This window comes from Sapajus apella, unplaced genomic scaffold, assembly GCF_009761245.1.
Source record: "Sapajus apella isolate SASKATOON/1434 unplaced genomic scaffold, GSC_monkey_1.0 scaffold35, whole genome shotgun sequence".
In the NCBI taxonomy this organism is placed as follows: domain Eukaryota; kingdom Metazoa; phylum Chordata; class Mammalia; order Primates; family Cebidae; genus Sapajus; species Sapajus apella.
The window spans coordinates 19,097,435-19,642,077 of NW_022436975.1; the positions used below are offsets into that span (position 1 = coordinate 19,097,435).

Consider the following 544,643-nt stretch of genomic DNA (forward strand, 5'->3'; position numbering starts at 1 on the left):
CAAAAATGTTACATAACTAGAACCATACCATATACAACACTGTAGGTTTGGCATTTTTCATTTAGGATAATTCCCCAGAAATTCACCAAAGTTGTTTGTATCAGGAATTACTTTTTCTTTCTGAGTAGTATTCCCCATGAGATACTTAGAATATAGTTTGCTCAACCATTCAGGTGCTGAAGGACATTTAAGTTGATTCCAGCTTTTGGCTATTATGAATAAAGCTGTTATGAGCATTCATGTACAGGTATTTATTATTTATGAGAACATAAATTTTCATTTCTGTGGGGTAGATGCCCAGAGTGCAATTACTGAATCATATTACAATTGTTAAGCTATTTTCCAGATTTGCCAGAGTGGCTGTGGCATTTTACATTCTGATAAGCAATGTATGTGTGATCCAGTTCCTCTGCATCCTCACCAGCATCTGACGTTATCACCATTTTTAATTTTACCCATTCTTATAGGTATGTAGTGATATCTTACTGTGGTTTTAGTTTGCAATTCCTCAATTGCTGGTGATATTGAACATCTTGTTTACTACCTATACATCATTTGGGAGAACTGTTTTCTTTTCATTATTTTTGTCTATTTCTTATGCCGATTTTTTTTTTACTTTTGAGTTTTGAGAATTTTTTCTTTGTTCTGTATACTAGTGCTTTGTAGGATATGCGGTTTCCAAATAGTTTCTTCCAGTCTGTGGCTTGTCCCTTCATTGTCTTAACCAGATCTTCTGTCAAGCAAAAGGTTTACATTTTTATAAAATCTAATTCATTATGTTTCCTTTTGTCTTTGAACTCTTTGTCTTGCTCTAGATTCTGAGAATTTTCTCCTTTTTTTCTAAGATGCTTTTATATTTTATACTTAAATTCATGACCTATTTTGAGTTGATTTTTGTATAAAGTGTAAAGTTTTGGTCAAAGTTCTTTTTTTAATCCTTCTTCCATTGAACTGTTGGTACACTTTTGCTGAAATTCAGTTGTGCATATTTGTATGGATTTATTTCTGGGTTCTCCTTTCTGTTCCATTGATCTATGTGCCTGTTCCTTCAACAATACTACTCTGTCTTGTTTACTGTAGCTATATAGTAAGACTTTATATCCAGGATAGTTACTTTGTCCATTTTGTTATTTTTCAAGATTGTCTTAGCTATTGTTGAGTCTATTTTTTGCCATACAAATTTTCTTTCCTTTTTTTTGAGATTGAGTCTTGTTATGTTGCCAAGGCTGGTCTCAAACTATGGGGCTCAAATGATCCTGCCACTTCAGCAGGATCTAATCCCGAAGTAGCAGGGATTACAGGCTCATGCCATGGTTAAATTTTATAATAACCTGTCCATGTCACAAAAAATCCTGCTGGAATTTTGATAGCAATTACATTAAACCTAGAAACTTATTTGGAGAGAACAGATGTCTTAATTACATTGAGTCTTCCATTCCATGATCATGATATGTATCTCTGTTCATTTAGGTCTTCTATTTCTTTTATCAAGATTCTTTAATTTTCAGCATACAAACCTAATGCATGATTCCTAAGTGTATACCTAAGTATAAAGCCATACCAATTAGAAAGAAACAAAGAAAGAAAAGGTCTCACTCTGTGGCCCAGGATGGAGTACAATGGCATGATCACAGCTCACTGCTGTCTCAACCTCCTGGGCTTAGGTGATCATCTCTCTTTAGCCTCTTGAGTAGCTGGGATTACAGGTGTGTGCCACCATGCCTGTTTTTTTTTGTTTTGTTTTTTGTTTTTTGTTTTTTTTTTGTTTGTTTTCTTTTATAGAGACAGGGTTTTGCTAAGTTGCCCTGGCTGGTCTTGAACTACTAGGCTCAAGCTGTCTGTCCATCTCAGCCTCCCAAAGTTCTAGGATTATAGATATGAGCTATCATGCCCTATGTCTGATTTTTAAATCCCATTTTATCCTCAGTGTCCAGAGCAGAGGCTCAGTGAATATTATTTAATTAATAATGAATCACAGAAGGAAAATGTTAAAAGTTACATTTGGTATAGTGTGAGAAAGTGTAGCTAGCCAATAAGAAAGAAAGTATAGCTAACCAATCAGAATGGGCCCTGGCTGGTATGTTGTATTAGAGTACACCAATGATTATGAGGCATAGTGCAGAGGCAGGAGAGGGCGAGAGAGTTGTGTAGTTAGAGGAGGTGCCACTGGATCCAGGCTTGAAAGATTTGTGGATTTCAGGTTGGGATAAGGGAGGAGGAGGGTATTTAACTGGGGCAAATAATTTGCATAAAAGTACAGAGGTGAGAATTCTGGAGAATAGTAAGCAAAACATTCTAATTAATTGGAGACAAGAATTTTTTAACAAGTAGTTTAGAGTCCAGATATTGCAGGGTCTGATATTTGTATTCTTTTGTGCTCCGCATTTTGTACTCTCATGTATAGTTGCCGTGTGTGTGTGTGTGTGTGTGTGTGTGTGTGTGTGTGTGTGTCTTCAAAACAACAAGGAAGCTGTTCTCACAGAGTTAACAAGAATTCTGGATAGAAATATAGTTATAGTAGAGCATTAATCAGGGTGCGCCTTGACTTCACAGGGTGCAACTTGACCACAGAAGTCATGTAGCAGTAAATATTTAACATTTGCATCCTCGTTGTTCCTATAGATAGGATTTCTGACATTAGAATCATAAGGCTTTTGTTTAAGAATCACGCCTGTAATCCCACCACTTTGGGAGGCCGAGGCGGGTGGATCACGAGGTCAAGAGATGGAGACCATCCTGGTCAACATGGTGAAACCCCGTCTCTACTAAAAATACAAAAAAAAAAAAATCAGCTGGGCATGGTGGCGTGTGCCTGTAATCCCAGCTACTCAGGAGGCTGAGGCAGGAGAATTGCCTGAACCCAGGAGGTGGAGGTTGCGGTGAGCCGAGATTGCGCCATTGCACTCCAGCCTGGGTAACAAGAGTGAAACTCTGTCTCAAAAAAAAAAAGAAAAACAATTGCTTAAGATGTTTTGAAGACTCTGAATTCCAGTGAATATAGTTTCTTCACCCTCCTGTCCCATAACTTCACTTGAACTCTTTGATCAATCAAGGATCTTCACACTTCAGCCCTCTCCAAAACCCTTAACAACCCTAGCCTCGAACTCCTGGGGGAGACAGATTTGAGCTTCCCTCCCATCTCCTCATTTGGCAGCCCTATGATTGAACCTCTTTCTCTGCTGTAACTGCATGTCTCAGCATATTGACTAGCCATGTGCTTTAGTCAATGAAGCTATTATAGTTACTATAAAAACAATAAAAAATTTCTGAATATTATTTTTCTGTTATCTCCCTTTTCATTGTTATTGGTTTAATTAATTTAACTAAATTTTAGAAGTTTAGTTTTAAAAACCAAGTGAATTATCAACTTTTAACAAATTGCATTAAAATGTAAAACACTCAAAATGCACAAATTCTTTCATTTATTATAGCAATACTTACATGTTCTCATAAAATCAGATTGAAACTTGTTATCAATATTCAATGAATGAATGAAAGAAATAGTATGTTTTGGCCATGTTATCCCTGGAGCTTGACTCTTTGGGTCTCTCTTTTTTACAGCAGAAAATAAAAACAACTTGTAAATTTTTTACGTGGCATGCATAATCACAGAATGGCAGGGTCACATCACATGCTCAAAAATAAATCACTCTAAGTCTCCCTCATGTGTATTACACCCTCCTCAACCTGGTTCTGATCTAGGAGGCATTGAAGAGAAAAGCAAGGCAGAAGCGTCATTTTGTTATAGAGAAAACAAAGCTAATAAATATTGAATCCACTACTTGGCCTCTTTTCAGTTGTTTTTTCCCGGTACTATTGACTAGGACACAGATTGTCCTCTATCAGAATCTGAAAAAGTAAGATAGATTTAATCACTGATTTTAAAAAAAAATATCTGAAAGAACTATTATTATTATAGAAACAGACAAAAATACACGTTTTATTATTTGACTTGAACATGGAATCTCATCGGATACACTGCATATACTCGCAAAGAAGGCGTGTAATAAGTAAGTTATCAGAATGCTATCCTGACATAAGTAATACACAAAAAGAGATTTCAGGATTGCACTACTGTATATTCTCCTATCAAATAGCACAAATGCCTCTTTCTAGGAAAATAAAGAGATAATGGGATGAAAATTTAAATAAAATTAAGGTTACTATAATAAAAGTCTTAATACCGTATTTGCATTTTTTATGATGTGAAAATTTGCATTTTGTATGGGAAATAACATTTCATATCATGTAAATGCAAATACGGTATAAAGACTTTTATTGTAGTAAACTTCATCTCTTCCTTTCTCTTAAATTGAAAAATTTGGACCCACCAATGTAAAACAAAGCATTCACCTTAAGAATTGGTTTTATGCTTTTAAAATATTAATTGATCATCTCTTAACTAATACAACTTCTGAAGAGACCTTGCAATTATTGAAGATGCATGCAGAAACATTTGCATTACTCGCTTTCATTAGTTTTAAAAGCGTGCTAATCCCAATAATCTCCATAGGCCAATTTGTTAAAAGAAAAAATGGATTAATACTTGGTGAGCAGAACCTCAGAGCCTAATCAGTTCAGCACCAACTTCATCATGGTGACTGACAACTCAGAATCATCTTCACGTTTAGATCTTTTTCTTTTCTCTTGCATTTCCCAAAGCTCTTTTGCATTCTGTGATTTCCATTATTATTCATTCTTCCTTGCATCTTTACATCTGCTACAATTCACACTGTTCTTCATGTCATTGTTCAAACATTTTAATAATATTTTAATTTTTTCAAATAATTAAAAACTTTGTCATCTCAAAATATAATCCACATAAAATGGTAAAAAAAGATTTTTATATTCTTGCTTTACGCTGTCTTCAAAATTTAGTGTATAATTTTACACTTACAGCACATCTCAATTTAAAAGTTAAATTTTATCCGATATACTTAATCTGCATTTAGATTTTATAAGATGAACAGTTGAAAAAGAAGATTCACATATCCAAGTTGTTCCTAACATACCTTAAATTTTTCCCAATAATTAAATCAAATGTCAGTTTTTAAAGTTAAATTTACACTAATTAAAATTACATTTTAAAATTTTCCATTTTTTGACTGGACACGGTGGCTCACGCCTGTACTGTAATCCTAGCACTTTGGGAGGCTGAGGCAGGTGAATCATGAGGTGAGGAGTTCAAGACCAGCTTGGCCAAGATGGTGAAATCCTGTCTCTACTAGAAATACAAAAAATTAGCCCGGTGCGGTGGCACGCGCCTGTAATCCCAGCTACTTGGGAAGCTGAGGTGGAGAATTGCTTAAACCCAGGAGACAGAGGTTGCAGTGAGCCACTGCACTCCAGCCTAGGCAACAGAGCAAGACATCGTCTCAAAAAAAAAAAAAAAAAATCCCAATTTTTTATTACTAAATGGTATTCCACTGTATGGATGGACTACAGTTGGTTTATCCATTCACCCACTGAAGTGTGTTTGAGCTGTTTTTAGTTCTTGGTAGTTGTAATAGAGTTGCTATAAATATTTGCATATAGGTTTTTATGGGGACATAATATTTCACTCCTCTTGTAAATGTCTAAGAGTGGGAATTCTGGATCATAAGATAAGTGTATATTTAATACTATAAAAAAAAACTGTCAAACAGTTGTCTGGAGTAGTTGTACTATTTTACATTCCCACCTGCAATATATGAGTGTTCCAGGTGCTCTGTATTCTCACCAGCACTTGGTATGGTGATTAACTTTTATTTTAGTCATTCTATTGTGTGTGCTATGGTTTATTTCTCTCATAGCTAGTGATGTTGAGCATTTCTTCAAGTGTGTAACTGTCTTCACTATATCTGTTTTTAGTGACATACTTGTTTGAGTATCTATACATGTTGTGGAATTGATAACCTGTATTTTGTGGGAAATAACTTGATCAACTAGAGTACAGTGCTTTCCTAGAGGTTCTTTTGCCTTTGGTCTGTCATCCTGTTTCCAGCTACTTAGGTCAGCACCTTTCCCCTCTCTCCTTCAGGGAAATTGCTTTATATACATGTAATGCAGTTAGACTATTTTGTCATGTTTTGCATTTTATTCCAAGATCCCTCAACCTCCTAAAATATTTTATAAAAACTTGCATGTGGCTAGATGTGGTGGCTCAAGCCTGTTATCCCAGTACGTTAGGAGGCTGAGGTGGGCGGATCACAAGGTCAGGAGTTCGAGACCAGCATGACCAACATGGTGAAACCCTGTCTCTGCTAAAAATATAAAAATTAGCCAGGCATGGTGGGCACCTGTAATCCCAGCTACTCTGAAGGCTAAGGCAGGAGAATTGCTTGAACCAGGGAGGCAGAGGTTGCAGTGAGCCAAGATCGCACCACTGCACTCCAGCCTGGGTGACAGAGCAAGACTCCATCTCAGAAAAAAGAAAAAAAAAAAAAACTGAATGCTTTAAGATTCATTCTTTAAGCTAAATTCTGTGGGTTTTGGCAAATGCATAGCATCATGTGTTCACACAAGGAATGGTTTTACTGCCTTAAACACATCCTGTTCTTCACCTATTTTACCCTGCCAACGCTTAATCCAACCCAACTACTGATGTATCAACTGTCTCTATATTTTTGTCTTTTCCAGTATATCATATAGTTGGAATCACAAAGTGTGTAAGCTTTTCAGTCTGGCTTCTTTTGTTTAGTAATATATATTTATGACTCATCCAAGTCTTTTTGTAGCTTGATAGTACTTAATTTTTTTTGAAGATAATTTTATAACTTTATTTGATGTATTTGAGGATCAGCAGTTAGTTCTCATCCACCCTGTCTGTAGATTTTTTTAAATGGTTACAGGTGATGGCAGTGGCCGCTGCCATCATGCTGGCTGCAGCAGGGAGGCAGGGCTGGGGCTGCACATTCCATGGAGCCAGTGGGAGCCCCGCCCCTTCTGAGTTGGGATGAGAGCTACCCAGATGCTGGATGCTCCTGCAGCCACCCAGACCACAGTTGCAGACTGCGATAGCAGAGAGACAACAGTGGGACCAGCTGCAGAGAGGAGTACCCTCTCTCTGAGAGCTACAGAGATGGCCTGAAGGTAGAGAGGAGCTACCTTCCCTGCTGAGAGTCTCAGAGACCAGTGGAGAGGAGTCACCCTCTCCAGGTCCTCCTTTCTGCTGAGAACTGAACTGATGGATGACCTGCCTACAGAGAGGAGCTACCACTGCAGGTCTCCTCTGAGCTGTTGTAACACTTGATAAAGCTTATCTTCATCTTGTTTACCCTTCATTTGTCTGTATATCTCATTCTTCCTAGACACAGGACAAGAACTCAGGCAAAGGCTCTATCAACCACAGAGGTTTCTGGGGCGAAAACTCCTGAAAGATTCCAAAACACATGTTCATAGGTAACCAAAGTATAGAGCTTATTTGATGAATCTTCATCCGTATAATGTTTTCTGGACAACCGCACATGGATATAATATGGGACATCCCTTATTCCTTTGGCCCAGACAACTTTGTTGAGCCTAGGATCAATGTGTACATCTGGAGTTCCCATATCCTTCATGGCAAATTTCCAGATCTCTTGGAGTGCTAAAGGGGCATACTTCCTGAAGCCCATTCCATGGATGTGCTTGTGAATGTTGATGGTATATTATTGTCACTACCTTGCTGATGGCAGAATGGCCTTTTTTCTTCTTGCTACCCTTCTTTGTGGAAGCCATTTTGCCAGGCCCAAATTTGAAAGGCGATAGTGCATTTTTTTTTTATCATCAGATAGTATTCCATTGTTTGGATATACTACAATTGGTTTATCCTTTCATCTAATGAAGGATATCTTGGTTGCTGCTAGTTTTTGGCAGTTGCTATAAGTTGCTATAAATATTTGTGTGCAGGTTTTTGTGTGGACATAAGTTTTCAAATCACTTGGGTAAATACCTAGGAATGCAATTGCTGGATCATATAAGACGACTATGTTTAACTTAGTTAAAAAAAAACAAAAACCAAAAAACAAAACACTGCCAAATGGTCTTCAAAGTAGCTGTACTGTTTTGTATTTCCAGCAGTAATGTATGAAAGATCTGTTGCTCCAATCTTCTCTAGCAATTGATATGGCCAGTTTTTATGAATTTCAGGATCGGCCCTAATCCAATGTGGCTGATGTTCTTATAAGAAAAGGGAGAGACATCAGAGATGTATGCTCACTGAGAAAGGACCATATGAGAATACAACAAGAAGGCAGCCATGTTCAAACCAAAGAGAGAGGCCTCAGAAGAAACCAAATCTGCCAACACCTCGATATTGGACATTCAGTCTCCAGAACTGTGCAAAAATAAATATATATTATTTAAGCCAACCTGTTTGTGGTATTTTGTTATGCCAGCCTGAGCAAACTAATAGACAAGGCTTCAGAGTTTTTCTCCTACGTTTTCTTCAAGAAGTTTTATGGCTTTTGCATATAGATGTGGATTTTAGCTGTACCAATTATTAAAAAGGCTATCTTTTTCCATTGAAGTACTTTTGCAATTTTATTAAAGCTCAGTTTACTATATTTGTATAGCATTATTATTCTTCTATTATTTAGACAAATGTGAATTAATATTTAAAACAGTATTACTTGGAAATAAGACAATAATTCATTTAGCTTAATATTAACTACAAGGCTATAAAGTGAACTGTATGACTCATTAAATAATTTGATTTTTTTTTTCTGGATGAGGTCAGACAGGTCTATTTCTTAGAAGAGAACATTTTAACTTGAGAAAAATGCCAATGACTAATTTTGGCATCTTGGGAGTCAGGCTCCAGGCCAAAATCTTACGTGTGATCTTTCAGATCCAACCATGGGCAATGACAAAGGTTTTACTTAGCTGCCTCATTGGGGCAAGCTGTCCCCCTCACCCTAGATTTTCTGCACAGCCAGTGCATTGCAGTCTCTGGTGAGAGTTGCAGTCAGGGACTGAGTCCCCACCCAACTCCCCTCTCGCCTTTGAACACCCCTCCCACTGCCTCCTGCTGACCCTAACATTAACCTATCTGCATTCCTAGCCTAGGTGTCTCCATTCTAAGATGTTATTGGGGGCAGCAGGGATGCTCAACTGAAACTGATTAGGACTTATGGGGAGGCCTTGAAGAAACTTCTCTATTCTGACTCAATACTTTTGTACTCCTAGCCCTCCCTTCTCAGGATTTGTAAAATGGCAGGAGTCTTTTTTGTCTTCAGAACTTCCTGGACAGTGAAAGGATCCTGCTCCCGCTCCCCCAACCTGAGCCAGCCAATACATCTCTCCCTCTCTTGGTGCTATTCCATGGGAGGAGAAAATAGAAGACTGGGGAAGCCATCATCTACTTTCTCCTTTTGGTCTCATCCTTATATTCTCAAAGTGATTAAAGGCTTCATTGTTACTTACTTCACCATCCTGACACCTGCAGCTCTCTACAGAGTTTATTACAGTTCTTTCTTGACACTTAAATAGAATCCTCAGTTCCTCCCAGTATTCTATTATCTATGTATCTATCCATCCATCCATCTGTCTATCCACCTATCAATCTGTCTATATCTAGTTCTGAAAGATATTTTAACTAGTTTTATGGATTATGGCTAGATGATGGTACCACAGTGTGAGAGCTTCCAGCAGCACTGAGATCTGGGACCTTCCACATCCGAAAATAAACTTTTAACTTTTAAGGTCCAAAATGTCATTCTTGTGATAGTCATGAAAGCTGTATTTACTAAATTGGCTTTAAGAAAAGCAGATGATGGGCATTACTAAATTTCATGTCAAATTATGGCCTACGTCACCATGTGTCTTAACTTCTCTAATGGTTAGGTTTTTATTTTCTTCACTTTTCAGGTGAGTAAATTTGTGTCAGTATTACTAATTAAAATCAGAATCCTAGCATTGGAGTGGGTAGCTAGTCAGACATGAGCAGGGCAGGAGAGCCGTCCCCCCCAGGAATGTTAGATAACTATCGGGTGAGGTTCAGGCGTTGTTGAACTATGTCTTTGAAATGACCATTGGTCATAGCCAGTGCCACGAAAAGGCCGTCTCCCAATGGATGGAAAACACTTGGAACTGGTGATCAGCAGCTTCCTGATAAGGCCTCAGGAGTTGGGCAAGTGAGTTTGAGCATGCACACTAAAAGGCAAAATAGTAGATGTATGATCTTCCTCTGGGAGTGTTTGATCAGTAAAGATAAATCACCCATAGAGGGCATGTGCACAACTTCAATAAACACACTGCACATACAGTTACCCTCCCAAACGCTGACCAACACTGTGTGAGTGGCAGTTAAGCAACAGCCTGTCCCAAGGGAAGGATCAAGGGAGGAAAAACACAAATCCTGGAACCATGCCAATGTAAAACCCAAGTCCAGGGCTGAACAGGGCACTTGGATCTCTCAAGTTGACTGCTTGGTCCTCTTCCAAGTGCACTCTGATTCCTTTCACTCCTGCTCTGAAACATTTTAAATAAACTCACATGCCTGCTATAAAACTTATCTCAGTTTCTCCCTCTACCTTACACCCTATTTCTTCCCCTCAGCCAAGTTATTTCCTCTGAGGAAGCCGGGATTGAGTTTGCCACAGACCTGTGCTGATTCACTGCTGGTTACATTGGGGGCCACCAAGCCGACTGAATAAGGGTTCCCAGGGGAATTAATATAGTTAAGTGTCAGGGCTCATTCTTGTCATCAGAGAATTTTGGTAATCTTAGCCAGACTTGAAGGTAAAAAAAAGTTTACAGTAAGTATCCTGGTATTCTTGCCTTCAATTTCATTAAATTGTAAAATTTATTAAGTTTGCCAGCATAACCTTTCGCATACTAGCACTGTTTTGATTCTGCTTTACCCTTTATTCCTTTTTCTTTGATTCTTCAGACTCCGTTCGGTTTAAGCAAACATTCTCAGAATTAAATTTTTATTTTTTCACTTTGTGGGTGGGTAAATCTGTAAGAATTCTCAGAAAATTGGTGGCATGCTAATTTTTGGAGATGTATTATATTTGAGTGCTATGAAACTTACACTAGACACATTTCAAATAAAGTCAGAATCATATAATTACACTTTCATGTATTTTTAGTATCTTTGAAGTTGTCACATAGGGCAATCTCATGATATTCATAAGAACACTTCTTTATTATGTTGTTTCTTATTGATATGATTTATTATATCTATTTGCAATCCCTAAAGAATTCTACAGAATTTTAAGCTAAATTTATTTGGAAAACAGTTTTTTTCCTAATGCTTCAGCAGATTCACACACCAGCTGCTGGGTTCTCCTTCAAATAGTTCAGTAACATGAAGATCTGGAAGAGATTTGGGCTTGCTCTATGTAACGGGCCCAGAGTTTGTCACTTATAATTGAAGCATAAGCTTCCCCACATTACAGTACTCCTTCCATCTCCATCATTAGGTAAAATCTATAATACTAAAAAGCTGTTATATATATTTATCCAGCTGACACCTGCACACATGAATACACTACTTTTCAAAATAGAAACACATATTTGCAAATTTATTATAGAAACAAGCATCTCATTCATATTAAATTTCACAACAGAAATCACTGTAGCATAAAGGGTAACAGACTCTATGTTACCTATAATGAATGCATTCGAGTTTACAGAATGAGGCTCTAAATTATCATAACTTAGAATTTTAAATACTTGAATATAAAATAGCTTTAGTTACTACTTTCGCAAGATGTTGATAAAGAGCACCCCCCTACACACACACACCCACACACACACACACATACACTTTTCAACTAAATACCAATCTATAATAATAAAAGCATAAATTCTCAAATGGGGCAATCTGACTCTTCACTACAGATAGATTCAATGTGAAATGTGACTGGTAGGATTTGTTTTGTCATAAGTGAAGATGCTGTCAGTTGGTGAAGTAGTTTCACAAAATGTGTTAGCCCTGCCTTTATAGGATTCACAAGCTAGCGAGGGAGAGATATAAAAAAATTATTAGAAGGCAAAACAACAAGTATTTTGGAGGTAAATGTGCTGTTTGAGGTAAGCAAAGAAGGAGTGAATCAGAGTGAGTCTGTCTGGCAAAGTTAGAGCTACTCACAGAAGAGATCACTGTAGGGAAAGTAGCTAAATAGAGAAAGGAAGGGACATTTTAGGAAGAAAGAATATTGTGTGTGATGTCATGAAAGTGTGAAAGACTAAGATTTATGTGACAAAGTAGATGTCACTTGGTATGACTGTTACATCACATATATCTAAGAAAGAAGCCTCTCTTACCTAGGATAAATAAAGTTCTAGTGAAAATAAGGTGACTGGCATACCATGAAATCACCCAGGACTTAAAACAACTTTTAAGGATTTGAAGGATTTATGCTTTTTTGTTTTCATTTTTGATATTTAAACTGAAATATCTAATTTAGTCAATAGCAAGCATTCACTGAGAAAAACACACGTACTCGACACATGTGCAATACGTTTGAAGAAGGAACTTCATTAAAGATCTATGTCCATGTGATTGGCAATCACCTTAGTTAATATATTTTCAGTATAAACATGATATCAGGAAATATATGACCAGATACTGACCAGCCCCCAAGAAGGACTTGTAGGTATGCCCGTTTGAAGGCCTTCCATCAAAATAATCAGAAAGTCTTAGCAGAGCTACACTTATTACTACTTAGTAAGCTAGTCACCATGGCAGACCTTCTAATCTGCTCCTTAGTAAATTAATTTTAAAAATGAAACGGCAACCCAGGATCAAGCTTTTAATATGAAAGAGGGTCCAAAAGAAATAAATATGAGAGATTTTTCAAAAGAAAGAGAGCGAATGCAGAGTAGTGAAAAACTTCCTAAGTAAATTACTGGAGATACCACTTCCAGTGTGTGTCCAAAGAATTTACTACTAGGCTGAGCACATATAATATATAATTTATATGTGTTAATGTAGTTGATAGCTATCATATGATACCTGTAAATCTTGGACAAAATATGGAAAACAACTACTTGAAAACAGTAGAGAGTAAACAGAAGTAGGTGGATTCCACAGGAGAGATGACATTTGGAAGAAGGGACTCTCCTCTCTATCTCTTTTAAACTGATTTTTACTTGAGGACAGTGGGAAGTTGGCACCACACTGAGTAGTTAAAACATCAGAAAAAAAATATTTTTCTGGCCTGAAGACACAAAGAACAGAGTTCAGAGATAGCAGAGACACTGGAAAGTGAAGGAAAAATCCTGGAAATGTATGAGCAAAGGAAGGGATCCCCAAATTCTACATACATAAATTTTGAAAAAAAAAAAAAAAAAAGGGGAAAAACCAAACCAAGCCCAAAATAAAAAAAAAAAAAAAAAAAAAAAAAAAAAAAAAAAAGGGGGGTTGCCCCTATCCATGCCTACATTTAAAAAAAAAAACAAAAAAACTCTAAGCAGCCTTTGGTTCAGTTTGAGCCAAATCAAGTCAATTACCTACAAATGAAAACTCAACACCTTTTGGAGAAATTTAGAAGAACTCAGAGTTTCCAAATTATAGAATTCATGGTGGACAGAATGCAATCTAGAATTACCAAAGAAAAACAGAAAAATATGACCCAGTCTCAAAAGAAAAGGCTATAAAAAAGGATTGAACCACAAAGTGACCAAGTTGTTGGGCACGGTAGATAGGATTTTGGAATAGATGTAAAACTGTACTGAATGAGGCAAAGGGAAATCCACTCATAGAAACTGAAAAGACAGGAATTGTTAGGAGATAGAACCGAATGAAAATTCTAGAACTGAAAATACATTTGAAAGTCAAATTGAGTGGGTAAGTTTAGCAGCAGAAAGAAGACAGCAGAATAAAGGGTAAGTAACCCCGGAAGATAAATCAGTATAATTTATCTAATCCAAAGAAGGAAAAGGGGATGAGCATTTCAGTGGCCTGTGAAACAACAGCAAAGGGTCTTCTATATGCATATTGGTGAGTCTCAGAAGAAGAACAGAAAGACAATCAGGGAGAAAAAGTTATGTGAAAAATAATAGCTGTGACTGTTACTTCTGGCCAAGATGGAGTAACAGAGACCAGATTTACCTCTTATCTAAAGCAACTCTCCAAATTAGATAAAATATGCAAGATAACATTTTTTCTTTTGTGATGGAGTCTGGCTTTGTCACCAGGCTGGAGTGCAGTGGTGGGATCTCAACTCACTGCAACTTCTACCTCCCAGGTTCTAGCAATTCTCCTGCCTTAGCTCCCTGAGTATCTGGGATTACAGGCAAGTGCCACCACACCCAACTAATTTTTTGTATTTTTAGTAGAGACAGGGTTTCACCATGTTGGCCAGGATGATCTCAATCTCTTACCGTTGTGATCCACCCTCCTTGGCCTCGCAAAATGCTGGGATTACAGGCGTGAGCCACTGCGCCCAGCCAACAACACTTTTTAAGACACTGAAAATCAGACAATGATAGAAGAAAAGAAATGAGATTAGTACTATGATTACTCCAGATTACTGACTTAAGAGTACTTCCAGGCTGCAGTGAAGGGAGAAGTGACCCATTTGGGCCCAGTGGTCTCCCTAAGTTGCAGAGGAGAGGAGAACAGGGGGAGTTGTTGTTAAATAAGTAAAGAGTTGGCCAGGCATGGTGGCTCACACCTGTAATCCCAGCACTTTGGGAAGCCGAGGCGGTGGATCACCTTAGGTCAAGAGTTTGAGGCCAGCCTGGCTAACATGGTGAAAACCTGACTCTAAGAAAAATAGAAAAATTAGCCTGGCATAGTGGGCAGGTGCCACTATCTCAGCTATTTGGGAGGCTGAGGCAAGAGAATTGCTGGAACCTGGAAGGCAGAGGTTGCAGTGAGCGGAGATGGCACCATTGCATTCCAGCCCAGGCAATAACAGCGAGACTCATCTCAAAAAAAAAAAAAAAAAAAAAAAAAGTACAGAGTTTCAGTTTTGCAAGATGAAAAAGTTCTGGAGATTGGTTACATAACAATGTGAATATACTTAACACTGAATTTTATACTTGAAAATGGTTAATATGGTAAATATTATGGTATGTGTATTTTACCATAATTTTTTAAGTGAAAACTCAGAAACAGCCTAAACGTCTAACAATAGAGACCGGAAGTTAAAAAATACTGCATTGCCATGTGACAGAAAACTCTACATCCTCTAAAGATAAGGCATAGCAGAATAATATTTCATGACCTCAAGATTTAACGTTTTAGTATTAAGAAAAAAGTAAGTTTATAAAACAGTGTGTGAACTAGAATCTACCTTTTAAAAACATATATATCTAAATAAAAAGTCTAGAATATTCACAAGCATTATGACTAAGTGACACAATTACAGGGTTTTTTTTTTTTTTTGCATCATTGGTATTTTTGAAATTTTCTATATTACGTTATTTTTGTGAGCAAATTTTAAAGTTATTAAAAACAATTTTAGGCCAGGCCTGGTGGTTTAAACCTGTAATCCCAGCACTTTGAGAGGCCAAGACAGGCAGATCACTTGAGTCTAGGAGTTCGAGACTAACCTAGGCCACATGACAAAACTCTGTCTCTAGAAAAAGACAAAAAATAGCCGAACATGGTGCACACACCTGTACTCCCAGCTTTTCAGGAGGCTGAGGTGGGAGAATTGCTTGAGCCTGGGAAGCAGATGTTGCAGTGAGCCAAGATTATGCCACTGTGTACCCCAGCCTTGGCAACAATATGAGACCCTGTCTCACTAATCAACAACAACACCAAAAAAAAACACACACAAATAAAACAACTTTAATACATGAAACTACACTGGCAATAAAATTGTATAGGACTGTTAAGTACTATTAAGTTCTTTTTTATTACCCAAGTAAAAAAAGACTGCCCATACCAAATGCTGGTAATGATGTGAAATAACTGGAACTCTTAAACACTTTTCTTGAGAATGTAAAATGGTATATAACCTGTTTGGAAGCAATTTGGTAATTTCTTTTTTTTTTTTTCTTTTTGAGACAGTCTTGCTCTGTAGTCAGGATGGAGTGCAACGGCATGATCTCAGCTCACTGAAACCTCCAACTCTCTGGTTCAAGTGATTCTCCTGCCTCAGCCTCCCCAGTTGCTGGGAATACAAGCACATGCCACCAAACCCAGCTAATTTTTGTGTTTTTAGTAGAGATGGGGTTTCACCATTTTGGCCAGGATGGTCTTGATCTCCTGACCTCATGATCTGCCTGCCTCAGCCTCCCAAAGTGCTAGGATTACAGGCATAAGCCACTGCGCCTGGCAGGGAATTTCTTAAACAGTTAAACATACTTCTACAATATGGTCCAGCTATTCCACTTGAGTAGGTATTTACTCAAGAAAAATAGAAAGAGCGCATATGAATGTTCATAGAAACTTTTTCTGTAGGGGTCTCAAAGTGCAAACAACCTCAATGTCCATCAGCAAGTGGATAAACATATTGTAGTATATTCATACAACAGAATACTACTCAGCAATGAAAAAGAATGAACTATTGATACACACAATAATGTATGACTCTCAAAATAATTGAGTCTCAGTGAAAGTAACTAGCCAAAAAGTTCATTTCTGTAATTCTAGGAAATGCAAATGTATAGTATCAGAAAGGAGATCAGTGGGAGCCTGTGAATCAGATGGAATGTGGGAGGAATGACTAAAAGGCAGAAGGAAACATTCTAGGGTAATAGATATGTTCATAGCTTTCATTGCGGTGATGATCTCCTGAGTGGATATGTGTCAAAATGTCTCCAAATGTACATTTTGAATATGTGCTGCTTATTGTATGTCAAGTCTGCCTCTCAATAGGCTTTTTAAAAAATTAACAAATTTTAAGTTGAAAAATTAAAAATAAAACTAAACTTTGGCTCATCCTAATAAAAGTACTGAATATCAAAAAATAAAGAGGAAATTTTGAAAGCATCCAGAGAAAAACAACACATTCTATAAAGGTGAACAATATAGCAATACATCACAATTATAGTTCTGAAAGAACAGAAAAAATCTAACAACCAATTCTCTATCCAGCAAGGACGAAGAAGGCAAAATAAAGATAATCTTAGAAAAAGAAAAAAGAATTCTTCACCAGCAGACTATCTCCTTGAGAAATGCTAATGGAAAATGATAACATATCAAACTGCTGATCTTCAGGAAGAGATTAACACTGGAAATAAAGACACATTTGCAATGCCAAAAGGATCATCAGTTCATTTAGGAAGACAATATTCATAAATAATTCTTTGTTGCTGAACAGCTTCAAAATTCATGAAACAACAGTCATTAATCAAAGGGAGAAATAAATGATTCTAAAATCATAGCTGACAATTTTTAAACAAAATTATTTTGGCAATTGATAGAGCCAGATAAATAAAATCAATGAAGACATAGATGGATTTGAACAAGCTATCAATCACCTTGACCTAAATGATTTTGTACAACATCATCCTCAATAACTCCAGAATACACATCTTTTCAAGTAAATATGGCATGTGCACCGAGATAGATTACATGCTGGACCATCCAACAATTCTCAATAATTTTTGAAGGGTTGAAAGCATACAGAATATGTTTTCTGAGCATAATAATATTATTGAATTAGAAATCAATAACAATATGGCATCTAGAAAAATTCCTAACATTATAGAAAATCCCTCTAATTTCTTTAATAAAGAAATTGGCAAAAGAAATTAGAGACTATTTTGAGATGGAAAATATATAAAACTATATAATTTGGGCCGTGCGCGGTGGCTCAAGCCTGTAATCCCAGCACTTTGGGAGGCCGAGGCGGGTGGATCACAAGGTCAAGAGATCGAGACCATCCTGATCAACATGGTGAAACCCCGTCTCTACTAAAAATACAAAAATTAGCTGGGTGTGGTGGCGCGTGCCTGTAGTCCCAGCTACTCGGGAGGCTGAGGCATGAGAATTGCCTGAACCCAGGAGGTGGAGGTTGCGGTGAGCTGAGATCACGCCATTGCACTCCAGCCTGGGTAACAAGAGCGAAACTCCGTCTCAAAAAAAAAAAAAAAAAAAAAACTATATAATTTTTGAAGGAAAACATAGGATAATGTTTGTGATTTGTAAGAAAGCAAAGCTTGGGACCTGAAACATAAAGCAATAACCATAATAAAAATTAACAAGTGATACTGCATCAAAGTTAAAAACCGCTTAACAAAATTACCACTAATGAATTGAACAGGCAAGCCACAAATTTGAAGACAATGTACATTGCAAAGCATGTACATAATAAAGGCCTTGTATGCAGTATATATAAAGAAATCCTACAACTCAATAACAAAAAAAACCTCCATAACAATAATCAAAGAAATTGAATAGACGTATCAACAAGTACATTAAATAAGTATATTAAAAAAATGTGTTTAACATTAATAGGTATCAGAGAAATCCAAATTAGAACCACATAGAGATACTACTACACACCCATTAGAATGACTAAAATTAGAAAAACTAATTTTGGTAAAAATTTGCAGCAAAAAGAAGTGCAAATAACAAATAAGTATGAATAAAAATATGCTCAATTAGTAACAGATTAAAAAGAAAATAAAATGCTTTTACTCATTCATTAGATTAACAAAGATATAAGGAATGGAGTACTCTTAACACTGCTACTAGAAATATGTATTATTATTGAGATCTTTTGGGAAAATAATCTAGCAGTGCCAATTAAAATTTTAAATGCTCATAACTCTAAAGCCGGGAACTTCACTTATCGGACTGTATTCTATAGAAATAAAGGAACCAGTAACTAAAGAACTAAAGATATATGTTTAAAGACTTTTTAGTAGAGTAGCATACTGGAAACAAACAAACAAAAATGTGCAGCAACTGGAAATCTCATACATTATTACTGGGAGTATAAAATGGGACAAATATTTTGGAAAAAAGAGCTGGCATTTCCTTTTAAAATTAAACATATATTAACCCGTGATCTAGTAACATAATTTCTGGGTATTTACTCAAAAAAGCATATATATATACACATTAAAAGCCAAATCTGTTTCATTTCTAATAGCCAAAAGCGGAAAACATCCCCCAGATACTTTAACGTGAGACAAGAATGAATAAACAAGCTTTGGCATTTTTATTCAATGAAATATGCAGCAATAAAAAGAACCAACTATTGACATGCAGTAATATGAATAAATTTCAAAAAACATTATGTTGAGCAAAAGAAGTTAAAGTGTATACACTTTACTAAAGTATTTTATTTTTATGAAGTTCTAAAACCATCAAAGCCAATCAATGATGGAGAAAAATTTGAACAGTAGTTTTCTTGGGGTGTGGTCAGGATTGGTGATTGGGAGGGGACAGGAAAGATTTTGCTAAGGTGATAGTAATGTTCTATGATGATGGGCTTTGAGTTATATAAGTATATACATTTTTCAGAGCTAAATAAAATGTGTGTGTAAATTGTGTGTTAGTTTTACATCAAAAGGAAAAAATTAAACATTGAACTCTAGTTAATGGCACAGCATGTGGAGGGATCTAGAAGAAGCACACACTTGTTCCCAGTTTACTTTCAAAAGCATAGAACAAGTTATATATTAATTCAGGAGTAAATATGTGACAAAGCAAGAATATAGGTGCTGGGTGTATACTAGCACCTTAGGGTATATGCTAAGCCTCTTTCATTTCAGCTATATGTTTTAAAAGTTTGATTAAAAATTTTGGAAAACCTAAAGTGCTACAATCGGCATCTTTAGAGAGAACAGAAAACATATCAAAAAGATAAGAGATAACCACTGTTGAAGAGGATGTGGAGAAAAGAAAGTTCTTGTACACTGGTGGTAGGAACGTAAATTAGCACAGCTATTATGGAAAGTAATATGGAGTTTCCTCAAAAAATTAAAAATAGAACTGTCTGTATTCCATCCCAATTTCACTTATGGATGTATATTCAAAGAAAATGAAATGAATATGTCAAAGTGGCATCTGCACTCCTACGTTCATTGCAGCTTATTCACAATAGCCAAGATATGGAATCAACCTAAGTGTCCATCAACAGATGAATGGATAAAGAAAATGTAGCGTATACACAATGGAATACTATTCAGCCTTAAAAAAAAAAAAAGAAATCTTCTCATTTGGGACAATATGGATGAACCTGGAGGACATTATGTTATGTGAAACAGGCCAGGCATAGAAAGACAAATACCACATAGAAACAAAGGGTAAGCAGGTCTCAGTGGCTCATGCCTGTATTCCCAGCACTTTGGAAGACTGAGGCAGGAGGACTCTTTGAGTCCAGGAGTTCAGGTGTCATGGAACATGTCTGCAGTCTCAGCTACTTGGGAAGCTGAGGCAGGAAGACTGCTTGAGCCTGGGAGCTTGAGGTTGCAGCAAGCTGTGACTAGGGCACTGTACTCCAGCCTGGGCAACAGAGTGAGACTCTGTCTCAATAAGAAAAAAGAAATATGGCCGGGCGCGGTGGCTCAAGCCTGTAATCCCAGCACTGTGGGAGGCCGAGGCGGGTGGATCACGAGGTCAAGAGATCGAGACCATCCTGGTCAACATGGTGAAACCCCGTCTCTACTAAAAATACAAAAAATGAGCTGGGCATGGTGGTGCGTGCCTGTAATCCCAGCGACTCAGGAGGCTGGGGCAGGAGAATTGCCTGAACCCAGGAGGCGGAGGTTGCGGTGAGCCGAGATCGCGCCATTGCACTCCAGCCTGGGTAACAAGAGCGAAACTCCGTCTCAAAAAAAAAAAAAAAAGAAAAAAGAAATAGAGATAGAATTATGTTCACCAAGAGCTAAGGGAGGAAGGAATTGAGGAGATGCTGGTCAACAGATCCAAAATTTCAGTTAGCAGGAATAGTACAGAAGAGCTATTCCACAACATGCTGAGTAGAATTAATAAGAATGTATTATATACTTGAAAATTGCTAATAGATTTTAAATGTTCTTTCACTACAAAAAATGGTAAGTTCGTATGGTAATAGATATGTTAATTCACTTAATTAGTCATTCCACAATGTGTAATTATATCAAAACATGCTATATATCATAAATATATACAATCTTTGTCAATTTACAAAAGAATAAAATAAGATCAATAAGGAACATTATGACAACAAAATTGTCTCGAATAGTAAATCTGGTCTCCTAAATAACACAAGATCAACAGGTGGATGGGAAGTTTAGGTTGAGACAAACTGCCCAAAAGACAAAGAGTTGGAAAAATAGAAGGGTGAAGATAAGAAAATATAGCATTAGGCAAAAAGATTCAACATCATATAAGTAGTAATCCAGACAATGAAAATTGAAAAAAAAATGTTACCGAGGAAATTATCAAAGAAATAACAGAAGAAAATGTCCCAAAACAGGTAGGAAATAATATGCTTTCCTAGACTGAAAGCACTATGTGTCTATTATTAGGGTAGATAGCCAGGCAGACATGAGCAGGCCAGGAGAAGCCCCCCACCCACCAGGAATGTCAGGTGACCATCAGATGCTGGTCAGGTGGTTGTTAAACTGTCTCTCTAACATAATAATTGGTTGCTGCTGGCACTAGGAAAAGGCAGTCTCCCAATAGATAGAAAACACCTGAAACTGGTGATCAGCAGTTTCCCAATAAGATTTCAGGAGTTTGTTGAGTGTGCTCAAGCATGCACACTAACAGGCATAATGGTGGAGTCTCTTTGGCATATAGCCTACCTTCAGGAACACTGAACTGATAAAGGGGAAAGCAGCTCAAGTGAGCATACACACAACTTCAGTAAACATACTGTTCATGTGGCCCCTCCCAAGTGCAGGCAGGCAAGGGTACACGCAAACAGCCCATCCCAAGGCAGAATCAGGAAAGAAGAGATGCAAAACCCTACAAGTATGCCAACATATAAAACCCCAAGTCAAGTACTAAATGGCACACTTGAACTCTAGAGTCACCCAGTGGGCCCTCTTCCAACTGTACTTTATTTTTTTTTTCATTCCTGCTTTAAAACTTTTAAATAAACTTTCACTCCTGCTCCTTTCTTCCCTCCTTAGAAGAAAGAATTCATCCGAGGATCGTAAGTCAAAGTGAGAGATCTGACTTACGCTCCTCGGATGAACTCTTTCTTCTAAGGATTCGAAGAATTGAGTTGCTGCAGACTCATATGGATTCACTGCTGCTAACATACTTTGGTGCTCTGACTTGGATAAAACTGTGTGGGGTGGGTTTTGTGAGAGCACTTGATATACTAAGGGAAACTTTGGAGAAAAACCAGCTGACAGATGGTTCAATTAGTGTACCTGGTGCTCTTGCAAACCCACCCTATGCACAATCCCAGTCATGGTGAAACTGACCCAAAATTATGCCATAGACAATTTTTCTTGATAAACATAGAAATCGACACTTTTGGTTTTAAAGCTTAAAACTTATATTTGTTTTATCTGAGTTCCTTCCTCAGGAAACAACCTTCAGACCTCTCAAAAAAAGTATCAAAGGACTGAAATTCACCAGATCACCACATACAGACAATGAGATGCCAGGACCCCTTATTCATCATGATTGCTTCCTTGCCCCTCCCTAGTTCATTCTCTTACATTGTTACATTTCTTCCCTTCTACATAAACCTCTGGTTTTAGTGGGTCAAGGAGATGGATTTGAGACTGAGCTCCCATCTTCTCAGCTGCAGCACTGATTAAAGCCTCTTCCTTGCCAATACCTGTCATCTCAGTGATTGGCTTTCTGTGGTGGCAAGTAGCAGGACCTAGACCAAACCCCTGGTGTTTTGGTAACAACAGTACCAAAGTATGTCAGCAGGGATGAATCCATATTTGTCTGCAGCAACTTGATTCTTGACGTTACAGAGGAAAGAATTCATCTGAGGACCATAAAGCAGAGTGAGAGACCAAGGCAAGTGTTAGAGCAGGAATGACAGTTTATTAAAAAGTTTTAGAGCGGGAATGAAAAAAAGTTAAGTACACTTGGAAGAGTGCCATGTGGGTGGCTTGAGCGATCCAAGTGTGTCATTTAGTTCTTGACTTGGGGTTTTACATGTTGGCATGCTCCCAGTGTTTTGTGTCTCTTCTCCCCTGATTCTTTCCTTGGGATAGGCTGTTGGGATGTGCAGTGGCTTGCCAGCACTTGGGAGGCATCACATGTGCAGTGTGTTTACTGAAGTTGTGTGCATGCTCACTTGACGTGTTTTCCCCTTACCAGTCAAGTGTTCCTAGAGAAAGGTCATTTAAAGTCTACTATTGTTCCTCTTAGTGTGCACGTTTGATTCCAATCACCCGACTCCTAAGATCTTATCGAGAAGCTGTTGATCACCAGCTTCAGTTGTTTTCTGTTCGGAGACAGCTCCTCCTTGGTGCTGGCTGCTACCAATTATTATTTTAGAGAGTTTAACAACCACCTAGCCATCATCTGATAGTCACCTGACATTCCTGGTGAGGTGGGGGAGCCTTCTCCTGTCCTGCTGAAGTCCAGCTAGCTACCTACTCTAACGCTGTCACAGTGATTGAGGCAAGATATTACCCCTGCCAAGATATTTCAGAACCCTGAGACAGAGATGTTACTTGGAAACCTTCCAGAACATGAGTAGGGGGTGGGGGTATGGAGTGGGGCAGAGTGGGGTAGGGGTGGAGTGAGGAGGGGGTGGAAGCAAGTTGTCAACAAAGGACTGGGTATTGGAATAGTGTTGGAGCACTATTGTCAAAAGATGATGGAATTACGCCTTTCAAATTCTGAATTATTTCCAATTTAGCATTTTATCAACAAATAGGCAGGCGGTGGGATTATAATAAAACATTGAAAAAGATGCAAAAGTCTCAAAATATTGATCTTTCATGCACCCTTTGTCAGTAATCTACTGCGATGCTCACCTGAAGTAAACTTGTAAACCAAGAAAGAAATATGAACTGTTTTCTGGGAAACAGGAAATCCAACTTTAGAGTGAAATGAAGTGAATTCCTGAGATGATGGTGAAGGGAAATCCTAAGATAATGAGGGGAAGCTGGCCCAGGAAGCAAACTTTCCCAATTACAGCAAGGGCATCCAAGGACCCCAGAAGGAATGTTCTAAGAAACAAAGCAATCACATTTGCTTGCTGTTTATGAAAAGGTTGTGGGAAGTTTTATTTTGATGAATGGGTGGGAGTTTAGGCATAAATCAGTGGAAGGTACATAAGAAAGGAAGTAAACAAACAATAGGACTTGATTAAAGTGAAGCAACAAAAGTGTTACACAAAAATGCTTCCTTTATTAATGAGTGTGTGGTTCAGCTATGGATTATTAGATGCAAATCATAATGTCAAATTGAATATTAATAAAAAATGATCAATAACTACAGTGGGTGAATATAGGAAAGGGTATATAGGAGAACTCAATCCTCATCTTCCATAGTATGAAGTCAGTAACTACTAATATTGAAAAAAACTAAGAAACAATACTCTATATTATTAGTTGAGGAATTTGATAATAAATACTAGAAAAAAATGAGTTGAACATCATTTCCTCTGGAGATCACAGATCAGAGGTGAAGAAGGAACTAGGGGATGGCTGCTTTTCTTTATCATTTCTTATAAAGATAGTTGACTTTAACAAATAAGAAAATAAAATTGAATTGTATATTAAAAAATGGCATCAAGCAGATGACTCTATTGTCGAGAACATTCATTATTCTAGCTCAAATTGAAACTGCCTTTGCAAAATTATGACAGAAAGAGAAATATGACTCCATCTTACTCCTAGCCTTACAGATTGGATGTCTTTGTCCATTTCTGCATGTGGGCCAAGCTAACTTTGGGAAATAATGTAGTTTATAGTTTAAATGATAACATTCCTTGCCAAAATTAAACTCTTCTTGTAAAACAAATGGAAGATTACCAACTTAGGAGGATAAGAGAAGCCTGAATTCTCAATAATAACCAGCCATTATGCTGGAGGTCATAAGATTTGCACTTTCTCCAACTAATCCTGCAGATAACATCACTGTTGTGGAACCTAAGATTGGCCTTTTAAGGTACCTTTTAAGATTTTTACAATTCTGACAACGGGACAGCCCCACCTAGACCCACCAAGACCCGCAAACCAGCCCTGTGGCCCCCTCCCAAGCACTGACTCAGCACAAGAGGACAGCTTTGATTCCTCATCATTTTATCTCCAATCCAACCAATCAACATGCCCCCATCCTAGCCCCATGCCCACCAAACTATTTTTGAAAAACCCCTAACCTCCAAGCCTTTGGTGAGACCAATTTGAATAAAAACTTCACCTCCCATGTGGCACGGCCAGCCTTGCATCTCTGAAATTCTTTTACTGCAATGCCATGTTCTCACTTGAGTTGATTTTGTGTGTGCACTGGGCAGGAAGAATCCATGGGCAGTTACAAAATTTATGTCATAAAATACAATAATCTTGACTTTTTTTCCAATGGAAAAGTTAAGCCTACAAGTCATAAACTTGTAAGCATAAAGTGAAGCAATGTATATTTTATAATAATTTTTTTCATGTAAGAAAACTCAGTGATATTTTCTAGAACTCTTTCTCCTCAAGGAATTGACTTGAGAGTAGGGAAAATAGGAAAAGTACACAAATAAGCATAGGATACATTTTTATGGAGAGCTGAATTTATTTAGAAGAAATGACTTATAAATGTGCTATGTTGTGTTGTGTATAGATCAAACAAAATATATCAGACATTAGTTGCTACAGGATTGACTTCCATAAAACTCTAGTCTGAGCAGGTCACCTTAAGCTCAAAAACATCACTCTGTCCCATTGCCTAGAAAAGAGGGCTTAAACTTATTTCCTTGACGTATGATGCTTTCTGTGCTCTACCCCGAACTCATATTTCCTAAATAATTTATTGCTATTCTCCCTTGCTGTACCCTTCAATAGAGTCAAAATGAGATTGCAGCAATTCCTCGTAATCAAAACTTTGTTTCTACCCTCCAGGACTTTTTTTTTTTTTTCTATTATAATCTAAAAAATTATTTTATCATAAAACTTAATGTCTCTTAAAATTATTTTATATTTAAATTATTAAGTTAAATTCAACTTTATATTTGTATTTGAAATTAATCTTATTTTATTTTAAAAATTAAAAAGAATTAAAAATCAATTGTCCATTAGCTTTACATCTCTCTTTAGCCATAATCTGATCTTTTCTCCTTTAGAGATACCTTCTTTTGAAAGTGAAGCCACGTCATTATCTAAGGTAAATACGCAAGGTTCGCTGTTTCACACCAAGGGAATCAAGGACACAGACACACAAGAAATGGGTTTAGGAGCAGAGGTTTAATAGGCAAAAGAAAGAGAATGGAGAATAGCTCTCTCTCCTGGGAAAGAGAGGGGTGCCCGAGTGGGACTTCAGGTCATGGCAGAGTGCACTAGGTTTTATAGACTGGCTTGAGGAGATGGTGTCTGATTTACACGGGGCCCAAAAATTGGTTGGACCACGTGTGAACTTTTCCTTTCTTCCTCCCTCCCTCCCTCCCTCCCTCTCCTCCCTCTCTTCTTTCCTTTCTTCCCTCTCTCTCTCCTTCCCTCCTTTCCTTCTTCTTTCCCTTCTTCCTTCCTTCTCTCCCTCCCTTCCTACTTCCTTCCTTTCTTTCTTTCTTTCTGGCTGTGTGGGGCATTCTGTTTCTTTCATAATAGCACACGAAGAAGCTGGCCACCCTACCCTAATCTCTTATTATGCAAATGTGTTTTCTACAGGGCTGGCACCATGTTGTCTGCTCCTTACTGTAAACAGGGTTGGCAAGGAATAGGGAAGATGGAGCCACCATGTTGCATATGCCTAGCCCCCAGGTAGCTTTTTCATATTGGCACTGCTGACATTCACCTGTGCAAGCTTCCTGCTTGCTTATCTATGTCTGCAGCTTGATTTTACAGGCTGCTGTTAGAAAAGAAATGATTTTGAGGCTGCTTTTCATTAAAAGGAAAACCTTACCAAGGACTTCCTTACCCTCACTATCTGCCTAAATAATTTCTCTCTAACTCCTATATCAAAAGGACTGAAAGATGTTTATTAGGTTTAATTAGGAGGTCTTAGGCCACCTTAGCAAAAGCAGTATCAGTGGAGTTCAGAAAGCTATATAGGTAACAAGAGATAAATAAGATATTAGAGTAAATGAATGGAGATACTTCCAGGCTAGCAGTCAGCATACTTCTGTAAAAGTCCAGATTTTTAGGTAGGTTTTCTTCCTCCCTCGCTCCCTGCCTCCCTCCCTCCCTCCCTTCTTTCCCTTCTTTCCCTTCCTTCCTTTCCTTCCCTCCTACCTTCCTTTTCTCTGTCCCTCCTTTCCTTCCTTCCCTCTTTCCTTCCTCCCCTCTTTCCTTCCTCCTTTCCTATCTTGCCTCCCTCCCTCCCTTCCTCCTTCCTTTCTTTCTTTCTGGCTTTGTGGGGCATTCTGTTTCTTTTTAATTACTCAACTCTGCCAGTGAACAATGAAAACAGCCATGCACAATACATAAATAAACAGCACAGCATGGTTGTGTTCCAGTAAAACACAGATTTGGCTCAAGGGATGCAGTCTACTGCCCTTTTTCTAATGTCACCACATTGCCTCTTCCACAAGTTACTTAACTGCTGCACAGGCATAAAGGGCACTGTCTTCTCCAACAAGAAAGGATTAGAAAAAAGGACACCTGGAGCAGAGGTGACATTGGAAACACACTTAAGTCCAAGAAATGAGCCAATTGAGCACAAAGTAATACTATAATAGTGTTAAAATCACAAAATTAAAAACCTAGTCAAATTCTCTAATTCTATAGTTGCTAAAACCAAGGCCCAGAGACAAATGTGACAAAGACACACCTGGGACACAGTAGGTGCTCAACATATTTCTGATGAATTATTAAGCTCCTCAAGGCTGCATCCGCAATAAGAAGCACACTTAAGAATATAATTCAGGTTTTGAGATTCACATGTAGAATATTATTCTGCCTGACAGGTAAAATAATACTCTACATGTGAATCTCAGGTTGACCTGACCTCCAACAGGTCAACATAAAGGGAAAATATTTCCCACGTGTGAGCTAGCATGATTATTAACAGCATAGGCTGTTATGCTGTGCTTAACAAACAGCTCAAATAACCTTTCTCTTTTCTATGTAATCTACATACCTATAGAGGGTGGATGAGGGCTCCCCTCATTTTAGTCTTTCAGGGTTGCAGATGAAGGAGGTTCCAACCTGGCTGCAGAGTCCTTACCATTAAATGTTATACCATGCTGCTGTAATGGTGACTAATTAATAAAAGGAGAGAGTTTAATAGCTCACCGTAGCTGCTAATATGATTCCACTTATTTCATGATATCCAACATTTGGGGAGTGTTTAAAGAGTGGTCAGGTGTTGAAAACATTGTCAGGGATTTAAGGGTCTGGAAGTACAGATTACTTGAAAACCCTCCAGCTACAAACACAAAGAATTGCTCAATAAATTATAACTAACATCCTTATAAATGCATGGCTGAACTAAGAAAGGCAGAAAAATTGCCTTGGGCCAGAAATGAAAAAGAAACTAAAAATCAGGACAGTGAACTGCAGAGCTGACACTGTTGTCTGCTCTGGGATATTTATTGCTCTAAGTAACATAGGTGCTGAAACTTAGTACCAGTGTATGGATGGGGAGAATTGGGACTGAGACCTGCATCTTCTATAGTGTTATTTCTTTGGTTTGAGGATTTGGGCAACAGGAAGCCTCAAAATTTGTGGAAAGAATGATAAATTTATACAACTGCTTTGAAGAGCAATGTGACAATGCCTAAGGAATTTGAACATGTGCATCTTTATGACCAAGCAATTCCTTTGGCAGATTAATACCCCAGAGAAATTCTAGGCCACGAAAAAATTCAGACATCAGCAAGACTTTTATTGCAGCATTGTTTGCATTAGTAAAAACTTGAAACAGGAGAATGGATAAATGAGTTGTACTCTAGTCACACAATAGAATATGGAGAGCAGTGAAAATCAATGTACTGCAGACATATATCATCAGGGATAATTCGCAAAGTTTTACTTTCATGGAAAAAGCAAGACAAGTTGCAGCATATTTGCAGCATTGAGCTGTAGAAGTGAAAAGCATGTGACACCTCTTCTCACCCCTCATAATGGTCCCAGCCAACACGACTATAACAAAAGACAAGTTAACAAGAGAAAAGCACAAAAAATGATTTAGTTAAAGTTTTATGTGACATGGAAGCCGTTGGAATGAAGATCCTAAGATACAGGAAAAATTATCCATTTTTATGCTTAGGTTGAATGAAGAATGACTAGCTGTACAGAAAAGTCACTGGAAAAAAAGGGCGTGATCCAGTAGATTGAGCTGGGAAAATATAGCAAGGCCTGTCCAGATTCCTCTTGGCCTCTCAGTGGCATTCCCTCCACCTGGTTATGGAGCAGGAATTCTCTACAACAGGAGTCTCATGACCTATTATCAAACAAGGATAGGTCAGAGATTCCTTTATGGCCAACTCCTAGACAGAAAGGTAGGAAGGGAGGTTAGCATAATATTCCTTGTTCTCATGGCAGACTTTGTGGAATAGGGGTTCTAGTTTCTATGACCTGCCTTGGGGAAGAGGAATTCTGGTTTCTGTGATTTGCTTCGAGGGAGACTCAGGGGTGAGAGCCAGGAGGGGCGGAGAAGGTCAGAGTGACCTTGGTCGTGAGACTGCTTCTGAGGCACTTCAGATGTTCATTAGATCAGCAGTCCCCCACCTTTTTGGCACCAGGAACTGGTTTTGTTGAATACAGTTTTTTCCATGGACTGAGGAGGGGTTGGTTTCTGGATAATTCAAGTGCATTCCACTTATTGTGCACTTTATTTCTATGATTATTGCATTACATATAATAAAATAAGTATACAACTCATCATAATGTAGAATCCGTGGAAGCCCTGAGCTCATTCTCCTGCAACTGGAAAGTCCCATCTGGAGGTGATGGAGACAGTGACAGATCATCAAGCATGAGATTCTCATAAGAAGCACACAACCTAGATCCTTTGCATGTGCAGTTCATAATAGGGTTTGTGCTCCCATTAGAATCTAATGCCGCCACTGAGCTGGCAGGAGGTAGAGCTCAGGCGGTAAAGCCAGAGATGGCAAGTGGCTATAAATACAGATGAAGCTTTGCTTGGTCACTGCCGCTCACCTCCTCCTGTGAGGCCCGCTTACTAACAGATCACGGACTCCTGCTGGTCTGTTGCCTGGGGGTTGGGAGCTCCTATGTTAGTTGGAAGTGCTCAGCAGGCTAAAGTGCCATACTTTGGATTATCAATTTCTGAGCCCCAACAAAGTCTAATGCTGAACTATAGATGATCAGAAAGAATTTTGTTTAAAAAATGTAATCCTTAACCTCAAGAAAGGAAGAAAGAACAAAGCAAAAAAGGACTTCTAATTACTCCTCTCAAAAGTGAAAGCAACACCAGTGTTGCAGATGTAATTGGCTTCCTGCCCAGCTCCCACTCTGCACACAGGCAGACCCTCAACACAGAGCCCACAGCATAGCAAGAAAGACAGAAGGAACACTTACCATTTCCCAAGTACAGGGAGGAAGTAAACTAAGGTAAAAATTACACAAAATTGTGCTTATATATCTTGTTTATTTCACCAAAATTCAAATCAACTCAACATAGCTCTCTTTCTCTTCACAGAGCATCTTTGGCTCTTTCTGGCCTCACCCAGTGTCTCATTTCCTGAAGCCACACAGATGCACATAGCTCCAAACTAATGCATACTCATTTAACTCCCCTTTCCTTTTAAACTTGCACTTTTACTCCATTATGCAGCTAACCAAATGAAGGCTCCTTTCTGAAATTTTTTTAAAAAGTGTGTGTGTTTCATAACATTTTTTTTCACAGTTAAAAAAATTCAGGATCCAAAAGGACCTTAGAATCAACAAAATTTAACAATTATTGTTAATTACTATTATTATTATTATTATTATATTATTTTCTGAGACAGAGCTTCACTCTGTCACTCAAACTGAAGTGAGGTGCCACAATCATAGCTCACTGGAGCGTCAGCCTCCTGTGTTCATGCGATCCTTTCATATAAGCCTCCTGAGCAGCTGGGACCACAGGTACGCACCACTACAACTGGCTACATTTTTCTTTTTTGTAGAGACAAAGTCTTACAATGCTGCCCAGGCTGGTCTCAAACTCCTGGGATCAAGTGATCCTCCAACCTTGGCCTCCCAAACTGCTGGGATTATAGGTGTGAGCCATCATGCCTAGCCTTGTTAATTCTTAAAATAATACCTTAATTGAGATATATGTCACACATCAGACAATTCACCTATTTAAAGTGTACAATTGAATAGCTTTTAGTATATTCACAGAGTTGTGCAACCATCAGCAAAGTATATTTCAGAGCATTTTCATCACACGGAAAAGAAGCTGTAAACCCAGCTTCTTTTTAGTAGTCATTTCCTTTCCTCCACCCTGTTCCTGTCCTGCCCTCACACGCGTCTCCTGCAATACCTTCCAGTCTTCCTTCCAGTCCCAGGCAACCGCTAACCTACTGTCTCTATAGACTTGCCTGTTGTGGTTATTTTATACCAACGGAATCATACAACATGTGTTGTTTTGTGACTGGTTGCTTTCATTTGGTATAATGTTTTCAAGGTTCATCCATGGTGTAGCACCTATCAGTACTACATTCATTTTTATCGCCAAATAATATTTCATTGTAGGGATATACCACATATCATAAAGCCTTTTAGCAGGTGACAGATATTTGGGTATTTGGATTGTTTTCAGTTTCTGGCTGTTATGAATATTGCTGCTACAAACACTCATGTATAAGTTTTCATGTGGTCACGCAATTTCATTTTTCTTGAATGTAAAGCTAGGGGTGGAATTGGCAGATTGTGGATGGGAGACCCCGCAAGTGCCGAGGCAAGGGTCTAAAGCCTCAGCCTGTTCTCATATAAATATTGAATTAGAAAAGAATTAAAGATATTGTCCCATAGTTATTCCTATATATAATCATAAATAATCACGTAGTTATTCATATTTAATCATATATATATATAAAATATATATTCAATATAACCTTTTAATGTTACTAATGACTCTTAGGTCATGAAGCATGGAACTGAAGTAACATTGTGAAAGAGGTGACCCCAAGGCAAGATGCTCTAAGCCCTCTGTCACGCCCGCCTAAGGGCTGGAGAGAGTCTTGGCTGTGCGGCCGCGCCAGTGCTGGGAAAGCGCCCACTGTTTAGCCAGCTATGGAAGGAGACGTCCAAGATGTCTCCTTCCTCAGAAGAGTTAGGAGAAAACTCCGCTCCCTCAAGCTCTTGCAGTAGGCCTGACAGCTGTCAGGGAAGCCCACAGACATCCAGGGGCTTACCTGTCTCTATGTGATGCTGTGTTTCCGCGGTCGCATTCCATGTCTACTTTCATGTTCTGCTTCAGCACCTGGTTCCTCTTTTTCTTAGAAGATAAGAATTCATAAAACTAACATAAATCTTAATGTCTTTGTTCTTTCTTGACAAGTATGGAAAAAGTGCTGACGCATTAGGTTTTCTCCTCAGCTCGGCTACTTGAAAATACTGGGGCCATATCTCCAAGACACCTGATTTACTTGACCCTAACACTGACCACCAATGACTCACCCTACCTACCCTGCCCCCTGCTTTGTACTCAGTAAAAGTCAGAGTATGCAAGCACTCGGGGCCACTGCCGGACTCCAGGCTTTGGTTGGCAGTGGACCCCTGGGCCCAAACTCTGTTTCTGTTGATCTCTGTGTCTTGTGTCTTTATTTCTACAGTTTCTCATCTCCGCACCAGTAGAGAGGGGCTCACAGGACTCTGTAGGGCTGGACCCTATACTGTGGACCCTATACTGGATCACTCAATAAGTCTACATTTAATCTTTTGAGAAACTGCCAGACATTTTCAAAGTGCTTCCACTGGCAGTTTATGAGAGTTTCAGTTTTTGGATACTTGGCCAGTGCTGTCTTTTTTATTAGGTGGAGCTACCCTAGTGAGTGTGAAATGGTACCACGTTGTGGTTTTGATATGCATTTCCCTAAGGGATAATGGTGTTAGGCATGTCTTTATGTGTTTATTGGCCATTTGTATATCTTCTTTGAAGAAATGCCTATTCAGCCAAGTTGCTCTTTTTTATTTGGGCCATTTGTTATTTTTATTATTAAGCAATAAAACTTATTTACATATTGGAGACACAAGTTCCTTATCAGATATATGATTTGAAAATATTTTCTCCCATTTTTTAAATTTTCTTTTCGCTTTCTTAATGGTGTTCTTTGCATCAAAAAGGTGTTTATTTTGATGACATCCAATTTACCTATGTTTCTGTCATTTGTCCTTTTGGTGTTATATCTAAGAAAACATTATTTAACCCAGTGTCACCATGATGGATGCCTGTGCTTTCTTATAAAAGAGTTATAGTTTTAGCTCTTAGATTTAAGTCTTTGATCCATTTTGAGTTAATTTTTGTATCCAGTGTGAGGTAGAGGTTCAATGTCATTCATTTGCATGTGGATATCCAGTTGTCTGAGCACAATTTATGAAAATATTATTTTTCTCTATTGAATTGTCTTGATACTCTTATCTGAAATCATTTAACCATAACTGTGATGCTTTATTTACAGACTCTAAATTCTTTTCCATCGATATATATGTCTGTGCCTATGCCAGTACCACACTGCTTTGATGACTGTAGAACTTTGTAGTAAGTTTTGAAATTGGAAATGTGAGTCTTCCAATTTTGTTCTTTTTCAAGACTGTTTTGGTTATTCTGGGTCTTTTGCATTTCCATATGATTTCGGGATCAGCTTGCCAATTTCTGCAAAAAAAAAATCCAGTTGGAATTTTGAAGAGAATTGTATTAAATATGTAGATCAACTTGGGGAGTGTTGCCATCTTAACAGTATTAAGTCTTCCAAATTCATGAATACAGAATATCTTTCATTTCATCTTTTTTTTTTTTGAGTTGGAGTCTTGCTCTGTCACCCAGGCTAAGTACAGTGGCAGTCTCAGTTCACTGCAACCTCTGCCTCCCAGGTTCAAGCAATTGTCCTGCCCCAGCCTTCCAAGTAGCTGGGACTACAGGTGCCTGCCAACACACTGGGCTACATTTCATCTTTTATTTAAATCTTTCATTTATTTCACCAATGTTTTGTAGTTTTCAGAGAAAAGGTTTTATACTACTTTTTTTGTGTGTGAGACAAGATGTTACTCCGTTGCTGAGCCTGGAGTGCAGTGACAAACATGACTCACTGTAGCCTTGACCTTCCAGGCTCAGGTGGTTCTCCCCCCTCAGCACTGTGCTCTGCCCCCTTCACACTTTCTCGCCCCCCACCTCTCCACCCCCACCTCCAGGTAGCTGGGACTCCAGGCATGCACTTCCACACCTGGCTAATTTTTTGTATTTTTTGTAGAGATAGGGTTTTGCCATGTTGTCTGATCTGGTATTGAACTCCTGATCTCAAGCAATCCTCCCGCTGTGGCCTCCCAAATTGCTGGGATTACAGTCGTAAACCACCGCATCTGGTCTATACTACTTTTGTTAAATATATTTCTAAGTTTTTCACTTGTTTTTGATTCTGTAGTAAATAGAATCATTTTGTCAATTTTATGGGATTTTTTTTGTTCATCGAAGATGTATAGAGATACAATTGCTTTTTGCATATTATTCTTGTATCTTGCAACTTTTCTAAACTCCTTCATTGGTTCCAATGTGCTTTTTTGTGGATTTTTTTAGGATTACATATAAACAAGATCATATCATTTGCAAATGGAGATAGTTTTACTTCTTGCAATCAGGGTGATTTTCTTGCCTAATTGCCCTGGCTAGAACCACTAATATAAGGTTGAATAGAAGTGGTAAGATGTCATTTTAAGCCTGTGTTTCTCCCAGATTATTTCTTATGATTTGTGGTAAGGTAGTAAAATAAAAGAGCTGTGACTTCTTTTCTTAGGAGCAGTAAAGGAAGAATGAATGTGGCAAATCACACACTGCTGTACAGCCACTGTCTGAGAAAAGCTAAAAGGCAGAAAGAGTAAATGGTCACCATGAGCAACAGGAAAGCAAGGAAAGCAAACTGGGGCTCTGGCTCCTCTTTGAGCAAACAAAAGGAATGCAGAGACTGATTAACCCTGAAGTATGGTCTTGAGAATTAACAATATGAAAGCTTGTGCCAGTTCCTTGTTAAAGTGTAAAGCTCATTCTTTCTGGAATATGTACCAACTGACACAGGATAACCACACAAGCAAGGGTGTTTAGATCTCAGAAGTTATGGCTGGAGAAAAAAAATCATTACAAACTCTCAAATTTTGTTGGTTGTTTTTATATAATGCGTGCTCATCAAAAATCAAATTCATCAATATTGGGTATTATTAATTGATCTTAATTATAAGAATATATTTTTTAAACTAGGCTTAGAATGCTTGTGATATGTTAATGTTTTTTTCTTGAGTTTGGAAATAAAAATGTATCATCAAATACAATTTTAAATGTATTAGATGTCAACAATTATTTTCAAGCTAGTTCTTCTCCTTTTTTGATATTGGCATTTGAAGGCTGTCAACTTATTAAATAATAACCTTTTATTCAACTGATGATTTAAATCTCCAGTTTTTCTTAAGTGGCAGAAGGGTGAGATGGCAGCTATTTTAAACTAGATATAAGACAAATGAGAGAGCCAGTCCAACTTTTTTGTGGCCAGACTTTGCTTCCCTTTAAAATGGGATAAAGGAAGAGGAGGAAATATGAATAACTTCTGAAATATCTTTTAATGTAGTCAACAATGACATAGCTAATAGTTATTGAGCATTTACTTATTGGTAGGCATTGAGCTAAGTGTTGACATATTCTCATGTATACCTCACAAGAACTCTTTGGTATAGGCCTGTTAGTCTTATTTAGTTTTCTACCAGACAGAAATGAAGCTTAGAGAAGAACTTGCCAAAATTCAACACTGGTATGTACTAGAACCAGGATTCAAATCCATGGAAGTCTATTCTGTGTTGTTTTGTGTAATGGTTACTCATTGGTGGGCTCTAATTTATACAGGTAGGCTCTAGGAGCCTAGCATCTGACCCTGGGATGGTTGGGGCAGAGGAATATTGTCTCCTGGAGTGTATGGGTCACATAGAGGAGGTGTGGCCCTAGAATGGTTATTTTTTATATGAAAGACGATGATCCCTGAGCTCTTTGTTATCTCTAAGAATTGACTAGCTCTGGGATGGGCAATCTCCACAGCCAGAAAGGTTTTAAGAGGTTAAAACATTATATTCCAGAGCCTATAAGTTTTAAGTATTCTCTAATATCATCTCTTGTATTCTAAAAAAATTGTCAGTGAGAAATTAGTTTAAAAAGGTATATTACAATGTGCAAACACCTTTTCATGTTGTTGAAATGTATGAGATTGATCAGTTGCATTATGAGTCCATTGAACAACATTATTAACTATGTTTCTAGATGTAAATAGCTTTGAATGTAAAAACATTACAACAATAATATAAAGAAATTGAAGTGTTACTGGAACCTGACAAAGAGTCTGTCCTTGACCATACTCTAGTCAGGCTTCTCTTAATACTCTTCCCAACTGGACCCCAACTTTTGGGCTGCTTTGCCCACCTTTGCATTGCCTAATTTTAGCAAGAATTCTAATAAATTGATTTAGCCACAATCCCCCACTTATCCCTAATGTTTTCTCTTAGTAATTTTTCATCCAATGACTTCTACTGTTCATTTTCGCTATGAATTCTCACTGTTCCTTGTTGTGTTTTGAGTTGAGCCCAATCTCTGTCCCTTACTGCAAAACCCAATAGCAGCAGTCCACTTACTTACTGCAATAGGCCCGAATAAAATCTACTTTACATCTTAACAAATTTCATGAATAATATACTTTGAACAGTATTCAAAACAATAACAATTGAAATTGACCCTGTATAATAAATAAAATAACATGTACTTTGGAATTAGACTGATTTGGATTTGAATTTGGCTTTCCCATCAACTAGTTTCTTATGTTATTGAATGCTATTAATCTCAGTTTTCTCATCTGTAAAATGCAGACTGATAATTGTTGGCAATTGTGGATCACACACTTGTCAGCAAGTCACTGACCCATTTTTCAGTCTCAAGCTTCATACCAAAGCCAGTTTAACTTCCTTAGAGATAATTACACTCCAAGGGAGATAAAAATGTCAAAGCGCTCTTAAATATCAGCACATGTACTGAACAAACATAAAGAAAGATAATTTGTTCTGGGGAGCAGAGAGAACACATTTTAGAAAACTTTTATCATATATTTGATTCCATGATATGCCATTCTGTTGCTGCCTAATTTTAATTTCTAATTGGAGGGAGACTATTTTGAAATTAAATATCAATGAAATGTATAAGATTTACCATATTTCCTTGTCCCATTTGAATCCTGAAATATCCTTACTGTCATTGTTTTATTAAAGACACATGGTAAATATAATGTCATTTTGTTAAAGATTGAAAAGGAGAAAAAACGATTTTCTGTTGATAATACTTTTGGTAAATCACAGCATATGAGTCAATATTGAGAGTGGAAAATAACCATCCTAAGCTATATGAAATCTTGTATTTGGTGGCAATGATACGATACAAAAATATGCCTAGGAATATAAAGTGTCAAGGGTAAGCCATTACAGACAAAAGGATGTTAGAATATGTTTTAGAAAGTGAATGTAGCAGAAAACATGTTATCAACTTTAGTAGGAAACTTAGTTTGTCCTTAGACATCACAATTGTGCACAAATATTTCAGGCTCAGGCTCCAAGATGAGTGAAACATCCTTTAAAAAAGATGGGAAGAAAGGGAGAAAAGAAGAAAAGAAAAGGGGAAAGAAAAGTCACAAATTGAAGAGGAGTGGCTCGGAGAAAGACATAAAGGCATATCAATGCTGTTATTTGACTATATTTAAATACTTCAAAAATACTTAGAATTTTTTAAACAAAATTAATTAGACTTCATTATATTTATATAAAAGGAACTTAAGTATAAATGACTGAGAACTTGATTATGCCTCTAAGTTACCTAATAAGATACCAGCATTTTATTCATTGATTCTTTCTTTAATTCATTCATCCTTCTATCTCTCCACTCATTCATTCATTCAGTCATTGAACATTTTGTTTCCTAATCCCCCCAGACAAAGTTAGTAAGTTTAATTCCTGGTCTTTACGACCGCATCATAAATCTTTTGTCGCAGATATATAATAAGTAAGTGTATTTCCCTGACCTTTGTGGAAACTTAGCTTATCCTTAAACATCACAAAATTCTCCTCCCAGGACTGAAACCATCTGAGGGTTGAGGGGTGGGTCTTATCCATAGGAAATAGGCTAACGACATCTGCTTTGGAAAAAGAGGTTTGCTGACTACATTACTATAGTTTCCATGGTGTTTTTGCAGGGAGCTAAGTCATCCTATTTTATTTTATTTTTTGAATTTAAACTTTCTTTAGGTAATGGTGGCTCCACTAATTCTGCTAAAAGTACCTTTAACCCTTAATTTAGAGGTTGTTGTTGTGATGTGCTTCATTACGACCGAGCATTAGCTGGCATTTACAGAGATCTGAGTTTAAGAAATAGGTCCCATGTTGCTTATTCCTTGATAGTGAGACTAGAGCAATAGTACATCCTGTCCTAGGCAGAGTGCCGGGCTCCCCAGGGTGCACACCAAGTACAATTGTTTTGCCTTAAGACATCATCTTTTGTTTGCTTAGTTGCTCTTATTTCCTCCTTCTTTCCAATAAATTCAGTATCATGTTACAGTATCCTATAACAGTTTTCATGGCTCAAGGTTTGTATTTTTCCTTCCAACAAAGACTCTTGAAAAATAAAGACAATATGCTCTTGGAAATTGTAAGCAAAAAGCATATCAGCGTCAACAGACTATGGGCAATTAATATCAAGGGTAGCTCCATAGTCTGATATCTATAAATTTCCTTTCAATGATTCATGACAACAAAAATTAACATGTTATAAAACATACTGATATAAATTAAAGTCTTTTGATGAAGACTGCTTATATACATTCCACATATTAAAAAATAAATATTAAAACCTAATAAGTAAAAGTGGAAATTAAAGAGAGAAATGTAGTTTCAGAAGGCCGAATGGCAGGATTTCACAAGCTGGCACCATCATTTGAGCTGTCAATTTAGTAAATCCAGTAAGTTGGTATTTTCCACACAGAATCAGGGCAAGGCCTGTAATTCCAGCACTTTGGGAAGCAGAGATAGGAAGATCACTTGAGGCCAGGAGTTCAAGACCAGCCTACGCAATGCAGTGAAATTCCTGTATCTACAAAAAATACAAAAATTAGCTGGGTTTGTTGATATGCACCTGTAGTCCCAGCTACTCAGGAGGCTGAGGTGGGAGGATTGCAAGAGCCTGGAATGTCAAGGCCTCAGTAAACTATAGTCATGCCACTGCACTCCAGCCTGGGGGACAGAGTGAGACCCTGTCTCAAAAATGAAAAACAAATTAGTTCCAAGGTGGCTGATTAGCCATTATTCAAACTCACAAGAGACAATATATTCATTTAGCATGGGACCAGGAAGTTACCCTGCTGTCTCCTACCCATACACTTCTTTTCCCATACGCACACACTGGGGAAGTCAAATTAGTCATCAAAACACAGCTTGGTCAGAACTAATTCAAAGCAAAGGGAAGTGGTACTCTTGCAACCTTGGGAGTAGGGGTTTGGGTGTTTAATACACCACTGAGGTTCAAGAAACTCTGCTACTTACTAGCTATGACCTTGGGCAAGTTAATTACCTGCTAAGTGTCTCAGTTTCCTCATCTAAAAAATGGTGATAATAGTAGTACTTACTTCATGATGTTGTTTTGAGAATTGAATGAGTTGAGGGAGTATATAACATACTTGTACCAATATCTAGTACATAGTAAATGCTGTATGTGAGCTTATTTGCACTAGTTGTGTGAGGCATTTCGGGTAAAAATGAAGAAAACTCTCTAGGTGTACCTCCCATTTATGGCCAGATTATTCATATGTGTTGAGTTCCTTGGGAAGATATTTTTCTTTTTTTGTTACAAAGTGGCAAGGTGAAAGAGAAACAGAAAGCGGATAAATATGCTTCAGAGATAGAAGCCTGAATTCAAGAAATCCATATAGAACGTCTCTGCTTTCCGACTTCAATATTTAATTAATTTCAATGGATTACATTGCTAATACTTCTTAATTGGGTCAACTGGACCTTTCACCGTTGTTCCCTCATCTCTCTAAAAACTATTTGTTTAAGGAGCTGTGCAAGCTGTCTTACAAATGGAGTTGGACAACGGCTTTAGTGCATTCTATAAATTGGATTCTGTACATCTGTAAATTATGCTGACAGGCACTTCTATAACACAACGAGGTCAATACAGTCTCACTGAAAATGGCCATTTCATGCTGTATCCAAGCCAAAAGCGGGGAAAGAATCATAAACATACCATGTCATATGTGCAGAAGAAAGTTGTTAAATTCAGTATGAGATAATGGTTATTTTTCAGCCAATTTTAAAGGGACTAGGTCATACAAATCTTAAACCATATAGTAATAGGATCTTAATTAAAGGTATGTTTAGGAAGAATCTATTACATGAAAATATACTGTGTTACATGCTGTAAGTATAAGAAAATTATTAAGATACAGTTCACGATTTTAGAGTTTGCAGTTTAAAAGAGGAACCAAAATATGCATGCAATTGACTAAAGGAAACAAAACACAGTACAAATGCCATGAGTCAGAGGAAAAGTTTAGACTGAAAGAACACAGCAGGATCGAATTGATATTCTAAAATTCAATTCATTCATTTAATTGCTATTTTTGGACTATCTCCTATGTGGCAAGTCATGAGACATAGCTGGTCTTATGAAAGGATGCTAATATCTATAAACTCAATTTTTGACCAGCTTCCAGGTTACAGGGTAGAGAGGGAAGATAGCTTCAGCTTCAGAGTTAGAAAAACCTGAACTAAAATCTTGCCCTACCAATGATACACTGGGTGACTTGTGCAAATAATTTGTCATCTTTGATTTCCTCTTTTAACCTCATCCTTCATTTAGTTAATCAATACATTAGTCCTTAACTATGTCTGGAATACATCCCATTCTCTTTAACCCTACATCTTAAGTCCTAACAATGACCACATCATTTGTTACAGATTCTGTAGCCTAACGAGTCACTTCTCATTATTCACAAGATGTAAGTCTGTTGTTCTTAACAAGGCATTTAAGACTTTCAATGGGCTGAACTCTGCTTACATTTTTAACAACATGTGATAATACTCCTCCACATACACTCTACATATCTTTAATTACCAGCTTGTGGTGTGTCTCTGTGCATGCTATTTTTTTTTAAGAGATAAGATCTTGCTTTGTTCAGGCTGGAGTGCAGTGGTGCAATTACTGCAACCTCAAACTCCTGGGCTTAACAGATCCTCCTACCTCAGCCTCATGAGTAGCTGAGGCTATTTTACTTTTAATAGAGAAGGTCTCACCAACCTGCCCAGGCTGGTCTCAAATTACTGGGCTCAAGTGATCCTTCTGTCTTGGTCTACCAAAGTGCTGGGATTACAGGTGTGAGGCACCATGCCCAGCAGCTAATGCCATTATTTGTACATACGCTGATTGCCTCAACAAGACTAAGCCACTGAGGACAAAGACAAAGCCTTTCACCCTTAAATTCTCAGTCCTAACATAATGTCTGCCATGAAGAAGATATGTAATAAATAGTTATTGTAGTAATGAAGTCATGTTTGGGGATTAGTAGGAAAAACCAAGAAGTGCTTTATGAAGGAGGTAATATTTAATGTCAGCCTTGAAAAACTTTAAAAATATTCCCTGAATTTTAAATATGCAATTTGGGGATGTTCAGTGTTTTAACATACATAAATGGGTGTGCATGTCTTCATGATTCTCTTCTTTCTTTTGACGGAGTCTTGCTCTATGGCCCAGCCTAGATGCAGTGGCGCAATCATAGTTCACTGCAGCCTCGAGCTCCTGGGCTCAAGGGGGCTGCTATCTCAGTTTTCCCAGTAGCTGAGACTATAAGAGTGCACCACTGTGCCTATGCCCAGCTAATAAAATATATATAGTTATTAGCTAATAAAATATATATATATATATATATATATATATATATATTTTAGAAATGGGGTCTTTTCTGTTACCCAGTCTTGAATTCCTGGCCTCAGGTGATCCTTCCACATAATTGGGACTATAGACGTCAGCCTCTGCACTTGGCTTCATTCTTTCTTTAAAACATAACATTTTACCAGCTGAATCTTTGTCTCTTCTATTCAAGGCCCTAAGTATAATGGTCTGAACATGGTAAAGACTTAATAAGTATCTTAATTATCTCATTTAAAGAAGCATCCTCCTGATGCCTCTTAAAAGAGAAAGACTCTTGATTTCAGAAAGGTATCATCTTGGTTTTCCAGTATTATTTGGTATCAAAAATAGTAGAATTTAGCTGGGTCATAGATGGCCTTCCTTATGGCTCTACACCATACCTTTTAGCAAATAGATATGTTGGTATTCACCCTGTGTATTTAATTTCTTCTGGACACGTTAAAAAATACGTAAGTATACCTTCTAACCACAATGTAAAGCACGAGGCAACCCAGGGCGCCTCACTGCTGTTTAACTCTCCCTAGGCAGATCATGACTCCAATTGTCAAAGTATTAAGGTGGAGATCTTTCCACCCAGGATCATGTCCATTTCAGGTTACCAGGGATAGTTAAGCTCCTAGCTATTCTAGCAGATTTCTTATGTCTTAATACATGAAATTAACAATCGTTCCTGGGATATTCCACTCTTATCTATTACATGTTTCCACATATTTAAAATACAGAAGGAAAGCATGAACACCAGTAAAGAAATTATGAGTAATAGAAATCCAGAACACAGGGAAGAAAGAAAAAGTATATACTGCTGCAGTCAGCTTTTAGGAAAACTATTTCCATCATTCTGAATATTCATATTTATTAAAAATAAATTTAATTTTGGCAGCATATCATGGTTAGAAGCCAGGGAAATCGTCATGTGGGCCTTAGTATTTTATTTCACAAGAGAGCTCTATGAGGAAACATGGGTTATCTGCAAATCTTCGACTCGGAAATCCCTGCATATTAAGAAAGGTATTGGCTAAATTTGAGCAGCTCACGCAGCATCTAGAGGAAATACTGTTAAGCGGGATAGCGTAGCGTCTGAGATGCGGTTATAGGTATACAAACATAACTCAAGGCGCGGATTAGGAAGGCCAACTTTGAAGGGGAAGTCTTCGCCCTGTCAAATGCTGAAGGTCTGCTTTCAGTGTTTGAGCGTCTGCACTTGGGGAGTTTTCAGCTGAGTTCTCAGCCTGGTTTCACCTGTCGACTTGCTCCAGGCCAAACCAGATTTTGAAAAGGAAGGCAACTTCTTTTTCGCCGCAAACCCTTTGACCCACGCACCTTCTCACAACTCTGCCCTTCCCAACCCCTGAGCTAGTGTAGGCAGGGCGGAAGGCGCTGAGGAGAGGCTCAGGAGGGGCGGTGGGGACATGGGGACGATCCCCTTTCGAACTGCATTTGTAGCTGCCAAGGAGTAGCCAACAAGCACCAGATTTATGTGCACTTTGAAAGAAGCACCTTCACCATTGGCTTTTTAAGCGGCGCTGTCGCTAGGGAGCGGCTGGAAGAGCGAGCAGCCTCGGGGAGAAGCCCGAGCTGTTTATTCCCGTCACCTGGGCGAGGAGGCACACACAGTCGCGCGCGCACGGACGGACACACACAGGCACACACGCGGGCGGCTAGTTCGAGCCCCGCGGCCCCGGTCCGCCCGCGTGCACCCCTCGGCGCGGCTCGCTCCCCGCCCCCAGATCCCTGCTGCTGCCGCCCAGAGGAGAAAGGAACCTCTGCCTCGAATTTCTCTCACGGCGCGGGGCGCTGCGGAGACCGGCGAGGGTGGGCACGAGGCGGAGAACGCGATGAATGAGTTCTCCCCTCGCCTCGGAGTTGTCTGAGTTGGCGGCGCTGCGCCCAGGCTTCCGGCTCTCAGCGCCCCACGCGCGCGTGGCTCCCCGGGCTGCCACCCACGCCCACGGCGGGGGCCGAGCCAGCCACGCAGGGCAGCCGAGGCTCCGGAGCTCCTGTCCTGGCCCCAGTCCGGGGAAAAGGAGGGTTGTCCCCAGCGGAGGCGCACGGCCGCGCGGTCTCCCCGCACTCCCTCCGCGGTCCCATCTGTTCCCCATGGCGTCTCATCCGCAAACCCGGATCCAGGCTTACCTGGAGAAGAACAAGATCGGTCCCCTGTTTGAGGTAAGGCGCTGTGGAGGAGGGTGGTCCCGTCGTCTTTAGGGGAAGGGGTGCAGTAATAAAAACAGAACACCTGCCCCCACCCCTCCCAGGGAAGGAGGGATAGAGAACGAACGCGCGGGAGAGCGCGCCCTGGGGTTCGCTGGCATTTGCTCTCTCCGGGCCAGGTGTCCTGGAACGCGGCCGGGCCACTTAGCCAGTTACCTGAACGCGGACAGGTGAGCTCGGGAGGGCCCAGCCTCAGCCTGGCAGGGGAAGTTTGAGCCCTCTGACTGTCCTGCACCTCTCAGCCACATGTTCAGGACCCGGGCAGGCTGAGGCAGGCAATGCAAACGGATGCACACACTCAGACTATGTTGCACACACACACTTTGTTTCTGAATTCATGCTATCTTGCTTGTTGGATTTTCTTTCTGTTTAATGAGGGCGGTAATAGAACCCGAAAAGGTGGAGGAGGTTCTTACCAGTTAATACGATTAACTGGAAAAAAGCTGAACTGGTGAGGAGTAGGCTTCAGTAGGTGCAGGGTGTTGAATGAAATTGGCAAACTGGGAGACTGCCATTGGTCACTGGACGAAAGGAGAGTCCTTTGCACTGCAGACCCCACATGTGCTAGCAGGAGAAAGGGACGGAGAAAGGTTCTGAAAAAGCACACGGGTATTCATGGACGGAGACTATAGCTCTGAGCTTCTTTTTTTCTCGCCATTAAAGAATTGATGACAAAAATACAGAAGAAAGAGCGCGAGGACAAGAGAAAATGAGAGCAAGAGATTGAAACCTGGCACCAGCAAAGTGTCCCGCGGGTTGCCAGGGCGCTGGGTAGGGGTGAGGCGTGTGGGGTCGAGGTGCTCCTGCCTGGCCCCCGCCCCTCACATCTCCCAGAAGCAGTTGTAGCTGTTCTTGGTTGGGGGTGAGGGCTGGGGCTGGGGGTGGGGATGGGGGAGGTTACGTGTCAGCGTCTGAGAGAGACGGAATCGCGGCAAGTGGAGGAGGGTGCACTGGAGATCGCGGAAAACCGCGCAGAGGCTGAAGAGAAGCAAGTGAGAACTGCGAAGAACAACAACAAAAATAATGCGAGTTAATGAGGCTGCAAAAAAAAGGGCGAGGAGGACAAAGGTGTGGTCCAATAGGTCTTTTGGGAGGACAGGTTTCACCTAACAAGATTTGCAAGATCTGCTAAGTTTTTCTGCCTAACTTTAACGATAATCTGTCTTGCACAATACGACCATTGTTTCAATTGAAGCTCGCATTGTGGGGTGCAGAGTCCTACAATTGCATTGATTCTTTTTTCTGCCAAAAATGTTAACAAAGGCAATCCATGCAAGAACGAAATAAAATTGGCGGAACTACCAGATTTCTTTGTCTTTAGTTTAATGATTATTGATTATACATATCCTATTATAATTTTTTAAAAGGCAGAAACATAAAATCTTCTGCGACGCATTGTATTAATTGCATTGAAAGAATCATAAAATGAATACTGTACAGTGTGTTTGCTTTCTACCCTCCTAGAGTATAAAGTACAAGTGGCTTGGGATAATAAATAATTTTCAATGAATACTGTTTTCATTTGTTATTTTAAAATCTCCAAGATTCTTTCCAAGTGATAATAGTAAAATTAGGAATATATGTAAACTTTGTACATAATTAGAAAATAAACCCAAATGGATATTTGTCAAGTGCCCCCCAGCCCCTACCTTTTAATGCTCACCATCATGTTACGCACAGAAGCATTTTAAGTGATAGGAACATGTCTCATAAAAGCTTTAGGTTTCCTCACCAGAACGCAAGCACCACCATGCTTCGTGTTTTAATGAATACATATTACCATACACCTGCATTAGCTTGGATTGTAGTGATGAGTAGTGCACTTCTAAGGTTTGCTGTCCACTTTAAATAATCGAAGTGAGAAAACTGGATAACAAATTTTCTTTCACTAAAAGCTGGATATAACACAGTTCCTTATGCAACAATTTTGATCATGATACAGCTTGACTTTGAGAGTACAATTATATGTATTTCACAAAATTGGAAGATTTTACTAGCATGTAGCTTATCTTGTTTCATGTTAAAAAAAAAAAACAGTGAAGAAATGTCACCTGTGAAATGGACATTGTTGATCTAGAGACCATTCTCTCCTAGGGCCTTACTCAATAATAGTTTTCATAAGAATTGATAAGGGTCAGAGGAGGCGCCCAGCAATCTGAACATATTAAGAGTCAGCACAGATGTTTGCTACAATTTTAATTTCTGGGCCACATTTTGAGAAACTAAGCTAAAATCTCTTTTGACCATTCACAAATAGAAATAGGCAATTCCATGTCTTGTCGTCTATGCTCTGTTGTGTTGAGTCAGTGGAGTTGACACAGGCTTCTTTCAGTTTGGAAAATATGCAGTATCTGACAATATGTCCCCCTTGTGGATAGTTTAAGTTAGGAAGGTTTTAAGAAAAATTAATTGGCGTGAGATACTTTAAAGATAATCCATGAATGTCATTTAAAACAAAAGCAAAAGGTAACTAACCTATTCCCTGGTATTGAGAATACTTGTATCCTTTTTTTTTTTTTTTTAACCTCTAGAGCTTATTTACCTAGTTTGGTTACTTAGTTTATTTCTTACTTAATTTGTTTATTGCTAATATTTTATGATTTGAGATGTGTATGAAAGATGCAGTATGGTGTTCCAAAAATAATTTTAAATTGAAATTAATTTTGTTTTCAGCTGACTCAGGAGAATAAATTTGTACTACTTTTAAATTTCATCAAAGATGTTTTGAAGCATTGCTAAACTGTACCTAAAAATCACTGCATTAGAATTCTGGGTAATGATGTTCTGATTAGATAACATGAAGTTGTAAGACGAAAAAGACATTTCACAAACTCTTTGTAATTTTGTAAGATGTAGGAGTTTACATCTTTGAAGATACATATTTGTAATATATAAGAATATTATATATATAGTGAAATGTATATATATTCCATGTGTGTATACACATACACATTTTATATAAAGAAATGCAAACTTTTTAGTTTCTGCCATTCCCATTAAGTAAATAGAATAATTAGTTGAAGATTATTGATTGGAAGGATGCTCAGGGCAGTCATATATTTTGCTTCAGGCCTGATCACATTCACAAGAGTGTGAAATCTTAAATTATTAAAAAGTCAAATAGTGGGAATCTTCATAAAATCACCATAGAATTATTAAGTCTGTGTACTTAAAATGTAACAAACCAAAATCACTACATTTCTCTAAGTATGTTATGACCCACTCAAAATAGAATGAAATCACTCTATCACCTTCTCTGTTCAGCTCAAAGTACTTCTACTCACATGATGTAAATTTGCATTAACTGATTTGGCATATATGTTATGAAGTGGACTCATTGATCTCATAGTCAAAGCCTGCATCACTTGCATATTTTGCTGTTGCCCAGCTTGCTCTTCTCTGGTACCCTGCTGCACATTTTCCAGCCGTGTATGCAACCCTGAGCTCCAATTAGCTGCCAACCCTTAGCAAGCCCATTATTTCACTTTATTGACCTCCCTGATCATATCTAAAAAGTGCCCCTTGCTCTTATCAGAGAGCTGCAGTGTACATAAAGATCTCCTTTGATTGTTCCCCATCTCATAAGGATCACAGCTTTGGGCCACCTGTTGCTTAATACCTGAAAACAAATACCTTCTCTAATTTGGCCAGGCTTATGATTATTTAGGGCAATTGTTTGGGGGATAAGAAGGCTACTCATTACTTACTTATGGCCAGAGGTAAAATTCCCCTCCGGAAAGATATTTTAGTGTTTAAAAATAATTTGTCATTAGTAAAAGCAAAAATGTCATTTTAATAAAAATGATTAGGAATATGCTTTTATTAGAGAAGTAATAAAATATAAGCTTGGTACTTATGTTCAACTTAAATATTGTATATATATATATTTTGGAGTAATGATCGTCAGGTGCTCAAAGTTATGAAGAATTCCTATATCAAAATTTGTATTAATCTTTATAATCTTAGAGCATTTAGAGGAGGCAGAAGACAAAGCAGTTCAGTTTTATAAAATTTTGCTTAGAAACCAAGTTTTGTCATTGATTTACTTGAAAACAGTTTTTTTGAAAATTAACATGTTCCTATAATTAGCCCATTTTTTCTTCCTTAATGTATTTTATTTTCACATAGCTTTTAAATAGCTCAATAAAGTGACTCAAAATTCAACTCAGTAAATAACTCTATATAACCTTAGAAATAATAATATGTATGTATACCAATATGTCATCAATAAATTTGAAAAAAGAAATAATATTTGGGCCAGGCATGGTGACTCATACCTGTAATCCCAGAACTTTGGGAGACTGAGGCAGGTGGATTCACTTGAGGTCAGGAGTTCAAGACTGCCTGGCCAACACAGCGAAAGCACATCTCTACTAAAAAGACAAAAATTAGTTGGGCATGTTAGTACACACCTATAATCTCGGCCACTCAGGAGGCTGAGGCAGGAGAATTGCTTGAACCTGGGAATTGGTGAGCCAAGATCATGCCATTGCACTCCAGCCTGGGTGACAGAACAAGACTGCATCACACACACACAAAAGAAATAATATTTTAATGCTTATGGTCCTCTTTTAAGAGAATATGATCAATGGAAATATGAGACTACAAAAATAACAAAGGCTTTCTTCCCTTTATTTTGTTGGTAATTCAGTTAAAAAGTCATGAACCATACAAAGAGAACAGCTAAGGCCCATACAATAAGGACAGCTAAGTTGGGAGTTCACATGGAAGGTATTGGAGCACGATTAAAGAAAGGGGCTGAGTGGGCAGTTACCTGGCAGGATCAGAAGATTTGTTACCTGAGGTGGGGGCAGGTATTAAATATATTGAAAATATATTGAAAAAATATGGATTCAAGTCAGCTTTCTTACTGATGGAGATAGGAGTCACAGAAATAATGTAAGGAAGAGCTAGAATGAACCTTGTTGTGTTGAATTGAAATTGGAGGTGTTGGTGTGATCTCATGACTTCCAGTAATAGGAATATGTATAGATGTAATAGTAAATAAAGATTTGTACGTATTTACACATACTTACGTGCATATACCGACATTACTTCCCCACTCTGTCTACTGGAAGGGCCTGGGAACAGTAACATCCTGGCAGCAATAAGCACATCTAGCACCCAGATTTTGGTTTCTAAAAATCATCCTCCATTAAGTAGAACCAGGTGTCCTTGAAGAAATGGTTGATTCCAGGTTTGGGGTTAAGCAAAGTTTGAAGTATCATATGTCAAAAAGCAAGGAAGAGCTCAAAGAATAATAGAAATGTATTAAAGGACACAGAGGAAGTATCTATCCCTAAGACAACTTGAGGGTCAAAATAAAAAATGATAGTAACAGATTATTATACTGAATAAAATAGGAATATTTTTCTTCACTGGGATCTAATGGAATGTGGAATGTGCTCAATTCTTGGGGGGAAGAGACAGCTTTAGCTTATAGTAGAATGCCAAATAATAAAAGTAGAAGAATGATGGAATTAGAAAATCACCACTTGGCAACCATCTGAAATATAATTCAGGCAAGAAACATGAATCATTACTAAAATTAATGGGTACAAGTTGGATGAACAATGAAATGTTACATAATCTTTAAGTATCTTCCTAAAAAATACTTGTAAATTACAAAGGGAAAAAATAAGTTTATAGTACAGAAACCTGGAAGACACTACTTTGCTCAGGTGATGGGATAAAGCAATATTGCATGCCCATGATAGGACACATTTAAAATACAGCATTGTTTTGTGATATTCCTCAGAATCATGTGTAACTTGAACTGAATAATGAGAAAATATCTCATAAAGCTAATGGAGAAAATCTACAAAGTAACTTTTCTAGAGTTTTCAAAAATGTTAAAGTCATGAGGGTCAAGAGAGGCCTTCAGACTGAAGGGACATGACAGCTAAGTGCAAAATATGGTTCTGCATATAATACTTCTGCTATGAAAAGATTATTGGGAAAGTTGACAAAATTTGAATGTGGTCTCTATGTGAAGGGAATGTGGAATTATTGTTGCTATACTTTTTCTATAAATTTAAAATTTCCTCAAAAGAAAAAATACTAAAAATAAAAGAGCACCTAGGAAATAAATATGTGCAAAATAGTTCGCCCATTGGGTTTTTTTAAACAGCAAATTATGTGAATGGAGCTAAGAATTTTATCAATGTTTATACATGGAAATGGCTTATATGAGATAGAGCTAAAAATCTGAGTACAGAAAATTTGCAATTCTGGTTAACTAAGCATATGCATTTTCCTCTTCTACCTCAAAATCATTTTGAAATATCTGAAAAAATAATTAAAGAATAAATACATAAAAGTACTGGAACACAAGAATGAGTGCTGAGAGACACTTCTTTTTCTTCGTATACAGAATTTCTTTATTCACAGTGGTGGGGTCTTCTTTGCACCTATATATAGTCAGTGGCACAGAGTCAATAATGTGTTTTCTTTTTAAATTTATTTTATTGCATTTTAGGTTTTGGGGTATATGTGAAGAACATGCAAGATTGTTGCATAGGTACACACCTGGCAGTGTGATTTGCTCCCTTCCTCCCCATCACCTATATCTGGCATTTCTCCCCATGCTATCTCTCTCCAACTCCCCACCCCCCACTGTCCCTCCCCTGTTTCCCCCCAACAGACCCAAGTGTGTAGTGCTCCCCTCCCTGTGTCCATGTGTTCTCCTTGTTCAACACCTGCCTATGAGTGAGAACATGCAGTGTTTGATCATCTGCTCTTGTGTCAGTTTGCTGAGAATGATGGTTTCCAGGTTCATCCATGTCCCTACAAAGGACACAAACTCATTGTTTTTGATGGCTGCGTAATATTCCATGGTGTGTATGTGCCACATTTTCCCTGTCCAGTCTATCATCAATGGGCATTTGGGTTGATTTAGTTTATTTTGTGCTGCTATTACACAGTGCCTTTATTTCCCATAGTTCTGGAGGCTGGGATGTCCAAGATCATGGGCTGGCCTTTGGTCTGGTGAGGACCCTCTTTGTCCTCACATGGCAGAAGACCAAAGGACAAGCTAGCTGAACACTGTATGAAACCTCTTTTAAAAGGATCCTAATCCCATTAATGAGGGAGCAGCCTCCTTGGCCTAATCACCTCTTAAAGACCTCGCTTCTAACCCCTCTTAGACTGGCAACACATAAATTTTGAAGAGGCCACATTCAAACCAGAGACAAATGCATTTTAAGGTTCCTTCCAGGAAATTTGAAATATTTCCTGGAAGGTACCTTGAAGAATTTCCTGGAAGATAACTTAAAATGTTTTGTCTCTGTTAGAACAGTCTCCTCATATGCCCTTCTTAGTGTCTAGAAGGCTGTTTGTAATTCCTCTTCTCCTTACTCCTTCTGCATCTTCAGGCAATGACTGATCTTTTTGTCTCTATGGATTAGGTGTCATTTTTTAGAGTTTCGTGCATAGGGAATCACACACTGTGCAATCTATTTTTTTTTTTTTTTGGTATATCCTCTTTAACCTCTTTAAGTTAATAACTATTAACCTAACATAATTATTTTAATATTCATGTTGTAGTACGTTACCAATTTTTTAATTTATTTTTATTGCTTAGTTGTATCCCATAAGGCTATATACTTTCATCTTTCTTATGTAAATACCTGGAGTGGATTGACTGGACTATATGGTAGGTATATGTTAAACTTTTAAAGAAACTAGTTATTAAAGTGGTTGTACAATTCTACATTTCTGTGAATAGTGTATTAGCCATTCTAATAGGTTTGTAATGATATCTCATTGTTATTTTAATTGATACTTCCCTGATGACTAATGCGACGAATTTTCTTTTCATGTGATTATTTGCCTTTAATATATCTTTGGTGATGTGTCTGTCCAAATATGTCGCCTAATTTTATTTGAGTTGTTTGGGGGTTTTAAGAATTATATATTCTAGGTCCTTTGCATTTTCATATGAATTTTAGAATCATTGTTTTTCTTTCCCTATTAAGGATATAACTTTCACCTTTCATTTAAGCATGGTTTACAGTAGGGTTCACTCTTGGTGTATATTCCATGGGTTTGGACAAATATATAAAGATGTATATTCACCATGATAGTGTCATACGGAGTATTTTCACTGGCCTAAAAATCCTCTGTGTTTTGCCTATCCACACCTCCCTCCCCCATAAATCCTGGTAACCCTTGATCTTTTTACTGTCTCCATATTTTTGCCTTTTCTCAAATGTTACATATTATAACATTAAGTTGGAATCATACAGCATGTGGCCTTTTTCAGATTGGCTTCTTTCCTTTAGTAACATGCAGTTAAGGTTCCTCCATGTCTTTTCATGGCTTAATAGCTCATTTCTTTTTTAGTTCTGAATAATATTTCATGGTTTGGGTATACCATAGTTTATCCATTTCCCTACTGAATGAAGGACATCTTAGTTCCTTCCAAGTTTTGGCAATTATAAATAAAGCTGCTATAAACATCCATATCCAGGCTTTTATGTGGATATGTTTTTAAATTTTTTTAAAATTTTGTTTGTAACTTTTAGGTTTGGGGGTATATGTGAAGGATTATTATATAGTCATGGGCAGTTGTTGTAAATATTATTTCATCGCCCAATGTTAAGCCTAGTACCCAAGAGTATCTTTTCTGCTCCTCTTCTCCCTCCCACCCTCCACCCTCAGGTAGACCCCAGGATCTGTTTTTTTCTTTCTTTGTGTTCGTAAGTTCTTATCATTTAGCTACCACTTATAGGTGAGAACGTATGGTATTTGGTTTTCTGTTCCTGTTTGAGTTTGCTAAAGGTAATAACCTCCAGCTCTGTTCATGTTACTACAAAGACATGATCTCATTCTTTTTTATGGCTGCATAGTCTTCCATGATGTATATGTACTACATTTTTTAAAAATCCAATCCATCATTGACAGGCATTTATGTTGATTCCATGTCTTTGCTATTATGAATAGTACTGCAATGAACATTCATATGTGTGTGTCTTATGATAGAATGATTTCTATTTCTCTGGGTATAGTCCCATTCATGGGATTTCTGGGTCAAATGGTAGTTCTCTTTTTAGGTGTTTGAAGAATCACCATACTGCTTTCCACAATGGTTGAACTAATTACACTCCCAACAGTGTATATGTGTTCCCTTTTCTCCACAACATCACCAGCATCTGTTGTTCTTTGACATTTTAATAATAGCCATTCTGACTGGTGTGAGATGGTATCTCACTGTGGTTTTGATTTGCATTTATATAATGATCAGTGATGTTGAGCTATTTTTCATACATGTGTTGGCCACATCCATGTCTTCTTTTGAGAAGTGTCTGTTCATGTCCTTTGCCCACTTTTTAATGGGGTTATTTTTCTCTTGTAAATTTCTTCAACTTTCTTATAGATGATAGATATTAGACCTTTGTTAGATGCATAGTTTGGAAATATTTTCTCTTATTCTGTAGGTTGTCTGTTTACTCTGTGGATATTTTCTTTTGCTGTGCAGAAGCTCTTAATTAGATCTCATTTGTCAACTTTTGCTTTTGTTGTGATTGCTTTTGGTGTCTTTGTCATGAAATCTTTGTCCATTCCTATCTCCAGGTTGGTATTGCCTATGATGTCTTCCAGTATTTTTATAGTTTTGGGTTTTACATTTATGTCTTTAATCCATCTTGAGTTGATTTTTGTGTGTGATGTAAGGTAGGAGTCCAACTTCAACCTTATGTATATGGCTAGCCGGTTATCCCAGCACCATTTGTTGAATAGGGAGTTTTTTCCCCATTGCTTGCTTTTGTCAGCTTTGTCAAAGATAAGATGGTCACAGATGTGTAGCCTTATTTCCAAGTTCTCTATTCTGTTGCTGTGGTCTATATGCCTGTTTTTGTACCAGTACCATGCTGTTTTGGTTACTGTAGCCTTGTAGTATAGTTTGAAGTTGGGTAATGTAATGCCTCCGGCTTTGTTCTTTTTGCTTAGGATTGCCTTGACTATTCAGGCTTGTTTTTGGTTCCATATGAATTTTAAAATAGTTTTTTCTAGTTCTGTGAAGAACGTTGTTGGCAGTTTGACAGGAACAGCATTAAATCTGTACATTGCTTTGGGCAGTCTAGCCATTTTAATTATATTGATTCTTCCTATCCATGAGCATGGGATGATTTTTCATTTGTTTGTGTCTTCTCTCATTTCTTTGAGCAGAGTTTTATAATGCCCATTGTAGAGATCTTTCTCCTCCCTGGTTAGCTGTATTCCTAAGTATTTTATTCTTTTTTTGTGTGTGTGGCAATTGTGAATGGGGTTGCCTTTCTGATTTGTTCTCAGTTTGGCTGTTGTTGGTATATAAGAATGCTAGTGACTTAGGACATTGATTTTGAATTCTGCAAATTTGCTGAAGTTGTTTATCAGTTGAAGAAGCTTTGGGGCTGAGATTATAGCATATTCTAGATAAAGAATCATGTCATCTGCAAAGAGAGAGAGTTTGACTTCCTCTCTTCCTATCTGAATGCACTTTATTTCTTTCTCTTTCCTGATTGCCCTGACCAGGACTTCCAATACTATGTTGAATAGAAGTGGTGAGAGAGGGCATCCTGGTTGTTTGTCAGTTTTAAAGGTGAATGCTTCCAGATTTTGCCCTTTCAGTGTAATGTTGTCTGTGCATTTGTCATAGATGGCTCTTATTATTTTGAGGTATGTTTCTTCAATACCTGATTTACTGAGGGTTTTTAACTTGCAGGGGTATTGAATTTTATCAAAAGCCTTTTCTGTGTCTATTGAGATAATCATGTGGTTTTTGTCTTTAGCTCTGTTTATGTGATGAATCATATTTATTGATTTGCATATGTTGAACCAACCTTGCAACCTGGGGATGAAGCCTACTTGACCATGGTGAATTAGCTTTTTGATGTGCTGCTGGATTCAGTTCGTAGGTATTTTGGTGACAATTTTTGCATTGATGTTCATCAAGGATATTGGCTTGAAGTTCTTCTGTTTTTGTTGTGTCTCTGCCAAGTTTTGGTATCCAGATAATGCTGTCCTCATATAATAGGCTGGGGAGGAGTCATTCCTCCTCAGTTTTTGGGAACAGTTTCAGTAGGAATGGCACCAGCTTTTCTTTGTACATCTGGTAGAATTTGGTTGTGTTTCCATCAGGTTCTAGGCTTGTTTTAGTGGGTAGGCTGTTTATTATGGATTCAATTTCAGAACTTGTTATTGGTCTGTTCAGGGAATAGACTTCTTCCTTGCTCAGTCTTGTGAGGGTGCATGTGCCCAGGAATTTTTGTATCTCTTCTAGGTTTTCTAGTTTGTGGGTATAGAAGCGTTCACTGTAGTTTCTGATGTTTGTTTTTATTTCTGTGGGGTCAGTAGTAACATTCCCTTCATCATTTCTAATTATGTTTATTTGGATCTTCTCTCATTCCTTCTTTATTAGTCTAGCTAGTGGCCTATCTGTTTCATTATTGTTTTTCAATAAAGTCAACTCCTAGATTGGTTGATCTTTTGAATGGTTTTATGTGTTTCCATTTCCTTCAGTTTGGCTCTGAGTTTCGTTGTTTCTCATCTTCTCCTGGCTTTGGGGTTGACTTGTTCTTGCTTCTCTAATTCTTTCACTTGTGAAGTTAGGTTGTTAATTTCAGATCCTTCCAACTTTTTGATATGGATATTTAAGGCTATGAATGTTGCTCTTACCACTGCCTTAGCTCTGTCCTAGAGATTCTGGTATGTTGTATCTTTATTTTCATTACTTTCAGTGAACGTCTTGATTTCTGCCTTAATTTCATTACTTACCCATGTAACTGTATGATTTTGAGTGATTTTCATAGTCTTGCCTTTTTTATTGTGCTGTTGTCAGAGTGTGTGTTTGGTATGATTTTGGTTCTTTTGCATTTATCTCAGTAAATGCTTTATGTCCACTTATGTAGCCAGTTTTAGAGTATGTGCCATGTGGTGCTGAGAATAATATACATTCTGTTGTTTTTGGGTGACAAGTTCTGTAAATGTCTATCAGATCTATTTGGTCCAGTTTGAATTTAGGTTCTGAATATCTTTGTTAATATTCTGCCTTCATGATCTGTCCAATACTGTCAGTGGAGTGTTGAAGTCTCCCCCTATTGTGTGGGAGTCTGTGTCTCCTTGTAGGTCTCTAAGAACTTGCTTTATGAATCTGGGTGTTCCTGTGTTGTGTGCATATATATTTAGGATAGTTAGGTTTTCTTGTTGAATTGAACCCCTTACAATTATGTTAATGCCCTTCTTTGTCCTTTTTGTTCTTTATTGGTTTGAAATCTATTTTGTCTGAAATTAGGGTTGTAACTTCTGCTTTTTTTTTTTTTTTTTTTTTTTTTTTTTCCATTTGCTTGGTAGATTTTCCTCCATGCCTTTATTTTGAGCCTATGAGTGCCATTATGTGTGAGATGGGTCTCTTGAAGACAGTATACCATTGGGTCTTGCTTTTTTATCCAGGTTGCCACTCTATGCTTTTTAAGTAAGACATATAGCCCATTTATATTCAAGGTTAGTATTGATATATGTGGATTCTATCATTGTCCTGTTAGCTGGTTATGATGTTGGCTTGTTTGTGTGGTTGCTTTATAGTGACACTGGTCTGTGAATTTAAGTGTGTTTTGTATTAGCTGGTAGGAGTATTTCCTTTTTATATTAAATGCTCCTTTCAAGATCTCTTATCAGGCAGGTCTGGTGGCAATGAATTCCCATGACTTATGATTACATGAAAAGAATCTTATTTTTCCTTTACTTAAAAAGCTTAGTTTGGCTGAATATGGAATTCTTGGTTGAATAATTTTTTCTTTAAGAATGTCGAATATAGGCCTCCAATTTTTTTTTTAAATTATGCTTTAAGTTCTGGGGTACATTTACAGATCATGCAGGATTGTTACATATGTACACACATGCCATGGTAGTTTGCATCCCCCCGTCATCTACATTAGGTATTTCTCCTAAAGTTATCCCTTTCAAATTCGCCACTCCCTGCTATCCCTCCCCTAGATCCTCCACCCCCCAACAGGCCCTAGTGTGTGATTTGCCCCTCCCTGTGTCCATGTGTTCTCATTGTTCAACACCCACTTATGAGTGAGAACTTGCAGTGTTTGGTTTTCTGTTCTTGTGTCAGTTTGCTGAAAATGATGGTTTCCAGCTTCATCCATGTCCTTGCAAAGGACATGAACTCATCCTTTTTATGGCCGCATAGTATTCCATGGTATATATGTTAGGCTTCCAATTTCTTCTGGCTTACAGTTTCAGATGAGAGATCCAGTTAGCTTAATGAGGTTCCTTTTGTATATGACTTAGCCTTTCTCTCTAGCTGGCTTTAACATTATTTCTTTCATTCTGACCTTGGAAAAATCTTATATGTCTTGGAGATGATCTTCTTCTGTAGAATCTTGCAAGAGTTCTCTGTATTTCCTGGATTTGACTGTTGACCTCTCTAGCAAGGGTGGAGAAGTTTTCATGAACAATATCCTGAAATATGTTTTCAAAATTGTTTGTTTTCTCTCCCTCCCTTTCAGGGATGCCAGTGATTCATAGATGTGGCCTCTTCACATAATCCCATACTTCTCAAAGGTTTTGTTTATTCCTTTTATTCTTTCTTCTTTATTTTTGTGGACATAAGTTTTCAGTTCCTCTGGGTAAACACGTAGTAGCATGACTACTGGACTACATGGTAAGAATAGGTTTAATTTTGCAAGAAGCTGCCAAATTGCCTTTGAAAGTAACTGTACCATTTAGAATTTCCACCAGCAGAGAATGAGTTCTGTTGCTTCACATCCTTGCCAACATTTTGTGTTGTCAGATTTCTGTATTTTGACCATTTTGATAGGTGTGTAGTAGAATCTTGTTTTAATTTATAATTCCCTAATAGCATATGATGTTGAACATCTTTTCATCTGCTTATTTACCATCTGTGTATCTTCTTTGGTGAGCTGTTTGTTAAGGTCTTTGGCCCATTTTTGAATCAGATTTTTTTTATCGTTGAGTTTAAAGAGCTCTTTGTATGTTCTGAATAACAGTTCTTTATCAGATACACTTTTTGCAAATATTTTCTCCTACTTTGTGGCTTGGCTATTCATTCTCTTGAATATTCTACCAAACATTTAAGCATAATTTTTAGTATTCAAAATATTAGGAAATCTGAATTAACAGAGCTTGAACAGGAAGCATATATGTAACTCTTTGTTCAATTCACTGAAATAAGTTATGCTATTATATTAAAATGTGGGCCTATTGGCAGAGTTCAGAGACATGAAAACTATGTCTGATACGTCATTTTGAAAGCAAACGTGCTCTTGTTAAAGCAAACATGTTGTTTTGGTCACTTTTCTTCTTTGTAGACATTTTCTAAACAAAATTTTTATAGAAATTATGCAAAGTTATCTTCCAATTTCAGTCAGAAACTATTCCGTTTACTTGCCCTGTTATGCATCCTCCACTCCTGGCCATCAAGTTGCTGGAGAAAGGTGATAACAGCTTTCATGAATGCACTCCTTTAATTACTCACAAGATTGTTTCAGGGACCCTTCCTACACTTTTTTATTCTGGACTTTCATGCAAATTGGGTAATACTGCAAATTTTAAGAGCCTTTTGGGCTAGAAATTTGCTAAAATATATCAAAGTGAAAAATAACTCTTTAAATCAGCAATTTCATTGTAGGAATGTGTTTTCCAGAAATATTTGCACACATGCAAAACATTTACAAGGGTATTAATTGCAAATTATAAAAATAGTCAAAAGTTGTGAACAATAAATGTCTACAGATAGTAAAATAGTGGAATTATTATTTAATCATCTTTCTGAACACGTATAGCTGTTAAGAAGAATCAAATAGATATCCATATCCTGAATGCATATACTGACATAGAATGGTGTCTATATTTTTAAAGGTCTAAATCTTGGAACACTTATATCTCTCATAACATGATAAAATAGGTGACTGAAAATGATTTATTATTAAATCACTTAGAAATTACCTCCTTTTAAATGTACAGATAAGTTTAAAACACAGTAGGGAAATCCATGGACTAGACATAAGTAGGAAATGAGTCATGTGACTAGGAGTTTGACACTGAATCCCTATCTGCTGAGCATGGATGCTTCATCTCTGAAGTATTAGAGCTGCACTCCTCCACAAGGGACACCCACATATATAAAAAATAAAAGTCTAAATAAATGGATGAGGACTATAATACAGCTAAGGAAAGTGGTAATGTTTGGAGGGATAGGGGAAGTTTAACTATTTCAGTAATATTTTCCAGTAGTTTTATGAGTGATGTGTAGATGATTGTTACATTATTATTTATATATTTTTGTGTCTCAACTATAATAAAAAGTTACAATGTGTGGATGTATATATTGTGTGTATTATATGCATATAAGAGGTATATATGTGTGTGTGTGTGTGTGAGTGTGTGTGTGTGCATGCGCACACATGTGTGTATATATAGTGTCAATCCATATTCTTGGGTTAAGTATCTATGGAATGAAAATATTTGAAAAAAAATTTCATCTGTAATGAACATGTACAGACTTTTTTCTTTGTCATTCTCTAAACAATGCAGTATAATATCTATTTATATTGTATTAGATATTATAAGTAATCTAGAGATGGTTAAAAGCATACAGTAGGATGTGCATGGGTTATATGCAAATACTATGGCATTTTATATAAGGAACTTGAGATCTGCGGGTTTTGGTATCCAAAAGAGATTCTGGAACCAATCCCCTTCTGTATCTGAGGGACAACTGTATTTATCAAAATAAGATATCTACATGTATTTGTGTTTGTGTATGTGTTGTTGTTTGGGGAATCAACATCAAGTTGTTTACAGTGTTTAATCATACATAAGGAGAGAGAGGAGTAGTCAGAGGGTGACTTTTAATTTGTATCCTAAATTATTTCAGTGTTTTAAAAATTTATATATTACATGCATATTCTTCAGTAAAAACAAAAGTATGAGACTAGATAAAATTGCAGATATTTTATCCATAATATTGTATAGTCCAATTCTGTAGAAGTCATTGTTGTGGAAAACTTATACCCAATGTTATTTGAAAGATAACAGACCCAATAATCATGGTACTATTCTAGGCAATTTATTCTTACAGAATTTTTTTTTTTTTTTAGAGACAGGGTCTCACTCTGTTGCCCAGACTGGAGTGCAGTGGTATGATAATAGCTTACTGCAGCCTAGAATTCCTGTGCTCAAGCAATTCTCTTGTGTCAGCCTCTCAAAGCACTGTGATTCCAGGTGTGACCTACAGCACCCAGCTGAGAATATTTTTATTTTGAAATAAAATAATGGTCAAGGCCCTTGGGCTTGATAGTGATGGGGCTGTGTCATCCTTCCCTGATTGACTGCCAGAGTTGAGTGGATGGTTGTGACTGGTCTAAATAGGGCTTCTCTTTCTATGCCATTCCTCTGTGTCTCTCAGAGGTCACAGCCTATTGAAATAGAGAGAGGGCTTGCCTACCATCAAGGGTGTGTGATTCCCAGGTATCTGCTAACAAAAGACATTTGTTCATACATTATTTCATGCCCTGTATCTCAAAGTAGATCTTAAGGCCTTGAGAGTGGAAAACAGGTGTTTTGCGTTGTGCTTCATTGTGCATCTGTACAATGGTCCTGTACAGATACACAATGTACAGACACTGTAGCATCTAGGGGAGCATGTGCCATAAAGCAGGGGCTCAGCAAATATCTGATGAAGTAAACAAAGCGTTGACTTGTGCATTTTTCATCCAATTGAAAACAACACATTGAAAATAGAACCAGTTAGCAAATAGCATCTTAATATTCATTCTTTTAAGATCTAGAGAAAAATAACCCCCATATCCTCTTATTACCTTTATGTACAGTGGATATGTTTTAATTATATACGTAACTACATAATTTTAGCCATATTTTTCTCTTTTAATATTTGCTTTCAAGAGAGGGGTTGATAAATAAATTCACACTGAAGCTCAAAGTGTAATATATAGGTGACCCCCCCCACATGCAAAACAAGTGCATTTGCCTTTAGTAGGGAGGAAGTTGCGTGACACAGCTATATCTGGGAGATAATATTTGGGAATAACTCAGGTTTGGCGATCTATCTGCTTGATCCTGAGCAAGTTATTTAATCTCTGTTAACATTGGAGTCTTAATCTGTAAAATAGTACCAAATGGGGACACCGTGAGGAATTTATGAGAAGAAAAATGTTTGAAGAACATAATTCTGTGACTGGCATTTGGTGGACACTCAGTACATTTTGACTGGCATCAAGTAGATGCATTGCTTCTCTTTTCTATTAATATTAATGGCCCAGTGACAGATGAGGTGGAGACATCTTTTGAAGACTGCCCTCTGGTATCTTGAGGTTAGAATTCAGAGTGTGCATCTGTTCTTTTAAGTTGTAGCTCTGGTATCTATTAAAAAGATCTTGGTGATGTGTAAAAGAGAACAGCACTTGGCAGGGCAAAGTGTATGTGTGTGTGTTCATCAGTGGGAGCAGAGGAAGCTTAGCTTGCTGCTGCATCTCCACAGTGACAGTATTTTTTGGCAAACTTTGGGAACATATCATATAATTAGAAGACTATCCAGAATATGTGGTATCATCTCAGAGAGGCAATCTGGATCACCCTTAACTAAAGCAGCACACACAACTCCAACTCTCCTGTTGCTCTGTAGTATATTTGTCCTTGTTTTATTTCACATCATCATCTGAAATTATCTTATTGGATATATTCCTTTGATTACAGTTTATATTCTGTTAATTTCTGCTTGACTATAAACTCCTTCAAGGTGGATATTTTGCCAGTCTTTTAAATTGCTTATATCTTCATGACCAGAAAATGTCTGGTACATAGTAGTTGTTCTTCTAAACAGTTGTCAAATGCATTTATGAATGAAAAAATCAGGATGAGCCTATCTAATCTGAAATGTATGGTTTATGTGTGAATATCATTTGTCGCTAGAAGTTTGAGAATCTCAGGAGTTTATGGGAAACTTTACTTTCTTGAAAATTCAGACTTGGATATCTTTTCAATAGCTGTTAAGTTCTTTGTTGCATATATTCGAAACTTCATTTACATCGATTGGTACATATTTATTGGGTGCTATATTATCTGCTGAGAAGTACAAACACAAAACCTCATATGTATATAGAAACTACTGGTATATTTGGGGCATTCCTCACTATTATATTCTGACAATTTTATAAGAACCTACCTTGATTTTCTGCTCAACTTTCATACTCATCAATACAGTTCATCATTATAATATTAGAATCAAGAAATTCATATTTAAATTATGATTTAGATTTGGAGATTAGTTTTCAGATATTCAGAGATTAATTTTCAAGAAATTTGCCATGAAATTTAGTATATAAACTTGATAAAGTAAAAGCCAGATTTATTAAATAAACCAGTTTCTATCGTTTTATTCCTGGAAGTTCTTAGCAACAATAAAAACATCTAAAGAAAAATTACTAAAATTATCTAAATGATTTCATTAGTATAGGTAGTATGCTACTTATACATGAAATATACTGATAATTTTAGGTTGAAAGTTTTCCCATTAATATAAAAAAGGATTCCTTTTGAAGTATAGCCCAGAGAAGATAGGAGCGTGTAACTCCTGCTGTTCCTTCACTGTTTGGAGATATTGATCTAAATTCATAGTGACAAGCTAGATTGCAGTGAGAATACATTTGATTTTTCTGTACATTGAAACAATATATTTGTATGACGTGAATTTCATAAGATGTATCATAATTGTACGTTTTTGAGATATTTAATTTTTTTTATTTCTAAGAATTCTCTCTAGTTGGAATTGTTTTGGTGATTTTATTTTTTCCTGTCATGTTTTGTTTAAAAATATAATCATCTATTATATAAAATAGCAATTTAAAATCAGCTATAGTTTATTAGGTATATAATATTCTATTGTGCTGAAAATATTTATTGAAACATTCTCTAGTATCTTTTAGTTGTATAGTAATGATATAATATGCAATAATATTAAGTAGATGATGTTAAATAGATGATAAATACTCTACTTTGAGGAAGCTCTCAGCCTTTCCATAGCTTCACAAAAGTTTCAGCTTTCACAGAATGATTTTAATTATAACCTTCATAAAATGTTCGGCTAAGACATTGAAGTCTGTGTACAACTGGCAACATTCCACTCCTATAATCTTCAGATTAGTAGGGAGCACAGGCAAAGATCAGCATTGCTAGGGTCATCAGTAGTTTAGTTTTGAAAAATAATATTCAGGGAAGAATTTATGAGGTTCACCTACATCAACTTCTAAGATATTAAAAAGTATATTTTTGGATGAAGTTTGTTAAATGATGAGCTGCATACCTATTCTGCATAAGGCTGGCCTGTTGAGGAATTACTTTCACTGACTTATACAGCAGAGTGATTGAAGAAGCCTTTCTAATGATTCTTTATTATAAGAACCAAACCAATTAAAATGGCAGTTTTGTCTAAGGAAGAATGTTGAGGAGGGACATGTTTATTACATTTGGTAGCAAACATTTAGGAGAACTACTGCATAATTTGATACTGTCAAAAATACTTACATGGATATTTTGAATTGTGCAACGAATAGCTTCCTCCCCACTTTTTTTTTTGCATGGGCTTCTAGAAAACTCATGGCCCTGACATAGCCAGACTGTAAGTCATTATCATGGGCATTTATACCCCCTTTCTTTTTCCCACATTATCTTCACCTTGTTTTACTTTATCTTTTTCACTCCATTATTTATTTAAGCTATTTAAACATAATTTATATTTCTTTGGAAAATGCCTTAAATTCTTTCTGAAATAAAGATAAATATAAATATTTTAAATAAATCATAAAGCAGCACTTTTGATTCACATCATTCTGATACATTATGAGCTGTAATCTGTTTCCTGTTGATCCATGCTATAACTGGCTTTCTCTCTAAAAATATTTCTTTGGCTCATTCTGGATTGTTTAGTGAGAATTTGTTTGTACATGATGTCCCCCTGGATTAGTCTTATGAACAGCAAAGATGAAACATTAAAAAAGCCAAGATTTGAGCCTTAGAGACTCTGCAGTCTGTTTTCTTCTCTTGAAAGTTTTCCCCATTATGTATCTGGCTCCAGCTGCCATTTGAATCTCAGGTTACACATCTACCAGATAGGCCCTCACAGATGACTCAATCCCAGTAGCTTCCTCATCAGACTCCTTCATGCAACACTAGTTTATTTTCACCACAGCACACATCAGTCACTGACATTTCCATGTTTATTTGTTAAGTGTCTGGCTCTGCTTCTTAAATAGAACCTCTACTAAGAACAGGACTTTATCAACCTTGTTCTCTGACACATCTTCATCATGAGCCATAGCCAATTTCTACAATTAGCTATTTATTATTTTTTTGGGGGGTGGAATGTTTATTTACAGGCATTGATCGACTTACGACCTATGCAACTTACGACCATTCGACTTTAGGACCACAATCGCTAGCCACGACTGCTCCGCGTCTGGCAGCGCAAATGTTGCCCAGCTGGGCGTACTACAGTGCGGACCAGCTTCCAGCAGCACTACCATCTCCGCGTGCACCATTTCTACTGTATATATAGCCTACTCAACTTATGACAAAATCATGTTACAACCGGTCCACGGTCCTGACTGTGGTCGTAAGTCAAGCACTAGTGGCACTGATTTATGCAGCTAGTGCTCGACTTACGACCACGGTTTGTTCCGACAGACCAGTTGTAACACAATTTGGTCGTAAGTTGAGCAGGCTACATGCACGCGGAGATGGTAGTGCTGCCGGAAGCTGGTCCGCATTGTCGTACGCCCAGCTGGGCAACGTTTGCGCTGCCAGACGCAGAGCAGTCGTGGCTAGCGATTGTGGTCGTAAAGTCGAATGGTCATAAGTTGCATAGGTCGTAAGTCGATCAATACCTGTGTGTGTGTGTGTGTGTGTATATATATATACACGCACATATATATATATATACGCACACACACACATACACATACGTATGTATAAACACACATACATATTTGTATATATACACACATACATATATATGTATACATTCCACCCCCCAAAAATAATAAGCTCTCTTTTACACATATACATATATAAACGTGTGTGTGTATATATACATATATATATATATGTGTGTGTGTGTATATACATGGCCCACTGAATTATATGTGTATACATATATGTGTGTATATACATACATACAAACACACCATATATATATGTTTTATTTTTTAATTTTTTTTTTGAGACAGAGTCTTGCTCTGTTTCCAGGCACCAGGCTGAAGTGCAGTGGTGCAATCTCGGCTCACTGCAACCTCCACCTCCCGGGTTCAAGCAATGCTCCTGCCTCAGCCTCCTAAGTAGCTGGGACTACAGGCATGCGCTACCACGCCCAGCTAATGTTTGTATTTATTAGTAGAGACAGGGTTTCACCATGTTGGCCAGGATGGTCTTGATCTGTTGGCCTCGTGATCTGCCCCCTTGGCCTCCCAAAGTGCTGGGATTACAGGCGTGAGCCACCACACCCCGCCTATTTTTAGACAGAGTCTCGCTCTGTCACTCAGGCTGGAATGCAGTGGCATGATCTCAGCTCACTGCAACCACTGCCTCCAGGGTTCAAGTGATTCTTGTGCCTCAGCCTCTTGAGTAGCTGCTCTACAGGTGTGTGCCACCATGCCAGACTAACTTTCGTATTTTTAGTAGGGAAACAGTTTCACCGTCTTGGCCACTCTGGTCTCGAACTCCTGGCCTCAAGTGATCCACCCACTTTGGCCTCCCAAAGTTCTGAGATTACAGGCATGCACTGCCACCTCTGGCCTATTTATTTTTTTAAAAATTGACAAGTAAAACATATATTGCTGTTTATTCTTATTTCTCTTACCAAACATTAAAAAGGAGTAAGTAAACTTTTTCCCCATATGACAGATAATAAAACTATTAAAAATGTGCAAAGAAATAGTGTAAAATTATATGCACAATATTATTGTGGTTGTGTAAAATAAGCAAAAATTATAGAAACAATAATGATTTATAGCTTTTATGTGATATAATGTGTTAATAAGCTATTTTTTATAAATGTACTAGGTTAATGAGCTATTTTTGCTCCTGAGCAAACCATTCAATTTTCCAAGCTGCCTGTACTTCTGCACTATTGCTTTTAGTATTGTTAAGTCATTGTTTTAGATGATTTAGTCTTTGAGAGGCCCCTACTGACTCCTACATGGGTACTGTATTTGCATACTAATACTACATCTCTTGTCAATTAAAACCTTAATGGGGATTTCTGGGGCAGAGGGTGAGAGAAGAACCTAATTGAAGAGACCAAACCAGAAGTGCTGGTGATTAGAGGACAGGGGTAGGTAGAATGGAAATGAGCATCAGGCAGTAGAGATGGTGCCAGGTGGGGAGGTGGAATGAATGAGTCAGCATTTTCAGATACGGTTCTACTCTCACTCTGTACCCACCCCTCTCTCTGTTTAAAGCTCTCTTTTAAAGAGCTGAAAAAATATTGAGAATTGTGGATAGTGCGTGCTACCTGGATTCATGAAGCTTTGCATTATTTCATCCTGTGCCCTAGGCCTTTGTAGGAATATAAAGGAATGAAATGCCATAAGCACAAAGGGACCTTTAAATTGAGGTGATCTCAAGAAGGTGACCGAACGAATTGTAAAGGAAATATGTTGAGTCTCATTCAGACATGTCTAAAGCCAAGCTGGAATCTCCTCTAGTATCGTTGTATCAGCAGCTGTCTCCACAGCATGCCTATTTCACAAATATTTGTGAGTAAAAAGCATTTGAAGGACATTTCATGTAGGTAATCTTATAGGTATCCATAACTCAAAATGACAAAAGGAACGAAAATAATACAAGATGTTCCACTCTCCTTACCTCTTTGTTTCAGCTGTGGCTTAAAAATTCTTCCCAGGGCCCAGTTACCTTTCTTTTCTCTCCTTAAACAAAAATTCTGTCTGGTAAATTATCAGATCCTTCTAATGAGTTCTGTAAAATGCCTTTTGTGTCATTCCCTTGCTTTTCTCAACTTTGCTAAATTAGTCCCGACACACAACCAAACCCATGAAATGGTCCCGACCCCATCCATTTTATGTGTGGCTGATACATTGACCATTCCAAACAGTGACATTTATCATGTCATGTCTCTACTAAAAAATAGTCATACACTGGCCACTTCTTGTGGCTATACTTTTTAAACAGGAGTATGCATACATTATTTGACACATGCTTATATTTGTAGACAAAATGCAGAGTTCATGTAAATTTTAAAGATAATCAAATTTTAGAGAATTTTCATGCTTATGATTTTATCACTTTTAGTCCTGCCTCCAGACATCCAGAATTCACAGCCTTGGGCCACTGGTCCACTGAATTATGGGAATAATTCCAAACTAGGGCAGCATTCAAGGACCTTCAAAATCTACTTAATTATACATTGTCCTTACACACTGCCTTTAGTGTTAACCAGACCAGCTTGTACAGTTCCCCCCAACACATATGTCACGTTTTTGCTTGGTAATATCTCTACATGGAATATTTCCCTTTTCTCTCCCCTCCCTCCCTCCCTCCTTCCTTCCTTCCTTCCCCCCCCTCCCTTCCTCCTTTCCCTCACTCTCTTTTCTTTCTTTCCTTTCTCTCTCTCTCTTTCTTTCTTGTCTTTGCTTTCTTTCCTTTCTTTCATCTGGCTCTGTCACCCAGGCTGCAGTGTAGTGGTGCAATCTTAGCTTATTGCAACCTCCACCTCCTGGGTTCAAATAATTCTTATGCCTCAGCCCCCTGAGTAGCTGGGACTACAGGCGCATACCACTGTGTTCAGGTACTTTTTATATTTTTAGTAGAGACAGAGTTTCACCATGTTGGCCAGGTTGGTCTCAAACTTCTGACCTTAGGTCACCCACCCACCTCAGCCTCTGAAAGTGCTGGGATTACAGTTGTGAGCCACTGCACCCATCCTCCTGTTTTTTCTATAATGGCCTAGAACAAGTTTCTTGGGATACTGACTTTGAGATAGAAATTTTCAAGCTGAGGGTTAATTGTGGAGTGCCCACGACACCACCACCTTGAAGGGAGTGAGGGAAGCAGGTTTGGGTAGAAGATGTTGAACTGTGAGGCGGTGGCGGTGGTGTCAGCAGCCAATTACTTAGAGAGGCTCACCTACAGAGGGAGGCCTACAACTGCAAAGCATTTAAGGGTTGCTCCAACAGAAGATGGAGTCAGGTCTTTGCACAAGGCATGGACCAGTCTTCAGAAGCAGGCTTTCTCCAGAAAGAGACTGTAGCCTCAGGGGAGGCAGCTTTTGTGGAAGGATTCTAGAGGCGGCCTCTAAGAGCCTTCAACTGCTAACAATCCTGGCAGCTGGCAGAATGAGCTCTGAAGGAAGGATCTCAGCACGTATCACAGTATCTGCCATATTACTCTATCCAACTACCACTCACAAGGGGAAAATTCATGTTTTGCCTGTTGAATTAAATATGTTTGACTGCTGTAGCTTCCTTACATTTTTAATTTCTGTGAACTTCTGTTGTAGGTATGAACTGTTCCACCCATGTCTGTGGTTAACCACATTGTTACTTAACTACTTTCTGGGTTATGGATTGTCTGTCTAACTATTGTTGGCTTTTTTCTAATGCTTCTCCCAAATATTTAATTCATAGTACATATATGCATCATAAGAATTTAACTGAGTACTTGTTGGGTAAATAAAAACATTCAAAATAGCATGGTCCACAGAGCTGTGAAATAATTTTTGTTTTGTACATAAAGCAGGCTCAAACTTTCCGTGATTTCTAAGCTTTACAAAGGAAAAATAGGCAAAGAAATCAAAGAAAATTAAAGATGATCTACTAAAGTAAATGGAGCTAAAATCTCTGCAGTCAGTTATATGAGCTGATGGGTCCTCTTTTGTGTGTAAGCCAAACCGATTTAGATTTTTTATTTGTAACATGAGAGTCCTAAGTTATCTATGTTGTTGCAAATGTGATCTGTGTAAAATGAGTTCTTGATTTGTACAAATGTATGTGACTCCATTCAATTCATGCAAGAATAAGAAAGATGTAGTTAAAATCAATGGTATTTGTTTAATTGGTTGATTGTTTTCTTTCTTATAAAGGTTATAAATTTGAGGTTTTCCAATGAAGGGATTTTTTTCATGTTGGCTATATTGACTAAGTAATGAAGATTATTAGAGTTTATGTGGATTCTCAATTTGATGTTTTCATCATTAAAACTAAGATTATATTGCTTAATATCTAGCAGAGTCCACTGTCAATGGAAAAAAAAATGCATCGCTGAGCTAAGAAAGATAAATTGGTAATTTCTACTCTACTCTGCACTAGTGAAGGTGCTATATAATCTGTTAAATATATCTATTAGTTTACTTTCTTCTGTATTTTAAAGTATTTAAAAGCTTGATGTTAGAAGATCTTTCGGCTTAGCAAAGTCATTATGCCAACCTCCTAGGTGAAAGCAGTTTGTAGGGAAGTTTTACTACAGATTATCCTCTGAAATTGCACCGGAAAGTAGATTTACTTATGATGCAGGGAAGTTTTTTACTGATTTTAAATGTTCATCTAGAAACACACTATATTCCCTTATTTATTCTTCCTTAGATTGACATTATTTTGAATTTTCAATGTAAAGAGGCATATTGTTTGTAGAAACAGCAGTTTTGTTTTTTCTTTCTAGTTGCTATAGCTTTAAGTTCCTTTTTTGGCTCTTTATTATGGCTATTATTCATGAAAAAATAAAAAATGACATTTTTGGTTTTTTTCACTCTCTATAGATTTTATTTATTTATTTTTGGTCTGTCTTTGCAAGACCTTTAATATGATGCTGAAGAGAGTGGTAAACTTCGTATCTTTTTGTGTGTGTCCTGGTTTTAAGAAGAATGATCATTGCAATATTAGCTGTTTTTTGTTAGGTACCTTTATAAAGTTAGGAAAGTTTTCTTCTTTCAAGAGTTTCTAAAACTTTTAATAAAAGTTGAGTCCAGTAGTATTTAAAGGTTTTTCTTTATGTATTGAGATTGTTATATGATTTTTTTCCTTTATTCTGCTAATGGGAAAGATTACGTTACTGGAGTTTTCAAATGTTAAACCAACTTTGCATTTCTCGAAGAAACTGATTCTGGTTAAGATGTACAATCTAGTTTTTGCGCTGCTAGACTTGGATTGCTAATATTTTGTTTAAGATATTTTTGCTCTACCTTTGGAGGGTTCAAACTCAATTTCTTTCTCTTGTTATCTCAGAAATAGTAGGACGTTTATTTAACTTAAGATCTGAAGTTGAGCATCATCTTCACCTTTCTCCTGGATAATTCAAGGATTTAGAGCGCTTTGCCTCTAGTTGACACTTTTTCTAGTTTGTATGCTGTTCATTATTTTTAATTCTATCTTCTTTTGGTTCAGACTCAAAAGCAGACAAGTAATAAATATTGTCATCCTTTATGCACATTTTAAGCAGTTCTTCCAAATCACTATTCCTAGACATCCTTCAAACCAATCTTCCAGTTCTTTCTTTTCAAGTCTCTGAGCCATTCCATTATTCACTGTCTGTAAGTCACTGTATCCCTGCTTTGGCAACAGGTCAGTCAAGTAGACCACCAAATATGATTACAGATTTGCTTCTTGGGATCCTTTCTGTGCGCCTTTTTAGCAGATGTCTGAGTGGAACTGTAATGCTGTCATAGTCCAGCTCTATTTTATGCCAGAATGCCATGCTGGACTGGGTCTAAACAAATCCCCCACTTTCGTTTTACCTCTTCTTTCTTTTTAGTCACTGGTCATAACCAATTTTCCATGAGGACAGAGGTATGGATTGAGGAAAAGGATACAATGTAGCAGAAGCTTGTACTGATGGAGTTTGAGCTACCTGACATGTAACTTACCTGTGCGTTCTGGCTCTGCATATCCAATCTTACGGTTTGGTGAGCCAGTTCAGTCTCATGAGCAACTGATGTCCCATAGTCAGACATTGTACCAGGGCCCAATAGCAAACTACAAGCTGAGTTTCAGAAGAAAACTAGTCATCTGGAGGAGCAGACAGGACTTTACTAAAAGCCCCCAGGGGTCTGCGCTGCAATTCTTTTCACACTTGCCAGCCACTCAATGTAGCATCCCCTTTGGCACAGGCACTTCAAGTATCATTGGATCTACTGGGGCATAAGTATTGAGCACAAAAGCAGCATGTGCTGAGTTGGACTGCCTGCAGAGTCTTCTCTTGCTTTGGACTCCCCTCACTCAGGGAAGCTTTATGGGTTGCCCAGGATATTATGATATAGAATGCCTCCAAAATCCAAAGAGGGCCCACTGTTTTGTGGTGTTAGATGATGTAGGTGCAGCAACTCTGGGAAAGATATGCTGATTAATGGGCCCTTGGAAGCTTTACCAACTTGGCCAACCCCTAAATTTTCCCTGAGTCACTCTCTATTTGTGGTAATTCAATTCAGATTTCAGCCTACCAGACCTAGGTTTTTTTCTATGACATGGATTAAGTTATATTTCTGTAGGCTGCTCCTCTATTCCCCTTCTAGAGACACCCTGATTGATTATCAGGCAACATGAAATAATCCTGTTGGTCAAAACATTTTGCTTATTTCTTTGTCTCTGTTGCCCACTATGGTAAACATCCGTTTTGTGTATGGAAGTTAAGCACTGCCACCTGGACTTTGTTTCTCTGAAATCCATCACCCCAGCTGAAAGAAGAGCCAATCCGAGTGGCAGCATCTCTCACTGCCCTCCCTGGTCTTCAGAAGGCAGCCAGTATGGAGCCTATCAAAGAGACCATCCCGCTGTCCTTGCTAATGTATTTCTTAATGCTTCTGTGAGGGGAACGTGCTCTAGACCTTTCCAGAGTGGGGAGTGGGTGAATGTGCAGTGCACACGTGATAAATTCACTCCACTATACCTATCTTTCCAAGTCTTCAAGTTCTTTCCTTTGTACAATGATTTACTGTGGCATGTCAGCCTCACTGACTGCAGGACTCTGCTGAGGCCATGTTCCAGTCATCCAACCCAGCAAACTGTTAGAACCCCAGAGGTAACACTTTACGTAAAGAATCTCTGGCTTCTCCCATATTAATTAATCCGGCTCAGTCTAATGTTATACTCCATTCACTTTGGTCTAACACCCTTAGAATCCATTTTTGCACATATTTCCGAGAGTTAAGTCAAAATAAAATTGGGGGAAATCTTATGGAGGACAAGCTATCTCCTACAGGGTCACATTTTTTACCTGTCTTCCAGGAGCAAGCTAGTATCTGACTCTTAAAAAAAAAAAGTGGTGGTTAGGTGGGCTTTAAGGGAAAGAGGTAAGCCATTGCAAATAACTACCCAGGTGAGGTTACTCAGGGCCGTTGATCAAGGGAAGGTGATTCCCCGACACAGGAGAGCAAGCTGCTTCTGCTGGCAAGAGAAGCCCAGAGAAGCTTGGGGTCCAAGATTTTCAGTTTCTTTTATATCCTTTCAGATATCTTCATTCAAATTGCAGGTTCCCATTCTTTCTCACCCAATGCCATAATTTTATATTTAGAAAGTCTGTGAATTCAAATTTCATTGTAACGGTACAACCTTGCAATGTAATTTCTGAATTCAAATTACATTACAATTCTACAATTTGACAAAAGTCTATAATTTTTAATCCATATTTTTCAAATGATAGAATCACAACGTAATTTGAATTCACAAACCCACAAATTGACAATTTAAGTTAGATATTTTATGATACCCTATATGACATCTTATGTATGTGACAACTGTAAGAAACAAACGATTGATTATTTTATGACTAGCGTTGAAGCTTTGTGGTTCTCTGGCTATGACTTGGGTTGAGAGTTTAAGGCTCTGAGCTTGCCACTTATTTCTACTAGCTACCCCACCTCACAGTCCTTATGGTCACCATTGCTACAGTAGTGGTCAAGTGTAAAAACTGCTTGGTTCACCCAAATACTGTCTTCTGTAAGCACTTCATCACAATCAAACACAGGCTATAATATTTTTAATCAAGATGCTTCTGCATGTCACGTAATTGTTAGTATTATAGTTTCCATTGACAACGAGCTTAACATTGTGGTTCAAGGTCAAACACGTGACCAAGCTAATCATAAAGTTCCATCTCTGAGGTTCTTGATTCTAAATACTTTATCAATTGGGAGTCAGTTAGGAAAGAGAAACCACATTTGGTAATTCAAAAGAGATAACTACGGAGAACTGATGGCATAGGAGTTGAAAGACGGAAAAAGCAAATAGGGAAAAAGTGGGATAACATAAGGTTAGTAATAACTTCAGGAAGCAGCTACTCCTAGAGCCCAGGGAAACACAGGAAAGAAGCTGGGGTTATCAGAACTTGAATCTCAGAGACCCAGTCCCTGCTGCTGAGAAGGAAGCTTAGCCTAGATGGTGCTGGTTCCTCTGAGGATTTGTAATGAGAATGGTTCTCCAAGTGCCAAGTGCCAAAAAAGCTAGAGATGGTTCTCTGGTGGGCCAAGGGGTTATATTAATAGGAATAGCAAATCATTAAGAGGGAGAAGGTTCCTCCTCTCCTCTTCCTGTTTTCATATTTTCTAAACTGTTCCTATGAGCATAACTTTTTTTTTATACTTCTGGGATACATGCACAGAATGTGCAGGTTTGTTACATAGGTATACACGTGCCATGATGGTGTGCTGTACCCATCAACCCATCATCTATATTAGATATTTCTCCTGATGCTATCCTTCCCCTAGGCCCCCATCCCCCAACAGGCCCCAGTGGGTGATGTTTGCCTCCCTTTGTCCATGTGTTCTCATTGTTCAACTCCCACTTATGAGTGAGAACAGGTGGTGTTTGCTTTTCTGAGCATAACTTTAACAGGAAGTCAGCTGACAAAGGAAATGAGTGTGCAGAGTACCGGCCCCTTCCTTACAAATCACAGTATAGAAGTATGGGTTTGTTTAAGAAATGATAATTTCGTTTTTTATTTTTATTTTTTTGAGACAGAGTTTTGTTCGTATCGCCCAGGCTGGAGTGCAATGGTGCAATCTTGGCTCACTGCAACCTCCGCCTCCTGTGTTCAAGCAGTTTTCCTGCCTTAGCCTCCCAAGTAGCTATGATTCAGGGTGTGCAACCACGCCCAGCTAATTTTTGTATTTTTACTAGAGATGGGGTTTTGCTGTGTTGGCCACGCTGGTCTTGAACTCCTGACCTCAAGGGGGATCGCCTGCCTCGTCCTCCCAAAGTGCTGGGATTACGGGCATGAGCAACTGTGCCCTGCCATAAATGATAATTTCATGATTGGCTTAAAGACATTCCTCTTGACTTGCAGATGACATGGGGAAAAAGGGAAGAGATGAAACAATCTAGCTATCTCTACTCATAGGAATTCTCTCCAAAGCATTTTCTTCTCTCTCATATCGGCTACTGTGGTCATGATCATTGAGCCGGTTTGTCCCTCTTAACCAACAAGTCCTGTGCAGACGTATGTAGAACCTCATATTTAATGGTTTATTTCTCATCCTCTGTTCTCAGCTTTAATGCTTTAGCCAAGAGTTCTGAGACAGCCAGAACTCTCATTCTATATCCTATTACTATGGTTAACTTAATGGTAAAATGTATTTCTTTAAGTCACTCTATAATTTATTTATAGCAGCATATTGCCAAAAAAAAAAAAAAAAAACATGTTTTCTCTACATTGATTTTAAAATAAGTGAATATTTTGGAGTTCATTATCAAGTTAGAGTCTTGGTACATCACATACAAAGACTTGATAGGTCATGTACCAAGACCTGGTAGCTACATATCACATGTGGTGAAAATAAATATAACCAGAAGGCATCCTGATTATTTAAAAAAACAAAAGGATATATTCTAGTTCTTTCCTTTTGAATGTTTTTTGTTTGTATGTTTCTCAGATAGGGTCTTAATCTGTTGCCCAGGCAGTGGCATGGTTATAGCTCACTATAACTTTGAACTCCTGGGCTCAAGCCCTCCTCCTGCCTCAGCCTCTCAAATAGGTAGTACTACAGGCATGCACCACCATGCCCACCTAATCTTTTACTTTTTGTAGAGTAATTTTTCCACCTTTAACTCCCAAAGTGCTAGGACTACAGGCACAAGCCACCACACCTGGCCTACAATTTTTTCTTAAATTATAACTGTACTTTTGAATTTTTTTTATGTGAAGCTTAAATTAAAATATGTTTGTATCTCTTATGGTGTGTTTTGGTGTGTTAATCCTTCATGTTCAACTGCTTCTCTCATTAAATCTAATTTAAAGTTTTCCACAGTGCTGACTAGGGCACAGTAGGTGCAAATGAATTTTATTATTTGCATTCAACAGGATTCATTGTAGTTCAAACTGACCAAACACAGATATTGTTTGAGGCTTCAGCTGTCCACCAAACACAAATGAAAATATTTGAACTTCATTGTAATTATTCAATACAAACTTTGATATTAGGAGAGTGAACCGTTGTGGCCACCATAGAGCCCCTAAAACATTAATGTGTTTCTCCCATTGCTACAAGGTCTCTAAGTAAAACATACTAACCAACTAGAAAGTAATTATTATTTTCATTTCATTTCAAAATATAAAAAAGATGTAGAGTTTAAATAATTGACCCAAGGTTGCATCCACATGCTAAAATTATGATTTTGTCTTGGGGAAAAATGCTTAGAATATGCAATTGAAAATTATTCAAATCCCAGCTTCTCTTTTTAGTAGAAGTGTAACATTAGGGAGTTCTATAACGCTCTGAGCTTTGATTTACTCAATGATAAAGTGCAGTAAATATTCTCCACCTTAGTGCGTTGTTGTGAAGATTAAGGATTTATATTTGACATAGCGACTGCTGCAAAATGAGATGTCAATAAATAGTAGTTTTTACTTCCTTCTTCATGCAGGAAAAGATGTTATAGAATCAACATTAATAAGAGTCTCTGAGATATTTTCCAAATTCTTTAGCAGAGATGGATCTGTGATTACTCATTCACATCCTCTTATTGGACTAGCTCAATTTTATGCCCTATTCAAGAGGCATCTTATTTATGTGCAGTAAAGCTACATAAAAAGTTGACTTTTTGACATGGGCTTTGCTGTATTATGTTCCAACTCAGTAGTTTCCAAATGTTTTGATTGTGCAGTTCTATTTATAAAACATTTTGTTATAATATTTAGGTGCATGCATAAATTATATGCATGTATGTATTATACATTATATATGTAATAAATTTTACACATAATAAAACACATGTAAACAAGGACATGTTCAAAAGGTGAAACAAAAATAAATCTAAGTAGAAGTTCTGATAATCCCTAACAGATAGTCATATACACCCCATTGAGAAACCAATGCCCCAACCATTAAATGGACACGCACAAGCATCATTGCAATAGAAACTCATTATATACGATGTTCAAGTATTTCTGTTTCTATTCATATTCTGGTATGTTTTGCGATTTTGTCAAACCTCGGGAAAAAAATGGCATGAGCCAAGACAAGATAATCTTTCAGTCATGAAAGACCAATTCACGAAGTATTTGTTAGAGAATGCGTCCTTGGGAATATTATCTTGTTTAGAAACACAAAACACAAAGTACTTAAATTAAGTGCATCTCTTACCTTGACCTATTGTACTCCAGCAATTAGTTAGCATTTATTTAGGAAGTGGGCTAGGTATTGTGTGGTACCAAATTCATGATTAGACTTAAAGACATTATATATTTAAGTAATACATAGATGCTTATTGCTGTGAAGGCAAATAGTTAAAATAATAGGCTTTAGACTCAGGCATGTATAGATTTGAGTCAAGTCTAGAAATTGAAACTGTATCTCTACTTCCCTCCATCAACCCAATTGTTTGTGTATTCTTCAAATTTTATGGAGTGCCTACAGCACACCATTGACTGGGTTAGGTGCTGAGATGCTAAGGACACACAATGCTGAGGGAGGCAAAGTCAGTATCTCTGGCCTTTTCTTATTTTTCATTTTTGTATCTCCAGGACCTAGAATAATTCATGTATTTGTTGTAAGAGTGAAGGAAGGAATGATTATATGGCCTGTCAGAAAAGGCAGACATAAAATAAAATTAGGTAAGTATTTAACGTTGATTGTATTGAGAAGAGGAAGAAAAAGTACAGCTCTTCTGAAAGCTTATACATGGGGAAATCTCATGAAACCCACGTAGGCTATGAAGGCAGTCTGACAGAGCATGGATACAAATAGGTGTAGAATGGTGGACGATGAGAACAGGATTTGGGCAAAGGAATAACATAAGAAGAATGCTGTAATATGGGGAGATGCTTGGTGTAATTGAAATGGGAACAAGACGAGTGTTTCTTGAAAGTAAAGAATGAAGGGAAAAACGATATAGGATGTGGCTGGACTATAGTCAGGAACCAGATAATTCAAAACCTGTAGGGTCATTATACAACTTTGTTTTTGGCCTCCCTGCCTTTTCTTTTATGTGCTGTATATCTTTCTCCTTTTTTTTTTTCCCAATCATTTTACTTCTCTCTCTCCAGGCCCATTTATTCAACTATGTTTAAACTTAATAGAGAAAAACAAAACAAAGTTTTGTTTTATGTCCAGGATATTGTATTATATATTATACATATTGTATTGTATATGATATGTATATTAAACATAGTAATGCAGTATAATATATTGTATTATCTATAATATGTATAATATTATATAAATATTTTCAAAGAAACCCATACTGAGTTCCTTGTTATTTCTTGTATCCTTTGACATTGAGTACTCAGTGCATAACTACCCTTCATCTAGAATCTGATCAACTTGACTCACGACATTTTATATGGAGTCTTCTATTTCTTACTTCTGGTGAGACAATATCAACAGAAGGGCCATTGCTTTAGGACTAGAGACCTAATGGAAAAGTTATCAATAATCTAGAGATTTGGATCTCAGAGTTTCAAATTTCCCAATGGAGCAAAGGATGCAAGGAATACACTGTTTTGTTTTGTTTTGTTTTTGTTTAAAATGTCAGCATTAAGTGCTGAGAGGAGGAGATTTCATGGAGGCCTGCATGTGAGACAAGCAGAAGCAAGAAGCAGGAAGGGGCTGGGCATGGTGGCCCACAACTGTAATCCCAGCTTTTTGGGAGGCTGAGACATGAGGATCGCTTGAACTCAGGAGTTCAAGACTAGCCTGGGCAACGTGGCAAAACCTGGTATCGACAAAAAGAAATAATTTTAAAAAAACCCCAACAAAAATTAGCTGAATGTGGTGGCATGCACATGCAGTGTCCCAGCTACTCGGGGGCTGAGGAGGAAGGATCGCTTGATCCCAGGAGGTTGAGGTTACAGTAAGCCACGTTCCTGCCACTGCATTCTAGCCTGGTAACAAAGGGAGAACCTGTCTCAAATTAAGAAGAAGGAGAAGGAGAAGCAGAAGCAGGAAGAAAGAAGAAGGAAGAAGATGAGGAGGAGGAAGAAAAGGGAATTTTGGTAAGCCTACTGTTAGGAGTTAAGATAGAGGTGGAGGTTTCAGTTATAATCTTAGTAAGAATTTTGTAGGATTTGCTACTCTCAGTTGTATCAAATGTTTTGTGCATCATTGGACAGTATCCTATATTAAATGTGAATCATTAGGAAACAGTTCATATGGCCACTTTTTGAGGTAAAGCAATTTAACAAAAGTTTTTTTCTAAGTCTTGGCAATCTCTTTATTTCCTCGGTTATATGTATGAGTGTGCTAAAGCAATTTATGAGTTTGTTCTCACACTGTTATGAAGAAATACCCAAGACTGGGTAATTAATAAAGGGAAAAGCTTAATTGATTCATAGTTCAGCATGGCTGGGGAGACTACAGGAAATTTACAATCATGATGGAAGGCAAAGGAGAAGCAGGCACTTTCTTCACAGGGCTGCAGGACAGAATAAGTGCAAGCAGGGGAAATGCCAGATGCTTATGAAACCATCAGAAACCATCAGATCTAATGAGATTCACTCACTACCTTGAGAACAGCATGGGGAAGCTGCCCTATGATCCAATTACCTCTACCTCGTCCCACCCTTGACACGTGGGGATTATGGAGATAATTCAAGATGAAATTTTGGGTGGGGACACAGTCAAACTATCAGGTAGAGACCTGATAAAACTGACTTGGAACTTGGAATCATGTTAATTTATTTCTTGATTAATTTGTTCAACAAATATATATTGAAAACCCCACTTTCCATGTTCCATGCTTTAATGATGATCATCTTCAGAATAAATCCCTTGCCTATGCCTTGATTTGTTGGTAGGATTAAGTTTAAGTTTATCCTACAATAATGTAAGGAGCTTATTTTATTTTCTTTATTTCTTATTTTTGAGACAGGATCTCATTTTGTTGCCCAGGCCTCAAGAAATCCTCTTACTTCAACCTTCCAAGTAGCTGAAGCCACAGGCACATGCCACCATGCCCAACTAATTTTTGTATATGGGGTGTTGACATATTGCCCAGGCTGGTCTTGAACTCCTGGGCTCAAGTGATTCTCCTGCCTCAGCCTCCCAAAGTGATAGCTATCAATTACAGGCATAAGCCACTGTATGTGGCCCAGAGCTTATTTTAGAATGAGATCTACAGTATGAATAACATAGCGGAAATAACCAATAATATACAAATAATTCAAATAAATGTTTGTCAAACATTTATATGAATTATTTGTATATTATTAAATGCTTTTTGAAGCTCATTCTTTAGGATCTCAAAGCAAGAAGACTTACTGTATGAACAAAACATTTACATGCACATTACTTATATCAATAAACTACATATATAAATCAATTAATTAAAATTGGATATTGCATTTATTTGTAAACAGCCTATAACTGGTAATTGTTTGAAGAGAGAAAAGATGATGGAATGCTTTAGAAATAGATAGATATTTGAGAGTCAAATATTTTTGTACCTTTAAGAAATTCCAATGTTACTTCAGTCCTTAATCTCAGGCCCACTTCATTCCTGGTGGCAAGAATCAGGCCTTCTTCTGAATGAATTCCATGAAGGATCTGTTTCCTTTCCCACAAATAAAGAATGTCTAATATAGTTTCACATTCCTACTGGTACATTAACCAAGCATGAAGTTTGTGTACTTCTGCCTCTGCCTGCCTTGCTCCAGAGCAGCATTGACTGAGATAACATTTAGGTGATCTGAAATACTATTTTATTTATTGTTGCTACTCTTGTTCTTCTTTCTGACTTGGTTCCACTCTTGCTGTTGTAACAGCTCCATCTCTCTCCTTTCATTGTTCCATGGCTTTAACTTTCTTTTTGTTTGTCTTTGCAATATTATCTCATTCCTCCAACAAACACTGATTCCTATTCAAACAAACAAGTAAACATGTACAAAAAGCTGCAATAAAATCAACCCTGTACAGTATAGGCCACTTTGCAGAAAAGAAAAAAGTCAGGATCTTGTCAGAGTCCCGCTCTGTTACCCAAGCAGGAGTGCAGTGGCACAATTATGGCCCACTTTTGGGTCATCCTCCTGGGCTCAAGCATCCTTCCAACTGGAACCTCCCAAGTAGCTGGGACTACAGGAGTCCGTTACTACACCCGGCTAATTTTTAAGAAAAGTTTTTTGTAGAGACAGGATCTTTCTATGTTGCCCAGGTGGATCTCAAACTCTTGGGCTCAAGTTATCCCCACCCCTTCACCTCCCAAAGTGCTGGGATTATAGGTATGAGCCACCATTTGCATATTAATCCCAGACTTTGCTTATGGTTATAGAAAATGTCTTTGGAGCCATGAAGACTCTAAATATGGCTGAATATGCCTTTACATTAAATTCAGTTGATAAGTTAAAAAGAAATGGTAGCTCCATTTTGCCATGACAGGAACAAGATGTACTTGAAAGAGAAACTGAGTTCAGCCAGAAAAATTAATTGGAGGAAATAAAAGAGACTTGACGAGAAACCTAGAATTTAATTATGCTTAATTGTCACTGTGGAAATTACTGTTTACAGTATTGTCATTTTAAAACAGATATTTTTAGAGGTGACATTTTGATTAGGATAATTTCCTGCTTCCAATGTAACATTTTTATCAGTGTTTGGCTCCATGGCTGTCAAGACAGCAAAACTGTTGACAGGTTTTTTTAGATTGGATGAATGCAGGCCCAGGTTGCCTTGGTTCTTAGCTGGAACTTATTGAATGCATCAATATTGCATTGACATAAACGCTTTATGTTACACCAGCTGAATTCAATTGTACAACTTGGTAAATAGACGTACATAAGACAATGATGAGCTCAGCAAATATATTGTGTGTAGACAATTTGGAAAGAAACTCAGGATTGCAACTCAAGCTTAGAAGAGCTAATGTTTATATTACATTCAACTCAAGGCAATCAAATTTACCACACATTTATCAGAAGATTGTTTTGGGAAAACATTAATTTCTTTGTATGTGTTCACTTATATCCTGAAGCTATATTCTAATTGGAGTCCATATTAATAAATTAGATGATAAAATGTAAGCCAAAAACAAACGACAGCAAGATAAGTTGTCCTAGGCAAAAGAAGGCTTTGAGTTGACAATTACAATTTAGAATACCAGAGGAAATTGTCAGAAAACACAGCTTGAAGGATTTCAGTCATTTTGTACAAAATAAGGTTAATGAAGGAATACTTCAGGGTTTAGTATTTTTTCCTGAATATTTTAAGAAATGCAAGAAGCTTGACTATTGTATTATCTGAAGCAGGAAGATTAGATTATGGTTCTCTAATAAGGGAAACCAGTAAATGTCATTGATCTGCATTCAAATGCTCTACCTAAGTTTATTCCAAAGAACCTGTAGAGGTTAACTTGAGCATATTCTAATTAATCCACTAAATGCTTACATCTCATATACGGCCAGTATTATATTTTTGGGTTTGCAAATGTTGCTTTTGCAATACTCTGTTATCATTAGAAGACTCCCACCACTTGTATCCAGTGTTTAAAACATGACAGAATTTAAAATAGGCACATTAAATGGGTTACAAATTGAGCCTGATGTGTGTGCATTTAATTTATTTTTTCTTTTAAAATGGTTTCAATACCTATGATTAAAAACAAAGTAAAAATAATCAAGGGAAATATAAAAGTTCTCCAGTGCTCCTTCATAGAAATAACTTTTGGTAACATTTTGATATTTTCCAGTCTTTTAATGCACATATATGTTTGATATTTAACAAAATTGAATCTCATGCAAATAGTTTGCAACTTGAAAATTTCAATTAGAAACATAGCTCACATAAAAATTCCATTGATACGTTTAATGGCATTCCATTAATGATGTATTCCATAAATACATGAAAACATATTTAATCCAGTTCCTGTTGTATTGGATATTTATTTTACATCTTTGCAGTTATAACCCTTGCAGTGGTGGATAAATATGTAGATCTGATTACTTCCTAGTAATTCTTGTTGATAGATCTGCTATATAAAATGATGTGCACAGTTTAAGACATGTCACATATATTGCCAAAATGCTTTCCAGAGAGGTTTTTTTACAGTTTACAATCTTGATGGTGTCATAGGTTGCCTTTTTCTCTGTATTTTTGTCTCATTTCCTCATCTATGATACAGAAATAATTATACAGTGAACTAAAGTAAATTACATTAGAAATTCAGTCTTCATTCTCACTAGCCAGATTTCGCAAGTTCAAAAGTAATGTGTACCTACTGTGTTGAACACAACAGACCTAGAGTACTGCTCTCATTCAGAATATTTTTGCTGGACCAAAGGACCTTAGGTTCAGAAACTTTTCTATTTCCCATCATTCCTGGTCTCTCAACTATCCCACACAGTGAGATGCTATCTTCCCTTGGCCCCTGTGACACCATGCTCCCAGAGTTTTCTTCCAGCCTCTTGAGGCCATTTCTTCTCAGTCTCCCTTAGAGACTCCTGCACCTCCACCTGCTCTTTAAAAGTTGAACATTCTCAGGGCTCAGTCCTAAATATCCTCTTCTTTAAAATTGTATACTTCCTTTTAGAAAGATTCTATGGATTCCAACACTTTCTATTTGGTGGCAATTCTGAATTTTATCTTTGTTACTTATATCTTCTGATAGGTCTACTTTGCGTCTATGCCACTGGCATCTATGCCAGGTTCATCCTGGGAGAAAGAGGGTTCTTCAGACAAGAGCTGGAAAATGAAAGCTCCACTCTCATGATCAGAAGAGTGCTGTCTGTCTTTTGGCCTAGACATTGGGTTTGGATATCTGGAGATTATACATTGTAGCAGAGGTTAAAAACCTATGCAACAATCTTGCATGTTCTTCACATGTACCCCCAAACCTAAAATGTAATAAAAAAATAGTGTCAGACCATGAATTAGGATATCTGAAAGGCAGGAAGATGTGACTGTCATCCTAGGTCCAGTGCACACTGGAGAGTGAAATTATCTGAGGTCATTGCTATGGCTGTGTTTATGTTCTTTATTTACATCCTACTTTCTTGTAAAATTTTATTGAAAATTCTGAATTTATTTCAACTGTACAATAGAGAGCACATTAAGAAGGGAAATGTTTGCTTAAATTTAGGCAAGGATGTTAACCATAAAATTGTGTCCTCTAGCCCCACTCCACCCTTTCCTACTTCAGACCCCTGTGATGGTGGTGTCTGGTAATTTGTGAGCTGTTCCACACATCAGTCTTGCTTGTATAGTTCAGACAATTTCCCCATCATGAAATTTTTCTTCCAGCGTTAGTGTTTAAAGTTTCTAGTGTTCATGTGATTAAAATATATATTTTCTTCAAGGTCCCTGCTGGGAGAAAATATACTTGAGTCTAGAATGTTTCTCTAAGGTTTCAGGTCCAGTATATACATCTGCATCTACAATGTAAGAATGAGCTTAAGAATAAGCTTCTGAGTTATCACTTCCTGATTTATGCTTCAAGCTTTACAGTGTGCAATAGTGCATCCTTCTGGAAAAAATATTAGAAAAAACTCCATCCTCCACTGCAGCCCATCTGATTCTTTATTTTGACTTCTGCTGAGAATTGCTCATTTCCTCTCTGTGGTCACTGGCATCTCCATGACTGCCTTGCACCAGTGTGCCCAGGAGACAAGCCTGGGACTGGCCAGGTGCTGAAAAAATACTCCTTGAGCTAAAGAAAGCACGTTTATATCATTAAGCTATCTAAATGAGACAATGTAGCCTCCCTAACAGGGCGGGAGGAGGAGGATTTCTGTTCCACCAAAAGAAACATACAAAATTTTAGCATAGATACTGGTGAATTTCAACCTCTCTGCCATTCAGTTGTGTGTTCTATTTAGGAGACACTTAACCACACTACCTTTTCTCAGCAGACATGATAGGAAGGAAGGTTTTACCCTTTTAATAAAATGGATTAAAACTAAATGCTTCAGAGGTGAAAATTTGGCTCTTTCCAATTCTTAAGACTATCATTTTAAAATTTTGTTTACATTTGGAGTCAATGTCATAAAGCTTTCAACGTTCTCCTTTGAAGTTTCAGTAGGTTCCTTAATTATAGAGGGAAACAACAGCAACAGCAAAAACAGTAGGTCAAAAGAACATATATCCAATTACTTTTGCCAATTTAGTGTTGAAATACTAATATCTTGCTGTTGCATCAATTCTAGATTTGCTGTCTGGCCCAACAATATATTTGGAATGCAGGGCAGTCTGTTTAATGTGTATGAGGCTGGCCTCTGCTTCTGGGTCTGTGCTTTTGTTGCCAAGATATTGTTTTATTTGTTAAATAAAGTAAGACAAGATTAATTGGTTAATAGTAAAACTCTAGGCTGTATGATTAAATATTGTACAACAACAAACATTATGTTTTTAAGAAGCGAGAAGATACATAGTAAAAGCCAGAGTGAGTTTATTCCACAAGGGCGTGGTTTGCCCTCTGCTGTTGCTGATCACTCTCATATTAATCAGGCTAAAAGTGGTTGTTTAAATACATAAAATGCTTTGACAAGGAAAGTGATCCTGTTTATACATGCAGACATAACTGTTATCTCCTTTCAGCCAAAGGTTTTGTTCTTTCTCCCTGTCTGCATATATTTTGAAAGATTGGAAATGTAGGTTCTAATAATAACATGATGGAACCAAGCTCATGGTGGGAGCAGATGGTGAAATTTTAACAGATGACATAAGAGTATAGAGTGATTCAACCTTTATTTTGCTGATAGATTTTCTATCAAAGAGGATTAACTTTAAACAGCAGAAAATAGGCTGTTCTTGATTAACAAGAAGCTGAAAACCAAGGAAAGAAAAAATTATGCAATATGCTTTTAATGAGTTTAACGTCTCTTGGCTCAGAGCGGTTATATCCTTGTGAATGTAAACAACTTGAATTGAGGTCACAGAACCATAATGTGTCCTCTTTAATTAATAAGCCAATACCTCATCACGATTACTAAGTGACACTCGCGTTCTAAGCACTGGGTATTATTTGATCCTTACAACAACCTTATGTGGTAATTTTGTTAGCCTCCTTTTAGTGATAAGGACATGGAGGTACAGACAGGTTAAGTAACTTGTCCAAGGTCACACATCAAACAAATCGAGGAATAAAGTAGCAAACCCAGATACTTTAATACTAGTATCCATGCTCTCAGTCCACATGCCATACTTGCCAAGCTAACACACACAGGTGCCTAAACACTGAAAACAGGAATAGCATTTTTAGCTTCCAACATAGTGAACTAGGTATATTCTGGAATCAATAGAAGATAAGATTAATTGATCTATAAATTATAGAAATTGTGATTAAATGTTGAATAGTAAAAAACAGTGAGTGGGATATATGCCCCGTTGAATCCAGTGTGAGTTTAATGAGAACAAATCATTCCATACTGGCTTAATCTTTGTTTCTGATAACTAGGCTCACAGATAATATCCATGTAGGAGGCATAGCTTACCTGGGATTGTTTTCCCCAAACAATTGGAAAAGTCTTTCATATGCACAAGACAGATTTGTATAAGATGGAGAAATGTGGATTGAGTGATAGTGCAGCCATTTGGATCTTATGGAATCCCCCTACCATGAGGATGGATTGATGATGGGTACGAGCTTGTAGGTCTGTCCCTAGTTGCTTGCTCGTGCCAGAGCAGGGTCTGTTTGATATTTTTACCAAAAACTTAGATGATGAAAAATAAGCTTTATTTATTTACTTATTTTTGACACAGGGTTTCTCTCTGTTACTCAGACTGGCGTGTAGTGGCATGGTAATAGCTCTTTGTGGTCTTAACCTCCCAGGCTCAAGTGACCCTCCCACTTCATCTACAGAGTAGCTGGGACCATAGATGTGGCCCACCAGTCTACCACTACTGGCCAGATTTTTTTGATTTTCTTTATAGATGAGATTTCACTATGTTGCTTAGGCTGATCTCGAACTCCTGAGCTTAAGCAGTCCTCACACCTCAGCCTCCCAAAGTTCTGGGATTACAAGTGTGAGCCAAAATATACAGCCGATTTATTTTCAAATACATTGAAACAAAATAAAACAGAGCGTGGACTTGCCATGAATAATAAGAAGATTTATAGGGAAAATTCTGAAGTTTAGCATTTAATTTAGAATATTCTACCTGCAATGGCCATTTCCACAATGACCAGCATAATGAAAAAGTTTTGAAATATTTAGCAATATTAACCTTAAGAAGGAAGAGTTAAGGCAAATGGCACATATGTATCAAATATGTGAAAGGTTTTTACATAAAACATATGTTTATTCTGTGTCTGTTCAGTAGACAAAGCTAGAATTGATAGCTTAAAAACAACATAATACCTTCCTAATATGAACTGTGTAAGCATTGAATGGGTTGTCTTTTCTTCTATAACCTCCTAAATGTCTATGACATAAGAGGCTGTCCTTAGGTAACTGCTAGTTCTGCTTACATCTGTTATGATTTGACAGATATTAAATGATTTTCTTCCTCTCTTTCAAAACGCCTTTACTGCTGGGACTTCTGCAGACCTTTAGATGCCCACGCTGTGTACAGCATTAGAGCAGGGTTGCTCAACCTCAGCTCTGCTGACATTTTGGGCCAGATCATTCTTTACTATGGGGGCTGTCCTGGGCACTGTAGGATGTTTGGCAGCATTGCTGGCTTTTACCCACTAGATGCCAGAAATGGCCCTCCCCCAGGCGTGACAATGAAAGAAGTCTCCAGACATTGTGCCTTGAGGGGCAAAATTACCACAGATTTATAACCACTGCTTTAGGGAAAGGCATTAAGATTCTTGCTAAAATGCAAATGTGTTTTAACTGAGGTATTCCAAGCTGAAGGATGGCATGATACAAAGATGGGCATGATGGAGACCCACATGCAGTGTTTTCTTGGAGAAGTAGTTCGGTGTATCTGGCTCACGGCACATGTGTGGGGGGAAGGTGAAAGGTGATGATGGGCAGTAGCCTGATTCTGTGCATGGACCAACTTCAGTGTCAGGCAGGAAGTGGGTATTAACTTGGTAGGCAAGTGAGGATCACTAATGACATTTGGGTAGGAAACTGCATGTCAAATTGCCACTTTGGGAAGATACATCTTATGGTGGTGTGTGGGGTGGCTGGGTGTGTAAGGTATTAGCTATCATTTATTACTAGTGGAGAAATGATGATGACCTGACCTAGGGTGATGGCTAAGCGGACCTGAGAAAGGAGGCAGCAGGTGGGGACTATTATATAGGAAGTATAATTGAATAGTGATAGAGTGTGAGGTGTGGGCAAAGATAATTCTAAAGTTTCAAATGTAGATTAAAGAAGATAAAGTTAATTTTCTTAAAAACAGTGAAAGAAGGAGCAGCCATGTTGGTGGAGAGGATGATGAAGTCCTGAATAGACCTGAGTTCCTAGGGAAGAAGACACAGAAATGGATGATTTACCATAGGCAAATAGAGTTTCCCTCATAGCACTGTGTGTCTGAAGAAAAGATGAAAACCTTGTAGAAAGCTACTCTTAATGTTTGTGCAGAGCTAAACGTGGTCAAAATAGCCCATTCTTTGATCTACGTATCTCATCATTTACTGAAATCTAAAATACAAAATGGGTAATAGAGCATGAATGTGACAACTCTAGTGTTTTTTTCTTTATTTAGCATATATGTAAATTTAAATAATGTTATTTCCTTCATGCAATGTTTGGGCATTTAGCCTGAGTTAGTAAAAGGTATTTACTTGCTTTCAAACTTGAGCTGTCTTCTCTTGTTGCAGGACTTCATTGCTGCTTAGGGAGCCACTTACTGCTTAGTACTGAGCATGCATTTCCTGATAATTGTGTTACAGTCGTTCTTGATTGCCTTCTATTGTTGGCGGGGATTTTCCACTGATCTTTTCCAGCTATGAATTCTATGAAGATTCCTTCTGGTTTTTGTTCCCAAGAACAATTTTGATCTTATTCCAGATAAAACAGACATTCAATTTACTGTTTCCCCAGTCTTTACTCACTATTGTCTATGGAAATATTCTTCACAAAGCCTGTATGAAGAGTTTTGGGGTAAAGTGCAATTACTAATATTTTGTATTTAGCAGCCTCAGTCCTTATGCTGTTTGGTCTCTGTATATTTCTGCAGAGCCCCAGCAGAGTTTGACATAGCTTTCCTTCTCTAGAGTTCATGAAAATTCTTGCCTGATCACCTCAGCTAGCTGAGAATCACCCATTCTTTGAAGTTTAAAGTATCTGTAACCACCTCCCATCTATGTCATTATGTATGCATTTTGATACAAAAATTTCTCTTCTATTAAATCTTAAGTTCCTTGGGAGTAGGGACTTTTATTTCCTCCTCTGCCTCCACTTCTCCCCCACCCCTTCAACACACACATGTAGTTTAGCAGCCTGAGACAATATGGCATCATGATACCAACCTAATGAGAAATGAACAAATGGCTATTCATCAAGTTACTGTTTAAAGTTGCTCTTTCTTGCTACAGGTCAGTGGCCAATGCCAAAACACAGAGTAGTCAAAGCAATGTTAAAGAGGGGTAAAATAACATGACCCGTGTTTGAGACTGTTTAGAGTAGTAAAAGGAACCCAGATTCTTCAGATCCTCTTCCATGAGCATGGTTTCAAAAAACTAGTAGTTGTGAAAACTCCAGTGCATGTAAGAATCATCTGGAGGACTTGTTAAAACCGATTGCTAGGTCCCATTCTTGGAGCTTTTAATTTGGTAGCTGTAAAGTGGTACCCCAAAATTTGCATTTCTGTTTCCCAAGCATGCCGATGCTGCTCGTTCAGGGATCACATTTTGAGAACCACTGCCATAAACTGAATTTTACGTGAGTGATGTATCTTATTAGCCTTTTCTGTCACATAACCGTACTGCAACTCTTTTGTATTGTTAGTTGATAAAGAATGCATGAAAAAATATGGATTACAAGGTGTGCTACCTAGTAGGTATTCAGTGAATTGGAGCTTTATCATTGCTAATAGGGTCTGGCATTCATATTTTTGCATGCATTCGTTTTGCAGAGATTGATTAAATCTCCTGTCTCTGCTAGAAAATGGAAATAGAATAGTGAGTAAAATATTGTCCTCATGGAGCCTGTTATATATTGAATAAAAAGTACAGTAAGTGGGCAATTATAAAGTTCAAAGACCTGGTTTCCATGTCAGTTTTGCGTCATGATTTATGTTCTTGGACAAGCTCTTACTTTCCACATCTGTGATGTGGTGATGAGAATAATACTTGCATAGTTTCCAAGAGTTAAATGGGGCATCATATGTATAAGTGCTATGTATGCTATTAAGTGCTATTCACATGTGAGGTACAGAAAAAAAATAAGAATCCCCCCAGTACATGTAGAAGAGATCATGGTAGATGGAAGAAAATAGATGATTGGAAAGCATTGCGATGACTACTTACGGGCACATTTTAGGCACCTGCAGCACCTAAGTATACTTGCTCTTCACATGTTACATGAGCCTCCCTTGTTAAGAGGCAGGGATTTATTTAGTAATTATCATATTGTAAAGGGCACCAGTGACCATCTTTTTAAATTGTTGCTTAGGAACTCAGAATTTATTAGACACTTGGACACTTCTTCAGCCAAGAGTTTATATATTAAAAATCTAAAGGTAAGACCAAATAAAAGAAAGCAATCTTTTGATATACATGAGATGATTTGGCAATTTCTTTCCTATTTACTTTCTGAAAGACTTAGTGAACTTATCTGGGGAGAAATATATTTGCTTTTCACAGAAAGCAAAATCTAGTTCAAGGACAGTTTCTTTAGATGAAAATTATGTTTAGGCTTACATAATCTAATGATGACCACTTTTCATTTGACCTCTTTTCTAAGGTGCTTATGTATTAAGGCTTGTGAGTAAGCATTTTGGTGAGCTGCAGTTACTCACGAAGGCATCACCACCACCATCACTATCAGAAGCAAGGTGATTCCTCCATTACCCTGGATATAGGAATCGTATTTCAAATTTGAATGTGTTTTACTTTTCCCCTCATTGCTGCATCTTTTGGTGTGGGACGTTTTGCCACAAAGAGAAAGAGAAAGAAGCAGGATACAGTGGGCATATGCTTGACTGGGGCTGAGGATGTGAGAGCCCCTGTCCAGCCTGCCAGTCTGTGCCCTGGACGGCCCCCTAATGTGTTAGCGCCTTGGGTTGCATGTCTCTGAGTTGAGGACCATGAACTGAGTTTATTTTCCTGAGAAAAGAAAAGTTTGAGAGAGAATTAAATTAACTGTTTAAATTTATGAAATATTTTGAACAAAAGGGTAGTGGCCACTTGCTTTCTACATATATCATAAAGGGGTCAAGAGGAACAGCTAGCAACAAGGTAATATATGCAATGACAAATGCCCTGGTAGTGGAGGTTAGTACATATCAGAAGGGACTATGAATGGTGGATGCATCACATACAGCTCATTAAAACTACAACAGACTCTTTCTTCCCATCTCTGTTACTTCTGTCCTTTTCTCTTTGGCTGTGGGAATTTTATCGAGTTTGGATGGTGCAGTCTGTGTAGATTCCCCAGGCCATGTGCTTTGGAACAGGGGGATTTGACTTTGGAATCAAGCTCCACCTCTTAAAAGCTCAGATTTTTATCTATAAAGTGGAGATGAAGGTTACCTTTGAGGGTAATCACAGTCTGAATCAGTCAGCATTCTCCAGAGAAACAGAGCCAATAGAGAGTTATTTTAAGGAATTGGCTCGTGTGATTTTGGAGGCTGGCAAGTCTGGAATCTGCAGGGCAGGTCGGCAGACTACTCAGGCAGGAGTTGGTGTTGCGGTCTGGGGACAGAATTTCTTCTTCTTCAGGAAAGCTCAGTTTTTGCTTTTAAGGCTTTCAACTAATAGGATGAGGCCCACCTGCAAGATTGGGGGAAATATACTTTTCTTAAAGTCAACTGATTGTAGTTGTTAACAATAGCTACAAAATGCCTTCATCAACGCCTAGATTAGTATTTGATTAAATAACTGGTACTATGACTTAGCCAAATTGACACATAAAACTAACCATCACACAGTCATCATATCAGTCATCGTTAGTATTTACTCACTACATGAGCAAGAGGCACACAGGGATTCTTTCATTTAACACTAATAAAACCGTAGGAGGAGAGATTATGATTCTAGAAAGGATGATACTTGCTGGGGTCCCACAGTAACTCTCACAAGCCCAAGAGCCAAGCCATGTCTGGGACAGAGTTCTGTTACAAAAGTTTACAAATTCAAATTAAAAGGAGAATGTCCTTTTTTTAACTAGCTCAGAGCCCAAGGCTCTACTGACATGCTGGTGGCCATGTCCCCCACCCCATAAAGGAGGCTGGTTTAAGATCGTGAAGCCAACATGCTCAGAAAAGCTATAATGAAAGTTGGATAGAGGTAACCATAAATGGTCCAAGAGATCTTTCCTCTTCTGTAATTTGTTCTTGTTAATTAATTATCTTCTTTCCTTCAGCAACTTGTGTTTAGTTTCTGTCACTGCTATCAGGGTCCAGCAAGATACTGTCACATTGCTGTCAAGTGACAGACAGCAAACAACCCATAAAATCTCAGTAGCTTGAACCACAAGGGTTTATTTCTCACTCACCTTCCATGTCTATCTGAGTCAGTAGTAAGTTCTGGTCTTATCAGAACATGCCTAAAATGTGGCCAGCCACCACAGCAGAAGAACTAGAAGATGACAGATCATGTCCCTGCTCTTAAAGGCTTCTGCCCAGAGTGACGTAAATCACTTGTGCGCACATTTCAGCAGCCAAAGAAATCACATGGTCACTCAGACGTTTAAAAACTGGGAAAGTGCAATTCTACCACATGCGCAGAATGAGGAAATCTAGGAAAACCAATGAACATCGCTAATGAATGCTGAGTTGTTCATACAACTTTTCACTCCTGTGAAATACTTTGGATGCCTTTGTTGGTAAAGAAGGGTATCTGACTTTATGAAAATATAAATTCTGATTTTGAAATTATTGTTCTTTTTTGCCATGATTTTTATTCTTATCTATAAAATATTTTGTTGCCTTGAGTTCATAAAGATTTCCTCTTATATATTATTTTTATATATACTTTTTTTTCATTTAGGCTTTTAATCTGGAGTTTACTTCCTAATGGGTTTGAATTAAGAATCTAGTTTTATTTTATTTCTATATGTACAGAAAATCATCCTAATGCCCTTTATAAAATAGTCTAATCTTCTCCTTTGATATATAAAGCTATTGCTAATACATATCAAGTTCCTATATGTACTGGGAGCATAGAGAATTTTTATTTTCTTTGCAATGTCCTATTTATTTTATAATTTAAAAAACAGAAGCAAAATAATACCTTCCTCTCAAGTTGTGCATACAAGAATGTTCACTGGATTATTCTTAGTACCTTTTTGTATATTTTCTCAGAATATAAAAAAAGTTCTGTCTATACTATTATTTTTTTCTTAAAGTTTTTGTAGATACTATAAATTTCTATTATAATTTTGCTTACCAAATAATTTTTATACCCACTTATGTTTTAACAAATATTAATATGAGTATTCTGATTAAATATATAAAAAATGGATAGCTTCCAAGGATCCACTTGAAAGGAGAGTGACCCCAGTTCATTCTCAATCTATTCTTGGTTTGAAGAATATGTTTGTGGTAGGGAATGGAGTCCTATTTTCTTCTTTTGTAAGTTATTATGATTTTGAAAAGTGATAACATCATATTCTTGGCTTCAGGTAATAAAGCCTGTGTTTTGGAAAATGCCCAATGATTGAATGTTGACCTTGGAAATGTTTCCTAAGGGAATGTATTAGAAAAACACATTCCTTTTTTAATTTTGTTTAACCCATTAGCCAAAATTTTATTTCATTTGTAAAACAATGCTGTGGTTCTCACTCATACTTTAAATGAATTATTTGGGGCTGGTGAAGGAAGGAAATGCTGAAGACTGAAATGGATGTATAGCTTTGTATTTGGTGAATTTCATAAAACCTGAATAGTCTTTTTGTGAATAACATGAATTAAGGTATAAGCAGGATTGGTCAAGTCTAGGTGGTCTGGAACCAGGTGATAGTCTTAATCTGTAAGACTATCTTAAGGCCTTAATCTTTTTGTAACATTTTCCACACATTACAAAAAATGTTGGCTATATTCATATGATTTGATTAAATATAAAAATGTAGGGAATCGACACATTCTTCTTGGCAGAGTTGTTCACAGTTGCAGGAAATGGAGAGAGGAGGATATTGTGAAGCAAAATAAAATAAACTGGTGTTCCATAATTTTGGTAGAATAAAACATAGGAATGTGAACAGATCGGTGGATAATGAGGAACTTGACAGTGAACCTTCTTACTAGTATAGTGCAACAGCGGTGGGCTGCAGTGACAGATGGGGAGGCTCTGTCGCCAGGTCAGGCTTTAGCAATGCTTTTTCTGCACTGGGCTTCCTAAGAATGGCATGGGGGAAAGAAAATGACACCATGGCAAAAAACAAAGAAAGAGCAGGCTTTAGAAGAAGATTTTCCAAAGGAAACATAGAACTTGAGAAAAGAGAAGTGACAAGAGATGAAATTGGAGAATTCAGCAAGCATCAGTTCATGCAGGTTCATATAATCATCTTTAGGAGTTTGGACTTTATTCTGAAGGTGATAGCAAATCATTGAAGGTCTTTAACAGGGGAGTAAAATAAGTAGTGAGAGCTTAAAAATATACTCTTGCTTCAGTTTGAAAAATGGATCGGAGAGAAACAAGGTCGACAATAATAATACCTGTTAGGAAGGCATTTTAGTAACCTAACGGGGAGATGACGGTGGCTAGGACCAGAGGGTGGAAACTGAAGAGGAGAGGACTGGCTAGATTCAAAACTGAGTCATTAAATGTTATCACTATGATTTAGTATTCAAATACCTTTGGAGACTTCAGGTGAAGGAGAATTCAAGAATAATGTCACAGGCAGCAAAATTTAGTGGGTGGGCATGCCATTTTTAAGGGAGGAAACAGACATCCTTTGGCAGTGTTGACTTGTTTTTAAGTACCAAATATTTTACAAAGTAATTTTTTCTAAACCAATACTACTTTCTATGATTTTAATGGTGAAGTGCATCTTGATTTGGACTCATATAGTTTATAATAAGCACATAATTTCTTAAGTAAAGGAAGCTTTTTCAATAATTTAGTACTAAAAATAGTGACATTTCTGCTGTTGCCATCTAGTGGCCACTATTAGTGGTGCCTTTCATTTAATTTTGTGCTCAATATTTAACTCGGAAAGACTATAGTAAATATTAACTATTAGAATAAAATCACTTTCTTTGAAAATGTAGTAATTCTAGAGATAGTTCTAACTTAATGAATCATGCTTGTAGAGTGCCGGTGATAAGAAGATACTGTTCAATTTTTGTAGTTTAAATTCTACAGTGCTCCTAGGGTATGACTTTAAACAATTTACTTGGGCAGCTTTGGAAGATATTTAGCAAGAAATTTATCAGTAATATGAATTTCTCTATACCACGTCAAGTAACAGAACATCCATAAATGGCAAATATATGGAAAAAATACAAAAAATATTTTTTAAAAAACAACTATCAGTATGTTAATCCCTAGTGAGTAACTTTCATGTGCCTAGGGATTAAAATTGTCACATTCTGGGAGACGTGAATGAAGAATAGAACATGGGGTTTTTCCTGAATATATAACTATTGAGGAAAAGTCACAAAAATATTATGTTTGTTTCCATTCCTCACTGAATCCAAGCTACACGCACATGCGCTCTCTCTCGCTCACACACACACACACACACACACACACACACAAACACTGGCTGCCATTAGTCCAAGACTCCAAACATCAAGAATGGGGCCCCCGTTCCTACGGAGAGTCATTGGTCGGTACTAATTATGAAATCCTTGATGTCAAGGGACATGTTCTGTTTTATAACTCATATTTTTGCCTCACCATGTCAAATAACAATGAAAAATAAAATTTAAAAAATATCAGACTGACCTAATCAATAGGTATTATTGATATGGCAAATAAAAAGTTTAGAATGTATGCAAGCTAAGATCCTTGTAGTTTAAAAGTACATAGTCTATGAAGGAAGTGGCAGGTCAACAACTGTTAGATTAGAACTATGTTATAAGAACAACTATAAAGCAGTCAAGGAAGATGGGAGATGGGTACTGGGGAGGACCAAGTAGGAAATGAAATCAACTTCCAGTGTCTATGCTGGAGCTGGATGTTGTAGGGTAGAAGACTAACATCCGTGTTCTATCTGAAGTGTTCAATGATAAGAAAATCTATAGAACCTGAAGGCATGGAGAGGAAGTAAGTGTACATAGTAATGGCACTTTACATGTGATAAAATCAAATACCCTTTTTCTAAACTTATTCTTAAGGAGGCAGTAGATATAGAAGTTTAGCAACTCTTACATCAAATGGCATATTATTATGCCTCATAATTTGGAATATTTTACAATTATTAAAGAAAATGAAGTCGTTTATTTGTAGCACTTCAAGCATATTTTGGCATATTTTTTTCTCAACCCCTGCACCCTGTTTCTCTACATCCAAACAAGAGAAGACCTATCTTATTTATCCTAGTATCTCCTAGGCCCTAGTGTTGAGTTTGACATTTGATTTTTTTAAAATAGCTAAATGCTTGTTTATTGAATTTACCAGCACGTTTTAAAATTTATATTTCCTAAAATTTTAATGAGGAATTATTAATAATCATTATAATAAATTAATCCCGTATTGTACTGTTTATGGCACAACTCTTAAGGCTTTGAAAGCTTGGGCAAGTCAGTTTATTCTTATGGTCTTCAGCCTCCTCACCTGTAAAGCAAGAAAACTACCAGATCATTTTGAAGGCTCTTCCATGTCTAGCAATCTTAGACTGTCACTCTTGTTCCCCACACCTGTACTTCTGGTTATAGTTTAGATATCTGTCCCTTCCCAACCTCATGTTACAATTTGGCCCGCAAGATTGGAGGTGGAGCCTAGTTGGAAGTGTTTGAGCCAAGAAGGTGGATCCCTCATGAATGGCTTCATGCTGTCCTTCCAATAATGAGTGGAAGGACATTCTATTAGTTCCCGCAAAATTCAAAATTGAGTGAAGGATATGAACAGACACTTTTCAAAAGAAGGCATATATGAAGCCAACAAACATATGTAAAAATGCTCATCATCACTGGTCATTAAAGAAATGCAACTCAAAACCACATTGAGATACCACCTTACACCAGTTAGAATGGCAATCATTAAAAAATCTGGAGACAACAAATGCTGGAGAGGATGTGGAGAAATAGAAACATTTTTACACCATTGGTGGGAGTGTAAATTAATTCAAACATTGTGGAAGACAGTGTGGCGATTCCTCAAGGACCTAGAAATAGAAATTCCATTTGACCCAGCAATCCCATTACTGAGTATATATCCAAAGGATTATAAATCATTCTATTATAAAGACACATGCACACATTTGTTCATTGCGACACTGTTTACAATAGCAAAGACCTGGAACCAACCCAAATGCTCATCTATGATAGACTGGACAAGGAAAATGTGACACGTATACACCATGGAATTCTCAGCACACTGACATGAACAGAAAAGCAAAGATCGCATATTCTCACTCATAGGCGAGTGTTGAACAATGAGGACACATGGACACAGGGAGGGGAGCATCACACACTGGGGTCTGTTGGGGGGGACTAGGGGAGGGACAGCGGAGGGTAGGGAGGATGGGGAGAAATGCCAGATATAGGTGATGGGGGAATGGAGGCAGCAAACCACATTGCCATGTATGTACCTATGCAACAATCCTCCATGATCTGCACATGTACCCCAGAACCTAAAGTACAATAAGAAATATATATATATGAAAAACATATATATGTGAAAAACATATATGAAATATATACATATGAAAAACATATATATGAAAAATATATATGAAAAACATATATATATGAAATATATATATATATGAAAAACATATATATATATATGGAAAAGAGCCTGGTGCCTCCTCCCTCTGTCTCTTGCTTCCTCTCTTGCCATGTGATCTCTGTGCAGCCAGCCCCTCTTTGCCTTCTGCCATGAGTGGAAGCAGCCTGAGGCCTTCATGAGAAGCAGATGCTAACACCATGCTTCTTAAACAGCCTGCAGAACTATGAGCCAAATAAACCTTTATAAACACTTAGCTTCAAGCGTTCCTTTATGGCATCACAAATGCACTATGATACCCCTTCATTGCTTTTGTTTTTATTTTTATTTATTTTTGAGATAGAATCTCACTCTTTTGCCCAGGCTGGAGTGCAGTGGCACGATCTTGGCTCATTGCATCCTCCACCTCCCAAGTTCAAACGTTTCTCTGCCTCAGCCTCTTGAGTAGCTGGGATTACAGGCACCCCCCACCACACCTGGATAATTTTTGTATTTTTAGTAGAGATGTGGTTTTGCCATGTTGGCCAGGCCGGTCTCAAATTCCTGACCTTATGTGATCTGCCTACCTCAACCTCCCAAAGTGCTGGGATTATGTGCGTTCATTGTTTTTACATTGAAGCAATCTCCCTTCTTCTAGCCTCCAAAATATTTCTCCATTCTTGTTTCAATTCCCATGTTTTTCTAAATGTTATCCTAATGAGGCTCCCAACTTCTAGTTTACTGAACAATTACCTTAAAAATCATAAACTAATAAATTAACTCTTTAAGTATATTTTTACATTTAGCAATTTAACATGCAGAGAAATCTATATGAGTATATGTAAAGTTCTTTATTTTGTTTAATAACTGTAAAATATTCCAAAGTATATGGTATAATAACTTAGCCAAAATCTTATCAATGAACTTTTAGGTGGTGAGCAATCTTGGTTATTATAAATAGCACTTGACAATGTCCTTGTTCATTTACCATTTTAGAGTTGCTAGATTGGGATGCACATTTGTATGCTTGAAAAGCTCTGTCGAACTGTGCTGCACTGCATGAAAACCATTCCTTTTGTCCTGTGAACTCTCCCTATTTTTAAATTTTTTGAAATTTTTATTTATTGAGATGAAGTCTCACTCTGTTGCCCAGGCTTAAGTGCAGTGGTGTGATCTCAGCTCACTGCAACCTCTGCCTCCTGGGTTTAAGTGATTCTGTGGCCTCAGCCTCCTAAGTAGGTGGGATTACAGGCGTACACCATCACGCCCAGCTGGTTTTTGTGTGTTTAGTGGAGAGTGGGTTTCACCATGTTGGCCAGGCTGGTCTCGAACTCCTGGCCTCAAGAGATCTGCCTGCCTTGGCCTCCCAACGTGCTGGGATTATAGGCGCAAACCACCACCACACCCAGCCTGTCCCTATTTTATTTTCTATTTACTTGTTTTAGTCTATTTTTTCCTTTTATTCATGACATAGCTTCTCAGGAGTGGCAAAATACACATAACACAAGTAAAGCAATGTAACAACCCCGAGGCATAGATTACAGAAACACAAAGATACTAAAATATACCCTATGATTTTCATTTAGTCCTTTAACCAACAGAAGTCTTTAGGGCCTCTTAATTAATTTAAAAGTCTACTAAGTATGCTAAAATAAAGGTAATTAAACTTCTCTTATAGTTGAACCTGTGATTAATATCTGTGAAGACTATCCCACTTATATTAAATATATGCTCATAGATTGATTAACATAAGCCTGAAAGGAATTTGTAATGAAACAATTATCAGGGACAAAATATAGCTTACTAACATAATATTTTGAAAAGTCAGTAGTGTTATAAAGTGTTTCTTTGTGTTTAAACACACACACAAAATGTAGCTATTTGAAATGAGGGGTATGCTAATTTAATTGACAATAGTAACATTTCACCATGTGTTAATATAAGTATATCAAAGTATGATGTTTTACACTTTAACTTGTACACTAAAATAATTATATCGACATAGAAGAATTCACTTATATAATCCAGGCTCCTTACCAAATAAATGATTTTATAGTAATTTGAAAAAGTTTCAAGTACTCTTGAGAAATTCATGCTATACTTGAATTGTTTTGTTAAATATGCAGTTTTAACATTGGAGAAATTTACTGAAAAGCAGTTGAAAGCACAGCAGTATCTGACTCAGCAACTCTTCACATTCCTTTTGTCAGGGCTGTCTGATGGGAAAGTGACCTGTGCTGTCCCTCAGGCCATTATTCCCACAGGGTCTCCTTCTTGATTTAATATTTTGCTGTTATTGTCTTGAAATTGCTAATCATTTTTAAACAAGGGACTTCCTATCTTCATTTTGTACTGAACCCTACAAATTATGCCACCTATCCTATCTTTAATGTTTTTTAGGATGAAACTATATTTATTGGAATGTTTTAAGTCCATACCAATTGGTCCTAATTATAGTGAAAATTTATTCATATTAGTTCATTTCTATAAGTTTATGGTGTACAATTGTAATTTTGTTGCATGAATAGTTTGTGTTGTGGTGAAGTTAGGGCTTTTATATATCTGTCACCAGAATAGCACACATTGCATCCATTAATTTCATGTCATCCACCCCCGTGCTCTACCTTCCCACCATTCCAAGCCTCCGTTGTCTATCATTCCACACTCTATGTCCATGTGTACAGATTATTTAACTCTCACTAAAAATGAGAACATATAGTATTTCTCTTTCTGTTTCTGTTTCACTTAAGATAATGGCCCCCAGTTCCATCTATGTTGCTGCAAAAGACATGGCTTCATCCTTTTATGGCCAAATAGTATTCCATTGTGTATATATACCATTTTTTCTTTATTCAATCATCTGTTGATGGACACTGAAGTTAATTTCATATCTTTGCTATTGTGAATTGTGCTACAATAAACATACAAGAACAGGTACCTTTTTGATATAATAATTTCTCCTCCTTTGGGGAGATACCCAGTAGTGGGACTGTGGAATCAAATGGTAATTCTATTTTTAGTTCTTTGAGAAATCTCCATATTCTTTTCCGTTGAAGTTGTAGTAATTACATTCCCACCAACAGTGTATAAGCATTCTCTTTTCTCTGTATCCTCACTAACATCTGTTATTTATTTTTTTTACTTTAGTTAATAATAACCATTCTGACTGGTGTTAGATGATTTCTTATTGTGGTTTTAATTTGCATTTCTCTGTTGATTAATGATGATGAGCATTTTTTCATATGCTTGTTGGCTACTTGTATGTCTTCTTTTGACAAATATATATTCATGTCCTTTGCCACTTTTTACTGGAATTATTTGGGGGTTTTGTTGTCATTGTTGAGTTGTTTGAGTTCCATGTAAACCCTAGGTATTAGTTTCTTGTTGGATGTGTGGTTTGCAAATATTTTCTCCCATTTGGCCGGTTGTCTATTCACTCTGTTGATTCTTTCTTTGGCTATGCAGAAGCTTTTTAGTTTAACGAAGTTCCATTTGTTCATTTTTGTTTTCATTGCCTGTGCTTTTGAGGTCTTAGTCATGAATTCTTTGCCAAGACCAATGTCCAGAATAGTTTTCCCTTGGCTTTCTTTTAATACTTTTATAGTTTCATGTGTTAGATTTAAGTTTTAAGCCATGTAGAGTTGATTTTTGTATATGGTGGGAGATAAGAGTTCAGTTTCATTCTTCTGCATATGAGCATCCAATTTCCCCAGCACCTTTTATTGAAAAGGGCATCCTTTCCCCAGTGCATGTTCTTGTCAGCTTTGTCAAAGATCAGTTGGTTATATGTGGCTTCATTTCCAGAATCCTCTTTTCAGATCTGTTGATCTATGTGTCTGTTGGTCTGTCTGTTTATTTTATTTTTTAGAGGCAGAATCTTGCTCTGTCATCTAGGCTATGATGCAGTGGTGTGATTTTAGCTCACAGCAGCCTCCACTCCTGGGCTCAACTTCCTGAATAGCTAGGACTTCAAGTGTCCACCACCATGCCCAGCTTATGTGTCTATTTTTGTGTCATTACCATGCTGTTTTGATTACTATACCCTTGCAACATAATTTGAGTTTAAGTAATGTGATGCCTTCAGCTTTGTTCGTTTTGCTTAGAATTGCTTTGGCTATTTGGCCTCCTTTTAGATTTTATATGAATTTTAGGATAGTTTTGTCTTTTGTATTAAAAAATGAAAATTATGTTGGTGTTTTGATAGAGATTATATTGACTCTGTAGAATGCTTGGTCAGTGTGGTCATTCTAATGATGTTGATTCTTTTGGTCAATGAGCATTTGATCTTCAGTTTCTTTCATCAGTGTTTTGTAGTTTTCCTTATAGAGATCTTTCACCTCTTTGGTTAAATATGTTTCTAGGTATTTTATTATTTTGCGGCTATTGTAAACGTGAATGCCTTCTTGATTTGATTCTCAGCTGGATTGTTTTTAGTGTATAGGAACACCACTAATTTTTGTATGTCAATTTTATATCGTGAAACTTAACTGAATTTATTTATCAAAACTAATAGTTTTTTTGGTGGAGTCTCGAGGATCTTCTAAAAATAAGAGTATATCATTAGCTAACAAATAATTTGACTTCCTCTTTTCCAATTTGGATGCTTTTTATTCCTGTCTCTTGCCTAATTGCTTTGGCTAGGACTTCTAGTAGTATGTTGAATAGCAATGGTCAGATTGGGCATCCTCATCTTACTCTAATTTATAGAGAGAATGCTTTCACCTTTTCCCCTTTCACTATGGTGTTGGCAGTGGGTTTCTCTTATCTGGCCTTGATTATTTTGATATATGTTCCTTCTATGCCCAGTTCATTGAGAGTCTTTGTCATATAGGGATGCTGAATTTTATCTTTTCTTCATCTCTCGAAATGAAAACTTTTCTTCATCTCTTGAAATGGCCATTTGTTTTTCTTTTTAATTCTGTTGGTATGATGTTTGACATGTATTGATTCATGCATGTGGGACCATCCTGGCATCCCTGATATACAAATCACTTGATCATGATGTGTTATCTTTTTTTTTTTTTAACATTCTGTTGGGATTCAGTTTGCTAGTGTTTTATTGAGGACTTTTTGCATCTATGTTCATCAGGGATATTGGTCTATAGTTTTCTTTTGTGTATGTGTGTGTGTCCTCTCTGGTTTTGGTACCAGGGTGATACTGGCGTCACAGAATGAGTTAGAGAGAATTCCCTCCTCCTTGATTTTTACACAGTCTCAGAATAACTGGTATTAGCTCTTCTTTGTATGTTTGGTAGAATTTGGCTGCAAATTCAACTGGTTCTAGGCTTTTATGCTATTGTGAGAGATTTTTATTACTGATTAAATCTCATTACTTGTTATTGGACTATTCAGGATTTCTATTTCTTGCTGCTTCAATCCTAGGATGTGTGTTTCCAGGAATTTCTTTCTTTCCTGTAGGTTCTCTAATTTGTGAGCATATAGTTGTTTCATAGTAGTCTGTGACGAGCTCTTGTATTTACAAAGTATGAGTTGTAATGTCTCCTTTTTCATTTCTGATTTTGTTTATTTGAATTATCTCTGTTCTTTTATTGGTTAGTCTGGCTAGCAGTTTGTTAATTTTGTTTATCTTTTTGAAGAAGTCATTTTTTGTTTCATCGACCCTTTGTTTTGTTTTGTTGTTGTTGTTGTTTTTTTTTTTTTTTTTGGTCTCAATTTCATTTAGTTTTGCTCTGATCATTGTTATTTGTTTTCTGATAACTTTGGGTTTGATTTGTTGTTTTTCTAGTTCCTTGAAGTGCAACATTAGGTTGTTAATTTCTGATGTTCCTACTTTTTTGATGTAGGCATTTAATGTGATAAACTTCCCTCTAAGCACTGCTTTTATTATATTGCAGGGCTTTTGTTACATTGTATTTCTGTTTTCATTTGTTTCAAAATTTTTAAACATTTCTGTCTTTGTTTACCCAAAGATTATTCAACAGCATGTTATTTAATTTCCATTTATTTCCAATAGTCATAGAGTTTCCAAAGTTCCTCTTGATATTGATTTCCAGTTTTATTCTGTTGTGGTCTAGGAAAATATTTGATATGATTTTTATATTTAAAAATGTACTCTGATTTATTTTGAGGTTTATCTTAGAGAATGTTTCATGTGCTGATAAGAACACCATATGAATAAGTCTTATTTTTTTTAAAGTTCAAATCACATTTCTTTTTCTTTCTTTTTTTTAAAATTGTACTTTAGTTTCTGGGGTACATGTGCAGGTCATGCAGGATTATTGCATAGGTACACACATGGCAATGTGGTTTGCTGCCTCCATCCCCCAGTCACCTACATCTGGCATTTCTCCCTATGTTATCCCTCCCAAACCTCCCCAACCCCCAATGTCCCTTCCTTGGCCCCCACAACAGACTCCAGTATGTGATGTTCCCCTCCCTGTGTCCATGTGTTCTTATTGTTCTACACTCGCCTATGAGTGAGAACGTGTGGTGTTTGATTTTCTGTTCTTGTGTCAGTTTCCTGAGAATTATGGTTTCCAGATTCATCCATGTCCCTACAAAGGGAACTAAGTCATCATTTTTTATGGCTGCATAGTATTTCCTGGTGTATATGTGCCACATTTTCCTTGTCTATCGTCGATGGCATTTGGGTTGGTTCCAGGTCTTTGCTATTGTAAACAGTGTCACAGTGAACAAATGTGTGCATGTGTCTTTATAATAGAATGATTTATAATCTTTTGGGTATATACCCAGTAATGGGATTGCTGGATCAAATGGAATTTCTATTTCTAGGTCCTTGAGGAATCGCCACACTGTCTTCCACAATGGTTGAACTAACTTATACTCCCACCAACAGTGTAAAAGTGTTCCTTTTTCTTCACATCCTCTCCAGTATCTGTTGTCTCCATATTTTTTCAGGATCACCAGTCTAACTGGTGTGAGGTGGTATCTCAATGTGGTTTTGATTTGCATTTCTCTAATGATCAGTGACGATGAACATTTTTTCATACGTTTGTTGGCCTTATATATGTCTTCTTTTGAAAAGTGTCTGTTCATATCCTTCTCCCACATTTGGATGGATGTGTTTGTTTTTTTCCTGTAAATCTGTTTTAGTTCTTTGTAGATTCTGGATATTAGCCCTTTGTCAGATGGGTAGATTGCAAAAATTTTTTCCCATTCTGTTGGTTGCTGGTTCACTGTAATGGTTGTTTCTTTTGCTGCGCAGAAGCTCTGGAGTTTAATTAGATCCCATTTGTCTATTTTGGCTTTTGTTGCCAATGCTTTTGATGTTTTAGTCATGAAATCCTTGCCTATGCCTATGTCCTGAATGGTTTTGCCTAGGTTTTCTTCTAGGGTTTTTATGGTGTTATGTCTCATGTTTAAGTCTTTAATCCATCTGCAGTTAATTTTAGTGTACTATACACTTATTCCCATGGGGGAGGCCACTGGGAGGCAGGAGTGCCTGAGGACTGGCAGTGATTCCTGTATCATGCTACATCTCTTGCTGTCTTGCTCATTCTTGCCATTTGCTGCTCTTCCTCTTAACCTTCTGTGTTTTCTTCCCCCATCTCTTGAAACCTCTGAGTTACTATGAGTGATTCAGTTTATCTTTGTCTCTCTACATTATTTTATTATTAGTATTATTATACTTTATGTTCTAGGATACATGTGCGGAATGTGCAGGCTTGTTATATAGGTATACACTTGCTATGGTGGTTTGCTGCACCCATCAACCTGTCATCTACTACCAAGACCAGCTCAGCAGTAGAGACACCCATCCAGGCAGTGCTGAAGGAATTGGGAAGCAGACACCCAGATAGAACAGCAAAGTCAGACTATCTGGCGGTGGGGGGGCAACAGCCATTCAAGCTGAGAGCCTCAGGGGCTGACCGCATTCTGGGCTGAAGGCCTTGAGCAGACTCTGACCCACGCATTTATTCTCTCTGAACAGGTGATGATTCTCAACAAATAGATGTTCGATATTTTCTCATAACACAAAAATATACCAAGTAGGCAGCTGGTGCCCACTTACCACTGATCACAGGCAAAATAAAAAGTATTCTCCATGAGGGATAGGGGTCAGATGTCCCATGCTTAAATAATTATTTTAACTAGTGTGTGATATTTATATATTGTCCTGCCACTTTGGAATACCCCAAGTAGTTTTCTACTCGGTGGGGGTAGGGGTAGGGGTGTGGCTAGGTTTTTGTTCCCATCGTTCTTCTTAGCAAACAATATATTTTATCATGCACTCACCATTTCTCAACATCTTCCCCCTTCTTTCTTTGACAAAGCTAGGTAAGCAAGCACAGCATTAACTTGGTGGACTATTCCTCGGAAGATTCAGGATCCCCACCTGAAGACTGCACAAAGAGAAACAAAACAAATCAATAACATAATCACAACAGCAATCATAGATTCTCTAAATATTTTCACCCAAGTAACTGGATTAAGGGCTGCCAATCCATCAGCAGATACAAGCACCTTGGATTCTGAATCAAAGTAGATGTGCTTTGAGAAGCTTAAAAAACGTGTTCTTTTAGTTTTCTCATATCCAGTGATAGGTTTCCAAGATGTCCTGGGTGATGTTTTATTCTTTCCCAATTATGTTCAGTCACATTACACTTTCAGAGTTAATAAAGTTGATCTGTAACTCCCACCACCAAAAGATATGAGGGGTTTAACACAGCTCTGAATCTAAAGAGCTTTTATTCCTTATAAATGCCCATGAATAAGAATTAGGGCCTGATGTTCTATTATATTTTCCTTCCTGTTCTTTTATTGGTTTTAGGACCATAGGTATTTTTCAAAGTTATTTTTATTCAGCTCTTATCATTGGTCATACCATTTTTTGTCATGGTGCTACTGATCCTCCATTTACATCTACTGGGGGATCTAACTAAGTCATGGGCCACTGTAAAGGAGGGAAAGGAATATGTGCTCAATATGTGAAATTTCCTTTTACTTCTGCCCCACTCTAGGAATACTCAGTGCAATGGTAATAGCCATCTTCATGCTCTAGTAACAGGCTGTCCTGATTTCCTCAGGTTTTCCTCAGCCATCTGTGAAAGCGTTAAATGTCTGGATGGTACCCACACTGGTTGCTGATTTAGACCTGGAGAAAATCCTCTACCCTATATTATTATATTGCCTTTTTCCACGTCTTTATAAGTGGATCTCACCACCAGATTAATTGCCTTACAGTTTCTTCCTTGGATTATTTATTTAAGTGTTGTTCAGCCAATGTTAATTGTCCTCTTCTTGGCAAATTCAAAAAACTCAAAGTTAATTATGCTAAATTTAGTTGCATTTGAGGAGTTCTGTATTCAGTGTCTCCTTCCACAATTAAAACAAGCTCCAGGACCTCTTTTGTTTATTTTTAAATCAGCCATTGCTTGTGCCAATAAGGCAGCTTTGTGTAAGTTTCCTCCTATTCCATCACATGCCTTAGTCAACTGGTAAGAAGTAGCTACATTCTTCAATAATCCTAGCACAAACGGAGATCTAGGCACATATTGGCTAATGGCCTGTTTAAATTTCTTCAGCAATTTGAAGGGAAAGGGCTCAAAAACAATATGAACTTGTCCCTGCTGATCTTGAGGGTATACAACAATTGGAAATTGCTATGCTCAAAATTTCCCTCTTTTCTCGCTTGTTGAATTCTGACTTGAATGGAACCAGTTACCATATTACTAAGAATATACATGCCGGAAACAGTTACCATAGTTCTAGGAGTACACACGCAACAGAAGCAGAGGTAGAAATATCCAGAGGATCTGGCCATACCTCGACAAGATACTGAGGTGGGGCTGACGGGCACACCTTTTTCTCATTTGACTTTTCTTCCTTTTGCTCTATAATTTCTCTGCATACTTCATCATACTCTCTTTCCTCTCCTGAATCTTCTTCCTCATCGTCTGTCTGAAACAGCTCCAGGAAAGAATGCGCTAAAGCCCAAACAAACCACATCAGACTAGGAATATCCTTTGCTCCTTCTCTATGCACCTTCCTTTAAGTGGTACCCACTTTTTCCCATTCTTCTATGCTCATCACTCCCTGCTTAGGAAACCAGGGGCGATATTTTTCAGCCTCATCAAAAAGCCATGTTAAGCTATCAGTAATAACTTTAATTCCCCCTCTTCTAAGCAATTGATGAAGCAAACCGAAACAAGCCTCACGTTTACTTGGTCCTTGTCCCACGTTACCAAGCTCCCCCAATTTACCCTGGGAGATTTTTTCAAGAGTTCTCAGGATACTTCCCAGCTACCCCAGCTCACCCTGGGAGATTCTTTCAAGAGTTCTTGGGCTACTTCCAATTTTCCCCAACTTACCCTGGGGATTTTTTCTCAAGAGTACTCATGATACCTTCAGCTCAGCTTCTCCTTTCTCCATCACTCAGGCGACCCTTCCTCCCAGGTCAAAGGCCCCAGGTTAGGCATCACTTACCAAGACCAGCTTGGCCGTAGAGACCCCCACCCAGGCAGTTCTGAAGGAATTGAGAAGCAGACACTCAGATAGAACAGCAAAGTCAGACTATCTGGGAAACCAACAGCCTTCCGAGCCAAGAGCCTAAGGGGCTGATAGCATTCTGGGCTGAAGGCCTTGAGCAGACTCTGACCCACGCATTTATTCTCTCTGAACAGGTGATGATTATTAACAAATAGATGTTCGGTATTTTCTCATAACACAAGAATACACCAAGTGGGCAGCTGGTGGCTGCTTACCACTGATCACAGACAAACTAAAAAGTATTCTCCACGAGGGAGCCAGGGGGGCAGGGGTCAGTTGTCCCACACTTAAAAAATTGTTTTAACTGGTGTGTGATATTTGTATATTGCCCTGCCACTTTAAAATGCCACATTTTTAGCAAACAATATATTAAACTCTCAGCATTTCTCAACAATCATACACTTAGCATTTCCCAACAATCTATATTAGGTATTTCTCCTAATGCTATCCTTCCCCCATCCCCTGACAGGCTTCTATGTGTGATGTTCCCCTCCCTGTGTCCATGTGTTCTCATTGTTCAACTCCCACTTAAGAGTGAGAACATGCAATGTTTGGTTTTCTGTTCCTGTGTTAGTTTGCTGAGAATGATGGTTTCCAGCTTCATCCATGTTCCTGCAAAGTACATGAACTCATCCTTTTTTTATGGCTGCATAGTATTCCATGATGTATATATGCCACATTTTCTTTACCCATTCTATCACTGATGGGCATTTAGGTTGGCTCCAAGTCTTTGATATTGTGAATAGTGCCACAATAAGCATATGTGTGCCTGTGTCTTTATAGTAGAGTGATTTATAATCCTTTGGGTATATAACCAGTAATGGGATTGCTGGGTCAAATGGTATTTCTGGTTCTATATCCTTGAGGAATTGCCACACTCTCTTCTACAATGGTTGAACTAATTTACACTGCCACCAATTGTGTAAAAGTGTTCCTATTTCTCCACATCCTCTCCAGCATCTGTTGTTTCCTGACTTTTTAATGACTGATGGTATCTCATTGTGGTTTTGATTTGCATTTCTCTAATGACCAATGATGATGAGCTTTTTTCCATATATTTGATGGCTGCATAAAAGTCTTCTTTTGAGAAGTATCAGTTCACATTTTTTGTCCACTTTTTGATCTGTTTGTTTGCTTTTTTTTCCTTGTAAATTTATTTGCATTCCTTGTAGATTCTGGATATTAGCCCTTGTCCGATGGGTAGATTGCAAAAATTTTCTCCCATTCTGTAGGTTGCCTGTTCACTCTGATAATAGTTTCTTTTGCTGTGCTGAAGCTCTTTAATTAGACCCCATTTTTCAGTTTTGGCTTTTGTTGCTATTGCTTTTGGTATTTTAGTCATGAAGTCTTTGCCCATGCCTATGTCTTGAATGGTATTGCCTAGGTTTTCTTCTAGAGTTTTCATGGTTTTAGGTCTTATGTTTAAGTCTTTAATCCATCTTGAGTTAATTTTTTTTATGAGGTGTAAGGAAGCGGTCCAGTTTCAGTAAGGAAGCGGTCCAGTTTCATGTTTCTGCATATGGCTAACCAATTTTCCCAACACCATTTATTAAACAGGGAATCCTTCCCCCATTGCTTGTTTTTGTCAGGTTTATTGAAGATCAAATGGTTGTAGATGGGTGGCATTATTTCTGAGGCCTCTGTTCTGTTTCATTGATCTATATATCTGTTTTTGTACCAGTACCATGCTGTTTTGGCTACTGTAGCCTTGTAGTATAGATTGAAGTCAGGTAGCGTGATGCCTCCAGCTTTGTTCTTTTTGCTTAAGATGGTCTTGGCTATAGGGTCTCTTTTTTGGTTCCATATGAAATTTAAAGTAGTTTCTTCTAGTTCTGTGAAGAAATCCAAGGGTAGCTTGATGGGGATAGCATTGAATCTATAAATTACTTTGGGCATTATAGTCATTTTCACAATATATTCTTCCTATTGATGAGCATGGAATGTTTTTTCATTTGTTTGTGTCCTCTCTTATTTCCTTGAGCACTGGTTTGTAGTTCTCTTTGAAGATGTCCCTCATTCATATCCCTTCTCAGTTTATTTGCCTAGATATTTTATTCTCTTTGTAGCAACTGTGAATGGGAGTACATTCTTAAGGTGGTTTGATGATCATTTGTTGATTGGAGCCTGACATCAGTGTTAGCTTAGATTTGACATTTTTGGCTTAGGGCTGTTATGTTGCATCTTCACAGACAGTAAAGGAATTATGGGCCTCTTAGGGTACTTGAATCCTTAGATATTAGGAGCAACCTCAAATCCTAAGAATTTGGTTTATTCTCAGATCACTGGTTTCACCTAAGTCCTAAAATCAAATATTGTTACATCTGTTACCCAGACTGATCTCCCTAGGATATTGTAATTTCGTAAGTGTGGACCACGCTGACCATTGGATATTAAAACAGTTCTCATGGGCTCACCATCAGAAATGGTGGTTTCAACTGGACTACAGACAGCTCATAGCTGTGGGACTAGTTACAGTTACTGTGTCACCTAAGATTTTGTCCAGGGAGTGTCCACTTATGTCTTATATCTGACAGTATCCATTTTATCATCATTTTGCATGGCCATGGATTATTTCGCTCTTCTCAGTAAACAGTACCTATATCAGACATACAGAAGAACAGGTAAAACACACAAGACAAAATCTATTTACCACTATTAAAAAGCTAACTCAGAAGAAAATATACGCTTAATTTTTGTTTCCTCTCTATCTCCCTCCCATAATTATTTGAGAAACTGAAAGACAAATCAACTACTTTAAAAAAGTGAAACAAATAAAGCTCTGTCCTATTTTTCCTGCTATAATGAAACTGTTAGTGCTTTTATTGTTGAATCTTAACTTTTAGATTTCCTGAATTTTTCTGGCTTCTTAGGCCATGAAAAAATATCAAAAAGCATACAAAAAGAGTTTGCTATTAGAGGAAGAAATCAAAGGTATGGTTTTTAAATTAAACATTAAAAAACCATGTTGCCAAAAGGCCTAGATTAAGATTTGCACAAGAAATTTTCATTTATAGGGTGGAAAGTTGAGTGTCAGGAGGAGGGGTGCACAGAACCAATATTGGTCCTAGGGTCCCATCATGGTGCCAAAAGCCTGCAGGGAAACAGAGAGGAAGCAAATGGAAGGGCTTAAGTTAGACAGTCAATCTGCTGGTCCTCTGGGGGCTTTGGTTTCAGTAAATATACACATAGTTTTAGTCTTTCTTATAGGACTGAAAAGTTTGGAATCATGAAGAGTGGATGATAGATTGGATTTGTGAACTGTGGACTTGACAGTCTGAGTGATGAATTGGTAGGCTTTTGTATCTGTTGATGACCCCGTTGGGAGAGATAAGAGGCATTCTGGGAGCCTCCTGAGAGTATTTTGGGGGAAGAGAGCTGATCAGCTTACCCTGGACCAGTAGCTGTTTCTTTTTTATATTTTTATTGACTTTATTTTATTTATGTATTTGTTGAGACAGACAGAGAGAGTCTTTCTTGGTCACCCAGGCTGGAGTGCAGTGGCATGATCTCAGCTCACTGCAATCTCTGCCTCCCTGGTTGAAGCAATTCTCAGGCCTCAACCTCTGCAATAGCTGGGACTATAGGAACCTGCCACCACACCCAGGTAATTTTTGTATTTTTGGTAGAGACAGGGTTTCACCATGTTGCCAGGCTGGTCTCGAACTCCTGATCTCAAGTGATCCACTCACCTCAGCCTCCCAAATTGCTGGGATTACAGGCATGAGCCACCACACCCAACCTACACCATTAGCTTCCAACGTGACATTACTCCCCCCTCAGATCCTAAATGGGTGACAAAGGACTGCTTTCTTGAGTGAGCTGAAGCACAAGGTGATTCTGTGAGAGCCTCTTATTTCTGGTGGGGTTGTGCTCTGGGTGGCTCACAGGAAGGAGAGTAAACCAGGAGCATGAAGCCAGGAGCTGTCTCAGAAACATGATAATGAGGATGGTGGAGCATGAGCTACATGCATAAGAACTGCCTCAGCTTTGCAACTATGGATCTGCATAGAGCAATCATACCCATAGAACTGGAAAAGTGATAACATTATATTAAAGTATTATCACTTGAAGGATTTACAAAACATCGGTTTCTGTATTAAAATATTTTTCTAGCATTTCACCATGTTTTCATATACCTGGCTACATTTTCATAGGTTTTTTTTTTTTTTATCGTTATAGTGTCTCTTCTAAAATTTTTTTTTTTTTTTAGACAGAGTTTCACTCTTGTTACCCAGGCTGGAGTGCAATGGCGCAATCTCGGCTCACCGCAACCTCCTCCTCCTAGGTTCAGGCAATTCTCCTGCCTCAGCCTCCTGAGTAGCTGGGATTACAGGCACGCGCCACCATGCCCAGCTAATTTTTTGTAGTTTTAGTAGAGACGGGGTTTCACCATGTTGACCAGGATGGTCTCAATCTCTTGACCTCGTGATCCACCCGCCTCGGCCTCCCAAAGTGCTGGGATTATGTATAGAATGTGAAGGAGACAAAGTTTTTGAATTTCATGTCTGAATATATCCTAATTCCCTGGCCCCCCATTTGATTTATAATGAGATTTATTCATAAAACTCTAAGATCATTTTCCTTCCTCTCTGCAGGCTAAGATCTACATTAAAGGTCTTGCTGTTTTTTTTTTTTTTTTTTTTTTTTAACATCCAATTTTACTGATGAGAAATTTGATATATCAAATTATTTTACTCTGTAGGTAGAATTTTTCCCCTCTGAAATCTTTTATTATTTTATTTTGTCTTTGAACTCACAACATTTCTTCAGGATGTTTACTCATGGGTCTACTCGTGAATTGAGAGCTCTTTCAGTCTGTTGCTGTGGGTATCTCTTCAGCTTAGGGAATTATTATTTTTTATCTTCTCAACTGCCTTGGCAACTGAATTTATCTCAAATCCTTCTTAAAATGATGTTAGGCCTTTTATATCTAACATTTCTCTTAATTTATGTTTTCGCATTTTTTAAGTTATTTTGTTTCATTTGTCAACAGGTTTATTCAGCTTAATTTTTTAACATCCTTTGAATTTATTATTCAGCCCTTTCACTTGTATCATAATTTTGGCAATAATATTTTAAACTTCATGGATTCTTTATTTTCCTAAGATTTCTCATTTCTCATGACAGCAAGTTCCTGTTTTTTAAAAAGAACACTCATTCCAATCCCACTGAGCTGGGGTCCCCACTTCCGGTCCGTAGACTGATACAGGTCTATGACCTATTAGGAATCGGGCTCCACAGCAGGAGGTGAGTGGTGGGCAGGTGAGCAAAGCTTCATCTGTGTTTACAGTCGGTCCCCATTGCTCTCATTACCCCCTGAGCTCCACCGCCTGTCAGATCAGCAGCATCATTAGATTCTCATAGGAGCGGGAACCCTGTTGTGAACTGTGTAGGTTTGTGTAAGTGCACGGTATGATGTTCCCACAATGATGAAATTGCCTAACAACACATGTCTCGGAATGTGTCCCTATTACTGAGACATGAATGCATAGAAATACAATATAAGGTTGCATATATTCATATGTAGCTTGTTTAGGCTTCTCTCTACTTGAATAGATACCCTCATTTGAACTCATCCTTGACTGGGAAAGCTGGGTGAGTTGGCTAGAGAGGTTAGCAGTCCGGCTTCCCTGTACAACACAGTTGGCCTCTGTATCTGTGGGCTCTGCATTAGCAGACCAGAAATATTTATAAAAGAAAATCAAAACAATAAAAAGTGACAATACAACAATAAAAATAATATCAATAAAAACAGTATTACACCCATTTACAGAGCATTTACATTGTATTAGGCATTGTAAGTAATCTAGATATCATTTAAAGTATATGGGAGGATGTGCATAAGTTATACAAAATACTACAATGTTCTATATCAGGGACTTGAGCATCCTCAGACTGATATTTGGGAAGGGGCAGGAGTCCTGGAACCAATGCCATGCGGATACCGGGGGATAGCTGTACATAGGTGGATAGTCTAAACGCCAAACTAAGGAACCCCTTCCCCTGGAGGTAGAGCGATTTACTGTAGTTCACTCGTAGGTACCTGTCCTCATCTTCCAGGAGCTGTGGTGTCCAGCATTACAACTTCTACTTTACTGCTTCTTGGACTTCAATACCATTCCAGAAGAATTCTCAGGCAAACAGCATTGGAGAAGGGTTCTTTGACATTCCCTTGCGGGTAAAAGCCCCAACTGCCAACAGCACCCCTTCCAAGAGGGAGTTAGGATCCCAACTAGTCCAGCTGCTCAGAATGCGATCCTTTAATGAATAACACCGATGGCTTCCCCTTGGTTCTGCTCTTTAGCTTGAATGTTCTTAGGCTGTAGCAGCTCTTCTGCGCTGATGTAATTGTCAGTCTTACCTGACCTGCTTCCTTCTTCATACCTCCACAATTTCTCAAAATTTCCTGTTTTCCCATGCTATTGTATTTTCATTCTTTATGTAATACATTTTCTGTTATTTTAGTAGAAGTTTGGAGCATGAAGGAAGGGCTGTTCAATGTATATATGCGTAAGCTCATTCCACTCCATTGCACAAGAAACAAATATCTATTCAGCCTGTTGCACAAGTGTTACAGAATCATGAGCATGGTTTCCAAGTAGTATTTCTGGTCTTTATTTAATGGTGAAGAAAAACATTTTTTATCAAATAACAATGTATAAGTATGTATAATATATTTCATATGTAAAACTAGTCTTGAAAACAAGCTGGTAGGATTTTCCATTGCCTCAGCAAAAATTAGATTTTATTGAATAATTCTGAATCTTGCTAAATCATCTTGTGGTTTACTAGCTGCAGTGAACTCATAGGGACCCAGCAAGGGTTTGTAGAAAGTGGTTGCTATTTATCATCCATCAAAGAATTAAAGTGTTTGCTGTGCATTGTCCATTGAATAATTTTGGTACTAAGCAGATGATGTGTTTTTATCAAACATATATAAATCTTCAAAACCTTATGTAAAGTGTGTATAAACAGAGTTCAACATATGGCTTCTGTGAACAGGAGGTATTCATTGTCTGTAAATTAGAAATGTATTGCCAGCAATTACATCAATATGCTCTTTTACTTTTAATAAATTACAGGGTATATGTAATGTCAGCATGCTGCTAAATTATACAGATTTTTGTCTATGCCTAAAACTATAGCTTTTATTTTCGCTTATATTTAAGGCTTGCTGTTGACTGAATTTTTGTGTCCCTCCAAAATTCATATGTTGAAACCTAGTCACCAAGGTGATGGTATTAGAATGTGGAGCCTTTGGGAGGTGATTTAAGTCATGAAGACAGAGCCCAAATGAATGGGATTAAAGAGTCCCCTTAAAAAGGACCTGAAGTAGCTTTAACCCTTTTGTGCTGCCATGTGAGGACACATAGAAGATGCCATCTATGAGGTCCTCACCAGACATTGAACTTGCTGGTGCCTTGATCTTGGACTTCCCAGTCTACAGGACTGTGAGCAATAAATTTCTGTTGCTTATAAATTATGTAGTCTATTTTTATACTAGCTAGAACAGACTCAGACAGGACTAGATACCTTATCACTTAACCTTTATGCACATTTACTTGATGCTCTGAATATTTGGTATAACTTCTCTGAAAAAATATGCAAATTTAAATATTAATATAATGTTTTATAATTTTTATTTTAGTAATAGTAGTATCGTTTTCCTAGCTGAGAAATATTTCTAATATACAGTAAAGGTTACTTCTTAAACATTTTAGATTTGCTAGATTTAAGAGATATTTTAAAAATAGACCTGTCTTTGAACTCCATGTCCTCAGATGTCATTTCCTGCCACCCCTCATTGTCACATTTCTCTACAGGGCCTTGGGTCATTCTCCTAGATTCCTCAATAGTTTTAACTCTGAATTATTGCCCCCTCCTTCCACTAATACTACACCTATATTCATTCTTAGCAATTTTCCATACATGTGAATGATCTTTCCAACATCCTGGGCTCTTTATTGAACTCCTCTTATCCAGCGATTTTTACCATATTTCCTGTCTCGGCCACTCCTGTTGCTGTTACCAATAACTCTCTCCATTTTCTTACTATCTGTAGTCTCACTTTCAGGCATCCTTCTCTCTGACCATCTTGGCCTATCTTTCTAGCTCTCTGCCTCTAATATCCCAACCCCAGTGACTTTTCAACCCTACTGGACATCCCATCCATTGATCCCACCACTTCTTTGTTTCCCCTTACCACCTTAATGTCCTCACTCTGTGTCCTATCAAGCTTAAATTCTGTGGTCAGTGACCAGTCATTATCATAGCTTTCTTTCCCCTCTCTCATTTCATCCTACTCAGTTAGCTAATCCATAATCCTACCTAAATATACATTTCTGCCTTTTTCATTCCTATACCTGTGCAGCTGAACATGGCTGGGAGGAAAATACACTACCTACTACACCAGCTTGTCTTGCTTTAAAATTGTGGCCACAGAGTGTAAATTAATTCAACCATTGTGGAAGACAGTGTGGTGATTCCTTAAGGGTCTAGAAATAGAAATACCATTTAACTCAGCAACCCCATTACTGGACATATACCCAGAGGATTATAAATCATTATATTATAAAGACACATGCACACATATGTTTACTGTGGCACTGATCACAACAGCAGAGACTTGGAACCAACCCAAATGCCCATCAATGATAGACTGGATAAATAAAGTGTGGTGCATATACACCATTGAATACTATACGGCCATAAAAAATGATGAGTTCATGTCCTTTGCAGGGACTTGGATGAAACTGGAAACCATTATTCTCAGCAAACTGACCCTAGAACAGAAAACCAAATACCACATGTTCTCATTCATAAGTGGATTTTGAACAATGAGAGCACACAGACACAGGGAGGAGAATGTCACACACTGGGGCCTGGGGGATGGGGGCCTAAAGGAAGAATATCAGGGGGTCGGGGGTCTGGGGAGGGATAGCCTTAGGAGAATTACCTAATGCAGATAATGGGGTGATGGATGCGGCAAACCTCCACCATGGCACGTGTATACCTATGTAACAAACCTGCACGATCTGCACATGTACCACAGAACTTTAATAAATAAATTTAAATTTTAAAAAATTGTGGCCACAAATCTCAAATGGCCAGGCAATCATCAGATTCTTAGTCCAATTGCTCTGGCACACCCCTGGATTACTATTTCACATTTCCCTTTCCTCAAAACCCTCAGTCCTCATCTCCCATCTCCTGTTTCCGCTGTTGCCATTGTTTTCTACTTCACTGAGATAATCGAAGCAATCTGAAGAGGAAATCTACAGACAAACACCACCAACTGCAGAGCAGAAGTATATTTCTATTTTGTTCACTGACTATCTGCAGCACAGTGCTTGAGTTATAGTGAGTGTTCAGTATATATCTACTGAACAAATAAATAGCACCAGTTATTGTAAAGGAAGCATTAAAACACATTAATTAAAATAGTACTTTAGGCACTACATCTCTCATCTATCTGGCTACTTTACAGCTCTTTTTATCATGCCCAAATTGGAGCTCTTGGTACCCATCCCTAAACCATCCCTTGTTCATTGACCCGTGCCATGGTGAATGGCATTGACATCAGCCCAGTCATTCAAGCCTGACACCTAGGTGGTGCCATTCTTTAGCTTGGTTTTATGGAGTCTCTCCCCAGTCAAGTCTACTTCTGTCATTTGTATAAAGTCAGGCCGCTGCTTTCCGTCCTCACTTACACCAACACTATAGTTCAGTAGCTTTTGAAGATTTCTTCCTTTTTCCTCTCTTGACCTTTATTTAGTAACCTGGACACATCTTTTAAAAGGGCAGATCTAGGTCACTTGCTCTTCCTTAACACCATTCATTGGCTTCACACTCCATTTAAAGCAATAATTGGACTCTACACCTTAGTTCTGCAAGGTTAGGCATCTTCCCACCTCTTTAGCTCACATGCCATTTCATCCCTGTGAGCACTTTAGCAGTTCTTTGGAATGTATCAGTCTGTCCAATGCCATGGAGCTTTTGCATGGACTATTCTCTCTGTCTGGAATGCCAGTTTTTTGAATGTCTGATTCTAGTTTTTACCATCAGGCCTCAGATTATGTAACACCCCCTCAGAGACGCTATCTTGATCGCCCTATGTAATATATTCCATCCTCATTTTTCTCTAACATATCACTCTGCCTTCTTTACCATAGAGCTTTCCAGAATATGTCTTTGTTTTACTGATTTGATTACATATTTATTGTCTGCTTTCTTCCAAGAATGTGAGCTCCTTAAACTCTAGACCATGCCAGTCTTGTTTATTATGAGATGACAGACTACTATAAATATGTATTATGAAAGTGAAAGATGTATCAAGGGAACCTTTGCTCTCTGTAGAGGGTAGAGCATATTATCATAAGAAATGAAGCTGCAGGTCGAGAACCATTTTCAGGCAGTTCCGAATGCCAAGATAGGAGGAATTTTTTTCAGGTGATATACATCTATAAAAGGCTTTTAGTAAGACTACTGGCATAATTTATTCACTCTTTTAGCATATGTGCCAGGAACTCTTCTTTGGTCTTGGGAAACAGAAATGTCTAAGACATATTTCCCGACCGGAAGAACTCCTCAGAGAGCTGCACTGGTAAAATAAGATGATTTCATACAGTAAGATGAGGGTTGGCTAGAATTGCATTCATAATGCTATTCAAAGATATTATGCTTAACTAACTCTGCTTGGGGAATATTGAAGATGATCAGAGTTATGTTTTATAAGGTGTGGTTCCTATTGTGACGATCCCTTTTGTGAAGCTCTATGCAGTCAGCACCTGTGATATCACCATTCCCTCTTTTTCTAATATACTGCCACTTCCAGCATTCATATGGCTCTTGAGAAGCATTCCTCACAGCATCACTGCCTGAGCTACAGCCAGTGGCTCCAGCTGGGCATCTGATCAATATGTCTACTATGTCTTCTCCCTATGAAATTTAAAATTGGAGACCCAGAGTATCAAAGTTCATTTCTGCCTGTTGACCTGAGGTGTGGGAGCTAAGTAGGTCGGCCATGTGTGGTCAGACAGCACTGTGACCCTGGAGAGTGATTGGTTCAGAAGCTACAGGGATCATGTTTTCTAGTGTGTGGAGAAAACTGGGTATAAAGAAAGATAAACGTGTATGGAGAGACCGGGCACAGTGGCTCACACCTCTAATCCCAACACTTTGGGAAGCTGAGGCAAACACCTGAGGTCAGGAGTTTGAGACCAGCCTTGTTAACACAGCGCAATCCCATCTTTACTAAAAACACAAAAATTAGCCAGGCATGGTGGCAGGAGCCTGTAATTCCAGCTACTTGGGAGGCTGAGGCAGGAGAATCACTTGAACCCAGGGGGCAAAGGTTGCATGCAGTGAGCCGAGATCGCATCACTGTACTCCAGCCTGGGCAACAAGAGTGAAACTCCGTCTCAGAAATAAAAGGAAAAAGGGTGTATGGAGAGATGAAAGGCAGACGTGGGTTTCAGGAGCTTTCATGCAGTAGTTCGTGAAATCCAGCCTCATCACTCCACTTTGTGTGGATTGGTTATTTAACCCCCTCAGGAATCCAGAAGACAATAGTCCTATTTTTCCCTAAGCTGAAGATTTGATGTAGCCATACATGTTAAAATATTCGCTACAGAAAATTCTTTATCTCTTTAGTTTGCACTTCACACAGAGTAATGATTGAATCCATGACTTCATCTGTCTTCCTTTCAGGGATAGTAAGAAGAGTTGTTCTGCAAATGCTGTGTACAGCTGCCAAGTCTGCCCCAAATGACTTCTCTATTTGTGCTGTTATATACGTAGGGAGTCCTGGATTACATTCAAGAAGACTTGCTTTTTTAAAATTTGAAATCTTACAGAAGGAACTTGGCAAATTTGTAGGCCTTGGGGAAGTCACTTAAAATTTATTTTCCCCAATTTCCTTGTTCTAAAATGAGCAAAAGAATATTTTAATTCACAGATGGTTGTTGTGAGCATGAAAAAAAAATGTATTGAAAGCACCTAGGACTGTGCCTTGAAGATTAATTATTTTCTTCTCTTAACTGTGTGAGCAGAAAGTGGTGTTTTATAGACTTTGGGTTCCGCTAGGAGGAAAAAGAATGTTAGGTTTACAAGTAATCATTGAACAACTCCCCAGCTGGTTAAAAATTAATTAATTTCCAATGTTTTCAATGTTTAACAATCCCCACTTGTGGCAGCATCTGATCCTCTTCCCTGCTTTTTTTCTGTCCATAGGACTCATCATTTAACAATATGTCCTATAATTTGCATACATATTTTATGTGTTATCTTCTAACTACCACTAAAATACAACCTTTCTAGAAAAGGGATTTTTTAAAAGTCTATTTTGTACCCATTCATATTCGAAGAGCCTGAAACAGAAACTGGCCCATAGTAGTAAATGCTCAGCAAACATTTATTGAATAAACATGAATTAGTATTTTATTTTATATATGTGTGTGTGTGTGTATATATATGTGTGTGTATATACATGTGCATATACATATATGCACATGTATATACACGTGTGTGTATATATGTATATGCATATATATGTATATGCACGTATATGTACACACACATTAATATATATATATATTATTATTATTATTTTTTTTAATGAAGTCTGTCTCTGTTGCCCAGGCTGGAGTGCAGTGGCATGATCTTGGCTCACTGAAACTTCTGCCTCCTGTGTTTGAGTGATTCTCCTGCCTCAGCCTCTCAGTAGCTGGGATTACAGGTACATGACACCATGCAAAGCTAATTTTTGTATTTTTAGTAGAGATGGGGTTTCACCATGTAGGGAAGGCTGGTCTCAAACTCCTGACCTCAAGTGATCTACTCACGTTGGCCTCCCAAAGTACTGGGATTACAGGCATGAGTTATCACCCCCAACCTGAATTAATATCTTTAAATATTATGTCTATTATCTGTATTAGTTTTATTAACATCAATTTCCAAAACAATTATGTATAAATGTTCCTCTTTTCTTTTGTATTTAAGTATTACATCATTACTTTCCCCTGAGCAAACATTCTAACACCTTTTAAAACATAGGAAGATAGAAGGATAGAGTGAAGATTTGGGTGCTGTATGGGTTGAGCTTCTCTTTTGATACAAATGACCCATGGTTCTCAGCAACTGCTATTAAAACTATTTGTAGAGTTTTACTATACCTAGCAATTCCTAAGATCCTTTGAGAGATACCAAACTACTTTAATTAAAATATTTCTAAATAAGGTTATTTTTTAAAAGTTAATGGGCTTTATTTCTTAGAGTATTTTTAGGTTTCTCAAAAAATTTAAAATTACAGAAAATTCCCATATACTTTTTTAAAATTAAATTTTACATTTACTTTGAAATCTCCTGGGAACTTATTCACAAATATATTAGCACATATGCAAAATGGACCATATATATTCCAGTTTGTAATAGCAAATTAGCGTCTACTGATAGACATTACTAATTTTAGTGCTTATCAGTGAGATTGATTAAATAAACTTGTACAGCCACCCAGGGGAGTATTGAATATATACTACTGGTTTTTACCGTATGTCCTGATATAAAAATATCTAAAGGATATGTTATTAAATGAACAAGTAAAGTGTATAAAATTATTACTTTTATGTAAATGAGAGGAGAAAATAAGAACCTATGCTGTTCTGGGACACATTTTTGTGAATAATACTGGAAAAGTTTAGTAATGGTAGACTAGAAAATTTGGACCAAGAATGAAACTAAGGAAAACTGGACTATCTGGTCAAAATACAGAAAATATCTGTTTGAGAGCTTCAAAGAGCTAACAGGTTAGTGAAGGATGACTGGCCTGAGATCCAGGAGAAGATAGAAATTCAGGAAAGTGAGCACTGCATTTGGGGCTATTTTTTCCTTGAGAGAACTGATCCTTTTTAAAGAGACCACTGAGAGGCAAAGTAGTGCTTTTTGTTGCCTCCCAGAGAGAGGGGCAACTGTTGGAGACTAGGGACTTCCATGAATAAGGATACCAGCAATTGGCCTGCTCTTTGGACTGGGACCCAGAAGAACATCACCCTAATAATGAAAGCACAGTAAATGAATTCTCACAAAGATTAAGTCCCATATTTGAGTCACCTGGAATTCCAGAAAAATAAATACAAATTTTTTGAAATTGATTCAAAATGATTGTGGATTTTTCAGATAGTTAGCATCCACAGGCACTACTTTCTATTTTCTGGGGGAAGGTAACGTCCTCCTAGGACTCAGATCATTCCCCAAAACAAATTATCAAATGCAACTTGTCTCTCTCTCTCATACACACACAAACATACACACATGAAACCAGGTACAACGTCAAGGGAAACCAGTAGAAATAATAAACAATAGAATTAAACAAGGACAGTCTAGGGCTATTAGAATTGTCAGACACAGACATTGAAATAATTAGGCTTACTATGTTCAAGGAGATGGAAGGCAATATTAAAATTTCAACAGATAATTCCTATTTAGAAATCTAAAATTTTAAAAATACAATAACAAAAATCAAGAACTCAAAATACAGGCCTAATAGCAGGATTAAACATAGCCAAAGAGAAAACATGGAAACTGCATTATAGACCAGAAGAAAATATTGAGAATGAAGCAGATAGAAACAAAACTATGGAAAAAAAGAATAAAAATACAAGCAGAGTTGATGCAGTGAGAAAGTTTAATGCAGTAAGAAAATTTAACTGAGGTCCCAGAAGTAGATGACAAAGAGAAAGGAGCAGAATAATGATTTGAAGAGATACTAGCTGAGGATATCCCAAAATTGTGAAAGTCATCAATCCATAAATTTAAAAGCCCAATAAGCCATAAGTAAAGAACTGTTTAAAAATCCACATATAAACATAGAGTAAAACTGTAAATAAAGGCAAAACTGTGTTTCAATTTCTGAACAAGATGGCATAGACTCACTTTCCCTGTTCCTCTGTTCTAAATAAAATGAAAGACTTTGGGCATTATTCAAATGCAATGACAAAGAGCTCTGAACTCTAGAAAGAAGAAGGCAGACTGACTAAAAAGAATAATAATGTGATGAATTTTCTTTTTGTACCTCTTATACCTCAAATTGGAAGCCAAGGAGGCTTACAACCTGAAACTACCAACAGGTATAGATAGACAAAAGGAAACAAACCAAAACAAGAACAAGAACAAAAGCTTGCTTTCTCTGGCCAAAGGAACAGGAAACCCCAGAAGAAACCTAGTGGCAAGCCCCAACTCCTGCTATACATCTAGGGAACTTGTGAGCCATCTGATATGTCAGCAGCATCCTCATTAAAACCCCAGGCTACTCAGCCCCTTCTACCTAGTTGGGGAACTGGTGGATGATCTGATGTTTCCATAGTGGCAACAGGAAGGCCTGAGGCTGAACAAACCCTGGCTCCACAAATACAGAACCAGCAGTCAGTTATCTATCTGTAGTGGGAACAGAAGGAAAGACCTCTTGTATTAGTCTGTTCTCATGCTGCTATGAAGAAACACCTGAGACTGGGTAATTTATGAAGAAAACATGTTTTATTGACTCACAGTTCTGCATGAATGGGGAGGCCTCAGGTAACTTACATTTTTGGGTATCTTTACAGCAGCACACCACTATCTCAGTACCAATTTATTGTATTAGTCTGCTCTAATGCTGCTATGAAGAAATATCCAAGAATGGGCAATTTATAAAGAAGAGAGGTTTGATTGATTCACAGTTCCACATGACTGCAGAGGCCTCAAGAAACTTACAACCATGGCAGAAGGCATCTTTTTACAGGGCAGCAGGAAACAGAATGAGTGGAAGCAGGGGAAATGCCAGACACATAAAACCATCAAATCTTGTGAGACTCATTGGAAGAAGGTGCCCTCAGGATCCAATTACCTCCACCTAGTCCCATCCTTGACACATGGGGATTATGAGGACTACAATTCAAGGTGAGATTTGGATGGGGACGCAGAGCCAATCCTATCACCTGTGTCCACCCTCTCCATGAAATAATGTGAGAAGACCAAGGGCCAGAGGCTTCTTGCCTCCCCGATTCCCAAGTTCACCCATTGATACCAGTTGTTCAGAAATGGACTTTAAGTTCCAGTGATTCCAACAGCAGATATTGAGTGGGAGTTCCAACAGTACTAGAAAAGTGAAGCAGACCAGAATAGCATTGCAAGGGCTCCAAAAACCAAGCTGTCATTGAAACTAAAGCCCATAAAAGTAGGCCAGAACCTACATGCTAAACCTAAACGGGGCAACTGACTACTAAAATAAATGATAGGATATCATTAAATAGGACTGTGAGTCTACTGACGTGTTAACCAGAATGCCCAGGATAACTTATCATACCAAAAACTAGGAAAATATCACTTATCATACCAAGAACTAGGAAAACCACAATTTGAATGAGAAAAGGCCAATCAACAAAATCCCATATCTAGAATAATTGGATGTTGAAATTATCAGGAAAGGATTTTAAATCAACTAAATATAAAAGTGGCTAAACAATCAATTACAAATATTCTCGAGATAAATAAAAATTGGAAAACCTTAGCTAAGAAATAGAGATTGTAAAAAGGAACCAAATCTAATTGAAATATATAGAACATTGTATCCAATATCAGCAGAATACATTATTTTCAAGTGCCCATGGAACATTCTCCCGATTAGATCATCTACTGGGTCATAAAACAAACTAACAAAATTAAAACATTGGAATTATGTGGAATATGTTTTGAACATAATGGAATCCAACTAGTTACCAATAACATAAAGACAAGAAAAAAGTCTTCAAACACTTGGAAAGAACTATATTACATTTCTAAATAATCCATAAATCAAAAATGAAATATCAAAGGAAATAAAATATGTAAAATGGAATGGAAACAAAAATACAACCTATCAAAATTCGTGGGTGCATAAAACAGTGCTGGAAGGAAAATTTACATTAGAAAAGTGGAAAGGTCTTAAATCAATAATCCAAATTCCCACTCTGAGAAACCAGAAATAGAAGAGCAAAACCAAAGCAAGCAGGAGACAGGAAATAATAAAGATAAGAGTAGAAATTAATGAAATTTTTAAAAAATAGAGAAAATTCAAGTCCTGGATATCCGTGTTGATTTTCTGTCTCATTGATCTGTCTAATATTGACAGTGTAGTGTTAAAATCTCCCACTATTATTGTTAGTCTTGTAGTGTTAAAATCTCCCACTATTATTGGGAGTCTAAGTCTCTTTGTAGGTTGCTAAGAACTTACTTTATGTATCTGGTTGCTCCTGTGTTGGGTGCATATATATTTAGGATAGTTAGCTCTTCTTGTTGCATTCTTTTACCATTATGTAATGCCCTTCTTTGTCTCTTTTGATCTTTGTTGGTTTAAGTCCATTTTATCAGAGACTAGGATTGCAACCCCTGCTATTTTTTGTTTTGCATTTGCTTCGTAGATCTTCTTCCATCCCTTTGTTTTGAGTCTGTGTGTCTTTGCATTTGAGATGGGTTTCCTGAATATAGCACACTGATGGTTCTTGACTTTTTATCCAGTTTGCCAGTTTGTGTCTTTTGATTGGGGCATTTAGGCCATTTACATTTAACGTTAATATTGTTATGTGTGAATTTGATCCTGCCATTTTGTTACTAGTTGTTTATTTTGCTCGTTGGTCGATGCAGTTTCTTCATTGCATCATTGGTCTTTACTATTTGGTTTGTTTTTGCAGTGACTGGTACTGGTTGTTCCTTTCTGTGTTTAGTGCTTTCTTCAGGAACTCTTGTAAGGCAGGTCTGGTGGTGACAAAATCTCTCAGTAATTGCTTGTCTGTAAACGATTTTATTTCTCCTTTACTTTTATGAAGCTTGGCTTTGCTGGATATGAAATTATGGATTGATAGTTCTTTTCCTTAAGGATGTTGAATATTGGCCCCCATTCTCTTCTGGCTTGTAGGGTTTCTTCTGAGAGATCCGCTGTGAGTCTGATGGGCTTCCCTTTGTGGGTGACCTGTCCTTTCTCTCTGGCTGCCCTTAGGACTTTTTCCTTCATTTCAACCCTGGTGAATCTGACAATTATATGCCTTGGGGTTGCTCTTCTTGAGGAGTATCTTTGTAGTGTTTTCTGTATTTCCTGTATTTGAATGTTAGCCTGCTTTGCCAGGTTGGGGAAGTTCTCCTGGATAATATCCTTAAGAGTGTTTTCCACCTTGGTTTCATTCTCCCTGTTCTCTCCAGGTACACGGATCAAGCATAGATTAGGTCTTTTCACATAATCCTATATTTCTTGGAGGCTTTGTTCACTTATTTTCAGTCTTTTTTTCTCTTTTCTTGCCTTCTCTTTTTATTTCATTGAGTTGATCTTCAATCTCTGAAATCCTTTCTTCTGCTTGATCGATTTGGCTATTGAAACTTACATATGCTTCATGGGGTTCTTGTGCTGTGTTTTTCAGCTCCATCAAGTCGTTTATGTTCTTCTCTAGGCTGGTTATTCTAGTTAGCATTTTATCTAACCCTTTTCCAAGGTTCTTCGTTTCTTTGCATTGGGTTAGAACATGATCTTTTAGCTCAGGGAAGTTTGTTATTACCCACCTGCTGAAGCCTGCTTCTGTCAGTTTGTCGAGAAAATTAGTGAAACAAAAAGTTGGATCTTAGAAAAAATCAGCAAAATTGATAAAATTGTAGAAAGATTGACAAAAATAAAAAGAGAAAAGACATAAACCATCAGTAGCAGAAATGACACTAGGAATATCAACAAATCCTACAGCCATTGAAAAGATATTTAAAAAAATACTAAGAACAACTTTATGCTTATAAATCTAACAACTTAAAGGGACCAATTCTTTGAAAAATACAAACTATGAAATAGCCAAGATGAAATAGATAATCTAAATTATAACCAGTAAAAAATTTAATTTGTAATGATAAAGCTGCTAAAAACTGATTCTTTGGGCCCAGATTATTTCATAAAGAGCTGTGTGAAATTAATACCAATTTTATCTAGTCTATAAAGTAGAAGAGCATAGAACATTTCCTAATTGATTTTTTAAGGCCAGTGTTACCTTGATGTCAAAAGCAGACAAAAACAATATAAAAACAGAAAACTGTAGACAAATATTTCCTATGAACTTAGACAAAGTCACTAAAAAAATTTTAGCAAATGATACCCAACAATGTATAAAAAGGATCATACACCATGGCTGAGTGAGATTCATTTCAGATATGTAAAAATTCATTTCAATATTTGAAAATCATTTAATATCATTCAATATATCAACAGACTAAGGCTGAAAAATCATATATTAACTAATGCAAAAATAAAATCACTGGATAGTACCCAATAGCCATTAATGATAAAAAGTATCAGTACATTCAGAATAGAGGGGAACTTCCTTAATCTCATAAATGCATCTACAGAAATCCTACAGCTAACATTTGAGTATAATGTTAGCTGTAGAAAAACCGAATGCCTTCCATCTAATGTGCCTTGTCCTGTGTCTAGACAAGGATGTTCATTCTAACCATTGCTATTCAACATAGTTCTGGGAGTTCTTGCCATTATAGTAAGGCAATAAAAAGTAATAGAAGGCATACAGATTGGAATAGGATAAATAAAACTGTTTCTATTTGCAAATGACATGATTGTCTACAAAGATAATCCCAAGAAACTCCTACAACTAATAAGTGAGTTCAATAAGGTTGTAGGATACATGATCAATACGTAAAATCAATTGAATTTCTATATACTGGCCAAATGCGAAAGCCAGAATAGAAATCTAATATCACTTACAATTGTTTCAAATAAAATAAAATCTTGTAAAACTAAAAATCATGTACCAGTCCTCTACAATGAAAAGTACAAAATGCTAGTTAAAACATTTAGCATCTCCATAAATTGATGTATAAAGCATTCCTATCATAATTTCATCAAGGCTTTTAGTAGACATAGTCAAACTTACTCTGTGCCTTATATGCAAAGAGCCTAGAATAGCCAAGACAGTTTAAAAAAAAAAAAAAGAGAGAAAGAAAGTAGGAGAAATCGCTCTTCCTGATTTCAAAGGATAAGATATGACTATAGAAATCAAGACAAAGTGGTGCTGGTAGACAGATAAATACATAGATCAGTAGAACAAAATAGAGGACCCAGAAATAGATGTACATATCGAATATGCAAACTAATTTTTGACAAAGGCACAAAAGTAGTTCAATGGAGAAAGAATACTCTTAATAAATGTTACTGGATAAAGAGCATTCATGGGCAAAAATTGTACCTTGACCTTAAGCCTTGCATCTTATGCCGAAATTAACTCAAAATGGGTCATTGACATTAATGTAAAACATAAAATTATAAAGCTTTAAAATATAACTAGGAAGAAAATTTTCAGGACCTAGGACTTGGTGAAGATGACATGTCTTCATAACTCTTGCATATGATACCAAATTATGACTAATAAATAAAATCAATAAATAGGACCTCATCAAAATTTAAAACTTCTGCTTTATGAAAAATTCTGTTAAGAGGGCAAAATATGGCCAGGTGCAGTGGCTCACACCTGTAATACCAGCACTTTGAGAGGCCGAGGCTGGTGGACCACTTGAGGTCAGGAGTTTGAGACCAGCCTGGCCACACAGTGAAAGTCCATCTCTACCAAAAAATGCAACATTATCTGGGCATTGTGGCACACTTCTGTAGTCCTAGCTACTCAGGGGGCCGAGGTGGGAGAATTGCTTGAATATGGGAGGTAGAGGTTGTAGTGAGCCAAGATGTTGCAGCTGCACTCCAGTCTGAGTGACAGAATAATACCCTGTCTCAAAAAAAAAAAAAAAAAAAAAGGCAAAGAATAAAACTACAAAACGATGAAAAATATTTCCAAGTTACATATCCAACAAAGCAGTAGTATAATGCAAATGAATTCTTAAAGCATAAAACCAATCCCAGCCTGACCAAAATGGTGAAACCCCATCTCTATTAAAAGTACAAAAAATTAGCCAGGCATGGTGGTGGGCACCTGTAATCCCCTGTATTGCATGTAGTCACACTGCAATAAAATTGCATGGAAACACACACACACACAGACACACAGACACACAAATGCATAATCCCAGGAGGCTAAGGCAGGAGAAAGCCATGGATGCACCATTGTACTCCGGCCTGGGCAAAAAAAGCAAAACAAAAAAAAAAAAAAAAAAAAAAAATCCTATTAGAAAATAGAAGTAAGTATAGACATTTTACTGAAGAAGATTTATAGATGGCAGATAAGCACATCGGGGGTATTGGACCTCATTATCCATTAGAGAAATGGAACTAAAATTATAATGAGATATCACTGTAAATATGTAAGAATGGGCAAAATTACCTATATATTGCAGATGTGAATGTAAAATTGTACAGTGACTCTGAAAATCATTTGGTGGGTTCTTTTGAAACTAAAAACGGCCCTAACATGTAATGCAGTAATTGTACTCTTAGGTATGTATCCTAGAGAAATGGAAAAGTTATGTACACAAAAAGGCCTATAAACGAATGTTCATGGGAACATTATTCATAATATTAAAAACATAGAAACTAATCAAAGGTCCTTTAAGTGTTATTAATGAATGGTTAAACACACTTTGTTACATCTATATCATGAATAATACTCAGAAATAACATGGAATAAACCATTTATATGCATAATAATGTGGTCAAACCTCAAGTAAATTATTCTAAATATAAAAAGCAAATATCAAAAGGATCTATACTTCAATATATAAAATATGACATAACTATAGAGATGTAGAATAGATTAGCAGTTGCTAGGGGTTAGATATAGAGGGAAGAATGGGTGGATGCGACTATAGAGTGATAGCATGAGAGAGTCCTTGGATGATAGAACAATTAATGATCTTGATTGCGGCAGTGGTTACATGTAGTCACACTGCAATAAAATTGCATGGAAGCGCACACACACACACACACACACACAGACACACAAATGCATATAAACCGAGGAAATCCGAATAAGCTCTACAGGTTGTACCAATTATATCAGTTTCCTAATTTTCATATCATATTATACTTTTTCAAGATATTAACATTCAGAGAAGCTGGGTGAAAGGTATATGGAACCCCTTTGTACATTTCTTTACAACTTCTTGTAATTGTATAGCTATTTCAAAATTTAAAAGATTTTTAATTATATACAAACAAAAATAAGAAAAATTATTATTTCATTCTTATATATAAAATGTATGTAATTATATTCTATTAATAAAAATAAGATTTTAAAAACTAAAATCATAATATCCCTAGAAAAGGTCAGATGTTCTTTAAAGAAATATGGCTGATTCTCAAAAAAAAACAAAGGAAACAAAAGAAAATGGAGAGAATGTAATCTCAACATATAATTAGATAGAATGAAAATATCTTCCAAGTTTAAAAAGCAAATAAAGATATTTCTGTGAGAACTGAAACACAGAGAATTCGTCATTACTAAAATAAAAGGTTTTCCTTATGCTGCTGAAAATGATCCCAGATGGATGGTTGGAGATCAAGGAAAAAATAAGAGCAGTAAAAATGGCAAATACGTGGGTACCTCTAAACACGTGCTAATGGTATAAGATAAAAATTAAAAATATTTTGCAGGGTTTAAAAAATATATAGAGAGAGTTATAATACACAACAATACAAATGTAAGCCATGTGTGATTACTGGAATCCCAGTATTCTAAAAGTCTTATAAAATCTCAGATGGTGGTAAAGTAGTAATAAATACTTAATATAGGCAAATGAAGTGTTAGTCTATAATCTCCAGGTAACCATTAAATTGAACAATAAGAACACATGGACACAGGGAGGGGAGCACTACACACTTAGGTCTGTTGGGTGGAAATAGGGGAGGGACAGAGGGGGATGGGGAGTTGGGGAGAGATAGCATGGGGAGAAATGCCAGATATAGGTGATGGGGAGGCAGACAGCAAATCACACTGCCACGTCTGTACCTATGCAACAAACTTGCATGTTCTTCACATGTACCCCAAAACCTAAAATGCAATAAAATAAATTTTTTTAAAAAAAAGAATATTTAAAAAGTCTGACTTTAAGACTAATAGAAAAAAAGAATAAATTTTAGTCATAAAAGATGAGAAAAATAAACATAATCTTAGCAGAATAAATAGGAAGATGATAGAAACAAGATTAGGATGAATTTTTTCCTCAAGATATCGAATTTATTGCATAGCTATGATCATGAAGATACTGTAATGATGGCATAAGACTGACAAATAGATTAATGAAATAAGATATAAGGCCTAAAAATAGGTCTGTGAATATATGGCCACTTGATTTATGACAAAGGCAGTCCGTGTAGCTAAAAGTTAATGCTTTTAAATGAACGATTGTGAAATGATTGGAAATTCATATGAAGAAAAATTAAATAGCACCTACCTCACACCATAATAAATGTTGACTTTAGTTGCTTTGCAATCCTACCTGTGCAAGGCAAAAACGATGAAACTTGAAAATAATGTAGGATAATATTTACATGGACATGAGATAGAGGATTTAAATAATAGGACACAAAAGCACAAAGCATAAAATGAAGAATTAAGTTTGGCTTCATTAAAATAAAGAACTTTTGTTTATCCAAAGAAACTATTAAGTGAATGAAAAGGCAATCCCCTTCCAATACAGATCTTATATCCAGAATACACAAAGAACTTCAACAGGCCATTACGAAAAAGAAAGGCATTAAGTAGAAAAATGGCAAATAAATTTAGATAGATGCCTTCAAAACAGGGTATCTGAAGGACCACTGAATATATGAAAAGGTGCTAAATTCCATAGGTAATCGTGGACATGCAGATTAAAATCATAGGTATTCTTTTACACCATCAGAATAGTTAAAAAATTAAAATGACAATATGTTGGTGAAGATGTAGAGAAATGGGAATGCTGGTGGGAGACAATTATTTACAATCATGTTTATAAAACTATCTGGCATTATTTAATAAAGTTGAAGAGAAGTTATTGCTTGTGAATTCCTCTGCTAAGGATAAATCCAACAGAAGTTTGCACACATGTGCATACGAGACTGATCATAGCAGCTCTATTCATAATTATCAAGAAATGAAAATACTCAAATATCTTTAATCGTAGAGTGGATAAATAAATGGTGTATTTATACTGTGAAAAACTAAACAGCAATGAAAATGAATCAGACTAGAGGTATATGCAGTATATGCATATATCATAGGCAAATATGGAGCAATGAATAAATCTCACAAACATAAGAGTAAGCAAACTAGTAATACTTAGGTAATAGATATATATGGTATGCTCCTCTTTAACACTGACAACAGACAAAAATAAACTGTGGTGCTTACAGGTGATAGTTGGTCTTTGTCTCTTGTTCCTGACACATCCTAAAACCCTTGGAATTTCCTCAGTGATAAGGGTGATAGCAGCTTCTTTTGTTCTAATGAGGTGACTTGTCAGGCCTCTAAATAGCCTTGGGTTGAAGGCTGCTTGCCAGACAGAGCAAACCTTGATTAGAAGCTTGGACTTTTCAGTCCCACCCAACAACCTCCCAAGATGGGAAAGGCTGGAGATTGAGACAGTCACCAATGGCCAATGATTGAATCAATCATGCCTGTGTAATGAAAACTCCATTTAAAAACAAACAAACAAACAAAAAAACCTAAATAATGAGATTCCGAGAGCTTCTTAATTGGGGAACACATTTCACATGCTAGGAGGGGGGTGCACCCTGACCTCACAGGGACAGAAGCTCCTGCACTTGGGATCCTTCCAGACCTCATCCTATGTATCTCTTTATCTGGCTGTTCACTTGTACCCTTTATAATAAACCTGTAATAGAAAGTGTTTTCTGGAGTACTGCGAGCTGTTCTAGCAAATTATCAAACCTAAGGAGGCGCTCGTAGGTACTGCTTATTTTTAGCCAATTGGTCAGAAGTATGAATGGCCTTGGACTTTTCAGTGGCATCTGAATGGGGACAATCTTGTGAGACTGAGTCTTTAATTTGTGGGATCTGATGCCAACAGATACATAGTATCAGAATTGAACTGAACTGTTGGACATTTGATTCGTATCCAGAAAATCAGAGAATTGGTTTTTGGTGCTGGATGCAAAGCAAAAAAGTTGACTGTTGTAACTGGAGAGCGATGAATTTGACAAGGCTAAAACGGTCATTGTGAATGGGAGGGGCATGCTATTTCTAGCTTGGAACCTTTAAAGATTTGATCATGCAATTGCCTGGAGCTGAATATTCTCTTGGGTGATGACTTACAAGCCAACTTGACAATTTGTTTCCTTATCTTGAGAAATATAACCTCTAGAGAGACCAAAAAGGCAACCCCTCTTCCCTAAACATTTTTTTTTCTTATAGGAAACTAAATGGGAAGACACATTGTGTTGAAATCTAGTCCATACACCCTATGTGGTATGTTATATGCAGTTTTTCTACTCCTGACAACAAACTGATAAGGGAGATGTTGTCCTACCTACTTTAGGGCTGATAAAATGAAGGCTCAGACAACAGAGTTATTAGCTTAAACTCATATGGTCAGTGAGGGATAGAGCCAGGCTATAAATCCAGGTCAGACACCAAAATCTGTATCTTCCTGTTAAACTACACTATCTTTGCAAATTCTCTTTTAAGGTGCATAGAATCAAAGTAAGGTCTGTGTCCTAGTGTTCAACTATGTTAGTACAATGTATCCATCACCAGTTTCTCATTCTTCTGTTAGTCTGAGCACCTCATTTTAGATACATATTTGTTATAAATCATAAAAGGTTAAAATAAAGTAGGTTTTTTTTTTTTTTTTTTTTTTTTTTGAGACGGAGTCTTGCTCTATCACCAGGCTGGAGTGCAGTGGCGCAATCTCGGCTCACTGCAAACTCCGCCTCCTGGGTTCAAGCGATTCTTCTGCCTCAGCCTCCCGAGTAGCTGGGACCACAGGCATGTGCCACCATGCCGGCTAATTATTGTATTTTTAGTAGAAATGAGGCTTCACCATGGCCAGGATGGTCTTGATCTCTTGAACTGGTGATCCGCCCGCCTTGGCCTCCCAAACTGTTGGGTTTACAGGTGTGAGCCACCGTACCCTGCCAAAATAAAGTAGTTTTTACTGAACTGAGGGACACTTCCTTTTCTTTTTTATGGCAACTTCTACATACATCTGCTACTTGCATCACACATTTATTTTATTTATTTGAGTTTTTGAGCTGCTTTGCTCTTTCCACTAAGCATCACCTATATTGTACTCATACAGAGGTATTTTCAAGTAAGACTGTATGAAATCCTACCTAATGCTAAATCAGTTGCTTTGATAGACTATTATGTTGAGGAATATAATCCTTAACTGAAAGTATTTCCATAGGATGTGCTAATTTATCCCTGGAGACCTTGAGTTTGCCTGGAAATTTAACTACAAGCTTATGCTTTATATGAAGACTTTAAAAGTGCATACTAAATGTTCAATTATTTAATGTAAGAAGACATCTCCGTATTAGAGGAAAGATTAGTGGGCATCAGACAAAATGTTGAATTATTTGTCCTAATTGGATAGTTTTGCTGGTTAGACTTATTATTTGCCTATGTTATTAAAAGTAGAGAGAATTCAGTGTCTATGATTCAGCTTTACAATTTAGAATGTTTAGTTTTTAGTTACGGTGTTTTCATTATTCCTAATCTTCATTATCAAACACTTTATTTTTTATTTCCCTACCTTTATCTCTGGATTTTATTCCATAGTATAAAACAAGGCTATTTATGCTTGTAAAATTTATGACAAATGGATATGATAAACCTACTTTTACATTAAATCATCTTTAAGAAAAGCCAAGAGGCTTACAAATCAGGGATGCAAAATATCTTATTCCTGTGGCCTATATAGTTGTAGATGTGTGGCTATGACTGGGTACATTGGTAGGTTGTTGGTGAGCGTCAGGTGATCTGGAATAAATAAGGAGTTAAGAAACAACTTTTAATAAGCACTGTTATAAAAATGCATATATGTTGTCTGGATTATATATCTTGTATACAATTCTTTAAAGCATAGTGAATCATTAGATGTATGTAAAATACCTAACATTTGTGCCTGACTCAATAAGTGACTGATATTTTATTTTATTTATGTTTTGAAACAGAGTCTCTCTCTGTTGCCTGGGCTGGATTGCAGTGGCACGATCTTGGCTCACTGCAACCTTCGCCTCCTGGGTTCAAGCGATCCTTCTGGCTCAGCTTCCTGCGTAGCTGGGATTACAGATGCATATCACCATGCCTGACCAATTTTTGTATTTTTAGTAGAGACAGGGTTTCATCATGTTGGTCGGGCTGGTCTTGAACTCCTAAACTCAAGTGATCCACCTACCTTGGCCTCCCAAAGTGCTCAATAAGAGACTGATATTTTAAATCATTACTATTCGCGTTGCTGTCCTGCTGAGTTCAGCCTTCCATTGAAATCTCAGTTTTGACTGGGAATGAGAGAAGTGGATTTAGGGCAGTTATGGACTTGGATCTGAGGTGGAGAAGGGTGGAACCAGTGGGCAGTCTGAAATCTTGGAATGTCAGGGAAAAATCTGACAGAAAGAGATAAGAGAAATGTCTGTCCTGTTCTTACTATGCATGGAAACTAGATACTGCATTGGTACCTGTTTCTTATGAAAGCCAAAACTCGTGACAAAGCTTAGAGGTATAGTGAAGCAGAAAAAAACTTCTTTACCATTCTATTGCCATTTAAAAAAAAAAAAAGAATGAGAGAAAAGGCATGCATGGGCTATGAGCTTGGGTGGAAACCAAGTAGAATTTCACCCACTGGGAATGGTAACATCAATTTAAAATGGGGGCTATTAGAGAATAAAATATGTTTTTGGAGGCATCCAAATATTGAGTGAATGTTCTCTCATGTATTCATTGTCAATTCCATGCTCATTACCTGCCTATTTCTGAAATACTGTTGGGTAGTGGTGGTGGGAGTGAATGTGTGGAAGGCTATGATCTCAAATGCAAATTTTTAATAGAGACCCAATTGAAAACAGAAAATGGAAACAGATGCAGATTTAGAGTAAATAAATTCAGTCATCAGGTTTTAATGCTAGTTGTGAACTAAATAACATTCTACAGCTGATAACATAACATATGCTATTATTTGAGATAATTTATAGGTGCTGAATAAAAAGTACATCTGATTGATACCACCTCCATCATTAATAGAGTACAATGCCCTGCATATGTATTAATTTAACAAAAGAGGTCATGTGGTAAAAAATTCATGGGATTTTGGAAATTGCTTTAACTTTGTTTCCTAATAACTTTCTCCTGAAGTTAAAAGGGATGCAAGTATTACTTTCCTGTTACAGAAATGAAGCAAAAAGTAAGTTATTCCCAAGTCACAAATTTTTAGGCAGAGTGCCATGCTGGCTGTGTGCTGTGGTACCCAGAGCCAGGGTTTTTAACCTGAAGTCACTGAAACCTTAGAGGCTCAGTCCACGAATGGGTAACCAGCAGGAATATTGTGTACAATTTGAAGTTTCTCTGCACCCAAGTGCTCTTTTGTTTGTTTTATAATCAAGGGATCTTACCGGTTCCATCAAATGAAATGGATCTTTTACTAATAATTTCTACTGTTACTTAATGACTCATTCCAATTTTAATAATACATGAGTCTGTGATGAGTTACCAACTTACTTATAGCTTTGCTTTTATCTAATGAAAATTAACATTAAAATGCATTTCGAGATGATCATCATTACTAGATACTATTCATTCTCCAGGTTATTAATCATACTAATTTTCTAAATGGTAGTACAAGGTCGTCGTTACAGCTTATTAGAGTTCTAAATTCCAGTAGTTCCTTACATGTTGCATAATATCAATTTTCATTCAATAATTACATAATGATTTATGTTCTCTAAGTTGGTTTTTAAAAAATTTTAAGAAGGAATTTTGTCTTTGTATGCATTTCTTTTTTTTTTTTTTTTCTTTAAGTTCTGGGATGCATGTGCAGAACGTGCAGGTTTGTTACACAGGTATACATGTGCCATGGTGGTTTGCTGCACCCATCAACCCATCATCTAGGTTTTAAGCCCCATGTACATTAGGTATTTGTCCTAATACTCTCCCTCCCCCTGCCCCCAGGTGCATGATGTGTGATCCCAGTGTGCGATGTTCCCCTCCCTGTGTCCATGTGTTCTCATTGTTCATCTCCCACTTATGAGTGAGAACATACGGTGTTTGGTTTTCTGTTCTTGTGTGAGTTTGCTGTGAATGATAGCTTTCAGCTATATCCATGTCACTGCAAAGGAAATGGACTTATTCTTTTTTATGGATGCATAGTACTCCATGGTGTGGTATGTGCCATATTTTCTTTGAACAATGAGAACGCATATGTGGCATATTTTCTTTATCCAGCCTATCATTGATGGGCATTTGTGTTGGTTCTCAGTCTTTGCTATTTTGAATAGTGCTATAATTGTATGCATTTATAAATAAATGCATACAATTAAACATATCTGCATATAAATAAACGTATCTGTACCAGCAACAAAATTATAACTAACAATAAAGGAAACAGGTATTAGGGCAGGGAGATGTCTCACTATGTGGTATACTCATGAAGTTAAAGAATCTAGTTGATAAAAAACGATATTAAGAGAACATTGATTTGCTTTATTACTGGAAAATATAAGGCCAATAAAATACATACTATTCGTATATGATATCACAAATGTATATTGATAAAGATGGTAATAATAGTAATAATGAACATAAATATGTCAATATATAAAATATATGATATATAAATGTAGAAAATAATAGTAAAAATAAAAATATTGGCTAAGACTTTTTGGGAGTACATCACTAAGAGTTAAATCAGGAAAATGGAAACCACTCTGTATCTGTGTAAAATAGTGTTTATTAAAAAGAGGTTTATGATAGAGAGTTAGAAGTTTGGGGCGCAGAGGACATGGAAATGCTGCTGAAGTTTGAGGGTGTATCACCAAAGATCAGAGGAGCTGACCCTGAATATACCAGCCTGCAGCAGGGAGCATGTGGTTCTCAAATGCTTGCCTGGAAGCTGCTGCAATTCTTCTGTGTCATTGTGGAGCTCTCACAGTATCTCAGTCAGCAGTGGAGATTTCCACAAACTTGCTGGGAAGCTGCTGTGAATCTCTCATCTGTTTCCACATCTGCCTGCAATCAACTCTGAAGATTAATTTCTTGTGCTTCCCTCTGCTTTCTGGATGTCCTACATATTCCTTTCACTGGGAAACTCGAACCCAGATCATTTGGAGATTTTGGGAATTCAGTCCCAGCCTTAGAAGATGTTAGTCCATCACAGTAGGCTACACACAGCTCAAGCACTTAATGAGTGCTTTGCAGTCATTATCTTATTTAATCTCCATGGCAACTGTATGATGTAGCTACTATTGTTTCTCACATCTAATAGACGGAATATGAAAGTTAGAGTATAAGATGAGTAATTAAAACTCCTGGCTATTAGACTGAGTATGGTGGCTTATGCCTGTAATCACAGCAGTTTGGAAGGCCAAGGCAGGTGGATAACTTGAGGTTAGAAGTTTTAGACCAGCCTAGCCAACATGGAGAAACCCTATTTCTACTAAAAAATAAAAAAAATTAGTTGTGCATGGTGGTACACACCTGGAGCCCAGCTACTCGGGAGGCTGAGGTGAAAGAATTGCCTGAACCTAGTAGGCGGAGGTTGCAGTGAACTGAGAATGTGCCACTGTACTCTGTCCGCAGCCTGGGTGACAGAGTGAGACTGTGTCTCAAAAAAAAAATAGCGGTTATCAGATTTCAAAGCCTGAGTGTTTAATCACTACTGTTTCCTGTATCTTAAAGTGCATGTTGTTTACATTAATTTTATTGAGATGAGTATGAACTAAATCTTCTGTTGGTGACAGTTGCTAGTATACTTTGTTTGCAACTTGAATGTCCCCGTTTAGCCTGTGAGGACACACAGTATCATATTAAAATTAATATCTACATTTTATCAGTCTCTGAGTACTTACTCTAAAATGTCCACAAACGTTTTGTTCCAGGGCACAAGTGCTATTACCACTTCATTATTCTTTTAATGTATATGCACTCACAGCCTGAGAAATTGCTATTCTCCCAGAGAATTTCACGTCACAATTCTTGCACTGATGGTAAGAATTGAAGGTGAGCCTCTTCTCTCTCCCTGAAAGTGCCCTTTCCTACTGATGCTCAACTTCTGTACCTGAAACTGGCTTGATGCTCTAGAATACTTTTTTTCCTATGGTGAATGATTCCTGTAAAACTTTCTGCAATTGGCTTCTACTCCAAATCAACATAGTAGCTACGCAACTTGATTCTCACCCTTTCAAGTCTATTGGTCCCTCAGGTCTAGCTCTGTGGCTCTAAATCCTAGTGGTGGAAATAAATTAATCTTTTTATTGCCATAAGCATCTTGGCAAATCTAAGGATTTAAATTGTCATGTTTGGGAAAGGGGTTTCTGTCAAGTTCAAGTGCTCAAAATCATTCAAGTCCAGCAGATACATGAATTAAGTGAGAAGAAAGGTAATTACTTTTGTAAATACAATCATTTAAAACTAGACTCTTCTCCCATGAAGATACTCAACATATTCTATTGCAAACATCAACTATGATCATTTTCTCATGACTGAACTTTTCTTGTGTCTTTAATCTCATATGTTCATTAATAAACACAAATGTATCCAAAATAGTTAATAGACTGTTTTAAAATCTTAATAGTGATTACTTGGTTTATTATGACTATATAATCCATCTTCTAAAGAAAAATGTAGGAATGCTTCAGTTTAAAAAAAAAAATCCAGAAACATTCCATCCACTTTGAAAGCTAATTTCAAAAACAAAACAAATCAAAAACAAAACAAAACACATGAGATTTTCAGAGGTGTCGGGAAAGAAATGACTGTGGCTTTAAAGTTCCATTACCTGACCTAGTTTTGCTTTACCTGAGTGTCCATATATCTGTGACAATAGTAATCCAGATGCTCTATTTTTCTATTTTCTAAAATTCTTTATAAGTAAAATTGGTTCAAATAAAATATACATAATAGAGGTAAAATCCAAAATGTTTTAAATTGCATTCCACAGATGTATAATTTGGATTTATTTGAACTCTGTATTACTTTACAATTACCTTCATGACAGTAGCAGAATGGTCTTTTAAATTTATAATTATAATAATTGAAATATTAAATAGCAGAGATGAATAATACCTGTGACAACTGATTGTTAGCTTACTTGTTTTTTCAGCATATAGAAAGTATCACATTTGTCTAATAAGTACCTTGCATTATAATGTATTTATGGTGAGAATCCTTTGCTCTTTTTCCTTTTAACTCTGTGTTCAAGCTACACATGTTTTAGATATGCAGAAAGATTTAATCCATGACTCTATGATCAACTTGGAATCTTATGTGCAAAATCCATTTAGTCTCTGCCCAGATAAAGCCATGTGTTCCTAGACTTAAAAATGTAAATAAATATCTCTCAGATAATCTGGACCGCAGTTTCTAATATAGCATGTCAGAGGACTGTATTTTGCTGGACCATAAAAGGTTTAATTGTTATTTATTAGTATAATAAGGGACTTTAGTTACTAATCTCTACCTGTAGTCAATAAAGCAAGCGTTGATTCATTCATTCATTCATCCAGTAGGTATTAATTCAGCACCAGCTATGAGCTAGGTAGATTTCTAGGCCCTACAGAGAAAATTGATATCAAACTAAGCAAGTTCTTTTTCAATTGCTACAGTAGGGGGTCGGGGAGGAGACAAATAACAAACACATGAGCAAATATTAAACAAAATGATTCTGGAGAGTACTAAATGCTGTGAAGAAGATAAAATGATAAAATAATAAAGACTTCTGAAGATTGGGTTAGGATAAACTTCTCTTAGAAGGTATCTTTAGAGACTGAAGAATGACAAAGAAGCCATCTGGCCATGAGAGAACATCATTCAAGAGAAAGAAAGCAGACCACCACTAACAGCAACAACAAAAAGATGCACTGGGGAATTTCCAGTAACACTTTTTTTAACTCTCTTAATAGCTGATTTTTTTAGCAGTAGAACCACTGCCTCTCACAGAATCTGAGCTTAAAACAGCAATGAACAGACTAGAATTCTACGGTAAAACCAACAAGATGAAATGTGATTGATATGAATATAAATAGTGCACATAGATCACAAACCCAATTACACGTCACAAGATGATATCCACGTGGCTTGACAGCTGTTCATATTTGAACAATCTAGGAATTCTAATGGACCACATATTGGAGATTGCTCTTTGCTGTTCCTGACTGGAAGAAGAAAAAAAAAATGTGTATATATTACCCTTGGGCAGATTTTAGCCCCATTTAAAATATAATTACAGCTATTCAAAATGGGATAGCCCGCTTTGCAGACAGAGAACTCACCCTACTACTCAACTCAAAAACAGCAGAAAGAAGGAAGAAGGAAGGACATTCATCAGGACTTTTTGCAAAAAGAAAATTCTCTATTTCTTGGAGACTACTTTAAGACACTTTTTGGTTTCTGTAAGTCTTGTGACTTATTGTTTCTTTAATTTCAAGAAAATTTTCTCCATTTTTGTTATTTTTATATCATTAATAAGAAAAAATGACATTGATATTTAAGGTAGATGGTAAAGTTTAGCAAAAGTTTAGTTTATTAAGACATCTCTCAAAATAGCAAATTGAAGTTTTAAATTCTTAAGCTATAGTATTAAAAGATTTAGAATAGCATTAGGAGAAATACCTAATGTAGACGGCAGAGTGATAGATGCAGCAAACCACCATGGCACGTGTATACCTATGTAACAAACCTGCACATTCTGCACATGTACCCCACAACTTAAAGTACAAAAAAAAATTCTAAAAAGAATTTAGATTAAACTTTTAGTATGTTGTTGGCTAAGTATAATACAAAATAAAAATAAATATATCTTGGCTTTGCCACATATTAGCTTTGTTAACATAGACAATTTACTTCTCTGCTCTTGTTTGCTCGGAATGAGGACGGTAACTTGTACCTGTCTGAAAAGATTGTTATAAGCATGAAGTTAGTTGCTGTATATAAAGCAGAACAGTGCCTGACAATATTAAACGCTAAGTAAGTGTTTGCTATCATTGTTGCTGTTATTATTAGATGTAATGGTATGCTCTGTTCTGCCTTCAGGAATTAATGACCAAGCTAATAACTGAGACACCTGACCAGCCAATCCCATTTCTCATTGACCATCTTCAGTCAAAACAAGGGAACCGTGGACAACTTCAAAGGACTTTGTCTGGATCTGCAGCTCTATGGGCAGAAAGCGAAACATCAGGTAAATGAAGAATAGATAGGCAGTAAATTTTGGATTCATTTAGTGTCAAAATTTCAAAACACTTTTTGATTCTAATAAGATAAATCTAGATGGATAGTTACCGAAGTTTTAATGTGTTCATCTCTGACCTTACCTAGATGCTAAAATTTGTCATGTTATTAAATTTGAATATATTGTAATGTATTATGCCTCAAAATACAAGAATCAGCATATTCCACTTTAATACAGATAAGATTTGGATTTACATAAAAAGATTTTATTCTGTATGAATTCCAAGTGGTGATCCTAAACTTATTTTTTAATGAATAATTTGAATTAAATGCTTAGAGCTTATCTATATAGAAAGATAATAGTAGAGTTCAATAGGATTACTTTTCTTGTTGCCCAAACTGATGATTGTTCTTTATTTCTCCATGGCTTGGTTTTATCCTGTGTAGTAAACATTAGGAAGATTCAATCACTCTTTACATCAGGAAACTAGTATTTCAAGTTTATAATGGCCTCATCTCCCCAGTAAACACTGGTGAGAGAATTGGATAGATTTGACCTCCATCTTTTCTCATAAAATGTGTTTACACGTTGGTCTGTTAGTTTGACATTTACTTTCAAATCCAAATCCCCTCATGCCTGTTGCTTGAGTAGGTAACTTCTTGCCCGATTCTTGCAGGAATCCAACTACACTCCAAATGACTTTCCTTGGATGGCATTATCTCTTCTCCCTGCCTCTTCATGCTTTATGGGATCCCATGAAAGGATTTTAGTCTTCTTCAATTATATCTTATATGAATGCCTTCTAGAGTCCATGTCCCAAGGCCACACTAAAGTGGATAGAGAGTAGGGTATCCTCTGAAGAATGTAGACATCTGTACTGTTATTTATCCATACAAAAGTTATTTGCATCATGCAGGAAGTTAGAATGTGAACTTTTGGCATATAAATATAAAGAACTCTTACTTTTTCTTGGCCTTAACTTTCTTGGGCTTAGATTCTAAGTAGAATGGGTATGTAGGCAGGGGCTGTGGTTTGATGGTACCCACCACATAAATGCAGATCAGATGGGTATCTATGAATTCACTGTAGCTCATGTGAGTCCATATTTTATAAATCATAGTATCTGGAAAGAGCTCTGCATTTTAATCACACACGTTGAGTACCTCAGTGTTTATGTGTCAGAAGTCTGTGCATGGTTTAGCTGAGTCGTCTGCTTGGTCTCTAAAGGCTGCAGATGAAGGTGTTGGCTGGGTTACATTCTCATCTGGATGCTGGACTAGGAAAGAATCTGCTTTGAAGCTCATTTGGACTGTTGGCAGAATGAATTTCCCGTGGCTATATGACTGCGATCCCTATTTTCTGACTGGCTTTCAGCCAGGAGCTACTCTCATCTCCTAGGTGCAACCCAGAGTCCCTGCCACGTCTCTCACATCACGGCAGCTTACTAATTCTTCCTCCTTTTCTTCTTTTTCCTCTTCTTCTCTTCCTCCTTCTCCTCCCCTTCCTCCTCCTTCTTCTTCCTTTTTCCTTTCTTCTTCTTTAAAATAAAATCAAGGTCTTGCTCTATTGCCAGACTTGAGTGCAGTGGCATGATCATAGTTCACTACAACATTGAACTCCTGGGCTCAAGTGATCCTCCTGCTTCAGCCTCCCAAGGTGCTGGAATTACAGTTGTGAACCACCACGCCCAGCCAGCAACTTACTTCTTTAAAGTCAACAAGGACATTTCTCTCATTCCAGTCTACTAAGATGGATCTTATATACTAGAATATAATTATACCATTGACATCTCATCACCTTTGCCATATTCTACTGTTTCAAAGCAATTTAAAAGTCCTGTCTGCATTTGCAAGGTAGACAAAATGTGGGAGGAAACACCATGGGGCAGAGAGATCATGGTTAATAATTACCATGTTATTCTGTCAGTTCTCTTAATTCCTATTGATGAGTTTTAGTTTCTTGTGGTTCATCTTAGTAGATAATACCAGCAGGCTATTGGATGTGAGTCTAAAGCTTTGGGGATGGGTCAAATCAGGAGTCTCAGACGTAACCTTCAATATCATACAGATAATAATAAGAATGAAAGAACAAAGGAAGATATGGGTCAAATTTATACTCTATTGAGTATGGGATGGACTGGGAGAAGGCAAGCGTGAGGTGATTTCAGGTGACTTAAATTTTATCTATTTATTATGTGGTGAGGGTGTTTGTCCAGACAAGTGGTTAGGGGGTCAGATAGGGAAGACTGAAGTAAGTGCACCAATTATGGAGAGTCACCAAAGAAAGGAAAAAAGAGTTGGCAAAGGAAAATTTAAAAAAGAATGTGATGCAGTTCTGGAGCCTAACTGAAGTTCAGGCCATGAATTAATTACTATTAATGAATCATAGAAACTATGAGTAAGATTATTTTTCTCTAGCAGTGCCCAGAAGTTCTGGGAAGGGAGAGAGAAAACAGTTTGAGGGACTTTGAGAATTGTGGTTGTATTACTACAGCAACGATGGGAGAACAGTTTTGCAAAAGGAGTTGAGGATATTTGTGAGCAAACTATGGGTGATCAAGCTCTCTGAGAAGTAGAGAGTAAGTGAAGGGAGAGGTTCAGACAGAGAAAGCCAATCAAAACCTCCAGGAGATCAAGATAGTGAAAATATGAGGAATGCAGAAGGATACAGCTGTGGTGAGAGATTGTGATATTTGAGATCAAGATGTTTGATGGGGAATGATTCCAGATGAGAAAATCCTGTGGGCAGCTTAAGGTTGGGGGTAACAGAAGCATCAGGGAAGTGAAACTCTTCAGAGTTGAGCAGGGCAAAGAAGTATGAGGCTTAATGCATGGTCTGTCTAAGGATAAAGAGGTCACCATAGTTTCATTTAAGTTGTTGAAAGGACAAGAGACAGGACAAGACTTTGCCACTGTCTGAAGTAAGGCTAAGATTAATCAGAGGCAGAAAAGATGGTGATAATGAAGAGTGATGAGTAGTATAGCTAGACGACTTTTCCCATAAGAGAACAGGCACTTTATTTTACTGTTGAGGCTTCTATCACAGAAGCATCACTGAACCAGGAGATCCAGCCCTGCCTCCACAGTAGTTGGTGGGACATGGGGCATGGGGCAAGAGCACCCACCATCCCAGGAAGCTGCAGACAAGGGAACGCTATTGTGGGAAGAATGGGGGTTGTACTAAGACATCAAATGAGACATTTGAGGATGGAAGAGTGCTTATGTGGAAGATAGGGCCCAGAGAAAGAGGAAAAATTTTAGAGGGAAAGTATGGCAGGAAGGAAGAAAAAAGCATAGATGAATTCTTGGGTTGAATGAAACTAAAGAGGTTATAATTGAATGATGGTAAATAATGCCAGTTTAAACCCTGACTGTCATTTGGAATTATTGATTTTGGTGCATCTTCTAATTAGCTAGAAAATGTCTCAAAATTCAAAGTGCATGGGTATCATACCTTTTGGAAATATCTGAAGATGTCCCCTCTTGTTGCCTTTAAATATTTCTAGCAACTTGGGACACAACATTTTCTATTTAAAAGTCTGTCATTTAACATTGTGGAGGAGAATCTTGAAAACAGTCTTATTTTTATTCCTTTGTGGGAATAAAAAAGAAATTATTTTTTTACTTCTGATATTCAAAAGTTTTACTGGAATGTCGGCTATTATTTTTCAGGAAAATATGTGCAAATTGAGTCTTATTTACTGTTCTCTGTTTTTCTCATTTCATTTGGCATTGTATTTGCCTTTCTTTGTTGACTCTCTTCTAGAGAAGTGTATCAAGAAAAGTGCTTTCTCTATGTCACTGATTCAATTTTCTACACTATCAGTTTTCTCTTTCTGGCTTTGAATGCAAATGTAAATGTTTGCATTGCATTTTAGTTTCCTATTGCTACTTGCTTACCTAATCTTCTTTTTGTTATTTCTGTACACAGTTACATTTTTAATCATGGGTTGGTTAGCCTGTCTCCTATCTAATTTCTTTTTGCTTCGTTGAGCCCACTTTATTTTTGTTGAGAAGACAAAATAGTCACAGTCACACTCCAACATTTAATGACTTTTCATTATAAATGTTTTTAAAAATTATGATTACCTGTGCATTGTGAGTGCTGTATTCTTGTTTTTAAATTACATTATTCTTAAAATAGTATTTTCTCTTTTTATTAGAACTTAAATGAGAAATGTTCCATCTAGTTTTAGATTTATCAACAAATAGTGTAGGTGGTCTCTTCTTTGTTCTCTCTCTACGTAGCCTCAAACTATTTGGATTCTTTTCAAAACTTTACAGAGGTGAAATCATGCTTGCTATTAAAATTTTCAGTATTCGTTGAATACTTTAAGTTTCTGCAAACTTGATGCATGACTTGCTGTGTCTTATCTCTTTTCAATGAACTAGATAAAAATATCATTGCTAGATTATTTGAATTAATATGGATGTTTTCTTGCTAGAAGTAGAGAATAAAGAAAGCCACAAAATTAATTCATTCCTCTCTGACCCCTTTTAATATCCCTTTGTATCAGGAGATGCTATATTTTATGATCAAGGTTTCTTCTCCCATTATCTATGTTGCATTAGAGGAATTCATAATTCAAGAATAGATGTAGAAAGACAAATTCTAAAGATTGTGAAACAACGTAAGGAGATGACTCCAGGGTTGGGGTAGATACCTAGTCATCTTCCATTCTCTTTCTGACTGGCCTATATTCTTTCTTAATTTTATCTATGGAAATACTTCTTGAGTTATAGCAGACCATGAACAATATTTAGGTTCCTAGTACTTTAGAATTTTCATGCCTTTTTGGTATTTAATAGGATTTTGGAGGTGGTCAAATTGGGTAATGGCTAGTTAATTACAGCTTTAACATGAAAATTTGAGGAATTTGTAATGGTGTATATTAGTTATTTATAGGTGGGTGGCCAGAGAAAGACTTATGAGTCATCCATAAAGCTAAGTTGGTTTTTAAATTTGTAAATTAAGCCAAGAAGGCATAAAGAAATCCTAAAGGATGCCACATAGATTAGAGTAATGGAAGATGAGGAAGGAATAAATGAGCTCAAGAAAGAGTTATCAGGTGATATGAGGATGAGGAAAAAGATTGTTCTGTGTAAAAACATGAAATTCTTGCAGAAGAAGTCAAGAGAGATGAACTCTTAGAAAGACACTTTAATTGTGGAATGGGCAGGACATTGACCACCTTCTAAGGGGAATTTCAAAATAACAATGTTGGTTGAACTGAATTGATCTTTCTTGCAATAGAAGATACATTGATTTAGGTGAATATCAATGATTTTATGTGTCATAATAGATAAGGTAGCATCAAGTGAGTGAAATTTACTGAAATGTTTTTTTTATTTACAACTGAATACAATGCTTTATTCCATGACATTCATAGAATCTTATTTTAAGTCATGGGAACCCATACCTTAAAAAGACTTCAAAGTAATTTTGTAGTGTTTGTTTGTTGTTTTTAAGATGGAGTCTCACTCTGTTACCCAGACTGGAGTGCAGTGGCACAATCTTGGCTCACTGCAACTTCCACTTCCTGGTTCAAGCAATTCTCCTGTCTCAGCCTCCCAAGTAGCTATGATTACAGGCACCTGCCACCACAGCTGGCTAATTTTTGTATTTTTAGTGGAGATGGAGTTTCACCATATTGGTCAGGCTGGCCTGAAACTCCTGACCTCAGGTGATCCACACACTTTGGCCTCCCAAAGTGCTGAAATTACAGGCACGAGCCACCATGCCCAGTCAATTTCAGAGTTTCATATGATATAATCTTAATCATATGCATATATAAGCTGATTCATATCAGATTTAAAACTCTAATTTACAGACGAAATTAGATAAGAAGTACTTTTGCATGTGTACATTATTTTTAATATGAGGTGACCTATGTGTTTTGTCAAGTATATTTAATAATTTCATGGATTTGGTTTTCGCTCAATCTTGAAATCACATTATTCGGCTTTTATATACATTTTGTTTTAACAGAATCCAAAGGAACAAGACGGGATTTCAGAAGCTATGATAAACCTTGGCAATTAAATGCAAAGAAGCCTAAAAAATCAAAAAGTGACCTTGCTGTGTCTAATATTTCTCCACCATCACCGGACTCCAAATCATGTAAGGAAGTTTGTTGTTCAAATGCTAGTCAAAGTATGTAAGTTTACGTTGTTAAGAAAATTATGAAAAGGTAGTAATTGAAGGCCAGCTTTTCATCTGATATTTCTGGCCTTTAATCCTAGTGAATTTCACTTTTACTCCACATTAACATTGATCTTTATTTATGTGTATCTACTTGCTCACTAATATTCTCAAACATGTGTAATTCACTTAGACCTTTTTGAGTGTAATGTTACATGAAGAATATAAACTGTGTGAAGCCGGTCTCTTACCTCTTATAGTCAATTGTAGCATTACATCATATTGAAAGCAGTACCTACCTATATATAATGAAGTACATAAAAGCAAATCAAATTTAGAGTAGAAGCAAATAAGATTTCTATTCAAAACATTTAATACATTTTAGAAAATATTTCATCTGGGATTTTCCTGAAGTCCTACTCATTAATTTCTGTGTAAAAACATGAAATTCTTGTAAAAAAAAAAAAAAAAAAAAAGTCAAGAGGGATGAACTCTTGGAAAGACCCTTTAATTGTGGAATGGGCAGGACATTGATTACCCTCTAAGGAGAATTTCAAAGTAACAATGTTGGTTGAATTGAATTGATCATTCAATTCAATTGAGAATCAATATATATTTATTCTCTTCCCTACTGTTTTAATGTCTTTGTTTGTTTTTATGTTACTATGAAGGAATGACTTAGGCTAGGAATTTTATAATGAAAAGAGATTTATTTGGCTTATGGTTCTGCAGGCTGTACAAGAAGCACAGCACTAGCATCTGCTTCTTGTGAAAATTGCAGGAAGCTTCTACTCATGGCAGAAGGTGAAGGGGAGCAGGCATCATATAGTGAGAGGAAGGAGCAAGAGAGATGGGAGGGAGGTGCAAGGCTCTTTTTAACAATCAGATTTTGTAAGAACTAATAGAGTGGGAAATTACTCCTTAACACGAGGACAACACCAAGCCATTCTTGAGAGATTGGCTCCCCATGACCCAAACACCTTCCACCAGGCCCCACCTCCAACATTGGTGCTCAAATTTACCATGTGATTTGGAGAGGACAAATATTCAAGCTATACCACCTAAATATCTCTTCTCTCTCAGTGTCCCACTGCTTTGGTAGCTACTGGGATTCTCCAGTGCTCTGCTACCCCCACATATGTATAAACATGTCAAAAATCTCTGGAGCCTCTAGCAAATCACAGCTATTCTTGGAAGAAAAGAGAGCTTGCAAGCTGTTCTTCTTATACCTCAATTCCTTGTGCTTGTTACAGGGTGAGATATTTGATTTTAGTTTCAACAGAGAAAGGAGTAGGCAGAACATATTTATCTTTGTTTGAAAATGTTTGAAAAACCACTATGTGCTAACTGGAATCTGCATCTGGGTCATTTGTGAAAGCAACTAAATTTAACTTTGTGAGTAGCTTCATTTACATAGTGGTACTCATAAAAAGTATTGCATTAACAACACGAAGTTCATGTGAAAATTATATGAAGTGTTAACAACTTCAAACCTTCTTTAGAAATTATGATCATAACCAAATTGTCCCACTTCACCAGTTTGGTATGTAAACTTAGGTCCCAAGTTTTAAAAAATATACAAGTTTAAAATTTGCATGTCTTTTTTTACAACAGTGTATCCAGTAATATCCAACACAGTGCCTATTTCAATTAATACATGCTAAATGATAAAAAATGAATCAAGAAGGATATAAAAAATGAATAAAGTCTCAGTCTTCCTTTTCATCATGGATCTTACCTCTCATTTTGCTCTCACTGTCTTCCAATGATAAGTGCAAAACCTTAGGAGATTACTAAATTATAGAATCAGTTTTGGATGCCAAAAGGCCTGCTCATTGTAGAGGTCCTGTGCTCTTTATAGGATGCTGTTTTGTCACAGGGTAGTCTAATGTCTGATTATATTCATTTTTACTCAGGTAATCTACTCCCAACCTCTAGTTTCACTAGACGGTTACCAAGCTTTTTAAAGCGAAAATAATAATGAAATAGCATGGTTTTTTTAAAAACAGCATATGTAGAATTAATATGTATGACAAAAAGAATACAATAGATTTAGGGTTATTCATTGGAAATATATTGTTAAAACAAATTATTTTTGAGGTAATAAAATACCTTTGTACATAAATCATGATGAGTTAAAGATGTGTTTTTCATCTCTAAAGCATCACTAAAAACTAGAACAAAATGCTTAAATTGAAAATTAGTAGATACATTAGAATGGGATGTGAAAAAAATTGTTCATCTTCCCAAAACAAAAACAGGAGAAAAGTAACAGAGAAACAAAGAAAGGACTGGAAAAGTAGAACTTGGACACCAATATTGTAAGTTGAAATACAGATGTGCCCACAATGATAATAAATGTAAATGTATTAAACATTCCAATTACAGCAAACATTGTCAGACTGAATAAAGAGTATAGATTTGTTAAAATGTAAGAAACATACTTTAAATATGCAGATACAAACAGTTTGAAACTCTAACAAAAAGAAGCCTATATGGCTAAAGTAGTATCAAACCAAATAAAAATTCAAGATAAAGGATATTACCAGAGATAAAGAGACCGTATCATAATTATAAAAGGTTTTTTAATCAAGAAGACATAATAATACTAAAGGGTTATGTACCCAATAACAAAAGTTCTCAATACATGATACAAAAATTTATAGAACTAAAGGAAGACATAAACAGAATAAATGGACTGAAAAATTAGTAAGAATATGGAAGATTGAACAGGACTATCAACTAATTGACCTAATTGACATTGATAAACGCTATGCTCAACAAAGTTAGTCACATGGAAAAACAAATGAACGAACATAACTTTGATCCCTACCTTAAATCAAACCTGAAGAAAGGCAAAGAATTTTTAGATATGTTCCAGTTACCATAGCTTATAACAAATCACACCAAGACTTTTTCTTGTACATAAAATTAACATAAGATTACCCTAAAATGAACAATTCAGTGGCATTCAGTACATTCACAATATTATGGTACCTAGTCCCGATCTAGTTTGAAAATATTTTCATCATCCCGAAAGGAAATCATATACCCTTTCAGCAGTGACTCAATATTCCCACCTCCCACCAGCCCCTGGCAACCTGCTTTTTGTCTCTATGAATGCATCTATTCTGGGTCCTGGCATAACTCAGAGGTGCTGTGGGTTCAGTTCCAGGCCACTGCAATAAAGTGAATATCACAATGTCAGTCACACAATTTTTTTTTTGTTTCTCAGCACATAAAAAAGTTATATTTATACTCTACTGTAGTCTATTTAGTGTGCAACAGCATTATGTATAAGAAAACAATGTACACATTTTAAATAAAGATATTTTATCGCCAAAAAATTCTAACAATCATCTGAGCTTTTTATGAGTCATAACCATTTTGCTGGTGAAGAGCCTTGCCTTGATGTTGTAGGCTGCGGACTGATCAGGGTGGTAGCTACAGAAGGTTGAGGTGTCTGTGACAACTTCCTAAAATGAGACAACAGTGAAGTTTGCCAATGGACTAATGGAGTCAATGGACTCTTCTTTTCATGAAAAAGTTGTTCATAGTGTGTGATGCTATCTGGTAGCATTGTGCACAAAGTAGACTTCTTTCAAAATTGGTGTCAATCCTCTTAAACCCTGTCTCTGCTTTATCAACTAAGTTGATATAACATTTTAACAATGTTCACAACATCTTCACCTTGAGTAGATTCTATTTCAAGAAACCACTTTTTTCTACTCATCCATAAGAACTCCTCAACCATTCAAGTTTTATCATGAGATTGCAGCAATTCAGTCACATCCTCAGGTGCCACTTCTGTTTCTAGTTCTCTTGCTACTTCAGTTACTTCAGTTACTTCTAATTCTCTTGCTACTTCAGTTATTTCTAGTTCTCTTGCTACTTCAGTCACTTCAGTTACGTCCTTCACTGAAGTCTTGGACCTTTCAGAGTCATCCATGAAAGTTGGAATTAACTTCTTCCAAACTCCTATTGTTTTGTTGTTGTTGTTGAAACAGAGTCTAGCTCTGTTGCCCAGGCTGCAGTGCAGTGGTGTGATCTAGGCTCATTGCAACCTCTGCCTCCTGGGTTCCAGTGGTTCTCCTGCCTCCGCCTCCTGAGTATCTGGGACTAGAGGCATGTGCCACCACGCCTGGCTAATTTTTTGTATTTTTAGTAAAGATGGGGTTTCACCATGTTAGCCAGGGTGGTCTCAATCTCCTGACCTTGTGATCTACCCACCTCAGCCTCCCAAAGTGCTGTGATTACAGGCGTGAGCCACTTCTCCCAGCCACAAACTCCTATTAATAGAGATATTTTGATCTCCCCCAGGAATCATGAATGTTCTTAATGGCATCTAGAATGGTAAATCTTTTTAATGAAAATTTTCTAGTTACTTTGCTCCCAGATCCATCAGAGGAATCACTATCTATGGCAGCTATACCCTTATGATATGTATGTATTAAGTAATAAGACTTGAAAGTCCAGATTACTTCTTGATTCATGGACTACGATATATATATAGTGTTAACAGACACAAAAATATTAATCTCCTTGTACATTGCCATCAGCACTCTGGGGTGCGTTGTCAATAAGCAGTAACATTTTGAAAGGAACCTTTTCTTCTTAGCAGTAAATCTCAACATTGGGCTTAAAATGATCAGTAAACCATGCTGGAAACAGATATACTGCCATCCAGGCTTTGCTATTTTATTTATAGAGCAAAGAAAGAGTAGATAATAGCACAATTCTTAAGGTTCCCAGGATTTTTGGAATGGTACTTAAGCATTGACTTCAACTTAAAGTCACCAGCTGTGTTAGGCCCTGACAAGAGAGTCAGCCTCTCCTTTGAAACTTTGAAGCTAGGCACTGACTTCTCTCTAGCAACGAAAGTCCTAAATGGCATCTGCTTCCAGCATGAGACTGTTCTGTCTACATTGAAAATCTGTTGTTTAGTGTAGGCACTTTCATCAATTATCTTAGCTAGATCTTCTAGATCACTTGGTGTGTCTTCTCCATCAGCACTTGCTACTTCATCTTGCACTTTTATGTTATGGAGAGGCTTATTTCCTTAAATCTCAAGAACCAACCTCTGCTAGCTTGCAACTTTTCTTCTGCGGCTTCCTCAGCCTTCATGGAATTGAGGAGTTAGGACCTTGCCTTGGCTTAAGAGGATGTCGTGGCTGATTTGATCTTCTATCCAGACCATTCAGACTTTCTCCATATCAGCAACAAGGCACATTCACTTTCTTATCATTCTTGTGTTTACTGGAATGACACTTCTAATTTTCTTCAAGAACTTTACATTTGCACTTACAACTTGGCTAAATGTTTGGCACAAGAGGCCTAGCTTTCAGCCTACCTGTCTTTCAACATGCCTTCCTTACTAAGCTTAATCATTTCTATCTTTTGATTTAAAGTGAGAGACATGCAACTTTTCCTTTCTCTTGAATGCGTAGAGGCCATCGTAGGGTTTTTAATTGGCCTAATTTCAAAATTGTTGTGTTTCAGGGAATAGGGAAACTCAAAGTGAAGGAGAGAGGTGAGGGAATGGCCGGTCAGTGGAGCAGACGGAACACACACAGTTGTTGGTTAAGTTCACCATCTTACATGGGTGTGGCTGTGGCACCTGAAAACAATTACGATAGCAATGTCAAAGATCACTGACCACTGGTCACTATCACAGATATAATAATAATGGAAAAAATTTGAAATTTTGTGATACTTACCAAAATATTACACAGAAGCACAAAACAAGCACATGCTGTTAGAAAAATTGAGCTGATAGACTTGTTAGAAAAAAAAAAAGAACAAAGTATCTACAAAGCATAATAAAGTGAAGTGCAGTAGAATAAGGTATTCCTGTATATCATATGAGTGAAATCACAATGTAAGACCTTTTGTCTTTGACTTACTTTACTTAGCATGTTTTTGTGGTTTATCCACATTGTAGTGTGTACACTGCTCACTACTTCAGTCCTTCTCATGGCAGAATAATATTCCATTGTGTGGTTAAACCACATTTTGTTTATGCGTTCATCTGCTGACGGGTATTTTGTTTGTTTCTATCTTTTCACTATCTTGAATCATATTGCTATGAAGATTCATATATAAGCATTTTTATTACCTTGTTCGTTATTTGGATAATAATTGATAATATGTAATATAGGTAATATAATAATTTATATTACTGTGTAATTGATTTGCTGGGTTATATGATAATTCTCTGCGTAACTTCAAGGAGCTGCCAACTGTTTTTCAAAGAAGATGCACCATTTCACATGCTTACCTGCAATGTACAGTATCTTTAGCAAATCTTATTTTCCTTTTCTTCCTTTCCTTTTTTTAAAAAAATTATAGCCATCCAAGTGGATGTAAAGTGGTATCTCATTGTTGTCTTGATTTGCATTTTCCTAATGGCTAATAGTTTTGAGCATCTTTTCAAGTGCTTCTTGGCCATTTTAATACCTTCTTTGGAAAAATGTCTATTCATACCCTTAGTTCATTTTTTAAGTGAGTTGTTACTCTTTTTATTTCTGAGTTATGAGAAATTTTGTATACTGGATACTAGATCCTTATCAGAGATATGATTTATGAATATTTTTTCCATTCGGGGAATTATATTTTTATTTTCTTAATAGTGTTATTTTAAGTACATTAGTTTTTAATTTTGATGAAGCTCAATTTATCTATTTCCCTTTTTTTGCTTGTGTTTTGGTGTCATATCTAAAAAACTCTTGCCAAATCCAAGATCATAATGACTTATCTGACTTATCTCTATATTTTCTTCTAAGAGTTATAGTTTATACTTTCACATGCAGATAGTTTTTCCATTTTGAGTTAATTTTTGTATATAGTAGATGATGATTGTTCAACTCCATATTTTGCCATGTGGATATTCACTTGTCTCAGTACCAGTTTTTTGAAAATACTATTCTTTCCTCATTGAATAATCCTGTCACCCCACTGAAAATCAATTGACCATGAATATGATGGTTTACTTTTAGTCTCTCAATTCTGTTCCATTAAGCTACATGTTTATCCTTTTGTGAGTACCACACACTGTTTTGATCACTGTAGTTTTGTAATAAGTTTTAAAATTGAGAAGTATGAGTCCTCTGACTTTGTTTTTCTCTTTTTCTCTCTCAGGATTGTTTAGGCTACTCTGAGTGCCCTGAAGTTGTATATGAATTTTAGAATCGGTTGTTTAAAATATTTCTACATAAAGGCCATTTGGATTTTCTTAGGAAATACATTGAATCTGTGGATCACTTTGGAGAGCATTGTGACCATAACAAGGTTTCCAATTCATGAACACGATATGTCTTCATTTATTTAGATCCTCTTTAATTTCTTTAAAAAAGGTTTTGTAGTTTTCATTGTACAAGCATGTCCTTGGTTAAATGTATTTCAGAGTATTTTTTCCTTTAGATACCATTATAAATGGAATTGTTTCTTATTTTCCTTTTTAGATTGTCATCACTAGGGTACAGAAATAAAACTGATTTTTGTGTTTTGATCTTATATCTCAAAATTTTGCTGAACTAGTTCATTAGTTCTAACATTTATTGTGAATTCTTTAGAACTCTCTAAAGATCAAATTATGCTATATGATATAGAGATAGTTTAATTTCTTCCTTTCCAATTTGGTTGCCTTTTATTTCTCTTTTCTTGCCTAATTGCTCCAGCTAGAATTTCAATACAAGGTTAAACAGAACTCATGAAAGCAGGAAGGCATCCTTTTCTCATTATTCATCTTAAGGGAAAGATTTTTGGTCCTGTATCATAGAGTATGGTGTTAGCTGTGAGTTTTTCCAAAATGTCTTTTATCATGTTGAGAAAGTTCTCTTCCGAATTTGTTGGATATTTTTATCATGAAAGCGTGTCATTTTTTCCAGCGCTTTTTGTCCATCAATTGAGATAATCATACAGTTTTTCTTCTATTAATGTGAAGTGTTACATTTCATAATTTTCTTAAATAATCCTTGAAGTTCTAGGACAAGTACTTGGTCATGATCTATAAACATTTTAAAATGCTACTGGATTTAGTTTGTTATTCTTTTATTGAGGATTTTGCATCTACATTTATAAAAGATGTTGGTCTGTAATTTTCTTTTCTTGTGATGTTTTTATCTTTGTTACTGGGGCAATGCTAGCCTCTTAGAATAAATCAGAATGTGTTCCCACTTCTTCAATTTTTTTTGAGGAATTGATAAAACTTAGTGTTAATTCTTCTTTCGATGCTTGGTTGAATTTACCAGTGGAGCCGTTTTATCCTGGTCTTGTCTTTTTTGGGAGATTTCATTACTGAGTCAAAGTCTTTGCTTATTATGAGTCTATTCTGATTTCCTTGAGTTTATTCTATTTCTTCTTGAGTCAGTATTGGTAGTTTGCATGTTTCTAGAAAATTTTCAAGTCATCCGGTTTGCTGGCATACAATTGTTTATAGTATTTTCTTATAATACTTTTTAATTTTCTTAAGATCTGTAGTAATATCTCATTTTTTATTTCTAATTTTAATAATTTGAATTTTCTTTTTCAATCAATCTAGCTAAGGATTTGTTAACTTTTAAATCTTTCTAAAAAACTAACCTTTGCTTTTGCTGATTTTCTCTATTTTTTTCTATTTCATTGATTTCTGCTTTAATCTTTACTATTTTCATCCTTTTGCTAGCTTGGGTTTAGTATGCTCTTCTTTTTCTACTTTCTTAAGGTGTAAAGTTAGGTTATCGATTTGACATCTTTCTTCATTACTGGGGAAATTTGCTGCTGTAAATTTCTATCAGCACTGCTTCCACTGCATACTAGAAGGTTTGGTATGTTGTTTTCATATTTTTTTTGTCACAAAGTATTTTCTAATTTATCTTGTGATTTATTCTTTGTCTCATTCATTATAAATGAGCATGTTGTTTAATTTTCTCGTATGTGTTAATTTCCCATTTTTCTCTTTCCTTTGACTTCTAGTTTTATTCTTTTGTTGTCAGAGAATATACTTTGCATGATTTCAATCCTTTAAAATTTTTGAATTATTTTATTGCCTAACATAAGATCTCTCCTAGAGAGTGTTCCAGGCGCACTTGAGAATAATGTGTGTTCTTGTTAAGCAGAATGTTCTGTATACATCTCTTAGGTCTTACCGGCTTATAGTGTTGTTCAAGTCCCTCATGTCTTCTGTCTAGTTGTTCCAGTACTGAAAGTGAGGATTTTACTATTGTTATATGGCCCTCGAACTCTCTTTAAATTATGTCAGTTTTTGCTTCCTATATTTTAAGGCTCTGCAGCTGTTTATATGTTTATAATTATTATATCTTGATGGGTTCTCCTTTTTATCAATATATAATGCCCTTCTTTGCTTACTAAAAGGGTTTTTGTCTTAAAATCTATATTGCTTAATATTAGTGCAGCCACCCAGTTCTCTTTTGATTAATATTTGCATGGAATATCTTTTGATGATTATTCCTTTGTTATTCTTTCTCTTCTTTTAGTATTACCATCATATGTCAGCACATCATACATGTTGATCAAGTGAGAAAAGTTTTGACATCTCAATCAATAACTGACTGCTATTCAATGCAAATTTTCATCTATTTCTTATTGTAAATATAATGAAATTAAAACTCTTTAGGAATAGAAAGATATTTTCTTAACTAAGATACTGCCTGGAATAAATATTTGTAGAATAAAATCAAAAAGTTTTCTGACTATTTTTCATATGTTTTAAAGAAAAAAGGAAAAAGATAAATATTTTAATAGTCATTAACTTCTGTGGGTAGAAAAAATTGTTTATCAATTCATTTTTTTAAACATACTTCTGTCTAAAATTTACTGAAAATAGCTACTATATATTAATCAGATTAACCTTCTGAAGAAAAAAGCAACTTCTTAGCCCATTCAATAGATTGTGAGCTTGATAGAATGTAATCTCTTCAGTGCAGAGTATTTTGTTACCTTAATCCCCATGTATCTAGAATCGTGCCAAACACGTAATTTATGCTATGTGAATGAGTGCATAAGTGCTTGAATGATTAAATGAGGATAATGTAATGATGGATTTATACTAAAATATATTCTAGCCTTTATGTGTTATCAGTTTAGAAATTGTGCATTTTCAAATAACCAAAAAATAGCACCTAAGCAATTCAAGCTGGCATAGGGACAAAGATCTGCAAGGTGACATTATATTATCAGTCTTTAATAGTTGTGTGTCCTAGGTAAGATAAGTAGGGTTTGATAAAGGTTTTGCCTTATAAAATTAATATTTCCACTAGTTACCTATTGTGTGGAATTTTTGCAGATGATGAGTAGAATTTTGACAGAAATGACAAGAAAGATATTGTCTATAAATTTTCTGTGCATGATAGTGAATGCTGATCTTTTATAACTTTCAAATTTGTAATCCAGATGAGAAAATTGAGGTAAATATGTTGGTTTAGGTTGAAACCAAAATTAAAATCAAGTTTTATTTATGCTTTTGCATTTAAGGGAGCATTTCTCAGTTTTTTTAAATGCATTTAGCACAGAATATACAAAGAGAAATAGCAGGATATTTGTAGACTATCATAATTTTAGGGAAAAAAGAAAGTATATACATACATATATGTATAGAAAGTACAAACTACATGAACAGAAAAAATGAAGACAGAAGAACGGTGGCTGAAAAATCATGATATGAAAATATAGAAGGTAGGAGACATGTAGTAATTATCTCATTATAATCAGTTTTCAGTATGTCATAAACTATAGTACTGGGTATATTTCCTGGCATATTTAAAATGAAAGTAGAGTACCTGGGGAGTACTTTCAGATAAGAACATTAGCATTTATTAAATTTTAGAAAACAGGGTTGAAAGTTACTTTGGTTCAAAAGAAATATATAAACAGTATCTCAAATGTTATGTGGAGGAAATGGTAAATTTAATTTTACATTCATAGACACTATTAGTGGAGGTCATATTGAGTCAGAATTTGATGATTATAATAAAGAATTGTTCAAAAATTAGCCCTCATTAATATACAGTAGGCAGCTTTGTAACATAGTGTCATCAGGGAAGACTGAGGAAAAGCTGTCTGCAAGGTGCTGTGGGTGGCCTCCTGCACTAGGGCGAGCTCTGCCTCTGTGACCCCAAAGACTCTCTCCAATCTCAGATTCTGTCATATTCTTCTATAGGTGTTATTACATAGTTGATACTGTTCTGTTTCTCATTTTCCCTGTGGATATTTTACAAAACATTTTTAAACAGTAGCCCTTTACTTTTAAGGTGCAGTATGACCTAAATAAGGTTTTCACTCTATCAGAAAATTTTAGAGATGTTCTCATCCAAAGACGGTATACCAGCTTAATGACTTCCCAAATTTTTTTCCATTACTTATCAAAACAGCTTTTTAAATCACCCATCCTACTGTTTAGATCCTGATTATTCCATGGCTTTAGTTGTCCTAGATTTGGTTCCCATGATAAGTTATACAAGATAAGTAGGTTCCCATGATAAGTTATACAAGATAAATTATACAAGAAAAGCTATTGTATGTCTCACATTGTCACAAGCTACAAAAACATAAAAAGAAATTGGTCTTAGTTCCTCTCAAAAGTTGCCAAGGAAAAGCTTTTGGGTATTATATTAATTAGTTCTCTATTGTACAGCATATAATTTTCCCAAAACTCAGTGGCTGAAAACAGCAACAATTTTTGCTTGCTCATGATTCTGTACATAGACTGGCTGGTTCTTCTGCTGGCCTCACCTGACATGCCCACGTGGTGCAGTCGGTGGGTAGGTTGTCAGGTGCTGGGCTCAGCTGGGGTGATGGGAGACTGGGCTGTGTCTGGTGGGTATCTGGGGATATTGACTAGGGCTTAAAAAAAAAACAAAACCTGTGTTCTTATTTTGTAAATTAGAAAGAAAAAAGAGAGACCTTGATAGCATATAGTGATTAACGGAAAATGAGGTAGTGCCTTGATACAGATTGCAGATTAAAGAAATTATTCAGATTAACAAAAGTGTCAAAGTTTTGAAGAATCTGATACAAATATTGTTTTCTCTCCTCTGTCATCTGAACTTCTCTCTCTTGAACCTAGATTTCTCCATAGGCTTCACCTGGGAAATGGTCAGTGAGGTAGCAGTCATGGGCCTGGAGGTATTTTCTAGATTGATTATGGTTACTATGTCTACTCTCTGCTACTAGCACACTGGTGTGTTAATTTCAGTTTATATCCCTGTCCCAGGGCCCCTTAAATCAAGAAGCTCAGATGAGGCAGCTGCATTCATTTTTAATTTCCAGGTTTATTTAAATTACAGAAATAATATTTATTTATTTTGACAATTTAAAATATACAGACCTGTAGAAAGAGAAATAGCCTCCTTCACTTTTCTCCCTCAAATGCTACTACCCTAGAAATAGTATGCATCTTTGTATGTTCTTTTCTTTGTACATATTAACAAATATGATATGAATGGGTTGGTTTGCTGTATAAAAATGGCCTTAAACTGTACATAGTCTTAATCAATGTGTTTTTATTATTTTAAAATGAAATGTCTGGCTTTAATTATTAAAAGGAAAAATAAGAGATGTTGGCAAGGATGCAGAGAAAAGGGGACTCAGGGTACTCTTTTTATTTTTATTTTTTGACATGGAGTCTCACTCTGCCACCCAGGCTAGAGTGCAGTGGCACAGTCTCAGCTCACTGCAACCTCTGCCTTCCAGGTTCAAGCAGTTCTCCTGCCTCAGCCTCCTGCACAGCTGGGACTACAGGCGCCTGCTGCCATGCCCAGCTAATTTTTGTAGTTATTTTAGCAGAAACGGGGTTTTACCATGTTGGCCAGGCTGGTCTCAAACTCTTGACCTTGTGATTTGCCTGCTTCTGCCTCCCAAAGTGCTGGGATTACAGGCATGAGTCACTGCGCCTGGCTAAAAAGGAACTCTTATACACTGTTAGTGCGAAGGTAAACTAGTATAGTAACTGTGGAGAACAGTATGAAGAGCTCTCAAAAAACCTTAAAATAGAACTGCCATTCAATCCAGTAATCCCATTACTGGATATCTACCCAAAAGAAAAGCAAACAATACATCCAAAAGGTACCTGCACTCACAGGTCTATTGCAGCACTATTCACAATAGAAAAAATGTGGAATCAACTTAAGGGTCCATCAGTGGATAAGTGGATAAAGAAAATGTAGTATGTGTACACAGTGAAATACTATTTGGTCATTAAAAACAAGAATGGAATCATGTCATTCTCAGCAACGTGGTGAAACTGGAAGTTATTACCGTAAGTGAAATAAGTCAGGCAAAAAAACAAATATTTCATGCCATCACTTATATGTGGGGCCTAATAAAGCTGATTACCTGGAGGTAAGGGATTGAAAGATAGATAACAGAGACCGGGAAGGGTGATTGGGGGTAGGGGGAAATGAGAAAAGTGGGCTAAAGGGTAGTATAAGCGTACAGTAAGATGGAAGGAATAAATTCAGCGTTTGATGGAAGAGTAAGATGACTATAGTTAACACAAGTATACTTTCAGTGGATGCACATTCTAAGTGTTGGTTAAATATGTGTTCTATGTTGATGTTATGATTAATTAACATTGTTTACAGTTAAGCCATACAGTGACTTGATTACTATGTGTTGCATACATGTAACAAAATTTCATGTATACCTTATATATTTGTTCAAATACCAATAAAAAATAAAATGTACTGTGGAAGTATCTTTATGGTAAAATATTTAGATTTAACTTGACTTTTAAAATAAGTGTATACAGTGTGAATGTGAGATAATTTTTTCAACCATTCCTTCATTGAAGGACATTTAGATTATTAACAGGATTTTGCAGCCACAAACTACTTGCTGAAATAAATCAAGTCTTGTACTTTCCGTGAAAATAAACAACTTTGTACATAGGTACATGAATACAGGTGCTTTTATTTCTTTATGATGAATTTACCAGACATAAGATTGCTGGGTCACAGGGTCAGTGCACTTTTCATCATAATAGATATTGCCAGGTTACTTTATATAAAGGCGACAGAATGATATATTTCATTCGTTGGCGATTACTTCCTATGTCCTTATCATATAAATACTTTTTAAAAATTTATTTTATTTTTATCAAAACTTAATGGCACATGGTTCAAAAAAGCTTAAGTAATACTATGAGGTAGTAGTGTCCTTTTTTCTGCCCAACTCGGCTCCTAACCTGCAATCACTTTCACTTCTTTTAGATGTTGCTTCTGGTTCCTAAATCTACACAATCAAACAGAAGGCTCTCTTCCTTTTTAAATCTGAGGCATTATCTCTTGATCTCTTTCATACCTTGTACCCCAACCTCTAACCTCCATCTCATTCTGGTTGTATAGTAATGCACTTATTTCAAATGTTGATTAAATATGTACTCTACGTTGTTGTTATTATGATTGATTAATTAACATTGTTCACGGTTAAGCCATACGATGTCCAACTATTTTTTTTCTAGAATTGATAGTTCTCTTGCTTTTCTGTTTGTTTTGTTTACTACGTACCCATCACTAATGCTTTGCCAAACCCTGCCCAAAGAGTTAAACCTCAGTATGATCAGACACCACAAGTAATCTTAACTTCTATTTTATAGTTATTCTTTATTTTAAAAATTTTAGAGACTTCTCTTCTGAAGCCCTCTGCCCTCTTGCTCCATGCTTGACTCCTTGGTTTCTAGACTTTCTCTCAGCTGTCTTTTGAGAATGTGTTTCACTACCTTCTTGAGAATTCCCTGTTTCTTTTTCTTATTGGGGGGTGGAGGTCACCTGTTTCCTGAAATCCAAGTCTTACCATTTTTTTATTTACTTGCTCATTTTGGTAGAAAACCTCTACTAGGAGCTTTCTGAAAAAGGATCCTTTTCCAAGATAAGTTTTTCAGTTCTTCAAAGTATCCTCATTGGTTCCTCAGTTGGGTATATAGTTCTAAGAAGTACTCTGTAGTGGGAATTTGGAAGGAATTGCTTCTCTGTCTTCTTAGGACAAGCATTGCCATTGAGAAGTCTGGTATCAAGTTGATTTGCTGTTTTTGCCCCTGAAAAGTTTTACAATGTTTTCTTTATTGGCACTATTAAAACATTTTTTTGAAAATGTGCCTTGACTTGTGCTGGACATTTAATGGGCCCTTTAAAACTGAAAAGCAATTAAGTTCTTATATTATTATTACATTGACATTGTTCTCCTGGATAGAAGCTTTAAATTTAAATAATGTGATGTGTTGATTTTCATGGAATCCCTCTGTTCAGAGACTTAGGTTTCAGTTTTCTTTGCCTTGCAAAATCCAGTTACCACTCATCCATCCATTTAGCATCTTCTCTCAAAATATATTGCTATGTCTCACCTAATGATGTCTTCTCTGTTAGTTCAACTAATTCTTTGAAGAAAAAAATTCCCTTCACTGTAATGTCATTTTAGTGGGAATTTGGGAGGACATGAGGATAAATACATATATTTAGCCTTCTATGAATGCACTAAAATATTTATTAAATAATTACCAGTTGCTGTTAAGGGAGTTAGCGTTTTTTAAAGCTGTTGACATAATACAAAATACACTTTACTTGTGTTTTTCTCCCTGTGTTATAGAAATGATTAGTTTTAAGTCATACCTGAATTTTCTTTTTTCTATAAACTCCACCACACTTCCCTTTACCTTTACAGTTGAAGTATTTTCTTTAAACCTGGCTTCATATCTTCCCCTCTGTTTTCTCACAAGAAAACCATCTGCAAGATAAACATTTTTTATTCTGTACTTTGATCTCGGTACAATCTTTCACATAATGATGAATAGTTTGTGTCATTACATAGCATGCTTATGAAATTACCATTTTTTTTAAACATAGTGCCAAGGTCAGTAGAGCATCCAAAGTGGAACTGGAGGACTAAACCACAAAGCCGTGATTTTGATGAATTGAATCACATCCTTCAAGAGAGCAAGAAGCTGGGGAAAGCCCTTGAGAATCTCTCTCGAAGTAAGTTCATTTACTTGATTATAATTGAAACTCCTAACCGATATTAAAGCAGAAGCATTCATTACTCATGCCAATAACCCATTTCCGACATCCTCATTCTAATTCTGCGAGAGGCTGAGGAGTTCTAAGGGCATGAGATTGAAAAGGAACTTGATTTTGTATATTATACCAATTCTTGGGTAGACTGATCACATGGAGTAGAAAGAGCTGTACAACCCCTCAAAGCTGTTTGCCTGCAACATTTCCATGTGGTTTCTGTTATCCGGATTAAATGTGCACCTAATGGTAGCTTCTTCATTCTTTTCTTTGGAAACATACTTTTTTGCATCTTTCTAATTAATAAACATATCCATTGCCTCTGTGAGTTTTTGATGTCTCTAAACTTCTTAAGGATGGTAACTGGACCAAATTCTTCTTAGAATCTTTTCAGAGCCTAGCACAATGCCTAGTGATTTTTTTTTTTTTTAAGGAAAGCAACATCTCTGTAATCTTGAGGGCCTAGGTTATGGTTTTGCTCTGCCATCTATTACATAAATAATCTCAGATAAATCATTTAACCTCCATGAGTCTTGGTTCGCTCATCTCCAAAGCAGAAAGACATGATTGTGCCTCCTTCTTCTGGTAGATGTGAAAGTTTAAAAATGATACTTTTCAAGTAAAACATTTTAAATAACTGTTGTCATAAGAATAGGCAATTAAATGATTATTTTGATTTAATTAATGCATTTATATGTGCAGCCATACATATATACTTTATGGTTTTAGTGGTGAGTTAAAAGTATTCCTGCATTTCTTTGGTTCCCTTAAGTTTTTTCTTAATTTTAAAAATTAGGCACCTTTAGAAGCACATTAATGCCATGGCCTCACCAAAATTTTCTTTTGTTGCCATTGAATACTAAAGATTTTTCAGTGGAAAGTAGTTAGAACACTAGCAAATTCTAATGGATTATATTTTAGGATCTCTAAAATTTAATCCAAGTAAAATGTTTATTTTAGTAGCAGAGTTTTACTAATTTCATGATTTTTATCTAAAGTAAACATTGTCATGGTATATTTTGAAAGAAGTTTATATATATATATATATATATATATATATATATATACTAATTACAATTATACATTTTTACATTTGGTGTTTTATATATGTTTGTGTGTGTGTACAGCTTTAGTTTTTTCATACCTCTTCATTCATAGCTCATTAGAGCTTTCTTCCAGTTTTTGTGCAGTGAACCCTTTTCAGAAGTTAAGCTGCCTTATCACAGGATCTTATGTCTTGCCATTAATAAAAACCCTGTAGATGGGATTCAAGAAAACTCCATGTTTGGTTAAATTTCCTGTTGTAGAAAATAACAGTAAAGTAAGTTTTCAGCTTATTATTATATTATGTTCGTGAAAAGAGCCTGATCCTCTTCATATGACAAAGACACGTATTCATATTCATGAATCTTAACCTTTGGGGCAGAGCTTTGGGGCTCTTTATAGCCTCTAAATTTACCTAACAATGTGAACTAGAAGAAGGATGATTGAAGAATGTGCCTGACCATTATAAAGACTTTCAAATACACAATTTATCATCTTTGTCCTTTAAAGTGTGACACCTGCGTATCAAATGCTTGTTATACTGTTAACGTGTAAGACAGCATTTGCTCCATTCCCCTAAATTTTTAATATAGGGATTTGACTGCATTTCAATTAGGTAGTTGCCCACATTTGTAGCAGAAGTGTCAGAGCTCCTGTGGACCCAGAAAACCTGACTGTGGCCTTCTAGGTTGTCTTACCTAATTGGGGATGCTATGGCAAAATACTGTAGCCTGGGTGACTTATCAACAATAGAAATTTGTTTCTTATAGTTCTGGAGGGTGGGCAGTCTAAAAATCCAGGTGCTGGTACCTTTGGTATCTGATGAGGACCTGTTTCTTGGTTCCATAGATTGTATAGCCTAGCTGTGTTCTCACATGGTGGAAGGGACAAGGCAGCTCTTAGAGGCCTCTTTTTAGAAGGGCAGTAATCTCAATCATGAAAAAGGAGCCCTCACATCCTAATCATCTCCCAGGCTCCACCTCCTGACAACATTACATTGTGGATTAGAGTTTAGCTTATGAATTTTGGGAGAACACCAACACTCAGATCATAACACAGGTGAAGCCTCACAACTGAGTCCTATGATCAGAAGCTAGTGGGGGCCATGATTAATACCTGCAGGCCAGCCTGGAAAAACAATAAAGACCATCCTTGGTCATCAGAGTAGAAGAGATACAGATATAGGACATTACCCTTGGGATAAAATCAGGGCCAGAAAAGCCATCAGGGGACTCCACAGTGAGACCAGAGCGAAGTGTCGTAGTCAACTCCTATAGATATGGTAGAGGGCTGCTTTTGGCTTCACTTAATGGTTTTAAGAGACGCTATTTTTTTAGGGTATTCTAGTGGGATTTATGTGAGTTCAGAGGATGGTTGGTTACATAGGGAAGAATTGTTCTTTTTTTGAATATTTTTCAAAAAAAATGATACTTCCTTGGAATGACTTGAGTTTCTATGATTTTCTGGATCAGAGCTTTAATATTGAGTTGCCTGAGGCACAACATGTTTACTACCAAGTTATCAACATGCCAGCCCTGGTCAGTATACATGAATTCAAATGCAGCTGTACTGATTGCTGATGTTTATCAGTCTAGTTGCCCAGAGTTTAGCTATATTAGTGGCAGTCCTACTTCTTCCCTCTTGAACCAGGATGTAATTTATTTTTATTTGACTCTTATAATAGTTTCAGCTTGTTAACTCTTTTTCAAACTTGATAGTAACTTTATTATCCATAGTTTTATTTACTAGGCAGGCATAGGGGATGGGATTTTCCTCCAGGTGTGGTCATAAGGAGTACTCCATGTCTTGATATTATGGACCTTTCCCTCCAGTGGCATAGCCATTGATGCAAAAGATTGAAAGTTTTTAGTGATCTAATTTTAATGTAGTTACTGATGAGAATTCACTTTATCTTAGTTGTACAGTCTGAAAAAATCCTACATATTTTAGAAGTATTTTTAGTTGAGATTAACAGCAAATAATCATTTACATCTCTCAAAATGGTAGTTATTTCAGCTCATCTACTGTCAACTTTTAGAGACTTAAGTAAACACACACACACACACACACACACACACACGACTCAAATTTAACACCAGGGAAGGCTAGATAGTCTCTTCAGTTTGCAAACATGATTTCGGTTTCAGTAACAACTGTACCATGCTCTTTTTGTGGCTTTTTTTCAAACCTTTCAATGTAACATTTTATCTTAAAGTCAGCCATAAATTGTGACAATCTTCATGGCATTGCTCTCTTGTAAAGGCAAGCGTGTTAGAATGACTCACAGCAGCTTGTATTGCCACACAGTTACGATGAGCTAAGCATCGTGGGTTTTCGGGGCCTTGATCCCTGACTTTGTAGCATTTCTGTACTTTCTTCAAACATTACCTTTTTCTTCCCAGGAGCTTGGACTCTTACCTGTTCTTTCAAGTGTTTGCCCCCATCTCAACAATCATTGACTGCTTCTTCTTTGAGGCCATGATGGGGTAGCTGTCTGATTCTTTATCTTCCTTTAAAGGGCACACCTGATTAGGTCAGGGCCATATAGATTAATCCCAGTTCTGATTTATTCAAAGTCTACTGGTTACTATTATATTCAAGGTTGTGATAGCCCTTCATGCTCAGGAGGCTCACTCAGAGACTCAAAGGGGAAAAGATGCCACAAAAGTGGATCTTGAGGCCATCTTAAAATTCTGCCTGCCATAGATATTATTATTGCTGTTGCTATTTATTCACCTGTAGCATGCTCCAGCTAAGCATTTTCCAGTAAAACTGTAATGTTTGCCAGGTATAAGATTTTATATTTTCAGACAGGCACATTTAAAAAAGGCAAAAAGAAACGTGAAAACAATTGGAATAAAATGTTATATCTAACCCAGTATACCTAATTGTTATGCTTCATTGTATTCCATATAAAAATTTTTTTGAGATTTTTTTTTTCTCATTCCAAATCTTCAAACTGTAGTGTAAATTTTAATTCACAGCACCTCTCGTTTCAGAACTGGCCACATTTTAACTGGTCAAAAGCCACAGGACAAGTGGCTACCATACTGGACATTGCTGTTCTAACTAATGTTAACAAAAAATCTCCACAAAGTCTCTTCTTTTGAGTTTAACTCTAGACATCATTGGTTTTCCTTCTTCCTCCTTCATCTGATGTTTCAAAGAGTAGTTATGAAGCATCGTCATTGTCTGGGGTAAACCTGAGGTTCATTGTCTCATGCAAAGGGAACTGAGGGCACAGACACACAACAGGAAGGGGGTTTTGGGGTGAAGGTGTAATAGGCAAAGAAAGAAAAGGGAGAACAGTTATTTCTCTTGCAAGAGAGAGGGATGCCCAGATGAGACTTCGGGTCCACCTCGGAGTGCACCGGATTTTATAAGCAGGCTTGAGGAGGGGGTATCTGATTTACATAGGGCCCAAATATTGGTTGGACGAGGTGTGATATTTACATAGTTATGTAAATACATACATGTTTACATTTATAACATGCTGGGAAGCTTGCTGCCCTACCCTAATCTTATTATGCAAATAGACTTTCCAACTGGCTGGAGCCATGTATCTGCTCCCTACTGCACATATGGTTGGAAAGGAAAAGGGAAAATGGAGCCACCATTTTGAATATGCTTAGTCCCAGAGAACCTTTTCCTATTGGCACAACTGCTGGCATTCACCCATGCGAGCTTCCAGCTTGCTTGTCTACATCTGCAGCTTGATTTTACAATCTGCTCTTTGCTAGAAAACAAAATTATTTTGAGGCTGCTTTTCATTAAAAGGAAAACCTTACTGAGAGCTTTCTTACCTTCACTATCTGCCTAAATAATTTCTGTTTAACTCCTGTATCAGTTAGGGCTCACTGTCTCTACTTCCTCATCTTCCTTCTACTCCTCAAAGCAATTATATAATCACATCTGTACTTCTTCTGAAACTTATCTTACACTGGTCATCAGGTGATTTCCAAATTGCCAAATGGAATGAGCCATTTTCCAGTTCTCATGTTACAAAATTTCCCTGGTAGTTGTAACGCCGTTGATTACTCTGTCACTCTTCAGGCTCTCTGTCTGCCTCCTTTCTGGGAGCTGGTCCTCACTTCATCCTCTTTGGATGCCCTCTGCATCACTTCCTGTAGGTCTAATTCAGGAGTTTCTTTTTCTTCCCTGCCACTTTTAATGCTGTTCCTATGGTTCATGATTCATCCTTTGCCTTTGTTCTTTTAAGTGTTCTCTCCATCCAGCCTCATTCACTCTCATCATTTCTTACCCCTACGCAGCTAACTCAAATGAGTTTATTTCCATCCACACCTTTTATGTGTTTTTACAACATGCTGAAAGTGTATCTCCACTTGGCTATCCCACTGCCATGTTAAACTCAATATATCTAAGTGGATCAAACCTCCCTCTTCAAATGTGACCTTTCGGCCACATGCTGTGTGTTAGGTGGTGGTACCATAGCTTACTTCTTCTTCCAAACTGGAACCCTCCTAGATCCCTCTCTCTTCCTTCTGTTCATAATTGATTAGTTATAAATCTTGCCCATTTTCCCTCTAAGATATGTTTTGAGTCTAGTTTATTTCTCTACTCCTATTAATATCTTCTAGTTTGCCCTCTTACATCTCTGATCAGATTATTGCTTTATCCATTTAAGATATTCCATTCCTGCCCTGTGTCAGAAAAAAAAAAAAAGATGACAGCCTCTGCCTTTATTGAGCTTATGGTTGGCTGGACTGCTATAACTTTATGTTTAGAAGAGTTTCATGACCAAAATCTCTATGGCTTGATACAATGTAAATCTTTTCTCACTCAGAGAATAGTCTCATGGGATGTTCCAGAATGCAGACTCTTTCCATCTTTTCAGTCTACCATCTTCAACACGTGACTTTCAAGGTTGCTGCAGAAGCAGAAAGAACCTGTAGAAGATCATGGGGGAGGTTTCTAATGCAAAGCATGGAAGTGGCATACATTATCTGCCCACATTCTATAGCTAACTACAAAGGAGCTGGGAAAAGTAGGCTAGCTTAGTACCCAGGAGAAGCAAGGAATACACACTACTGATTTGCTTCTTCATTCCGCCAGTCAACTTTCACTAAGTGTAGCGGCTCTAAAGTGAAAGCCTGACATTCACTTATTTCAGGTATCCAGTGGCTCCTTAGAACCTCAGAGAAAGTGCTTCATGACCTGGCCCTTTGTCAAGTTTCCAGTATCATTGCTCATGGCTTTCTTTATGCACCACAGTCACTGGAGCTTCCTCCTTTCCATGCTTTTGCTATGCTGTCCCCATGCCCTGAAGTCTTACCATCTGCCCCTTCCTCTGCTTCCCACTTCAGCAAGCCACATTTACTCTTCTCTTTAGCTTCAGTTCAAATACTGCTTCCTCCAAGATTATGTCTTGGTTGCTGTCCTCTTCTGGGCTGGATTTGCATCCCCTCTCTTTATGATTCTATACTTTTCTCTGAACACACCTATCTGCTATGATCTGTTTTCATCTATCGCCTCTGGACCTTGAGTTTCCTGAAGGCAGAACCACTTTGCTCTTGTACTGTCTAGGACTTGGCACAAAGATTAGCACATAACTTGGTTATGGTTTGCTTGACGAGGACTACCTCTGGTTCCATTTCATCCAGATTCCTCTTTTCTAAGACCTCCCTCAACTCTGGCTTTCTTCACTTAAACAAACCTTCTGCTTTTTAAAATGTGAGCCTTTTGGATAAGATGACATGGGTTTGGCTGTTTGTAGATTTGATTTGTTTGTTGGGATCTTTGGCTTTAACTGTGATGCTTGAAAATAAATTGATAGCTAAGTAAGCAGGTAAACAAATGACTAAAGAAAAACCAAAAAGCTAAAGACTGGCAGTTTTTTTTTTATTTCATGCAATTGTTCAACAAAACCTTCTACTTTGTAAGGCACTGTTCCCAGGGTGGCAGGATTTCCAGTGTTCTCTGGGCCTAATGCTTTTGCTGCTTTTGGCAGCTCCCTGTCATGTGAGGCAGTGGTGGGATGAGTATCTTTAGGCAATCCAGACATTGGTCCACAGATCTCAGTTCATATGAAAACACTGGCTGGAGCCTTTCCAAGGAAGAGAGCCCAGCTGCTGGGGGAACAGGGGACAGATATTTATGCTCCGTGTCTGCTAATAGCAATCTGCAGTCAGCCAAGAAAAAAAAAAATAGCAAAGGACTTTTTTAGTGAGTCAGTCAGGAATGTACCCAAGAAGTCTTTTTGACAAATAGACTAAGGGGTTAGGGAATAACTATGCATGAGAGAAAATAGAGATGGATAATGTGGCAATTACTTGTTCATTCATTCTCACATTCATTGAATGCTTGCGGGAATGCAAAGATGACTAACACATGGACCTAGGCTTCAAGCTTACATTTTAGTAGTGGAGACAGTTTTGGAAATCATAGTTTCAAAGTCTTGTACAAAGTACTTTAAGAGAGCTGAGGAGGTGTAGAAGAATCTCCAAAGGGGTTTAGGGACAGCTTGATGGGGAACTTATCTGAATCAAGTTTGGAAGGATCCAAAGGTCAAGGTATGACAGGAGGAGAGTCAAGATGTGTCGTGGAGAGGGAGGGGAGCATCACACACTGGGGTCTGCGGGGGGGGGGGGTCTAGGGGAGGGACAGCAGTGGGTGGGGAGTTGGAGTTGGGAAGGGATAACATGGGGGCAAATGCCAGATATAGGTGATGGGGAGGAAGGCAGCAAACCACATTGCCATGTATGTACCTATGCAACAATCTTGCATGTTCTTCACATGTATCCCAAAATCGAAAATGCAATAAAAGATATATATATATATATATATATATATATATATATATATATGTATATAAAAGAGCACAATGCTGCTGACATCTTAATTTTAGCCCAGTGATATCCATTTAGACTTGTGACTTCTATAATTATAAAATAATAAATTTGCTTTGTTTTAAGCAAAAAAACAAAGCAAAAAAAAATGTGTCATAGAGACGGATATTCCTGGAAGAGAGAAGCATGTGTGTAAGGACGTATTTTAAAGAAAGCAGAAAAGCTTAATCATCCAAAAGGCCACAAGGATGACTGCATAGTGAAAAGGAGAGTTTTATTGCTGATACCAGTTTGCAAACCAGCAAGTGATAGTCTCTGGTGTGAACTAAAAGTGCTCTTTTTGAATAGGGAAAGGGCAGATTGGGTTTTATGCTTCACATGATCTGTATTACAGAGGTGTCATACATATTCAGTAGGTTTGGGCGAAAACCATACATATTTATGAGAGCAGTTAAGTACATCCACAATGGGCAAACATATATGTAACATACATCCTATTTTTCACTTTGGGGTGTGGTTTTAGCATTAAAATGATGTGGAATATCATTATGTCAAAAGGCAAATGATAGGCTATAAAGACAGTTTATGTACAGTCTCTATAAGTTGGCTGAAACTGGCTTAAGCTCTGCAGTTGTTAAACAGGAAAGAATATTTGTAAGGCTGGTCCTGTTACCCAGTTCCAAAGTTGCTTCCACATCTCCAGGTATACTTTTCAGAAACACCCCATTCTCAGTACCAACTTACTGTATTTGTTTGTTTTCACACTGCTGAGGTTGGAACAGTTTGGAGGCCTCAGAAGAAGACAGGAAAATGTACAAAAGTTTGAAACTTCCTAGAGACTTGTTGAATGGCCTTGACAGAAATGTCAATAGTGATATGAACAGTAAGGTCCTGGCTGAGGTGGTCTCAGATGGAGATGAGGAACTTGGGAACTGAAGCAAAGGTGACTCTTTTTGTATTTTAGCAAAGAGAAGCGGCATCTTGCCCCTGCCCTGGAGATTTGGGGAATTTTGAACTTGAGAAAGATGATTTAGGGTATCTTGTAGGAAGAAATTTCTAAGCATTCATGGCTTCTGTTCATTAGTCTGTATTAAATGTTTCTTTCTAAATTTGACTTGCAGCCTCTCTCTTCGACCTTTCAGCTTCCTCAGACTTTTAGAGGTATGTTTGCATAGACCAGCACAGCACAAAACATATCAGTATCAGAAACTTATTTCAAAACACAGTTCTCATATTCCCATATTTGAGTTGCCTTCTATAAGGGAAATAAGAGCTACAGGTTTCTTCAAGGCTTCTATCTTTCTAGGCACCTGTTCAGCCCCAGAGTTAGAATTAGTTGTAGTTATAGGAAATGTAAGTAGCAACTTTTCAAAATTCTCTACACCTTAGTGTAATTCATTCATCTCACAAAAGTAGGTCAGAAAATTCATATAGCATAAAATGGTACTATTTCTTCAAAATCAATTTCCCTTTTGGAAAAAAAAAGCCAATTATAATGTAGAAAATTAGACTACCCAATTCTTTTTTTAAGACTTATTTTTCAACTGTGAAATAAACTTCAAATACAAAAATAGAGCATATAACTTGGAAATATCAGTTTTATGCTAGAGCTGGCCCATACTGGCTTGTGAAAACCAACTCTGCACATTCCTTCCCAACACCTCATTCAGTAATTGCCGCACTGGTAGCTTGAAATTAACCATAGTGGGAATATTTACATCCTGAAAACTGACAAATGCTAAAAGTCAGGGCTTATTTTCAGAATTAGCTTACTGGTATGACACTGAGCATAAAGAGTAATGCTAAAGCAAATACCTGTGTAAGTAGAGCCTTTATCACTAAATGGGTGATCAACAACCTCTGACAATTAGTCAATTAAAACACCCTTTAGGCTGGGCACAGTGGCTCATAACAGTAATCTTTCCATGAATCTTCTGAAATCTAGGCAGAGGCTCCCAAACCTGAATTCTTGACTTCTGTGCACTCACAGGCTCAACACCACGTGAAAGCTGCCAAGTCCTGGGGCTTCCACCTTCTGAAGCCACAACTTGCACTGTACGTTGTTCCCTTTCAGCCATAGCTGGGACACAGGGTACCAAGTCCCTAGGCTGCACACAGCACAAAGATCCTGGACGTGGTCTACAACATTACATTTTCCCCCTGGGCCTCTGGGCCTGTGATGAAAGGGGCTGCCGTGAAACTCTCTGACGTGGCCTGGAGACATTTTGCCCATGTTCTTGGGGATTAACGTTTGGCTCCTTGCTACTTATGCAAATTTCTGCAGCAGTCTTAAATTTCTCCCCAAGAAATGGGTTTTTCTTTTCTATCGCATAGTCAGGCTGCAAATTTTCCAAATGATTATGCCCTGCTCCCCTTATAAAATAGAATGCCTTTAACAGAGTGAGTCCCACACTCAAATCCCAGGCTTTTCATTCTTACAATATATCTTAGCAACTCACTTCATTTTATCTTGCATATTTTCTGTTTCCTGAAGATCCCCAGTTTCCATAAACTTAAAACATAATCTCAATTTAAGATATGATACCTTTTAAAAGTTAATAAAATGCCTAAAACCTGTTAATCTCTTCTCAGGGAGTAGCTGTGGATGTTCTGCTAGACACTGGGAAAGATATCCTGGTTGCTTGGTATAAATGGTTCCCATTAGAGCTTCATACCTCTGTGAAGCGTTTCATTAAAATTCTTTCAACTGCTTTTAATCTGTTTAAGCTTTGATTAAAAGTGAAATAAGAAGAAGTAAAAAAAAAATGCCCTCAGCAATTTGACATTGATAATAGAAAGCTGAAAGAATTACGGATAATAGAGTAGAGATTTATTAGGATAATTTCTCAGGCAAAGTCATCAAAATATGTAAATTTTAAGAAAATATGATAATAAGTATTTGAACAAAATATAATGAGACCAAAGCGTTGGCAGAATTAAAGGCATAATTCTTTCTCCAAACCAAGTTTTCCATTTAGCTGCTTTGAGTTTTATTCTGGGGTCCATTACTTCTTAGTACTGAAATATATCTTCAAAGCAATGTTTCTCTTCATCTTCATTTTCAACTGCCAAAATTTTCCAGCCCTGAAAAACAGCTCATATGTTTGCTAAAATCAAGAGGAGCTAGCCCATGAGTAATGTGCAAGTTCTGTGTGACACACATTTTGACTATTCACAGGGCTTTTTTACTTACTTGCCAGTTCTTGGCTTCTTTCTGGAAGAGTGATATATTGCTGCTATCTTTACGAATAATGGATTCATAAATCTGAGGCATAAAAGAACCTTAAAGATCAACTGGTAGCTTTCTAAAAGTTAAATGAGAAAACTCTTTTTGCAGTTCTGTGAGCATTATGTAGGAAGTTAAAAAAATCAAGAGATCAAGAGAGTTTTAAAAAAAATCCCAAATAATTGAATTATGGATTATTTAATTCCAGATATCTAAGCTTTATGACTTTGGGTGGGGAAGAGAATTTTGTTTCATATTATCTATGCTCTCTCTCTTTTAAAATAGACTAAGCCCTTTAAAATTTTATATTTAAGATATTCAGTCTTAATCTTGAATTCATATTGGAAGGAAACCTTTTTTTTGTACAATTAATACATATAAATATAAGCATTTAAAACACATTTGGCTCTTTATAAATTGTAATAATGTATTTTAAATCTATAGACTGTGACATAAGCCATTTGGTATGCCATAAATGTTCTATATTTTCTTAAAATCTGAGTTATTCTAAATGACCCCATTTGTAATTCTCCGTATTTTTAAGCCCAAACGTTCCACAAGTATATGACTTATGTTAGGTCTTTAAAATGTTTATAATTGCCCTCTGAGATCTCTTAGTCTCATGTCTTCCCCTTGAATGCGGTACCATCAGATCTGAGTTCTCCATTAAGGCACACTCAGCAGTAATACAGCCCAGGTCCAATGCTAGCTCTCCCTAAAGCTTTTTTTCCTTTAACTGTTTGAAAGCACTACCTTCATAATACAGCAAGTCCTTGAATAATTGTTAAGCTTTGGTCACCCAAAACCCCTGAAGAGGTAGCTAGACTTTCTTTTAATGTGTGACACATAAAAATTCTTAGTTACCAATGATTTCTACCAAAACAAACGAACAAACAAGAATTTCATAGATTATTGAAGAATGAACCCCAAATGTGCCTGTGTTTCTTGTGTTATCTACAAGGAGATCTACAATGGTGCCGTTTACTAAGATGAATTTGTCTGTACTTTTTCAGCTTTGTGTATAAGTGATTCATTATGTTAGTGGTGTGGGAGACGATATAGGAAATAATAAAATGTTGTCTATACCCTCCACATCTGTACCCAAGGCGGGAAGGGGATCCAATCCCTGTAACAGGCTCTTTTTACTCAGTTTTATTATCCTGAGGAGGCTATTTCCAGGTTCTTTTTTCCAACCCAGCCCATTCTTTCTTGTTCTTTGTAGTCTGAACTTCCTGTTCTTATTTTCTCCATGTTCTCCTGGGCTTCAAAGTTTAGACCTTTCCCTATCTCTTAACTCATTCCCTACTGGGATTTGACACTAACCCACCTTTGCTCTGTGCCCTGCATCTGAGAGCTGGCCACACCTGCTCCAGTGCCCTGCCACAGTGCTGAAGTTCAGCTGCATTGTGCAAAAGAATAAAATGGAGAGTGAGTTTGGGAGGATGATGTCTTTAGTCTGACAAGCTGAGAATGAAATGTCCACAAGAATTCAATAGTTAGCTCAGGAAGAAAGTCTGTGCTGGCCGCAAAGATGTGCCATATAGTGAAATAAAAATATCAATGGTGTGGGGTAGATTACCAAGAGAAGCATATCAAATGAGAAGAAAAAGCTCAGCAAAGAGCCCTTGCCATTTCAGGAAAGAACCCCTATCCCTGCAAAAAAGAGGGTCCCTGTCAAAGAGACAAAGGAGAACAGAAAAGAGAGAATAGCATTTCAAGAAAGTCACATTGTCTATCCTCACAGAGAAATAAGTTAACGACTATACTTTTTACGTTGCTGACTTAGAATAATTTTAGAGAAAGGCTAAAGACAGAAAGTAGACTGATGTGCAATGAGAAATATGTAGTTGGTGGAGGAGGAACTTGTAAGGAGGAATCATTTATGCATTGGCTCAAGGAACTGTCAATCTGCAGTACTGTGGGAAAATTCCTTAAACTTTCTAGTCTATTTCCTCAACCACAAAATAAAGACATTAGAATAAGTCATCTTGGACCACCATTCTGCCTTAATATTTAATTATTCTGGAAGTCTAAATTCTTAACAAGGAGCAAATTATAACAGGCTAAGTTATACTTTATTGTCATCATAACATAAAGATGATATTGCTACAATCACATTTGCAAGTTTGTTCTGCCTTTAACAACCTACAAGGAATGTGGCACTGCTTGGTTTTTGTTCTATCATTTGCATTGCTTCAGCAGTTCATGGCTGTCATAGTTGACTTAAATTCCTAATTTGTTTTCGTTGGTAAAAAGGATGTGCCACATTATTTTGAAGCACTAATAAAAAGAAAAAAATAGAATGGGAAATGCACTACTTTTACAAATAGAGAGTTTGTTTTGAACATTAGGTTACTAAAGATTGCTTCTAAAACTTTTTTTTATAAATCTCTTTTAAATCCCAGGTATTGCAATTTCAGATGAACTTGATAAGGTAAGTTGAACCAGACATCTGGTGAAAAGAAAATGTAGAACTTACCTTTTATTCCACTGTCTCAATACAAATAAATTTTCTGAAACATATAAAATGTTCACGTATAATTTATTTGGTTCTAACGTTTTAAAACTTTCAAAGTTATATGCATATTATTTTATGAAAGCTATTCCATTACATACATATCACCTACTCTTTTGAGTCAAGGTCTTTAGAATTAGGCTAGAGAAAATGGAATCACTGTAATCACTATATTGCAAAATAAAAACTAATAACACTGTATTATATAAATTATTTGATTCCACTTGTATATAAATGATAATGATATGGAAGACATGTATTTTTGATAGCTTCTCTTTGGAAACTTTACCAATAAGATTTTTGGTTTTTTATTTTAATTTTCCAAGATGCCAGGGGAATATGATGGTGCTTCGAAGTGGGGTAGTAGTTGTGATGGTGGTGGGAAGTGGATGATTAGGAACATATTTTTATAGTTGTGTCACTGGAACTTGCTAAGGGATTGGATGGGGTAAATGGCAGAACAAATCAATCAGTGATGATTGCTAGGTTTGGAAGATGAGCAGCTAGGTCGACTGTGGTACCACATACTAACGTTAGGAAAGCTGGGAAAAAAATCAAATGTATCAGGTTTGGATAACATCAAAAGTTCTTCTTTAGATTGTTTATTGTGAGTTGCCTATTAAACATGTTTACATGAGTTGTTGCTTAGAGAGAGATTTGATTTATAGCTATACATCTTCTCATTTTTTCTAGTCTCAAAAGCCCTTTACATTGTTAAAAATTAGGGCCCCAAGGAGCCTTGATTTCTATAGATGATATCTATCAGTGTTACATTCTTGTGTTGATAATACATCGATATTAGATATCTAAACATGTTAAAAATTTAAACTGATAACAAATTTACTTTTTTAAAAAGTCGCATTGCATTAACAGAAATGACATTTTTATGAAAAATACTTTTATTTTCTAAAACAAAATGTTAGTAAGAAAGCTGCACTGTTTACATTTTGAAAATCTCTTTAATGTCTGGCTTAATTAAAAATTGCTATATATTCATATCTGCTTCCACATTCAATCTGTTGTGATATGCTGTTTTGACTGAAAAAATATCTAACATCAGATGTATAGCTGGAAAGAAAGAAACACGTAGAAATAGCCATCATCAATATTTGGTGAATGCTGCTCTAGATATCTTTTGAGACAGAAAATATATTGAAATTTGGCTTGGAGGCTTGATATATACATAAAAAATGATAGAAAGTATTGTCCAGGTTGGATATACCTTATCCAAAATACTTGGGGCAAGAAGTGTTTTGAATTTCTGGTGATTTTTTTTTTTTTTTGGATTTTGATACACGTATGCATAAAGAGATATCACAGGCCTGGGACCAAAGTCTAAAACAAAATTCATTTGCATTTCCTATACATTGTATACACATCACCTGAAGGTAATTTTATGCAATGTTTTTAATAATTTCATGCATGGAACAAAGTCTTGACTGGATTTTCACTGTGACTCGTCACGTGAGGTCAAGTATAAAATGCTCTACTTGTGAGGTTATGTCAATGCTCACAAAGTTTCAGAATTTGGAGTATTTCAGATGTTCAAGTTAGGGATGCTCAACCTCTACAAAAAATGGAATCATATGAATCCTCACATTTCAAAACAATAAGGTACTATGTACTAATTGTATTATTTTTATGAAAACCACAAAGCTAGTATTCTACTCCAAATATAACACAACTCTTTTTGGATTTTGTACCAGAAGAATGTATTTCTGACTCACCAAAAAAAATACAATTCATGAATATATTCTTAAATATATATTTCCTTTAATAAACAAACCATCATAATATTTTAGAATTATTTTCATCGTCATCTGTACCGATTCCAGGCAGAACTCCACGTCGACTATACTCAATGGCAAGTGCGTAAGTGGTAGTCGTGGCTTCCCGGCCTTGTTCTGCTTTTCTAGTTCCCCTCTGCGTGCCTCTTATTGTCTCACCCCAACTGGTTTCCTTCATATGCCATGACTTTCCTTACAGTTCGCAGAAATGTAGTAAGTCCTCCTCTTTCAGTTATGAGCTATGTTCACTTTAAGTACAAAGATATAACCATCACCATTTCTAGGTTCATTTGCTCATTCTACTATATTCTGCAAAACCTTGGCTGCCTGAGCCATAAATTAGCTTCTATGGAGTTGTTACTGTGCTTTGCTCTTGTTCTTCTCTTTTTTCCTGAGCTCTGACTTGCAGCGGCTTTGGTGTCCACACCTTTGTTGACGAGCTAAAGAATTTTGACTGTTCTTTGAACTAAAACAGACATAACCCTCACAGTATAAATTATGGATGCCCTGATACTGCTCAGGACATAGCGTTCTCCCTCACACCCTCTTTCTTCCCAGCACTAGCTCAGGGGAATATCCATTTAACTAAATTGCATCACACTGCTGATTTTCATTTACTTATCTAATATTCCTGTTTTTTGAAAACTTTGTGAAAGCTGCTGAATTTTGTTCCACATTTATTATTTTCATTTTTATTGAGGAAGATGCCAAAAGTTGTCATAAATAACTTTTCACTTAAAAATATTTCAGCGCCAAAAAATAAAATCGACCCCACTTTCAGATCTGATTTTTGAAGCATGCTGGATAATAGAAAGAAGTCACTGGCTTCCAGAGGCATAGGCACTATTCTTTGCCTGTCTAGCAAGCACCCTCGGATGAGTGGGAGAGCCTGTCCCATAGCACCCTCTGGTGACCATAAGGCTCAGGGTTCTGAATTTTCCTAAGAAAAAGTGAATCTCAGGGAGGCAGCCACTGAAAAACAGCCAATCAGAGTGGTTTGCAGTTAGTATTCACCTGGTACCTACGTCTTTAATGTAATAATAAAACGAAATACAGCTTCTTCCTTTTACTCTTCCCTTAACAGTTTTGGGCATTCACTGTTGTATGTCTTTCTTAACCTTTGTAAAATATGGAATTTTTAACTATCATTTCCTAATTCAGTTATAATTTCATTGAAATCATTTTTTCGTGACCTTTTATGTTACTTTGTGAATTCTGAGAAAGGTAATAAAATCATTAATTCTATTTAAAATCAAGAAATAAAATGAAACAGAGGTTAATGTTTTCAAAGCTTTTTTTTTTTTTTTTTTTGAGTTGTGGGAACTCTATCAATTCCTTAGTCATTTGTCTTTTTCTGTCCCTTCTGTGACCACTATATTGGCTTTCTATTGCTGCTGTTACACCTTAAAACAACACAAATTTATTATTTTACAGCTCTGTAGTTTCCAAGTCGAACAAGAGTTTCCCTAAGCTAAACAAAGTCAAGATGCAATCGGGGCTGCCTTCCTTCCATTCCAGGGGAAATCTGTTTCCTTGTCTTTTCCATCTTCAGGGCGGCCTGTGTTTCTTCAGTGCATGGCCCCCTTGCTATACCTTTAAAACCAGCAACCTCTCTTCTGTCTCTAACTTCAGCCAGGAACAACTTTCCCTTTTGATGGAATCATGTTAGGTTGAGGCCACCTGGCTAATGTAGATAATCTCTCCATCTCAACATCTTAATCATTCGAAGTCTCTTTGCATATTTGTGCAAATGTAATTATGGAACTAATTGCATATAAAAATGTAAATATTCATTCATTTGTAATGGGACATATTCACAGGTTTCAGGTATTAGGACATGAACATCTCTGGGAAGTCATCATTCTGCCACTAAGTTCAAATGGTAGTGCCTTGTATGTGGTTCATCAAGCTCCTTTGATTCCAATTCATCCTTCAAAATGCCACACAGTAGACATGGCTGGTGCCTGCCCAGTTTCCCTCCACTAGGGCAGTGTGAACTTTCCTTCAACTGCTATGAGTGTTGGGTATTTATACGCTTGTTTCCCTGTCTTCTCCTGGTTCCCTCATTCTTTTATAGGTTTCACTTGAGAGAACCCCTCAATAAATCATTTTTTCAGCATATCATTCTAGGGAAACTTACCTAAGACATACCACAAGAAGATTCTTCCTAAAGCAAAATTTTGTTGAAATTTTTTTCTTGACTCTCTGGTATCTACCAAACTAAGTCCAAATTTCTTTTTTAGCCATTTTTATTTTATTTAAATTTTATAAATAACCTGTGAATATGTTCCATTACAAATGGACAAATATTTACATTTTTACATGTAATTAGTTACATAATTACAAATGCATTAATATCTACATTTTTATATGTAATTAGTTACATAATTACATTTACACAAATATGCAAGAGACTTTGTCACCCAGGCTGGGGTGCAGTGCTGTGATCATAGTTCACTGCAACCTAGATCTCCTGGGATCAGATGATCCTCCCATTTCAGCCTCTTGAGCAGCTGGGACTGCAAATGTGTGCCACCATGCCCGGTTGATTTTTTAATTATTTTAAAGACAGGGACTTCCTATGTTGCTTGGGCTGGTCTTAAACTCCTGGCCTTAATCAATTCTTCCTTCTCAGCCTCCGAAGGAGCAGGGATTTTGTGCATGAACCACCATGCCAGGCTCAAGGCCAAATTTCTAACACTAGAATTAACAGTCTCCATGTTGTGGCTCACATCTATCTCTTACACTTTATTTCCTTCTTTTTTCTATTCAGACTGTATTGTACTCAACAAGAAATAGGGTAAAGTAGCCAGAAGACAGTACTTCTAGGTCATACTTTTATTTATTTTCATAATTTTGTTCATGCCATTCCCTTTTCTTTCTCTGTGATTCCCTCCTTCACATTCCAGCCTCCCTAGTCAGCCCTGCAGAAAGTGAGCTCACCTGCCGTGATCCTTTAGAGAGCACAGTGACTGCATCACAAATGACACAGTTTGTGTTCACTGCTTGAAGAAGTAGCCTAGTATTCTGAAAAAATTCACAAAAAGGCTTTGGATTGAATCTTGGCACCTGCCATTTACTAATTACATGGCCTTCAGGAAGTTACTTCCAGGTGCTAAAATTTAGTTACCTTCTCTGTAAATTGTAGATGGTTTCAGTCACTATTAAAATTAACATTAATTTTCCATGGAAAGTAATTTAAACTAAAATATACACAGTACAAAATATTTTCAAGAAGCATATGGGAAATCCTTTCGAAGGGAAGAGAACGGAGGATCACTATAAACTCCTGCTGAAAAAGATGCTGTATCGTGTAGGCAAAAATGCCCTCAAAATATCATTACACTTCTGTGCATCAAAGTACACAACACTGTCACAAATTACACATCAGGTAAGAGTTAATATCCAGAATAAAGAACTACTATAACTCAACAACAAAAACAAATTATTCAATTCAAAAAATGGGCAAAGGACTTGAACAGACATTTCTCCAAAAATGATGTACAAATGACCAACAAGCATATGAAAAGATGCTCCATCACATATCGCCAGAGAGAAACACCATAAAGGTGATACCCTCTCAGACCCATCAGGATGGCTGCTATCAGCAAAAAAAAAAAAAAAAAAAAAAAAAAAAAAAAAAAAAAAACCCAAACAAAACCAAAAAATAGCAAGTGTTGGTGAGGATATGGAGAACGTGGGACTTTGTGCACTGTTTTTGATCATGTAAAATGGTGCAGCTACTATGGAAAATTGTATAGCAGTTCCTTAAAAAGTTAAAAATACTATCTGTTATGGTTTGGATATTTGTATCTTTCCAAAATTCATGTTGATATGTAATCCCCAATGCAACAGTATTAAAAAGCAGAGTCCTTAGGAGGCGATTAGGCCGTTAAGGATACACCCTCGTACATGGGATTGTTTCCTGATGAAAGGGTTTGAGGAAGCCTGTTGGATTCCTCTGCTTTCTCTCTGCCATGTGAGCATGCAGCAAAATGGCACCAACTCCGGGCCAAAGGACACGCTCTTACCTTAGACTCAGACACTGAATCTGCTAGTATCTTCATCTGGACTTCCCAGTTTCTTAAATTGTAAAAAATAAATTTATGTTATTTATACATGACCTAGTTCAAGTTATTTTGTTATGGCAGCAGGAATAAACTAAGATACCATGTTATGAAGGAATCCCACTTCTAAGTATAGATACAAATGAATTAAAAGCAAGACATATAGCAAACAATTGCACACACATGTTCATAATAGCATTATTCACAATGGCCATGAGGTGGAAGCAACTCAAGTGTTCACTGACAGATGAATGGATAAACAAAATGCAGTATGTACATGCAATGGAATATTATTCAGCCTTCAGAAAGAAGGAAATGGTGTTCCATGCTACAACATGGATGAACCTTGAGGACCTTATGCTAAGTGAAATAAGCCAGTCATAAATAAACAAATACTGCATAATTCTACCTATATGAAGTATTTAGGGTAATCCAATTTACAGAAACAGTAGAATGGTGACTGTCATGGGCTGAGGAGAGGGGGAAATGGGGGGTTATGTTTTAAAAGAGTGTAGAGTTTCATTTTGCAAGATAAAAGATGTCTGCCCAACATTGGTTCGCACAGAGATTGCACAACAACATAAATAAACCAAAAAGTTGAACTGTATACTAAAAATGGTGCAGATGGTGAATTTATGTTATGATTTTTCCATAATTAAAAAAATACAGTCTTTTATGCTGGGGGTGGTGGCTCATGTTTGTAATCCCAGCACTTTGGGAGGCCAAGGTGGTGGATCATTTGAGGCCAGGAGTTCAAGACTAGCCTGGCCAACATGGAGAAACTCTGTATTTAATGAAAATACAAAAAGTTAGCTGGGTGTGGTGGCGTGTGCCTGTAATCCCAGCTACTCAGGAGGCTGAGGCAGGAGAATCCCTTGAATCTGGGAGGCAGATGTTGCAGTGAGCTGAGATTGCGCCAGTGCATCCCAGCCTGGGTGACAGGGTGAGAACCCAGCTCAAAAAAAAAAAAAAAAAAAAGAAAGAATAGATAGTATATAGATAGATAGATGGATGATAGATAAATAATAGTCTTATTGATAACATCAGTACATTCATAGGAACTCTTAGCATATGACCTAGGCAGATGTCATAATGCAAAAGTAAACTTCAGTTAGAACAATTCCACTGGAGGTCTCAATATCGAAGTATGGGACAGCTCTCCCTGATGTTCTGGCTTTTTTGCAGGGTATATTTTTAGAGTATTCAGACCTATAGGCAGTCTGTATATCTTTTAGACAACTCACCAGAAATACTGCTGTCTTTAGCTCTTATTACATGTTGAGTGGTGGTAGTGAGTCTGTTTCTTGTCCTTGAATCTTTAAATAGACATAGAAACTTTTTGTCCACAGGGGGTACTATTATACAGCCCATGCTAAGTTTTTGGTAAATAATTACTGTGTAAATAACTAGCCAGAAATTGCTAAAAACTTGTTTCTCTGTTTATGATGTTCTACCTTTTGTGGCCTTTTTCTGATTTTCCTACTATTGACATTTTCTTTGTTATTCTATTACATTAAGAGCTCTGGTTGTTTTTATGCAGTAGTTAAGAGAGTTAAGACAGTCTAGTGTCTTAGAAGACACTTTTCTCTTAAAAAAGGGACCTAAGATAGTATAATGTTCATGCTTACAAAAATTGTTTTACCACAAAAGACAAATATATGAAAGACCATGTAATAGACTCAATAAGCAGTTCATAAAGACTGCATTTATCAAGCATGTACTGTGACAGGCAGTGTGCTAAGTGCTTTGAGGACACATTCACACTTATACTCACACCAACCCCATGAGAAAGCTCTCATGATCCCCATTTTACATGTAAGAAAGTAGAAATCCAGAGAGTATGGTGAGCTGAGCAAATTTGAGAGAGAGGTAATATACTGCACAATTCAAATTTGAGCATAAATTTACTTTTAAAACTCATTTAATCACTCTGTAATCTTGCCTTTATAAAAAGTTAAGCTCAAGGAGGGCCTGTTTTAAGTTGCTTCAGACTGGCTTTAAGTGACTTCAGCTGTAGACAGTGTGCCATGGGCTGTCAGGCCACTTGATGCTAGCCTCACTGAGTATACCTGTGGAAGAGGCAAAAATCACAACTCCTTCCAAGTAAGGATGTCCTTTCACCAGATAGCTTTGTTTTGCTTTTTACTTTCTATTTCTGTTTATTTCTCCGCAGGAAGACAAATCTGGGTTTCATTGCTTTTTTGGTCAGTAACTGGAGTTTTGGAGATATTCTATAACTAGGAGAGCATACTGAAGTTGTTGTGATCCTTTTGTCTTGCTTCTGTGTTTCAGAATCTCTTGCCTACTCATATGTGACATACATGTGCACCGTATGATATTTCAAGCAGTAGAGAAATAGCTGTATGCTTTATATGCTATGTTGGTCATATGTTTGATTTTGATTAGGTAAAAGTTCTAATACTAAGAAAGATAGCCTTGTAAATTTTGCTATAAGTTCTCCCAGCGTGGTTATGGTCCATGTTTGTCTTAAAAAATGTGTCTCTCAAAAATAAAATGTGGAAAGTGACAACCCGAGAAAAATATTTGCAGTTTATATCATAGATTGAACTTAATATTTCTAACTGTAAGGAGCTTCTAAAAACAGAATTAAAGCCCTAAATTATATTACAAATGTGCCATCTAAGGAGATTATTTGCAGAAAGAAATTCTTCTTAACTATATAAAAAGATGCTCAGCTTTGCTCAAAACAAGAGAAATGTGAATTAAACATCACTGCTTACCTGTCAGATTAACAAAAATCCCCATTGGTCAGATATCCTGTTGGTCAGGTGCTGGAAACAGACAATTTCACACATTGCTGATGGAAATACAAAATACTACAAGCACTATGCAGGGAAATTTTACAATATCTAGTGCATTATACCTGTAGTTATTCTTTGATGAAATGATTCTATTTCTATGAATCTATTCCAAAGACACACTGGCAAAAATACAAAAAGACCTATATATGTGGCTATACCTTATGATAATATTTTAATAGCAAAAGAGTAGAAACAATGAAATATCCATTAAAATAGAAATACTGGATAATTACAGTCTATCCTTACAATAGAGTACTATACAGTTATAAAAATGAAAGAATATCTCTATATATTAAGGAATGACCCCTGGGATAATGTATTGTTAATGAAAAAGGGAAGGAGAAGAAATACGTTCTTAGTATGCTATCATTCATCTAAGTAGTGTAATGAAAATATAGATACACATTTGCTTCTTTTTTTTTTGAGACAAAGTTTTGGCCTTGTTGCCCAGGCTGGAGTGCAATGGCACAATCTCAGCTCACCGCAACCTCCACCTCCTGGGTTCAAGCAATTCTCCTGCCTCAGCCTCCTGAGTGGCTGGCATTACAGGCATGCGCCACCACGTCCAGCTAATTTTGTATTTTTATTAGAGATGGGTTTCTCTATGTTGGTCAGGCTGCTCTAGAACTCCTGACCTCAGGTGATCCACTTGCCTCAGCCTCCCAAAGTGCTGGGATCACAGGTATGAGCCACCACACCTGGCCAAATTTGCTTCTATTAAAACCAAAACAAAAACAGCAACACCTGCCCTCCTGTAAAATACACACACCCACATGCATGTGCACACACATCAAATTATTTTTTAAAGTTCTCTATGGCAGAAGAGATGGTATGGGGTAGAAATAAAGAAAGGTAAAGAGAGGAGAAGACATGGATAAAAGCATGCCCTCTTAAAATTTTTAATATTTGACTTTGGAATGACTTAAATATTCTATATACCTTTAAAACAAAGTTAAATCTTAAAACAGTAATTTCTTATTATCCAAAACAAAATGAAACAAATGAGCACAATTGCATTTCAATTTTTTGGCATAAACACACGGAGATGAATGACTCTAAGCCATTATCAATAGTGATTTGGTTGTCTCTGGAGAACAGCACCATGGTCTGAAACTGTTTTTAGTAATCGTGTTGTTAATGACAATGCTAATATAATTATAAGACTGTTGTGCATGCTTTGCGTGATATACAGAAGAAGTAATTATGTTGATATCTTTAAGAACTAGAATTTTTGCCATATATTATAGAAATATAATATATGGAAGGTCAATAAATTTAAGTAAAAATATCATAATCCTGATTTAAAATAGAAGTATCATTAAGAACTCAGTAGTTGTTGCCTTAAAAAAATAAAATGCACATTCTAGTGGCAGTCAGCACAACTAGAGCCCAGAGATTGTTTTCTAAATAGCATTTTCTTTTAAAAGGAATCAAGCCTCCTTGGAGAAATGGCTGAATCTGGGACTGTGCTAAGAAAGTACAAGTTGAGCCTGGAATATCTTTTTTTAAAAATAACTTCAGGGGGGAAACGTGCAGGTTTGTTATATGAGTTAATTGTGTGACACTGAGGTTTGGGGTATGAAGGATCCCATCACCCAGGTAGTGAAGTAATATCCAATGAGTCATTTTTCAGCCCTTGCCCATCTCTTTCTCTCCCCTCTCGAATAGTCCCCAGTGTCTGTTGTTCCCATCTTTATGGTCATGAGTACCCATAATGAGTGAGAACATGTGGCATTTGGCTTTCCGTTCCTGCATTAATTTGCTTAGGATAATGACCTCCAGCTGCATCCATGCTGTTGCAAAGATAGGATTTTGTTCTTTTTTATGGCTGCGTAGTTGGAATATTTTTTGGTGCCAGAAAGCAAAGATACATTCAAATAATGATAGTACTTGTCAAAAGGACACAGGAGCCAGATTATAGGGGTTCCTCCTCATAAAATCTGGGAAAATTCAAGCATAAAAATAAATAACGATGGTAATGTGTTATAGTCCATTAAATAAAATCATAATCCATAGGTCCATATTGATATACATACATCCATACATTAGGTGAAGGAGTATGCATAGTACACTACCAACAAATAAATTTAGAAGGAATGGTGGAATTAGCCACAAATTGACAGACGTTATAGTAATTGATGCAATCAGGTATCAGAAAAGGATGTTAAAATTTGTAGGTAAAATTTTGATGAATTCCAAGATCTCTAAATAGTCTCCCCAGAAGACACTTATTAATTAACAAAAGGAACAACTTTTCACTGGAGAATCCTGGAAGATACCACTTAAACCAGGTGATCAAGGCTAATACCTTCAGTGAGAGGAAAAATCAACATCCTGTGCCTTTTGATATGAAAAGAATATTGATATGGTTTGGATGTTTGTTGCCTCCAAATCTCATGTTGAAATGTAATCCCCATTGTTGGAGGTGGAGCCTGGTGGGAGGTGATTGGATTGGGAGCAGATCCACCATTCCCTTGGTGATATTAGTTCTTATTCAGTTAGTTCATGCAAGATCTGGTTGTTTTAAAGTATGTGGCACCTCCCTCCTCACTCTCTTGCTCCTCCTCTGGCCATGTGGCACACTGACTCTGCATAGCCTTCCACCATGACTCTAAGGTTTCTGAAGCCCTCACTAGAAGCAGATGCCAGCACCATGGTTCCTGTACAGCCTGCAGAACCATGAACCAATTAAACCTCTTCTTAATATAAACCACCTAGACTCAGATATTCCCTTATAGTAACAAAAATGGCCTTCCATAAATATATCACTTCTGTGTTATTCTTTCCAAAATGCATGATTTGGATATAATCATAAGGAAGCATTGGAGAAACACAAATTGAGGGACCTTCTAAAAAATAACTGGCCACTACTTTCCAAAAACACGAAGGTAATAAATCTAAGAAAGACTGAAAAGTGTTTCAGGTTAAAGAAGATTTTTTAAAATGACAGTTGAATGCTACATGGGATACAGGATATTCTTTCACCATAAATGACATTATTCAGATAATTGAGGAAATTTAAACAAGGCTGGTGCATTAATATTGTATTATCATACTTTGACCATATAAGAAAATATCCTATATGCTAAAGTGTTTAGAGACCAAGGAGCATCACATCTGCAACTTACTTTCCAAGGGTTCTGAGGAAATTTTATACATAAGAGAACACTCACCCCCATATACTCACCCACACCCACCCACCCCCCCAACACACACAGATGAGAGAGAGAAAAAAATGGTAAGGCAAAGTGTCACCCAAAACAGTAATGGAAAATACGAACCAACAATGTTGACATTTTCACATTAATCATTAACATTCGGGCAAACCAAGGAAAGGGCATACATAAATTTTTTTTTTCTTTTTTTTGCAACTTTTTTATAAGTCCGAATTATATAAAAATAAAATATTTTAAAAATAGTTATTTCTGAATCTGAGCTGTTTGGGAAAGCTACTGCGGACAGGGAGGCAGAGGGAGAAGCTTGGGAAGAAGAGACAATTGCCATGGCTGAACACTTTAAAAAAAATAGTTAGATGTCCTGTCTGTCTAAATGATCTTAAAAAACCCGTGCAACTGAAATGGGGATCTGTCTGCTGTCTCTAATGCATCAATTCCTGCAGAAGGAGCACCTCGGGGAAGGTTTACTGTGCCCTTCTGCTCTGTGGTCTCTCAGAAGAATGACATCAAACCCAAGTTCAAGCTGAAGGCACTGGTTTCCACGATCAAGGAACTGGAGCTCAAGCTGAAATCTATTCTAACAGTGAACCCAAGGATGAAGAAATTTCAAGTGGATATGACCTTGGATGTGGACATAGCTAACAACCATCTCACCATTTCTGAAGACCTGAGGAGTGTCTGATATGGGAATTTTAGCCAGAATAGGAAGAAGCAAGCTGAGAGGTTCAACTCTGCACTGTGTGTCCTAGGTGCCCCTCGCTTCACTTCTGGCCGCCATTATTGGGAGGTGGATATGGGCACTAGCAAAGTATGAGATGTGGGCATTTGTGAGGAATCTGTGAATCAACAGGGGAACATTGTACTTTCTTCAGAACTTGGCTTCTGGACTGTGGGTTCCAGAAAAGGAAAGGTCTTTGCTGCCAGCACTAGGCCTTTAAGTGTTCTCTGGATGAGTCCCCAGTTGTACAGAGTGGGGATTTTCCTGGATAAAGGTACGAGGTTCATTTCTTTTTATAATGTTAGTGATGGGTGCCATGTCTACACATTCAACAAAATTTCTGTTAGCCACTGCATCTATTTTTTGCTCATAAACGTGAAACTCAAGATGATCAGAGCTTCCTGAGTATCTATCCTGTGATCAATCCAGACAAGGCCAGTCCCCCAATTTACTCTAGGCAAAGTAAATAAACATTTGAACATAATCATCAGTAGAAAGTTTCTGTATGCCCAAAGCCAGAGCTAAGAAGTTTTCTGCTAGATACACAAAGGTACAAAGGGATAGAAGGAAACGATTAGTCATTTTGTAAGCCATGAACAGAAAGCAATTCTATTTATTAGGGGAAAATTACATTTTACTTTCAAAATTTGTCATGTTATTTTCTTCAGGACTTAGGTTTCTATTTATGTTCAATAAATATTTTGAAATTTCAAAAAAAATAGATAAGTTATCCACTTATTATCAACCCAATAGAAAGAATTAGTACTCCCTGTGGTCCAGATTCTCATCTTTATTTTTTATTTTTATTTTTAGATGGAGTCTTGCTCTGTCACCCAGGCTAGAGTGCAGTGGCGTAATCTTAGCTCACTGCAACCTCCACCTCCTGGGTTCAAGGGATTCTCCTGCCTTGGCCTCCCAAATAACTAATTTTTGTATTTTTAGTAGTCATGAGGTTTTACGATTTCACATTAAGAGGAATCAGGGTCCCTTAAAATAATTGATTCCAGATCTGGAGTAAGGAATATACAAAAAGTGCCTGGAATAGTTCTATCTTGTACCGGAAGGCAAGAACACTACCAAAGATCGCTAAGATTTTGTCAACAGATCTCGGAGCTAGCATAAATAATCTCTCTCTGGGAAAAGTTGAGAAGATTTAAAGATGATTAAGAATAGTATCCACAATATAGTGAGTTATAGCAAATATTTTAAAATCCACATTTCTCAAAGAAAGGCCCTAGTTAATTATTTTGGGGGGAATGTTAAGGGACCAAAGCTGTTATTTAAAAAAAAAACTATTAATGGAGAGTGAAAAAAATTAAACATTTGATCTGCTTTTTCTATAAATATTATACTTAAAGGTAATGAAATATTTGGGGACGGGAAATTTCTCTTTACAGAAGTATTCTAGTATATAAATGAATGTAGAATTATGAAATTAGACAATTACCATTTGGCACTGGTTAGTAAATTAATGTGTCTAAGCAATAATTATCAATGCTGCCAACATCACTGAAGAATCATTGGAACATTATGTGCCTCCAGATGAAACGATAACCATTCTCTCTCAAGTAATATTGCCAAAACCAAAAACCAACAGAAAGTGTTAATCCAGATCTAACTCCTACTTTGCAGAAATTACAAGGAGCAGAGGAACATTTCAAACCACATCACAAGAATGTGAAGGGAAAAATACAGACTGGAAAACTTACAAGTTCAAAAGTTCAAAAGACTCAGGCTTTCTGAACAACAAAAAGCATAAGAGAAAAATGGAAGCAGAGGAAGAGAATCTATAGATTAAGAGAAATGTCATAATTAAGAGAAATCTAAAAGACTGTCAATCAGTTGCAGTGTATGGAGTCTTGCTTAGTCTGACTTGTCCAGAGATAATTTTCCTACATAACCAGGGATATTGGAAAACAAATTCGATATTTCTTCATATTAGAGTATTATATACCATAACATTAGTTATGGTAATGTTATTACATTTGTTTACCCCCCAAAAGTACTTTTTTTAGAAGTACATACAAGAATATTTACAAATGATATGATGAATGAGATTTGCTTTGACATAATCTGGGCAGGTAAGGGGGAATGTAGAAGGCATGTGCCGGGTGGGGTGGAGGTCGCAGATAAACGTAAAGTGAGTTTACCCTTGAGTTGATGATCGATGGAAATGTGTGTGGGTACAAAGGCATTTATTTATCTTTCCACTTTTGTATTTGTATAACATTTTCATAATAAAGAGTAAAAATTTTAGATCATGGGTAGGAGGATGCAGAAGATAGGAAAGAAGAGGAGAAGAGAGAATACTGGGCACCTGTTGGGGATGGGAAGCATATGAGGTGCTTTTTTGATGTGCTATTGAATTTAGTTCTCAAAACGGTCCAATGGAGTAGTTATGCTCATTTTTTCTTTTTCTTTTTCTCTTTTTTAACAAATAAGAAAAGCTGATGCTAAAGTGATTCAGTGATTTGCTCAAGATCTCAAAACTAGTACTTGGTAGACCTGGAATAAACATTCACCTCCTGGGTTCTGATCCTTCATTTGTGTCGCTCCAAATCCATAGTATAGTGTTAGATCCAGTTAAATCTGGATTTAATTAATTACTTTACCATAAAAGGGAAAATCTGAAAATGAATTTCATGTATTGTTTTAACAGCTTTATTGAAATCATTAACATATCATCAAATATATCCTTTTAAAGTATACAGTTTAGTAGTTTTTAAGATATTCACAGAGTTGTGCAATCATCACCACAACCTAAATTTAGAACAATTTCATCATCCCCCAAAGAAACTTTACATCCATTGCAGTTACTCTCACTCCCCAGTCCCTCCAGCTCCTCAGCCCTAGACAACCACTAATTTAGTTTCTGTTTCTATAAATTTTTCTTTTCTGGAAATTCTGCATAAATGTAATCATATAATATGTGACCTTTTGTGACTGTTGTCTTTTACTTAGCGTAATGTTTTTAAAGTTCATCTATGTTGTAGTTTGTATCAGTACTTCATTCCTTTTTATTGATGAATAATATTCCATTATAGGGGTACGCCATGTTTTCTTATTCATTCATCAGTTGATGGACCTTTGAGTTGTTTCTGCTTTTCAGCCATTATAAATAATGTCTCTATGAATTTTTATGTGCAGCTTTTTCTATGGACATTTAGTTTCATTTCTTTGGGGTATATACAGAGGATAGGAAATGCTAGGTCATATGTTAACTCTGTGTTTAAAATTTTGAGGAACTGCCAAATTTATTCTCTTTATTTATTTTTTCTTTTTCTTTTTCTTTTTTTTTTTTTTGAGACAGATTCTCTCTCTGTCACCCAGGCTGGAGTGCAATGGCATGATCTCAGGTCACTGCAACCTCCACTTGCCAGGTTCAAGCAATTCTCCTGCCTCAGCCTCCTGAGTAGCTGGGATTACAGGCATGTGCCACCATGCCTGGCTAATTTTTGTATTTTTAGTAGAGATGGGGTTTCACCATGTAGGTCAGGCTGGTCCTGAACTGCTGACCTCAGGTGATCTGCCTGCCTCGGCCTCCCAAAGTGCTGGGATTATAGGCATGAGCCACCATGCCTAGCCCTAAATTGATTTTCACAGAGGCTGTACCAACTTTACATTCTCACCAGCAAGCATGAGTGTCCCAATTTCTTCACATCTTGGCCATTACTTGTTATGGTTTGTCTTTGAAATTATAGCCATCTTCATGAGAGTGAAGTGGTATTTCATTGTAGTTTTTATTTATAGTATTTTAAAATGACTAATTAGGTTGACAATGCATTGTTGAATACTAAATCATTATTACTTGAATTTTGTATCATTCTTTCATTCACTCAACAAATGTGTATTGGGTATCTTCTATATGCCAAACCATACAAAAGAAGAAATGACAGTTCATATGTTGTAACTGTAGGCAAGAATGCCAGTAGCTGGTGGGTTTAGTGGTGAGAAGTTGAACAGATTCTCTTCTGATTGCTTTCAGTTTCTCACTGAAGTAATGAGCACCATGACTGGCTGAGAATCATGTAAGGGAGAGGTATTGAAGTTAACTGAGAAATAAAAATATATCTAAACCAAAATTGAAAAACTGAACTAATTGGAATTCAATTAATCTAACAAATGTATTTTTTTTTAGTTTTAAAAATTGTTATGACTATATCATGCATCAAAATATATAAAGAATAATATAATGAATAGCTAGGTATCTACCATGTAGCTAAAAATAACTCATCAGTGAAACCAGCCTCTATTGGATGGTAGCCAACTCCATCTCTATTCTGAATTTTACTTTTATCCCCTCGGAGTTTTTTTAGTTTTGGTTATGTTTTGTTATGTTACCACACACACACACACACACACACACACACACACACACACCCTCACCCTCAGATACAGAATTAGAAGATGACTTTCTCAGCAATATGGCATTTACATCATGTACATTTTAACTTTATTAATGCAAATTTTCTCTCTAAAGAGATTATATCAATGTATACTCCCACCAACAGTTTGTAATTTTTTTTAACTCTTGATCCTGACCAATATTGACTGTTATCCAACATTTTAATGAAAATTGTTTCTCATAAGTTCAATTAGTAATTTTAGAATTTCTTAATAAGATGGGGTCTCACTATATTGCCCAGATTGGACTTGAACTCCTGAGCTTAAGCAATCATCCTGCCTCAGCCTCCCAAGTTTGCTGTTTTATAAGTTACATTTATTGGCAAATAGAAATAAAAATGATTTTTGTAATTTTACCTTAAATCCAGTAAACCTGGTGAACTCACCGATTTATACCTTGTCTCTGAATTCTCTTAATTTTTCTATATTAAAAAATACAGGGTTTTTTTGTTTGTTTCCATTAGGTGATGTGACTGACATAAGATAACTAGATTAAACACACCTTTAGAAAAGCAGAGGTTCTGTTTGTGTGCTCTCTTATTTCCTTGATCAGTGGTTTGTAGTTCTCCTTGAAGAGATCTTTTACATCCTTTGCTAGTTGTATTCCTAGGTATTTGAGTCTCTTTGTAGCAATTGTACATGGGAGTTCACTCATGATTTGGCTCTCTGTTTGTCTGTTGTTGGTGTATAGGAATGCCTGTGATTTCTGCACATTGATTTTCTATTCTGAGACTTCGCCGAAGTTGCTTATCAGTTTAAGAAGGTTTTGGGCTGAGACGATGGGGTCTTCTAAATATATGATCATGTCATCTGCAAATAGAGACAGTTCAACTTCTTCTTTTCCTAATTGAATGCCTTTATTTCTTTTTCTTGCCTAATTGCTCTGGCTAGGGCTTCCAATACTATATTGAATAGGAGTGATGAGAGAGGGCATCTTTGTCTAGCATCAGTTTTTAAAGGGAATGCTTCTAGTTTTTGCCTGTTCAGTAAGATATTGGCTGTGGTTTGTTGTAAATAGCTTTTATTATTTTGAGATACATTATATTGATATCTAGTTTCTTGAGAGTTTTTAGCGTAAAGGGCTGTTGAATTTTGTCAAAGGCCTTCTCTGCATCTGTTGAGATAATCATGTGTTTTTTGTCTTTGGTTTATGTGGTGGATTATGTTTATATATTTGCATATGTTGAACCAGACTTGCACCCGTGGGGTGCAGCCTATTTGATTGTGGTTGATAAGCTTTTTGATGTGCTGCTGGATTCGGTTTGCCAGTATTTTATTGAAGATTTTTGCATCAATATTCATCATGGATATTGGCCTGAAGTATTATTTTTTAGTTGTGTCTCTGCCAAGTTTTGGTATCAGGATGGTGTTGGTCTCATAGAAAGAGTTAGGGAGGATTCCCTCTTTTTGTATTGTTTGGAATAGTTTCAAAAGGAATGGTACCAGCTCCTCTTTGTACGTCTGGTAGAAATTGGCTGTGAACTCATTTGGACCTGGACTTTTTTTGGTTGGTAGGCTGTTAATTGCTGCTTTGATTTCAGACCTTGTTATTGGTCTATTGAGGGTTTCAACTTCTTCCTGGTTTAGTCTTGGGAGTGTGCAAGTATCCAGGAATGTAACCATTTCTTCCAGATTTACTGGTTTATATGCATAGAGCTGTTTATAGTAATCTCTGATGGAAAAACATTCCATGCTCATGGTTAGGAAGGATTAATATTGTGAAAATGGCCATACTGCCCAAAGTAATATATAGATTCAATGCTATCCCATTAAGCTACCATTGACCTTCTTCACAGAACTGGGAAAAAACACTTTAAACTTCATATGGAACCAAAAGAGAACCTGCATAGCCAAGACAATCCTAAGCAAAAAGAACAAAGCTGGAGGCATCACACTACCTGACTTCAAACTATACTACAAGGCTATAGTAATCAAAACAGCATGGTACTGGTACCAAAAAAGAGATATAGACCAATGGAACAGAACAGAGGCCTTGGAAGCTCCAGCATATGCTACGTCCCATGCTGCACAAGGCTTCAAACACCTAAGAAGGAACTGTGGGGGATAAAGAAAAACACAAAGACAAACATAACATAACATAGAAAAAGCTGGGCCAAGTGGTCTGGAAAAATGAGGATGTCAGTTTCTCCAGCCCCTACCTGTCTCAGAGCACTTTATTTTATATGTTCACAAAGCACATAGCAGAGGGAGGGTACAGTTACCCAGAACAGCCTGTGCTTATAATTCTCTTACTTTAGTTAACATACTTCAGGTAATAACTATCTTGCAGCAATGTTAGTGAAAGCTGGTTATCTTTCTCTAGGTCCCTCTGCTTTCTCTGAGACATACACATTCCCCTATTATGATTTTGCTTCTCTGGAGATCATCCAAAGTTCACAGCAGCCTTGCTGCTGATCCCCCCCCAGAGGGAGTGGGCTCTTCCGGCTCTCTATAGGATGCAATGCCACACGTCTACAACTGTCTGATCTTTGACAAACATGACAAAAACAAGCAATGGGGAAAGGATTCCCTGTTTAATAAATGGTGTTGGGAAAACTGGCTAGCCATATGGAGGAAGCTGAAACTGGTTCCCTTCTTTACACCTTATACAAAAATTAACTCCAGATGGATTAAAGATTTAAACATAAGAATGAACACCATAAGAACCCTAGAAGAAAACCTAGGCAGTACCATTCAGGACATAGACATAGGCAAGGACTTCATGACTAAAACATCAAAGCAATGGCAACAAAAGCCAAAATAGACAAATGGGATTTAATTAAACTTCAGAGTTTCTGCACAGCAAAAGAAACAATCATTAGAGTGAACCAGCAACCAACAGAATGGAAAAAAAAATTTGCAATCTACCCATCTGACAAAGGGCTAATATCCAGAATCTACAAAGAACTAAAACAGATTTACAAGAAAAAACAAACCAACCCATTCAAAAGTGGGCGAAGGAGATGAACAGACACTTTTCAAAAGAAGACATTTATGCAGCCAACAAACATATGAAAAAATGCTCATCGTCACTGATCATTAGAGAAATGCAAATCAAAACCACATTGAGATACCATCTCACCCCAGTCAGAATGGTGATCATTAAAAAATCTGGAGAAAACAGATGCTGGAGAGGATATGGAGAAAAAGGAACACTTTTACATTGTTGGTGGGAGTGTAAATTAGTTCAACAATTATGAAAGACAGTGTGGTGATTCCTCAAGAATCTAGAAATAAAAATTCCATTTGACCCATTACTGAGTATATACCCAAAGGATTATAAATCATTCTATTATAAAGACACATGCACACGTATGTTCGTGTGGCACTGTTTTCAATAGCAAAGACCTGGAACCAACCCAAATGCCCACCAATAATAAACTGGACAAAGAAAATGTGGCATATATACACTATGGAATACTATGCAGCCATAAGAAATGACAAGTTCGTGTCCTTTGTTAGAGACAGGGATGAATCTAGACACCATCATTCTTGGCACTGACACAAGACCAGAAAACCAAATACCACATGTTTTCACTCATAGGCAGGTGACAAACAGTGAGAACACCTGAGCACAGGAAAGGGAACAACACTTACTGGGGTAGGTGAGGGAGGTGGAGGGGAAGGGAGGGGAGGGACAGGAGGGGGTGGGGAAGATGGGGAGGGATAACACCAGGAGAAATGCCTGATATAGGTGATGGGGGGGATGGAGAGAGCAAACCACCATGGCATGTATGCACCTATGCAACAATCCTGCAGATGCAGGATGTGCACATGTACCCCAGAGCCAAAAGTGGAAAAAAAAAAAAAAAAAAAGATAAAGAAAAGGGGAGGTTTATACAAACCACTGGCTCATAGAAGTTCTAAAATCTTTCTGGGCAAATGTCATCAGATCTTTTTACTCAGGGGTGTGAGAGTATTCCTTAATTGCACCCAGAGAGTGGGAACTGGATTTCCTGAGAGTCTCCATTTATTGTTCTCCACAGCTCTTGCTTTGACTCTCTGGAAGTTTCTTTCTTTTTTGTTAACCTCTTTGGCCACTTCTATGAGGGCATTGGAAAAGATGCCTTTGAGCAACTTCTTCAGCTTACTTTCTTACTTGTAGAAATCTGGGGGCCCAGAGGGATTTTTATATCTGAAACCATTTCAGCCCCTTTAACTCCAGGCTGATGCTTTTGTCAATTGAACTGTTTCAAATAATTTATGGATTTCCTGTATATAGTTTGAGGCCTCTCCTCTTCTTATGTGAAAAACCATATCCACAATTATTTTTAAGGCAAGCCTATTTTTCTATATTTAATTACTGGTAATTTAGGTGTTATGAAACACCTTGAATGGGCACCATTTCAGTTTTCTTCAGAGGCCTTAATAAAGGGTCTTATAGTTAGATCCTTGATCTCTTCTTTACCCTAAGGCCTTATTTTTCTGGCAAGACTATGCATTTAATATTTTCACAAAGATATATATTAATTTTAAAGTCTTCAGTTGCCTGAGAAAACTGGAGACAAGAAACTCAGCCAGACTCTTACGGTTTTTTCTCAGTTTTGCTTGCAAATTGGCCAGTTATTTTCTAAGTTCATTTATTTCTTGAAAAAACTTATCTTATGTAACTAAAATCAAGTAGACAATATGTGCAATGCTCTTCCTTCTTGCCCAATTTTGAAAATGTATTAGGTTCACTTCCTATCTTCCAAGTTACCATAGATGATAGTTTTACCAAACACTTTAACAGCACATAACACTGGTCTCCATTTTTCCAAACTTTCATAATAATTTTCTTAGATTTTTCTAGCCTCTACCTACAACTATATCCCAAAATCAATGGCATATATTTTAGGCCTTTATTAGGCAACACTAGAAATAATAGGCATCCTAGCAGTATCTAAGATGAATTTCTACCTCAGCCATAGCTACATAATAATTCAATCCAAAACTCAGTGGCTGAATAACAATAAATATTTCTCTTGCTTTTCTGGGGTTTGGCTGATTTAGGCTGGTTCATGGCTGGATGGACTTGACAGGTATCAGTTGGGCTCTAGAGGTTGGCTGACTGTCAACTGATATAATCTGGGCTTGCCCAGAGTGACTTCAGTCTGTTCCAAATGTTTTGCATCTACCTTTTGAGACTGGTGGACAAGCATAGGTGTGTCTTTCTCAAGGAAATGACACAAATGCAAGAGAGCAAGTCAAAAAGTGCAAGGCCTCTGGAAGCCATGGCCATGAAAATTCAGACTTGCAGACAATTTGAATGGTGAATAAGACAGGGTTTTACTGGGTGAAAAGAAAAAGGGGAAACAGGGACTCTTGCTAGGCCAGAGTCCTTGCTAGAGGGCTTCCTGTCCTGCAGTTGGAATTGCAGGTTCCACACAGGAAGAGGAGGGGCCAGGCTCCTCCCTGCTGCAAATGTCATGAACGTCTGTGTCTCCACCCCAGTGCTCAGGCCGGTTGGAGTTTTTCTGGGGACCCACCCCAACCTGGCTATCTTGTTCTTCTCTCTAAAGAAGTACATCTAACTGCTGTTAAAATAAAGATAAGGACAAAGACCAATCTTAACTGCTTCCTGATGACAGGGGGCGCGCTGTTTTGGGGAAACAGCAGTCAGAGCTCCCTGAGAGGCCAACCTAAGGGTTCCAGCAGAAGGGGCCATTATCAAAGGTTCTGGTTACATGACTGCATGGAGTTTGATGGCCTGAAGGCAAGAACAGACCAACTGGGTTATGAGAAAGCATGTATGAAAGCAAAACAATGAAAGGTAAGGCAGCTTAAAAATCCTGAGGCCTTTTAGCGACGTGCACAGGGAGAGGGAGGCCAGAAGCCCTACTGACAAAAAAAACCTTTACCCTTTTGCTGTCATGTTGGGCTTCTGGGTCTCCTTCCCCTGAGCCCAATCTTAAGCCAACCAATTCAAGGTTTGGGAAATTAAGTTTTCCCTGTTTGGAGGATGCATCTGAGGTAACTATCTCATAGTACGGAGACACAATTACCTATTTGTGATGAGAGAACCAAGGAGGAGAAAGAAAAAAAAAGAAGACATATATTAAAGGAGTCCCAGGGATTTGAGATGCATTTGAAAGGAGTGCAGACTGAAGATGAATGGCTACCCGTCTAGAAAGAGGGAAGCAGGCATTCCTCGTTCCCTTCTCTTCCTAGCAGATACCTGCAGTAAGTGAGGGAGAGAAGGAAGAGCATCCTCTTTCTCTCTTTTGTCCCTGCATCCCTAAATCCTGGTGACTTTGGCAGATCCTGTCATGGATGTCAAAGCAACTTGCACCCATGAAGCAGGGGCCAAGGGTGGAATCATCTGTTCTTACCCACATGAGCCCTATATCTCTTGCTGTCAGTAGCCTTGAATTTCCTAGAACTCATTTGTACCTCAGATACTAATGTGGCCTTTATCCATGGAACAGGATGCTTGGGCTTGGCTTAATTGGCAGGAATCAGCCATGCCTACCTGAGCTATGCCTTTTAACATCTGTGGTTGTCCACCTTTGGATCCCTTAAATCCAGTTTTCTTTCTTAGGGCTTTGACCCAAAGCTTGGAATTGAATCTGGGACAAAATGCACCTTGGTGGGGGCTGCATGGACTCCTTATCATAAGCCAAATACTAAGGTGAAACTGCAGAACTGCGTCCTCCTCCCCCAGGGAAGAAGAAAGGACGTCTTATGATACACCTAGATAACTGGTGGCTGTAGTTATGCTTGTAGGATTTGGGTACATGGTGCTTGGCTTTAGTTAGCTCCCTTTGTCTTACTTTCCCAAAAGGAAACCTCTGACTGATGAGCATCCTATTTATTCCCATCACCTGGTGGGATTTGCAGGATAATTGCTCAGAACTAGAATATTGATCCAGATTTTTACATTAGCTATCTCTCTTGGTCTTTCTGAGCTGCACCTAGAGATTGTTGATTGGTTCACAGGAACAAGCAGGGTTAGTCTAAAATGTAGGCAAAAACTGAAAAACAACTAGTGAATTTAGAATTTAATGACAAATGTATGATAAGTTTTGAAACATGATTTCTGTTTCTCCTGCCCTTATTTTGTTGAGAAAAAAAAATTATAATAGGACTGAGTTGTTTGCAAAATAGACTTTAGTCTTTTACTTGGCCTGATTATTTGCATGAAGTGCAGTAAGAATAATTATTTCTACATAGGCCTTTTGGATTGGCTTTGAGGGAACTCTGTTCCCCAAGGAACCTCAGATAAGGTCTTTAAAGCCCATCCCGGCCATGGGCTTGTATTCTCAAATACCTGCGAATTGTGTGATCCTCTTCTCTTAAGGTCTGAAGATAAACTGGATCTCCTGGACCTGTTAGAAAGTGACGTTCTTTACTGACCACATGTCAGGAACCCTGTAGATGAGGGTATGAGGCCAGTCTCCCCACTGGGCTTATATTGGCTCTGCAAGTTGAGATTGACTGCTTAAAAGGAAGCATACCTTTCCAGTTAAAGCCTTGGTAAAATAACCACCTTATCCAATTGCATCCTGTTGCAAAAGAAAAATGATTCTTACAGCACTGATGCAAACAACTATATTGCCATATGTTAAGAATACTCATTGGTAGTTTCCAAATTCTAGAGGAACTAGACAGAGAGAAACAAACATGCTCCAAATTTTGTTCATAAGAGTATACCTTAATCAATTATTAAAGGCTGTAAATAGTTCAAAATAAGTTTCCTTGACTCTGAAAAACAAAATATGGATCAGCAATATTCTAGGCAAAAGTCAAAAAGGTTGCTTCAGCTTTCTGATTTCAGTCTATTTAGTTAACTCTGGTTTTGCTTGTTATTTGTGAATACTTCAGCTCTTTATGAGTACTGTGCATTTTTTTCTTTATTCAAATGTAACAATCTTCAAAATTATCAGAAGCCTATATTTGAGTGCACCTGTTAAAGTTCCATAACTTATTATCAGCCACCTTTTAAAAAGGATAAAAACAAGACAACGACCCTCTGTGAATAGCAAAATGTCCAGGGTAGTTACAGTTAGAAACACACTTGACAAAGAAATTTGGTTATCTTTGTGGTTTACAATAACTTAACATAACAGCCTTAATTATGATTGATTGCATATACTTAGACGTTAGAATTTTAGACGAGCACAGGGCAGCTACTTGCATCAGTTCCCTCTCATTTTCAGCCTGGTCTTCGATTTCCCTTCTTTTCCCACAAGCTTTTTTTCTCCTAAGCTTTGCATTAAAATGATGTCTTCTTCCATTTCAGCAAGAAGTATTAAATATTTTGAAGATTGAGTTCTCGGGATATCTAGTCTGTAATATGGGAAGAAATAGCAATGCAAAAGTTATTAAGATAGCATAAAATTTGCTTTTCTAGTTTATAGGACATCCTAACTGGGATTCTGTAGTCCATAACATTTTTTCTAAAATGAGTCTTATTTTTATTCAACAGTGTAACAGTGATCCAAATGGTTGGAGTTGGGATATTTGTGTACCAGGCAGAAACACAACCAGAGTAATATAAGAAAATAGAAGTTCATCAGGGAGGGGAGTAAGATTTTATAATAGGAGATAATTTTAAGGAAGGGAGTATGGGAATCAGCAAACAAAATGAACAGAGGGAAATGGAACAGATAGGAGTTAGAATGAGAAAGCTGGCATTCAAACAATTCCGTAGTCTATATGTGTTCAGTATGCTAAGTGCATGATAAAAAGTAGTTTAATTCTTTTAATTGGCTAGAATGTAATTATTTCATGCTATATATGCACATCAAAAAGTCACATCCTACACCTTAAATATATACAATTTTGGTCAATCATAAGATTTTTTAAAGTAGTTTAATTATATGGGAAGCTTTTCTAAACAAAATATGTGGGAATAGGACCTCAGTTCTGAGATCTGGCCTCACTTGTTTGTTGTTTCTTTTTAAATTTGTCTTTTTCCTGTAATGCCTACAGCCCTCCCTTTTCTCCTTCTTTCTCCAGCTGCTCTGTGTAAATTACATGCTATGAGATATGGAAGATAATTTCTCATCTTTACCACTTAAGTGTGGGTAGATACAAATCAGCAAGATTGGCCTGTTTTTCATAAACTTTCCACTGTTAACTGTCTTAAAGCAGTGTAAACTCAAATGATCTTATGTCCTTGCACTCCATTTATAATTGATATTGTGAAAAGTTTATTCAAACGAAGTTGAAACTTAGTAATACAATTTGAGAGCCACAAGCACGTCTTTAATATGTTCTGAATAAAATAAAAGCAATTTTGTTTCTACATTATTCATATTATAGTTTTAACATGTTGACTAGTAAGACACAGATGGTTCAAGGTTTTTCACTGAATGTAATATAAAGTTTTTGAGAAAAATGTGTGCTGTTAAGTAAATATCATTAAAGACAAAAACAAAATTATTTTAATACTCTTTTCAACTGCTGATGTGAAGTACTGGCCTTCAGTCAGTACATACTAATTGTACTAAATATGAATCAGTTCACACTAATCATTCCAAAGAATAAAAGCTAGTGGGAAAAGAGCTTTTAACAGTTTACTCGCATTACCATCTTTAATCCCTAACTTGAATTCAATATATTAAAGTAATATAGTATTACTTTAAAGATGCTTATTATCTATTTCAAACATCTAATGTATTTCTGTAACAGGGTTGTATTCCAAAATCTTCCTTTTTTGAAATAGCGGGATCAAAATAATTTATCCAAACCTTAAGAGTTTATAAAAAATATTTCAGTTTTTTAAAATGACCATCTTGTAGACATTCTTCTGATATGGCTTAAAAAGTACATTAATCAGTGTTGTCTGGGAATCATTTACATGATTTTAGTTAGATGTAGAGATATTTCATAATTCACTGCATATGTACTGTTTTTCATTCTTGAGGATTTTAAAAATTCATTCAACACATCTTTTCATGTTTATTTTCATGAAATTAGAATTATGCTAGTTATTATGAGGGGAACAGAGGAGTGTAAGACATGATCTCAGCCTTCCATAAACATCCAGTTTTATTAACAAGAGGAAATAGAGTCCCATAGCTTGGAGTATAGTCAAGTGTTGTGCTCAGAACTAGCGGTCACAGGAGTTGAACTCTTAGATTAGCCACTGAAAACGGGCTTCTTGGAGCGAGGTTGTAGGACAAGGTAACTACTTCCTGGATAGGCGAACTTCTTGCTGATAAGTCATACTACAGACATTTGTAAGCTTTGGGAGACTTTTTGACTGGGAATGCTTTTCTTTTTTTCTTTTCTTTTTTTTTTAATTGTTTGAGATGGAGTCTTGCTCTCTTGGCCAGGCTGGAGTACAGTGGCACAATCTTGGCTCGTTGTAACTTCTGCCTTCCAGGTTCAAGTGATTCTCCTGCCTCAGCCTCTTGTAGCTGAGATTACAGGCGAGTACCACCAGCTAGGTTTTGTATTTTTAGTAGAGATGGGTTTTCACCATGTTAGTCAGGCTAGTCTCGAACTCCTGGTCTTAAGTAATCTGCTTGCCTGGACCTCGCAAAGTGCTGGGATTACAGGTGTGAGCCACCATGCCCGACCTGCTTTTATTATTAAAGTTATGCTTACTTGCTTAAGAACCTCAAAACCTAGGGACCTCTATACTTGAAAGGGCAAAGGAACATGTATTTTTATATTACTAAAGAATAATTAGAATTTTAAAAGTTTATCTCTGAAATTTTAAATGATTTTTTTACCCATGTATTTAAAATATTTTCAAAATCATTTTTATTTATTTACATTTTTATATTTTGCCATGGATTGCTGTCTGTGATGTGTTATATGCAGTGTTTAGAACTGCTGTCTTCACTAAAATCCTTTCAGAAAGATGTATGGAAGGATGTTTACTTAGCTTAATCAAATATAAATAATATAATGAAAACTCTGCTACTTTGATCTATATGTAATAAGACTTACTCAAAAATTTTTAGGGTTACATACATTTTTAGAAGGAGAAAATGCTCTTTGCTTCAATTTTTTCATCAGCACTAGAATGGGAGCAATATAAAGAGCTTTGTTCATTTAGAAAAATAAAAATAGTGGAGCCCCATTTTTCAAGTGTAAAATATTATTCACTTCCTAACTCCTCTGACCCTGTTTGCAGCTCTTAATATTGCTTTGCTTGTCAGCTATTTCTCACTAGATTTCTATGCCAGCTGTCATTAAACATCCTGAATATCACACCACTTATCCTCTCTGTGTGCTCTACTTTTCAATAGCGATACATCTACCATTGCATTTGATTTCCTAGTAAGCGACCAAAGAGTTAGTTCTGATTCTCTGCTGTTCTCAACTTTCTGATCATACCCAACTCTAAAACCTTTTTCACTCTTTGGCTTACAGTGCATAAGCTCATCTGTTTCTGTTGTTCCAGCGGTCATTTTCTTTGTTTGTCTATTTGTTTCAAGTCCCATCTACTTTGAACCTATAGCGAGACAAGTAACCTCCAAACCTTTTTTTTTTGAGACAGCGTCTCGCTCTGTTGCCAGGTGCCAGGCTGGAATGCAGTGGCGCAATCTAGGCTCGCTGCAACCTCTGCCTCCCGGATTCAAGCAATTCTCCTGCCTCTGCCTCCCAAGTAGCTGGGACTACAGGCGCACGCCACCACACCCAGCTAATTTTTGTATTTTTTAGTAGAAATGGGGTTTCACCATGTTGGCCAGGATGGTCTCGATCTGTTGACCTTGTGATCCGCCCACCTCGGCCTCCCAAAGTGCTGGGATTTCAGGCGTGAGCCACTGTGCCCGGCCATCAACCTTTTAAATATAATATCTATAAAATGAAACTTTATAGAATGAAAGCCTGCACTGTCAATTCCCTGTTCGGTTACTCTGCCCTTATTGACTACCAGGTATCTATTCTTACTCAATTTGTCCATTCCAACAGTGATACATCAAAATGATCTGAATACAGTCTACACTCTTAAATAATTGCATCTGGCTTATACACAGAATTTATGATTTATCTGTATCCCAAACCTCAGCATCATGCAATATACCCATGAAACAATCCTACACATGTACCTCCTGAATCCAAAATTTAAAAAGGGGAGAAGACACAATTAATACTGAAGTTGGTCATGTCTCTTGGTGAGACTACCACTGTTGAATCTGGTCCATGTTGAGCTCGAGCTTCCTCTTCTCTGAATTAGTATATTTAATTACAAAAAACACATGTTGGCCCATATAGGTGTATACATATACATACACACACACACACACACACACACACACACACACACACACACACACATATATGTGATCTAATTCTGTACTTTACATGTTTGTATCTCTTCTTTCAAAATAAACAGAATAGTAATGAAAAAGCTTTAAAATATGGATTATACTCTGAATGCATTTAATGTATTCCCTCTAACCCTCCCTTTAAGGCCCTAAATAGCAGACAGCCTCTAGTAGATCAAGCCAGAAAAAGATGCCAACTCTCCAAACTCATGGTCCAAAGTAGATTTTATGAAGATTTTATTGTTGGCTCTTGATTTAGCATTAAAATTTGTAAATATGCAAAAAAGTGGTAGACACAGGGGAATATGTTACATAAATTGTGATTGAAAGAATAGTGGCAATCAAGGGTCTGGTTTTATTCTTGTCTCATACATTGTACAATGATAAAATGTTCTTCAAAATGAAAAATTTGTGTAAGTCATTTCTGGTATGCATTCATTGTAAAACCATGATCAAGCATATTAAAGTAAGAATTAAAAGATGCAGATCTAAGGCTTAGCTTTCTCATTTAATAGAAGTAGCTGTTTCAAGTATCAGATTCTTTAGCTTCCTTTTGCCTTTATGTATGAGACCTTGACATTTAAAGTAATAGTACTCATCGTCGACTTAATTGTAAACATAAAGACAAACTTGGGCACTTACATCATGCAACTGTACTTTCTGGTCAGTCAGGAGATGCAGAACACACCTGTATTACTTTTTAAAAGTTATCAAAAGAACATAAATTTTGTATACATATGTGTATATAATAGTTGTTTTTTTCTCAGAGACCTCATAGCTCTCTGAGAATACATCCACACACAACATTTAATACACAGTGACAGACAGCAATTCTATTTTAAAAGTCTACAGAGCAGAGCCACTTAAATTGTTTTTGTTATTTTCCAATAAAATAAATATAGAAATTGAGAGTATTTAGTAAATTTTATAGCAATTCAATAATATTTGTTGAATGAAAACAAATTTAAAACCCTTGACTTATATTTTATATGCCTTTGTTTTGTAAAGATTGTTGTTTATGATTATTGGTTTTTATGGTATTTTATGAAAATATTGGTACTTGAGAGATTGAAAATTAAAGCAAAACAATTGTTTTAAAAATAAAACAACTGGTCTTTCACCTTGGGGAGAAAAAAGAATTTTACCGTTTAATGATGTTGTTTACTAATTCGTTTGATACAATAGGCCTTATAATTATTATCCCCATTTTACAGTTGGAGAAAATGAAATTCAGAGAATAAGTGACATTATAAAGTCTTACAAATGGAAAAGCATTCATAAGTTGTAAATATGTTTATCGGTTTTGAAATTAAAAAATATGTCTTCATAATCATCTGCTTTTAAAAGTAAATATAGATTTAAAATTGAACAGTATTGTTAATTTTAATTCCTGTATTTCAAATAAAATTAAATTGTGGCAGATGCATATGCCCTTTTGATTATTTGAAAGCATTCATTTGATTGCATTATTTTACAGCTGAAACCTATTGTAGTGCTTTGATTTTCTGATGTAGGGAGTGTAAGTATAGAAGGAGTTCAGATTCGTTGTTAAGTTTTACAAACACTGGTTCTAAAATGTATCTGCTATGTTTTCATGTAGGCTGGATCAATATTAAGATAGTTCCTTTCTACCACTTGCTATCACTTGGAGAAATGCTCATCAAATATGTCCTAAATCATATTTCATGTGTTGCTTTTGGTATCATATTTGTATGTAGGTTATATATTATATTGTATATATTGTAAGATTATATTATGTTATATTCTGTACTGCAATGTAGAATATGTTGTGAGATCCAAAGACTCAGAACAGCATCTAAATTTGTAAAGAATTTTTCAAGACTATTGTAATGCTAAAATTTATCACTAAACGTATTTAAACAAGGCCTATATTTTTTAGTTGAAGAGGCTTTAAAAAATATATTTTTCTCATTATAAGACAAGTACATATTTACTGTAGAATATAGAAAAGATGTTGCAATGCTAAAAAAAGAAAGTAAAATTACCTGTAGTTACTTCATTTAGATACAGGCACCATTAAATTTTGATCTTATTCACCATTGTTTTCTTCAGCGTATCAAGAAGTTCTTTGCCCATAACAAGTCTTAATAAATATTAGAGAATAAATAAATGAATGAGTTAGCGAACAAGAGATGGATATATACTCATGACTTTTTTTAAACAAAAATTAGATTATAAATATTGCTTTTTAACTTGCCCTTTTCTTCACATAACAAAAAATCCCTAGCAATTACATGTATTCAGTATTTTCCTACAATAGCATTTTAATAGCTGCATCATATTCAAGTCTATGAAAACAGATTACTAACATTTGTTGAATTAGAATAACATATCTGCCATTGATATGGCCCTGTTTTGAATTTCTACTGGATCCCGAAATATCTAAAATGCTTTGCAATTGGAGGCAATATACCCTTCAAGCCCTACCTCTTCCTGTCCCACTTGGGCAGTTACTTACTATTTTCCAGCAGTGACACCAAACTCTCTCCCTATGTGGGCTGCCCTGTTTACAACACATCTCTTCCTTCTGCCTGGAATGCTCATCCCATGTCTCTTTCCTGAGAGCACATATGCAGCCTTCCAAATTCAAAGCAAAGATTTCACTTCTGGATCCTTTATCACAGTGACCTTAGGAATTAGCATAAATCACATAGAACAAGCCATCTAATAGAGCTGGAGAAAACCGAAGTTTTGTATCAATTCAGAAAGACAAAAAGGAGCATTTGACAGTCAAATCCCTAGGCAACATTATTTCCCTGTTGTCCTGTTAATAAGAAAAAGCCATCTAAAACAGCATATTCTTTTCTTGTCTTCAGGAAACAGTGGCATTTAATTCTTCCCTTCTGAGGCCCCGTGTGATTGGAGAATGGATTGGTAGAGAAGAAAATGATGCGGATCCCCTAGCCGCTGAAATGCTACAGCCTCCAATTCCAAGAAGCAAAAATGACCAATGGGAAAGTGAAGACAGTGGCTCTAGCCCTGCAGGAAGGTGAGATGAGCTGTCTGCTAAGGTGCTATATTACTAGTCATTAAAAGATAAAGGGAAAACAAACCCAAGTTCATGGCTTTTATGAAATCCCTTTTAGCAATTTTTTAAATAGAAAATTATGTTAGTCTCTACATAGGATAAAAACATCAATTGCTGTCTTTTAGAATGAGAGTTTCAGACCTGCTTTGGGGTTTTGGTGTTGATTTTTTTTTCTTCAAATCTAGATCACCATATCTTTGTTGCTAAAACCAAATAAATAATTTCAAGGGTACACTGCCAGTCAAGACCTACTATAATATTGAACAGAGAGTGGCTGGCTATTAAGAATTGGAAAGGAGGGACTTCTGATGTACCAGAAAGATATCATTAATCATCAGGGATAGTAAAAGTGTTAAATGTATAATAGACCATAGGAAGCAAAGTTAATGGTGAACATAAAGAGAGAGAAACTCAGTTAGAATCATTTAAATGTAGAGTTGATAACTCTGATTGAATGTATTTATTAACATTTTCTTTTTATAAATTTTGAAACTACTATCATTTGTAAATCTGAAATTCCAAAATTTTATTTTACTCAGATCCCTGATGCTCAAAATGGTGGCTAGAGGTTTACCCTAAGTTCCCATGTGCTGCTAGTAGTGAATGAATGTTGAAATGTCCAGATCTTATTTATTAGAAAAACTGTAGTCAGAGTAATACTTTTTTGTAATATCAGCTGCAATAAGTGAAACTCAAAACAAAAATGAAAACTGCAAAGTGTCTGGGCTCTGGGGTGAAAAATATCATGGGAGGCATGGCTTAGCCAAGTGCGAAAACAAATACTCGTGAATGGAAATGTGACAGCAGCTTAAACTTTCTGTGAGTGTTACCAGCTGACCATCGCAGAAGAGTCTTTCCTATGCATAGCATAGCCACAGTAACTTGGTATTTTCTATGTTAAATTTAGCAGCAACCAATAACTATTCTTTCTCAAGGAGAAAATTGTATTTTCTACAGTGTAATAGCTTTCAGGGGTTCTTTGCAGTGACTTATCACTTGGCTGCAAGGAAGAAAATTCAGAATACTCATTAAGGTGCTTCAGACCTACAGAAAATTGATTCTATTTCCATGAGAAATAACTTTTAACTTATTTAAATAGTTGAAGTGTCCTGTATGAGGAGAAGAAAACCATTTATAAAGATCTATTTACCTTCTTGGTGAAATGCCAGATCAATTTTATCTGTCAACGAGGGTAATTTTTTTTTTAATACCAGGCTTATAAAACCTACTGGACCTTTATCTTTATTCACCGGTAGATCTTCAGTTCTTAAGTGTAAAATAGAGAAGTGTCAACTTTGATTTTACTTTCATTTAGTCATAATCAGAACTATTTATTGCAAATGGTAGTGCTTCTATTTTCCTCCTAGCTTCAGTGAGCTCTTATTCCCACTTGACTACTCAATAAGGGGGAACCTTTTCTCTAATCCTAGTGGAATCCCTTACCTGGAAAACTCAGTCCGTGAACGTGTCTCTCAAATATTTGTTTTAATTTTATTCAGCTTTCCCCCCCTCTATCTTTAAATTACAAATTGAGGTATTATATTATGACAGGAAAGAGCTGGTGAAATTCTGCCCAAGTGCCCCATTAGAGTAGAAAGAATACATGCATATTTGAATTAAATTTCAAGAACAGCAATAAACTATGGACTAGAAACTATATTTTCTCCATCTTCTAATACAAAGCAAGATTTCTGAATTTACACCAGCATTAGATTTGACTTGGATGAAGCAGAAAGAGTTGGAGAAAATCTTTTTAATGGCTTCAGAGTCTGTAACTATAGTACTATCTTTTACCCTTAAATAGGAATGAATGTGTACTATACTTTAATGACTGACCGACATTAGTCAGTGGGGTGTTATGGCTCAAGAGGAGGAGACATTCACATATCCAGGATGTACCCCTTGTATTCTTTGAACACATAATGATATGAATTACCACTTAGAAGCTGCTCTATGTGCTTTGCATATCTTAATCCACTTCATCCTTATGAAAACATTATTTTTCAAAAATGAGAAAACTAAGTCCCAAAGTGGCTACATCCCCATCCCAACATTGGATAGCCATTAGGTCACTAAGCTGGGGTGCCTTGCTTCAAATTCTGTGCATTTAAATGCTTTGCTCTACAGTCTCTCTTCAGAAAGCTGTTTTAAGATTGCTGTTATCCTTAAGCTGTAGGTTTAGATCTGGGAAAAAGGGGCCTCAGAACCCTCAGTGCTCTTAGATAAAACCCCCTTGTTCTGATCTCACTCAACACTGTCTGCATGAACACCCCTGCCTCCCTGCCTCAGGCTGTTATTTTTTCTTGCTGGTTGTAGGATTCACAAGCTGTGGGGCTGGAGTCATTCTTTATCCTCTGCTGCTTCCAGATCTTGCCCTCTCCTCCCTAAAACAATCTCTAGTTGTGCATCTTGTTCTGAATTTCCCAGTGTGTTAATTTTCCACATCTTCTTCTAGCAATAATTTGCTTACTGCCAGCCATTCCCCTTTCTCTGAATATACAAATATCTGGCTCCTGTCACTCTCCCCAGTAGCCCTGCTGTATTGGTGAAATCAGCTTCAACACCTTTGATGATCCCTCCCCAAACCTGGCCTCTCACTTTCTTTGGCTACTCTTTGCCATGTATCTTGAATTCCACCCTGCCTCCCCCATCACTCCCTCTGTCATATCCTAGACCTTCTCATTCTCATTATCTGCAAATTCATGATGTCAATTTCAGGCATCTCACTCCCTGACTTCCGCCTCTCATCTTTCTTTCTAGTTCATTGCGTCTGACACTCAGCTTTAACTGAGACCCCCAAAACACTGAGACTGCCAAAGTTTTATTTCTTCTCACCCACCTACTTCTTCATTTTTTTTTCCTTATTCAGGTTTATCTATGCCCCATCATGGTAATTGGTCCCTTGGGTATGCCGTCAACTCTTCTGCTACACTTTTCCTGTTTTACTCTCCTGGCAAAACTCTACGTGCCTAAATATAATTCTTTGCCTATTCTGTGGCTAAATCAACCTGGGCTAGAGAAGGACACATGGCCACACTGGCCAGTGTCATTGAATTCACAACCGCTGAACTTCAGGGACACACTGGTACTACCTGGTGATGCTGCTGCACCTGCCTCCGCCGTTCACATGCCCATTCTCCTCAAAGATGACATCATGTTTTTCCTGCTCTTCTCCAATCTCCAACCTTTTTCCCCCATTCTTATTCTTAACTAATGACTCTGTTTCCTGTTTCAAAGAGAAAATAGCTGCGCTCATGAAGAACACCTCCATAAGCTTCCTCCAGTAGATTTCTGTGCACCTTGCTATTTGTGCCTAGGTTTTCTGCTCTTCCCCATTGGTTATGAGTGAGCCACTCACGCTCCCGCCTAGCGGAAGTTCCTCCACTCAGTGCTAGATCCTTACTCTCACTCACCCATGTAAGCTCATCACTTATCTTCATTCCCAGCACCATTCCTTTCTCCTAGATCATTCCCATCAGCATGAAAGTATGATGGGACTTCTCTCTAAAAAATGAAGTCTCCCTGGCCCCAGCTATTAATTAATTGTTCTCTTTCATTCACTTTACAAAGAAACTTCTCACAGTATTTTTCTTGTGTGCACTGACCCCTCATTTTGCAGTCTTTTCCAAACAGAATGTTATTTCCACCACCTACTGAAAGCAACCTTGTCAGTGTCACAGGATGACCTCTTGTCCAAGTTGCCCAGTGTCATTCAAATGACCTCTGCCTTCTGTAATTCCAACCTCAAATCTCAGCCCCCATCTACTTTACCTAACTGCAGTGTTTGAGATTTCATCTCTCAGTTATTTATTCAAATATTTTCCTTGCAATCCTTATCTGTAATTGTGAAATTCAAAATGCTCTGAGAACCAAAGTTATTTTCATAATTCATTATAGCAAAACCTGATCTGAACCCTGCAGATTCTTTCTTTATCCCACTCAGTGGGAATGCTGATACATAATGATGTAGAAATACTGATGTATTTGATTAACAGGGTGAGGCCACAGACCCTCCTGAAAATATTAAATAATACAGAGTTTATTCAGCAGGACACATCCAGCCCCAAGGATTCTAGAAAAACACTTATAGTCCTGGAATAAAATTCTAAGTTTATATTTCGATAGATATACTCTTTTTCTATAAACAGGCATGTTTTGAAGATATGTTGGCCTTTTAGAAATAATTATGTTTTATAAATAAACATTTGATTATGATTATTAATATAAAATAACATTTCAAGATGTAGCATTTATTACTTTTGCACAAAATATTTACTATTGAACCATCCTATATATATATTTAGGCACATAATAGGCAGAAGCAGTTGTTACAATGTACATATAACATCTACTTCAAACAGTTGTACTTTATGATTTATTATTTAACTCCTAAGGGGAAAAATTGCCTTAAAGCTGTAACTTTCTTTTACATGAAAACATAAAATATATTTGGTAAGCATAGAATATTCTAAGGCATAATATTCTATTACCTTTTGTTAAATTCACAATATAAAATTTAATGTTATGATGGGAAATTTAATTGATTTATTAAACAGTCATAAATAGAGCTATTTGCCAGGAGCTATTCTACATTTATTAACCCTTTTTTTTAAGGAGGTGAGTTAAATTTATTATTTTAAAATATGTAATAATCCATTTTCATGCTTCTGATAAAGACACACCCAAGACTAGGCAATTTACAAAAGAAAGAGGTTTAATGGACTTAACGTTCCACATGGCTAGGGAAACCTCATAATCATGGCAGAAGGTGAAAGGGACGTCTTACACGGTGGTGGCAAGAAAGAGAATGAGAGCCAAGTGAAAGGGGTTTCCCCGGATAAAATCATCAGATTTCGTGAGACTTATTCACTACCATAAGAATAGTATGGGAGAAATTAACCTCATGATTCAATTATCTCCCACAATAAATGGGAATTAAAGGAGCACAATTCAAGATGAGATTTGGGTGGGGACACAGAGCCAAACAATATCAAAATAGTATCTATAACAATGAAAATATGTTCAAAGCACTATCCTTGAACCAGAGCCACAAAAGAACAAGGTACATTTGGGAAACCGTAAACAGTTTTGTGCAACTTCAATATAAACAAGGTGGCCACAAAAAATGCAAAGTATTAAGAAATGTCTATGTTATATTAAAGAAACAAGATTTTTTGCAACATACACCACAAATTTATGAAGAATTTTTTTTTCCCATTTATTTATTTTATTGCATTTTAGGTTTTGGGGTACATGTGAAGAACATGCAAAATTGTTGCATAGGAACACACGTGGCAGTGTGATTTGCTGCCTTCCTCCCCATCACCTACATCTGGCATTTCTCCCCTTGGTATCTCTCCCCAGCTTCCCACCCCGCACCGTCCCTCCCCTATTTCCCCCCAACTGACCCCACTGTGTAGTGCTCCCCTCCCTGTGTCCATGTGTTCTCATTGTTCAACACCCGCCTATGAGTGAGAACATGCGGTGTTTGATCTTCTGCTCTTCTGTCAGTTAACCCTTTTTAATAGTCCAACCACCATATATTAGAAGTACTACTATAATCTGCATTATGGATAAAGATACTGAGGAAAAGACAGGAGGAATGACTCGCCCCAAATTATTTATCTTATAGATGAACTATATTTGATTGTCATTCAAATCAGTGTCTATATCCCTTCTAGTAATCAAAAGCTAATGGGGCTAAAATATTACATGAATATTGTTATTTTAAAATAATTTAATAAATTAGATAAAATAATTTAGGTGTTAATTCCAGCTTAACATGTTAAATTTATCAGCCAAGAAATCCAAATTAAAATTTTGTTTTGATTGGTTTTGTTTATTTCTCAATGAATAAAGTTGGTCAAGGAAGATTTTAACATTGTTATATTGTTTCTTAGTTTAAAAGACATGTAATGCAATGCAATGATGCAGAGGACAGATGCCACGGCAAGAGACTGGAGCTAAATAAAATTCTCCCATCCATTTTCAAGTGAATATTTATATTATATATCCACTATTAAAGAGTAAAAATAATTTTCTTTGATCATTTGGAATTATATCAAGGGTTACTCAAATTTAAAAATTACCTAAAAAGGGATGCATTTTTTCAACATCTTAGCAACAGTCCTATTTATGTTGGGAAACTAAGTTGGGGTAGAAGATAAAGTTAAGATAAACATTGTTAAGATGTGTATGCTTTAATATATTTATTCTTATTTTTTCCCTCAACTTTTTACTTTTAAAAGTTTCAAACCACAGAAAATTTAAAAGTAATAATATCAAGATCCACATTCCCTCCACCTGTATTCACCAATGAATATATTACCATCTTTATTTTATCTATGACCTTTATCTATGTATCTATCATCTAGCATGTAATAAAGGATCATGTGTAGAATCTAGTTGTCAAGTCTTTTGAGTCTTCTGTAATCTACAACAGTCCTCTGCCTTTTGTTTCTTTTCTGTGACATTTACATCCCTGAAGACTACGGCCCACTTACCTGGAAAAATTTCCCCAAATCTGCATTTGTCAGATTGTTCTCTGATTAAATTCATATTAAATATTTTTGGAAAAAATTCTACATAGTTGATGGGATGTACTTCCCTATTGTATCGTATTAGGAAGTACATAATGTCAATTTGTCCAGTGTTATTGGTAAGGCTAAGTTTGATCACTTGGTTAAGGTGATGTCCACCAGATTTTTCCAGTGTAAAGATATCCATTGCCTTTTCTAATTAACAAGTCATGTGTCAATTCTGTTTGGACAAGATGACACAGAGTAATTACATTTTGCTGTCCCTCACTACATACCCTTATAAACCCTGAAATAAAGCAAGAGGCACCAAAAGAGAACCGTGACAAGGGTAAAGAGGAAGGTGGAATGGTTAGGAACCTGAGGGCTAGAAGAACAGCATAGCAGCAGGGGCACCTTGTAATTCTCCCCTGAACAGAATAACTGGCATTTCCCTGCTCCCAGACTAGCAAGAAAAAGTGGCCCATGTAGGTTTTCTTCCCCTGATTGAACAGGAGCCACACCAACAAAACTGGGAGTAGCCAGAGACACAGCCCAGAATTGACTCTTCTCACTGATAATAAATGGTTAGGGGACATGCTTTCCTTCCCTGCCACACTTGTGACTCCCTTTCCCCACTAAAGTTGAAGGAGAGCTGAGTGGCAACAGTGAATCTAACTCAGTGGCAAGAAAGAATCTACCTCAAAACATCAGGAAGGAAGAAAGAAAAACAGAAAGAGCAGAAATATGGATATATACAACGGACTATCTTCACGAGTTTTAGAAATGATATTTATTGAAATAAAAATTATAACATTATCTGATACTCAATAATATTAAAAAGTAGGGAAACTAAAGGGTCCAAAATGGAAGTAAGGTATCCATATTTCACTCCAGGTGGTAAATGTTGATACTAATACAATAGTCTACTGAATACACACACATACACACACACACACACACACACACACACACACACACACACACACACACACACACACCCAAAGACCCGTCACTAGTAAAACTATACAAAGAGATAGACTCAAAAGCACTATAAATAAAAGCAAGATAATTGAAAGAGAGAATAGTCTTTTTAACAAATGATGTTGAGACAACTATATACATATATGCAAAAAAAATTAAAGCTGAGTATTTTAAAACATCTTAACATAGTATTTTAAAATATCCCATTGAGTGTGTTTTTCTTAACATGCACTTGCTTTGGTAAATCAGGGACTAACAACCTGGACTTTCTAGCTTCTCTTTAAAAATCAGAAAATCATCAAGTAGACTTTAATTTCCACATGGTAACAATAGGTAGGAGTAAATTAACACCTTCCCCCTTAAATGAGCCAGATTTCAGTTTCCCCATACTCACTTGGGAATTCCTTTGCAAGGTACAAATGGCTGTCCAAGAAAGACAATATTTCCATTATCCTTGGGGAAAACTTTGGTAACGTGTCTATGTATTTGCATAATAACTGAATGGAAATTTATATGTAGATTTTCTTAACACAGCAAATTAACATTTAAATATTTCTTCAGCTTAAAGATGGAGCCTAAAACTAAAGGATTAAAACAGCAGCAACAGCAACATAAGAAACTCCTGGCTGCGATGCTCTCTCAAGATTCTTTTGAGTCCATCCACAGCCCTACCCCATCCGTAACAGAAGAAGATATTGATAATGAAGATGATGCAATGGAATTGCTGGGTAATTTTAAAAATTAATAATTTCTCATTTTCTTTTCTGGCATTGTAAAAAGTGTGTAGTGATTAAGAGATTTTAGAAGTTTTGAGTAGCCTTGTCTAGGGCAAAGAAACCTTTTAGTACATCTTTTATTTACATTAGACTCCCATAAAGTTGCATGTAAGAACTAAATTGAAATAACCTAAGCATGTGAATATTTATTAGACTGTATTTTGTGCTTTGTGTAGGCTGCAGTTTACCTTCTGATTAAGTAATCAAGCTCTATTCTGTGTGCAACTGTGATCAAAATTCAAGTCTGTCTGCTTTATTCTCTGATAATAATTGCCTTGTTTATATCTATTGTCTATAAAATATAACCAAAGTACATATTTCAACCCCACCCAAAATGTTCCCCTGTTATTTTGAGGATGCTCTAGAAAAATAGAATAAAGTTTAAAGAGGCAGATAGTAAATTTATGTTTTATGTTTTCCAAAAATTACAGGAAAATTTGCAGAGATTTCAGACTTTCTTCAGGTCTGTTACTTTCATGAAAACCTTATTAATCTTATATATATAGGATTTTAAAAATATTTTTTAATGTAGTCTGTGTATGTTTTTGCTTCATCAGAAATCTCTTTATATAAATTTTTAAACTGAACTTCTCCTTGGAACATCATTTTCCTGAAGGAAGAAGATGAAATGTTATTTCAGAGTCATTCACATATAAAACAATGAGTTTTTAAATCAATGGTTTCAATTATTCTGTGAAAAATCAAGAGTATAATTTTCAAATACTTTGTAACAATATGATGTTGTATTTTATTTAGAAAGAGAACAAATAATATAATTATTTGAAAGCCTTAAACATGTTTTACATATAGAATGGAATCTCAGAAAATACAGATATTTTCTAAAGTTTTTTTTTTAAATGAGATTCCTTGGTTTTAAGTGTTTATGGCAGTAAAATACTATCATTATAAAAAATGATATATTGTCTTCATGCATAGGCCTACAAAGGTGTCAATGGTGACAGGCTTGAAAGATGTTTTCTGATGCTGTAAAAACTGCATTCATACTAGCATTAAGGAGACTATGACATGGCATTTTCACTACATGCTGTTGGTCTCTTCCAGTTGGGTCTTATCCTCACCTCCAGATCATTAACGTGGCAGACATGCCGTACGTAGCAGTGGTAGCTTCATTCAACAAACATTTACCGAGCACTTACTATATGCTAGGTACTTGGCTTGGGCCTGGGAACATAAAAATAAAATCATCATGATCTGTGTTTGAAGGAATTTTACATTGTGATGTTCCAGTTACAAATGTAAATTCGTCATTCTAATAGTGTTTGCTACCTGCACTAATTGGTTGAAGCACAAAGTTGTATATAGGGGTAACACCTAAAGTAGAAGAGGTGAGGGACAGTGATCAAGGAATGTTTCCTAGAGAAGCTGATTCCTCTGGTTAGTCCTGAAGAGCAAGTAGAAGTAAGCTCAGCAGTCAGGGTGTGATCATTGTAGGCTTGCCCATGTAGGTATGGGCTCTTTTGTGGTTGTGCTCCGTAACTATACCTGTAAATGGTTCCTCTGCTTTGGTCAGTAACAGGGAAGAGGCAAGTGAGATCCAGGGTTTCTCTCAGGAGATGCAGGTGTCCATACCAAGCCAGTACTCCCTAGATCTCAGCTGCCCTGTCTGAAGGTTTTAGTCTCCCAAGAAGCTGAAGACCAAGAATTGAGTCTTGGAGACTACCTAATGATGAGCAAGTAATAACTAGTCCTCATTAATTCTTTAGATTTCAGCCTGTGGTCTGAGCAACTTTAATAATAAGAGATATTTGAAGGTTTGGACTTTCTCCATGTAATTCCACATATCTCAGCACAGGTGGCAAGCAATGTAATAATGTTCGTCTCTAGGTCATGAGATTATCCTGTGATAGCTTGGAATATTACACGTCCACTGGGCTTTTCCCTAAAATAATGCCATATTCAATTTCCTGTTTTTGAAACCGATTCCAGTGAAACATAGGTGATTATGCCTATTTGAGAAAAATACAAATGCTAAGTTCTGGGAAATTTATGTGAAATCAAATTTTATAGTTTATTTAGAATCATTGTAAGATGCGTCAGAGACATCTGATATTTAAAATATCTTTTTGGAACTGCAACATTTTGTAGATGAGTTTGATATAGCTTATGTGTTTTAAATGTTTAACTTGTCCTTGTCATCTATACCAAGATATAACTGGCTGAAGAATATTTATTATGCATGTAAAGCACTCTGTAAACCTTGTGCAGTGATAAATAAGTGAAAAGTATAATTATTTAGCATTAATACAAAAAGGATTATTCCTCAGTAAAATTGTTTGATTCAATGGGAAAAATAATCCTGTTAGTTGAACTAGTAGAAGTTTGTAATAACTATTGTGACTCTTGTTTTGTTTAAGGAAACTAGCATTGTTAATATATACTGATTAATATTTAATTATTCACAGTTGTTTAATTATATATTTGTGGATTTCTTTTCTAAATCTTTTGGGCATATGAAAATATTATAGTACAACATCTGTAATTTTTAAGTAGATTAAATATTTTCTGTAAGATTGCTTTAAATGGTACTGACAAATTCACAGTACAGAAGTAGCTTAATATGGAATTAACATTTGTCAGATAATGAAACATCCAAACTTGTGAATTTTTAAGACATAATCATTTTAAGCACCTCTGAAATTGGTGCTGTAATTATAGAAGATACTGAATAAAATATCTGCCAAGTCATCTCATGCTCAAATATATTTTCAAGTATTTTAGTAATTGTTCTGGCAATTAGTGACCACAGTGAATAAAATGTTATAGAGAATCTTCACATATTTTTTAAATTAATAAAATAAATAATTTTCCAAAATGGAACGACAAGTTACAATGGTAGAATGAGAGATTTATTGCTGGACATAGTGGCTTATGCCTGTAATACCAGCACTATGGAAGGCTGAGGTGGGTGGATTTCTTGAGCCCAGGAATTTGAGACCAGCCTAGGAAACATGATGAAACCTCATCTCTACAAAAAAATACCATTAGTCACGTGTGGTGGCATGAACCTGTAGTCACAGCTACTGGAGAGGCTGAGGTAGGCAGATAACCTTAAGCCTGGAAGGTGGAGCCTGCAGTGAGCTATTTTTCTTACATTAGATGCATTTTCATCTTATTGTTGTTGAAAAGCAAATTTCAGTTGTGTTTTTGATTATTCTCTTTATGATTAATATTCATTTAAAAACATCAGCATTATTTGAAATATATAACGGCTTTTCTCATCCATTCTAATAAGGGGTATTACTATCCTATACAATTTATAAAACATTTATTAAAGTTTCTCAGAATTGATGATGAGGCAAGTATTTAAAAATGCTAAAAAGGAAACAGTATTAATTAGGTTTCATACTTTTTGGTCTTAGCCTATAATTATATAAAGTTAAAAATTAAATCAAAAATTTTGCAGAGATGAAATTTCATCATGTTTCCCAGGTTGGCAATTATATTGCCAAAACCAAACAAGGTGATTGCAAATACCTTTTATATGTTTTAAAATGAATAACCAAGAGCAAGTATAATTATGCTAGGATTCTTTGCTGAATATAGTCATTGAGTTTCTGTTACCTCAATATGTTACTAAATTTTGTAATAAAAACAAATTACTAGAAGGACTTAACACATTGAGGTGATCATTTGACACTTTTTTCTTACATTCTGATCAACCTTTATAAAGTAAATATTCACTCAATTCACTCTCTGTTCTGTTTTTTAAATTGGAGGCTTCTTAAGGAAGAATGTGCCCACATTGACAAAATAAGAACATGCATTTTGCCTAATGAGAAATAAATATTGTCACTCAATGATGTAAAATTTCTTAAAAAGGAAGAGAGAGGGAACACTAAATGTTTAAAGAAAAATTCACCTACCCATCCATGTACCTATATTTTAATAAAGTATGTAAAATAATCTAAAACAGAGATGACTATACATATAAATGTTTATCTTTTTGTTTCTTTTGATCTTGTGAATATTGGTCATTGGAGGTAATCAGGATAACAGAAAAGTTATGACTTTAAAATGAAGGTTATTCATAAAAAAGATTATTCATAAGAAGTCTAAGGACTTTGTTTTTTCTTTTTTTAAGAGATGAAGCCTTGCTCTGGTTAATGTAGTTTTTATCACTCTCTTATGTCCTCCTTCCTGATGTATTTTACAGGAGCCCTTCAAAAATGAACTGCTTAGAGTAGGAAAATCACATAAATTATAAAATAATTCTAGCATAAACTTGAGAAAATGGTTTCTTTATGATTCATTTTCATCATATTACTATGTTAAAACTTTATTTAGGATTCTTTGTTTTTGCTTAATGTGACTCAATCCCTTTTATTGCCTTCTAGATTTACTTGTTTTGTGTTTAGAATTGTTTTGTTTTTTATACTCTTCATTCTTCACTTCTGTTTCTTTTCAACAAAATATCAAAACATTTGCAAATGATAGATTATTCTTTACATAAATATAAATCTGCATGCCACCAAAATATATGCATCATCCTATGTGATTTACTTTTATGGTTTTAGAAAGAAATATTACTTTCTTTTCTTGTAAAAAATTATCAATGGTAAAAACAGATCAACATAGTGGAATAAATGTCAATAGTTTGAAAATGAAATCTAAACTCAAATTATTGACAAATGCCTTTTATCTCAATTATACACCTATTAGAAAACTTTAAGACACAGCCACTTCCAATATATTTGTGGAAAGAGTTGTTTAAAACCTATCTATCACTTTGAATAAGCTACATGTTTTTTGACACATACCAATGATATCGAATAATGTATTTTTACATGTTTATGTCACAGCTTTTCACTGAGTACCCTGCAAAGGCATGAGCCACAGTGTGATATGCATATGTGGTGGTGTTAGTGGCATATAGCTAAATGTACTGGCTACCAAACACTCTAACGACCCAGGTCCAGCCCTCATGCTACCTCTTGCTATTATTGTCACCTCAGGTCAAGTAATTAATTATAAAGTGCTGGTGACTATATATGACTTTCCTACTCCACAGGAATGTTGTGGGAATTAAAAAAAAAATGAGATTACTTCTCTGAAAGTGCTTTTAATTTTTTTCTTTTTGTCATGATGAACAGGAATAGTTGACAAAAGACACTAAAATTTCTATACAAAGCGTTTCTTCCAGATAAATGTATATCCTCGAACCCAGATACATTTTGTATGCTATAGGCAAAGGAAGAAAAAAAAAGCTTTCTTTCAGCTTTGGGAAATTGCCTACAACAGCAAAAATTTATGTTTCCCACAAAAAACTAAAAGCTTAAAAAGATAAGAGGTAAGGCTATATATGTATTTCCAAGCCAAAATGTTGGCTGTATCAACACAAAGCACTAAATTTTTCATTTTTAACATGGATATTAAGGCAAGGATAGATATCTATATGATTTGATTAAGGTTGTATAGCAAATTACTGTCTTTCATTTCCTTCTGTGTAAGTGTTTAATCTGCCTACACATGTATCTCTGGTAGCAAAAGTTGAGCTTAGGATAGGAATAAGGTAGAGAGACAAGGAGACATAAAAAAATTAGAAATTTGTACTATAAGTTTACATGCTTTATGTAAATAAAATTATAGAAGTGTTGACAATCTGTAAGCTTAAAATGTCTTGAATTATAAATATGAAAATGTTGGAAGCAGCACAGTTTTGACGGTTTCACATTAATTCATTGTGTAAACAAACCTCAACTAAATTGAAAAGTAGTGTTACATATTATTAGGGTATTGTTGCTTTCAAAATAAACTTGCCCACTTCAAATGCTTTATAAAATGGTGATGCTATATTTTAAGATCGTTTGTTTAGCCATAGTAATAATTTTCATATAACTTGACTGAATTTAAATTTTGTGTTCTATGTTAAGAGTCATTTGAAAGCAATGGGAAATCATAACTTTATTCTTTATTGTATATTTTTCTTGGTTGAAAATGTGTAAAGAAGCGTAATTAATTCAGTGATTAGTTGCATTTTAACATCAAAACCAGCAGATATTAAAGAAGCATTAAAACTCTTACTGAATTGTTTAAAACTGAATGTATAATTATAGGACTCCATTTAAATTTTAATATATCACAATATTCCCAGCAACTTATTAAAATATTCTGAATAGAAACCTTAAAATTACTGTAGTTGGCCAGACATGGTGGCTTATACCTGAAATCTCAGCACTTTGGGAGGCTGAGGTGGGTTGATAACCTGAGTTCAGGAGTTCAAGACCAACCTGACCAACGTGGTAAAACTCATCTCTACTATAAATACAAAAAAATTAGCTGGGCATGGTGGCACATGGCTGTAATCCAGCATCTTGGGACACTGAGGCAGGAGAATCGCTTGAACCCAGGAGGCAGAAGTTGCAGTGAGCCAAGATTGCACTATTGCACTCCAGCCTGGGCAGCAGCGCTAGACTCCATCTTAAAAAAAAAAAAAAAAAAAAAAAAAGATTATTGAAGTTGAATACTAAACACATGTTAACAGAAGAATGGGCACAAAACTTTTTGATTATTTTCAACATCTGGAAAATGACAGCTTATCTGTAGTTTTATTCAAGTATTTTAAAAAAGTATATTATAAACCCACTTTCAAAATCTCAAATGTTAAGCTAGTCCTATGTATGAATTATTTTTGAAGTGAATATCTTATGATTTTCTTTTAAAAAATGTCTTCTGTTCAATAATTTCAGAGAGAAAATAACCATAACAATGTCAAATATTTTTTACAATTGCTCTGAAACTATTAAATAGAGGAGCACTAAAGAACACAATTGAAAAAGTTTAAGTGTTCTAATTGAGATAAATCAAATCTAGTGATTTTATTTTACTTTTTTTATTTCTGCAAAATATAATTGAATGTCTTAGTTTAATAATGATGAATTTCTTATATTGAATATACATTTAAAGTTTCATATACACTTTTATTATTTTTTATCTATGGCACTTAATGACATAAAAAATTTCGCATACAGTTTTAATTTTTTAAAAACTTTTTCAAGAATTGTCCAAAGATGATTTGTTGGACTAGCTCTTTTTCGCTTCTTAAATGCTCTCATATGCCCTCATAATTACTTTTTAATTACTGACATTTTGGGAGCACTCTGTGTTTTAAGAATTTAAAATAGAGTATTATTAATATAGTAAAACAAAGTCTAAATTTGTCTCAGGAAATTAATTATATGGAAGATGAAATAGCATAGTATTAGAAGTAATAATAGTGTGAGCTTTGTATTCAGGTAGTCCTTGTTTGAAGCTTCGCCACTGACCCTAATTATATGATTTAAGGACAGTAACTTCCTTCAAGTATCAGCCCGTTATCAGAACAATGGAAGTAATAACAGTATTCATATCTTAGGGTTTTGTGAAAATGAAGTAAATCATGCATAGAAGGTGTTCGGTATATCTGATAAAGAATTTGAGCCAGTTCTAGGCACGGTGGCTCAAGCCTGTGATCCCAACACTTTGGGAGGCATAGGTTGGAGGACTTCTTGAATTCAGGAGTTCAGCACCAGCCTGGGCAGCATAGGGAGAATTCATATTTACTAAAAATGAAAAAAATTAACCAGCTGTGATAGTGTATGTCTGTAGTCCCAGCTACTTGGGAGGCTGAGGGGAGAGGATCACTCGAGCCCAGGAGATTCAGGCTGCAGTGAGCTGTGATGGTACCACTGCACTCCAGCCTGGGCAACGGAGTGAGACTTTGTCTCAGGAAGAAAGGAAAAAAGAATTAGAGCTAGAAAAAAGACTTGCTACTATAATTCATATCATTTTTATACCAGCTCCTCTCCTGTCTTTAGCATATAAGTTTTGTGCATGTTATAAAGTAAGACCATAGAAGTTTGGCCTTAGGGGTTTAAATGTTTGGTCTTATCTTAAAAATCTCAGTTACAAATGCTCCACATAGTTAGGAATTATTTCAACAAGTACTATCTTCTCGATAGTCAAGCCTTACTTCTAATTTCTTCCTTTCTTTTAAAGATTACAGACAACTTTCTGAAAAGCTCATGTCATATGAACTTGAAGTTTCCCTAATGTGTTAGAATGAATCTTGGCCTATTTGCCTATTTAAAGACAATGCACTCATTATAAAAGAGCATTACCATGTTCAAATTTGTCATGTAGTTTGACTGAACCAATTATTTTCAACAATTTGAAATATTCAAGCTTTTTATTTAAAAAGTATGAAAAGCTAAAATCATATATCTGATTTTCTATTATATGTATATGCATTTGTTTTTGTTATTAGGTTGGTGCAAAAGTAATTGCAATTTTACCATTACTTTTAATAGCAATTACTCTTGCATCAACCTAATAAGAGGTTATCTGCCTCCCGATTTATAGTCATAGACACTCTGGGGTTTTCCTGTAGCATGGAAAAGATGGTATCGGGCATGTAGAAACACAACTTTATTGGCCCCATGAATTCCAACTTATAATGGGAATGGAACGTGCAGAATTCCAAGCCTGGCTCAAATAAGTGAACATTTTCCAAAGCGTACGCAAGCTGTATACCACTTTTGTATTACAATGCAGCCTCTTATTTTTTCACAATACAGAAAATTCACATCTATTAATATAAGCAAAAATATCACGAGATGTTGGGGAATAGGGACAAAACTTTTTCTTTCCTTTCTTCTCCCAGGTTATATCTGATATACTAATCTTTTCTTTATGGACTTTTTGGCACTTATCTGAAAATTTCACAGTTAGCATTGTTAATATTTTGATACCATCTGAGTTCTATATCTTGGTGGCTGAGTTAAGGGCATCTTTCAAAGAAAGTAGTTTAAGATGGGAAACATATCTTCATTCATATATATAGTCTAGACACAAAAGGGCCAAAAAGTTCCATGCAACTCTGTTTTGATAAGGAAAATTGAGAATGTGAATGGAGTTATTTTCCACCTACAGTTTTCAATTGAGAGATAGAAAATCTTAAAAACATACATTTCACTCATTTATTTTTACAATGTCTCTGCTTTACAAGAACATGCATTTAAAAAAAAAAAAAACACCAAAATCACGAAAGCAATATTTCTTTTACAGTAAAGTTCAGATTATTTGCTCATGGAGCTGTTTCTTTTTCTGTCAAATAACAAACCTGATTATTGCTTTAGAAATGCCATTTTGTTTAAAACGTACTCTCTAATTTAATTCCTGACAGAACAAAACTAACATCCTTTAGAGAAGATCACATAAGCCAGCATCCTTAAAAAGAATCAACCAAAAGTAAACAATAGAAATAGACCTCAATATATGCAGATGTTGTAATTAGCTAATGAAGACTTGTAAAAAGCAATTATTATACATATTTTATGCATTTGAAGGAAAAGAACACAAGGAATAAATAGATGGAAAATCTCAGCAGAGAAATTGAAACTAGAAACAGAACCAAAGAAAAGTCTAGAACTGATAAGTTCAGTATCTGAAATTTTAAAAATTACTATGTAAGATTAATAGCTTATCAAATAATACAGAAAAAAAGATCAGCAAACTTGAAGATAGGTCAACAGAAATAATTCAAATTGAAGAACAAAGATTTAAAAAAAATAAAACAAACCTAATTGACCAGTGGAACATACAAAATGATAAGACATTTTATCAGAATTTTGCAGATAAAGAAAAATAATGGGAAAAAATTTTTAGAAATAATGTCCATTTTATCCCCAAATTTGGTGAAAAGCATGAATCCAGAAGAAGTTCTGGATAAAACAGGCTCAGAAAATTACACCTAGCCATATTGATATGGTTTGGCTGTGTCCTCACCCAAATCTCATCTAGGATTGTAGCTCCCAGAATTCCTACCTATTGTGGGAGGGACCCTGTGGGAGATAATTGAATCCTGGGGGTGGTTTTTCCCATACTGTTCTCATGGTAGTGAATCAGTCTCGTGAGATCTGATGATTTTATGAGGGGGTTCCCCTTTCACTTGGCTCTCATTTTGTCTTGTGTGCCACCATGTAAGACATGCCTTTTGCTTTTCTCCATGATTGTGAGGCCTCCCTAGCTATGTGGATCTATGAGTCCATTAAACCTCTTTTTCTTTATAAATTAGCCAGTTGCAGGTGTGCCTTTATTAGCAGCATGAAAACAGACTAATACACACATTATAGTCAAATTGCTAAAATTTAGTTAGAAAACTCAATAGCATTCAGAGGAAAAACAATAGTACAATAGTGGAACAATGATGAAATATCCACTGATACCATGTCAGGAATAAGTAAGGCCAAAACACAATGGAATAATTGCTTTAAAGTGCTCAAAAAATGCCTTCCAAAATTTTGCATCCAGTAAAAATATCTTTCAAAATGATGGCAAAATAAAGATAATTAAGATAAACAAAAGCTGAGAGAATATGTTATCAGCAGACCTACATTATAAGAACTGTTAAAGCATCTCTCAGGCTAGAAGGAAATGAGACCAGATGAAAAATCAGATCTATAGAAAAGAATGAAGATTACCTAACATGGTTAATATGTAAGACTATCTTACTTTTCATTAATTTTCAAAGACAATTGACTGCTTAAAGCAAAAATACAAACAATGTAGTATAGAGTTTATAATAAACACAGCAGAAAAATTATGTGATAAACTGGCACAAAGAATGAGAGTAAATGAAATTACAGTGCTAAAACTTATATATTATTATAAGAGGTGATACAATATTTATTGGAAGTAGAACATAATAAACTAGGAATGCATTTCTTTAATTTCAAGAGCAGTCACTTAAAAATGTGAAAAAAATACAAAGAATTTTCCCTAAAAAGCTAATATAGAACATCAAATGAAATACTAAAATATATTTGACTAAGGAGGAACAAATGAACACAGAGCAGTTGGGGCAAATAGAAAATAGCAGAATGGTAAACTTAAACCCAAACATATTAATAATTACATTAAGTATAAACGGATTATACACACCAATTAAAGGCAGAGGTTGTCCGACTGTATAAACAAGCAAGACTTCTAAGTGCACTCTAAGATTCACACTCTGAAGACCAGAGAGGTTGAAAATATAAAGTTAGCAAAAGATTTTTATGCAAAAAGTAGGCACAAGAAAGATAGCTTAATGATTAAAAGTACATTCAGCAGGAAGACATAACAATCCTAAATGTATGTGCATTTAAAACAGAGTTTCAAAATACATAAAATCTGACAAAACGAAGACAAATGGGATATCATGTTTGGATATTTAAATACATGTCTCTAAATAATTGATAGAAAAGTAGAGAAAAATTAGTATGGATATAGAAGGTTGGAATAACAGTATCAACATTTATTGTAGTTTGAAATTTATAGTATAATACACTAAACACCTGCAGAATACAAATTGTTTTCAAGTGCAGATAAAATTTTTATAGAAATAGTTCATATGTAGTGTCAACTTTCTATACTTTTATCACAACATGATTAAATTAGAAATCCATAACTGACACTTAGGAAAATCTCAAAATATTTGGAAATCAGACACTTTTAATAACAAATGGCTCAAGGAAAAATAAAAAGAGAACATAGAAAATAATTCAAACTAAATTATAAAAATCCAACACATAAAGTTTGTGGAGTTATAGCCAAAAAAGTGGTTAATGAGAAACTCAGAGCTTTAAACAAGAAAGTTTTGAAATCATTGATGTAAGTTTCTATCTTAAAAGGCTAGAAAATAAATGCATATTGTATTCAAATAAGTAGAAAAAAGGAAATAATACCGATACAGTGAATCAATGAAATCAAAATATGTGAACATACAGCATATTAGCAATGCCCAAACTGAAAAATTCTTAGTAGTACTGACAAAGGAAAAAGAGAACCACAAATTACCAATATTGGAAATGAAAGACAGGATCTAATTTGACTACAGATCTTACAGGCACAAAGGATAACAAAAGACTATTACAAACAAATGTTTGCCAACATATTTGACAACTTAGATATACTGGAAAAATATTCTGGCAAAACACACCAGATGTAAAATAAGAAGAAAAGTACATCTAAATAGCCCCATGTAGGTTAAAGAAATTAAATTTGTAAGCAAAATGCTTCCCCAAAAGAAGACTTCCAGTTCATATGATTTCACTGGTGAATTCAATTACATATTTAGAAAAGAAATAATGCCAAATGTAACAAATTTTTTCAGGAAATAGAACAGAGGGAACACTTCTCAGATTGTTTGAAAACCACCATAGCTGATACCAGAACCTGGCAAAGACATTTTAAAAAATTACACGTGAATAACCCTTATAAACATAGATATATACACTTAAAAATATTGTTAAATTAAATATCTAAGACCCAGTACAGTCTCAAATGAATTTCTAATAGGCTTAGAAAGTTAACATTCAAATTTTAAAGTTTATATGGAAATAATGACCTTGAATGGCCAAAATCATGTGAAGAAAGAACAATAGCATCAGTGGAATTACAGGATCTGATTGCAGTACTTACTCTAAGGCTGTAATAATCAAGACAATGTGGTATTGACATAAGGCTAGAATAACAGATTCGTGGAATGGATTACAGTCCAGAAATAGATCCACACATATGTGGTTAATTTGTTTTTAACAAAGGCACCAAGGCAATTTGATACAGAAAGGAAAATATTTTCAACCATTGGTGCTGGAACAATTGAATAAATGTAAAGAAAGGGAATGAACTTTGACCCCTCTACTTTATGCCACAACAAACATTACTTTGAGATGAATTATAGCCCAAACATAAAAGCAGAGACTATAAAACTTCTAGAGAAAGTGTAGAATATATTCAAAACATTGTCCTGGCAAAAATTGTTTAGAGATAACAAAAATCACTAAGAATAAAATAAAAAATTGATAAACTTCATTAAATGACAGATTGCTCCTCAAAAAAAATAAAAAGAAAAATGGTAAATGCATGCTACTCACTGACTTTGAGAAAATATATACAATATATTAATACCTGACAAATGTGTATCTAGAATATATACAGAAATCCTACAAATCAGTTTTTTAAAAGGATGAATAACTTAATTAAAATACAAAATAAGTTTAATAGGCACTTCACAAAAGAGATAAATGGGAAATAAGCACTTGATGAATGTTTAACTTATATTAACCATCAGGGAAATAAAAGTTAAAACAACATTGAGACACCACTTTATACCAACTAGAATTGGTAAAATTAAAGATTCTCAGCACCAAATGTTGCTAAGTATGTGAAGCAGCTGGAATTCTCAAACATTGCTAATGGTAATGCAAAATTTTACAATCACTTTGTATGACCTGTTTAGCAGTGTCTCATAAAGTTTAGCATCTACTTGCTCTATGACATAATAATTTCTAGATATTTTCCCCAAGGGTGATAAAATATATGTTCATAAAAGTATTTGCATAAGAAAACAATTTTATTCAAAATAACCTGAACAGAAAATCCAAATGTCAGTCATCAGGAGAATATGTAAACCGACTGTTGAATATTCATACAATAGAATACTGTTTAACAATAAAAATCAATTAAATATTGATACAAGTAACAATATGGATGAATCTTACCACTACCGACTAAATTTTGTCCTCCCACAATCCATGTCGATACCCTAACCCCAATGGGACTGCATGTAGAGTTAGGACTTTTAGGAGGTAATTAAGGGTAAGTAAGATCATAAGGGTGAGGTCCTAATCTGATAGAGTTGTAAGCCCTTAAAAGAAGAGCAAGAGAGAGAAATTCTCTTCTTGCACACATAGAGATAAAAGGATGTGAGGGCACAGTTACAGGGCAGCCATCAACAACCCAAGGAGAGAGTCGTCTTTAGACACTGACCTTTTTGGCACCTTGATCTTAACATTTCCAGCCTCCAGAACTGTGAGAAAATAAGTTTCTCTCACGTAAGCCACCCTATCTATGGTATTTTATTTTGTCACCTTGAGCTAACTAAGACACTCACGTACATTGAACAAAGGAAACTAGACACAAATTTTATATCCCATATTAATTTAATCATAAGAAATTTAAGAACAGGCCAAAATAATTTATAGTGATAGAAATCAGAACAGGTGGGGATCGAGGGATAGACTTCATATTAGCATAAGGAAACTTTCTAGGGTAATGGAAATATTTTATATTGATGCATACATTTATCAAAATCCATAATATCGTACACTTAGTGTCTGTGCATTTCACTGCACATTTTACTTCTAAAAATAATTTTTATATATAAAAGTCAAGTCTGCATAATATTACCTCATGAGAATTTATGAGGATTCAAAATTAAACTTGAAATTTGGTCTTGCTTCTGAAGTGAAATGATGATGATATTGAGACTTTCAATTATAATAATAGATTTATCCACATTTCCTCACAGTTCTGTCAATTTCCATCTTGTGTATTTTGATGCTTTGTTGTTAGGCACATAAATATTAAGGATTGTTATATGTTGTTGACTAATCAACTCCTTTATTGTTCTAAGCCCCTCTTTTATCCCTGATAAATTTTGTTGCTCTGAAGTTTGCTCTGTCTGAAATTAATATAGCTACTTAATCTCTCTTTTCATTAGTATTAGCATGGTATATCTTTATCCATTTAATTTAGTCTTTATGCTTGTTTACATTTAAAGAGAGTTTCTTGTAGATAGTACAAATATTGGCTTTGATCACTCTGGCAAACTCTTTTAATATGTATATTTAAACCATTAACATTTAAAGTAATTATTGATGCAATTGGATTATTATCTACCGTTTTTTTCTTGTTTTCTATTTATTATTCTTGTTCTTTGTTCCCATTGTTGTCTTCCACTCTGTTTCTGCCTTTGTGGTTTCAAATGAGCATTTTATGTAATTTAACTTTCTCTCCCTTTTTAGCATATCACTCATACTTCTCATATTTTAGTGGTTGCCATGGAGTTTGCAATATATATTTATAACTATTCCAAGTCCACTTTTAAATTATACTATATTGCTTCATTGGTAGTTCAAATACCTTATAATATCAAAATACTCCTTATTCTTCCCTCATATTCCTTGTATTACTGTCATCATTTACTTCACACATACATATGCATAGACAGACAATTTAATACATTGTTACTATTATTATTTTGAACAGCTATCTGTTACCAATTAAGACTAAGAAAAACAAAAGTTTTTTTTTTTTTTTTTTTTTTTTTTTTTTTTTTTTTTTGAGATGGAGTTTTGCTCTTGTTGCCCAGGAGTGCAATGGTGCGATCTCAGCTCACCGCAACCTCACCTCCCAAGTTCAAGTGATTCTCCTGCCTCAGCCTCCCAAGTAACTGAGATTACAGGCATGTGCCACCATGCCTGGCTAATTTTGTATTTTTGGTAGAGATAGGGTTTCTCCATGTTAGTCAGGCTGGTCTTGAACTCCCAACCTCAGGCGATCCCCAAACGTCGGCCTCCCAAAGTGCTGCAATTTCAGGCATGAGACACGTGCCCAGCTAAAAACAAAAGCTTTTATTTACCTTCACTTCTTTATTTTGTAATGCTCATTTTTTTCTTTATACAGATCCAAGTTTCTGACATACATAATTTTCTGTCTCTGAAGAACTTCTTTTGACATTTGCTGAAAGAGAGGTCAATTTTTATTTGTCTAAGAAAGTCTTTTTTCTCTCTTAGTTTTTTTTTTCCCCATTTATTTATTTTATTGCATTTTAGGTTTTGGGGTACACGTGAAGAACATGCAAAATTGTTGCATAGGTACACACGTGGCAGTGTGATTTGCTGCCTTTCTCCCCATCACCTACATCTGGCATTTCTCCCCTTGCTATCGCTCCCCAGCTTCCCACCCCCCACCATCCCTCCCCTATTTCCCCGCAACTGACCCCAGTGTGTTGTGCTCCCCTCCCTGTGTCCATGTGTTCTCATTGTTCAACACCCGCCTCTGAGTGAGAACATGCGGTGTTTGATCTTCTGCTCTTCTGTCAGTTTGCTGAGAATGATGGTTTCCAGGTTCATCCATGTCCCTAAAAAGGACCCAAACTCATCGTTTTTGATGGCTGCATAATATTCCATAGTGTATATGTGCCACATTTTCCCTATCCAGTCTTGATATTTTCACATGGTATAGGAATCTAGGTTGGTGTTTTTGTGGTTTCCCCTCCTCAAATGCTTTAGCTATTTCATCCTTCTCTCTTCTTGCTTGCATCATTTCTGAGGAGAAGTCAAATGTAATTCTTCTGTTTTCTCCTTAATGGTAAGGCTTTTTGTTTGTGTGTATTTTTTTTTTTTCTGGCTTCTTTCAAGGTTTCTTCATCTTCAGTTTTCTTCAGTTTGCACATAATGTGCCTAGGTATAGTTTTATTGACATTTATCCTGCTTAGTCTTCTCTGAGCTTCTTGGATCTGTGGTTTAGTGTCTGACGTTAACTTAGGGGGAATTCTCAGTCAAGATTTTTTCAGTTATTCCTTCTGCTCTTTTCTGTCTTCCTGGTATTTCTATTATGCATATGTTATACCTTACATAATTGCCTAATAGTTCTTGAATAATCTGATGTAGGATTTTTACTTTTTTTTCCTCTTTTCTGTTTTGAAAGTTTTGACATAATCTCAAGCTCAGAGATTCTTTTCTCAATCATGTCCAGTCTACTAATGAGTTATCAAAGGCATTCTTTATTTTTCTTACCATTTTTTATCTGTAGCATTTCTTTTTGATTCTTTCTTAGAATTTTGCTCTCTATGTTTTCATTGCTCATCTGTTCTTGCATGCTGTCTACTTTATTCATTAGAGACATTAGTATATTAATCATAGTGGTTAAAAAATTTCAGACTGATAATTTCAACATCCACGCTGTATCTGAATGTGGTTCTAATTTTTGTTTTCTCTCTCTTCAGGCTACAGGAGTTTTTTTGTTTGTTTTGGGCTTTTTTCTGCCTTTTATTGTGTCTTGTAATTTTTTCCTGATAGGCAGACATGATAAACTGGTTAAGAGAAACTGCTGTAAATATATGTAAGATCAGGATGAGGGTAAGAAGTATTCTGTACTCTCAAGATTGCCTCTCTGCCTTTTAGTCAGTCTGTGCCTCTAGACTTTGAACTTCACATGTACTTCTCACTCCCCCCTACCCTACCTTAGGTAGAATGTCTAAAGATAAACTCATGTTTTCTTCTAGAGGTTTTAAAGATTTAACTCTTACATTTATGCTCATGATTTCTATTGAGTTTATTTTTATTTATGGTGTGAAATATGAATGCAATTTCATTGTTTTGCATGTGTATATTTAGGAGTCCCACCTGCAAAACACCAATTTGTTAAAAGATGAATTTTTTCCATTGAATTTTCTTGGTATTCTTGTTGAAAATCTATTGATCATACATGTTTGAATTTATTTCTGGACTCTTAATTTTATTCCAGTTGCTTATATGTCTCTCTTTATGGCAATACCACACCATCCTAATTATGCTAGCTATGTGATATGTTTTGGAATTAGTGAGTCCTCCAACTCCGGGCTTTTAAAAATTTATTTCCCCTGTATTTCAAGTCAACTCTAAATTTTAGAGTCAACTTCCTCAAAACCATCACCTCAAATTTTAATACAAATTTTATTAAACCTGTAAATCAATTTGGGAACTGTTGCTTATATTAACTATTCTGATTCATTAATATAGAATATCTTTCTAATTACTTAGATCTTTAATTTCTTCAATAATATTTTTTAGTTTGTCAGAGTATAAATTTTATACTTCTTTTCTCAAATTTAGCCCTGTCTTTCCATGCTATTGTCAATGGAATTGTTTTTTAATTTCCTTTTTGGATTCTTCATTGATAGTGTATAGAACATAATTCATTTTGTATACTATTATTTTTATTTTGCAGTCTTACTTAATATTTGTCTGTTGTCATAGATTTTTTAGTGGTTTTTTAGGATTTTCTATATACAAGACCAAAATAGAAGTGAACAGAGTGGTCATCCTTGTGCTGTTCTTTATCTTAGGGGGAAGCATTGAGTCTTTCAACATTATGTATATGTTGGCTGTGGATCTTTTGTAGATTCTCTATCAGCTTGAGAAAGTTCTCTGTTATTTCTAGTTTGTTAAGTTGTTGAATCATAAAGATGTTGGATTTTTGTCAAAATGTTGGCATCTTTGAGATGATCATGGTTTTTATTCTTTATTAATATGGCATATTATGTTGATATTTTATTTATATGTTACCTTAACCTCGTATTTTGGGGATAAATCCTTATTTGTTGTGTCTGTAATTTCTTTTATATGTTGCTGAATTCGGTTTACTAGTATTTTGTTGAGGATTTTTTTATCTACACCTATAAAAGATATTATTCTTTTGTTTTATGTTCTTTTAATGTCTTTATCTAGTTTTGGAATTATGTAAAACTAGTCTAATAACATGAGCCTTAAAACTTTTCCTCCATACATAAACTCTTTTGGAAGAGTTTATGAAACACCAGTACAAATTCTTTAAATGTTTGACAGAATTCTCCAATGAAGCCTTCTGTACCTGGAGTTTTAAATTTTGATTCAATTACTTTACTTGTTAAAGGCCTATTCAGATCTTATATTTTTTAATTGGGTTAGTTTCGATAATTTGTATGTTCCTAAGAATCTGTCCATTTCATCTGTTGTTTAATTTGTTGACATACACTTGTTTAGAGCATTTCTTTTTTATATCTCCATGGTCAGTAGCTTCCTTTTATATTTCTGATTTTAATAATTTAAACCTTTTCTCTCTTTTCTTGGTTAGACCAGCTAAAGATTTGTAACTTTTGTTAAAATTTTCAAAGAACTAACTTTTAGGTTTATTGATTTTCTCTTCTCACATTCTTGACTATGAAGTAATAAATATGTTTATTCCAAGTCACAACAAAAGTTTTATGAAAAAAATGAGAAGTTGTGGGTTAGTTTTCTGAGATTAGTAAGTTGAAATAATAGGGGAAATTCAAATTCAATGAAAGTCAAAAAATGAGATAGTATAATTAGTAACACATCGTATTTCAAGAAACTTTTAAATGTCCTCTTTTCTATGTGTGCCTCAAGACAAATGGGTTAGCAAATTGAAAAAAAATCCAATAAAAATATCTACAGGATTATCAGCTAAAATTTAACATTTTAAAGGTTTTATAGTTTTGTTATATAAAGTTTACATTCATATATCAAAAGTTTGAGATGTAGGATAGACTTACGACTCTAGTTTATATTTTTCAATAAATTCTTCATTGAAATTCCTACCTTTATTGACAATATAAGGTAAAGCAGCACATTTATTAATATATAGGTGGTGGTAAATTAGCAATTGCTCTTCCATGAGAAATTTTTCTTTGAATTAAATTTAGTGGATGACCCTGGGTTATTCAATTTCTAACAGTTTCTTTAATTCTTGTAGTTATTATGGAATTAACTGTGTCTAAGAAGAGAATCATATGTAATTAAATTTAGCCAAAAGAAATAAACTTGCTGAATTAAATAAAATAACTTTTTTATATATGAGGTACAGTAACACTTTTATTCCTATCTCAGCTGCTATTTATGGTCCTTAATATAATCACACAATAGCTTAAAAGAATAACTTTGAGACTTTAATTTTCTTAATAGTTTATTAAGCATTGCTACAGGTTAAGCCACCATACTAAGCGTTTATATGCATTACCACATTTAATTTTCACAATAACCCTATAGTGTGATTGATGTCACTCCCACTTTACAGACAAGGCCAATGAGGCTCAAAGACATTTAATGACTTGGACAAGGGCAAATGTCTAGTTATTGACAGATCTAAAATTTAAATGCAGTGTAACAAAACATGGCGTGGAATTGTGTATACATGCACACACACACATTTTTTTAAAAACTTATTTTACGTTTAGTATTTCTGTGCCATTACATTTTAATTTTGTCCCTTGTCAAAAGAGTATAGATTGCTCATGTATTCTTCAAAATTCAACCTCAGAGACATGTCCTCTAGTTGGTAGCTTCCTCTGTTTACATTTATTATGGATCTGAAAATACTTGGCTTTATTTTAGCACTTTTTTGTGTTTACATTTTTAATACTTTTTTATGTTTTAAAAAGTTTTTGTTTGTTTTCATACCCTATTTCCTTTCCTTTACTGATTTCTATTGTATTGCAAATTTTATTGAATAATCCAAAAGGGCTAGTGTGGTATAGTAAAGAGAATAGCATTGGAGAGAGAAAGCCATTGTTTCAGCCTCTCAAGTTCATTACTAATTGTACAAACTTGAGCCAATCATTTTAGCTTCTCTCTGTTTTCTCATCTGCAAAATTCAGATACCAATCAGAGGTTGCTATGAGGATTAGAAGAGTAAGTATGTGTAGAATAGTTCTTGATGCATAGCAATAAGAAGCATTTTGTGAGTGTTGGCTATTTTCCACATCTCTGTTTTTCTTTTATCTTTTACCCTGGTGAGATTCATTCATTCTATTTACATTCTTTAAATTTTTTAACATACATATCTTGCAGCTCTTGACTTCTCCTTAGTAAGACAAAGATTTTAGGACACTCTTATACTATTAATTTTCTGCCCTTCCCTCTTTTCAGTCTTCTATCTTCATCATTTCAGTTCCTTCCCTTCTCCAGAGGTAACTATTATGCTGATGTTGGTTATGGTTTTCATTCTATTATATCACAGTTTTGCATGTTAAGAGATGTACCAATCATAATGTATATTCTTTAAAAATTTACACCTATGTTATTGTTTTATGCATATAATTCAAATAGTTTCTTCTGCAGTTAATTTTATGTTTTGGAAATTTATTCACATAGGTATATGTAAGTGTACCTATTCACTTTACCTCCTACTTAGCATTCCCTTGTATGAATATGTCAAAATGCATTTATCCATTTCTCTGTTAATCAATTTCCAGATTTACACAATTATCCTAGGTACCACTATGAATATCCCTGTCCTGTCTTCTTGAGCACCTTTGCTTGAGTTTCTTTTGGGTAAACACCTGCGAGTATCTAGCACTTTTGTATTTGAAATGGCAGAAAGCCTTTCATAACAGTCCATCAGTCACATTGGTGGAAACTTACATTGTGTAATTTAATCAAATCCAAATATTAGGACATGAAATACATCCAAATTATTAGCTTTTAAAAACAAGTAACAAACATTATGTATGTCATCTCATTTTTGAAAAAAAAATTATGGTCAAAAAGTATATACATTTTATTAGATACAAATTTATAAATATTTATCTTTATTTCAATATCTAGTAAACCAAGCTACTATCCATGGTTAAATTTGGGGAGCAATATTAAGGAAGGAGGGTTTTTTTTTCTTTTGCTTTATATACTTCCTTATTGTTTGATTTTGTATACAACAATTTTAAGAAAAAGATACTAAAACTACTCTGAATTTTAGGATGAAATTATTTATTCTAAATAATTTTCTGTCATTATTCTGTAATATCCCTGATTAGTATCTTGATAATTTTGCTAACAGTGAAAACTCTGTAGCTGGAAATGCAGACTGTGAGTTTGTTTGGAAGACTGTATGTGGTGCACAAGTCAAAAGGCATAGCCTGACTCAGCAGACCCCAGGATCCCAGCACAGGAGCAGACATGGAATTGACGAAGAGCCGACCACACTGGACAGGACTGCTGGAGAGGACGACCCTGCAAATCGGACCATGACCCAGGGATCCTTGGTGGATGTACTCCCTGGTGTCAACCTTATGGCATTTTAAAGTTGTTAGAAAAAACTGCAAAGTTCTTGTGGATTTTAAAATGTTGGTAGTAATGTAGGTTGTAGGCATGATAAATCTCATCCACAATGGCAGTTAACGGTCGATGGAATTTCCTTTTCACAGCTAATGCAAATGTCGATTCTAGCAGCCACATACTCCCTTTTTAAATTTTTCATTCTTTCACAAGCCACATTTGCTTTCTCATAAAATAAGAAACAAGAATGCTTATAATAAATTTTTTTAAACCTAAGTTTTCTTAACCTATTTCTTAGTTTAATTACAGATCATCATTTCTACCATACATACAACCTAAGTTATTCACATTACCAGTGAAAAAATATGTGTTTTATTGAATTTTGGTATGCTAAAAGAACAGCAGAAAAAATTCTTGCTGGATCTACATACTGATTGAGTATTGCTTCGGACTACATTATTTCCCTGCAGGGTAAAATAAAGTTTGTTAGCTTCTGTGTTTTGTAATTAACTTGTTACCCATTTATATTTGGCATCTTCATTGGCACTTAGTTCTAGGCAAATAATTTTACACTGAAAAATCCATTAACTTTCTCTGTGGGGGAATCATTTTCTTGTAAATTAAATTGCCTAATTAGCTGATCCTTTGAAAAACTGATTCTGAGGTTGAGCCCCCAAAGCTTAACAAAACCATTTCTACTTTTAAAATAAACTACTTATAAATTGCTTCCTAAAGATACCAGATTCAAATTACTATTTGTTAGACCAATAATGAGGCTACTTATCAGAAATTAAGTGACTCATCAGACAAAACCATTATCATATTTCATGGCTATTTATTTGCTGTATGCCCACACAGATCTTGCAGGTAAGTAGCAAAACCTCCACCTTGCATGTGAGCTATCAGAATGTGTTTTGGTTTCCATACAAATTGCGTGCCATAGAACAACCTTGTAACAGAAAGTGTGCCTTCATCAAATCAGCTCCCTACACCAATGGGGAATAAACATCCTTCCCAAAGAGTACTTGAGATGCTTTGGTATTCTGAGAATATGGTGACTTTCACTGTGGTTTCTACTTAACATTCACTCTGTAATAACAAAGATGTTTTCCTATAAGCTGTTTAATTCTAAGCGATATGAGTGATGGAGTCTTTCCAGACCAGGTGCCCACAGCATAAACATCAGAATAATAGACAGCCACAACTATTGGCAGTCAGAGATAAGAGGCTAAGAATTAGAACAGACGTCAGTTAGTAATTAAATAGTTTAGAACATTCTTCACCCTGATTTTTGGCCAAAAATGCCCTTATAACTGGAGAAAGAAAATGTGGAAATGTTCCATCTAAAATATCAACAGATGCTCAAACGCCCATGGTTCAGAAGTTACTTCATGAATCTGGCTGTCATATGCTGGTCCTCATTTATTAGTTCTGAGCTTTTTATAGATAAAAGATATAGAAGAATAGATAAAAACTATTACATAACACAGCATTTTTATTCTGAGTAACACAGGCCATAATACAGTGGTCTATTACTCAGTGAAGCTAGCTCGTATGAACACTAATTTAAGAATAGCATTGGAGAACTATTCTTCACCTCATTTTAGGGTTTGAATCTAACTTTGATTACTAATCTTAAATAGAAATAATTTTAAAGCTTTCCATTTAAAAAATTTTTGGAAAGTAAATGTATGTTGATTTTTTAAATTAATAAAATATACCTTTTACAATAAATTGTTTTTACCAAACAGAAAAGAAAATCTCTAACTATATAGTTTCTTTTTTTCTTATAAAGTGTACCAATATGGAGGCAGAGAGAGAGAGAGAGAGAAGGAGAGAGAGATCACAAGCACAGGAAGAAATATCTGGTCTTCTAGGAAAAAATATGTTTAGATATAAAATTGGGCTAATTATTTTTTGTGATTGTAGTAGGCTATCAGTGCCAGTGGAGACTTATGATTCTATCTCTGATTAGCTGTTGAGGGCATTGATTATGCTATGCCCTGTGCTAGGTACTAAAATACAGAGCCAAATGAGGTACAGTCACTACCCAAATAGTAGAGAGAAAGATAAGAAACAAAGAAGCAAAAAAAAAGAATATAAATCCATGTGGTATAAACAATAGAAGTATGTACGTAAAACATGATTCAGGAGAGAGAATAAGTGATTAATTCTATTACTGGGAGAATCAGAGAAGGTGTCACAGAAGATGGGATTAACAAAATCTTGAGTGAGAAAGATGGGTTTTCTTGTGAGATGATTGAGTGGGGTGTGGGACACCAATGAGAGTGAACATGAACATGAAACAAGGTAAGATCATATTTGCATTTTAAAAAGTTATTCTGCTGGTTGTAGGAATGATGAAAGGGGGTTATCCCTAGATTTGGAGATCAGAGGTAACTGATCTGATTGCAAGAATACAGGTGGAAGATGATAATTATGCTATGGAAGTGAGAGAGATGAAGGAGCCTACAGTAATTTCCATTTGTCTAGCCTGGGTGAAGGTTGGCATCATCAACATAGACAAAGAATTCAAGAAAAATAATGTTCAGCTTTGGGATAAGAAATCACGTTACATTAGGATCATTTGTGTGTGTGTGTATGTGAGACAGAGTCTCACTCTGTCACCAGGATGGAGTGCAGTGGCACAATCTTGGCTCACTGCAACCTCTGCCTCCCAGGTTCTAGCGATTCATCTGCCTCAGCCTCCTGAGTAGCTGGGATTAGAGGTGCCCACCACCATGGTCGGCTAATTTTTGTATTTTTAGTAGAGACAAGGTTTCACCATGTTGGCCAGGATGGTCTCGATCTCCTAACCTCATGATCCACCCTCCTTGCCTCCCAGAGTGCTGGGATTACAGGCATGAACCGCTGTGCCCAGCCTATATTAGGATAGTTTTTAAAGTGTGTATATGTGTGTGTGTGTGTGTGTGTGTGTTTACATGTCCTGTAAATGATAAGACATATGAGTAAGTCTGTAAGTTGAGGGTGTAGTTGCTGAAGAAGACAGGACATGACTTTTCGTTTTTCAAATTAAAACTGATTAAAGAGACCTTTAAAATAAGACCAGAAGACATACTGATGGAAACTTGAGAAACGGCACATGCGTCTACAGCTAACAACCATTTTTCTTTTGTTGTCATAAGAATACATGTGACCTGTCTTAATACAGAAGATGCATCTACATGGAGAAATTACCTGAATTTGCTTTTGTTTATAGATGTCTACAAACACCTCAGCCTAAAAAATTAAATCTGACATGATGTAGGTATGAAATTAGCATGTAGCCCGGAACTTCAATAATTTCAGAAGGAAGTGGGTTAGATCAATAGTTAAAATATACTCAGTGATACATGCTATATTATCCCAATAATGCAACTCCTATGAATATGTGGATGGGCTCCACAAGAATGGAGAAGGATGGGGTGTCAATAGAAGCTTCGTGAAGCTGATGGAACACAGTCCCTGAAAGTCAAGTAGGTACAGAGAGGAACACTGGGTTTCAGATGAGGACAACAGAGAACATGGAAGCATTCCTACTAGGTAGTTCACTAGACAGAGGCGGAACACTCAGGATGATGGGGCTGGACAGATCTGCTGAGGTCAGAAGGGGACTTTACATTCCACATTAAATGTTTTGGATTTTCTCCCGAAGTCAATGGAAAATCATGGAAGAGGATAAGCAAGGGAATCACTGGTCACCTGATTCTGTTTTGTTTTTGTTTTTTAATAAAACACTCTCCTAGTGGCAGACTGGAAGATGTATTAGAGAGCATTATGACTAGAGGTAGAGAGCAATATACACAGGGGTGTTGAGAGGCAGTTTACACACATGGAGTAGGGGAAGAAGCAGGAACTTTCATTTCTGACCTTTTATTATTGTCGTTCACTTAGCTTCATATCAAAAATATACTATTTTATAGTCACACATCCTGAACATTTTACTCCTAAGTATTTGCCTTTCATCATCTTGTGCTGTTTCCTACTTTGCTCTGAAAACAAGACTTAAATTAGTGACAACAGATTCACCTTCATTTAGTTAGTCAGGTGTCACTTAATGGTGGGGATACTTTCTTTGTTGTTGTTGTTGTTGTTTGTTTGTTTTTGAGATGGAGTTTCACTCTTTCTTGCCCAGGCTAGAGTGCAGTGGCAAGATCTCAGCTCACTGCAACCTCCACCTCCTGGGTTCAAGTGATTCTGCTGTCTCAGCCTGCTGAGTAGCTGGGATTACAGGCGTGTATCACCACACCTGGCTAATTTTCGTATTTTTAGTAGAGATGAGGTTTCAACATGTTTTAGTAGAGATGGGGTTTTACCATGTTGGCCAGGCTGGCCTTAAACTCCTGATTTCAGGTGATCCGCCCACTTCAGCCTCCCAAAGTGCTGGGATTACAGGCATGAGCCACCACACCCAGCCCATGGGGACATTTTCTAAGAAATGTGTCCTTACCAGATTTAGTCTTTGTGTGAACTTCATAGAGTATACTTACACAAACCCAGACGGTACAACCTGCTATACACCTAGGTTAGATGGCAGAGCCTGTTGCTCCTATAAACCTTCACATGTTATTGTACTGAATACTGTAGGCAATTGTAATGGCAAATCTTTGTGCATCTAAATTTATCTGAGCATAGAAAAGCACAGTGAAAGATAGTATACAAGATAAAAAATGGTACTCCCATAGAGGGCACTAACCATGAATGGAGCTTGTAGGACTGGAAGTTGCTCTGGGTTAGTCAGGTGAGCGGTGGGTGAATGTGAAGGCCAAGGACTTCACTGAACACTACTGTAGACTTTATAAACACTCTACATTTTAGATATATTAAATTTATCTTAAATTTTTTTCATTAATAAATTAAACTTAGCTTACAATATATAACTTTTTTTTAACTTCCTAAACTTTTAATTTTGAGACAGTGTTTCCCTCTGTCACCCAGGCTGGATACAGTGGTGCAGTCACAGCTCACTGCAGCTTCCATCCCCATGGTTCAGGTTATCCTTCCACCTTAGTCTCCTGAGAAGCTTGGATTATAGGTGCATGCCACCACACCTGGCTAATTTTTGTATTTTTTATGGAGACAGGGTTTTACCATGTCACCCAGGCTAGCCTTGAACTCCTGGGATCAAGGAATCCACCAGCTTCAGCCTCCCAAAATGCTAGGATTACAGGCAAAGTTTTTAAAGCTTTAGAAATTTTTCTATTAAAAACTAAGGCATAGTAGCTCATTTCGTAATCTCAGCTGTTTGGGAGGCTGAGGCAGAGGGATCACCAGAAGTCAGTAGTTCAACACCAGCCTGGCCAACATGGTGAAATCCCATCTCTACTAAAAATACAAAAAATTAGATGGGCGTGGTGGCAGACACCTATAATCCCAGCTACTTGGGAGGCTGAGGCAGGAGAATCACTTGAACCCAAAAGGCAGATGTTGTAGTAAGCCGAGATCATGCCACTGCACTCCAGCCTGGGCAATGGGGTGAGACTCTGTCAAAAAAAAAAAAAAACGAAAGCACAAACACATACATTAACCTAGGCCTACAAGGGTCAGGATCATCAGTGTCACCACCTTCTACCTCCACATCTTGACTCATTAGGAGGTGGGTGCATGGAGCTGCCATCTCTTGTGATAACAATGCCTTCTTTTGGAATAAGTCCCAAAGGAACTGCCTGAGGCTATTTTACAGCTTTTTTTTTTTTAAACTAGTAGAAGGAGTATACTCTAAAATTGTAATAGATAGTATAGTAGATACATAAACCGGTAATATTTGTTGTCATTATCTAATATTATGTACTATACGTGATTGTATGTTCTACATTTTTATACAATTGGCAATACAGTAGGTTTGTTCACACCAGCATCACCACAAATACATGGGTACTCTGTTGTGGAACGATGTCAGGACAGCTGTGACGTCACTAGGCAATAGGAATTTTTCACCTTCATTATAATCTTATGGGACCACTGTTGTATATGTGGCCCCTCATTGACCAAAACATATGTATTTGGTAGGATGAGATCATGATTCTAAAGTGAATCTTATACTTGGGAAACTAATTCTCTTGTATGACTTTTCATCTGTTTTAGCTGCTCTCTTAAGTCAACAAAGGGATTTATTTTCATTCAACATTCAGCAGATCATTTCTGCAGTTTGACTCTACAGCTGGTATTGTGTTAGACACCATTTATCAACTTCTGAGATTCTAATTATTTGGAAGTTGGAAGGAAAGTGTATAGAGTTCCAACACAAAGAGTTATTTAGAGCAGTGTTGGAGGGGTAAAGAGAAAATGGGAGGAAAATATAGCCTGATTTATCCTAAAGGCGCATTATTGTAGAGATACATTGTAAGCAGTTTTGTTGTTATTGTTGTTTGTAAAAGGACTTATTGCATGAAGGCAAAGAAGAGAACAGCATTTGGGACAAAATCCCTTAATGCATAACGATATTAGGTAACTTACTGATTCACATGTACAAGCAACTGTGTCATCAGATTGGGCATTCCTTAAGTGGTAACAATTGGTCTTTGCTGTTTTTATACCCAGTCATTTAACATGACATTTAAAACATTGTTGATATTCCTAATATATATGAAATGTTGAAAGATTAATATTCCTGAAGAAATTAGAATTTTGATTCATACCCTAATCTTGGTAGTTGTCCGTAATTCCTGGATCTGTATTCAAAGCTGTATTTTGTGGCTATAATTTTTAAAAGATATATCTAAATGGCAGTTTACTGCATAGAATGTCAATAAACCATCTCAGGCTACAGTGACTATTTTCCTCATTCTAACACCATTAAACTCCTCATATGACTAACACTGTCACATCCTTGATACTTTCATTAATTAACAAAGTTTCAGATAAACCATCTAACCTAGTTAGATAGCCAGGAAAATGCTTATGAAACAAAAAGTAATTAAAATACTGATTTTGATGTATGCAAAAAGATGTATGCAAAGATATATGAAGCATGTCCTATGAAGCATAGCTCTATTTTGAAAAGCTGTTCTTTCAGATTTTATGGTTGTCATTGCTCTAAATATATCTAGCTCTGTTTAGTGAAGAGAGGTTGAGATTGAGTCAGGATAATAAAGCATTAACAAAAAGCCATGTGCATTGAAACCATCATAAGAAATGGTGAGTGGCCTTAACAAAAGCCAGTGGAAGTTTAAAGTATAAACACAACTTTTAAAGGGTTTTCAAAAGGTATTTTCTTTTTCCTCAAACGGAATGACCCACAGATCCCAGTGCCAAAAAGGGAGAAGGAGAGCTCAAATGAAAGCCAGCTAGGAGATTTTGGGAGGCTCATGTTTCAGGTTTGGGATTTTCTGCTTGAAAGAATTAAAATTAAAAAAAAAAAAAAAAAAAGGAGACATGAACTCCATCAACACTCAGTTCATCCCTCATGTTATATTCTGTTGCAGTGGTACTTCAATAAATAAAATAAGGTTTCTGTCCTTGAAGCCTTCACAGATTAGTGAGGAAACAGATATATAATTGAAAAATGACATTACTAGTAAGTGACATAAGAGAAGCATGTGCAAATGTCTAGGAAGTACAGATAAAGGAGCAAATAACATTGAAAGGAAATCAGATAGGCAGAAAAAAAGGGAATTAATGAACACCATTTAGCTTCAGGAAATCACTAGGAGTGTTTGCACAATATTCAGTATAACTAGATAAGACAAAAGCATATTGAAGAAAATATCTGTACTTATTTAAAATCAAAATAAAAAATGTTTTATAAATGTAGAGTCTCCAATTCTTAACTTAGTTTGCTGTCAACAGTTTCTTAGTAAGGAGATATCTTTATGTCCTACATTTGCTAACACGATAAAAATGCCATATACCTCTTTATTTCTGAAATTTTTAACTTGTACAATTGAACCAAACCTCCAGTTTCTGTAAATTTTGCAAAATGGCATTTGCAAACAACATACTTCTCCAAGAAGAGTGACCATATTATTTTAAAACAACAAAAATGAAACAAAATATAGTTGATTATTGTAACTTCAGCTTATTGAAACACCAATAATTTAATTACATATTTTCTTACTATCTCAGTCTGGAATGATACATTTGAAATGAGATGCATTTCTAAAAGGGGTTATAGAAACTGCTGATTCAAGATTAACTCTGGGAAGTATAGCATGTTTATAAAGTAAGACAACTTCTGTTTTTATGTATTTTGCAGATATTTCCCCAAAGTGCAAATGGGCCTAGATTTGAAATAGGGGCAGCACAGTGAAGAGGGGAGTTCTGAGCTTGGAACCAATGGGCTGATTGACAGCTCTGCCCTTGACTTGGACCCCCTCAACCTCAGGCAAGTCATCTCCGGGGAGCTCTGGTTTCCTTCTCTCTGAAATGAGGGACTAGGACTAGGCATCCCTAAGGTTCTTTCCTAGTAGAGGAGAATGTTGGCACCAGAAAAAGAGCATTTACATGAATTCATTTAAAATGAGGTGCACATATTCATAGTTAGTATTGGAGAAGAAAGGTTTACTCAAATGTTTCCTAAAAAAATTTAACGATTACTTTTAAAATTATATTGTATTTTACTGATAAAATTTAGGTTGCTATTTCACTATATACTCATTTTTAGAATAAAAAGAGATTTCAATTCTTGGACTAAGGAAAGAGTTGTGTTGACTTTTTCAGTATCATCTCTGTAGGATATCATATTAACATAGCATTCATTCCTCATTTAATTTTTTAGCACTTTCATGAAAATAGTTTTGCAAAATTATTTGAGGGCTTCCGTAATGTTTCCAAGGTTCTCTCTTTCTCAAAACCTTGACATTCAAAAATACTCTCCTGCAGTTCATATAATCTCATCGTTTCTATCTGCCTTTTCTTCTTCAGTTGAAGGATCCAACTCAACCTGATTCTCACTTCCCTAAGATAGCATAGCATTCCTAGTGTGTGCTAATCCACTTTCAGCACTTTATGCTACTCTTTATCTTCCTCAAGACTTTCAATTTGCATCCTTTCACAATATGGTCAGGTTCCAGCAAGACTGGCTAGCATCGCGAAAATGCCTGAGAGGAATTTTCTAGTCGGGGCCAACTTGGATACTTAGTCGTATCATTGGCAAATGAGTCATTTCCCATTTGAGTTGTTTATATTTATTGCTCTATTTATTTATTTCTCTATTCAAGCTGAAATGAGTGGCCTTAAATAATGAAGAGTTGGATAGTACATGCTTCTTGCATAACTTCTTTGCTCCTGGTCCTGTTTGGGTAGGGCACAGGAAGCTCACCCTGGACTAGGTTGCTGATTTTTGGAAGATTTCTACCCAAACACGGCACAGGTCTATGATAGTAGCCACTTCACTTGTCCTTCCTCCTGGTTTGTGATCTGCAGCCACCAGGGCGAAGGCAGAGAGCAAAAGAGAGCCAACGTCAGGTGATGGGAAAGAAAACAGAGAGGTTTGTCAATTTCTTGGAAATCAATTTCATGGATGCTATGAATTATAAGCCAAATGTTTAGATTTAATGGAATCCATAGGGTTAGAGTGTTTTTCGGGGGGGGGGGGAGAGAGAGAGAGAGAGAAATTTTTGTAGGAAGATCTAAAGACAAAAGTGCCAAGGAACAAATGAGGGTATCCTTTCTCTGCCCACCACTGAAGGAGAAAGCAGACAATGCTGTGCATATACTCTTGGAGCTAGGTTGAGAATAGGGTGCCTGGCATTTCCAGGCATCAGAACTTTTTCCATAAAAACATCTGAAGTGTTTTCTTTCTTACATTTGGCCCAATAGGGACAGGTAGAAACAGCTGCAGTGAATTGTTCTGCCTCCCTCCACCTCCCCCACAACTCCCCTCCCCTTGATTTCTTTTCTTTGAGATTTTAGACATCTTTTTCTCTGCTTATTATGTCTAACCCCTTTCTACTTTGTCCTTTTTTGCCCTGATTGGTGTCATTGCTCCTATCTTTTTGGGTCTGTCTCTATCACTGTAGTCATGATGTTTTTAGAATTGGATCTTGGCTCTGTTGAAGAGTGGGCTTTTGTCAAGTGTAGGCCTTTCTTAGATCCCACTAGGTTAACTCATTCTCACTACATGTTAGGAAGCAAATCAATCCCTCCCAAAGATAAAGCTTTTGCTTGTTCAATGGTTACAGGTCAGGTTAAAGCTAAAATGTATCAGTGCTCTTATTCCCCAACTATCTCTGAGCATATATGATGCAGGCCTTTTTTCACCTCTGTTTCCAAGGAAGATAGGAAAGGAGAAAGCAAAAAGCAGTGGTAGAAGAGAAGACAGAAAAGGAATGAGCATTTAAAAACAACATGGAAATGCAGTGTGCATTTTAGAAGCTAAAATAATGGTGACAGCAGAATGAGTCCATCTTTTGGGTTGCAGTGCTAAAAGTTTTCTAACCTCTGTGAAAAGCAATGATGGAGTGTGCAAAATTCATCATAACATTGCTTAAGCTATTGTTATGTGATCTGGCACTGTGACTAAGATTTACTCTTTTTTTTCACCTCTAAATAGAATGTTTGAAATGAGATTGAGTTTGTCTAATTCTAGTCTAGTCTAATTCTAAACTCCCTAGAGATTTTTCTAAATGAAATATAGCTATGTGGTTACAGGGATTTTTTAAAAATAGAGGTGTAGATATATCCAAAATGGATAATCATTTAAGAAATAGGAATCACTTGAAGGAGGGTACAAATTATACATAAATAGGTAATACTGAAGTTGGCTAAATAACAGTTTTACTCAAGATGCTGTTATTAAACATTATAGCATTTTTTAAAGCCTGGCTTTTGATTATATTTTTATTTTCTATGTTAAGTATTTCAGATACTGACAATTCTACATTCATGTTTAATTAGTTGTAAATCTCTGTTTTTAATTTTGGATGTAATTATATCAAACACTTTTTAAAAATTTTATTTTAGGTTTGGGGGTACATGTGAAGGTTTGTTACATAGGTTATTTGTGTCACAGGGCCTTGTTGTACAGATTATTTCAACACCCAGGTGTTAAGCCCAGTACCCCATAGTTACCTTTTCTGCTGCTCTCCCTCCTCCCACCTTCCATCCTCAAGTATACAGACCTCAGTGTCTGTTGTTCCCTTCTTTGTGTTCACGAGTTCTCAGCATTTAGCTCCCACTTGTGAGAACATGTGATGTTTGGTTTCTGTTGTTCAGAGTAGCCACCTTTTTCAACGATCTTAGCTAGATCTTCTCGATAACTTGCTGCAGCATGTACGTGAGCACCTGCTGCTTCACCTTGCACTTTTCTTTTATGGAGATGGCTTCTTTCCTTAAACCTCATGAACCAATCCCTGTTAGCTTCCCGGTTTTCTTTTAATGCTTCCTCTTAGAAATGAGGAGAGTTAGGCCTTTATAGAATTAAGGGCGCAATGGCTCAAGCCTGTAATCCCAGCACTGTGGGAGGCCAAGGCGGGTGGATCACAAGGTCAAGAGATCGAGACCATCCTGGTCAACATGGTGAAACCCCGTCTCTACTAAAAATACAAAAAATTAGCTGGGCATGATGGCGCGTGCCTGTAATCCCAGTGACTCAGAAGGCTGAGGCAGGAGAATTGCCTGAACCCAGGAGGCGGAGGTTGCGGTGAGCCGAGATCGCACCATTGCACTCCAGCCTGGGTAACAAGAGCGAAACTCCATCTCCTAAAAAAAAAAAAAAAAAAAAAAAGAGAATTGGGGTCTTGCTCTGAACTAGGCTTTGGTTTCAGGGTTTGATTTTCTTTAATGCTTTTCTTCATGCTTTGATTTCCTTTCCAGGCCATTCAAATTTCTCCATATCAACAATAAGGTGGTTGTGCTTTCTTACCATTCATGTGTTCACTGGAGTAGGACTTCAAATTTCCTTGAAGAACTTTTTCTTTGCTGAGTTTTAATCATAAAGGTATGCTGGATTTTGTTGAATTCTTTTTCTGCATCTATTGAGATGATCATGTGATTTTTGTTTTTGATTCTGTTTATGTGGTGAATCACGTTTATTGACTTGCATATGTTAAAACATCCCTATATTCCTGTCATGAAACCCACTTGATCATGGTGGATTATCTTTTTGATATGTTGTTGGATTTGGTTAGCTAGTAATTTGTTAAGGATTTTAGCATCTATGTTCATCAGGGACATTGGTCTGTAGTTTTCTTTTTTGGTTGTGTCCTTTCATGGTTTTGCTATTAGGGTGACACTGGCTTCAAAGAATGATTTTGGGAAGGTTTTCTCCTTCTCTCTCTTGTGTAATAATGTCAATAGGATTTGGTACCAATTCTTTGAATGTCTAGTAGAATTCTGCTGTGAATCTCTCGGGTCCTGGATGTTTTTTTGTTGGTAATTTTTAAATTACCAGTTCAATCTTACTGCTTGTTATTGGACTATTCAGGGTATCTAATTCTTCCAAGCTAGGAGGGTTGTACCTTTCCAGGGATTTATCTATCTCTTCTAGGCTTTCTAGTTTATGCATGTAAAGGAGCTCATGGTAGCCTGGGATGATCTTTTGTATTTCTGTGTTGTCAGTTGTAATATCTCCTGTTTCATTTTTTATTGAGCTTATTTGGATTTTCTCCTCCTTTTCGTGGTTAATCTTGCTAATGATTTATGAATTTTATCTTTTCAATTTTTGTTTCATTTATCTTTTGTATTTTTTTGTTTCAATTTTATTTATTTCTGCTCTGATCTTGGTTGCTTCCTTTCTTCTGCTGGTTTTGTATTTGGTTTGTTCTTGCCTTCGCAACTTGGCTAACTGGTGATGATGCCTAGTTTTCAGCCTGTCTTGGCTTTCTACATGCCTTCCTCACTAAGCTTAATCATTTCTAGCTTTTGAAAATGAGAGACATGCAAATCTTCCTTTCACGTGAACACTTAGAGGCCATTAGAGGATTATTAATTGGCCTAATTTTAATTTTGTTGTGTCTCAGAAAATAAGGAGGCCTGAGAAGGAGAGAGATGGGGGATGGCTAGTTTGGTGGAATAGTTGGAACACATAAAACATTTATTGGTTAAGTTCACCATCTTATATGGGCACAGTTCATGGTGCCCCAAAACAATTAGAATAGGAACATCACACATCACGGGTCACACATCACCAGTCACAGGTCGGTGTTTTCTTATCATTTGTGTGTTCAGTAGAGTAGGACTTTAAATTTCCTCCAAGAACTTTTTCTTTATATTCACAATTTGACTAGCTGGTGAAGACGCTTAGCTTTCTGTCTGTCTTGGCTTTCCACGTACTTTCCTCACTAAGCTTAATCATTTCTAGCTTTTGAAAGTGAGAGATGTGCAAGTCATCCTTTAACTTGAACACTTCAGCATTTTTGAACACTAAAATAGGTTGAAATGTTGTGAAAATTACCACAATGTGATATAGACACGAAGTGAGTACCTGCTGTTGGAAAAATGCAGGTAGACTTGCTTGATGCAGGTCTACCACGAAGCTCCAATTAGAAAAAAAAAAAAAAAAAAAAAGTCTGTGAAGTGCAATAAAACAAAGCACAAAAAGTAAGCTGTACTTATAGATGATTAATATATGGTAATTGACATTATAACTAGATGAGTAGATCTTATGAAGGCTCACAGTTTTCATAACCCTTTGTTGAAGCATATTTCTATAAGAAATTCTAATGATATATGTTTTCTTAAAAGAAAAATTGATAAATTTTAAAACTGAGCCACTAAAAAGAATCCTATCTTGAAGGTCTAGAATAGAAATAGCAAAACTGTTTTTGTCAAAAGCCAGATAATAAATATTTCAGACTTTGTGGGCCATACCTCTCTCTTGCACTACACAACTTTGCCATCATAACTTGAAATTAGTCATAGATAATAAGGAAACAAGTGAACATGGCTTTGTTCTAATAAAACTTTATTTCAAAAACAGACATTGGATCAAACTTAGCAAGTGGGATTTTGTTTGTCAACTCCTATTGTAGACTGTTTTCTCTTCCTTTCACCCACGTGTCTTTCCAAATTAATAACCTCCTGATTTATTGGCTCTTATAGAAGTAAGATACAGATTTCTATGATAAAATCTGGAATCTTGACACACTTTCTCTTATTAAGAAAACTTAAAATTAAGCCAGCATCGCTGAAAATTTGCTTAAAGAAACAAGGAATTGTGTGATACAGAATAAAGGATTTATTATGGGAATTTACCAGGCATGGTGGGAGCTAATTAAATAGTCTGAGTGAGGCTGTTGCCTCTACATCTGATGTTAGGCTCAAGTCTACAGAGCAGGAAGTGAAGAAGGAAAAAGGAGCAAGAAGTAGGAGAGAGCAAAGACAAATTGGAACCCACCAAGGGAAAGCTTGTCAGCCCCTCCCACTTCTAGGCCTCTATCTTCAATGATGCTTGGGACTCCCAGAAGCTGGGACACTGCCCCATGCTTGGGTTGTAAACCCCATGGCAGACATCTACAGGAGCTGTATGGATCCCAGATAATCAAAGCCATACCCATGACTATCTGACCACCCAGCCTAAACATGAAGCCTACTGCTTCACGTTGTCTTCCCAAATCACCTGCAAAATTCCCTTGCCGTCATCCTTAACCCTGAGATCTAAGGAAATTCAGGGAAATATTTTAGTTTAGCTAAGTTGTCAGAGTACTACAAACGCTGTGCTGAATTAGAGTCTCATCTGTCAAGGAATTCATTTAATGACAATGTCACTGTCATTAAAGTTTAAATATACGGCCTTTACCTCAGCTTCTAAAATTGCCTTGAGGACAAATACTGCTGACTAATATTTTAGAAGCAGCCTCTGTAGAGCACCTACATTCTTCTCAGACTTACAACCTATCTGAAGAATTGAATTAACTGCTAGAAAAGCAAAAGTGCAGTGATCAATGAAGTCCCAGCACCAGAGTCTCTGTTCAGGCTGCTGTTTGATTTCAGGCTTCCCCAGACTGAGCGTCTTCTCATTGTTCACTCCGTCTCTTTTTCATACTCTTATATTCCCTAGTAGCTTCAAAATAATTGGCTGGAAGCCCATACTTTTCTCTACTGAAGACAATTTTCTTCAAAGTATCAAAACCATTCCCACAGAACATACCTGAACATGACCTGAACATTGAGTTACTAGCCAGTGCATATATATCTGAACCTGGATTAAGAAAATTTAAGTTTGGGGACAATCTTCATCAATCTTTGTTTCCATATCTATCTGTCTATCATCTGTCTGTCTATCTATCTATCTATCTATCTATCTGCAATTACTCTTTCCTGCTCATCCTGAGAAAGCTTCCCAACTTGTTCTCATCAATGTAGCTAATGAACAAATACAGTCAACCATGGCAACAGTCACAGGAAACTCGCATCCAACGTAGATAGAGTAATGCAGTGATTTTCAGTATTCAACAAGATAGGCTTCGTGCTCTCCTGTGGTTAGGAAGGCATTCCTTATGCTATGAAACATTGAAAACCAATCTCATTATGAATATGATGTATCCGATATCATAGTCACTGTTCCCTATCTAATTTCTACAAACTTGAAATGTATTTGGCCTGCTATCAGTGGCAAAGATTTCAAAACCAGCACATTGGTTCCGATATTTCCCCTGATAAGTGTAAGCCCTGTGAAATAAGTCACTAACCTCCTGCTCGTCAAAAGGTGTTCCAGAACCAGCAGCACAGCCATCATCTGGGAACTTGGAAGCAATGCAGAATCTCAGTGCTAACCCCAGAGCTGCTGAATTAAAATCTAAATTTTAACAAGATCCCATTGTCACAAGTGTGTACATTAAGGTATGAGAAGCACCAACTTAATTCCTGGAGTCTTCTCATTAAATTGGAAAGCATAGTGTCACACTTAACACAAATGGTCTAAAGTATAAATGAGATGGTGCATGTTAAGTGTCCGGTACTGGAGAAAGAGGAGTTTCCTCTATTAAAGAAAATGGAATCGGAACTTTTGTTCCTCTCTTATCATAAGGCTGATGGGAGAAGATTTGACTGTTCAGAGAAATCACTGGGAAATGGAACTATTCCTCTATGGTGGAGAGCAGAACCCTGGAGGAAGGAACTTGTCTATTCTTGGGAATAAAACATCTAGCACATGCATACACCTGACCTCAGCAATCTCAAGAAAGCCATGCCAGTGAGCCTTTCCCTCCATGGAAAGGGAATGCCCTCTACCTTTGGCTACTCCTAGGCCATTTAGTCACCGTGTCAAATTCACTTGCTGGCCTATCTTCTTCCTGAATAATAAGGAGTTTTTTTTTTTTTTAACTCTGCTTAATTTGCTCATGAGTAAATCCCCAGAAAGAAATTACCCGTTGAGAACTTTGTAGTCAAGGCAGATTCCATTTCAGTCTTCTTGCTCCACAGTTGAAGACAACTTGGAGCAAGACAGCTTCAGAGAGGATAGAAGGTCAAGTCTAGCAGGAACTGTCTATTAGTCCTTTGATCTAAAAACAGGTATTGAGAGCCTACGGTCTGTAAGATACTTTTAAAGTTGTTCTTAAACATGCTGTGCTCATTGCGTTGTTGGTAGGTGAGTTCAGTGTAGGTGGGTGCCTGTGAAAAAGTATGAAAAAGAGGAGGAAAACTTATTTTGGTGTACAAGCTTATATATTATGGCTTATAAGCAAGTGGCACTTACAGAAAGGTAGGAGGAAGCATAGAGAAATTGCAAACGGCCTTCTTTTTATATATTAATGCCAAAGATAAAAAGGAGTTCAGTTACATTTGCTCTCATTTATTTCAGTATACGAACATAGTGACTGAGCCCTCTATCTGCTATGAAAAGCAAATGTGGATGTTTAAAGACTAATAATGACACACGTAAAATAGTATATATAGTCATGTGTTGCTTAACAATGGGATGCGTTCTGAGAAATGTGTCATTAGGTGATTTGATCATTAGGCAAACATCATAAAGTGTGCTTACGCCAACCTATGTGTTGCAGCCTACTACTATGTGTGTAGGCTACATGGTGAAGCTTATTTCCCTAGGCTACAACTTGCATAGCATATTACTGTGCTGAATACCATAGGCAACTGTAATATAATGGCAAGTATATTTGTGTATCTAAACATACCTAAACAAAGAAAAGCTACAGTAAAAATATATTATTATACTCTTATGGGACCACTGTCTACATATGGTCTATTGCTGTCCAAAACTTTGGTATGTGGATGTGGTACCTGATTTTATAGACACACACACACACACACACACACACACACACAGTATTTCAGACAAAAAAATTGTTAAACTATACTTTTCAATAATTGGTCTTCTTAAATGAGATCATTTGTCACTTTAATGTTTTCTATTTGAAGACATCATTAACACTATGTACTAGCTATGTATGTTACACTCTTCATCTGACATTCCCACCCCATAAATACATAAGTATTTTTGGAACTGTGTTGCAGTTTTATTGTAATTATTATTTCTAGAATATATATTTTTAAATATAATTTATAATACAGCTAGTGCTCGACTTATGACCACGATTGGGACCGGCAGACTGGTCATAACACGATTTGGTCATAAGTTGAGTAGGCCATATATACAGTTGAAATGGTGCACGCGGAGATGGTAGTGCTGCTGGAAGCTGGTCTGCACTGTCGTACGCCCAGCTGGGCAACGTTTGCGCTGCCAGACACGGAGCAGTCATGGCTAGCGATTGTGGTCGTAAAGTCGAATGGTCGTAAGTTGCATAGGTCGTAAGTCGATCAATACCTGTATAATTCTCAGAATATATATATATATATATATATGCATACTCATATATTTATAATCTTGATACTGATGATCCAGAAATAAAATTCCATATCATTTTAATCAGTGTGTATGGTATTTTTGTTTCTTTTAAGGTTTCAGAAGTGTTGCACTACTTGAAGCTATACCTGGGGGACTCTTAAATGTATTTTACGCCTATTTGCCCAGATTTGATTACTGTGCTTTAGCGTCCCATAAACAGTATGCTTGGGCTTTATGCCCAAAAGTGCTAAGTTCCTGAAAGTGCTAAGTTTAGCAGTATTGGGGTATGATGATAATTGCTTTGAATCCGACAGATTTTTTATATTTCAAATCATTATGGATAATGACAATGCGTGGCTTATTTTTATGTTAGAGCTGGAATTTGCCTTTCTATTGTTTCAGTGTCCTGAGTCATCCTTCAATAATTCTGAGCTAATACTCAGCTTTTCAAATACTTGAGTAGGGTTATCATGGCTTTCCCATCTTCTTTCCTTCTGCTGAACATCCTCGCTTTCTTCAGCTGCTCCATAATGCTCTAGTTTTTCAGGCTCCGTCCATCCCTGGCCGCTCTTCATGACCGATTCTAGTTAAACATTGTAGTCTATTGAATATCGATTTTGGATCTTTACCGTCGGCTATATTCATACCCTTAGCTGTGTAATTGTATAGTGCCTCCTACCGAACAAAGAATATACTGCTCTCCCAACACTTGAATTTAGGTTGTGCCTTGATGAAATATGGGTGGAAATGACAGGGTGCCAGTTCTGAGACGAGGCCTTTGGAAGTCACCATGTTTCTACTTGTCTTGTGCATCTGTCATTCCTATAAGCAGAATGTGCACCAGCTAAACTGCTGGTCCAAGGAGGAATGAGAAATATACAGAGCCAACCAAGATCCAGTCTGCAGCTTAGAGCCAGACTCCCAGCTATGCCCAGTTGAGATCAGCAAAGTTGTCCCAATGGACCTACAGACGCATGAGAAAGAAAGGTTTATTTGTTGTACAAATAAGATTTTATAGTTGTTTGTTATGATAATAAATGACTGATACAGGCCTGCTCTAGTTAAAAGTGGTGTCCAGGAAACAACTGTGATGCCCTGGCCAAGATAATGCATCTACTTCTAGCTTTTGGATACTTAGGGCTGGTATTGCATAACCACATTGTTATAATATCTAAGCACATGTTTCCACATAGAATACAACAATGTGAATTGCTCTGGAATTGTTCAATACAGCAGGATTATGGAGTTCGTATCTTGGATGTTGTTTAGTGTTGCATTTAGCTTTTTCTTTGTTCAAGTTTAGTCATTTGACATTTGTATTAGACTATCAAAGGTGCGTCTCATGAAATATTAGTCCTATGTGATGTTCCTTAAAAAATATCTATGGTGAAATAAATTTATGAAAGTATTTATACTATGTTCTTGTCTTGCAGATTTTCAATGATCATTAGATGATCAAAAGTTTTGCGAAGTGCTACAGTTAAGAAACCAATTTAAACTTGACCCATTTCCCAACTTATTTGACTACCAACTTATTTTTCAAGTAATACTAGCAACACACCATAAAACTGTTGTTCTGCTTAATATGTGTTATGAATTGTTAGCTTAGTCTATCAGATCTTTTTGATTTTGACTCAATTCTTCAATAATATTAGCTGCTATTTCAACATCTGTATAAATGAGTAAGTATTAATATTTGATAGGTGAAATATGTATCTTCATTCAAATACTGAGAAAAATGGCAAAAAATATGAACTTTTGTGAGTATTATGATACTACAAGAGATTTGACCTTAGCTTATTGTCTATCTCATGACTTTGTGATATTATCTGAGCATCAATGTTCAATCAGAAATTATTCACCTACCTGACATATTATCTATTCTACCTCATTTCACTTTGCTCCAAAAATTAGAATAAGATTAGGGTCTTGAAACCAGTATATTTTCCCATTTAAAAAAAATTAGTGTGTAAGGTCATCTCTGCTGTACTTCATTGTGCTTTAAAGTTTTTGGAACTGTAGAATAGACAATACTTCTTATAGATTTTATAGAATTAGTTAGGTATTATCTTACCCATAATAGAACACTAGTTACTGTTTTTGTTTTAACATGTAGTAGCAACTTAATGCACACATTTGTCTTCCATTTCATAGAAAATCATAACACATGCATAAGAGGTTACTATTCTACCTATGGGAAAATCTCATTTCAAATTCTACTGAATTTTATAGCTTTATTTGTCAAAAATCTTATAGCAGTGTAATTTCTTTTTTTTTTTTTTTTCATTAGAAAAAGTATTTATTTCTGCTCCTTTCATACATCTTATTGTTCAGGAAACAGTCTTACATACATATCTGAAATAATCTACCATCACACACTCTAGCTAAAGGCAAAGCACCATAGGTAAATCTGATCAGCTGTCCAGAGTTCTTAGCTTATGGAATCTTGCTTCTTGATTTTATGTTAATTTGTGAAAATCTGAATGTCATTTCCAAAAAATGTTAAGGGGGTTGTAAAAAATAATCACTTTATTTGGTATTATAGTTGTAGATATGGAGTATACTTTCTCTAAGAAATAAAAAACTAAGAATAAAATGCCACTCAACATCATTGGTATAGCAGTAGGTCAGCAGGAAAAAAAAATACTGTGATCAACTTGTCTCTTTAAACCAAGAAAGAAATTCTAGTCCAAGTTTCAATATACTTCCTGCTTTTTCACTAGATATTTCTTTTACTGCTGCTCTTCATTCTTTTCCACATTTCACATTAGAGGATTGGTACAGCCTTTAAACTTCCTTGACAGGAGCAAATCCAGTATCCACTGATTTCTTCTCAAAGGCACTCTAACCCATCAGATAGCCCGGCAGTTTCATTCTCATGGATACTCTAGCCATGAAAAAACTCAATAGAACGCAGACGAATCCAATGAATAGAAGAAGAAATCTATTGAGTTTTGGGATATTTGGTGCATTGGATCGGTCCAGGATTATGAAACCTAAACCTCCCATTGTAAACAGGAAGCTGGATGCAAGTCCTTCCATAATATATTGTCCATTTACTCTGTAGGCCAAGAAAGCTACTGGCCTCTGATGCCCATGTTCATCAGTCATAGAGCCAACTCTTGGCGGTTCAACAATAACATCATAAATTATTCCTCTGGTGATGAGGAAGTAAGACACCACCACCAGAGCATACACAGTCATGGCCGACGGCATGTGCAGCCAGGGGGGCTTCTTCAGCTTCAGGTTGGGACATTCCAGCACTAAGAACGGGACACGGTACAAAGTCTCCATGTTGGTGGCAGCAATGCCAGCAGTGTAATTTCTTCAAAAGTAGAAAATAATCCAAAGTAGTCCACATTGTAAGATTTTCTGTGCTTGCTAGGGCTTTCTCAGTAAACATGTCTTCTTAAAAAAAATAGCAAATACAGAGTGTCCAGTGTCTATAAAATCATTCATTTATAAATATATAAAATAGACACCCCCATTCCTTACTTTCATATGTATGGAAATAAGTTACTTTCTTTCATATGTATAGAAATTTTAATAAATATTAATACCATGGCTAGAAACTATTTTAAAGTAAAATAATAAGTCTTTGTAAAATCTAAACTCAAAAATGACATCCTATATTAATTATCCTATGTCTGCAGAGGAAGAAATACAAACCATGAAAAGTTGGAAATGTCATGAGGAGAAAGGGACAAGGGTTTCATACGTTTATAATTTTTTGCTTATACATATGCCTTGTACTTAGCTAATGTGAGGCTTTCATATTCTTGGTGAATTATATTAAAACGCCAATAAAATGGTTGTATACCTAAGTCAGTATAAAAATAAATATCTAAAGCTTGAAGTAATTTATACCAGCTATTTCCTAATCATTCTTTTTGTCAGGCTGTTATTCTTCAGTTTATATTGCAACTATAAGCAATATAAGCCACCTAGTTTTCTAATCCTTCATACTGTCACTCCCTGACATATTTGTGTTATATTACTGCCCACTTATGTTTTCAAACCCATATGTGCTACAGATTGCAGTGGTACATTGGATAAGAGGCTGTTTGGCATTAGAGATGGTTACTTGTTTTTCGTCTTCTAAAATAATTGAAGTAAAAATAAACATGTTTTGTCAGAATAGAGGTGTATAGAATCTACAGCTCATACACTGTATGAGCTCATCTGTCTGATAACTCATCCTAAATCTGTTTGGAGGCTGACATCCTCAGCCCTTACTATGGACCCTGCTTTTAACGGAGTTCTGTGTTGAGAGTGAATGGGGCCAGTATCCTGTGTGATCTAAGGGGTTCACCTGCATTAAAGAGCTGTGGTTCCTGGTCTTCAGTAGCATATCATTTTTGTTGAGATTTAATAAAGTATTATCATTGGCTCATAGTGACAAAGTAAATCATTTACCTGTTTAAACTTTGATCAATTTCCTAATTTGGACAAGTTGAATGACATATGCTTACTTTTTGGTATGATAAGCTGACATAATGCTAGTACGTGGTTTTTTTTTTTTTTCTTTGCTACTTATTATTATTTTTAACACAATTGTGTTATTTGGACATCAGAAATGGCTGCCAATCCCAAAGTTTCCTAGGATCTGTACAATAGTCTTTCTTTTATTCCTATCCCAGTATTCAAGATGCTAGGTCATTTACTTATCACCAATTAAATGTTCTTTTTACACACACACACACACACACACACACACACACACACACAGAGACACACAAACACACATCATCATCACTGTATATCTATCTGCTTATCTAGAAATTATTATTAGACTAACATTGTTATTGTGCAGATATATTTTTTAAAATATAGCAACTTTTCCTTGAGGATTTGGGACTTAAAATACTCTGTGGTAAGGAATAAAACACAAACAATAAATGTATTCAGCTAACATTCAAGCAGATTTTTCCTTCAGCTATAGTGCAAAATTAGGAATGGAGAGCTGTTGAAACCAAGAGTGTGGTTAATGTCACAGATAATAGGCAGAGTGCCCCCTTCACAGAAGGAAGCACCACCTCTTAGGTACTTTTCCTCAGCTACAATTCTTTCCATATTGCTGTCTGTAAAATAATTAATAAATTTATTATAGGTAGAGGTTTTCTTTGAATTTGCATTTGATGGAATGATATATTAATGGCAAAATTTACAGTTTTTATTGTGCGCCAAGCACTATGCTAAATGCATTGTTCCTTGGAATTTGATGCTGATAGAGAGTTCTGTGGTCAAAATCCATTCTTCAAATTGATTTTTAACACAAGCAAAGATTTCTGTGAAAATCTGTCAGGTAAGAAACATTTAAATTTAAAATATATAACAATAACTTTTTATTTTCACATTTGTAAATCAAAAGGCAATAAAAGAAACATTAAATGGGAATTTTCTGTGAATTCATTAATATAAAATAGCATATTAAAATGCACACAAATCAATTAATTTACTAACATATTTCTTTTCTTAAAGTACAATTATTTCCCATAGGTTTATATTTTTGTACTTATTACTTAGCTGATTATGTAAAATATTTGTAAATATTTGGAAATGCTTTAAACAATACATTCAAATACCTCTCTACCTACCTAGTACTCCTCAAAGTGTGCTCTTTCGATCAGCAGTATCAGTAGCTTCAGGGCGTTTACTAGAAATACAGACTCTCTTAGCTTTGTGCAGTGGCATGGAGGTTTCTCCAAGGCGCAATTATAGCTAATTGATTAAAAAATAAGAAACAGACTCTCAATCCCCACTCAAATATGTTGAATCAGAACTAGCATTTTATCAAAACCCCAGCTGATTCATACACATATTCGGGTTCTGTGTGCTTCTTAAAATTTAATTTAAGTGATTTAAGCATATGCTGTCATCATCATTAGGTGAGAAAGAGGGATATATCATATAGGTGCTAATATTTAAAATATGTAATGAAAGTATGAAAGTTCTTTTTAAATAAGCATATTTTACCATTTTTAATTGCTTTATGTTACCAATTTGCACTTGGAAATTGCCAGAATATATTTGAAATTACATGTTACAAATAGGTGATTTTAAATTATTGTATGCATTATTAAAAAGAGAATGAATGAAAGAAAAATGACCCAAATGTAGATAACACTCATTTGTGCTTAAAATTTGTTATACCACTAGAGGGTGCTAATGCATTTGATTTGCAATTTCAAAAAATTAAATCTAGATTAATTTTATCTAGATTTAAATCTAAATTTTTGAAAAGAAATTAATTTGTGTAACATATAGTAAACCCCACACAAGAAACAAGTGATGTAGACTATTAAAATGAAAACTTGGATTATAAACTATATGTGATATACAATATCCTTTTAGGTAAAGACAATAATTCTAAAAACCTTACTTTGTATTTCTACTTTAAAAAAACTTCCTGTGAAGTTTAAAGAAAATATTTAGCATACAAACACAGAAATAAAAAAAACAGCTGAAATGTGAACAGTGGATCTCTCATGAGACTAGCATTATAAGAGATTGTTGCCTTCTGTATACTTATGTGTACTTTCCATTTCATTTTCCACCATAGTCTTGGGGGATTTCATTTATAAGAATTCAAAAAAAAATTTAAAAAAAAAAGGTGGAAAAAAGAGGGAAAAAAAAAATAAAGAAAGGAAGAAAAGAAGGAAGGTAGAAAAGGAAAGAATAGGCGCTCACCTGCCAAGATTTTTTGGGGCTAATACTCACCTTTTACTGTAGACGTAAAAATGATTTAAAAATACTAGGGTACAAGAAACAAAGCATTTGAAGTCTTGTGAATAGGCTAAATAATATTTATGAAGCCAAGTTGCACCCTAGCCCTCCTTTATACATGTAGTTCATAACGAGGCTATAAGGAAAGTAACATGACTTCATTTCACTTTCTTGCTGAAATCAGGGTAACATTAGACATTATTTCAGTTGAAACTTCTTATTGATTGACACTGAACCTAAACTACTATAAATGTGTTTCTCTCACAAAATACACAAATTCTTTTAGATCAGGAGGGTACCATTGGTGGGGTTGCCTTGTTTTATTTAGAACAGCCTTGGTGGCCCATAGGGGTGGGTTTCTTAAGCTTCATTAATATGCTTGTAAGCAATTGAGGCCAAGGAGATAAATACCAAACAATTATAGCAAAATATTTAGTGAAAGATATCTATAGTTCATTGCAGACGAAATACAATATGTAAAATATATGTATACACACACACACACACACAACATATATATATTCCAATACTGATCTACAGTCTGAGGAAATTAACTGGTAGTTAGCAGGTTTTCTCTTCATTTGCCATTATTTTGCCACGACTATATAACACATACGTGAAAGCCACTAGCATATGTGAACCTTAAACAGTTGCATTTCTGATCAAAACTTGATCTATTGCACTTGTAATTATGGCAAAAATTTTCCTGAAAAAAAAATACTATATTGTTCAAAAGTTAAAAGTAAATGATTGACAATTCCTAAGCATATTCCTTTTGCTTTCCAATTTTGGAAATTTATAAATATCAGTTCTCAGTGATTTAACATGCAAAATAAACAAGGCTTAACACAGTACTACTTTTCCAAAAGTGGGTAGAAAATAAATTGTCATACTTCCCAAATGATAATTAAGGAGTGACACCTACTTAAGTGGTTGCTCTTTTGGACTCTGTCCCTCTGAGTTCTTGCCCTTGCAGGGTTCTGACAATTTTTTTTTAGTGGCCATGATTGCACACAATGCCCTGATAGACGTTCGGGTGCAGAGACTGCTTTTCCTTGGTTCATCTCACATAAGCGAGATAAGTTGATATTCCTAAAAGACCTTTATCAAATTCCATAGAAGCACAAAATGAAAATAATTGATGGAAGCAAAATTTTAAAATTTGCTTTCTTCATTCTTTAAAATGTAGATAGATACAACAAGCAGGTACATTTAGACCTAACTTAATTTTTCTTATGGTAATATAAAGAAACATTAATTCCAAAGCATTTAATCCTTCTTTAAATTTGGCTCTCTTGGCTCTGCTGCTTCCCAGACAATACCTATCTCTTGGCCAGCTAAACTTTGAGTACGATTTTGTCCTTTATTGACTTCTAGAACCAGTCTGATGGTTTATCTTACCTCTGTAGAGAAAAGTTGTAAAGGTAAACTTTCTATTTTTTTTCATTAAAGTGTTCCCTACCTTCCAGATCAGCAGTATCAGTAGCACCTGGGAGCTTGCTAAAACTGCACACCTGCATCCCATCACCATTTGTGGTACAAAGGCAAGCCTTCTAAGGGGGAATGACTGAATACATGAATTTTAGACTAAGGATGCCAAATATATGGCATGTATGCGACTACTTTCTTATACTACAATCCATAGTTTTAGCAGTCATCGTTAAATGAGAATGTTACCTTTCTTCCTTGACCTCAGACTGTCTGAAACAAATTCTCAACCTAGCACTCCAAGTAATTTTTACTCTAGATTCAGATTAAATGTATTCATTATACCTTATCTAAGCCATCTAGGCTCAGGTTATCAATTTTGTTCACTCTTAAAGAAATCTAAGACAAATGAATTACTTTATAAATGGATGCTCGTAGGGATAACACAAAGCAAATTCATAGTGAGGACAGGAACAGAATAAACATATAATGAGTAATAAAGTATACATATATAGTAAATGAGGGAGAATTATTCATTTGCAGAACTATAAAGATTATTTTGGACAAAATCTCTGCAGAACAAGAGCAGGTTTTTTTTCTTAAATAGTGGAACATAATGTCAGAGCTTTAAGGGATATAGATTTTAAAATCCCTGTCTTTTCAATGTATAAAAAGAAAAGAAGTGAAAGGGGCAGGGGTGAAGGAGATGGGGAGGACGAGGGGAGAAAAATAAGAAAAGGAAAGAAAGAGACCTAAAGTGCTTATTTAGTTTATGAATAGTTACAGTTGTTCATATTATACTAATGTTTAATCATTAGATTTGGTTTTTTTAACTTGATTGGAAGTCATTAAAAACCCAGGAAATGTTATAGTGAATGCTCTCAATACAATGATAACCATTATACTTATGGCCCCAATCAGGTTGATCCAAGTTCAAAGTGTGCTCTAGCTTTAACAATTCGATTGCAGTAGAGGATGGAAGTCATAAGAATGTTAAGTGGTAGAAAATTCTAATTGTTAGTTTCTGTCTACAAGTATAATCAATGCCTACTACTACTCAAAAGGAGATAGGGGATAGACTCAATTACTTCTGAGAAAATGGAAAAGTAATGAATTTGTACAAAAGCTATTAACTTAGTGTGAAATATAATATTCTCCAGAGATAGCTTTCCTTGTGTACAGTGAAAAAATGCTGATTTTTCTCATGATGGCAGTTGCCTATTCCCTAGGATTTGACATTGTTGAGATCAGAAAGAAAATCTTTTTCTACTTTAATTCCCAGTGTCTAGAACATGCCTGGAACCCATCATGGTAGATTACTCAAGGTTCAATATGGAAAATCCCCTAGCTGTTTCAAGTACAGAGTGATTTAATATAGGAATTAAGCATGTAGGGGAGGAAAAGGTTTTCCTTGAACCTCTTAGGGGTGTTGGCTACATCTACAAGGAAAACTGACAAAGATAGATTAACAAGAGAAAAGCATATACATTTATTTAATAAGTGTTATGGGACACGAGGGCTTTCATAAGGAAGTGAGCATCCAAAGAAACTGATAAGCTTGTGTATTTCTTACGCAAGTTTTGATGAAGTGGCAAAGTGGATGTAGTTGTGGAGAAGTAGGATTGGATAAAAAAGTATAATCTAATGGTCATAAACTTGGGAGAACTTAGCGAGGCCTATTTGTTCAGATCCGTCTCTGTGTCCATGTGTCTTTGGAAATAAAGAGGCTTCTTTCTTCTGGGTACTGGGAGAGCACCTCTTGAATGAGGGTCTTATGACCTGCTTCAGGGGAAGGTCAGAAAATGTTTAGGTTTTATGGCCTGTTCAGGGGAGAAGAATGAGGGGAAAGTGAGGGTATCCTTTCTGAATCTGCTATTTTCTCCAAAAACAAGGTACCATATTTTGGGGTAGTACGTCTTGAACTCCATTGAATGCTAACAAAATTATTGGAAAAGATGGAAAAGCAAAAGTCAGGGTTTCAGGGTTTATTTGTATTTTTATTTTTGCTCATACTGCTGTGGTGCAGAGTTCTTGAAGCTTTTGCTACCACCCAGAGATCAGGAAGCTTCATGAAACTACTGCCAAATTACAGCTGTCCTGCAGTCCCAAAGCTGGTCACAGGCAGTGGAGTACAGCGGAGGGCAACAGTTCACATTCCTGAAATAGGATGCCCAGCATTTCTATTGTAGGGGAAAGAATGCTTTATCATTGTCCCACCTTCCAAATTTCTTGCCAGTACATCTCATTGGCAGAACCAAATTTCATCCAGAATTCTAGCTGCAAGAGAGTCTCAGTAAAGCAGTTCTAAATCTTCCGACTCCTGTGATATTTGGGAAAGCACACACACACACACACACACAAAGGTTACGATTGGCACTGAGCAATGTAGAGAAGGAAAAAACAAAATCGTTTTCTTTTGTAGGGGTGTAAAGGCTGTGATACCTTCCATCAGCCATAAGAGTTACAGCTGATACTTCTATGATAAAAGTCAGAGTAACAGGAGAAAGGCATACCTTACTTAATCAGAGTTTCATGTGACATAGGAACCTTCAGAATGAAGACCCAAAGACCCAAGGGAAAACTTCATTTTTATGGTTAGACTCAATGAAGAGTGGAGAGCTATGTAGAAATATGATTGGACAAAGAGGGAATGATCTAACTAACAGACTGAAGTGGGGAAACTCAGCAAGGCCTATCTGTTCAGATTTTTCTTGGCCTCTCAGCGTGGCATTCCTTCCTTCCAGGTACAGGATACAACCCATCTGGAAAAGAGTCTTATAATCTTAGGCTATAGGACAAAGGTAGGTTAGAGAATTTCTTTATGGCCAACTCCTAGCCAGAAAGGTGGGGAAGGTTAGAGGAATAATTCTGGTTTATATGATGGGCTTTGGGGAAGAGGCGTTCCAGTTTCTATGACCTACCTTGGAGAAGAGGAATTCTGGTTTTTATGGCTTGCTTTAGGGAAGGCTGATGGGTGAGAGGCAGAGGGCAGGAGAAGATCAGAGTGGCCTTGGTTCTGAGGCTGATTCCAAAGCCCTTCCAGTGTCCTTTAGTTCAAAGTACTCAGCATACCAAAGCACCATGTTTTTGGATATTGTTTGTTTTATGAGCTCCAGTTCTCTCAACCTTTCTAAGTTCTCTGTTGGGGCCCCTGTAACAAAAGACAGACTAACAAGAGAAAAACAAACAGAAGTTGATTAACACGCATGTCACATACATCCATGGGAGATACCCAACTTGAACTTACATAGCATCTTCAACTACAACAATGAGAGGGTGTGAGGAGGCAGGTTATGGATAGGTAAATGGGAAAATCAGGGTAAATAAGAGTAAGGTTTAGTATGAAGGTTTTGGTGGCTTCTCCATTGATAAGAGTCTTTTGTGATTTCATCATCTTTTTCCTTGCACAGAATGGCAGATACTCTTGTAAATGGAGATTTTTATTATAAATGTAAGTTTCCCTTACAAAAGGGTAATTTATACTGTTTTAAGAGCTTTTCCTGTGTCTGCTGTTTCTCAAAATAATCATCTCAAAATAATCCTTATGCAAAAGAGCCATATTTAGGATGGTATATTTTGGTCTCTTACAGTTATATTTTGGGGTGTCATATTCTTATCTCCTACAGCAGAAATAGATAATAGCCAAACATATGGGAGAAGAATGATTTGCAGGAAGATAAATAGTATATATATTAGACGACTACCATGCATGAAAAACTGCAGTGGGCTCTATTTATTTAATGTAATGTTTCTAACAAAGTAATATCTCCACTTATACTGAAGCTTAGAGAATTTAAGTAACTTGTTCAACTTCAGTTAACTACTGTATGGCAGAGCACATATTTACTATTTGAACCAAATTCTCTCTGAATCTAAAACTTATTCCTTATTCACTATATGGTGCTAGTCTCAACCAGTTCTTCAGGCAAGTAATGACTCAGATACTTAAATTATTACCCATTTTAAAATCCCAAGACTGATATATTTCAATGTATTAATTCACCTTCACCTCCTTTTCTTTAAAAGTCAATAGGTCACGTAAATATATTGTTCTCACCAAAGGTATAAATCTACACTCATGTCATCAACAGCTGTGAAGATGTGTAATTTTCAACTACAAATGTTTAAGCATGAAAGAGTATAAATGATGCTTTTTATTCAAATTAGAACAAACTTAAAGTTTTCCTAAAATAATATCAAGATCCATTTTCATTTCAATGTATATTCTTGTGAAGGAGAGTGGAAATGGACATGATGGGAATGCAGCACAAACACTGTCATCTGTTTAATCAATCCTGTACTCCTTGGGAGTGGATTTTATTGATGGTTATGAATCTTAAAGTATGTTGTGTAATCACAAAAATTTTCAAAAAATTCTGGTTATACCTATATATGTTATCTGCCATGTGAAAATGACATTTTTATCATGGAAGAAAAATTGTTTGAAAATTGTTAATGCAGAGTAGTGAGGACAAAATTCCTCTCTTGCTGTGGGTTCACAGATTATCATGGATGCATTAGTTCTCTTTATTCTTCAACACGTATCTCCTTTTACATGCCTGCTGTTCATAATGCATTGTATAGGTAGTATTAGAATATCTGTCCCTAATTTTTAAATGGTACCTTTAGACTGATCCATTCCACTTTGCCCCTAAACTCAACCGAGATTTTTGCAAAAAAGTCCTCCATCCTGATAGAATTCTCTGAGAAAAAAATTTGGATGGAACCTGATCAAAGAATGACTATAAACCAGGAGAAATGAATAAAACAGTATTCCATATGGATATCCGCTCTCCTCAGTAGGTGAGTGTTTTGTCCCACCAACAGAGATACATAGCTTTCTATGGAAATCTGACTTGTATGCATATAAATATCTATTTTGGTATTTATATTTGAAATACATTCATATATACATGTCCATACCTTCAGTGTTCTATCTCTTAGGCCCTAAAGGCACATAAAGAGCAAATGCACCACAAAGGGAGCAGCTGGGAATCATTAGTCATAATCATAGCCAGGATCAAGGGAAAACCCGGCAGGTGGAGTGTTCTCGTTAACAAAATTGTCCAGAAATCTGGAAAGAGAAACATTGTTTAAAACATGGGTCTCAAAATAAATCATGACTGTAACTTCCTCTGGTCTTGGTTTTCTTTATTTTCTTTTTCTAAAACCTGGTTCTTATTGCATAAAAATGGAATATTTGGCATGATAAAAATAATAAACATGAACTGAGTTGTGATGAGACTTAAAGGATTCTGTGAAGAACATGGACTCAGATACAGCCCTTCTCCCTCTGGCTCCACAGCCTAGTAACGATTGCAGCAACATCCTGTGTTGTTTTTCTGTGGAAATGTAGTGATATGACTAGGGGAAGAAATAGAATTCCTGGACTCTAAGGCAGGCCGGTCACTGCGTGGGCTGGGGGAAGTTGCTTACTCTCTCTGAACCTCAAATATTAGGAGTTCTAAACTAACACCCTCTTTAGTTATAAAATTCTGTCACTGAATGCTGATGCTCAGCATTAGGCAGTCTGAGAAGTGAACTTTGATTTCCCCTAGGATGCTTACATTTCAATCCATTGAGCAAAATGAAAAAAATTAGAAGTATGGTGAGTACATCTGTAGAAGAGAGAGAAAGAAAAACCACAAACATAGCTTCTTGGAAGTGATGAAGTGATGAAACAGTTAAAAAAAAAAAGCTTTGAAATGTAAGAAGGAATTTTATGGGATAATTTACAAATGTAATTTGGTGAAGCATGGGATAAAAGACATTTTCAGTATATAGTTAAATAAAGGACTGGATTATCATGTTGGATAAGAGGCATATATTTGGTAAAATATTGAGGAGATAGGCAATAGTTGGTAGTTTATTTTGAAGTTTATCAGTTATGATATTATATTAGTTATCTATAACGTATAACAAATTATTCTAAAGCCTAGTGGTTTAAAATAATAATCACTTATTTTTTCACAGCTTGGGTGGGTCAGGAATTTGGGAGCGGCTTAGCTGGGCGGCTCTGGTTTAGGGTCTCATGTGAGTTTACATTCAGTGTGTCAGCCAGGTTAGGCCGGGCTGGAAGGTCTATGTCCAAGGAGTGTTACTCACATGGCTGCTAACAGGAGGCCTTGGTTCCTTACTGCATGAGACTCTCCTTAAAGCTGCAGAAGTGTCCTCATGACATGGCAGCTAACTACCCCCAGAACAAGCAATCAAGGAGGACAGAGACAAAGAAAGAAAGGTAGACAGACCCAAGTGGAGGCCACAATATCTTTCGTGAGTTAGCCTCAGAAGTAACATACCATCACTTCTGCCATATTCTATCAGTCTCTCGGTCCAACCCTGGTACATCGCAGGCAGGGTTTAAATGGGAGTGTGAATACCAGGAGGGGGACCTTTGGGACCATCCTGGAGGCTGGTTACCACCTATTAATACAAAGTATAATATTAAGCACTGAAGAAGGATGAGATTTTGATTCTAAGTATATATATATATATAATATATATATATATTCTTACTATATATATAAATATATATATATATATATATTCTTAGTGTTTATATATATAATGAGCAGAAAACAGAAGAAGAGATAGTCTGCATCTGGCTTTGATTACTCCTCTTTACATTAGAGGGGAGAAAAAGCCTCAATACATGTATATTTATTTAATATGCATTTACAAATTATCTACATCTTCTATCATCACTATTTCAAAGAAAATATACACTTACATTAAAAAATCTGCATTTGTTTTTCAATGTGATTTAGATTATTTCTTTACTGCTTAATGTGGTTGACAAAGATCTTGTGTATATGAAGAAGGGCCAGTTTGGTCACTTCCTTGTTCTTTGCTTATGTTTTCACTATTAGTGTTATTTTTAATCTGTAACTTCTATTCAGAAATATCTTAAGCCATTTCTCTTCTTTGTAAGGGCTAGTTAAACCAGAGAACAAAATCTGTTAATCCATTTAATCAGTGCAGATAACTTGTAATGTAGTGTGGCTGACTGGGAACAGGTGAACACAGACACACTGTGGACGGCTCTGCTTCCTGGAAATCCTACTCAACCTTGAGGTACTTCACGTTCTTTCCCTGAAATTTGACCATAAGATACAGAGATAAACTGAGAGCACCAATGTTGGTTTATAGCTAAAATAAAGATTGATTTATCTCCTTTTTGAAAACAAATAAGTTTAATATTTTCTTATATTTTATGGCTAAAGAATTTCTCAAAACTTCTTTTGACCTGATGAGAAAAGAAATAGGAACATGCCATCTAGATCAAAAGTCAGAAAACTATAGCCCAAGGGCCAAATCCAGTTATTTTGCCTGTTTTTGTAAATAAAGTTTTATTCCACCTAAGCCCCAGACATTTGTCAACAAATTTTCCATGGCTACTTCCATGGTATGACTAATTGCAATACTCTCTATGGTCTGCTAAGTAGAAATATTTACTACATAACCCATACAGAAAAAGTTTACAGCCCTGTTTTAGGTGCTTTAAATGAATGCTTAGACTCAGGCAAATTGGATGACAGGGCAGTCTAGTGATGAAAGGCAAAGACTTTGATTAGTCACATCTCTTCCTCTCATCCTCTCTGGCCTGGTGACCATGGAACAATTACTAATTTATTGGGGTCACACTTCTCCAGTAATCTATCATAGGATTTTTTTTCAAGGATGAAATGTCATGTGTCAAAATGCCAAATTTAGTGCTGTATTTAGGCATTAAATAATGCCAAAAATTTAGGACACATTATTGAACAGATGATCTATAAGTAACAGAAATAAATAAAGGAACTTGACACAAATACCTTGGAGCATTAGCATTTAACTTGCTGTTTCATTATGTTATGTTATTAGCTTATAGAATCTGTGTTCGTTAATAGATTTCAATTGAGACCTCAAGTGGAATTCTCAGGAATTGGCTTTGGCCCTTTTTGAACATTTTGCCAGCACTTGAATGACAGATGACAAGTTTAGCACCTTTTTGAGTGACACAAAGATAGGAAAGATTGATAAGCATTGTATAAAAAATATAGCTTCAAGAAAACTTAATAGAATAAGAAAATGAAATGTAAAAGACATAAATTAAAAAGTATAGTATGGATTTAGCAACAGCCACATTTAACTGCTGTTTGTGTGACAAAGAATAACTAACTGAATAACATGGCTACATGGAAAAGGGATTATCAGAATAGCATGGCTGTTTAAATAGGAGAAAGAGAGAATGTGAGAAAGGTCGTGAGACAGAGAGAGAAAATGTGAATGCAAATGTGAATGCAATCTCAGGTTCCATTCAAAATATGAAGTGTACGAACGTATCAAAGGATGCAAATCTGGCCAGCTCGTATTTTAGGTGTTAGGGTTTAATTTTAGATACCATATTTTTAAAGAGACATTTACCTACAATAGAAAAAGTCAAATTACATTTCTACACATCATATTATGCTTATAGCTATACTTACATATGCTGGGAATTGTACTAATAGCTTTTACATGTAATAGTGCCCTTCCCATCAAACGTTTTGAGTGGATTTAAGGGAAATTAGCTGTCTTTTAGCTTCAACTTGTGTGTATATCTCAAGTGAGTATATTATTTTTCTTTTACATGTTAAGACACTGAATTTCATGTGGATAAATAATTATGATATAAAGACTATGATATGATACTGTTGCAGAAGTCAGGGTAAAATGCATATAGTATATAGTATGGTGATAGATAAACAATTTGATGCATGATAAAATAATAAAGGAATGTGCATTAAAATATTAGCATTTTCAACACAAATCTTGTATTCATTTAATCAGTAATATTTACTGCACTTGGATCAGATAGTGTTTAAGGCCATAGAGATGTAGTGGTAAACAAATATTCTGTGAACGTTGGGGAAAAGGAATTTCCCTGGGAATTTACAGGAAAATGAAAAGAGAACAGGGCATTGAAAAGTCTAGCAACCCAGCTGAATGAGGAAAGACCAAAAGAACTGTAGGCATTACATGCAGCAAAAGTCCGATGTGCGGTCACTAGCTAGGTCTTCATGCATCTGAAGTGGGAAATTGGATAGTTTCATTTTACATGGCACTCATAATTAAGACTAATGACAGAAAACTGAAAAAAGACTGATTCCATCTCCTCACCAAGAACAAATTCAGCAAGACTAAAAGTTTTCTCTAACAATGGGCGAGATCAGAAGTCGGTGAGCTTTTTCTGTAAAAGTCCAATGAAGTATTTTCTTCTTAGCAAGTCGTATGGTTTCTGTTTCAGACTGTCAACCCTGTCACTGTAGCTCAGAGCAGCCACAGAGTGTGTGAATGAGTGGGTGTGAATGTGTTCCAAAAGGATTTTATTGGCAAAAGCAGGCAACAGGTTAATTTTGGACTGCAGGCCACAATTTGCTTACCTTGGACTAGGCTAATTTCCAAGGCTATGAACAGCAAGTGGGCAGGCACCAACAAGTAGGCTACCTATCAATCACATTGACCAGGGATTTTGAGGATAAACTAGAGAATATTACATAAGATTCCTTCAAAGTCAAAGATGAAGTAACAACAGTCATTTCATATTATCTATCTGTCTATTTGCCCATTTGGCCATCTATTCCTCTCTTTCTTATTTCACTGTATTTGACTTGTATTTAGCCAGAAATATTTATGTTAAGGACGCTAAGATTAATATAATAAGAAAACAGAGAAAGAAAGAAAGGAAGAAAAAGAAAGAAGGGAAGGAAGAAAGAGAGAAAGAGGCAGGAAAGGAAATAAAAAAGGAAGGAGGAAAGGAAGGAAGAGAGAAAGAGGTGGGAGAGGAAATAGGAAGAGAGAAAGAAAATAAAAAGAAAGAAAAAGAATTGAGAAAAGAAAGGATAAAAGGAATGAAGGAATGGGGAGAGAAAGATGGGGGAGGAAGGAAGAATGAAGGTAGGATAGGAAGAAAGGGAAAGAGGGAGAAAGAAGGAGAGAAGAAGAGAGGAAGAAGGAAAGGAGGAAAAGAAAAGGGAGGGAGGATGGAGGAAGAAAACAAAGAGCAAAGGAAGGAAGGGAGAGAGAAGGGAGGGAGGAAGAAAGGAAGGAAGAATGGAGGGAGAAAGCAGGAAGAGAGAAAGGGAAAGGGAACGAGGAAGGAGGGAGGGATAGAGGAGGAAGGAGGGAGGGATAGAGGGGGAAGGAAAGTAGGAAGAAAAAATGAAAAAATGAGTGAGGGAGGGAAAGAGGGAAGGAAGGAAGAAAGAATAAGAAAAGGAAGGAAGAGAAAGATGGGGAGGGAGGGAGAAAAGGAAGAAAGAAGAAAGGAAGAGGATGTTTAGCAGCATCCATCGTATAAAAGAAAAATTTTTAAAAAGGATGAGGAGAGAGGAAGAAGGGAAGGATGGAGGAAAGAAGAAAGAAAAAAAGGAAAGAACAAGAAAGAAAGAGAAGGAAAGAATCAAAGAAAAGAGGATGGGACAGGAGGGAGAAAGAAAGAAGGGAAGGAAGGGAGAGAGAAAGCGGGAGAGAGGGCAGGAAGGAGGGAGGGAGGAGAACGGAGGAGAGAGGGAAGAGGGAAAGATGGAGGAAAGAAAGTGAAGGGAAAACTTAAAAAATCTACAGTGTAACTTTTCAATTTTTCAGAAACAATTATATTAAGAAAAATATTTCTTTTATTTTCATTAACCTAACACATTTGATCTTTGAAGCAGGTCATAAGATTTTACTATAAGCCCAAAGTACAGAGAACTCAGGATATTAACTAATGTAAATTCCTGTTGAAGTGGAACAGGAGGAAAATGTAAACATGTTTGGCCGAGGAGGATGGTGGGAAGGAGAAGAGCATGGGTAGACGAAAGAGTCCTAATTTTTATCCCCTGTCGAAGCCAACTCCAAGGTATTAAGGTCATTAAACTTTTAAAATTGAAATCATTGAAGTTCTTAAAATATCCAACTACATGCAGAAGCCCCCCAAGGTTTGCGTGTGAGTCTACCTAATCAGTAGGAAGCTTGAGGGCTCCAGGAGATGTACAGCGCTTAGCTCAGAGCTTTATCAATGTAATGTGAGAGCAGCAGGGCTACTCCCACACAGGCAAATATCTAGTGAGAATTGAGGCAGCTCCTGAGGCAGCTCTGAGGCTTCCCCTGGCCAGCGAAGTTAGCGACAGGCCTTGGACCACTGAGACCACACGTGGACTAGCAAAGGCCTGGAGTTAGGAGAAGACGCTGTCTTGTGGGGGATCTCTTGTTGGAGGCCATGGGCGCGGCCAGTATGGCATTCCAAATAACCCAGATGAGACCTATCTCACCACCAAGGAGGCCAGAATCAGGCCAGCCACACTGCACAGGAAACCCATGCTAATTTGAGGCTGGTCATGAGGTCTTGGGAACCCCTCTGCATACCCTGCCCTCATCTTGGAAGGGATGAAAATCTGATAAGCTGAGATATGGCATGGAAGGGCTTAAGTAATTCAGAAGAAAACCACTGAACTAAAGGTCCTAACTCTTGTATTTGTAAAATAATGTTATTGATAACTTGATAACTTCTTTGCTTCTTCTATTAGTAGGGTAGAGACCATGAGAGGAAGATTAGATTTAAGAGAATATTCAAAAGCTACATTTTCTTTGCATGCTTGGGCAATATCAATTCAAGGTTTAACCATGGAATAGGAGTCTGAAAAAATCTCTCACTGTTGCTTTACAGATAACTGAGCCCTACCTCACTAATATTATTCATGGGATTAGTTTCACCTTCATAGTGAGACAAAGTAGACAAGGAAAAAGGAATGTTTAAACGTACTTAATATTTAATAAATAGTAGGTCCTGTAAAATTGACAGGGAGGGAAAAGAACAAGCTAAACTACAGGCTGATGTAACATACCTTATCTTACACATTGTAATGTAATCTCAGGAGATCACCAAGTTGACTAAAACTATCTCATTAGATATTATGAATGATTATATTGTCTATAAGAAAATGTCATGTGACAGGCACAACTTTAACTGCTCTTACATGACATGTATATGCTTGTGATAGTCTCACTATTAAAATATATGCTATAATTTGCATTTCTCAGATGAATAAAGTATGATTCAGGGAATTTAAAACTTTAAATGAATTGCCCATGATCAGACTGTTACTAACGGCTGGCCTCAGATACTGTATAATTTCATGAACTCAGCTGTCTTTCATGAGTAAGATACTTTGTTCTTAAATTGAAATTATATATATGCTGCACTGGGTGACATTACTATTAAAAGGACCCCACCAAAGGAGATAATCTTACTACAAGTAAAATCACAGTGAGTTTCATTTTAAAAAAAAATTTATAAACTTTCAAGCGTATAAACTTACAAGTTGACCTTTGGCCTCAGTTTATAACACACTCATACATTAGTCCCTGCAATGTCTGTACTTATTTTATAGAGAGATTATTTTCCTTTCATTCTCTTCGTGTTTTTTTCTCCATATTTTCTGTATAGACATCTATAGTAATATATTTAAATTTTTTTAAATTATAATTCATTATTTAGAGTCAAAAAATTTTATGGCATTTTGATTGGAATTATATTTAATCTGTAAGTCAATTTAACATATCTATTCAACTTCATGTATAACTTTTAATGAGTTTTTACATGTTTCTTCATAAAGATCTTGGGCTTTTTTGTTAGGTTAATTCCTAGATAGTGTATTGTTTGGGCTTTTATTGTGATTGTATCTTATTTTCAAAAATCTAGTTGGTTACTGCTAGCATAGAGGGATGGTTTTGAGTTTTATAAGTTAATATTTTATCTTACAAGCTTTCTGAATTCTGTTATTTATTCTAATTTTGCATTACTTCTGTTAGTTTTTTCTGTAGTTTATTAGATGAATAACTGCAGTTTATCACCTTTTTTTTTTTTTTTTTTTTTTTTTTGAGACGGAGTCTCGCTCTGTCGCCCAGGCTGGAGTGCAGTGCTCACTCCAACCTCTGCCTCCTGGGTTCAAGTGATTCTCCTGCCTCAGCCTCCTGAATAGCTGGGATTATAGGCACCCACTACCACATCTGGCTAATTTTGTATTTTTAGTAGAGATGGGGTTTCACCATGTTGGCCAGGATGGTCTCCACCTCTTGGCTTCGTGATCTGCCCGCCTCGGCCTCCCAAAGTGCTGGGTATCTCTTTTTTAATCCTTCCATTTTTTGTTGTTTTTCTTCTTTCATTCGATGTATTGAGCAGTGGCAATCATGGTGGGCTTCACTGTCTTGTTCTCAGTCATAACGGGAATGTATCTCAAGTTATCTCTGTTAAATGTGATGTTTGCTGTAAGTTTTTGGTGTTTAACTTTTATCGAGACATGAAGTCTTCATATGCTGTTACGTTTTCCTGAGATTCATTGATTGGAAGTATTTGCTGTTATCAAATACTTTTACTATGTCCACTTTGTTGATCATGTGATCTTCTCTTATTAGTCTATTAATATAATCAATTGCACTAATAGATTTTTGTGGTGTAAGAGTATTGATCATATATTTATGGTTGTTTTAGTATAGTGTTATAATCAATTAACTAATTGAGTATTTTTATGTCTATCTTTATGTGAAATTTAGACCATACCTTTGACACTGTTTTCAAGTATTGGTCTTAAAATGAAATGAACATTTTTCTCCTATTTTTGGAGACAGTTCTTTAATACAGAGGCTATTTATTATTCCATTAAAATATGCTGGATTCATCTTTAAAACTTAGTCTGGGGGTTTTTGTTCTCACTTGTGTGGAGGAACTTTTTATTATTATATTTTTCAATCATTTAGTACTTGCTAGTCTAGCAAAATTTTTTTCTACTAATTTTTTAAAAACGTTTTCACTGGTAGTGTATATTTGCTAATAAATCCTCTGGTATGTCTATATTTTCCTGTTTACATTTTGTGTTTTGATCATTTGCAACTTTTCACTTATTTTTCTTTTTCTGTCTTGCCAAAGATTTAGCTATCTATTCATCTTTTCAAAAAAGTACCTTTTAGTTTTATTAATCATTCTATTTTTTATTGTTTGCTGTTTTCATTCAGTGATTTCTGACCTAGACTTTATTTTTATTTCTTTAGTATTCTTGTGTTTATTATCTTAAAATTCTTGTTTTTCAAGAAGCATGTTCAACTCTCTTATATTCCTTAAGTGATGATTTAGTTGTGTCCTGCAAAATTTGATATATGTTTTTCATTTTAATTAAGTCCTAGCTATTATTTAAATTTCCCAAAATGTTCTTTTTAAGCTAAGAGATTATTGGATACTATTTTGTGTATGGACAGAAGTTGTTTTTGAAAAATAATTTTTTAGTTATACTTTCTTGGGGGCCATAGAGTATTCATTGGTATTTATTGAATGTCTTGTGGCCTTGGGATATTTTTTAGAGTGTTGAAAATGTGCCTGTCTCTGATTGGCCATCTAAAATTCTATGTAGCTGGATCTTGGGTATAGTAAATGTGATCTCAAATGTGCTCTGTTTATTTTTCGTCCCCTTGGCCCACGGATATCTGCATTTATCTATCTCTTCCTATAGTTGTCCAGTATTGCTTTATATTTTTAAAGACAAGATTAGAGCCATATGTGGGAATGATGATTATAGCTTCTTGATTTAGTATCCCCTTTATTTAAATATTATTCCTTATTTCCTCTTATGATGTTTTTCTATAGGAAATTGTCTTTTATCTAAAGAATATATATTTTTATTTTGACATTTTTTTTTATTCAGGAGGTAGATGTCCAGACTTGTTACATGCATATATTATGTGACATTGAGGTTTGCAGTACAAATGATCCCATCACCCAGGTAGTGGACAGAACATCCTGTAGATAGTTTTTCAACCTTCCCTAAAAATATTAAAACAAGTACTCTAGATTCCATTGCTTATATCTTCATAGTTCATCAGTTTCATATATTTCTATGTTCTACCTTTCTACATTTTTCTCTTTTATATTGCTTTTAGGCATTATAATTCTGGGTATTTTAAAAATTCAATGTGAGAGTCTTGGACTTTTGAACAGTGAACTTAGCCCACTTAACTTCGTGGAAATTACTCTCCCATCAGGGAATATTTCTGCTATCCTGTTTTAAATGTTCTGTTCTTTATTGCTTTATTTTTTTCTGCTTTCATACCTTCAATGGGATAGATCAATTTTAATCCTGCTGGCTTGGTGGTTTAAAACTTACAGATTTTATTTTTTCTGTCTGGTATTTTATTCTACTTTTTTAAGATCAGTGCATATTTTTATCTTTTCCTATCACTTTTGAGCTAAGGCAAATGCGTTTGCTTGCTCTCACTCCCCTCTGAGCTCCCAACAGGATTCACTGGCTGATTTCATGTAGAGTTAATAGTTTTGGGGCTTTACGATTAAAAATGTTAAAAAATTTTGTTTACAATAATAAACTTTTCTAAGTAATATATTCACACTTACCTCCCAAATACACTTAGAATCCTCTTTGATTCATTTTTCTCTTTATGGAATATTTTCTCTAATAGTTCTTTCAAAGATGTTGATCTTTACTCAATTGTCAATTGATCTTTTATACAACTGTAAGGGTTCACATGTCTAAAAATATCATTTAAAACTTTTGCCCTTACATTAAGGCAGTGATGGATAAAATTCTAGTTTGAAGTATTTTTCTTCAAAAACATGTAAGTATTGTTGCTATTGAAAAGTCTGATGCTGTCTTGGTTGTTTTTTGTAGATAATCTACTCTTTGTCTCTCAATGCTTTTAGAATTTTCTTTGCTCTCAGGATCCGTACATTTCCATATAATGTTTCTTTTGGGGCATGGGAGGAATTTCTTTCTTTTTATCTATTTTTTTAGATATTTCCCAGATAAATCATTTGAATCTGAAGACTTGTATGTTCAAGGGAAATTTCAGGCATTATTTCTTCAAATATTGGCTCCATTTCTTATTATTTTCTCTTCACCTGAGATATCTATCATATAGAAATTAATACTTTGGTTTATATTATCTGTATCTCTTCATTTTTAGAAATTATTTTCATCTCTTCCTTCCTCCCTGCTAAGTTCAGGCAAAAATTCTTAAAATTATTTTCCAGAACATAACTTGATTTTTTTGCTTTTATTTAACAAATGCAGTTATTTATTTCAAATACTGCCTGATTTATTTTCTTATCCAATATCTTCAAGTGGTCTTTTTTCTTCTAATTACTTGTTTTTGTTACATGTTTCCAATATCACCCTTTATCTCTCTGAAGACATCCATTATGATTATCGTTCTATTGGGCTTCTAAGCCTACTTTCTTTGGTACAGACTAGTCCATTTGTGTATTTCTTTTTATTGTAACTTTGCCCCTCAAATGCCATCGGATTTCTTTCCCTGTCAATATACATTCCCTTTGGTTAATTTGACTGATCCCTGGCAAAGGGAAAATAGGTACGTTTAGGGAGTTAGAGAGAGAGGTGAGATAGAAAACCTCTGGTGTGGTAATGTGAACTCAACTACTACTCTTTCTCTCCCATCTCCATTTGGATAGTCATATTTCTCAGATACTTCATTTTCTAGGGACTCTTTCATATCATGATTAAATATGATAACTCTTACTCTGAACACATTTACCTTTAAAAATTAATATATTTTAAAATGCATATATGGGTGTCAAGAACTACGAACAGTCTGAGATTTTTACTCTACTTGCAAGCCTGTAAGATAGTCTGCTACAACTTCATGGGTTCTGGAAGAACACATGCGACTCCTGTATAAGAGACAAAGGCCAATTCTTTACTCACAGCAACAGTAGAAGCCAGAGTATCAGCATTTTCTTATGTGGGTTCTTTATACCTCCATTCCCATAGGTACACGATGAGGCTAGTTAACATCTGCATATCTGTGTGTTAGTGCAGGATATTAACCCCAAGCCTAGGAAACCTCAGTCTTTCATAAGAGGCTGGAAGCAAACCTGCCCAACTTTTGTCCTGGCGGGAGACGTTATCTCCAAACAATCCTGCCTTCTGCACCTTAGGGAGATACTCTAAGTTCCAAGGCTATGCATTATGCAAACATTCATATAGAGATAGTCCAGAACAAAAGGCTGACAAGGCATGCGGAAACACAAGAGACCTACAGAGAACTGTTTGCTATTACGGGAAGATAAACTATTTAACTTATCAATTTAAAGAACTTCCTGAAGTAAGATAGTAGGATCTTCAATATACATGTAGTTTCTACTAATCATTTAAGACTTTTAAAATTTTCTACTTTTTAGTTGAGTGTTGAAACTTGATTTATTTTTAATTAAAGTAATGTTATTCAGTCACATTGCTCTGGGAAACATTTGCATGTTCAAAGCCACACCTCACATGGTGGTGGAAAGTTTATGGTTTTTGACAGGATGTCAGATGAACCACCTCTCATGAGCATGCTCCTGAAGGCAGGATACACCCTTGGAACAAGCAGCGAAGATGGCACCAAGAGTCACCTGTGTCTCACGCGTGAGGGTGGGTCACATGCATATTCTCATGTGTCCTACAGATTGTCGTTCAGTCTATATTCTTATGGCTGGGATTTTTAAAATATATATGAAGGAAGGGGTTACTTATTGTTAAAAATGACTTTTAGGGAATATCTTCATCTTCTTAACAAAGGACCTCATCTGTGTTGCTTTAGAAAAGTGGTTGAATTAGAAAGGCATAAACTTTACATTGAAAGCTCATCTGTCTATTTTTCTAAATACAAATCCTAGAAAATTAGAGGAACTTAAATACGTGTGTGTGTGTACTGATAAAGGAAATTCTTTCCCTCATTATTTTGGCATCCAAGGAAGAACCGCAAAGGGACTATCTTTACTAGAAAATTGATACTGTAAAAGCAATTTTTCTCATGTTTCAGATAATACTTTTAAACCCACATTAAGCTTTAAAGTAATATAACTACTGGGAAAGAGTAACTTTATTCCTGCTTCTTGTCATGGTCTGACAGCCAGTAGCACATATGTCTTAGTTCTCACTTTGTTTATACTGATTAAAAAAAAAATGCAGGTGGTGAATACTTTATTTTAAAACCAGAAAGATTTTCATTCATGCAACTAGCTAGATTTTGAATTGTGATCTTCTTTTTGTTAATACATTAAAGAGCATTAATATTTTGACAAAACTATGATAATTTATAAACTCAAAACAACATTAATCATTGTTTTAAAAACTTAAAGAGTAATGTTAAGCTAAGGTGACTACTTGGACATATTTGGATAATTGCTCCTTCCTCCCTTCCACCCATATCAATGAACATAAACAATGCATTATTACTGACAACCAAGGAAGACAGGAGCCAATTTTCTTAATCCTTGATGCATTTCTGCTGGAAATAACGCAACACAGATGAAAATGAAGACAGTACAGATTGGCTTCAACTCTCCTTTGTAGCTAGCAATACATTACCCTACTAATGTCTCCAAATATCTAAGGGAACTGTGAGATGTATGTTATTCTAGACATAACATTTGAGATTACTGTTGCTTCTGGAGATCAAAAGCTATGGGTACTGAAGGTTCTTGGGGACCCAAGTTGTCTGTGTTATGCCTAGTGTGGCAAGTCCGGTTCCTCAGACAGCAAAGCACACCAGTGGGAAGAGGCCATGGCATAGCTAACCTTGCTGACATGGAGACAGAAATCTGGATCATGGCTTTAGGGTTTCAACAAACATAAAGAAGACACCAGAAACCAAATGAAAAACAGGTTTCTCTCTTATGACTACTGGTTCTATATTCTGGCCCATTCTAAGATCATTGTTCATTGAACGGCTTATAGAAATCTTCATTTGTAAGATCTTCCTTTTCAGACATAAGAAGAGAATTCTAATAGCAATTAGGTAAAGAATGAAGGAATCCATAGAAAACTTGTCAGTTCTCTTTCAGGAAAAATAAAGATCTGAATAGAAAACTTGTAAGATGTTAACTTCAAGAAAAATGAAAATGTTGTAGATCATAAAATAAAGAGAAGATATAGAAAAAAGAAAGAGGATTTGCTCTTATGAGGACAAGATGTGCTGTATAAGAGACAGGTAAATTTCAAACATTTGTTTTGTATTCTCAACATTGAGAAAATACGGAGTTTATGAAACCAGAAGTAACAGAGAACACAAAATGACAGTATGGTGAGATTAAGTGGAGCTCCAGTTGAGAAAGAAAAAAACTAAAATAAAAGCTAATATTAAGTTAATGTAGAAATTCAATATTTCTTTTATCTGTTAGCAGCGTAAAAGGAATAAAACAATCCCAAAATACTACTTACCATAGCATGAAAGACATAAAATAGTTAGAAATAAATTTAACAAAATTGAGAGTCTACATAAATGCTAAATATACATTTCTGAGAGATATTAAAGAGGACCTATATAATACACATCATGCTCATGAAGTTGATGAATCAATCCTGTTTTCAATATAGTTATAATGTAGTTCCAATAAAAATCCTAACATGCTTTTAAAAATAAAAATTGTTAAGGAATTGCTATAGTTTGTATGAAAACACAAAAATCTTAGCCAAAACTAATCTTGTAAAGGAAGGGCAAAGTGGAAGATTCATACTAATTGAAATAAAAATTTACAAACTACAGTAACCAAAACAGTGTTGTATTGAATTAGGGACATAAAAATGGGCCAATGTGAGAAAAAAAAGTAGAAGACCTTTATACATGTAGTCTGAAAGGAAAGTCTTTTAAATAAATTTTGCTTGATAAGAATGAAATTTGTATTCTCCCTCACAGAACACACAAAAATGAATTGAAAATGTATTCTATCCCTGGATGTAAATGCTAAAACTCTTAAACTTCTAGAAGAAAATATGAGATAATATATGAAAGGCTTTGGAGAAAAGAAAGATTTATTAGAGAGGATGTGAAATATACCTATTGTAAAAAAAGAAGTAGAAAATTGAAAATCATCAAAATTAAAGTTTTGCTAACCAAATGTCACATTTGAAAAGATGAAAAGACAAAATTGTATATGTGTGTGTATACAGACACACACACAAACAGTACATACCTATATGTCAAAATAATTTCCATGAAGCTTTAATCAATAATTAAAACATAAAGAATCCACAAAAATGGGAAAAACCTTAGATATTTCATGAAAGAATATACATCTATGGCCAATAAGAAAATAAAGAACTGAAATGTGATCAATATAATCAGTCATCAAAAGTGCAAAGTATAACTACAATATCAAATTATGGCAAGTATGTAGAGTAACTAGAACTCCCATCATTACTGGTTTTTAGTATATCTCTTTTTGTAGACTTCTCAGTGGTTGCTCTAGGTATTACAATACACATATGTAATGTATCACAGTCTACTGGTATTGATGTTTTACCACTTTGAGCCAAGTGTAAAAATCATACTGTCATTCAAGTCTTTATCCTTTCAACCTTTAATGTATAATTGCCTTAAATTATTTCCCTTTGCAGCACTGAACACCACAACAGATGGTGTTGTAATTTTTATTTCAAACATCATATACGATTTTAAAAGCTAATGAAAATAGTTTATTACATTTACTTCCATTTTTACCTATTCCAGGGTTCTTATCTGAAGTTCTAATATTCCCTTCGTTATCATTTACTTCCTGTTAAAATAAATCCCTTTAGCCATTCTGTTAGGACAGGTTTGTTAGCAACAAATTCTCTTAATTTTCTTTGCCTGAGAATGTCTTTATTTGCCCTCTATTCCTAAAGCATATTTTTTGACAAATAGAGCTTTACAGTTGACAGGTTTAAAAACATTTTTATTGATACACCATATTTGTACATATTTATGGGGTATATGTGACATTTTGCTGCATGCATGGATGTGTAATGATCAATTCGAAATATTTGGGATATTAATCACCTTGAGCATTTGTAATTTCTATGTGTTGGGAACATTTTAAGTCCTCTTTCTAGCTTTTTTGAAATACACAATATGTTATTGTGAATCATAGTCACTCTACTCTGCTATGAAACATTAGAACCTTCTCCTCCCACCTAACTACCCATTTACCAACCAGTCTTTATTCCCCTCCTCGCACACATACTTCCCAGCCTCTGGTAATCATCATTCTACTCTCTATCTTCATGAGATTAACTTTTTTAGCTCCCACATGTGAGTGAGAACATGCATTATTTGCCTTTCCATGCCTGGCTAATAGTTGGAAGTTCTTTACTTTCATCACTTGAAAAATGTATGTCACTTTCTTCTGGCCTTCATGGAGAAATTCACTATCATTTGAATTGATGTTTCCCTATAAATCATGTACTATTTCTTCCTCTTTCGTGCACTGCTTTCAATACTTCTTCTTAGTTTTTGTAAATATAATTATTTTGTGTTTTGTGTCTTGGCATGGGTTTCTTGGGCTTTACACTCTTTGGGATTGCTCATATCCTTGAATCCATAGGTTTTTGTTTGCAAGCATTATTTCTTCAAATACTTTATTCAGCCCCATTCTCTTTTTTCTGAGAATCCAATGGTACATATGTTAACTTTTTTTTATTGTTCCACATATCTGTAAGACTTTTTTTTGATCTTATTTTTGTCTTTGTTGTTCAGGTTAGTTAAATTTTACTGCTTTGTCCTCAAGTTCAGTGATTATTTTTCTCTGTCATCTCCACTCTACTGTTGAACCCATCCTGTAAGTTTTTAAAATTTTTTTCAGTTGTTATATTTTTAACTTTTATAATTTGTGCTTAACTACCATTTCTCTGCTGAGATACTTATTAGCCTTTTCATTTGATTCTATAAAATTTTTGATTTCTTGAGTCACTTCTAGAATGTCTGATCTTTGTCCGATAATTGCAATATTCATCCAATTCACCTTGGTATTGGCATCTGTTCGTTGTCTTTTCTCATCAAGTTGTGATTTTCCTGATTCTTGGTATGATGAGTGATTTCTTATTGTTCGCTGCACATTTTGTGTATTAAAACATTTAAAGTGGAATTTTATCTTCTTTCTGTGGTAGGCAGTCCCCCTGTTTATGAATAGCACATGATCCAGGTGGATATGTATGTTCCATTTCCCACTGGGCCTTGGTGAAAACTAGAGTACTGCCTCACAGGGCTTCATGGATGGAAATTCTGCTCCCTCCCCCACCATCAGGTCACCTCATTGCCTGCAATGATGAGGGCTAGCTCACTACCTCATGGGGCCTACTGACACAAGGAAGGGGAGAGCAGAATGCTGACTTTAAAAGCCTTGTTGCCACATGATGGCAGCAGCAAGTTAATCCACTGTGGTGTGTTGCTAACACCAGAGGGAAGGGTGGAAGTGGAGTGCCAACTAATCCCACCTCCCACCACCTCCTTCTAATCATTGGTATGGATGGGGGTGGAGGTTCAGTTTCCTGCCAGCCCCTGCTAACACCATTGGTGTGGAGTATATTAGTCCCTTCTCACATTGCTATAAAGAAAATGGGTAATTTATAAAGGAAAATGGTTTAATTGACTCACGGTTTCATGAGGCCTCAGGAAACTTACAATCATGGTGGTAGAAAGGGAACCAAACACATCTTCACACAGTGGCAGGAGAGAGAAAAGAGAACTGAGCGAAGGGGGAAGCCCCTTATAAAACCAGCAGATCTCATGAGAGCTTACTTACATCATAAGAATAGCATGAGGGTAACCACCCACGTAATTAAATTACCTCCCACCAGGTCCCTCCCACAATACATGGGGATTATAGGAACTACAATTCAAGATGAGATTTCAGTGGGGACATAGCCAAACCATATCAGGGAGTAAAGCAGAGTAGTGACTAGCTTGTCTCACACCACCTTATTAAGTCTCATTGCTGCCAAATGGGCCGGTGAATGCTCAGCCTGCACTAGACCATTGACATCACTCTGGTGCTGAATGGGAAATGAAAGACCATTTCCTTCTTTGTCTCACTGAAACCATGGAGAGAGGGGAAGTTTTCTGTTGGCTTTTTGCTGAGGTAGGGCAGGTATTGCCCCCAAAGTTTCTGTTCTTTAGATCACCCTTTTCCTGTACCTTTTACTAGAGCAAACAAGATTTTCTTGGAACTTATTTTCTTTCCACCTGTTGGCAGTTCCAGTTCAAGGCTTCTGCAATACCCTATTCAGCATGTATAGGAGGCAATAAGAAAACCAAGGGTAATCACAGCCTTGTCACCCTTAATTCCTCATATTCTTAATGAGTCCACCCTCTTCTTTTCATCTCTCAAATCTTCCTAAGTTTGTTCATGGGATTATGTCCAGGGTTTGTTGTTGTTGTTGCTGCAAGAAGAATCACCTGGGATGAAGGCAGCTACTCCCACTCGTCTGGGACCAAAACTTTCATTACTGCCGAAAGTGTACAATGGCCCAACCACTTTGGGAAAAAGCTTAATAGTTTCTCATAAAGTTAAATATATATTCATACTATCACCCTGACAGCTAAACATGCACTTGGCATAGTTATTCCTCTCCTCGGTATGTGCTCAAAAGAAATAAATGAGATGATCCTGACTATATTCATAATGTCCTTATTTATAACTGTCCCAAACTGAAATAATCCAGATGTTCACCTAGAATATACCCAGACTGTAGTATATTTTTAAATGGAATACTACTCCATATATATTTTTTAAATGCTCTTCTTACTGATACATATAACATTATGGCTGAATCTCGCAATATTAAGTAAAATAAGTCAGATACAAAGGAAATCATACTGTATGATTTCATTTACATAAATTTCAAGAAGGGACAAAAGTAATGTATGGAAGAAAAAAATCATGGTCGGGATATGGAAATAGGTATTGGCTGAAGGAACTTTCTTAGGGAATAGAAAAGTTGTACACTTTTGTTGAACTAGATAATAAATTGCCAACCTTTTCAAATTACCCTAGAGATCTGTGCATTTCACTGTGTATAACCTCAATGAAATAAGTGACATGATGATATCTGTAGTTTAAAACTTACAGAAAAATATTTCTGCATCCTTCTGACTAATAATCATATTAGAAGGCAGAAAATGAAACAAGATTAAGAGATAATTTAAGAAAATTAACAAGTAAACCTACAGAATTAAAGTGTGCCTTGGAAATAAAGATTTTAAAAAAATGGAAATTCAAATTATTATATTTTCACAACATGAAATGAAAAAAACTAAAAATTATGAAAGAGCTGATGACATATATGAAGTAAAGGTAGAGGATATGTGGCATAAAGATGAGACCAGAAACAAATGGAAGAGAAGAATCAAAGATCCAGTGGTGCTGGGATAACCTTCAGACTGAATGGGCTATCTAAGTACCATTCAACATGAGGGTTTTTGTTCGTTTGTTTGTTTTTTAAGCCAACAGCCAAATTTTAATAACATTTTTAAATAAAATTCAGAAATAAAGGATTTAAATAGCAAAAGATAAACAATGTATACTTGATCAGCAAAAGTTAGACAGCAAATCATTCTGTTAGAAAACATAAGTACAAACAAGTTCTAGATGAACAACAAATCAGTTAGAATAATAAATGTAGCTGTTTTTTATGACGACAATTTTCATGTGTTTAAAAGTGTGGAATTCACCCACATAATCAACTGATCTTTGACAAACATGTGAAGACAGTATAATGGAACAATGACAATGTTTCACCAAAATGTGCTGGAACAACTGGGCATCCTCATTTAAAAATAACAAATCTAGATACAGACCTTACACCCTTCATAACAATTAACTCAAAATGGATCAGAGACCTAAATGTAAAAGGCAAAGCTACGAAACTCCTAGAAGATATCATCGTAGAAAATCTAGATTATGTTGAGTTTGGTGATAACTTTTTGATACAATACAAAAGGCGCAATCTATAAAAGGAAACAAAATAAGCTGAACTTAATTAAAATTTAAAACTTCTGCTCTGCAAAAGACACTGTCAAGAGAACATAAAGACAAGGCACTGACTGGATGAAAATATTTGCAAAAGGTATATCTGATTAAAGACTATCACCTAAAATATATAAAGAACCCTTAAAATTCAACAATGAGAAAACAAAGGCTCCAATTAAAAATTGGACCAGAGATCTTAGCAGATACCTCATTAAGGAAGACACATGGATAGAAAATAAGCATGTGAAGATGTGCTCCAAATCATTTATCACCAGAAAATTGCAAATTAAAGCAACAACAATAAGATGTTACTACATACCTGTTAGAAGGGCCAAAATCCAGAACACTGACAGCACCAAATGCTGGCAAAGATTTGGAGCAACAGTAGCTCTCATTCATTGCTGGTAGAAATGCAAAATAATACAGTCACTTTGGAAAACCGTTGGCAGTTTCTTTTAAAACTAAATATACTTTTACCATATAATTCGGCAAAAGCACTCCTTGGTATTTACCCAAATGAACTGAAAATTTATGTCTACACAAAAACTTGCACATGGATGTTTATAGCAGCTTTATTCATAATTTTTAAACCTTAGAAGAAACTAAGATGTTATTCAGTAGGTTAATGGTTAAACAAACTATGGTGCAGCCATGAAACTGAATATTTTTTAGCACTATTAAGAAATGAACTAGCAAGCTATGAAAAGAAGAGAGGCAGCAAGGAGGAGGGGCCACCTTAAATGCATATTGCTAAGTGAAGTAAGCCAATTTAAAAAGACTATGTACTGCATGATTCCAACTACACGGCACACTACAAAAGGCAAAACTACAAGGAGTGTGAAAGAATCAGTGTTTGCCAGGGCTTGAGGAGGGAGGGATCAACCACTGGAGCACAGAGAAACAATTCTGTTTGATATTGAAATTGTGGATACATGTCATTATACATTTGTCCAAACTCATAGAATGTAAAAACACAAAGAATGAACCGTAATGTAAACTGTGGACTTTGGGTGATTGTGATATGTTAATGTAGGTTCATCACTTGTAACAGATGAACCCCTGGGGAATGTTGATGATGGCGGAGGTGGTGTATGTGTGGAGCAGGAGGTACACAGGGAATCTGTACTTTATGCTCTGTTTTGCTGTGAACATTATACTGCTCTAAAAAACAAATTCTATGAAAAATATATGAAATTCCTCATAAAGTCAGAGATAAAGCAAAATTGTTACATCTTCTGTAACTTTCAACCAATGCAATGTGAAGCATAATTAATGTACTGAGGAAAACCAAACCATGATTGTTTATAATTCATTCTGTTATATATTAAGAAAAATCTAGGAAACCAACTATTAATAAGTATTTTGTAACATGGCTTGTATTAATATTGTGAAGAAAAATTGTCTTACTGGGTGCAGGAATTGTGCCTTACTTTATTTTACATCCCAGTGCCTGGAATAATATATCCAACAAATATTTGTTAGATTTGTTAATGGCAAAGATATTTCCTCATCTATCCTGACTGAATATTAAGAAAATCATAAATAAAATATTTATGGTTAAAAAGTGGGCCATAAATTACACAGAGAGGTAACAGAATAAAGGATCTTACAATCTACTAATTGGCTTTCTAATAATCAGAAGGTACTGTATGTTAAGAGATTTGATGTCACATACAGTATTACCTCAGAAGCTAAATGGTATTTGTTGGTATTTGGTTTGGATCTAGTGCGATTAATGTCATCCAATAAATTTGTAGCTAAATCAACACAGGCAACATGATACCCTGCCTCCTAATCTTTACTATTTGTTGGGAAAATGCTATAATGGAAAGGCAATGATCACTGGATGTTTTTGTAGAATGGCTGGGAGAGCAGAAAGGGAGTGAAGGAGGGCACAGTTGAGGTCATGAATAAAATCTATTAAACTAAAATCTGGTACCATAGCACTTAATTAATCCTTGGCATTAAGATATGTTTTTGGTTGAATTTTACTTGTTTCTTGGGCATTTTGACATGCAAATAAACTAGTGAAACTAATTTAAGATCTCCATGTGTCTATCCTCAAAGCACTTCTGGTCACAGGAGTAAAATTTTGCACAGTGACATCTCTCAGGAAACATTCACCCACGTACTACATATCTCCCAGATGTTTACCATTTGTGAGTGTTTTAAAAATGAAAACTCCCATCTGTGTTTCTTATCCTCAATCAGAGTGTATCACCAACAGCTGAAGGCATCCAGAGGCTAGTCTCCTGAGGCTTTGTTCATCAAGAAAAGACAAAGGAAAAAAGCGATTATTATTTTTTCTTTGCTTCATTGGCAGCAAGATTTATGTTTCCCTGCAATGAATAATAAAATATTCAAGACTAACATGATTATCTACTATACATGTTCACTAAGGCTGCCATAACGAAGTACTGTAGAGAGGGTGGCTTAAACAACATTTCTGGAGGATAAACATCCAAGATCAAGGTGTCGACAGGGTTGATATCTCCTGGAGCCTCTCTTACAGATGGCTACAGATGGCCACCATTTCTCCATGTCTTTACATGGTATTCTTTCTGCAGATATCTGTGTCTGCATGTCTACTTCTTATAAGGACAGCAGTGCTACTCTGTTAGGACCTACTCTAATGACCTAATTTTTAGTTTACTTTCTCAAAGATCCTATCACCAAATACAGTTACATTCGAAGGTACTCAGAATTAGGACTTCAATGTAAGAAATTTGGGGAAACACTTTTCAGCCCATGATACCTACTTGACATTCACTTTGAGGCCTGAAAAATCCAGGTTTTATTGTAAAGTTAAATCATTCCTTGTACCTTGTAAATAAACTTACAAGACTGTTCAGTATCAAATTCTGGAATCTGGAGAATCTGTCCCATTGTTTCTTACCCACAGCTTTTGGCATCAAGAAGAGCAATGATTATGTCATTTAGGAGGTAGCACATGTGTGTAGTCTTGATCACGTCTGGCAAAGGTCATAGCTAAGATATGTTCAAAAGGATGTGGCTGAGATGTTCAACAAGACTCTAATGAAGATGACTTATAGAGCAGCTTTGGAAGTCTGTGTGGTCAGAGAGGCCAGTGAAGTTCCTGAAAGTGAGGTAAACAGAACTTTCTGGTCAAAAACTGAACAGATAGTAGGAAACAATATAGTTGTTTTTATTAATTTATTCACTCTCTTATTAATTCAACAAGCCTCTATTATGTGCTGGGTAGTGAAGTAGACACCAAATGCAGAAAAAAACAATAAAACGTGGACTCTGTCTTCAAATTCTACTCTATGTATGTGGGGAAAAAAAGATGTGTCAAGTAAAAAGTATAATACCATGTGAAAGAAAAGAGTATAATAGAAACATTGAGAAAATCGAGCCAAACCACTCTAGAGCTATGGAGAGATGAACACCGTGGTTATAAAAGCAGTGTTCTAGGAGAGAACAGAGGGTAAAGAGAGGAAACCAAGCATGCAAACTTGGGGAATTTCAAGTGAACCAAACCACTCTAGAGCTATCAGGAGAGGGTTAAAGAGCCTTGAATTTTGGATATAATTTCTCTGATGAGGAAGATGTAGATGATAAGAGGATGGAAAGAGGATTCTGAAGTGGAGGGAACAGTATGAGCAAAGGCACAATGCCAAAGAACAGCATGACATATGAATGGAAATTGGAAGCAGCCACTCCATGAGACTAGATCATAGTCAGAAGCAGGAAAAGAAATTGAGGATTAGGCAGTGTATGACACATGCAGCAACTCCTTTGACATTTAAAGAAGTTAAGATGTGTTCTGTAGGCAAGGAAGGTCTGGGTATGGCATGGTCAGATGCACATATACCTTCTGAGGGGTTGAGTTAAGAAATAAAAAGAAGAGTTGAAGGCATTTGCAGGAATCTGACAGAGGAAGGACGAATGTTTCAACCCAAAACATTAATGGTATGGATGAAGTGAAAAGAGTGACTATGAGAAATATTTGGAGCTGAGCACAGTGGCCCACATTTGTAATCCCAGCATTTTGGGAGGCCAAGGGAAGAGGATCACTTGAGTCCAGGAGTTCAAAACTACCTGGGCAACATAGTGAGATTCCCATTTTGACAAAAATAAAAATAAACATTAGCTGGGTGCAGGGATACTGGCCTGTAGTTCTACCCATTCTGGAATCTGAAGCAGGAGGATTGCTTGAACCCAGGAGTTCGAGGTTGCAGTGAATTTTGATTGTACCACTGCACTCCAGCCTGGGTAACAGAGCAAGATCCCATCTCAAACAAACAAACAAACAAACAAACAAAAACTTTGGAAGTATAGGTTGGAAGTAAGGGAGAGGAGAGCTGAGCATGTAATAGGAGTCAAAACAATCCCTAACTTCTGTGTTATAAATTCAAGTGCACAATGATTATCTGAGGCTAAGCTCCCTACAGGTATATCTAGAGGTTACGTGTAAGCTTGTGATAGTTGAAAACCATGGTAGTGAAAATAATCTTTTTCATTATTTTAAGAATAAGAAATAAGAGAATAAGAAAACTGAGCATGTAAACTTGAAGAATCTCAAAATGAGCATCATGAAAGGAAAAATTCACAAAGAGCTACGAGGAAAACAAGAGATTGGTGTGGTCACAGAAGCCAAGGGTAGAAAGAGTTTTAAGAGAAGTTGGTAACCATTGGTGTCAAACTAAGATGGAGTCTGAGTAGTCTCATTGGGATTGACATTTGGGAAATTACTAGCTCTATTGAGAACACAGTGTGGTGAAGGCAGTATTCAGTTTGCAGTAGGCAGAAAATTGATAGTAAGTAAGGAAATGGAAAAAACTCATTGGATAGCCTGGATGACTTTTCCAGGGAAAATGCTTAAGTTCTCCTTGTACCATTAATATCCTTCCTTAGTGTTGGAGGCCTGTGAACCTTGAGGGAGAAACAAGCCAGATAAGTACCAGTTATGGTCCAACCACTAGTTTCCAGGAAGTTGGGAGGTGATGGGTTCAAACACAACAAAGCCAGGCAAGTGGAGCCAAATGGAGATAAAGAATGATCTAAGAGGTGACACAGAAGGGAATTTCTGCCATTTCCATGATTCACCCAAATACAATTAAGGATAGGTAAGGGCTGAGGCTGAGCATGGATCAAATGCATGGTTAATTCTCACATTCACTCAGGAAAAACTAATGAATATAGATCTGAAGACCAATCTCACATGTGAATTTCTAATGTCTGCATGCAGTAAACTTATGTAATGTTTGAGATATATACAATAGAGAATTTTTTAATTAACAGAAATAAACCTCAACATAAATTTTTGCAAGAGCTTATTTTAGTGTGCAGTTCAGTTATTTCTAGGAGTTCTGGAAGAGTGGATACATGAGAAAGGGAGGTGGTCAGGAAAAGAGTAATTCATGAAGCTAATTATGTGGAGCAGTGCACTGGAGAATGTACTGTTTGTGGTACTACATGTACCAGCAGTTAGTGTTGACACTTCTATATAAACAGTGGGTATATTATTTATGTAGTGATTCTCTCAAATGAGGCATGACCTGGCTCTCCAATTCATTCCTAGTGGATAATCGAATGCATGTTAGTATAGTAAACCTTAGAAATCTGTATGATATTAAAAACTAATGTAATCATATTTGAACTTATATAGTTAAAGATAGGCAAACTTTCATAAATCCTTGGCTTCATTCACATACTCAGTCTTAGGTATCTACTAAACTTTAGGAAATGCAGCCACTAAGTCAGAGCCATAGAAGGAAGTAGAAGATATTATTACACCTTTCTCAATTTTTAACTTAGTTGGGGATATCGGAAAACTATAAGAAACCAGTCAGGGACTAAGTAAAAGTAAATAATGAGGGAATGTTAGTGTCATGTACATTTTATTTATGTATTCCAACAATGAAGAAATAAGGATTAACTAGAAAAAATGGATTAATCCATGTTTTCTGGTTACAGTGAATCTTAACCAGTGTTTTCAAGGGGATGACTAATTCAGAGAAACAGGGAAATCACATGAGCAAACGTGTAGAGATGGAAACAATAAATGTTTAGGCAGAGATATGAAAACTGACGAGGTTTTTACATGAAAGATAGAACGGACTGCTGTATTTGTTCTTCTTGGTTGTCAAATCAGTTCAACTATATTTCATTTGGAAAAAGGGAAATTAGAGAGCTCCTTAGTCTTGGGTAAAATACTTTGATTTCAAGAGGTCCTTTCTAGGATGGTTAGCTGAGCCCACAAAAAATGGATGCATTACATAAGTAAATATTTTTATACCTTTAGAGTCAATTAATATTTTAACCATAAAGCATTAATGTCATAGAAGTTAATACATAGCATTGTTTAAGTCAGCCATGTAATAGAGTTAATACACAGCATTAAGTCAGCCATGTCATAGAAGTTAATACACAGCATTGTTGAAGTCAGATAGGAAGAAAAGCCACTCCTCATAGTTGTTAGTCTTCAAAATTAAAGTGAAAGATTATACTCATTTCCCTCAAGTTTTATAAGCGTTTATTTTATAGTGACATGAACCTATGTCAGTATCAACTAGTTTATACAAACCTCCACTTCAGAGACAGATTGTTGTATGGTTGGTAACTACTGTTTATAGAGTTTAAATCTGCTAACAATTTTGATTAAAGGGTAAAGTGAAAATGCATGTTGGTTAAGTCTGCAGCTTCAATTGTCCGTGTACTTACAAACAACAAGCAGTGAGCAGAGGCCTCAAGAGGGAAAACACCTACAGTGAAATCTTGTACTTCAGTGAGTCAGAAGAGAAAAGCTTTGTTTTTCACATTAACTTCAGATTAATGTGCCTTTGTTTTCATATACCATGTGCCAAGTTTAATATTTGTTGCCTTTTCCTGGAAAGTTCAGAAAATCAAACTTGTGAAAGATCACTTGGGACATGAAGTATGCTGGGCAGGCTACCTGTGAAATGAACATACAGGATGATGGAATGCTCTTTGCCTAGCTTTAGGGAGATAGGACAGTCATCTCATGTCATTATCTGCAACCTCTTCCACCTCTCATCCATTATCACTTCCCAAACTAATATCACTAACATTTATGGGCTGCTGTCTACGTGCCAATCACCACTTCACACCTCTTATGCACTGGCTCACTTAACCAACGTAACAATCTTGAGTTAGCCAGTTCTTTTCCACATTTTGTTTACGGGGAAGCTGAGACTCTGTGATATTAAACAACTTGCCCCAAATCACACAGCTAATAAGAAGCATAATAAGAATTTGAATCTTAGTAGTATGGCTCCAGAGGTGACACTCTGAACCAGTAGACCATATCATCTCTCCAGTGTTCTGACACAATATAGAAATGATATCATGCCCCAGCTCCAGAAAAACCTTTCAAGTGTCTGATTCTTTCAAACCATATTGCCATTTAAGATTGTTTATAGTTGAGTATCACTTTATTCGTCCAGTTGTATTTGTCATCAGGACCTTTTACATATTTATACATTCAATCAACATTTACTAAATATCTATCATGGTACTGGGGATACAAATATGTCACAGTTACTGATTTTTAGAAAAGAAAAAATCAGTGAGAAACATGGGCATATAAAACAATTATTATGTTAGTCCTTTCCCCACCTCATTACCTCATTTCTTGTCTTTTTTTCCTCTGTTTGTGTGTGTCCGAACTGTTTGCTGACATGGTACTTTTTGAGAATCTTGTAGATCTGTTTGATTTGATGAATTTAAATAACAACAGTGAAAAATGATAAATCAATATCCACATTAAAATTCCCATGCTTAGAAAAATGTAATTTCTAGTTGTCTTATAAGGTGCTGACGGGCCCAGAATTGGCTTTGTTTCTAGTACCATTTAATGCTCCATCCACTTGAATATATATTGGTGGTTTTGCAATATACAAAGTATGGCTGTTTTCTCATATGGGAACATTGAGAATATGTATTTCCTTCCAGAAAGGTGCAGTATTTTTGAAGGCACATAGCTGGTGGGTTTCAGTGAGATTGAAGGAAAGTAGGATTGACATATGTTGTTGAAATTAAACTTGAGGATACAAGAGGAGACAGTAGTGGAAATTCTTGCTCTGTGGCCTGAATTTATCTTGTGGAGACCAAGACTTTTATGGTTAGTTCTACTGTATGCCTTTTTCTATGCTGTTTTCTTATTTGGACCCTCTATACCCTTCCTATTTAGCAGTTTAAAATTGGTCTTCAAATCTTACCATCATCTTGTCTTGAATGTCTCAATTTTCTTAAAATGAGTGTGAGGGATGTTTGAACTCATGGTCTCTCTCTTTTTTCTTAATCAAATCACAAGAGTAATGATTAAAATTATGCCACTGGCAGAAATACTTAAGGACCTTCATTCCATCCTAAGAATAATAAGTTTGTTCTTTTGATTTTTTACTCTCCAATTTTCTTCTTTCCCATTTCTTTATCTAAATGTAGTTCTTTACCTTTGCCAAAGGTTGAACATCTTACTATTATTTTTTAAGACAGGGTCTTTCCCCGTTACCCAGGCTGGAGTGCAGTGGTGTGATCTTGGCTCACTGAAACCTCTGTTTCCTGGGCTCAACCAATCCTCCCACCTCAGCTTCCCAAGTAGCTGGAACCACACAGGTGCTTTAACACCACATCTGCTAATTTTTAAAGTTTCTGCAAAGATGTTGCTCAGGCAGTCTGAAACTCCTGGGCTCAAGTAATCCTCCCACCTCAGCCTCCCAAAGTTCTGGGATTATAGGCATGAGCCATTGTGCCTGACCTTTTAGCTAATAATTTATTTTTAAAAATCAAAATAATGTGAATGCAACTAAGAACTATAAAATCAGCAAACAGCTTAAAAGCTTTTTCTCAAACGAATGAGAGTTCAAATGGACCTGGAGGGGCACAGACAAAAGGCAGATGATCCCCACCTGTGTGTCAATAATAGATATCTGAGCAAACGAATGATAGACACATATTTAAAATAAAATAATTTAAATATATAATTAAAGATATAATATCTAATTAAGTTTTAAATACTATGGATAATGTGTCACTGAAGATCAATGGAAAGAAATAATTACTGAGAGCTAGGTGAATGGAAAAGTCTTCACGGAGGAGTGATGTTTGAGCTGAATTTTAAAGGAGAGGTTGGGCCGGGCACTGTCGCTCATACCTGTAATCCCAGTACTTCCAGCACGTTGCGGGGAAACTGGGGATCGCTTGAGCTCAGGAGTTTGGGACCAGCTTGGGCAACATGGTGAAAACTACAAATATAGCAATTAGCTGGGTGTGGTGGTATGTGCCTGTAGTCCCAGGTACTTGAGAAGCTGAGGTGGGAGGATCACTTGAGCCTGGGAGGTCGAGATTGCACTGAGCCAAGATCATGCCACTGCACTCCAGCCTGGGTGACAGAGGCAGACCTTATATCAAAAATAAAATAAAATAAAGAAAGAAGAGATTGAGTTTTTATTGGCAGATAAATCTTGAGAGGTTTTGCAGATGAGAGGGAAACCTGAGCAACAACAGGCAGGCAATAATAAACAAGGCATGCAGAGAACCTGGTTTTCATGAACCATATGGATAATATTTTGCACTTGAACCAATATATCTTCTTAAATTCTAAATCATGTTTTAATTTTATATTATGTTTCCCTGCTGATTTTGACCACAATGAAGCTATCACCTCCAGGAAGAAAAGGTACCATCTAAAATAAAGAGGTTACTTACTGGTCAGATGCTGTTTCAAAGCTAACTTCTTTGAGGGCGCAGGTACACAGTCATCTTAAAGTCAGACCTGTGGAGAGAGAATTTTGGAATTTTCCTAATTCTACATGTTCTCTCTTTGTATCTCTAAAGCAAAGCTCCTCAGAAATTTAATTATGGATCATGGTCACAATTTAACAAAATACAGGTATAATCTGGTACAGTGAAAGAGAAAGCCCTTATAATTCTGGCTAGTAGGAAAAAAGGTGAAAAGACAAAATTAGATCAGAGATAAATGTTCTCGCTTACCCCTCAGAGCAGAAAACTTGGGTGTGTAGTATGTAGAAACAGCCAGAGTGAAGCGGATTAGGAGTGAAGAGGAAGGTGACAGAGTCTTTACTCAAAAACCCCAAATTGATTGACGGAAAATATGGGAGCTTTTTAGCCATTGATTTCCATTCTGTATTCACATAGCACAGAAGTGCAGGGTGAAATGGGCTGGAGAGCAGGAGACTAGCAAGATGGGCTTGAGACAGTAATTCCAACACTTGCTGAATTCCTGTGTGACAGGGAGGAGCCCCCAGTCCTGTGTGCCCTGAGAGGAACATGGAGGACAGTTGGGAATTGAGAATAAGACTGACTTGAGTGAGGTGCAAAGGAACCTCACACCAGAGAGTGTGGCATCCCAGCCTAGGCCAGAGTCCAGGAAGAGGTTGGGGTTGGAATTCAGAGGGTCCATGAGTAAAGATGGAGCTGAGTCAAGTTCTGGCCATGCTGAGGACAGGCCAGGTCTAGTCACCAGGGAGAAGAGCTACATCCCCAGAGTCAGCAAAGATCACAAAGGATGGTATCAGGTCCTGCACAGAGAGGCACTCCCCTATTGTCCACTGCTTTGAGGACACACAGCTTCCCCTTAGAGCCAGATGCCACCTGGAGTGTCAAGAAGGAAAAGTGAAACTTGAAAACAGAAAAGGAGTCTTTTTAGGGATTTTGAACCCAAATTTGACTATATCTATGTCAAAAAGAGACTAAGTTTGCTAGGAAAAGAAAAAAAAAGTTTAAACCAGAGGGAAAAGAAGATACCTGTAGATAGCAGATATAAGTGTACATTACTTTAATTTAGCTTCTTTTTTCCCCCATTACCCTACAAGATGGAGGTTTGAGAGCAAGGTCAGATCATTTCTAGAAAATAAATACTACATTTTATATCCATCCTAACTGTAGTTTGTTTTAGGGCACTCTGCAAGTGTTTTAGAGGTCATAAATAAAGCAAGCTTCCTGGAGTGGAGGGAGTTGTTTATGGTCGGAAATAGTGATCCATAGAGTTGGAAATATATAAATATTTGTCTGGATGTGGGAACACCAATATGTTGAAATTGGATCTGAAGTGTTCTTTGTAATTTCAAAAGTTCTAGGAGATGAACCCCAGGAGAAGTACTGGATGTGTGCTCCTCTGGCTGTGGCTTTATCTAAGCTGTGGCTGGAGTCCAAGTGGAAATGTTGAGCTGGGACAGCAGGGACAAAGTCGGGCACATGGTGCTTTGGTGCTCCAGCAGTGTGTGTGTGTGTGTGTGTGTGTGTCTTCTATGAAAAGCTGCTACAAGCTGACTCCACTTTTTGTCAGAATGTGTTTGTAAAAACCACATGTTGGATCAGAGACTCACAAACTAGATCACAATTTTCCTACCCCAACGATGTTATAATTGTGGTTTGAATTTAAGACACAGCATCAATACATCATAGCCATAATAAACACCACAACACAAAAAAGAAAATTTCAGCCTTTATAAATAATTTAGGCTTTTATAAATAGTTTAAAATAAACAAAACAGTAAACTCTGTATAAAATGTTGTATGGTCAACTTGGCTATGCCATAAATTTGGCCACATATTAACATTTGATAACTATCAGTCTTTAATTCATAATTTTGCTCACCATTTTATAACTACGGAAAATATTTTAGGGAATAATTTGAATGCCCAAGTGTCTTAAAATAAGGTTATTTGGAATCTTAAATGTTTTTCTTCTATGTGTAAGTCTCACCTGATCTTCAACTTGGGTTATTCAAGGCAAAACTGCTCAATGAAGTAATTCTTTGAGACTTCAGTAAGAATTTTATTCTAAATAATTTGAAGAAAAGAAAAATTGGTTGAGTGTTGCGTTTGTTATCTCTAGCTGTGTAACAAATGATCAGATGCTTAGCAGCTTAAAACAATACACATTTATTATCCCACAGTGTCTGTGGGTTGGGACTCTGGGCACAGCTTCACTGGGTCCTCTACTTCAGGCTGTCTCACATGATTGGGATCAAGGTGCCAGCAAGGGATCGTGGGGTCTCTTCTGAAGCTCAACTGGAGAAGAATCTGCCTACGAGGCCACACAGTTGTTGACAGAATTCAGTTCGTTGAGTGTTGTTGAACTGTGGGTGTCAGTTCCTAGCTGATCATCGGCCAGAGACCACCTTCAGTTTCTTGTCGTGTGGCCTTTCCAGTATTGCAACTTGTTTCCTGCAAGTGTGCAGGCCAAGAAAGCAATAGAGAAAGTGTGCCAGCAAAAATGGAAACCAGTCTCTTGTAACCGAATCACAGAAGTGAAGTCCAATCAACTTGACAGCATTCTTCTAGTTAGAAGCCAAGTCACTACAACCAGATGACCTTCAATGGAGGAGAATCATATACTGGCATAAATACTAGGAAGCAGGGATCATGGAGCCATCTTAGAGTCATCCTGACACAAATGTGCTCAGCATATTTATATCTACCTACCTCTTCCTCTTGTTTTCCTTCTGACATATGATGCTGTTTAAGGGCAAATAAATAAATAAAAGTTGTAAGTGAGAAATGGCCAGAGCATATATGCTTGTTGTATTGCTTATACAACAGCGTAGTAGGTCAATGGTATGGCAGTGAACTTGAGACTTTCGTAATAGCAAAGGCATTGCAGTAAGTGGACATAGCAGACGATATTTCACAAGGGAGATAAATCTCAAGAGAGCGTCTTTGTTTTATTAATCGTGGTATGTAGTGGCTATGTAAACAGAGTGTGATAAATTGGAGCTCAAAAGGACTGGAGATGAAACTGCAGTTAGGAAAGTTGAGAGAATAAACAAAAAAGATGAGATGTAAAATATGGAGCAGCCACAGGGAACAAAAACTGGTGAAAGAGCAAAGATGTTTAAAGATGATTTGGGGGAAGTTTTGCTATGCAGAATTCAATTTAACTATCTCTTTCATAGTGTTATGAAATTTCCGGTAAAATGTTAATTAGTTAGATATCATTTGCGATGAATGATGAAAAGTGATGATGAAATACTGAGACTGGTGTTACGGTAAAGGCAGAGCACCCCTTACAGGGCAAGTCTTCTTTGTGTAAGGTAGAGTGAATCAGCAACATAGTGTGAATGAATTACTGTGTTACAGTCGGAAGAACATTGCCTTAGCGTTCAAATCCAGACTGTACCACAGACTAGCTGTGTAACTTAACCAGACTAAACTCTCTTAACAAAATGTCAGATTGCGTAGGCTAAACTTGGCCTACACTATTGTTGGGCCCACACATTAAATTCTTTCAAAATCTGACCAATCCTCAGCCTACACCCTTTATTATCTTTTACCTACCCATTTTATTCATGTATGGTACCTGCCTGTAATGCAGTAAATAGGCCATTTGATGATCCTTATAGCAGTGGTTCTCAACCTAGCACTGTTAACATTTTAGGCTGGATAATTCTTACTTGTGGGGGTCTGACCTCTACCAGCTAGATCACAGTAGCACTCCCCATCCCTTCCTCAGTTATGACAACAAAAAAATGTATTCAGACATTGTCCCAATGTTCCCTTGTTTTAAGGGGAGGGAAAAATCACCCATGGTTGACAACCACTGCCTTAGATGTTGTTTTATGGGAGAAAATAAAGTGTAGTATTTGAAAGCACTTCATCCATTTGGCTAAATAAAGTACCATAGACTGGTGGCTTATCAACAGGAGAAATTTATTTCTTCCAGTTGTGGAGGCTGGAAGTCTGAGATCAGGGTGCCAGCATGGTTGGGGTCAAAGTCACGCTTCTGGGTTGTGGACCGCCTTCTTGTTTTTGAATTCTTAGGTGGCAGAAAGAAAGTGAGAGAGCTTGCTGGGGTTCCTCCTGTAAGGACACTAATCCTATTCATGAGTGATCCGCTCTCATGACCTAATTATTCCTAAAGGCCCCACCTCCTAATACCATCACATCAGAGGTTAGGATTTCAACCTCTGAATTTTGGTGGGGACAGAAATATTTAGTCCATTGCAACACCTAAAAAAGCATGATTAAAACACAGAAAACATTCAATAAATGATATTTTTCTTCTGAAAATTTGAAGCTGGAGAGTAGTTTCTCACACACAGAGTTAACTAGATATGTTGATACAAACTGAAACACAGAAGACAAATAATATTATGTTAACTAACATAAACACTAGTTTGAGAAATCATTTGTAGAAGGCATGTGTATAATACCTCAGCTGTATGTACATAAAAACTGACCCTCAGCTCTAAATTCAGACAGATCAAACTTCAATTCTTGTCTCTTCCAATTAATACTTGTGTATTTTAGGGAAATCCTTTAGACTTCCTAATGAATCTTATCTAAAATATGCCTTACCTATAAAATGGAGACAATAATGACATACATATCATGGTGTTGTGATCATTCATTCGTTCATTCAATATGTAACTAGCGTGCTTTGATGTTTCAGGGACAGTTCTAGGAAATAGGGATATAGAAGTGAACGTCAGACAATTCCTGCCCTCCTGGGAATTCATTCATTCATTCATTATTTTTTGAGACAGAGTTTCACTCTGTCACTCAGCCTGAGGGCAGTGGCATGATCACATTTCACTGCAGCCTTGACCTCTGGGGCTCAAATGATCCTTCTGCCTCAGCCTCCTGAGCACTGGGGACCACAGGTATGTGCCACCATGCTCAGCTAATTTCCTTTTTCTTTTCTTTTCTTTCTTTCTTTCTTTTTTTTTTTTGTATAGATGGGATCTCACTACATTTCCCAGGCTGCCTCCTGAGAATTTATTAGTGAATAGATGATGAACAAAATTTATAATGTAATTTCAGGAGATAATAAATGCTATGGAGATAAGAAGTATAACAGAATAAAGAATGATAGAGGATGCTCTCTTATATAAAATAGTCAAGGAAGTCTCCCCTGAGAAGGTGAACTTTAAGCAGACATGAAGGTAGGGAGATAATACAGTATTGCAGGTAAAGGCCCAGGTTGAGAAAAGAACAAGTACAAGGGACTGAGGATAGTAACATTTTTGGCCGGCTCCCAGTACAGAAAGAGACTAGGACTGCTGGATTAAAGGAACATATTGTGCAGACAATTGATAAATTTTCATATTTTTCGTTTTTCTCTTATCAAATACTCACTTTTAGGAAACTCAAACTATGTATCTAACGTAGGAAGTGAGATGAGGTTCTGAGGTGATAGAATGCCGTGTAAGATGTTATTAAGGAAAAGTTTCACAGAGGCAACTCTCCAAGTAAATGAAACAGAATTGAAAATGGTCTTGTAAAATTCCACTTGGGGTGGCAATGTTTTGTGGCTAGAAGTGTAAGGCATGAGAACAGCATGTGAATTCCAAGAAAGCAGCACAGAATGGAAAATGGATTTACAATGTGTCAGACAGGGTGGCAACATCTTGTGGCATGTGGCTTGCATCTCAGTGATGGGAAAGGTATGTCATGTGCCTGCCCTTCCCTGTGGCACACCGCAAGGGAGAGTGAGCTGGCAACCATGGCCAACATACATCAACAGCAATTTTAGTATATGGCCAGCAAGGGTCTTCTTTTGAATTTGTCTCCAAGTTTGATTCTTTTTATTTCTTCCAAAGGGCTGAGCATGAGATAGAAATAAAGGAAATTTGAAGGGGGGATGAAGAGGGTAGCTATGAAACTTAATGTCATTTCAGATTAACCATATGGGATTTACGATCCTGACAAATGTGACTAGTGTATTGATAGACTTTTTTACTTTTTATGAGCAATTAGTTGGTTAAAATTTGCTTCATTAAGAATGTTGCATGATACATTGAAAATCTCAATATTAATAGCACAAAGTTCAAATATATCTTTTATAAATATTATTTTGATTAAAAAAATACAACAATGTTTAAAATCCACGTAGAGATGAGAGACAGGGAGGGAAGTAAAGTAGAAAGGACATCAAATGGAGGAAAATTGAAGCGAAAGAGGTCGATAGAATTAAGGGTGTAGTAAAGGAAGGGTAGTATCAGCTCTTAGGACTTAAGCAAATACAAAGACAGAATGCAGGAAAAGAAGGAAATGGGAAAATGGAAGATGTCCATCATCCAAGTCTTATTCCATTTGAAATCTAAGAAAAAATAAACTAAAAACAAATCCTGAACTGAAATCTACTAACATGTCAATTTAGTTTTGTGCATTTGTGTCATGTATATAAAGGAAACTGATTTCAGGCAAAGTCAACTTTACTAATGCTAAATTTAGAGCATGGATGCAGAAAAGTTAACTGCTAAAATACGGACTGTAGCAATTAGGATGTAATACATTTCTCTCTCCACATGGCTTTTTTGAGTTAACATTTTATGTAACCCAGTGCAGAAGCACTCATCAAAATGAGCTCAATTAATAATTGTGCATTACTAGGTATATATCCAAAGGATTACAAATCGTTCTACTATAAGGACACGTGCACACGAATGTTCATTACAGCACTGTTTACAATAGCAAAGACCTGGAACCAACCCAAATGCCCATCGACGATAGACTGGATAGGGAAAATGTGGCACATACACACCATGGAATATTATGCAGCCATCAAAAACAATGAGTTTGGGTCCTTTGTAGGGACATGGATGAACCTGGAAACCATCATTCTCAGCAAACTGACAGAAGAGCAGAAGATCAAACACCACATGTTCTCACTCATAGGCGGGTGTTGAACAATGAGAACACATGAACACAGGGAGGGGAGCACTACACACTGGGGTCAGTTGGGGGGAAATAGGGGAGGGACGGTGAGGGGTGGGGACCTGGGGAGAGATAGCAAGGGGAGAAATGCCAGATGTAGGTGATGGGGAGGAAGGCAGCAAATCACACTGCCATGTGTGTACCTATGCAACAATTTTGCATGTTCTTCACATGTACCCCAAAACCTAAAATGCAATAAAATAAATAAATGGGGGAAAATAAATAAATAAATAAATAAAACAAAAAAAAATACAATCCACACAATAAATGAATAAAATGGCATTTACAATCTTGAAAAAAAAAAAAAGAATCAAAATATCACCAGATATGGTACAAGGTTCCATTATTAGGTGTATGGTCAAAATTCATTAGCAATCAACACATTAATAAAGTACACATAGGAAGTTCTCAACACAGGACCTTATTTATTAATACAGGGGCTGTAAGAGTATAAAAATTATATTAAATAGGATCATCAATTAGTTTAGAAACTAAAAAGAATAAATATGTTTGATGTATCATTTATAGTGACCGAAATAATGTTTTCTGCTATATAATTGTACTTAATCGGGCCAACAAAACTTCCATAACTAAAATGCTAGGAGAGAAAAGCTTTTCAAAAGGACTGACTCAACTCCCGAGAAATATTAAATATTTAAATATGTGATGTTTTTTATCCAGAGAAATCCTGGGAGAATTCAAATTGAATAAATATACTTTAAAATGGTGATTAAAATGGTGAGCTTTTGCCAGATTTTGCAGTGGTTTTCATATTTGAAAAAATTACACATTTTTACCCATCATCTTATAATAATCAACAATTTACATAATCCTGGTCTTTTAGGTTAACCAACCTCTCCTCTTGACTACCCAGGTATCATCTTTGCCCTATCCAGGTCTACACTCTGAACTTTCTGCCCAGCTTTCCTCACTCTGATTTCCAGCTGTATTTCTGAACACTTCTACCCTCTGTGCTGGTCTCCTTTCTGTTACCTTCGCCTACTGCCCCTTAAATCTGGTCCCTGATACAACAATTCCTCCTCCGACATTGTCTCTAGATTTCTGTGTTGCTTACAATGTGTTGCATTTCAATTAAAATTATTACTGAACTTTCAGTTACACCAGGCCAGGTATAACCTTCCCCTGACATGAGTTCACAGGCCAGGAATTTGTTATTTTTATAAAAGAGAATTGTTCACAATCTCTAATCTCTGTCAAACCTTCACAGAGTGACAAAATTTACAGGGAACAAAGTCATTTTTTTAGTGTATACAATATAATCTTTTGTATTTGTGGTGTGTGAAAACTAAGAATATTAAAGATGCATCTGATGCAGAAACCCAGTTTTGGGTAGTATTTGGATTTGAATTTGCTAGAACTGGTGTTTTTTTCCAGATTGGAAAAAGAAAACCCTCCCAGATGTCTTTATTTTTCTAACAGAAGAGCCTTCACAATTTAAATAATGAGGGGTTCAATTAGCAGAAGTCTTGTGATTCATTTGCAATCTAAGCAAACAAATTCTAGTCTATACATTTTTACAAAAGTTTGTGGTCATCATGTGTTTGGCTATTGATAGTTACTTTCAAAGAAATTAAAAAAGAACTGGCAAGCACTAAAGAAAATCTCAGAAAGTTTCTTACTCTGAAGACATGGAATATATGTAAATTTAAATTTATATAAACATTTTCCCTAACTTAATTGGTCTAATCACTTTCTTTGTTTATTGATCTCCTGTGGTCAAGCACAGTAAATATTCTGTGACCTATTCACTCTTATGTTATTAGAATGGAAAATTTCAATGCAGCACTTAAATTCCATAAGACTCTCTTTTTTTCAAATGCAATTCTAACTTAAATTTTTTTTAACTAATGTTAACCTAAAAAGTTAAAAGCTATAATTTCTGACATGTATTTTGTTCTTATTATTTATGAACTTTATTATTTATGAGCTTGAAGTTGTACTATTCCGAGGTACTAAAGAAGAACACTAAATTCATATTTAAGCTATGAATGTAAAAATAGAGAACCAACAGAAACATGTCCTGAACATCTTTCCTTCATCTTTCAACCAGAAAATGTCCCAACAAAGTGAATTATGTTTCATTCTCCTTTTTTTCTTTTCCCAATTTTGGGAACTGTAGCTGTCTCACATAACAAAAATGTTTTCATACATGTTTTATTTAAACTTGTCTAAGTCCTGATCTGTTTTCTTAACATTTGCTTTATTTTTAATAATTCACTCAGAATGTATAACATCTGCTTAAAACATTTGACCAAATCAGCTTTATCGATGTAAATCAACAAACCAATTGCAATGCAGGGGAAAACTGCCATAAAATTCTCATGTAACCCATCACTGAATCACTGTGAAGGGACTAATATTTGGAAAGCTTTTAATTTTAACTATAAAGTTCCTTGAAACAGATGTGAAAATTCACTCGTCTCCCACATTGTCTAGTTCAAGCAGCTGCAAATTATTTCATGGATTACACTTGAATGAAAGTCCTGGGATTATTTTATCTAGGCAGCTGTTATTTCCTTAAATTAAATCAAAGCCCTTTTTTTTGTTTGATTAATTCTTAGTTATTTGCTATTGTGTGAAGATAAAAAGCTCACATATCTTTGGTCATAAATTAGTTGATTTTCCTCAATACTGTTCCAGCAACTGAGAAGATGCAACACAATTTTAAAGCCTACCTTTAAAAATAAATTACTGCTTTGGGCTTCATATTATGAAAAAGAAAAAAATGTAGTACTTTCTTATTTATAAGTTCTGAAATATAACATTCATATAATGCACACATTCTACTTGTAAAAATAGTTAGATGCAAGAAGTGTCGCCGCTCAACTTTAACTACTGGGATGATAACTGTACCAGGTTTTCTCAGCCAGATGGTCTATAGCTCGATTCCAAACTCCTTCACTAGATACAGACTTGTCCCTCTGAGTGTCTACCAGATATCCATATGGATATATTGAAGGTAGTTCTATCTCAGCATGTATGAAACCAAAAGCACTATCTCTTCCTGTATTCCCTAAAAGTGGTAAGATGGAGAAACCTGTTTAGATGTCACGTTCAATTGTTCAATACATCCTATTGAATCTGCCTCTGAAATTACCTTTCAATACGTTTCCTTCTCTTCTTACTTCTCGTCCCTGCTTCCCGTCAGATCTCCCTTTTCTAGTTTTTACAATTTTTCCAACGGCTATAAGTGCAACAAATGTATCCTTCAAAAACTAATATTCCAAAAGTCAATCCTATGTAAAGATCAATTTATCAGATAATTAATTAATTATCAAATTATACAAAATCTTATGATCAATAAATATCAGTGAATGCCTACTCTATGCTAGACATACTTCTAAGAAACTGAGATTATAATAATAAATGAGAAAGACCAAGTTTCCATTCTAATATGTCAGAAAAGAAAAAGATATTTTAAAATAAATGTAATAGATGTGCGTATATATGTTTCTGTATGCAAATCTGAGTTTATGTTTAAGTGTGTGTGTATGTGTGTGTATATGTGTACAAAGTGAAGTAATGATAAGGGCTTTAGAAAAAAATAAAGCCAGATAAGAGCATAGCAAATAATTTTAAAATATTCTTTTCAATAGAATCAATGAATATGATTGCATTTACCTCATGAATATTATTGTTAAATATAGTCCATGAATGTTTTCTTCTTTGTATCAATTTAAGGAATATTTAGTATAAAGCAACAGAACATAGGAGAGTTTACTTTAAAATATAATTTTTATTAATATATTCATGAGATATATATTCTAAAATAGCAGAGTCGTATAGAAAAATAATGATTTACAAATTGAAATATAATTGAAACAATGTAGTAATTTAAAATTTTCTAGTACTCACTAGAAAAGGAAAAAAACAAGTAAAATTAATTTTAATAGCACATTTTATTCAACCTAGTATAGCCATATTATCATTTCAACATGTAGTCAATAGAAAAGTTATAAATTATGTATTTAGCATTATTTTCTTTCTACTATTTCATTGAAATTCTGTGTATATTTAACTTTTGCAGCATAACTCAATTCAGACTAGCCACATTTCAAGGACTCAATAATAACATGTAGCTAGTGACTCATGAATTGAACAGTATAGTTCTACAGTATATTGAATATATCAAATATATTCACTATATAAAATATATCCATGATATTTAGTTGAATATATAATTGTATAGTCTTAAGTAAGAATATCTTAATAAGAAATGCACTTATAGTTATGAGTAATATATTCATTAACTCATTCACTGAATATTTTAGTTGAATATATTTATTTCATTGAGGAATATTTTATAGTGGTTATATTATTTATAATACTATGTTCCAAAAAAGATCTAAAATTGTTTTTTATACATTTAGCAAATTATTTATTTGATTGATTTTTAATAAATATACCTACAATTATCTTTCATACTATGTTTTTTCAGACAGGGTCTCACTCTGTCTCCCAGGCTGGATTGCAATGGCAAAATCAGAGCTCACTGCAGTCTCAACCTCCTGGGCTCAAGTGAGCCTCCCACCTCAGCCTCCTTAGTAGCTGGGACCACAAGCATGCCCCAACATGCCCAGCTATTTTTTTTTAAGACAGCGCCCCAGCCAGGGTTGGTGGATCATGCCTGTAATTCCAGAACTTTGAGAAGCCAAAGCGGGTGGATCACTTGAGGTCAGGAGTTTGAGACCAGCCTGGTCAACATGGTGAAACCTTGTCTCTACTAAAAATACAAAAATTAGCTAGGCATAGGGGCATGCACTTGTAGTCCCTTCTACTCAGGAGGCTGAGTCAGGAGAATCACTTGAACCAGTGAGCCGAGATTGTGCTACTGCACTCCAGACTGAGCAACAGAGCAAGACTCTGTCTCAAAAATAAAAATAAATAAATAAACAAATAAAGACAAGGCCCTACTATGTTGTCCAGGCTTGTCTCAAACTTCTGGGTTCAAGTGATCCTCCCATCTTGACCTCCATCCAAAAGTGTTGGGATTACAGACATGAGCCACTGTGCATCAGCCAGTTATCTTTCTGAAACACAGAATTGATATCTTATTTCATGATTATTATAAAAATATAATTCCTATAATTATTGATAATCTTTTATCATCTAAGGCTAAATTCTGTTTTAATATTACATTCTGCTATCTCTATACAGCTCAGGTTACAGTCATGTTAGCTGCATAACATTCCAGAAAGTGCTATTGATATGGTTTGGATCTGTGTCCCCACCCAAATCTCATCTTGAATTGTAATGCTCACATGTCCAGGGAAGGACCTGGTGGGATGTGATTGGGTTATGGTGGTGGTTTCCCCCATGCTATTCTCCTGATAGTGAGGGAGTTCTCTTGAGATCTGATTGTTTAAAGGTGTTTGATAGTTCCCCCCTTGCTTTCTCTGTCTCCTACAACTATGTAAGATGTGTTGCTTCCCCTTCACCTTCTGCTATGAGTATAAGTTTCTTGAGACCTCCTCTGCTATGTGAAACTGTGAGTCAATTTGGTCTCTTTCCTTTATAAATTACCTAGTCTCAGGAAGGTTTTTATACAATGTGAAAAGGGACTAATACAGAAAATTGGTACCAAAAGTAAGGTGCTGCCTTACGATACCTAAAAATGTGGAATCAACTTTAGAACTGGGTAATGGCAGAGGTTGAAACAGTTTGGAGGGCTCAGAAGAAGACTGGAAGATGTGGGAAAGTTTCGAACTTCCTAGAGACTTGTTAATAGTTTTGACCAAAATTCTGATAGTGATATGGACAATGAAGTCCAGGTTGAGGTGGCCTCAGATGGATACGAGAAACTTTTTGGGAACTGGAGCAGAGGTCACTCTTCTTATGCCTTGGCAAAGAGACTGGTGGCATTTTGCCCCTGCCTTAGAGATCTGGGGAAATTTGAACTTGCAAAAGATTATTTAGGGTATCTGGTAGAAGAAATTGCTAAGCAGCAAAGCATTCAACAGGTGGCCTGGCTTTTGATAAAAGTGTATGCCTATATTTGTTCACAGAGAAAAGATCAGAAATTGGAACTTACATTTAAAAGGGAGGCAAAGTGCAAAAGTTTTAAAAATCTGTAGTTTGACCATGCAATAAAAAAGTAAAACCCATTTTCTGGGAATAAATTCAAGCTGGCTGCAGATATTTGCATAAGTAATGAGGAGCCCAATGCTAATAGCAAAAACAATGAGGAAAATATCTCCAGGGCATGTCAGAGATTTTCACAGCAGCCCCTTCCATCACAGGTCTGGCAGGCTAGGAGGGAAAAATGGTTTTTGTGGGTCAGGCCCAGGGTCCTACTGCCTTTTCAGCCTTGGGACATGGCACCCTGCACCCGGCAACTCCAGCTCCAGCCACAGCTAAAAGGCGCCAAGGTACAGCTCAGACCATGGCTTAAGAGGGTGCAGTCTCCAAGCCTTGGCAGCTTCCATGTGGTGTTGGGCCTGCTGCTGTGCAAAAGACAAGAGTTTAGCTTTGGAAGCCCCTGCCTAAATTTCGGATGATGTATGGAGATACCTGAATGTCTGCAGCAAGGGTGGAGCCCTCAAGGAGACCCTCTGCTAGAGCCATGCAGGTAGGTATTGGCTATTGCCACACAGAAGCTGGAAAACTCCAGGAAATTGCTTCAGATTTCATACATCCTTTGTAATATTAATAGAAGTATGGAGATTTTAAAAAATAACCAACAACCTTGTACCTACAAAATCCACCCAACTGGAACTGCTGCTAGAGGAAAATAAATGGTTCTACCTCTCTTCTACCTGTTAAATCTTCTAGTGACTGTAGCTGCTTGACAAATCCTAAACCTTATGTGGAGAGCTAGATAGTAAGGGAGTGTAAGCAATGCAATTCTTAGTTTTCTAGCCTCTGCAATACTGGGGAGCATGGAAGCTGGTAAGAATAGGGCCGATTGCCAAAAGACAATATCTGGCATTTCCCCCCCCAAACTCAGGTGCTTTCTTATGTATTTCTTATAACACTTAAAATATTTATTTTTCTTCTGGGATGGGGTTGATCACATAATTTTATAGTTATCTCTCTTTTTAACCTTCTCCTACTTACCAAACAGTTCAACTTCAAAGCATCAAAATTGGGCAAGTATATTTTTAAAAGTTCATATCAATTGATTTTTATCTTTCTTCACCAGTGTTATCTTAAGAACTACAAATTTCTTTGTTGTGAAAACTATTTCTAATTGCTTCTAAGAAATTTCTAATTGGCCAAAATTTCTTCTTAACAGAATAAATTTGTATCTACTTGCAACTAAAGATGGTATATCTGGCATATCTATAGTATTGGGCTGGACATTGTGGAGAATATTTTGGATAATGTTTTAGGAAAAAAGCCCCCAAATAGGAAGGAAGAAAGAAAGAGTGGAAATGAGAGGAAGAAAGAAAAAAAAAGAAAGAAAAGACCAAAAAGTTCTGATACTATAGGAGAGGTAATAATTACCTCTTCCCTTGTAGGAGTTTTTTTTTGTTTGTTTGTTTGTTTGTTTTTTTTGTTTCTGTCTGAGTCTGATAATTAAATTAACACAATAGAAATTAACAGAAGAAAATTAAATTATACAAATTTATTTAATACTCAGTACAGTTTTACATGGCATAGGAGCTGAGCCTGAGAATTAAACTGACCAACAGAAATTAACAGAAGAAAATTCTACAGATTTATTTAATGCTTAATACAGTTTTATATGGCATGGGAGCCCTCAAAAGGAAATGATGATCCAAAAAACAGAGTCAATCACTTATATACTGAATCAGACAAAGAATAGTAAGTTGTGAAGAATCTAGTAAGTAATATGGGAAGGCTTACAGGATGAGATATTTTAAAAGATCTATACAAAATTCTTTCAGTCTCAACTTTTTTGTCCTTGATGATAAGAATGTCACTTTTCTTGTAGTATAAGGTGAGCATTTTCACATGGAAATTTCATTTTTTTGTGTTTTTAAGACATAGAATGAAGGTCAGAGTAAAATCTTGCATCTGCTGTGTTTTGAATGCCTTTAATTCAAAATAGTGAACATGTCAGAATGGCATATTTTTACCTCCTTCAATACCATTGGCATTCAAAGATTCTCAGTTTCCACATCTAGAATATATTCTTAGTATTTCCTCCCTTGGCTTATGCAGTATTAAAAAGTCTTTGGACAGAATCTTACTTAAATTATTTAATTTGTTTTTCTCCCTTTCCATGTTCATAAACTTTCCAAAATCTGTTAAGTTTAGGCATTTTTTTTGTTTTTTCCTTTTCTCTTAGTTACTTAATCCTAGACACCTGCTCCTTTAAATAACATTGCTAAGGAAATGGAGCTAGTGAGACCTAGATTTGTATTTTATTTTTGTTCTTTGTAAATTAGACATAGATTATTAGTATCCTCCCATGACTAAACAAAATTTTTTATGGTTCTGTCACCCTTTAGAGCTTGGGAAATAGTAGTAATTAGGAGCTCATTAACCTTCTTTAAAATAATGAATATTTGTAAAGAAAGAAAACATGAATGGATATTTTTCAGAGTGAGGCCTCTCCTAAGACTGCAGGAGCTAATTTCACTGCCATCACCATAGTCACATCTGACACTCCAAGAACCATAGCAGTTGTTGAAGCAGTTTTAGCTTACAGCACTCTGAAGTCTCCAGTGAACCAGCAAATGAATTCCAGAAGCCTTCTGACTCTAAGGTTCTCTGTTCTTTCACACTGTGACAGTTATTCTAAACTGGAAAAAATAGGTGCTATCCAGAAGGGGTGTGAGGAGCTGCTAGAAAATCTTCAAAAAGTTTCATTAAATATACTCAAATTTGCACATGAAAGGAGAGTTCTGGCAGGGAGTTTTTACTATTCATCAAAATGCGTCATAAAATTCATGTCTTATTACCTTCTCTATATATGTCAAACAATCTAAAAATGCTTAGATAATTGTCATGGAGCTCCATACCATCATTCTGTATCTTATTAGTAGAGAAATGGTACAGAAGCAAGTAGATAGTTGATGGATTTGGCCTTTGAACACATCCTCAAAGGTAATGAGGGGCCAACATGTCTGGGCTCTCTAACCCAGAATGAACCACATAATTTCTTTATATCAGTATGAATGACAGTAATAAGTCAGTGTGGTGTGCTTTGTGGCTCCAGAATAAAAATCAAGAAAGCAACTTTTAGTTCTAATCCATAAGAAAATGGCCCCCATAAGAAGGAATTTAAACAAATTCCCTTCTTTTACATAATCAATGTCTTCTTTTTAACAGATGTACCCTAAATCATAGAATTATAATGAGAATGTTTGGGAAGCTTAGATTTGGATTAAGCCATTTAGTACAATGCTTCTGCAAAACCCCAATTTGCCCACTATAAACAATTATTCAGCCTCTGCTTATAACATTTGCAGGAACAGGGTAATCACATCTCCTACACAGCACTGTACAGTATGCTTTTGAGCAACTATAAATGTTAGAAGATTGTTATATTGATGAGAAACACACTCTCCTCTTATACCCATTCCTTCACTGCAGGCAAAGGTGGAACTCTAATATCTCTTCTCTATGACAAACCTTTAGATATTTGAAGGTTGCCATTGTGGAAATGAAGACTACACAAATGAGAATAAGCTGGGAACATTTATCTATTTATTCAGAGCTTGTTATAGCATGGGAGTCAGCCACTGTCACTTGCATTTACCAGACCCTTAAAGGGATACATGGGAGTAGGAAGACCTGATAATAATTTTTAAAGGGACGGCTTTGAATATGTTCTGATTGGAAGTTGTTGACATGGGACAGCTGAAGAAGGGCTTACTAGAAACACACCATCTATGCAATTGTTTTTGGGAGTGCATTTGGCTTTCTCCAGTTGGTTCTGAGTTGGAAATAGCGTTAAAACAAGGGAAACTGATCTTTCTCTACCAAGTCCTGAATGTTTTGAGCCAACTGCTCAATATTCTAATGTTGCCTATGATCCGCCTACTGTCTGTATGTATATTCAATCTCCCCTCTTTTGGTCACTCTCTTTTTTGGTCAAAAGGTAAGGTGAGAGATCCAAATCTTCACTGCTTGATTCTCATTCACCTGTAGTCTTAATCATATCACAAGGTATTATTTTTTGTTGTTGTTACATCATCATTGTGGTCATCTGATGAGAGTAGCCATATACAAACTTTTAAGACTTTATATGGAATTTGATGTACCAGCATCATGAACACTATAATAAAAACAAAAACAACTTAAGACATTTTAATATTGACCTGATTCTTCAGAACCAGTTGGGTTATTGACTTGGTTCTTCAGAAGCAAGAACTTGAATTGTACAACCCAAGGTAAAATAACAAATCTCACAGTCCACAAGGACCAAACTGAGAGAACCAAGTAGCCTTTTGTCAAGCTGACACATAGAGTTTTCTACCTTACCTGTTTCACTGATCCAAGTATAGCAAGAAGTATCAGCAATGATACAGATACCGCTGTGACTAGCGGTAAAAAAAAATCCAAAACAGTATGATTGTTCAATTATCTTGCCAACAGTTGAGATGGACCTGTATTCCATCTAGGGTAGAGGTAGTATCACTTACAGTTTCTGCCAGCATTCGTGATACATGTCTTATAGGCTTTTGTTTGCATGATTCCTATTGCTGGAAACTGCCTTGGTTGTTTGTATAAACAACAAGTCAAAAACACCTCCAAGTAGAGTACCTCAATAATAAAGGGTGGCCTCATTTAGGAGCTTGTATTAGAGTTAAAATTTCCAGGCTTGATCATTTTTAGAATTAGGGGGGTCTGTGTACCAGTAAGATTTGTAATGCTGTTTTTAAAGTGCATGAGGTATGTGTGCATGAAGCAAGCAGGACTAGCTATCTAGCCACAAGGAAAGTAGTATCTGGTAGGAACACACAGGGATCCAGCAAAAAGAAATTGTTCATGACATGAGGTTGGAATCAAGGCTGTTCATTAGTTGGGATACATATGTGAATCTCATAGTCTCTTCCAGATGACAAGTAATTGACTCATCTTTTTATAAAGGTTGTTGAATTCAAATTTAGAATTGCAGAGTCTAATTAATAGATTAATAGGTTCTTTTTGTGAGAAAGGGACACTAGCAAAGTCACAGGTTGATTTATCCATGTTAGTTCAAGTGGAAATACCATTAGCTTTAATTCCCTGTGGTCTCATTTGATGAGACTGAAATTTTCCAAGGGTTCTTGATGATGGTAGTCTAGTGAGGGATAGCATATCTAGCAATCAGTGAGCTTGAAAGTTACTATTTAGGATAATCCAAGATTAGTGTTAGAAAATGATTATGCTCTAATCTGAAATTTTAATAAGAATAAAATAAAAGAGAAAAAGGGTCATTGTGGGTGGCTGACTATCAGTGGTCTTTAGAAAATGAGAAGAATGATTGTCATTAAGTAGATAAAAAACAAAGTAGCAATTACACCGAGATCTTGATCCAATATTGCTGGCAGAAGCTGTCTACTCTCTGAGGTTGTTACCTCCCTCTGAAGGTCTCGAGTCAGCTATCTACTCTGAAGATTTAAGATTGTAACCAGTTTATCTGTAAGTGATGAGTCATTTCATGGAGAAATTTAACTAGTATTCATTTGAAGCCCTCTGGTGCCACCAAAAATGCCAAAGATTATCTGAGTAAAGCTAGAACTGTATTTTTATTTTTCAGAATCAGGGGCTAAATGTTGATAATTTATAATTGTGTCTTAGAATGACTCCAGATATTTATTCTTTAAAATTGTAGGTAGGTTCAAAACCTTGATTAAGGCTGCTTCTTTGGCAAAATAATATGTTAGAACATTTCTTTTAGTTTCTATATTATTTATATTATCATTAGTTTCAATCTTTATAATAACTACCTCTGGATGGAGCAGGAGTATATCTAAAAGTGTTTTAAACATCTTCTCAATGTTTGATGGAGGTTCTAGCATAGAGGAAACCCTTTGTTTCCAAAGCATCCCAAAGTCATGTATTTTTTTAAAAATTGTACCTGTATATATATTTACTCTGAGGTCTTTGTCCAGTTAACAAACTCAGGTAAGTACAGTATCTCTGCCATCTGGACAAATTTTACTTCTGAGTAAATATAGAGGACTATATTTTGTAGGCACATAAATTAGTGGTAGAATAATCTCTAGTTTCAAGTTTGAAATATGATCCAGCAACAAATAATATTGAGTCAGGGTTTTCAATGGCAGTCTTTAAAAATACTGAAGTGCAGAAAGTTTCCTAACTGAGGTAAGAAAATCATGAGTTCACTTCTTCTGGTAGGGGCAGGAGAGTAGCAAAAATAGGGTGTTCCAGTGGTGAACAGTAATGTGAGAGAGAGAGAGTAACAAACTCTCACGAGTGTTTAACACTGGCTGAAAAGTGTTACGTGTTCAGAGGCAGCAGTAATGTCTGTATTGCATAAGGAACCATGAGATTAAGAGGGGAGTCTGTAATTAGTTCTGCAGAAGCACCAAGTTTCAAATTGGCACCTAGGCTCTTAAACAAGGGGACTAAGCCTTGGTAACCAGGTCAAGGTGATACGTTTTGATGACTCTCATAAAGTTGGGTTAAAACCCTAAGTGTTTTTCCAGTTTCCTTATGCACAAGTAGACAATAAGGCTTTCACTGGGAAGTGCCTATGGAAGAAGTCTGTTGACAAGCCTTCCTCAGATTCCAAAAGGCCAGTTCATATTTAGACTGAGTTATCACCATCTCAAGAACAATTTATTTGACACTTGTTTGTAATATCCGATTAAAACATGCAATCCTCTTGATTGTTTTTTAAGGGATCTAGGATATTTTTATGGTCTTTAGTCATCAGAAGACAGTGATTTTCCTCCTCACGTACATTATGCCTTCAATAATGAATTAGAGTCTTGGAAAAATTATGATTTATCTTTTGAAACTTTATATCTCTTTTGTGTGAAAGCCGAGAGTAATTGGAATCCTTTTTACAAGCTTCCTTGTTCTCTGAATGAAGTAGGAAATCATTTACATATTGCTTCAGAACTGAATCTCAAGGGAAAATTTAGGTCTTTTCATTCTTGATTGAGGACCTGGGAAAAACAGAAGTGGGCTTTAGCAAACCTTTGGGGCGTGACTATTCAGGCTTACTGCTGTCCTCCCCAGGTGAAGGTAGAAAGCGAACATTGAGAGTGAAAAACGGGAAGACTTCAGTTATATTTTGATTGGAGGTTGTTGATGGAAAAGCTGAAAGCAAACTGATTAGAAGCGGAAGATTTATGCAATTGGTTTTGAAACATATTTGGTTTTGTGTGGTTGGCTCTGAGTTGAAAACAACAACAACAAAAAATAGGAAAGCGGGCAATCATTGACCAAGTTTTGACCACTTGGGGCTGATTGCTGCAGAGGCTGTAGTTTGGTTTCCCCGGTGGGTATGGCAGAGGTTGTGAGTCAGTGGTCTGTGGTCATATGTGCTCTGCTCACTCTCTGTATATTCAGTCTCTTACCATTTTGTCTCTTGTAAATCTTCACATATAATTTGTGTCCAACTACGTCTAGAAATAATTTGAAAAATAATCGATACATGAAGTTAAATTTTTGCAAAGGGGAATTAAATTGTTTTGCTTAACAAACTAATGGCAGATACCTGAAAACATGAACTTTTCTCCTCAATTCCACTAGAGTTAATTTTTTTCTCTGTAATTGTTTGTGTTGTTACAGAGGATCTTAATGATTTAAGAATGGAGGGAGTAACAACCCTGGTACCTTCTGGGAGCAAATTTAACCAAGGCCGTCCTACTTACCCTGCTGAGCCTCAGGCCAAGGTCACACTGAACATCTGTTCAAGGTGTGCCAGGTAAAAGACATAATAGGTATAGTATATATAAACATGATCTTGATTTTTAAAATCTAAGATTTTGATGCAAAGACTGTACTCTTCTGTGTAAAGAACATCGTTTCCTTCCAGTGATCTTTTGTGCTAACATTGGCTAGGGAGTTAGTTATGCAGTTTATACTGTGCCCAGTGCCACGCAGACCAACAATGAATCAAAGACTTCAGATTGTCTTCACTTCACAGCTTGAGACCATTTTATGTCTTCTGTCTCTGAATTTCATTTGCTGTCCACCATTCTGTTCTCTTTCAAAGAAATTTTAAGGGCTCTGAACATTCAAAGCCACTTTTAAAGCACCTGCATAGAGGAAGAGTTTGGCCAGGTACAGTTTAAGATCTGATATTATTGACCTCTTAACCTGCCCCTCTTCCTGTTCAACTCCTGGAAAGAATTTAATCAGCTTGACACTTTTCAGTTTTGGCAGCTGGAGGCAATCTCTGCATATATCGTATGTGGCCAAAGAAGTAGCTTGTAGTTACTGCCAAGTCAGTTCCCAGTGCTGGTCTAGCAGAAACTCACCAAATAGCTAGAATTCATTCTTTCGTAGGAACTAAATCTCATTTGCAAAGAGGCTTTTAAGCCTGTTTAAATGATAAAACAAGCTTTCTAACCCTTATGTAAATGGTCCAGATTAGCAAGAACAGTGTACTGGCTGGCCAATTTTATCTCCTTTTCTTTATGTCTAGCTGTTCTATTGTGCTGTTTGAGAGGAGATTAGCTGCTTGGATATAGGGAGGGAGGAAAAGTGTAGGAAAATCAAACCAGATTTTTGTAGATCTTTCTCTTTTGCTTTACTCCTTTGGAAGTTTTATTTTAATTTTCACAGGCTTAGAAAAATGGAAAGGACAGGTCTTAGAAAATCAGGGGATGTTATTCTAGGCCATTAAGAGAAATGGCATAACATAGAGAAAACAGCAATGGAAACATTGCTTCAGACAAATAATATTTGGTGGATTGACTTTTTAGTAGGACTGTGAAGAAAACTTCTTATATGTATACGATAATATTTAAGCATTCTGAGTGGACACAGTCATCTGTGGAAGAGATATTTGACACTTTGTTTTAAACGTGGTAGTATAGTTGTACATTTACATTTTGACTGGAGAGGGGTTGATGCTTGGTTTTTCATGTCATTTGTAGAAGACTGGGATATGAGGTGGTGGTTTTTCCAAAAGGCAAAATTTATATAAAAAAAAATGTTTTTCTAATCTATTGAGGATCTGAACTGCAAAAGGACCAAGCACATTCGTAGCCCTAAATGATCATCCAGCTTCTCAACGATAGACTGTAAATCATAAAGAACTTGCATTTAAAGTCAGAACATAACAGAATTTTTCAACAAATATTCAACTGAATAATAATTGTTGGCGGCCGGGCGCGGTGGCTCAAGCCTGCAATCCCAGCACTTTGGGAGGCCGAGGCGGGTGGATCACGAGGTCAAGAGATCGAGACCATCCTGGTCAACATGGTGAAACCCTGTCTCTACTAAAAATACAAAAAAAATTAGCTGGGCATGGTGGTGCGTGCCTGTAATCCCAGCTACTCAGGAGGCTGAGGCAGGAGAATTGCCTGAACCCAGGAGGCGGAGTTGCGGTGAGCCGAGATCACACCATTGCACTCTAGCCTGGGTACCATGAGTGAAACTCCGTCTCAAAAAAAAAAAAAAATTGGTGGCATGTATTACATTCTTGCTATAAACCACATACTATTCTAAACACACTAAATGTGTAAACTGATTTAATTTGCAGATAATCCTCAGAATTAATTATTATTACTATTCCCATATTATAGATAAGAACATGGAGGCATGTATTGATTTAATAATTTGTCCAGAGTAATACAACCAACAGGTGGAAAAACACAGTTTGAAACTCAGGCAGCACAGGTTGACAGTCTGCCTACTAGTCATTCTGCTTTATTGGTAAGCACCAAGCTATTGTCTGAAGGTGAAGATGGAGGCCTAAAATAGATAAAAACAATGATATATAAAGAGATTTAGGTGTTTGAAATGATGAAAGTTCATGACTGTTTCAATGGAGAATAAGGCATTGTTGTACTTTCAAAAGCAAAGGAGAAACATATTGATTCAGATAAATGTGAAAAACATAGGGAAGATTCTAGACTGTCAATTTTAGAGCAGCTACCATAGCTAGAACTTAAAGAAAAAAAAAAGTATCGATTGTCAAGAACTATAAAGAATCTGAGATTTTACTGCATTTGCAACTTTATATGTTAGTCTACCAATGTTTTACGCATACTAGGAAATGTCATGAAACTCCTGGGTCAGAGACCAAGGACTTGGCTTTACAGCAATAACAATAACCAATAAGCAGGGCTGAGCAATTATAAGAGGTAGAAGTCATAAACTGAAGCATGATGGTGAATGCCTGGTTGTATCAAGTGTCCACATAATGTTTTGAAATATCACTTGATTAGTGTCTTAGTCTTTTTGGGATGCTATAAAATACCATACAGAAATACCATAAATTGTGTCTTATAAATGACAAGTATTTATGTCTCCCAGTTCTGGAGACTGAGAAGTCCAAGATCAAGGTGCTGGCTGACTCAGTGTCTGGGGTGGACCTGCTTCCTCATAGATGGCTGTCTTCTCATGGTGTCCTCACATGGCAGCAGGGTGAGCTAGCTTTCTGGAGTCTCCTTTATAAGGGCACAAATTCCATTCATGAGGGTTCCACCCTTGTGACCTGATCACCTGCCAAAGTCCCCACCTCCTTATATTATCACACAGGGGGTTACATTTCAACATATGAATTTGGGAGGGAACACAAACTTTCAAGCCATACCAATTAGTTACCAATTTCACATTTAAAAAAGGATATCTATCTTCTCTTAAAAATTAGTACATCTGATAACCTGGGTTTATATTCTGGAAGGATTTCACAGTAGTAGCTTCCTCCTGCTCTAGACCTGGAGGGCAGCAGTCATGCTCCAGTGCACTTTAGTCTGTCTGGTTAGAGTCATTCATTTACACTATCTTTCTGAAGTCTAGAGGCCTTTGTTTGTAACCTCTGAATTGTAGGAACACCATGTAAAGGAGTAAAGACTCTCCCTTAACCTTCAAAGCATTTGATAAGTGATTCTATGAAATAAACTCACAACAGGCAGGTTAACAGGAGAAAAGATCTACAGATTTGTTATGAGCTATGCGGCATCACAGGAAAGAAAAGTGAATACCTAAAAACCTAGTGAGATTTAGGAGCTTATATACCCTCTTCATAGGGGAGAGCATATGGGGAATGTAGGCAACTTAGAGCAGAGGAAATGATTTTGGGAGAAAGAAGAAGTGGTCTTTGGGATAATTGATGATACTTTGTGAGAAAATTTATCTGGGCATGGTGTCAACTCCTAGTCTCCCTCTCCTGTGATAAAAGTTCATCTTCCTTGGTTAATGAAACTCCCAGGGAGGTGATTGATGGTAATAATGAAGTTCCTTTTGGAGAATCTGTCTTTAGGCAGATGAGGGAAGTTCGGCATTTGCTGTTTTCTAAGTGCCTTCAGTTTGAAGTAATCAGTATACCAAAACAGCATATTTTGGGGTGACATGTTCTAAACTCCTTCGGGTAGAACTTCAAGGAGAAGCAATGAATCAGGTCTGGAAGAATGCAGGTGAAGGAAGCTCCAGGCCACTGGGAGAAGGATCTGGTGCCAGAAGATACAGACTCCTGTCTGTACAGGCTATCAGTGTCTCAGAGTGTCAGGTTATGGGCAGGAGTTGAAGGCAAGAAGCCTGCAGCCTTTAGAGACTGGTAATCCCTCAGAATGCAGACAGAGTGAGCCAGTCAGAAATTCAGTGCTGCAGATCAGACCAACATGGAGAAAAATGACTGCTTCATTTAGAGAGCTGTGCCCATCCCCATTGCTCCCTTTGTGGGTCCCTGTATTTTGTGGGGAAGAGGCAGATGAGAGAAGAATTCAGAGTTCATAGAGCAAAACCAGACATTGGATTTTAGCCTTGGAATCAGGATTTAATTCCAAATATTGAGGGATTGGAGACAGTGTGGTGCAGATGAGTAAGAACGTTTAGGATAATTAATGTTAAATTATATCACTTTACTTACCGATGCCTTTCAAGAGTTTACACAAAGGTAGACTAGAAAGACAATCTGCTTTGGATTGTGATAAAAGGGATCTGACATCTAAACTACCTGGTATGCCATTTTAGGGAAAGTTCAGAAAATCTCCTTGTTTAACTGTGAGATGGAGTTCATATAGCCTTGGAGATAATTTCCAAGGGTGACTGGGAAGCTGGATGGGATAATTACCGTGTAAATACTTGAGAAGTTTAAAATGCTTTGAGTTTTTTCCTCGTCTTTTTGAGAAGCTCACATTAAATTGCTAAGATATTGAGTAAAAAGGAGCCTCATTTTCCTGACATTTTCCTCTCTGCCTAAGACTTCTGACTGGTCAGGGAAGAAATCTCTGGTCCATCTTTCAGGATTTCTGTGTTCTATGAAACAGTGTAAAGTGGCAATGTTTTTGTTTGTTGTTGTTGTTTCTTAGAGTTTCAAGGTCAAGAAATCATTTTCTCACTGAACTAGGGAGGTAAAATGTAATAAATGAGCTTAATGGTTATGTTGTGATCTTGAAATAACACTATAATACTAAGATATTATCAACCGTCTTGATATAGAATCAATAAGACTCAAATGATGTTGAGGGTTTCTGCAAAGAGCCCATCAATGACCAAGTTAATATAAAAAGTGTAGTCCACTCTTCAGATTTTCATTTTCCTTAATCTTTTTTTCAAATGTTCCACTGCTTGTAAACTATTCATAGGGTTACAGAGGCTCAGATCATGCTAACCCAAATATGGTACTTTGTCATGTTGGGTACTTTGAACTGAAGGAGACTGGAAGGACTTCAGAAGCAAGGTCTCTCTGACCTTCTCTTCTCTACCTGTCTTCTGCCACTTTTTCTCCCTTGAAGCAAGACATAGAAACCAGAATTCCTCTTCCTGAGTCTTTGGGCCTTTATTCGTGGAGGCTCCGTGTCACATAAAACTTTGGTTAAATACATTTGTTATGCTTTTCTTTTGTTACCTTGTCTTTTGCTATAGGAGGGTCACCTGTGACCCTTATGATGGGTGAGGAAAGGTATCAAATCTGTCTACCCCTACTGTCACAGTGTCTGAACATGAGTTTGCATATAGTATATCCAGAACCTTATTGCTCTTATAAAGCAATAAGAGCAATAATTTTAAGTTAAATAAATTTTAAATATAATTTAATTTAAAAAATTTAATTGTTTTTTTAAAAATAATAAATAGTAATTGTATATATTGTGTATTTATAAGGTATAATATGATACTTTGTTATATTTTTATTTTATGGAAGGATTAAATCAAGCTAGTTAATAAATCCATCACTAATCATACTTATTTTTTTGTGATAAAAACACTTAAAATCTACTTTTTTAGTAATTGAAATATACAATGCATTATTATTTGTTATAGTCACCATTTTGTGCAACAGATCACTGAAACATATGTATTCCTTCTGTCTAACTAAAATTCTGTACATTTTGACGAACATATTCCCTTTCTTCATTAGTCGTCTTTCCCCCAGCCTCTGGTAACTACCATTCCATTCTTTACTTCAATTAGTTTGATTTTTTTAGATTTCAAATATAGGTGAGATTGTGCAGTATTGGCTTTCTGTGCCTGACTTATTTAATTCAGCATAATGTCTTCCAGGTTCATCCCTACTGTTGCAAATAACAAAATTTTCTTCTTCTTAATGGCTGAATAGTATTTCATTATGTTTATATACCACATTATGTTTATACATTGATTCAATGATGGACACCTGCAGTGGTTCCATAACTTAGCTACTGTGAATAATGCTGCAATGAACTTGTGACATGCTGATTTTAATTCTAAAGCTTCTGTACAACAAAGGGAACACTGAATAAAGCCAATCCACAGACTGGGAGAAAATATTTTTAAACCACACTCTGATAAGGGGCTAATATCCAAAATACATAAGGAACACAAAAAACTTAATAACTAGAAAACAAAGAACCCAGTTTAAAAATGGGCAAAGGATTGAAATCAGCATTTCTCAGAAAAAGACATACAAAGGGTCAACAGATAACCTGAAAATGCTAGTCATCACTAATCATCAGGGAAATTTAAAACCACAAAGCATTATTGCCTCACACCTGTTGGAATGGCTGTTATCAAAAAGATAAAAGAGGAAAGATAAAAAGTACCAGTGAGTGTGTAGAGAAAAAGAAACAATTGTGCACTGTTGGTGGAAAAATAAATTAATATAGCCATTATTGAAAAGTGTGGAGTTTCTGCAGGAAAGTCAAAAAAGAATTACTATATGTTCCAGCAATCCCATTTCTGGGTATATATTTAAAGGAATTGAAATCATTATGCCAAAGAGATATCTGCAAAGAATTCTTCTCATTCAGGATCTGATTGGAAGATGTGATTAGTAACGGGACTGACACATTGTACTGGGAATGACTGAGGGATTTGGGAGATAACACAACCAGCGGAGGAACTTCTACTTTTCCAGGCATCAGGGAAAGAGAAATTCCGGCTACATTAAACAGGTCTGTAGAGTGTTCTGTGCCAAAAAGCGATTAAAGGAGCAAGGATGTGAAACAAGTTTGTTGATTAGCATAGTTATAAGAAATAAAGAAAAATAGAAGTTGTTTTCATAAATATTTTACATGAGGTTAAAAAGTGCAAAATAACTTGTGTTTTTAAGCTGGAAATTATCCTGTTAATTTCATATCGCTTGACAGCCTTAGTCTGGTGTGAACATTGCTGCAATTTGTGTAATTTAAACAGAGAAATTACATTATTTGGCAAGTGAGAAAGCGCATGGCTAATAGGTAACTCACTATCAAGCTATATAAAGAATCTAGCCCAGAACATCTTATTTTCACCCTTAGATCATGAGTGAAATAAGCCTCTATAAAACAACAATTTTGAGTAAATAGAGCATTGGCTATATAGGATATAATAGTGGTTCTTATAAGTGGTGAGTTTATTTGTTATTAGGTAGATGTTTAAAAAAGTCAATGAATGTCCTGGCTGGACTTACGGAAGATTCCACAAATACAGTTACATATCCTTGAACGATATAGGCAAAACAAGTTGCATTTCTTGCCTAAGAGTCATAGTACACAGTAAGTCATATCAAAAAATTAAAGTGTTGGTAGGTTAATAAGTCAAATTATCAGTAATTATCAGCAAAACTTTCATGGCTTAAAAAAATTGTAATTTGCAAAATTGTGAGCTTTGCATTAAAATTCTCTATTTAATGTCTTGAATTTTGTTTTAACCAGCAGGCAACTGCTGATAGCAAGGCACTAATGACTATTTAAATGAAGTTTATAAGCCATTTTTCTGGAAAGACCACCCACTAATTCTGTCTACACACTGCCATTCTCAGGAGTTAAATCTTGTTTTTGTGGACTCATGCCAGGGCATTCCGGGTGGTAAGATGCTATTTGCTTTTGATGGTGCAAGTGTTTGCATTCCTTCATGCTTAACATCAATAGTGCACAAAAAAGGGAGCTGAAATCCATTTTAAAAGAAATTGGATTATAGAGAACATACAGTGATACTGGCTCCGAAACTACAGCATGAGAATTCCAGGAGAAATTCGTTCCTAAATAGCTTGTTGTTTTTTAACTGATTTGTCTCATGTAATTCAACCAAAGATGGTTCTTCATTTCTCCTAAATATCATGGGATTAAAATATTGAGTCTAGTTATATGTGGATTTGATAAAGCACAAGTACATCACTGTTGGTGACAGAATGCTGGTAAAAAGATAAATGTCAAGTCATAGGAATGTGAACTCTTTTCAAATTGTCTAGATTATTTATTAGTTGACTTGAGAAAACCTATGTAAATGGCCATATATTTGGTTTCATTTGGTTTATGTTTTTTCTTTTTATTCTTAACTATTTTATACGTTTATATTCAGCAACTTCCCATGGGAAGAAACGGTGAGCAAAACAGACATGAAAGAAAATGGATAAGGATGAAAATGGATAACTATTACTTGTTTAAATTTTGAAAATTTTCATAAAGCTGACCTCCTAGGCCTAGAGGCGAACGGGATTCCATTTGAGTCACGTACACAATTGTAACCGGGTGTTTCAGGTTTTTGGCTCCCCTGCCCGGGAATAGGGGAAGAGGCCTTGGAGGTGCAGTGGGCTCGTTCCAGTAAATATCTGACCCAAAGGGTTTTGCAGAAAAGCGATTTATAAGGCAGAGAAGAGAAAGAGAAACAGAGAGCAAGCGAGCTCCCACGCTGCCGTGGGAGAGGTTCCCAGAGAGGGAAAATCCGCACAGGTGAGGGGCCGGGGGTCTTTCAATCTGGGAGTTAGTCCCGCCCCATTGAAGTTCTTGTCCCATAAGAGTTCCTTCAAACTTCCATTGGAGTGATTGATTTTTTGACTTTGACATCGAATTGGTTGTTTGGCCCACAGTCCTCCCATAGCTTTTCACGGGCTTTATAAACAAAAGCAGCTCACCTGGGCAGTCTACCTTCCCGATTGCGCGCGCGAAAGTTAGACAAAGACCTCTAAGCTTCCGGATGGGGACTGGGAACGTGAAAAGGAGGCAGGTCAGGCAGGCCTCTGGCAAGTTCTTGCCTTTGAAACCACGCCCCTTGCGGACCCGGGAAGAGAAGTTAACACATTCCCTTACAGTGCACCATCTACTGCCGTGTTTCAAGTGACAGGAACATTTAATTTGAATCCAAATGCATTTATCTAGCACTACTCTGTGTCAGATACTGTGATATGCTTTGGAAATAAAAATGAACACTTCTTCCTTCTAGGAACTTGCTTGTATTTCAGCTAGAATCAGACATGCAAACAAGTAAGTGCAACCCAAAATGTCAGATTTTGATCGTGCCATGGGAGGAAATAAAGCATGTTAGAATGGCTACGTCATCCCGGGTGTGACTGGTTGTAATTTTATGTGGGCTCTTGCTGTGGAAAAAAGCCTCACCTTCAGAAGTATTGGTATACTGCTTCCATTGTTCATTCAAGATCTGCATGAAAAAAGACATGAGAATAACAAATGCCAGCCAAAAACTGGGGGCCACATCAGTTTCATTTTCTTGTGCATTTGCTTGTAAGTCAATGCAAGATTCTCTTTAACCCCGCTCCTTCTAGTAGCTGTTTTGTGATTTGTAGGGCAGGGAGGGCCTTGTATGCACATGTGTGCACACTCACCGGCACAATCTCAAAGCCTTTCTTCTTATATGACAAACAGCTGGTACTTTCAAGCAAGTGATATCAGGATTGAAATCTCAGCTTGACCACTGTACAACCTACAGAAAAAAAAAGAAAGCCTCTGTAGACTTCAATATTCTATATGAACATGGGATGATAATTTTTGCCTATGGGGTTGCAGTGAAATGGAGTGGTTACCTCAGTTTTTAGCATAGAATCTACTCTGAAAAAAAGTCTATTTCAGGAAAAAAAAACTGGCCATATACATCTCAAAATAAGTCAAATATACTTTTAAATCCAGAGAAGTCACACTATGTACTAGAAAAAAAAAAGAAATATTAAATTGAAGGTCTGTGAAACAGTCATAAGGGTTGTTCAAGTGAGTAAAATATTAAGACTGATTCTGATTTTTACCTGAATAAACAGAGGAACTTTTGAAGTGGTGTCATTTGACTGAGGTGATACTGGAGGTCCATTGTCCCATGGCCACAGAAAACTAGGACATGGACACACCAGAGTGAGGATCAGAGCAGATGTTTCATAGGCAAAAGAAAAGAAGAGAGGGATGCAGAGAGGGGTCCTGGAGAAAATGCATTGCCAGTTCCTTGGTGAAATGCAGAGGTTTTATAAATGAGTTTGAGGGGATGGTCTCTGATATACATAGGTCACAAAAGATTGGTCAGACCCAGGTGTGCCATTTGCATAGAGCAAGAAGAAGCTGGCCACCCCACCCTAACTTTTATTATGCAGGTGGGTTCTCTACCTGGCCGGCATCGTGTTGCCTGGTTCTCTACTATATACGTGGTGACAAAGAAAAGGGGACCTCCATGTTGAACATGCCCAGCTTTCAGGTAGCCCTTTTCTATTGGCACAGCTTCCTGCATTCACCGGTGTGAGCTTCCAGCTTGCTTATCTATGTTTGCAGCTCAATTTTACAGCTGCTTTTTGTTAGAAAATAAATGATTTGGGGGATGCGTTTTGTTAAAAGGAAAGCCATGCTGAGGACCCCTTTTATCCTCACTATCTACCTAAATAATTCTTTCTAGCTCCTGTATCACCTTGATTATAGAGATGTTGATTTCCTTATCATTCCTCTTTCTATGGATGTACAATCTACATGTTTACTCTATCTACCTATTCATCCATCCATTTCATAAACCCCTTTCCCAAGACTGTGATGTAAAGGAAATGGATGATGTGAGAGACAGAGAAAGGTGATCTTCCTAGTCACAGTAGCTGCCTCAAACAACAGCAAGAAAAGCCTGTTTATGAATCCCTCAGGGTTTCCAATTCATACCAGCAGAGCTGAGGATATGTTTTTGCTTCCCCATGTAGTTACTCAAGACTTTGCTGTGGTCTTCATTCAGGGTAACCTCCTTTTCCAGGATTTTGGGACTTTAGAGAATATCTGTGATATGTGGAAGAGAAATTTAGGAAATGCCGAAGGCCATCCAGAGAATAAGTATCCTAAAATTAGGGAATGAAAACAGTACACTGGCGCTACGAGAAAGAACAAAATCCTTTTCATCCTTTGCAGCAACATGGACGAGCTGGAGACTATTATTCTAAGTGAAATAATATAGAGATAGAAAATAAAATACCACATGTTCTCACTTATAAGTGGGAGCTAAACACTGGGTACACATGGACATAATCATGGGAACAATAAACAACGGGACTCCAAAAGCAGGGAGGTTGGAAGGGGGGTGAAGGTTGAAAAATTATCTATTGGGTTCAATGGTCACCATTTGAATGATGAGTACACTAGAAGCCGAAACCCCACTAATATGCAATATATCTGTGTAACAAACCTGTACATGTACCCCTGAATCTAGAATAAAATAAATAGGTGTATTGTCAGGAGAAAGTCTATGCACTCAATTTTCAGGTAGGGGAAGACTCTTAACCTTCCAGTGGGTGCTAAGGACTGACTTCCCTGCATTGTAATAGAATCACACACAAAATGAGAAGTAACCATATTGGACAATCAAGGAAACAATGAAATTGTTGTTGTTCCCTCACACTTCCTTTACTCAATACATCCTTGAGTGAGATGCCGGACAAAGGAGAGGAAGGTGAGCCAGTACTCCATGCCTATTCATTTGTTAGTTGATTGACATTTGGCCATGTTTATACCTTCTTTGGAGAAGTAGCTATTTCAATTCCTTACTCATTTTTAATTTGGGCTATTGTCTCTTAATTGTTGAGTTGTAAGACTTATTTATATATTATGTACCTAGACTTTTATCAGATACATGGTTGCAAATATTTTCTCCCATTCGGAGGCTTTTCACTTCTTTGATTGTGTCTTTTGAAGCAAAAAGCTTTTTCATTTTGATCAAGTCCAACTTATCTGTGTTTTCTGCTGTCACTTAGGCATGTGATGTCGTATCTAACAAACTATTGCTTAATTCAATTTCCCAAATATTTATGCCTATGCGATCTTCTAAGAGTTTTGTAATTTTACCACTTATATTCAATTCTATGATCTATTTTGACTTAATTTTTGTCTATGATGTGAGACAGGGATCCATTTTCATTCTTTTGCATGATATCCAGTTGTTCTAGCACCATTTGTTGAAAAGATTATTCCTTCTGCTTTGAATTGTCTTGGTACCCCTTTATGAAACCATGTTTACCTTAAACTGTTTTCTAGTATTATAAATTTCTGCTTCTCTTATGCCTTACAGTGCCAAACTTGAAATTAGCCATTTCTCCAAGGATCCGTGGTTCCCGTTAGCAAAAGTGTACCGTAGAGAATAAAATCTGCTTATTAAGGTGCATTGTGGGAATGGCATTGCTTTTTGGCTACTTTAGTGAAAAAGATTAGGGCAAAAATACTTTATTGAATAAATATGTATTTAAGGCATTGTTTTATATTGATATTTCCACTCCAATTATAACATTGTGGTATTCCCACTTAAGTTCTTGGTTCTATAATAGAAAATTCTTTTTTTACACTAAAGATCTTTATTTCTGACAAAGTACAATTATTTATTTGTTTTCAAGTCAAGAAAATATGTTACATGTAATATATAAGATATCCCAAGATTCTTAGTGCGGTTTAAATTTACTAAAATTTAAAACTGGAGTAAGACTTTTGGGAAACCTTACAGAAAATTATGCAAACAATAAAACTCCTGAATTAATTTTTAAAGTCCTATGTGGTTACTTTTGTTTTTAGATTACATGGATTTCACCAGTGATTTGCAGCCACGTTACTTGTTTTACAGCTTATAGAGTCATTCATAATACCTTACTCTGTATAGCAATATAATTTCTTTCTTTTCTTTTTTTTTTCCCATTTATTTATTTTATTGCATTTTAGGTTTTGGGGTACATGTGAAGAACATGCAAAATTGTTGCATAGGTACACACATGGCAGTGTGATTTGCTGCCTTCCTCCCCATCACCTACATCTGGCATTTCTCCCCTTGCTATCTCTCCCCAGGTCCCCACCCCTCACCGTCCCTCCCCTATTTCCCCCCAACTGACCCCAGTGTGTAGTGCTCCCCTCCCTGTGTTCATGTGTTCTCATTGTTCAACACCCGCCTATGAGTGAGAACATGTGGTGTTTGATCTTCTGCTCTTCTGTCAGTTTGCTGAGAATGATGGTTTCCAGGTTCATCCATGTCCCTACAAAGGACACAAACTCATCGTTTTTGATGGCTGCATAATATTCCATGGTGTATATGTGCCACATTTTCCCTATCCAGTCTATCGTTGATGGGCATTTGGGTTGGTTCCAGGTCTTTGCTATTGTAAACAGTGCTGCAACGAACATTCGTGTGAATAATCAGTTCCACTGTTTCAGTTTACCTACAATTTGAGATCAATGCTAATTTACATTCTAATATCCTAAAAAGTGTCTGCTTTTAGCCACTGTCTTTATCTGTTTGCCTGCTATAAAAAAAAAAACCAAAAAAAAAAAAACAACGTACTACAGACTGGTGGCTTATAAATAATGGAAATTTATTTCTCCTAGCTCTAGAGGCTGGAAGGCTGAGATCAGGGTGCCAGCATGGTTCTGGTAAGGACCTTCTTCCAGGCTGCAGAATGCAGACTTTTTCTTGTGTCCTCACATGGTGGAAAGAGCTAGCTAGCTCTCTGGCCTCTTCTTGTAGAAGCTCTAATTGCATTCATGAGGGATCTACCCTCATGGTCTACATACCTTCCAAAAGCCCCACCTCCAAATATCATCACATTAGAGATTAGATTTCAACATAAGAATTCAGGGGACACACACATATAATGGGCTGACACATACATTTAGTCTGTAATAGCCACTAATCTTCTCGGTGCATATTGCCAACTACTGAGAGAAGGGCCCAATTTTAAATAGAAATAATCAAAAAATACTCTAAAATTATATATTATGGTTTTATTTCACCACCATCTGGTCCAACCACAATGTTTAATACATATTTATATAACAAGAACATATATATAATTTTGTTTGAGCTAAAGCAATTCTGCTTTATATTATTCATGCTATTATTAATTCCTAACAATTTTGAATTAAGATACCTGCATTTGTTCAGTACAGTTGAAATTAGTGCCCTTATACAAGAGGTGTAAGGAAGCTTGCTTCTCCACCCTTCCATGTGAGGACACACAGAGGCACTGTCTGTAAGGAACAGGCCTTCGCTGGACACCATATCTGCTGCCACCTTGATTTAGACCTCCCAGCCTACAGAACTGTGAGAAATAAGTTTCTGTTGTTGATAAATTACCCAGTCTAAGGTATTTTGTTATAGGGCAGTCTGAATGGACTAAGACAGTTTTCTCAGTACTTTTAAATGAAAAGCAATTGCTTCTTTTATTTTTCAGGTTCATTTTTTATCTTTTACTGCATTCCACCCTTGTTCACTTTCTCTTTGTTACTTACTTTCCTTTTCTAGATAAAAGGGTAACAACATATCTATTGATTCATTTGTATATAATTCAGGGCCTCAACATTACTAAATCCAGGTATGATCTTCAAAATTTATAATTTTATTGCTTTTTTAATCTACAAATACATCATTTATAATCAAATATATTGATTTACCTACATAGTACTTAATCTAATTCATTTTTAATTTTATTTGGGCACTGCATATGAAAGATTGCTATTTTTCCATGGGAATATAAAAAGGAAATACTTCGACTTCTCCATGATTTCTATATTTTAAGACAAATAACAAGGGCAAAACCAAATATATTGAAGTACCTGAAGTTTTGCCTGAAAAATTCTTTTCACTGCTAGGTCAAAATTCATACTTTATTTTGTAAAGAAAAGATGAATTCAAGTGCCTTTTTCTTTTTGAGACAAAGTTTCGCTCTTGTTGCCCAGGCTCTGGAGAGCAATGGCACAATCTCAGCTCACTGCAACCTCCACCTCCCAGTTCAAGAGATTCTTCTGCCTCAGCCTCCCGAGTAGCTGGATTACAGGCATGTGCCACCATGCCTGGCTAATTTTATATTTTTAGCAGAGATGGGGTTTCTCCATGTTGGTCAACCTGGTCTCGAACTCCTGACCTCAAGTGATCCACCTGCCTCAGCCTCCCAAAGTGCTGGGATTACAGGTGTGAGCCACAGCACCCGGCCAAATTCAAGTACTTTAATGTCAATAAAGAATATTTTGAAACTAGAGTAAAATTCCATTTTTGAAAGATAATAGGAAAATGTGTCAGCTATAATACCTTTAGTGCATATCTGAAAAATTTACATGGAAAAATCTTCCAAGTATATGATTTCCAGATTGTCTGGATTTTCTAGAAGCTTTAGTAAAAACCACTAGTGTTTATTTACATTCCGTACCCATTTTGTTGCAATACATGTCATTGAAAACTCACATTTTACATCGTATTTGTATAATATGAATGTAGCTTTAGATATAATTAGGTATTTACATAGTCTATAAATTAGCTTTGGATTTGATTTTAGTGCAGAAATCTAAACTCTTACAAGAATCAATTGACAGGCCCACATTCTCAGTATTACATTCAGTAATAGCTATGCCAGCTACTAAAAGTTAAACCACATAATTATTTTCTTAAAATAAGGCAATAAATCTTTCAGTTTTATTATAAAATATTGTTTCCAATTGTGAGTTAGAAGCATTTAATACAAAATCTTTGATTTTGTGTAAAGAAGTTCCCTGACTTACAATAGTTCAACTTGCCATTTTTAAATTTTAGAATGGTGTGAAAGCCACACACATTTAGCAGAAACTGTACTTTAAATTTTTCTTTTTTCCTTTTTTTTTTTGTTTTTGTTTTGAGACAAAGTCTCGTTCTATCACTTAGGCTGGAGTGCAGTGGCATGATCTCAGCTCACTGCAACCTCCACCTCCCAGATCCAAGAGATTCTCCTGCCTCGGCCTCCTGAGTGGCTGGGATTACAGGCATGTAATCCACCGCGCCCAGCTAATTTTTATATTTTTAGTAGAGACAAGGTTTCATCTCCATGTTGGTCAGTCTGGCCTCAAACTCCTGACCTCATAATCTGTCTGCCTCAGCCTCCCAAAGTGCTGGGATTACAGGTATGAGCCACCGCACCCAGCTTAAATTTTGATTTTTTCTGTAGGCTAGAGGTTTATGGTACAATGATGTTCTCTTGCAATACTGGGCAGCGGCAGCAACCTGCAGCTCTCTGTCAGCCACACAACTGTTCTGAGCACATTTAAGATAGGTGAGGCTAAGCTTGTTCAAGAGGTTAGGTATATTAAATGCATTGTTGACTTATGATATTTTCCATTAATTATGGGTTAATAGGCAGATAAGTTGAGGAGCATATGTATAGGGGATGGCGAGAAACCCACAACAACAACAGCAAGATTAAAAGCTCCGTGTATGAATTGTAAGGAGGATGATACTAACCCTATTTCCATCTTTCTAGAATGTAGGCACTGGTAATTATGCTGAGTATCCAGCCTTAGGCCCCTAAACTTTAGGTGGAAACTGCTTTTCAATTCCTTGGCCTGTGGCTATTTCTTATTAACCTAAAGTTAAATTGTTCTTTTGGAGCTTAAAAATTCTAGGAGTAAAATATTATTGGCATGAGAAATTTTATTCAGACAGAACCACGTTGAAGGGCTTGTGCCTGGTGATTCCAGCCAGCCACCAGGACCTAGGTGCTGCAGGCACAGCCTGAGAAACCACAGTACTACATCTACCGCAGGTGCTAAAGATGTCCTCACACTCCCAGTGCATCTGCTCTGAGTAGTGGTTTCTATAAACCTGCGAAGATTGACTTATTGGTGAGGGCAGCTGCAAAACTCTGAAAACAACTTAGAAAAATTGATCTGACTTGATCGTGATGGATAAGCTTTTTGATGTGCTATTGGATTCAGTTTGCCAGTATTTTATTGAAGATTTTTGTATCAAAGTTGATCATGGATATTGGTCTGAAATTTTCTCTTTTAGTTGTGTCTCTGCCTCGTTTTGGTATCAGGATGATATTGGTCTCATAAAATGAGTTAGGGAGGATTCCCTCTTTTTATATTGTTTGGAATAGTTTCAGAAGGAATGGTACCAGCTCCCCTTTGTAGGTCTGGTAGAATTCAGCTGTGAACCCGTCCTCCAACAGGGAGAGAAACTCTTAATTGTTGTACCCTCCTTTTGGCTTGGCCTGGGGAGGAAAGACTCTGTGGGAATGTGGAAAATGCTGGACAGCTGGCCACGCTGAGCCCTTAACTCCTGAGACTGCCCTGGGGCATGGGCAGCGACCAGGGCTCATTCCCACCCCATGTGACCATTGGATGCAGCATGCATATGCAGCGGACACGGGAAGCAAATGGCAGAATCTGCAGCTGTGCCATTCGTTCTTAGCTGACTAACAGATCTGGTGCTCTGTTTGTTTTCAGAAAAGTCTGAAGACAGGAAGGCTTGGAAATGAAAGTGAAAGGTTTCTTTTTGGGTTCACACTTTACTCACCTTTCCTTAAGTCCTTCGTTCAGCTAGGTCCAGGCTCTTTTCTCACTTCTAGGAAGAATTAGGTATGGACTCACACAAAGAGTGAATGGAGTCGAATTTTTTATTAAGGGATAGGAAAGTTCTTAGCAAAGACAGGAGTCCTAAAAGCAGGTTGCCGGTTGCCCCTTACCAGTTGAATACCAGGGCTTTTATATATAAGCTGATGGGACTGGGTTCTCTATTTGTATAAGGTGCAAATTCCTGGTGGCTCTACCCTGTTTCCCTAGTGCTCATGCAAGCCTTTAGTCTGCTGTGGTCATGTTTAGGCAAGCCCCTTGTACAAGTTCCCTTATCTGCACAAAACATCTGGTATAAGCACTTTTCGGGCAGTTGGAGATTCTTTGGGGACCCTTTCCTTACTGTCTGCCTAAAGCAAGCTGGCTAACTCCTTTCAATGTGAGGGGCTTAGGACACACCACCCAAAAATATGACTGTAGAAGAACAAAGACTATTATAGGAGAGAAGGAAGACTTTCTCTCTACCCGCTAAAGGCTTAATAATTGAGTCTATGATATAAACTGACAGTAAAATATCAACTGGAGAAAAACTGTGTTAATTACATATATATATATATATATATATGCCTGGGAGTCTCACAAAATATGAAACTTGAAGAAGAGCCAAATGACTGAAGTTTTCTTTTTTTTTCTTTTTTGAGGTGGAGTCTCACTTTGTTGCACAGATTGAAGGGCAGTGGCGCAATCTTGGCCCACTGAAACCTCTACCTCCTGGGTTTAAGCAATTCTCTTGCTTCAGCCTCCCAAGTAGCTTAGATTACAGGCACCTGCCACCAGCTAATTTTGTATTTTTATTAGAGATGGGGTTTTACCTTGTTGGCCAGCCTGGTTTGAAGGACTGAAGTTTTTATAACATGCTGAGCTGCAGAAAGGAATAGGACTTGGGGCTTTGGTGGGAAAGTGGCAACAGTTTATGAAAGGGTGCTGGGAGGAAAGGCACGGCAAACAAAGGTTGTTTTGTTACGTAGATAAAAAGTCTGTCAGGTAATAGTTGTTTGGGAGCAGCCCTCAGAAGAATAGGTGATGCTGTTGACAATCTGTATGTCAACATTTAGTCTCTTCTCCTGTGATATAGTCTTTCCTAGTTCACAAGAGTCCTAGAAAGGGGGTATAAGACATTGAATTCCTTTAAGAAGTGATCTGGTTTGGCTGTGTCTCCACCCAAATCTCACCTTGAATTATAATAATCCCCAGGTGTCAAGGCAGGGCCAGGTAGAGATAATTGAATCATGGTGGTAGTTTCCCCCATACTGTTCTCATGATGGTGAATAAGTCTCAGAACATCTGATGATTTTAAAAATGCAAGTTCCTCTGCACAAGCTCTCTTGCCTGCTGCCATGTAAGATGTGTCTTTCTTCCTTCCCTGTCATCTTCCACCATGATTGTGAGACCTCCCCAGCCACGTGGAACTGTGAGTAAATTTAACCTCTTTTTTTAAATTACAAATTACGCCATCTCGGGTATGTCTTTATTAGCAGCATGAGAACAGATGATACAGGAGAAAATCTAACTTTAGGAAGATAAGGGAACTTCATAGGAATCCCCTTTTCTTCACTTTTGGGGAGAAAGTGGAGCAAGAGTCAGAAGGACAGGAGGTCAGAGGACCTTAGTTCATTGTTAGTTCAGAGCACTCATCACGACAAAGCACCGTATTTTGGAGTACTATTTCTGAGTCTTAGCAGTATGCCACCGAAATATGCCTCTTGGCATAGAGATTATTTTGAGCTGATTGTTTTGACAAAGTCTACAATTTGAGTTCCGAAAAGCGCAGAAGTTACCCTTTCTGATTGAAATATTCATTTATAAAGAAAATCTCCATTTGTGAGGGTCTCTCTTTCTCTCTCTCTGTACTAGGAAGAAAGGGATATGACTAAATCACTAGAAACTCTTAATAGAGTTGGGATTTACCTCGATTTGCCTAAAAAACTTTATTCTTGTTTGTCCAGATCATCTCATCTTAACTAGGCTTTTCCCTACATCCTTCTTCTGTTTCAGAGAAGAATATTAGTTAAACCTGAAGACAACTCTCTGAAATCTACTCAAGTGATTTGCTCATTTACCTGGGTTATCTCCCATTTATACAGAAGATACTCATGTTATTAAACTTCTATGTGTTTTTCTCTTGTTAATTTGTTTTGTTAGAAATTAACAAAAGACTCAGAACTCATGGAAGATAAAAGAGAAAATTATTTTTTCTACTCCACACATATTGCTATCTCACTAACTCTTATCTAAATTCCCAGAGAAAAATTCCGCTGGAGTCCACCAATTACATTCAATATTATGTCTGAACTTGAGGAGAAAAGTTCTTATTTTCTATCACCTTGACATCAGTGCCATGAATTTGAGTCAGGCATCATCCCTGGGAAAATCTTCTGGAGCCAGGGGACCCCTGCTATGTTCTATAAAATGAGGATTCTTAGGTGTCAGGAGCCTCACAAGTGCCGAACAGATAATTGAAGTTTTATAACTAGAACCACAGGGTTTTTAGATTTGTTTGTTGTTCAGCATAAATGAAAGAATTGGATTACTGTTTGTTAGTATAGATGGTCCCTGACTTAAGATGGTTCAGCTTATGAGTTTTTGACTTTATTACTGTAACCAAGTCCAACGCTCACACTGCTCACTGTACAATAGGCAATAAGTATAGAGACAAAGTGTTGGGGCAAAGAAAGTGACTTTTATTCAAACAGCCAGCAAATTGAAAGGTAGTGGACTAGTGTCCTAAAGAACCATCGTAATATGAATTTTAGGCCTCTTTTATGTTACAGGAAGGGGAAAGAGGAGTGGGGTTGAGGTCAAGAGGCAGTCAATGACCACAGACATCTGGGTGGCAGTGAGGGTCTGAAGAGTTTATGAAACTTCTTGTTCCTTGGTCAGGTCATAGTGTTCCTATAAATCTTTAACATTGTCACTTGTGTATATACCCTCCTTATCTCCTGAGGGGTTAGTTTTGGGAAGGGACTATTATCATCCTTGTCTTAAAGTTAGACTAAATTTCTCCCATAGTTAGCTTGGCCAATATGCAGAGATCAGCAAAAGCAATTAACCTAAATGGCATAAGGGTGAGGGGGTGAAGATCAAAATGGAGTTAGTCGTGCTAGGCCTTCTTTACACAGCAACATGATGGTGCAAAAGCAATACAAATTTAGTAAAAACCATGCTTCAAGTACCCATACATCCATTCTACTTTTCACTTTCAGTATAGTATTCAATAAATTACGTGAGCTAGTCAACACTTTATTATAAAGTAGGCTTTGCGTTAAATGATTTTGTCAAACTGTAGGTTAATGTAAATGTTCTGAATACGTTTAAGGTAGGCTAAGCTGAATTATCAGGATGTCACTCCATTGTACATTGAGAACATCTGTAATCTGCTGTTCATTTGTAACAAGTTGAATCACATGCCCCTTTCTTAGTGTGCCCTAGTCCATCCACAGAGAGCAAACCAAGGAAGCCACAGCAAGCCTGGCTACATTCACGAGGGGGATGTGCTGGTGGTAGAGTAGGTGCTTCCCTAGGAGATTCATAATTCACTGCAGTTCATGATGCCCATCTGCTATAAAAGTATTATATAGGATGGACGCGGTGGCTCAAGCCTGTAATCCCAGAACTTTGGGAGGCTGAGGCAGGTGGATCACAAGGTCAAGAGATCGAGACCATCCTGGCCAACATGGTGAAACCCCGTCTCTACTAAAAAAAAAATACAAAAATTAGCTGGGCATGGTGGTGTGCACCTGTAGTCCTAGCTACTTGGAAGGCTGAGGTAGGAGAATTGCTTGAACCCAGGACGTGGAGGTCACAGTGAGCCGAGATTGTGCCACTGCACTCTAGCCTGGCACATGGTGACAGAGTGAGACTCTGTCTCAAAAAAAAAAAAGTATTATATGATGGGAGACAATTTATTTTTCAGATGGTTTAGAGAAAGTTAGTATTAGACACTTTCTAATACAGATTTTAGAATATCCCATGTTTTTAGAGTGGAAAGAATACCTAGAACTTAGAAAGATTTGTAATAGCATTATCCAATAACATGATACTCAGGGAACAGATTATATTGTAAATGCTAATTCTCTTCTCCCATAGATTTATCTAGAAAAATCTGGGTTCAATTTATTGATGTCAGAAGGTTGGGGAAAAAAATCATCAAACTGAAACTCACATTTGTGTCATGAATAGCCCATTTCTTTGAGTGAGTCAATATAAAAATATTTGTGGTATGTCTTTGTAGATCAATTTTGATTCAAAATACAGGTGGAAATATTGGCAACTTTAAATTGTGTATACAGGCAGTAGGCAGCAGTGAGGATTATCTGGATATTTTAGAGACTTAGCTATTGTGTATATAGAGGGGGGTAAAAATTTCCTCTAGATACCATCCCTCCATTTTATTACCTTCCCTAAAAGAATTCATGAGATATTCAACGTTCCTTTCCCAACAACTACCTCTCTTCCAGCTGCAGCTTTCATGCATTGTTGTATACGGGCAGCTGGGTGTGATTTTTGAAGCCAAGGTCCCATACCACATTTACCAGGAGGACCAAATCCTGGTTAACTGACTGTGGGTAGTGATGCTGCCCCTTTTCTTCTCTCACATCATTTTGTACCACTCTCCCCTTGGTCCTAACCAGCAATCACAATGACCTTAGAGCTCTTCCTCTAACATGTCAACTAGATTCCAGGCTTGCTTTTCTTCAGCACTTGCTGTTTCTCCTGACTGATGTGGGCTCCACACAGACCTATTTATTCATCTCCTGTTCCTTCATTTCAAATGTCACCTCATCAGAGAGACCTTTCATGACCCCAACCCTGTCACACTCCTTCCCTTTAGGACACCTTTTTTCTCAACGTGTCATCACTTCTGGTTGATTTAACTCCATGCTCCTGGATCTCCCTCTGCTAGAATACCAGCTCCATTAAATCAGGAGTCTTGTCTGTGTTGTCCACGCCTACAATTCCAGCACTGAGGACAGTGCCTGGAACACATATAATTACCAAATCATCGAACAAATTAATGGCTAGTGTATGAGACATATTACCTTTGAAAATTAGGAATAATAGGTAATTTTTATTGAGTATGTTCCATGGCAGGTATTTTTGTAAACTTTCTATGTATTAACTCATTTAATCCTGAGAGCATCAGAGAAGTTGGGTACCCAGTGCCACACAAGCTATAAGTACCACAGTGGGGAATTTAACCAGGAAGCCTTGCTCCAGAACAGGTGCTTTTTCTTTTCTGCTGCTACCAACAATTTAGAAGAAGGTAGGGATGGGGAGGAGGCTGAGAAGGTGAAGGAATAATGTGACTGTGTGATAGCTGGCTATTATATTAGCATAGTGAGCTGAATTTTTCATAAGAAACTATCCCATGACTTTGTTATTATTGTCATGAACAAGCAGTGAGAATAAATTTGTGGCTATGTCTGCCCATTTGGAGTGGATAATCTAAATAGATATTGCTGTTTAAAGGAAAATGAAAGGATTTTCAGAGTTATTAAAAAGGCAGAAATTCTTCCATCCAAGTAACTACTTCACTGTAATTGTTTTAGGCAAAGATGTGCATATGAAAAACAAACAAAACACATTTTGATCTGCAAATCCAATATGCTAGACCTTGTCTTGGTGGCCACACAACGTAAGGCAGTGGCTCTGCCATTCATGAACTGAGCAGGAAATCAGAACAAATCGACCCTTCTGCAGAATTGTATTTGTCTCTTTTAGATTTTCAGTGAAATTTGCTTGCATGTGTTTTTCTTGTGTAGGTGTACTCCAAATTATTATTTGGTTTACATTCAAAAAGAAACAAGTTTAGAAAAAATGAATTGATTAGTCCTTCATTTTCATTTAAAAGGATTGTTTCCCTTTTAAAGTTTTCAAAATGCTGTGGCTTGAATCTGGTCAGGAAAGGGCCATTTTTATCCTCATTAATATTTACTTATCATCTTGCATATTAAAAAACAAAATACATCTATTTATGAAATGGATTACTATATCACTATAACATGCAAATATTGCTTTTTAAAAGGGATTTGCTTTTACATGCAGAAAAAAATTATTCTAATTGCTAAAGGAGAGAATTCACAGAACTTACCCTGACAGTTATCACAAAATACGATAAACCTTCTAGAGTCAAAATTTGATTAATTGTATTTTGCAAATAAAATAAAAGCACAATCCCTATTTATTTAAAGCCTTGTTGGCTTTAAAACAATGAAGTCAGAGGCTTTGTATTTCCATGGTCCATCAAAATGTGTATATTACTTAATGTTTATCAAATACCTATGTGCTAGACAAGTAAAAACAACTTCATGGAGATATTTTTTACCTTTTCTTTTAAAAATGAATCAAGTCAAAGAAGAATCAAAGGTTCTCAAATTAGATATCTTCTCTGATTTCCAAACCCTTAATTTAAATTTTAGGAAGTGACTAATTAAGCCAAAGATTAATGTCAACAGTTTAATTATCTCAGTGGCTATAGATTATTTATCACTTCAGTACGAGATTTTCCTGTTAAGTCCAGCAGCAGCTGTTATGGAAACTTGATGAAATTCAATCAATATTTGTTGAATTCCTACGCTGTGCAAGAAGCTGTGGTACTAACTCGGGGCAAAAAGGAAATAAGACCTCGTCTAAGCTGAATTCCCAGAGGCTTGATGTTATAAATACCTCAATGACTATGATTGCAAAAACTGGCCTATGATTCTGTATTCTAGGTCTATTTTAACTCATCTTAGTTATTACTGCAAGGCATTTACACCAATATTTTAGTCAGTTATCTTAATAAGTGAATAGGTACTTCGATTTAAGCCAATTTCTGGTCACTAGAGGGCTAATAAGGTGACTAAAAATAAAACAGCCCAGGGTAAATGTTTCTGCTTAGGATGAAGGAAACTGAATTGTCTGTCAAAGTGATCAGTACACTTTGAAAGAGAGCTCATGAGAATATGAAATGGAATCATTATCCAAAAACTTTAATTCAGAAAAATAAAATCAGAGGAGAAAATGAAATGCTGCTATGAAACATCCAACAATGCAAAGCAGAAAGTCTTGGGAGACAGATATCTAGTAATTTAGAAATAATTGAGAGCTCAGAAATTCTAGAAAATAATATAAATATTAAATAATCAAGAAAAATCCTTTTGAAAGTGTCAACATATAGCTACTACATTTAACCTTATAAATGTGTTGTTATATTTTTATTTCGAACCTCCATAAAATTGGCATTGGGTCTAAGTACCAAGTTGTATAACACAGGAGAAATACAAAATTTTCCTGAGCCCAATGATTTAAGAAAATAGGAGGATTTAAGGGAGTTTATACTGGAAAAGAATAAATAGAGTTACGCATATTTGAAGGGCAATTCCATGGAAGAAAAAATATACTTATTTTTGTTGCTCAAAAAAGCAGGACTGGCACTAAAGTAAAAAATACACAGGCTTTCCTTCAACTTGGGAAGGGACACTGGGACCACTGACAAGGCAGAAAAATGGAAAGGCTGAGTCCTAGCAAGTGTGAGCCTCTGTTGTCTGAAATATTCAAGCAGTTGCCAAGTAACTATCTGGTGGAGAGTTGGTGTTGAGTAAAAGATTGGACAAGATGACCTGGTAGGCAGAATTTCTAAAAGTGCTCTCCCAAAATGTGTTGTGTTATATGGCAGAGCTGACATGAAGATGGAAAGAGCATCCTGATGAGCCAGACTGAATCGATGAGCCTTTACAAACAGAGAGCATTCTCCTGTTGATGGGTGGAGAGAGGCACAAAATGGCTCAAGGTGCCATTACTGGCTTTGAAGATGGAGGGGGGCCAGAGGAAGGAAAGCAGGCAGCCTCTGTGAGCCATGAGCAGCTCTTGGCTGACAGCCAGCAAGGAGAAGCTCCCTCAGGAGGAACTGGGTTTGACCAATACCTCCAATGAGCCTCGAGGTAGATTCTTCCTCAGAGTCTCCAGATAAGACCCTGGCCCAGCCAATGACTTGATTTTGGCCTTGTGAGATGTTAAGCAGAGAACCTAGACAAGTTCACCAGGAATCCTGACTTACAGAACTATGAGATAATAAATGAGTATTCTTTTAAGCCATTAAGTTGGTGGTAATTTGTTATATTGGAATAAAACACTAACAACTTATCTTAAATATCCATTTAAACTCTGAAAATTAAAAAATTCATCCTGCTTTGGATGATGATAATGCCAATGTAGGTTCATCAGTTGTAACAAATGTACTACTTTGGTGGGGGATGTTGATAATGGGATAGGCTGTGCATGAATGTTAGAGGGGAGAGCAGGAGTACATGGGAAAATCTCTGTACCTCCTTTTCAATTGTGCTGTAAACTGAAAGCTGCTTTAAAAATATTAGAGTCTTTAAAAAAATGATCCCTTAGCAAGAACAAAAATGGTTAAGCAGGAATGAGCTCTCACTTGATATTAGTAACTACATATTCATGTTTTATGTGCCCATTTACTTATTTGTATTCTAGTCTATTTCAAAAAGAGAGTTGAATGGCTCACAAGAATGTTATTTTCTTACAGTATAAAAATCCCATGAGGGGAACAAGTGGGGAACTACCAGAAAAACAATAATATTTGGCATGATGCTGGCAGCTTTTGCAAGTAAGCCATTGTAATGTTCATATTGCTATTTCATCCATCTTTCTGAGCTATGAATGAAGTTCTGAGCTCAGAGATAGATTCATACACCTACCACTTGCCAAACTGGTTCTTCCAGTCCAATCGGTTGGGCTTTGTAGTATATCATTGGAGTTTTTCAGAGTTCCAAGGAAGAGCTCCAAACAGAAAATTGGAGTGATGGAGTTTTACATCAAGGTGAATTTTGTCTCCCTTTGTCTTACTCTGGGTTGAGTTTCTGATTTCTCAAATAACTGATAAAATGTTTTTGGTTGTTGAAGACAGTAACATGAATGGCTGAATAACCTGTCCACCTCTGTTCACTCAGCAACTATGCCTCCCAAACACAAAGTTTGAGCTCCCTGCTTTGGCTCCATTCAGGATGATGGAGCTTCTATATGGACAGCATGCTGCTAGCCTCCCTGGTCAGCAGCTCTGCATTCTCCCTTTTCATCTTAGCACACTGATAGATTAGATTCCTAGTTACATTAGGTGACCCGGCACTGTTTGGGACTCATAAAATGATATCCCAAAATTTGGCATTTTGGCATGCTGACCACTTTGAACAAAACAGGAAGGCCTCAGAAATGGCTTCATAATGAAAGACTTTCTAATCTTCTCTTGTCCCCAAACCCCACTAAATGCAGGGAAGGACTCCCTCTGGAATTTACTTATCTGACCAAGGAAACTTATTTCTAAAAAGAAATGAATTACCTTAAATCCCCTCCCTAAAAATTTCATCAAATAACCAGAAAAGTTTAACCACCAGAGAAGAGAAGAAACTAAAAAATCTGTCCCCACATCTAGATAACCTTTTCATCTATTTTTCTGAAGACAACTTTGAGAGATTATCTGGAAGGCTTTCTCTGTGTAATAGGGCAACCTTTGTTCACAGTGAAGTTCTGCCCCTCACCTTCCTGCTACCTCCTGTAATGCTTAGAGGAAACTTGTCCCAGACCATTTTTTGAGGTTCATTAATTCCTCTAAAAATCATTTACTATCCCCTCACACTTGCCTACACCCTCCATTTCCGTCTCCCTTATGAAGAAGGCATTCAGTTCTCAGTCATCTGATCCTTCTTTGAGTCTAATATTTGTAGGACTCCCATATACATATGCACATTAATTTGTTATGGCTTCTTTCTCCATTTATCTGTCTATTGTTGTTTATTTCAGTAAACCTTCAGTGAGTAGAAAGGAAGCTTTCACCCTATCCCTACAGCACTAATAATTCTTATAGCACTTATGAAAATTATGATAAATTGTGTGATTTAATTATCTGATTTTTCTCCTCTTTTTAAACAATAGATCCATGTAAAAAATAGACTGAGTTTCTTATAATTTCTGTCATACCCTCCAATTCTAGCACAACTTAATGCAAATATTATGCACTCAATATAGTTTTAAATAGTTAACTAGATAATTACAGACTCTTTTCAAAGTTGAATTGCTGTGTCTGGGTTCACAACTGGCTCCATCTCTAAAATAATGAGTGGTAATGATTAAGGGGGAAATATGATAGCCATTAAGTTTCATGGACGAATCTTGCACTTTTCAAGCTCAATTTGACCTTTTAAATTCACACATTTTTATTAATAATTGTTTTACAAAATCTGTATTTTCACTTTAAAGATGAACTGAAAAATATGAGCATATTTTGCATTATATGAACAACCATCTGATCACTGAGAACTATCATGTGATTTCAGTGCCCACAGATGTTTAAAATTGTGCTGGTGCCACTTAGTTGCAAGATACTGAGAAGAGAAACAGCTGTATCTAATACTTTAATGGCATATTAGAGCTTAGTAAAGGCCAGCAGAAGTCTTGGTTCACTCTGAGAGCTAAGTTGTCTCAATAGTTCTAATGCAGAGAAGTGGAGGGATGTTTTAGAACACAAAATAGCATGGGCGTGCTGAATTCAGGAGAGCTCACATTGCAGTTGTCCGCACCACATTTACATTAGCGATTAATTTCAGCCAAACTCACATTTGTAGTTGTGCTAAATTGTTGCTAAAAAATTAAATTTTATTATTTTATAAATTTGGTTTTATTTAATTTAAAATTTGAAGTTTTATAATTGGGTAAGAGTTATCTGAGGAATTTATATATAAAATTATAGTTGATTTCTTATTAAATTAACACCAAAACTAATGTAAGCCTATGTGGGGCTTCTAGACAACTATTTTCCTTTAACAAAAGGGTTTCCCTAGGTTTGCAATTTAACTAGGTAGATTAGTGTGGTTAGTAAGCAGAATCTTTGTGCTAGATACAGTATAAGTCATTATAGGGGAGGAAAAAATAATGTTCACTCTATCCTTTCTGAGTTCTCATCTGGGACTCCTGTAACAGCAGAGAGATTAACAAGAGGATTACAGGCATGAGCCACCATTCCTAGCCCTAACAATGCATCTTAAAGAACTAGAAAAGCAGGAGCAAACCAAACACAAAATTAGTAGAAGGAAAGAAATAATAATGATCAGAGTACAAATAAATGAAATTGAAATTAAAAAAAAAATACAAAGGATCAACAAAACAAAACAAAAAAAAAAATGGTAGTAAATAATACAGAAGATCAACAAAACTAAAACTTGGTAGTTTGAAAACATAAATGAATTTGACAGACCTTTACCCAGACTAAGAGAAAAAGGAGAGACAAACCCAAATAAATGAAATCAGAGATAAAAAGGAGACATTACAACCAACTGCAGAGATTCAAAGTATCATTAGAGGCTGCTATGAGAAACTATATGCCTTTAAACTGGAAAACCTAAAAGAAATGAATAAACTCCTAGACACATACAACATAACAAGATTAAACCATGAATATATGCCTTTAAATTGGAAAACAAAAGAAAAATGGGTAAACTCCTAGACAAATACAACATACCAAGATTGATACATGCAGAAATTCAGAACCTTAACAGACCAATAGCAAGTAATGAGATTGAAGCCGTAATAAAAAGTCTCCCAGCAAAGAAAAGCCTGACACCTGAAAGCTTCACTGCTGAATTTTAACAAACATTTAAAGAGGAACTAATACCTACTCAAACTATTCCAAAAAGTAGATAATAGAATACTTCCAAACTCATTATATGGGCCAGTATTACCCTGATACCCAAACTAGACAAAGACACATCAGGAAAACAACAACAACAACAAACAACAGCAACTATAGACCAATATCTCTGAGAACATTGATGTAAAAATTCTCAACAAAATGCTAGCAAACTGAATTCAACAACACATTAAAAAGATCATTCATCATGATCAAGTGGGATTTGTATCAGGGATGCAAGGGTAGTTCAACATATGCAAATCAATCAATTTGATAATCATATCAAGATAAGGTCAGAAACCATATGATAATTTCAATTGATGCTAAAAAAGCTTTTTGATGCTTTTTAGCATCAATTGAAACTGATAAAATTCAACATTTTTATTCATGATAAAAATCCTGAAAAAGAGTATAGAAAGAATATACTTCAACAAAACAAAAGCCATATTTGATGGACCCACAGCTAGTAGTATACTGAATAGGGAAAAACTGAAAGCCTTTCCTCTAAGATTTGGAACACAGCAAGGATACTACTTTCACCACTGTTATTGAACATAATACTGGAAGTCCTCACTAGAGCAATCAGACAAGAAAAAGACACAAAGAGAATCAAAATTAGAAAAGAAAAAGTCACCTAAAGACCACAACCTAAAAACTGTTATAACTGATAAAGTCAGTAAAATTGCAGGATGCAAAATCAACAAACAAAAATCAGTTGTATTTCTATGGGCTTGCAGTGAACAATCTGATAAAGAAATCAAGACAGTAATCCCATTTATGATAGCTATTAATAAAATTAAATACTAAGGAATTAACACCAAGGAGATGAAAGATCTCTACAATAAAAACTATTAAACACTGATGAAAAAAATTTAAGAGCACACAAAAATGAAAGGTATTCCATCTTCACGGATTAGAAGAATCAAGATTGGCACAATGTCCATTCTACCCAAGGCAATCTATAGATTCAGTGCAATCTCTATCATAATACCAATGATATTCTTCACAGAATTAGAAAAAAAGAAACTATCTTTTATATGGAACCACAAAAGACCCAGAATAGCCAAATATATCCTCAGCAAAAAGAACAAAACTGGAAAAATCACATTATCTAGCTTCAAATTATACTACAGGGCTATAATAAGTAAAACAATATGGTACTGGCATAAAAACAGACACACAGGCCAATGGAGCAGAATAGAGAACCCAGAAAGAAGCTCAAATGACTGTGTAGGAAAAAAATCCAATAATGGGCAAAAGATCTGAATAGATGTTTCTCAAAAGACATACAGATGGAAAACAAGCATATAAGGAGGCATTTAACATCATCGGTGACCAGAGAAATGTGAGTCAATCTACAACGAGATGTTATCTCATCCCAGTTAAAACAGCTTGTATTCCAAAGACACCAGCAATAAATGCTGGTGAGGATGTGGAGAAAAAGTAACACTTGCACACTGTTGGTGGAATGTAAATTAGTACAACCACCATGGAAAACAGTTTGGAAGTTCCTCAAAAAAAACTAAAAACTACCAAATGATTCAACAATCTTATCGCTAGGTATACACCCAAAAGAAGGGAAATCAGTGTGTCAAAGAGATTTCTGCGTTCTTATGTTTATTGCAGCACTGTTCACAATAACCAAGATTTGGAAGCAACCTAGGTGTCCATCAATAGATGAATAGATAAAGATACACATGTACACAATGCACATGTACACAGTGCAGTACTATTAAGCTATAAAAAAGAATGAGATCCAGTCATCTGCCACAACATGGATGGAACTGGAGATCACTATGTTAATGAGATAAACCAGGCACAGAAAGACAAACTTTACATATTCTCGTTTATTATGGGAGCTAAAAATTAAAATAATTGAATTCATGGAGATATAGAGAGTAGAAGAATGGTTACCAGCGACCAAATGGTAGTGGGTGGGGGAAGTGGGGATGGTTAATAGGTACAAAAATATAATTAGATAGAATGAATAGGATTTAGCCCTCAATAGCATTTCAAGGTAACTATGGTCAACAATGATTTATTGTACATTTAAAAATAACTGAAAGAGTATAATTGGATTTTTTTGTAACACAAGAAAGGATAAATGCTTGAGGTGGTGGATACTCCATTTATCCTTACATAATTATTACGCATTTTATACTTGTATCAAAATATCTCATGTACCCCATAAATATATACACCTACTATGTGTATATGTATATACATAGTATATAGAGAGAGACTCCATTGCTGAGTCTCTTGTAATTCAGTCATCCTTCTCTTCCTGGTGCAGAGAGGGAGACTCCCTTACATTTCTTTATAAACATAAATTTTCCTGATAAAAGGGCAACTTATACTTTGTTTTCAGAATTCTCTTGTGTCTACAATTCCTAAAATAATCAGCTTAAAATAATACTATGCCAAAGAAGCACATTTTGAAGGTACCATATTCTGAACTCTTGTAATCTTATTTGGAGTGGTGTATTCCTATCTCCTGTAGTTATATTTCAGAATGACATATTCTGGTTCCTCCTCAATCGTGGTTGTTGAATTCAATCAATGTGCACCAAAGTATTACGTTAAAAATAAAAAGTGTTAGAACATAGAAATATTCACATTATTTTCTGGCTAAAGGAATTTTACAATAACGTCATTGAATTCTTTTCAAATTTTGTTTCCTTTTTCCAAATTAGGAAGCAAACTATTACATTTTGATTGAGTTTTTAGAAGAAAAAAAATGTTTTGTGCGGCTGTACTTGGAATATTCCTAGAGGTTCCACATCTCACAGACTCATTGTTGCCAAGTGACAGCAAGGCAGATTGACTGCCAAGTGTGGCTGTTGAGATTTACCACTGATTTTGGACCCAAGTAAGCTTTTGAGTTTAGTCATATTGAACAGAAGGAAATGAGATGATTTATAGTTAAATTTGAGAATCATGAGAACAGTGAGAAATCTGGTCCCCCAGACTCCTGTACTGCAGGCTCATTTAGTTGACTGTTGTCAAATGATTTCAATTAAGTCATATAGAATATTGTTTTGGGAACTCAGATTTTATTTAAAATGATATTGATACTATTCTAACAAAATTACGGCTTAGAACTCATATAAGACAATCAGTCCTGCTCACTGTTAGTTTTAGAAATAGAACCAACAGTCAGCCTAAACTAGATGGTGAGGAGCTTAAAATTGATTCCCATGAAGAGGAACAAATATCTCATCTTGACCTAACACAAGTATTGATCTGTTTCTGCATCAATTACCTATGTCTCAAGTGCTTGCAAAAAGAGTAACATGAAAGGTTGGTGGGAGTGTAACTCTATGTTGCTTTACCCCCTTTGATTCCAAACAGAAAGAGAAACAAACAAATAAATGTGATTTATACACCTTTGAAACATGGGTAGAAATGAAAATGATAAATTTCATGTCTGGAAAAAACATCTAAGTTTCAGAAAGAAAAAAAAATACCTCAACAACTTTTAAATATTTATGAGAGTAAAATATCAGAATCTGTACATAGTATTTCTAAAGATTATGTGAAAAAAAGGTGGTAACTAGGCAACAATAAAAAATGTCACATTTATTATTTTTTGGTACCTGGCCTTCAGAGATAGTTTCCACATTCAAATTAGAAAAGTAGTCCATAAGGGTTGGAAGAGGCAGACCCCATGTAAAGAAGTCAGCACCTGGCTGACTGTGTTCCTAGTGAATGTAACTCCCAGGTGGTAATGGCCAACAAGGAGCTACATTGTGCTCACCCACACAACTCTTCTCAAGGCAGGCTCATGTTTTTAAATAGACTTTTAAAACAAAAAAACCGTAAAAATAATAAGCATTATGTGTAACATCCAAATGAGGTTAAGTTAGCTTATTTCTCCTTCTGTTTCTTTTACTTCCCCTATTTTATTTGTTCTACTTTCTTTTTCTTTCACCATCTGAATGAAGCCTCATGAGACCAACTGGACCCTGTTTATTTAAAAATGTTTAATGAACTCATAAAAATACAGAGTATGATGAGGCTTCCTTCTGAGAACCAGCATGTATCACTGTGGGCCTGGGATATCTGCTTCAAGACAAACACAAAGTCCAGGATCCCCAGTTCAGAAAAGGAAGAAAACTGGACATGACCTAAATACCTTCTATGTAAAAGGTTTCACATTACAGAAAGAAAATCTTAAGCAGGCATAAAGTATTAGGATTTAGAAGCTAGTTTGGATGAACATTGGGATCACAACAAATTCTAGTTATAAGAAATATTTAGAAATTCTGTAGAGTACAAAGTATTCCAAATAGACTAGTTGTTTAGATAGCTAGCCATTCTCCTTTTTATCAGTAATTGTCATCACATCTTTCTAAGCTTACCTAACAATGGCTTGGCAATGAATAATTTGTGGATGATTAATTGCCTGACTTTAATCTCTGACATTACTCTCTGATGTTATGTATAATTTCTGAGAATAATTTTTAAATTAGCATAATATTTAACCTTTAATATTCTATAAGAATCCTTCTATAAGTATGTAAATCTAGCTTATTTCTTTAAGATACTCATCTAATTTCACATACTTCTCTAGAGTTTTAGACAAAAACATTATAGGCTGCTTATTAAAAAATAACATTAAAGTTTTTTAAAACTTCTCCTATTTTTTTTTTTTTTTTGAGACAGGGTTTTACTCTGTCATCCAGGCTGCAGTGCAAAAAATTTTTGTATGATAAAAGGAAAACCATATTGGAGTTAAGTTTAGTGAAATAAGTGATAAGAATTTTGAATAATCATTGTTTTAGTTTATTATAAATTATATTTTATTAATACACAACAGGTAAAATTAGAACATAATCATTACATAGATAATTATGCAAATTTTAATATCCAGTATTAGTAAATATCAAGGAAATAAAAAAAATTCGTACCAATTGTTTTAACTCTTATACTTTCAAACTAAGGTAATGTGTATGTGTTTAATGCTTGAACCTACTGTATTTCAAACTTTTCTCCTTTTCTATCATTTATTACTTTTTGATAACTAGAGCTCCTCCTCATTACCTCTTTAGACAAGAGTTCACCATAGCATTCAGAGGCATAAAAAATAGGTTAAATTGAATAGCCTTTTAAATTCTCAAAGTGAAATGATTAAAAACAAAAATAAAGTGAGGAGGAGATAAAGGATGTAGAAATCCACAGTCCAAATTAATATTAACTGAACAAAAAATACTCAAAGTCATGTGTCTTCAAAGTGCTAACACACAATCAATTCAGTTAAAATTTTTAGTGTATAAATTCTGCCAAATTGATCAATTCAATAGCCTTACATATAATATTGAAACAATTTCCAAGTTGAGGTATGAGTTTGAGAATTGCTTTAAAAACCATGCTGATCCAGGGTTTGGGTGTGGTGGCTCACTGTTTTCCAGCACTTTGGGAGACCAAGGCAGGTAGATTGCTTGAGCCCAAGAGTTTGAGACCAGCCTAGGTAACATGGTGAAACCCCATCTCTACCAAAAATACAACAACAACAAAATCCAAAAAGCAAAAATTACCCAGGCATGGCTGGATGTGCCTATAGTCTCAGCTACTCAGGAGCCTGAGGTGGAAGGATCAATTGAGCCTGGAGAGGCTGAGGCTGCAGTGAGCCATGATCATGCCACTGTACTTCAGCCTGGGCAACAGAGTGAGACCCTGTCTCAATAAATAAATAAATAAATAGAAAGCATGCTGATCAATTTGAAGTAACACTAGGAACATTATAACCAATACCATAGAAATGCAAAAGATAATTTCAGACTGTTATGAACACCTTTATGTGCACAAACTAGACAATCCAGAGGAAATAGGTAAATTCCTGGAAATATACAACCCTTCTAGATTAAATCAAGAATAAATAGACAACAAATAACAAGCAGTAAGATTGAATCAGTAATAAAAAAAATATTACCACCACCAACAACAACCAAAAAGCCCAGGACTAGATGGATTCACTGCTGAATTCTATCAGACACTCAAAGAAGTATTGGTACCAATCCTACTGAAACTTTCAAATGATTGAAAAAGAGAGAATCCTCCTTAAATCATTCTATGAAGCCAGTATCACCCTAATACCAAAACCAGGAAAGAACATTACAAAAAAGAAACTATTAACCAAAACCCCTGATGAACATAGATGCAAAAATCCTCAACAAAATACTAGCTAACCAAATCCAAGAGCACGTACAAAAGATAACACATCATGATCAAATGTGTTCCAGACATTCAGGAATGGTTTAACATATGGGAGTTAATAAATGTGATACATTACATAAACAGAATTAAAGAACCATATGATCATCTCATTAGATGTAGAAAAAGCAATTGATAAAATCCAGCATTATATGATAAAAAGCATTCAATAAGCTAGGCATAGAAGGGACTTACCTGAAAATAATAAAATTTATATATGAAAAACCCAGTCAACATCATTCTAAATGGGGAAATGCTGAAATAATTTTCCTTGAGAATTGGAACAAGACAACGATGTCCACTTTCACCATTTCTATTCAATGCAGTATTGCAAGTCCTAGCCAGGGCAATCAGGCAAGGGAAAGAAATAAAAGGCATTCAAATTGGAATAGAGGACATAAAATGAGTGCTGTTCACCAATGATATGATTCTATACATAGAAAACCCTAAAGACTCATTCAAAAGACTCCTAGGTCTGGTAACAAATTCAGTAAAGTCTCAGGTTTCAAAACCAATGTACACAAATCAGTAACACTGGACAACAACCAAGCTAAGAATCAAAGACTCAGTTCCCTTTACCAACAGCTATATATATGGAACTATATATATATATATACACATATATGTATGTATGTAGAGAGAGAGGAGAGTTGTTGTCTGTATATGTATATATGTATATATGTCTTCCCCTCTCCTCCTCCCCTTGAGACATGATCTCACTCTGTCACTCAGGCTCCAGTATAGTCGAGTGATCACCTCTCATTGCAGTCTTGACCTCCTGGGATCAGGTGATCCTACCACCTCAGCCTTTTGGTACCTGGACTACAGACATGAGCCACCAGGCTCAGCCTATAACTATAACAGTGTCTTAAACAATTAGGAAAGACAATGCAGATAAAAATCTATTGATGTGCCAGATGAGTCATAATAAATTAACTGAAAGAGCAAGCAGAAAAACAGCTTATATTTTTATTTTACTTGAGCAGAAAACCAAACACTGCCTGTTCTCACTCATAAGTGGGTGTTGAACAATGAGAACACATGGATGCAGAAAGGGGAACAACACACATCAAGGCCTGTTGGGGGGATGAGGGGAAGGAGAGCATCAGGACAAATAGCTAATGCAGGCGGGGCTCAATACCTAGGTGATGGGTTGATAGGTGTATCAAATCACTATGGCACACATTTATCTATGTAATAAACCTGCAAGTTCTGCACATGTTTCCTGGAACTTAAAATACAAAACGAAACAACCAAAAAGAAAATGTGTTATAAATATACCATGAAATACTACTCCTAAAAAAGGAATGGATTAACATCTTTTGCAGCAACTTGGATGGGGCTAGAGGTCATTGTTCTAAGTGAAATAACTCATGAATGGAAAACCAAATACTCTACGTTCCCAATGTATGTGAGCGTTAAACTATGAGAGTACGAAGACATACAGAGTGATATATGGACCTTGGGGATTTGATAGAGGGGGAGTGTTGGGGTGGAATGCAGGCGGGTGAAGGAAAAAAGATGACATATTGGATACAGCGTACACTGCTTGCGTGAGGGGGGGAAACTAAAATCTCAGAATTCACCACTATAGAATTCATCCATGTAACCAAAACCACTTGTACCCCAAAAGTGATTGAATTTTTTTTAAAGGCAAAAATAACACTAAAAAATATTAAGAAGCAGAGCCCGGATTTAACCCAGGTTATGTGGCCTCACAGCCCACGCTCTGAACTTCTCTGCAGTATTGCCTTTGTGCAAGAAGCTCCCTGAAGTATTGCATATCATTCAACACACCAGAAATAACTTGAATGTTCATCATCAGTATAAATGAACTTACATAATATAGAATGTTATGCAATTTTTAAAACGTGGGCCTCACCTAGTTGTGGTTCTGCCTTCTAAGAGGCATTTGGCAATAAATATATGAAAAAGAGAAAAAAAAGAACAAAGCTGGAGGCATTATGTCACCCGACTGGCTTGTTTGGCTATCTATTTGCTTCCTTAAAGTTTCAATTATCTCTAATCCTTACAAAAAATGCTTCCAAGTGGGTGCCTTACCTAACCTTATTTTGCAAATGAGAAATGAGGTTCAGAGAGGCTATGTAAGCTCGCTCCTTAAGGTCAAAAGCCTAACAGGCTTAATTTTCACATTCTACCCTGGCCCACTGAAATATGCAACTATATATATATAGTTCCTAATTTTTTTCTACCAGTCCTTTACTGTTAATGTTTAGTTTGTTCCTTAAACAACACAGAACTGAGCATTTTTCTAATTCAGATAAATTCCTCAAAAGGAATTGATGGTTCAAAAGAGATATAAAGTCTAATGAGTCAATAACTATTTATATATGTTTATATCTATAGTGATAGCCGAATTACTCTTTTAAAAGTGTGGTACATATTCTTTCCATCATCATTTCACAAACACTCGTCTGTCAAATCATGTTTTTAAATCTTTACCAAGCTGCTACATAAAAAAGTTCTATATCATTTACTTTTTCTCAAAATTTTCTTAGCTGTAATTGCTTTCTTTAATTTTTACTAAAATTAGTAATAATTTCCTTTAGCTATAATTGATCTGCCTTATACAATTTAGTGCTATACAATTTAGCTAATAGAAATCCATTACAATTAACCGCCTCATTGTTATTTAATCCCTTTTTCCTCTAATTTTGCTTTACCTAACTATGGCTAAACTTTACCTTGTGTCATGTTTTGTTTTAATTCTACTCCAATAACAGATTAATTACTTTGCATTTTCATAGCCTGTTTGTCTCCATCCTTTACTTTTAACTTTTTTAGAACTCTGTGCCAGATACCTCTTTTAGTCAATGTCTGGTAGGTTTTTGTCCCACACTGCATATTAAATAAACAAATGACCTAATTTATTTTATATAGGATATATTTTATAAATTGCTAGTCATTTTTGTACTTTAATATTTCTTGATATGTTCTTACTTGCTATATTTCTTCTCTTATAATTTGTAAGCTGTATAACTTAATTTCACAGATAGTTACGGTTAAGCTATTGAGAATATATTTAAGTTTATATTTGTTGAATTATCAGAAGTAGTATCTCTAACTTCTCTAAGATGTAGGAATTGGTGTATCTAGACTCCTCGCAGCTTCTTCCCATTACTTTCAGGATTTTTGTGGTTTAGTATTTTTGACTATTGCATTTTTTCCCCCCTCATGTGTCTTCTTTGCCTAGAATCTTAGTGTGAGCATTCTGCTCTTTAACTATAGTAGCTAGAATTATAGACTTGGTCTTACTTCTGTTATTCAAATGACCTCAGTACTTGCTAGTCATCCCTAATTTTATGCTTGGTTATGAATGAGTTTTGTATTTTGATTCTTTTTGCATCACCACAGGGAAGGTCTTAGTAAGGGCAGATGGAGGATGTAGAATTCTGAACAGCTGAATATCCAAGAATGTCTTTTACTATCTTCTGAGTATGGTTTTGAAGCCACTGATTTCCTGATTCTTGGCAGAACGAGCATCTCTTGGCGAAGCAGTCTCCAGCCCATGGACTGCCCTCACTGCTCCAGATTAGGGGGACTTGCTTACAATTCAGCAAAGTGATCCCTGCATGGCACGATCCTAAACCTTCATGGAGAAATGAGTCATAAAATTCCCTCTAAGGGCAGCCTTTCTGCTTGGTGTTGCATGATGGCTCACTTTTCTTAGGCTGCAACCTCAGGATACAGTTGTTTTAGACCTTTACGGGAATCCAGATTTTTCCTGTCTTCTATCCCCCATCCTTGCAAGTTAGACAGAACTCAGTGGGGTTTTCCAGAGTTCTTTTATTTACTCTCCAAAACAATGTACAACTTTCTAAAGAAGGATTGCTATGAGGGTACCCCTGATTCATTTCTTCTTGCTAGTTCTATGTCTAGTAGCAATTTCTCAATATTTGTGATACTGTTTATCACTGGTGACATTCTCCTAATTGTCATTTGTGGAAAAATAGAACCCTACTAAAATGTCATCTTTCTCTGGTATAAAGTAATATTACTTTGGAATGTTCAGTATACTTCAACATTTCAGTATACCTTCTAATTTTGGTAGTTATAACAATTTATTTTTAAGTATTCTAAATCTTATCAAAAGGAAACAGCAAAGAAGGGAACTTAAACCATCTTGCCAAGGCAGCAAAACATATTGTCACTTTCAGTGTTATAGCATAGAAAAGCCAGGAGGCATTGAGTTTGCTTTTAGCCACCAGAGAGGAGAGAGATTGGCTATATTCAAAAGAAGTCAGCCATCTAACAGAAGCTTCCAAGCAATATACAGAAGAGGAGCTGGTCTTTCATCACGTACATATGTGAGGTAGCCTTCAGTTTCAGTACCATAAAGGGATCTCTGATTAAAAGAAGAAATAAGGTTTTGGAGATTTTTCAAAAGGATGTTTTAGCTTCCCACACTATACCATTTTTCAACCTGCTAGAAATCAGTGCTGTAAAGATTCCTCACAGCTGCTGAACTTGATGTCTGCTGACCACGCAAATCTCTGTTAGGCTAAGTATGCAGCATCCTGGGCACAAGTGGAGTCACACTCAGATTTTGAGCCTAAGTAAGACTGAATGTATTTGGGAATAAAATTTAGCGTTCAGCAATAATTCAATACCCAGCAAGTCTGAGAAAGAAAAACACCAACATCCTCTGGTAGAGTCTTCCCTGTTGTTGGAATTCTGGACATGTTGCATTACAGCTACCATAATGAGGATGGATGGAAAGGGAAAAAGGTCTGTCTCCTTCCATAGCTATAAAGCTGTAAAGATGAGGCACTGCAGATGGCAGTATACCCTGTTGTCAATATCAGCATCACCTGGAAACTTACTAGAAACACTAATTCTTTGGCTCTACTTCAGACCTTCTGAATCGGAAATTCTATAATGAAGCCTAGCAATCTGTATTCTAGAGGTCCTGTTGGAGATTTTAAGGGAATCTAAAATTTGAGAACCACCGAGAGTCCACAGAGACCTTAACTGCCTACATCCATTTAGATTGATTTTTAAAAAGGTTGGCTCTAGGAATCAAGACAGGTTGAAAGCACACTGACACTTCACTAGATCCTTTTATAGACATGAAACTCTGTTAAAAATGAGCATAAACAATTGTTCTGAAGGAAGTGTGGTGATTCCAATGCCCAGGGCTATTTCTAGTTCAGATATTCTGTGTTTGGCTGCTTTCTCCTGGAGTTTCCTTTGCTCCAGAGCATGCTGGCCATTTGAACATAATCCTTTCTTTTGGGTGCCTTGGGTTTCAGGAAGATTGGAATTTCCCCAGGGTTTCCTTTGTGCACATAATAATCGGTCCAAGATGTGTGAGTCAGAGGCCCACATTCTGCTCATATCTGCCTGGAAAATCTGGTTTTATTGTGAATCAATCCTGCTCCAGATTTCATCTTCTCTACCCTATTTAGTGTTGACATTTTTACATTTAAGTTGAGGTAAAGCAGAAGAGACCAAACACAAAACATATCTATTCTCTAAGTGTACTTTCCCTAGATTTGCTTTTAAAATTCTTAAGCCTCTGCCAGGAAAGTAATTAGCAGTCCAGATAAGAGAGCACCTATGCCAACTACATGTCTGCCACCATGCATATGTAAAAAGCACTATAAATTTGATTAGAAAATTACAGATACTTTGCAGGCCCATATCTCACTTTCAGGAGATAGAAAGTTACAAGGAAAATTTAACAGGAAAGAGAATGGTTTTTATCTTTATGTTACCATTAATCGTTATATTTTAGTGGTAAATGTTCAGAGGTTCTTGTGAATAAGAAAGAATTGAAGAAGCAGAATGTAAGGGCAGGCCTCTGCTATCCTACTTCATTCTGCTCTCATCTTCATACATTGCTACTTACCCTCCTGTGACATCAGTATCAAGAATCAAGCCACCTAGAGTGCCTACAGACAAATGCAAAAACAAACACCCAAACAAACAAAAAAACTAAAAAGGAATATACTAAAATAAGAAAGGAAATCTAGGTAGCGTTGAAAATTTTTCTTGGAAAAGGAGATTTGGGGAGGTAGCAGTGTATCTGGGATGCAGGGACATCTGGGAGGGGTCTGACAGATGGAGTCAAAGGGCCACAATCATGGGAAGTAGGTTGCTCACCAAGGTGTCAAGTTGGAATGACCAAGGATCAAAGAGAAGAGTGAGATGGAGTTAAGTGGGTTTGGAAAAGAGAATGGGAGGAAGAACGTGCTGAAGAACTGGGGCTTGGGGAGGATGGAGGCAGAGTTTTGTAGGGCAGTAGTGACTTTTTTTCTAGGGTAAAAAGGAACTATTCAGATGCTGAGGAAATTGAGATAGACCGCATTTGAATTAGACGTTATTCTGGGGACCACAAGTGTAAATTAATACACAAGGCCTTGATAGTGTGGAGAGTATCAGACCTTGGAGTCTGACTTCAGAAAACCTGCAAAGCAAGTGGAGAGATCATGCAAATACAAGTGGTCTCATGCCAAATTACAGGCTCACGACTCTGAGGCAGAGCTTTGCCTTTGAAAGTTCCCAATAAATTTTTGCTGTTGGTGACAGTTTTGACTTTTTTAAGACTTCAAAATTGAGTGAGTGACAATAAGTTGTTAGAATTTCCCTTGAAAAAATAAATTTGGAGAAACATACTGGAATTCTAAAAATGGAAATTTAACATTTTGAAAGAGACTTAGAAGTAGCTTGATGAATGCTGTTGTGAAAGAGGCTTTGTGAATTAAAAGCAGGCTGTAGAGGCAAAAGATAAGCTGATTTTCTAACCCTTTGAAGCAAATGGGCCAAAATCTCTTAAAACCAAAACTGTTTAATGTGGTTCCCCTGATCTAGTTGACATTTATCAGGATCTACTACTTATTTTGCAGTGAAATGTAATACCAGAATATTCTAAATCGCTGGATTAAATACTAGTATATCATATTCTAAAGTTCTTCGTAGAAATTTTGGAATCCAGGGAAGGCAAAGCTCCCCCTACCACTTCAAACAGCCTGTTTAATGTCTCCACACAGATTTCCACCTCCCTCTCCACACCTCTACCTACCTGTCAAAAATCCATTTTGTTTATTCATTTTTAATGTTTTTTAGCCTAAAGAGAGCTCAACTATCTTTTTGCGATTCTAGAATCAGATACTTTATTCCATAAAGCAAAATAAATGTTCCTTGAAATGCATTTTAAACTAACCATATCCCAAACAAAATTCCACTTAATCTCTACCGACTTTCTCTGTTTTCCTTATTTTGCTAAATGGTAACAGGGTTAGTTCTGTTGCTCAGGTCAAAAATATTGACTTTTTTTTTCCTGCTCTTTTACCCACTAAGTCTAATTAAGCCAGTTCACTTCTAAGCATCTCCAGCACTGCACCTTTTGCTGGCCTTACTCATCTTTCACTACGATTGGTGCGAGAGCCTCCTAAAGTGGCTCCTGGCTCCTGTGCTTGCTCCTACAGTCTATCCTCCCTACAACAGGTTAAAGCAAAAGTCCCATCATGTCACTTCTGTGTTTCAAAACTCTCCAATGGCTTCCCATTCGCATCAGAAAACTAGATTGCTCATCATCAATTGTTGCAGCTACCACTCTGATGACATATTCTCCTATTCCTCCCATCATTCAAGCCATTCCGGTCATCGGCCTTCATATGTATGTGTGTGTATATATATATATATATATATATATATACACACACACACACACACACACACACACACACACACACACACACACATATTCCCACTTCCTGTAATGCTCTTTCCCAGAGGTCTAAGTGACTTAATACCGAATGTCTTCAAGTTTAGGCTCACAGATCACCTTCAAGGAAGGCCTTCACCAGACACACACTATAAAGTTGTATGCTGCTCCTCCCCCAGGCCCTCCTTATATGCCTTGTGTGCTTTACATTTCCTTCCTTTAATTTTAACTAGATTTCTTGGATTCTGTATATTTTACTTGTTTGTTCATCACCTCCAGCTGGCATAATGTAATCTCCATGAGAATGCAAGTTGGCCAGCTTTACCTACGACTCTCTCCTTAGCACATGAAACTGCTCTGGCCACTATGGGCACTCTCCATAGGCACTCCTTAGTCCATGCTTCTGCTCTTCTCTTGCCGGATTATCGCAAAAGCTCCCCAAATACCCTCCTGGATTTCACCAATCCAAAGATGAATATTACATTTTTAGCACTGCTTTTACCATCTTAGGCACATAAATAAAAACTTTCAAAGCTTCCTGCTACATGAAGTTTAGTTCCTCTTGTTTGGTTTGCAAGATTGCATCTGTATTTATCTTATCTATCTAGATATATTGTTTGTTGTTTGCAATGTATTCAATTCATAGTCAATTAAAAAAATTTGACAAATGTCAGTTGTCATTTGGATACTGTTTTGTCAAGTTAGATACTGTTTTCTTCCAGAAAGTATTCTGGGAAGATTAAAAATATTTTATATATATGTATGAGTGTTTGTACTTCTGCATGATAACATACAGAAAGATGATGCTCATGAACCTGAAATTTCAATGCCATTCCAGTCCAACATGAAAAAATTATAAATTTCCCTATTTAAACCTTCTCTAATCCATCACATGGTTCAACTGAATTGACATTCAACATCAGGGATTTTTTTTTTTAACTAAACTGTATCTCCTTATTGGGTGTTTTGGATTTTTAAACTATAAAATCAGAATAGCACAAATCACCATCCATTCTTGTACTGTTTCTATTATTCAAAACTCTCCCTTCATTATGGATTCAGCTGTTGTTAGTGTGTCTTTATTAATCCTTTGGCCCAGTAATTGGCAGCTACTTGGTCCTATTTTCAGTCTGCTTGCTTTTTATTACAGAGTGAAACATCAGGATCAGTTGGATCTCATAACATCACTAAGAAAGCAAAATTTTAACTACTGTTATCACAATGAATCCCCTTAATTAACTCTGATCTCTTTTCTCTTGACTAGTCCATCTTCCTTAAGTCTATTCGGTAAAAGCCAGAGATGTTTCAGCAACATTTATTTAACAAATATTTATTGATCATGCATATGTACTAATAGGCTCTGTGATAGGTACAATAATCTCTGTGGATACAAACTTTCATTGCCTCCTTCACTATTAAGACTAAGTCAATGGAAGGTGATTAATGACACAAACCTTGGGATAGAATTACTAAAACTTATAACAGCATTTCTTCTAGCAAGGCCTCACCGGCCAGTATAAAATCAAATCTCAGTCAGTTATTTTACATTTAATCGCATTTACTATCTTTAGCAGCCCCACGTGTACCACTTCAGATACTCTCTGCCTCACCTCTTTTTGACAACTATTTTTTCCCATGTTTCAAGCAGACAAGCAACTTTGCGCAAATGCAAACTTCAGCACCTTGCCTCATCCTGGTTTCTTTTAGATCTCATTCCTGCCCTGGAATGGCCAATGGGGATTGTTCAATACAAATGTATGTGCACCTCAAGTGCTCAGGGATTTTAGTGCCCACGACCCACCCTTGACAGGAGCCTATGAATAAATGCTCTGTCCTTTCATCCTTCAAGTGGACACACCTCATTAGGCTTCTCAAAAATTCTTGTGGGGTTGAGCAACAGCCACCTGTCCAGGGTTGGCTCAATGACTTATCCTGTGCTGACTTTTCTCCTTTCATGTTTTACACCCATGTCCCTCATGTCTACCTCCTGGATCAAACAACCACTCACACATAAGCCTCTGCCTCCTACCCTGCATTAGGGTGAAACAGGCTACGAACTACTTAGCCTTAAATATATGCAGCATGATTTTTACCACTTCTCAAGGGAACACAATTATAAGTATACTATATTTTGTATACTTATACAAAATTTTGTATTCTTTTGTATTCTATACAAAATTCCCAATGTAGGCTGGGTGCATTTTCTTTTCTTTATCTCCAAGGTAAAATAATCAGTAAGAAGTACTTTAAGAAGTCTCTTTTAGAGTTTACAATGTACCAAACTGTAAGCTAGACTTTAATTACATAAGAATATGAACAACAAAATCCTTTCCTTTAAGACACTTGCAGTGTTTTGGCAAACACAGACATCTACATAAAAAATTAATCACAGTATCATAAGAGCTATGGTAAAGATTTGCACAGGTGCTAAGACTTTTGGATGGGAACCTTCAGAAAAGAGGAGAATCTAGAATGAAAAACTAGAAATAAGCCAAATAGTAAAATGTGGAGGGATAGCATGGCAGGGAGGGGTAGGCATATTCTGCCAGAGGTAATAGTATAATGACACAGAGGCTTAATAACAAAATACCTTTAAAAAGTAAAAGCAGTTTGGAGTTTATGAAGTATAAAATACATGGTAGAAGATCCAAGAAAATGAATTTGCAGACACAGGTAGCGATTATGCAATATAGAGACTCAAATGACTTACGAAGGAAGCCATAACTCATTTTGTAGGTAATGAGAAGCCAATAAAAATGGTAGTTTTAAAATCCTTGTGAGTCAAGGATTATTTTGAGAAGCTGGCTAAAATTACTGTCTCTCTCTCCAAAAAAGATCACATCCACCCACAACTCCGTTCCACTCACTGTGAATTATTGTGATTATATACTCATGTTAAGACCTCTTGCTCACAAATCCAGCCATATTATTCCCATGTTTTAAATATTCTAGAGCAAGAGGTCTTAACATTATACTCATAAATATTTAGAGCAACATGAGTATAATCATGTATTACTTAACATGAGTATAATGTTGAGACCTGTTGCTCTAAAATATATAAAGCATGAGAAACATATGGCTGGATTTGTGTTTTGGACATTCTGGTAGCCATATGAAAAAGGGGTTTCTAAATATGGATGTCTGTAAGGGAACTACACAATAATCCAGACAAATCAAGATGGGAAGTCACACTATGGCAGTAGTATAAAGGAGTGATGGATTCAAGAAATTTCTTTAAGAAGTAGATTCAGCAAGAGAGATTGGTTAGCCATGTGCAATGAGAGGCAGAGTGATTCGAAAGATGAGTTTGCTTTTGGATATGTTGCTTTGAGGCACTTATCTTGAAAACAAGTCCTTGAAAAATTTGGGTTCGCCAATCATGAGCTGCTGGCTTAAGATAAAGATCTAAAATATCTCAACCTGTGTGAACTTAAAACTATCAAAGTAGATGAGATTCTACCGGGAGATGATTAAAATGAGAAAAGGAGGACCTTGGATAGTGCTACGGGAAAAAATAATATTTATGGGTTTACAAAGAGAGAAAGCCTTTAAAGAAGACTGGGAAGTGGTAATCAGATATGCAGGAGAGAGAAAGGCAACAGAAGGAAAGCAATGACAGCCTTAAGAACAAGCAGGTTGTGGGCAAGATGGCTGAATAGGAACAGCTTTGGATTGCAGCTCCCAGTGAGATCAACACAGAAGGCAGGTGATTTCTGCATTTCTAATTGAGGTACATAGCTAAACTCATTGGTTAGACAGTAAGTGCAGCCCACAGAGGGCGAGCCAAAGCAGGGTGGGGTGTTGCCTTACCTGGAAAGTGCAAGGGGGTCAGGGAACTCCCTCCCCTAGCCAAAGAAAGCCATGAGGGACTGTGCCTTGAGGGGCGGTGCACTCTGACCCAGTTACTATGCTTTTCCCATGGTCTTTGCAACCTGCAGACCAGAAGATTCCCTGGGGTGTCTGCTGTCTCCACCACCAGGGCCCTGGGTTTCAAACACAAAACTGGGCCGCTCTTTGGGCAGACAGCAAGCTAGCTGCAGTTTTTTTCTTTCACCCCAGCGGCACCTGAAATTCCAGCAAGACAGAACTGTTTACTCCGCTGGAAAGTGGGGTGAAGTCAGGGAGCCAAGTTGTCTAGCTCAGTGAATCCCACCCCCACAGAGCCCAGCAAGCTAAGATCAAGTCTCAGTGCCAGCACAGCAGTCTGAAGTTGACCTGGGACACTTGAGCTTGATGGGGGGAGGGGCATTTACCATCACTGAGGCTTGAGTAGGCAGTTTTCCCCTCGCAGTGTAAACAAAGCCTCTGGGAAGTTCAAACTGGGCAGAGCCCACCACAGCTCAGCAAAGCTGCTGTAGCCAGATTGTCTCTCCAGATTCCTCCTCTCTGAGCAAGGCATCTCTGAAAAAAAAAGCAGCAGCCCCTGTCAGGGGCTTATAGATAAAACTTCCATCTCCCCTGGACAGAGCACCTGGCAGAAGGGGCGGCTGTGGGTATAGCTTCAGCAGACTTAAATGTTCCTGCCTGCTGGTGCTGAAGAGAGAACATCTCCCAGCACAGCACTCCAACTCTGCTAAGGGACAGACTGCCTCCTCAAGTGGGTCCCTGACCCCCATGCCTCCTGATTGGGAAGCAACTCCTAGCGGGAGTCAACAGACACCTCATACAGGAGAGCCCTTGGCATTTGGTGGGTGCCCCTCTGGGTCTAAACTTCCAGAGGAAGAAAGAGGTAGAAATATTTGCTGTTCTGCAGCCTCTGTTGGTGATACCCAGGTAAACAGGGTCTGGAGTGGACCTCCAGAAAACTCCAGCAGACCTGCAGCAGAGGGGCTTGACCATTAGAAGGAAAACTAACAAACAGAAAGAATTGCATCAACATCAGCAAAAAGGACGTCCACACAGAAACCCCATTCCAAGGTCATCAACATCAAAGACCAAAGGTAGATAAGTCCATGAAGATGAGGAAAAACCAGCACACAAAGGTTGGAAATTCCAAAAACCAGAATGCCTCTTCTCCTCTAAAGGATTGCAACTCCCTGCCAGCAAGGGAATAAAATTAGACAGAACATGAGTTTGATGAATGGACAGAAGTTGGCTTCAGAAGGTGGGTAATAACAAACTCCTCCAAGCTAAAGTAGCATGTTCTAACCCAATGTAAGGAAGTTAAGAACCTTGAAAAAAGGTTAGAGGAATTGCTAACTAAAATAACCAGTTTAGAGAACATAAATGACCTGATGGAGCTGAATAATACAGCACGAGAACTTCATGAAGCATACACAAGTATCAATAACTGAATTGATCAAGCAGAAGAAAGGATATCAGAGATTGAAGATCAACTTAATAAAGCGTGAAGACAAGACTAGAGGAAAAAAGAATGAAAAGGAATGAACAAAGCCTCCAAGAAATATGGGACCATGTGAAAAGACCAAACCTGTGTTTGATTTGTGTACCTGAAAGTGATGGGGAGAATGGAACAAAGTTGGAAAACACTCTTCAGGATATTATCCAAGAAAACTTCCCCAACCTAGCAAGACAACATTCAAATTCAGGAACTAGAACACCTCAAAGAGACTCCTCAAGAAGAACAACCCCAAGAAACATAGTTATCAGATTCACCAAGGTTGAAATGAAGGAAAAAATGTTAAGCACAGCCAGAGAGGAAGGTCAGGTTACCCACAAAGGGAAGCCCATCAGATTAACAGCAGATCTCTTTGCCGAAACCCTAGAAGCCAGAAGAGAGAAGGGCAAATATTCAGCATTCTTAAAGAAAAGAATTTTCAACCCAGAATTTCATGTCCATCCAAACTAATCTTCATAAGTGAAGGAGAAATAAAATCCTTTACAGGCAAGCAAATACTAAGTGATTTTGTCACCACTAGGCCTGCCTTACAAGAGCTCCTGAAGGAAGCGCTAAATATGGAAAGTAAAAACCAGTACCAGCCACTACAAAAACATACCACATTGTAAAGACCACTGACACTATGAAGAACCTGCATCAACGGGCAAAATAACCAGTTAGCATCATAATGACAGGATCAAATTCACACATAACAATATTAGCCTTAAATATAAATGGGCTAAATGTCTCAATTAAAAGACACAGACTGGCAATTTGGATAAAGAGTAGAGACCCAGTGGTGTGCTGTATTCAGAAGAACTATCCCACATGCAAAGACATATATAAGCTCAAAATAAAGGGATGGAGGAAGATTTACCAAGCAAATGGTAAGAAAAAAAAAAAAAGCAGGAGTTGCAGTCCTAGTCTCTAATAAACTTTAAACCAACAAAATAATAGACTTTAAACCAATAAAGATCAGAAAAGACAAAGAAGGGCATTACATAATGGTAAAAGGTTAATGCACCCAATACAGGAGCACCCAGATTTGTAAAGCAAGTTCTTAGAGACCTAGACTACCACACATTAATAGCAGGAGACTTTAACAACCCATGGTCACTATTAGATGGATGGAGACAGAAAATTAGCAAGGATATTCAGGACGTGAACTCAACTCTGGACCAAGCAGACCTGATAGACATCTACAGAACTCTCCACCTCAAATCAACAGAATATACATTCTTCTCAGCACCACATCACACTTATTCCATAATTGACCACATACCTGGAAGTAAAACACTCCTCAGCAAATGCAAAAGAATGAAAATCATAACAAGCAGTCTCTCAGACCACACACAGTGCAATCAAATTAGAACTCGGGATTAAGAAACTCACTCAAAACCATACAACTACATGGAAACTGAACAACTTTCTCCTGAATGACTACTGGGTAAATAATGAAATTAAGGCAGAAATGAGTAAGTTCTTTGAAACCAATGATTACAAATACACAATGTACCAGAATCTCTGGGACACAACTAAAGCAATGTTTCGAGCAAAATTTATAGCACTAAATGCCCACAGAGGAAAGCAGGAAAGATCTAAAATTGAAACCCTAACAGCAAAATGAAAATAACTAGAGAAGCAAGAACAAACAAATTCAAAAGCTAGCAGAAAACAAGAAATAACCAAGATCAGAGCAGAACTGAAGGAGATAGAGATACAAAAAATGCTTCAAACAAATCAATGAATTCAGGAGCTGGTTTTTTTTAAAAGATTAACAAAATAGACAGACCACTTACCAGACAAAGAAGAAAAGAGAAAAGAATCAAATAGACACAACAAAAAATGATAAAGGGAATATCACCACTGATCCCACAGAAATACAAACTACTATCAGAGACTAATATAAATATCTCTACACAAATAAACTAGAAAATCTAGAAGAAATGGATAAATTCCTGGACACATACATCCTCCTAAGACTAAACGAGGAGCAAGTCAAATCCCTGAATAGACCAATAACAAGTTCTGAAATCGATGTAGCAATTAATAACCTATCAACCAAAAAAAGTCCAGGACCAGATGAATTCACATCCGAATTCTATCAGAGGTACAAAGAAGAGCTGGTACCATTTCTCCTGAAACTATTCCAAACAATAGAAAAAGAGGACTCCTCCCTAACTCATTTTATGAGACCAGTATCATCTTGAAACCAAAACCTGACAGATATGACAAAAAAAGAGAAAATTTCAGGCCAATAGCCCTGATAAACATGGATGTGAAAATCCTCAATAAACTACTGGCAAACTGAATCCAGCAACACATCAAAAAGCTTATCTACCATGATGAAGTAGACTTCATCCTTGGGATACAAGTCTGGTTCAAAATAAGCAGATCAATAAATGTAATCCATCACATAAACAGAACCAATGAAAAAAACCACATAATTATCTCAATAGATGCAGAAAAGGCCTTCAATAAAACTCAACCGTCTAAAACTCTGAATAAACTAGATATTAATGGAACATATCTCAAAATGGTAAAAGCTATTCATGACAAACCCACACCCAATATCATACTGTGACAGCAAAAGCTGGAAACATTCCCTTTGAAAATGGGCACAAGACAAGAATGCCCTCTCTCACCACTCCTTTTCAGCATAGTATTGGAAGTTCCAGCTAGGGCGTCAGGCAAGAGAAAGAAACAAAGCCTATTCAAATAGGAAGAGAGGAAGTAAAATTGTCTCTGTCTGCAGATGACATGATCGTATATTTAGAAAACCCCATAGTCTCAGCCCAAAATATCCTTAAGCTGGTAAGCAAACTCTCAGGACACAAAATCAATGTGCAAAAATCACAGCATTCCTGTACAAAATAGACAAGAGAGCCAACTCATGAGTGAAATCCCATTCACAACTGCTACAAAGAGAATAATTTCCTGGGAATACAACTTATGAGGGAATGTGAAGAACCTCTTCAAGGAGAACTAAAAATCACTGCTCAAGGAAATAAGAGAGGACACAAACAAGTGGAAAAATATTTCATGCTCAAGGATAAGAAGAATCAATACTATGAAAATGGCCATATTGCTCAAAGTAATTTATAGATTTAATGTTATCCCTATCAAGCTACCATTGACTTTCTCCACGGAATTAGAAAAAACTACTTTAAATTTCATATGGAACCAAAAAAGAGCCCATATAGCCAACACAATCTTAAGCAAAAAGAACAAAGCTAAAGGCATCACACTACCTCACTTAAATGTATAATACAAGACTACAGTAACCAAAGAGCATAGTACTGGTACCAAAACAGACATATAGACCAATGGAACAAAACAGAGGCCTCAGAAATAATACTGCACATCTACAACCATCTGATCTTTGACAAATCTGACAAAAACAAACAATGGCGGAAAGATTCCCTATTTAATAGATGGTATTGGGAAAACTGGTTAGCCATAGGCGGAAAACTGAAACTGGACCCCTTCCTCACACCTTATAAAAATATTGACTCAAGATGGATTAAAGACTTAAACATAAGACCTAAAACCATAAAAACCCTAAAAGAAAACCTAGGCAATAGCATTCAGGACATAAGCATGGGTAAATACTTAATGACTAAAACATCAAAAGCAATTGCAACAAAAGCCAGACTAAAGAGCTTCTGCACAGCAAAAGAAACTATCATCAGAGTGAACAGGCAACCTACAGAATGGCAGAAAATTTTTGCAATCTATCCATCTGACAAAGGGCTAATATTCAAAATCTACAAAGAACTTACACAAATTTACAAGTAAAAAGCAAACAACTGCATCAAAAAGTGGGTGAAGCATATGAACAGACATGTCTCAAAAGAAGACATTTATGCAGCCAACAAACATGAAAAAAAGCTCATCATCGCTGGTCATTAGAGAAATGCAAATAAAAACCACGAGATATCATCTTATACCAATTAGAATAGTGATCATTAAAGAGTCAGAAACCAGCAGATGCTGGAGAGGATGTGGAGAAATAGGAATGCTTCTACACTGTTGGTGAAAATATGAATTAGTTCAACCATTGTGGAAGACAATTCCTCAAGGATCTAGAACCAGAAATAGCATTTGACCCAGCAATCTCATTACTGGGTATATACCCAAAGAATGTAAATCATTCTACTATAAAGACACATGCACATGTATGTTTATTGCAGCACTATTCACAATAGCAAAGACTTGGAACCAACCCAATGGCCCAGTAATGATAGACTGGATAAAGAAAATGTGGCACGTATACACCATGGAATACTGTGCAGCCATAGAAAAGGATGAATTTAGTCCTTTGCAGAGACATGGATGAAACTGGAAACCATCATTCTCAGCAAACTAACACAGGAACAGAAAACCAAACACTGCATGTTCTCACATATAAGTGCGAATTGAACAATGAGAACACATGTACACAGGGAGGGGAACATTATACACTGGGGCCTGTCATGCAGTGGGGGATTAGAGGGAGGATAGCATTAGGAGAAATACCTAATGTATTTCCGCACCATGGTGTTGCAGCAAACCACCATGGCACGTGTATACCTATGTAACAAATCTGCATGTTCTGCACATGTATCCCAGAACTTAAACTATAGTAATAATAAAAAAGAACAAGTAGGTGTTAACACAAGGTCAAATAAAAAGGACAAGTAGATGTTAACACAAGGTCAAATAAAGACAAGGCCTGTAAATTTCCCGTTGTGCAAGGCAATTAGGAGGTCAGGCACACAGCATAAGCTGTTTTCTCAGTGGTAGAGACACAAACCAAATTAAAACAGGTTGAGTAGTGAATGAAAACTGTGGGTGTAAAGGCAATGAATGAAGAATATGGGAGTCTGGCTCAAAGAAGACTCAGCATGAAAAGGAAACAGCTAGGTATTTTATATAATTATGGGGAGATATTTTATTTTTGTGGAGTTATTTGAAGACTGAAAGAGAAGTGAGCTTGTTCATATGCTGTGGAAAATGATAGTGGAAAAGAACAGAATAAATACTGGTGATGGGGTTATAGTGGATGAAATAGACTGACGAAACATTGAGATCCAAATCTCCAGCATAATGGGAAATCTAAGCCTTACGCAGGAGACAGGGCCTCTTGCGCTCTGTGCATTGGAAAGGTGGTGAATACAGATCAGGGTGAAGATAATTCTGGAGGTGGGGTGTGAGGGGAAGTTGAGGTCTTTACTCCTGATTACATAATTTTTCTGGGTAACACAGAGGAAAGCTGATGATGAAGTTTTTGAAAAGACTTTGAAAGGAATGAAAAAAAGAAATAACCAAGAAGTGTCAGTTTAAAGTTAGAGATCACTGATTTGTAGCTACCAGTCCTAGAATGATGATTTTCTCCAGTATCATTCAGTGGCACATGTGCAGGAAAATGGTAGGTTAATATAGGCTTGGAATCTGCCTTTGCAGGAGCGACAGAGGACAGGGGTGCAGGGGAGCTGAGACAATGAGCCCCAACTGAGCAGGGAAGGCAAAAAAGCAAAAGGGGACACTCCCTGATACCCAGGAGAAAGAAGAGGGAAATGGAAGTTTGTTAATATTTGGTTGGATAGAAAGCATTAAGGAGAATCACACTGTGAGCGAGCCTGAAGAAGGTGAGTTTGTTTTCAGAGAACAGAACACAGGACTCACAGATTTCTGCCATCAAGCAATTTCAAGTTGCCTGTCCTTGGGTTAAGGAAGGTGAGGTGGAAGGGAAGATCTCCAAATCTGAGGAGGTCAAGGGACTTTAAGATGAGCAGGTAGGTACACATGAATACCAGAATCACCCAGAATAATAATAATGCTTGAGTTGAAGAAAAAAATTCTAAGCCTGAGCCAAGTTGTTGCCAGCAGAGAGAAGAAAGTTATATATAATCCTGTGCCCTCTCAGGTTGGAGGGTCAGGCAGCCTCCCTGGGAGAGCAGGTATTGGAAGAGTCTTAGAGAAAAGGGATGTGATATTCTTAGGGGAGACTTTCCAATATGAAAAAGAGGAGCAGTGAACATTCTATTTAGGGGTTGAAAATATAGGGACTTTGTTTAACATGGAAAAGGAGTTTTAGAAAGCAAAGCAAAAAGCTTTGGTAGTATGAGTAAAACTCTTATGGTAAAAAAACAAAAAACAATTTAACTTTTATTTAGACTCTATTTCCCGGACTTGCCCACACACCCCTTGTTTGCACAGTGCCCATTAACCTCTTACAGAAGTGGTGCTGTGTGGATTACAGCTTGGGAAACATTGGCAAAGCACTCGAGGATGGCAGGGCTGTGAAGCATTCCACAATGGAATTGGTGCCAAGTCACGGTAAACTCAGCTCTTAAGGTATCTGGAAGGCACTGTGTGGACAAAGACAAGTCAACTTCTAGGCCACCCAATTTGTTGAGTTTTTAAGCTTCTGTCCATAGCCATTTGTCTCTTCAACTCAGCTACATTAAAGCCTGTGAAATCAGGGACAGGTATAATTTCTTTGCATCTCTATGACATTTGGCTTATGCTGGGGCATATTGATAAGTGCTAAATAAACATTTTGTTTTATTGATTTATACAATGAGCAAACAAAAATTACAGTACCATTTTTAGATCTTGCTTCTTTCTGTCTCTGTTGGAGATTTATTTTCTTTTTAGCATTAAAAAAATTTATTTTTTCTTTTAGAGACAGGGGCTCACTCTGTCACCCTGGTTGAAGTGCAGCAGCATGTCATGGTTCACTGCAGACTTGAATTCCGAGCCTCAAATGGTCCTCCTGCCTCAGCCTCCCAAAGTGCTGAGATTATAGGAGTGAGCCACCACACCTGGCCTAGGGTTTTAACGTTAAATATCCCAATGTGTTGGCTCATTGTGAATTTTCAATAAATTTTACTTACAGCTTTTAATATTTAATGCACCTCTGTACCTTCTCTCTTTGATATGATTTTGATAGAATGGTCTTGGACAAAGAGAGCTCAAAACAGAATATTTGATATTGCTGAATATTAAAATTAATTATGCAAGGTGAATACAATTAAGAAATAGTAGGGAATATTTGAAAAATATATACCTGATTTATTTATTTTAAAGTAGCCTGTTTTCCAAAGGAAAAATTTAAAATATTAAGTAAAAGTACAAAATCATACAAAACTTAACAGAAAATGTTACAACTATCAGGGAATTCCCCTTGAGAATTCTTTAATTTTCTTATATAATACAGTAAATGTGATTTTATATACAGAAGGTAGTAAGTAAATATAAATGTATAATAGATATAGGGATGTACAGAATTTAATATTATAAAAATTATGGTGTATATATAATTTACATTGTTTATAATTATACAAAAGATAAAGAGATATGTATATATGCTTGAATTGTAAAGTCAAAAAGCAAATTATATGAGATTCTGCTGCAGTATATAGAAGCAAAGATATAAAATGGCTGAGAATTATAACATTTACAAAAATTACAGCTTACATAACATTTGAACCCAGTATACTTATAAATTATGCTTGCATTTATTGTCCTCTCCTGCGGAAGGCTCAGTGTCTATGAGAAGCCTGGGCAGTCACATATGAGAAGTCTTTACTTCCACCACTGAGACATATCTTGACCCACAGACCTTGAAGCTTAGGTTGGTTGATTTGGAAGACAGTGTTTGATAAACCTCTGTGGAATTGGGACAACCCTTTTATGACTCCCAGACCCTGCTGTGTTGGCCTCTTGTTTTCCTTCCACTCAATTCCCTTTTGAGGTTTTATTGAAAGTATGTGCTTCTAAACCTTTCTACAGTCAGGTTAAGAGGAAGAGTAGATTCTACGTAGACCAATTCTGGCATATATGTAAGAGGAAATACAGAAGACTTTTTCTTAAAGGTTAGAAAAGCAAAAATCCTATATTAAAATGGCTTTAGTGAACTTATATTTCTACTTTGAACAAGCATATCTGAGTTTAGAGTCTAGAAAATCACAGCCATATCTCCCATGATGCCTAGTTGACATTTCACAATTTAATATTATGAGACGTTTCAATGACCATTTTTAATTATTTAGGCTTCAAGGAGACAACCTGGCAGAAAGGACAGAAGAGGCACTACCTGTACTCCATTCTCCAGATGAAAAAATCCCAGATTCCTTCGGTAAGTTTTAAATCCAACAGTATTTATTGCAGTTCTAGTGGCACTTAAAGATTAATGAAATAAAGAAAAAAACTAAACCAAACATCTTCCCTTGCATGAATTCTCTGTAGCTGCAGGTCACATACCTACTGCTCGCACACTCCTTGGGGCTGTTTGTGTCAGGATAAGAGCAAAGGAGAGCAGGAATTGAGAAGTGTGAATTCTAAGGAGTAATTCTTTATACCTGTTCTGTTTAAGGTCCAAACTGATCTACTCTGTGTTGGCTGCTCCCTAAATTATGTCACTAATTCAAAATTGTCTTTAGAAATCCACATTGTCAGCTGGATCTCTAGAAAATGGAACTGTCTCTCTGCCCCTTGTCTGTCACTTGCTATAACTGCTGCGCCCATTCTCACATCATTGATCCAGTCATTTTTCTTGGGCAGAAATGTCAATATCATACTTGACAATATGTATTCCCTCTCTCCCAGCCCTGTATTAAGTTAGTCTCCAACTATGTCAATGTCACTTCAGAATTTTTTCTTCTGAGTCAGCCTCGTTTTTATTTGCCCTGTTACTGCCTGTCTATGAGTTTTTCCTTCCTTCAAGTGTAACTGCCTTTTTTGCACTCTTTGCACTGTCTCACCCTTCTTTGGTTCATTATTTTTCTGAAAATAAAGCTGCTTATTCCATTTCCATTTTCTATAGTACAAAATGGAGATTCCTTAACTTAGCAAACAAACTTAATATCAGAGTAATTCAAAATGATTTTTGTATATGTAAATAAGTACAGGTAATGCAACTCCAATGCTATCTAAGGTACATCATGTCTTCATCAGTGTTCTGCTATAATGCTGATGCATTATATTAATTTTATATATATATATATGCACATATTATATGTCCTGCTGATGCATTATAGCAGGACACAGTTCATACATCCAACGTGGATGGTTAGAAGATAAAGTATAGGAAAGTATTTTTCTTATACCTGGATTGAGAAGGACATCTTCGACAAGACATAGACATCTCCAGCCATAAAAGAAATAATCGAAACATTCAACTCTTGAAAATTAAAAACTCCTGTTTATCAAAAGAAGCCCAAAGAAGCTCAGGATTAAGATGGTGGATAGGAGGCAGGACTAATTTGCAGCTCCCACTCAGACAGACAGAGTAGCGTGGGGAGACTTACATCATGAACTTTTGCTCCAAGAAGTACTGCAGAAACATATCAGGAAAGCTGAGAGAATCACAGACACTGTGAAGGAACTGGATCACCACTGCAGGCTCCCTAGATGCAAAAACCCATGAGATTGCTTTCTAGACAAGGAGACTCGTGGTCTGGGGCAAGTTCTCAGCCCTGGTCCCTTGCTGCCTGGAAATAAACTTGGTGCTTTTGTGGGGGCACAGTGTATGTGAGACCAGCCCATAGGGCTATGGGCTGCGATGGCGCTGGGTGAGGCCTGTGATGGCCAGCTTTACCCCACTTCCTTGGCAACCTGTATGAGTCAACAGAGGCACCCGTAATCCCCCTGAAAATATAACTCCACTGGCCTGGGAACCACACTCCCATCCCCTACAACAGAAACAGCAATCCCCACACAAAAAGAGGCTGAGCTCAGACACACCTATCCCCGCTCCCATCTGGTGGTCTTTCTTTACCTGCTGTGGTAGCCAAAGACAAAGCGTATAATTTCATGGGAGCTCTATGGTCTTCCCTACCATCTGAGAAACATGAATATTTAACCAGGTATTCTCAGGGCAAGTTTGCAACCTCCTCATAGGGTTGATGCACTTTTTTTTTTTTTTTTTTTTTTTGAAACAGAGTCTCACTTTGTCACCAGGTGCCAGGCTGGAGTGCAGTGGCGCAATTTTGGCTCACTGCAATCTCCGCCTCCTGGGTTCAAGCAATTCTCCTGCCTTAGCCTCCTGAGTAGCTGGGACTACAGGCATGTGCCACCATGCCCAGCTAATTTTTGTGTTTTTTAGTAGAGACGGGGTTTCACCATGTTAGTCAGGATGGTCTCGATCTCTTGCTTCATGATCCGCTTACCTCGGCCTCCCAAAATTTGATGCACTCTTGAAAGCACCATCTTTGGGCTGGAGGCCAGCCAACACAAAACTAGCACACTAAACAAAAACATAACCAAAGTCCATCACAGAGTCCACTTCACTCCCTTGCTACCTCCTCCAGAGCAGGTGCTGGTATCCACAGCTGCAAGACCTGAAGAGTGATCACATCACAGGATTCTTTGCAGACACTCCCCAGTACCAGCCCAGAGCCTGGTAGCTCCACTGGAAAGCTAGACCCAGAAGAACAAAAACAATCACTACAGTTCAGCTCTCAGGAAGCCCCATTCCTAGGTAAGCAGGGAGTACACAACATCAAAGGATCACACTAAGGGACAAAAGAATCTGAACAGCAGTTCTTGAATCCTACATTTTCCTTACAACATAGTCTGCACAAATTAGAAGGAACTGGAAAAACAATTCTGGTAATATGATAAAAATAAAACACCACCGTCATTCTTTACAGAACTGGAAAAGACAATTCTAAAATTCATATGGAACCAAAAAAGAGCCTGCATATCTAAAGGTATCCTAGGCAAAAAGCACAAATCTGGAGGCATCACATTGCCTGACTTCAAACTATACTATAAAGCCATAGTCACCAGAACAGCATGGTACTATTATAAAAATAGGCATATATAGAATACAGAACCCAGAAATAAACCCAAATACTTACAGCCAACTGATCTTCAGCAAAGCAAACAAAAACATAAAGGGGGGAAAGGACAAGAATGGATTTGGTGAAGAAGGAACACTATTCAATAAATGGTGCTGGGATAATTGAAAAGCCACATGTAGAAGAATTAAACTGGATTCTCATCTCTCACCTTATGCAAAAATCAACTCAAAATAGATCAAGAACTTAAATCTAAGACCTGAAACCATAAAAGTTCTACAAGATAACATCAGAAAAACCCTTCAGATATTGGCTTAAGTAAAGATTTCATGACCAAGAACCCAAAAGCAAGTGCAACAAAAATAAAAAGATAAATAGATGGGATTAATTGAACTAAAAAGCTTCTGCACAGCCAAAGAAATAATCAGCAGAGCAAGCAGAAAACCGAAAACGGAGTGGAAGAAAAATCTTCATAATCTATATTTCTGACAAAGGACTAATATTCAGGATCTATAATACAAAGAACTCAAATCAGCAAGAAAAAAGAAAATAATCCTATGAAAATGTGAGCTAGGGACATGAATAGACATTTCTCAAAAGAGGATATATGAGTGGCAAATAAGCATACAGAAAAATGCTCAGCATCACTAATTATCAGGAAAATGCAAATCAGAATCACACTGATACCACCTCACTCCTGCAAGAATGGCTATAATCAAAAAATCAAAAAATAATAGATTTTGGTGTGGTGAAGAAGGTGAAGAATGGATTTGGTGAAGAGGGAACACTTTTACACTATTAGTGTGAATGTAAACTAGTACAATCACTCTGGAAAACTATGGAGAGTCCTCAAAGAACTAAAAGAAGATCTACCGTCTGATCCAGAAATCCCATTTCTAGGTATCTACCCAGATGAAAAGATGTCATTATATGAAAAAGATATTTGCAAACAGATGTTTATAGCAGCACAATTTGCAATTGCAAAAATATGGAACCAGTCCAAATGCCCATCAATCAATGAGTAGATAAAGAAAATGTGGTATATGCATACCATGGAATACTACTCAACCCCCCAAAAAACCAAAATGATGGCATTTGCAGCAACCTGGACAGAATTGGAGACTATTATTCTCAGTGAAGTAACTCAGAAATGGAAAACCAAATATCATATGTTTTCTCTATATGTGTGAGCTAAACTATGAGGATGAAAAGGCCTAAGAATGATGTATTATTGGACTTTGGGGACTTGGGGTAAGGGTAGGGCTGGTGAGGGATAAAATACTACACGTTGGGCAGTGTACACTGCTCAGGTGATGGGTGCACCAAAATCTCAGAAATCACCGCTAAATAACTTATTCATGTAACCAAACACCACCTGTCCCCCAAAAACCTATTGAAAAAAATTAAAAATAAAAAAGATGCCTAAGGAAAAGCCACAAATAGGGAAACATATTTGCAGTGTGATTGCCACTGATCAAAGACTAATATTCAGAATATGAAGAACACCTACAATTTAATAAATAATCAAACCAGTAAAAAAAATAAGCAACAGATTTGAGTATACATTTTACAGAGAAGAAACACAAAAGGTCAACAAGCAGATGAAAAATACTTAAACTACCTTAGTGATCAGGGAAAAGCAAATTAAGACCATGGAGAGATACAGTCCTTTTTCTTTTACAACCTTTTGTTTGGCATTAAGAAAGCTGACAAAACTAAGTGCTGGTGAAGTCATAGATGAAAAGAAACTCATATACCACAGCTGTATGAGTTTTGGAAAAGTTTTCCACTATCTTAAAATCTTCAGCATTTATATAATCTAAAACCTAGAAATTCCATTTCTAGGTAAATGCCTTAGAGAAACAGGTTTCATGTAGCATGAAATATGTAGTATGTTCACGGACCGGGAAGTGGATAAATTGTGAATTTTTTTTACGCAGTAGCAATCTGAATGCCTTTCAACTACATACAGGGGATGGATAAAATTGGTGATGTACAAACAGGTCCCCTGTATGTAGTTGAAAGGCATTCAAGTTTCTACTGTGTAAATGTACAACAACAGTTTTCCTGAAAAAAGGAAGCCTTGATTTGTAGAGATTGATTTCCGTGGTGTGAATATTCCCACCATGGCTGATTTCAAGCGGCCAAACTGAAATGGCAGTTGGTTCTCCCAGTCTGGTATAAGGAAGTTGCAGCTTACTGTAAAATGAGTCTTAAAAGCCTAATGCTTCTTGAACAAAAGCAAGTCAAAGAATGTCATTTTTATAAAGCTCCAAAAAGAAATCTAAATAATATGTTCTTTAGGAAAACATAAGTGACAAAACTATATTTAAAGAAGGAAATGATAAACACAAAATATTAGTTATTTTCAGGGGTAAGGGGAGGCTGGGCGTTGGGATAAGGAAGGAGCCTGCAGATATATGGTTTTTGGAAATGCCCTAATTATTAAGTGGTAGTTTGGGGTGTTTATTTTGTCATTGCCATTTGTAATTTAAATATATCATACATACTAATAGATGTGATATATTTTATATTTATATAAATGTTTTACAGATGTTCTATTTTTATATGTCAAATATTATGTAATAAATATTTTTTAAAAACTGCTAGGGGAACATAAACCAATGCCAATGTAGCATAATATAAAGAAATGGCCATAGTTTATACATACTCAAATCTATTATAATGGTGATGAAATGGTATGTCCTTATAATAGACTTTTAACCCTGACAATGAACATTAAGTAATGTGTCATTAGCAACATGAAGGTCCCAGGCTGGCCATTCGTTGACACTTGTTTCTGGAGTCAGCCTGGTTTCTGCTCATAGATGTTCTTGCATGTGTACCTTGATTTATGCCATCCTTTCCTGACTAGCAATAAGGCCTCTTCCCTCCCTTGTCTGCCTATTTAGATCATCTGCTCTAAGATCATGTTAAGTCTCTCTGATAGTTTTCTCTCAGCTCCTAATAGTTTTTGAATTGCTTCTTGTGTGTTTGTTTCTCTTACTTCAATTACATGCTTCTTGAAGTTCTCTTACATTACCCATCATGCCCAATACAAAGCCAGACACAAGACAGATACAATTTAATTAGTTTCCATTAATTTTTAAAATTTTATCAAATTAACTCCAATTTACCAATCTGTGCCCATATATTCTTCAACAATCTCATTTACATAATTACTGAGTATTATAAGGACTCAAATTTCCTGGGAAATTAAATAATGTATCAATAATGTGTTGCAAATTATACTTTAAGCTCCCTTCTTGAAATGCCTATTCCTACATTCTTCACATTTAGTTATTAGTATACCTAATCTGCAAATTCCAGAATATGAGTTTCTGATTTAGTACATTCTTTTCTACTTAAGTTAGTCAAATGACTAGATCCAATAATTAAATATTATTGGCATTATCCAAAAGTGCTACTGTGAGTTTTATGTCAACTGTGCATCTACATTGAACTTGGCTAGACATACATAAATATTTCTATAAATAGGTATAACTTTGTGCATAAAAAAATCTATTGTGACATAAGCAGCAAAAGTAAAAATAATGGCTGAAAAAAAGTTGGATGAAACTAAGCACTACAATAAACTACAGATTTTTAGGTTCCCACCAACATGTCCAATCAACCACAGGACTGAATTTTAGTCCTGTGACAGATTATTAGATTTCTGGTAAAATTACTTTATCTTTCCATGCTTCAGTTTCTTCTTCTCTAAAATGAGGACATAAGATAAACAGTAATATTTGACAAATTTAGGGACTCATTTCCCACCCACCCATAGGTTATTTTAAATAGCTAAAAAAATAAATACTTATATTTGAAAATAATGTATAAAAGAAATTGCTCTGGAGTAGACAGAGCAAAACAGCTTACACATATTTACTCACCTGTTACTGTTAATAAGCAATGTACTTGGAACACATAAACAATAGCGTTTACTGCTCCAAGCATTAAACACCAAGGTTTTATTTTTATGATGTCTGTGGTCCCTCCTATCTTGTTAGATTGGTATTCTATTATTAGATTTGGAATATTTGGCAGTATCCATATGACTTCATAACTTTCAAAAATAGTAGTTATGTAAATTTTCAAATGTTCTGGCAGTACTTATAGTTATCCCCTCTGGATATGTTACCAATAACCAGGGAGAATTCAACAAAAACAGAAACAGAACAAAATGTAAACCATCCAAAGTTACCAATACTCTCTCTTTATAAATGCTCATCTTTGTTAAAAAATTAATACTTCCCTATAAATGTGTTCAAGTAAATTTCATGAAAGAAAATGTCATGGAAAATGTTCAGCTTCTTTTAAAAGCACCTGATACAGTGTTGGTATATAGTATTTGTTGAATAAATGAATACACAAATATACAAATACAATAAATGTATGAATGAAAGAATAAATACATAAATAAGCAAAATGACATCACTTAAAAACCATTAACTACTCATGGATAAGAGCTTGAAAACTCATTTATAATATTTCTAACTTAAAAAATTTAGCAAATCCGTGAGAGGGTAGATTTTCTTGTCCTATATATGAAAAGAATTTGCTTTGTAATGTAGAATAGAACATTTTAATGTTATGTATTTATTAAGTCAATAGACTACTCAAATAAGAACTTCAATACACAAATAAAACAGGAAGCATGCTGAGTGAATGCTAAAGTTATAGTAGCATTTGCTCACAGTTCTGCAGAATATAATTCAGTTTAGAAGGACTTGAATTATGCTTAATTTGTATCCTAATTTAACAAATTTATTGTCACCTTTACAATAGTGTTTTAGGAGCTGGAGGTTCAAATATTCTTTACAAGTGGATTAATACTTTTGCATTTGGTATAATTCTCATTATCTCTCCTGATTTTATCCACTAAAACTTGTTTATTTTTATTATCTATGTTCTGTTAGGAAAGGTAGCAAGTAAAATCTTTAAATTTGCCTACAACTCTAGAATGATGTGTTTCTCTCGAAGTCAGTTTTATGGTGGAAGGCATTCTGTGTTCTAAAACAAAATCCACATTTACATCTGCATAAACTATGTGCCCCAGGACTTAGAAACTTGTCTTCTTGAACATAAAATTCTGAGTTCTCAGAGATAGAGAGAGCTCTATGACTCCAAAGCTATGATTACAGATTTGTACGAAGCTTGCCATTGTCTCCTGGGTGTTCTGCGGCCATTAAGGGTTTGAAAGATTTTATGCTCTAATTCTTTTTAGAGTATACATTTTATGCAACAGAAAAAAATCTGTCTTCATATGTACATGAAGCTAAAGGAAAATCTTTAGGACTTTATATGACTCCCTCAAGTATTAATAAATATAAGAAATCAATTTCTAAATCCAGTGGTTTAAAATACCTTTCCCTTAACTGATTTTTTTTTATTTGAAAAGTAGGAGCTCAAACTCAATTAAGGGAAGTTGACAGTCTTCAGGATAGATTATTTCTAGTTGCTTCATTTACCTGTCCCTATGATAGAATTCTTTATAACCCATAGAACCTGTTGTTCGAAAGGTTGTTACGTTGTCAGAAGACATATGGAAAATATTGCATCATTTTGTTCACATACTTGAAAGCCACTACTCACCCACCCGTCAATATATTCAATTCAGGCTAAGTAATTGCAACTTCTTGCTTCATATACTGAAATGGAAAACCTACCACCATTTAATAATGTGCATCTTCCACTGAGCTTTTGTTCAGAATTTTCCATTCCATCTAAAAGGGAGAGCATAAAATAGTATTTAAATTGTGTAACCCCCCCAAAAAGGAGAAAATTGATAGATAAATAATTATAAAATCATAAAACAGAAGGAGGACACTAAATATAATTATGTTTCAACAGTTAGCTGAATTATACACAAAAAATGTTGCTTTATTTGTATAACTAAGAGAATGGTGGCTCTTGCACATTTCTGATATCATTGTGCCCTTCTAAATTAAAAATGCTTATCATTTTTCATAAGTTGTCTTTAAGCTAAGTAAATATTATTTCATGTTCTATTTTAACTCACAAACCCTATGAATTTTTCAACAACCAACTCTGTTACTTTATTCTTCTCACAACAGGTTTATATATCAGAGAATTAATAAGTAATATGTGACTATAATTTATTCTTTTTTAAAAAATTAAAATAGATTCCTTACCTGGGACTGAAGAAGCACTAATGGAGGAGGGTGAAGAATTTGAGAAGGCATCTGTAGTAATGGGACCTGTAAGTATATTCATTTACTTATTTTTTTAATTGCTAAAACATTTAAATTACTAATAGGAAAACCTAAATAAAATATAATAAAGTCAGCTTTCTTACTGGTTGTTAGGCTGTTCTAAGCTGTTTCAACAGTTGGGGAGGAAGATTTGAACTAGATGGGAAACGTGAAGTTCTGGTTTTATTAGCTACCTGCTTGTGCATGTGAACATGCTAAAGATTATCACCTGCCATCTTAAACTTCAATAAGTTTAACTGTACTTATCTTGATAGAAAAACAAATATTTTACATATCCTAAAAGTTTACATATGACTTAAGCATGCTATTTTTAGCTGTGAAGTCCTTGTGATATGATATTTTTGTTAAACTGTATGTCTTCAATATAATATATTGGGAGCAAACCATTAGGTTTAAGATTTTTTAATGTAATTTAAGGTTAAAAGAATAAATATACTGAAATTCTATATAAATTCCAAATAATAAATTTTATATAAACTCTAAATACAAAGTTCATAAAATATTTTGAGTTCTATAAAAATAACTAATGCAATCTTGAATTATCTTAAACATAATAGTTGGACTGGATTTGTATGCATCTGTATTCTCTGAGTTTGCTAGGGCTGTCATAACAAAGTAGCAAAGACTGGGTAGCATAAATAACAAAAAGTTAATTTCTCTAAGTTCTGGAGGTAGAAAAAGTGTTGCGATGCTGGTTTCTTCTGAGGTCTCTTTTTCACCTTGTAGATGAATGTCTTCTCCCGGTGGCTTCACTGCTTCTTTCCTTTGTACATGTCTGTGTCCTAATCACTTAATACCGGTGATACATCACCAATATCACCAGTGGTAGTGGATGAGAGCCTCCCTAATACTCCTTTAACTTAATTACCTCTTTAAAGACCTCATCTCCAAATACATGCTGAGGTACTTGGGCTAGGAATTCAACATAAGAAATTTTAGGAGGACACAGTTCATCCCATAACACTGTGATGAAATTAACAGGAATTAAAACATTATTCAGATCATAGGATTTAGTTAAAAGCACCAAGTTTTCCAATGAACTTCTTAATAAAATTAATTTTAAAAATTACTGATAAAATTAATGTATCTTTGCTCAGATGTTATTTTCCCTGATGCTACTTAAAATTTTACATTTTCCTTCTTTATTTTTCATATGGTACTTATGACTTCTACTATGTGATATAATTTACATATTTGTTTTACTGTCCATTTCTTTCCACTATAATATAAAGTCTACCAGGACAAGAATTTTTGCACAGTTTTTTCACTTCTACATCCATAGAAGAGTACCTACACGCTGTAGGCCCATAATATAATACACACACACACACACACACACACACACACACACATATATATACATATATATGTATGCTGAATGCATAATTTAGCAATAATTCCTCACCATAAGATAAAAAACTATTATATTTTCCTTTACAATAAAATGGTAATATCTTAGAAATTAAAAGAAGCATGGTAACCATCCAGTATAGCATTTCCCATCTCTTACCTTGGCATTTTCAACTATGGAATTTTCATTCCTCCATTCAACCCAGGGATATCTAACCTATAGATGAGGAAACAGAAACTCGGAAAAGCTATGGAAATAAACCAAGTTCCTAAAGTTAAGAGAACAGTGATATCAGGAGTTGGGAACTAGTCAATTTTCCTTCTACTGTACATCTTTAATATTTTTAGTACTTTTCTGTTTCTTCTACAAAGTTTATTCCTGTTATTGTCTTCCATTCCTCACAAACATTGGTCCTAGTTCTACTCCTGCAGTGATAGCTTAAATCTAGTCCTTTTTACAATTAACTGATGTTCAGATATTAGAAACTACCAGCATGTCCCAAATGAGACTTAAATCTTTAGGTCAAAACACAGTCCGTGCTTTTAACCAATTCTTACATTGGGTAGTTTCAAAAAATTTCAGTATCTTGATGCTTTTTCTGAACATATCCTTGTTTGCCAAATCCCCTGGAATATGTGAGTTATGCCACAACCAAATCTAGGGTTCCAAGTAATATTCTCACATAGAGTACATAGGTTGCAACAAATATGATTTGGGGATTATAACCTACTGTTGCATTAATTTTATTTTTTAAGAAATGTTCAGCCATTTATAAACTTTAGTATTTCTCCATAATCTCATGATGTTCTTTAGATTGTGATAATCTGTCATTCATCACTTTTTACAAAGCTTTATCAACTGTGAATTCCACAAGGTCCATATTTTTCCCTCATGCCTTACTTAAAATATACTATTAAATTCTTCTTCTAATCGTTTTCTCCAATCAAGATACATCCTGTCTATAGTATTTGGCTTCCTTAATAATACATAAAAATGCAAAGAAAAAAGAAATTAGCTCTATTTGACCAAACTTTTCATGAGTCATTTCAAATGGGCTTGTAGAGATCTTTGCTTTCTTTCCACAGTGCTCACATAGTGCTTTCCCAGTGCAAAAGTTTGTTATAGGTAAACTTGTATTTTGTTTACATTCATTAGATTTTGCATTGAAAATTCTCAATTCCAGTGAATATCGTATTACACATTTAAATCCTTTTGGAATTAAGTGGAATAAAAACAATACATGAATAAATGAATGAATGTCAGGACCCTGAAGGAGACAATTTCTAGATGGTAGCTGCTTTTATTATGAGAAAAGCATGGATTAAAATATAAGTTAATTTTGTTAAAATAATGATATTTTAGATGTAGGTTTTCTGAAGAATACTTTTGTAGTATTTCTTAGGGTAATGTTTTTAGTAAATCATGAAGAAAATTGGGACTTTATCTAAATATTAATGAAGAATTGGAACAAAGCAACTCTTTTTCTTTATTACGGTAAGAAATACGAAATACTTCAAAGAAAATTTTGAGTCATATCCTGTACAAATATAAATATGCCACAAATGTTGAAAACCATTTAAGGTAGTTTCAACACTGGCTGTCTCTATTTGCTAACTTTCCATGTTGAGTATTGTATATTAATAAGTGGGAAACAGACTCTTGGAAACTGCTTTTTACTAGTGGCTTACCCTGTGCTTGGAATATTTCTTGAATATTTTGTGAATATTTAAGTGATGTAGAGGCAACATTTACATTTGAATTTTTATCCTCTTCCATATAAGCAAGTCGTTCTTCTGGAATTTCCCTCTCCCTCTCCTCTGTATTCTGGACTGCCTCTTAGTGTATGTACAGCCTATGCAGGTTAAAACTGGATTTGTCAGGGAAAGCCATTTAGTAAACCAACAAAAAGCCAATCGTGAAAAGAAAACACCAAACAGCAGGTATTGATTATGACCTCTTATCTTCATAAATATATTATTTTAGATTAATGATTGATGAGCACTTAATATCAACAATTTTGAATTGCGTAATTTCTTCGGCTTTCCTAATTTTTTTTTTTTTTTTTTTTGAGACAGGGTCTAACTCTGTCACCCAGGCTGAGTTCAGTGGTGCCATCACAGCTCACCACAACCTTGACTTCCTGGGCTCTGTCATTCCTCTCATTTCAGCACCTCAGCCTCCTGAGTAGCTGTGGCTACAGGTGTGCACCACTGCATCAGGCAGTTTTTTCAGTTTTGTAGAAACAGGATCTAGCTATGATTCCCAGGCTGGTCTTGAACTCCTGGACACAGGCAATCCTCCTTCCTTGGCCATCCAAAGTGCTGGGATTACAGACATGATCTTCCTTAATCTTGAAAAATCAATTTTGCTTTAAAAGTATTAAATAAACATTTTGGTGTGAAGGAAAGATAAAGATAATTAAGAAAGGCCTTTGATAGTAAATATCTGACATTTTTTCTTTTTTCCTTGTAAATTTTTAAAGTTATTGTATTCATTAGTCAGTAATGACTAGCTCATTATAATCTGACTCTCGTAAGACTTTATGTAACTGGTCATCATTTCTTACTTAAAGTAGAAAAGAAAATTAAAAGAACTTCTGTAAAAAAAAGTTTCCTAAAATGAGCAGGGTTTGCTAAAAGTTGTGCTTTTGGTATATTCTTCTCTTGAGAAGTTTTATCAACTTGGAGAGATATATAAAATTGACTAGGGTGATAGTAGTAGTAATGCTATCGCATATTTGTACAGTACTTTTTGTTAATTAAGTGCTTCACATATTTAATACCAATGGTGTCTGAAAGTTGCCATTCCCATGGCTTGTCACTTTCTCCTGACCACCTTGCTGTGAAGTAGTATTACTTAGCTTTAGAGGAGCATACTGAGCTTCCAAAAGATCTTGTGATTTGTCTCAGGTCACATAGACAGGGAAGGACAAAAACTCATGGTTCCCAGTGCCCAAACTCTCTTTCATAGAACTTGTTGGGTTCCACACAAAGGGTACTTATTTGCAAATTTGTATTTAGGCACTGGGTCACTGTTAACACCTGCAATGAAAAAGGGATAAGTATTAGGCCATTATCAGTAGACAATATCTTTTTTATTTTATTTTATTTTTTGAGATGGAGTGTTGCCCTGTCACCCAAGCTGGAGTGCAGTGGTGCAATCTCAGCTAACTGCAACCTCCGCCTCCTGAGTTCAAGCAATTCTCATGCCTCTGCCTCCTGAGTAGCTGGGATTACAGGTGTGCACCACCATGCCCAGCTAATTTTTGTATTTTTAGTAGAGACAGGGTTTCGCCGTGTTGGTCAGGCTGGTCTCAGACTGCCAACCTCAAGTGATCTGTCCACCTTGGCCTTCCAAAGTGCTGGGATTACAGGCATGAGCCATGGCACCTGACCTGTGCTTCTTTTAAGTGTTTGCAGTCATGTTGAGGAGTCAGGCCACTAGACAGCTGTTTGCTACACAATTTGGCAAGTGTAATAATAGTGAAAACTCCAAAGTAATCAAACAACACACTGGAGGGATGCTGTAGTGAGTTGGAAGTATAGGTAGAGTTATTCACTGGATTAAGTAGGTGGTGAAAAGCAAGAGTTTGAGGGACTGGATCAGGTAGTTTTTTATGAGAGAAAGAGATCAGTACAGTTCAGCATAAGAGATTAGCCTTGCTCAGAACCTTCAGAGGAATCTGAGAATGCAGGGCAGTACGAAAAGACATCCTAGAATGAGGAAGCTACTGAGAAAGAAGGCAGAAGAAAAAAAAAGTGTATGTCTAAGAAGAAAATATCTGTGGTAAGCTCAGTCCAAAAGTTAGAGAATCTGGAATTATCTTGATAAAGTGCTGAGCTAGATTGGGCGTAACTTTGACTATTTTTAATCTTGCCAGATGTTGTATGTATTAGTCCATTTCCTCACCACTGATAAAACATACTCAAGGCTGGGAAGAAAAAGAGGTTTAATTAGACTGTAGTTCCACATGGCTGGGCAGGTCTCAGAATCATGGCAGGAAGGTAAAAGGTACTTCTTACATGGCAGAGGCAAGAGAAAATTAGAAAGCAGCAAAAGCGGAAACCCCCGATAAACCTATCAGATCTTATGAGACTTATTCACTATCACGAGAATAGCTCGGGAAAGACTGGCCCCTACGATTCAATAAGCTCCGGCTGAGTTCCTCCCACACATGTAGGAATTCTGGGAGATACAACTCAAGTTGAGAGTTGGGTTGGAGACACAGCCAAACCATATCATTCTGTCTCTGGACCCTCCAAATCTCATATCCTCACATTTCAAAACCAACCATCATACCTTCCCAGCAGTCCCCCAGAGTCTTAACTAATTTCAGCATTAACCCAAAGGTCCACAGTCCAAAGTCTCATCTGAGACAAGCCAAGTCCCTTCCACCTATGAACATGTAAAATCCAAAAGCAAGCTAGTTACTTCCTAGATATACTGGGGGTATGGGTATTGGGTAAAAACAGCTGTTCCAAATAGGAGAAACGGGCTAAAACAAAGGGGTTACAGGGCCCATGCAAGTCTGAAATCCAGTGGGGCAGTCAGATTTTAAGTTTCACAATGACTCCAGCTCTCATATCAAGGTCACACTGATGCAAGAAGTGAGTGCCCATGGTCTTGGGCAGCTCCACCCCTGTGGTTTTGCAGGATATAGCTTTCATGGGCTGCTTTCCTGGGCTGGTGTTGAGTGTCTATGGCTTTTCCAGGACCATGGTGCAAGCTGTCAGTGGCTGTACCTTTCTGGGATCTAGAGGATGGTGGCCCTCTTCTCACAGCTCCACTATGTGGTGGCCCAGTAGAAACTCTGTGTGGGGTTGCAACCCCACATTTCTCTTCTGCACTGCCTTAGCAGAGGTTCTCTATGAGGGCCCTAACCCTGCAGCAAACTTTTGCCTGAGCATCCAGGCATTCCCATACATCTTCTGAAATCTAGGCAGAGGTTCCCAAATCTCAATTCTTGACTTCTGTGCACCCACATGCTCAACACCAGGAGCAAGCAGCCAAGGCTTAGAGCTTCCACCCTCCGAAGTCACAGTTTGAGCTGTATGCCTGCCCCTTTCAGCCATGGTTGGAGCAGCTGGGATGCAGGGCCCCAAGTCCCTAGGCTTCACACAGCCTGGGCCCAGCTCATGAAACCACTTTTTAATCCAGGCCTTCGGGCTTGTGATGGGAGGGACTGCCATTCTCTTACATGGCCTGGAGACATTTTGTCTTGGGAATTAACATTAGACTCCTTGTTACTTACATAAATTTCTGTAGCCAGCTTGAATTTCTTCCCAGAAAATGGGTTTTTCTTCTCTATCGCATATTCAGGCTGCAAATTTTCCTAACTTTTATGCTCTGGTTCCCTTATAAAAGTGAATGTCTTCAATAGTACCTGGGTTACATCTTGAATGCTTTCCTGCTTAGAAATTTCTTCTGCCAGATACCCTAAATCATCTCAAGTTCAAAGTAACACAAATCTCTAGGGCAGGGGCAAAATGTCACCAGTATCTTTGCTAAAGCACGGCAAGAGTCACCTTTGCTGCAGTACTCAACAAGTTCCTCATCTCCATCTGAGACCACGTCAGCCTGAATTTTATTGTCCATATTGCTATCAGCATTTTGGGCAAAGCCATTCAACAAGTCTCTACGAAGTTCCAAACTTTCTCACATTTTCCCGTCTTCTTCTGAGCCTTCAAACTGTTCCAGCCTCTGCTTGCTACCCAGTTCCAAAGTTACTTGCACATTTTCGGGTATCTTTTCAGCAATATTCCACTCTACTGGTACCAAATTACTGTATTAGCCTGTTTTCACACTGGTGTTAAAAACATGGCTAAGGCTGGGAAGAAAAAGTTTAATTGAAGTTACAATTCCACATTGCTGGGGAGGTCTCAGAATCATAGCAGGTGGTGAAAGGCACTTCTTACATGGCAGTGATAGGAGAAAATTAGGACGAAGCAAAAGTGGAAACCTCTAATAAACCCATCAGATCTGATGAGACTTACTATCACAAGAATAGCACGAGAAAGACTGGCCCTCATGATGCAATAACCTCCCCCTGGGTTCCTCCAATAACACATGGGAAATCTGGGAGATAGAATTGGAGATTTCAGTAGGGATACAACCAAACCATATCACTGTGTTTTGTTGATTAGTTATAAAACATTCTGTTTATTGTGTTTATTGTTGCTGTAGGGAGAAATGAATGGTTTTTTTCCCTTTTCACGCTTCCTGATTCTTTCTACTTCTACTCACAAGCAGTGAAGTTTGGATCAGAGTGTGTGACATTGAAATTTCTTACATATGCCATATTTCCCAAGATCCCATGGATATAAACTTTAAAAATAATGAATTTGGACAAGATGCAAATATATTCTTTTCATAACTATAATTGGAAAACATGAAGATGAAGCATCTATGTATATATCTTCTGTATCACATACAACTGATGTATAATTTAGGAAAGATTGGACAGCAAGGGAATTGTTCATAAATGGATTTCTTTTTACAAGAAAGAATTAGGTGAATTACTTTTTGTTAATTTTTTTTTTTATTCAGCCAATTGAGTACATAGGTCAGCAGAGTTCCTCTTGTACTTCTATTCGCTGACTGAATGTTAATTAGCAAAGTGGAATCCTCTTATAATAAGTCCTAAATGCTTTTGGGAATTACGTTAAAAGAGGAATTCAATTATACACAATGAATATTGATTGCTAAGACTTAAGAAAACTTTGGCAATCTACTGAAGTCATATGACATTTCTCAATATGCAGGTTGCACAAATGCCTTTTATTTCTTTTCTCCAGAAACATACATGCTACTCTCAAGCCAAATACTATGTGTCTCCTTGGAGATTCACTCTTCTATCCATTTCTTCTTTCCAAGATCTTTACCTCTTCTGTTGTAAAGCATGCATAAAAAGATCTATACATTTGATTCTAGGTGAGATTTGTCAAAGAAAGAAAAAATCTACATATTTGAAAGAAATAAAATGACAAAATTATCACTTAGGTTTCATGGGAAGCATTAAAAAAATGTACCAATACAATTCCAGTGTAAAATGTGGATGAGGAATGGTTCTTTAGTGGACCTTTACACTATGTATTTAACTATAAATTTTGATACTCCTGCTTTATATTTTGTTTCTTATTAATATTGTTGCACTGTACACACAACCCTGCCCACAGAAACATTTTGCCTGTTTCATCATACTCACAACTTAAAATTTTAAGTTTCCAATAAAACATGTTCCATATTATGTTTCATTCTCAAGTATAATTTTATGGCATGTAAATTACTGCACATATTTTAGTGGCTTTGTGATTTTATGTAAATTGATTTAAATAGTTGGGCAATAGAAGCAAAGTTGAATGAATGAATGAATGAATAAGTTGCAATTTTTTCCTTGCATTGTACATCTATCGTGGAAAACTAGGCACACAACTAGCATTTATGGAATTAAAATTAAACATATTTCAACTCGTACTCTTACACAATGAAAAAGAAGTGAATTCATTATAATTTCACCAAATAGAATAATAAATTATGATGAATTTGTCCCTTGAAAGATAATGTTGGCAAATTGCTGGCAGCTAACTGTAGCAATGAATTTTATGTTAAAGACCAGCAATTAGTATACATTTTGCTCAACCCAAAGGTTTCTCCTATTTCTTTTTCCTTCTGGCCTGTGGGATTTCACTTGACTTTTATGGCCCATAGGCTAAGACGCCAATAAAGCTGCTCAAAATTAAGTGCTATAGCACACAAGGTATCTAACCAAATTTTGGGATCTGGTGGGATTTTTCCTTTTGACATTTCAGGTCTGTTGATTTCTGACATGTTGAGGATGAAAATATTTGCCCAGACCTATGCAAATATTATTTTTTAAAACATCTATGAGTTTGAAAATGTAACTTCTAAATGTTACATTTGCATAGGGAAAAAAATGACCTGACCTAAGATGATAAAGTATGACATAATAAATGTTTAAATATTGATTGTGGTTTTTAATTAAGTCTGTTTACATAATTTTACTCTTTCTCCATTAATAAAAGTATGACATTATTTTTTGGTATCAGCTAAATTTTGCCTTTAATTTTTAAAATAATGGGGAGTGTGGCCTAATATACATTGATGCAGAACAAGTATAATTAATTTTTAGGCAAATAATACCCAAGAAGATGTATGAGAGCATGAGGTCCCAGTCATGAGTCTGTTAATTCTGAATGTGATGAGCAAACAGGAAATTATACTTTTATATTTTCAGATGTTGAAGTTATTGCTAATTCCTTATTAAATTGATTGTCACCTGCAGCAAATTTCATTAGATTGCCATAGAAATGGGCTAAAGAGAAGAAAAGCAATATGGATGATGTTTGTGTTCGAGGCAAAGCACTATAGCTCTGACTATGAATTGTGCAGGGTATGTGCTGGGAAGTACGTACCCTGTATGTATTGGATATTAAAATAATTTAATATCCAATCCCTTGTGGAAATGGAAAAGCATTAAATTACCCACAAGGGAGTTTCCTTTAATGTTCCTCTCCTTCTTCAGCTAAGAAAATTATATAGATTACAGAAAATGGTTGGATTCTCAGTGCTTCCATTTAGAAGCTTACACATTTGTGGGTTTCTTTTTTAACCTTTTAACCACATTAATCTAATCAAGGTTGTATTTCTGCTTATTGTAAAACGTGACCATATTTGTGCTCTGAATCTGAAGACTGAGCTGACTTAAACAAACTGAAAAAATATTTTTATTCCTGCTATTATGTTGACCTAATATGATGCATATTAAAAGAACATTTGGAAAATGATTATATTTATATGTTTATATTGAAAGGATGTTAGCTGTTAGATTATATTGAATTAAAGTTGCTTTTTAAGAAATTAAACCTTTAAAAATTGAATATAAAAAGCTTTACATTCTGCTTTGCTTTGCTTTACATCAGTAAGCATATTCTTTTTTTTTTTCTCATTATGGTTTTATTATTCTGAAAGTTAAAAAACAAATTACATCTATCTTACAAGCTAAAGGCAATAAGCATAATCTTATGTAAAATTTCTCTAGAAGTCTAATTCTAATGACTGTGCATTATTGCATCCTTATCTGTTTTAGTATCAATTAGACCAAGTAGCCTCTATTACTCACCTTTTAAAAGTTAAGACTTTAGTTTTAGCGTTAAATCATAACACAGAGTTGCCATACTTGATTTAATGTTAGGCTTTTAGGTTGGATATCCCCAACTAGTTCGTCCCAGGCTATTGATCATTGGGATTGCTGACAGATATGCTGTTCAGAACCTGAGCATTCTAGTCCTTCTGGTAACTGGTTGGAGTTTCATTCCGTGCAAGCAGCCTATTCTAGGTTCCTCTGTGTACTGTACAAATATTATTAGTTTCTATGTTTGTTTTGATGTGAAAGTGTTGGGGCGCACTGGTTTAGATTGCTTCTGAGATTTGAGGCTTGAAAATAATGCTTTGCAGAACAAAAATCACAGTCCGTGTCTCAATGTTTTCCTCAGCTAAAGTCCGTAAAGGGTTAAAGTGTATGAACTATTTTAAAGGTCTTAATACAGTCCAGAGGAAGGCCATTTGTCATATTTACCAGGAACCTTCTAAACTCTTGCCAGAATTAAGCATTCTCTTAAAATCTATAAATGAAAAGTAAAAATCCCACAAAATTGTTTCATCATGTTGATAAATATAAAATGAAACTTTTTGTCCTTGAAGTTCGATTTTATGGTTTACTAGTGAATTTCTTTAAATACTAATACATAATTTTTACATATATTTATTAGACATTTTAGTGATTTTTTTTTTCTGTGTTTCTGGCAATATTTCTTTTGGAGAGTTTATTTTACTGTTGACTTGGTATTTATTATGCATTAAAAATAATGATTTGTATCATTACATATTTGTGGCAAATAATTTTTAGAAATTTCTCTTTTGTCTTTTAATGTTATAATAATTTTTTTATTATACAGAAGCTACATTTTTCTCTTTCTAATTCCTTCCATTTATTTTATACAGTTTTTTCTCTCCAATCTTCAATAAATATTTACCTAAAAGTTCTTCACATTTTCCCCTTGAATTATTCAATCAATTTTGAGTTTATTTTGGTGATTATTGTGAGGTAAGGGTTTAACAATAGTTTCAAATAAAATTTGTTAGAGGCTAGGCATGGTGGTTCATGCTGGTAATCCTAGCACTTTGAGAGGCCAAGGTGGGTGGATCACCTGAGGTCAGGAGTTCGAGACCTGCCTGGCCAACATGGCAAAACCCCATCTCTACTAAAAATACAAAAATTAGCTGGGCATGGTGGCCGGCGCCTGTAACCCCAGCTACTCGGAAGGCTGAGGTGAGAGAACTGTTTGAATCTTGGAGGTGGAAGTGGAGGTTGCAGTGAGTCAAGATTGTGCCACTGTACTCCAGCCTGAGTAACAGAGTAAGACTCTGTCTAAAAAAAATAGAAAGAAAAAAAAATTTGTGTCATTCATTTTTGAGAATTCATCTCTTCTTTATTAATTTGATTTTTTCTTTTCATCTTAATTACTATGTATAATATTCAGTTAATATTTATTGAATCTTTAATTTTTACCAGATATTGTACAAACATCCCATTTTTTTTGCCAGCAGATTTTAATTATTAACCAAGTTATACATGAGAAAACTAAGATTGAGAGAGTTGTAGTAGATTGCCTTAAATCCCTCAGTTTGTAAGCCTGGGGAGCCAGGATTGTACCTACTTCATGTTCTCAAAATGTAGGCTATGCTAAGTTAGCCATTATCGTATAGGCAGTAGAGAGTTAACCTCCATCAACTTGTGTGCTATTTCTGGTTTAGTTTTGCAGTTTTACATGTTAAAGTAGAAAAAATCCTTCCTTTTGTTTTTCTTTTGCAAATCAAAGAATTTAACCATCATACAATAACTAGCTTTTCTTCATCATCACCCTAAAGCATTCCTTCTTGTATGATTTTTTTTTTTTTAGTACAGGTTTATCATTTCAGTATTTCAAGAAAAGTTTGGGAGATCTTTTCCCACAATACAAAAACTATTCATCAGCTTCTAGAGTTTATTTAAGTTGCTTATCCAAAAAGTATTTCATCTAGTGATTTTTATAGAGTTTCTGAAATAAAGCTTAAATAATATTCACAAGAATCTTATAAATTATAGGACAGAATTGAAATCTTCAAGGTTTTTTTTTGGTTCAGAATATTGGGACATCTAGATTTAGAAATAACACAAGCTTCTTGGGAAAAAAGGAAGTTGAGTAATTTGTAAGTAAATATCTGTCCACGATGTCACAACTGCAAAAACGTATTTGTATTTCCCAAGAATTGTGAATCAGATGTCTGTATTTATTTTACATTTCCTTTTTAAGTCACTGATGATGCTTTTTTTATGTTTATTAAGAAAGTATTTCCATTCCAGTAATAAGAATACAGGCTTACTTTTAAAAAGAAATTTCTGGAAATATCATATAATTGAAGAAGAAATACAAAGGGTTTATTAGCTAAGTAGACAAACTTCAAATGATATCAATAAAAGGTAATCAAGAACTAGTAGACACCTGTACTTGGAGACCACTGACATTGAAGTTGAGAAATGGCCACACAGAGTCTGTTGTTCTAGGAGAAAGTGACAAGAATATCTCAGCCTGAAAAACCTGCAGCCTACAGACAGTAAAATGAGAGCAGACACTAGGGAGAACTTGGAAGTAGAAGTCGTTAACCTCTGCCAGGGGTGCATTTTCTGATACCTGTGTGTCCCTGTAGCCTCACCACTTGAGGCCAAGTCAGTGATCAACATGAGCAAATTAGTAATACTTTGTTGGATTTGCCTCACTAGATTGCATTCCTGGGAGATGACAAGATGAATGAACATGCTCAATTCAAATTTTGCTTGCAGGCTTTTCCATGCCCCACACACCTTCCACCTCCAGGTCCCTTTCTGTTTCCATTCCTGTCTTCTGGCCAGTCCCCATTATTATAGAAACTTCTTCCTGCAGGACATCATCACTGTTTCTTTTAGTTAATAATCTAGGAAGCTGGACACCACCATCCTTCATTCCTCCTTCTGCTTCTATCCTAGGTCAAGGTAGTCACACTCATCTTTTTAACATCTCTGCTCCACTCATATTTGTCCACATGACTGTCCAACCCAGGAGTTCCCATCTGGTGGGTAGTGGGATACATGCCTCTCTGGGAGGCCATACCTTGCTTGAGATCCACTGCTGTAGATATTGATAGAGATATAGGTGGGGAAACTAATTGTGAATGGCCCACAGGCCTCCTAGACAGTCAGGAACCCTGCTATAATCACGTAAAATAATTTAAATTAAGCCCTTACCTACATTAACTTCTTTAAAATCACACAACCCCTTTGTGAGGTAAATTTATCTTAATTTTTAGGTAGAAAAACTAAGTTTTAGAGAAGATAAGTAACTACAGCTAATGGTGTAGATATGATTGGAACTTATCTGTCACCCTCTAAAGCCCTGGTGCCCCACATTGGGGCACTGATGGGTTTCATATAATCACTTTCCCACTTGTTTTTAGAGACCAATGAGTGTGTACCTGGACTTCAGGGAGCAGTTTCAGTGGCATCTGTCTTATACACAAGATTTACCTGTAAGGTTTGCTTTGAAAATTAGAATTACTTTGCTGTAAAAAAGCTTTGAAATTACCCATTCAAATTATTCAGAAGTTTGAGTGTTTATGCTATTTTCTTATGGAGCATTAACAATAACGTGTAGCTATCTGTTCTTTTTGCATCCTGTGAATATTTTATCTTTTTTAGCAAGTATTTTTAGGGCTTCATGATTTAGAGAATTATAAAAGTATTTTCTTTGCGAAGACATTTATATTGAAGATGTTGAATACCTTTAAGACCCTAAAAATCATGTTTGCTTTGGTCAAGTAACAAAAAGTTTACTTATGTTAAAATGTCATTAAACTTTTTCAAGACTCATAAAATTAGATATAGGGGGCCACAGTTACAATTTTTTATACTTTAAATTATTTGCAAGTGTGTCTAATTTGAGAGAGAAAAGAAAAAAAATCATAAATGCAATGTTATTAATAAATAAAAATTGGCAGAAATATATGATAAAGCGTTTTATACTCAGGAATGAACCCTAGCCAATTCTATCACTTTCTCTTTTAGTGAACATTAAATATTAACTATATTACTTGTAATCCAAATTTGTAAAACACCAAATTTCCACTTTCCCTTTTTTTTTAAAAAACTGCCCAATTTAAATTCTGTTCCTTGAGGGCTGATTCTAAAGAATGTAGTTAGCTTGTGACTTCAGGTACAATAACACCCTGGTAACATTTCGGAAAGCCTCCTTATTCCACTGTTGACTGGTTTCCTGCTAGACAACTGAAAGCTGATGCTCTCCATTTCTTAGACCAATGGCTTTTTTATACAGCTGTTGACATAAAAGGAAAGCAAAAGAACTTAATAAATCACCTTTTGTACATTAGAAATTCAAGCATAACATACTCATTTTATCTGTGGTTTCAAGCCTTTGGTCAGCTATGGTGTCCAAATGTCAAATAAATAGTCATCTTTTGATGTGTTTTCACACTGTCAGTAAAATAGACTGTAGCAAGGCAAACTGTCCGCATGTCTGTGGCTGGTTTTCAAAAATCAATAACTAACATTTTCAAGTGCATTTCATTACTAAAATATTTTTTATTATTTCAACAAACCTAGAAGTACGTATTATTGTTATCTTCATTTTAATGATATGAAATGAATCTCAGAGAGAATGGCATCCCCAGTCATATAGAACTAGAATTCCTTTAGATTTATTCTGAATGTATTTTAGCAAATAGGTGGCAGCGTAGCTTGCAAAATCATCAATCAGATTATTTTACCCTCGTTTGATATGAGTTCAGAGATTTCCATGATATTGATTCTGTGATTATCAACACTAGGATATATTTATAATAAATCAATATAATACAATAAAATGAAACATAATTTTTATCATAATGAGTCATGTTCATCTCAAGATATTGAATACCTCATCCAGTGCTAAGAAGAGGAGTTCCTCTTTTTAAATAAGTGCTTGGTAGATTGAACTGAAGGAGGAAAAATCACCCTAAGAACTTTTAGGTGTTCTTTTATTCATTGGCCACTTTTTCCAAACGGTTAGTGTCATAAGGAGACTATAATGGTGTACTTCAAACGTCACATTATAGCTCTTTTAACTGCACTTAAAGTGGCAGATCCTGGGTCTTAGGTACCTCCTATGAGTCCAGTTATTTAGGCTGGGGTTTTTGGATAATGTGGATCTGAGTAATTTTCTTTTTTTGAACTTCAATCTCTTTAGAAATTTAACTTTTTATTTAACTAAATAACAGTAACTCCAAATTAAATGTTTGAGAATGCCATGATATTATTATCATCATGTGGCCATAGGTCAATATAATTATAAATAATAGGATTTAGTTTAACTCAGAGTGGCTTTGGAAACTATGAGTTCGTAGTATCTCCAGGCTTAGAACAGGCTTGGAAAGCTCTACCTAAGGCAGTATGTCCTTAAAACTGTTAGTTTAAATTCTTATTTGATGGAAAATAAAATGCTCCATATCTTCAACCCTTTGTCTATTGCTGCTTCAATTTTCTGTCCTTAATAGAAACCTAATATTTTCCCAAGTATTTATCACTTGTTCTTTTATGCAAATATTCATTATTTTTTCATGCCACAGTTATGAGAGGCAATATTGTTTATCATAGTTCTCCACTGCAACTTCCCGATCATTCATTTTCATCTCTAAATAAAAATTCCTTTGGTAATGGGCTGAATGCCCCAATTAAAAGGCACAGAGTGGCCAGCTGAATAAAGAACCAAAGCCGATTAATATGCTGTCTTGAAAAGACCCATCTCACACGCAATGCCACTCATACCCTCAAAACAAAGGGATGGAGAAAAATCTACCAAGCAAATGGAAAACAGAAAAAGCAGGGGTAACAATCTTAATTTCAGACAAAACAGACTTTAAATCAACAAAGACAAAAAATAAATACAAAGAAGGTCATTATGCAATGGTAAAGGGTTCAGTTCAGGAAAACTTAACTATCCTAAATATACATCTGCCTAACATCAGAGCAGCCACATTCATAAAGCAAGTTCTTAGGAGACCTGCAAAGAGACCTAGACTCCCACACAATAATAGTGGGAGACCTCAACATTGCACTGACAGTATCAGACAGGTCATCAAAGCCGAAAATTAACAAAGATATTTAGGACCTGAACTCAGCACTGGATCAAATGGACCAGACAGACATAATACTCTCCGTTGCAAAACAACAGAATATACATTCTTCTCATTGCCACGTGGCACATACTTTAACATTGATTACACAACCAGAAATAAAATACTGCTCAGTAAATGCAAAAGAGCCAAAATCATGAAAACCAATCTTTTGGACCATAGCACAATCAATTGAGAAATCGAAACTAAGAAATTCAATCAAAACCATACAATTACATGGAAACTGAATAACCTGCTCCTGAATGACTTTTCGGTAAATAACGAAATTAAGTGAAAATCAAGAAGGTTTTGGAAACTAATGAGAACAAAGATAAAATGTTTCAGAATTGTTGGGACACAGCCAAGGCAGTGTTAAGAGGGAAATCATAGCACTAAATGCCCACATTGAAAACTTGGAAAGCTCTCAATTTAGTAACCTAACCTTGCAAATAGAAGAACTACAGAACCAAGAGAAAACCAACCCCAAAGTTAGCAGAGACAAGAAATAACAGAAATCAAAGCTGAACTGAAGGAAACAGAGGCATGAAAAATCATTCAAAAGATCAATGAATTCAGGAGTTAGTTTTTTGAAAAAAGCACTAAAATATGTAGATGGTTAGCTAGACTAATGAAGAAAAAAGACCCAAATACATTCAGAAACAACAAAGGGGATATTACCACTTACCCCAAAGAAATACAAATAACCATCAGATAATAATATAAACACCTCTATGCAGATAAACTAGAAAATCTGGACAAAATGGTTAAATTCCTGAACACATACATTCTCCCAAGAATGAACCAAGAAGAAATTGAATCCCTGTGTAGACCAATAACAAGCTTGATATTGAAGCAGTAATTAATAGCCTACCAACCAAAAAAAAGCCCAGGATCAGATGGATTCGCAGCTGAATTCTACCAGATGTACAAAGAAAATCTTATACCTTTCCTGTTGAAACTATATTCTAAAAAATTAGGGAGGAGGGACTCCTCCCTAACATTTTATGAGGCCAGTGTCATCCTGATAGCAAAACCTTTCAGAGACACAACAAAAAGCAGACCAATATTCTTGATGAATGGTGATGCAAAAATCCTCAACAAAATACTGGCAAACTGAATCCAGCAGCACATCAAAAAACTTATCTACCACAATCAAGTGGGCTTTATCCCCCAGGATGCAAGTTTGGTGTAACATATGCAAATCAATAAATACGATTCATCACATAAACAGAACTAAAGAAGAAACTACATGATTATCTCAATAGGTGCAGAAAAGGCTTTCAATAAAATTCAACATCCTTCATGTTAAAAACTCTCAATAAAGTAGGTTTGGAAGAAACATACCTCAAAATAATAAGAGCCATCTCTGACAAACCCACAGCCAACATCATACCTAATGGGCAAAAGCTGGAAGAGCTCCTTCAGCTGATAAACAATTTCAGCAGTCTCAGGATACAAAATCAATGTACAAAACTCAGTAGCACTCCTACACCAACAACAATCAAGGCAAGAGCCAAAGCAGCAACACAATACCATTCAGTTGCCACACAAAAAATGAAATACCTAAGAATACAGCTACCTAAGGAGGTGAAAGATATTTACAATGAGAATTATGATACACTGCTCAAAGAAATCAGAGATGACACAAACAAATAAAACAACATCCCATGCTCATATATAGAAAAAAATCTATGTCATTAAAATAACTCTATTGACTAAAGCAATTTGTAGATTTAATGTTATTCCCATTAAACAATGACATTATTCACAGAACTAGAAAAAAAAAAATTTTAATTCATATGGAACCAAAAAAGAGCCCAAATAGCCAAGACAATCCTAAGAAACAAGCAAGCAAACAAACAAACAAACAAAATCCACCAAGCTGGAGGCATCATGCTACATGACTTCAAACTATTGTATAGGACTACAGTAACCAAAACAGCATGGTACTGGTATGAAAACAGACACATAGACCAATGGAACATAATGGAGAGCCTGGAAATAAGGCTACACACCTACAACTATCTGATCTTCAACAAAGCTGACAAAAACAAACAATGGACATAATACTTTGTATTCAGTAAATGACGCTGAGATAACTGAATAGCCAGCCATATGCAGAAGATTGAAACAAGATCCTTTCCTTATACCATATGCAAAAATTAACTCAAGATAGATTAACAACTTAAATGTGGCACCCAAAACTATAAAAACTCTGGGAGACAACCTAGGCAATACCATTCTGGACATGGAAACAGGCAAAAAATTCACAACAAAGATGCCAAAAGCAATTGCAACAAAAGCAAAAATTGACAAATGGGATCTAATTGAACTAAAGAGCTTCTGCATAGCAAAACAAATTATCAACAGAGTAAACAAACAACCTACAGAATAGGAGAAAGTTTTTTTTGCAAACTCTGTATCTGACAAAGGTCTAATATCCAGCATCTGTAAGGAACTTAAACAAATTTACAAGAAAAAAATCAAACAACCACATTAAAAAGTGGGCATGAACAGACACTTTTCAAAGAAGACCTACATTCAGCCAACAAGCATATTAAAAAAAAAAATCTCAAAATCACTGATCATTAGAGAAACGCATGTCAAAACCACAATGAGATACCATCTCATACCAGTCAGAATGGCTATGATTAAAAAGTCAAAAAATACACTGGTGGGGTTGCAGAGAAAAAGGAATGCATATATGTTGTTAGTGGGAGTGTAAATTAGTTCAACTATTGTGGAAAACAGCATGGCAGTTACTCAAAGACCAAGAAGCAGAACTATCATTTGACCCAGCAATCCCATTACTGGGTATATTCTCAACGGAATATAAGCTGTTCTGCCATAAAAACACATATGTTCATTGCAGCAATATTTACAATAGCAAAGACATGGAATCAACCTAAATGCCCACCAATGGTAGACTGGATAAAGAAAATGTGGTACTTATACACGTGGAATACTATGTAGTCATAAAAAAGAATGAGATAATATCTTTTGTGGGAACATGGATGGAGCTGGAGGCCATTATCCTTAACATACTAATGTAGGAACATAAAACCAAATACTACATGTTTTCACTTATAAATGGGAGCTAAATGATGAGAAGACATGGACACAAAGACGGGAACAACACATACTGGGGCCTTTCAGAGGGTCAAGGGAGGGAGGAGAAGAGGATCAGGAAAAATGGGTACTAGGCTCAATAGCTGGGTCAGAAATAACATGTTCGATAAATCCCTGTGACCCAAGTTCACCTACATAACAAACCTGTACATGTACCCCTGAACTTAAAAGTTAAATTAAAAAAATTCTTCCCTTGACATTCATATTATCTGATATAATTTTTTCCAATGAAAATAAACGCTTTTATTTCATTTTTAATTTTTTAATCGTTTATATTTTTGTGGGCACATAGGTGTATATATTTATGGGATCCATGAGATGTTTTGATATGGGTGTGTAATGTGTAATGATCACACCAGGGTAACCATTAAGCAAGGTAAAAATTCAATTATCCTCTTTTAATTATTTTTAAATGTACAGTTAAGTTATTATTGACTATAGTCACCCTGTTGTGCTAGCAAATACTAGGTCTTATTCTTTTGAACTATATTTTTGGGTCCATTAACTATCTTCAGTTTCCCACCCCCCCACCCACATTACCCTTCCTAGCCTCTGGCAACCATCCTTCAACTCTTTTATCTCCATGGGTTCAATTGTTTTAATTTTTAGCTCCCACAAATAAGTCAGAACATGCAAAGTTTGTCTTTTGGTGGGTGCCTGGCTTACTTTACTCAACATAATGTCCTCTAGATCCATCCATGGTATTGTAAGTGACTGGATCCCATTCTTTTGTATAGATGAATTGTACTTCATTGTTTATATGTACCAGATTTTCTTTATCCATTCAATTATTGATCGACATTTAGGTTTATAGATTTTCAATTTACTATTCTTACTCCTCAGTCAATGAGGACTTTGACATGACATAACCAATCTATCCAACATTATAGCTTCAAAATTTTTCTACATTGTATTCCTCCATACCTTCCGCCCAATATTTCATGCCTCTGGCCACACCTGTAACCTTAACATAACCTAGTTTTTTTTATTCCTCTGGACTTGAACTCCAGTGTGTCAGTGGTAACACCCTCCTTTTCATTTTCTAATTCCATCAGTCCCACTCCTCCTCTTCTTTGACTCCCCTAAGAACTCCAGGCTGTAAGCAATTGCCTCCTATGGCTGCCTTATCCAGCCACTCCCAGAACTGTCATGTCATCAGTGTCTGTCCATTTAGCCTTCCTTTGCTGCTAATCTCCAGTTTTCATCTGCCCTCAATACCTATGTGATTCTCCCTACCAATTACTCCAAACCTGATCCTGGTTTCCTACTTCTCAAGAAAAAAATAAAACAATCAAGCAAGTAAAACCAAGCAAACAAAACTTGGGTCCCTCAGGTGTAAAATCCTTTAACATTTATAAGCCTGTACTCATCAGTGTTAAGCAGCCCCTCTCATTTGTTTTTATCCAATTTCAGAAGAGGTTTAAATTATCCTGTTCCTGGATTACTCTGATGTAATCCTTTTTCCCCATTTCTAAAAATGTACTTCTCTGTCTTTTGCTATATTTTTAACACTTCTCTTTCTACTTTCTGCAGGGCGTGGACATTCTTAAGCATATTTTTTTCTTTCTTTTTTTTTATATGTATATTTTATTGTGTTTTAGGTTTGGGGGCACATGTGAAGAACATGCAGGATTGTTGCATAAGTACATACATGGCAATCTGGTTTGCTGCCTTCCTCCCCATCACCTATACCTGGCATTTCTCCCCATGTTATCCCTCCCCAACTCCCCCCCGCCACCACTTTCCCTCCCCTTGTTCCTGCGCCCCACAGACCTCAGTGTGTGATGCTCCCCTCCCTGTGTCCATGTGTTCTCATTGTTCAACACCCACCCATGAGTAAGAACATGCGGTGTTTGGTTTTCTGTTCTTGTGTCAGTTTGCTGAGAATGATGGTTTCCAGTTTCATCCATGTCCTTACAGAGGACATGAAGTCATTGCTTTTTATGGCTGCGTAGTATTCCACAGTGTATATGTGCCACATTTTCCCTGTCCAGCCTATCATCAATGAGCATTTGGGTTGGTTCCAAGTCTTTGCTATTGTAAACAGTGCTGCAATGAACATTCATGTGCATGTGTCCTTATAGTAAAACGATTTATGATCCTTTGGATATATACCCAGTAATGGGATTGCTGGGTCAAATGGAAAATAAATGTACAAATGATTTCATTTTCCACCTTTAGCTAATATTGCCCCTGCCTGTTGTCTGCCCTTTTCACCAACATCTTAGAAAAGATGTTGTTGTTTTCTCGTTTGTTTTCGTACAATCCCAGAAAAGGTTTAAATTATCCCGTTCCAGGATAGCTCTGATGGAATCTTTTCTCCCCATTTCTAGAAATGTACTCTCTATCTTTTGCTGTCCTTTTAACATTTATCTTTGTACTTTCCTGCAGTCTGTGGACATTCTCAAGCATTTTTCAACAGGAAACAAATGTAGAAATGATTTCATTTTCCACCTTTAACTACTATTGTCTCTGCCTGTTTTCCGCCCTTTTCACCAACATTTTAGAAAAGAAAGACATGGCTTTCTCACTAATGAATTATTTAATTCATTGCAAAAGTGAAAATATATTTATACATATCAAAATCCAATTAACTCCTTTCAGCCTTTGTTTTATTTCATCATTCTGTGGAAACTGATAAAGTTGATTACCACTTTTTCTTTTATCTTCTTAAACCCCATTCTCTTCTGATCATCTGGATTCCTGACCATTCATCTTAGTCGTCTTTGCTAGACATCTTCCTTTCTTCCCCTAAAATTTTGATGTTAACCAATACTTCTTGTCCCTCTTTTCTTCTTGTCTTGCACACTTTGAGTAATTCCATCCCAACCCATGACTTCTATTGACTTTAAGTCCAGCTCTCTTATCTGGATCTTTTCCTGAGGTTTGGAATTATATATACAAAACCAAACCAGGAGCACCACATATCATGAGGAAAAAGTACCAACAATCCAGAACCTATTCACTGGATGTCCTGTGGGTATTTCAACATTAAACTGTCAAAGGTTAATTCTTTAAACTTCCCTTGTTTTAACCTTAATTCAAAATTCTCACAATCTCTTCCTCCAAACATTTTGAAAATTACCTCTTTGGTTTTGGTTTTATACTCCATCAATTCCTTCTACTAAAAACTAAAAACATATTTCTAAAATAGAATCCTCATGTTACTGTTACCGGAAGGATAACATTCAAACTATTTTATTTGACATACATGATTCTCTATAAACTGGACTTACCATTTCTTCCCCTTGTATTCGGCCTTTCTAGCAACTGTGAATGGCTTACCATCCTTGGAATAATGCATGTTAGTTTCAAGATTTCTTTTTATTTATTTTATTTTTAAGAGATGGGGTTTCTTTAAGGATGCTGAATATTGGCTCCCACTCTCTTCTGGCTTGTAGGTTTTCTGCAGAGAGATCTGCTGTGAGTCTGATGGGCTTCCCTTTGTGGATAACCCAACCTTTCTCTCTGGCTGCCCTTGGCATTTTTTTCTTCATTTCAGCCTGGGTGAATCTGACAATTATGTGTCTTGGGGTTGCTCTTCTAGAGGAATATCTTTGCAGTATTCTCTGTATCTACTGAATTTGAATGTTGGCCTTCCTTGCTAGGTTGGGGAAGTTTTTCTGGATAATATCCTGAAGAGTGTTTTCCAACTTGACTTCATTCTCCCTGTCATTTTCAGGTACACTTATCAAATGTAGATTTGGTCTTTTCACATAATCCCATGTTTCTTGGAGACTTTGTTCATTTCTTTTCACTCTTTTTTTTCTCTAATCTTGCCTTCTCACTTTATTTCATTGAGTTAATCTTCAATCTCTGATATCCTTTCTTCTGCTTGATCAATTTGGCTATTGAAATTTGTGTATGCTTTACAAAGTTCTTGTGCTGTGTTTTTCAGCTCCATCAAGTTGTTTATGTTCTTCTTTACACTAATAATTCTAGTTCGCATTTTGTCTAATCTTTTTTTCAAGGTTCTTAACTTCCTTGCATTGGTTTAGAACATGCTTCTTTAGCTTAGAGGAGTTTGCTATTACCCACCTTCTGAAGCCTGCTTTTGTCAATTGGTCAAACTCATTCTTCATCCAGTTTTGTTTCCTTGCTAGTGAGGAGTTGTGATCCCTTGGAGGAGAAGAGGTGTTCCGGTTTTTGGAGATTTCAGCTTTTTGCACTGATTTCTTCCCATCTTTGTGGATTTATCTACCTTGGTCTTTGAAGTTGATAACTTTTGGGTGGGGTCTCTGAGTGGATGTCCTTTCTGTTAATATTGAAACTATTTCTTTCTGTTTGTTAGTTTTCCTTCTAACAGTCAGGCCCCTCTGCTGCAGGTCTTCTGTAGTTTGCTGGAGGTCCACTTCAGACCCTGCTTGCCTGGGAATCACCCACGGGGGCAGCAGAAAAGCAAAGCTTGCTGTCTGTTCCTTCCTCTGGTAGCTTCGTCCCAGAAAGGCACCCACCAGATGCCAGCCAGAGCTCTCCAGTCTGAGGTGTCTCCCAGTCAGGATATACAGGGGTCAGGGAGCCACTTGAGGAGGCACTCTGTCCCTTATCAGAGCTCAAGCACTGTGCTGGGAGATCCATTGTTCCCTTCAGAGCTGCCAGGGATGGATGTTTAAGTCTGCTGTAGCTGAACCCACAACCACCACTTTTCCCAGATGCTCTGTCCCAGGAAGATAGGGGATTTATTTATAATTCCCTGATGGGCTGCTGACTTTTTTCAGAGGTGCCCTGACCAGCAAGAAGGGAGTCTATTGACAGTCTGGCTGCAGAGGCCTTGCTGAGCTGCTGTGGGCTCCACCCAGCTGCTGTGTAAACTTCCCAGTGACATAGTGACATTGTTTACACAGATAAGGTTAAAACTGCCTAATGGAGCCTCAGCAATGGTGCCCCTCCCCCAACCAAGTGCAAACATCCCAGATTGAGCTCAGACTGCTGTGCTGGCTGTGAGAATTTTAAGACAGTGGATCTTAGCTTGCTGGTCTTCATGGGGGTGGGGGACTGCCAAGCCAGATCACTTGGCTCCCTGGCTTCAGCCCTTTCTTTCAGGGGAATGAGTGGTTCTATTTCACTGGTGTTCCAGGTGCCACTGGGGTATGAGGGAAAAAAAAGCGGCTGTGGCTAAAATAGCCACCCAATTTTGTGCTGGAAACCTTGGGCACTGGTATTGTAGGCTCCTGAGAGAATCTCCTGGACTGCAGGTTGTGAAGACTGGGGGAAAAGCACAGTATCTGAGCCAGAGTGCCAGAGTGTTGGGAAAAGTCCCTAATGGATTCCCTTGGCTAGGAGAGGGAGTTCTCCGGCCCCTTGCCCTTCCCTGGTGAGGCAACACCCCACCCTGCTTGGGCTTCACCCACTGTCTAACCAGTCCCAATGAGATGAACATGGTACCTCAGTTGGAAATGCAGAGATTACTCACTTTCTGTGTCACTCTTGCTGGAACTGTGGACTGGAGCTGTTCCTATTTAGCCATCTTGGTAGAAATCTAGAATTTCATATCCAGCTAAACTAAACTTCATAAGTGAAGGAGAAATAAAATCCTTTATGGACAAGCAATTGCCAAGAGATTTTGTCACTACCAGGCCTGCCTTACAAGAGCTCCTGAAGGAAGCACTAAACACGGAAAGGACCAACAAGTACCAGCCACAAAAACATACCAAATTGTAAAGACCATTAACACTGTGAAGAAACTGCATCAACTAATGGACAAAAGAACCAGCTAGAATCAAAATGGCAGGATCAAATTCACACATAACAACATTAACCTTAAATGTAAATGGGCTAAATGCCCCAATAAAAAGACACAGACTGGCAAATTAGATAAAGAGTAGAGACCCAGTGGTGTGCTATATTCAGCAGACTCATCTCACATGCAAAGACACACATAGGCTCAAAATAAAGGGATGGAGGAAGATTTACCAAACAGAGAACAAAAAAAGCAGGGGTTGCAATCCTAGTCTTTAATAAAACAGACTTTAAACCAACAAAGATCAAAAGAGACAAAGAAGGGCATTACATAACGGTAAAGGGATCAATGCAACAAGATGAGCTAACTATCCTAAATATATACGCATCCAATACAGGAGCACCCAGATACATAAAGCAAGTTCTTAATGACCTACAAAGAGACTTAGACTCCCACACAGTAATAGTTGGAGACTTTAACATGCCATTGTCAATGTTAGATCAAAGAGACAGAAAATTAGCAGGGATATTCAAGACTTGAACTCAGATCTGGACTAAGCAGACCTAATAGATATCTACAGAATTGTCCACCCCAAATCAGCAGAACATATATTCTTCATAGCACCACATCACACTTATTCTAAAATAGACCGCATAATTGGAAATAAAACACTCTTCACCAAATGCAGAAGAATGGAAATCATAACAAACTGTCCTTCAGACCACATTCTAATCAAATTAGAACTCAGGATTAAGAAAATCACTCCAAACTGCACAACTACATGGAAACTGAACAATCTGCTCGTGAATGACTACTGGATCAATAATGAAATGCAGGCAGAAATAAAGATGTCAATGGATAGCATCTCAAATAATAAGAGCTATTTATAACAAACCCATAGCCAATATCATACTGAATGAGCAAAAGCTGTAAGCATTCCCTTTGAAAACTGGCACAAGACAAGGATGCCCTCTCTTGCCATTCCTATTCAACATAGTATTGGAAGTTCTGCCTAGGGCCATCAGGCAAGAGAAACAAATAAAGGTATTCGAATACGAAGAAAGGATGCCAAATTGTCCCTGTTTCCAGATGACATGATTGTATATTTAGAAAACCCCATCGTCTCAGCCCAAAATCTCCTTAAGCTGATAAGCAACTTCAGCAAAGTCTCAGGATACCAAACCAATGTGCAAAAATCACAAGCATTCCTATGTACCAAAAATAGACAAACAGAAAGCTAAATCGTGAGTGAGCTTCAAAACCAATGAGAATGAAGACACAATGTACAAGAATCTCTGGGACACATTTAAAGCAGTGTCTCGAGATGGGGTTTTACCATGTTGACCATGCTGATCTCAAATGTCTGGCTTCAGGCGATCCTCTCATCTTGGCATCCCAAAGTGCTGGGATTACAGGTGTAAGCCACCATGGTCAGCCAGTTTCAATTTTTTATATTTAGGTATTCTATATTTTCATTTCATGGACAGCACTGTTAGCCTCTTGAAAACCCCTATCTTCTATTAGTGTTAAGCTTTTGAAATCCTTTCTGGATACTCCTTGTATATTTCCTTTATGTCCCAATTGCTACTGCATTCTGGTGCCCATCTGGAATGTGCTACTATACTTTAGGGGGTGTTTTTACTAATCCCTCTATTCCATTCTATTAGATGCTAATCCCTTAAGTTTAGGAACTGGTCTTATTATTTTTTTTTACCCCAGGGCATAATTATGCAGACAAAGAAATTAATGAATGTGTGAATGAATAATGCAACTCTGGGTCTGTTGAAATAGTCAAAATCTAGTATTTTACTGTGTGGTGAAAATGCTACCTGGCTTTAAGGCATTGTGTTGCTTCATGTTGCAGCTGCTTTTTGGTTGCTATGTTCCAGACATGCTCAAGAGGATAGGCATTCAGGCAGAAATCCCATAAAACACAGCATAAATACAGAAACTGTTTGTCCTTTGGCAATTTAAATTAATGAATGAATCATGAATTCAGTTAATAAATTGTTGTCCAATCACTGTGTCTAAGGCTGTGAAGAATACGAACACATGTTGATATAATTTATATTCTCAAACTTTATCATCTAGTCATGGGAATTAAAAAATTCACTAGAAATCAGTTAGATTAAAATCTAATATAGAAAAACAAGAAAAAATGTATCAACAACTGATGTGTACTAATTTCTTTTAATGTACCAGTTGCTAGACTAAGTGTTCCCATGTATAGTATACAATTACCACAGCAAACCAATGACACAGTATCTCTATCTCTATTTTATTAATTAATAAATTCATTAAAGAGTAATTTGACTTTCTCAATGGTACAACTTATAAATGGTCCAGTGAAAAATCAAACCCAAGCAATTTGTTGCCCGAATAGCCCAATACCATCTATGTTTGAGGGTAAAAATGAAGGATTAAGACAAATACTTCCACAAAACACTAATGTGGGCTTAAAAATAAATAGCTCTTGAAGGAAACGAAACTTAAAAATCTTTAATGTTGGGAATATTTTCTGTGTATTAAGAGAAGGATTAGAAGACATCTGAAGAAGAAGCCTTAGAGTTTAGAAAAAAATGATTTTATTGCAAAAGTCATAGAAACCTGCATGGTTGTAGCACATGGTTTGTAGCTGAGTTGCAGCAATAATGGTAGGTTGGGGCTCTTGATTATTAGAATGAAAGGCAAAAAGAAGAATCTGCTGAACACTTCTGAGCATATTCTATTAATTTGGAATGTTAGGAGGAATATTCCTGGTGATGACTTGACATAGTTAAATTTGAGTGGAGAGCAATTCTAGAAATGACAAGGACACCAGTAAGAAACCTTTTTTTTCTTGAGAATGATGTTAAATTTATGGACTTAGAGTAGGAATGTTTTTTACTTTTCATTTTCTCTTATGTAATTGTTTTTACAACTTTGGTGAGGGATAATTTAGGTATTATAAAATTTACCCATTTTAATTATATAATCAATGTTTTAAAATTTCTGAGTTGTGAAACCATCATCATAATACAGTCTGAAAATACTGTCATCACCCCAATCAAATTCTTCATGCCCATTTACAGTTATTAATAACATCCACATCCACTCTTAGACCCAGGCAGCCACTGATATACTTTCTGTTCCTATACATTTGCCTGTTCTAGACATTTCATATAAATGAAATAATACTGTGAATGTTCTGTGTACGTTCTTTTGGGTCTGGCCTCCTTCACTTAATGTAATGTTTTTGAGGTTCATCCATGTAGCGACCATGTTGCAGTATGACCATGTTACATAGGAGAAAGTAGTTTATTGCTTCTTATTGATGAATATTAGTATTCAATGTTTGGATTCACCACATTTTGTACATCTGTTCATGAGCTGGTGGACATTTAGGTTGTTTTTAATGGGCTAGTATTAATAGTATTAATAGTGGCAATGAAGATTTATATGCAAATCTTTCTATGGACATGTTTTCATTTCTTATGGGAGATTCCTAGGAGTGGAATTGCTGGGTCATATAATAAATTCATATTTAACTTTTTCTAGTTTGCAGTTTTTTAAGGGAACAAAACTAATGCTATGGAATGTAGAATTACCAAATAGTCTACCAAGTCCACTACTAGGAATATAGCCAAAAGAATTGAAAACAGGTATTTGAGGAAAAACCTTTACAAAACCGTCCATAGAAGCACTATTCACAATAACCAAGAGCTGTAAATAAACCAACATACATGAACTAATGAGTGGATAAGCTATGACAGAACATTATTCAGCCATAAAAAATCAAGTTCTATTGCATGCTGCAACGTGGAAGAACATTGAAAACATTACACTAAGTAAAAGAAGCCAGACATAAAAGGTTACATATTCTATGATTTTTTTTAGATGAAATATCCAGAATTGACCAATTCACAGAAACAGAAAGTAGATTAGGGTTTTCTAGGGGCCAGGAGGGAAAGAAAAAAAGGAAGTGAGTATTTAATGGGCTTGAGGTTTTCTTTTGGGGTGTTGAAAAACTTTTATAATTAAATAGTTGTGATGGTTGTGCAACATTGTGAATGTACTTAATGTCATTCAATCATAACTTTAAAATGTAAAATGGTAAATGTAATCTTATGTGTATTTTGCCATAATAAAAAAAAACAAAGCTGTGTTTGATCCACAAACAAAAAGTCTAAAATCCATATGAATAGAGATTAATTTGTTTTGGTACACTGCTTTTGGAGAATCAGAATGCTCAGGGAAATGATGCTTTCTTAGAATCAATTAGTCATACTCATTTAGTTCCTGAATTAAGTGTCTACCTACCATGTCCCTGCATTGTTCTAGGAGCTTTACAGACATTATTTCTAATTTTTATAGTACTCCAACTAGTCAGCTATTGTTAGTCCCATTTTTTAAGACTAGGAAATACAAGCTCTAAAAGATTAACATATTCATAATCACAGAGCTCATAAATGCTGAAACTGGTAGTCAAGGGACATTCTCTTTTACTCCAATGCCTGTGGATTTTACACTGTATTTTGTTGTTCCAAAATTGTCTGAGCATATTCTAGCTGGAAGGCAGTGTGCACAAAAGAATAGCAAAACAAAGCATTATTTTGCTATGGAGAAGCAAAATGGAGAAGGCAGAAGAACCTGGAAAGGGACTCTTATTATTGAATATCTCAGAGTTTTAGGAAATTCACATTGTGTTTAACACTAGTGGACCCCTGCATAAACTGGAACAATGACCATAATGAATCCCGTATTGTAACATGACAGTTCTTAGCTCAATATATGCTTACTGTAAGCTGATTTCAAATCTTTTGGCTTAATTCCAGGAAGAACACAGAGCTTGTAATTTCAATTACATGGTATTTCAAGTAGAACCATGTCCTAATGTTGAAGGGGGGCATTTGAGTTGACTGCCAGGGCAGCAACACATTTCAGAGAAGGATTGTTATTTTAAAATTACTTTAAGGACCAAGTGGACCAGCTCACCCCTGTGCTTGAAAACACTCCAAAGGCTAAAGGGTTTAATATTTGGTGAATCTTAATAGAAAAATGTAGGTTGTGTGAAGTGGTTTTATATAGAGTCTCAATAGAAAGTTAAAACGTTTACACACCACATTGTATTGAGGGATAAGAGGCTTGAATTAGAGTCAGCCTCCTACACTGTGGGTTAGGATTTATTTGAAATATAGATTTACCAATGGTTGTTAGGAAAACGTGAAATTACTTTAAGAAGTATTTGGCCATACTAAGTGAAGTAAACAAAAAATTTAGCAAATAAACAATGAAAACCATCTGTAAGCTTGAAGATCGGGGTTATGAGATACATGAATTATTTTATTATGACATTGGGAAATTATTAGTAAAATTTATTTTTATAAAATATAAAATATATCTTTGCATTTAAAAAAATATATTACAAATAAACTCAAAATCTCTTGTATAAATTTATCTGTATATACATATCCAAAATGCCATGACCTTCCTTCAAATCATAAGATGAAAGCATTAAGATTTTTATGTTTTAGTTTAACTGCAGTTTCAGCCTCATAGGCTCAAAGAATATAGAGAACTCTAACAGCAGTTGCATTCTCAGCCATCTAATATTAAGAAGTCTCCCAGCGTTTCCTTAACTTCTCCAGGTTAAAGGAAACTAAGACTTCCTCTAAGAGAGGGAACATATCTCTGTTAAACTTGTAAAAGAGTTATTTGGTTCTTCCTTATTTAGAGTGATCAAAATTTGTGCTGAAGTCTCATTAAGTTAAATTACCCTGCTTTTGAATTCTATGAGCCAACAACTCCTTCAGCTTTTCTAATTAGTCCCTTGACATGACTTATAACTGTAAGTTCATCCTTTGTCCCTTGGGACCTTCCCTTTGACCTGGCTCTTGGATGTAGCCTGTGGGGTACTGTGCTGGAACCTGGTAGTATGCCTCCCTGCTTGGGTAGGGCCATCTTTTTCCAGTGTTATACAATGTCATCACATGGGTACCTTGAAATCAGCCCAAGGGAGGATTTATTCCACAGAAATCAGCAAATGCTTTACGATCCTTAATTTTATTCTGGAGAAGTGGTTGTTAAACTTTTGCCATGTATCACTGATATTAAGAATCCAGGTGAGAAATACAGAGAATGATGCTATAAAATCTGACAAGTGACTTGTTTTAGGGCCTCACCAGTGAACTTTGTTGTGCACGTACAGTGGAAGTACTGGGAATTTGTATCCTTTGAGAGAGAGGTTTGTATGTATAATGGGTGATTGGTATTGTCTAAATTTAATTAACATGGGGAATTTTTCTCCTATTCTTAAATAAAATTGCAGTGGAATGCTATACTCCGTATCAGAGACCAATTGGTTGAGTTAGAAAAATGTATCTTAATTTTAACTTTGTTACATTTAGGCCAGCATTTCTCTCTAGTTAGCTCTTGAAGTGTGTGTGTGTGTGTGTGTGTGTGTGTGTGTGTGTGTGTGTGTGTGTGTGTTTTAATATCAAGAAACCATCTATCTATTCATAGATAGTTCTTTTTGAGAATAATATGGATCCAATTTCCTCCCAATCCACCAGAAAATGTTGTTGATATTTAGAAATGACAGGCAGTATTTTGTGAGGCTCTATATTGCCACACCTTGTTTGTTCTTGAAGGAAAGTTTAAAAGAAAATGACAGACAGGGTATTTTATGGTCAAAACACAGTAATATTGAAAACATATTCTCTTAGATAAAGAAAATGATCACTGTTTTGTAAATAACGAGCATTCTTGAATTATATAAATGTGATTGTGAGTGCTGAATATTAAATTTAATACACAACTTGACCAGGCCTTGTTAATCACTGAGACAATAAATTTTAAGTTGTTAACAGTAGAAAAAAGTGGAAAGTGAAATGGTTTTAGCCTTAAAAACATAATGATTCTCTTAAGAAAATTATCTAAATGCACTAAGATGAAAAACCATTAAGTAAATTGTATCATATAGACTGTATACATAATGTCAGCTTAGAGATAGGAGAGCTTTCCACAGATTGGAAGAGTTAGATAAGATTTTAAAGGAGGCTTGAACTTGATCTTTGTTATCACAGGAGTTGTTTTTAGCATTTGTTTTGCTAGTTAACATAGTCCATATCTCTTTCTAGCTTTACAAAGTAACCCCTTAAGGAAAACAAAAAACTAGTAGTCCAGCCTTAGATACATCCTTTAGAATTTGATGTAGTTTACTCAGGCCCTGTTCTACAAATTATGTTTTGAAAACCTTTCTTCATTGAGGAATGTGGTTTCAAACATGATAAAGAGGATTCTTATGTGTGAATAACATGCTTCATATTGTTGAAATTGACTAATCACTTTGATCTGTCAGGCATGACCCTTAAGTGACATTTCTTGGTGTGTGTTCTGCTCCTGGCCAGGAATAGAGTCACAGTCATTGGTGCCAAGCTCTTTCAGTGGCTGCTGGAGAGGTCAAGTCATGCTCTAGTCAGGAGCAGGAAGCTCTGAGAATGAACCCCACACATTCTGTGCAAGTTCCTGTATCTGTGGTTGATGTCTAGCATTTGGTTACCATGTTCTTTCAAGCAATTTTGTGCATGGATTAACTGAAAAATAAATCACTTAAAAAATAAAAAAGGGCCAGGAGCAATTTGGCTCAACAAACTGATTTAAAAAAAGCAGAGCTGCATGGATCACATTATGGTATGAGAAAAACCAAACTAATAAGTCATACTGTAAACTAATAAAACATACTGTTGACCTTAGAAATGAAAAAGTGTATCCTGAAAGCATTACATTTCTTCTAAAGCTATGTTAAATTGCTACCTTAGTTCAAAGTGGAGAAAAGAAGCCAAAATCTGCTACCAGGAATGAAGTTGACAAGTATGTTCTTTCATGATTATTTTGTATTGAGGCATAACATTCCTTTACGATGTAAACAGGGCTTTTAAGAATCTGGAAAGGAATGTTAAACAGCAGGTGAAGGTTAAAAACTTGAGGCCAAAGAAGACATTAAGTAAACTTAACCCACCCAAATTTCCCTGGGCCTTCAGTAAATCTAGAACGTGGAAAGAATGTCCAAGGCTGTCCCAGCCACAGTGAATTAATGTCTGAGTGAACTGAAGTTGTGCTATTTGAATGGATAACTTCTGGGATTTTTAAGAAGACAGGAATGTAATGACCACTCTAAAAGTCTCTACCTCTGAAATTCTATTTTATAAAACTTTTAAGGTGACATGGGTATTACAGTCTACCAGTCATGGAAAAAGTACATTTAGAATTGTTTATATAAAATGTCTACCTCTATATGAAAAGCCAAGGTAGAACAAATTTTTCAGAGCAACTATATATATATATATATACACATACACACTATATATATATAATATATATTATATGTATTATATATAGTATATATATAATACATATATATTTTTATATATATAATATTTATATAACATATTATATATATAAAAATATATTATATATATTATATATATATTAACTTCTGTTAAACAAAGGATAGGCAAATTGGAATATTTTTTCAGTGACCACTTAACCTCTGATTAGTAAATAGTATATTTATATATTTTTCTGTATTCAAAGTCTTAGAAATATTTAGCCTTGTAGGAAATTCCTGGACACAATAAAACTGAAAGTTTTATAGCACAACTAGGGATACATTTTTTTTTGGTTGCTTATTCTGACGAAATAATGTGTCCTATGCCATTATAAATATTCACCTTATTTCAAATTTCCTCCTTTTGACTTGCAGTAAATATTTTGTACCAGGCATGTATAAGATCTTTCTAGAAGACAACAGGGCCACTGCATAAAAAGTAAAAGCCAAGTTCGACCTTAGAAGAACTGTCCAGATTCAGTGTCAAGGGAAAGTTGTCTTCTGTATTATGTGAGGTGCCCTGTTGAACATCTTCCTGACACTGAAAATTTTGAGTCTGCTGTAATTGCCTGTGGACTCCGACAGAGGAAACTGGCATAATGGCAGTTTCAGGGATAACAGTAGTGGAGTAATAAGTCAGCATTATAAAGGGGTTGCCTTTTACATATGGAAAATTTATTATTTGCTCATGACTATGCTATATTCTTCAGAGATATTTTATAACATCTTCATATCAATACTGTGTAGTAGATATCTGATACCCATTTTACAGTTGTAGAAATGGCTGCTGGGAGGCTCAGTAATCTTTGAAGCTTATACAGCCAGGGAAGAGCAGAGCCAGGCTTTGATACCAGGTCACATGGTGCTACAATCTGCACTCTTAATTCTAATACCTTGCCTTCTCTTGTGTAGATGTCCAACCTCCTATGATTGTCCAAGTCACCTAGGTAACTAGGGGGAAATGTGTCCTTCACATTCTAAGAAGTCACTTCATGTACAAATACACTTATGGCTTAAATGACTATCCCGAAGGTAGACGGACAGAGCATGTGAGAGCTGCCAGTGGCTTTGCTCTTTAAATTATAACGTCTGATGGCCCCTGTGCTGAATACAGTACTCTGGCACAGAATGTGCTTGAATGAAGAAAGGGGGTTCAGGGACTTTATTTTTCCTGCATTTACAGCATGAAAGATATATAATCATTTACACAGAATTAATTCCATTAGGTACAAATTCATTTTATTATGAAAAGTGTAACTCTACTGAACTTCTTCTGGTCCATGATTCTAGAAAATGCATTGTGACACTAACTCATTTATTTATTATTCATCCAACCAACATTTGCTAAGCATCTCTGCTGGGCATTCTGTTGACTGGAAGTGCATATTTCTGAAGTAACAGGTAGGGGGTGGGAGGACAATTTTAATTATAAATGGAATCTTCAAGGCCAAAAAGAGGGTACCCATACTTAAAGAAAAGAAAGAGAAAAAAAAAGTATGAAAGCTTAAATCATATCTTACTTAAGTACTCTGTGTTTGTTTAGTTTTGCTTTTTATATTCACTGATTTATTGACTGGAAAAATGTTAAAGTATGTTAATCAGGATAGGACTGGTAAGGGAGGAAATCTGCACACCAAAAACATGCCAAAAGCTGTATCAGTAAGTAAATATCCTGATCAATATTTTCAATAACTTAGATGGTGTTGATTGATACGATTTTAAACAGTACTAGCTTGTTTCTCTATGAAAATCTGGAAGCATCACATATGGATATTTCTCCTTAAAGATGAAAGAGAACTCATATAGTTAAACACAGTTAACAGAAGGCTTAGTAAATGATTTACACATAGGGTGATCAAATGCATTGCTATTCATGAATTAAATCAATTCCTCCTTCACAACACAAAAAAAGGTATCTTAGCACACTTGCATTTCATAGTTGAATGGCATTGTTAGAGTGAAAATAAATTTGATTCCATTTTAAAGTCTTGCTGTGCAGCTGAGAAAAGACGCAACTTTTAAAATTATTTATTTTTTATGATCAGGATCCTTCAAGCCCACTCTCAAAATGAAGATTAAACCATGTGCTTTCAACAAGAGAGCTCTGCAAGTCTTGTGTCCTTCCAGGTTATCTAATAGAGGGCTCTGGAGGCGATGGGTCAGGGATGGATGTTTACCAGCAAACTTCAACAAGTGTGAAAGGTTAAAAACAACAATGTTGCTTATAGAGAATATTGGGGTGGACATGTGCAGAGTTTGTGCAAAATTACATTGAGGCCAAGCTGAATTTTGATTCTGTTCTGAGCTGTAAACATACATACAATGGACAGGATGTGGACTTGAGTTCCAGAGACCCAAGGTCAAATCTGGCTTGGTTTCTAGCTCTAAGATGTTGAGCAAGTAATACAGTCTCTCTGAGATTACTATTTTTACTTACAAAACATATAACATCAACTTTATATGATTCTAGGAAGGATTAATTGAAATAAGTGCTTAAAATGGCAGGTGTGTAACTTATTCACAATTGTTTCAGATTCTCCTGGATTCTTGGATTGGAATAGTCCAACAAAGTACATGTTCAGTCAGCCAGCAAATATTTACAGTGTGCCTGCTGTGTGCCAGGCACACTGATGGCATTATAGATGCAATTACAATGAGGCTCAGGCTTTGTCCCTAAGAAGTTTCCACTTGGTTTGAGGAAATAATGAAATTAACATGAAATTCGGCCAGCCTAGGATGCCTGCTAGGAGGACAATAGCAAAGAAGGCAAAACTGCTCATATTTTTTTTATATTTTTTCTGTTTTATACAAACAGTAAAATTGAATTACTTCTCCCCATCCCATGTGGAATTGTTTATTTTGTTCCTGTGGATCAGTAGATTTTGGTAGTCCACCCCATAGTAGTATAACAGCAAATTCCCAAGCTAAGCCAGAATCAGGTCAGTAGCACAGGATGGTTCTGTTATGAAGTTGGGGTCAAGCCATACTCCTTAGTCTGCAGTGGACTTGACTGGGAACATCAGGCCAAAATATCCTCTCTAGAAATGAGTGATATATGAACATATTTACATTCCTTCTGAGAAATTAGGGAGTATAGTCCCATCATTGAGGACTATCTATCTTTAATTAAGCTTTTCAAGTCTGCTAACTGTAGTCCAAACTCTGGCAGGAAGAGTTATAAGGGATCATGGCGGCTTGCTGTCTGCGTGGGAACCTGGAGCTTTGCAGAACTGTATTTTTTACATCTCAAGCAGAGATAATATAGAGACAGTACACTATTCCTTTAGACTTTTTTTTTTTAATTTTTCTTATAGGCATATCCATTTAAATAGTGTATTATATCTAATATGTAGATTTCCTTACTAAATGGTCTGGATTCTCCTCAATAGATAAATGTTTCTCTAAACTCAGCAGTAAAAGCAATTGGATTTATACTTACTCTTCCTATAATCATTCTTTGCAACACTGGCACAGCTGTGATCTTACTGTCATTTCTTACAATTATGATAAAAATAAGAACTAGTTAGTTTAGCTTTAACCATTTGCATTTCCAAAAAGAGGACCTGAACTTTTAAAGGAAATGCTCTTAAGAAATTATACATATACACATACATACATATACACGAACACACACACACATAAAATATATACACACACAGTCCATATTCCTCTTAAGCATTCTAACCAAATCTTTGCACATGTATATCTACATCACATATTTTACCCATTATATACGCATCCATTTTACTTACAGGAAGAAAAAAATGTTAAATTATCTATTTAAAGTTAACATCTACCAATTTAATTTAAAGTTAACATCTATTAGCTAGAAGTTATTTCACCCTTATTCAAATAAAAACAACAGTGGAGGATCTAGTCTTTCTTTGTACTGAAGGAGTAGAAATAAGAAAAATGTAATTTTGAGTTTTCTTGTTTCTTCACACACATGCCCCATTCACCCTCATTGTTTCAGTTTATCCTGGGGTGGGATTTACATTTCCAACCTGCCAAAAGTGAGAGGTTTCTCAACAATGAACTCTTCAAAGATTCCTTATCTGTGAAAAAATTACAGAATGCCAAGAAGTACCTTGTCGGGGTCTACTGAATATACATATACATGTCGAAATGAATAAGTCGTGTGTTCATTTGAATATTAGTGGAAAATGTAAAGAAAGTTATCTTCGATTTTTCTGACTACCTTTCAAATTACCTTGCAGGATGCTGGTTTGTTTAAAGTTCATTGAATTATTTCTTAAGTAGGATTTTGAGTGGATAGATAAAACTATTTTTCAAAATGATTAAGTATAGCATTGAAAGAACATGCCATACTGACTTTCTAGGCTTAGTTCATCCATTTGTTCAACAAACATCTATTGAGCATTTTCTATGGGGAAATACTCTGTGAGGTACTGGGAATCTGGAAATGCCATTAAAGCACTTACAGTATGACTGGAAGGGCGGTCGAATGAACGGATGTTTGTGAGAGCAAGGAAGTGCTGTGACAGAGGTATGCATGGCATGCGTATGGAGAGGCAGAGGCACACAAAGTAGCCTGCAGTCTGAAGCCTGATCAGAGACAGCTTCTTGGAGAAGGTGGCCTCTGGCTTGATAGTGAAGGGGGTTTCTGGGAAGAGTCATTACAACACAGGCAGAGGACAGCCGGCGGAGGCCACCCACAGGTCAGCACAGCTGGAGAATTAGGTGACAGGGGGGCTATGATGTTGGAGTGACAGGTCATAATGAAAATGGGAATCATTTGTGTGCCTAGCACTGTGATTTATAGATATTGCTTCTAATTCTTTTAATCGAAAGCATTCTTAGTTTTACTCTCACTTTACAACTGAAGAAAGAGAGACTTGGGGAATTGAAGTGACTTGCCTCAGAGGCCACACATATCTAATAAATGACCGTCAGAAAAAAAGGAATCAGACCCAATCTCATGTCCAAAGCCAATACTCCTTTTGCTAATTTGGAGCTTTGTTTCCCAGGAGTGTTGAATAATATGTTTATATTCTGGAAGCTTAGAGGAAACACTGAATGATTCAAACAGTTGCGCCTACTACTTCCTCCTGGCAGAAATGAACCAATTTATCTGAGCATGAGGCTTTTTGCAATATTATTTATTAAATTCTTATAAGAGTCTAACACAAGATTTCATAACTCACAATAGGTTCTTTTACTTTGAGTGACTTTATGTATATTTGCAAGGAGTTCATTTGTTCATAATAATTTACATTGAGGTTTAATGTAAATACTTTGTTGGGTTGACCCTGGAGTAGCAAAACTATGAAGTGGAAAACACCTACATAAGATAATGGAAAGATAACTAGATTAGGGGTCCAGGTGTAAGTTTAAATCAACCTCTGTCACTGTTTAAACATTTACTTTTACTAATACAATAGTTGATTTTATTTCCTGTCATCTGGAAAGACATTGGCTATGGATTCTTAGCTCTTTCTTGGAATCTTAGTCTCAGCATCTATAGATGTGAAATAGAGGTATTTCCTTTGCAGGAATATTGAGTGCAGCAGTACACATACTTGGTCTATAGCAGGTACTGGATAAAGATCAATTTCCTTACCTTTATTCAGATGATGACACAGTCAAAAGCACGGCTATCTGAAGACTTTTCCACCTTCTTCTCCCAAGTTAAATGCAATAAGGTTATAAATATGAGAAACAAGAGTCAATCTAATTCTGTCCACTCACTACCAATTTGCCTCAATTTAGTGGTCTAACTTTGGAACTTTAGGAAGAAATCACAATAGATAATAAGTATCAGAATATGAAACCATTTCTTTCCCAATGAGGAACTCCTTCTACAGCCCACTACTTTACGTTGCCCTCAGGATTTCAGGCGACAGCTCTTTCTTGAAACTTCCTGCTCCCACTCATATTTTATTAACCCTCTAGACCAGTGCTCCCTTATTTTGAGAAAATAAAATAACAAAAAACTGTCTCCCTGAAACTTTCATCTATAAGCCCCAATTTGACTCTCTGAAATCCTCTAATTCCATTTCCATCTTTTAAATCTTCAATTAAATATCACAGTCACTCTTTGTTTAGGTCTCCGTCCTTCTGATGAAAAATGAGTAAATTCTTCAATGATTCTTTATGTGACCTTATTTCTAGACCCCTGTCTATTTGCCACGAACACGCCAAACAGAACCACAGTGCTCTAACCTGATCAACAGAGCACAATTCACCCATTAACAGCCTGGAGAAATTTGCTATACCTTCACTAATGATGTCTACTTTTGAAATGACTTTTTAAATAGCTTCCACTGCATTTCTGGTTCACATCAAAGTTGTAGTTAACTAAAATTTCCCCTACCCCCTTTTTCCTTTGACACTAACTACAATGTGGCTATGTTTTTATAATCCTGTGTCTATGTGATTTAAAAAAAAAAAAAAAAGCATAGTAGAGTATTTTGCAATTAATTTCACTGGGCTAGTTTCAGCTTCTTGATAACTTTGAAAATTTATTGTTGTACATTTTTTAAATCTCCCCATCACTACGGAAGCTCTTTCTTCCCTATAAAGGTGGCCAGTACTGCTCCTTCTTACCCCCTTGGCTGGGGCACACTGCATGATTGCATGTGGTGACCAGTGATAAGTCTGGTGCTTGGCCAAATCAGCGATTAAAGATCCTCTTAATTTTCTGAAGTAACACTATGTATGGAAAGGGCCTTGATTAGCTTGATTTGTGTCATCTTGGAGTTTCACAGGGTATCCTGCAACAGTATAGAAAACTCCCAAGAACATTGTGATCTTTAAGAACATTGAGGTTGCTGATTCATAACTTGGCTTTATTAAATTGATATATTTAACTAACTGGCAGTGATGGTAAGATGATTTACATTTAATTTTCAACCTGCAGTATTGGTATGGGTTTCAGACAGGGCTAAATTGTTTGGCTCTGAAGTTTGTCGTCAAAAAGACTCCAAGATTTTAGGTGTTTATCTCAATTAACATTGAAAGCCCATAAAATTAGGCTACACATGTTATAAGAATTATTCTGTTCTCTTGAAATTTCTGGCTTTTAGATTCCCAGATTTGGCAGGATATCTTTTTGGCTCCTCTGTTTCTGATTTTAGGTGTTTTCACAAAATGCAAACACATGCAAAAACATTGTAATAAACCTCAGTGTTCAGTCATGTTCAGTAAGACCTCAAAAGATGTTTGCTTTGAACTGGGTTCTAAAGATGGGTATACCTTCATGAGACTAGAAGATATCCACTTACTCTCTGTGATGTGGTTTTGCCTTTTCAGGGTCCCAAAGTAAGCTTTGTTCTGTAAGGCACATTAAATTCACTTTTTGGACTAAGGATTAACAGAGAAATTTCTTCTTATAGAATATCTTGGGGCTCATCTAGTCCCCAAAGGGACAAGAGTTTTAGGCCACAAAGGAAAAACTGTATTGCATCAAAGAGACTTGGAACATCATTGCAGGGCCCACACTCTATGCTCTGACTTAGATTTAATGAAGCATTGGAATTGCGGTTCATTAAGTTGCTGGGTCTGGTATCACTTTGTGGTTTTATCCTTACTTACTGATTGGTCTGTAAAGTTTGTTCTAGGCATCAATGAAACAGATTCCTACTGGATAAATTCTCCTTGGAGTGAGAGGGACTTACTTGTTTTCAATTCATGCTACAATCTTCTTGGACTAAACTCCCAATGAATGAATTTATAAACACTCATTTAAAACTAGGCTGAAGGGGTTTAGACAATGGTATAGTCTTTCGTTAGTGGAATGTGATTTCAATGATATCTCCTCCAATCAGCTAATTCCACATGCTTTCCTAACTTGTTTCCTTTTAAGGTCTTATCCATTTTCCCTGATAATGATGCAGCCTTTCCTAGAGAGAACTTTGGACTTTGATTTATTCTCAAAAAGAACATTTAATCTGATGTGTCTGATGATGTCTTTGTAGCAGGCAATTCAACTGGATCTTACTCCCTCCTTCCTCTGTTTTACCTTCAGTTTATTTTTGTTTACCTCTGTTTTGGGGTCATTTTACAACTCAAAACAAACACAGTAAATTTTTTAAATGTCTTTCTCTACTTCATTTGCATACTTAATCTAAAATATGACTTTTCTCCCATCTCTTGCTACTAGAATATCCTTGATCCTGGCAATTTGAAATATTCAAAATTGTTACAAAAAGTTTTTGTCTTTATGTCTTCTGATTGGATCTTCTATCTTTTGTATATTAAATTAGATATTTGTGCTTCTTGTAATAATCCTCATTCATTATTCATTCAAGAACTGTTGTGGAGAGACTCAGGTGCCAAGCCCTGCACTAAGTACTATCAATGGTAAAGAGATAGATATGCCCACCATAAAAGAGCTTCACTGGTTGCCTTAGACTGGCCCAAGTCTGTATCCCTACCCATGGATGAGGAGTCCATGAGATCAAGGAGATATATCCATCTGGAGCCTGAGTATGTGGTAGATAATAGAATCCAAGCATCCCCTTCACTAGAGATCCCAAGCCTGCTCCCTGGACCTGCAAGGGCCTCTTTCCTCAGTCCATCATTCCCTACAGCTAACTCTAGGTCTGAGTAGTGGGCAAGAGGCAGCTGTTATGGGGATATGTGGACTGGCTTGGACATGTAGGTAGAGATATCCACATAATGTCCTCACAGAGCCCCTTGTGGTGGAGTGTAGGGTGTGGAGAGAAGGGACAGGGACATACAGTTAGGAGTTAGCACTCCCTTGCTGCTTTATTTTTTCTGCCAAGTTCAGTGCAGAACTTGAAGGAATATAAGAATTCCAAATTTGAAACTGGCCTTCCAAGTCTGATTGAAAGTCAAAATACAGCTTGTGTGATAGTTTGTTGGCAGTGCAGACCTTTGACCTCTTGGCCCAGGCATTGCAAATATTAAGGTTGAGTCTGTGGAGTCAACAATGTAGGAGAGATCACTTCTACCTGTGCAGTCAGTGGGAAGGTTTTCTAACAGTAGGGAGTCAAGAGAGCACATAGCAGAGGGGAGTGGGTGCCACACAAACGTGTGGGGTGGGGAGTCTTCCTCAAACAAGTGACATTGGAGCTGAGAACTGCCAAGGGTATTTACCAGTTGACATTAGGAAGAGGACATGGAATGTTCAAAAAAGCACCTGGAAGAGGAAAGGAAGGACAAAGGTGGGGAAAAGGAGACACAGAGACAGAAGAGACACTGCCTTTGGGGGCCCTGTGGGTTATTCAGTATGAGTAGAGCACTGGGAGCTTCCTGAGATTAAGATGAATAGATAGTCGGAATGAGGACTTGCTAAGGATGCTGTCTTACTCCCTTGTGGCAACAATTTCTCAAAGTGCTCCTTTATTAATCAATCTTTCATTTGTCCATGAATTTACTACTGAAAACTTACTTGTATATGAAACTATTTAATTTCCCATCATTGAAAGTACAAGATTCTTCTAATGAATGTAACACAAAAATAAGAAGAGATAAATGAAGAAGTAGCATCTGATTTCCTTCTTAGTTATATTATTAAACTCTTAAGCAGATCCCTAATTTTTGTACATTTCACAATATTAGGTTGTTTTTCCCTGCCTTTCATTCATTATGAACACTCTAAATACTAGTACTAATGTTTATCATCACAATGATTTATAATAACGACAGCCAGAGATTTGTCCTTGTCTTCTATGCTATATAGATGGTATTTCATTTATTTCTCATAATAACCCCTGAGGAAAATGGTGTTATCATCATTTACAGATGAGAAAATTGAAATCAAGGAAGTAATATAAACTTGCCCAATGTCCATAAGCAGAAGTGGCAAAACTGGAGTTGGAACATGTTGTTTGACTACAAAGCCTGTCTTCTTACTTGTCTAGGTGACACCTTTGTCACCTTCTGACAGTACATAGAGTCTAGGCCAAGTCTTAGTCTAATGGACAGCCCACGTAAGCAAAAGAAGTAATGTACATAAACACTGGTGGTGAGTTTGGACACGCTAATGGAAATCACCTTTCAAAATGTGCTAGAGACTGTAGGTAAAACTTCAGAGTTAGTAATTGTAGTAATTTGAATAAATTACAACCCCTTCCATCTTCTGATTCTAAGTCACTTCTTTTATTTATTTGGAGGTCACTTATTTTTCTTAGACAATTGATTATGCTTCTACACATTTACTGCCATCAAGACACAACTCTACTAGTGACACTGCTTATGGTATCGACTGCCATGTTTATGACAGGCTAGATGACATTCATTTATGCAGTTTGCTAATTTGGTTTAAACCTTAATTCTGCAGTTAGCATTTTATCTAAATTACTTGTGGAATTAATTAAAAAACAGAAATGTAGCCCCCCTCAATTAAATATTTTAAGGATTAGAAGTACAATTTTGAATTTAAATGTACTTCTGTATTATATGACCCACATTTGTTTACAAGTCAGTGAAAAATAATTTTTCTTACAAAGTTTACATTGTTCTATAGCTTTTTAATGTGTATTAAATAATGCAAAGGTGTCTGAAATGTGAAACTGGTTTTTTTTAGTTGTTGAATGAAAAAAACAATCAGAGACATATGTTAAAGAAACAAACACATAATTACTTGTGTCCATGCATCAGTTAGAGAAATATGTCTCCCTAAATATAAGGAAATACCTAGTAATACTGCTTATCTGAAAAATCTATCACTTTTTCGAATTAAGGAAACGTGGGCCAAAAAGATGAGAGACATAAAATCTTTGGTATTTCATGAGCATTGGGTATCAGTTTTTTTCCATGCTCCTATCTGAGTCACAGTTCAGGAGGTTGGTCACCTTAGCCATTTAGTCATTTTACAGAGACACAGGTTGATTTAATTTTAAAAGAATACATTACATGTTTGGTTTAAATTATGTGGCTCATATTCATATTTCACGGACCTTAGAGAATTTATACAGGTACTTTACAAATTCCAAAGTGACATCTATTGATTTTTTTAAAAAGAGCTTAATGGAGGAGAATTTAAAGGCTTATTTCAAAAGGTAAAAATCAAAATTGCTAACTGATTTTTATGAGGTCAGTTTTATACTTAGATTAGTTTCAGATTAAATCTGAACAATAAGAATGCCATTTAACTACTTCTGTAGATATATCACCAAGTTTTGTTACCATTTTATCTAGACCAAAAGATTTGGATCAAAGGGAATAGGCATGTGATCTTGGAGATATAGCCAACAATAAATGGAGATTTGTAAAATTTCATTCCAATTTTTTAAAGTTTCACTTGGACTTTACAATTATGCCTGTAAAAGTGTAGTTTAATATTAGAAATAGCTGTCTGTTTATATTTAAATATCTTTTATTGCAAGATTAAACACAAATAGTGAAAATCACTCAAATAAAATGTATGGCTTAATTACTTAATATACTGAGAACACTACCCAGGCCAAGAAATATACTTTGCGGCCAGGTGTGGTGGCTCATGCCTGTAATCCCTGCACTTTGGGAGGCTGAGGTGGGTGGATCACCTGAGGTCAGGAGTTTGAGACCAGCCTCGCCAACATGGAGAAACCTCGTCTCTACTAAAAATACCAAAAGTTAGTCAGGTGTGATGGCATATGCCTGGAATCCCAGCTACTTGGGAGGCTGAGGCAGGAGAATCACTTGAACCCGGGAAGTGGGGGTTGCAGTGAGCCAAGATCGCACCACTGCACTCCAGCCTGGGCAACAGAGCAAGACTCTGTCTCACAAAAAAGGAAAAAAATAGGGTAGACAACTAAGAAAACCCATCAGTATTCCAGTCACAACCTCTATTTCCCACTGCAAATAAAAATTATTGTTTTATAGTAATAAATTTATTGCATTTAAAAAATAGTTATATCACTTAAATATGCATCCATTGACCCCAAAGTTAACCTTGCCAACTTTAAAAAACCCATCTCTTGCATTTGCTTACAGTTTATCTGTTAAAGAATGCAGGACATTTGACCTGCAATACTTTCCACAGTCTGGATTTTGCTAACATCATGTTCTTGGTGCAATTCAGCATGCTCTTCAGTTCTTTATATTTTTCTGAAAACTATCTGCAAATGAGATAAAGCTCCTCTTTGGCATGACCATTCATTCATTCATGCATTTATTCATAGAGATGGATCTCACTGTTATTCAGGCTGAAGTGCAAAGGCACAATCATAAGTGACTGTAACCGTGAACCCCAACTCCTGGGCTCAAGTGATCTTCTCACCTCATTCTCCCAAGTAACTGGGACTACAGTCATGTGCCACCATGCCTAGCTGGCATGACTATTTAATATCTGATTGTTTCTTATTTTATCATCTTAGCAGCCAGTGATATTAAATACTAATACCTATCTATTTGGTGATATTCTATAATCTCTTTTTTATGTATTAGGTGGAATACTTTTGTTAAGAAGCCCTTTCCCTCATTTACTATTTGGTGAGCCAGTAATACAGTTCTGATAGGAAAGTAGGGTAATTGCTTGATTTCTCTTCTTTATTTACCAGTGTTCAAGATAAGGAATGATTTCTCTATTAGCTTCTGAAGATAACTCTTATTTTTATTAAATTTATTTGATACATCTCAACACATGGCAATTACTATAACTGCTAAGCTCAAATTGTCCCATCTTTGGCTCATGAGAGCCCCTTCATTTATGAGTCATTTTGCAATGCCCCTGGTAGTCTCTGATAGCTTCCTTGCTATTGGGTAGCACAGGATATGCCAGGCTCATATTGTATATTTCCTGCCCCACACATAGAATCTGCCATTTTTTGAAAATAGCTGACTTTTTAAAGTCTTAACTTATTTTGAGAAATCACATTTCAAGTCAACAGCCTGGCCACCAGGGTGTCTTATTGCACCTGAGCTGGTCATTATGTCTCTCTTTTCAGTAGACAGTTCCCATCAACACTTTTAATTCAAATTAGAAAATACTAAGACTTCTTTAACTGCTTTTCTTGTATCTTTATCTCCTTTTTCTTTCATACCAAGAATTCTGGTTCTCAATGATAAAGTGACTCTAGAATTAGAATATCTCATAAGTCATTTGTTTTATTCTGTATTACACGCACAGTAGTCTCAGAATACAAATACTAATACATCTAACAATATGAATACTGAAAACAAAATATTTGCATATGCTTAGCAATTCTCTTGCAATTTGTAAGAGTTGTATGAAATCCACAATGTCAGAGGGTAAAGCCTCATGTTACATTCTCTTCAGCTGTCACGTGGTCTTTGTGCAGGCAACTGCATGTTAATACTCACCACCAGTTCTCATACCTAGGCATGTTGGTTTTCTAGAGCTCTTTCTGTACTAGATCACTGGGTTCACACTTTTATTTTAGTATCTTAAGTATGTTACTTCATTCTTCTTCTAGCATAAAGCTCTGCTATAAAAGTCTGATGGTAATATAAATATTTCCTCTTTAAAAATCATGTGGCCTTTTTTGTTTAGATCCTCAGAAGACTTATTTTTTTAAATAATACAATCAATTTGCTAGAATATATCTTGTGGGAGTTATTTTGATTCCTTATTGTCAGGCATGCAGTGCAATATGTAATTTCTATTTTTAATGTCAGGAAAGTTTTCTTGAATTAAATCTTTTTGCATATATTTGTTGCCCTTGTTTTTTGTTTACTTCCTCAGGATCTGCTATTAGCCTTAGATTTGGTCTCCTCTGCCTATCTTCACTGTTTCTCACTTCCCTAAGATATTTTTTTAAAAAGAAAATCCTGTAAATTTCTTTTTGATTTTTAAACTTTCCCTCTTTTTCACCATCTAGTTTTTTTAAGGTATTATTTTGGTTTGTTTCTCCTATGGTTTTTGCTTTTAGTCTATATTTTATTATTTTTTAAGAGGCCATTTTGAGTCTTTTCATATTTTAGCATTATAAAGATAATCATTCATAGCACTAAATTTCCAAAAAATACACTTATTAATATATTTTTTCTCAGTTCAAGGTGAAAGTTATAATCAATAATTACTTACAAAACTCAAAGTAATCAGCAATTGCTTCAATGAGTTTACTGCACATTCAGTAACAATATCTATTCGCCAATTTAAAAAGTGACTTAACCCTTTTATCCTACTATATACAAACTTTATGATTTGTATAGGTTCTGTGTACATCCACAGTCAGCTAAGATCTAAAATTTGTTTTCCTTCATTTATTTATTTATTTTTCAGATATTTACTTTTTATCTATATTGTGGGACCCTGTTCCACTGACTTGGAAAACAAATACTAATTAAAACAATTTTTGCCCTCCACCAACTCACAGTTAAGTAGAAAAGATGTACAAAGTAACCAGTGAGCATGATACATGCTTTGATAAACATAAGCATCATCTCAAGGGAGCAGGTAAAGATTTGAGTGACAGGGGAAAGAGATGGCTTTCTGACTTGAAACACAAGGTAGAAGTACAAGAAAGAAACTCCCAAGTAGATGGGGACAGGGAAGAAATCTGACAGGTTTGCAAAGCTGTACATAATTTGGCAAGGCAGGATACAGAAAAAACGATGGATAAGTAGGTCAATAGACATACACATATTTACCAAATAGTAATACCATACTTTACGGTTGCTAAAATCTTTGAAGCTTTTAATACTCTTTCTAATTCATTATCTCATAGAAAACACAAACTTCTGGTTCTATTGTCAATACCTCATAGCTGAAGAAATTCAGCTTCAGAAGAAAAGTTGTAACACTCTAAGGTCTCATGGCTAATAATTTGCTGTGTTGACACATTAAAGACTTCTGTATCCAAAGGATTATAAATAGCTCTACTATAAGGACACATGCACACGAATGTTCATTGCAGCACAGTTCACAATAGCAGAGACCTGGAATTAACCCAAATGCCCATGGATGATAGACTGGACAGGGAAAATGTGGCACATATACACCATGGAATATTATGCAACCATCAAAAAGGATGAGTTCATGTCCTTTGTAGCGATGTGGATGAACCTGGAAACCATCATTCTCAGCAAACTGACAGAAAAACAGAAAATCAAACACCACATGTTCTCATTCATAGGTGGGTGTTGAACAATGAGAACACATGCACATAGGGAGGGGAGCATCACACACTGGGGTCTGTTGGGGGGAAATAGGGGAGGGACAGTGGGGGGTGGGGAGTTGGGGAGAGAGAGCATGGGGAGAAATGCCAGATATAGGTGAAGGAGAGGAAGGCAGCAAATCACACTGCCATGTGTGTACCTATGCAACGCATCTTCCATGTTCTTCACATGTACCCCAAAACCTAAAATGCAATAAAAAATAATTAATTTTTAAAAATCTCATATACCCCATAATATTTATACCTACCATGTTCCCACAAAATTAAAAATTATTAAAAAAAAGAGTTAAAGAATGAATTAATATTATTTTTTGTACATGATAATAGTGAAATATTATTTATTGACATAATAATCAACAAATATTAGAGAACATACATGACTGGTGCAATGACTAGTTCAATGTTAAATGGATCTTTCTAAAGTCAGTTGACCAATAATGTGTACTTTAGTCTATTTCTAAGTCCATACATTCATTCTAACAGTTACATTCTCTCCTTCTGTCCCTTTTCTTGTTCAACATCCACTGATAAAAGTCACCACTCTTCCAAATACGGAGCCCCTTTTTCCTGGCTTTGCCCTCCCACTTTTTCACATTGGAGTGAAAGAAAGGGAAAAATTGTAATGGCTTTTTTTTTTTTTTCAGCTAATAGTCACTTTTCAGAAAATAGGAAAGAACACCAAAATGCCTGAAGTCATTTAGAATTTAACATTCTTAGTGTTAATTTGTAGTCCTTAGTCACACAGTTGCTCCTTCGTATTTTCATCCTTTTAAGGACAAGGCATTAACCACTAAAGGAACTGTTTAACATAAAAAACTTGGAAAAAATGATATTGCAGAATGAATCATAACATTTTGTCTTCAAATGCCACTGTGTTTTTGTCCTTAGCAATGCTGAAGTTATCAAGTATCTACTGGTTAAAGGTGTCAGTTTCAGAGAACGGTGGTCTTCATTGATGCTATATTTATTCCGAAGATTGTGAGCAAATTTTCAAAAATATTGTAAACAATATGAAAAGCCATTGGGGGTAACTAAACAGGAACAGCATCTGGCATATATATATAGGTCTGAAAACAAGCATAACAATTTATTTGATACATCAATAATTCAGAGTTGAGCTTTCCAAAAATTTTTGAGTTTCTAAATCATTGTACCTAATTTTTTCATTAATTGGAAATAAATCACTGCCTGTTCTTTTGGACATGAATAGTAGTTTCTGCCTATGGAGGTTGTTGAGTTCAAAATCCTGAATTTCTATCTCTTCGTCATCTGTCATAAATTTGGTAACTCTGTGTAACAATGCAGTTAGAAAACACAACATGTGACCATCGTGTTAGCAGCTGCATTACAGGAGATTATGGTATGAAGTTAGGAAGTGATATATGATGTTGATATCTCTCTATCTGAAAATACAGCATACATTTTAGTGCGTGGTATAATTGGTGCTCTTCGTTGTAATGCTTGTGATTTCACATATTTCCACTGTTGTGTCTGGGCCCTTACCCCAAATTTTCCTTCTTCCTAATATGCGTCTTCCTCTGTAAGCAGTTCCTTTATCTGGACTAATGACTAAGACTTCAGGACTAAACAATTACAACAACAACAAAACAACAACAAATATATATATATATATAAATATATATTGTTCAGGCACTACTCTTTCTACTTTGTCTCCTTCATCACACGTGTGCAGAGGCTACAACCTCCATAGGCACAAACTACTATTCATGTCCAAAAGATCAGGCAGCGATTTATTTCCAATTAATGAAAAAATTAGGTACAATGATTTAGAAACTCAAAAATTTTTGGAAAGCTCAAGTCTGAATTATTGATGTATCAAATAAATTGTTATGCTTGTTTTCAGACCTATATATATATGCCAGATGCTGTTTCTGTTTGGTTACCCCCATAGGAGTGCTAATTACATGATTATTAAAAAAAAATGAAAGATGAGATGCTTTTCATCTTACCTTTTCCCACAGTATCTTGATATTACTGGTAGCAAATAACTTTTGCTTTTTATTCTAATCACTTGTACATGTTTTTTCAAGTAAACTTTTTATAGTAGTAATTAACTCTTGTTCAGCTCTTTGTCCCAACACCTAACACAGTATATGGCACACAAGTGCTTAATAAATACCTGTAGAAAAAAATGATGGGTGAAGTTTTATGGGTCCCTTGGGTTCAGAAATGCCCTGGCCATTTATATCCAGCTCCCATTTTTCTATGGGTTCCGCATACCTCAGGTAGTTCTTAAGAGGCTGCTCTGTAGGTTAGAATTATTATTTCATTTCCTTGGGAAAAGATGAGAAGAAAAATTATGCTGGTAGAGGTAGGGTTCTCATGGAATTTTTTAAAGAAAATTAACTTCATAGGTCTTAGACGTATAATGTTTGTGAATAAATGTACCTGACACACAAGTGCCGGTCTGTTTGCATTTTGTCTAAGGATTAGTAAAAGATAAGCAGAAAATACTTATTGATTGAAACAAAAGAAGCATGGTATAACAATGGCAATGGATTGAGGACAGCGTGGGTCTAGTCCTCCCTCACTCTACGATTTTCCATCTCACTGAGAATGTTTCCTTAACTATAAAATAACCAGAGGAATGACAAGAGCCTGATCTCTGACAGCCATCATCCCACGCCATATGTAAAGCAGTAATCACATCAGCCTCTTTGTCCCCTTTTCTCTGAGTTTACAACATACTAATATTTTCTAATTTTTCTTTAAACACTTATCTCGACAATGGCTATATTAAATATTTACAATAACTAAAACCACATTTCAGGAAATATCTTTTCTTGTTTCTTTTTTTTCGAAGACATAATTTCCATGTGTTCTTTCCTTTTCCTCCTTCACATGCCCCTGCCTGCCTCTCCTTGTATCCTCTCCCCTCTTTTTCAAGGGAAATTGCATTATGGCATTTTTCATTCATTACCAAAATGTTATGTTGTTAGAATGTCTTGATATTTAAAATGTCAATTCTTTAAAATTAAGAAAAGGACAACAGAAACTGATAGCTTTGTGCTTTGAAGGGGATTTTATTTCATCAGCACTCCCAGCAGGACGAAGGAGGGAATGCTGGCATTTCACTGGTCTGGTGTTGGAAATGGGGAACCTGAGGTAGATGTATTGGATCAAGCCTCTTGACTGGGGCCATCTCTTCTGATCCTATGAATCAGAGATCCTGATGCCTTATTCTTTCTTTTGTCCACTTGGCCTTGTACCACACTTGCATTCTTCAAACTGTTAGTTTCCTCTGTATTTTCCTCCAAGACTCTTTATTTTTATGTTTTTCTTTTGCGACGGAGTCTTGCTCCATCGCCCAGGCTGGAGTGCAGTGGTGCAGTCTCAGCTCACTGCAACTTCCACCTCCCAAGGTTCAAACAATTCTCATGCCTCAGCCTCCCAAGTAGGTGGGATTATAGGCACACCACCATGCCTGGCTAATTTTTGTATTTTTAGTAGAGACGGGGTATCACCATATTGGCCAGGCTGGTCTCGAACTCTTGACCTCAAGTGATTTGCCCGCCTCAGCCTCCCAAAGTGCTGGGATTACAGGCACGAACCACTGCACCAGCCCCTCCGAGAGTCTCTTACTTTATGTTCCTCATTCATTGGTGTCACCCATTTCGTGAATGGCAGTACAACAAACTCTGGTTGTATGGCCCTTGAAACAAATGGTGTTGTGTAGGTTCCTCCTTTCCTGTGGTGTAGATATGACACTGACGCTAAGGAAAGATGCAAGGCTGTCAAGAAGCTTGCTTTATTTATATTCGATCATTAACAAAACCCACAGTCATCACCAAGTCTTAGCAGAAGACTGCAAATGTCTAGACAAATGAGAAAAAACATACACTCCAGCTGCAAGGAAACACATTGCCGTCTTTAGTGAGCTCCCAGAAACTGCTCTCCGCCATCCTCTCACTGTTAGCCCTCAAATGTGCAGAAGCCAGCCAGGCAAGCCTCCCACACTGGCTGCTCCAGAAAGCACAACTGTAACTTGGAGCAATATGCCACATTGTCCTCTTACCCGTAACCACCCAGGCAAATGAGAAAGGATGATTAGTACACAAATGGCTGGTTCTGTCGTGGAAGAGCTATGTGGGAACAGCCCACAGCACTCCCAGATTAGTTGTCTGAATGAGGGGGAGACAGTGTGGCAAGTTTGCCTCTAAGAAACAGTTTATCTGAAGTAAGTTCTTAGCTTTCTCTGCATCCTTCAACTTAATATTCCTCACAGTTGGAGGGATTTATATGAACTTAATTTTTCCCAAAACTTCATGCTTTAAACAAATAGAACTATCTCATCTCTTTCACTATCTTATCTACTGAAAATCCTGCAAGCTTGGAAGCATTTAGAAACATTTAAACTATGGCATATTAATGTTTTGTTAGTGGAAATGTGATTTAGAAAGAAATATTACCACCTTTGTGATTTAACCTGTGATTTCTAAGGTGTGGGGAATACCAGCATTTTATTTCTGGCTCAATTTTTGTTTGACATGAGCATGCCTCCTCTTCTCTTCCCCAACTGCTTGCAAGAATACATCACAATTTTTTAAAAAATTAAAATGAATTTAATTTTGTATGTTTTAAATTGTTGTATTTCAGTGACATAGATGAGTGTTAGACTAGGCTGGGAGCGGTGGCTCACACCTGTAATTCCAGAACCTTGGGAGGCCAAGGCAGGCAGATTACCTGAAGTAAGGAGTTCAAGACCACCCTGACCAACGTGATGAAACCCTGTCTCCACTAAAAAAATAAAATAAATTAGCTGGGCATAGTGGCGCATGTCTGTAGTCCTAGTTACTTGGGAACCTGAGGAAGGAGAATCGCTTGAACCCAGAGGCAGAGGTTGCAGTGAGCCCAGAAAAAAAAAAAAAGAGTGTTGGACAAGAATCCTGTCCAAGCAATTCTTTCGCTTGCTCCTTGACTTAGGGCACGTCACTCTACCCCTCTTGGCTTCAATTTCCCTAAGTATCAAATTGGCCTGAGATTGTCTTGGCCTCAATGAGATAATATGTGTGTTGGTCTTTGGAATGTTAAAAAGATTCTGTTGAAACAAGTGTAAGCTTTAGGCACATTTATTTATCTTTTAAACGCATATGGTGCCCTAGAATTTATCATTTCATGATATTTCAGAATTTGTTTTCAAATGTCTCTCATCGTGGAGTATAAAAAGGTATAACTTATCCAAAACACCAAGTTGTTTGACAATTTTGACCACCAATGTTTAGATGAGTTTGGGATATATGTTTAATTTGATTTTATAAATTTCAGTGATTTGAATCTGTGATTACTAGTGCTTAGTGAAGTGATAGCAAAGACACAAATGACAGAGAATTTACTAATTACATACTAATAAGTTAAGAAAGACTTAATGTAAACACTAGATATAAAGGTCAATGGTCTGTCCTCTATCTAAAAAAATATTTTGAAGTCTATGTATTAGGTCTTTACACAAATTTATAGATACAGAATCTGTGACTTCTTTTCTTAATCTAAGACTATATTTATAACATCAATAACGAAAAATGTTATTCAATGTGTTTAGCATTCTGTTCCAAGATTTAGTTAGTTACTCTAGCTGCTCATTTGTTAGCATGAATTAAGATCAACATGAGATCATGTTTTATGCAGGGACATGGATGGACCTGGAAGCCATTATCCTCAGCAAACTAACACAGGAACAGAAAACCAAACATGACATGTTCTCACTTATAAGTAAGAACTGAGCAATGAAAACACATGGAACTAGGGAGGGGAATAACAGACACTGGGACCTGTTAGGGGGGCGGAGGGCAGAAGAGCATCAGGATAAATAGCTAATGCATGCAAGGCTTAATACATAGGTGATGGGTTGATACGTACAGCAAACCATCACAGCTTACGTTTACCTATGTAACAAACCTGCAGGTCCTACACATGTATTCTGAAACTTAAAATAAAATAAAATATATTTTAAAAAGATCCACTTGAAAAACATATTGCTGTTTTTCAAAATATATTTTAAAAGGATCCACTTGATATATTGTTGTTTTGCAAAAAATCTTATCTTTTTCAAAGAGTAAGAAGTTGGCAAACTAACAATTCCACAAATATCAACTGAGAAGGTGGGAGAATAGCAAATCTTTGGTGTTGCTTTCAGATCTCACTCTCCAGGATTCTTTCATTCTTTTTCTCTCCTTCTCCTGACCTTTTCAACTTCTTTTCCTCTTTACCACTAGGGAGAAGCCTCAAGTGGAGGAGGATACTCACTGAAAAACTACATGGAAGAAGTGAGTTTTAAGGCTGTCTTCTAATACAGTCTGAAATCAGTCTATGATACAGGATGAAGCACTCACTTGGGCTTTCTCCATCTACCTGTAGGGTTTCTAGTCTGTATGTTTTCAATGGTCATGTCCACAAAAAAAGATAATAAGTAATATGTTAGCAAAATAGTTTTTGGTCCTCATTGGTAGAGAGATACTGCATATCATTGCAGTGATCCTGAACATGAAGGTAAAACTGCACAAACCTGGTACTAATATATATTTTCATACACAAACATTTGTTGATATCCAAATAAATGAGAATCATATGGTTTACATGGGTGTGTGCACAAAAAAAAGACACAACCATTGTTCTTTTTAAAAGAACAACATATACCAGGTATGCATCCATTCATGGACAAGTGGTCATCAGGGATGATATTCATGCATGCCATTATGCAAAGGGCTATCCCAACGACTAAATATATGGTAGATTTCACTTGGAAACTTTTTTGACTTCTGGATTTATTATTTTTGGAGATATCCAAGGGTGTTCTGTGTCACAGAACTTTGGACTGATGGCAAATTATTTGGGAACTCTCAGAGAAACCAGTGGGCATAGTCCATAAAACTTGGTCTGAAGCCAGACCACCAAGGCCACTAAATTAGCTATCCGAATCCACTGTGGGTGGAAGGAACAGTTTTGTGGTACCACACAGCACATAGGTACTACAAATTTAATTTGAATATAACTTCTCCACAGGACAGAATCTATTTCTCAAAAAATTCTTACATGTGTGAATCCATTTAAAAGCATTCTAAGTGTCCCCCTGAATGTGCTATGTAGTCTAGGCCATTTATTCAGAACAGTGTACCCATACTTGAACTCTCACTTGCTTCCAAGTATCACTTGGAGAGGAAAATCAGAGTGCTTAGCACCCCTTTAAGGCTCTAACATCTCTGGTTTGCATACTTATTTGAACCTGGTTATAGCTTTGCTAAAGGCACATGGAGAAGGAATAACAAAAGGAAAGAAAAAATGTAAATTAGTATGGAAAGCTATAAAGAGATTTCTCAAGAAATGAAAAACGGAAGTACCATATAATCCAGCAATCCCACTGCTAGGTATATACCCAAAAGAAACGAAGTCAATATTGAAGGGGTATGTGCACTCCCATGTTTATTGTGGCGCTCTTAACAATAGCCGAATTTGAAATCAACCTAAGTGCCCATTAATTGATGAATGGAAAAGAAAATGTGGTTTAGATACACAATGGAATATTATTCAACCATAAAAAAAGAATGAAATCCTGTCATTTGCAGCAACATGGATGGAACTGGAGGTCATTATCTGAAGTGAAATAAGCCAAGTAAGGAAAGACAAATGTTGCATGTTCTCATTTACATGTGGAAACTAAAAAAGTGGATCTTGTGAAGATGGAGAATAGATTGGTGGTTACCAGGAGCCTGGAAGGGTAGTGTGGAGGGAAGGATGAAGAAAGGTTGATGAATGTGTATAAACATACAATATAATAGAAGAAATAAGACCTAGTGTTAGTTCAGTAGGCTGCTATAATTTATAATAATCTATTGTATATTTCAAAATAGGTAGAAGAAAATATTTTGAATGTTTCTAGCATAAAGAGAAGGCAAATATTTAAGGTGAAGGATATCCCAATTACACTACAATGATCTTTATAAATTATATGAATTCCATATATATATATATATATATATAGTCTATCAATTAAAAATTAAATTAAGAAAAAGCCTAAAAAAAGGAAGATACTATATAGATTTTCCAAATTTAGATTAGAAAAGTCAAAATATATGGGGCAAAAAAATTGGAGGGTTGAAACACTAATTCTAAATTTCAATTTAATAAAATTGATGCAGAAATTGAGTGGAATACATTAAAAAAATTAATGTTGTCCAAGAGGAGGAAGAGACAATGTTCAAGGTGTACAACAATAAAGCTGCATAAGAGGATTTTGCGGTTGCCCAAGCTCTTGGTTCAGCATTCCTCATTTAACAGTGGATCTATGGGTGATGGGCCACCTCCACAAGAGTGATGCTTGATGCGTCTTGGAATATGTCCTGTCTAGGTCTAATCCCATGTTCCTTCCTGGAAAGTACTGAGGTGCTAGACCAAGACATGGGCTGCCTACTGATGATAGAACTTTAGAATAAGTCTTCTAATTTTGTAGTTCTTATCCAAGAAAAATAGGATTATTTTCTCCATAAAAACCAATGTTCAATGTAAATGTACATGTTGTACACAAGTGTAAATGCTCAAAGTGGCAAGAAGGTTGAGAATTTGTGCCTTTTCACTTAAAGTACTTAAAGGATATTATTCCTCAGCCTGTGGTCCTCTGACTACACTGCCATCATCAGGGGTCTTGTAAGAAATACAAAATCTTGCTGCTCAGCCCAGACCCAAATAATCAAAATCGGCATCCTAACATGATCTCCATTTGATTCATAAGCATCTTAAGTGCCAAGAATCTCTGCTGGAAGTGTCTTTTCCAACTTTCTTTCTAGGGAGTAACTGCATGCATCATAAAAAAATCCTAATTTTGCTTAAAATTTCCAATTTCATATAAAATAGGTAAAGAGAAAACTTTTAGTTATAGGTTTATGTCTCGCTTATTCATCTACTCTCAAGAATAACTTTTTGTCTGAAATAAAATATATAAAATCTTTCCAGTTTATGTGATCCATTACTGACTTTCAGTTTGAGTTTTGTAAAACATGTGAACTGTCTTTCTTAGGGGTTCAGTATTATATCGTATTTTCATTTATTATTGGCTTATACTTAGATTTTAGCTCTTTCTTTCTTTTTTCGTTTTTTGAAACAAAGTTTTGCTCTTGTTGCCCAGGCTGGAGCACAGTGGTGCGATCTCAGCTCACTACAGCTTCCACCTCCTGGGTTCAAGCAATTCTCCTGCCTTAGTTTCTTGAGTAGCTGGGATCACAGGCGTGCGTCACCACACCTGGCTAATTTTGTATTTTTAGTAGGACAGAATTTCTCCATGTTGTTCATGCTAGTCTTGAACTTCCGACCTCAGGTGATTAGCCCACCTAGGCTTCCCAAAGTGCTGGGATTACAAACATGAGCCACTGGGCCCGGCTAATTTTAGATCTTTCTGAAGCCAACAGATGACTGTTCTTTACAGTAAAACTGCAAGGTCCTAATTAGGAAACTATTAACTTATTAACTTAGTTGCCTTTTCTCACAGACAGTCCATTTATTTGTTAGAAAAATATGTATGTACTTAAACTCTTCTCCGTTGAGAACATGTTTAGAATGTGAGCCAGAAAATGAGAGTCTTGTTTTTTCTCACTTAGGCTTTTATTTCACTTTTTTTTTCTTCATGTTAGTAGAATCGGCAAACAAATAAAAACAGTATTTATAAATGTTAGAAGCATTGAAGCTAAAACTGAGGTAACAAACATTTACTTTTATTTAGTACACAATAAAGCTCAAATAAACCATAGTGTTTATATTTTTAATATACTTAACATTTCTTACTAAAGTCTGAACAGCTCTTTGCAGATCAAAGTCTCTTTTCTTCATCTAGTTTTATAATGAGACAGAATCATAACCGCATGAAATTAGACAATTTTGTTTAGATCTGAATGAAAACTACACAGATGATGTGGTCTTCTCTAAGAGTAAAGCTAAAATGGAGATTTTATTCTATATTTTCTATTTTTAATGTATTTTTTGGCTAAGATTTGTAGTTTTGACCAAATAAAAAATGAAATATTTTGTAATTGCCTACATTTCTTTGTCCTCAAAATAGCTCTGATAATTAAATTTTTAAAAATATTACATGCTCTTTACATCTAAGATACTTGATAACTCAAGGTGGGAATAATTTTACTCATAGAAATCTGTTTTTGGATCATATTAACATTCATTTTAAAACTGTATAATTTAAAATAGCTTATCAAATTCAAGTACTTCCAAATCTTGATTATCATAATTTTTTGTATAGAAGTTAATCCATTTACAATATCACATTACTAGGACAAGGCTGATGGTTCATGCCTGAAATCTTAGAATTTTGGGAAGTCGAGGCAGGAAGATTGCTAGAGGCCAGGAATTCAAAACTAGCCTGGGCAATATAGTGAAACTCTGTCTCTAAAAAAATAAAAAAACTTGCCAAGCATAGTGACAAACACCTATAGTCTCAGTTCTTCAGGAGGCTGAGGCAGGAGGATTGATTGAGCCCAGGAGTTTGAGGCTGCATTGAGCTATGATCTTATCACTGTACTCCAGCCTGGGTGGTAGATTAAGATCCTGCCTCTGAAACCACGCACACACACACAAACACACACACACACACACACACACACACACACACACCCCAGATGAATAATTGGGATGCAGCATAGTATACTGGTTAAAAATCTCCTAATCATTAGTGAAATGTAGTAATTTAAATATATATGCATCAAACTGACAGTGTGGCAGCTTCACAATCTCTCAGGATGTCAGACAGAATTAAAAGCACTTGCACCACACAGGTCTTTTCAAATCTGTTGAGGCTGGATTTGCCAGATATGTCCTCTGAACCAGAAAGGGGGTCAATTTTACACAACCATGTATCCTAGAATCACTTTGCATGCCAGTGTTGGCCTGCTTGTGTTGTTTCTCCTTGTGATCTGTGATATAAAGAAATTTCAACTCTACTTCTGATGGAGAGTGTATGACATTATATTCCTTATAATCAATAAGAGAAAATTTACTTTTTATCATTCATAAAGGTTTACTTTTAAAAAATTCAAATAATTATTATTAACTATCATAGTTTTATTTCACTTAAAAAACTAGAAACAAGGATCTTTCTTCAATAAAATCCTATTTTGTCATTTACATTCATTAAGAACACAGACATGCTAAATCATAATTTTTCTAAAAAGTTGTAATCATGGCGCTCATACAGATATAAGATGAATACATGCCAAAGATTTATTTAACTGATAAATGAATGAGAGAACAAGTAAAGTGTTCCCATCAGTTCAAATAAGAATTCAACCCTTACTTACATAGTCATAAAGGAATGCTGAAATGACATTATAAATAGATAGAAAAACTGGCAAATTTAATCACTATCTGTAGGATAACAATCTGTTGCATTCCAACTTGCACTTATATGGAAAAGAAGCATTTGCACAGCTATCATTTCCTACAAATTCCATAGTTGTAAAATAGCTAAAGTCAGTGAAAGTCCCAGAGTTTCTGTAAAATAAGACAACTGGAAGGGCATGCTCAAAAATGACTCGTTTTACATTGAAAAACCCAATTATCTTTTGTTTTTTTTCCTAAGTCTTTTACAAATTCATACTACAATTTCCTTGGAAAGAAAAGCCACCAAGTGGAATGAGTTGAAGAAGAAGATGAAGTACAATCCAATGTACAGTGTAGCATAGCAAATTAGTCGTGTAAAATTATTTAAGTATTTTGCGTTTACTTTGTAATGTTTTTCACAACCTACCATATTTTTCTGTTATTCCCACTCTCTTCTTTTCCCAGATCCTATTAATTTACAGTAATAGCTCCTAATCTTAACTAATTTTTACAATTCCCAAAAATAAATGGGCTCTTAAGTATAATTCACTTAAAAATTGTAGATTTCGGCCCAGTTCATGCCTGTAATACTTGGGAGGCTGATGTGGGCAGATTGCTTGAGTCCAGGAGGTGGAGATCAGAATGGGCAACATGGTGAAACCCTGTCTCTAAACACACACACACACACACACACACACACACACACACACACACGCACAGAGACACACACACACACACGCCATATGGATTTCAGTCTGATAGTATGAACCATTTCATTAACAAATGCAAAATGAAAGTTATTTACCAACTTTACAAATTTAGCTGTGTACGTTATATAAAGGGAATTTCATTTTAATGGAAATGATTTCTAATGTAAGGATTAATTCTTTGTCAGTGGAAGCAGTCCATTAAATGTCTCCAGAGTGGAGTGTGACTTTGTTTTGTTTTATATGCACTATGCTACAGGGAACCTTATTTTATAGGGATTCCATAGTTATAGAAGTAAAATTGAAGTGATTAAACTATCTTGAAAGACAGAAACTGATGTTTTGTGCATTATTGACATTCTTATACCAAATGAAAAGAAGTACTTAGTTGATTCAGAATTAAAGTAGCCAAAATGGTAGAAGTTTGAACAAAGGAGCTATTTTTTTTTTCTTGAAATACACTGAACTTTCAGTCCACATATGATAAATCACTGATTGGTTGCATTTAGAAGATCTAAAAATAAGCTGTTCATGTGGATCAACAATGCTGCTCAAGTTTGTAAAGCTCTTATTATGCTAGCAGATAGAATGATATATTGATTTAGAGCTAGCAACCATTTTCCATGTGATAAATATCACTATTCCCACAATTCCTAGTCCCTGTACATTTGCTAGAATTATGGTGAAAATGTTTTAGCAAAAGAATTAATAGCATTTCTTCTAAAAGTAACACAAAGTTGCTCTTGGGAATATGAAAAAGTATGTACTGCACTCAGATACAGTTTCATATTCTTGTGGAAAATGTATGTTTGAATAAGTTGGCAAAGAGGAACATGTCAGCTCTTGTATTTAAAAATGTTCAAGATTTTAGCTCCTTGACCCCATCAGAAAGAATTATATGAGCCTTATGGGCCAAGCTTTAGACATACACACTGCTGCCTGTTGGCACTGATAAAGTGAACAGGTGCGTTATATTACTAGCTCTATTCCAGGGAAAACCAAAGTAAAACATTTAAATCATCTATTAATGGCAATATTTGTACTATCTTTATGATTCCAATAATTCAATATTTTAAAGTTCTTCCCAAACTAGGTATTTACCAAGCTAATTTTCCATTCGTACTTTATGCAATTTGCAGTAAATGGAGAATAGCTGAATGCTGCTTATCTGTTCAGAAACAAAGCCATTAAAACCACAAAACAATCAGTAGTATTGCTTAATATTCTGAACTATCATGGGAAAATAATAACACAGTTGACTTATGAGTCATATCTTTTTTGTGAAAACAAATTTTAATATTTCAATAAAAATGCTACTAAGTAACCAAAGTATTTTTAAATTAAAAACATTTTTTTCATGATCACTTTAAATTTTTCTCTTTTAGGGGAGTTACTTCAGCAATTTCATTTTCCCTTACATATCCAAAATGTCTATTTTTCATATTTCTTCTTTGAACATCAGAGACTGTGTTCTGTTTTTTAAAAACTGCAGCAATGTGATTTTCCTTTCTGTTATGTAAACATTTCTGGAATTTTACTTCTGCTATCTTCTATATGGTTATGGAGTTTTAAATCTATAATTTTTTACATTTATGCTATTTTTTTGGTATAGCTCTGCAAGACCAAATTTCATAATTAATAATTTTTTTAAAAGCAAGTTAAATCCTTACAGTAAACACTCATTTATACCTAAATGGTATATTCCAAGATTTAATATCTTTTTTTTTGTTGTTTTTTGCTGGACTTTCTCTGCAATAGTCCATCATGTGCCTCTCACATTCTACTATCTCAGGTAACCCAGACCTAGATAGACACTTCTTATGAAGTACAAGAGATCACCTAATCCAGTAACTATCCCATTCTAACCCACGAGAAAATTTAACATGCCTTAGATTCACCAGGATAAAAAGCTGTGCCTTCTGACCACTGGGCAATGAGTTTCCACTGTGAAGTCCATCTCTCATATGACAGGAATTTAAGTTTTAATCCAATTAACAGATCATTTTCAAGAGCTGCTGGTGCTAAGAATCTTGTGCTTTTATTTTTAAAATGAAAATCACTTTTGAGGCTGGGCGTGGTGGCTCACACCTGGAATCCCAGCATTTTGGGAGGCAGAGGCAGGAGGATGGCTTAAGCCCAGGAGTTGAAGACCAGTCTGGGCAACAAAGAGAGACCCTGTCTCTAAAAGGAGTTAAAGAGAAAACTTTCATGGTGGCACATGCCTGTAGTCCCAGCATGTGCTGCGACTCTCCGAGTCCTGAGAGGGAAGAACGGGTTGAGCCCAGGAGGTCAAGGCTGCAGTGAGCCTTGTTTATGTCCCTGCACTCCAGCCTGCACAATAGTGAGACCATGTCTCAAAAACAGAAACAAAGACAAAAGAAGAAAAGAAAATCACTTTTGAGATTTGGTTTTTCTGTCTTTTGTAAAATGAAAATCTTGGGGCCCCAAAATTACTAAACTAACAGGAGAAGTCAAGCTGGGAACTGCTCAAGGAAAACCTGCCTCCCATTCTGTTCAAAGCCATCGCGTTGCTCACTGAAATAGAAGCACATCGGATTGCCTCCTTTGGAAAACCCGATCAGAAACTCTAAAGAATGCAACTATTTGTCTCTCACCTACCTGAGACCTGGAAGCCCTGTCCGTGTTTCAAGCTGGAGCTGTCCCCACTTTTCTGGAAGGAACCAATGGACTTCTAACATATATTGATTGAAATCTCATGTCTCCCAAAAGTGTATAAAACCAAGCTGTGCCCCCACCACTTTGGGCACATGTCATCAGGATTTCCTGAGGCTGTGTCATGGGTGTGCATCCTCAACCTTGGCAAAATAAACTCTCTAAATAATTTCAGATATTTGTGGTTCACACCTTACATTGTAAACATAAACTTTTTTAGAACAGTTTTTAATGTACAGAATTATTAGATAGATAATAAAGAGAGTTGCTGTACCTCTTACTGAGTTTTAACTATTACTAGTGCTTTATGTTAGTATGGGGCACTGGTCACAGTTAACAGGCCAACATTGATATATTATAGTAACTAAATCTGTACTGTGTGCAGCTTTGCACAGGTTTTCCCTGTCACTTTCTCTTCCATAATCGCATCCAGGATCCACCTTACATTAAGTCATTGTGTCTCCTTGGGCTTTTCTTGGTTGTGACCCTTTCTCACAACCAAGCTTTCCCTGTGTTTAAAGACCATAATCGTTTGTCAGGAGTACCCCTCAGATATTTTGCAGATTATCCCTCAGTTGATATTTGTGTGATATTTTCCTCAAAATTAGATTTGGGCTAATGCATTTTTAGGAGGAAGACTACGGAGGTAAAATCCAAAGTTCATCACATCCTGTCAAGGGTACATCCTATAATACGCTTTATTGCTGTTGATGTTGACCTTGGTCACTTGGCTGGAGATAGGGTTTGTCAGGTTTCTCCACTGTAAAGTTATTTTTATTCTTTTCCTATCCATATTGAACTATTTGAGAGAAAGTCATGAAACGCAGCCCACACTTAAAAAGTGGGAAGTTGTTCTCTACCTCCTTAAGGATGGAGAAGCTATATAAATTATTTGAAATGCTTCTGTATACATATTTGTGTATTTTCATTGATTCATTTATTTATTTAACATTTATTTTTATCTATATGGACTTAAAGATATTTATTGCATATTTTAGATAATGACCCAATACTGCCTTATTTATTTGGCTGCTCAAATTGTTCTAGCTTTGGCTACTGAGAGCTTATCTTTTTGACATACTTCCATCATTTTGTGTGTGTGTGTGTGTGTGTGTGAGAGTACTTTCTCACTTTTTGGCACTACTAGATGCTCCAGCTTATCTTGTACATTTCCTCCCTCAGTCCTAGGGAGCCCAATCATTTATCCAGAAACCCTGGTTCTTCATTGGAGAATGATTTTAGAAACCAAGACTGGGGTGGTGGGTGTGTTAATTGCTACTGAGTGTCATTGCTTCTAAGTCCTCTCAGCTGCCAGAGTAGAGAAATATATGTGTTTACAATAACATATATATATGTGCAAATATGTGTGTGTATATATGTATATATATTCATATATATACATCTATATATTCATATATATATATATATATGAATATGAGCCAGGCATGGTTGCTCACACCTGTAATCTCAGCTACTTGGGAGGCTGAGGTGGGAGGATCACTTAGGTCCTGGAGGCTGAGGCTACAGTGAGTCATTATCTCACAACTACACTCCAGCCTAGGCAACAAAGTAAGACTTTGTCTCAGAAAAAAAAAGAAATAAATTAATAAACAGAAATATATATCAACATTTCTGTATGTAGCCTTCTGTATACATAGTAAGGTAAACATGAGTTCATACTGATGTCTTCAACTTTAATACGTTACGCATGGATTATTCTAGCCTCTCTTCCCAGCTTATCGGTAAATTGCCACACCAGCAGTGAGAAACCTGGCTCCCATCATGCATTTACTTTACTGTTCATTTCCAGAGTACATATATAGTGGTTTCAGAATTGTTAACCTGTATGCCCATGGAAAGCAAGTTTATCAACTAGAGTATAGTGCATCGGCATAGCTCCTTTAGTTTGTGATTTAACAAACTCCACTCATTTTCAAAGTTAGTTAGGTCAGCACCTTATTTCCTCCCCCTTCAGTGAGGTGGTTTTATACATCTATAGCACATTTATGTTCTTTTCTGTATATTGCCTTTCATTCTGGGATTCTCCAACTTCCTAACTGCTTTTTTTCATTTACATACATTAAAGTTTATGCTGTGGTATAAAAGTCTATGGGTTTCGACAAAGGCTTAATGTCTTGCGTTTGCCATGATAATATCATACAGAATAGTTTTACTGCCCTAAAATATTCCCTGTGCTTCAAACAAGCAACCCACCCTCCACTTCCAAACTTCTGAAAATTGTGCTTTTTTGAAACTCTAGACTGAGGCTAAACGTCTCCAGAATTTGACATCAAAATGAAAGGCATGGGAAATAGACTATTTCTCCCATAAAGGAACTGTTTTAAACAAAGTGGACATTTAATGAATGGTGATGTCACGTTTCTTAAATATACAAGTGTTGTGGAACTTTATTTTTATCTTGTTAGTATTTGTCTAAATAAAAATAAAGCACAGTATCTCATGTTGGAGAAAAATATAATTGAAAGAGGTAGAGATGATGAATGAATTTGAGAGATAAAGGGTGAACTGACAGATCATATTGATTTTATGTTTCTAATTTTCAAAATAGGATTGAAAACATTTTCTTGGGTCATATCTCAATAAATTTAAAGTTGTTACTTATTTTTTTCTAGATAAGAGCTATCTTTCCTTTCCCCTCTCCTTCCTTTTCACCCTTCACCCTCTCCTTTCTTCTCTTCTTTACTTCCTCCTACATAAATGTTTACCCAGTAAGTCCCTATTTTGTGCAACGCATATAATAGATGCTAGGAATGCATAGGTGAAAAAAGTTATCCATGACCTCAAGGACCTTTTTTATTACTTTTGAGGAAGGAAGAGATGAAAGTATAATCATCACATGTTAATTATTCTATTGGTGTAATAGGCACATAAAGGAATAGAGGAGTAACTCTGCCTTGGAGGATCAGGGAAGACTTCCAGTAGAAGTGAAGTGACCCCAGAGCCTTGAAGGAGGAGTGTTAATGTTTAAGACAGATAAAGAAATGCAATGTAGAGCTACCAGTTAATTATAGCTGGAGTGGTCCAGGTGGGATTAAGAGACTGGTGTGATAGAACACATTAGACAAGTATGGATCATGAAGGGCTTTGAGCTTAAATCTTACCCAGGGAATCATGAATAGAGTCACTGAAAAATTATAAGCAAGGTAGTAATTACATCATATGGCATCTTTAAAAGCGTGCTCTGGCAGGTGACTGGCGGGAGAACTAGACAAGATATGAAACATGATCCTGGAAAGCTTCCCAGATGGCTATTACTACCCTCAGGGTGGGAGATAATGAGGGTCTGCTTTAGTTCAATGACAGAAGGGAAAGAGCAGCAAGGAAGTATATGAGAAATATATTAACAAACATTGGAAAGTGAGAAGGGGAAAAAGGCAGGGAAATAATACTAGACAGCAAAATCGAAGATGTTCTCTATATCCCATTCATCTTCATTCTCATTAAAGGGAATTTGAAACCTTGATGGCAAAGAAGCACATTTTATGAAATTTTATATTGAATATTTCATAATTATGTTTCTACGAATGAGTGTCAACACTTCCATAAAAATATTGATTCATGAGGAACACAGTTCAGATATTTCTTGACTCTAAATGTTATTAAAAGAATGTAAAAAATGAGTTCAGAATTTGTAGTATGTCTGTGACATGAAAATGAATTTAGAGTTCTCCTTTTTTTAATGAGGAAATTATTCTGATGGTTTTTGAAGATGCAATTCATAAAGATTGAAGTGATCACCCAAATTAATGTTCATGATATCAAAACAGAGTTAAACCTAAAATAAATTTGTTCTCTGGCAGGATGAATCCTTAAAGCAACTGCAAGTAGTTCATCAACCATGGATCTTGCCAAGTGACACAGAAAGTGAAGGAGTGGAAGCAGAACAAGAGAAACGTGAGTAGACACTATTATTCATTGACAAATTTCTTTCACCAGAAGGAAATCCACAATAAAGGCATTTCACTTTCATAGCAATAAACAACTTCTGTAAAAAAAAAACAAAAAAACCCAGACTATTAGGAAGCCATGTAAAGACAAGCTATTCTTTAGGTCTATGTCTTGATTCAGTAACATCTTAATTTTGGTGCAAAGACTCATAAACTAACCTTGTAAAAAAAAAGGAATTATTCCTCCTGAAGACCAACATAGTCTGTCTGGTCGGAATATGAATCTTCTACAAAGAGTGTAGAGTTAGATCAGTAATAATTTGTAATTATTTTTAAAATTTCAAAGTATGTCAGGATCAGCTGATAATTATATATGAAATTATCCTCATTAAATGAATATGTTTACATATGTAAACACGCTGTTCTAAGTTCACAAAACAAGTTAATATTATAAGATAAGACAAATAGACTAATAGCTTTGGCTTAAGTCACTGTCTTTAATAACGATAAGTGAATCACAATACTAATGCCATGGCTTAGTGCCTGCTCTCCAGGGTTTATTGAAATTGTAAGACATATGGGCCCAGAAATCTAGCTGAGAAATTAGTATCAAATTTTATTTATTTATTTTTACTAGTGTTAGCCCTGAGATAGGAATGACAATTGAATGTGATAATGTAGCCCTCATGATAATTGGTGTGAAATGAGAATAAATAATTCTCCTGAGCCATAACCATGAGACATACCTATATGTTACACAGGTAGTATTATAATCATGCATCTGGGAAATCCAGGAAATTACACTTCCAGGTTAAAAGGCATTTTAAAATGTTCTATCCCACTTCCATAGCTGCAGGCTTATGTGGCCAGAGGGAGCACAGGCATGAGAGTGAATGCTCAGGTTAGAGGAGGGGGATGGAGGCCAAGGTTCACTCAGCTGTCACATTCAGAAATAGAGTGAAAAACACAGTGGTACTTTACAGATTCTATTGAAGGAAAACAGCACTCATCTTCTATAGAAAACAACTGATAAAGGCACAGAAAGTAGAATGTACTTTAAGCAAGTACAAAAGCAAAGAGTATTTTGGAAGTCCCTTAATGCAAGCAATTCTAAGTAAAATGGTCTGGAAAATATATTAGTGTGGGATACAGAGAAAAGAATCCCCAAGTCTTAGAGTATTAATAGTGGCCCAAAAGTTTTATGAAAAAAATGCAAACACACTCACATGCCTCCATCGTCCCACATATTTAAATGACATAAGCGCTCAATCTAGAGTTTGGCTGTAGTGATTTTTGTAAGGGTTATTGCCGAGTTTAGAATGAGGAAACTGAGACCAGCATAAGAAAATTAAATGCCAATTTATTTAGCTCCCGGGCGAGGTTTCATGGTCCTGGGGGAAGGGGCCAGGGAAGTCGCGCTTGACTCCTCTGGGCGTGGAGGTTTATAGGGAGTGAAGGTGTTTTGATTGGTTGTGGAGAAACTGGACGTGGTTGGGGCAAGCTGCTATTGGTAGGTAGGCGGGATTTCTGGTGAGTGGGCCACCCAGGGGAGTGGGACCTGGACGGAGCAAAATGCTATTGGGCAGGTTTTGGTGGGGCTTCTTTTAAACTTTGGCAGGGTTTTCCAATGGCAGGCTAGGTGCCGGGTGCAGAGCGTGATGTCCGACGGGGAGTGGTGATGTAGTGTCCAGGCGCCGAGAGGGATGGGCGTGTCTGAGCTCCTGGTGAGGCAACCAGCCTTACAATTTTCACCAAATTCTTTTGAGGCCTTCGAAAATTTCAATTTAAAAAAACCTTCAAGCACTGTGTGTGTGTACTGTATAAACACAATATAGGAAAATGGGCTAGTTTTACTGTTAGATTCTACAAGAGGTGCCCAATGTGGGCAAAACTGGTAAACAACATCCTTAGAGAATGCAGACATGTTATTATATGAGTGTGCTATATTTTATAATGAACTAAAACTTAGACAAGGAAAGAATTCATCAAAATAGCATACTATATTCCATTTCAAATTTAGACCTTTTTTCTTTTCCTTAAATCCATATATCTCCAGTCAATATTAATAGTAGAAAACATAGCCTAATCATGTAAAGGATATGCAAATTCCCAGAACTTTCTTCAGCCCTTGTCATCTAATACACATTGCCTTTCTGCATGTATTTTTACAATATTTTGGCAGTAAGTTTTAATTTTCTTCTCTTCTACTAGGGTGCAAGTTATTTGAGAGAAAGGGTCTATCCCTTTTTTTCATCTTATTGAGACACATAATAAGCCCTCAATAAATATCAGAAGAATTAGTAAATGAATGAGTAAATTAACGAATAGATTTGTTTTTTTCAACTTGTTTATCAGGACACTTAGAAATTAAAAAATAAAACAAAATAAATGACAATTATAACTATAAATAATTGTTATAAAAGTTATTTATACTTTTATTAAAATTTTAATATTGGATTTGTAGTGTATCCTAGATTTTGCTAAATGGTTTATCAATCACTCTAAAGAAGGCCATTCTTAAACTTTTGTAACCGCAGACCTAGAACTAAAAATATTTGATCTCCGCAATATTGTACTGGGAGATGACCCTTGACAATGGTAAATTGCTTGAAATAAAATCAGGGTTTAAAATAATTGGGTGGTAATGGAAGCCATCTGGAGATGGAATGCTAGTTAGCATTGTAGCCAAGCTCCTAGCACAGAGATGCAAATATTTTCAAGAATGGCTTCTATCAGCCAGGTTCTAGGATAGCATAAGTTGTAGCCACTGAAGCACTGGCACCTCCACTGAAACTTGCAGTCAACGCATATGTGGTTTGTAGAGCAGCTGGATAGATATGCATAGATCATCTACCTCTTTCTTAGAAAGGAAATAAATGACATAAATCTTTGTAAGCCCAGTATCCGATTTAGAGTTTACAGGCTCATATCCTAGAAACTTATGAGTGAGTAAGATGACAAGTTTATCATTTCAACAACACCTGTTTCTTGACTCAGCTTTCTATAAATTATGCCTATGTAATTTTATGGAATTCTCTAATTTCCCTTTGGACAAAATCATCTTGGCAGAAAGTTTCCAAATAATGTCAGGGGTAGTGCGTTTTTTTATTGCATCATTTAAAAATAAGACTTAGCTCAAATAAATTTTTCTAAATGAACACCTTAAGAAAAGATACTGTGAACAATTAAATAGGGAGATTTATAAACTTTTTTTATAAGCAAGATAAGTAGAACCCTTGATTAAATAGATTTTTTTCTTTACTCTGCTTTTAATTAAAAAGTATAAATTCAAGTGTGAAAAAAGTTGTGTCAGGGTATGTTTGTTTCTAATCTCTCAGGTTATGGCCTGAAGTCACTAAACAAATCAAATTCCAAATATTTGAATCTATTAGGGTACTTGTTTAATATTCATATTCTGGGACTCTACTTTAGACTCTACTGAATCAGAATCTCTGTGATTGGGACTCTGAATTCTGCATTTTTCATACTTTATCTGTTAATATTTGTTTATTCTAAAAGTTGAGAACTAGAAGAAAATGTTCAATGAATCAGAGGGTTATGTTTTTCTCATTGGCTTCATAATATTATTAAACTTTGAGTCTTCTTTTTCTAGTCTTCTTTCCTCATCTATAAATTAAGTTTGAGTATAAAACGTGAGATTGGAGAAAAAGGAAGGCTGAAATTTGAAGGAATATACATGAAGAAGACACAAAAGACAGTGCATTAGTTTGTTTTCACACTGCTATAAAGAATTACCTGAGACTGGGTAATTACAAAGAGATCTAATTGACTCACAGTTCCCCATGTCTGGGGAGGCCTCAGGAAACTTACAGTCATGGCAGAAGAAGGAGAAGCAAGTGCTTTCTTCTTAAGGTGGTAGGAGAGAAAGTGAGAGCAATGAAAGTCACACATTTTAAACCATCAGATCTCATGAGAACTCACTATCACGAGAACAAGGGGGATATCTGCCCCCATGATCCAATTACGTCCCACCAGGCCCCTTTTCTGACACATGGGGATTACAATTTGACATGAGATTTGGGTGGGGACACTGAGCCAAACAATATCAGACCGGTCCTCCAGACTGTGGGGTCAATGCTTACAAAATCAAGACATAAAACATCTAGAATCAATTTAGCTAGTACTCTCCAATTACATTTTAGATTTTTAAAAACACAAATAAACAAACTAAAAACACACAAGCCAACAAACAAGAAATCAAAACATGCCAAACCAACAAAACAATACATGTGTCAAATAAAGAAATAATAGCCACAGTGACAGATGAAAGCTAATGCTGTCATAAAATATTAATACTCCCCACGTGGGTTTGGATCCTGGACTCTTAAGGCCTTAATGTCTGTAACAGTAGGTGATTTGGCCCTGGGTCTCCTTAAGGCAGGGAGATTGAGATGATGACACTGTATAGAGCCTGTCACCTGCAAGGGCTGCTTTAGGTATGAAAAGGGAAACAAAATACCTGTACTTTCCAGCTGTGGAACAAGCCATGAAATTTGCTATGCGTACTAGACTTTGAATGAAAAATATAAATTATGCATAGGGAATCAAACTCTCAGCTCTGTACTTCAGTTATTGGGTTCAAACTTATACTACCTGTATTGTTAGAGACCATAAATAATAATAATTGGCCAGCTTCATTAATATTCACAGGGTCCTCTCATATGGAAATATAAGAACTGGGGCATTTTAGAATTCTCAAAGATTTAAATATCAACTCCTGCTGGAGATGAGATGTCAATCAAATTACAAACTGCATGGAAAGTTGTAGCAAAACAACAAAGTCAGCAAATGCTAGAAACTCTAGAATTAGCATGATCAGAATGGAAAGAAATAAGACAATCAGGAAGAGATTATATTAAAAGTATGCTTAAGATAATTAAAGATATATAAAAAAGGAAAAGGAACCATACTGAAAGAATTCTATAGTAAGGAAAAAGACAAAGTGATATTTAAAAGATTATAAAGAACTTCTCCAAGTAAAAAAAAAAAGTTACTGAAATTAAAAGCTTAATGGTTTAAATATCTCAACAAATTCTGAAGATAGAATTAGATGAATGAAAAATGGAAAGTTAGCAAGAAAGCAATAAAAAATATAAAGAGATGGGAAATTCAAATTTCAGGTTAGGTGGCATGTGATGTGTGTGGGGGGGCATGTGTGTATATGTGTATTTATGCATTTATAAAAATATATAGATGTACTTACATATACACATATAGATACAGCTTTAAATATATATGTATATATGTATACCTACACAAACATACATATACATTATAAGCTGTATATAATACAATTTCCAGAAGAGAAAATAGAAGAAAGTCAATGGTGAAAGATTCAGTGACTGGAAACTTTCCAGAATAATGGAAAGTTTTAATTCTCAAATTGGAACGCATGACAAACACTATTTATTTTGATATTCACATTGTAAAAATACAGAATATCACAAAGAAAGAAAATCTAAAAAACAAGAAAAAGCACATAGATTGCATAAAAATAGTAAAGTTAGACAACAGAATTGTCATCAATTAAAACTACACACTTCCAAAAAGCTGAGAGGAAATTTTGTGCCCAGAGAAACTACCATGTATCAGTGATCAGCACTCATAGGTCTTTAGTGAAGAAATGGTTCTAGGTTATATGTCAGTAGAAAAATAATTGATTCCAGAAGGATTTTCAAGTATTGAACAAAACAAATATTAGAAGAAATATTGGTAAACATGTTGTCATACTTTAAGAATTACTGGCAAACATAGAAAGGAACAAGATCATATCCTGTGCAGGGACATAGATGAAGGTGGAGGCCATTATCCTCAGCAAACCAACACAGAAACAGCAAACCAACACAGAAACAGCAAACCAAACACCACATGTTCTCACTTATAAGTGGGAGCTGAATGATGAGAACACATGGACACATGCAGGGAAACAACACACACTGGGGCCTGTCTGTGGTAGGGTAGCGGGAGGGAGAGCATCAGGAAGAATAGCTAAGGGATGCTGGGCCTAATACCTATAGGTGATGGGATGATCTGTGCATCAAACCACCATGGCACACTTATGTAACACGGTTTACTTATGTAACAAACCTGTACATCCTGCACATGCACTCCTGAATAAAATAAAAGTTAAAGATTAAAAAAATTACTGGCAAAAATAAAAAATATTAATTTCCAATAGAAAACAGGAAATGGGTGGGAGAAAAATATGGTACATATAAAAATGTGTTGGTCTAAATAAGTCTGAATAGTTCATAATTATGAAAACCTGGTATAAGAAATAAATGGTGATGTGAAAGTGCTGCTTAATCCATTTAAATTTATTATTAATATGATAAATGTTATATTCATAAACTATGAGGGTCTTTAATGAAATAAAAATCATATATCATACAGGTTGAGTATCTCTTATCTGAAATTATTGGAGCTAGAAGTGTTTCAGATTTTTTATATTTTTGATTTTGGAATTTTTTTTCTTTTTTAAAAATTTCTTTGAGACAGTGTGACAGGGTCTCAGTCTGTCACCCAGACTGAAGTGCAGCGGGGACAATCACAGCTCACTGCAACCTCTGCCTCCAGGGCTCAAACAATCCTCCCACCTCAGCCTCCTGAGTACCTGGGACTACTGGCATGTACCACCACACTTGGCTATTTTTAAAATTTTTTTTTAATTTTTATAGAAACAGAGTCTCACTGTATTGCCCAGGCTGGTCTCAAACTCCTTGGCTCAAGCAATCCTCCCTCCCTGAACTCCCAAAGTGCTGGGATAACTGGTATGAACCATTGCGCCCAGTATTTTTTTTTTTTTTTTTTGACAGGCTCTTGCTCTGTTACCCTGGCTGGACTGCAGTGGCACAATCATAGCTCACTGCAGCCTCAGCCTCCTGAAGCCATGTGATTCTCCCACCTCAGCCTCCTGAGTAGCCGGGACTACAGGTATGCGCCACCACTCCTGGCTAATTTTTATATTTTTTGTAGTGATAATATTTCACCACGTTGCCAGGCTGGTCTTGAACCCCTGGGCTCAAGTGATCTGTCCACCTCAGTTTCCCAAAGTGTTAGGATTACAGGCATGAGCCACATGCCTGGCCAGATTTTGGAATCTTTGTATTATACATACCAATTGAGTATCCATAAAAATCCTAAATCTAAAATCTGAAACGTTGCAGTCAGCATTTCCTTTGAATGTCATGTCAATGCCCAAAATGTTTTAGATTTTGAAACATTTTGGAGTTTGGATTTTCAGATTTTTGGATTAGGGATAGTCTGTATGTGTAGATACATATACTGTCTAAGTGAGTGTTATTTTTTCTTTATTCTATTTGTATTCTGTTTCTTAGACTGCATAATCTAAATTGACCTATCTTCAAGTTATTTTTTCTTATGACAGCTAAAATCTGCTATTAAGCCCCTCTAGTGGATTTTTATTTCAATTTCGGAATTTCTAGTTTGTTCCCTTTATAATTTGTATCTCTTTATTGCTAGTATCCATTTGGTGACCCATCATTCTCATACTGTAATTTATTTGACATAGTTTTCTTTAGTTATTTGAATATATTATGGTAGCTGATTAAAAGTCTTCATGTAGTAAGTTCATCATCTGGGCTTCCCCATGGACAGTTTTTATTGAGTGCTTTTTCTTTTTCTATTTATGGGCCATACTTTCCTGTTTCTTGGCATGTCATTTATTATTTTTGTTTTGTTGTTCAAAACTGGACATGTAATATAATTTGGAAATTCTGGACTTTAGACCCTCTCTCCGAGGGTTTATTATTGCTGCTGTTTGTTTTGCTGTTGCTGCTGCTGCTCTTCCTCTGTCTAGCGACTTCTGTAAACTAACACAGGTCAAGTCTAAATTATCTGTTGTACTCAGCCACTAAAGTCTCTGCTCGGTAGCATAGTGGTCAAGTAACAACTGCACGGGTGTCAAGCCATTTCATGAACATTCAAGCAGTTATTAACTCTTCTTCCACAGAGCCTCTGTGTCACTCAGAGGAAAGAGAGAGAGCTTTATGGAGTGTTTCCTGATAGGTGCACAGCATTGCAGATCTCTGTGGCCTCCTATGGAAATCTCATTCACTAGATTTTCTTTTAAATTTTTTTGGTGAGCTTCTTGTTTACCCTCGCTGGTATCACTCCCTTAGACAGCTGTAATGTAATTCTACTGTCCCTGATTGTTTTTGACAAACATCCTAAGGGCAGAGGTTCTTACTGAGTGAACTTTAATTCAAGTGAAATAAAAAACAGCCCTTTAAGTAGGGATTTTCCAGGCAGCTTCCATATAAGTCAAGGAGTGACAATTTTCTGAGGGTGCAGCATTTGGGAAAACCTCAAATACATCCTTCCCCCTCTAGCATTTGCTAGGCTGCCTGGTTCACAGCTACTGTCATTGTGAGTCTACTCATTACTGTGAATTTTTAAGACTACTGCAGAGCTAGCGAGAAGTATATGGACATAGGGCAAGTTAAAACCCCACATAACTCACTGTTGCTATTGAGATTCAGCTGTTTTTTTCTTGAATTAATGTTCTATGTGTTATTGCAAGCCTTTGATTTATTGCCAGAGTTCTGAAAAAAGTTAATTCTGCTGATTTTTTGTCAGTGTTCTTATTGCTTTTAAGGGGCAAATATTTATTTGTGTTCTCGTAGAATGGCTATGCACTTCTATTTTTAGAATACCTATAATTTGCAGCATCCCTATTAACTTTTGGAAAAAGAAGTGCTCTAAGCTCTTAGGAGAGGCTAATCTAATCTAATCATCTTACTCTTAATTCTCTCAATTTAGTTTTGGGGAAATTGAAGTTCCAAGAGATTGTAGACATGTTCATGTCACTTAGTGGCAGAGGCAGGACTAGAAGGAAGGTCTCCTGATTGGTCTCAGTGTGCTGTTCATTTTCATTGACCCACGCTTCACTCATGACTTCCCTTCCCATTACGAGGAGTGACACAGTTTATGCTATGACTCTTGAGAGCAGAAGAGCTTAGTGCAACACGTGGAGCCACAATATTCCATTGGCCACACAGAATGTGGCCAAGTTTTCACCTTGAAAAAAATTTTTTTTTCTCCTTAACTAACTTCAGATTACTTCTTTCCAGGCAGTCTCCCAAGATTTGTATTTGAGCAATATTTGAGATAGTGGTACTAGTGTATTAGAGCTGATTATGTCACCAGGCCCAAGATAAGGTACTAACAGATTGATCTAGCAAACGAAGGCATAGAAGGGGTGAGAAAGAAAGCTATGTACTGTATGGGATATAAAGGCTAAAATGAGTTAATAGTCAATTAGGTCAGACAAGTGTCAGGATTTCATGAGACTCAGAACTCTCCAGATTTTAATAGTATTAGGATTGTGCCATCAGAAATAGGCACCAGAAACTTGGGTACACATATCTCAGGAAAGAAGTGAAACAGGACTTTGGTGCTTTGTCATTATTTAAAGGTCAGCTGCATTATCTCACGCAATTATTTGTAGAGAAAAGACATAACACACACTGGAAACAACTAAGAATAAAACAACAATATTAGTACAATAAAAATACATGACAATGGCTAGAAAAATGAGCATTTAAAGAAAAAAAGACAAAACTTTCTAATAAACTGTAGTAGGTGCTTTCAGAAGATCAAAATAAATCTCGACGCTTTTTTTTCTTTTTAAAAATTGTATTCATTTAGTTGGTTTTTAAATAGAGGCAAGGTCTAGCGATGTTGCCCAAACTGGTCTCAAACTCTTTGAGCTCAAGTGATCCTCCTTCCTCAGACTCCCAAAGTGCTGGGATTATGAATGTGAACCACCATGTCTGGCTTTGTTTCCTTTTTTTAAACATAGTCTCACTCTGTCACACAGCCTGGAGTGCAGTGGACAGTGGCATGATCACAGTTCACTGCAGCCTGGACCTTCCCAGGCTTGATAAATTTTTAATCCCACGTCTTCACTTTCAACATATTATGAGATTTAGAAAGTTCTAAAGCTTCTACTAAAAAGTTCAGGGCATCTAAACTCTTATCAAATAAGTCTCTAAATTAAGTATATCAGACATCTATATATTTGTTATGTTACTATCATAAATATTTTAGGATTGATCTTTAACCAATAAATATAAAAGTGAGGTAAAAAAAATTACTATGAATTATTTGTTCAAAGCAAAACATTCCAATGCCATATTGCATTTTTTCATTATAATACTGGTTGTAGAGAATTATTTGGATCTGAATAACTTTTCTGCAATTTCTAGAGGGCAAATGCCTCTGAATCATTCGTGCGCTATTCTTATTTTGAAATGTTCCTCATGTTTGTGGTAAAATTCTGATATTATGAAAGGTCTAATTGATTCCTAAGGCCCTAGGACAAAATTTAAAGGGCAACATTTAATAACATATAAAACTTAATCTCACCAAATAAACTATTATTAAGTGTAATGGAAAAATGTGTCAAGTTGCTCAGTAATATATAAGGTTATACGCTTCAGACTACCTGCTTTGTTTATTAACATGTCTTAGACATGTGCAATAGTCGCCAGAAAATTTCATAGCAAGCATCAGAGAAGGCTGTATTTAAACAATAAGATGATACAACTATTCTTTTGCGATGCATAATTATTTGGATTGGAGCAAGGCATGGAGTTTAAGTCTTTAAAAGTTAGAGTAGAGGAGACATGATCCAACTTTTTATTTTTAAAAATCAGAGTTATAAAGGAGTGGCACATGTTTTTAATTCTTTTATTAAACACTTTTTATTTTTCTTGGAATATTCTTATATTTGCTCTAGGTGTGGCCTAAAACCACAAATGAAGATCTAGTTCATTCTTTAACCTTGATGGACGTAGCTTATAGGACAGTCTTATATCAGATGGAGCATATCTTTCACATTTAAGAATGTATGGGATGGCTGCAAGCAAAGCCTATTGTTTGTCTGTATGGATTATTTTGTGTATTTTTTGGTCACTGCAAGAACTTGAGCATATTCACACCAGCCAAGCTGTTTCATGATTTTCTTTGGCTCTCTTTGCAGCATTGACCTGCTTCACCTTTACAAATTAAAGAGATCTTGGATTTTTGTCCCAAACCAGGAATTTAGTTAAGATTTTCCAATAAGTCTCATATGCCATATGGGCCAGATTACCTCCTTAAAGCAATCATATTTGTGGATCTTGAAAAGTCAACATGCATGTACTGAGCAGCTCCCACATGTTGGGCTCTCTTGTGTGTTTCTCCCTACCAAGTTATAGAGAAGTTCATAAGCATCTGAAGCATTAGGCATACTGTTTCCTAAGAGAAATAGAATGTTAAAGAAACCATAGTAAGGAAATATCACATTGAGTTGACAGTGGATACACAAGGTTAGAGAGATCTTCATGAGGCAAGCGGTGTTTGAACTGAGGGATGGATACGATTTTGAAGGGCAGGGATGCACAAGAAGGTCACATAAGCAGGAACCACAGCATGGTGAAGGACACAAAGACAGAAAGAATGTTGGTTACACTTGATGGCCCAGGAAACATAGCAATTAATACTGTTTGCGGGACACACATCAGATACAGGAGGTGAGAGGGAAATATGTCTGGAAAACTAAGTATTGAGAAGAGCAGAGAAGGTCCAGGTTGTAAGGATAAGAAGTGTGAATTGATGAAGTATATGGTGGGGAAATCTTTACATAGGGAAGAAGTCTGATGAGAGCATTTATATCTATAGCTTTGGGTTCAAATACGGGTTCAAATAATTCAAAACTTGAGGAGGCCCAGGTGTCTGGCCCTTTGCATATGTCATGAATTGATGAAAAGAAAACTGTGTTCAAAACTACCTCTCCACTAATGCTGACTCAAGGAGTAATTATCTCCCTGAGACATGCTATTTGTACAAACGACTATACAATTATTTGTTTTTTTTTTTTTTTAAAGCTACCTATCTTCTTTATTAGGCAGAGAATAAATATGGACCCACAGTGCAGCCTAGCTCATAGGAAAATGAAACAAATAATTTAAAAAGTCCTTTTTAAAACTATGCTGATACTGAGTATAGTTACTAATCTAATCTATAAGCTAAACAGCAGTAAATATATGTAGCTCTGGGTTATATTTTTAATTCTTTAAAACTTGATTAGTTTTAGAGTAAGCCCTTACCTGAAGTTCCAAAGTATACATGACTACTTCCTATAAATGCATTGCATACTAATAATACCCAAACAATAAACTGTCACAGGTATTAAATAAGATACCACTACATACCACATAACAATCAAAATTTAATAAATGTTACTTCTGTTCCATTTCCTCCTTCTTCAGAAATGCATTTGTTTCTGTATAAGCCTTAAAATGTCAATGGCTCATAATAGGCTTTAAGGAGAAATGGAATGCTATAATTCTAAATATCTCTCTAAAAGAGATTTGGTGGATCTATTTTATGTTAGTGATAGCAGCAGCGGACCATCTGGAGAGGCTGCTGTGAAGACATCAGACTTGAGCATCCTTGGATTTTGACATCCGCAGGGTCTTGGAACCCATAAGGACAACTGTATTTAGTTTATCTGCTCTCCTACACGACTTCAGTCTTTTGCTTAGTATTAGGTTTCTACTTACTTTTACAGATGTAATTATTGACATAATATTCTTATTCCTTTATACAATTTTGTTGCCAGCCACTTAAGTGCTCACTCTAATTTACTAATGACTCACCTTTTTTTGTGAGCATACACATCTGCCACTTAACTTTTTCAGTGGGAGGCTAATTCCTTCTTCCAGAGGTTATCATAAAGTGGAAACAAACCTGCGAGTCAGAAGACTCAGCTAAGGTCTTTCTTCTTCCCTGTGGTCCCAGACTAGTAAGTTGCAGAGAAACGGCTTGCACTCAAGTGCACCTACAGTTGCTCAGTTCTCAGATTTCAACTACCAGGGATATGCTAACTACAGGAGAGCAAAGCAGAATGCTTTCCTCTAGGGTTCTCTGCTAAATACTTTCTGTGTTTTACTTACTAAGTAGGAATTGTTTCTTTTTTTACCTGTAAAACTACAGCTCATTTTTTTCTGTCTCTTAATTTTGGCCTCTACATTCAATTTGTGCCTCTAATACGCTTTAGCACTACAGAGGAAAGCTTTTATAGTCCTAATTTGGGGCAAAAAGAGTGACCTCTCTATTAGACGAGCTTATGGGTGATATGTTTGTCTTATGCAATGCTCTTAGGTATTCTCCCAAGCTGGAGGAAAGAGTTTTGGAGCCAGCCATGGTGGTGCATGCCTGTGGTCTCAGCTATTGAGAGGCTAAGGCAAGGGCCCAGGAGTTGGAGTCCAGCTTCAGCAACTTAGCAAGTGAGACTCAAAAGAACCCATTACTCATGATTTTCTTCATGTAAATTATTTCATACTTACTAATTTGGGGACCCAGAGCTATACCATCATTGATCCCAAGCCACTAGCATTTCATTCTCCTGTTTCTTCCTACTTCAGACTTAAGTGAAGAAAACGCATGAATTTGGTTTTCCAAATTCTTCCAGCAGATGTTATACTGTATTTCCACTGTTTGAGTTAGTATGGAAGTTGTCTGGCATGGTCTCATAGGAGGTAGTAGAATATTTATTAGAATCTGGCAAGAAATTCTAGTCTGAGGATAGACATGGTAGCTGAAGAAACTACTTGTGTAGGCACAATAAAGAGGGCATGTAAAGATTAAAATAAAGAGAGAGAGAGAGCTTTAAGCATAGAGCTCCAAACGTGTGACGTAATAATTTTTTTCTTACTGAGTTAGCATATATTTTAATGGAGAGCTAATTGAATAATGAATTGAGAAAACTGTCACACAGTCTAATGTCAATCTTTGGGGATCTTTGGGGTATTGCTTTACCAGCTGGAAACCTCTGGGGTCAGTGGCACCTTTGCTTGAGTTTTGCTTAAGCCTGCTGGTCTCATTCCGCCTGCTTGGCCAGGCAGGCTGTGCTTGGCTCATGCTTCCTTCCCAGATCCCATGCCTGTGAAGGGTGACCAGGTACAGAGCAGTAAGGAGTGCATGAGTGAGTGAGCACAGGGTCTCCCCGCTGCACACAGCCAGGCATGCTGGCTGTGGCAGGGCAGGCAGTTCCAGGTGCCAGCATGGGTGTCGGCTCCTGTGAGGCTGCAACTGGACTAGGCACACCATAAGCAGCTCCCACTGCTGGCACTGAAGAATGTGGTGGTGCCCGGAAGCTTGGAGATGCCAGGAACCACAGAGCTCTAAAAAAAGTGTCAAAGCCCTGGCTCAGAGAGTTCCTAGGTTTGGGGTCCCCGAAGGGCCACAATTCTTCTCTCCTTCTTGTAGTTCACAAAGTGTTGAGTGAGGGGCACGTTTCAGTCCTGTTTGTGTTACATCTCTTTCAGTCCCACTATCTGTGGGGTTTCAAGTTCTTGTCCTGCATCCAGGAAGAATGAGTTACGCAGACAACTGGAGGGTGAGTAAGGCAAAGAAATGCTTTCTTGAGCGACAGGACAGCTCTTAGGAGACTCCAACTGGTAGTTCCTTTTCACAGGCAGGTTGTCCTGAGGTCTGCTCAGCTCTCAGCTGAGAGGAGACCTCCCCAGTGAGGAGCTCCTCTCCACAGACAGGCCATCCTGACATCTGTCCAGGGTTTTTATGGACTTCGGAGGGGAGGAAGTGTGGACTGATTGATCCATGAGTGGGCCCAGAAGAAGCATTATAAGTTCTTACTCTAGTCTGCGGAACTGGCAGCCCAGCCCCCAGGCTTCAGTCCATCCATGGCCTGAAGGTAGGGCTTCACCAGGGACCCACTCCTTTCTGCCCTGTCTGCCTCCAGCCACCATCAACCTGCCATCCATGGTGCCCAGGCTGTTTGTGCCTAAGCGTGCCTGCAGGCCCACGGTGAGCTGTCCTCAGCACCCCCTCAACATTTCTCCTGTGATTGCCCGCACCCAAAGTCTGCAGGGGGCTAAGGCAGCAGGGGACATGTCAGCTCTGCCCCCAGTGTGTGCACAACCAGCTGGGTTGTGACAGTGCCCAGACTCAGCCACAACTTTACGCTGAGATCAGAGTGGGCATCAGGAGTGGGGGAGAGGCCAGGTAGCAGGAGCAGGCACTTCTGAGCCTGTAGGGGCAGGTGATCTTCCCGGGCCCCCAAGAGCACAGGGATGCCTGGGTCCAAAGCCGTGGCTGGGCAGCTGCAACTACACCCTCTAGGCATGGCTCCCGCCCTGCCAACTCAGAAGCAGGTAGCTTCCACCTGTTCCCAGCTCCTGCTGGTTTCTTGGAGTGCACATCCCTGGCCACGTCTCCCCTGCTCCAGCTGGGGTCTTCGCAGCAGCCTCTCCAGATGGTCCGCTGCTGCCATCACTAACATAAAATAGGTCCACCAAATCTCTTTTGGAGAGATATTTAGAATTATAGCATTCCATTTCTCCTTAAAGCCTATTATGAGCCATTGACATTTTAAGGTCTATACAGAAACAAATGCATTTCTGAAGGAGGAGGAAATGGAACAGAAGTAACATTTATTAAATTTTGATTGTTATGTGCTGTGTAATGGTATCTTATTTGATACCTGTGACAGTTTATTGTGTGGGTATTATTAATATGATTTTATGAACTCAGATTTGTTAAATATTTTTTTAGCAAGAATACAGAATTAATAAGTGCAATTTAAATTCGAATCTAACCCAAGACCACATCGTCTACTCTGAAATGTCACTGTATCCCTAAAAGCTAAATAAACCTTGCAGGGTGAGAGGGATGTCTGTAAAGATAACATCAAAAGAGGAATGATCTCACTGTGCGCTGAAAGTGTTAACATAAAGAAAACACTATGAAATAAGAAAATAAGGGAAAGCAACACATAAACTGAAGTAGAAATACATTTGAGTGGAAAATCTGCTTTTAATAGAAACTTCAACGTGTTTTAGTTATATTTACAGTGTTCCCAATTATTATCTACAAGCAAAGTCATCCAGAAAATTAACGGAGGATATATGATAAACATAAAAATTAGAATTTTGACAGAATAAAATAAATAGCATTTAGTAATTACATTAAGTGTGCTTTCAATCCCACAGTAAGCTATTAAAAGTAGAACAACTGTTCAAAGCATGCTGCCAAATTTTTCAAAATGACTTGTTTTGAAATGTTGACTAAATATCTCAAAACCGTATATCATCTTTAGTATAATTAAACATTCTCCAGATCAAAAACATAGCTTTTTCTTGTATTCTTAGACATAAATTATATGTGACTTTCTTTTTCATGTTAGGACACATACAATTATCATTTTTAAATAATTAAAATAATTTTTTAAAAGTTTCTACCGCTTATATAAGGCTTTATAGTTTATACATCTCTTCTACCTAATTATCAAAATTAGCCTATTAGGAAAAGTTTAATCTTAAAATTCCTATTTTACACGGTAAATGTTCAACAAATACTTAATATTTCTGCATTCATAATTTCTTTACTTAACAAATATTTAGTGAATGAACTTAATGAATGAATAAATGAATAAATTTAGTTCAAATTGGTTACGTGACTTTTAAAGATCATTTGAGAAATGGCCACACCTAAGTGCCCATCTTTGTCTCTGTTTATTCAGGGAGGTCATAACCTCTAGAAACAGACACATGCATGTCATAAGTGGTTTGTTGATATCTGATGGAAAACAGGATGCGTTCAATGGCATATCATATGTTTAATGTGCTGTTCTTCTGTAGTAATCATAGTTCATCACACTTGCAATGAACATGGTGCATCAACACAGAATTTACAATCCTCAAACATGCTCTTGTCATGCATTGCCTTAGGTGATTTGTTTTGCTATTTCTCTGTGAATAAACCTGGAGCATATGGCATGATCCTCAAGAAGAAATAAAGAGTGTTCTAATCCATAATATTATCTTTATTTTCAGACTTGATGGCCACTCTCTTATTCGTCGTTTCCCCCATCATAGCTGCTTTGTTTCTTACATTCTCACAAGTGTGGGAAATAATAGGCTATCCCCGGTATAGGAGGAGCCCCGCTGCCAAACAGAAGGAAGCAGTATCAGGCTGAAGGCCTAAGTAGTTTCCACGCAAGAAAAACATTATGTCAAAGTTTATTTCAGAAACTTGAAATCAGTTAATTCTGTGTTTTTCATTTTCTGTAATCCTTGGCCATCCTCTCTTACCCCATGCTCTTATCAAAATAATATCTTCTCCTGCATTTGTATTGTTGACTATTTCACCATGAAATAGATCTTTGCACCATGCCCTATGGGACTGGAACTTGATTGGCAAACTGATTGTTCTTTGGTGGTATTAAAATAATATTATATATATATATATTTCTTTTTTTTGGAGGGGGGGTCTCATTTGAAATGGGTTCCTCCTAGAAAACACTGTGTCCCTGTTAGCCTCCTCCAGAGGAAGCTGCTGCTTCTTTCCATTGCCTTGTGCCAAGCACCATGAGATAGCATCAACGTTCTATCTGAAATTCCTTTTTTTATGGGTCCTACCATTTGTTGTGTTGTTCTATTCTCATCCTGGTTACTATAATCTCACCAATCACTTTTCTTCATTCCTGTGAGATGCTTACATCTGGCTCACTGTTTTCCTCTCCATCACAACTATTTTCATCAGAAAATTTTAGCTCCTACTTTGGTGACTCACATAATATCCTACCATTACCATTCCTTGGCCTTCTCAAATCTAGTTATCCACTAAGGATGTATATATTTTTTTTATTATCAAACGTGAAATAGCATCCAACTCTAAGTCTTAGATTATTATAATCTGCTATCGGTCACAAACCTCCTTCCCTTACAATTCCTCATTTTCTACTAAACCTGCACTTCAGTCTTGTTTTGGTACCCAGACACTTGATTACTCATCTGTCTCCAAGTATATAAGACCACAGCTAGCTTCATCCTTCACTCCAAGGTCTGTGCTACAGTACAGTGATGCTCAAAGTGGAGTTCTCAAACAAGCAGTGTCAGCATCAACATCTCTTGAGAATTAGTAAAAGCGTAGTTTCTTTCTTTTCTTTTCTTTTTTTTTTTTTTTTGAGATGGAATTTTTCTCCGTCACCCAGGCTTGATGGCAGTGGCATGATCTCAGCTCACTGCAACCTCCACCTTCCAGGTTCAAGCAATTCTCCTGCCCCAGCCTCCCAAGTAGCTGGGACTATAGGCGCGTGCCACCATGCTCGGCTAACTTTTCGTATTTTTAGTAGAGATGGGATTTCACCATGTTAGCCAGGATGGTCTTGATCTCCTGACCTCGTGATCCACCCACCTCGGCCTCCCTTAGTGGTGGGATTACAGGTGTGAGCCACTGCGCCCAGCCAGAAGCACAGTTTCTTTAGGCCCCATCTCAGATCTACTGAATCAGAAACTCTGATGTTGGAGCCCAGCAACCTGTGTTTTAAAAAGCACTCTGGCTAATTCTTATACACTAAAATTTAAGAACCGCTAATATAGAGCATGAATCCAACCACTCCATTGCCAGCACTTTAACGACTTTGGCTGGCAAAGAACAGTCAACCATAAATACATCGTTATTTTACTTCAAACCCTTCTATGTATAAGATTTCTAATAATTTAACAAGTTGTTCAGCTGTATACAGCCCCCACCTTCCATATGCAATCTCTACCTTCAATCCAAACATTTTATTGTAGTTCCTATTAATCTAAATGTTGATACTGTAAAACTGTTAAATGCCCATCACTTGATACTTTCTTTTTTTTAAATGTACATATAAACGTAGAATTTTATTCTACAGATATACTGAAGTATGCATGAAATACCGAATATAAGGATATACCTCTCAATATTATTTATAAAAGCTTTAAGGTGTAAGTAGGGGGCTGGCTAAAAACATTTTGATCCCTTCCTATACTGAAACTGTGCAGCTATTAAAATAAATGGAATAGATTTCTCTGACTGTTATGAAATTGTCTCCAAGAATTATAAAATAAAAAGAGCAAAGTTTGCAATAGTGTGCATATTACACACAAAACATGTTTGTATTTACATATAACATATACAGAAGAATACATAAGAAAATTTGGCCTACCTCTGGGGAAAGCAAGGGAGAACTGAGATGAAAGGGAGAGTTTTCACTTTCTTTTTTTTCCCATTTATTTATTTTGTTGCCTTTCAGGTTTTGGGGTACATGTGAAGAACATGCAAAATTGTTGCATACGTACACACGTGGCAGTGTGATTTGCTGCCTTCCTCCCCATCACCTACATCTGGCATTTCTCCCCTTGCTATCTCTCCCCAGCTCCCTACCCCCCACCGTCCCTCCCCTATTTCCTCCAACTGACCCCAGTGTGTAGCGCTCCCCTCCCTGTGTCCATGTGTTCTCATTGTTCAACACCCGCCTATGAGTGAGAACATGCGGTGTTTGATCTTCTGCTCTTCTGTCAGTTTGCTGAGAATGATGGTTTCCAGTTTCATCCATGTCCCTACAAAGGACCCAAACTCATCGTTTTTGATGGCTGCATAATATTCCATGGTGCATATGTGTCACATTTTCCCTATCCAGTCTATCGTCGATGGGCATTTGGGTTGGTTCCAGGTCTTTGCTCTTGTAAACAGTGCTGCAATGAACATTCGTGTGCACGTGTCCTTATAGTAGAACGATTTGTAATCCTTTGGATATATACCCAGTAATGGGATTGCTGGGTCAAATGGAATTTCTATTTCTAGGTCCTTGAGGAATCGCCACACTGTCTTCCACAATGGTTGAACTAACTTACAGTCCCACCAACAGTGTAAAAGTGTTCCTATTTCTCCACATCCTCTCCAGCATCTGTTGTCTCCAGATTTTTTAATGATCGCCATTCTAACTGGCGTGAGATGGTATCTCAGTGTAGCTTTGATTTGCATTTCTCTGATGACAAGTGATGAAGAGCATTTTTTCATATGTTTGTTGGCCTCACGTATGTCTTCTTTTGTAAAGTGTCTGTTCATATCCTTTGCCCACGTTTGAATGGGCTTGTTAGTTTTTTTCTTGTAAATCTGTTTTAGTTCTTTGTAAATTCTGGTTATCAGCCCTTTGTCAGATGGGTAAACTGCAAAAATTTTTTCCCATTCTGTTGGTTGCCGATTCACTCTAATGACTGTTTCTTTTGCTGTGCAGAAGCTGTGGAGTTTGATTAGGTCCCATTTGTCTATTTTGGCTTTTGTTGTCAATGCTTTTCATGTTTTGGTCATGAAGTCCTTGCCTACACCTACGTCCTGAATGGTTTTGCCTAGATTTTCTTCTAGGGTTTTTATGGTGTTAGGTCTTATGTTTAAGACTTTAATCCATCTGGAGTTAATTTTAGTGTAAGGTGTCAGGAAGGGGTCCAGTTTCTGCTTTCTGCACATGGCTAGCCAGCTTTCCCAACACCATTTATTGAACAGGGAATCCTTTCCCCATTGTTTGTTTTTGTCTGGTTTGTCAAAGATCGGATGGTTGTAGATATGTTGTGTTGCCTCCGAGACCTCTTTTCTGTTCCATTGGTCTATATCTCTGTTTTAGTACCAGTACCATGCTGTTTTGATTACTGTAGCCTTGTAGTATAGTTTGAAGTCTGGTAGTGTGATGCCTCCCGCTTTGTTCTTTTTGCTTAGAATTGACTTGGCTATACGGGCTCTCTTTTGGTTCCATATGAAGTTTAAGGTGGTTTTTTCCAGTTCTGCGAAGAAGGTCATTGGTAGCTTGATGGGGATAGCATTGAATCTGTAAATTACTTTGGGCAGTATGGCCATTTTCACGATATTGATTCTTCCTAACCATGAACATGGAATGTTTCTCCATCTGTTTGTGTCCTCTCTTATTTCGTTTAGCAGTGGCTTGTAGTTCTCCTTGAAGAGGTCCTTTACGTTCCTTGTTAGTTGTATTCCTAGGTATTTTATTCTCTTTGTGGCAATTGTGAATGGAAGTTTGTTCTTGATTTGGCTCTCTTTAAGTCTGTTATTGGTGTATAGGAATGCATGTGATTTTTGCACATTGATTTTGTATCCTGAGACTTTGCTGAACTTGCTTATCAGTTTCAGGAGGTTTGGGGCTGAGACGATGGGGTCTTCTAGATATACAATCATGTCGTCTGCAAATAGAGAAAATTTGACTTCCTCTTTTCCTATTTGAATGCCCTGTATTTCTTTTTCTTGCCTGATTGCCCTGGCTAGAACTTCTAATACTATATTGAATAGCAGTGGTGAGAGAGGGCATCCTTGCCTGGTGCCACACTTCAAGGGGAATGCTTCCAGTTTTTGTGCATTCAGTATGATATTGGCTGTTGGTTTGTCATAAATAGCTTTTATTATTTTGAGATACGTTCCATCGATACCTAGCTTATTGAGGGTTTCTAGCATAAAGGGCTATGGAATTTTGTCAAAGGCCTTCGGAATTTTGTCAAAGGCCTTCTCTGCATCAATTGAGATAATCATGTGGTTTTTGTCTTTGGTTCTGTTTATGTGGTGAATTACGTTTATAGACTTGCGTATGTTGGACCAGCTTTGCATCCCAGGGATGAAGCCTACTTGATCATGGTGGATAAGCTTTTTGATGTGCGGTTGCAATCGGCTTGTCAGTATTTTATTGAAGAATTTTGCATCTATGTTCATCATGGATATTGGCCTGAAGTTTTCTTTTCTTGTTGAGTCTCTGCCAGGTTTTGGAATCAGGATGATGTTGGTGTCATAAAATGATTTGGGAAGAAGTCCCTCTTTTTGTATTGTTGGGAATAGTTTCAGAAGGAATGGTACCAGCTCCTCTTTGTACGTCTGGTAGAATTCACCTGTGAACCCATCTGGACCTGGGCTTTTTTGGGTGGTAAGCTCTTAATTGCTGCCTCAACTTCAGACCTTGTTATGGGTCTGTTCAGGGTTTCGGCTTCTTCCTGGTTTAGGCTTGGCAGGAGGCAAGTGTCCAGGAATTTATCCATTTCTTCCAGGTTTATTAGTTTATGTGCATAGAGTTGTTTGTAATAATCTCTGATGATGGTTTGAATTTCTGTGGAATCTGTGGTGATATCCCCTTTATCATTTTTTATTGCATCAATTTGGTTATTCTCTCTTTTCTTTTTTATTAATCTGGCTAGTGGTCTGTCTATTTTGTTGATCTTTTCAAAAAACCAGCTCCTGGATTTATTGATTTTTGGAAGGGTTTTTTGTGTCTCTATCTCCTTCAGTTCTGCTCTGATCTTAGCTATTTCTTGTCTTCTGCTAGACTTTGAGTTTTTTTGATCTTGCTCCTCTAGCTCTTTCAGTTTTGACGATAGGGTGTCAATTTTTGATCTCTCCTTGCTTCTCATGTGGGCACTTATTGCTATATATTTTCCTCTAGAGACTGCTTTAAATGTGTCCCAGAGATTCTGGTATGTTGAGTCTTCATTCTTGTTGGTTTTCAAGAACATCTTTATTTCTATCTTCATTTCATTGTTTATCCAGTCAACATTCAAGAGCAAGTTGTTCAGTTTCCATGAAGCTGTGCGGTTCTGAGTTAGTTTTTGAATTCTGAGTTCTATCTTGATTGCACTGTGGTCTGAGAGACTGTTTGTTATGATTTCCGTTCTTTTGCATTTGCTGAGGAGTGATTTACTCCCAATTATGTGGTCAATTTTAGAGTAGGTGTGATGTGGTGCTGAGAAGAATGTATATTCTGTGGATTTGGGGTGGAGAGTTCTGTAAATGTCTATTAGATTTTCTTGGTCCAGGTCTGAGTTCAAGTCCTGGATATCCTTGTTAATTTTCTGTCTGGTTGATCTGTCTAATGTTGACAATGGGGTGTTAAAGTCTCCCACTATTATTGTGTGGGAGTCTAAGTCTCTTTGTAAGTCATTAAGAACTTGCCTTATGTATCTGGGTGCTCCTGTATTGGGTGCATATATATTTAGGATCATTAGGTCTTCTTGTTGCATTGATCCTTTTACCATTATGTAATGTCCCTCTTTGTCTCTTATGATCTTAGTTGCTTTAAAGTCTAATTTATCAGAGATGAGAATTGCAACTCCTGCTTTTTTTTGCTCTCCATTTGCTTGGTAAATCTTCCTCCATCCCTTTATTTTGAGCCTTAGTGTATCCTTGCATGTGAGATGGGTTTCCTGGATACAGCACACCGATGGGTTTTGGCTTTTTATGCAATTTGCCAGCCTGTGTCTTTCAATTGGGGCATTTGGTCCATTTACATTTAGGGTTAATATTGTTATGTGTGAATTTGATACTGCCATTTTGGTGCTAGCTGGGTGTTTTGCCCTTTAGTTGAGCTGGTACTTGTTGTTCCTTTATATGTGTAGAGCCTCTTTCAGGAGCTCTTGTAGAACTGGCCTGATGGTGACGAAATCTCTGAGTACTTGCATGTTCCCAAAGGATTTTATTTTTCCTTCACTTAGGAAGCTTAGTTTGGCTGGATAGGAGATTCTGGGTTGAAAGTTCTTTTCTTTAAGGATGTTGAATATTGGTCCCCACTCTCTTCTGGCTTGTAGGGTTTCTGCTGAGAGATCTGCTGTGAGTCTGATGGGCTTCCCTTTGTGGGTAACCCGACCTTTCTCTCTGGCTGCCCTTACTATTTTCTCCTTCATTTCAACCCTGGTGAATCTGACGATTATGTGCCTTGGGGTTGCTCTTCTTGACGAATATCTTTGTGGTGTTCTCTGTATTTCCTGGACTTGAATGTTTGCCTGCCTTGCTAGGTTGGGGAAGTTTTCCTGGATAATATCCTGAAGAGTATTTTCCAGCTTGGATTCATTCTCTTCGTCGCATTCCGGTACCCCTATCTAATGTAGATTAGGTCTTTTCACATAGTCCCACATTTCTTGGAGAGTTTGTTCATTCCTTTTTACCCTTTTTTCTCCAGTCTTGCCTTCCCGTTTTATTTATTTCATTGAGTTGATCTTCGACCTCTGATATCCTTTCTTCTGCTTGGTCAATTCGGCTTTTGATACTTGTGCATGCTTCACGAAGTTCTCGTGTTGCATTTTTCAGCTCCATCAATTCACTTATATTCCTATTTTGTCCATTCTCGTTAGCATTTCGTCAAATCTTTTTTCAAGGTTCTTAGTTTCTTTGCATTTGGTTAGAACATGTTCTTTAAGTTCACAGAAGTTTCTTACTACCCACCTTCTGAAGTCTGATTCTGTCATTTCATCACACTCGTTCTCCATCCAACCTTGTTCCCTTGCTGGTGAGGAGTTGTGATCCCTTGTAGGAGGAGAGGTGTTCTGGTTTCGGGTGTTTTCATCCTTTTTGCGCTGGTTTCTTCCCATCTTTAAGGATTTATCCACCTGTCGACTTTGTAGTTGCTGGCTTTCAGATTGGGTCTGAAATCTTTCAGATTGACGTTCTGTTTGTTGATGAGGCGGTTATTTCTGTTTATTGGTTTTCCTTCTGACAGTCTGGACCCTCTGCTGTAGGTCTGCTGAGGTTCACTCCAGGCCCTGCTTGCCTGGGGTTCACCTGCAGCAGCTGTTGAACAGCAAGGGTTGTTACCAGTTTTCTTCTTCTGCTATCTTTGTCCCAGAAGGATACCCGCCTAGTGTCAATCTGATCTCTTTTATGAGGCGTCTCTTTGGATATATGGGGGTCAGGTAGCTGCTTGAGGAGACGGTCTCTTCTTTATAGGAGCTCAAATGGTGAGCTGTGAGCTCTGTTGTTGTTCATTCAGAGCTGCTGGGCAGGTACTTTTAGGTCTGCTGCAGCAGAACTCATATACTGTTTTTTGTTCCCGGGTGCTCTGTCCCAGGGATTTAGGGCTTTATTTATGAGTTTCTGTTATGCTGCTGCCTTCTTTTTTTTTTCCTTCAGACCTGCCCTGCCCAGCAAGGAGGCAGCCTAGTCACTGTCTGCCTGTAGAGGCTTTGCTGAGCTGCTGTGGGCTCCGCCCAGCTGCTGAGTGAACTTCCCTGCAGTCCTGTTTATATGGGTGTAGTTAGAACTGCTTTGGTGATGGTGGCCCGCCTCTGTTGAGGCGGAGTCTCTGCTGTGGCGGGTTGCCTTGGCAATGGCAGGCTGCCTCAGTAATGGCGGGCTGCCTCGGTAATGGCGGACGCCCCTCCCCCACAGAGCTGGACTGTCCCGGGTTCAGCTGTGCTTGCTGTGAAACTCTCAATCCAGAGTTTCTGGTTGCTGTTCTTTTGTGGGGGTGGGGCCAGCCGAGCCTGATCGCCTGGCTCCCTGCCTCAGAGCTTTTTTTAAGTTGGTGTTCCAGTCGCCTGTTGAAGAGGCGCCGGGGTCTGTTTGTTTTCCCCTGCGGCCACTCACTGTGCTGGCTTAAACAGCGGCACTGAGGTTTGTGGTGTTTTTTTTTTTTTTTTTTTTTGGCCCTGGAATCTACTGTCCTGGTTCTCTGCTCAGTCCCCTTTTTGAACCGGCGAATCGGCGACTTCCCGTGGCTCCATTCGCCAGCCTAAAGGGCCCCGGACCGGTGTATTTTGTACGGAGAACCGCGGCTCCGGGGCGCCGACAAAGCAGCCGCGCGGGGCAAAGCAGCAGCGCCGGCCGGCAGAGCCGCGCTGGCCAAAACAGCCGCGCTGGCGACCGTGGAGCTCCTCCACCCAGGAATTTCCTAATCTGTGGGCAATAAAAACGTGGCATCCACTCACCCTCTGTGCTTTCACTGGGAGCTGCAATCCTGAGCTGTTCCTAAACGGCCATCTTGGATCCTCCTCCGATACTTTCAAAAGTATTTTTCTTAGAGCCATCCTCTGGGAAGGATTCTGAGCAATGCTGACTTACTCAAGGGGACATAGATAGGAAAGGGTGAAGATAAGATTTAAACTCAGGTCTAGCTGAATATAAAATCCATCCTTGTCTGCATTTTGCTGCAGAATGTATGAAATGACCACCAAATCAACAAGCCATTTCATTCTAGTTGAAGTAGCACTTAACCAATAAGTGTTCTATAGAATTTTTAAAAGTGAGTGTTATATTAGAATATATTCTAAAATAGCTTTGGTAAATATCAGGTTAAATCATTTTTCTTAGTGTAGGACTTCTAAGAATCTTTAATGTGCTGTTGTATATTTTGATTCTTCAAAAATCAGATATAGTATGATGTTGTCCAAAATTATTTGACCAATGAACCATTTGTTTGTGAATCATCTAGATTAATATCTTGTAGGGCTAGTGTTCTAAAAGATGCCGTGGAAAATTTGGACTTAATATATTTCCTTTTTTTCAAGACATGTGGAATTACTTATCATCTTTTTTATTTCATCTGCTTTCACCCTGTTTTATTTTGCCACTCTTTTGAACTAGAATAGTCATGCCCCATTTCCCCAAGATGCATAACTTTCTCTTTCCTTCAAAGATAGTCTCATATTCTTCTGCCTCAGGGCTGGGTTCAGAGGAATCACATTTAGCCTGTAATGCTATGAACCAGACAATATAGTGTGTGTACACATATATATGTGTACACACACACCACACACACACACACACACATATATACACATACACAGACATACACATATATACTATGCCATGAAATCATATAGCTTGATAATGTACTAATTTATAATTTTGTAGCATCACAATAAGTAGCATGTACATGTCTGGGACTGAATAAGCTTTGCTGGGGCACAGTCTGCAGAGCAGACCATGGCTTTCCTGCCTGACGCATGCTGGGCTTCACAATTATGACTGCAGTTTATAAGGGATCTTCGCACAGACCACATACATACCCAGAACACTCTCTAGAGGGGCATTTTGCCTTAGATTTTATTGGAAAACTTACCAGAAGTTTAAGTGGAAAATGGCTGACTAATGGAATGAGGATATACACACTACTAAGCAGTCAAAATATAGAATTCTAGCACTGTACATACTATAAATATAGTTTTGATATTAATTTCAATTAATCTTCACTAGAAATTTGTTAAACCACTAGGAAATGATATTTAATAAATTATTTTTCCTGGCCTGGCATATTATCTCTGTTTCTTTCGTTGTGCAGGTTCTGCTGATCTTCTTCTTTGCGTTCCATGCTCTTCTTGTCCTACACTGGTCTACTCTGGTATGTTTGCTCAGGGCACTTAATATCAATGTCAGTTAATGACGGGTACTTTCTAAAATTGCTCAGGATTTGTATTTTACAAAATACCTAGTCCTCATGACCTCTAATGAGAATAGGTTTTTCTCCAAGTACCCTGCATAAGATTATAAGATTTCTTCTCTCTCTCTCTCTCTCTCTCTCTGTGTGTGTGTGCGTGTGTGTGTGTGTGTTCTATAGGTTTCAGAGTTCTCATTTAGTCTCCATTCTTCCTTGCTAAGGTGGGAGGATGGGTGTTTTAAACCCTTTCTCCATGACAGGAAAAATAATATCTTCTAGATAGGTAAGAGCTAAAAAACATATTCTCCCACATGTAGGCCATGGACAATATGATGCTATTATATATTCCCTGCAGTTATAGCATCACAGAATAATTTCACATCCATGAATGTGAGGCTACTGTATGAACTATATACACAAAAATAAAAAAAAAAACACTGTATCATCTCTTAAGTATGTTTCAGAGAAAAGCAAAGGTGTTGAGTTTATCCTTACCACTCATAGAATCACAGAATATTAAACTGGAAAGAACTTAGAACCGGCTACTTCTTCCCTAATCTAATGCTAGCCTTTTCTCTGCAATATCCCTACCAAATGGTCACCCAGACTCTGCATAAACACATTGATTAATGGGGAGTTTACTGTTACTGCTGGCTGCTAATTCAGTTTTGCTCTGCTGTAATTGCTCATTGACTCAATAATTCTGCATTAGGACATTACCTAAATAAATAATTTCTTCAATGCAGTATGATATAGCTATCAGAATATTATGTTCATTGCCACATGTTTTATAATAAAGCATGAAAATGTTTTTTACAAGAGAACATGGAAAGCATGTAAAAAATAGAAACAACCTAATAATCAAAAAAAGAGATTGATTTAAAAATTGTAGCAATCTGCATATTAGAAAGCTATGAATCCATAATGAAGGATGAGGTATATATTATTAAATATTGGTATACAACATGTATCTATATGGTTATATAGGTACCTATACCTCATGTGGTTCTGTTCCTCAGCCCATCAAGAACACTTTGTATGATATACAGGCATACTGCTGTTTAGTTCAAGAGCTCTAACAAGTAAATCACTCATGTGATTCATATTTAAAACCTATAATGGATCAGGAACTACTGTCAGAGAATAGAACATATCATTATCATGTGTGATACAGCACCTATCATAGGTCTTCTCATCATGGAACTTACTAAATTGTGGAGAAGACACACAGTGAACAGCTACTTACACAAAATGCTGTTGATGGTGATTATAGAAGCATGAGAATGAGTATGTGCATCAGGAAAGTTCTAGCTTGACTAGTAGTCAAAGGGTCAAGAGAAAGTAATGTCTAAGGGTAAAGCATAAAGGAATGAAAGATGTAGTTGATAAAAGAGTTAGCTGGGGTTGGAGTAAGTAAAGCATTCCAGATAAATAAAAAGTGTGCAAAAACAACCAGATTCTCTTTCCCTCTCTTTCTCTCCCTCATTAACTTTGTTTCCTCTCTTTCATCAAATAAATATTTATTAAGCAAATGCCACACACAAAGCATTCTTTTAGGTCCTGTGAGTAAGATTGAGATTGAAGGTCTTCCTTCAAAATATTTATGGTAAATCAAAATATTAAATATAACTATGATACGAAGCAGAAAAAAAAAAGTAAAATATTCTAGAAACTTGAATATTTTCCCTTGCCATCTGTATTAGTCTGTTTTCACACTGCTATAAAGACATACCTGAGACTGGATAATTTATAAAGGAAAGAGGGTTGAGTGCCTCACAGTTCAGCATGGCTGAGGAGGACTCAGGAAACTTACAATCATGGCAGAAGGCAAAGAGGAGGCAAGGCACCTTCTTCACAAAGCAGCAGGAAGAAGTGCAGAGTGAAGGGGGAAGAGCCCTTTATAAAACCATCGGATCTCCTGAGAATTCACCTCCTTTCACAAGAACAGCATGGGGGAGTTCATACCCATGACTGAATTACCTCCATCTGGTCTCACCCTTGACACATGTATATTATGGGAATTGTAATTGAAGATGAGCTTTGGGTCAGGACACAAAGCCTAACCACATTGCCATCTAATGTGATTAGAATTTTATACAGATATCAGAAATTGACATATCGGCTACAAATATGATTAATAGAGGTAGTATTCTAATGTCAATATCATTGTAAAGGTTCATTGGAATAGAGGAAATCATTAAAATATCAATTTTTCTTTTTAATATGCTATAATGTAGACATGTTATTAAGCACATTTTCTTTTGTTTCATTTCTCCTCTGCAGGTTTGTGAAATAGACAGAAGAAGTTGGAAGTGGTCCTTAAAGAAACTGCAGTTATTCAAATCCTTATCTATAGTTCTAATTTTATTTACTATGTGTAATCATTTAGAGAATGGTTATTTTTATAATCTCAATAATAAACAAGTACTATTGTAACCAGGGGGTGCTGAAGTATGTAATCAGAGAATATTAATCCTACCAAAGGATTATGGGGTGGTCAGGAGGCCTGCAGCCTTTTGGCATGGTTAGTGTCTTGGGTTTAGATTACTTTATACATAGTTATTAAGATTAATATTTGATATATTAAATATTGCCTGATTCAAATAACTTTGCTTAAAATTTTTCTGTATTTTAACTTGTCTAGGGTTTTCTACTTCTATTTTTATAATATTTTCTCATTTTTTAGATTAATAAACATTATACTTATCCACATGTGCCAAGATGTGCCATTTAGGTCTCCGCAGATGTTAGCTGTTTGGTATCATCACCTGCCATACATGTTGTGTGCGGCAGTAAGAAGTATATTCTCCACCACTGCCCCTTCTCATGATTATTTTCTCTATTCCTATCAAAACAAATAATTGATATGTTAATTCAATAAAGCAAGCCAATAAGGAATGAAATGCATGGCCCAAAACATAGACAATAAAAATCGTTTGACCATTTATCCAATTATTGAACCCAATTAATATTATTCATTTTAAATTTAATATATGCTTGCTTTTGGAATGTGTTGTGCATTGATGCTAAGTGAATGGATCTAAGTAAATCTATTGAGTATCTCTACTGTCTGTTTTATTTGTCTTTTAATCTGAGTTTTCTTTCTGGACCTTTACGACTTAAGGTTAAATTATAAAACTATGTAACTCTCAAGGAAACAAATGTTAAAGGCCAGAACATGGATAAATAATAAAAAAATTCAGATTGTACAGATTAAGTCAATTCCCTAAATCAAGTAATATAACAGTTTTTCTTCTGTTAATATTTTCTTTTGTTTAGAAACTCATGTAACTCATTTTCATAAAACTTTTGTGTTTTATAGGTAGAAAAAAGAAAGGTTTAGAAACAGTAGATTTTTTAGTCAGAAAGGAGAGAAGTCAAGACAGTAAGTTCATGGGACAAGAACACTCCTCTATTGAAAAATCCTTGCCATGAGGAATATTTCTTCAAAAATGTTCACCTGAGGATCCAAATGGTTTTTCTATTGGAAATATTTTTTCTTTAAAATATGTCACCCCTAATGCTTTCATTGGAGCCACACTTTCCTCCAACCATTGCCTGGTGGGTTTTCATCCTCCTTTTGCTCACTGAGATTTTCCTGGAAATAGTTGCCCTACTAAGTGCCTCATCAGCCTCAAGAATCGGATTCCCAAGGATATCAGAATGTGTATTACTGAAGGTGCTGTCAAAGATAAAGAAACCCAGACACTAAGGGAAGTGGTAAAGACAAATTTTCATTAGTCATTAACTATTGCAGTAGAGAAGTAGATCCAGTGTGAACTGAACAGAACTTTGATTTGCACAGAGGTGACCAGACCTCATAGAAGAAGAATGAGGAGCTAGGGAGGGGGAACAGCAAGAGCTTGAGCAGAATCAGGGAAGTGGACATTTACAAAATGTGAGAAAGTGGAGTTGATCCACGTGGAGCTATCTGGGTTTGCTAACCGATGCTTATCAAAGTCAGATTCCTACCCTCCCTCAGAGACTGGGAGACAGGGACCCTATTCAGGTGTTGGCTAGAACAAAATAGTAAAATTGTTTTACAGCCTTGAGCTTTCTCAGTCAGGAAGTTATGATTCTGGAGTCATCATCCCAAGGACATACCCTTGAAGTGTTAGAAACTACGTTAGTATTTGTTGAAGTCATTTAATGTGGGGGTTGGGGTAGATGAAATTTGTTTATCTGACAGTTTTTCTAGGCCAAGGTTGAAGGTTAGTTGAAAAGAGGACTGAGAGGAGCCTGGCTGGTGTTTAATCAACGAGAAAATCTTCATCAGCAGCTGTGAGGCAGGACACACACACACACACACACACACACACACACACACACACACACACACGTGCGCGCGCGCGCGCGCGCGCGCCAATCTCTGCTCTCTTTTGTCAATGCCTTTAACCATTTTCGGAGGCCAAGGACAGAGGCCAAAGCTAGTGAACAGCTAAGTACAAAATCAGGAAATTTCTCCAGGTTGCTTCCCGATCTTTCGTTTCAAATGTCACACATGAAACCTGAATTTCTTGGCACCCCTCTTGGCTCCCATTACTCTTTTTGCCTCTTTTGGGTTTCTTGACATAGCTCCAGATTTACTGCAATGATGAAGCTTGCAAAACCTGCACTAAAAGAGCTTCTCAAAATGCTCCTCTGTGTGTCCCTGAAGGGGGCTGAAGTAGCTTCTGACTTTCTGGACACAGAGATCATCACAGTCTAGTGAGGGAAACATACATATGAGCATATAATTTAAGCAAAATGTTGTAGTGTGATATGACAAAGACATTTACAGGCCAGAGTACTGTGTGAATATAAAAGAACACTTGTGAATACATCTTGGACCTAGACTTGGAAGTGAGTGAGTTGTGGGGTGGGTAGGAAGTCAGAGAAGGCTTCCTGGAAGAGATGATGCCTCAGCAAGTCCTTTAAAGATGAAGCAGAGTCAATGGAACAATGAAGATAGGTAGGAGGGTTTTAGTGGGAGCAACAGAATAAACCCAGTACAGATGTCTGAGTGGGTAGAGTTTGCATGGCAGTGAGTGGAATAAATGCACGATATTCATTACTAGAGCAGATACAGTGTGATATGATGTAGTAGTTGATGGGTAGAGAAATGGGCAGGGATTGGGCTACGGAAATTCTCATATGCCACCTTGTAGGCTTCAACTCTGGCTGTTCAGCAGAGTCCCAGATGCTCAGGCCCTACTCTCTGGGATTGAGAATTCAGTAGGACTGAGAGGGATACCAAATCCCTATTTATGAAAATCCTGCTCACTTGATTCTTTTGAATAGCCAAGGATGAGAGCCATGGCTGAAGAGAGCTACCAAAGATTTTCAGCAGGGGAGAGGAGTGACACTATTGGATGAATAGATTAGCTCACCTTGGTAGCTGTGAGTAAAAATGCAGGAGTAGGAGAAACAGGAAGTTGGCAAGCCTGGAAATAGAGAAACTGGTTAGGGGGCTGTTGTGAGACCTAACATAACATGACGAAGGTCTATTTAAGTTTTTATTAGGGCAAAAGATAGTAAAGGTTGAATGGTTGTTTGGATATTCCAGAAACAAAGGAACAGGTAGGACCAAAACGTATTTAAGGGTGGTTCTTGTGGAATTATTGCACATAGAAGGAAAGGGTAAGGTAGTTTTCAAGTGTGCCTCTTGAATCTATGGCTTGGACTGGGAGTGGTGATAGGACAACAGAAAAAAAAAATAAGACAATAGAAACAAAACAAAAGCAAACAAAAAAAACGGGAGATTTGCTGCTGGAGGTGTTAACTTGGAGCTGCCTATAGGACATTTGATCTAAAATGTTCAGTAAATACAGGGGCCAAAGTGCAATGCTGAAGATACAGACATGTCATTCATATGTATATATGGGTTTGTGAAAATGATGAAATTGTGCACATTGCCTGAGGAGAGCCTGTGGCTTGAATAGATCTAGCCTCTCTAAGGATACCTAGGTTTAGAGGTCAGGCAAAAAGAGAGCAACAAAAACCAACAGAAAAGAGCCAACAAAAACGTCTCTGGAAAAATAAAGAAAAAACAAGAAAGAGGTGTCACAGCTACTAAGAAAATAGAAAATAACGATTTTATGCTTTTTTCATAGTAATTTTCCCAATTAGATTCAAATCTCCATCTGACACTATACGTACTATATTCTTCCTAGAATATACTTCCATTGAAAATGGCTTGTTCTTCTTTTAGCTGGAAGGCCAAGTAAATGTTCACCTTGGATAGAGCCTCTAGGAATGAGGCAGGCAGGAGCTGTGACTATCCTTGTATGATGTCACTACCAGGGTGCACCCAGACAAAGAAAAGAGAAAGGTCTCATGGGCTGATTATTGCTCTACCTGGTTTCTTTAGGAGAAGGGAATATCTCATCCACAGAATGTTAGATTCCTCACCCTGCTTCATTTAAAACTTACTCAACAAATACTTCCTGAACAGCCACTGTGCATCTATTATTGTATTAGATTCTGGGGACTCAGAAGCAGTAGGACATACACAGTCCTTGCATTTGTGGAGCTAGGTGGCTAGTGGGGGACAACACTGACAGACAGTTACAGTAAATCTTAAGAACAAAAGACAGGATGCTGAGGACCCACACCTGACAACCATGTAATCTGCATTGCAGATAAAGAATCTTGGGCTTTGTTTTACCCTGGTCAATCTAGAGAATGAGGTTTATTCAGGTGAAATTCAGGAGGATTGAGGAGAGTTCGGAATAGGTTTGAAGAAAGAAGCTGAAGAATATTTTGAGAAAGCAGGCTATATCAAGATTTAGTTACAGGAATAAGCATGGCATATCAGCTGAAATGAACATTTGAATATGGCTGGAACACGAGGAGATGCACACTGTTGCCAAATGATGCAGTGAGAAGTTAGTAGCAGCCAAACCATAAAGGCTGTTAAAAGATGTATTACATTCAGAGGGCAAGAGAAACACATGGAAGAGTTTTAAGCAAGTAAATAGCAAGATTTGCATTTTAGAAAGACAATTCTTGGCACCATGGTGGAAAATGAATCGTAAAGGAACAAAACTAGAGGCATGAGGTGAATGGCTGGGACACTCTTGCAGTAATCAACACTGGAGACACAGAGTTGTATAGATTGAGAAATTTAGACAATTAATTGATTAAAGATGGGAGGCAGGAGTCACAGTAATGGTCAGATTTCTGGCCAGGACACCTGGCAGTGAAATCTGTTTAGAATGAGGTGAGGAGAAAATGTTGAGTTCATTTGGGGACATTTCAAATTTAAAGAGACGGGAGCCACATCCAAGATTCTGAGTGACATCAACATAAAGAGAGTCAGTGCATGATAGAAATCAAGGCAATGGAGAACATCACCTAATGACAGTCTGCAGTGAAAAGAGATGTCTCAGGAATACGCTAGCACTTAAGAGACTGAAAAAGTGACTTCAAGAGTAAAGATTTTATGTACACTTGATAGAGTGGGTGGCCCACACACTATTTCTAGGAAGCAGAAGATCAAAATCCTTGCACTTTGAGGTCTCGGTTCCTGTAAGCACAGCTGGGTTTCAGGGGAGAGACAGGCATGCTCATTTGTTGAACAACTTTTAGTAGTCTGGTTTAATGAAGCTGTAGAAATTTCCTGTGGGTGGATGAAATTTAAAAAAACAACAATACTATACGTGAGTAGGCAAGGGGGATGTAAAGAACTTAGAACTTCCCTTATTTAGAAAGTAAAACTAAGGAATTGCCAAGTTGGGGTCTTTTCAGTCAGTGTGTGGAAGCATCTGCCTGGGAATTCTTTTTTCTTTAGCTAATGGTGAGTAAGGGACAACTAACTCATTTAGGATAAAGCTTACAAATGACTGCTGCTACTTTATCTCAGTGTCGTTTCAATTTGCAACATTTTTATTTATCATCCCTTTTGTTTACAAATAATCAAACATGTTTTCAGTTGGTTATAAGGACAATAATCATTGCTAGCTGCAGAACTGAGTCTTAGAAGACACTACTTTGCAGGAAAGGAAGGAGCATCACGCATCCCCTTGGTCGTAGGCACAGAGCTCTTCTTATAGTGCACATTGTGGCTTGCCTACATTATAAATATTTGTTAGATTTTCAACTTGCATTTGGCTCTCTTACCACTGCTCTTGCCGATTGTTTGTTTTTATAAAATTTCTATGGTGGTTTTTTGTCCATTTGTGTCTTTGATATTTACAGAGCCTGTCTCCTGGAAAGCTAAAATAAGTGGATTTGGGTATTGGTGGAAGCTATGATTTGGCAACTCCTGTCACTATTATAATCATTTAAAATATGCCTGAAGAACTCCAAATGCTACATGCAAATAGTAATGTGACCCCGTGTCTGAAAACTATAATTATTATGCAGACATTTTATTTAAGAAATTGTCTAGCAAATGGCAGCAGGAGCAAATGGCTTTGAGTCTGTGCAGTGTACGTGGTTTCTTGTGGGGAAATGGCCAACTTACAGCTTAAATATGGAAGCCCTAAAAGAGCTTACATCTCATCTCGTAAACTTGCAGTTTTCTAGCATCGTACATTGTAACTATATCTGAGGGCCCTTTATGAAGAGCAGGTATTTGATGCAATGACTAGCCCAAAGTTTACCTCAAGATCTGGATTCTTAGATAAACAGGAAATATTGTGCTTGTGGAAATTGTTTTACTAGATATTGCAAAATATTTTAGGCTATAGGTAATTAGTATATATAGGAAAACTTTCTTATAGCATGATCAGGGTCACATTATCAACAGATTACATTGAGTTATGAAAATATACATCTTGTATATTATCTTATATAGCTTGAAGAAGTTATAAGCCAAGGTTTTAACATCTTTTATATATTTGTTGTTTGAATTCACTGTGAAATATTTTGTGCCAAAGATCAGCATCGCTCACTGTATCTCAATCTCCTCTTCTTCCTGGACACATGAAAGATTTCTCAGTCTGCTGGAACTATACATTACTAGTTCTGGTCAATGGCCATCAATGGAAGTCATACATATCACTTCCAGTCCAAGACAATTGTATGTTACCAATTGAGATGGCAATAGCTAAAGACGTTTGGGTTCGTGGTTGTGTAGAATAGAGCTCTGCTGGCCTATATTAAACCAGCAATATGAGTGAGAAATAAACCTTTATTCTACCACTAAGGTTAAGAGTTTGTTTGTTACTGCAGCATAGTATGGCTTATTTTGAGTAATATTGGATCAAATTCTCTCCTTGATGAAAATGATGGATCCAAAAAAGGGCAATTCAAAGTCACATAATTTAGTTTAGAGAAAACATAACTGATCATGATCATTTTTTTTAAAAACTGTCCATTGGCTAGGTGCAGTGGCTCATGCCTGTAATCCCAGCACTTTGGGAGGCTGAGGCAGGTAGATCACGAGGTCAGAAGTTCAAGACCAGCCTGGCCAAGATGGTGAAACCCTGTCTCTACTAAAAATACAAAAATTAGCCGGGCACAGTGGCAGGCCCCTGTAATCCCAGCTACTCAGAAGGCTGAGGCAGGAGAATTGCTTGAACTAGGGTGGCAGAGGTTGCAGTGAGCTGAGATGGCACCACTGCACTTCAGCCTGGGCGATAGAGTGAGACTCCATCTCAAGAAAACAAAACAAAGCAAAAATCAATTTAAAAAAACCTGTCCATTGTACATTGAGAAAAGTAGATTGCATCTAGATATATTCATAAGGTAGATTAAAATGTTCATATAAAATGAGTCTCACCTTGACTTAATTATACCTAGTCTAAATTTTTTATTTATCACATCAAGGAATTTAGCACTTGTGTATTTAACATCTAGGAAAGATAGTCAAATTATTTTATTTAGGGTTATATTTCATAACCTATCTGTAAGTTTGGGTTTAAATGATGCTACAGCATCAAGAATAAAGTTTCAGATGGAAAATAAGGAAGTTAGTGTCTCAAGGCTATGAAGTTTATCAAGTGGAGTAATGAGGATATTATATCTCCATAGGTTTTATGGAACCAGTCATATAATTTCATATGCATTACTGATATTTTTTAACTTATTTTCTATCTTTGGTTTATTTGTGTTCCAAAAATAGAACTGTATGCCTCAGGAACCCATTGGTACTAACAATTGTAAAAGTCTTTGGAAAATGAAGTCTACATAGGAACTTTTTCCCAATGATAGACAGGTTTAAACATTAAGCCTTTATATTAGAAGGAATGTCATTGTGCCAAGACATAGATCAGTTGAAGGGGAAAAGCAGAGGTAGTGTGGTATAGTAATAAGACCATGTGATTTGTTGCCACAGATGTATGTTTGAGCATTTGCTTCATTCTTCAGAAACTCAATGAATTTAGGTAATATAACTAACCTCTGAGTCTCAGTACAATAATAATGTGTTATGGCTAGGAAGCTTAGCAGGGCCTTCTTCTGTACCTTGTATGCATTATCTCATTTAATCTAAGTTCTATGAGACTTAGGGGAGTTAAGCATCAGACCTCCATTCTCACTATCAGTGTGGGGCACATGCTCAAATTGAGTGTGTCTTAGCCTCATACTATTTAGCACTTTTCCAGAGGGCCTAATTATCTATAAAACAGTAAGAGTCATACTTAAATGAGATGACTATGGAATTTTAAATGAGTCAATATATTTAATATACTAACTTAGTGAGCGATACTACCTTAGCATGGACTGCTGTAACAAAATACCATAGGCCAGGTAGCTTAAAAATCAGAAATTAATTTGTTCACAGTTCTGAAGGCTAGAAGTCTGAGATCAGAGTACCAGCACGGTTACTTTCTGGTATGAGCCCTCTTCCCAGCTTGCAGGCAGCTGCCTTGCTAGTCCTGTGTCTAAGAAAGAATACTGGTTTCTCTTCCTCTTCTTATAAGGGCATTAATCCCTATCATGGAAGCCCCACCCTCATGACTTCACCTAAACCTAATTTCCTCCCAAAGGCCCTACCTCCAAACAGCATCACATTAGAGCTTCAGTGTAAATAATTTTTGGGAAAGAAATATTCAGTTCATAATACGTACAATAAGTGCTAAGTATTATTACCATTTGGATAGTGGTGGTATTACCATTACAGGCATACTTCGGAGCTCTTGCAGTTCTGGGTTCAGACCATTGGTCACAATTTTTTGGTTTCCCAGTACATATCAAAGTTATGTTTACACTATACTGTGGTCTATTAGGTGAGCTTTATGTCTAAAAAACCAATATACCTGCCTTAATTTAAAAAATTCTTTTCTTGCTAGAAAATGCTAATGATCACCTGAGCCTTCAGTGAATTATAATCTCTTTGCTGATGGAAGGGCTTCTCTCAATATTGATTCTGCAGGGTGATGGTTGCTGAAGCTGCGGTGGCTTTGGCAATTACTTAAAATAAGATAGCCATGAAGTTTGACTCTTTTTGTCATAAAAAATGTATCTGTATCATGTGATACTGTTTGGTAACATTTTACCTACAACTGTCAAAAGTGGAGTCAATCCTCTCAAACCCTGCCACTGCTCTATCAACTATGTTTAAGTAATATTGTAAATTCTTTGTCATCATTTCAACAATAATCACAGCATCTTCACCATCTTTCTTCCATTTCAAGAAATCACTTTCTTTGCTCATCCGTAAGAAGCAACTCCTCATCCTTTAAAGTTTTATCTTAGGTTGCAGCAATTCAGTCACATCTTCAGGCTCCACTTTCAATTATTCCACTTCTCTTGTAATTTCCATGTCATCTGCAGTTACTTCCTCCACTGAAGTATTAGACCCATCAGAGTCATTAATGAGAACTGGAATCAACTCCTTTCAAACTTTTGTTAATGTTATTTTAACTTCCTCCCTTGAATTATAAATGTTCTTAATGATATCTAGAATGGTGAAATGGTAAATTCCTTCTGGAAAGTTTTCTATTAACTTTGCTCAGGTCTGTCAGAAGATCACTACCTATGATATATATAGCCATGTAAAAAGCATTTCTTAAATGACAAGACTTGAAAGTCAAAGTTACTACTTAATTCATGGACTGCAGAATGAATGTTGTATTAGCAGGCATTAAAACAACATTCATGTCCTTATACATCTCCAGCAGAGCTCCTGGGTGACTAGGTGCATTGTCAATGAACAGTAATATTTTGAAAAAGAAATTTTTTTTTCTGAGAAGTAGGTCTCAATAGTGGGCTTTAATTATTCAATAAACCATGCTGTAAACAGATGTGCAGTCATCCAGGCTTTTTTGTTCCCTTTACAGGGCACAAGCAAAGTAGATTTAACATCATTTTTAAGAGACCTTGGATTTTTGGAACAGTAAATGAGCACTGGCTTCAACTTAAACTCAGCAGCTGCATTAGGCCCTATTCAGAGAGTCAGCCTGTTCTTTTGATGCTTTGAAGCCAGGCATTGACTTTTCCTCTCTCGTTATGAAACTTCTAGATGGCATCTTCTTCCAATAGAAGTCTGCCTCATCAACATGAAAAATCTGTCATTTAGTGTAGCAACCATCATCAACTATTTTAGCTAGATCTTATAGATAACTTGCTGCAGCTTCTCCACCAGCACTTGCCATTTAGCTTTGCACTTTTATGTTATAATGACAGCTTCTTCCCTTAGCCTCATAAACCAACTTCAGCTACCATTCAACTTTTTTTCCTGCAGCTTCCTTACCTCTTTCAGCCTTCACAGAATTGAAATGTTAGGGCTGCTTTCTGGGTTGAGTTCTGGCTTAAGGGAGTGCTATAGGTGGTTTGATCTTCTATCCAGACCATTAAAACTTTCTCTATGTCAGCAACAAGACTGTTTAACTTTCTTATCATTCATGTGTTCACTGAAGTGGCACTTTTAATTTCCTTCAAGATTTTTTCATTTCCATGAATATCTTGGTTGTTTGCCACAAGAGGACAAGAGGCCTAGCTATTTTCCCATCTTGGCTTCAGAGTTGCAAGTGATGCAGAGGGATGCTTCTCTTTGTCAGTTGGGCAGCACAGAAATGGAGCACCAAGAAAAGAAACAGGTTGTGATGTTAAGAAAGCTGCTCTGATGTCCATAAACAGATGAGTCCAGCCAGGTACCCTGAAACCAGGGCCCATTATAGCCTGGGGGCATTTATAAAATAAGTTGGGAGAGGTTTAATATTATATGCTTAATAATCAAACAAGCCACTCATATATTTAGTGCTTACTGTGAGACAAGGCTTTTACTGGCTGTTTTATATGCACTGCCTCACTTATTTCCTTGCAGCAAATCAATCTGTTACTATTGTCCTTATTTGATGAATGAAGGGATTGAGACTTAACCTTCTCAGTAATGCCCGAGCCAAGAAGTGATAGGGCCAGAATTTGAATCCCAATTGTCTGAGGTGTGAAGCCAGCGATGTGGCCACTAAAGTCTAGCCCCCTTCATGAGTGCACCTAAGTGCCTTGGCTTGGCCAGAAAGAGTAAGCTATCTGATGTATAGCAAACCCAGTAGGGTCTGGCTCCAGTTTTTCCACCCCTCTGTAAGAGCCTACTACACTATTTTTCCCTTTGATCAGGCAGAGGTTGGGTGGTATAGGATTGAAAATAAATATTTATGGTTGTTCTCTGGTCTTTAGAGAGAGAATTCCTGGTCTTTTTTATTTCTCTAATTCAGACTTTTCAACAGACTTTAAATATATGTACAATTCCAGGCAGGTCAAAGTTGCACAGGTATTCAAAGGCCAGACATGGACAAAAGTGTAGCAGGTACCTTTCTGGAAGCCAACAGGCCAAACTCAATGCTGGGCAGGGAGGTTCCCACATGGAGCAAAGCAGGCAGCTTTGAACATTGATGAGTCTAAAGAAAGAGAGACCATGGCTAATCCTGGTACCCCTCCCGACATGGTACCTAATTCCCTGACATTTCTGGCTGCCTCTATTCAGTGGCACCTCATTTTATTCTTTTTTTCTTTTTTGAATATTGTGGCAAAATACTCCTGTGCTTCTGTTTCTGTGTGGAAGTTAATGCTGCATTAGAAGGAATCTTTGAGAAGAGGGAATGGCATCCTGCATCTGTGTTGGCTTCCGCCATTCTGCTTTGTTAGATGAGCTTCAGCTCTGGGATGAGCATCTTTGGCAAAGATAGGATAATCAAGTTGCCCCTTGATTATTTTTTAGCTTTATTTCAGCAGAATACATAATCTTCAGAGAACAAATAAAATGCTGTGTATGTTCTGATACGAGGCATGCGGAACACATCGACTTTGCTTTCATGACAAGTTGAAGATCTTCATCTGCCAATTTGATTGGTGCCAAAAGCAGGTTTCTGGTTTCTTGCCAGTGATCCTCATAGGAGCTGACACAAGCCAAGGCAATAAATTCATGGCATCGGCTCTGTATCTCTGCACTGAAATCTTGCTGAGTGGAATGTGAGGAGATGAGAAGGCACAGGAGAGATGGAGTTGGTCTGAACTACATAAGAGCCTTTGCCATAAAAATCAAACCAGATCCTTGCTGAGAGTTGAAGTCATTGGTCAAATTCCCTTCCTGTTTTCCTTTTCATGTACTTTGTTTTGTTTGCCTGATCCTTTCACTTCATGGTTCTTGTGGAATCGGAAGTAAAGCAATACCACAGAAGAAAGTGAACCCAGCCTGTGGTGTCCCTGACTGAGCCAAACCGAAGAAACATTGGAAGTCTCCCTAGCCAGCTCAAGTCTGTGAGATTTCCAGCCTGATAGCCAGACCAAAGAGGTTTGGAGTGACGTGTACGCCTTCTCAGCATGAAGTTTTGCAGAGTTTGTGTCCATTATTTCCCTCATCTGTCAGCGACATTGAGTTTTGGTTAACCTTTCTTTTTTTTTTGGAGCTGTTAAGTAAATATACTCCAGTAATCCAAGAGACAGATCATCACAAAGTGTCGAATGTTATACTAATTCTTTTCCCTCTAATATATATCAAAGTTTAATCATAATCAGTCTATATTTGAGATTCTGTGTTTGTTAAATATCCTCAGACTGATAAAAGTACCATGGGGTAATGATGTGTTAAGGTCAGATTTAGTGGTTTGTTAGTAAATACTTAGCAACCTTATCTACCTTAATATAAAGCTCTGATTTGTAGTATATGCCCACTTTCATGGTGTAAGTAATCTTAACTATCACTGATTCCAGGCTACCAAGAGGTTATCACTGACCACACAATTGGCAAGAGATGTGCATCATAGGCTCTTACCAGTACTTTGAGCTGGCTTCAGCACATGGTTCACATTGCCCCTGGATTTTTGTGGCTGATACACAGAGACACTAGGTCTTTTTCCCCTCTCACCAGACAAATGGGGAGAACTAAAATGACCCTATGCAACCTACCTATTGTCTGCAGGATCGCTTATAAACACAGTGGTCTACAGTTGCAGCTTATAGAAAATTAAAGGAAAATCAAAATATAGTCTTTACTCCTTTCTTTTGATGACTGTTAAAAACTAGTTAAACATTTCCAGTTTAGAGCAGTGAAAGTGAACCTGTGAAGTTAAAACAGAGCTAACTTATGGTTCATTCCCTAGTCCAGAAGTTAGGAGGAATAATAGTTCTTATGTGTAGGTAACTCCTATGGCCACACATGTGCTATATACCCCACATTAAGGCCAAACCATGTACTGAGTGGCAATTGTCTTTACTACAATGTAAAATAAACTTATTAAGTCCTGATCGAATAATATTTCAGTCCTATTTGCCACAAGCCTGCAATATTTCTTCTTACCATCTGAGGTTTCTCAAAGTGGAAAAAAAGAATTTTATGATCCATCTCTTAGTGGGTGGCCTGTGTTACCAACTTCCTATGCCAGGTAATATTCCAGCCTTTTAATGTCTTATCTAATGTGTTATCTAATCCTGGTTCTATCATGTAAGGTAAAGATTATCTTCATTTTATTAATAAAACTGAACCCAGAGAAATTAAGGTGCAAAAGTTCTCACTAGCAATTAGAATAGGGCTGGAGTTTAGAGGCAGCTTTCTCTGAATGCAAAGCCTCTTAGGGTCTTTCCAAAAAAGGTGCTGTCTGTTGTGAACAGAAAAGTTAAAGTGTGTTCACTTGTATAAAGTGCTCCTTTAGGCCAAACTCTGGGTCAAGAACAAAGATGCCAGTTCTTGCCATGGATCTGGCAGCCTTTTACAAAATAATCAAGTCCAGAGGGGAGGAATTCAAAAGAGTTCTGAGTCAGCGGAGGCTGCCATTGAGGGGCTCGAGCTCACTGATGCACAGTGAATAATTAGAGCCTCTCTTCACTGAAAGCTTCAGGAAGTCAGGGCCTGCTCCTGATAAACTGAGGCCCATTGTCAGAGTAATATGAGAAGGAAGTGGTGCCATCAATCTGGAGCCAGGTTCTGGTCTGAAAAGTGCAGTATTGCACACCTCAGAGTCAGTGACTCATTACTTAAACTGAGTGCAGGGGAAGCTGTGTGTCATCAGCTCTGGGGGAAGCACACAGGCTTGTGGAGTGGCTGTGCATCTCTAAGAGCACGCCAAGTACTAACTACATTAGTGATGACTCAGTGACCTTAAATAAATGCAAGTGATTGTGACTTCTGCTGCCTAATTTTTTTTCAATTAGCATTTATTAGATATCAGTCTACCTGATATGAGAAAAAGAGCTTATTTTTGTGGATGTCCTGTTTGAGAGATGGCTAAAGAACACAGTTTAGTAAATGTGGGTAAGAAGAGATCTGGACAAAGACTTATCCTTAGAACTTAGATGTAGTGTTATTGCTAATGTATGATTTTGGACAAGTGCAATAGCTTGTTTGAGTTTTTATTTCATCTTTAAAATAGAATTAGTATGACCTATCAAGATAATCTAATAAGACCTAAATTAGTTCTTTTTACATTCAAGTACTTTAAAATTACTGATAACTCTGAAACAAAATTGACATGTATTCACTGAATACATGTTAGGTTCTTATATGCTATGAAGAGATATGTCATTATCTCTGATATCAAGGACCTCAGAATTTTGTTACAAAGGGAGAATCCAAATATTTTAAATGTTAAATAATACAAGTGACAAATAATATCCAAGTACTAGAAATGTCAGGTAGTAGTGTATAATTAATTTCCAGGTGAATGCCTCTGACAATTCCCATAGAAGTTCAGAGAAACACAAAAGAAATTAATAGATTGTAAACCATTTTTAAAAGAGGAAGAATTTGAGTAGGTTCTAGGAAGAGAGAAAAACATTGATAGGTGATTAGCAATCCAAAAAAATGTGTGAGACAGGTGCTAGGGACTGAATTATGTTCCACTCAAATTTATTTGTTGAAGCCCTAACTCCCCTCATCTCCATGCAACTGTTTTTGGAACTAGGAGGTGACTGTAGTTAAATGGGGGCTGTGATCTGTTAGAATTGTCTCTATGGAAAAGAAAGAGACACTAGACATCCTTTGCTCATGTGAGGACACAGTAAGAAGGCAGCCATTTGTAAGTCAGGAGGAGAGCCCTCACCAGAAATCAAATCCTGCCAGAACTTTGATCTTGAACTTCCGAGCCTCCAGAACTGTGAGAAAATAAATGTTTGTTGTTTAAGTCACCCACTCTTTGATATTTTCTTAAGGCAGCCCTACCTGACTAAGACAACAGGAACCTTGCAAATAAAAGAGAGGATGAAGGGATATGCCATACTCTTACAAATACTTTTATTGACATTCTGACCAGTAAAAGTAGACAACCTTTGAGTTGAACATTTAGAAACTATAGAGAGTGAAAAAGACAGAGAATAAATCAAGGTCAACTTGATAATGATACTGAATGCAAATAAGAAGTTAATACTTTATTCTATAGAAAATGTGAATGAGTCTTACATTTTGAACAGGGGAATTATATATTCAGTATGAAGCAGCACTTCAGCAAGAATGTTTCTATAGGAGTAGGAGAGATAAACTTTAAAGTGCAGAGAGACAAATTAGAAGACTGTTGCAATTCTTTGAGTTTAATTCTAGGTAAAAGATCATTTACAATTTATATCAAAAGTGAGCTTTGTAGCTTGTAACATTTTTGCCTTTCTGCCAAGAAACGCAACACATGGAACAATTTGTTCATTTATTTGTTTCTCACAGCTTATCTCTCTTTTAATAGTTCTATTAATTAATTCAATAAATGTATTAAAATTTTCTACATGCCAACCTCTATTTAGATAAACCAAACAGACTGCTTCTATGAGTTTATATTTCAGCAAAAATAGACAATAAACGTAATAACAAGTAAGCTATATCATATATTAGAAGTGTATAAAATTATAAACCATATAATAGACTCCCTGTGAGTTATATACCGTATAACTATAATATGCGTCTAATATATATTTCAGAGCTTTTTCATAATTTCTATGAAAAATTTAAAAAGTAGAGCAAGATAAAGAGAGTTAGGTAGTGCCAGGAGAAAGTAAATTACAATTTAAAAATTTTAATATGGTAATCAGGGTAGGCCTTACTGAAAAGATGACATCTAAGCCAAAACTGATACCCTCAGTTCATATTGTAAGTTGAAATGACCACTCTTTTTAAAGATGAAGTTTTCAAATAACACATAAGGAAGATTTCTATAGGTGATCATGCAGTGATAAAGGTCTACACTAGTGTTTAGTGGCAGTGAAAAGAGATCAATGTAAGAAAAATTCTTAAAAATTATTGGCAGCTAAATGACTAACTTATCCTTCTTTTTTTGCTCTCCATATTGAGAAAGGTGGTTGAGGTTTCAGACTTTGATGAATGAAAGACACAAAAGCTTCATTAGCAGGGCTTGTAGTGACTAATGATAGTGTAATGGTGAAATCTATGACCCTTGCTGAAACCAACTCAAAACAACAAGAACAAGAAACATGCAAAAGGAAAATTCTATTTGCAGTGAACATGGAAAATAGCTACTTCCCCAACCATGATCTGTAAAGAGTATCTGCCAAATGCTCTGTAATTCAAATGAATTGAGAAAGTTTGCTAAAAGCCAAAATAAACAAATAGCTTCACATCTTGAGTGAGTATAGAATTCTCTAGAAGTGAGAGTCCTAAGGGAGTGTGGGTGGCCTGAAGTAATAAACATCCTTGTGGGATGTAGATTTCTTTTAAATCCTTGCTTCTAAATGGGAGAAATCATCTGAATGTGAAGTAAAGTTAAAAAGAAACAGAAAATACTAGCTCATGATCAAAGTCAATGAAGCATAAATTAAATAAATTGAACAGCCTAGCAGAAATAAAACACAGTGATTAATTTTGAACTATGAAACCTGTCTGGATAATCTGTTCACCTCAGTAGAAATGTGCCCTCAAGGCATAGGATGAAAAGGATTTGATGATGAAGAGTCTGTGAAAACACATCTCATTTAAAATTGCCAACAGCCCCCACATTACTTCTCCTGCTACTCTGTAAATTATTCTTGAGCAAATAGTAGAAATAGAAATATCTCCATTTAAAAATGAGTAATAGGACTCACTTCTGGTCAATGTTGAGCTCATATACTTTGTCCATTGTTTTAGTGTTTTAGATGGGAAAATAAAACAAGGACAAAGAATATGACAAAATGCCTTTCAAGCTATGAGACATAAGGCAATGAAGCATTCTGGCACTGAGAGTCAGAAAACAAACAGGGGGAGCCCTACAATTGTCTCAATCTGTTGCCTAAAAAAGTTTCCAGTTTTCAGACAGTGGCCTAGGAAAGGAGAACCCAGGCAGAATTTGCTCATTTTTCTGGACTGAGGAGGCAGTGCTGAGAGTCTAGAGAGTTCAAGGAAGCTAGAGTTTACAGGGCAAAGGACAACAGACAAAAGAATTTGAAAGAGAAAACTCCAGATAATTTCAGAATACTTCTCTCAAGTCATCAGCTGAGTACTTATCAACACATTCATGTAAAGAAACTACCTAAGACCAAGAAAAGAGCCACACAAAGGATTACGAGGAGCATTATTTGGAGCTTCCATATAGCTTTGAATATTTCTTGTTCCCACCAGAGTGCCAAAATTTCATAATTCACTGCATTAGTAGATCACTCAGAAGGGTTTTACCTCTATAGTGAGGAAAAGTGAAGGTAAGACTACTGCTATTATCTTTTTTGCTAATGCTTAAAATCAAGACAGGAAAGGATCAAATTATTTGCAAGTAACTATGTCCCAGAACAAAGCTTAAGAATATCTAAAGGATACAAATATATCAGGACTCAGTATGGTAAAATTTACAATATTTATTATCTAGTTAAAAATTATCATAATGTCAGAGAAGCAGGAAAATGTGACCCACAAAGAAAGGTAAAATCAATTAATAGAAACTGAGTTAAGAATTATAGATTTAATAGACAAAGACATAAAAACTGTTATTATAACTATTTTATATGTTCTATTAGGTTGATGCAAAAGCAACTGCATTTTTTGCCATTACTTTCAACAGCAAAAATCAAAATTACTTTTGCAACAACCTAATAGAAGCTAGAGGGAAGACAGAAATGTTAAACAGAGGCTTAGAAAATACAGAAATTGACCAAAGTCAAACTTCTGGATGAGAAAATGACAATGTCTGATATTTACAAATACACAATAGGATTAACATCTGTTTGAAAAACTCACAGAAATTAAGATTTAGAAACTTGAAGACATAGCAATAGGAACAATTTCAAATGAAACACAAAAGGTAAAAAAGAATTGACAAAGAAAAAGAAAAGGAAGAGATAAAAGGAAAAACAGAAATAAGAAAAAGAAGGAGAAAGAAGTATTGAGTTGTGGGACAATTTTAACAGCTTAATAGCTGCATAATTCCTAAGGGAAAAGAGACAGCAAATAGTGGAAGGAAAAATATTTAAATGATACTCGTTGAAAATTTTCCAAGTTGGATGAAAACTACAAGCTCACAGACCTAAGAATGTAATGAACTCCAAGCACTAGCAACATAAAAGAATCTACACCGTGGCATGCCAAATTGATGAAAATGAGTGATAAAGGAAAATCTTAAAGGAAGCCACAAGGGGAAAAAAGACATATACATAGAAGAACAAATATAAGGAAGACAGCAGACTTCTTGTGAGAAATAATACAAGCCAGAAGAATGTGGATCAATATGATTTACTGAAAAATCAAATAAAATGAACAACAACAAAAAGAGATAAAGAAACCCAAACCAATCTGTCAACCTATAATTTTATAACCCACAAAATAGCTTTCAAAATTAAGGGCAAAACATAAATATTTTCAGATGTAAAAAGCTTAAATTACTCAATGCCTGCAAACTCTTACTAAAACAAATAATAAAGGAAGTCCTGTTTTATTTCTATTTTGTGAGATGGAGTCTCACTGTGTCACCAGGCTGGAATGCAGTGGCACAATCTTTAAGCGGAAGAAAAATTGCTTACAGATATAAATCTTGATTTATGCAAATGAAAAATGCATCAAAAAGGGTAACTACTGATGCTCATATATATTTTTTTCTTACTTAGATCTCTTTAAAAGTTAACTGTTAAAATGCAAATAAAAATAAAGTATCACGATGTTTATACCATTTGTAGAACTAAATATATTAAAATAATGGCACAACTTTTAAATTAAAACAAGGGGATTCCACTGCACACCTATTAGAAGGGTGAAAATGCAAAAAGCTGGAAATAATAAATGTTAGTGAGTATGCACAGCAGATGGAAATCTGTTCATTGCTGGGGGAATGCAAAGTGTTACAACCACATTGGAAGACAATTTCACAGCCTATTAAAAAACTAAACATAGCTTTCCCATACATTCCAGCAACTGCACTCCTGGATATTTACCCAATTGATTTGGAAACCTATAATCACACAAAAACCTGCATGTAAATGTTGATAACAGCTCTATTTATAATCAACAAAACTGGGAGCAACCAAGACATCCTTCAATTGGTGAATAGATAAAGTGGGGTATTTCCACACAGTGGAATTTTATTCAGGAATAAAAAGAGATGAGCTTTTCAGCCAAGAAGATATATGGAGAAAACTTAGTGCATATTACTAAGTGAAGGAAGCCAGTTTGAAAAAGCTACATACTGTATGATTCCAATTATGTGATGCATATAATAACATATACTATTATAGAAAACTCAAAATTATAGAGAAAGAAAAATGATCATTAGTTGCCAGGAGTTAGGGGAGAGGAGGAAGGGACGAATAAGTGAAGCTCAGGAGATTTAGGGGGCAGTAAAATTATTATGTATGGTACTGTAATGATAAATACAAACAATTATATATTTTTCTAGTCCTATATAATTATAATAAACCTTAATGTACACACCTTCAAAAGTTTCTTTTAGGAGTTTAGGGAATCCAGCAAGGAATTCAGATGGTGCCAACAAAATCTAACTGTTTTACAAATGTGTGAAATAACCTCACTTATGGAATGAGGGGAAAAGATACTAATCCAATTATCCATGGAAATGAGTACAGTCTGTAGAACTAAAGTCAAAAGGAACTGCGCGTGAGTATTCTACTTGGTAAACATATTTCCCACAAGAGTATGGGTTAACAATTCTGATAGAGTTATACATGTATAGTGAAATGGGACAATTAAGTAAATAAATGGCAAATGGTGAGAGCCAGGTTTCTCACTGCAGAGTGAGAAGTTACAGGTAAGCAATGGAAGAGGCTCAATAATGTCTATGGTAGTCGATTCAAGGTGGAGACATCAGTATGAATTCATGTTTAGCTTACTGTATTAGTCTGTTTTTGCACAACTACAAAGATATATCCAAGACTTGAGTAATTTATACAGAAAAGAGGTTTAACTGACTCACAGTTCTGCATTGCTGGGGAAGCCTCAGGAAACTTACAATCACGGCAAAAAGGGAAGAGGCATGCTTTACATAGCAGCAGGTGAGAGAAAGCAGGCAAGAGCAGGGAAAACTGTCTTATAAAGCAGTCAGATCTCATGAGACCTCACTCGCTACCACGAGAATAGTACGAGGAAAGCCACATGGGTATTAACGCAGATTACAATTCAAGATGAGATTTGTATGGGGATACAAAGCCTAACTATATCACTTACTATAGATAAATATATATTTCGTTACACACAGAAATATTTAAAAATATGTGTATATACACATATTCATATAAACATATTTTTTTTGCTCTGTTAGCTAAGAAGACCTAAAATAATTGACATCCCAATAGCAAAGAGCACTTATTTCCTGATCTTAGTCACTAGTACTATTTTCTAATAAAAGAAACCAGGGCTTTATGAAGAAATGGCTGATTCTGTTACAAAGCTAACTACATACAAGATGAACCTGGAGGATTGTGTAATTCCAGAGAGTAAGGATATGCTAAAAAAATAATAATAATTTTAAAAAAATAATAAAATAAAATAAAAGCACAAACATTGACAGGATATGTCAAAGAATCTCAGAAGGCAGCTGAAAGGGACTGCACTGGCCAAAAAACTTGACGAACAAAATACACAAGAAGAAGAACTCAACCAACAAGTGCTGGATTATTGCCAAAAATACAAAATCAGTATCCATGGTTCCATACTAATACAAGTAAATACAATGATAAATGAAAGAAAAGAGATGAATCTCCCGTGCAGATGAGTTCCAAATAATTTATGTGGATACCCTGGCCAACTAGCATAGCTCACCCCTCCTTAGGTGTGGGTTTGCAGAGTAACTTTCTCCCAAGGTGTACGGTAGGGAAAGGAGGAAAAATAGAGTGACATTACAGTGAATAACCTTCACAATCATCATTAACATCCTACATTCACATGAAATATTTTCCATTACAAAGGAATCAATATTGATATATTATTAATGAAGTCTATGGTTTGTATTTCTTTACTTTTTAATTCATGCACTATCATGAATTCCAGGTCATCAAGGTCAATGCCAATACTCATAAATCATATTGATAATATGTTTATATAATATAGTGAAAATGGTACTATACCTATATGGCCCTTGTCTTAATAACGTGTAACTCTAGTTTCGGCACACATGAACACACATACACATGCACAGACAGAGAGAGAGACTTGTCTTGGTTTCTACTGGACCTTAAGTAAGTCCATGTAATTGCCAACCTGGAGAGACCTTGCAGGAACTAGAACACAGGATACAACTAGAGGAAGCTTCTTATGAAAACAAAAGCTGGTCTGGCTCATATATAATATAAGCAAATATTATATTGACAAATAGGAAAGCTTTATTCTTTGCTCACCTGCATTATTAGCAGTGCTACAATATTATTAACACTATTGGCATTTTGAAAGGTTGAATAAAAATCACCACCTCTTCTTGCTCCTAGGTTGTCTAATGTGAGAAATATGACAACAGCATGAGAATATGGAGTGTCAAGACTGACTGGCAGACTTGACAGAGCAATGGATGAAAAATGTACCCTGACACAGGCTTGCCAGTCAGTGCAGCCAAGGGACCTCTGCCAAAGTCAGCAGTGGCCCTCATAAGCTGGCGATGTTTGCAAGGCTTTTGCAAAACCTTCTGACCTTCCAAGAAGGTTTGTGTGATTCTATAATTTTTCTACCACCCTGACCGATCTCCTGCCATGGAGCACCAAATCAACTATAAAAGAGACCTTGCCCAGTGTGAGAGTGAAAGTATGCTTGTTCCTACCCTACTCTCTCATATAGACCTTGGAACTGCCCACCCAAGTGGGCACTTACCTAGGTCTCCACCTCATAAGATCCAATCCCTGTGTTGGGGATCATTACTGGATCAGCTCCTCCCAGGTGAAGAAAGCAGTGGCTACTGCTCACTAAGTAGGGAATAGCACTTCATACCATGGGCAGGGGACAAGGGCGTGGCAAAGGGCTCAGAGTGATTAGGGCACATGAGCCTTATGGAAGCCAAAGGATACTGGAAAGCAATAATATTCATTGCTGACATTCATTAATGGCTTACTATGAGTAAGTTACTCTTTTCTATGCTTTATATATATATTTACTTTTTTATTTTTATTTCTACTTTCTTTAGATATTTTATTTCTATTTTTTTTTTATTTCTGTCACCCAGGCTGGAGTACACTGCATGATCTCAGCAATCTCTGCCTCTCAGGTTCAAGCGATTCTCCTGCCTCAGCCTCCTCAGTAGCTGCAATTACAGGGATGTGTCACCATGCCCTGGTAATTTTCATATTTTTAGTAGAGATGATTACACCATGTTGCCCAGGCTGGTCCCAAACTACTGGTTTCAAGTGATCTGCCTGCCTCAGCCTCCCAAAGTTCTGGGATTACAAACATGAGCCCTTGCACCCAGCCCTGTATTTACTTTTTAAATACTTGTTTAAAAATCTGTTAGGTAGTTTGGAGGATCCAAGATGGCCGTTTAGGAACAGCTCGGGATTGCAGCTCCCAGTGAAAGCACAGAGGGTGAGTGGACACCGCATTTTTATTGCCCAAAGACTAGGAAATTCCCAGGCGGAGGAGCTCCACAGGTCACCAGTGCGGCTGTTTGGCGGAGGAGCTCCACAGGTCACCAGTGCGGCTGTTTCGGCCAGCACGGCTGTGCCAGCCAGCACCGCTGCTTTGCCCCGCGCGGCTGCTTTGTCGGCGCCCCGGAGCAGCGGTTCTCCCTACAAAATACACTGGTCCGGGTGGCCTTTTGGCTGGCGATTGGAGCCATGGCAAGTCGCCCATTCGTCTGTTTAAAAAGGGGACTGAGCAGGGAACCAGGACAGTAGATTCCAGGGCAAAAAAAAAAAAAGCGCCACAAACCTCAGTGCCACTGTTTAAGCCAGCGCAGTGCGTGGCCGCAGGGGAAAACAAACAGATCCTGGCGCCTCTTCAACAGGCGACTGGAACATAAACTTAAAAAAGGCTCTGAGGCAGGGAGCTAGGCGATCAGGCTCGGCTGGTCCCACCCCCACAAAAGAACAGCAATCAGAAACTCTGGATTGAGAGTTTCACAGCAAGCGCAGCTGAACCCGGGACGGTCCAGCTCTGTGGGGGAGGGGCGTCCGCCATTACCGAGGCAGCCCGCCGTTGCCAAGGCAACCCGCCATTGCTGAGGCAGATCGCCGTTGCCAAGGCAACCTGCCACTGCAGAGAGACTCCGCCTCAACAGAGGCAGGCCACCATCGCCAAAGCAGTTCTAACTACACCCATATAAACAGGACTGCAGGGAAGTTCACTCGGCAGCTGGGCGGAGCCCACAGCAGCTCAGCAAAGCCTCTACAGGCTGACAGTGACTAGGCTGCCTCCTTGCTGGGCTGGGCAGCTCTGAAGGAAAAAAAAAAGAAGGCAGCAGCATAACGGAAACTCATAAATAAAGCCCTAAATCCCTGGGACAGAGCACCTGGGAACAAAAAGCAGTTTATGAGTTCTGCTGCAGCAGACCCAAACGTACCTGCCCAGCAGCAATGAATGAACAACAGAGCTCACAGCTCACCATTTGAGCTCCTATAAAGAAGAGACCGTCTCCTCAAGCAGCTCCCTGACCCCTATATATCCAAAGAGACACCTCATAAAGGAGAGATCAGATTGACACTTGGCGGGTATCCTTCTCGGACAAAGATAGCAGAAGAAGAAAACTGGTAACAACCCTTACTGTTCAGCAGCTGCTGCAGGTGAACCCCAGGCAAGCACGGCCTGGAGTGAACCTCAGCAGACCGACAGCAGAGGGGCCAGACTGTCAGAAGGAAAACCAAGAAACAGAAATAACCTCATCATCAACATACAGAACGTCAATCTGAAAGATTTCAGACCCAATCTGAAAGCCAGCAACTACAAAGTCGACAGGTGGATAAATCCTTAAAGATGGGAAGAAACCAGCGCAAAAAGGATGAAAACACCCGAAACCAGAACACCTCTCCTCCTACAAGGGATCACAACTCCTCACCAGCAAGGGAACAAGGTTGGAGGGAGAACGAGTATGATGAAATGACAGAATCAGACTTCAGAAGGTGGGTAGTAAGAAATTTCTGTGAACTTAAAGAACATGTTCTAATCAAATGCAAAGAAACTAAGAACCTTGAAAAAAGATTTGACGAAATGCTAACGAGAATGGACAAAATAGAAGGGAATATAAGTGAATTGATGGAGCTGAAAAACGCAACACGAGAACTTCGTGAAGCATGCACAAGTATCAACAGCCGAATGGACCAAGCAGAAGAAAGGATATCAGAGGTCGAAGATCAACTCAATGAAATAAAACGGGAAGGCAAGACTGGAGAAAAAGGGGTAAAAAGGAATGAACAAAGTCTCCAAGAAATGTGGGACTATGTGAAAAGACCTAATCTACATTTGATAGGCGTACCTGAATGCGACGAAGAGAATGAATCCAAGCTGGAAAATACTCTTCAGGATATTATCCAGGAAAACTTCCCCAATCTAGCAAGGCAGGCAAACATTCAAGTCCAGGAAATACAGAGAACGCCACAAAGATATTCGTCAAGAAGAGCAACCCCAAGGCACATAATCGTCAGATTCACCAAGGTTGAAATGAAGGAGAAAATACTAAGGGCAGCCAGAGAGAAAGGTCGGGTTACCCACAAAGGGAAGCCCATCAGACTCACAGCAGATCTCTCAGCAGAAACCCTACAAACCAGAAGAGAGTGGGGGCCAATATTCAACATCCTTAAAGAAAAGAACTTTCAACCCAGAATCTCCTATCCAGCCAAACTAAGCTTCATAAGTGAAGGAAAAATAAAATCCTTTGGGAACATGCAAGTACTCAGAGATTTCGTCACCACCAGGCCAGCTCTACAAGAGCTCCTGAAAGAGGCTCTAAACATATAAAGGAAAAACAAGTACCAGCTCAACTAAAGGGCAAAACACCCAGCTAGCACCAAAATGGCAGTATCAAATTCACACATAACAATATTAACCCTAAATGTAACTGGACTAAATGCCCCAATCAAAAGACACAGACTGGAAAATTGGATAAAAAGCCAAAACCCATCAGTGTGCTGTATCCAGGAAACCCATCTCACATGCAAGGATACACAAAGGCTCAAAATAAAGGGATTGAGGAAGATTTACCAAGCAAATGGAGAGCAAAAAAAAGCAGGAGCTGCAATTCTCATCTCTGATAAATTAGACTTTAAAGCAAAAAAGATCATAAGAGACAAAGAGGGACATTACATAACGGTAAAAGGATCAATGCAACAAGAAGAGCTAAGGATCCTAAATATATATGCACCCAATACAGGAGCACCCAGATACATAAGGCAAGTTCTTAATGACTTACAAAGAGACTTAAGATTCCCACACAATAATAGTGGGAGACTTTAACACCCCATTGTCAACATTAGACAGATCAACCAGACAGAAAAATTAACAAGGATATCCAGGAATCGAACTCAGACCTGGACCAAGCAAAGCTAATAGACATTTAAAGAACTCTCCACCCCAAATCCACAGAATATACATTCTTCTCAGCACCACATCACACCTACTCTAAAATTGATCACATAATTGGGAGTAAATCAGTCCTCAGCAAATGCAAAAGAACGGAAATGGTAACAAATAGTCTCTCAGACCACAGTGCAATCAAGTTAGAACTCAGAATTCAAAAACTAACCCAGAACCGCACAGCTTCATGGAAACTGAACAACTTGCTCTTGAATGTTGACTGGATAAACAATGAAATGAAGACAGAAATAAAGATGTTCTTCGAAACCAATGAGAACGAAGACACAACATACCAGAATCTCTGGGACACATTTAAAGCAGTCTCTAGAGGAAAATATACAGCAATAAGTGCCCACATGAAAAGAAAGGAGAGATCAAAAATTGACACCCTATCGTCAAAACTGAAAGAGCTAAAGGAGCAAGATCAAAAAAACTCAAAGTCTAGCAGAAGACAAGAAATAGCTAAGATCAGAGCAGAACTGAAGGAGATAGAGACACAAAAAACCCTTCCAAAAATCAATAAATCCAGGAGCTGGTTTTTTGAAAAGATCAACAAAATAGACAGACCACTAGCCAGATTAATAAAAAAGAAAAGAGAGAATAACCAAATTGATGCAATAAAAAACGATAAAGGGGATATCACCACAGATTCCACAGAAATTCAAACCATCATCAGAGATTATTACAAACAACTCTATGCACATAAACTAATAAACCTGGAAGAAATGGATAAATTCCTGGACACTTGCCTCCTGCTAAGCCTAAACCAGGAAGAAGCCGAAACCCTGAACAGACCCATAACAAGGTCCGAAGTTGAGGCAGCAATTAAGAGCTTACCACCCAAAAAAGCCCAGGTCCAGATGGGTTCACAGGTGAATTCTACCAGACGTACAAAGAGGAGCTGGTACCATTCCTTCTGAAACTATTCCCAACAATACAAAAAGAGGGACTTCTTCCCAAATCATTTTATGACACCAACATCATCCTGATTCCAAAACCTGGCAGAGACTCAACAAGAAAAGAAAACTTCAGGCCAATATCCATGATGAACATAGATGCAAAATTCTTCAATAAAATACTGACAAGCCGATTGCAACCGCACATCAAAAAGCTTATCCACCATGATCAAGTAGGCTTCATCCCTGGGATGCAAAGCTGGTCCAACATACGCAAGTCTATAAACGTAATTCACCACATAAACAGAACCAAAGACAAAAACCACATGATTATCTCAATTGATGCAGAGAAGGCCTTTGACAAAATTCCACAGCCCTTTATGCTAAAAACCCTCAATAAGCTAGGTATTGATGGAATGTATCTCAAAATAATAAAAGCTATTTATGACAAACCAACAGCCAATATCATACTGAATGGGCAAAAACTGGAAGCATTCCCCTTGAAATGTGGCACTAGACAAGGATGCCCGCTCTCACCACTGCTATTCAATATAGTATTAGAAGTTCTAGCCAGAGCAATCAGGCAAGAAAAAGAAATAAAGGGCATTCAAATAGGAAAGGAGGAAGTCAAATTGTCTCTATTTGCAGACGACATGATTGTATATCTAGAAGACCCCATCGTCTCAGCCCCAAACCTCCTGAAACTGATAAGCAAGTTCAGCAAAGTCTCAGGATACAAAATCAATGTGCAAAAATCACATGCATTCCTATACACCAATAACAGACTTAAAGAGAGCCAAATCAAGAACAAACTTCCATTCACAATTGCCACAAAGAGAATAAAATACCTAGGAATACAACTAACAAGGAACGTAAAGGACCTCTTCAAGGAGAACTACAAGCCACTGCTCAACGAAATAAGAGAGGACACAAACAGATGGAGAATCATTCCATGTTCATGGTTAGGAAGAATCAATATCGTGAAAATGGCCATATTGCCCAAAGTAATTTACAGATTCAATGCTATCCCCATCAAGTTACCAATGACCTTCTTCACAGAACTGGAAAAAACCACCTTAAACTTCATATGGAACCAAAAGAGAGCCCGCATAGCAAAGTCAATTCTAAGCAAAAAGAACAAAGCAGGAGGCATCACACTACCGGACTTCAAACTATACTACAAGGCTACAATAATCAAAACAGCATGGTACTGGTACCAAAACAGAGATATAGACCAATGGAACAGAACAGAGGTCTTGGAGGCAACACAACATATCTACAACCATCTGATCTTTGACAAACCAGACAAAAACAAGCAATGGGGAAAGGATTCCCTGTTCAATAAATGGTGTTGGGAAAGCTGGCTAGCCATGTGCAGAAAGCAGAAACTGGACCCCTTCCTGACACCTTACACTAAAATTAACTCCAGATGGATTAAAGACTTAAACATAAGGCCTAACACCATAAAAACCCTAGAAGAAAATCTAGGCAAAACCATTCAGGACGTAGGTGTAGGCAAGGACTTCATGACCAAAACAGCAAAAGCATTGACAACAAAAGCCAAAATAGACAAATGGGACCTAATCAAACTCCACAGCTTCTGCACAGCAAAAGAAACAGTCATTAGAGTGAATCGGCAACCAACAGATTGGGAAAAAATTTTTGCAGTTTACCCATCTGACAAAGGGCTGATATCCAAAATTTACAAAGAACTAAAGCAGATTTACAAGAAAAAAACTAACAAGCCCATTCAAAAGTGGGCAAAGGATATGAACAGACACTTTACAAAAGAAGACATACGTGAGGCCAACAAACATATGAAAAAATGCTCTTCATCACTTGTCATCAGAGAAATGCAAATCAAAGCTACACTGAGATACCATCTCACGCCAGTTAGAATGGCGATCATTAAAAAATCTGGAGACAACAGATGCTGGAGAGGATGTGGAGAAATAGGAACACTTTTACACTGTTGGTGGGAGTGTAAATTAGTTCAACCATTGTGGAAGACAGTGTGGCGATTCCTCAAGGACCTAGAAATAGAAATTCCATTTGACCCAGCAATCCCATTACTGGGTATATATCCAAAGGATTACAAATCGTTCTACTATAAGGACACGTGCACACGAATGTTCATTGCAGCACTGTTTACAAGAGCAAAGACCTGGAACCAACCCAAATGCCCATCGACGATAGACTGGATAGGGAAAATGTGACACATATGCACCATGGAATATTATGCAGCCATCAAAAACGATGAGTTTGGGTCCTTTGTAGGGACATGGATGAAACTGGAAACCATCATTCTCAGCAAACTGACAGAAGAGCAGAAGATCAAACACCGCATGTTCTCACTCATAGGCGGGTGTTGAACAATGAGAACACATGGACACAGGGAGGGGAGCACTACACATTGGGGTCAGTTGGGGGGAAATAGGGGAGGGACGGTGGGGGGTAGGGAGCTGGGGAGAGATAACAAGGGGAGAAATGCCAGATGTAGGTGATGGGGAGGAAGGCAGCAAATCACACTGCCACGTGTGTACCTATGCAACAATTTTGCATGTTCTTCACATGTACCCCAAAACCTAAAATGCAATAACATAAATAAATGGGGAAAAAAATCTATTAGGTAAATGCATTGTTAAATCCATTTTGCAGATGGAGAGACTGAAAATAGGAAGTTAGAAATAGTTCCTGCACAGGGTTGGAAATGGAACTACTAAAGAAAATCCAACAATCTCAACTTTTACAGGAAGTTGAATGATAAAAATTACCTAACATAAATTATAGAAACTAAATAATAGTTTCTTATTAAAGGTAAGCGCTAGTTTGAAAAATCTGCAGAAAATGAAATTAATAGGTTGATTCAATGTAGGATAAACTTTTACTTTATTAAGAATATTTTATGAGTTTTGGGATGTTCTTTTGTCTTTCTTCTTCTTTAATAAATTAATAAAAAGTTAATTTATTAATTATAGGTATAAATATTCTCTAGTATTATTTCTGTTGTCAAACCCATAAGGAATTTGTAAAAAGACTAGAAAACCTTTGAGGAAAGGGTCTTTGTACTCACTTTTATATTCCCAATGTCCAGAATGTACTTCATGATGTTTGTTCAAATGATAAGAAATATTTTCTAAAAATCAGAGCTTTTTAGGGAATTCATCTTCCTAGGTAGCCCCAGAAATCATTGTTTTCTCTGATGAGACTGATCTAGCTGCTACATACTTAAGATTGTGGCTGGAATCAATGCTAGGTCCTTCTGTTTTAATTGATTAAACACAATGTCCGAGGCCTCAGACTTGCCTAACCTTCAATTCCCTTTATTACCCTGGTTTTATTGCTTCTAGAACAACTATCTGTATGTGTCCCCCCATTGGGAGTGCTCTCACATAATTTAGCTCTCCCTTCCCAGAACTGTAAGTGCTGAAAACTGGAAATAATCTTGTCTGGGGCATGTGAATATATGTGGCTCATGAGAAATCAACTGAGCTGGGAATATCTACTCAGGCTGTAACTTTAAAATCCACTGTGTGCTAAGAAAAACAAGCCTTCTTGGTGGGGTGAAGGCTGCATTTGCTAACACAGGCATTATTTCCTCCAAATTTCTGACTCCTATCCAAGTAAACCCATTCTCTTCTGATATATGATATTGTCCTAAGAAATGTGCAACATTACAATCTGGTACATCTCTAAGTGTCTTTAGGGTATTCTTTGCTTCTCTATTTCTTGGCTTTTTCCTAGAAGTCAGACGGATGTAAATACTCAAAGCATAACTCCTTGGGAAATCTTTCCATGATTATACTTGTGGGAAAGTTTAGGCCGAAGCAGTATCAAAGAAATGATAATTCTCCTCATGTCCTTTAAAGGAGGCAATCCCAAAGGAATGGGATTTGTATCCTATCCTTCCTAAACCAGGGTTTCGAGCTCTAGTTCTAGAAATGCAGAATCTCCCTCTCTCTCTCTCTTTTTCTGTGTGTGTGTGTGTATATTTCTGGTCCTCTGTGTGTGTGTGTGTGTATTTCTGGTCCTCCAGTAAGCAAAATTCTTCCAGTAAGCAAAATGCTTGTAGGTTTTGCTTACTGCTATCCAAGGAAACTTTATATAGATACAGGCTTATTTGTGACTATGTAGCTACAGAAGAGGAAAAGTAACTTTTCCTTCTCCTCATCTTACATGCATTGGTTGGGACTCCGTTAACAAAAGAGAGATTATCAAGAGAAAAGCACACACATTTATTTAGGTTTTACGTGACATGGGAGTTTTCATAAAGAAATGAAGACCCAAAGAAACAGTTCAACCTGAGAGTTTTTATGCTAGCTTTATGAAAAGTGGAAAGTTATGGGAAAATGTGATAGCATACAGGGTGTGAGTAAACTGGGGAAACCTTAGCAAAACCCCATCTTTCAGTTCCTCTCTGTGTCTCTGTGACTTTAGAGAGAAGGATGCTCCTTTCATCTGGATATAGGGAGGGCACCTTTCACGTGAGGGTCGGTCTTACGATCTGCTTCATGGGAAGGTCAGAAGACACTTCCCACTCATGGTATTTCTCAAATTCCTTCCACCTAAAATATTACATAGGCCACTGTGTCGTATTTTGTGTATAGTGTGTCCTGAGCCCATCACAGCTTATCTCTGAAAGATCCTGTGTTTTGTTTCTAAAAGTTAAGCTGTGTGGGAATCTGGAAGAAAATTTTACATGAGATTCATTGGCTATAATGCCAGATTAAAGATTTCTCCTTAGATTAGTAAATTTAAGAATTGCTTGGCTTTGCATCCTCATATTTATACTTCTCACTACGCTATTAATATTATAATAAACTTTGTTTAATCCCAAGTAGGAAAATGAAAATATTTTCCCAAGAACTTAATCATAGAAGACTTATTCACAGATGTACACTTTAAATAACATCTTGATCATGCAAATAATGTCATCTCATCTTTCTTAGTGCCTTAAAAAGGTAACCTGTCTGCTTCCTGCTCAAGCACAAAGCTTACAGATTAAAAGACGAGAAATGCTAAAGCTGGCCTGGCCTCTTACAGATTTGCTTTAAAAGGCTACAGAAAAAAGAGCAATGGGTAATACAAGAAACCCGAGATTTAGAAACCATCAGATGGCTGCAACTGTTAACTTTACACCAACTTTCCAAAAATTCTAAGGAAAATTTTTGCTCCTTAGTTCAACTAAATCTAAGTTCTTATATCAAGACCTGAAAAATTTAGACATGTGGACACATGAAGGGTGTGGGAAACATAATGTATTGAGCAAAAAGAAAAAAAAAAAAAAACTCTCAACAAAGTGAGAGGGGATCCTGCTAACAGGCCCCCACTTCACAGATTGATTCCAGGCCACACACAGGAAAACTGAAGAGACCAGGCTCCTCCCCATCGCACTTAAGGCTCCAAATTCCCATGGCTCCACCCCGTTCCCCCAGTGCGCATGTGGCCTTATTCAGAAAGAATCCTCTGGGAGAGGGTGGCAAACAGGGGCAGTTCTCCATCTGGGTGGTGGGTTTCATCCAGGACCAGAAGCTGGTTTTCAGCCTTCAGGGCGTATTAGACTTGAAAGCAGGGTTTCTCCAGGGACCCTTGGCTGTCTCCTGTTTCCATCAGTGGTATAGTAGCTAATTCCAGTTCTACTAGCAAACTGTCTGCAAGAATGTAACCAGAAATGATATACCTGACCCTTCTTTTTTCTTGCCTGTAGATAATTGGTCAGAACATTCTAATAACCTCTGTAAGGTAGAGTTTTTCTTCCCATTCACACCCTCAGTTCAAGCCTGTTTCCGCAGCCCATTTTCTGATCCCTGATTCCCACTGGTGCTTGGTCAAGTCTTCTTTCAAGGAATTGGCAGGAATTTTCCCCAAACATAATAAAACTAACCATGTTACTTCACTGACCAATAAACGCTTTTAGTAACCTGTAGTCAATGCACGTTTTGCACCTTAAGTTGAGGAGTTTGCCTCAACTTTGCCTCTGGAGGCAAACTGAGTGCACCCAGTGAGTCTGGCTAAGAGCCTGGATGACATTGCAGAATGCCAGTTCAGCCAAAATTCAAAACCAATATATACTGCTTGCCTCTCATGTACTAAGCACAACACACTTTACTCAATAAGTTGTAATTTCAGGGATTATTATATGAAAAACCAAACGAAATTTAAAAACATGATTGCAGATAAATCTGACATTTTTCATTGAGAAGCTGTAGGCTACACTCTCAAAGCACTCAGGAACTGACGTATACTTCCTCCTCTAGGAGTACTTTGGGAAATCATAAACTCAAATTCCATCACTGGACCCTCAGAGTCCTTCAAAACAGGAAGCTAAATTAGCATTCCATTGTCATCCAACAGCTTTGCTCTGTTTTATTTCAGATGTCTCAGAACATTTCAAATGTTAAGTCCCTACAGATATTCTTTACTTAATGCACATTTATTCAACATTCATTTAAATACCACTTCTGTGGGGACTACCTTTGATTCCTTTAGTCAAATTGGATGCTTGCTTTTTGTCTGACAGAAAAAAGCTCCATCACAATTTCTCTGCAAATGCGTGTCAGAAAACTTGTGACAGACTCGAAAAGGGGTGGGGGAGATCACTGGCAATCTTTATAGTGTACCCGTCTGCAGTCTCTGTGATTGTCATTGTCTTTTGAACAATTCAAAACTCATAATAATGTGAATGATTCTTTTCAATTAAAATATAAATGAATTGGGTCACTGTGGAATGCAGTTGGTAATTGTCCTGTAGATAGATCACTTTTGCCTCCATTTAATATTTTGTTTTAGCATTCCTTATTGCCTATATTTATGTCATTAAAAAGGACTACTCTGAACTGGTTGCAACATCTTACTGATTCCATTATTAATAAATGAATTTAATAAAATATCTATGTGTTTAATATTTTTTGAGAAGAATGCTTTTATACTTAAAAAGTGTTATCTTTTAACACCCTCATAACCTTAGTATCATAATTACCATCAATTCTGCTCAATTGCAGTTTCGGGGGGGTTGACATAATATCAGGGCTCAGAAATTGTTACCCCAAAATATGTTTTGACATGCTAAGCTGAAGAAGCTTCAAAGTCTCTCTGATCTAACCTCCAAATGATCTCCCTCAAAGAAGCTGATGTTCATTTATCTGCCTAAAATCCAGACCCACCAAGAAGAATATTGATTTTTTTCTTCCCCTCCCTGTTATCTCATTATCTACTGTAGAAAAGAAGACCAAGATGCAACCCTACCTACACAGACCTTTTTAGGAGGATAATGACTGTCTCCACGGATCGGTTAATCTCTGTTAATCCAGTCATTCTCCTCTGCAATCATTTATTGCCCATAAGTAAAATTCCTCTTCTCCTCCTTCCCATAACCTGTTTTACCAGGATGTGAGCCCGCATTCTTTCTGTAACCTCAAGATGGTATATAAGTTTCTGTAACTCATGAAGATGCTGGGTCTTCATTCTGAAACCTCCTGTGTATACATGCTAAGTAGATTTACATGCCTTTTCTCCTGTTAATTAATCTGCCTCATATCAGTGATTTTTTTCAGTGAAATTTTATGGGGACAAGAGCCAATGGCCACCACAGTGCAGTGCAGTGAGCAGGGTGATCAAAGCTGCTCTTCTCTTCTGGAAGCTGCAGTGAAGAGAACCCAGGAATCTGATCTGCCAGCAAAGGGATAAGAATTTCTTACCGGTCTTCTCCCTTGGACAGTTTAAGACACAACTCACCTAAAAGCTTCATACATTCAGAATGAAGCGTGTGCTGCTTAAAATAATATTAAATGCTACAGTCTTCCAGTCTTTCAGACTGTCTGCCTGATGGGAACCTGAAAAATCACACCCTTCAGATGTTGGAGACTAAGCGAGGTCCTGTCCTGATCGTACTCTCTCAGGATTCCAGTTGAGTGGATGGAAAAAAAATCACTGTTTGTTTCATCTGCAATGTTTGTATTAATGAGAAAAAAGGATTTGTATGATGAGTCTTGACTTGTAGTGACTCTGGTGTACTTTTGATACTGTGAGGTATGAATATTCACATTGTTCAACCCCCTTTCCTCTCAGAAATATGTGATTTTGTCATTGTTGTTGCCATTTTCCTTTGTCTTTGTCTATGTGTGTTGTTCTGTCATAAAGATGGGTACCACAGTGTAGAACACGGGCCTAGAACCTCTATAAGCCCACTGTTTGAGCCAGCCCTGAAGACTGGCTGGCTTGGTGGTTCTGACTAGATGGGTGTCTATTACGACAAACTTTGCTGTGGGTCCCTGAAATAAAAACTAGATGAAGTTTTCCTCTTACCCTGTTTTATGTCCTTGAGAGCATGACTGTGACTAAGCAGAGGGTCCTCTCTTAGTCTCCATCACCTAGAGGATGTGATTTTTCAGGTTCACATCAGGCAGCCAGTCTGAAAGACTGGAAGACCAAAGCATCTAATATTTTAAGCAGCACACCATTTATTCTGAAGGTATGAGGCTTTTAGGTGAGTTGTGTCTTAAAAAGTCCCATCCATCCCTGTGGGGCTTTTGCCATCTTTGCTATGTTGAGTCTGTATCTGAGAATGAATTTGTGGGGATCATGGGGATCGCCTCCTCTATACCCTCTTCAGCAACAACTTTCACTTACATGGTAAAAACCTGGAAAATTACCACCTGGGCTTTACATGAAGGGGTTTTTGGAAAAACTCGCTATTAGAATTAAGTATATCATTGAAAATCCTAATTGTCAATAGCCAAAAGATAGATTTTTAAAGATTTTAGAGTTTTTTTAAAATTGGGAACAATCGATGGGAAAATACGTTTTAAAAGGACACATAATGGTGTCACAGCGAGCCTTAAGAATTCTCTTGACTGAGTTAAAGAGAGGAAAAAAAATCTGACCTAAAACAAATTAAAATCCTTTGCAAATTCAAACTGTCTGCTCTGGATTTCTGGGAAGAACAATGAAGACCACTCAATGTTGTAGCCTAGCAGCTACTGCCTGCCCTTTCACCACGGCAGCCTGGCCTAGACTTCTGGCAAGGGAATGAGTGCCTTCTGGATTGACATGTGTGTTACTTTCACAATTTATTGATTATTTTCCCCTCCATGGACAGATATTGATTTCTTGTCTTTCATCTATTGCGGCCTCTGTATATAGAAAATCAGCTGAGAAGCTGAGATTCCAGATGAGTCACACTCCATTTATGGTCAGCAAAATTTTCCCTTCTTTGAGCTATCTTTGGAATAATTTTGGATCTTGTAAAAAGTGCTTGCCACCTCTTTGGAGAAATCTTATTCATCCATGGTTAAGTTATAACCTTGATTATGGTACTTGGGAGGATGCTATTGGTTAAAAGAAAAAAAATTAAAAGCCAGAAATGTCAGCTGTTTATGCTCACTAAAATCTAGTAATAAGAAATTCAAAAGAATTTTTCTTACTTGGACTCGATGAAATTGTTACTACGTTTTTCCTGAGGCCCTACGAGCTAAAGCTTACACTTCGAAAAACAGGCAAAAAGCTTGTCAGACTGCCATTGCTCGTCTCCTCTTTAACTGTGCTGGACACCTCAGCTGACTGCTCTGCAGACTGTAAGGAAGCTGGTTTATAGACAGTTCCCAACATTAACCTGTTTTTCTTCTGTTTAAAAGTCCATCTTCAATGCCACGTCCTAAAATGAAAGAGCTGTTTAATGGGACTGACCTATTCACAGACTAGTTAAACACAATTGCTATTCAGATTTTATCTTAACTTTTCTCTTCCACAGCCACTAACTCAGGTTTTAGTGTGTGAAACTCCTAGGGAAGTTTCAGATGGGAGAATGTTGGGGCTCAGAAATTGATATCCTAAAACGTGGCGTTTTGACATGCTGAGCTGAAGAAGCCTGAAGATCTCTTTGGCTTCTCCCCACCACTGTCTCTCCCAAATAAACTGAATTCCTTTATCTGCCTAAGATCCAGACCCACCAATGAGAACAGTTGTGTTTTCTTCCCCTTTCTGTTATCTCATGATCTATTGCAGAAAAGAAGGCCAAGATGTGACCCTACCTGAATAGACCTTTTTATAAGAACAATGATTGTCTCCAAGGATCATTTAAATTTCAGAGAAAACTATCTACAAGTTAATCTCTGTTCCCTGATCCAATCATTCTCCCTCACAGTCATTTATTGACCCTCAGTAGAATTTCTCTTCTTCTTCCCATAACCTGTTTCACCAGGATGCAATCCCCCATTCTTTCTACAACCTCAAGGTGGTATATAAGTTTCTGTAACTCACGGAGAAATTGAGTCTTCATTCCGAATATTCCTGTGTATACATGTTAAAGAAATTTATATGTCTTTTCTCCTCTTAATCAATCTGCCTCATGTCAATGATTTTTCAACAAACCTTTAGCAGGCCCAGGGCCTATGGCTTCCAGAGTAAGTATTGAAAAAAAAATGTGAAATACAAAATATATATGTGCTGTTTTGTACTTTTGGATGTGGCCTGAAATAAGAAAGTCAGTAAACTCAGTAATTTCTTACACTTTTAAAAGTATACACCTCTTTTGGGAATCTGTTGTAAGTCTGAAACTTCTTACCAGAAAAGTGCACATATGTGCAGACAAACATAATTTGATGCATATGATTTTAGCAATTCAGTGGCAATTTCAAGTTTATCCAAGCCCTATCCCCCATACTCCTGTTAAAAACTGCTTCAAATCCTGTGAGTTTTGCAAGCTCTATAAAGTAAATCACATTTTGAACCCCTCATCCTTACTTTTATCTCTTTAGCTAAGAAAAACAATTTAACAAAAATAAAACAGCAGTTTTTGTCTCACTGAAAATCTTCGTGTTGTAGGAGTTATAAAGAAATTATTTGAGGCAGATAGAAAGGAAAAGCGGTCCTCAGAAAGTTTTCATTTTTTAAAGCACTCCAGAATTGGAAAGCCCCGGCTCTTGGAGAAGGCCTGGCAACCTTTGATATGCAAATGCAAGCCGTTACAAACGGGGTCCAACAGAACATGGCGATGCCTGCGGCCTTCTTGCCTTTGCCTCACATGCTTCTGGCAACATGGCCACCCCCACATATCCCCACATTTGTAGAACATCATGGCACCCTGCATTTGCATATTAAAAAACTAGGGTGGAAGGGCCAGCTTTTTCGTGGCTATGTGAATGACATGCCTGGTCAAACCAATTCCCTGAGCCCTATGCAAGTCAGACACCACCTCCTCCAGCCTCTACCTATGCCTGGCTGGTATCCACTGCGCTTGTGATCTCTTTCAGCTTTGTAGCCCCTCTTCCTGTCTCTGTATGAGGGAGCCTCTTCCTTCTACCTTCTCTTTTATTCTTGCCTATTAAACTCTCCACTCCTTAAAACCACTCCACATGTGTCTGTGTTGTTTTATCTAAACAGACATGAAGACCAAGAATCCTGGTGATCCTCCACTCATCGGAGCTGTATCATTTGGGTTATAGTAGGAATAGTAACAAACCTAATTTTCTGTTTTTTAGCAGAAAAACTTTCTAATATTCTTATTTTCAGGCACTTCTTTTACGTTTGCTTAATACGAAAAGAGTAAATACAATTCAAGTGCATGGATAAACATGGTACATGACAGATTAGGGATATAAAACAATGCAAAGAGCTACAGCTTAAGGAAAAGAATAAAATGCCCCAGCTAGAAGGAGCTATAGACATTTTTCTGAAGAAGTATCTTTCAATTAAATTAATTAATTAAAAATTTTTTTTTAATTTTTAGAGAGACAGGATTTTCACTGTCACCCAAGCTAGAGTTCAGTGGCTCAATCATGGTTCATTGCAGCTTTGATCTTTCTGGCCCAAGTGATCTTTCTATCTCAGTCTCCCAAGTACCTGGAACCATAGGCTTACACCACCATGCCTAGCTAATTTTGTATTTTATTTTTGTAGAAACAGAATAGCCCTATGTTTCCCAGGCTGGGAAAACTTGTAGGCTCAAGCAATTCTCCACCTTGGCCTCCCAAAGTGTTGGGATTACAGGCATGGGCCTGCACCCAGCCAAAAACTCTCATTTTTATAAGTAGTAACATATTAGGGTTTCCAGGTACACTGCTGTGGAAAAGTATATCATCTATCAAAGAAGAAAATAAAAGTCTCATTTCACAGCTAAGTTCGAATACAGGCTTCATTTGATGTTATTAACTTGCCATGGTATTCTTGCCTATAGCAATGAATAGGTAGTGTTCTAGTGATAATATTCACCAGTATAATTGAATAGTAACTGAGAGTCTTGATTATTTTTCTTATTTTCAAAGAGAACACTAGATATTTTGGTAGAGTAGAATAAACAAGGTTCATTCTTTTATTCTTTTTAGTTGCGAAGGAATTCTAGAGTGTTAATACATTATTTATTTGGTGGTGTTCCCTGATATTTCTTTTGATCGCAGTAAAATAACCAAACATATTGCATGTCATCCCGAATGTGGCATCATTCTCTTCTCTAAAGTTAACTTTGATGGAGTCTGTGGACCTGACTAGAAACAGTTAAAAGTAGGGTGAATGCAACAGTTCTTCTTGGGGAAAATCATGTCCAGACACAAACACCATTTTAAAGCATTTTAGAAGTAATATTGTTCATTGAAAGTGGTTTCTTGAATTTACTGCTATTACCCAATTATAAGAACTTCAGCAAAGCCTGCAGATTTAGAGTTATTAAATCAGGTATTTTAGTAAAACCTACTTTAGATTTATTGCATTTTCTTAATTAAGTTCAAATCTACTACTCACCAAGTTCTGAATTAAATTGCTGTGGTCATTACAATTGCTATACTCAATGACGGAGTATGGAATTAAAGCCTATTGATGCCTCAGTGTCTTATAACATCTTGGGAGTAAATGAAAGGACTGTTTCTTCCTAGATTGTTTGCTATATATAGTATAACTAAAATATTAAAAAGTCAGTAGTACTTCTATTAATTTATATAACTGATTAGCCTATTAGAAATTTCATTTTTGTCTTCCCTTGCAATGTTGTTGAGTTTAGGCAAAATTAGTGAGAGATATTTTTCCCCAGTTTTGGAGGAAGAGGAGGAGGATTCTGTATTTTTTTTTGAATGCCTAGGATATTAGAGATACTCAGAGAGGAAATCAGCTTATCCTCCAAGCATAGATCAGAGGTTAGTTTTTAATAAAAGCATTCATGACACAGATATTCTGCTGGTAATTTATTCTTTTTTTTTCTTTTTCTGCCCACATTCATTATTCCTTTTACCCATCCTCATCCATTTGTTCTGGAGATTGCCTTCCAGGTTCTCCTCTTCCCCTAGTTTATTAATCATTGCAGTAGTCACAGTGATATAGTCCTACTACTTGAGTAACTAGTATTAACTACTTGTGGCATTATAATAGTTGAGTGATTTATCATCATTCTTTCCGCTTTGACCTTCAAGTATTTTAGATTTCTAACTGTTGGCTTTGTATAATTGTGTTATATGCTATTCCCAAGTACTTTGTTATTAGCTCTTACCTATATTCTCTCTATATTCATTCCCTTAGCAATTTCCTTCACTACCACGTTTTTGACGGACACCTTGTAGTTAGATGAGTCCAAATACTGCAGTGTTTGGGGCAGAATTGTCACTCCAACAAAATGTATGAGTGAACTCCTAACCCCCAGAATCCCAGAATGTAAGTGTATTTGGAGATAAGGTCCTTAAAAAGGTGATTAGGCTAAAATGAGATTGTTAGGATGGGATCCTAACCCAATAGAACTGGTGCCATTATGAGAAAATGAAGAAGCAGGGTGCAGGCGCACAGCAGAAAGTCCATGTAAGGCACAGCAAGCAAGAGGCTACTGAGAGGCCAAGGAGAAAGGCTTCAGGAAGAAGCAAAAGTACTGACGTCTTCAACTTGCACTTCTAGTCTTCAGAACCGTGAAACAATATAATTCTGTTGTTTAAGCTACCCAATCTGCGGTATTTTGTTTTAGAAGCGCTACAAACTAATACAGTGTTTTATTTCAGGAAATCTTGAGTATCTCAAATACCTCCTAGGGCAATTCCAGATGATTTCTATATTTTTGGCATTGGTTTTATCATTACCTTCTTCCCAGTTGAGCTTGAAATTTCTTTTTTTTTTTTTTTTTTTTTTGAGACAGAGTCTTGCTCTGTTGCCCAGGCTGGAGCGCAGTGGTGCAATCTCGGCTAACTGCAACCTCCATCTCCCAGGTTCAGAGTTTGAAATTTCTGAACAAGTGTTCTGACACCAAGTGGTACATTGCAATACTATTCTAATATTAATCACCTGGAGTCAGCACCTGACCCACAGGTTAAAGGGCATGGACCCTCAACAAGGCTGTCCTTACTGCAAATACCAGCCACACTTCAGGGTCCACGTACCACCTACGTGTCCTTCCAACTCGCTGCAAATTAAGAGATTCCTATGACCTTCTCAGGTTGATAACTAATTAGAATGACTGAGAGAACATAGAAAAATGCTATACTTAACAGTTACGATTAAATTGCCAAATGAAGAGACACATATCCAAAGACTTGGGAAAAGAGTCTCTTGTTTATGATTAGGTTCCATGAAGAATAGACAGACATGTAGAAATGTGATGAGGCAAAAAGGGAATAATCTAATAGTAATAAACTGAGGGGAGAAACCTACCAAGGCCTGTCTGTTCAGACTCATCTTGGCCTCTCCATGTAGCATTTCTTCCTCCCTGGTACAGAATAAGACTCCTCTTGGAAGGAGAGAAGGTAGGTCAGATAATGTCTTGATGGCCAGGTCTTACACAGAAAGGCAGGGGAAAGTTACAGATTGGTTTTTTTTTAGATTGAGAAAGAGGAATTCTAGTTTTTATGGCTTGCTTTGTGAGGAAACAAGGGGTGGGAGGAAAGAAGGCAGGAACAGGTCAGAGAGATACTGCTTCTAAGGCTGCTTTTCAGGCCTTCCCATCTCCTTTAGTTCAAAGTACTCAGCATGCCAAAATGCCAGACTTTAGCGTATTGTTTTCTGAGCCCCAGCCAGTGCCAGGCTCTTGTAGTGTGACCTGAGTTTCTCATGGCACTCAGCACAGTCCTCACACCTCCCACTTGGTTGTTGTTAGATTAAGTAATCTGTAATCGAAAATTGATGCAAGATTTTTTATATGAAATACATTAATTTAAACATTAGAATTTTAAAACCCAGGGATATCTTATTTTCTTAGGGTAATATTTATTATTTTCTTTTCTTTGATAGTAGAGATAAGTCATATATTTTCCTGTGAATCCTTTCTTTTAACTACATACATACCCATGAGCTGTTTACTTTTTAAAAATCTGCTAGATAAATGGCTTTATTTCTAAATTTCAAAATAATTATGGAATTTAGGGTATAGAATGCATACTTGCAGATGAAAAAATATGATTTTCAGACATTAAGTAAATGTTCCCATGTTGCTCAATAAATGAGTGACAGAGCCAGATTTCAAATGCCAGTCCATCTGACCCTAAAACCTGTCCCATTTCCAACACTCATTATATTGCCTCTTGGCGAAATTCCTACATACTTCTGTCTAACACATGTAAAGGAAATAGCCTTTGGGCTAAAGGCTCAGTTAAACCTCTAAAAACAAACCAGTCAGGGGAATGAGTGACAAAATAAAAACAGCAATGTGGTAATGCTTCCCAGGGCTCGCAGTGATATTGTGTAGACATGGAGTGATTAAATACCTGAATCCTATAAGAAAGGCTGAATTCACCCAGGGAACACAGAACTAATGTCTTGGGCATAGTCTTGGCTGCAGGCCAAGTCGCATTTACTCTAACACAATGGATATATTGATTGAAAACCATCTCTGAGTTGAAAGCACTGAGTTTAGTTACAACTTGTAGGAGGGATGCTGGCTGTCTTAGGACAATGATGATGACTGGGGTAAATAGTATTAGTATTGGTAACATTTCAAGCAAGGAGGCTGAGGTTTGTGAATGCTACGAAAGTTAATGGAACTATGTCTCTGATGATAGGCATGTTGAGCCTGTCTAGCTACCAAGACATCTAACATTCTTTTTGAGCAGTATGAGAGAAGCAGTATGATATGGCATGTCTACTTCACAATAGAGTCAGTTGTAAATCTTATTTATGGTTATACATGTATGAATGAACAATAGAGAAATGACTTAAATATGCAGTTTGTGACTGGCACACTCAAAATGTGTGGAAGATACCACTTATCAATGGACTTTATGTACTCTAGGGGGCAGTATAAGGTAGACTCAACTGATTAAGAGCATATAAACGTCCACGTGAAGACTGCCCATATGTGACTTCTAAGCAACCAAGACAGAACTGCTTCTGAGATAGCAACAGTCACCCAGTAGACAAGCAGCCTTTCCCTGACACAGCAAATAAAACTTAGACACAATTCTGGTAATCCCAATTCCTCTAAGTAACCCCAGTGGTATTTTCTCCTGGGGTTATATGAGATGTAAAGAGGTTCTCAGGCAAAAGACAAACACATTGGAAACTGCCTCTTCTACTTAACTCAAAATGAAAAGTTTTCATAGTTAGACAAGTAGTGCAGTCTGTACCTCTTGACTGTATGTCAAGCTGTCCTGAGAATGTATATTCAACTAATTCTTTCTAGTGAGCAAACAGCAGTGTGTTTATATAAGGCACCATGCAGGTGAAGCTAAGACAAAGCATTTTTATTTCACTTCACAAATATTATCTTTGTCTTGCAATATTTTCTTGCAACATTATTACACGTAAAATAGAACTATAATAATGTGATTTAAATGTGCCTACTTAAAATATTCTGTAAAAACGGTTGAGTTATACTACTACTGTGCCTTTGGATTTATTCTTTTCTATGCTGTATATGCCTTTACCTTATCTAAATGTCTTCTTAAAATTGTTAGTTAATTCTCTACTGACTATGGGAAAATATATTTGCTTTTAAAATTACATTTATTTTTAGAGAAACATAAAAATCGTATTGAATTTTGAGTATTAAGAATGTGATATGTAGGTAGTTCTAAAATTTGAATATATATCCAAAACACAGACACAAATTATTTAAAGAAGTTTGTAGTATAAACAAAATTGATTTTTCACTTTATAGCCATGTCAATTTATTAATTTAAAAGCTGATAAACCAGATAATTAAAATTTCTCTTCTTAATGTTAGAAAGGTAAAGACTACAAAAACCAAGGAAACCATGTAATCAAGTATTATGTTAGCAATGGCGAGAAGAAAGGAAAGAAAGAACTGAAAGGCTGTGGAATATCTTAATTTCTTGTGTCCTCATATTGGAGAGTCAGTTGATATTATTCATTGACATAGAAAATTAAATATATTATGGTAAATTCTGGTTATATTAATAGAAGTAACTGCTAAAATTTCTAAAAGCGGAAAGCAAACCTCCCAAATAATAAGGTCATCACATAAATTCACAAAGCATAAATAAGAGACACATCTAAAACAAAGTGACTAAGAAGAGTGGAAAATTGTTTTTAAAAGGAAAAAGCATTTCAAGAAATGAGGAAAGAAAACTAGTAGTCATAATATTTAATATTTGTGAAGTAAAACTCAGAGTAAAAAGACTGAACAAGTAGGAATATTTTTATGATAATTATAATATTCAATATTAGATACGTCAGAACAAGTAGGAATTTTTAAATAATATTTTACAAACTATTTCTTATATAATTAATAATATTTTTATATTTATAAAAGATATTTTATTTTTTATACAGATCATCTAAATCTCATTAGTGTCTAAGCACCAACTATCTAAAATCTAAATTTTTAAAACAGAAACAGAGGATGATCCAAGATGGCCGTTTAGGAACAGCTCAGGATCGCAGCTCCCAGTGAAAGCGCAGAGGGTGAGTGGACGCCGCGTTTTTATTGCCCACAGACTAGGAAATTCCCGGGCAGAGGTGCTCCACGGTCGCCAGCGCGGCTGTGCCCGCCAGCGCCGCTGCTTTGCCCCACGCAGCTGCTTTGTCGGCGCCCCGGAGCCACGGTTCTCCCTACAAAATACACCGGTCCGGGGGCCCTTTAGGCTGGCGATTGGAGCCATGGGAAGTCGCCCATACGCTGGTTCAAAAAGGCGACTGAGCAGAGAACCAGGACAGTAGATTCCAGGGCAAAAAAAAGAAAAAAAAGCGCCACAAACCTCAGTGCCGCTGTTTAAGCCAGCGCAGTGAGTGGCCGCAGGGGAAAACAAACAGACCCCGGCGCCTCTTCAACAGGCGACTGGAACACCAACTTAAAAAAGGCTCTGAGGCAGGGAGCCAGGTGATCAGGCTCGGCTGGCCCCACCCCCACAAAAGAACAGCAACCAGAAACTCTGGATTGAGAGTTTCACAGCGAGCGCAGCTGAACCCCGGAGGGTCCAGCTCTGTGGGGGAGGGGCGTCCGCCATTACCAAGGCAGCCCGCCGTTGCCAAGGCAACCCGCCATTGCTGACGCAGCCCGCCGTTGCCAAGGACACCCGCCACAGCAGAGACTCCGCCCCAACAGTGGCGGGCCACCATCGCCAAAGCAGTTCTAACTACACCCATATAAACAGGACTGCAGGGAAGTTCAGTCGGCAGCTGGGCGGAGCCCACAGCAGCTCAGCAAAGCTGCTATAAGCCCACAGTGACTAGGCTGCCTCCTTGCTGGGCTGGGCAGCTCTGAAGGGAAAAAAAAAAAAAAAGAAGGCGGCAGCATAACGGAAACTCATCAATAAAGCCCTAAATCCCTGGGACAGAGCACCTGGGAACAAAAAGCAGTTTATGAGTTCTGCTGCAGCAGACCTAAAAGTACATGCCCAGCAGCTCTGAATGAACAGCAACAGAGCTCGCAGCTCACCATTTGAGCTCCTGTAAAGAAGAGACCGTCTCCTCAAGCAGCTCCCTGACCCCTATATATCCAAAAAGACATCTCATAAAAGAGAGATCAGATTGACACTAGGCGGGTATCCTTCTGGGACAAAGATAGCAGAAGAAGAAAACTGGTAACAACCCTTGCTGTTCAACAGCTGCTGCAGGTGAACCCCAGGCAAGCAGGGCCTGGAGTGAACCTCAGCAGACCTACAGCAGGGGGGCCAGACTGTCAGAAGGAAAACCAAGAAACAGAAATAACCTCATCATCAACAGAAATAACCTCATCATCAACAAACATAACGTCAATCTGAAAGATTTCAGACCCAATCTGAAAGCCAGCAACTACAAAGTCGACAGGTGGATAAATCCTTAAAGATGGGAAGAAACCAGTGCAAAAAGGATGAAAACACCCGAAACCAGAACACCTCTCCTCCTAAAAGGGATCACAACTCCTCACCAGCAAGGGAACAAGGTTGGAGGGAGAACGAGTGTGATGAAATGACAGAATCAGACTTCAGAAGGTGGGTAGTAAGAAACTTCTGTGAAATAAAGAACATGTTCTAACCAAATGCAAAGAAACTAAGAACCTTGAAAAAAGATTTGACGAAATGCTAACAAGAATGGACAAAACAGAAAGGAATATAAGTGAATTGATGGAGCTGAAAAACGCAACACGAGAACTTCGTGAAGCATGCACAAGTATCAACAGCCGAATGGACCAAGCAGAAGAAAGGATATCAGAGGTCGAAGATCAACTCAATGAAATAAAACGGGAAGGCAAGACTGGAGAAAAAGGGGTAAAAAGGAATGAACAAAGTCTCCAAGAAATGTGGGACTATGTGAAAAGACCTAATCTACATTTGATAGGCGTACCTGAATGCGACGAAGAGAATGAATCCAAGCTGGAAAATACTCTTCAGGATATTATCCAGGAAAACTTCCCCAATCTAGCAAGGCAGGCAAACATTCAAGTCCAGGAAATACAGAGAACGCCACAAAGATATTCGTCAAGAAGAGCAACCCCAAGGCACATAATCGTCAGATTCACCAAGGTTGAAATGAAGGAGAAAATACTAAGGGCAGCCAGAGAGAAAGGTCGGGTTACCCACAAAGGGAAGCCCATCAGACTCACAGCAGATCTCTCAGCAGAAACCCTACAAACCAGAAGAGAGTGGGGGCCAATATTCAACATCCTTAAAGAAAAGAACTTTCAACCCAGAATCTCCTATCCAGCCAAACTAAGCTTCATAAGTGAAGGAAAAATAAAATCCTTTGGGAACATGCAAGTACTCAGAGATTTCGTCACCACCAGGCCAGCTCTACAAGAGCTCCTGAAAGAGGCTCTACACATATAAAGGAACAACAAGTACCAGCTCAACTAAAGGGCAAAAGAGCCAGCTAGCGCCAAAATGGCAGTATCAAATTCACACATAACAATATTAACCCTAAATGTAAATGGACTAAATGCCCCAATCAAAAGACACAGACTGACAAATTGGATAAAAAGACAAAACCCATCGGTGTGCTGTATCCAGGAAACCCATCTCACATGCAAGGATACACAAAGGCTCAAAATAAAGGGATTGAGGAAGATTTACCAAGCAAATGGAGAGCAAAAAAAAGCAGGAGCTGCAATTCTCATCTCTGATAAATTAGACTTTAAAGCAAAAAAGATCATAAGAGACAAAGAGGGACATTACATAACGGTAAAAGGATCAATGCAACAAGAAGAGCTAAGGATCCTAAATATATATGCACCCAATACAGGAGCACCCAGATACATAAGGCAAGTTCTTAATGACTTACAAAGAGACTTAAGATTCCCACACAATAATAGTGGGAGACTTTAACACCCCATTGTCAACATTAGACAGATCAACCAGACAGAAAAATTAACAAGGATATCCAGGAATCGAACTCAGACCTGGACCAAGCAAAGCTAATAGACATTTAAAGAACTCTCCACCCCAAATCCACAGAATATACATTCTTCTCAGCACCACATCACACCTACTCTAAAATTGATCACATAATTGGGAGTAAATCAGTCCTCAGCAAATGCAAAAGAACGGAAATGGTAACAAATAGTCTCTCAGACCACAGTGCAATCAAGTTAGAACTCAGAATTCAAAAACTAACCCAGAACCGCACAGCTTCATGGAAACTGAACAACTTGCTCTTGAATGTTGACTGGATAAACAATGAAATGAAGGCAGAAATAAAGATGCTCTTCAAAACCAACGAGAATGAAGACACAACATACCAGAATCTCTGGGACACATTTAAAGCAGTCTCTAGAGGAAAATATATAGCAATAAGTGCCCACATGAGAAGCAAGGAGAGATCAAAAATTGACACCCTATCGTCAAAACAGAAAGAGCTAGAGAAGCAAGATCAAAAAAACTCAAAGTCTAGCAGAAGACAAGAAATAGCTAAGATCAGAGCAGAACTGAAGGAGATAGAGACACAAAAAACCCTTCAAAAAATCAATAAATCCAGGAGCTGGTTTTTTGAAAAGATCAACAAAATAGACAGATCACTAGCCAGATTAATAAAAAAGAAAAGAGAGAATAACCAAATTGATGCAATAAAAAACGATAAAGGGGATATCACCACAGATTCCACAGAAATTCAAACCATCATCAGAGATTATTACAAACAACTCTATGCACACAAACTAATAAACCTGGAAGAAATGGATAAATTCCTGGACACTTGCCTCCTGCCAAGCCTAAACCAGGAAGAAGCCGAAACCCTGAACAGACCCATAACAAGGTCTGAAGTTGAGGCAGCAATTAAGAGCTTACCACCCAAAAAAAGCCCAGGTCCAGATGGGTTCATTGCTGAATTCTACCAGACATACAAAGAGGAGCTGGTACCATTTCTTCTGAAACTATTCCAAACAATACAAAAAGGGAATTCTTCCCAAATCATTTTATGACACCAACACCATCCTGATTCCAAAACCTGGCAGAGACTCAACAAGAAAAGAAAACTACAGGCCAATATCCATGATGAACATAGATGCAAAATTCTTCAATAAAATACTGACAAGCCGATTGCAACAGCACATCAAAAAGCTTATCCACCATGATCAAGTAGGCTTCATCCCGGGGATGCAAGGCTGGTTCAACATACGCAAGTCTATAAACGTAATTCACCACATAAACAGAACCAAAGACAAAAACCACATGATTATCTCAATTGATGCAGAGAAGGCCTTTGACAAAATTCCACACCCCTTTATGCTAAAAACACTCAGTAAGCTAGGTATCGACGGAACGTATCTCAAAATAATAAAAGCTATTTATGACAAACCAACAGCCAATATCATACTGAATGGGCAAAAACTGGAAGCATTCCCCTTGAAATGTGGCACTAGACAAGGATGCCCGCTCTCACCACTGCTATTCAATATAGTATTAGAAGTTCTAGCCAGAGCAATCAGGCAAGAAAAAGAAATAAAGGGCATTCAAATAGGAAAGGAGGAAGTCAAATTGTCTCTATTTGCAGACGACATGATTGTATATCTAGAAGACCCTATCGTCTCAGCCCCAAACCTCCTGAAACTGATAAGCAAGTTCAGCAAAGTCTCAGGATACAAAATCAATGTGCAAAAATCACATGCATTCCTATACACCAATAACAGACTTAAAGAGAGCCAAATCAAGAACAAACTTCCATTCACAATTGCCACAAAGAGAATAAAATACCTAGGAATACAACTAACAAGGAATGTAAAGGACCTCTTCAAGGGGAACCAGAAGCCACTGCTCAACGAAATAAGAGAGGACACAAACAGATGGAGAATCATTCCATGTTCATGGTTAGGAAGAATCAATATCGTGAAAATGGCCATACTGCCCAAAGTAATTTACAGATTCAATGCTATCCCCATCAAGCTACCAATGACCTTCTTCGCAGAACTGGAAAAAAACACCTTAAACTTTATATGGAACCAAAAGAGAGCCCGTATAGCCAAGTCAATTCTAAGCAAAAAGAACAAAGCAGGGGGCATCACACTACCAGACTTCAAACTATACTACAAGGCTCCAGTAATCAAAACAGCATGGTACTGGTACCAAAACAGAGATAGAGACCAATGGAACAAAACAGAGGTCTCGGAGGCAACACAACATATCTACAACCATCTGATCTTTGACAAACCAGGCAAAAACAAGCAATGGGGAAAGGATTCCCTGTTCAATAAATGGTGTTGGGAAAGCTGGCTAGCCATGTGCAGAAAACAGAAACTGGACCCCTTCCTGACACCTTACACTAAAATTAACTCCAGATGGATTAAAGACTTAAACATAAGACCTAACACCATAAAAACCCTAGAAGAAAATCTAGGCAAAACCATTCAGGACATAGGTGTAGGCAAGGACTTCACGACCAAAACACCAAAAGTATTGACAACAAAAGCCAAAATAGACAAATGGGACCTAATCAAACTCCACAGCTTCTGCACAGCAAAAGAAACAGTCATTAGAGTGAATCGGCAACCAACAGAATGGGAAAAAATTTTTGCAGTTTACCCATCTGACAAAGGGCTGATAACCAGAATTTACAAAGAACTAAAACAGATTTACAAGAAAAAAACTAACAAGCCCATTCAAACGTGGGCAAAGGATATGAACAGACACTTTACAAAAGAAGACATACGTGAGGCCAACAAACATATGAAAAAATGCTCATCATCACTGGTCATCAGAGAAATGCAAATCAAAACTACATTGAGATACCATCTCACGCCGGTTAGAATGGCAATCATTAAAAAATCTGGAGACAACAGATGCTGGAGAGGATGTGGAGAAACAGGAACACTTTTACACTGTTGGTGGGAGTGTAAATTAGTTCAACCATTGTGGAAGACAGTGTGGCGATTCCTCCAGGACATAGAAATAGAGATTCCATTTGACCCAGCAATCCCATTACTGGGTATATATCCAAAGGATTACAAATTGTTCTACTATAAGGACACGTGTACACGAATGTTCACTGCAGCACTGTTTACAATAGCAAAGACCTGGAACCAACCCAAATGCCTATCGACGATAGACTGGATAGGGAAAATGTGGCACATATACACCATGGAATATTATGCAGCCATCAAAAATGATGAGTTTGGGTCCTTTGTAGGGACATGGATGAACCTGGAAACCATCATTCTCAGCAAACTGACAGAAGAGCAGAAGATCAAACACCGCATGTTCTCACTCATAGGCGGGTGTTGAACAATGAGAACACATGGACACAGGGAGGGGAGCACTACACACTGGGGTCAGTTGGGGGGAAATAGGGGAGGGAGGGTGGGGGGTGGGAAGCTGGGGAGAGATAGCAAGGGGAGAAATGCCAGATGTAGGTGATGGGGAGGAAGGCAGCAAATCACACTGCCACATGTGTTCCTATGCAACAATTTTGCATGTTCTTCACATGTACCCCAAAACCTAAAATGCAGTAAAATAAATAAATGGGAAAAAAAAAAACAGAAACAGAAATATGGAGACAGAAGCAGAGAGACATAGATTTAACATATTAAGAGCAGAAGACTTTTGCTTCTTACTTTTGACAACTCAAGTGAAGAACAAATGAGGACAGAAAAGACCTAAGTAACATAATGGTAGATTTTTAAATTAAATATAATTACACATAATATATATAATTTAATAACTTAGACTGTACCTGCTTCTCAAATTTTCAAGGACTTTTAACATATATTGAACAAATATTTGGCAACCGAGGAGATCTCAGTAAATTTCAAAGATTTATGGCATTGAAAATACCATCTGATAATAATTCAAATATCAGCATACTAATAAAAAATAACCCAAAAAACCTCTAATAAACAACTCATAACAAAGATGTAAAAAAATATTGAAATGGCATGAAAATAAATCAGAGCTGTGGCTTCATTATAAGCAGTGTTGAAAGAAAAGCCGTAATTATATTAGTAAATAAGATTAAAAATTGACAATTCATGCATACAACTAAAAACATTTGAAACAAGATGAAAGATAAAAACAAGAGAAAATAAAGAATTTTAAAAAGTACAAACACATAAATAAATAAGAAAACTGAAAAATGGTAGAACTAATACAACTAAGAGTCATCTTTTTGAAAAATAATTATCCATATAGTAAAAGAATTATTAGCAAATACAAGTAAGAAGAGGAGAAAAATATAAAGGTAAAAAATGAGAATGGGAAAATTGCCAAAGATGCAGAAGAATAAAAGGAATTATGAACGAAAACTTTGCTCAAGAAAATAAATTTGAAAATCATAATAAAATAGATGATTTTCTAGGAAAAAGTAAAAAATTAAAACTGACACAAAAGGACCAATTTCCAAAGAGGAAATAATGTTACTACTTGCCTCCTCTAAAGTGTTAGAACCAGAGAATTAGCTCAGAAAATTACATAAAACCTTTAAAGAACTTTAAAAAAGACAGATTTATAAACTGTTGTAGAACATGGACAAAAAGGGACAACTTCTGGTCTTTTTTTTCAATCCAGTGCAATGTTGATTTCCAAATTTTAAAAAAGTAGCACATGGAAAATATTTGTGAATATTAAGTTAAAATTTTAAAATATAAGCAAAGAGAACGGCAACTGACCAAGAGAAAGTCATAAAAAGATTTTTACTATGACTCAATATTAGAAAATCTACTAACATGATGATCTCCAAAGATACTGAAATGTAATTTTCCATTAGAAAAATTACATATTTTTTAAATGTTGCCAAGTAAAATAGGAATAGAAGCAAACTAATATGACAAAATATATGTTTTCATATAACTACTTTAATATAATGAAATATATACTTTAACTTAACCCAAAGACATTAGAAGCCTTTCCATGATAACCATAAATCAAACAAGGATTTCATTGTCATTACTACTATGTCACCTTTTGGAAATAGTAACTGATACATCTGACAAAAGAGAAAGGAGGAAAACCCCAAGAGAAATGAGAAATATCACTGTTAATAATATGGTGCAACACCTAGAAAACATCAAATCTGAAATATTAAAATCAGAGAATTCAATAAGTTTTTTGAATTTTATTGAATTCAAATTAACATATATAAATCAATAGTTTTCTTATGTCTTAATAATATCCAGTAACAAAGACAATGGAAGAAAAATCTCATTTTTAACAACAACTCGGTGTATAAATTATCTGGAAATATGCTCAAGAAGAAATAAGCAATATCTAAATCATTTTTAAACCTTCCAAAATCCTTTAAATGACCCAATTTACACAAAAGAAGATTAAAAGCATAGCTCATGTTCTTACTTATATATGGGAGCTAAGAAAGGTATCTCATGAAGGCAGAGTAGATTGGTGGTTACCAGATGTATTAGTTCATTTTCATGCTGCTGATAAAGACATACCTGAGACTAGGAAGAAAAAAAGGTTTAATTGGACTTACAGTTCCACATAGCTGGGGAGGTCTGAGAATCATGGTGGAAGGTGAAAGGCACTTTTTACGTGGTGGGGGTAAGAGAAAATGAGGAAGAAGCAAAAGCAGAAATCCCTGATCAACCCCTTAGATCTCGTGAGACTTACAATCACAAGAATAGCATGAGAAGACCAGCCCCCATGATTCAATGACCTCCCCCTGGGTCCCTCCCATGATGTGTGGGAATTCTGGGACAAAATTCAAGTTGAGATTTGAATGGCGACACAGCCAAACCATATCACCAGGGTAGGGGGAGAAGGTTGATTTATGGGTATAAAAATATAGTTTGATAAATGTAGAGAGAAGCATACCCTGTTTTAAAATAGTAAGAATCTAAATTACAATGAAGTAGATTTTTCTCGAAATCTATCTAAAAATATCAATAAAAATTAAAAATGTGATATTAATAAGAATAAAGGGTATTGTATATTTGTAGTGTGTGTTTTAAACCCTCCAAGGTGGTGCTAAAGGTTACATAGAAAAATACACATATAAAAGCATCAGAGAAGTTTGAATTAAATGCTCAGATATTAAAACATATTATAAATTTACAGTAATTAAACAGTGGGTAGAATCATATGATAGATAAACAGAATAACAGAGCATAATAGAAAACCCAGAAATAGGCTCAGAGACCTATGGGGAGTTAGTATTTGATAAAGATGGGACTGCATGTCAGTAGAAGAGAGTTGTGTTTTTAAATTTATGGTAACTAGGAAAAAAATATAGCTTTATCTTAATTGTTACACAAATATAAATTCCACAAGGAGAAGACATTTGAAAATACAAACATTAGAGGTGACATTATATATGTCAGTTTACATATGTTATATATATACACATACACATATCCTTACATAGGCATATGCACATATATACACATTTATGCATGAGTGTGTGTTTGGGGGGGGAAGACCTCTTAAAATATGACTTAAAAAATAGAAGCCATGAGATCAATAAATTTGGTCCTAAATTGAAAAAGAAACCACAAGATAACTACATTTAAAATGAGAATACAAGAGATTCTCAGAAAAAAAATCTGATACACATTTAACAATAAAATGATACTTTTTATTATAAAAATGCTCTATAAATCAATATCTAAATAATAATTTGATCAAGAAAAATATTAAAGAACAGGGAAGATGGTGGAGAGGTAAGGAGGAGAAATTCATTGCTTGTTAATAAAAAATTATATAGTGTATAGTAAGTGATATGACTATTAAATAATCTACAGTACTATGAGTAAAAGGTAAAGCTCATTGAGTGGAATTGACAAAGGAGGATGCCAAGGGGAAGTCACTGCAATTAATGACACAAAGATATTGATTGCAACCATGTGTCAAAATGCAGGGATAGTTCAGAAGTCCCTAACATGAGATTAATATGTGTCAAAAATGTTGGCATAGCTCAGAAGTCCCTAATATGCTTTGTATGTAAAAATACACACAGTAGAATATTATATAGCTTTAAGAAGTTGTAATTACTGATATATTTGGACTTCTTTATACCAGTTTTCTTTCCACACTTGTCCCTTGCTTCTTTTTTCCCCTTCTTTGTTTCTCTATTAGGTTATTCTAGTTGTTTTTTTTTTTTTTTTTTTTTTTTTTTTTTTAATTTTTTATTACTTCTCCCCCCCTCCGTGAGTTTGGAAGTTATCCATTCTATTTCTGTCCTTCTGAAGTTTTCCTTAAAATCTCAGTTGGTCTAGAATTATCTCTACACTTTTCCCAATATACAAGTATTTTAGTACACATGACAGCAGTCGTTACAGCTTCCTCATCTTCCTTTTCGACTGTCATTGTTCTAGAGGTAGTTATGGTATAAATCAGACTATTCTTATGGCCAGACCTTGGGGCATTAATTCTCTTGCAGCACATTTTCATTTGACCTCATGTTTTCTTCTTTTGTTGTGAATTAGGTTGTAAACTAACCTCCTGCAGGGGTTGCTTGTGTGCCTTGGATTCTGACTGTGTTCTCATAAGGCAGTTTTGCTTTTGATTCTACCAGGGCCTCTGGGTTTCACTTGTCTTAGGCAAGTCTCAGGTGGAGAGCAAGATTCCTTTGCTGCTGTCTTGAGCTGATGTATGGATTTTTTCTAGTTCATCTTAAATAAAACCAAGGAAATCTTCTGAGGCCCCACCTCTATGCAGAGTTTCCTGCATACGTTTCCTTTCTAAGGTTGGTCTGTCAGCCTTAATAAAACTCTAACCCCAAGACACAAAATGTATTTCCTTCCAATATGACTCTAGTCTATATCGGAATGACACACACATATATACACATGCACACACACACACTCAGTACACACACACACACATGAATATCAACACACATACCAACATGGACTTTGAATATTAGTCCTTTGTCTATGCTTTTTATTTAGACGGAATTTCACTCTTGTTGCCCAGGCTAGAGTGCAATAGCACAATCTCAACTGACGGCAACCTCTACCTCCCAGGTTTGAGTGATTCTCCTGCCTCAGCCTCCCCTGTAGCTGGGATTACAGGCATGTGCCACCACGCTAGGCTAATTTTGTATTTTTATTAGAGAGGGTTTCTCCATGTTGGTCAGGCTGGTCTCAAACTCCTGACCTCAGGTGGCCTGCCCGCCTTGGCCTCCCAAAGTGTTGGGATTACAGGCGTGAACCACTGCACCCGGCCTGTCTATGATTTTTAACAGCTCCAATGTGCTGGTATTTTGTCAAACTTTTTTTTTAAACAGTTATACACCAGTTGCTCTAGCATTTTTCCTTCACTTTGGGGTTTTCATTTTCTTATTGGTTGCATATGTTGTCTCTCCCTGACAATGGTACATTTTCTTCTATGGCTAATAATTTTTTCAATGGTCAGTTTATCTTCGGTGGAGTTTACCTACTGTAGAACTCCCATGAACTCTGAGATGTTAAAGCAGTCACTATGCTGTTTTTTTAGTTTTGCATTTACTTCTTGGGCCCTAAGAGCCAAACCAGTTGTATTATTTTCTTTATCTGTTATAGGCTCCCATACCATGACTGTAGCATAAATTCACATCTCACTCCTGCATGTTGTATGGACTTGAGTTTTTAATTCCTCTTTGTGCTTCTTTCTGCTCTCCGCAATCCCCCAAAATATTCTGTTCTTTAGATGGGAAGCAGAATTTTCCAGCTCCAGTATTATGGAAGGTGGAATTGACAAAGGAGGTCCTGCCAGCTTGATTCAAGGCTCACTGTGATTTATCCTATCCCACTTCATGTAACCATGAGACCCCTTCTATTCCCTAAGAGGCCTTGAAACTCTGCTCCTCTGAGGACTTTATCCAGATCGCATTCCTCTGTAGCAATAGCTTTAGGTTTGCACGTACTCTTTATTTGTGTATTAAAGAGATTTTTCTTTTCTTTTTAACTATGTATTTAAAATTATTTCTATTATATTTTATCCAACATTTCTATGAGTTTGGAGGGGATGCGAAACTATGTGTTCCTACCTTCCACAGTACCTGGAAATAAATCAAGAGATGAAGATCCTCCAAGATCTGGAAATGGTAGCACCACCAATTTTCCTTAAGACAAAATTTAAGTATGTTTTCCTGAAATCTAATTTTTAATTATAAAAGCCAGAGAAAAAGAAGAAAAAAGGAACGAAAAACTATATATCTTACAAACTGAAGCAGCCAAAGAATGTTTGTCTAGACTATAGAGCAAGGGACAATAGAAAGAAAACCCATACTTTGCATCATTTGTGAATATAGACGTATTTTGCATCTACTATGTGTCAGGCCCTGTATTAACCTCGCTAGTCTCCGAATATTTAAGAAACTTGTTCAATATCATATACCTGATAAGTATGTGTGCTGAAATTCAATACCAGGCATATTTGATAAGCTGCATCTTTTCCATTTTAATGTTAATTCTCAAGCCTGGGAGCCTCAGACATATCCAGGAACTCCAACAACATGTAAGTTAAAAATACCAACTACAATAACACCTCACAATTGAAAGCTGTTTTCATTGAATATCCTTTTATTAATTTAATTTATTGAGACAGAGTCTCACTATGTTGCCCAGGCTGGTCTTGAGCTCCAGGGTTCAAGCAATCCTTCCGCCTCTGCCTCCCAAATTGCTGAGATTACAGGCATGAACCACCACACCCTGCGGGATATGTCTTTTTATAATCACTGTTTTGTAACCGGGGTCTGAGAAGTGCTGATGGGAGAAGAAATTGTCCTAAAACACCATCAGGGATCAGAAAGAATTATATGTTCCCTTAAAATAGCCTGGACCTGATTCAAGTTTTATAAACACCCACTGTCTCTCCTACTTTCTTCCTTTCAGGAGAGGTTGGTAGGACAAGCTTTTATGGGCTTTTTGTTTTGCTTTCCTTTAGAACATTTTTTTATTGCAATTTCATGGCTACCGTGGGTTGAAAATGGATTTTCTCACAACGTCTTTGGGGTGTGCAGGGAGATTAGTGTTCCTGGCTATGACTGGCTGGCCTATTTACAGGAAGTCTCAGGAAGGTCCTGAGCTGCGGGGAGCAGTCCAACTTGATGTGGGAAGCAGGGAGGACTAGACAGGCAGAGCCTTTCCTGCCTGGGCCACTTCCTTAAAGCCAGATGTTCTTGCCTTGCAAAAAGTTCAAGCCTTGCTTGGCCCTCCATTGCCCTCTAAGATCCAGCACAGAAATTTTTCCAGGCCCATAAACAGGGCCAAGTTTGTCAATACTTAATTATCTGATCTTATCTTGCACCTAAACTAAATTTTTTCCTTTGCAGTCTTTCTTTCTGTGTCTGGTTTCCTTTTCATGTTGTTACCATAATTGCAGCAGCTTCTCCTTCCCCCCTCACCCCCTGCTTTTTTTGTTTTTTGTTACCATAAAGATACTGGTAAGATTGGGGGAGATGTTTAAGAAGAAATAAGTAAGATAACTGAGGGTGTGGAGTTATTTATGTGAGAAAACAGAGACTGGAAGAGTCCGGTCATTCAATACTCCCCCATAGCTTTCTACTCTTTGGGGAAATTTAAGAAATTAAAAATACACACACACAATTTTATTGTATTTTTTAGACAGAGGTTAAATGTCTATGATTTTCAACCATGCTTCTAACTCGTGTGTGTAATCCTTTTGCTTCTTTCTCCATTAACTGTTTTTTAAAAACACAGCTTTGCTGATCTATGTAAGAAATGGGTCACTTTGTGATTCATTTACGCATACCAGTAAGTTAATGATAATGAGAATTTCTGTGGACACACACAGATCTGAAGATCACTTGATCTGCAATTTTAGTCTATGGGCCAACTGTGACTGACCTGCCACATAAGACTTATACCTTATAAAACATCCAAATATTATTCTCTTTAATTACCACAAGGATTATGTCTTGTACACTTTCACCCATCACACAGAGCCTTATTTAAGAAGAGGAAACTGAAACTTTTAGAGGTATTTGACCTAGATTACTATCTAAGTAAGCAGCAATACTGAAACACAAATTCAGGCCACCTGCCTCCAAATTTAAGCTCAACTTTCGACTGCAAAGACAATGAGGAATGCTAAATTTACTCCTTTCTAAAAACTCATGCAGCGCAATCCAGTTAGGTGGTATGTACACTGCACAAAAGCTCCCAACTAAGGAGATGAGTCAGGCTGAAATGCACTGTGTCCTCCCCTTTCTAAGCTTTGTGCCAGAGGACTGTTTCTACCGGAGACAAAGATGACTATTTCCTCTCAAAATGCAACCAGCCACAACCCCAGAAGCTGCTTTTTCCTGGAGTGGGTACATTTTTTCTCATCAAAAGGACTGAACAGACTAGCAAAATCCCTGCTTTCTACAGAAAAGTCCCACTTGAGAAGGAGCCTTGAGGGTGTGTGGCAATTTCAGTCTATGAAATAATCATTCTACAGGCTGGAATCAATAGAAAAAATCAGTGGATTTTACAAATTTCTTTTAGGTACAGGTATTTTCTAATACTTCTTCACGGTTGAGGCTGTTTCCAGACAAAGGGTCCCAGACAGTGACATTCCTATCACCCCATTTTGGCCTTCTCTTTTCTTTCCCAGCCTCCATGAAGCTGCTTGGCCATTAGAGTTTTCTCACTGTTTAGGAATACTCAGTCTGAACTTGTAGCTCTCTTCCTAGGAAGCCAAGATCTTATATTGTTCTATGTACCAGGATCTGATTTCCCAAATTACTAATTATCTAACAAATAAAGCCATGCTAAAGAGATGATAGCTAATAATCAACTAGGTTGTCTTCATTTCCATAAATTAATCACTTTGCACAGTGTAGATTTTGAAGTGCAAACTCTTAATAGTCAAGCCCTAACCTAAGAAGAGGAACCTATGATGCTGGAAATATAGGCATTGCTATAGCTGGGTGTGGTAGGCAGTGTCTAAAGTGTTCCCCATGATCTCCTCCTCCTTATACTTACACCCTTGTGTAATCTCCTTCCCTCGAGTGTGGTCTCGACCTAATGACTTACTTATAATAAACAGAATACAACAAAAATGAACGGCTACCACTACTGAAATTATCTTATACAAGATTAGAATTTTCTCAGTGGCTTGGCTGAGGTGTTTACCTTGATGGAGAGGGCCACCTGTCAAGGAACCAACAGCTGCCTCTGGCCAACAGCTAGAAAGAGACTGAAATCCTTAGTTCAACAGCCTACAAGTGACTAAATCCAACCAACAACCTCATGATTGAGTCTTGAGATCAACCACAGAGCTGGCAAAGATCTCGATTATAGCCTTGGGAGGGACTCTCAGGCAGAAGACCTAGCTAAGCCATGCTTACTTCCCTGACCTAAGAAATAGTGAGCTGTTAAATAGATGTCACCACTGAGCTTTGGTGGTAATTTGCAGAAGGAAGGAGGGAAGGAAGGAAGAGGAAAAATGGCTTTGCGCCAAAGCCTGATTTTCTGTTCAGCATTACTCTATGGACTATTTACTCCCTGTGAGAATGCTAAGGATCCCTGACATTACCGAGGCACATATCAAAATTTGTAAACTGAATAAATGATGTTATTAGATGCTCAAAACTAGTTTATTCTAGAAAGGAGTTACTTTAAATAAGACTAGAAGAAAAAAAAGCACACACATATACAGGAAAATCTCTGCAACTTTGGTGAGGTTCAAGAATGCTTAGACAGACCATAATAGGCATGAATAAAAACAATAAACAATTCATAAATCAGGCTATGAAAATAATAAAGTTTGGTCTTCTAAAGACCAAAATAAGAAATGAAACGTTTAGCTACAAATGGGAAATAATATTTACAATACATATTTTTAACAAAGGAACGACATCCAGAATACATGGAGAACTCTTACAACTCAGTTGTAAGAAGCCTAATACCCCGTAAAAAATGAGTAAAAGATTTGAACAAAGACTTCACAAAAGAAGATATACTAATGGCCAAAAAGCACATGAAAAGATGTTCAACGTAAAGTACTCATGGGAAAATGCAAATGAAAACCACGTAAAATGTCACTTCCTACCCATTAGAATGTCTAAAGCTAAAAAGACTAAAAATGGTAATGCAAAGTGCAAATAAGATTTGGAGCAACTGAAACTCACATATCACTTGTGAGAATGTGAAATTGTACAGCCACTTTGGAAATTCCTGTGGCAGATATTTAAAAGGTAAAACATGTATTTACCCTATGACCCAGAATCCCACCTCTAGGTATTTAACCAAGAAAAATAAAAACATGTCCACACAAATCTTTATTTTCTATAGTCAAAGGCTAGCAATGATTCCAGCACACATCAACAGTTGAATAAATAAATAAAATGTGATATATCCATAGAATAGAATTCCACTTAGCCATAAAAAAGAGCAAACTATGATTATAAGCAAAAACATACCCAAATCTAAAAACTGTAAGCTGAATGAAAGAAGTCAGAAACAAAAATGTCCATACTGCATGACTCCATTAATATAAAATACTAGGCCAGGTGCGGTGGCTCATGCCTATAATCCCAGCACTGTGGGAGGCCGAGGCAGGTGGATCACGAGGTCAAGAAATCGAGACCATCCGGGTCAACATGGTGAAACCCTGTCTCTACTAAAAATACAAAAATACATGGTGGCGTGTGCCTGTAGTCCCAGCTACTCAGGGGGCTGAGGCAGGAGAATTGCTTGAACCCAGGAGGCGGAGGTTGCGGTAAGCTGAGATCTCGCCATTGCACTCCAGCCTGGGTAACAAGAGTGAAACTCCGTCTCAAAAAAACAAACAAACAAACAAATATAT

At 36.7% G+C, this 544,643-nt stretch overlaps 1 protein-coding gene and 2 pseudogenes across 3 annotated transcripts; 2 read left to right on the forward strand and 1 right to left on the reverse strand.

Moving 5' to 3' along the window:
- The first annotated feature begins 42,927 nt into the window (after window positions 1–42,927).
- Window positions 42,928–485,588, forward strand: CUNH8orf34 (chromosome unknown C8orf34 homolog). Of its 2 annotated transcripts, XM_032296289.1 has the most exons (14): window positions 43,466–44,200; window positions 142,215–142,362; window positions 148,342–148,473; window positions 164,328–164,456; window positions 177,974–178,002; window positions 210,104–210,276; window positions 218,376–218,542; window positions 321,207–321,342; window positions 377,545–377,630; window positions 386,445–386,521; window positions 441,604–441,654; window positions 453,906–453,999; window positions 480,889–480,948; window positions 483,268–485,588. In XM_032296289.1, exons 1-14 carry the CDS (start codon window positions 43,874–43,876, stop codon window positions 483,273–483,275), a joined length of 1,617 nt encoding a protein of 538 aa, XP_032152180.1. In that variant the 5' UTR covers window positions 43,466–43,873; the 3' UTR covers window positions 483,276–485,588. The 2 variants fall into 2 exon arrangements, with proteins under 2 accessions (XP_032152181.1, XP_032152180.1); XM_032296290.1 differs by lacking the exon at window positions 164,328–164,456 and having other exon boundaries at window positions 42,928–44,200.
- On the forward strand, window positions 190,262–191,464 carry LOC116563599 (annotated as a pseudogene).
- On the reverse strand, window positions 260,197–261,223 carry LOC116563600 (annotated as a pseudogene). Its single transcript, XR_004274478.1, has one exon. The product of XR_004274478.1 is annotated as an oligosaccharyltransferase complex subunit OSTC pseudogene (transcript).
- Window positions 485,589–544,643: the final 59,055 nt, after the last annotated feature.

Excerpts from the sequence above, each read along its gene's own strand:
- CUNH8orf34 (XM_032296289.1), top strand. The coding sequence starts at position 43,874 with ATGAGTTCTCCCCTCGCCTCGGAGTTGTCTGAGTTGGCGGCGCTGCGC. Across the intron at positions 148,474-164,327 it reads ATCACCGGACTCCAAATCAT|TGCCAAGGTCAGTAGAGCAT; the intron begins GTAAGGAAGTTT and ends TTTTAAACATAG. Across the intron at positions 164,457-177,973 it reads CCTTGAGAATCTCTCTCGAA|GTATTGCAATTTCAGATGAA; the intron begins GTAAGTTCATTT and ends TTTAAATCCCAG.